The following is a 576,716-nucleotide window of genomic DNA, read 5'->3' as shown; positions in this document are numbered from 1 at the left end:
CAGCGTGCAGGAGGAGCAAAATAGGTTATGCCAAAACTCCTCCCTGGCCAAATTCCAGAAATAATAGAGAGAGTAAAGAAGATGCCGCCTCAAACAGTGGAATTGCCTTCCTGTTAGGTATCCTCCACTCTTGACATCCGGTTGCCGCCGCAATTCGGAAACCTGTATTTGACTCTGGGTGCAACCCGCTCACCACCCAGCTGCCGCTACAGACTGGGGAACTGCTTCTGTGCTGGCAGCGCTCTCCGGACAGCTCTGACACCTTCTCTTAGGTTCCGGGACCACACAGGGTTCATTCGTCCAGCACTTCTGTGTGCAACCTTCGTCAGGACACCGGCCAAAATCGTCACCAAATTGTTGTGGAAGAATGGTCACAAGAGACAAAGGTGCTGGCAAGGTAAGTTGTTTATTGATCGCAACGCAGAAGAGGCGGACCCCAGCACTTGGCTAGTACAGCAGCCCGCAGCAACGGCCCTCACCAACTGACGCCCTCCCCATTCAAAACCCAAACATTCTCTTAGATTGTTGCCCACGAGACCTCGAGGCGTGAGGCGTCCTCGAGCTCTCGTGGTGCGGGGAGCTCAAGCCCAGTATAATAACCTACATGTTTTCCTCATAGATGTGTTAGATTGCACATAGAGTAGAGCCAGATCCCTTTTACAATATTGTCGATCCAAGGGATGGAGCAGATGATAAGACCTACAAGTTTTCTTCATAGAAGTGTTGGATTGCACATAGAATAGTCCTGCCTTCCTTTAAATGCCAGTGAGAGTTGTTCTAAGTCCTCTTTTGATTTCTATGTCAGACTGTGCCAATCCTCCTGTGATTGTTCCCTATGAGCTGGGAACAGTTGCCCTCTTGATTCTGAGCATACCGAAGACAAATGGAAAGGTAAAATGGACTCCAGGCCACTACTGACTTCCAGCCGCCACAATCTATCCGACCGGAGCCAGGCCCTCCCATCCGATTTCACTGGGCGCTGGTCATCATCAATGAGGGCTCCGGAGCTCAGGTGAACCCCCGGGGGAGAGAGATATGGGAGCTCTGGACGGGATCCCCATCAGTTAGGCAAAGCAAGACCCCAGACAGTGCAGTCAGACCCCAACGATCCTCTCAGTAGAACGGCAGTGGTCGGACGTTGATGAGGCGCCTTGTCTGGTGCGAAAGCGGCAGGCACCCGGCAGCTTGTTTTCTCTGCCACCATTAGATACCAGCTCTCTATCGAGTGACTGTGTGAAGAGGGGCGATATAGTGTGTCACACGATGGCACCATGTGAGTTGGCATATCTACACCATACATTGTCAATATGCTTCCACAGAGTCTCTCACTTCCTCTACCCCTGACCCTCCTCTTCTTCGTCCCTCCCTCCGTGTTGTCCCAGCCCAACCCATTCCTGTTATATTTCATGAAAAAAGCTGATTAGCGCTGCCACGTCATAGCGCTTTTTTATAAATTATTTTTTAGCAATGCTGCACAGCAGCCATGCTGCTGTGAAGCATGGCTAAAACTCATTGCAAAGCTAATAGCTCTTGCACTTTCCTAAAAATTGTTTGCACACCAAACGGAGGAATATAGCACTGCCAGCGTGATACAGCGGCTCACCCTTCTACAACTCGGCGCACTTCCACCACTTGGCGCACCCGCTTCGCGGGTGCCCCTTCGCCTGTGCTGAGGAGGGGAACATACCTGACGTTTGTGAGGAGCACTGAGGCGGTAAGGAGGAAAAGCGGCATCAGGCGTGTGGCTGCAGCGGGGCTGCGAGCGTGCGGGGACTTCAATTCCCAGAAGTCCCTGCTAGACCGACGGAGAGCTTCCGGTCCGCTCTCCCTGCTGGCCCGCCCCCCGCCCTCCTGAGGCTTCATAACATCAGTTTGCTGCCAAACGAGTGGGACACTTTCCTAAAAATTGTTTGCACACCAAACGGAGGAATATAGCACTGCCAGCGTGATACAGCGGCTCACCCTTCTACAACTCGGCGCACTTCCACCACTTGGCGCACCCGCTTCGCGGGTGCCCCTTCGCCTGTGCTGAGGAGGGGAACATACCTGACGTTTGTGAGGAGCACTGAGGCGGTAAGGAGGAAAAGCGGCATCAGGCGTGTGGCTGCAGCGGGGCTGCGAGCGTGCGGGGACTTCAATTCCCAGAAGTCCCTGCTAGACCGACGGAGAGCTTCCGGTCCGCTCTCCCTGCTGGCCCGCCCCCCGCCCTCCTGAGGCTTCATAACAACATCCTACTCCCGCAGCGCGGGACGCAGCCCGGGCGAAGACGGGGCCGTTTTAGGCCGTTAGAGACCGTTTAAGACCGGACCGGGCCATTCCTCTTGGCTTTTAATTTCTGTGTTACATTAGCTGGCCTTCCTGCACTACTCATATTTAATTGTAATATCCCTTCCACACAATGTCCTCGCGCGAAACTAGGAGTAAGGCTACTAAGACCTCTAAAAAGGCCACAGGCACCTTAGATGATTTTATCACCAGGACCAGCCTCTCTATTGATAATGAAATAACTAAACTTCAGCACAAAGTCTCAATAGAACTTGAGTGTGCTAGAAGGCTCTCAACTGAATTTGCACTCAGAAAAAAATCTTCTCTAGGCAGCATTGCAACCTCCAAAACGCCTGAACGCATTACTGGCATAAAACCAATTATAACCTCGGCCGAGGTTTACTCAACAGTAGAAGAAACAACCCCTCCTATTAATCAAGAACCTCCTGGGCCTTCCGTTAGAGCCGAATCTGAAAGCCTATCACCGCCGAATCTTCCAAAGGAGAGTGCTGAGGATATCGCAAATGAGGTGCCCTGTCAGCTATCAGCTGAGACAGAGTCTAATAAAAGCAAGTCACCCGCCAAGGCACCATCAAAGCATAAAAGAAAGCGCAAACACCTAACCGCTTTCGCTAGGAAAAAAGCAAAAGTAGCCCTTAGCCATAATATCACGGGGGGAACACCAAGTATGCCTACTGTAACAACTGATAACATTGTATACGATGTAGCCCCAGCAACTGTAGAAAATACCAATGCTAACATAGATGAACAAATCTCTATCGTCATGTCTGATCACTCAGCCAGTGAGGGGCAAAGAGTCTCGTCTGATATGGCAGAACAAGATGGTGGAAGGGAAGAATTCTTAAAAATAGTGTGGGAGACGCTAAAGAGACTACTTAAACCACTAGAAATCAGGCTAACTGGCATTGAGAACCAGCTACTTGAAGTTGAGAAAAGTGTCATCACTTTGTCAAGTTTAAGCCTTAACTGTACTGAAGTGCCTAGAGCCACCCAGCAAGCTCCAGTCCCCGCCCCGGTCTTAACAATAAACACAAATTCATCGAATGTGCAGCAAAAAAAGGAGGGGATAGTAAGAAATACTAATGTTAAACAACCAACTAGCACTAAAGAAAAACCCAATCCAACTCCCTCAACTTCTACAGCTGTAAATATTACTAGTAAACCTTCACAGAAAAATCAGGTACATAGTAATACTTCTCAATTGCCAATTCTTCCCTCTACCCACTCTTCCAACCAGAGCGTATTAGTCCCAAATAAACCCCGATCCAATCCGCCTGCATATCCTTACATTACTTCTGCAAGCAATCAATCCTTGCCTGATAAATCTTTTATAAATACCACTCATAAGTCAAACCATCAGTCTAGCCACATGTACAGTAATTTTAGAGGAGGGTATATAGATCTGCCACCAGACGCTAGTCCATTTGTAGCTGTCCTCACAGGGGTGCCAGAATTGGATAGCCAATATGAAGAAAACTTCCAATCTTTAAAAAACAAAGTGATTTTTTGGCTAGACAAATATAAACCCATTCCTAACCAGATGAAAAGTAAGATCCTTATGGTTAGGAGGGTACCATGGGTAGGGCCAACGGCCAAATCAACCACGGGTGACTGTATTGTCATATCCTTTGAAGAACCCCAAAGTGCTGAACTAATATGCAATTGGAAATCGTACGGTGCGAATCCTCCCATTGAAGCTAGACCCCTATCATTCTTTTACCCTTCACCTAGACCCATTCATCATGTCCCCAAGTGGAACCCTGTCAACCATTATTATGGCAGTGCTCCCAATTCGGCTAGACATGGCGATTATAATATGTGGTCTGGCATCCCCACCTTTAATAGATTCAGTTGCCTTGACGCTGTCGATTGACTTGCCACTATGCCTGACTGTATCTCTAATTTATATGACACCTTCTGTAGCATGGACAAAGGTAATCCCAAACTAAAAAATGTCCTACAATTGTATGATGATGATCAGATCATTAAGGTTAGGATGCATAGGACCATTTCAAATCCCCAGAAAGTGGAATTATCTTATAAAGCCGGAAATGTATGCTATAGTAAAGCTAAGGGTGGTCCGGATGGGGGATCTAATACTGTAGTGAAAGAAAGAGCCAGGGATGCAGAGAAAGACATGCTAAACCCACAGCTAGGCAGTTTATCTAAACAGTGTGTAGTCAATCCCTCCCCTGACACTCAGAGCCTATTACCTCGCTTACTTATTCTATCGTGGAACATCGCAGGTGTTTGTAAGAACTTAAAAGACCCTGACTGGGCAGACTACATTGACACCTGTGACATTTGTCTGCTACAAGAAACCTGGGCTACAGAAGTTCCACATCGGGTAGGATATAAAACATATGGTATTGAGGCAGTCCAGTCCGACCGAGGAAGACCATCAGGGGGCCTAATAATTTGGCTAAAAATCACCTTGGTCATGCAGGTTGATCTTGTTGATACAGGCTCTCCTGATATCTTGGCCCTAAGGGTTACTCCACCCTGTGGAAACGAATGTTACATCGTTAATGTTTATAACAGACCGATCGGCCACTCCAAGGTTTCACCAACACTTGAAGCCCTGGATCTCCTCTTGAAAAACGTAGTTGGAGACACCCCGGTTATCTTGGGAGGAGACCTAAATTGTAATTACGAACCTGTTCCGGGCATCTCTGATGTGTTCGAAGATGAGGACCAAGCGTATAATATCCCCCAGCTTGATACCACAAAATCTGTTAAATACTCCACATTGGCCAGCCAATTATTAAGACTCACCGCAGATCACGGCCTTAGAGCAGGCAATGGCCGTCTCCCATCGGACTTGCAAAAACAACCAACCTTCTCTAAAGCTAAAAGCAATCTAGATTTTGTACTTGTTTCTCTTAGCATCTGGCATTTTTTGATTGATCTGAAAGTAATAAGTAGGGGGGAAAGCGATCACTATCCTTTGGAACTTTACATCAACATGAATATGGTTAGTGACACCATCACAACATCAACTGAGAATATCCATGTAAGCATGTGTGAGGACGTCCACACAAACAACAACAGACGTGCACGTGTTCTGGCGGATGGTAAGGCCTTAGCGTTGGTGTACTCTCTTTTTGAGCAAATGTTTGCACATATAGTTGACCATGCCTTCTTACCTGAACATTTTGATCATTTCGTTGATCTTCACAAAGTCTTCTTTTCAGAACTAAAAACGTATCTATCAAAAATGCCGAGAAAAAAGCAACAAAACATAAGAGTGGCCAATCACGGAAAGTTATGGTATGACCACTCGTGCAGGATTGCTAAAAGAAACTTATTGCTTGCCATTAAAAACAAGGCAAAAGAAGAAGTTAAACTAGCAAGGGTGGAATACAAACGTATACTAAAAACATCCAAAAAACTATGGGAGGAATCAATTTGGGCTGAAATGTTAGCTGCTGTAAAAGTTAATGATAATGTTGGCTTCTGGAGGCTGGTGGCTAATGGGGGGCACGCTGGGAGAGCTGTGAAAGATGTATTCCTGGATGAGATGACCTGGGTAACTCACTTTACAAATCTTTATAAACAATACGATGGCGACAGTAAAGGGAGCTTATGGTGCCCCCCCCCCTTATTGAATCCCCCCTTATTGAACCCCTCAACTTTACACTGGATGAGACAGTAAGGGCGATCAACGAACTTAAAAACACCAAAGCCCCTGGCCCGGATAAAATACCGGGGGATCTTTACAAACACGAAGTTGACGTCTGGGCCCCATATGTGAACTGCCTGTTTAATGCTTTATCATCAAACTGCAACTTTCCTGATAGTTGGCGTGCAGCGGAGGTTGTGTTAATATTTAAAAAGGGGGATAGACTGATACCCTCTAACTACAGACCCATTAGTCTGATGGACACGCTCCAAAAATTATATGCTAAACACTTGCTATTCAGGATTAATGACTGGCTGGAAGATTCGAACATAATTTCCAAATTCCAAGCTGGTTTTAGGAGTAGGACCAGCACTATTGACCAAATTTTTCGATTTTGTTGTTTGATTTGGAAGTATGTGCACATTAAAAAAGGTCACCTGTATGTTGCCTTCGTTGACCTGAGGGCTGCATTCGATCTTGTCCCACGCAGTCTACTTTGGAAAACTTTAAGAGAAATAGGTCTACCGGGATGCCTCCTAGCCCAAATAGTTGAGCTGCATGCCGACAACTTTGCAAATCTCAGGTGGGGCCCTAATGGCGAGTTGACACGCAATATTCCTATTGAACGCGGGGTTCGCCAGGGATGTGTCCTGGCCCCTACCTTGTTTTCTCTGTTTATTAATGATGTCCCCGAATATTTGAATGTTTGTGTTAATGATTCGCCGCAGCTCAATGGTGAAAGGGTGCCTGCGTTGCTCTTCGCAGATGACACAATACTTATATCTCAAACAAAAAAGGGCCTCCAGGCACTCCTTAATTCATTTAGTTGCTATTGCCAGACAAAGGGCTTGGAAATTAATGCTGACAAAACAAAATGCATGTCATTAAATCCCAGTATGCCAGATAGAGGGTTCTTGACCCTGAATAGCCAAAAATTAGGTATTGTGGAAAACTTTTCCTATTTGGGTGTTGTGCTCGATTCCAAACTAAGTTGGAAAGCCCAAATCGAGAAAAGCAAGATAACATATGCCCAAAATGTCAAGCCAATTTTATGCAAAATGAATACTAGCACGAGCAAAAGTGTAACTCCGGTTTTAGAACTTTTTAAATTTAAAATACAATCTGCTGTGCTATATGGAGCAGAGATATGGGGTACATGGGCCAAGAATAGTTTTCAAAATCTGGACAACAAATTCATGCGTGCTTCTGTAAGGGTCCCTAATAGTGCACCTCTTTTACCTCTCCAACTTGACCTGAACTTTAGGAGAACAGACCACCTAGCTATCCTAAGACCATTAATATTCTGGGTTAGGCTCTGGTCCACCCCGGAACTGATAGAATATAGAAATGGTCTACATGAATTGATGACTCTTGATTCCTTTAATTCCATCCAATGGCTAGTGCATATTAAAAAATGGTTTACACTCCTGGGCTTATATTCAATGTGGGAGACTCCCGACAAAATGTCCACCTCTTCCAAACTAATAGTTAAGCGAGCTTTTTGGATCCACATGAGCGGAAATTTAGTGGATGGAAGTAGTGTTGGCTCCGCAGTCCAGGTCTTTCTGTCATTTAAGGATGAGTTCCGTTTTGAACCATTCCTGGACGAGATAGAGCCACCCATTGCAAAAACCCTTTACTTAAAGTTCAGATACGGGATACTTATGCTTAATTACAACACCGAAAGATGGGCACAAAAAAGACTGGGAGAATTGAATGTTAAAACGGGGTGTTGCCCTATGTGTTCCAACGTCTGTTCTGAGAATGAGGTTCACATGTTTTTTGTTTGTAGCGCCTACATGAATGCTAGAAAGAAATGGCTAAAACCAATGTGCAACCTCCTGGGAACTAGGTCCTGCGCAATAGCTTTTAGGATCATGAAAAGTAACTCAACCCAGTACATTGTATTTAGCATAAGTAAATTCCTATACTCTGCCTACATAACCCGTAAGAAACAAGGACAGGTACTCTGAGTTGGAAAGGTGTATATGTTTACATAACTCTTACATTTTTAATATTTTTATATATTTTTAAAATTGAAATGAAATGAATTGTAAAAGCTATTCTTTCTCCATGTACCATTTTCTTAAATTGCTGCCATGTTTACAGCTTGATTTTCTATGTATGTATGTGACTTTTATGGCCAAATTGGCCGAAATAAAGTAATAATAATAATAATAATAATAATAATAATAGCTCTTGCAGTTTAAACCTTTTGGCTTTGTGAGTGCTTGTTCGTAGATTGGAGTAATCTTTTCGATGGTTTTTGAGACATTGGCCTTAAAAAAGGCATTGATCCGGTTTGATGTGTTATAACTTTTGTTTATTTTGACACATTTACCTTCAAGGATGGTTCCTTGGAAAGGCTTGCTAGAGGGAAACTGTGGTTCTTAACTTATAAGAGAAATAGGGTTTATGATTAAGAACATAAACTCCTCTTCAAGACTTAGGTTGAAGTATGGATGTGCAATATGTGAGCTGTCCTTGATTGACATCTGCCACTCTGAAAGTAGCAGCTCCATGCATCAGCGGAGCAGACAGGGCAGAGGATATTGTAAAGTGTGCAATGTGTCAGACTTGCTGTTGTGAAAGGAAAGGCTGGCTGCGGGATGTCATTTTTCTAACACAACCAATTTTAAATACCTTTAAATGAACTGTACAAATATTTCGAAATATATCAGCCATTAGGTTAGCACAAATTAAGCTTTTTTTTTTGTAATTCTAAAGTGTGATGGAAACAAAGATTTCATTACAAATCAAGACAATTAACGTGTGTCATGCGGCGAGTTCAACCCAGGGTGGTATGAAACGGACAATGGACTGGTGGAGTGCGTCACCCACCGTTTCTCCTCTTCTCTCCCAGCAGCAAGACAAGTGGAGTTGTCCTGACATACGTAAATACAAAGGAGACGAGGATATTGGACGCTGCTCCTTTAATTGGGAGGACATTGATGAAAGCCCCGCCCCCAGCGATGACGTCGAAGGAACCTGGCCCACAAGAACCCGAGGAGTACGGAAGCCGGTGTGTGGCAGCACCAGAGGAGACGCGGAGGAAGAACCAGAGGGAGACGAGTACGGAGCCACGCGAACGGAATTGAGCAGTGGAGCGGTGACGGAGAGACGCCAGCAAGCCAGGAGGCCAACGTCCCCGTGGTTCGCCCAGCCACGCTCCAGGAGGAGCGTGGCTCTCGCAGGTACACGAGCGGTTTGTGGGCTGGGTGGGAAGAAGGGAGAGACCAGACTTTAAACCATAGGGGGTCCCCTCTCCCCGATATACCCTTCCTGAGCACTTCACCCTCACTGAGATTGGCGTGTTATTTTCACCGTGTGCTCCTTCACATACCCCTCCCTTTCACTATAAGCTGTTTAACCACACTGATACGAGTTATCCTGTTTTTGTTTCTTTCTTAAACCTCATCACCCCGAATCCTGACCCACCCGAATCAACGGCTGTACGGGCTCATTCTGGATTGAATGAGGAGAGGTTGGACCTCGTCGAGGGACCGCGATTCGAAAGATAAACCACCTATATCTCCTTTACCCTTTAAGAGACTGGCTACCCAAAGGAGACGTGTCTTGAATCTAATAAAACAATCTGTACCTCTATCTAGTCTCCGGCCCCTTTCTTCAACCCGCTACGTGGTAATGTGCAAATGACAAATATTGACTGGAACCCAATTTCCACACATTATTGCTTGTGCTTCACATAGTTTTACACCCTTACCACTCTCTTGCTGAATTGACGTGGCTCATGTGGTGCACTTTTTCTTTGTATTACGCTTGGATTTTTCACAATCCTTGTATAAAATCAGTGATATAACTTTAATGGCAGCACCCCTCCCCCCTTTAAAAATTGTTCCAGCACCACTGTGGAAGTCTGCTATCCCTGACAATCCTTCATCCCTGCCTTAAAGGCGTTCAGTAGGAATCTTTAATTTCTACTTAATGGTAATTTTGTATAACTTGTGACATAATCACAGCATAAAATGAAGGTGGGGCTATAAAGCAGTTGGCATGCAAAAATAAAATGCTTTACAACACTCTCTTAATACATCAGGCTCTTAGGCCCTTATGTATGAAGCAAATTGCAATCACAAAAGCAGCAATTTGCAGAATTTCAGCGTGTGCGATCGCAATTTAGGCAGTGTGCAATGTAGCACACAAAAACCCAATCGCAAATTAAAGAATCGCAAAATTTGCGATCCCCTATTTTGCGAATGCATTTAAGGAATCCCAAATTGTGATTCCTTAAATGCAATGTAGGAAGCACCCAAGTTGTGCGATTTTGGCTTAAGGAATTGCAAATTACCACCAACTTCAGGTTGGTGGTAATTCGTAATTTCTTTGAAAAATGCATTTTTTTGCATTTTTCAAAGTGCCATGTGTCGCTCATACATGCCCTTAGGGCATGTATGTGCGCCACATGTATACACATGATTATTTCAGGGGTGCAACAGGGTGTCTTATTGACACCCTTGCAACCTTGAAATTGCATTCTCAATTTGCGATTCTCTAATTGGGAATCCAAATTGAGAATGTCTTCCCATTCATTCTTATGGGCCTTCTAGCCCATAGTAATAAATGGGAAGGTATTCCTTATTTGCGATTCGCAAAATATTTAGAAAATCCTACATACATTGCATTTTGCGATTCTCTAATTGCGATTCCCTAAAAATCGCAATTTGAGAATCGCAAAACACGTTTTTCATACATATGGCCCTTAGCGAGGTTCTTCTGGGACAGTGACGGTTTTTGTACAACTGGCCTTGTGCTACAATAATTTTCTGTAAATGAAATATCTTTTAAACAGCCTAGTGGGCATGTGGACTGCAGTTAAAAATGCTGGTTTTCCATCTCTGTCGCAGAATCAATCTCTCTCGCTCTCTCATATATAGGGCCAGCACATCCCAGAAGTCCGACATCGCATAAGAGTACACCTGTTGCGCTTTCTCCTTCAGACTATGTGTTGCAGGTTAGGTGATCTGTGGTGCCTGGATGGGTTACTAGAGGGGCACAGGTCTGCCCACCAAGGATCGCGGGCGCCACATTACTGTGGATTACGTTAAGGCTGGGTTGTACTTCTGCAACACAAGCCCACATGCGAGATTAGCCTTTGGTCGTGAAGAAAGACCACCATTTTTTCTTGACGTAATATTTGTTTGCACATCTAATTGATCGTTTTGTATTCACTACTAACCCTTCAAAGTATCTGTACTTCCTGAAGAAACATTAAAGTCATATCTGAATTGGGTGGTTTCATATTTCCAAACAGTCTGGCGTTCCAGACATAGGGGTATTATAAATAACTTCTTGGTGTCATTTGCCTTTGTGATTAAAGGGCCCTAAATACTCTTTGCTCATAACCCCATAATTATGAACGTTTTTGAAGCGTTGGAATTTAGACAGGAAGCGGTGCTTCCATCATATGTATAGAACAATAAAGACATTTTCTTTAACGTCGACCAGATTATAACAGGTCCTTTTGAGCTAAAATGGCAAATTAATTTCGAGCGAGTTTTAAAACTCAGCCATCTGAACCAGTGCCAAGTTGCTGCTCAATGGTTGACTTTTAAAGGCCGTTTTATCTTATTTACTGAATGGCAGAACAGCCAAGTTCTTGACTTTGTGGCTTAAGAATTTTAACCTTAGTTCACAAAGAACAAGCATTTGCAATGCAATAGGTCTCGCATTTTCGCGAGTTTAAGCTAATGGCATTGTAAATGTTTTAAAACCCAAAACATAAATAAAAGGCGTTGCCATTTACAATGTAGTCTGGAATATTGAGTGTGGAATCTTGAGTTACCACAATTTGGAAGCCAAAATATCGCCCAATGCGTCGAGGAGGTAAATATATGCATTTGAGATGCGACGAGGGCAAGGTAAGTGGTTTCATTTATTTATTTATTTAATATTACCTAACCTGTTGTCTGCCGACTTTCACCCCCCCCCCCCCCCTCTCACCGCTCTTACCTGTGTCAGCCGCTACTGGACATATTGCTTTGGAAGCGCAGTTGTTGGCATCTGTGCATGCCTACAGTGTACCCGTCCTGGTCAGGGGGAGGAAGGGCCCCACTATGGGCCACTGTAGTGTGCTTCCAACACTACTATCCAGAACTGGTCCTTACAGGTTTAAAGTTGGCGTGCAAGTCAAGTGGCAGGACATTGTGATTTCCCCCATGTAGTTTATCATGGTGGTAGCTGAGTTGCTGTAGCTTAGTAGGACCAGTTTTTGTCTGGCTGCTGCACCAATTCCAATGCTGTTTCGAGAGGCATCTGTTGTGCTAATGATGGAATTTCTGGCCATCGTGTGTCACAGTAGCGCAGTTGTTGATATATTTCTACAGATCCGCCATCTTCGTGTGAATCTCATGGGTTACTCTGACGTACAGAGTTCACTGCCTTGCTTGATGGAACTAAAAATGTTCTCGATACCTTAGGATGTGGGGTGTAGCGCGAGAAGTAATACCCTGCAACATCAAGCCAAGATCCCTCTAAGGTGAAGTAATACTGTGGAATTAAAAAAAAATATTTCAAGAATGTTTTCTGGGGATCTGAAAATTGATCGAGCTCATCATAATCCACTGTAATTACACAAACAAGCAGATTCTTTTTCTATAGTTCCTTCCTAGCAGTATACCATCCGTATGAGAAGCGCTCCGAGGAAAACCCTTGTTTTGGATGCCGCTGTGTGTGATCTTGCTCCCAGGCAGTGACGAGTTTGTGTACTGTTCTCAGTACATTAAAAAATGAATAACTAAATAAATAAGCACAGTAGTCCAAAGCGTTTTTTTAAGAGTCCACTGCTGTCGCTGCCGAATACCATCTTGCTGACAAATCCCAAAGCTATCGATTCTTGATTCAACCTCATTCATGGCTCTTTCTCCCACCCCCTACACTTCCTGTCTTTATCTCTCTATTTCAGGTTACCCCTACTTTCTCCCTTTGACCATCGTTTCCATTATTCCTCATCTTCCCTTTTCCCCTTTCTGCGTTTGGCTATGGGAGAGGAACACCAAACTCGGGCAGGGGAGGATGGGAAGAGGAGCAGAGGGCCTGGAAAAGGGCAGTGAAGAGGAGCAGAGAGCTGGGAAGACGAACAGAGGGCAGTAAAGAGGAGCAGAGAGCTTGGAAAACGAACAGAGGGCATTGAAGAGGAGCGGAGAGCTTGGAAAATGAACAGAGGGCAGTGAAGAGGGGCAGAGAGCTTGAGAAAGGGCAGTGAAGAGGAGCAGAGAGCTTGGAAAAGGGCAGTGAAGAGGAGCAGAGAGCTGGGAAAAGGGCAGTGAAGAGGAGCAGAGAGCTGGGAAAAAAATAGTGAAGAGGAGCAGAGAGCTGGGAAAAGGGCAGTGAAGAGGAGCAGGGAGCTGAGAAGACGCACAGAGGGCATGGACGACGAGCAGAGAGCTTGGAAAATGGAAGTGAGGAGGAGCAGAGAGCTTTGAAAAGGGCAGTGAAGAGGAGCAGAGAGCTTGGAAATGGGCAGTGAAGAGGAGCAGAGAGCTGGGAAAAGGGCAGTGAAGAGGAGCAGAGAGCTGGGAAAACAATAGTGAAGAGGAGCAGAGAGCTGGGAAAAGGGAAGTGAAGAGGAGCAGGGAGCTGAGAAGACGCACAGAGGGCATGGACGACGAGCAGAGAGCTTGGAAAATGGAAGTGAGGAGGAGCAGAGAGCTTGGGAAAGGGCAGTGAAGAGGAGCAGAGTGCTTGGAAAAGGGCAGTAAAGAGGAGCAAAGGGCAGTAAAGAGGAGCAAAGGGATGGGAAGAGGAACAGAGGGCAGTGAAGAGGAGCAGGGAGCTTGGAAAAGGGCAGTGAAGAGTAGCAGAGAGCTGTGAAAAGGACAATGAAGAGGAGCAGCGAGCTGGGAAAAGGGCAGTGAAGAGGAGCAGAGAGCTGGGAAGACAAACAGAGGGCAGTGAAGAGGAGCAGTGGGTTAAGAAGAGGAACAGAGGGCTATTGAAAAGGGAAAAATAACATGGGGCTGGTAAGAAGGATCGCGGGTTGTGAAGAGGTTCGAGGCCTCTGAGTAGGAGCAGAGGGTTGGGAAGAGACGCCGAGAGCCGTGAACAAGGAGCAGTATTCACTGAAGAGGAACGGAGCTCTTCGAAGACGAGGAGAGAGAGGGTTTTGAAGTATGGCTGAGGTTCTTGGGGCTGTGAAGAGGTGTGAGGAAAAGCGAGTACACAGGCTAGTGTGAAGAGGAGAGAAGGGACTGTGGAAAGGTGCCAGTGGCTATAAGCGGAGCCGGCCGTGACGAGGACCAGATGGGTGCACGGGGAGGGGCCGGGCGGCTTCCTTACCTTGCTGGCACTCGCCCATGGCCCGCTGGCTGATGGCCTCCTTGACCCTTTCCTGGGTGGCGGTGCTGGCGGCCTGCAGCCGTTGGGGTAGGTGACACAGTCGACCGGCTCTTGCAAACGCACACCCCCGGCGCCCCGGGCCCCTTTGTGCGCTTGCGGATCTTAAGGCACTTGGTGCTGGCCCTGCAGGCTCCCGCCGGCCCACATGGCTCGCCCTCCCCGGGGGCGCAGAGCTGACAGCAGCCGGAGGTGTCTAGCATCGTGCCTTGGGCGCAGCCCTCCTCCGGCGCAGGTGGGCACAGGGCCGACTGGCACTGCCCGCAGCCCTGGTGGGGCCCCAGGGAGGAGAGCGCGAGCACCGCGGGCAGGAGCAGGAGGGGCGAGAGCTCCGCCCAGGGCTCCCTTCTGGAGTAAGCGCACCTCTCCTCTTCGCTGCGTGTGCAGCCGGAACAGCAAGCTCACTCCGGCCTGCCAGCAACACGTACGGCAGCTGGCCACCCATGGAAGAAGCAGCTCCACTGCCGAGCAGTGTGCGCCTAAAAGAAAATAGTGCTCACCGACTACATAACGCCGACCGTGTAACTCTGCAAGTTAAAGGTCCAGTCGTTATGGGCGGTTACAAAAGGAGACAGGGTGGTAACAAAGAGGGACCAACAATCCTCATATTGAATCGGAAGCCAGCGTTTACCAAAGACAATGCCACCATCCAATTAAAAATATGCGCGGAGAGTGGGCAAGGCTTCCACAGCACTTCCACATCATACACTTCTACAGCATGCCTTGCAGAGCGAGCATCGAATGCGCGCTGCAACGCTAGGCTCGACCTAAAAATACTGAGCGGCCTTTCTGGAACGTGTATAATGTTTTCTAATGCCCGTCGTATCTTTTTTAGATTCGGGTTAAAGTTACATGCTGTGGATTAGAGACTTTTTAGGAGAATTTTGTAGTAAGTGCTTACCCAGAGAGGGATAAAGCTATGAACAAAATGATTGGCTATATTAAAGACCCTCTTTATTGAAAAGGCCTTGCTCGACCTGAGTGAACCAAGGCAAACCAAAACATTAAGAGTGCATTTTCAAAGCTGAGCGAGTAGCATGTCTTTCAAATTTCCTTTCACTTCCTCCTTAGAATTCCCCACCCTGTAAAATCGCCTCTCTGACTTTTGTCATCTTCTCTCTCTACTGTGTTTGTGTGTCCTGCAGCTGTGACCTTGCAGCGATTAGCTCACAGTCCAGCGTGTTCAAACGGCAAAAGGGCCACCAGGTCTACAGCTGTTTTCCAAGAATGCACTTTTTGTTTTACATGTTTCTAAAATGTGGTCCAATCTGTCCCTATAGTTCCAGCCAGGGTATACCCATATTCAGATTTCAAAAGATGTCCTATTGTTTCAGCCACTCATAGTCCATGCTCTAGCAAGGTATATCACAGAATTACCTGCTTAAGACTGAAACATCGAAGTCTGACAATCTGCATGCAGCCCTTATTAATGCACGAGGAAGCAGTCCTTCATTACAGCTTTTTATCGAGTCCTGAAAGGAGCGCTAAAAGTGCCACTGTTTCAAAGCATGTGCTTAATATTTACCAAGACATTCAACTTAACAAAATAGTTGTCCTCTTCCACCGCCATGACTCTCACCCACATCCATCACTATCCTGTATGGACAAAGAAAAGAGAGTGCCCCATGAATATATGCATTGTAATATGAATTTAAATTTTCATAATATCATTTCAGTTAAGTTGTTGCTGGTGGTTGGACATCATTAGTTAACAACTGCGCTGCTATGGAAAGGGATGAAGGTTTTTTATTTTTAAAGTGTTATATTGTCCTTAATTGACCTGAAGGGATTTGAGCGCTTTACATGAGCACCAGTTACATTCCACAAGGACACATTCATTTTTTGTAGCCACTGGGAGATTAAGTGACTTTCCCAGAATCACAGGACGTTGAGCTGATGCCGAGGCTCGAACCTGGTTCCCCAGTACCAAAGTCGGCAGCTCTGGCCATTACACCACATCCTCTGAAGTAGGCCCAAGACTTCCTCTAATGTAAGAGAAAAATATTTTTAAAACTCAGAAATAGAAAAAAGCCACTTTTTGAAACATGTTTGTGCATGTTTTAATGGATTTTTATGTTTGGGTATTCTTAAAGCGCCCTATCACCTGGGAGGATGTTCCGGTGCTGTTGCAGGTGCTAATTTAGCCAGATCTAGGGATGACAAGGCATCTATTAGAATAGCCATGTCTTCGGGTCCCTGCAGAACTCACGAATTGAAGAGGCTGCCCCGGTGTGTAATGGCAGATTTTTCCAGGCTTTGGGAGTGATAAAGGAGAAGGCTCGAGTACTGGTTCTGTGTTTGCAGGGGATGTCTGCAAGTAGTAGTATGGCCAAGCGAAGGTCTCTGGTTAGTTTGTGGGCTGGCAAGGAAATGCTTGCACATAATTTTTGCGAGACCAAGTTACCTCCTATGCCACCAGCTTCGTAATATAGGTTACCTATAACATTGTTTTAACAGTTTTCCATTAATTAGTTACTCGCCATAAGTGAGTGCTTACATGACACCTAGAATGACAGTACCTAGGTGCTTGGCACTGCAGCTTGTTTCTGCTATATTATGCCTGAATGTTGCACAATTGGTAGTTGCTGGCTGTGATCGCATTTTGTAGAGACGTTCTCACAGTCATTGTGTAATGTGTATTTCCACACAGCAGCGAAAGTGCTGTCACTTCATTACTCCAATTAGTTCCCTTTATTTGTTACACATTAGTCATCACACAGACCTGACTAAGGAGAATTTTTCTAGACTTATTTTGAAGAACTCTCACGCATCGTGTTGATGTGGTGAGCTTTTTTGAGTTATGGAAGCTGCATTTACAGAGTTTCTCGTTTATATTGGGTTTCAACTCTGCAAAAGACAAAATACTCCAGAACCTAGCCGAATGATTCGTAAACCAAATCTGGAGCTTTCCTAAAGCGGACATCTGTGTATCAGACTGTGAGTGGCAACAAGTTACATTGTTGTGCGAAAGACCGATCACAGGGAACCACAAAAGGGCTCAGGGAGTTAACACTCACTGCTGACATCTGCTGTGATCAGCATATCATGAGTTAGTACCCTAAAAAAAAAAAAATTTCATCTTTCATCCTTCTGGGGTGGGAACAGCGTTTACAAAGCGTTCTTACCCCACAGATAGGTAACAACACGGTCATTACAACGACCGCATTGTTACCACGCGTGCCTTTACAACGCAAGTCGTTTTTACGACTTGCGTTAGATTGCGAGCAACAACAGGGAATGTGTTAGATTTTAAATCCAACACATTCCCTGCTGTTGCGCTAACTGGAGTGAGAATAGTAATTTATACTATTCCTAAGTCCAGCGCACCATCTAGTGCAAGTCGTAGAAACGACTTGCGTTGTAAAGGCACGCGTGGTAACAACGCAGTCGTTGTAGCCACCGCATTGTTACCTACCGCGATGTAATATGTGGCATTGTAACGCCACATATTCTTCTGGGGTTGGTAATCTGAGCACTGTATCGTTGCCTAATATTTACACTTTTTTATGAGTGTAACAATCAATACTGTAGTAGGTGCAGTGGCACCAGGGTCAAAGGGATGAGGAGTCCGTTTGATTCCAATTATGGCTGCCTTTTCCTGTCACACACAAGGGCAGTATGATAATTTTCCTTGCTTGCATTATAAGGGTCCAGGGTACCCTTGCTCCGTCTCTGCACGTTGCAAAACAGAAGTGCAGTATGACATGCTACATCAGAAGCCCATTATTATTGTATGTTATCATTAAATATCGAACTCGTACAGTTCGCACATTAGAACAATGGAACCCAGTTCAGTGACCTCAGTGCTGTTGTGATGGGTTTAGACTGATGGAGTCAGTGATTTTGATTTTCTGTAAAATGCTTAGACAGAAATGTCTAAATACCTGCTTTTAGAGTCCTTTCAGACAGGATGAGACAATGACAATGACTTCAGAGAGTCTGTGGTATGGAAGAGTCCCCTTACAATTTTCAGATTGTGACACCATTTCGTGTCCAGCAGTATTTTTGCAACACAGCTGCTCATGGACTTTTGATTGGGCTGTTTCAGTCATCATGACAGTGTTCAATCAAACATACTCCCTGCTAGGAGACCAGTCCAAATCCAGACCCAATCCAGCTTGGCAGCCAGACACATCCTTAGCCTCCCACACAGAAATCGCATCACACCACACCTCAGGAAACTACACTGTCTCCCAATACACAAACGTGCTCATTTCAAAATCCTCACACTTTACATTCAAGGCACTGCACAGCTCGGAACTCACCTACCTGAACAGTCACATCTCCTTCCACCAATGACCTCCACTCTGCAGGATTCCAACTCGCACACATCCTGTACATGCATAGAGCCAGATCAGTAGGACGAGTATTCTCTTACATTGGTCCTGAATTATGGAACTGCCTCCCACTCCACATCAGAGCCTCCTCCTCTCTTGAGTTGTGCAAGAAGCTGAAGACCTGGCTTTTCAATTAACCAACCTACCATAGGCAAGGGCTAGGTACACAACACCTGCTCAGCACCAGGATACTCTCACGGGTGATGATGCACTTTACAGATACACATAACAGATTGCCACTTTAATAGGGGGTATCTAAGTGCATCCTGAGTAGAAAGACATAAGTATATTTAATATTGGTCTCCAAGCTGTGCTGCAACCAACATGGTCTTTGCTCAAGCCTCAAGTGCTTAGAAGCTATTAAATTATGTGGACACGAAAGGCTCACCTGCACCTAGGTTTTGAAGCATTTTTGTTAGGGAGACCAGGAGAGAGATGCTAGTGGTGTTGGAGGAAGGCTTGATATTCGCTGATTACAGCACATTCCGGTTTGCAGTGGAGTGCCTGAGAATTGCATTGTACTGCAGCTTTTATGTAGCACTTCATGTCCCTGCCGGGGTCGCTAACCTCCCTGACTCACATTATTGGGGCCCTAAGTGAGATGCCTGCTCTCAGCTGCTCTGTGGAACTTACAAAGGGTTCCACCTGATAATTTTGTTTACATCCATTTTGAATGCAATTTTTTGCTACATTTGAACCGTCTGCATTTATTTTGGTTTCTAATACTTATCATTTTTATTTATATTGTTAATTTCTATCTGTAACACACCAGTGCAGGTTACTTCAGAGACTGTAATCCACACTGCTGTCTCCACAGTCATCCTAAATATTGCCACCAGGTTCTCAGCTCCTTGCCCTGTTACAGTGTATAACATGGGATATGCTAGACAGTGAAAAGGGACTCTGTGTTCTTTTGTGTGTCTCCAGCAGAACTAAACACAGTGAAAAAACTGTTCTGCAACTGGTTGCATTTGTAGAGCTGCTATTGTAAATAAGACTTCTTAGTTTTTTTTTGTCTGTTGTGTTCTCAAACCATAATTAATAATTTATTGTTGAAGTATATGGGGTAAATTTCCCACATTGTAACCTTGTATTTTTCTAAACATATTCTATCCACTTTTGGGCTTAGTGTTCTTATCTTTACTCTTGCAGAAGAGTGGATGACAATCTTTTGTGACTATAGGCCATAATACGATGGTTCAGCTGTTGTAACCTGTGGCATCGAAGGCTGTTCATCATTGGTATTGGGTGGGTGAGTGAGAAAAACGTGTATATAGCACTTTTTGTGACTACAACAATGAATAGGCACTGGCCAGGATGGTCACAGATTGAAGAGTCACAAACTATTAGGCATCTAGAGTAACAGGCATTCCTCCAGCAACCGGTCTTGTGTTGCTTGTGTTTTGGGTCAGAGAGGACCTGGCTTGGCAGTTTGGGTTGGACTGTTCCTATTGGAGTAGGGTCAAGACTGATTTGCAAATGGCTGAGCCTAATCTGAGGTGGAATGGTGGGTAAAAGAACGATGGGTTGGAATGCTACCCTGAGCGATTGCCAGTGGTTAGACATATTGAAAGCAGCCTACCATCACTGTTTGTGTGTTTGAGGTCCTCCAACACTTGCCTGAACATTTGTTGGTCAGGCCCTGTGCCTTAGATAACTTAGGTGGTTAATCCAGTCATATAGGGCAACCACTGAGAATCTTTTGCCCCTAAGAAAGAGTAGTGGGAAGTGGACCGACCTGTGTTTGAGCCTGGGGCCCTGGAAAGGAGAAGTAGTAACTGGTTTCACTCTGCAGCTAAAATTAAGCTGAATGGATGAGACTTTTGTGACTAAACTTGCAGCTTAAGTGATGGCATCTTCCCCCCTTAGGTCGCTAAAAAGCGAAGCTATTAAGATGGACAAAAACAGACAAATTCAACCTATATTAGGCTGCCTTGAATTGCATTGTCATTGAAGAATTAATGTGACAGCAAACAATGTCTATTTTCAAGGTTCATTATAAGTTCTTTCAGATATTTCATAAATATCTCCCAAAAGATTTACTATATTCAGTGGTTTCCTAGCAGGAAATAGACACATCAATATAAAAGCCCAGAAATTATTGTTTAACAGGTATATAAAAAGTTTAACCAATGATGGCCCTTGAGTTCTTGGCAGCTCTACCTCCAATCAGTCTTTCTCGATTAATAATGAGGTCTTCAGAGAAACACAATTTATACTGTGTGCGAGGGGAGAAGAGCTGAGGATCAACGTTACTTCAATGAACTAATGAGCATGGCAGGCCACACCATGCCAGTGTGATTTTTAAACCTTGGCATATTAAAAAAAAAAAACAGAATGCAAAGAACCTTTTTCCCTTGCCTTATAATCAGGGCCACTGGAATTATGCTGCAGATGAGGGCTAAAGGATATCAGGGTGGACTAAATTATGAGGCAAGAAAGGGCAAATTGTGCAACTTAATGCAACATTTTGTGGCTATTGTACTTCATTGTGTTGTCATTTTTGCAGGTTAACATTGTCTGGGCAAAGTTTTCACATCATTAGTATCACTTTACTAGCTAAAAATAGCAATAAACAGCTGAACAGTCACCAGTGATCCTTTGCAAACATCTTCCTACTGTGCCATAACACGCATAGCAGCAGGGATTCTGTAATCCGTAACTACAATTTTTTGGGTGAAAATCTGAAAGATGTGGATTGTGGGGCAAGTGCTGCAAATCCATAACTATGTGGAAATCTCAGAATCCGCAGAATCATGTAAATCCATTTTTAAATCCTTTTCTTTTGGATATTTATTGGTACTGGTATTAGTTTATTCATCGTGTTGATTTACATGGCTGTCTTTCCGTTGTTTGAGGGCTGTGCAGCATCTAAAAGGTACCTCAAGCTATGAGATGTGGACAGCCAGAGAAAGCGACTCTGTTACCGTTAATTTCTGGGCAGATTATTATTCACAACTTGTAAACAGACCTTCAGCTTTAGGATGTATGGACATCCTGGTTTATACTTAGGAGTTCTGGCTGTAGTTGTAACTTGCTTGCTAAGTTATTTCATAACTACCAACAAACTCTCCATTTTGCAGTAGTAAATTATGCACCCATGACCTACACCAGTGATTCTTAACCTGTGGTCCAAGAACCCCTGGTGGTCTGCGAGGCCAGCTCACGGGGTTCGCGACAGGATTTCAAAATTAAATAATAATAAAATTAATGAAGTATATGCAAATAAGCAAAACAGAGAATGTGAAAACTTTTTCTATATTTGATTGTAATTCAATAAAGTATTTAAATATTTGAGCATTTATTTTGTGTATAGTTTTAAAGTGCATATCATATAAATTGCTTAGGTCGCGGTTCTCCAGCTTCCAATAATGACTCAGTGCAGGCCCCCAGATGCCAGTAATGGGTCATTGGGGTTCCACAGATGTCAAAAGTTTGAAAAACGCTACCCTACACTCTAATAAAAAAGCTGTAGGCCTTAAATCTCTGTACCACTGTTGATATATATGCATGTGTTAACATTTCCTCTTGTGAGCTGCACTCTGGGGTAACCAGTATCATGTGTATCTTTCATTTGTGATCTCCTGAAACTCGGGCACCTTTCAGAATGTTTTCTTTTTAAAGCTCTTTGCTGCATGTCAAAGCCATGTTCACTGTGTTAAATGCAGAAATAAACAGATAGGTAAAAGTAACTCTTTAAAGTTACGTTGACTACACTGCTGTTTGTACTACGGTTTGATTTGGCTGGTTCACTGTTTGACTGTATGGAAATATGTGAGAGGGGGTATCACCGAGGACAAAGAAAGAATTTCTGTCTATTGATGTGTGTTTGATTAAATGAGCAGTGTTTTTGGTCTCGCCTGGCGATAGCAGCGCGCATGCGTTGCTCTCGCCATGCAAGGGCTTCGTGGAATCGATACGATTCCAGAAGTCGTGTCGCTGCTCCGCCTGCAATTTTGATTGGTGCACGCCGTTTTGCGTCATGGATGATGCAGAACACAGTGTAACGATTGCGCCGGAGGCAATCATTACACTGAGGGTTGCCACCCTGTCCGATTTTGGCCCAGCCCACCGGGGTTGGATAGTTTACTTGCGGAGGGACACGGCCTCCTTCAGTTACTCTGTAATCACTCTTTTATTGTCATTTTCAGCTTGGTGCTAATGACAGTGCGGTCGCTTTCAGTTTCGCGGTTGTGTTTATTTTTGTTTCTAAGTTTCAAGCTGCTATGCTCTTTAAATCATTTGCTTGTGTGGTTTCAGCGCGGTACTAATGACAGTGCGGTCTCTTTTAGTTTTGCAGCCGCGTTTTTTTTCGTATGTTTGTGGCCTTTTTACTTACCCAGTGCCTTTAGTTTCAGGTAGTATAAACTCTTTATTTTACAGGCCCAGTCAAGGCCAAGCTTTTACTTTACGCCATTTATTGTCGACTACTCAAACCCCGCAATTAGATCAACGAATGCCTCTGCAGGGTGTTGTCCGCACGAGCGCTTTCCCTGTAAATCCGTCATGCCTGGGAGGGCTTTTTAAACGGTCAAAATCTTGATTAAATGTACCTTCAACTTTTTTTTTTTTTTTTTCACAATAGCTCGTGCCAACCATCTGACCTGCTTGCATTCCACCAGCCGCCCGTGAGGTAAGGAACACTTGCGCGCCGGGTGAAGCACTGCGACGTGACATTTCTTGTCCTCGTATGACATGCTGCAAACGGATCTCGCGCAGGCCGGCTGTCAGCATCGCGAGGACACGTGAAATGGAAATTAATTTAAACAAGAAATATGGTTATTAAAGTCAGTGTCCATTCAGGGAGGTTCTTACACTGCTTTTGTAACTGAATATGTTTACGTGGCCTGAATTATTTATTTATTTATCTTACTTATTAGCAGGGCTTTACGTGGGATGAAAAAACTGGGGGGTCTCTCAAAGGGGCATGACCTATGTAATTAATGGCGTGGCTTAAAAGCACCTAACCAAAAAACCTGTGCTTAGCATAGTGCGCCGCCTGACTATATTTTGCTGTTTTTGTCATTGCATCCAGATATATAATACAGCAAGTAACATTACATCTCCAACCAGCCAGGACTATTGGCTTCGCCAATGCTTGTTAATTGCATAAGATAAATAAGCAACAACTATGGCTTCTTCACCGAGGTATTTTGGCACTAAACCCAGTAACCGGGAAATAAAAACAAGGGGATAGCAAGATACTGTCCGCAAAACAGATATACGGGGCTGGAAATATTTAGTCTAGATACGAATACCATCTAAGGTACAGGGAATAGATATGAATACAGCCTAAGGTACAGGGAAATAAAGGCTTTACCCGTAATTAGACAATTGTTTTTCCACATGTCATCACCGGGCGCAGCCCGCAGGGTCCATAGTTCAGGAGCTGGCCACTAACCCACATCTCTCTCTCTATTCCTGGCACTCTCTCCATTGCTTTTTGCTGCACTCTGTCCATCTCTCCCGTCTCCTCTACATCCGTCCTCCCTGCCCTGTCCCCTCGATCCCAGTGTCTTTGTTCCCTTTGGAGTCCTATCACCTATTTCTTCCTCCCTGTCCCCCATTCCCTCCCTCCCACTTGCTCTCTCTTCTTCCTTCATCTCTCCCTACTTCTCGGTCTCTTTCACCACTGGTTCTCTCTCTCTTACTTCTCTCTCTCTCTCCCCCTCTTTCTTCACTCTCACTTCCCACCGTATCCGTCTCCCCGCCCTCCACCAAGTCTTCCTCTGTCTCCTCTCTCTCTTCTTCCTCCTCCTCATTTAGGGGCGGTGATAAGGTGCCTCGAGGCCCTCTCTGAAAATGCGAGCTGGCGGTGACATTAAGTGTGAAAGCACCAAGGTGTGAACCGAGAGGAGAGGCGGGGTAGGCGGCAGGTAGGGGGTCAAAGGGGGCACTGGCTCTCAGAGAGGTGAGATGGGGCGGGGAGCAGTCTGAGCACAAAAACAACACCAGAGCAAGAGGCAGAGGTTCTGCGGGGAGCCTGGTGTAAACTGAAGAAACCTACACTTCTTAGCACCATAAAGCCAGCCGAAGTGCGCCTTTCACTAGAGCCAACAAGCGGCTGCCATTGCCGCCTTAACAGACGGGGATTAAAGGAATAAAAGCCATGAGCACTTTGACTTTAAAAATACCGACCGCCCCGTACACTTCTTAGCACTACAAAGCAGCCGAAGTGCGCCTTTCCCAAGAGCCAACAAGCGGCTGCCATGGCCGGCTTAACAGACAGGGAGCAAAGAACTAAAAACAAGCATTGAAAATGCAATAGGTCTCGCCTTTGATTAAGTTAAAGCCATTTGCTTTGCTAATGGTATTGTATAGCAAAGCAAATGGCTTTAACTTAATCAAAGGCGAGACCTATTGAATTTTTAATGCTTGTTTAGGACTGAAATTAAAAAGGATCACTATACAAATTTGATGCTTACTGGAATACATTAATTTTCTGTTATGACGAAGTATTGCTCGCATTTCTAATTATTTTCCTCTTCCTTTTGTGGCACCTTTATTCCCTCACTTTCTTTTCTGAAAAGAAACATAATTTACATTTCACTTAAGTTAATGTGCTCAGTACGTTAACTCTTCCTTTATGGACTATTTTGTGTAATTCGTTAGCTCTTAAAAATCAAACTTATCATTTTAGCTGTAAAAAAACAGACGGTCTCCTTTCTAAGAAGGGGAAGTTGTTATAATTGAGTTGGCTATTATTTTTAAACTAAAACAACCCCATTGTATTCAGATATCGACATCTGAGCTGTAAACCTTACAGTGGCGTTTGAAGAGGTGTTTTATATAGTGCTAGGATGTGAACTTTCAGTTTCTTAAAAGCACTTTGACACGCTATCAGGATACAGAAATGTCAACACGGGGATAACGCAGGCAGCCAGAGCCTCCCTCCCAAGTCCTAGTTAACCTCACGGACACCAGCCAGGAAGATTCTGTAGGTGGGTTACAGAAGGTTCTGTAGGTGAGTTACCTGCAAGGCAGTAGGGCCACTCCTGGAGGGATGGCTGAGACTGTTGTGGGAAATGGACCCCTCCAGGGCCCGAGTGTGGCTCTATGGCCAGGTATTGCAGAGTCCCCTTACCATAAACACCGGTCCCTCCAGACACTTGCCCACCCCCTCCAGGGTCCCAACCCTTTCACACTCCCCCGAGTCATAAAATGCACATCGACACAATGTCTTGGGGTTAGGGGTCGTAAAACCCCGGACTTATTTTATTCAAACATAACAAAAATAGATTACAAATGTAATATTTACAACATTTACAATACGCAGAAAAGAACCGTTCATAAATCCACTACATCAGTGCACCAAAATTCGTATACATTATTATGTCCATCATTTCCGATGGCTAGCCTTAACATGTTATCTAATATATAGCCATTCCTGACATAAACTAAATGATCTACATTATTACTTTCCTGCGTATCCTGATTTGAGCCTACGGGCAAGGTCATGATTGGTCCAACAACGTGCTAGGTCCCACTCGCCTGCCAGAGTGACCTTGCGCAGGATTCCCAGTTCCCCAGAAGATTATATCCCCAGGCACTCCCCTACGACCTCAATATTATCTCCAACGGGGCTGTGCTGTTATGCCAACTTTTGCGCCCAGGCGCTTGTGCGGGGGTTAGCCCAAAAGCCTACCGGAAGCGGAATTTCCCCTCCCTTGCACCTTCCAGCCTACCGGCTGTAACCGTTCCATGAGAGACCGCTGTACCCCCCCCCCCCCCCACCTGGCGTCCCAATTAGCAATGGTGATGCCTACTAAGGACCGTAAATAATGCCCACCAATCATGACCATACCTCCACAGGCCAGCATAGTTGACCGACTATCTGGCCCCCCCTCACATTCCAAAGTGCCCCCCTCCAACCAGGCTAGTAAGTTTTCCAGAAAAATGTTGTTACCCAGTTTTGAGAGATGAACACCATCCTGTAGAAAAAACCTCTCCCCTCGGATTCACACCTGCAAAATAGTCTGCGGTTTTGGGGATCTAAATAATGTACACATCCGCTTGTTGATTCTCTTCACTGAGTGGTTTAATGCCCATACCGACTCACCCCCTCCCCCTGCCATTGGAACCCGAGGATGATGTGGGACCAAGCCAACACTGCCTGCTGACATTTCCTTGCCAACCAACCAATCTCGGTGATCAGCGCCTCCACCACTCCTTTTCTACCTAGGTGCACCAGATCGTTGCTCCCCAGATGCAAAATTACCACTGTGGGGGGCATGTGATTCCTTTCAAGCGAAACCTCCAACATACCCCTCAATTGCCCCAAACGGAAACCTCCACGGCTATGCAAAGAAACATTGAAACCATCTCGACGGGCCCGATGTGCGTAATTGCCTGCAAAGAAATATTGCCTCAACCTGTTCTCGTATGAATGACCAACTATCCATACTTCAACTCCTTTTTGCCTCGCCTTCGGGCGGGTAACTGCGTTATGCGAGATTCCATCGGTCAGTGAACCGTGGCAAGCTTCCTTCCTGCGGCACGGGACATGGAAACTGCAAAACCAAAACAGAAAACTATCATTAACATAGCAGCCTTCAAAGCTTGTGTAGTCGCACATAACGCTTGTAACACCCTGAAGACCACCGACCAATTCTCTGAACTGCATGCCCAGACAGGCCTCTGGCCATGGCCTCGGTGGCGGCCCTGATCCTAGAAGAGTGTGTATCAGATTTTGATGGGTCCAAACCACCTGCCCTGAGAGCTAAACACAGAATTCTGCTAAACTCAAATTTAGTAAGCAGAGTGCCATCGTCATGGATTAGTAGTGGACCCCGTGCCCCGCGGTTTGCAGGTGAGGAAAGCTTCGAGATTGCTAATTGGACAGCAGACGCTCCTTTGTGCCCTTTGTAGTATAATTTGGTCTCCCCTAATGTTCTGGTCCGTCTTTGACCTAGGGATATATAGGAACAGCGAGCCCCCCTTCATACTCACATGACCAAGTTGAAGCCCCCCGTGCCAATCTTGCTTATTCCTTGCCACCAATAACCACCCCCCCCCCAACGCACCATAGAAAGTCAGGGTAAAAGCTGCTCTAAAGAAATTAACTTCCCCAGAGAATCTACACACCTGTTCCAATGCCCCCAATATCGCAGACAAGATGTCAATGCTAAGTGGGCGCCTGGCATCTGTTTGGAAACCTTGCAAACGCTGCCACCCCCTCTGCGCTCTCTGCACAAGGAAAGTGTTGGTGGGATCGTGTTTACCTCGCATTTTTGCAAAAAAAGGCACCACTGCCTTGTGGCGCTTTGCACATGCCATGGAGCCCCCCCCCCCACCATCTCTCAATGCCCTCAGGAATAAAACCAACACCGATGAATCATGACATGCCCTCCCATTCTTCCCCCAGGAGATTGCAGTAAGAACCAATAGACCCTTCATAGGCCCATCTGGTCCTGGGTGCAACGCTAGTTGCCACGAGGTCCGATAGTTTGGGGCACCAAGTTGCCATAGCTGGTCTGGGAAGGGCATTGGATTCTCTGCTGCTCCCAGATAGTAGGACCTGAAAACCTGCATCTTAAAGCGAGACAGAGCATCAGCAGCATGATTTAACATGCCTGAGACATGTTTGGCCTTGAAAAGTACATTCAACTTCATGCATATGAGTATTATTTCTTATAACAGCCGCAGCATAATTTTACACCTAGCCGATTGATGGTTGATGCATTCCACTATCGACATGTTGTCGGACCAAAAGACCACAGATTGGTTCTGCAGTTGCTCCGGCCAAATGGATAACGCCACCAGAATGGAGAACAGTTCTAACAACCCAATGTTACCTGTCAGGCCGGACTCCACCCACCATTCTGGCCAACGCTGTGCAGACCACGCCGATCCAAGAATGGCACCAAACCCCTCGCTACCTGCAGCATCAGTCATTAGGCCCATCTCTGGGCTGGATCTAGCTGGGCTGGGCCACACCACAGTGTCATTTAAATCACACAGGAATGCCATCCAAATCTGCATGTCCTGTCGAACCTCGCCTTTTCTTTGAGACCTGACATTGACGGCGTGATGGACCGAGAATGGGCGTGCCATGGGGATGATTTTTAATGCAAAAGTCCAACTGTTTTTTGCAGTTGATGCAAGGTAACCTTTTTGTTCAAACATTCCTGCAAAGCTAGAGTGAAAGCGGGAGTCGTGACACCCCCTTCACTGAATCTAGTTCTATGCCCAGGAATTCAATCTCAGTGGACGGCCCTACAGTTTTTTCCGTGGCCAAAGTGACACTGAATTCATGCATGAGTGCGCAAAACCCCTGCAATGCCCTGCCACACCCCTGAGAGCCTGGTGTGCCTAAGAAAAGCAAGTCGTCCAGGTAATGCAGCACTGACTGGTGCCCTGTCACCTGCCTGAAAACCCATTCAAGAAAAGAGCTGAATTTCTCAAAGTAAAAGCAGGAAACAGAGTCCCCCATGGACATGCCCTTGTCCATGTAATATCTCCCTTGCAGTTGGAAACCCAACAAACGGAAATCCTGTGAGTGCACTGGCAATAGACGGAAAGCTGATTCAATGTCAGACTTTGCTAGTAATGCGCCCGGTACCAGCCGCCATAGCATTTCTATCGCCTGATCCAAAGATGCATTTTTTACAGTGCATAGGGCCCCATCAATGGCGTCGTTCAATGATTGACCCGTAGGAGCGGACAAGTTATGACTTAAGCGGAACTCCCCCGGGTCCTTCTTGGGCACCACCCCCATCGATGAGCAAAAAAATCCTTCCGCTGGTATCTCATCAAATGGGCCAGCCAACCTCAGCTCCTTTGCAATTTTTGCTGCCGCAGTCATTTTGTTGGATCTTACAGATAGCTGGTTGCGGCAATGTGAAACCGCTAAATAACCAGGTGCAGGAATCCTAAAACCCTCCCTGAAACCTTCCAATAGGATCTGCGCTGAGTTGGGGCAGCTGTACTTATTTAACCATAGGATCAGAGCACTTGCCTTTATTGGCGAGGGAGCCTTGGTGAAGATTTCACTCTCATTCCTGCTTCTTACCTCCTTTTGTCTTTTGATTTTTTTTAAACAATTGGCCTCAGGATGCCAGGCGTGACCGCAGAAGGAACACACATGTCTAAATTTGCATGTGCCCGGTGAGCTGGTGCAGGTTTGCTTATTAAAACCCCAACATGCCCCCTCCGTGTTAACCAGGTGCCTGCCCAAAAGGACTGCCGTCGTGTGTTGTCGTGGTTTTCATGTGTCGCAGCCACATGATGAAGTCAATTTGATCCCATGTGAGGCCAGGGTCAGTTGCCTTTGCCCTCCTGAATTCTTTATCATGCCCTTTCCATCCAATTCCCCTATATTCTTCATGCGCAAAAGCTATCCTATTTTGATAGCATGCCATCTGTGCACCTAAACCTGGGAAAAATTCAGCCATTATCTCCTGGTATTTAGAGAACCCTTTGAACCTGTTAACCAGAGTTTCCTCGATCTTTTTCTTGTGAGACCAACTGACCCATTCCCTGGAATGCACCCACTCTTTGTTCTTTTTCGCCTCTTCCTACTCCGCTATATCAAGTAACAAAGCAAACATATTTACGTAATTCTCCAGTATTGAATCTTTCATAGATTCACATGCTTGTATCTTCCACGTCGTCATGGTGGGAGTCTCACGGTAAAAGAATAACCATAGCAGTAAAAGAAAAAACTGCCTGGAAACCATAGAGAGTAAATCTTTGTGTAACCTCTTATCCTCATTATATGGTCCAAACCACAGCCAATCAGCAGCCAGCCCAGAGATACACCATCCCCAGCAGAGCCACCATACCTCAGATTTCCAACCGCCATCGTGTGAGAAGGAGTCTCCCTGAGCCTAGCTCAGTTTGTTTCTTTGCTGAACTTTTGACCCCTAGAAATATAGTGTGGGATTGTTTTAAGGCCTCGCTTAGAGGGGAAACCATCAGCTTTGTAGCTCGGACCAAAAAACAACAGACCGCTGAGCTCACTAAGAAATTGGGCGAACTAGCCAATTTAGAAACCGCGCATACCATATCACTAGCACAAAAAACGGATGGCTCAGATCTACTACGACAGATCCTGATCTTAAAAAACGACCTAAATAAGGCAATTTCAAAAAAGTCTGCTGAAACTTATAGAACACAGCAAAGAATGGTTATTCTTTTACCGTGAGACTCCCACCATGACGACGTGGAAGATAAGATAAAATAAGGTCGGAACCATGCCACATAATTTTGATAGCCCCGGCTTGGCCGAGACAGTTCTGGTACACGGAACTTCGCCAATTGTCAGTGGAGCCCAGGGTGCAGTTTCCAATAATTCAGGATCTAATCTCCATGAAACAAGGACAGATTCTTCACCCGCAATTGACCTCTCTAAAATTTGTCAGCTTGGAACCTTATGAGCATGAATTTCAATCGCTAGATATTCCTCGAGTGCCGAGAAATTTTAGCAAGTGCTAGACCAACTTCTACTAATAAGACCTATACAGCAAAATGGAAGAGATTTTGCAATTGGTGTTTAACAAGAAATCTGCATCCTTTTAAATCTTCTGCGGAGCAATTACTTCCATATCTTCTTCACCTAGCCAAGGCCGGACTTTCTCATGCTTCTATAAAGGTTCATCTAGCGGCTATCTCCAGATACCGCAGATCACCGGATTGTCCATCACTTTGGTCTCAAAGACTGATTAAAGAATTTTTAAAAGGTTTGTTCAGACAGTTTCCACCAATTAAACATCCACCACCTCCTTGGCAGCTCAACACAGTTTTGTCTCAGCTTATGAGGACTCCGTTTGAACCAATTCACAAAGCTGAATTACAGTTTATCTCATGGAAAGTGGCTTTGCTTCTTGCCCTCACCTCGGCCAGGAGGGTCAGCGAGATCCAAGCATTTTCGGTTTCGGAGCCCTACTTACAATTCAGACAAGATAAAGTAATTCTTAAGACAAATCAAAAATGAATTCCTAAAATTCCTACGACTTTTCATCTCAATGAGCCAATTGTGTTGCCCACATATTTCAAGAACCCTTCAACTGCAGCAGAAAAATCTCGGCCTACGTTGGATATTAAAAGATGCCTCAAGTTTTAGATAGAGAAAACAAAATCTTTTCGTAAAACTAATCAACTACTGATCGCTTATTCTGGACCCAAGAAAGGTTTGGCCATTTCAAGAACTTCCATTTCTAGATGGATTGCATCTGCCATTGTTTTATGCCATTAAAGAGCATGAAAACCTTTGCAAACGAGAGTGCGCCCTCATTCTACTAGAAAGATGGCAACTTCAACAGCGTTGCTGGCTGGTGTCTCGCTCCCGGACATTTGCAGAGCGGCAACTTGGACAAATGTGCACACGTTTACCAGACATTATTGTCTGGACACACAGTGGAAAGCAGATTCAGCAGTGGGTCAAGCAGTTCTGCGGCACCTGCTTCGCTAAGGTACTGGTCTATCTCTTTATAATTTGTTTAATACATAATTGTGTGTGTGTGTGTATATATATATATATAATATTTTCACAACTGTTAAGGTCCGTTTTGCAAGTATTTTAATTAATCTTTTTTCTTTCAGCAATTTTTCTATATATGCAGTATAGCGTTTAAAAAAAAAAAACACAATGCAGAGCCCTGGAGACAAAGGGGTCTATCCTAGAAACGCTATATATAATAAGGACTGCTATCTATTCTGATACAAGCATGTGAATCTATGAAAGATTCAATACTGGAGAAGAAATTAGTTACTTACCTGTTCACTATGGTTCTCCAATATTATCTTTTATAGATTCACATGCGGCCCGCCCACCTCCCCGTTTCTTCTTGGGTAGACCGCCTTTATCTCTGGTTTCATCCGTAGCTCACTCTTGGGCTGTTGGAAATCTGAGGTATGGTGGCTCTGCTGGGGATGGTGTATCTCTGGGCTGGCTGCTGATTGGCTGTGGTTTGGACCATATAATGAGGATAAGAGGTTACACAAAGATTTACTCTCTATGGTTTCCAGGCAGTTTTTTCTTTTACTGCTATGGTTATTCTTTTACCGTGAGACTCCCACCAGGTAAGTAGCTAATTGTTTCCCTTTCCAAATCTTTCCTCTCGCCTCCTGTGAGATATGCCTCCCCAGCTGTTCCCTGGAGGATCGCAATTCGCCCAAACCTAAGGTTGGTAACACCTGCGCCATACCTGTTGCTGCAGCCTCCTGCTTCTTGGCCTTGTCATCGTCTGATGGCGGACTTGTTTTGGGAGGTTCTTGTCAAGTCTTTTTGGTTGCTGTACCACTAGCAGCTGAGGTCCCTGACATCTAGACCTTGTCCGCCACCCTAGGGGCCCACCCCTCCACCACCAGGCTGCCGAAGGGGGCTCGTAGGGTATAACCAGGGGCCGCAGCCCCATGCCCAAGATTGTAAGCTGGCGCCCTTGCCCCCGGCCGGTGTCTCCATTCTCCCTGGGGTACCCTTACCGTTTCTTCCCCTCAGTGCTGGCCTAGGGAGTATGCAGGAGGACTCCCCTTAACAATGTAAGGCACTTTATGTGGCCTCCTTACCGCCACAAGGGCGGTCCTTTGCCCTCCCCACCAGAAGCTAACTTCCAATCAACCAAGTTCCATCGAACCCCAGGCCCATAGCCATGTCAGGCTCAAATGCCATAGAACCACAGTCTGAGTCCCAGGTAGACATGTACACACCATTGCAGTGGCACCTACGATCGCCATGCGTAATGTTTGGGTGTATTCCCAAGCCGGCCCCTGCCCCAGGGACAGCAAGGCTATGCCGGCATTCTAGGCATTTGACTGAAACATTAAACCAGGCCCTTGACCGTAGTCCTGGCCCCTACTTAAGCCTTGGCAATAAGAGACCACGCTATCCTGGAAACATCTGACCCAACTGGGTGAATCCAGACAACAGAGCTTCCCTCCTGGCCCTGTGTTCAACTCCCAACATCTCGTTACCCCCTCAATGTAGGTTAACCAACTCTGGGAACTGCAGTCCCCCATGGCACACGGAGTCTTCCACCAGCCTGCGAATGTGTGGGATCTGAAAAAGCTCAGACATCAATCAAATGAAAAGGGGGGAGACATTCAAAGCCCACCAGCTTCAACTCCCATGGTTGCTGCAACTAAGTGGCCTGTCGCACGGACCAGTGACCCAGCACCCACACAACTCTGGAAGACATCCTACCTCAATTTTGTCAGGTGAAATCTCTGGCCCACTGAGCATTACGCAGCACTAATCCTGTTTTGAGTAACTGACCGGCTCACTCCCCCGACTGTGATAGGTAGGCCAACATATGTTATGCACCACCATGCATGAGTTTGAACCTGAGGACGGGTGGGCGTGTACACCCCCATAAGCATCACCAGGCCTACTCTATCCCTTCTTGCAGTTTTTGAGCTCCACTACCGTCCCCTTTCCAACAGGGTCAGGATTGAACCACCCCCTGGGAGTGAGCCTGTCTGCACATTTCCCAGTGAGCGGGAACTGCAGACCTCTCCAATGTGTCGAGTCGTGAAGCCCTAACCAATTTGATCCCTTCTGAAACCCCCCTAACGTTGTCGCAAAAGGGGGGGGGCCAAAATGTAGGTAAATCGGTCGGATAACTGTCCCCTAAGTGGGAGATAGCCAACATGTATCCCGCTAAGGTCTTAATCACCAAGAGGGCATTGCCCTCATCCCGCATCTCCTCTGCTTGGTGAAGAAACCGATCACCGTCGAATGGTCCCAAGCGTAAGGCACCAGCCTGCACTGTGATCTCCATAATAGCAAGCAACCCTGAGTGAGCCTTCAGTGAACAACGAGGAGGGGGATGGAGCTTTTGTCCCCCGAGGACACTCAAAGGCCCTGAAAGCCCTAGGCCCTTTTGGCCTGCCTTCAGAGTGCGCTTGCAGAGCGGGGCCCCTACCAACTGTGATAGGGACAGACATTCACCCCCAAAGAGGTGTCAATAACCCAGCCTTCTGCGCAACTGCTTGAAAGGAGGGCCTGATAGTCCCTCACTTCCAGCCTTTGCTATAGGCATAGCTGCAATCCGGTAAGCCTCCTTCCCGTCTGACATTGTTGCACCACACCAAACAGAAATGTTTGCCAGTGCAGCTGAAAGTGTCTAGTCGGGCGGACAGTGTCCCCCCGCTGAAAATAATGCGTAGGCACCCTCTACCAGGGCGCACCATCGACTTGTGCTCTGATACTGGCTAGTAGCATCAAATCTACTTCATTGGCTGAAAAAGGGGGATAAAACCCTACAATGTAAAGGCTACACCACAGTGTATTACAAGCACTGTTAAACTAGGGGAAGGACTCCCAGCCCGGAGACGGGGTTTGAACCAGACAATGAATCTACTAAAGGTCTGATCCTGGCGTAGGCCCGGAAAATACAGTAAACAGATGATCCCATGAATTAACTAATGCTTAGATGAGTGGCCTAGCAAGACACCTTCCCTAACACTAATTATCTGCAGAAAGGCAGCACGTCCCCGCACCCTTACCTCCTAGAGAGGAGTCTGATCCACTGCAGTGATCCGGGATCCCTCGAAGGGCTTACCGGCACTAGTTTATAGCCTGGGTACAGCTAACCACCCCATACATAAGTACTTGAGAGAATTGAGTCCCAGTGGCCCGAAAGGGACAAAGCAGTGTGATGCATCCTTTTACACTTCAGACCCCATAACCTGCCAGAGCCTCGAAGAATCACCAAGTGTAGAATTGGTGAAGCTGCAGGAACTGCGGTAGCGAACAGCCCACCTCTAAAGAACACCCATAATCTCCAAGACCCATGCATGCCCATAGAACGTGCAGAAACAGTTGTCATAGAAACCCCTTCCACATCGAACGTAGGCAACACTAGTGGTACAAATATGACACATGATCTAGCATGGATGGCACTGGAGTAAAGGATTAAATGAATTCGCTGCTCCGAACGTAAGCGATCCAGCCACACTTAAGAAACGGGTAGGAGGTGGCAATAGAGGCCCAAGTACATCCGCCGAGCAACCAACAACTTACTGCCCTATACGACCCTATAAATGTAGTAGACGCAAGGCCCGAACAGAGCTGTTCTACCCCCATGGATAAAAACCGGAAGGCGTTATGGCCTCAACCCAATGCACCTCTTTCAGCGGATGCAGAGCCCCACGCTTCACGGACGGAGGCGGACGTCGGGGGGGGGGTCAACAAGGGTCATGCTTCTAGGGGATCCCTCCTAGAGTTTCCCTTCCTGCAAATGGAGATAGTCCTGATTATATCACAAACATTTTAAAACCTCTTTGTTGGCCGCAGCCACGGGGGTTACGTGGCAAAACCACCAATTAGAGATTTATGCGGATCTCATACATATGCTTGCACAGTGTGCTACCAATCAAGTAGGAGCTAGACATGCTTAACTCCAAGGTAGATCTTCGAGCAGCCATACATAAGGGTGTGGAGTCTCCACCCAGCCATGCAAGTGTTGCCACCTTTGAAAAGTTAACCACGCTGCCTGAACAATTCCCGGCCTTAATAAATCTGTGCATAACTCTTTGCAAAAAAACTTGGTTAAGCTGCACACAATGCCGGAAATATCGAAACTTGATGTATCGGATACTAGGGGGGAAACATAATATCTGAATCTGTAGGCACAACAGGCCCGATGAACACACAAACGTGAGCGAGGCCAGGCTCGCACCCGGTTCTCTAGCTTCGAAGTCTGTAGCTCTGGCTGTAAGGCCCCAAGCTCTCCTGAACACAAAGCAGGTTAAATATGCCCAGTAGTAATAATACTAGCTCTGCTCTAAGTACTGAAGATGTGCTATCCAACCAGGAAAGAGAGAAGAAGAATCGACATTGAGTGCACAGGGACAGCTCTTTCTCGAAGAAAAGAAAGTTACGGAAATCCCTGACCACTGTAAAAAGGAAAATTAAGCTGATTCATACTATGCAATAACTGACCGACCACAGTGCTAGCACTAAATACCCCAGTCAATGGGATACCGTCCGGGTACGACGGCAGTATAAAGGGGGAACTATCCTCACATTCAAACAAAAACCCATTACCTCAGAACCGCCCTCTCAAGCTAAAATTCAACATGCTTGGATGGAAACAAGTCTTTTTCGACTCCAATGTTGCCCGCTCCCGACTGAGCTTTATCCCGGCTCCTCAGCTTCGCAGACGACTGAATTGCCCCCAAAATTGTGCGTCGGGATCACAAGACCTGCATGGCCCCAGCTCCCGATCCCCGCCGCCGGTAACACCCATTGCTACCACCACCAGCTACCAACGTAAGCACCCCACCGCCAGATTGCTGTGGGATCCGGGTACCCGTTCCTCTCCTCGAGCCTGTTGGCGACAACCACCACCACTGATACTATCACTAGCTACCGAAACCGGCAGCGCCTAAGAGACGTGCCCCGCTCCCTAGCACGGGCACCACGCCTTGATGCCTGAGCCAGCGATCCCCACGAGCTCCAAAGCGAGTTAACACCCGACCCTGCGGGTGAAAAGCGACAGACCCCCCACACCTCCCGTAGCAAATGGACTGCTCCTGCACCGAGTGCGACCGCCAAAGACCGGGTAACAATGACAAAAACCTCATTTGCTCCCTGCAGCTTCTGCCGCGCACTCACTGGTGTAGGGACGATCTGCACAGCGACTGGATGGGGGCAACTGCCTCAGCCGCCCCCATTCCAACACCCGACTGCCCGCAATTTCCGTGAATGCCAAAGTTGGCGTGCCTACCGCACTACCGCTGCCGCCAAAATATCCACCAGTGCCCCAGAACTTTGTATCAGAATCACCAGCCTGCGTGACTACTTGTCCCCCCCTCCCCCCCCAAAAAACAATACAATATTAATGAAGCGGGCCCTAGGTGAACTGCACACACCCGGCTTGGCGCAAGTCGGACCAAACAATACACGTGGGCCAAGCAGGAATTTGCTCCACTCGCCGGCAGCGCCTGCCGTGTACCCGGATGCATACATTTAAAAAACAAGCATTTACAATGCAATGGTCTCGGCATTGGTAAAGTTAGAGCTATTGGCATTGCTCATGACATTATTTTTTTATTTTTTATTTTTTTAAACATTTAAAGAAACGGCATTGTCATGAGCAATGCCAATAGCTCTAACTTTAACAATGGCGAGACCGTTGCATTGTAAATGCTTGTTTTGTAATACGGGTTGTATATGGTCACTGACTTGCATTGTAATAACTTAGATTTTAAGTGGTAGGTAGTACACAAAGGTGGCGTTCAGTCTGGGTTTTTAGAACACTTACATTGCATTAGTTGATGGTATAAAGTATACCCGATTTTAAATCACAAAATGTATTGTTTTTACGCCACATTGACAATTTTAACAGCCAATCTAACAGCCGCATTGTTGATCGTTCTTTATGCCGTTAGTGTTGACAGTATCTGTTTATTCAGTGCAAGGTGCCTTTGCAATAATTCTACAATTGGACGTGAAATTGATCGAATGTGATTTCTGATGGTCCAATGGAAGTATCCGATCTCTATAGAATTAGTAGTACCTCAGGCCAACACATGGCTGCGTTAAAACCTTTCACTGTTCTGGAATAAATGAAAGGCAACCTTGTGTGTACTTTTTTTTATCGGAACTCTATCGTGACATGCTGCTTTAATGCATTGCAAGCGCAGCCTTCGAGCCGAGACCTAAAAAGTGAAAAACGTTAGTTGGCCATCGCTCAACGTATATGAAGGTTAGGGGGCAACAGATACGGTTAAAGACTGGCTCCAAGGTCAGCAACATAATTCGTACATTACTGAAACAGCTCTGTCGCCACCACCCCACAGTTAAAGAACATTAACTGTGTAGCAGTAAAAATGAATGCCATCATAACGGATAAAGAGCAACAGAAAAACAGCTATGATCAGACTATGGATCGCCAGGAGATATCCATCACGATTCATATATTTAGAAAGCATGGCATTAATTCCAGTTATTGGCCTATTTCTGAGCCAGAATATTGGCCACTGCAGTCTCACCATTCTATTGCATGTTCTACTAGTAATCAAAAATAACTCACCTTGAAGACTGAGACAGAAAATGGTTAACTTACTTATACAATATATTTGTTCTAGTTTTATAGATAATACAAATAAAACAAAGTTATGCAGATCGGTTGTCAGATTAACTACAACGGAGAATGGTGCCTAATCAAGATTATCTGAAGGCTAAGTGTACCAATTAACCAGACCTAAAGACTATATAATCTGATTAGTCGAGTTTGGCGCTTCCTCACTGGTATAGTAATATGGAAAACTGGCCCGCCTTTCGGCGCTACATCTGTGAGCAACTTTAAGGATGTGGAAAACAGCCCACACTAAACTGCTGAGGCCGGGGCAGTACGGCCCATCCTCCCACTTCCCTGAACGGAGAAGAAATAAAGGCTCCGTTTTCCACTAAAACACTGTAGACTTCCCGACCACGTACCGTGTACGCAACCCTCCACCCCGATTGCTTTCCTCCAAAGACTGACCACTCTTTCGCATTTCAAACAAACAGAAGTCACACTGAACGCCCACGCTCTAAGCTCCTCCTAAAGGGGTTGCGGGTGGAGCCCCCTGGAGTCATTGAATAAGCAGTATATACCAGTAATACGGGCATTCAAACGGGCAGAAATATAAATAATACAAGATTAACTGTATAAAGAAGATTGCACTCCAGCGTGGTCAACGAACATATCCCCCCGCCACAACCCCCTCAAGGAACTGATGGGAGAGTATGTGCCTGAAAGTCGGTCTCCCTAAAGAGGCGCAAAGACGCGCTTAGCGAAACAACTCACCGCGCACTAGACCGCTGATGCTGCCGGTCCGAGGCGTCGTTACTCCGTGTATCGTTGCTGAGCCCGGTGGTTGAAGGGGCTGGGGGCGGAGGAATCAATGGTTAGGCGACGGAGGGAAGTGACTCACGCTCTGTGCGCGCGCAAGTTCCCCCTTCTTCCTCTGGCGCAGAGGCCTTCGCTTCCCCTCTGTGACAGCCACCGCGTTCCCTCCTTCTTCCGGCCCCTCCCGGCACTGTGTGTAAACGCACGAGCGCAGCGTGGGAACCTTAAACCCGCCACCTTTCTCAGCACCTTTGTCACGCGTGCCTGCACCTCGCGTTGGTCTCTCCGCGAAGGGCGTAGTACACAACTGAGACACGCCCCACCTCCCGTACCTTTTTACGTGTTGTCATATTTGTCGGCGCTTAATATGCTTGCGTTCTTGTCCCATAAATCATTCATATAGGCTAGACGGTGATGTTTATTTTCGTTATTCAAAAAAACTATACTTGTCAGGGATGACGTTTGGAAATAGGAGGGAAGGGTGGGATACTCTAAGTTATGTGTTTATACATACGTGTTTTAGAAGTAACCTTGCCTGCTGGGCTTATGTGGTTTCTGTTTGGTGGTGGCCATCATAAAGTCAGTCAAAATGTCTCTGGACGCGCATATCGGTTGATCGCTGCTTACAGGTCACATAAAAACTGACTGACCCTAAAGTGACCATAACTGGTGAAGACATCAATCTGGTCTGCTTGAAGAAATCCGCTCACCACTGCCAAAATGAAAGACGCTGGCTGTGATCAAAAGGGAAAGGGAACCCAGGGAAGTCCTGTGCACAGGGCAAAAATAAGTGACCATCTTGAAAATGTGGTTGTAACTGTTATGTTCTGTGGTGTGTCCACTAACAGTAACCCGCAAGTTTCTTCATGAAGAATATACATTTCTACTATTGGCATGTTTGTGTAACAGCGAAGCCTGGTTTAAACAATGTGTGCAAAGATTAGCATTTACTGTACAAACAAGTGCTCGTTAAAACAATCTGAAGAGGTGTGACCTTTATTTATTTTAAAACACATATCTGGTTCTGACTATGTTCATATTGACCTGAAGCGACCTTTATTGTAAATGCATCCAAAACTAGCCTTAAAAGCGACTTCCGTTACCAGGTCCGTTTTTTTATTGCAATGACCAGTGCACTTTCGAGTTCGATTTACATCAAATTGGCTACTTTCCAAGATCTTCCGAGCAGGAAGTGTAAACGTTTTTATGAATGGCGCGTAGGCGAGTGTCTTAAAGCGGTATTAGGAACATAGGAATCACCAATAAGAGCACATCTGCCAATCACGCCGCGCTCATCCGTTTTCCCGTTGGTTGGTCAACCACGTATATATGAAACCACGGTCAGTTGCGAAGGAATAATCGGCTCAGGTTGTCGCTGCCTCACTGTGACCGGAGCACACCGAGACTGACCGTGCTTGGGTGATGCGGCTTTCTCTCAAATTGTGCCTAGTTCGGGCAATTTTTAATTCCAGAGAAAGTGAAACAAGGCTAAAGGAGACAAGCACACCACTGCCTTTCTCCGAGGCGAAGCAGAAATGCCTCGGAGAAAGGCAGCGGCGTTTCCGGATTCGGGGGCGGGTTTTGCTTTTCTCTCCTCTTGCCATTGGCTGGAGGAGATAATTAGAAAAGTTTAAAAAAACACGCCCCCGAATCCGAAAAGGACGGGGCCTGTTCGGAGTGACGGACCTCTTCTCCAATGGCTGGCCAGCATTCAAGAGGCCAGCCAATGGAGAAGAGGGGAAAAGAGGGGCGGGTTCAAGCCCCTCTTCTCCAAGTCATTATGTCTCGCGAGCGAGACTGCGCAAGCGCAGCCTTCGCTAGCCGAGACCTAAAAACAAAGACTCCTGGCACAAACTATCAATCTCTCCGCCCCAGACAAGAAGAAGGGGGGGGTCCACCACCCCCAGTCAGTATCCAACATAACTTGGCCCCCCACGTCCACTAGGCCCTACAGCAACCCTGATCCAGTGCCAGGAGGTCAAGAAGGGGCCAGCCCCCGCATGGAGCCTCTACCGAGCACCTCGCTGGAACTGGAAAAGTCACCCTCAAGCCCATGTGGCACCCGGTCCTCAGGTGGCACAACGCCGCCCCATGAACTCCCGCAGCGGTGCACCCAGATTTACCATCCTGCAAGGTGAGATCGAGAAATGGTTAGCGCAAAAGGAAAACTCTGACACCGATCTGGATTCCGGATTTCCTGCCGTCCTCTCTCGTCCCATTCCTTGCCTCAGATTCACATGAGTCCCCTGAACACTGGGCCGGCGCCGTAAGAAAGAGTGGACGAGGACCTGGGCTAGGTGCCCTAAATAGGCACCGGCCATCTCCTACCCCTCCCCATTGCCGACGTCACGGCACGTGACGTCACGTCGGTGCCCCGGAAGTAATTCCTGCCTTTAGCATTGCCCAATCCCTCGGTGAGGAGACACGAGGGCGTGGCCGGTATCCCGGGGTCCCGTGTCCTAATGGCACGCTTCCTTATAGTACGCGATTTTTCAAATTTTACACACAGCTTCTGGTCTGTTCTGGTTTTACTTGTAAAGAATGCAACATATGACCCAAATGTGGGGAAAGGCCAGCACTGCCATCCTTGGAACTTGGGAACAGGGTTCGAGTCTCGACGTCAGCTCTACATCCTGTGATTCTGGGCAAATTTCTTAATCTCCCTATGCCTAACAAAAAATAATGTGCCCTTGTGTAATGCAACTAGTGCCCATGTAAAGCGCTCGTACGTTCCGGCCGAGTTCGCGCTATATAATAACTGCAACAAAAATAAATGTGAGCAACTATCAGGGCGCTGGGTCTCTTTTCACGGGTATACAAAAGAACTGACAATTTAAACGTACATCTTTCGCTCATCTGCTGGTTGCCATCACACAAAATGAAGGCGGTGGGCTGTAAAGGGCACTGTGCCCCGAGGGGACAAAAGGCATTCAAAAACATATTGAATGTCGATTTTATGGAGGTGAAACCAGGTAACAGATCTTTTCCCTTTTATCATGCGCGAGGGACAGGAACAATGGCTGCTGTTTACAGTCAAGGGCTCTGCCCTTCACGAGCTCTGCCCATCTTCAGATGCATGCAGGTGACCAGATGGTGCGCCAGGCCTCAGTGCCCCCACCCCCACACCTCTTTCGTTTTAAACGTTTGAGATCATTGTGGTTTCTCTTTTCTTTTATCTATAAACAAATGAAAAGCGAAAGGATCGTTCCCTTTCGCACGAGACACAGGGCTTGCAGCGTGTGCGTGGAGGTGAGGGTGGCGCCCGTTTCCTCATTCCAGGTTGTGTACAAACGTTTCTTTTAGGAGAAGAAGAGAGGGGTGACAAGTAAAATACAACAGAAGAAAAGAATTCACAAAATGAGCACACTTTCCCTTTGCAAGACAAGGGGGGCTAACGCGGCCTCTTAGAAAGGAGTCGGATGTTGTGTCTTGGGCCACTAGGCCCACATGATGGATAGAATGACCACACAGGCGCCTGCTATGGTAATGGTAACTGGCCACGAGCACGTGCACCCGGGCCCTTTTATTAGCAGGCTCACGTCACTCGTGACGCCTGTGAGGGATGCGTGTGGGGGTGCCAGTGTGCCCACTCCCATAGGGGAGTGGCTATAAACTCTGTGCCTGTCGAGACACTAGAACATGTCTCGCAGGACATAACATCGGACTCCAATTGCTCTCTTGAGGTAAACTGTTCAAAAAGGTTTAGCCCTTACTTGGGGAAATTATTAAAACATCTGGGAATTTTGTGTATTGATCCAGTAAAAGTTACTGCCACCCCCTACAATTGCTCCTTGTTGTTGACACCGTGTGCTGCTACCTGCTGTTTTGTTCATTGAGGCAGTAAAATAGCCGATGCGCAACGCCTCACTAATGTCTCCGGGGTAGCTTGCACTGACTAGGACGGTTAAACCAGTGCTTAATTTGAGCCAGGGGTTTCCGGTGCTCAGCACCAGCACTTTATCATCCACACCAGCGCTTGTCATGAGCACCCGATAGGGAGTCATTCACATTAATCTGTGGTAGGCACGGGGAGATTGAGTGATTTGCCCAGAATCACAGGATGTTGAGCCGATGCCGAGGCTCGAACCTGGTTCCCCAGCTCCGAAGTTGCCAGCTCTGGCCATTATGCCACATCCTCTCCCTACTTTCATGGTTAGTAGTTCTGTTTTAGGTGGCGCTAGCAGGAGAAATGGGCATGTGCAAGCTGCATCCTGACAAGAGCCCCAGCACGTATTTTTGGACAAATTAACCTCATGCGTTGAGAACTCATTTGGCCATTGTGAACTTACATTTTCTTTGAATTGGTCATAGATAGACTTCTGCGAGACTTCATACTTAAGTTTTCCCACACTCATTGTTGGAAAACGAGGCAGCATCTGTGAGGCCTGCACAAATAACATGACTACATTTGTCCTTCACTGGGAACCAAACACCCAATTGTAGCGCCTGACTCTCAGAGGGTAGCGTTGCAGAGCAGTCTGAGGCTTACTGAAGGGAGGTGGTGTGGGCTAGTAATCGCCATTTGCAGGTGCACAAAAATAACACTCAATAATTGATTGTCCAGTCTGTACTTTGCTTTATAAAAGTAAGAGTACATTTATTAAACACACACACCACTCAATACTATGCACCAATTTACAAAAATACATAAGCTGTTGGAATTACTTTGTGACCTTGCATAACATCTCCACCCCGCAGGGGGGGTGGGGTCTAGTACCACCACTCCCATGTATGCACATCAACTTGCCCCCAATGCAGTTAGATGAACATAACCTGGAGCGAGGGCCCTGCGCACTGGCACCATCCCAGTGGCGACCCATCCCATTACCTCAACAAGCATTAACAAGCATTGGCATAGCCAATAGGTCTCGCCTTTGGGACCTTATAAGTGTTTAGCCATGCAACAGTTGCGTAACTAAATACTTATAAGGTCCCAAAATCGAGACCTATTGGCTATTCCAAGCGGCCTTGAGGCCGCGAAAGTTAAAGTGATCGCGATTCCGATCAACATCAAAGCGGCGGCAAGGCGAAAGTGAAAGTAATTGCGGTAAAACGCAGCGCGCGCGCCCGTGCACATGCACTGTAGCTCTAGGCTGGCCTGGTAGCACTTTTTGGAGCCCTCTCAATAAGTCTCGCCAGACCAGCGCAAGCGCTGGGTCAGGCGAGACCTAAAAAGGGGTAAACCTGCCTTGGTGACACATGACCCTGACTGAGCATCTCCTACTGACCATAGAGTATGCACCTCTATATCTTAAGGGCTAGCAGTCTGGGGTCTTCACCTAAGCGCAGCAGCAAGAATCCATGTTTACACACACTTTAGAATGACAGTACTTATCACCTTGGTTGATCATTTGAATGCATTGCAATTACAGCCCCTAAGGGCATCACAGATGAAATCACAGGATTGCGCATATCCAGCCAGACACCCTAATAGAACTGTCTGGCAACATAGCCCCACTTGGCTTATGACATCTCCTTACACATGTGACTTACAGTCCCTTCAAAAGAAGTACTCCTGGCAACTACACTTCTCCTGCAGTGCGCCTCTTCACTTTAGACGGAGCTCTCCCTAGTGAGGGGGACTGGGGCTGCGAGCTGCGTGTAAAACAGAACGTGGTGATAATCTTTATTTTGGCAACAATTTTGAACCCATCTTGGAACGCTTTTTACTTGTTGTGTTTTTATTCTTGGGGGCTTTTTAATAGTGTTAAGGGGAATTTTAAATCAGGCACACTGACACACTCTCACCATCTTGTGATTCCTGTGATTCCCTTCCACTTTGCACAGCCGCTTTTTAGCTGACTCTCGGCGGCTGTGGGCGCCATCTTTCGTGAGGCTGGGGGAGCGCTCTAGTTGCGCCGTCCTCCCGCCCTCCTGGAATATTTAATAGGGCCTTCCAGTGAGCTCGGTGCCTAAACGGAGCTCTCCCTAGTGAGGGGGACTGGGGCTGCGAGCTGCGTGTAAAACAGAACGTGGTGATAATCTTTATTTTGGCAACAATTTTGAACCCATCTTGGAACGCTTTTTACTTGTTGTGTTTTTATTCTTGGGGGCTTTTTAATAGCGTTAAGGGGAATTTTAAATCGGGCACACTGACACACTCTCACCATCTTGTGATTCCTGTGATTCCCTTCCACTTTGCACAGCCGCTTTTTAGCTGACTCTCGGCGGCTGTGGGCGCCATCTTTCGTGAGGCTGGGGGAGCGCTCTAGTCGCGCCGTCCTCCCACCCTCCTTTCTTCCTATATAATGTGCAGACCTGCCAGACGGCGCAGCGGGCTGGCGCAGCGGGCGCGCCGGATGCGCGCCGAAGCCGCGCCTAAGCCAAGCCTGTCTGCGCCCGTCCGCGCCAGGATTGCGCCGGTTGCAGGACACGCCAGATTACAACCTTCTACCATCAGGTATACTAACAGGGAATTATTAGCATTGCGTTTTAAGACAGGTATTCCGTGTAAGGGTTGTCCCCCCACTGATTCTCTCTGGGGCCCCTTCTCATGTCTACATTGTAATTGGTCCCCTCCCGGGTCATCCCCTGAATTGCCTAAAAGTTCTGCTCCCTCTATTCACGGCAGTAATAGCTTCAAGGGAGGCCTCATCAATGCCCGTTCCCTGTGTAGTCATAGCCAAGACATCCACGATTTAATAATAGGTCATGATCTTGATGCCCTTTTTATTACAGAAACTTGGCTCAACGACTCTTCTAATCCCGATTTGGTCATTGCCCTTCCTCCGGATTTCACTATCTTCAGGCAGGACAGACCAATCGGACGGGGAGGGGGGGTTGCATTCCTTGTTAAAAAATCCTTTTTGTGTCATACATTTGATCTGGGCCCTCTCAGGGGAGGGGAGAGCATCGGTTTCTCGATTAAACTTGATGCCTCTACCTCCTTTACAGGAGCCCTAATCTATCGCCCCCCAGGTAATGCCACCCCCTTCCTGGACTCCCTAGATGAAGTTCTCGGGTCACTCATATTACGCTACCCCCATTTCACTTTACTAGGAGACATGAACTTGCATCTGGAATCGCGTGTCGACCCTCATGCTACTTGCTTCCAGCATACCCTGAACATCTTTGGACTGACCCAACTAGTAACTTCATCTAAGCACTTAGCTGGCCACACTCTCGACAGCATCTGTTCCAACCTTAGCTCTATGACTACGTCCCCCCCCATTCCGCAAATCTGGACTGACCACAGTTTCATTCCCTTTGTCATTAAGAAACAAGCTCTTGTCTCCTTAATAACCAAGCGCCCTCAACCCTTCGCCTCGCTCAATTGGAGAAAGGTGATTGACCGTATTAGGCCTGATACCCAACTACTGGCCACGGCCCCTAAACCGACGGGAGATGTTTCGGTCGATTCTCGCAATTTCCACGTCTGGATGGATCAGATCATCTCAGATAATTCTGACCCTAAAGGCGATCGCATGAACTGCCTTAAAAGGAAGTCTAGTGCCCCTTGGTATACACAGGCCCTAACTGAGAGCCATCTACTTTGTAGAATAAAAGAAAGGAAATGGAGGACAACATACGACGAGGCCTCAAGAGCCCTTTATGTTCAACAGAGGAAACTATACCTCTCTAGCATAAAGGATGCCAAAAAGGCGTACTACACAAAAGCTATTAACGATGCCCATCAGAAGCAAAAAACCGTCTTCTCCATAGTCAAATCCTTTACTCACCCCAAAGCTCTCCAGCCTGAAATCCCGTCTTCCGAAACTTTGTGTAACCAAATTGCAGATTTCTTTGAGGAAAAAATTGCAAAAATCCAAAAGGACTTTCCACCTCCTCTGATTTCCTCTATTCTGCGTCCCCCAAAACAAACAGTTGACAACCACCATTCCCTTCGCAATTTCCAACCTGTCTCCCTCCAACAGACCCGTAAGGCGATCTAGGCCTGCAAATCAGGAGCACCAACCGACCCCTGTCCTCCTCGCATCCTGCATCACCTAATCGAGGTGGTCAACCCTACCATCAACACCATCATAAACGCATCCTTAGGATCAGGGATAGTGCCTAATGAATGGAAAAAGGCCATCGTGAAACCATTGATGAAAAAGCAGAATAAATCTCCAACGGACCTTACGAACATGCGCCCTATCTCACTTCTGCCTGTTCTAGGAAAGATCACTGAACAGATTGTGCACTGGGAATTAAAAGCTTTCGTGGAAAACCATAACATCCTTCACCCCCAGCAATCTGGGTTTCGCCCTAGCCACTCCACCGAAACGGCCTTGATAGAACTCTCTGATTCCATCAAGTTCCTGCAGGATGAAGGAAGGCAAGCCGTCCTCATCCTGCTCGACCTAACAGCAGCATTCGATACTATCTCTCATGTCATCTTGATTGACAGGATGCGAGAGATCGGTGTGACAGACACAGCCTTAGCATGGATAAAATCCTTTTTGTCCAATAGGTCCCAATCTATATCTTTGGGCCCTCACCTATCCAGTGATAAAACCATTACATCGGGAGTACCGCAGGGGTCCATATTAAGTCCACTCCTTTTCAACATATTTATGGCACCCCTTCTCACTGTGATAGAATCTCATGGGATCCTCGTTACATCATACGCCGACGACACCCAACTTGTCGTCTCTATTGACAAAAACCACTCGGGTGCAGAGCCCCGGTTTCAGAATTGTCTCACGGAGGTATTTCAGTGGTTGAATAAAAACCACTTGAGGTGCAACAGTGGTAAAACCGAAATTTTACCATTGGGCCAGGACTTACTCTTTTGCCCGAAGGATTGGTGGCCCAAAGACTCAGAGGCCCCACCTAGTGCAGTGTCTGCTGCACGCAATCTGGGTGTGCAATTTGATGTAACTCTATCCTTTGACGATCATGTCAGGATTACGGCCGGGTGCTGTTTCGGTCTTATTAAATCCTTAAAGAAATTCTTTGACTTCCTCCCCATTGCCTCCAGGAAATCTGTCGTGGTAGCACTGATACTTTCCCGACTCGATTACTGTAATGGGTTGATGGCAGGAGTGAAAAAGTCCACCTTGAAGAAGTTGCAAAGTGTACAGCACGCGGCGGCAAGACTGGTGCTAAAACTGCCCAGGAGGTCCTCAGCCTCAACCGCATTAAATTCCCTTCATTGGCTGCCACTGCACAAGAGAACCCTTTTTAAACTTTTACTTACAGTTTTTAAATCTTTGAAAAATATAGGTCCTAAATACCTCGTCAAACGTTTTATTCATTATGATCCCGCACGATGCTTGCGATCTTCAGGCGCTAACCTCACCAGGATTCCGAGATATAAATACCAAACCAGGGGTGGAAGAACCTTTACAGTCCTAGCGGCCAGGGCCTGGAACAAACTGCCCTTAAGCCTCAGACTGACCGAGACCGAGCACCTCTTTAGGAAACAACTGAAGACCTGGGTTTACCAGCAATCTGATATCTCTGTGCTGGCAGCAATCTAGATTTTTCATCATCTGATCCCTACACGCACGCTCAGCGCCATGATGCTCCCTTCGGAGCGAAAGTTTGCGCTTTACAAATATCCAAAAAATACAAATACAAATACAAGAAGGAATCACAGGTAAAAGCATGGGATTACGTAAATACAGCCAGGCCCCCTAGCAGGAAGGTCCAGCAACATAACTCCATTTAGCTTAACATCCCCTTACACAGGTACTTCACTTTACACATGTGACTTTCAGTCCACCTAAAAAGAAATAACCAATAGTAAATGCATTTCGGTGCAATTACACCACTTCACCTCCAGGGGATGCCCTTCTCCAGACATCCCCAACTCAGCCCTTCACTCCATGATGCACTTCATAGTACACCCTCAGCTGTAGAACATAAGTTCCAGCCTAGAAGGTGTTAAAGGCTGGCTGAGCCCTTGAGGGGTTATTCTTTCAGATGCCCCATGGGTGGACTGTTCTTCTTTATGCTGGGGGAGGCTGCGGTGCTACTGCAGCCCCCCTGCACCCCTTTTCACACATGAGGGTGACCCCCTCCTCTGGGGGCCACAAAGCACCAACATGGCAGATTTCCAAATGCCTGGCGAGGCATTATGGGGCGCTTCATGCTCCTCTTTACCAACCCCAGCCACTGGGAACACTCTCCTCTGCCCTCTGGGTCTCTGAGAGGGTAGATTCAGCAGTGTGCTGTCTTCACTGGCTCCCTGCGCCAGCCTTTCGTTAGGCTCTCCTTCTGGGCCTCTCTCCCTGCGCAGAGGCCCCTGCTTCTGTGCACCAGTCCTGGGCTCTTTTTCTGGTGCTGATAGGGTCCTGGGGGCAGTCAGGGGGTCTTTCCTTCCAACTGCCCATTGCGCCAGGCTCCAGCACCTTCACCCTCAGCAGACCACACCCCAGAGAGACCTTCTCTTCCTGTGCAAGCACTTTTTAAAAGTTGAGTAGGGGGCTGGCAGGAAGTCTCTGTTGGTCCTATCAAACAGCGACACATCACGTCCCTGCCCCTGCTCCCTCCTTCTTGTCCAGCCTCTGAGCTTGTTCAAAATGGCGTCGTCCAGGGTTTCTGTCACATGTCTCGGAAGCACCTTCCCCCCAAGCTGCCTTCCCTCCTTGGTGCAGCCTGGTGCCTGGCACCCAGCGACAGCGGTTGATGGATTGGCCTGTAGCCCCACCCATCTTCTCTTCGTGGAGAGGAGGCCCTCACTTGTGGAAGAAAGGTTATCAATCCATCCAGCTGAGGTCAGCCCTCAGCCTGGGTCTGGTCATGGCTGGCTCAGAGAAATATGACAGTTCTGGATGACCCAAAAGCAGTACAAATTTGACTTTGGACTCTGCAGAATACTTCTTTTCACATTTGCTACAGTGGACTTAAGTGCGTGTCTGGAATCTGTAGGCCTAATTGAAGTTAATCTAGCCCCTGGCTCCACATTCCCATAGGGGAATAAGGAAGTGAAAACACAGTAAAACACACTGACTTTCCCTGGCATGTCTCTTCCATCCTGAGTTCACTGGGGGTGAGTCCCAACTTATGAGGCTCCACAACAGTAAAAGCTCAACAATAAGGTGCTCAAAAAGCGAAAAATCTGGGCGGCCCATAGTGTCAGAACCACCTTCTAACACACGTCACGCCCAGCTGATTCCTACAGGGAAGAAGTAGCCACTCTACATGGGTACACTTCCCGTAGTCAGCGATAACTAGTTATAAGGGGTTCTGACCAGACCCCCCCCTTACTGACCAGTTATCCGCTTAGCCCACCTACTCCTCCCATCCATGAGATCTTCACCCATGACAGGGATCCCAGACTACCCTAAGAACCCTCCGGGCTCTAGGTTAGATACCTCTAGGTCACTCATGGTCTACATGGACTCAGCCTAACTAGGCTCACCTTTGCCCATGGGCATGCAACCCTATGCCTACCACTTTTCTGGACAAGGGTCCAGTGCCTCAGCACCGATGCGGTCCTCTGAGATAGGTCTAAATCCCATTCCCTGGGTCACTAGCTGGTCTCCCTTCCAGAGTTTGTTCCAACCAGTACCCTGTCTCCGTTTGGTCCTTGCACCCCAAAGATGCAACCTCTCTGGACACTCACCCTCAGCCTGCCGCTGAGGTCATTCTGCTGCCACCACCCTTTCGGGATGACTGTCTTCCCTAAAGAAAGCACAGCCACTTGTGCTTCCCCACACAGAAAAGCACCCTTTGGCCACTGGCCTGGCTCCCTGATAGGACCTCAGACCGGCCTCACCACCACACTGGCAGTGCCAGAAAGCAACACTGAGGGTGCCTCATCAGACATCCTACAGCTCATTCCCCCCGTCAGTAGCTCCACCCGGAAACTACCCCGGGAACCTAGACCCCTTCCTTGTTCTCCGCTGCGAGAACAGGGCCTATGTACCCTTCCCTCCGAGAGGTGCGCTCTCCTCCCGGAGTACCCTTAGAGAGCCTGTGGGTCCCGAGTTAGCTAGACCCAGGCCCACCTCTCATGGCTCTCCCTGGTCTCCCTGCAGCGCCTTGGGAGACCGCTCAGGGACCTACAGGGTCCCTGGATGGCCTACACCACCCCTCCTGAAGAGCAGGGTCCCTTCACTTAAGATAGGCCCCACCTGCCTTCAGGGTAGTACTACCACTCTCAGCCCGGGACCCTAAAGATACCGGCTAGGCCTGCACCACCCCTTTGCGAAACACAGGGTCCCTTCACTTAAGATAGGCCCCACCTGTGTTCAGGGTGGTACTACCTGGCAGAAGTCCAGCTTCTACCTCAAGCTAGGGGAACACCCCCATGCTCCTGGTCCTTGGGTCCAAGTCCCACAGGACCTACCTGACTGGTTACCGGCTAGGCATCGCCCCAGCCACCACTTCAGGTTCCCTCCACCAGCTCCTGGTCCTGGGGTTCAAGTCCCACCGGACCTACCGGACTGGTCACCGGCCACCCGACCCTGACACCTCAGGGTCCACTGCTAACCCTTCCCCTGGAAACCTGGGAGCACATCGCCCCCACTGAGATCTCCACTGGGTCAGTTACCTAGCCCACCTATGGGGCTACCACTACACACCATCACTAAAGAACAACCCTCCTTGGGGGCCACCCACTACCAGCGGCCACCCCTGGGTTGCTCACCTCCCCACCAGTTAACCTGGGGGACTGCCGGCCACTCAACTCTACCACACCCTCCTCCCACCGTGGGAAAAGTTTCTTGGGGTCCCCCACCATGGGAACCCCTGGGGCGCTACTGCTCAGGGTAAAGAAACCTCCTGCCCCACCCTTCCAGTGGTTTTGGCCTGCGCCATTAGGAAGAAACTTCCAGTGGGGGAGGGATATCGGGGGCGCCTCCTGTGGAAACCCTCCCTGCCCTTAAAAAGCGCGGGAACCTCCCAGGACCCCTACTTCTCCTGTCCCCCTTGAAGGTCAATCCACCCCTATACCCCCACCTGTGATGTAGGTATCAGTTGCTGTCCCTATCGCTTGAGGAGACACCCTCCTCATGCAGGTGTAGTGTATGTAGTGTTAGGGTTCAAAGATGTACAATATGGCTTAGAACATTTGTATGCAATCATTTCCTGGAAAGCAGCATCCCGCTAGCACATTATAATCAACATAGCGCAGTCATATCAATACAGCTTACATTTAAACCATAATAACTTCACATAACACATATGGGCGCGGGGCTTTCCTTTCCCATACCTTTAGTTCACATAACCAAAACTTTGAACCCTTCTCAGAGCCTTGCGCTCTTCCATTTGCTCATTGCTGCATAGGTAATGTGTGGCAAAACTGGACTTATCAAATGCTATAAATGCACACCAGAATGGGATACTATGTATCCCACCGCTGCCACCAATGTTGGAAAACGAGGCAGCATCTGTGAGGCCTGCACAAATAACATGACTACATGTGTCCTTCACTGGGAACCAAACACCCAATTGTAGCGCCTGACTCTCAGGGGGTAGCGTTGCAGAGCAGTCTGAGGCTTACTCAAGGGAGCTGGTGTGGGCTAGTAATCGCCATTTGCAGGTGCACAAAACTAACACTCAATAATTGATTGTCCAGTCTGTACTTTGCTTTATAAAAGTAAGAGTACATTTATTAAACACACACACCACTCAATACTATGCACCAATTTACAAATATACATAAGCTGTTGGAATTACTTTGTGACATTGCATAACATCTCCACCCCTCCCGCAGGGGTGGTGGGGTCTAGTACCACCACTCCCATGTATGCACATCAACGTGCCCCCAATGCAGTTAGTTGAACATAACCTGGAGCGAGGGCACTGCACACTGGCACCATCCCAGTGGCAACCCACCCCATTACCTCAACAAGCATTAAAAAGGGGTAAACCTGCCTTGGTGACACATGACCCTGACTGAGTATCTCCTACTGACCATAAAGTATGCACCTCTATATCTTAAGGGCTAGCAGTCTGGGGTCTTCACCTAAGCGCAGCAGCAAGAATCCATGTTTACGCACACTTTAGAATGACAGTACTCATCACCTTGGTTGATCATTTGAATGCATTGCAATTACAGCCCCTAAGGGCATCACAGATGAAATCACAGGATTGCGCATATACAGCCAGACACCCTAGTAGGACTGTCTGGCAGCATAGCCCCACTTGGCTTATGACATCTCCTTACACATGTGACTTACAGTCCCTTCAAAAGAAGTACTCCTGGCAACTACACTTCTCCTGCAGTGCGCCTCTTCACTTTAAAAGGAATCACAGGTAAAAGCATGGGATTACGTAAATACAGCCAGACCCCCTAGCAGGAAGGTCCAGCAACATAACTCCATTTATCTTAACATCACCTTACACATGTGACTTACAGTCCCTTCAAAAGAAGTACTCCTGGCAACTACACTTCTCCTGCAGTGCGCCTCTTCACTTTAAAAGGAATCACAGGTAAAAGCATGGGATTACGTAAATACAGCCAGACCCCCTAGCAGGAAGGTCCAGCAACATAACTCCATTTAGCTTAACATCACCTTACACAGGTACTTCACTTTACACATGTGACTTTCAGTCCACCTAAAAAGAAATAACCAATAGTAAATGCATTTCGGTGCAATTACACCACTTCACCTCCAGGGGATGCCCTTCTCCAGACATCCCCAACTCAGCCCTTCACTCCATGATGCACTTCATAGTACACCCACAGCTGTAGAACATAAGTTCCAGCCTAGAAGGTGTTAAAGGCTGGCTGAGCCCTTGAGGGGTTATCCTTTCAGATGCCGCGTGAAACTTATGGGTGGACTGTTTTTCTTTATGCTGGGGGAGGCTGCGGTGCTCCTGCAGCTCCCCTGCACCCCTTTTCACACATGAGGGTGAGCCCCTCCTCTGGGGGCCACAAAGCACCAACATGGCAGATTTCCAAATGCCTGGTGAGGCATTATGGGGCGCTACATGCTCCTCTTTACCAGCCACTGGGAACACTCTCCTCTGCCCTCTGGGTCTCTGAGAGGGTAGATTCAGCAGTGTGCTGTCTTCACTGGCTCCCTGCACCAGCCTTTCATTAGGCTCTCCTTCTGGGCCTCTCTCCCTGCGCAGAGGCCCCTGCTTCTGTGCACCAGTCCTGGGCTCTTCTTCTGGTGCTGATAGGGTCCTGGGGGCAGTCAGGGGGTCTCTCCTTCCAACTGCCCATTGCGCCAGGCTCCAGCACCTTCACCCTCAGCAGACCACACCCCAGAGAGACCTTCTCTTCCTCTGCAAGCACTTTTTAAAAGTTGAGTAGGGGGCTGGCAGGAAGTCTCTGTTGATCCTATCAAACAGCGACACATCACGTCCCTGCCCCTGCTCCCTCCTTCTTGTCCAGCCTCTGAGCTTGTTCAAAATGGCGTCGTCCAGGGTTTCTGTCACATGTCTCGGAAGCACCTTCCCCCCAAGCTGCCTTCCCTCCTTGGTGCAGCCTGGTGCCTGGCACCCAGCGACAGCGGTTGATGGATTGGCCTGTAGCCCCACCCATCTTCTCTTCGTGGAGAGGAGGCCCTCGCTTGTGGAAGAAAGGTTATCAATCCATCCAGCTGAGGTCAGCCCTCAGCCTGGGTCTGGTCATGGCTGGCTCAGAGAAATATGACAGTTCTGGATGACCTAAAAGCAGTACAAATATGACTTTGGACTCTGCAGAATACTTCTTTTCACATTTGCTACATTGGTCTTAAGTGCGTGTCTGGAATCTGTAAGCCTAATTAAAGTTAATCTAGCCCCTGGTTCCACATTCCCATAGGGGAATAAGGAAGTGAAAACACAGTAAAATACACTGACTTTCCCTGGCATGTCTCTTCCATCCTGAGTTCACTTTGGGTGAGTCCCAACTTATGAGGCTCCCCAACAGTAAAAGCTCAACAATAAGGTGCTCAAAAAGCGAAAAATCAGGGCGGCCCATAGAGTCAGAACCACCTTCTAACACTCATTTACTCTCTTCTGCTTTACCTTGTTCAGACAACATGTGACTAACTCTAGGGTCATGTAAATAGGTAGAACTTGTAGGCCGCTCATACTTAACCACAGATGTGCCTCAGCGAATGAGTCACAGCTTCAGAATATAAGTGAATGAACACACAGACAATAAAAACACTCAACAAGACAAAAAAGCAAGTCAATCATAGGAATGTAGCAATTTAAATTGAAATCCACTCAAAGTAGGTTTAAATTTAGTCTATTGGTTACAGTGTGTCTGACCCAACATCTAAAGTGGTCTGTACCCTGACTGCAGAAATACAGTGAGAAGGAGCTTTTTAAATAAAAAGTGTGGCAAATGAAATCAGAAGCCTTAGTGTGGTAAAGTCAATAACAGTGAGGTTTCTGTCACTAGGCCTAAGGACTTGGGAGACCTAGGGACACCATGTGCTGGAAAACATTGTGAAAGCACGGTTGGTGAAAGAGCTAGAAGGAGAAAGTGTGCGAGCACCAGTGCCAGTACTTGAGGGAAGGCAGAGGTAGTGGGCTTGCAGGTACATGAAGTTAAAGTTCGGTCTCGGTAGTTCCTTCATCAGCGTTGCCTTTAGCGTGCTGCCCATGCCACTTGCACACTCAACGGATAAGTGCTGATGCTTTTTGTTTTGCCTTTTACCACCTGTGGTATGCACTATCTTTAATTCATAGAGAGAATTTACAAAGAACATGAACTATAGCTGTCGAAAAACAAGCAATGAAAAAGCCAATATGTCTCGCCTACGAGGCGTATTAGCTTTGCCAATGATTGTTAGCCATGATGTACAGCATTGTGGCTGCTTTGCAGCATGAAAAAAGGGCACAATGATTCAGCCAAAATGTCATTTTCTAGGCTTGTGCATGTGTTCAACAACCATGCATGTGTATACAAAATGACTCAAGCGTTTTTTTTTCTTTTCATTTCCTGATACTATATTGATACATTTTTTTAAAAGTAGCGCAAAGGCTCTTTTTTAAAGCAAAGACTTTTTTTTTTTTTAATTGAAACAAATGAGCGGGTTAGGGAGGGGATTTGGGGAGAAGCAACACTGCAAGCTTGGGGAGAAGCAACATGAGAGGAGAGAACATGGGGCCAAAGTAAGAAACACACGGGCGAAAGCAGTGCTTGATTTGTAAAAGTGCCAGGGCCCTCGTCACGAAGTCACCACAGCTTTCACCACCCATTCCTACTGCCTGCACTGCAAATGGCATTACATACACAACGAATAACCATCAGACTGCTACAAGTGTGATGATTCAGACTATGACAATATAGAATATAGCCATTAGAATGGCTTGGGCGGAAGGTATTAGTTGTTTTTAATGTATATTAAATTATTTAAAAACTGTTGTTCTCATCTCTAGATTACACACATAGCACCACCATGTGGCAGCTGTCACCGTCTCAAAGTAAGCACTAGGTGAAAGTGAGCAACTTGGAGTGTGGGTCGGGGAGAAGCACACGGGCAAGAGAGAGCCATACGCTTGTGGATGGGGGGAGAGAAACACTTGGGCGACAGAGAGCAGTGTGGAGGGGGGAGATAAGCATGTAAGGATGCAGCCAGAAATCATGTGTGATCCAATTGAGTCCTTAAATATTTTCCTAAAAGCGAACACTATAAGCATAGAAACTAGCCAGTGAAAGAGATGGTAAGGAAGCTATACTCCATGAGAGGGACAAACATAAGCTTGACCGGCTGCAACAAGGAAAGTCATTAAACAGAAAGCAAGCAAATAGGAGTGACTGTAAAACAAGCCAATGGTAACCCGTGGGTGGGATTTAAGCCCAGACAAGCTTTTTGGAAGCCGTAAAATGACTTTGCAACAGATATGCATAGTCTACTATCCTATACCAAGAGATTAGGAAATATTTTCCTTCAAGGTAAACATTTGGGAAAATAGCAGTTTATTTCTGGTTGTGCAAATAGAAAAAGAGAATAACTTTCACCTACCCTAAGTAGCTCAGGAAAAAATGAGTGGCCTCTCAAAATGTCCTGGTCACACTTTTACAAAATAAACAGCCATGGTTTGTGGAGCCAATAGAAATACATCCAGCTCCTCGTGCACAGTCACGAACCAGCTACACATGTGCCTCTGGAATTTGTTTTTGCGCTCATTGGGCCACTGGCCATTTAGTTTGACTTGGTGGAAGCACTTTATGGTTCCAACCATATGCATTGTTTTTAGGTTTCGCTGAGCCAGCGCATGCAATGCTCTGCGAGACATTTAGTGTGCGGGTTTTCAAAGTGCTGCCACAAGCATTTGGAGGCCTAAAGCTTGCGCGCACGTGAGCGTGCACGCGCGCAGTCGCCATCTGTCTTTCCTCCGTCACACAACTCCTGCTTCTCCCCCTCCCCCACCACAGATTGCTTCGCTCGCCGTGCTGGATCGCGATCACTTTCACTTTCGCGGCCGCGCGTCCGTGTCACTTTCACGGCCGCGCGGCCAATGCTTGTTTTACCTTCTCTTCTCATCTTATTTCCCTTTTTTTCTCATTTGTTTCTCCTGTCTTCCTACGTGCTTCGCTTTTCTGCATATATTTTTATTGTCCCCCCTTTTGCTCATTCTCTCTAGTTAAACCATCCCGTCTATGTCAAACTTATTTTCATTTTCTCTTTACCATTGTTCCGTCTCTTACTTTGTTTTCCTTCTTTCTTTTTTTCATTTTCCTCTAATACTAATACCCCGCCCCCTCACAATTTCCTTTGTCTTTCTCCACTCTTTCATTACTACTCCCTTTAAGCCCTTTTCTTTACCATAATTTTTACAGCGTATCATGTTCTCTTTCATTATTTCTCAACGAACTGTCTGTTTTTCTGTATTTCTTATACGCCTGACTTTCCTTTCATTATGTTAAATATTACATGTCCGTGCTTTCTTATACCCTACTGTACATATTTTTAGGTCTCGCCTGATCCAGCGCATGCGCTGGTCTGGCGAGACTTATTGAGAGGGCCCCAAAAAGTGCTACCAGGCAGCCTAGAGCTACAGTGCATGTGCGCGGGTGTGCGCACCGTGCTTAACCGCGATTACTTTCACTTCCGCTTTGATGTTTGATCGCGATCGCGATCACTTTCGCGGCCACACGGCCGCTTGGCATAGCCAATAGGTCTCGCTTTTGGGACCTTATAAGTATTTAGTTATGCAACTGTTGCATGGCTAAACACTTATAAGGTCCCAAAGGCGAGACCTATTGGCTATGCCAATGCTTGTTTTGTTTGTCTTCAACACATTTCCTCCAGTCTTTCCCTTTCTGTTCTCCTTATTCATTTAGCCATTTTCCCGAGTTTTTTGTTAGCCATGTTACTGTCTCATTATCCTTTTAATATATCTATTTTTTATTATCCTCCTTTTCTATTATCCATCCGCTGTTTTACTTTTTCTTCTATTTTTATTGTCTACCGTTCTCATTTTCTTCTGATCCTCCTATCTTTCAGCATCTCACCCTTTTACTTTTTTTCTTATGGTCTTTCACCCCATCCCCAGTTTAAGTATACCGTTTTTAGAAACTGGAATAATTAAAAAAACGATATACAGAGAACATACAGCAGTTCCCTACTGTGTCGTTGTGTCCTAACAACCCACGCACTTCTGCTTGCATGTAAAATCAATCATCTCGTTGACGTAGAAGAGATCCTTAACGCACCTGCTCTGTCCTTAAAAGATCACACCCGTTTTATGTCCCGGTCCACTTTTTTACTCAATATAACAGGATGGGGCACCAGCTCAATTATTGCTTCTTAATAAGCCTGCAAGTGCGCTAAAAATGCTAAATTCTTCTGTATGAATGGACCGAATCCCAGGTCTCTTGGCCAGCATGTGTGTGTTTTAAGAGTTACTGCTTCTTCCTCGTACCAGAGTCCACAGTCCTTCCCTGTCATGCCCAGCAGCGAGTGTTGTTGCTATCACTAGTGCAGCAGGTGCAGTGGCACAGATGCCAAGTGGTTAGCGGCGCCCGCTGCCGCCCTGTTGGTGCTGCATTTTAGTACCCACATGGTGGGCAAGTGGTACCCTTTTCTTTGGTTGCATTGGGCAGTATGGTACTTAAATTGCGCTCGCGGGCTGCTGGTGTTTTGGAGCTCTCGGAAGAGAGCTGTGCCCCAAAACATGCGGTCTCGCACCAGGACCCTCGTGTTTTCATTCATTCAAGTACTTTGCAGTAAATGCACGCGCACTATCAACTTGCCAACACTGAACAAGCATTGGCATAGCCAATAGGTCTCGCCTTTGGGGCCTTATAAGTGTTTAACCATGCAACAGTTAATGTTGTTGCACCAAGGATACTGTGCTGCATAACTACATACTTATAAGGTCCCAAAAGCGAGACCTATTGGCTATGCCAATGCTTGTTTTTTTGTAGGTCACCTTGCACACTGCACTCACTATGCACAGTAAGGGCCTACACAAGGTGTGATGTATGGCAGAATAATGACTAGCAAAAATATTGTGTCCCAAATTTTATTGATGAGAAATTTGTTACATTGGTTGTAGATTTTCTGGTATTAACCCTGAATGAAATGATTACTGCTAAAGGACATTTTGGACACAATAATTTGATCAGACATTATTTAGTCCATAATATCCTGGTAGGGCCTGCATAGACTTGTGGCCTCCTTTGGCCTACTACGCAAAATAAGGACCAACGTATGCCTCGTATGGGACACACTCTTGTGTCCTCGTCCTGTCCGACCAACATACTAGGGACCAACATATGGCACTTACGGCATGTTCAGATTCTGGTTTCCTCTTTTGACTTGCTATGCACTACAAAGAGCGACGTACGTACATATAGCAGGCAAGGACTCATTTCCTCCTCTGGCCTACTGCGCACAAACAGATACCTATGCAAGGCAGTTGACAATAGCTACCCCTTCAGCATGGAAGGGCTTTAACAGTGCAAAACGAAGCAGCATATGTTTTCCACTAGGCTCTAGATGACATTTGAAAGAAGCATGGGCTGTGTAGTGCCTTGTACACTTGTCCATATTTTGCTAGGCTGTTGTGTCAGCTTGTCATGCTGCTCTGCATTCATGAACACCTGAGGCCAGAGGGAGGTGAGAGGGAGGCTGTTATGCCTTTGGGTAGGTGTTGGCTTGCCTTGGTGTTCAAGGCTAAGGCAGCAATGCTTTTAGGAATGTACACCTGTGAGTCTCTCATATGGGAGTGTATGTTTGTGTATTTGCATCTCTGAAACCCAGATCAAAGGTCCCCCTGTGTTGCTATAGCAAACCTCGAGGCCGTGAGGAAAGGGAAAGCGGCCTCTGCGCTTACCTGCCCTGGCCTTTGAACCTGGCCATTGTTTGCAGGTTTTCACTAAAAACCTAGCTACAACTCCCTGTTTGGTTTTTAGGCGCCTTTCCTTGTCCGAACTCCTCCAGGGAAAGAATGTGTATCTAAGTCTATTTCCTGAACACTCCGGCCATAATATACCTCAGAAGCGAACAGCAAACATAAGAACCGTCAAATATTGAGACCGAGGCCTAATCTTTCATCGGCAGAGCGGGGAGGAATTGCGCTTGCTTTGTCCCAAAGCAAGGCCTGTTACCAGGAGTCTAACGCTCGTGGAAGGCCGGGGGTTCTGCAACGCCAGAGGTGAGTGTAATCTGAGTGCTGGCTTAAACCCTTGACAAATATTGACAAGCTGGAGCTAAAGAAGTAAAAAAGACTACTTAAGACATCAACTGCCTGTCTGAAATCTCTGCATCCTGCTTCCTCCTCCCAGGTCAAGCTTTTTATAAGGTAGACAAGGTGTGTTTGTCTTGTCACAGAAGAGGAAGAGCCTGCCATTTCTGTGGACGTTTGTGTTCCTGTAGATTTTTAGTTTGAATGCAGCAGTTTGTGGGCGCCAATGAGGGGAGAAGTCAGTGGGGCTCAAGTGGTAAATCTCAAGCAGCCTAAGTGGTAAGGGAAGCAAACAAGTGGGAAGGGGTGCTGCAAAGTGCGCAGGAAACATGGGGCAGGGCACGTCTGTGATTAGTGAAAATGTCAGGGAGAGGCCAGCAGCAGTCTGCTCATTTACCCCCTAGTGTGAATTGAGGCAAACAGAACTACAGGTCCCAGAATACACAGGGCTGTTGGCTAAAAGATAAGGACATGCTGAAAGTGATAACTGTGGCATGGGGCCCCCTGGCAACTGTGTGCTTTTGACCTGCTAAATCGTGGTCAGAATGACACTACTATGATATTCACACATAATTTTGGCCTTTTGTTTGCAAAGAATTTTTCAAGGTTTACCGATTTTGCTTCTACATAGTTTCCAGTAAAGGTGGGCAAGCTGACAAATTAACAGGGAGAACCAGTGGTCTAGCTTGGTTCTAAGAGGCCGTGCATGAGCTACACCATGAAAATATTTGGCATGTAAGTCATGCAACAAACATCATATAAAAATACGTATAAAGACTTCAAAATTCAAAAAGTATATTTCTTTTGCTACGCCATGAAAATATTTGGCATGTAAGTCATGCAACAAACATCATATAAAAATACGTATAAAAACTTCAAAATTCAAAAAAGTATATTTCTTTTGCATGCGGAAGCACTTTACCTTAGTACATCAGATTATATCACTGCATTAGCATTTTTTAATGGTGATAGTTTTTAAACATGAACGTGGAAGCATTCATGCCTTCCCTGATGACAATGCCATTCGTGACTAAGAGGCAAATCGGGTGTCACGTGCCCACTATATGTGGCCTAGTTTCTTATCCTACATGGACCTACTTTATAATCAATTAAATCAAACGCAGGATATTTTGTTTTTTGTACAGCAATGCAGCAAACCTATTTCAAGGTGCTTTGATAAGCATTGACAAAGAAACAAGCATTGGCAATGCCAGTAGCCTGTCTTATGAATGAACGGTCAAACCAGACCTAAAATTCCATGTGGGTTGACTTCCCTCCTCCAACCGCGGTGCTGTCAAAGAGAAATGCCATAACTTATCTAGCTATCTCAGATAATTTAATAGCATTGCAGTGGCATGTGTTTGCCCCTAAAGGTTCAAGCTCAGGTAGCTGGATAAATAAAATGATCACTGCGGTGTGAAGGGCAAATGCTTTTTTGTGGAAGCTCATAACTTCTGCCCAATCAACTAAGGTACTCCTGACTCCCAACACGTGGGCAGAGCCAAAGCCCTTCTCCTGGTGATACTTTTAAAATTGCAAACACAATAAAATGATGGACGGAGAACTGAAACTTTTCAGACACTCACCCTCAGTCACTGTTAGATCTGGGTTAAATCCATCATTGTTATTTAGCTCTCTTCACCACCCCAGTTCAGACCCAGCGATATGCAAATCAGTCTTGACCCTGTTCGTTATGGGAACAGTCCAGCTCAAACTGCCAAGCCAGGTCTTCCCTGTACCAGAAACAAGCATTCTGGGACCGGCTTCAGGGTAACACCCCTCATCAGCCAGGCTAGCTTGAATCTAGTGGCAAAGTGAGTAAGGGACCCACATCTGGGCATACCCTGACTACTTAAGGTGAACAATGCAAACACAATAAGATGGACGGAGTGCTGAAACTTTTCGGACGCTCACCCCCAGTCCCTATTAGATCTGGTTTAAATCCATCAACAATACTTACAAAATTGTCTGGCGACAGCTGCACTGTCAAGCAAGACCATAACCATGAAAACGAGGCATAATGAAATAAAATATTTGCGTTGGATCACACAATCTAGTTACTCAGGGATGCTGGGATTGACCCCAGGTTTTTGCTTTCACGTGGTGCAGTCCAACCACTAGATGGGTTTCTCATTTGCTCTCCTTTTTTTACATCAAATGTGAATGCTTTTTCTTAATTTTTTGGCGCCAGAAGTTGCATGAAAGTTCAGTTTGTTTTGGACTTGAGGTCCAAGCTGGGGTGTTCAGTTGATCTAACACCTTTAATTTCCAGAGTAAAATTGCTACATAGAGGACTGACACATTAAGTTCCAGTTACACGCTTCATGCTGGTCACCGTCAGCTAGACCTGTTTTCTATTTAAAACTAACAGCAGAGTGTATGGCAGGACCTGTAAACATAAAAGGAAAATGAGGAAAAAGCAAACTCTGGATGCATTAACCCAGAGAGATGTTGTCTTAAGGGCCAGGTCTGGTTTACGGAAATCACCAGGTGACGCAGGGGCACATGGCAGGTATGGGATGAAGACTATAACATAACATGCATTCAGGGGGGTGTATATTTTCTTTCAGAGGTCGAATGACAAAGCGTGCCCACCTCATGTCCGTATTTATTCGTTACATGTTGTAGGTTTGCTGTTCGCATGAAGTGTTCATCATGATGTGTTCCTGCATCGTGCTTCCATCTTCCGTGTATGTTCCAAGCAAGTCTAATCAGGCGGCCGCCATTTTATTGACCAGGAATGCAGAGGCCAGGCTTGAGGGGGCCAGTACAACACTCAAAGAAGGCGACTTTGATAATGCATTTATGGCTGTCATGGCGCGGCAGGTAGGAGGGAAATAAGAAAGGGAAGGTCTCCCCGAATGAAACAGTAAAAATACTTAACCGTTGGGAGGGGGTACTTTATAGCTGTCATTAACCCGTTCAGGCCCTGCTGGCCAGCACTGCTTCAGTCCTACGCCATCAAACAGAAAAGCAAACGATTGCAAGACCCCTCGGGACATACTGTGCGGTCAGAAGGGGGGCTTGTTGCAGCAGCTTTCCCAGTACAAATAAAAGAATTGATGTAAATTGTTCGGCCGTAGACACGCAGTCTTCTCCTGACAGCGCAACCACCCTTGAGACATGAGATCAGACCTCACTCTATTAAGCGCACTTAGCTGGAAGCCTCCCATTAGGCACTGAGTTAACAGAAGAAAGTCCCATTCCCCGCATTTAAACACCCCACCTTATCACAACTCAATTTCCATGGGCGATGGAAGCACTGACTGCCGGTGGCAGGGCGAAGCCCGGTCCGGTGATCCCATTTTCATGTGTTAATGAGGGTGAGCGTGGCTGGAGGGGAGATTCTTTTCACGAGGCAGTCTGTTTGGTTATGCACCGGCCGCCCCCTCATGCTTCTCCGCATGGTTCTGTCTACACCCAAGAGGTGGTCTGAATGGGGGACCCGCCGCTCCTGTCTGGATCACCACAGGCGCAGGCCTTCCCCTGCCCAGCGGGGGCAGCCCTGGTCTGTAATTAGGGGGGCCATCAGCCTGCTGTTTGCTTCGAATTGAACTTCTGCCACCTTTTGCCCATTGCTGTGCGGAAAGCCACTTTCTTCGCAGGCCATGCTGGCAGACATTTGGAAGGAATGCCTGACATGTTTGCAAGGCTGATAAAAATGTGTGCAAATCTCTCGCCGTCATGTGGGCACTGGCGAATTGATTGTTTACTCGCAATGGCATTCGAGAGACCCTGTCAGCGCCTCTCTTACTTCTTTTATACCCGGTTGATTTTATCTGTTACGTGAAGGAAATCTTGTCTAGTTATTGATCTATGAATTCGTGTTTTTGGCTATTTTTGAAATTCAATCCTGGTTACGATTTTTTGCATATTCATTATTCAAGCAGAAAATACCTCCTGGGAGATGTAAAACGGATTTGAACCACAGACAAAAAGGCATTTTCACGTTGATGATGACTGACGAAATGTATGGTGCGTTACACAAGTCATTTTTGTGCAGATTTTTCGATACCGTTCATTCACGTTGGAGAAAGTTCATCTTCTGCATATATGAGTCACTAGGGTTGGTGTCACCCGGTGCGGGTAACTCATGGTGTCACCCCCTCACGACTTACCGCATGGACCTCCTCCGCTCCGAGTCCGCCAGTGGACACAGTTGGCAAATAACGGGACCATACAAAATCCTTAGTAACGTTTGTAAATGTAGGCAAACTTTGTCAATCATTGCGTCACACTGCTCTTTTGATCTTCACAATACTTGATTTTGCCAATGATTTGGAAGAGAAGTGGAAAAATCTTTGCAATGTCCATGTCATTTTCCTCAACAATTCTAGCAAAATATTAGCAAAGAGCTTAAAGGAGGCTCATCTTGATAGCCAACGTAAAGTTTAAGAGCACCCCATGCCAATTTCCACAACATAGACGTCGCAGTTAATAGAATGAGGCTGGTGAGTGAGTCGCGATTAAAACATTCCGAGCCATTTCAGAAGTCTTTTTGCGTCATAGGCACATATCAGCAGGCATCAGTAACAGCTTTTCAAGCAATGTTGCAAAAGCTGTGACTTTCATGACATTTGGCGTCCCTGCAGTGCCCACTTGCAGCATTGTGGGTTGTTGGCATCCCTGCACTGCCTGCATGCAGCATTGTGGGTCGTTAGCGTCCATGCTGGGCCTGCATGCAGCATTGTGGGTCGTTGGCATCCCTGCGGTGCCTGCTTGCAGCATTGTCAGTCGTTGGCGTTCCTGCAGTGCCGTTTCTTGGGAGCAGTGTGGTGCACTGTATGCTAGGTGAGAGACTAGTTCACGTGGGTTTGTCGGGATGCTGTGGTTCCCTCGACTGTGTCGCACAAGCCCCTTGGTAGGAGGGTGGTCTGCATTTGTCGGGTGTCATATGTTGGGCTGTTTGTGCCTGGGATCTCCTCCGGTTCACTGTGAGTGCTCCTCATCACATGGAGGCCTGTCCTATTGGCTTTGCCAATGCTGTGGGGATTGGGGGCAATGCGCTTGGGGATTGGATCCGACTGGTGACTCTGTGGCCAAGTGTACTTTCACATGTAGAGAAGTGCCTCGTTGTGCATTCCGAATCCGATAAAGGCATTTTATTTTTTTTGCAGTTTTATATAGCGCGAACTCGGCCCTAAGGCGTCAGGCGGTACCCCACCCTCATGTGAAATGTAAGCAGTAAGAACATGGTTTAGAGTTACCAATCCACCGATCAATCACTCGTCGCAGTACCCCACGATTGGTGCACTTCCCCACCATGGAAAACAATGTTGTTGAAAAAAAGACAAGAAAAGAAAAGTACTGCTTCACTGGCAAACTCTGTAAAGTAGCGCTAATATGTTTGGGTGTGATTAAAATCAATGTATTTTTCATAGTTGAAACATTGCATCAGACAATCCATGAGTATATGAAAGAATGTGTATTTGGAATTAAAAATACATGTGCATTTCACTTAATTTGCTGTAATCCGTGCCAAAACACCAGAGATAGGTCCGTCCTGCTCCGTATTCGGTACCTTTGTCCCCAGTAAATGTGATGCATTGTCAACAGGCATGGCATGTCCCTACAGTTATGGTAGGAGATATAGCACGACAAAGCTTCCTACAATTTTATACAGAGTAGTCAAGGCATCACGTTCTGACTTAGGTTTTGGCATTCTCACTTCTCAAAAATTCCATGCGGCAATACAAAAGGGCATTACAACTTCTGAGACTGGCCCTATCAGGGCCGGCTTTAGCGCTGGTGGCGCCCAGTGCGACAATGGTTGTTGGCGCCCCCCCAGTGATCACCTCAGCCATGCATTCCCTCACTATCACCCTTTAACAGTGCCCCTCAAGTCTCCATAATCATTCCATCGCTCAGACACTTAGTTGTATAGCGCCACTTATACCAGTGTAGGGTGTCAGATCACTTTACATAACACGCACAAAACACAGAGACAATCATAGGTGTGCAAATCAGTGTATAGGAAATGTTACGTAAGACAGAGGACTATAAGGTATAGTTTAATAGCGCTTGGTCTGGAGAACTTGAAGCACACACTTTGTGATCTGCTGGTACAGGTTCTTTTGTGATCTGCAGTTACAGGTTCTTTGCAGTAGGCATATTAACCATCTGCGCTACCCTCAAAGCCTCCACTAGACAAACCTCCGATCTTTCTGTAGGAAGAAAATGAATCACGGAGTTCTCTTGACATTTTTATTGACGGCTGAAAACTGCTGGAGGCCAGAATGCTGGCAGAAGGTGCTTTTAAAACTATTATTAACTTGCAAACACACGCCCCCACCTAAAGTCAGCGCCTGGTGCGGTCGCACCGGTTGCACCGCCCTAAAGCCGGCCCTGGGCCCTATGACATCGCACCTGATCTGTAACCAGTCTCTTTTGGTATTACTCGCAGGGCCTAGTCTTTGACCATGTCCTTTACAGAGTGCCCTTGCTTGCATTACTTATAGGACACGGCCTGCCAACATGTTCTACAGACTTACGGTTGCACTGGCCCAAGAATGAATTGTTAAATAAACAAGCACATGGAGCAGTGCACACGCCGGGCACTCAGAAGTACCTTTCACACGGAGCGAGGGAGAGGGGGAGCTCTTACCTGCAGGCTCGGGACAGGCACCTCACTCCCTCCTCCGCTCTTCAGTTGGCCACCGTGGCAAACAAACAACCCGGATATCTCACCAGCACCCACCTCCCCCCATGCTCTTCACTCCGTACGCGCACGCATGGTGGCAAAATAAGGGACTGCCATGGGCGGCCAAAGAAGGCCAGGGCTAGCTAGCTACAGCAGGCCTGCAGCCTGGCTCTAGGATTCATGCGCTACCAATGCCATCACTCAAATACTCAGCAGTTTTTTTTCCTGCAACTAGCATGATCCGGTTAGGAAGTCTAGTCTAAGACATATCGTGCAGTCCTATGTATAAATATGCACTATTATTTTAGTTTTTTTTATCACAACAATTATGTCTGCGGTTGGCGGAATTAACAAGAGAAGGGTGCACGAGCTAAGATAATAATATGGCGTGATATTTTACACGGGCATTGCTGAGAAGATGACGGAGCCTCCCTCCTTTGACTTCTATTCCAGGACCTGTGAAAATGAAAATTAGTAACGGGCCGGGCCCGGCACTCGTCGGTTCCAAATGGCGCCCTAACTTGGCATCCGGTGCGGCGGCACCGGTCGCACCATTCAGTTGCTTGCGTCATTACGTTCTATGCACATATTGAGTGCTGTGTGACTACATGTCGATGTGACTTGCTTTTGTTCTTTGATTAAAAAAAAAATATTTTTGCATGCTATCCAGATGTGGTATTTTGATGGACTTCGATCAATAAAGTTGACCATCCATTTGTCTCTCAAGCCCCCCACCCCGTGAACTGACCTTCCGTTTGTCTCTCCCGCCCCCCCCCCCAGTGAACCATTTATTTGTTCCGTAAGTCATTACACAGCAGCGCTAGAATCAGAAGTCTGTGAAAGGAACCTTGGTATTGGTAACGAATGTCATAGGCGCTTCAGTTTGATGTCACTGAGACCCAGGGTTTATGATACGGGAGCCTGCATAGGGGAGGCCGCCACCGCATCAGCGAGAAACAAAACATTTGATTTTTGATGTAGAATGTTATGTGAGGTACAAACGGGTCTTTTTTATAGGTTCACGGCTGGATCTGAGTTAGTAACGTACTGGCAATGCCAATGCATATCCCACCAAGAGACCGGTTCTATTTACCCATGCCATGCCTTACAGTGCTTGAACCTACAGCGCAGAAACACATGGAATCGCCCACCGCCCTGCACTGAATAGGCAATAGGCCACTCACCTGCTGAGTTGGTGGCACGTGGCAGACAGGGGGGGGGGGACTACCTCGGTCGGCGGCCCGCGGCGCGGCCGTTAGCCTTGCTTGGAATAAAATTAAATTATAGTGGCGCTGTGGCAGTGTGGCGACCTGAGACCTCCTCACCTCCTCATCCCTCGTGATGCCAAGTCACGCGCACTTGGGGCCCAATGCGCATGCGGGATTCGGATTCCTCCCGTAACAACATCGCCGACTGCACCCCTCTAGTGACGATGTGACGTCACTGCCGAGGCGCGCAGACACGGCGGAGGAGGAGACAGTGCGCGCTGCGCACAGGCACCTCCTGCTGAATAGAAGGTTAGGTTGCGCGCGTCATTGCGTTTCGGTTTCTGGACTGCTGGTGCTGGTTTCAATAAAATTTTGCACGGACGGTTGCAGTGCACCACAGACACACTGACCGGACCGGCCCTTTGGTGTCACCCCCCGTGAGGGTGTCACCCTGTGCGGTCCGCACCCCCCGCGCCCCCCTAGTGACGCCACTGCATATATTCCAGCTTCTCGACTTGACCAAAGTGTGTGATCTTGAACAAATCACCATATCTATTTCAGCCACTAACTACAGGGAAAGGAAATCTGCCCACACGCCAACTGGAAGTCTGAAAATGTTTATTAACAAAAGAGGAAATCAACCAGTGAATCATAGAAACGGACAGCGAGCAGGGGCGTAGCTTGGTCAGTAAGATGGGGTGAGCTTCACATTTCCTACCAACCACGCTGGCACATAATGGTAACATACATTATAGGACAAGCAGGGTGCAAGAGAGGCTTAAGGGGAAGCAGAATGTGTGGCTTGGTAGGAGTACTAAGTAAGAGAAAGCACATTATCTTGTGAAATAACCAACATTTTTGGAATCTTCCCAAACAGAGAGGAGAGAGTGTGTGCGCTTTGTCTGTGTGTGTAAAAATTCCTGATGTAATCGGACAGACACCTCACCATACCCGACTCATAGCAGATGTACCCATTATTTATCACAAAGTACAATTATGGAGGGCGGGAGGGTAACACACCCATGAAGCTGCGCCCCTGACAACAAGAGGACCCCCCTAGCTCCCCCAAATAACATGAGCTGGCCCAGCATAGGAAATACATACATTTATAGGTTTTTGTAAACAGGGCTCCAATGGAGATGATGTAATGCGACTGAAACAAAAGAGTTACCAGGCCATAGGGCTTGAAGTCATGGATGAGTTTTTAAATGACCTTTAACTAAATACAGAAAATGGCTGTAGCAGTTACAGAATTTGATATATTTCACACATAGAAAGAAACCAAAACCACAATATTAAATGTAAAATGAAAATTGGACGTTTACAATAGTAAAGAAAGCAAATTTTATGTAGAGGTTTTGACTCTGTTTTTGAAGACTTGGGACTGAGGAGGTACATATTGTGAATCCAGGGGAAAAGGGCTCAGGACACATGAGTTGCAGCTAAGAAAAGTGGCGTGTTTGCTGAAACTTTGTGAAACATAATGATATATATATATATATTACCTACTGGCAGTCGCCAGTAGGTAGTTATAGTTAGGACCCTGTTTCCATAGGAAAACCGCAACATTCTATTTTGAATAACTTTGGCGCCGGTCGACGAATCCTCGCGAAATTTTCAAAATAGGTGGGGCGCTGCGCTCCGCTCCTACCCTGAAAGTCTCGGGGGGATTCGTCAAGCGGGGGCTGAGAAAAAAGGGGGGTCCCAAAACGCGTTTTTCCCATGCATTTTTCCATAGGACCTTTAGACACAGCTACAGCTGAACAGAGTTCCTTGAAATTTGGCAGAGAGGTAGTCTACAGGTCAAGGAAGTGCCTTTTGTAGGTTTGGTGTAAATCTGTTCAGTAGATTCTGAGAAAATAGCCTTTAAATCAATATATATATCTGAGCCAGCTTACGGTGCGCTTACCGTACGCGTACGGTGACGTGCGCGAGCGCGATTCTGATTGGCTGTTCGATCTAAGTAAACATTCGAATCGGTCGAAACCAGGAAGCGGCAGCCGCCATTTTCTCTCTCGCACTCTGAGGGGGGCAGCAAAAGCAAAGACAAAAACCATCTAAAGGGGCAGTATATTCAGTTCTTAACCACCCAGCATCGATATAGGTGTCCCCAAACAACCCCCAAGGCCAAAAAAACAATTTTATTTTTTTTCGAAAAATCGCCGATTACGCTTACTGTACGCGTACGGTTATAATTATAAAAAAAAAAAAATAATCCACACTCTCCATACCCCGTGTGCAAATGGTGCCCGAAGGGCACAATTTGTGCATGGCTTATATCATCACGAAATAGTACAAATGAATACCTTTTCGCAACGAAGCGCATAATATGTCCCCCATGTGCGCACGGTGCGCGAAGCGCATCGTGCGTACATGGCCCATCCCGCATAACGTGCGCACGCGGTGCGCGCAGCGCACCGCGTGACCACCGTGCGTGCACGGCACTAACTGCGTAAAGTGGGCGCGCGGTGCGCGCACGGAACGAACTGCGTTAACTGGGCGCGCACGCCACGAATGGCGTAAAGTAACTTAGCATTTAAAAAAACGTACAAATTCACTGAAAAAACCATAGGTTTCACACACGATATAGTTAGGAATTAGCATTTAAAAAACCTTGCAAATTCACTGAAAAAACCATAGGTTTCACACAAGTTATAGTTAGCTGTACATTTCACTCGTAAAAAACCAATGAAATTCCCCCGTTATAGTTAGTGCAGGCAACTATAACTCACGCGACCGCAATCCTCTGCTGATGACATATGTGTCTTTATGAAAAAAAATATTTGTAATATATGTATAGCTAAAATTTAATGGAAGAAGACATGGGCAAATAAGTGTCTAAATACAGTATTAGCATCAGCAGAAGATTGCGGTCGCGTGAGTTATAGTTGCCTGCACTAACTATAACGGGGGAATTTCATTGGTTTTTTACGAGTGAAATGTACAGCTAACTATAACTTGTGTGAAACCTATGGTTTTTTCAGTGAATATATATATATATATATATATATATATAATCTACTGGCGGTCGCCAGTAGATAGTTATAGTTAGGACCGTGTTTCCATAGGAAATCCGCAACATTCTATTTGGAATAACTTTGGCGCCGATTGACGAATCCTCGCGTTTTCCCCATGCATTTTTCCATAGGACCTTTAGTCCGAGCTACAGCCCGAACGGCTGAACAGAATTACTTGAAATTTGGCAGAGAGGTAGCCCTCAGGTCAGGGATGTGCCTTTTGAAGGTCTCGTGTAAATCTGTTCAGTATTTCCTGAGAAAATAGCATTTAAATCAATATATATATCTATAGGCGCGCTCCGAGCGCGTACCGTAAGCTTACCGTACGCGCACGCCGCCGTGCGCGAGCGCGATTCTGATTGGTTGTTAGATCTTAGTAAACATTCGAATCGATCGAAACAAGGAAGTGTCGGCCGCCATTTTGTCTCTCGCAGTCTGAGGGGGTGAAAAACAAAGGTGGAGAACGTGAAAAGGGGGCAGGGTGGACAGTGCCTGACCCCCTAGCCTTTGTCAGGGGGTCCCAGAAGGACCCCCAAGGGCAAAAATTAATTGTAATTTTTTTTCGAAAAATCGCCGAATGCGTGTAGCGTACGCGCACGGCGTAAATGGAAACGATTCCGCGACTACGCGCACGGCAAAAAAATAAAAACATTAAAAAAAAATAAAAAATACATAACTTAGCATTTGAAAAACCGTACAAATTCACTGAAAAAACATAGGTTTCACACACGTTATAGTTAGGAATTAGCATTTAAAAAACCTTGCAAATTCACTTAAAAAACCATAGGTTTCACACATGTTATAGTTAGTAGGACATTTCACTCGTGAAAAACCAATGAAATTCCCCCGTTATAGTTAGTGCAGGCAACTATAACTCACGCGACCGCAATCCTCTGCTGATGACGTCAGATATTACATCACTGATGACATATGTGTTTTTCTGAAAAAAAATATTTGTAATATATGTATAGCTAAAAATTAATGGAAGAAGACATGGGTAAATAAGTGTCTAAATACAGTGATGTAATATCTGACGTCATCAGCAGAGGATTGCGGTCGCGTGAGTTATAGTTGCCTGCACTAACTATAACGGGGGAATTTCATTGGTTTTTCACGAGTGAAATGTCCTACTAACTATAACATGTGTGAAACCTATGGTTTTTTAAGTGAATTTGCAAGGTTTTTTAAATGCTAATTCCTAACTATAACGTGTGTGAAACCTATGGTTTTTTCAGTGAATATATATATATATATATATATATATATATATACACATATATCAAACTAAAGGTAAACCTCGGCACTCAATTGAGTTTGATTTTAAGTTTTACAGACCAATTTTTATTATATTCAACAAGTACAAATTTTACATTTCTTCACGTTCAATATGCTAGGCATATCTTTCAAATACAATAAGATATCAAAAACAGGCAATATATATTCAAACAGTGGTGAGCTGGTAGTTTTTTTCCACTTCGGCGATGAACCGGCAGCCGACATGTGTTTTCATTTCCGTGAAACCTTTTCAAGGCTGCAATGAATGCCAAAAATAAAACCCAATATTTACAAGCATTCTCCATATACAATAAAACAACAAGAGGAAACCGGATTCTGAAGCAATTCCTAAATAAAGACCAAAGCAACCATATGTGCTAGATATAAAATAAACCATAATTTCGAAAGAGCAAAAATTAGTAAATCATAATGTGCTGTGCCAATGCCACCTTGATTTAGATAGCAAAATTAGGTCCCCAAAAAAAACGATTAGAAAAGAACACCCATAGTGTCAAATAGGTGCACAAATAGAAGAGTGCAAACCAGGTGACAAATGCTAAAAGTGTTTTTTTGCCCTACAATGAGCAAATCCAAATAGAGTACCTTAACAGAGTAGTCAGCGAGCTCTTTAGATATTTGTTGTTTTTCTTTACTATTTTTAATCTTCTAGCAGCCATATAAGCTCCCCAGAAGAGAAGGTTTTCTAATTCGCAGGAAAACCAGAAGAAATATAAGGAAGACATATTTTTTACTTATTTAAAAGAAAGGTAAGAATTTAATTCTATATATGATTAGTATATTGTAATTCAAATGGTATCATCTGTACCTTAAAAAGAGGGTTTAGTAGCTCCATATCAAGTATGTATTCCCATATTCACAAATGCACGTTAAGAGTCTAAGAGAGGGCATAAGCGAAAGGGTTTAATTTTCTGCATAGGCCTTATATCTGTTAACTTATTGATTTACAATTTAGATATTAATTCTCTTCTATAAACATAGAGAAGAGTTTCCTAGAAGTAGATTACAAACTACTCTAGAGTTAATAAAAAAAAAAGACTGAAACATTAGACAAATCTCCCTTCAGCAAGATTAAAGCAAGAACTCTGCACATATAAATGCACAAGCATACTTAGAAACGTTTTGAATATTGGCTCCTATAGTTCAAAGGTTGGAGCATATACTACATGCACTGGAGACCTTGCCAAGTAAATGGTTCTCCTATCGATATAATGGACGAGCTCAGCAGACATATTATAGGTTAGATAACATCTTTTTGTTTAACACTAAGCGATTCGGTGTGGAAATAGATTAAAACTCTATATGTAAGAACGAGGCATCCTTTAAATAATCAGGCGAAATAAAGATTCCAAAAAACGTACTGTTTAATTTTGGTAGCAGCGTTCGGGCTATTAGTATGCCCCCAAGGAATTATGAAAGCAAGAAAAAAATAAGACACGTTTATCAGACTAAGATTTATATTTTAAAACCAAGTAATTCATATCTGAGATAGCTTTAGAATGTAGAAAGCGAGAGAAACCGTTTCAAATCTAAACCATTAACAAATCCAAAAAGAACAATCTAAAGCGAAAAGGCAAACGTCTGAAACGCCAATTCACATCGTATATAGTCAAATATTACTAAATTCCATTCAACCCAAAACGCACCAAGCCTAAGCGTTTACCACCTAGGTGAAACAAACTTCAATATATTCATTCTCATTAGAAGACTAACCTGAAAATTACGAGTATTCGCGTAGTAACGAGCCGTCCTCTGAAGAAATAAAGGTATAGGTTACTCCACGCGCTGCTAAGTTTTTATATAGAAGCTACATTGTCATAGCGGCATCCGCGTCATCAACGTCCCTCTACTTCCGCTTTTCTTACAGGGAAATAGAAAGCGGACTGCCCGGTTTAGGCCCTGGTAATTCCGTAAGGCTAAAGAGCGGCCATTTCTAAAAGGTATATAATATTATGTATGCCAGTATGTTGAGTCACTTTATTAAAAATCCCAAAACTATCGGTCAGACCGCCATGAAAAAACGGTGTCGGAAAGAGACTTTGGGGGCCCCAAATAGGACCCCTGTCCCTTGTGTAGCTCCACACACATACATGGTGCCTGGCACACGGTGCAAGGGTGTGCACAAACTGCTCCTGTACACAGCGGCTTGTGCTGTGGCCCTTTTCCTGGACAGCAGCATAAGCCGCCGTGTAGAGGAGCAGTGTCTGACTGCCACCATGGTGGTCACGCCGTAATTAGGCGGTTGAACCACCGTCTGCCTGTCAGGTGGTCCCCGGAACGCCATGATGGCAGGTGGTGGTTTGACCATCCGGCATCATAATGATGCCCTAAGTTTCTATTTCATAAATATTTGTTTCATAGTGCTGAGCTGGTCTTGCACTTATCTATAGGTTTCTGTTCTTTTTTGGAGTTGAATTACAATTGATCAGTAGCTGATCATTTCTCTATTTCTTGACCTTGTAAATTTGCCTGGGGTCCAAAGCAGGGGCGGCTCCTTCATGTGGGCGGAGGAGCGTCGCTCCACTGTTTTCTTGTTGTGTGAGAAGCAGAAACCTAAAATGGTATAAATACCATTTTATGTTTCTGTATTTCGCAGGGCAGAAGATATATAAAACTCCATATTCTGGTAGGATACTTTCTGTCAGGTACTGAGTGCCACATTGAGAAAATGCTGCTATGACTTGTTGCCACCCTGACATGTTGCATCTTGCCATGACATAGGGGACGGCATGCAGAGGGACAATGAGTGAGATTCGCTTCCCCAAGGGGATCTATTTTAAAAAAAACTACTAAATGCATAATTTTTTCTATTGTGTCGGGCCTCTGTAACTTACAGAGTATGGTCCGAACGCTGTGACCTATAATGTATATATTTGCCCTTAGCATACTATGCTCTTGCATGATATAAAATTATTCTCTTGGTTTTTCCATTAATTTATATTCTTTCTGATAAAATGCTAAAGTTCTTCATATATGCTTCACGTGTGTTTTAGCTATGCCCAACTTTGCCTTTTTTTTTAATGACATATGAGACAAAGAGAAGAGGTCAGTAAGACCTATATTCTTACTACAGTTTTGCGTTCTATAGTTTTCACACACATGATAAGAACACATTTGCACACATTTTTGTTAGGGAGGACTGATAATTTCAGGGAGCAATATCTCCAAGGACGTTTGGCATCTGTCCCAGACATAGCCTGTTACATTTTGTGGGCTATCTCAGTTCGAGCTGTGTTCATTCGTGGGCCAAATATGCAATATCTGTATCTCATCTGTCCTAGTTGCAAATTACTAGCTACTATGAGTTAGAGCTGGGTTATGTATGGAATATATACCGGCTAATATATTTTCCCAGTTTTTTCATTTTATACCTCCTTCATGTTCGCCATTGCAAAGGTATTTGTGATTTTTTTTACTTTGTGTTACCCATATTTTGTACAAAGCTGACTAATAATAAAACCCTACAGGACCCCTAATCTATAGGCCTTGTGTGTGCTCTGATCTGTGAGCGTGCATTGACGGAAGTCACTATAAACCTGCAGAGTCTTTGGCAGAATGAATTGTTCATCCCTATATATGTCAACTTCCTTTGGTAGTCTGAGGGAGAGACTCTTGGGAGAAATGGTTTTCCCTTACTTAACATGAGTGAAGAGATCTACCGGGCGTGACCAAAATGTTCCGTGCACGTTACTACGATGGGCATGAGACATAAAGACTTCGAGGTTGGGAGAACCATTTCCTCTTTGATCCACACCCAATCCTACAAATGCCTGCTGAATGTGGGAGTTGCTTGCTAACATCGCTTCTGTACCTGTCCTTCAAATGCCATTCCTTTAGAGAGCTCTCAAGATCATTATATTTGTTCATGTTCACGGTCTCCTCCATTTTTGAGGATAAACTCAGTTGTTACTGAGTTTGGGTTCACATACACTGCAGACATTCACATTTCCATGATGTTGGCTCTACAAGTTTAATGTCATCAGCCAATGACACATCGAGGCATAGTTTTGAATTTTCTAGATATCTGTGAATACTAGTGCCTTGATGGGTGAGTAGCGGTCCCAGTGACTCCATGATCGGATAAACTTCATGACAGTGAGAAACGATCCCGGTGAAACCTGCAGACCGCAATTGGTGGCCATATAAAATGGATTATTTACTGTGGTGTTTTTTTTTTTTAAATCATAAAATAAAATACTGTTTTGTTTTACAATGCATGATCATTGAAGTGTCGGAACTCTAGCATGCATATTAATCTCTGGCTTCTAGCACAATTGACAGGGCTGAGGGGCTTTTTGGGGGGATTTTTGTAAACTAGATTAACACTCACATTATTATTATTATTATTTTGGAGTTTTATATAGCGCTAGCCAGACCCAAAGGTATCAGAGCGCTTTACAACATTAGTCAATGATGGACAAGTAAGCAAATAGTGGTACAGTAAACAGTGTTCAAAGGTGGGTATTGGTCAGTATAAGTCATGTAGCATTCAGATGCTGAGTAGTAATGTTTGTGGTAATTGTCGGACGGAGTACTGTGCGGGTCGGGAGGAAGATGCTGTAAGGAGTTGTCCTTTTCATAGTGACTGGATCCTCTGATTGGTTGCAGAATATTATTGTAGGTCCTTTGTCACTTCGTGAGGGCTCGATTGAGGAAGAGCACTTTGAGCTGGCTTTTGAATTCTTTGAAGGAAGGGTTAGTCCTGATATGTATAGGGATGGCGTTCCAAATTCTGGGTGCATTTCCAGAGAATGACCGAGATAAGTTCTTTTGTTTGTGGGTTTTCGGGGGGATGAGAAGCAGAGTATTGGTGCTTCTGAGATTTCTTGTCTGTCCCGCTCTGTTGAGTTTGGCGGCTAGATAGGTGGATTTTCCCGTGTGCAGAGCTTTGTGGGTGAGACAAGCAGTTCTGAAGTTAGCCCACATTTCAATTGGGAGCCACTTAAGTTCTTTTAGAGCAGGGGAGATGTGGTTGTGCCTAGTAGATTGCACTAGGGTTAGGTAAATTTCCACCAACATTTGTATTGAGTGACTAGTATAAACAGATGGCAATTGCACTGACAATCTAGTGCAAAATGCTGTTTTTGTACGGACAAGAATATTTGCGCTGGGTGGTTAGGGCAATTGAGTGTGCAAAATTGCTCAGCTCCGTGTGAGTTTATTTGATCTTACCTCTACAGTTGTGATCAAAATCCTGTTTGATGTTGTTCTTTGTTTCCCTTTCTGACTGCAAGTGTATTCACTCTCAAAAAGATTCTGTTATTATCATAATGACCTCTGCAATTTCTGCTTTTTCCTCTGTTGAGCAACAGGAGTATTTTTTCATTTGGCCTCCATTTCTTAAACTTTCCCATGATTATGTAATATACGGAGACAAGAAGTGAAAGCAGAAATTCAGTCCTATTTATGTAAGACAAAAAAACACAGATCCTGGTTTAAATGCTTTACCATAATCGCAGTAAAGTCAACCTTCTCTTTTACAAACTAAATTAATTATTGTATATTATCAAACGCCGATAAATAAAGTAGTTAGACATGTCTGTCAATTTACTCCGCTCACAAATTTCGCTTTATTTTTGGTAGTATTTTTTACCATAGATCTAACCCCAAGAGGCAACTGATCAGTGAACGATGTGGCCGGGTATTGCCGAATCCCCTACCGTCAGTCGACCCCAGCCTTCCCTCCAGATACCCGGGGGTACTTCCCTTCCACCCCTCTCCCCCGAGGCACAGATAATAAATCACCATCCAACACAGATCTTGGAATAGGGGTCGGATAACACCGGCCGTATTAAAATTAAAAAATCACATTTAAAAATGTTGAAACATTTCAATACGCAGAAAACCCACACATATTCAATAACTTTATACAATGTATTTACACATCTTTATGGCTAACCTTAACACATGTCTAATACACAACCATACCTAACCTAAAACTGAAATATGTACAATTTGTTTTCTGTGTATCCCGGATGAGCATACGTGCAAGGTCATGACTGGTCCCAACTACTTGCTAGGTCCCCCTCCTTACCGGAGTGACCTTGCGCACTTGACCTTCCCTCGGGCACCCCATACGCCCTCCCATACTACCTCCCAGGGACTGATGTTATGCCAACTTGGCGCTCATGAGCCAGTGCGGGGATTGGCCCAAGGGCCTGCCAGAAGCTGAACTTCCTATCTCCGAACCCATCAGTCTACCAGCCGTAAACATCCCATGGAGTGTGATGAGAGAACGCTGCTCCCCCCCGCCCCCCAGGTGTACCTATTAAATAATGGGATGCCTATTAAGAGATGGAAAAATTGACTGACCAATCATGACCTTACTGTAGACCAAAGGTACTCAAACATAAAATACGACAAGCAGAATGACGTCGCCCAGTAATACAAAACATATCAATATGACATACTTAGCACAATATTGCAATACCTGAAAAGGAAAACCAACAAAATTCAAATCTGCAAGAGAAAAAACCGTTGCACACAGCCTCACATGAACATTTCCTAAAATTGCTCCCTCAGGGGATGGTGGGTGGGGAAAGAAAAAAGAGATGCTGGGTTAAGATGACCTGCGCCACGTGGACTGAGGCGTGGGATTGTTCCTAAAGCAGAGCGGCGAAGAAAAGACCGTGTCCCCGCTCTGCGTCACTTTTAAAGAAGCGTCTGGCCGAAATACCAGTTTGAACAGGTCCCGGTAGGATCCGGGACCTGTTCTACCTATTTTGCCCCTGGAAGTGCTTGTTGCACTTCCAGCGCATTGCCTAATCCTTCAATCACTGCCCGCGGGGGGAGGGGGGGGCGGCGGCTTCATCGGCTGTGCTGACCCTGCCCCCCGTGGGAGATGCGTGCCGTGGACCGAGACAACTGCCACATTTGCCGCGTGCCTGAGTTCCCGGTGGCGCCTGTAGATATGGCCAGGTATTGCCGACTCCCCTACCATCAGGTTGACCCCAACCTTCCCTCCAGAGACCCGGGGGGTACTTTCCGTCCCCCCCTGAGGCACAGATAATAAATCACCATCCAACACAGATCTTGGAATAGGAGTCTGATAACCCCAGCCGTATTTTATTAAAATTCAAAAATCATAGTTAAAATTTTTGAAACTTTTCAATACGCAGAAAACCCACACAACTTTATACATTTCATATATAATGTATTTACACCTCTTTATGACTAACCTTAACACGTGTCTAATACATAGCCATACCTAACCTAAAACTGAAATATGTACAATTTGTTTTCTGCATATCCCATTTGAGCCTACGTGCAAGGTCCTGACTGGTCCCCACTACTTGCTAGGTCCCCCTTCTTACCGGAGTGACTTTGCGCAGGAGGCCCGGTTGCCCATCTGATTCCTTCCCTCGGGCACCACCTATGCCCTCCAATACCACCTCCCAGGGACTGATGTTATGCCAACTTGGCGCCCATGCGGCTGTACGGGAATTGTCTAAAGGGCCTGCCGGAATCGGAACTTCCTACCCCCGCACCCTTCAGCCTACCTGCCGTAAACGCCCACTGGAGTGTGATGAGACCACTGTCCCCCCCACCCCCTCCCCCCCCAGTCATCCCCATTAAATAATTGGATGCCTATAAAGAGATGGAAAAATTGATCGACCAATCATGACCTTACCGCCACAGGCCAGTATAGTTGACCGACAATCTGCCGCCCCCTCTTCCGCCTGCTGACAAAAGGTCATGCCCTGTCCTATGCCCCTAACATCCAGGCTTGCACGTTCTCAATGAAATATTCATTGCCCAGCTTAGAGAGTTGAACCCCGTCCTAGAGGAAAAAAATGCTCCCCCCGGATGCACCCATGCACAATCGCCTGCAGTCTGGGAGACCGAAAAAGCCTGTCAATCCTGTTATTAATTCTCTTCACGGAGTGATTCAAAGCCCACACTGACTAACCCCCCACCATTGAGACCTTGGGATCTTGTGAGACCACACCAACACTGCCTGTGGGCACTTTTTGGGCAACCATCCCATTTCCGTGATTAGTGCCTCCACCACTCCTTTCCTACCCAGGTGTACCAGGTCATTACCTTCAACATGCACTATTACCACGGCGGGTGCCTGCCTACCTAACCAAGCACCAAAAACATTACGAAACTGGCATAAGTGCAATCCCTCTTGTCTGAGCAGTGACACCTTGAAACCCGCCTGGCTGGACCTGTCCGCGAAATTTCCTGTGAAAGTGTTGTTTCAACCTGCTCACATATGAGTGACCTACTATCCAGACTTCTTTGTGGCCTGGCCCCCTGGCAACGACCTGGAATGGGCAAGGCTCTGATGACCGCCGGACGATGGCTAGCTCCCCTCCTGCAGCACAGGACGTGGAAACTGCGAGAAATTGAATCAAAACCAACTGTTAGCCAATAACACTTAAAGCAGGTGTAAATGCACATATCATTTCTAACACTTAGAAGACCAATGCCCTATTCTTTGAACTTCATGTCCCTGCTGTCCCCGAGCCATGGTTTTAGTGGCTGCCACAATCCTGATGCATCCAGGCCTGCCGCCCCAAGCACCAATGTTAATATCCTGCCAAACTGAAATTTCGTGAGGGGGGTCCCATCCTGGTGGATGAATAATGGCCCTCCTGAGCCTCGTGGCCTGTAGGCCAGATAAGCCCCTAGGTTGCCTACCAGACAGCATGCGCTCCCTTCAGCTTTGTGCAGAATAACATGATCCCCCCTCCCGTTCTGGTCCATCTTGGACCTGGGAATTGATAAGGATACAGATCCTCCCTGCCCGTGAACATTAGCAAATTGCATCCCACCCTGCCAATCATGCTTGTTATGCGCCACCAATTGCCCTACTCTGAATGAGCCATAGAAGGCGAGGGAAAAGCAGAGCTGGACCTCCCCAGTGGATCTACATACTTTCCCCATTGCCTCCATGAGGGCTGACAGTACCTCCATGCTAATCGGGTGCCAGATGTCTGGCTGGGAACCCTGCAGGGGTTGCCACCCTTTCAGTGCCCTTTGCACTACAAAGGAGCCAGTGGGATCCCTATGTCCCTGCATCTGTGCAAAAAAGGCTATTGCCACCATGTGGCGTCTTGCACACGCCACAGAACGCCCCATCCCTCAATTCCTTCACGAATGATATGACAGACATTGGCCCGTGCCATACTCCTTCCCAGCCATCCCCTAGAAAACTGCAGTAGGTGGTAAAGGCCCCCTATTGGGCCTGCTTAGTCCTGGGCGCTAGGCTAGCTGCCACGAGGTCCGATAGGTTGGGGCACCAAGTTGCCACAGATACTCTGTAAAAGGCGTTGGACAGTCCGCTGCTCCTGGGTGCTAGGGCCTGAAAACCCGCATCTTGAATAGAGACCATGCATCAGCAGCGTGGTTGAGTATTCCCGGGACATTCCTGGCCCTAAACAACACATTTAATCTCATGCATTGAAGTACTGTCTCCTTTAACAAGCGAAGTATCATCTTCCAACTAGCAGACTGCTGATTAAAGACCACTGATTGATTGCGAAACTGGTGCGGCCAAATGGTTAGGGCCACCAAGATGGGAAATAGTTCCAGAAATCCAATGTTACCTGTTATACTGGCGTCAACCCACTAAGTGGGCCAACGTTGCGCTGCCCATTGTGGGCCCAGAATGGCACCAAGACCCTTATTCCCAGCAGCATCTGTCATGAGGCCAAGGTCTGGGCAGGACCTAGCAGGGCTGGGCCACACTACAGTGCCACTGAAATTATGCAGGAATGCCATCCAAATCCGTATATGCTGTTTAACCTCGCTGGACAACCGAGTGTGGGTATGCTTTTCTTTCAAACCAGACATTGCTTGTGTGATGGAACATGAAAAGGGGTGGGCCATTGGAATGATTCATAACGCAAAATGAAGCATTCCCACTGCCTTCTGCAGTTGATGTAAAGTGACCTATTTCTTGCTCAGGCAATCTTCCAATGCTAGCGTGAAACCTCTTACCTTACTCAGTGGCAAGAGTGATACACCCTCCACTGAATCCAGTTCTATGCCGAGAAACTTAATTTGTGTGGCGGGCCCAACTGTCTTTCCTGGCGCCAGGGGACCCCAAACTCGCCCATGAGTGCGCAAAATTCTTCTAAAGCCCTGTCACACTCCTGTGACTCTGGCGCCCCTAACAACAGGTAGTCATATAAATAGTGCAATACCCAGTGGTGCCCAGTCACCTGCCTGAAAACCCACTCCAGAGACCGAGCACCCCATTGGCATGCACTTGTCCATGTAGAACTTCCCCTCTAGCTGGAACCCCAACAGATGGAAATCTTGTGGATGAACTGCTAGTAAATGGAAGGCAGATTCTATGTCAGATTTTGCCAACAACGTGCCTGGGCCAAGCGACTGCAGCATTGCAATTGCCTGATCCAATGACGTGTATCTCACAGTGCACAGGGCCCCATCAATAGCATCATTCGATGAGTGACCCCTGGGAGTGGATAAGTTATGGATCAACAGGAACTCCCCCGGGTCTTTTTTGAGCACCACCCCCAGCGGTGAGCAGACAAAATCATAAACCGTTATTGTTTCAAAAGGACCAGCCAGTCTCCCTAAATGCAATTCCTTCAACACTTTAGCTATTGCCACCGACTTGTTATCCCTCCCTGATTGCGGCAGTAAGAGACCCCAGAATAGCCAGGTGGAGGAATCCTAAAGCCATTCCTGAAATCTTCTAACAAAGTCTGGGCTGTGTTTGGGCAATAGTATTTATTTAGCCAGGGTATCAAAGCCATTGTTTTTATGGGTGAGTGTGCCTTGCTAAGCAACAAGCCCTCATTCCTGTTTTTTACCTCCCTTATCTTTTGATTTCTTCAAACATTTGGATTCTGGGAGGGAAGATAGGCCACAGAAAGAACAGGCATGCTTGAATTTGCACACACCAGTGGGCCAAGTGCAGTTCCGTTTGTTGAAATCCCAAAAAGGCCCTTTCTTGCCACCCCCACCCCTGCTGTGGAGTGTACCTGACCAAAAAGACTGCCGTCTTGGTGTGTCCTGGCTTGGGGTTCTCATGTGCAGCAACCACAAGATGACATGCATTTGATCCCAGGTTAAGCCCGGGTCAGAGGCCTTTGCCCTCCAGAAATCCTTGTCATACTCTTTCATACCCACTCCCGCGTACTTATCATGTGCACATGTGATCCTATTCTGATAGCACGCCAATTGCACGCCCAGCCTAGGGAACCTTTCCGCCATTATTGCATGATAGTTGGAAAATGCCTTTATCCAATTAACCAAAGTTTCATCAATATTTTTCCTGGTGGGCCAATTGCACCAATCCCTTGGATGAGCCCATTCCCTCATCCTTTTAGCCTCCTCTTTCTCATCCTTATCAACTAACAAAGAAAACATGTTCACATATTCCCCTTTCCAGATTTGTTCCTTCACCTCCTGTGAAATGTGTCTCCCTAGATGCCCTCAGGATGAGCGCAGCTCTCTCAAGCTTAAACTTGGTAACAGTTGCACCGTACCTGTAGTCATGCTGGCTTGCGTCTTGGCGTGCTCAGTTCCTGTAGATGTGCCAGCTTTGGTAGACACAGGGCCACTCTTGTCGCTTACTGCGCTGTTTTGTCCTGCCCTGGTGGTAACCCCAACAACTGACGCTGGTAGGCCCATCTCAACTGATTGTGGCAACCCCTGTCTAGCCCCTTCCACTTGTGCTACCAACTTCCTGGCACTTTCCACTGCATCCCCCTCGGCTAGCAGGACACCTCTGCCTGCAGAAGGAATCACTGTCCCCGCGTTGGCTAACCATGGTAGCACTGCCTCCAGACTAGCTACCAAATCTGTTTGTCCAGGCACACTACCCACAGGGGGGTACTACTGGCTGGGCCGGGGTCCCTCTAAACTGGTACCCCCTGGTGCACCTGGCTGGCTGAGGTCCCCCCGGTTGGATTACTCCCAATGGAGCTGCCCCATTCCCCTCCTCTGGCTGGGATACCCCTAATGGGGCTGAAGGCCTTGTGATCCCTGGGCTTGGCAACCCTGGTGGCGCAGCCCCTCCGCTCCCATGCTTGGGTTTAGACCTCCGGTGTACCGGAGGGAATGCTGCCCTGGGGGCCACCCCCGAACGCCTAGGCCTTTCTTCAGCTTCCTCCTGCCCATCTACTGTCCTACATTACTCCGACAAGGACTGACCTATATCATTCATCGTGCGCATCATTGCCTCCATCGACTCCTCCATCCGAGTTGGAACCTGGCCCCTCTTTGCCTTGGGTGCCATTACCAAATTAACACACACGAAGGAGGGCCCAGTAAGATATATAGCTGCTAGCCCCTAGCACCCCCAACAGGCCAGACACTGAGTTTATGTAGGAGTCAAAAGCCCTATACAATGCTGACTTAAAATTTGCACAGCCAACAAAGTCCCAACCAAAGATTTATGTTGCAGGCCAAACAATACCACTTCCCACGCTGGCGTGGCTGTATAAACCCCTCAGCCCTAAATGCAACCTGGGGTCTAATTACTTTGGGTCTGGCTAGGGCGATGCCCAAACCCTTACCTCCCTTTCAGAATAAGTAATAGTCCAAACCCTTGTTGACCGCAAGCACCCTCACAGCCAGAGCCACTCCCACAAATTCAATCGTAGTGGGGCAGGTGAGTATGTACTCTAACCCACGTGGCTCCCAGATGTGGTGCAGTGCAGCTCCACCAAGGTGGAGGGGGAGAGTGCCCAAAGCTGCTGCTGCTGATTGCTGCTCCTCACGCTGAAATTCCAGCAAAGAATCCCCAATGAATGGCCTGTAGAGGAGGAAACAAAAAAGAGATGCTGGGTTAAGATGACCTCCGCCGCGTGGACAGAGGCGTGTGATTGTTCCCAAAGCAGGTGGTGAGAAAAAGACTGTGCCCCCGCTTCGCACTCCTTTTAAAGGAGCTTCTGGCCGAACTCCCAGTTTGAACAGGTCCTGGCAGGATCCGGGACCTGTTCTACCTATTTTGCCCTGGAAGGGCCTATTGCGCTTCCGGGGCATTGCCTAATCCTCCAATCACTGTCCGCGGGGGGCGGGCGCCGGCCGCGTCATTGTCCGTGCTGACCCCACCCTGCAGGAGACGCATCCTGGGGACCAGCACAACCGCCATATTTGCGGCGTGCCCAAGTTCCCGGTGGCACCTGTAGATAGTCCCTGTCATAGCGATCTGTAACCCTTCTCACGTGATAGATCCAACCATACACAATTAATTCGTGGAGAAAGTGTGGGGTTTGATTTAGTAAACATAAATTATCATAATCTGAGAGAAAAAGATGATGAAGAGTTATTACTGGAATCCCTATTCATTGCAACACTGCCGTCTTAGCATGCCCTCTGATGCAGATAATGTTTAGCCAACATGAGTGCCTTTACCACCTCAAACACAAGTGTTGCACGCCATCCTGCACAACTGTGATCCTTTAACATCCCCCAACCTGTGTACCTACCATGTGGGCCAATGTCCAAAAGAAAGGAATAAAATTGCCGTGCTTCCCAAAACTAACCTCTCACTCCAGACTCTCATGCCTGCTGTGTCCTCTACAGCTTCAAAACGGGCTGCAGCAGGGGAATATAAAACTCCTTCGATCCCCGCTTCGCATTCTAGAGTTTCGGGAACACGTCTGCCTCTGCTTCCGGGTCACTTACCTGTGTGCTTCCGGGCCTTCGACGGGGTCTCGGCATCCCTTTTCTGGTTCCTTCACGGCTCTTGCCATCCCTGCCCGAAGTTTCCTGCATCCTCGTTCCGGTCACTGGATTCTACATTTCTGTAAATCAAAGAAGAAACATCAAACAGTTACTCTGCATTTGTGGTAACTGTGGTCCTTACGCTGCCAATTGTTATTTTCGCATTATATTAAAATTAAGTATTCTTATCTGAGCCCAGAACTCTCTTCCATGGAGATCTCCTTTTCATTGTTTGTTATAGCCAAAGGTTGTTCCTGCAAATAATAAGGAACATATTATTAATTCTTGCTGAATTTAAGGAGGCATTATGTATAGCTCAGATACAGAAAAAACGATTACAATATTCTACTAACAAGTTGCTGGGACTTTATTTCTTATTTTCCCACTTCAGTTCTCCGGTTACTGTGGGCCATTCCATTTGTATCTTAAGTAGGTTGCTGCTCTATTTTCTTTCATTACTTTTTTCTCCACCCCTCATTTTGACTTACCTCATTGGCATTTCTGCTTTTATTTTCTAAAGATGAGAACCACAGATTCCACTCCTTCATAGTTGAAATGTTAAGACTATAGCATTATTGTGTTCTACAGGGGAGGACAGGGGCAGCTGCAAAATTGTCTGAAGTGGGGCCTCGATGAGATAACTCGTGTGAGGGGACAGGGTAGTGAACTGTAGGGTGGGCAGCCGAGAGTTCTTTTGATTATGAGTGAGGGACCTAGCCCTCAATGTGATGAGGATTAGGCTGCGGGAGAATTTTACATAAGTCAAATTAGAAAAGTGTGACTAGACAACACGGATTTGCTGCGACAGTCCCCATTGTCAGACATCTTTCCTGCCGTCTCAGCAGCTGCCTATAAATTTCATACATATCCCATCCTTTTTTTAGTTTTATAAACTGAAAACAAGAAATAAGGTCAGGTAATGCTCTTAGGAAGTTTTCCAAACTGGGCATCCATCATAGTAGGTGTACAGGTCATAAATAACAGGTACATAAACGCAGAGCATATCCTGGTTCTAAGATGGTACAGAGAAGGCATCTGCAATAGTTAAAACCGCAATTTTCCTTCCGCCCCTTTCAAGTTGGGATCGGTAATGGGCTGCAAAAAAGAAAGCGCCTCTGCACATTGCTGCTGAGCGATCCCACCCTGTTGTTCCAGTGTGTCATGGGCCCTAGTGCAAGGAAGGAAATGGGCCCCCTCGAGGGTGCTTGAACTCGGAAATACAGCAAGAATCAGGGTTCCATGGCTCCTTAGGGCTCTCAGCCCCAATGCCACTGCACCTGCTGCACCAATGGAAGCCACGCCTTGAGTTATGCCTTATTCAAACTCTTCAGTGTCCGAATCCGGTTCTGGGACCAATCCAGGTTTCCTTACTGACCTGTGTCAGATTCCTTAGAAAAGCTTATTATTAAGCAATTTGAGTTTCACATTAAGTAGACCTTTTTTTAAAGACAAAATCCTTCACCTAGTGGGCGGATGTGTCATTGTTTACTCTTGAGGGTTTTGAATCATTCCTTTCACATGCCATGAAATAATTGCTAGCGCAGACAGTGAAATCACTGTTTCCAACATCCCTTCCCTCCTGGTCTTCAGGACCATGAGCAACTCTGAGATCCATATTTCCATTCTCTTAATCATTAGTGATGGGATGATTATGACGAAAAACAGGCATGGGAATACTGGGAAACTCACCAACCTTCACTAAGTGACCTTCCTCAACCCAGTTGGTGCCTTGCAATTCAAAATTTTTACATTTTGCTAATCTTCTCACATTCCATACTTTACCATCCTGAGTAACCACACTTCCGCATAAACCTTGATCACCTTCATGGCCTTCCCTTCAGCCCACGATAAAAACGACTATTTTGATAACGCAGCTATTTTGCGGACAAAGCTATGTAATAGAGGGTACCCAAAGAAACTGGTCAGGAATGCTCTCAAACGAGCATGGTTTACACCTCGGGAAACTTTGTTAACACCAAGGAGCAAGGAAAAGAATGATCAGCTTACCTGTGTGTTAACTTACAATTCCAAAGCAAACACAGTGAGGCAGATCATCCAAAGAAATTGGCGGTTGGTCGACCATTTGGGGTTGGCTACACCTCTTTTTTCCTTCCAAAAAGGAAAAAACTTGAGAGAACACCTGGTTAAGGCCTCTAGACCATCAGCACCTAAAAATGATGTAAGAACCATGATGGGACTGCCACCAGTACAGGGACATTTTAGATGTCAGAATTGTGTGGTATGTCCCCAAACAAGTGCCTCCAAGTTCACAACAATTGGCGACCAAAAACATGTTCAATTGGGTTTTTCGAATTGTAATTCGAAAAATGTAATTTATTCAATTGAATGTCCGTGTAAAAAAACATATATTGGTCAAACAACTCAAGCTGTGAAACTCCGTATTCAGCAACATAAATCACGTATTCGGTGTAAAACTCTAGGTGCCTCGTTGGTCCAGCACTTTGTGGATATTGGCCATAATGAGGACGAATTGAGGTGGACTGTCTTGACAGTTATGCGCCCTATGAACAAAACCATCTTGCAGAGTACCCTGAATCGTCAGGAGGCGAGGTTTATTGAAAAATACCAGACAGCAATAGACGGCCTAAATGATAAGGATGAAATTTGGGCATTGATACAATAAGAGTTTCATTAGCAAATTAAGACCCTGAATGCAGGATTAAATAAATGCATTTAATTTTGTCAGAAGAGTGCTCTACATGTATAGTCACGGTGTGTATATATGTGCATAAGAATATGTATTTTTAGATTGTGAGCCTTGAAGTTTACAGGTTACCTTACTCTGTCTGTTTGCACATTGAAAAATCTTTGGGTGCTATTTTTTCTGATTCACTCTGGTCTCAATATGCGTTTCCCTCTATATTACTCACTATAAGAATTAGTGATGATTAATATTGCTTTCCTACTAGCATGTTGAGTAATATTTGTACATTACATATAGTTCTGTAGGCACCAATAGTATTATATAAATAGCGGTTTCCAAATTGGAAATATGAGAGGAGCCTGTAAATATATTGTCTTTTTCAACGCTCCCTTTCAATATGGCCGATTCGTTGCCCCGCTTTATTTAGAGATTTTTAGTCCTTCGTTACTGTTCACACCAGGAAATAAGGCCCTGACAGTCCTTCCCCGTAACTTTTCTCGTGCAGTGTGAAAGTGAACACGGATGGATGCGAGATATATTCCCAGGAGATGGTAGAAAAGTAAGGTAAGCGAATTCGATTACGAGACGCTTTTTACAGAATATCTTGAAGTAATCAGTCCTTCTGGACTTTAACTATGTTTCTACTTGTTCGTTTCCTTTGAAACAGCCAGTTATCACGCCGGACGGCTCCCTTTGAAAATTTTAAACACGGACAGGGGGCCCCGTTGCCATTCGAATAAGGTATTTAATAAGGTATTTAGAATGCAGTCCGAGGAAGTACTTTTAGTTATTGGAGGAATGTGTTTAGTCATTGCTCTTTCTTTTCTACAGAATTGGCATTAGAGGGGTTGGACCCCCAGTATCCCACTCCTTTCTAGTACATTTGATTTGCTGAGCGGATTTGTCGGCTTAAGGTCAGTCTAACAGACCGGTTATCCCTTAAGAGAGGCTCTCCCATATTCCGGCGTTAAACTCTTTTTAGAGTAATTGTATCCACAGTGCATATACGTAAGACCGACTGGTGGAGGTGTCTGAATCACCATTTCTATTGATATAGAGAGTAGCCTTGATCTATACGCACATAAATATTTTCAGTAAGCTTTAGGTAGTAATGAATTTTATTTAAAAAATTTCTTTGTCACGAAATTCGGTGTTCTTTCTTTTGTGGTGGGACTTTTTGTCTGTGCATCACGCCTGGGGTGAAGGACCTGTACATTGAGAGGCGAGCATAGAGGGTCTCGTGTAATGTATATGTCATTTTAGTGTGTTCCTTTTTATGTAGATTGCTGCTGCTTTCCTTGTCCTGAAGAGGCCAAAAGGAATTGATTGGCTGAAACGCGACCGCGTCGACTTTTTGGTTTCACAGAGGGCCCCTAAAAAATTGGAATGTGTTGGGACTTAAGAACTTTGCATTGCCTTTGAATTTGTGGAGATATTGTTTTCCTTATGCAATGTATATGCCCTCTGGGATGTCCACACTATTGAAAGGTGGATCCATAATCGAAAATCTGTTTTGGGACAGTAGCGCAGTTTCGTTTAATGTACATAGGTTGTGTTTTGTAAATATGTTTGTTGTATACGCTCAGCAAAAAATGAAAAATGAGATGTGAATTTATATACACACGAAAGGATAATTAAAAGTGTCCTTCTTCAAAAAATTTGTTTTATTTGTTCCTCCATACCATTTTTTCTACATTGTGCTTCCCTTCAGCCCACTTCAAATGGTTATCCACCAAAACTAATGCAAAACTAAACTAACATCACACTGTAAAGAATAATGCGGTCCAGAAATATCAAACTCTACTTATTTCCATGGAGATTCTGGCCAAGGTATAGGTTAGAGAGCAGCAGATACAGGTTTCAACATCTTCTCACTGTTGGTACATACTTCGCACTCTCTCACCATACTGTCTGCCATCCTATCAAGTCCTAGCCTCCAATATTATGTGCGAATAAGCCTCTTCATAGAAGACATACCGGGTGTTTTTTATGTGCCAACAACAGAATCTTGTCTTGCATACCTTTGGGTGGAATACACTTTCCACCCGTAAAGTGCAAACTGCCTTTCACCTCCAACCTCTCAGCCCCTTTCCAAAATTACATAGCTTCTGCCGGTACATTTCTCTTTCTAGGCCATCCTTCTACCACATCACAATCTGTAATAGTTCATCATCTTCCTAACACTTTCTCCACTTCTCTTCTTCAATGCCTTCAAATTTATCTGCAACAAATTCGGATACATTTGCCACTACCTCAAGTTCAACATTTTCAATATCACTCTTGCATTCCTCACGAGGTAGCCTCGACAAGCAATCAGCCATAATATTGCCTTTACCAGGCACATACTCCTTCTTGAAATAGTACTCCTGAAATATTGACACCAGTCTTGCAATACGTGCAGTAGCATTCTAACCTACACCCAGGAAAATAATTCCAACAAGCATCTTATGATTTGTTCTTAACACGAATCGGGAGCCCCAGTATAGTTTCGAAAATGTTCAATTCCTCGGACACAGGCTAACAGTTCTTTACCCCAGTATTGGAACTTTCATAGATTCTCATGCTTTGTATCATTCCCCGTCATCGGAATGGGAGCCTCGGTAAATAAAAAATATATATCATAACCATAGAAACAAAAGAGAAAATAGGCTTAGGCCTCATCTCATTTTGTAGTATATCACCCTCTTTGTGTAAAAGAGCCCAAACTTTTGCCAGGACCAATCAGCACAGCCTCACCCTTTGGAACCTTCCTGAGAGAGCTCAGAGCCTCAGATTTTTCTACCGCACGTTGTGCTAGGGAGTCTCCACTGAGCTCTGCTCAGTTTTCTCAAACTTTTCTTTCAGAAATTTCCAATTTAACATCTATAGTGACATTATGTCAGAAAAGGAGAAGAAAGCCTTATTCAGGCCCTGTGCTTCTTGTGGAAAGAAGAGACTTTTCATTGAGGATAAGCATGAGAGTTGTATTTACTGCTTATACCCTGAACACAAGGCCACAGACTGCAAGATTTGTCGGACCTTATCTACTAAGACTTTGCGGGACAGAGAGGGTCGATTGCTGACATGGCTGCAGAAGCTGAAGACCAGGAAGGAGGTTCTCTCTTCAGATGAGGAGGATTCGATTTCTGGCACTTCCTCCAGGAGATCAAAGAAGAGGGGTAGGTCATCTCCTTCCATCTCTGCAGAACCCCCTGTCAAGGCCCCTCACGGGATCTCTGAAAGGTCTGAGGAGGCTGGTCCCATGAAATCTCCTCACGGAAGTGTAAAGGAGAGGCAGGGACAGGCTGCTGGTGTGGACACAGCCTCTAGGGACAAAAAGGAGGTTTCTATATCTTCTCCTCCGTCCCAGAAGGAAAAGCCTGCTAAGAAACACTCTGCAGGAACTCCACAGATGGCTCCTGTGAAGAAACAGCGTCCGTCGACGGTGATTAAAGCAGGGATGTTGACGACGTTTTCCACGGTAAAAACTGTTTCCTTGGTTTCGTCGACGGGACCGTTGACGATGTCTGCTCCTGTTTCATCGTCTACGATAGCTTCAATCTCGTCGTCGACGACGGTTTCCATGAAGCTCCTGTCGACGGCAGTTTCGACGACGAAGACCACGACGACGATGACAACGACGGCGACGTCGTCGTCGATGCTGATGACGACGAGTTCGTCGACGAGACCATCGACAGTTGTCCCGTCGACGATGAAGAAAGCTCTGTCGACGAGCTTGCCGTCGACGACGATTCAAGCATCGTCGATGACCTTATTGTCGACGACGATTCACACTCCGTCGATGAAGACTACCGTGCCGTCGACGATTTCATCGTCTATTTCGTCGACGCATGGGATTCCTTCGACGACGACTCCGTCGACGGGACCGTCGACGGCTCAAATTTCTAGTTTTTCAATACAGACTTTGAAAATTACACGTGAGATGACATCACCTAGGCGGGTTACGCCTTTACCACCATCTATGCTGCTAGATGAGTCGGAGGAGGAGGATGAGGTTGAGCAGTATGGGGATGCCAACAGTCCCTCAGATCTGCATGTAAAGCAGCAAGAGACTGATACTGAGGAGTATTATGGACAAGATGAGCAGGAGGACCAACAATATGTTCAGCAGGAAGTACGTCCTCTCACTTTGAGACAGGACATGATAGCTATACCAGTTGCTCTGGTTACGGACTTGCAGATGATGTTGCAGGACTACAGAGCTCTATTTCCATCACACCCTGACGTTCAACCAGTGCATCCATCTACATCAGTGGTTCCGCGAGGGCCGTCAGTGGACTTGCCACCTCCCCCTAAAAATATGCTGCGTACCTCGCCAGTGGTGGTACCAGTGGTGGTTCCTCAGACTTCGTATCCGGAACCTACCAATGAAGATACACAGGATGTGGATACAGATGAAGAGGATGAAGTGCACGTGGTCCCACTAACAGATCCAGGGGATCCGGATGTGGATCTTGATGATACTGGAATGCAAGATCCGGATGCTGCAGGGCGGGACACGAACGTGTCGCCTCCGGCAGATATTGGGGGCTTCCATAATCTTATGGAGCGTGCATCCAAAAGATTTGGTCTGCCTGTCACAGTGGAACAGTCGGACTGTTTTCTATATGACTTTATGGCACAATACAAAAAGTCCGTCAGGTCAATTCCCATCATTGAGCATGTGTGGGATGAGGGAATCAAGATTATGCAGAACCCGGCCACTGTCATCCCGGTTCTTCCCCGGCTGGATAAGAAATACAAGGCCCCTGAGGGCAGCCCTGCATGTCTTCTTGGACAACCAAAGCCTGACTCTGTGATATCTCAGGCCGCACAAAGCAAGTCTAAGAATCCTTCAACACCTTTGACTACGCCTCCGGATAAGGATGGTAGGCGGCTGGACAATGTAGGGAAGAGATTTTCCACCATGGCCAGTTTGTTGGTTCGGGCAGCAAATTCATTAGCCATTCTAGGCAGGTACGACCGCCAAATGTGGTGCGACATGGAGCCGTTTATGGATCTATTGCCAGACTCTAATCAGGAGGAGGCCAAGCAAGTCCTCATGGAAGGAGAGAGATGTTCCTCTGAGATCATTGACTGTGCGATGGACATAGCCTTTACCGCTTTCAGGGCTTTGGCAGGGTCAGCGGTCTTGCGCCGTCAAGGCTGGTTAAAGGCAACCTGGTTCCGTCAGGAGGTCCAAAATAAGATCCTGGACCTTCCATTTGACGGGGAAATGCTTTTTGGCAAGCATGTCGATGAGGCCCTGCAGAGCATCAAGAAGGACACGGACACAGCAAAGTCCTTGGGATCCTTAAATTATCGGAAGGTTCCATTCAGAGGAGCTCGTGGACGAGGTTTCACGTCTTACAGAGGCAACCAGCGTCAGTATTCAACGCAGTCAGGACAATCATACAAGGCTCAGTACTCGAACCAACGCCAAGGTCAATCGGCGTCTTTCTCTCGTCAGTCCCAGAGAGGACGTCAGAATCGTCAGGGACGAGACAATGCCAAGAGGCAATAGCGGCCTCCTGGCTCTGACTACTGTTCCTCCCCTACCAAAGACACCGGTTGGGGGCAGGATCTCCTACAGCTGGGTCCTTATAACATCGGACCGGTGGGTTTTGAATATTGTTCAGAGTGGCCATACATTGGAATTCCAAGATCTTCCTCCAACGAGAGCTCCGGACGCCCGTTCCTCAAGGCATCTCCGACTGTTACATCTCGAAGCCCACCAACTATTCATCAAGGGGGCAATAGAACCGGTGCCTCTTTCACAGAGAGGCATGGGTTTCTATTCCAGGTTCTTCCTGGTTCGGAAGACGGCAGATACGTGGCGTCCTATACTAGACCTAAGGGAGCTCAACACCTATCTCATCAAGCTCTCCTTCAGGATGGTCACTCTCCAGGATATTCTCCGTCTACTGAATCCGGGCGATTTTTTGGCGTCCCTGGATTTAGAGGATGCGTACTTCCACGTTCCAATCCACCCAGCTCACAGGCAATATCTACGCTTCACAGTAGGCAAGAGCCATTTCCAGTTCAAAGTGCTTCCGTTTGGCCTTCGGTCTGCACCTCGGATATTCACGAAGATGCTGGCACCAGTCGCTGCTTTTCTCAGAAAGCAATCCCTAGAAGTGTTCCCATACTTGGACGACTGGCTCGTCAAGGCTCCATCGCTCAAGGCAACTTCTCAAGCCGTTTCAACTTGCATTCAATTGTTCGCCCACTTGGGTCTTCAGCTCAACAGGTCCAAGTCGGTGCTGATACCCTCCAGGTCGCAAAGGTTCCTTGGAGCTATTCTGGACACGACACTATGCACCGCTCGTCCGTCGGAGGAGCGTCAACGCAAGCTGATCACCTCCGCTCGTCAAGTGCTGCAGAGGAAGTATTTTTCGGTTCACCTGTACAAGTCCTTACTCGGATCGATATCATCCTGCATACCATTAATACCGCATTGCAGGCTTCATATGCGTCCTCTGCAGGAGGAGTTAGACAAACAGTGGCGCCAGGCAGAAGGGTCATTCAACGACAAGGTGTGGGTAACACCAGGTATGCGCAAGGCCTGCGAGTGGTGGCTGGTAAAGGAGAACATCGCAGTAGGATTAACATTCCTGACTCCCCCGTCTCCTATGGTGGTGACCACAGATGCCTCCTTAGAAGGCTGGGGAGCGGTACTCCAGGAGCTTCAGATCAGCGGTCACTGGAGTCCAGCACAGAGCCTAAACCACATCAACCTCTTGGAGCTGATGGCCATTCGCTTAGCCTTGCTGGCGTTCCTTCCCAGAATTCAGAATCGTGCAGTGCTGGTCCGGACGGACAATACGACGGCCATGCACTACATCAACAAGCAAGGGGGAACAAGATCGCGAACTCTGTCCAAGGAAGCTCAGACGATCTGGGATTTTGCAATTTCTCACAAGATCCACCTACAAGCCGAGCACCTAGCAGGATGCCTCAACATCACGGCAGACGGAAGTGACTCACGAGTGGGAATTAGACCAAGCCACGCTGGAGGGAGTGTTCGAGGTCTGGGGTACTCCGACCATAGACCTCTTTGCGTCCCCGGAGAACGCCAAATGTCGGTTTTACGCAAGCAAGGTTCCCCATCGAGGATCTCTGGGGAATGCCCTTTCGATTGCTTGGTTCGGCGCATTTTGCTACGCTTTTCCTCCCATTCCCCTCATTCCTCGAGTTCTCAGGAAGGTCAAGGCGGAACCGTGCAAGATGATTCTCATTGCTTCAGCGTGGGCCCGGCAGTTCTGGTTCACGGAACCCCTGCTTCTCTCCCAGGATCGCCCAATTCGCTTGCCGCTGATTCCATCTCTGTTGTCGAGGGATCAGGGACAGGTGCTCCATCCGGGTCCGAAGTCACTACACTTGACAGCGTGGCTCCTGAATACAGAGAATTCCGTCATCTGAATCTCTCCAGGGAGTGCAGGGACGTGTTGTCTCAGGCGCGGGCGCCAAGCACTAATAAGACATACAGGGCAAAATGGAAGAGGTTTTGTCTGTGGTGCCAGAGGAATAAACTCCATCCTTATAAATCCCTGCCACATTAGGTTTTACCTTACATCCTGTTGCTGGCTAAATCAGGTCTGGCGCACTCTTCTGTCAAGGTGCATCTGGCTGCCATATCGCGTTTTCGACGAAAGACATCAGGCCATCTCTATGGTCCGCGAGGATTGTAAAACAGTTCCTGAAAGGGTTGTTTCGGATGTATCCTCCGGTCCGAGCACCTCCACCGATCTGGCAACTCAACCTAGTACTGGCTCAGCTCATGAAAGCTCCCTTTGAGCCAATTCACAGGGCGGACTTGAAGTTCCTATCTTGGAAGCTAGCCCTCCTCTTAGTGTTAACATCGGCTAGGAGGGTTAGTGAACTCCAGGCTCTGTCCATAGTGGAGCCATTTCTTCAGTTCAAAAAGGATGTGCTAATACTGAGAACCAACCCAAATTTCATCCCGAAGGTGCCTTCGGATTTTCATCTGAATGAACCCTTGATTTTGAATTCCTTTTTTCCACGTCCTTCTACCCAGGCGGAACGAACATTGCATTCTTTGGATGTCCAGAGATGTCTGAAATTCTATCTCGAGCGCATAAGATCTTTCAGGAAGTCTACACAGTTATTTGTTTCCTACAGTGCACCACGGAAGGGATTCCCGCTGGATCTCCAGTGCAATTCAATTCTGTCATCAGGCTGCGGGCAAACCTTTAGACAGAAGGGCCCGTGCTCATTCTACAAGAGCGATGGCGTCTTCAGTGGCTCTTTTTGCTGGAGTTGCTATCAAAGATATTTGCAGGGCAGCAACGTGGAGCAGTGTACACACCTTCACGAAACACTACTGCCTGGAATCGGTGGGACGAGATGACGCTGCTGTTGGTCAAGCAGTCCTCAGGAATCTTTTTCATTGAGAGGTGAGCTTTCCCTACAATCCCTCCATCCTGATAAGCACATTTGGTTCAGTAATGATTGTTTTTACTGTAAACTGAGATGGTTATGTAAGGCCAAGTGTCTACCAAAATGTGCTTTTGTGATTTACTGCTAACTATTCTGATACAAAGCATGAGAATCTATGAAATTTCCAATACTGGGGTAAGAAAACAAGTTACTTACCTGTAACTTTGGTTCCCCAGTATTGGTAACTTTCATAGATTCTCATGCGCCCACCCACCTCCCCTGGGAAAGCTCTGCCGGTTTACGAAGGTAGTGGCTGTTTGCACAACGGCTACGAAAATCTGAGGCTCTGAGCTCTCTCAGGAAGGTTCCAAAGGGTGAGGCTGTGCTGATTGGTCCTGGCAAAAGTTTGGGCTCTTTTACACAAAGAGGGTGATATACTACAAAATGAGATGAGGCCTAAGCCTATTTTCTCTTTTGTTTCTATGGTTATGATATATATTTTTTATTTACCGAGGCTCCCACTCCGACGACGGGGAATGATACAAAGCATGAGAATCTATGAAAGTTACCAATACTAGGGAACCAAAGTTACAGGTAAGTAACGTGTTTTCTTTTCTATTACCGCATACCTTCTCTCAGTATCACTGAGCGTGCAGGAGGCAAAAGCCACGTCCCATACCTCTTTCCCACATCTTTGAGATAATTCCCACAAATGCCATACATGCTGACATCCAATGTGATGATACATTCCTTGCTTGTACGAAAAGCTTTTATAGTGGGCGCGTTAAGTTCTCTGAGAGGTTTCATCTTCGTAGCAAAAGAATGATACATTTACTATAATTTTCGCACAGTCCTTCAAATTAAAGAAGTTTCTCTCAGTTATCTGGAGCAGGAGCTTTAACAGTGGAATCTAACAAAGATTTCTTGCATATCATCCCCTCACCAGGCACAGTATGTCCTAAATACTCCACCGATTTACAAGTGAATTTGTACTTGTTTTCTTTCAATGTCAATCTCTCTCTTTAAAACCTTACATACTTTTTAGGTGCTTCCTGGAAAAAATAGGAAAATCATCCCAAAAGCACTTCACAAACCCTCCTATGTGTTTGCATAAATGAAACATTGATCGCTGAAACACAAACACTGTAGAGGCAAACCCAATGGCATCCTTTTAAATTGGAATAACTCCGGCGGTGTGAGGAAATCGGTAAGATGATGAGAACCTTCTGTCACTCAATTTGGTGGTGTGCCGACCTCAGATCTAAAGTAGAGAACATTTTTGCTCCATCTAGCATGCACCCTACTGCGTTGTTTTTGGGTAGTGGGTGACAGTCCAGCACTTTATTGGTATTTAATTCTCTAAGGTCCACACACAATCTCAAAGTGTTATCAATCTTACCAGCCAAAACTATGTGATAACCATTCCTAAGATTCATACTCTTCAATGACCCCCTCATTCACCATTCCCAACTATGTTTGCTTTAACTCTTCTCTAACATTGATCAGAACATTTCTAAGTTTCTGTGTGACAGGCTTGGCATTTCTTTTTACCTTGATTCTATGTGACTAGCCGTACAATTTTCCCAGTTTCTCATTGAACACTTCAGGAAATTGTGAAACCATCCAATTTTTCTCACAACAATTGTCAACCTCCAACACCGCCTCCCTGCTTCTGGGATTCAACATTACGCCCAACTTCCATTGGAATCTCCATCATAGGACATTCACTCCCTTGAGCACAACATACAACTTAATCTAAGCACTCTTTTCTTTAAAACACCCCCACTTCAATGTATCCCACAATATCAATAGCAGTACCATCGAACATCTCAGCTATTATGAGATTCTTTCAATTCATCCAATCTCCACGCATCCTTAAATTTCTTCAGAAAGTACTCCTGTGTGATAATAGTCCATGCAGGCGCTAAATTTGCCATAAGTTCAAGTTCCTTACCTAGTATCTCCACTTTACGTTCAGAAGGATTTCTCACTTCATCAACATCATTCTCTACATCCTTTACAGACAAAACCACCCCTTCACAGTCTGTCTTCCCATCACGCTCGCATTCACACCTTCAGAATATTTTCCTTCATTTATACACAAGATTTTGGCCTTCAAGTTAGAAGAAGCTTTCTTTAAGTCCTTACATGCACGTGCAAAATGCCCTATCCGTTCACACTTTTTACATTCCTTCATTATGGCAGGTCATTAAGGGGGAGGAAGCAAAGTGATTGGCATTCCTACAATGAAAGCATGGAGGTTTGTCATACTTTCATCTTTCTTGAATACTACGAAGATTAGTGTTACTCAACGCACATACACTTTCACTCTCACCACTGTTCAACTTAATTGTATTATGTGTAGACATCATCCATTTCTCGGATTGCTCTAGTGCCTTAGCAGTGGTTATTAATTTTAGAAGGGTGCCTCCAAGACCATCAATCAAATCTTTTTATAATCGAAGAAACCAAAACATTGTTCCTTCTAATGTCTGATTTGAGCTAGTATTATTAATGTTTTCAGCAGAAATGTACACTCAGGTGTATCATGCCAAGGTGTATTATTCATGCAACTCTGAATAGAATAAATCAGTCTTCTTCTCTCTTACATTTTTACTTTTTTCATTGCTTATTTGTATGAAAGAACTTTTTACAAGGCAACATTATACATATAGGGATTACATTCACTAACACAATGACAGAGGACAAGACTTGTGTGAACCAAAAACATCACATGACATCACTTGTTAGGTATATGCAAAGAGTTAATCATAGAGCATACGACAAAACACATAAAATTACATATCGAGTGTCCTATATTATCGTCCTGATGGGACATTTATCACTTCTGTCCTATGATCTGTAGTGCTAGACAGCACTACTTGGCCTTATTCTAGTTGGGGTCAGAGCAAAGATTTGTAACAGGATGAAATCCTATCAATCAATCAATCAAGATATTTGTAAAGCGCGCTACTCACCCGGAGGGTCTCAAGGCGCTAGGGGAAGGGGGGTCCACTACTGCTCGAACAGCCAGGTCTTGAGATGCTTCCTGAAGGAGAGGTGGTCTTGGGTAAGACGGAGGTGGATGGGGAGGGAGTTCCAAGTCTTGGCTGCCAGGCAGGAGAAGGATCTTCCTCCCATGGTGGCTCTTCGATTGCGTGGAACGGCGGCGAGGGCGTGGCTGGACGATCGTAGCTGGCGGGTGGCAGTGTAGAAGGTCAGGCGGTTGTTGAGGTACCTGGGGCCCAGGTCGTGGAGGGCTTTGTGTGCGTGGGTGAGCAGTCGGAACGTGATTCTCTTGCTGACGGGGAGCCAGTGAAGGTCTTTCAGGTGTCCGGAGATGTGGCTGTGTCGGGGGATGTCCAGGATGAGTCGTGCGGAGGCATTCTGGATGCGTTGGAGTCTTTTCTGTAGTTTGGCTGTGGTTCCGGTGTAGAGGGTGTTACCATAGTCCAGACGGCTGGTGACGAGTGCCTGGGTGACCGTCTTCCTGGTTTCGGTGGGGATCCATCGGAAGATCTTTCGGAGCATGCGTAGGATGTTGAAGCATGATGATGAGACGGCGTTGACTTGTCTGGTCATCGAGAGGGAGGAGTCCAGGATGAAGCCCAGGTTGCGTGCGTGGTCCGTTGGTTTGGGTACGCTGCCCAGGGCAGGGGGCCACCAGGAATCGTTCCAGGCAGAGGGTGATGGTCCGAGGATGAGGACTTCCGTTTTGTCTGAGTTCAATTTCAGGCGGCTGTTCGTCATCCACTCGGCTACGTCTTTCATCCCTTCGTGTAGGTTGGTTCTGGCGGTGGCTGGGTCGTTGGTGAGGGAGAGGATCAGCTGGGTGTCGTCAGCGTAGGAGATGATGTTGAGGTTGTGTTGGCGTGCGATGGCTGCGAGGGGGCTCATGTAGACGTTGAAGAGGGTGGGGCTGAATGATGATCCTTGTGGTACGCCGCAGATGACTTTGGTGGCCTCAGACCTGAACGGGGGGAGGCGTACTCTCTGGGTTCTTCCGGCGAGGAATGAGATGATCCACTCCAGGGCCTTCTCTTGGATTCCGATGTTGCGGAGGCGCTGCACCAGGGTGTGGTGGCAGACAGTATCGAATGCTGCAGAGAGGTCGAGGAGGATGAGGGCCGCTGTTTCCCCGTTGTCGAGCAAGGTTCGGATGTCATCAGTGGCTGCGATGAGAGCGGTCTCGGTGCTGTGGTTGGCTCTGAAGCCGGACTGCGAGTGGTCGAGGGATCCGTTCGTCTCGAGGAAGGTGGCAAGCTGTCTGTTGACGGTCTTCTCGATGACTTTGGCAGGAAACGGGAGGAGCGAGATGGGGCGGTAGTTCTTGAGGTCAGTGGGGTCTGCTGATGGTTTCTTCAGGAGGGCGCTGAGTTCGGCATGCTTCCAGCTCTCCGGGAAGGTGGCGGTGTTGAAGGAGCAGTTGATGATGTCCCGGAGTTGGGGTGCGATGACGGAGTCGGCCTTGTTGAAGATGTGGTGGGGGCATGGGTCGGTTGGTGATCCGGAGTGGATGGTGTTCATCGTGCAGATGGTGTCTTCGGTGCTGACCGGGGTCCAGGCATGGAGGGTGGTGGTGGGGGGCGTCGTTTTGGTGGTTGGGTGCGTGGTCTGTGCGCCGAAGCTGTTGTGTATGTCGGCGATCTTGCGGTGAAAGAACGAGGCCAGTGAGTCGCAGAGGTCTTGTGAGGGAGTGATGTTGTTGTTTCCGGCGCTGGGGTTGGAGAGCTCTTTGACGATGTTGAAGAGTTCCTTGCTGTTGTGTGCATTGTTGTCTAGTCGTTCCTTGAATGCTGTCTTCTTGGTTGTGTGGATCAGCTGGTGGTGTTTGCGGGAGGCGTGCTTGAGGGCGTTCATGTTGCCTGTAGTCGGGTTTTTTCGCCAGGCTTTCTCGAGGGTGCGGCAGTTCTTCTTGGAGTTTTTGAGGTCGTCGTTGAACGGGGGGGCTGTCTTGCTTTTGGTCCTGTTGGCATGGTTTTTCAGGGGTGCGAGGTCGTTGGCGCAGTTGGTGATCCACTGTGAGAGGTTGTTGGCCGCTTGGTTGGGGTCCGTTGAGCTGGCGGGAGGATTCTGGCTCAGTGCTGTGGAGAGCTGGTCGGTTGTGATCTTGTTCCAGCTCCTGCGGGGAACCTGTTGCTGGTGGTGGTGAGTCGTGGTTCTTCTGAAGCTGAAATGGACGCAGCTGTGGTCTGTCCAGTGGAATCCGGTGGAGTGGCTGAAGGAGATGTGCTTGCTGGAGGAGAAGACTGGGTCAAGCGTGTGTCCGGCGTAATGTGTGGGGGTGTTCACCAGTTGCTTAAGTCCGAGGTTGGCGAGGTTGTCCAGCAGGGTGGTGGTGTTGTTGTCGCTGTTGTTCTCCAGGTGGAAGTTGAGGTCCCCTAGGAGGATGTAGTCAGCAGAGGGGAGGGCGTGTGGGCTGATGAAGTCAGCGATGTCTTCACTGAATTGTGTGCGGGGTCCTGGTGGTCTGTAGATGAGGGTGCCTCTGAGTGTGGTCTTGGGGTCGGTGTGAATCTGGAAGTGAAGATGTTCGGCGGCTGTGAGGGTGTCGTCGGAGTTCGTCGTGATGCGGATGGTGTTCTTGTGGACGATGGCGAGGCCTCCTCCTGTCTGGTTGGCGCGGTCCCTCCGGGTGATCTTGTATCCGTCCGGGATGGCGATGTCGGGCGCTGAGGAGGCGTTCATCCATGTTTCCGTGAGGAAGGCGACGTCTGGAGATGTGGTGTATAGCAGGTTCCAGAGTTCCACGGCGTGTCTGTGGACGGAGCGGGTGTTGAGCAGGATGCACTTCAGGTGGTTGCTGCTGGTGCTTGGCTTGGCGGGTGTGGTGCGGGTCCGGATGCAGGAGAATTCGCAGGATTGGCAGGTGAAGGGTCCGTGGGTGCATCTTGGGGTGGCTCTGCAGCAGCCGGGGATCCGGCCGGTGTTGAGTGCGATGAGAGTGGCAGCGTTGTAGGTCTGGCGGGTGGGCTGGCATCTGCGGGGGCCAGGGGGTCTGGCGCTGGGCGCGGGCCAGGCGCGGACGAGCGCAGACGGGCTTGCCTTAGGCGCGCCTTTGGCGCGCGGCCGCTGCGCGGCCTCCAATGAGTGGGAGAGGGAGTGAGGAGCAGCTGGGAGGTGGGAGCGGGGCAGCCAATGGGGTGCGAGGGGCGGAGCTACGGGACGCGGCGGCGGGAAACGGGAGGCGAGGGGGAGACGCGGTGCGCAGGGGAACAGAAGAAAAAAGGATCACAATCTGGGCAAAAAAAGGTGAGGAGAACAATTCCAGGCAGCAAAATGACACGGGTACAATGGGGGCGAATACAGGCACAATCCTAAATTCATGTCCCATATTGCACAATTCTGTGCGCAAAATGAAAGTTGTTGCCACTTGTAGCCACGTTGAAGGGTGTCAATAATGTGAAATCCAGTAAAGTCAGGAAGATGTTTTAATCAGTGCAGCACAGTACACATCCAGCAAATAGTTACAGAACACACCTCCTCAGAGCACCAAATTCCATAATTCATAATTTAAGCATCACTGTGCACAGTTCAAAACAAAACATAAAAGTCTACCTTGACATAACTTGTATATCCACAATGTAACAATAATATTTGATCTAGCAGAAAAGCAAGGATTGATCCCAGGTTTTCGGATTTCACATTGGCACAATTCAGTCGCTAGATGGTCACCTCCTTCCCTCTGCTGATTTACATGAAATACTAATGATTTTTCTTTAGGTCCTGGTATATGGTTACGGTGTGAATGGCAGGCAGAAGCCACATGGAAGTTCGGCTCGAGGGTCCAAGAGCATCTGCCTCGAGCCGTGCTTTCCGTGACTCGCCTACCGCAAGTGTAAACCAAGCATTACTTAGGTCTGTTGAAGAGATAATGGTCTTCTGGGTGTCTCAATCACTCCTGTTCACTCCTTTACATATCTTTACTCTGCAGTCTCCTATTGTGTTAGACACTTACCCCGTTTCTCCGGACTTGTTTCCGAAATCCTCTATCTGAATATCCACAGGCCATCTCCTTCCTATTCATCATTGATTAGTGATGCTGTTTTTCTTCATATGCTTCCTAGTGCCACCTCCCTTTCACTGTCCTCCTTCTTTCACTCACACAGATCCCCGCTACCTCGATACTGTGAACACAGTAGTTTCTTTTTCCTTAGTCCTGTCAGTATTTAAACAATTGTGCGTACCTCTGTCACACCCTTTCACATAAAATGTTAACAATAACTGGTAGATTGGTGTCCTTCTCTCTGTCTTCAGAGAGACCAAGGACTTGATGAGAACCTAGTCTGTACACCTTTATGACCTAATAACAGTCACTGTGAGAAAAGCACACTAAATTAAGCATCAAGTACAGAACTCTCAATTGTGCTCCGCCATGAACACCCACCCATAACTAGAACTCAGCCAACATCTAGAAGTGACTTTACAGTATGCACTATACAAGAGTCCTATTTTACATTAAAAAAAACATTTGGCAAACGAGTAGGTCTTGCCTATAAGACCTATTGGCTTTGCTATATTATTTTATCATAATCTGTACAACATTGCGGCTGTTGTGCACCATGGGTAAAAAAAAAACAACAAAAACACAATGATGTGACCATCGCGCCATTTGCATTTTGTATGACGTGCATGAATGTAGCACACACGGCCACAGAACGATATTTTTTTAAGATGCATTAGCAATTTAAATTAATAAAGCCCGAAATTACTGTTTTAAAACCTAGCTCGAAAGTACTTTAAAAAATGTATTAATGAATGAGCAGGTTGCAGGAGCGGGCTGGCATGGGGGTGGGGAGAAGCAACATGGTAGATAGGGGAGAAGCAACATGCAGCACTGGCAGGGGATAAGTAACAAGAGGGATAGAGCACAGGTGAAAGAATGCAAAGTAAAGCGCAGGTGGTAGAAGCATACATGTTAGAGGATGCAACACGATCGAGGGTTGGGGAGAGAAGCACTTGGTCAGAGAGAGAGCGTGGAGTGAGAAAGCATGAGGAAAACAGCTGAAAAACACCTGCACTCTCATGGAGTGCTTAAACAAAAGATACAATGTATCTCCCTAAAAACGAGCAACAGAAGCATAGAAATCAGTCAGTCAAAGAGATGGTGAGTAGGCTATGCTCCATGGGTGAGACAAACATAAGATTTACAAAAAGGCCATCAAATATGAAGCAGCCAAGTGAGAGTGACTGTAAAGCCAACTAGTGGTAAGCAATGGGTGGGCCCAGAGCCCTGATATTTTCTTGGTAAGCCCACAATATGTCTTTCTCAACCTGTTGTCTGGTAATCTCGACCTAAAAAGTACAAAAACACAGCCTCTGAGAAAAGAAAATATTCTGAGGAAACGCAAGACAAGGAAAACATGAAATGGAAAAATGGACTGCATAGCTGAAATGGATTACCTTAAGGGTTTTTATAGTCCATGTGAGAAATTGATCAGCATTTTGAATGTAAGGTTAAGCACTGATATTAGTGTCCTGTAGGGACCCGTTATAGCTTCAGTTTTTAATTACTAGTGAGACCTGGCAAGACCCAACTCACTTAAAGTCCTGATGTTAGTGGTCACTGTAATTTTCTTCTTTATCTTATAGTCTCCGCCAAATTGTAGTCTGATTTCTGTGTTTGTGATGTGTCAGAGTTTTATATTTTAAATCTCTGGCACCTTCTTGCAGAAGGTTTGAATAGGATGCAAGTACTTCTGAAACCTGAGGGAAAGAAAAGGTGATTAACAATATGAGAAAGTTCCATGGCTTTGTTTAACTATTTGAGTTTCTTGTTACCAGAGTATAACTCTGCAGTGTGAAATGAGCTTATAGATACTCGGATTGCCTCAACAAATCTCGGTCTATTGTATGTGTAATTACCTGGTTAAATAGATTAAGTGTGAAGCTGACAACTTTACTCTGGTTTAGAATTAAGGAAGTGCATCTTTTATTATTCAGGATTATTTTATTTCAGTGTGTGATTTAATAAGGGCGTTAAGATAGCATGGACGCCAGACAGATGTTAATGTGTGTCTTAATTTAAGCATCCGATTACATTTCTTTTTCATTGTATTTGTCATTTTGGTTTATTACAGTGAGAGTGACTATGGAAGTGGCGGGGTTTAGTACATGTTTCCACTGAAGTCAGGCACTGACACTTGGGCAACGAGCTGGTAGTTAGATTGGTAGCACAAACTAAGTGGAATGAGACTAAATGAGTCTCAAGTAGGGAGCCTCTGTCATCATCACTAGGGCTACTCTTGGGTGCAACATGATGCCAGTGGGGTGGAGGGGGGGGGGGGGTGGTCATCTGCTTTGAAAAGAGCTACCTCTTGTCCCCGAGCCTTGATAACCTGCTGTCTCAGCAGATTCTGGCAATGACAGACTTTAAGAGAAAACAGACCTATAAGTATTCCAATACTGTTGATAAAAGAGGACTCCTGCCATGGGGAGATTTTTGTGGCAGGAGGGGCTTATGTTAGAGGACGGAGATTATGAATTAGGCTCCCAGTTTCGATTTTTACAGATAAATACAGACAGAAAACAATGCGTTTCCTGTCTGCATTTATTTTTAAGAGTGGAAAAATACTGAACATGGTGGTTCTTGTGAGAGAATCTCCATGCTGTGTTTTATGAACTGCAAGCAAAAGATGAGCAGATAGACAGCATGGGGAGTTAAAAAATAGGATGAGATTTTCTTAAATACCGTCATATATTAACGTATATGTAGTATAACACTAATATATAGCTTTGGGTGTAGTGTTTTGTTATATGGGGCTGCTTAATTTGCTAAATTGCGACACGCATCCACATTTGAATCCACATCTAAGAGTTAAATGTGGAAAATACCATCTTGTGACTCCTCCATTTATTCTCAAATCACAAAATAAATATTGATAAATACCAATAAGATGGCCAAAAAATAAATATGGATAAAGACAGACGGAAATGTAAAAAAAAATTAAAGAAATACCATAAAACCAGGAGCCCTAATTATGATTCTGTCATGTCTGCAGTGAAATGTGTTCTGCTAGGAAGACTTAGTGGGCAGCATCTGCTTCACGTGTTTAGCCGCCCTGGAAAGGGCATAGTGTGGTGGGGAGAAAAACTGCCTTTAGGGGTTATACACATAACCCCTAGAAACACATTAATCTGGTTCCAGCCTTCTTTAAACCGAGCCCATGTGGGAAGGCACTGACAAACCAACCCAAAGTTCTTCCTGGACATACCAACTGCAGATGTGCTCTAGAAAATAACCAGTTAAGTCTACGATTCTCCACAGGGTAAAGGGTCCGGGGAAAGTGTAATATATCCAGGTACACTCGAATTCTGTGGCAGGAGAGGGATAAATTAGGCAGCAGGGTTGTCTAAATTATGAATGATGGCAAGAAAAGCCAAATTATGTGGCTTAATGCGGCACATTTTTTAATAATACTACTTGAATACTTTATCATTTTTGATAAATTTAATAACACTCTGTGGGCAATGGTTTGCACCTCATTCTTACCAGTTTAACATCCAAATATAGCAATAAGCAAAAGAAAAGTAACCCGTCTAGCTTTGCAAAGGGCCTTCCTCTGTGCGGCAACATTTGTTGGCACATTTTTAGTGACTTTTGAACCGTTTGAGCTAGAAACACATTTTTTAAAGGATAAAATCTGCAGATTATGCAGCAGATGATGGATTATGTAGGAGATGCGGAAAATCTATAATTAAGAGAAAATTGCTGCACGGTTGCATAATTCCAGTCGCCCTGAATATACATGAGGATGATAATCCCCAAAAATCCCATATTTTTGGTCACCACTGGTAAGGCCTTCTACATCGTTCAGGAACAATAAGTGCCCTTCGGACATAAAGGGCAAAGAGCAAGAACCATACAGAGCCTGCCTCTGGTGGCAGGGCCTCTGCCACGGTTCTCCACGCGGAAGGAGGAGCCCAGAACTGCCTGATGAAGATGCTGTAATATGTTCTCCCTCTGAGAAGTGCATTTTGTTTTTCAGCCTAAGGAGTACTGACATCTGCAACTCCTTACTTAGGTGCCTGCTGGTTGCTCACGTACAACATACTGAATCACCGCAAGACAGTAATATCTAGGGACCGTTAAAATGTCTGCTCATATGTGCTGCCCTGGAAAGTACCAGACATTGTAAATATAGGCAAGGTGTCTGGGAGATAGGAGCATGGTTTCGGGTGCAAAGTTACTCTTGCAGGGAAAATGTGCTGCAATGTTCCTTAATGTGCCACTAAACAAACACAGGGAGCCGTTGCAACATACAACAAGGTGTAGTGCATCACGCAGCCCCAGCCCCCCGCACACATCCACCGGTGCCTGCTCTGTCAGCGGCAGGCACCGATGCGAAGCCCCCTCATGCTTGGCGGTTTGACATGATTGCGACAGGTGCGCGCGCCCGCACGGTCATCGAGCACAGCTGCGTCAAGTAAACCACGTAGCACAAATAGGAGAAAACATTCCGTCAGGGAATTCCAGGGCCACGGCCTTCTGACCTGCCTGGTGGCACCCGTGTAACACTTCTTAGAGGGCTGCCCTAAACAAGCAGCTCCTTTCCCTGGCCGCCAGTTGTCACGCGGCCGGTTGCTTCCCCGAGGGGCGCACCTTTCGCGCCTAAGGCGCAACGCGTCTCATTTTCCCTGACAGGTCGCGGGTTTACTGTTATAGCGCTAGAAAGAATGCACAGTTTGGAAGTTGGCCGTTCTGTAATCTGCTAACCTTGCAGTTCGTTCTTGTGACCTCTGCAAAAAATACGTGTTCATGTTTCGTAGGCGGATTTAGCCGCCTGCCTTGTGCCTGGTCCCATCGGGCCCGACTGCCCGAGTCCATCACACTCCAGTTTGAATGAACCATCTCGGGTTGCAGCCGATGAGAAGCGGAGAGGGTTAGATATATGTGGTGCATTCTTGTTACCTGTCTGAGAACATCGCAGGAGCTGGTGGAACTGGCTGAAAGCGGTGGCATCGTGCCTTTCGCGAACGATGCCACGCTCTCCCTTTGCTTTCACTGTTTGTGTTTCTTTTCTACATCGATTTCTAGAAGAGGACTACAGTGCACCTCCTGGAAGTGTCTGCAATAAATGTGTCTTAACTCTCTCCTACGGGGAATGAGAATGTTAGCACCTAAAACACAATGCTTAAGTATTTTAACATTTTTTTTTATAAATAGTGTCTACTTTTTGTATAAACCTACTTTAACATGGATGGATGGATGGACAGGGATGTGGTGATTTAAAAGGAAAGGCATTGCGCTAATGGGTCTGCTGCTGCCCCACATGTGCCTGTTCTGGCGTGCTTGTGTGTGTGTGTTGTTGCATGTGCCACGGGGCTGGCCCCTGCTGCGCGTGAACTGTTGACACTGCAGTTTGCACACTTTGCTCCCTCCTGTGCCCACATGCTCGCCCCTTGGCTAAGAGGCGCTGCTTTCTGTAAGTGGCTAAGTTTAGCTCCGGGGGCGCACTGGGCATGGCCGGGAGGGCAGGGGGAAAGTTCATGGCAGCCCGTCGCCCTGCTGACCCGTGCAACTGTCCCCTCGTTCCGCAGTGATGGATGGCCGGCCGTTTAGCCGCGGCCTGCTGAACTCTGCGGGTCAGCTGCGGAAGCTCGCCCCTGTCCCTGCACACTCGCCCCGAAGGGGGTGTTGTTTTAGGGACATCTACCGAGGGTTGACCCTGTCACTCAAGGGGCGGCATTAGCGGTGCATTACCCAGAGATCTGAGGGAAGCGGGGACAGGAAGGGCTCAGATGCACTCTGATCGAGAAAAGCAGGTTTCACTTAGGACAATAATAGCGGCCGCTCAAGAGTATTTCGTGCGTGTTTGCAGAGCTAGGCGCGGCAAGGGTATTCACTTATCCAGCATTATTAGCCCACGACGGAAACGCACGCCCTGGGTGTGAGGGCACAGTGCTGCCCACTGCTCTGGGAGAAGAGCTCTCTGTGCAGCCCCAGATGTCAGCTCCCAACACAAGGAGAAATACCGAAGGGGCATTTAATAAAGCGATTTACGGCTTGCATCATTTACATCTTAATAGCAGGTCAATCGCCTTGTAATGTTTCATGTTCATCAGCTGTTTATTTCCCCATCTCGCATTTTTTGCAGTTTTATATAGCGCGAACCTGACCCAAAGGTATCCGAGCGCTTTACACGAGCACCAGTTGCATCACAGACGGACACATTCACTTTTTTAGGCACAGAGTTAATAAGTGAATTGCTCAGAATCACAGGATGGTTGAGCCTCCCCCAGACTCAAACCTGGTTCCCCAGCTTCAAAGTCGGCCGCTCCCATGTAGGGGTGCCCCTTTCCCAGAGAAAAATACCGTCCATCTGTTCCTGGTTTAAGATTTCACAAAGGATTATAGTACTTTATATGAAGTTGTCTCTATTCGTTCTGAACATGGACTTTCTCTGTATGTTTACTTTAATGATCAGGTAGGAGTCAGGGCAACTGTAGAAGCCATTTTAACGTGTTTTCTTATGTTATTTACTGTTTAAAGTATGTTACTGATAAGGGGAAAAATATCAGTATTAGGTCATTTTTTTGTACCAGCAGGACATTAAAATGCTGGTTGTGCCTTAATAAATCTAGCCAGGTGGCAACTGTACTCGCATGGAAAACTCCTAATAGTTCAGGAAATCACCCGTAGCTGCTAAAAGCGTTCGCTAATATAACGAGTTTGTGCACCCAACCTGAAAGGGGCGGGACCTATTTAATTAAGGGTGTGGCTTAAACATGTACACTAAAATTCACGTAGAGTGCCACTCTCTACCCACACAATTTGAATAGAATCACAACTGCAACCGGAATATCTAACCATTGTTCTATGCAGTTTGCAGTGAAGCCAAGTATTGATGACCACGTATTCTGAACACCCTTTTGCCACTGACAAGCACTGAGAGAAAGTCGCACTTCCTTCAGCCACAACTCAATTGTGCCCTATTATAAGCACCTGGATATGACTCACTTGAAATTACTCACTAGACAAGAGTAATAGGCTGCCTGGAAGAAAAAAAACCTAACTCAACAGCTTGGTAAAGCACTCGTAGGGAACGCAAGATTAGGTAAATCTTGTCAAATATAAGCAGTAATGAAATGGATTTCCTTAACGTTTTTTGCATCCATTGTTCAGAAATCGAGTAGTGTTTTTGCATGAAAAGTGAGGGACATGAATACACGCCCTGAAAGGCACCCGCTTCAATGTCTGTTTTAAATGGCTACTGGGTCTGAGACCAGGAGGGACCCGGCCTACTTAAAGTCCTGCACACATCCATGATTACACCCAGGGCTTTAAGTGGAATTAAAAAACTGGGAGTTGGGGGGGTCTCTCAAAGCGGCGTAGCCGACACAATTAAGGGCGTGGCTTAAAAGCACATAAGCTAAAAATCTGTGCTTAGCATAGTGTGCAGACCGACTGGTATTGTGCTGCTTCTGTCATTGCACCCCGATATATAATACAAGTAACATCACACCAACTCCAAGCCAGGACCATTGGCCTTGTCAATGGTTGTTAGTTGCGTAAGATAAATAAGGAACAACTATGGCTTCATTGTATAGAATATTGAAAATAGTCCAGTTTTGAAATGAGCTGTGAAAGAACTGTAAAAAGTCTCTTTGAAGTTACCTCGGAGCCATGCAGGGTGGTACTGCTGCAGAGTTAATATATTGTTCTTTCACCCTGAGGGTGAAGGCAAAAACGGAGAGCCTGATATGGACCCTTCTCAGCACCTACTCTTTAGAACTGCAGGACCTGGCCCACTTAAAGCCCTGATTACACCTACAGATGCACACACACTCTCATACACATACAAAGTGACGGCAGAAAATGTGTAATTTAGTTGGCCCAGAACCCTGCTTACTGCAGCACTAGCAAAGCATTTGTAGTTCTCAAAACAAGTGTATTGTCAATATGGCAGCTTTTAATATATAGGTCCCTCTGAGAGGGGTGAGGGAATCTCATCGGCCTCTGCTGTCATTGGCAGAAGCGGACTGCAGATTCACTGAAGGGGGGAGTGGGCTGCATTTAAGCTGGTTGGGTTGGAGTAGGATGTTCTTGTTCCTCCTTGGTACTCCTGCAGCACACCAGCACGAGGAGCAACTAATTAACCCCCAAGATGCTGTGGCCCCCACATCCAGTGGCAGCAGAAGCTTGTTTTTCTGATCTTTCACCTATGCCCTTCTCACATACTCTATTACACAGCCTGGGGAAATTGGGGAGGTGGTGCTTCTCCCAGAGGACCACGTTATGGCTGGCTGCCCAGGCCCATCTCCCAGAGGGTGCTACGGGATCCCTCTTTTGGTTTGGCTCTGGCATCATTTTGTTGGGGCTATGCTTGTATGTTCACCAATGCTCCTGATAAGTATTGTGCCGTCATTGTTGTTTAGCATCGTCCTCTGTGCCCCTGATATTATTGTGCCGTATCTGTTTTACCTGTCCTCTGTGCCCCTGATATTATCGTGCCGTATCTGTTTTGCCTGTCCTCTGTGCCCCTGATAATATTGTGCCGTATCTGTTTTGCCTGTCCTCTGTGCCCCTGATCTTATTGTGCCGTATCTGTCCTCTGCTGTGCCCCTGCTCGCTCCTGTGCCTCCATCGCCGACCCACCCCGCTCCCTGCCGCTGCTCCCCCGTGGCCCCACCCCCGCTCCCTCCAGCATCACTGCTCCCCTCCCCACTCGCCACCCCGCTCCCGCCTCCCAGCTGCTCCTCCCTCGCTCCGCCCCCTCCACTCTCCACGTATGGCAGAGTCCGCGCGTGCGCGCAGCGTTCACGTGCAGCAGGCGCGCCAACGGTGCGCCGAAGGCGCGCCAAAGGCAAGCCCGTCTGCGCCCGTCCGCGCCTGGACCGCGCCCAGCGCCAGACACCCTGGCCCTCGCAGATGCCATCCCACCCACTGGACGTACGACTACGCCACCCTCAGTGCACTCAACACCGGACGTCTCCCCGGCTGCCACCAAGCCACCCCAGGATGCACCCACGGACCCTTCACCTGCCACTCCTGCAAGTTTGCCTGGATCCGGACCTGCAACCCACCCGCACCCGCCAAGCACCAACAGCAACCACCTGAAGTGCATCCTGCTCAACACCCGCTCCGTCCACAGACACGCCGTGGAACTATGGAACCTGCTCGACACCACATCTCCGGACGTTGCCTTCCTCACGGAGACCTGGATGAACGCCTCCTCAGCACCCGACATCGCCATAGCCATCCCAGACGGATACAAGATCACCCGGAGAGACCGCGTCAACCAGACTGGAGGAGGCATCGCCATCGTCCACAAGAACACCATCCGCATCACAACCAACTTCGAAGACACCCACACAGCCGCCGAACATCTCCACTTCCAGATACACACCGACCCCAAGACCACACTCAGAGGAACCCTCATCTACAGACCCCCAGGACCCCGCACACAATTCAGCGAAGACATCGCAGACTTCATCAGCCCACACGCCCGCCCCTCCGCTGACTACATCCTCCTAGGGGACCTCAACTTCCACCTGGAGAACAACAACGACAACAACACCACCACCCTTCTGGACAACCTCGCCAACCTCGGACTCAAGCAACTGCTAAACACCCCCACCCACTACGCCGGACACACGCTTGACCCAATCTTCTCCTCCAGCAAGCACATCTCCTTCAGCCATTCCACCGGACTCCACTGGACAGACCACAGCTGCGTCCACTTCAGCTTCAGAAAGACCATCACTCACCACATCCCGCAACAGGCTGCCCGCAGGAACTGGAACAAGATCACCACCGACCAGCTCACCACATCACTGAATCAGAACCCTCCCGCCAGATCAACGGACCCCAACCAAGCAGCCCTCAACCTCGCACAGTGGATCACCAACTGCGCCGACGACCTCGCACCCCTGAAAACCCACCCCAGCAGGCCCGGAAGGAAGAAAGCCCCGTGGTTCAACGAGGACCTCAAGAACTCCAAGAAGAACTGCCGCACCCTCGAGAATGTCTGGCGAAAGAACCCGACCACAGACAACATGACCGCCCTCAAGCACGCCACCCGCAAACACCACCAGCTGATCCACACCACCAAGAAGACAGCATTCAAGGAACGACTAGACAACAACGCACACAACAGCAAGGAGCTCTTCAGCATCGTCAAAGAGCTCTCCAACCCCAGCGCCGTAAACAACGACATCACTCCCTCACAAGACCTCTGCGACTCACTCGCCACGTTCTTCCACAGCTAGATCGCAGACATACACAACAGCTTCGGCGAACAGACCACGCACCCCACCACAGAACCGACGTCCCCCACCACCACCCTCCGCGACTGGACCCCGGCCACCACTGAAGACACCATCCGCACGATGAACACCATCCACTCCGGATCACCAACCGACCCATGCCCCCACCACGTCTTCAACAAGGCCGCCTCCGTCATCGCGCCTCAACTCCGGGACATCATCAACTGCTCCTTCAACACCGCCACCTTCCCGGAGAGCTGGAAACACGCCGAACTCAGCGCCCTCCTGAAGAAACCATCGGCAGACCCCCACCGACCTCAAGAACTACCGCCCCATCTCGCTCCTTATGTTTCCTGCCAAAGTCATCGAGAAGACCATCAACAGACAGCTGGCCACCTTCCTCGAGACGAACGGATCCCTCGACCACTCACAGTCCGGCTTCCGAGCCAATCACAGCACCGAGACCGCCCTCATCGCAGCCACCGACGACATCCGAACCCTGCTCGACAACGGGGAAACAGCGGCCCTCATCCTCCTCGACCTCTCCGCAGCGTTCGATACTGTCTGCTTCCGCACCCTAGTACAACGCCTCAGCAACGTCGGAATCCAAGAGAAGGCACTGGAGTGGATCATTTCGTTCCTCGCCGGAAGGACCCAGAGAGTCCGCCTCCCCCCGTTCAGATCAGAGGCCACCGAAGTCATCTGCGGCGTACCACAAGGATCATCACTCAGTCCCACCCTCTTCAACGTGTACATGAGCCCGCTCGCAGCCATCGCACGCCAACACAACCTCAACATCATCTCCTACGCCGACGACACCCAGCTGATTCTCTCCCTCACCAACGACCCCGCCACCGCCAGAACCAACCTGCACGAAGGGATGAAAGAAGTAGCCGAGTGGATGAAGAATAGCCGTTTGAAACTGAACTCAGACAAGACGGAAGTCCTCATCCTTGGACCACCGCCATCTGCCTGGGACAACTCCTGGTGGCCCCCGGCTCTAGGCAGCGCACCCAAACCAACGGACCACGCACGCAACCTAGGCTTCATCCTGGACTCCTTCCTGTCGATGACCAGACAAGTCAACGCTGTCTCGTCTTCATGTTTCAACATCCTTCGCATGCTCCGAAAGATCTTCCGTTGGATCCCCACCGAAACCAGGAAGACGGTCACCCAGGCACTTGTCACCAGCCGACTGGACTACGGAAACACCCTCTACACCGGAACCACAGCCAAACTGCAGAAAAGACTCCAACGCATCCAGAACGCCTCCGCACGACTCATCCTGGACATCCCCCGCCACAGCCACATCTCCGGACACCTGAAAGACCTGCACTGGCTCCCCGTCAGCAAAAGAATCACGTTCCGCCTCCTCACCCATGCACACACCTCCACGACCTAGGCCCCAGGTACCTCAACATCCGCCTGACCTTCTACACTCCCACCCGCCAACTTCGATCGACCAGCCACGCCCTCGCCGCCGTTCCACGCATCCGAAGAGCCACCATGGGAGGAAGATCCTTCTCCTACCTGGCAGCCAAGACCTGGAACTCCCTCCCCATCCACCTCCGTCTTACCCAAGACCACCTCTCCTTCAGGAAGCAACTCAAGACCTGGCTGTTCGAGCAGTAGCGGACCCCCCCCCTCCCCCACCCCCCCCAAAAGCGCCTTGAGACACGGGTGAGTAGCGCGCTATACACATTTCTTGATTGATTGATTGGTATTGGGGAGCAGGTGAGTTCATCCTGAGAGATAATACATCTGAGGCCACTGAATACTCTACAATTAACTGATCGTGAAAGGGCCAGCTAGATGGACAACCATGACTCCAAGAATCAGATGGTTAGGTGATCTATTGTCTAGGTTTCTATCTTAAAAAGTAGACCGCACATAAGAATATTTTGGTCATGTCTGATGTGTTGCAAAAATAAATAAGGCCTAATAATTGTTCTTTCGAAAATCTAACAAGTTGTTATTTTCAGGCTGATTTATTGTGGGACAATTGGGTTGTTGTATACAACTGTGTTTGCTCTTGGGCCTTCTCACCCCAGACTCGATGGGCCAGCACCTGTCCGCCTACACTAGATTTGTGCCATACTTTGTCCCTTATGCACATGTGACCACACAAAGGGCGGCTTTGTGCTTTCCAGAACTAGGGCAGTGTCTTGTGGATCATAAAGGATGTTTTTGTTTTCTAGCATTTTCACGCTTACATCAGGAGTTTATCTAAAACCCTTTGATCTGTTTCGTGAGGAAGGATTGTAGCACTATGTCAACTCATGTGCAGTGAGTGCTACCAAACTCAGAAAAACATCTCTCTCTTGAAGACCCATGTCAAAATCCCAACCCATCGAACCTGGCGTGGCGGTCCCTCGTGGATGTGGCGTTGATGCGGGTGTCCCTCTAGGTGTGATTTGGTATTGCTTGTCCCAAAGCAGCACAAGCCTCATTCAGTTCCCCACCCCTCATACCCCATCAAGCTCCAAAATATTTAAATTCCCAACATGAATCCCTCCCTCTTTTAGTGGGAGAAGGCCATCAACCCCCCCCCCACCTCATCCTATTTTGGTCAGTCTCAACAATGGTGATACAATTATATCTCATGTGATATTTATCACGAGGCTGAGGAATGGTGTAGGAGAGACAACCAATACCCTCTGTAGGTTGCAGATTGATGTCTTTACATACTTCAGATGATTAACAAAGCAACTGAGACAATAAATAGCCCGAAAATTAAAATAGCCCCTACTTTGAACTAAAGCGCTGATGCCACTAAGCAAGTAAAGCAAGTTAGCTAAACCCGCCATAGAACACCTTCTTTGTCTCTTCCATCTATGCATCTGTCCATTCATTCTTTCACCCTTCCTTCCACCTACTGATATCCACTATTCCACCTTTAAATGTGGTCATCTATTCATTCTTTCACCCATCATTCAATCTTCCCCATTCCTGCCATTCATTAATCTATTCATCCATCCAACCAATCTGCCACTTATCCAATGTGCCATCCAATCACCCATTCATCCATCCACTCTGTTATCCACCCATCCACTCTGCGATACATCCATCTAGACACTCTGCCTTTCATCCATCCACTGCCATTCATGATCAACCCATCAATGCTGCCATCCATTCATCCACTCTGCCATCCATCCACTCTGCCATCCATTGATCCATCCACCCTGCCATCCATCCCTACATCACTTTGCCATCTATCCTTCATGCATCCATCGACCCACTGTGCCATACATCCACTGCCATTCATCCATCAATTCTGCCATATATGCACTTTGTCATCCACCAATCCACTCAGCCATCCATCCATCTATCCACCCATCCACTCTGGCATCATCGCCCATCCAACCATCCATTCATCCATCAATCCCAAACTCTGCCACCATCCCATCCATCCACCCTGCCATCTACTCATTCATCCATGCTTCCTTCTTTTCACCCTTCTATCCAATATTCCTTCTTCATTTCTGTGTTCTATTTACATAGCTGTCGTTTTACCTCGCTCCTGCTTGCTCTTCTGTTGACACTCTATTCCAGTGTTAATGAGGAGCATTTGTCTGCCAAGTTGCACAGAGAAGAGGACCATAATAAAACCCTACCCCGTAGCTGCTAAAGTGGGGGATTCACGACGCCCCTGTACCCATCTCTCTTGATATGGAACTGAATGTTGTAGTAAGTCTTTCATATATAATGTGTGTGTTCACGCGCTAACAAGGTCAGCCAATATACGCCTGTAAATACAAGAGTAGTAGAACTATGGTAAGCTCTATTTGAAATGAGTGCATCCTGCCTATAGGTGTATTCAACAGCAACATTTAGAAGCAGCAACACATATCACTGTAGAAAGAAGACAAGCCACACTTTTTAAAATTGTCTATGTCCTAGAGAAGACCGAAACCATGCTTGCCCATCTAAGGAATGAAACTTAATTAGTAGTTGTGTGAACAGGAGTGCTTGGGGTGAGGATGACAGTATGTATGGTCCCCAACCTAAGCATCTGAATGGATGCTTTAAAAGCCAGCAAGTTGTACACCTCAAATGTTGCTCATTTGTAATATATGTTTGAGCTATCACTAAATAATGACTAGTCGATCCACCCATCCATCCATTATTGAGCTACATCTCAATAATGGGGCCATTGGTCAACAAGAGAGATCTCAGTTCAAGGGTGTCGTGAAACCCCCTCCCCCCCCTCCCCCCCCCCCCCGATCCCGCTTTAGTAGCTACAGCGGGGGTGGGGTTCTTTATGATCCTCTTCTTTGTGCAACTCAGCAGACAAGTGCTCATCATTAACATTGGATTACAGCGGCAATAGAAGAGCAAGCAGGAGCGTGGAAAAAAAGACAGCTGGGTAAACAGAACGGGGAAAGAAAGAAGGAATACTGGAAGGAAGGGTGAAAAGAAGGAAGTGTGGGTGAATAAGTGGATAAATGAATTATTGAATGATAGGTGGATGGACAGGTGAAAGGATGGCACAGTGAAGGGATGGGTGGATGAGTGAATGGATAGGGGGACGAACAGGTGAAAGTATGGCAGAGTAGATGGTTGGCTGGATAGGTGGAGACTGGTGAAAGGATGGCAGACTAAAGGGATGGATGAATGAGTGGGTGAAAAGATGAGTGAACAGACGGCCGAGTGGATGCATGGCTGAATGGCAGAGTGAATGGAGGATGGCAAAGTGAATGAATGGATAGATGGATGCAGAGTGAATGGATGGATGGCAAATGAATGAATTAATGGTTGGATAGCAGGGTGGATAGACTGCTACATCTGATCTATGTGAAATTACACAAAGAACTACCAACTGTCAGAACAACATTTCAGATAATTTATGCCTACTGCCCAAGACAGGCAAGGCCCTCTTAGGTTCATGGATAGGGACTCAATGTAGCAAGTGGGGAGGGACTTGGGCCAAGTACTGCACCATATAAGGAGAGTGAGAGGATAAAACCATTGCACATCCTCCCTAGATATGTCAAACCACAAATGAAGCAATGATTAGATCATAATGACCACAACAACCAGATTACCTGTACAACATAATGATTATTGGATTCGTAGGCCTCACCTACATAACTGTGGCCTGCTTCATGATGGGCAACCTCACTCCACCTTCATAAGATAGTACTGCTAGGGTGGACTCAACCTCCTTATGAGTGAGTTCGTAATAAGAATTACTGGATAGGACAATGCTCCAGACATTATGTAAAATTACCTAGAGGTAAACCCAAAGATTATTCCTTTATTAGGGGGTACCCAGGTCAAGATTAGAAAAAGACAAGGCAGATGTTTATAGATTATCACTTAACCATCCTGCTTAATGATGAAATGTTTCAGCCTACTGGTTACCGAAATGGTTGCAGGCTTTCATCAGGGCTAATTAGACTATGTACACACTCATACACAGTAAAAGAGTATCATGGAACTAGCAATACCCCATTTTGATTCTAAATGTGTAAAAGTAAGACCCTAACTAGGGCAGTATTAGTCAGCTGAGCCAGCTTGGGTGACAGAGGAATTGTAGGAAGGACAGCTGGACACACTGTTCAAGAAAGTAAGTCAACAGTGGGTGCCTCTTTCCGCCATAACCAAGACACTAATTCTCCCCTAGTTAGGGTCCTATGTTTCCAATCCAATATACTTCTTTGTTTTGTACAGGTAATCTGGTCATTGTCTTCATTATGATCTAATCCTTTAATCTTTTGTGGTTTGACGTGGGCAACTGTGCCAGCACTGTGGCACAGCTCCTCGTCGTTACTATATTCTTCTGCCAGAATGCAGCAGACCTGGTCCATTCTTGATTTTCTTGTCGACTTGTGAAATAACTAGACCACAGATTAAGAAGTAGATCTGTAGATACTTAAAATGTTCAAAATCTGAAATAAATAGTGAATTTCAGAAAGGTTTGAGAAATGCAAATCTTTTGCAAGTGTAAGCAATGCAAGAACTGTGTGTTATCAGCAGGTTTTGATAAAGAACACAGCCTTATTAGCATTATCTCTTCTCTGGTTTTTTTTATTTTGTATTCAGGGTTTGGAGTCAAACCTCATGTTCCAATTTGTTCCATATTTGATTCTTCTTATTCATACCAGACTTTAAGTGGGGTGAAAGTGGACCCTATCTATAATCTATGAGATCCAGCACCTTCAAAAACTATCCTTTTTTTGGGTCTTTCGTCTCAGGTTATGAGTTCCTCATCTTGTGTGGTGTAGTCTGGTTCAGTGACTTAACCTCATAGCAATCAAAGGGGATTTCAGCTGGCTAGTAAAAAAACTGTTTTAATGGACTCAGTTAAAATAATATTTTGTTGTAAATTTGCTGATGATATAGTATACTAATGATTAGCGGAACAAAGACAGCATATTTTGCTGTGTAAAATAGCAGATGAGACCAGGAGATAATATATACGGATATTGTTTTAAGTTTAGGATGTTGTGCCACCAGGGGAATCCATGCCACTGCTGCCGTACAGATGGAATTTCTGTACTAGTTATATGACCCCGGTTTCTAGCAGCTAAAGGTAAAATGAAAAGTTTCTTTAGGGTGTTACTTTACTGGACTCCAATCTGAAATTGAAAAGGGAGTAAGAGCAGGAAAATGTGGCCTAAGAGGGGACTGGACTTCTAAACCATGATCTTACAGGACACCCAAAGGTAAGCATCAGGGGGACATCATTTTTAATAACTAGATACTCTGAATAAAAGTGTCAGCACTAGGGATGTACAAAAATTGCTTAGTATGCTTTTGCCTAATAACCCGAAAATCCACGCAAATTGCATGAAATTATGCAAATTGCAAAGTCAGCATTTAGTGGTAAATTGGACTGTGAAATGCATCCTCTCATCCACTTTGGAGGGCAGGACGCATTTCATACAAAAGCTCAAAAATCCAGATGCTGTTAACAGCTGCTCGTGTCCTGGTCGTTCACATTACTCCTCTGCTGCCTTTTTTTTTAGGTCTCGCCTGGCGTTAGCAGCGCGAATGCGCTGCTCTCGCCATGCGAGGGCCTTTTGGAATCAATACGGATTTCATGTGCATGCGTGTGGACGGACAAAAGATGTGCAGGCATATGGACAGGAGATGTGCACGCGTACGGGTCACGGCGGTAGCGCAATACTTTTTTCAGCAATAAGGAAACCGCACCAGCATGGCGCTACAATGATGTACTGTTAATTGCACAGCCCCGCTGTAAGTACATGATGCCTTGTATGTCCTAGTTCTACGCCAAACCCCCATTATGGATTTAGGTACAATATCGTTACAACACGAGGAGCATTGAAAAGGCATGACACGGGGCGTTCTTATCTGGCGCTGGAGGCAGGGCGCAGTAGTTATTAATTGGAATGGATGCAAGCCCCCCCGCCCCCCCCCCCTTCATTTGAGCTTTGGTATTTCTTGAATGTGCCCTATGAGGCCACTCGGGCTCTCACCTGTCCTATTGTAACGTAACTGGTGATCATGTAGTCGCGCTATATAGATCTGCAAACAATAAATGCAGATTTATAGCTAAACTATATTCTTAAGAATAGGAGGCTTAATTTCTAATCCCAGCTTTCCGTTTGACCAGAATGTGATCTTGGAACAATCAACACCTCTCTGAGTCTGAGCCTTGCTTTCTTTCCTCTGCTGTCTCAATGGTGGGTGCTTAAAAGAAACGAAGCAGAGGAGTAGCCAGGATGTCATGATCCTTAAAGCAATCTAGGAAAATGATTTGGGCCGGCATATTTAAAATTTCCATGCCATCTTCAAATTCCGCCGTCTTTGGTTCATTGGCGAGGAGCGCAGCTGTGGTGGGTGTTGCATAAGAGAGCGCTGTCTAATCTGACGACGCTGAGGCGGCGTAGGCTGCACATACTAAATGTAGACCGCTCGGGCGAGCGGGGGTCTGCGAACCTCTGTGCGCATGTGCGGGGGCTCCCCTGGGCTTGCTCATGCCTACCAACAGTATTGCCACATTCCACACACAATCGTTCCCACTCTGTTCATCCAGCCCCAGAGTCTATATTTAGAACGTTTGTTGTTGACTGAAAGCAAAACCAACCTATATAATTCCTACTATGCCTTAAATATTTTTCTTTTAAAGAGAATGAGCATGAAAGCAAATCTAATTTGAAAGGATGATTTTATATAATAGCCACTTTTTAAAATGGCTTCAATGGAAAAATAACAATCCTTTGCAATGCAATAGGTCTCACATTTACGATAGTTTGAGCTATTGGCATTGTAAATGACAATGTCTTTCAATTAGGTTTTGTTTTTAAAACCTAAATAAAAGGCATTTTCATTTACAATGCTAATAGCTTAAACTCTCACAAATGCGAGACCTATTGCATTGCAAATGCTTGTTTTAGGTTACGACGTGTAATGGGAATTTCCAGTAACGAGCATAATGCAAAATATCTGAAATTATACAAGATTAAACGGGCATAAGAGAATTGTCTTCCAGGCCTATTCAACACATTTTGTTATGGGTGTATACAAAGCAGGTCTAGAAGTACAGCTTAGCAATAAAACATTTTTAAGTAGCAATTACAGTAAGAACATGTTTTTGTGAACTCTCGTGAGCCACAAAAGAAAACATTAATCTGGAATCTTCTATACACAAAAATACCAGCACATCCTCCGAGTTTGAAGTAAAGGAAAGCACATTTTTCAGAATTGGGATCCTCTTTATTAGTTGATTTACTTCCGAATACATCCTCAATGAATTGCACAATGAAACTTCAACGTTGTACTTAATAACTGCAGTAGCGGCTGGAACGGATCGGGGTGATGGGTTAAAAAAAAATGTACCTCCTCGCCTCTCTGTATGTCGTCCCTCCGCTCCAGGCGGAAGAGGAAGCAGCCAGGCAGCGTTGTGATTTGTATTATTGGGCAGTGACAGCTCAGAGCTTTGAAAAATGTTTTATAAGAATCCTTCCCAGCTCAGACTGACAATGACACCTGAGAACAGTAAAGGGCAGTTGGTGTTAGCAGTGTAAACTATAGGTGTATTTGCCCATGTATCGAAGTTTTTTTATTTTTTTATTTTTTCACAGAGTTGTATATAGCACAAACTTGACCTGAAGATATCGGGTATCAGAGCGTTTTTCATGAGTACCAGTTGCGTTACACAAGGACACATTCATTTTATGTTAGGCACGGGGAGATTAAGTGATTTGCCCAGAATCACAGGATGTTCAGCGTCATTGTTGAGACTCGAACCCGGTTCCCCAGATTCAAGGTCGACCGCCCTAGCCGTAGGGCCAACTCCTCTCCCTTAACTTCTGAATAGTATGTCTTCAAAAGACGGGGAGCCCTATAAACCTCAAACTCTAGGGTAGGATGCCGTTCGTCACTTTACTACCCTATCTCTCTGAACTAAATTCTAAAGTGATTTCTTAAATCTCTAGCAGCTGGACAGTTGAACACCAAAAAGGAAGCTGGCCCATCAGCTCTGTCTGGCACAAGCCAACTCAGTTAGCCCCCACCTTCCTTTCTTCTGGCAACATGGCAGCATTCAGCTGCAACCTTCTTGGAAAATTCTATAAAGTTCTCTCTAACACTGACTTCTTCAGAGGGTAGCCTAGACTGGGACATCCTGTCCTTCCTAGGATCACAGTTACCGCTATGAACATAGGTTCTTATCAGTGCATGAAATGAGGTAGATCCAGCCAGATCCCTGATCGGCATTTTTTATTGAGCCAGAATTAGGATCCAGCTGGCGCCAGTGAAATATTCTGAATTTGTCCCGGTGTAATTTGCTGACACGGACACATTCAACAACACCCTCACTTTGTTTGCAATCTGTTCGAAGCAGCGACCTGCAGACGATGAGTGGGCTTTCTTATTTTCACTTCCAATGAGGACCAAACAAAGGCCCGATTTAAAGGCCATCAGTTCTCCTTTTCTTCGAGTATCATCCTCGCTGAGAGCTATTTAGAGCCTAAAACCTACATTCTAACGCAACGGAGGGGAACAAGGGCGCAGCTTGTCATCACTTTGCAAGTAGAGACAATATGTGATTTGGAGGCAAGTTTTTGACCTTAACTCCCATATATAAATGATATGCATGCATTGTAAGACTCACCCTAATAATGATTTAAATGGCACTAATAAATTTAAAATAAAAACATATTTTATTGAATTTTCATGGTACATAATGGGCCGTGGCTCTCTGTATACATTTTGAAGGCATATATTATCAGGAGTACCAGTAAATACATGAAACTGTAACACCTGCAGAACTCGCAGGCAAAACAACAAAAACATGGCACAGGTAGGCCCAGACCCCATGAAGCTCAGTGAGTCTGAACGTGGGTAAGTTCGGACGGTAGCGTTACATTGTCTAGGCTGCTCAAAAGTCAATTGTGTGTAGGAGGGCAGCCTTATGAGGGGTCTGTGGAAGGTAGGGGGGTAGATCTATGCCCCGGTAAGTTGCCCAGCGGGACCATATTTTTCTATGCTTCTGGGGACAGCCCCTGGCCTGAAAGACCTCAATCTCCACTCCCATGAATCTATCTAGGGCCTTCTTCCCCCACCTATTGTTCCTTTCCACAACTGGGCAATGTCTTGTTTGGCGAGGGTGAGGGCTAGGAAGAGCAAATGTTGCTTATACCGGTTCACACCAATCCCATCAGTACTATGGAGTAGGAACAACCGTGGGTCAAATGGGAGATCCCACAATAGGTCTTGGCCTAGGCAGGACGCAATCTTATGTCAGAATGGTTGTAGTGTGCTACAGCTCCAGACTGTGTGCAGGAAGGCCCCCTCCTCCCTCTTGCTTCTAAGGCGCACGGTTATTTTAAATTTAATTTCTTTTATAGCTCTAATCATCCCAATAAAGGGAGACAGAGATATTTACATCACACACACATACATTATACATAGATAATCAATAATAAAGTGGGTTAATTGTAAGAAAATGTTACAAAAGATGTAGAAGTCACAAGTTATACATAATCGTAGGCATTATATGTTAAGAGTACATGGTCTGGAGTGACACAAATTCATGATATAAAATGTAAAGCAGTTACTAGGGTTATTTGTACTAAGAACAATTTATTAGTATCCAAAGAAACCGCTTTTAGCAACTTTCACATAACAAATGATTGTTAATTAAAATAAGGTTTTAAACACACACCCTGCAGTTTGCAAGCTGCTGCCTGATGCCAGTTCATAGTTGACTGTGCTATATTTGAAGGATTGTAACTTATGAACTGCAAGTAATAAAAGGGGCTCTGTGACAAAAGCAATAACCGATTGAGATATCTCCATGAAGTAAAAGTCTATGATCTTCATGTTACACACTATGCTCAGAGTCGCAGACAGGAGCTTTTGTTTTGGGGGCATGGAACCAGCAATGACTTCATGGCCTGAATGTTTGGATCACTGGTGGTCATCTATCCTTAGGAGTCAGGGAACCAATCTTTTAATGTTCAAAACTGCTTTTGTACAAAACTCTTACACCCACACTCCTTACTACAAGTATGTCTCTCTGCTTGTTGAACAATGAGTTCATAACCCTCATCAGCCAGGCTATCTTGAATCCAGTGGCAAAGTGAGCAAGGGACCCACGTCTGGGCATACCCTGCCAACTTAGGGCGAACAAAGCAAAACCAAAGGGGATGATGGACGGAGTATTGAACATTGCAAACAACCCCCCCCCCAGTCAACTGATCTGGGTTTAATCCATCACCCTTCTTTAGCTCACTCCGCCACCCCAGTTCAGACTGATTTGCATATGGCCATGTCTGAACTGGGGTGGCGGAGTAAGCTAAAGAATGATGATGGATTAAACCCAGATCAGTTGACTGGGGTGAGTGTTTGCAATGTTCAACACTCCGTCCATCATCCCCTTTGGTTTTGCAGAAGGGTGATGCTGTCGGATGACTGCCCCAGAAGAACCAGAACAAAATCAAAGGGGATGATGGACGGAGTGTTGAACAATGCAAGCACTCACCCCCAGTCAACTGATCTGGGTTTAAGCCATCCTCATTCTTTAGCTCACTCTGCCACCCCAGTTAAGACATGGCCATATGCAAATCAGTCTGACCCTGTGCCTCATTGGAACAGTCCAGCCTGAACTGCCAATCCATGTCTTCCCTGGACTAGAAACAAGCACCCTGGGATCAGTTTCTGGCTAATCAGCCGTCATCAGCCAGGCTAGCTTGAACCCAGTGGCAAAGTGAGCAAGGGACCCACGTCTGGGCATAGCCTGCCAAATTAGGACGAACAAAGCAAAACCAAAGGGGGTGATGGACGGAGTGTTGAACATTGCAAACACTCACCCCCAGTCAACTGATCTGGGTTTAATCCATCATCATTCTTTAGCTCACTCCGCCACTCCAGTTCAGACATGGCCATATGCAAATCAGTCTGACCTTGTGCCTCATGGGAACAGTCCAGCCCGAACTGCCAAGCCATGTCTTCCCTGGACCGGAAACAAGCATCCTGGGACCGGTTTTGAGTTCATAACCCTCATCAGGCAGTCTATCTTGAACCCAGTGGCAAAGTGAGCAAGGGACCCATGTCTTGGCATACCCTGCCAATTTAGGGCGAACAAAGCAAAACCAAAGGGGATGATGGACAGAGTATTGATCATTGCAAACAATCCCCCCCCCCCCCAGTCAACTGATCTGGGTTTAATCCATCATCCTTCTTTAGCTCACTCCGCCACCCCAGTTCAGACTGATTTGCATATGGCCATGTCTGAACTGGGGTGGCGGAGTGAGCTAAAGAATGATGATGGATTAAACCCAGATCAGTTGACTGGGGTGAGTGTTTGCAATGTTCAACACTCCGTCCATCATCCCCTTTGGTTTTGCAGAAGAACCAGAAAGCAGATTTGTAAATGTATGGACAGGTTTATTTTTCAGTACTGAAATACAAGATATTTTGTGGTGTAATGTTATAATATTGTGCCCAACTTGCAGTGTTTTCTATGTGTAATTCATTTGGAGTACAAGATTGCACAGTCTTCTTTAAATGAATAGCTTTCTCAAAGTAGACCCTGAAAAGCCACTGGGACAAGGCAAATGATTCTGTTTATTCTGAGCATTTGATTTCACATCAAATCTTTGCTGCACTCGCTGTTTTGGAGCAGGGTGGGGTTGTCCATTTACCATCCTTTGCATCACATTAACAGCCCAGACCAGATCAGAGTAGACTCACTGTCAACAGCTCACCTGTCACCGACTGCACAGACACAAGCAGCTGAAAGTAGAAGTGGGAGTGTCAGGCGGCAAAAGCCTTGGCATGCAGCCCTGCCAAGTGCCACGCATCACAGCTCAGCTAGCACATTTGCAGTAAGCACCCCACATTACTGCAAGGACTGGTGATTGTTACACAATCAGCTGGTCAAGGAAGATGAGCATTTCTCTCTGTGCCACTCGGTCTGGCTGTCTCTGACAGTGGTACATGGCAGAGCTGCATGCCAACAGTCAATTAAGTGTTGTGGTCTGGTGGTCTCCTGTCCTCATTGGACTCTACTCTTGTTGTCAAGGAACAGGAATTGGCCTGTGATTGGTTAATTTTTCACTCAGTGCCGTTCCGCCCTGCACCGTGCAGTTTGGCCACCTTGGGACCTGCTGCTACTTGCATTTTGTTTATAGAGCAACTATTGGAACGTTCACATTATGGAATGTGACTGTGACCCCAAGTACTTTCACAGAGAGCACTGCAGCCAAAGATCTAGCAAGTACTAAAGGTTCATCTTGCTTGAAGGCTGACACTGGCTAGCTAGCTCTGAATGATCAGGAGGCATTCCAAACCTTCTGGCTGGGTTGTCCCAGTAGCAGCACCCCATCATCCCACACAACTACTCCGGTCAGTACACCCAAGCACCAGGGGCATAGCTAGGTCAGTACGACTGCGCGGGTGTGAGCTTCAGATTTTCTGACAATCACGCTGGCATATCATGTTCATTATTGTATGAGCAGCAGTGCATGAGGGGGGCTAAAGGGCCAATGGAAAGGGAAAGGAGTGCAGATTGTGAGGGGTACTTAAAACACAGTATTTTGTAAAATACCCATGTTTTAAGATGTTCAGAACAGAATAGTGTGTTTGTGTTTTTTTGTCTGAGTGGGTATTTAAAAATCCCAGGTGAAATCCGACAGACACCTTACCCTATCCGACAGAAAGCTCCTGTACCCAACTATTTACAAAATAATACATGAATTAGGGGGGGTTCAACACCCCAAACATCCCTCCTCCTGAAGCTACGCTGCTGCCCGACCCACATCCATGTTTGTCGGAGACCAAAGCACTGTTGCCACAGCCAGGCTTAGTTGGTCAGATATCCAGAAGCTGAAGCACGTCTCTTCAGAAAGTTCCTGCGAGGTACTCCAGTTCTGGCCATCTGTTGCATCTGAATGTGTTCGACAGCTCTGCTGGCCTGACCGTGCTAAGAATGTGCGTTGTCCCTTATGGGGGACACAATCTACCCAGCTGCACTGAACTAGGAGCTGCCTGCAGGTGAGTGTTCTCTATTGGCCCCACCCACACTCAGATGTCACTTGTTTGTGCCATCAAGAATGCAGTGACTTGTGACCAAACAGCATCAAACACTGCCAGCAATAATCAAATAGTTTCATAGGGTGCTCCTGTAACACTAATAAACCTATATCAACACAGGCCTAGGGTGGGGTCACAGCGTTTGGTCTGAAACACGTGATGATGTAAATTTATGATAACGTAGCTGCTTGTAATGTGTAGGGAATAGGTTCAAATCTGAGGAGGGCCCAGTCTGCTCATGATCCATATGAAGTCAAGAATATGATCACCATTCATAATGGTTTAGAACCCTATGTCAGTGCAAAACACTTGATCCGTTCATTCATTATATAATGAATGCTCTGGACATCGTTTCACTCCTAGTGTGCATTGGGAGATGTAGTCCTGGCTAACATGAAGTACAGGTTTACAGTTTCTCCCATATCCCCATATGAAACGTTTATGGCGATTCACTACTTGTATTTTCTTCTGAGGAAGACTGATCCTTGTTTATGAGACAGTGAAAACACCTGCCTGTGTCAACGTCTCAGGTGCACGCTTGCCGTAAAACTTCTAACTGTGACTTACACCTTCGGCCAGTTATTGATATTTCACAAGAGCACCTTGCATTACAAACTATTTTAAGGCCAATACTAGACATTCATTTTGCACAGAAGTGGGCCGTGTATGCTGTCAATCTCACTACATAGACATAACTGCTGAGTTCTAACCGCGGTAAAGTGTCACGTACACATGTCAGTAAAATGTCACACATATACATGCTTAAACATGAACATGCCAAACATAATCAAACTGAAACCTTGACAGCTATGGGGATGCTTGAAAGCTGCAACCTCTGTCTGTGGTGCTCAAGGGCAGGTATAGAGATATGCAGTAGTGTCCATGCTTCCGGATGCTCATCTTTACCTGCCAGGAACCTGTGAGCCTGTTGTACCATGAGCCTGGTCAGTCAGTGGTAGGCAGGGCTGGTGTCTAGAAGGTGGGGGTGCATGCCATAGATGTGCAGCGCCCAGCACGTGCGGCAGACAAGGCCTTGTGACTGGCTCTGTTAAACGCCCAGCTGAACATAAGAACCCGAGGTCGAAGTGAGCAAGACAATTGCTAACTATGTCCCCAAGCTTTTTTTATGTAAAAAAAAAACAACTCTAAGAAGGGGAGCTTGTTCCAGTGTAAATGAAAGTTAAGGAACAGATAGCTAAAGAAGAAACAAGCCTGCTACCTGAAAAAATATTCATGTAAGCAAATGGTTAATGAGCAAATCTGAGGCCTACTTGAGAGCCAGTACAGTTTTTAGGTCGAGCCTATGGCAGCGCGCATGCGCTGCATAGGAAACCGATCTCTTGGAATCACTTCAGCTTGTGTAGAAGCTCGTGCGTGTGGTGCTCACAAGCGATTGGCCTTTGCGTCTGGCTCTAGTACGCAATTGGCCAAAGGTGTGTGGGGGTCCCAGCTACTTGTGAAATGTTTACTCCCTGAGTGATTTGCTCTCCGGAGCCAGCAGCGGTGAGCAGGGGCCATCTGTTTTTAATTAGCATGCCTGCGCTTGTTATTATTGTTTTTCGTGTTAATTGGTTCTTCACTGCCTGCTGTGCCGGAGTCTCCGTTCCAAGTCTGTGTGCCTCGGTAGGAGGCTAGACTGCACATACTTAAATAGTTGGACGCACTGGGACTGGGCTGAGAGACCAACGGGGACAAAAACTGTATATTAAGTACATTTAGGACAAGTAATGCTCGTGTTGATATGTTCAGACCGAGGGGGCGTGTTTGTTTGCAGCTTGCATTTTGGGCGGAGTTTGAAAGATTGATGACTTTGACCCATGGTGCCGTTTTCCAACATCATGGCATTAATTTGATTGGTCACTTTGGCATGCACGTAAAATAAACACAAGTCTACACTGCTGCCTATTGATTGACAAGAGAATGCGTGTTTATGATTTTACCTGGGCTCTAATCAACAGCTGGGGGTCAACACATCATGCTTCAAAAATCGACCTACAAAAACATTGCATGTAATATATTGACTAACACTATATCGTCAAGTTAAACAGACATTAAGGTAGCATGGTAAATGTATACTTTCTGATATGTGCTTTTCTTGGCGTTATAGTGACAGGTAATATTTTTGAAGGTCAATATTTCGACCGCAAAATAGTGACATACTTAAAACATACTAACAATATCCTACATTTGTTGATTTGTTACGTAGTGAGGAGGACACGGTAAGAAATACTCTGTGCAATGGGATCCTACCAGGTCCATAGACTGGGCAAAGGCAACCACTTCCTGTCCCAGGGACTGAACAGGAAGTTTGGGGTGGAGTAGGCTTGGGTGGACTTAAAGTCAGCCAGGACTAGAAGAGTGAGTGCTAGCAAAGTGACTCTTTACCTAATGAGTTCAGGTAAGAAAACTCAACAAGTGGCGAAGAAGGGGGTCAGAGACGTGCCTGAGGATGTGTGCTCTCTTCCTTCTGAGAGGTACATTACATCATGCTGCAAAGAAAGGCATTCTGCCACTGACTCCTGCTGTCCTGGCTCCTTTTTCCTAAGTACCCGATCTGTTTTGCCATCTGCTATTGGTTTGCATCAAATGTTGCCATTCTACTCCCTCCTACTCACCTTTGACCCAATGTGTGGTCATGGTCCTGCAGTTCCCCTCCCAGCCTAATCTGCGATACACCATCAGGGGCAGTGGTGACTGGGCACGGGGTGCCCATCTAGGTAGCTTACAAGCCTCGCCCGCTTTCCTCACCATACAATCTCTATAGTGAGACCCTCCTGCTCTTCCTTTATATGTTTACCTGCTGAGTCCAAAACTAGAGAGAGTGTTGGAGGGAGGGACAGAGGAAGACAAAACTGGTGTCACTAGTGTGAGTATTGGAAAATGCTATTCATTGAACTACAGCTCAATAACCTATTGGAGGCCCAGATGGTACTAGGGATAATATTCATGGTACTAAAAGAATGCTGCCGTCCTCCATGTGTCCATATCAATCTTTAGTAAATCAAAACGTGAAACCATTGGCCATGTTCATTTTTTTTAATTTAATAAGCTGCAGTGGGTCTAAAATGATGCTCGTTAGAAGAAAAACGTGCACTAACTCATATTGGTGGGGGGGGGGGGGCAGTTGCCTAGTCCAGTGCAGAAAGGCAAGCTGTCCCAGAGTGAGAACTTACAGTGCTGTAAAATGTTTTAAATAGCAGTTGGGACCTCATCTTCCTTCTTAGGTCGAGCCTGGGCAGTGCATGCGCTGCTCTGAGAGGCATGCTGTATTCGAGTGTGGACTTGAAGCTCTGCCCACTCTCCAGCCATATTTTTCATTGGCTTGTGTCATTGTCCTTTGTAAATGCTGGTTAATAGACTTGTTAGGGCCTCCTTAGTAACACCTTGTCTTCATTTATAACCTCCCATGAGGACTGGCCCTTTTACTTCTGTTGTAACACGGCATGTCTTATTTAGTCTGCAATCATTATTATCTTTAATGAGTTTCTCCTACTGCAGGTACGACAAACTTTCCTGCAACATTCAGCACACCATGCCTGCTTTCACTTTTCAAGAAGCCCAGGAAAATGGCGACCACTTTTGTGCAATGCAATAGGTCTCACATTTACAAGAGTTTGAGCTATTGGCATTGTAATGACAATGCCTTTTATTTATGTGTTAATTATCAAAACAGATAAATAAAAGGCATTGTCATTTACAATGCCAAGAGCTTAAACTTGCTCAAGTGTGAGACCTATTGCATTGCAAATACTTGTTTTTTTTTTGCTGATGGAGTCATTTGAAGCTTCATGGCGACAAAGAGTTTTCTAATTACGAGGTAATATAAGGGTGGCACTATTGCTGAAATGCGTCTAATGGAACCCTATAAAACAAGTATAGGCAAAGCCAAGAGGTTTTGCCTATGCAAGATCTACTGGCTTTGTCGATATTTTTTCAGACATGTTGAACAACAGCATTGCCTTTTTCACTGTTCCTACACCAAGCACTTTGACACAGCCAGCGTTGATCATGTCATGGTGCTGTGTTTTTTAAACCATGTTGAACAGCAGCCTGCCCTGCTGTGCAATATGTTAAGAAAAAAAAAGCATGGGGGAGGCAGGCCACACAAGGGAGGTGTAGGAAGGAGGGATCGAGCAGCAACAATGGACAGCAGGTAGTGGGGGGAGCAACACGAGGTAAGCATGGGGTAAGAGGGGGACAAGCAACACTACAGAGGTGAGGGAGAGGTGGAAGGGAGGGACCAGCAGCATAAGGGACTGTGACTGCAGGGAGCAAGGGACAAGAAATATGAGAAAAACACACTGCAGACATGCTCTCTTTTGAGAGTGCATGTCCTGAAGTTTAAATAAAAATGTACTTGCAGCAGGATGTGGCCACTGGAAGGAAACTGACCACAGACAGAAAGCTGCACTAGGTCCACGCTCCATGGCAGAGACCAACATTGGAAGCGCTTGGAGGAAGCATGAAGGAACAGAAGGCACTGACCATTTAGAAGCAAAGGAACTTGACATGGTAACCAACCAATGGTAAGTCATGGTAGATGAGTGGGCTCTCAGCTCGTTTTTAAGATTTTTTTGTTGCTTAAAATAGATTTCTCTGACAGCACATGCTCAATGTCTCATGCAAAACCCAAAAAGGTTTACACTAGATACAATGTGACTTAAAACATACCTTCAGAAAGCACTATAAGCTCTTCAACATTGAGGGGGAAACAGCTTGCACCACAAAAGGGATGCAAACATTTTGCAAAGTGTCGTATTGGGATTTACTTTCCAGTGCAAACTCTTATTTGCATTGGAAAGTAGTATAAAGTAAAGTAAAGTATTGTCGAGTGCTAGTTTGTGTCAGTGGGGCATTCCATGGATGGTACATTGGGGTTCTCATACAAATACCCTTGGTCTTTGAGGGAAATCCTTGACTACTAACATTTGTAGACAGTGATTTGTATGAAAAATGCATACCTCATTGAGGCAGGCGTAACGTTTGAGAAAAGAAAATTATTTCTCAACATCTTTCTGACTATGCATGTGTGCTGCTCTGTAGACCACACATACAAAGTGGGAAAGTGTTATGTCAAGGCATTGCATTTTATACTGGAAAGCTATCCTCCAGTACAAAAACTATGTTTGATATCACGCACTTACATTTGCACTACGGTGTGTGCATTGGAGCAAGACGCATCTCCAGCACAGGCGGTGAGAGAAATAATTCCATGTCTTAGTAGATATGATGCTGTTCTGCTATCTTCCTTCCATGCAATGCTGCACAGCGCAGCATCTATGGTTGCCTTGCTGCATGCATTGTGTGAGAACTTTGTAATTTGGCCCCGAATCTTTTTGCACAGTTTTCTATGTATAACCTATTCTATGCTGTCTATAAACTACAGCTATGTATAATATATTTAGGCCTGGACTAAATTTGAATCATACTGGAGTCATTAGCATAATTTCATGAAACCTGTATTACACTTGTTACTTCAATTCCCCAAAAATACACCACTTTGCAAAAACCTTGTGCCATTTGCCTTAAAACCACAAACGTATAGGAATACACATGAGTGGCTGTTGTTCATGGTGCTCTTATATAAATGCACCCTCGTGCCAAAAATTGATGCGAGAACGCATTTTGCGCTTAAATATAGCATGAAATGATGGATGTGCATTTCACATAATTGCACTTAATGTTGCCATCATTTAGTTTAATTACGCAAAGGCATATTATTCACATTTCCCACAGTCCTGATAATATTGTATGGTATTCTTTTTTTTAACTATTGACTTGCATATACACTGTGCTTTTTGTCACAGGCAGGGTCATCATTACACTGTAAATAAACATGTCACTCTTCCCCAGTTCGCGAACCAAGATTCAGATTAATGACTCTGACATGTGATCACATTGCGTACCTTAGATTTTCTATCTGATCAATGCATTTCATACACATTAGTTTAACTTGCATTTGTTTTTTATTTAAGGTGTGTGTATTATATTTCCTTCGTCTCAGCCCTAATTGACAAAACCTTTATCCAGCTGAAAGAGTTGCAGCAGCATATTGTGATTTTACAAAGGCTAAAATAAATAAATGTACAAATCCGGGGCCAGTTATTTCAGTGGGCTCCGCCCCGTGGCAATGGCCCTTAGTATACATTGCAGCAGACACAGGAACCTTCTGTGCTACTTTGAGTCAAATTGTGACTAGATGAAACACAGATCTATCCAACAAGTTCATTAGTCACCAGAGTTATCTTACAGTTATTAACCCCTGAAATGTGTTGGGTGCACAAAGATCTCTGCCGCAGATACCTTAAGCCCAAAATATATTTTAAAATGCAGCCTATTTGAGATCAACTAAGTAAGCCAGAACAGATTTACTGTCACATTTGTGCTTGTTGTCAATTTATTTGCTGCAGAGTTTTAAAAAAATCTGTACAATTGACTGGCAGACTGCAATTCCATTAGTACGCCCTGAGGACTCCACTACATTTCCTCTGCCAGCACTGGTGCCTATCTAATCAGTACCTTTCTGATAAAATTTCCTAAAGCAAACTTGGATTGATGCAGCTGGACTTTCCTAATCCAGGAACCATATTAGCAAGTATCACTTCACAGCTCATCAAACAAGACTGCCTGCAAAAGAATCCTGTTTGCTATTAGCTACACAGAGGCCTTCAAGTATACATTAGTATACCACAAGCACTCCTTCTAGTACACTAAGAAAAGGGTGGCTGATCCTGACCAGCTCCAACAACCTTTGTTCCATGGTACAATCCCTGACACTGGCTGGAACCTAGAAAGAAGGGCTACACACTTAATGATCATGACGCAGATCCCAACAAGCAGTGGCAAAGCCAAGAGGTCCGGTACAGCTGGCAGGCAGCCATTTTAGCTTTACAATCAGTGCTTTAAAATGGCCGGTACTGAGTATGTGCACTTCTTCAATGTGAAAGGGAAAGTACCAGCACTTTTCTGCACCTCAGCAATACATTTAATGGGAGTGTACTGGCACTTATCATGATTAAACGGGTACGCTAAGTAGTGAGCACCTGCACTTCTATATATTATGTTTAAAGCACTGTTTACAATGGTTGATATGTTTTGCCATGTCATGATTTATGTAAACATGTAATGTTGGGAGAGCCGCTGTGCCCTTGCCAAGATAAAAAAATGGATAAAAGGTATTTTTTGTTTCAAAAAGACACATTGCCATATATATATTCCCTGGCACGTCAGGAACTACTTTGTATGTGCCCTTTGTAAAAGAGCAGAATGCTGTCACGCAGTAAATTTGGCCACTGGCTGAAGTGGACTGAAATTTGTCCCTTGCATTATGCTGCTGTGGGAGGAAATAATTTGTGAACAACACTATGGATGAAGAGGGCTGGCTAATATCTCCTATTAGTAAAAATCCCATGAAATGTAATTTTAGTAAAAATCAAAAAGTCTGGCTGATGACAGACCTAAAAACAAAAAAAGGAGGCAACAGGAAACCATTAAAATCAATTAATGCCCTTAGAATTAGACCTAGAATTCCAGCCATGGAGCATTAATCCCTGAGCACCCGATGGCAAACAGGTGCAGCAAAGTATTTGTTGACTACACCTACTTCCCAACACGCATTCGATAGAATTCATTTAGTGCAGACCAAGGCACTGCTTGACTCTCACAGCGGACCCAGCTTCCTCTTTTAGGAATGTATTAATGGCTGCGGCATGTCCCAGCGGTGCAGCAAATGGACAACTCTTCTTTCTCTGCACAGCCCCGGTCCCCATTTGGCTTATCTGGAATGGAGGGATCTCATGTAACGAACAAATTGGCCCTTTAAAAAGAAGACGTCCTGTTACAAAATAGCCGGCCGTGTGCTTCCTTCTGACAAAAGAAAGGAAAACACAAGTGCACGCAGTAAATCAGCCCGGTACAGCGCGTGTAACCCGAAGCCGAGTGTCAACATTGGACACGGCCGGGGCCTGAGACACCCGAGAACAGAGCATATCTCTCTTTGAAAAGCCCGTCTTGACAACGTGCCCAGTCATAGGTGCAAGAAAGGGCGACAGGCGGCGTGACGGGAACACCAGCTTGACGGCTCAGTGGGCTAATGTGCCTGCTGCAGAGGTCTGTGTACCCTCAGATTATTTTAGCATGCCGTTTTGGGTAGTCGAATGATTTCTTACAAAGTTGATAAAAGTAGTACCGTTCAGTTTGGCACTAGTAACAACTTATACTGCTCGAAATAAGAAAGCAACAAGCAGTGTAAAAAACAAGATAACAAGCATTGGCCGCTGTGGTCTGCTCCACGCTAATCTGGCAGGCTGGCAGCCAGAGACAAAGACCCATGCGGGTTTGAAGCTCAGAGTGGGTAATCCCCTGAGTCGACCCGGTGTGACGCATGCCCTCGCGCTCGCCTTTTGCCCTTTTGACGTCCAGCCCCTCTTCAAAGAGCCGGTCTGCGGGAGGCAGGAGGAGACACATTTCAACAAACGTGCCCATGTGGATGAGGAATGCAGTTTTTATGTATCCACCTAAAATAAACTACTCCTGCAAAAATATGCATTGCTAGTCTCTGCGGCAGTATCGTGGAGAGTTGCGTTAGCTTTGTAGAGCCTCCACTGTGTAAATAAAGTGTTTTAATTTAACCCGATATTTCTCCGACTTCGTGCATTATTTTGGACCGCGAAGCTCAGAAACAGAAAGACACGAATTAAACAGGACAGCTCAAAAACAGAGCATCAAACCTTGCTCGGTGTGACTGTTCTCTGCTTGCTAAAATCATGTACTAATAGAAATGTCGGGTTAGACCGTTAAATTAATGCCTTTAGACCATGCAGGCGCATAAAAACAGGTGCTCGGGTCTGCACTGAGTCAGCACAATGGTGCGGCCACTGGTGGTTAATGTGTGGGTAAGAAGCCGCTTGGCAGACTGGTAGGCTCAAGGCCCATTCCCAATTATGACAAATGCTCTGCAAAGGCAGTTTTGCTGCGGAGGCCCAGTTAATCCACAGGAATCTCCACAACACTGCAGAGTTTCTACATTTGGAAGTGGCATCTAGAGAAGCCCTTGGCTTCATTGCATCAGTGGGTGATCATGTAAAAGCAATACAATCCTACTACTAATGATCATTATTACCTGTAGTTTAGGTAATGGCAATACTATATAGATGTAACCTATTGCTGACTCGCAAAATACATTTTGCAAATTGCTGTTAGGAAGGGGAGTGCCGAGGGCGTTCCTTCCTAATAGCGAGTCTCAGGGGAATGTAAGATTGTTTTGCAACCGCAAATGCCTGGCTTTTTGTTAAATATATATTTTTTTATTAACGGAAGAGGGGTCTTGTGGGCCCCCTTCCTTGGGCTAATTTTGGCCCTAGGGACCCCATCCCCCGGGGCCTGCCATTTATTTATTTTTAATTTATAAAACAAGGGAGGGGGTCTCTGGGGCCCGGCCTGTGGTATGGGTGCCCTGGTCCGACCCAGGGCACTCACTTTTTAGACGTTGAGGACAGCAGGGAGAGTATGAAGGCCCCTGCGGAGCCTGCTGGCTCCTCGCCTCCTGCGGGAGCTGTCATTACTTTTACACATAGGGAGCTTCTAACATATAGCTCCCAGTGTGTTTAAAAACAATTGTGATCCGCTTCTAGTAAGCAAGAGCATTTTCTGCTCTCATTTACTAGAAGCGGAGCAGTGTTTGCTATGGATTGGCGGAAGCAAGCCATAGCAAACTGCAATGTCCCGGGGGTGGGCACACTTGAACATTGCTGAAGCTGGTCCTCGGGGCGGTCCCAAGGGCCATTTAGGGCTCCAGGAGGGAGGGGGCTGCGCGGGCCCCCTCCCATCTTCCAATGTGCCCTGGGGAGGTGGTGGTCTCCGGGGCTGCGGGAGGGGGCACCTGCCCCCGCATTTTTAGTAATTAAAGCCCGGAGAGATGGCGGTCCCTAGGGCTGCAGGGGAAGGGGGTCCACGCGAGGCCCCTCCAGTTTTATTCCAATAAAAAAAATGGCTCAGGCCCCGGGGGATGGGTCCCTAGGGCCAAAATCAACCTGGAGAGGGGAGCGGCAAGGCCCCCTTTCCCAAAATAAAAAAAGTAATAAAGGCACAGCCCCGGGGGGTGGGGTCGCTGGGGCACAAAAGGGTAAAGGGGAGGGAAAAGGGGCCACACAGCCCCCCTCCCTAATTTATTATTTTTTTAAATCAGAAGCCGGCAACTTCCCGAGACCCCGCCCTCTTTCTCTACTACTCTGCAAACGCTCCTCCTGGTGCGCTCTTGGCTGGGGATGGGGCGTATCAAGCCGCGTGGCCCCCTATATTTAAGGGGGTGGAGTCCAGCGCGCTCTCTTATTACCAAAGCCTCTGAGGAAGGAGTACAAGACACTGAAACGCGTCAGGCATTTCTGGCAAGAGAACTGCTAAATGGTATTGATGTGCTGTGCCTGTGCATACCTAATAAAGGTTTGAAATGAGCAGTTATTGCCCGAGTGCTTCTCATACGTTGGGACCTGTGTAGCTGTGATATATACGCAGCAACCCTACCGCGGAGAAGCACCACCCCACAGAAAGGGGGCCACGCGTCTTGATATGCAACAGACCGATATCGTGGGGCAGCAACAAAGGGTTGCGCGCATATCGGCTCGTCGAGGCCCATCTGTGGGCTTTAAGTTTTCCAGCAGAACATCGCGCAAACATTCAGTGGTGAAATGTGGACACTACAATGCCCATAATGCTCCGCGAGATCGCGGCGGAGCGTTCCATCAAGGGCTTGCATCTGAGCAATTATATTTAAGGGGGTGGAGTCCAGCGCGCTCTCTTATTGCCAAAGCCACTGAGAAAGGAGTACAAGACACTGAAACGCGTCAGGCATTGCTGGCAAGAGAACTGCTAAAAGGTATTAATGTGCTGTGCCTGTGCATACCTAATAAAGCTTTGAAATGAGCAGTTAATGCCCGAGTGCTTCTCATACGTTGGGACCTGTGTAGCTGTGATATATACGCGGCAACCCTGCTGCGGAGAAGCACCGCCCCAGAGAAAGGGGGCCACGCGGCTTGATATGTAACAGACCGAAATCGTGGAGCAGCAACAAAGGATTGAGCGCATATCGGCACATCGAGGCCCATCTGTGGGCTTTAAGTATTCCAGCAGAACATCGCGCAAACCATCAGTGGTGAAATGTGGACACTACAATGCCCATAATGCTCCCCGAGATAGCAGCTGGGCATTCCATTGAGGGCTTGCATCTGAGCAATTATATTGAAGGGGGTGGAGTCCAGCACGCTCTCCTATTGCCAAAGCCTCTGAGGAAGGAGTGCAAGACACTCTGAAACGCGTCAGGCATTGCTGGCAAGAGAACTGCTAAATGGTATTGATGTGCTGTGCCTGTGCATACCTAATAAAGCTTTGAAATGAGCAGTTAATGCCCGAGTGCTTCTCATACATTGGGACCTGTGTAGCTGTGATATATATATATATATATATTTTTTTTTTTTTTAAATTCTGTGTGGTACTGTGTTTCTGACTATATTGTGGTAATGAGGTATGAATGTGAGTGCTGAATAATATTAGTTATAAGGTTGGTCAGTATCAAGGTGAGCCTTTATGAGTTAGTTTAAATAACCCAATCCCCTTAGTTTGAGAGGTACTCTCGTTCATTTTTTCAGTGCTCAACCTCTATACCATTCTCATTGGCATTAGGGTTTTAATAATAGTGGAGCAAGCATTTCCCTGACCCAAAATGAGGTGGTAAACTGAGACGAGGGCAGACAGGTCAGGCTCCATTTTTGCCAGGTATCCCTTTTCCACCCCATCTACATTTTCTCCTAAGTTTTTTAAATCATCCAAAAACTCAAATTAAAAAGGGTGAAATGTTTAGCAATTGAAACAGGAGTGTATCAAAGGAGATAGGACTATGCTGAGCTCAGAAAAAGTGACTGAAGTGCAAAGCCAAGGAAGGGACAACTCAAAAGAGAGCAGTGGTTGACCCCTGCCCTGTCTCTTGCTTAACGCCAGGTCTCTGGTTAAACATAGCACGGAGTGTGCGCTCCTCATCAAGGAACATAATGTAAAGATTGCATTTATTACTGAGACTTGGTCAGATAGGGTGGCAGGGTCGGATCTGGCCAAGGCTACACCTCCAGGGTTCATATGCTATGCACTCTTAGGAGAGGGGAGGACTGGCAGTTATACAGATTAGACCCCATTCAGGCGGGAGATTGCCGATTTTTCAAGCCAAAAATGGCTTTATTTTAGCAGTCTCCTGCCTGAAATTGCATTTTCTACTATTGAAGTCAATAGGGAATTTTCATTTTCCCGATTTTTTTTGATTTTTTTGATTTTTTAAAAATTTTAAATCTCCCACGTCCCTGTCCTAAAATGTTGGCATTGGAGAAGCCTGACGCGATGAATCTCCTTGCCTGCATTACATCAGGATTGCCCTATGACCCCTGCCCAGCTTCAGTGATCAAACTTGCTCCTGATATCATAGGTACAGTATTGACCCCCATATTCAACACTATGTTTGAATCCGGCCAGTTTCCTAAGAGTTGCAAAACAGCGTCCATTCTTCCGCTGCTAAAAAAACCCAATTTTGACCCCAAGGATCCAAATATTTACTGACCAATTTCTCGCTTACCCCTACCAGCAAAACTGGTAGAAAGAACTATGAACACCCAACTTAACACATTCCTCCAAGCTAATAATATACTCAGCCGCGGTCGGTAGTAGGAGTAACTGCAGGGCGGTGACGTGGGGAGAGGGAGGGGCAGGGTGGGGGGTAGTAAACTATGGATTACGGAGGTCTACAGGTAAGTTAACAAATAAATTAATAAAACGAATTTTGTTGCGTGCACTGCATCGCATTTGGGGATGCAGTGCACGCAACGAAATTCGTTTTATTAATTTATATGTTAACTTACCTGTAAACCTCCGTAATCCATAGTTTACTACCCCCCACCCTGCCCCTCCCCCTCCCCACGTCACCGCCCTGCAGTTACTCCTACTACCGACCGCGGCTGAATATACTAGACCCCACTCAATACGGATTCAGGGCAGGACACAGTACTGAGTCGGACCTAGTAAAAGCTACAGGAGAACTAAGAGAAGCATTGGACCAAGGAGGCAAGGCTGCTCTAATTATGCTAGATCTCTCAGCGGCCTTTGACACGATCCACCATGATGTTCTGATGGACCGTTTGTCAACATGTGGAGTTCGAGGGAATGCTTGGAACCTTTTGAAATCTTTCCTAACAGATAGAATTCAAACAGTGGACCTAGAAAAAGCCCGCTCCAAACCTTTCTCCCTACCTTGCGGAGTACCACAAGGCTCCTCCCTTAGTACTACCCTTTTTAATGTTTACGTGGCTCCTTTGGCGGCGGTGATTAGATCCTTTGGATTTCAGCTGACATCATACACTGACGACGCACAAATAGTGGTGTCATTGCGCCCCAGACAGGAGGCTGAGAAAGGGGAAAGGTTCCATGATTGCATGAAAGCAATCAAGTCATGGATGATGACCAACTGTTTGAAGTTAATTTCCAGCAAAACAGAGGTCCTCATCTTTGGTAATAGTGCCATCTTTTGGACCTCAGACCGGTGGCCGGACGACCTAGGGACTCTCCTAGAGCTAACCAGGAAAGAAAAAAACTTGGGTGTCATAGTTGACAATAACCTCACCTTTGGAGACCAGTTAAACGCGGTAACCTCAGCTAATTTCCATCTCCTGAGAATGATAAGAAAAATTAAATCATTCTTACCAGAGGACTGTCAAAGGATAGTGATATCAGCTCTGATCCTATCACGTGTGGACTACTGCAATAGCCTTTACCTTAATATCCAAAAGAAACACCTAAACAAGCTTCAACTAGTGCAAATTGCAGCAGCCAGACTGCTGACTGGGACACCAAAATTTGTTTCTGTCAAAAAAGACATAAAATGACTATATTGGCTCCCAGTGAAACAACGGGTTCATTTCAAATCACTGTGTAAGGACTTCAAGGCCATTCACTGAATTGGCCCAGACTACCTGAAATGGCGTTTCCAATGGTACATCCCCAGTAGACCTCTTTGCTCCGCCGAAGCAAAAAGGGTGGTTATACCTCCAGCAAAAAAAGCTAGCTGTGGCAGCAGAAGCTTTGTCACATGCGCCGTTCGGGCATGGAATGAGTTTCCGTTCCATCTCAGGAACGCCACGGAGCTGCTTACTTTCAGGAAAGGGCTGAAAACTTGGCTATTCGCCACATAGGTCAATACACACCCTGTAATCAGAAAGACAGTAGCCAGCGCCAGGACACCCTTGGGTAACTGTGCGCTCTAAAAAAGCAATTAACATAACATAACATCTTCTCAGTGCTCATTTTAGGTGTCAACATTTTGAAGTTTTTGCACGTTTAAGTCATGATGAGAAAGCTTGCTCCAACATGTTCTTGGTGACATGGTGTACAATAAAAGTGGCCTCAAGTAGATCTGTTGCATTGACATCTAAAATTGACATGAATCTGGTGCTTGTAAGCACGGACATTCTGGTGTGCTCCTAGTGCCTAATTACTTTTGCGCTTCTGTGTTTCGTTTACCATCATTGTCGTCACTTGTTCGCACTTAGACTCAAGTCATCAGTGAGATGTAGTTAACTTTTGCTCGCCTTAGTTACAGCCTGTATCTGAAGTGGGTGTATTAGTTGCTGCGGCTCCTCCTGCATTTTTCTTCTCAATTAACTGTCTTTATCAGGTATGAACAGTGTCGTCGGTGGTAGCTTTCGGGCACTCTTTTCTTTTTCTTTTTGCACACAATCATTTCTTTGTTATCTTTTCTTTTTTTTTAATTGATTTATCACATCACTGATTTCTTCATAACATATTCCATATACTATTAACTATTTCTGGATTTAGTTGCTTGTTGCACCTCTCTTTTTGTAGTTGATTACCCACGAAGAATCCAATTGAGGTCTATATTGATTGCTAAATTACATTGATTTAAACAAAGAAAAATCAATAAGTTTAGCACCAGAATGACGGGTGAATGATCACCTAGACGAGCTATTTCTTGGTCTCTTTTTCTAAAGAATTATTAACTGAAAAGCCTATTTGGAGAGTGCTGCCCAGGCAAAGCTTGTAGTAGCAGGGATTGAGAGTTTTTATTACTGATATAGCGGGGACTCTGAAAAGTCCTAACATCAAGGTGCTGACTCTTCTGACCTCTGAAGAGGTCCAATGTTGAGATCAGTATATCAAGGGATATTGGTGCAGAAGAAGCAAAGTTTGTAAGAGCAACTCTATCTTGGGATTGGTTTGTGATTGCTGCAGACAACAAGTTACCCAACTCAATGATACTCTTTTATTGGCCATGGCTCAAAGAGGTGGGATATTTTTGCCTGGAGATTTCGCACATCTTTCTGCCATGGACGTATTAGACCACTGGACTCTTTAAAAATATTATACATTTTCAAGTGAGTACTGCTTTTAACAAATGACAAATAATTACATTTGTGACTGACGAGTTTCAAAGAAAAGGTACATGAGACTTAAACAGCGTAACAACAAAATAGGTGTATTTGTTTGCCTGTATGTGATATACTGATGTATGTGATATACTTCAAACCCAGGATGAGTATACAAATCGTGAAAGGGAAACAACTGGAAACAAGGAATGGAAAAGTAACAGTTTTGGGTTGCATTGTGAACCATTGATAAACAAATGAGGGAAGAAATCTAAAGGAGGAATGTCACCACCAGGAATCCTGCCCAACACAGACCTGATACAAGGGGAATAGGACCCATTGCAGACTTATACCATATATTTTTAGGAATTGAATATAGCACAATTCTAGCTCAAGGGAGCAGTGGAGTGTTTTGTGGAGAACATATACTGTTTTTGTGTACTAGTGTATTGTGCCACTAGGAAAGAATAATGGCATTGGTATTGGGAATTACGTAATTTTTGTTATGTGATTTTATGTTTGTCACATGTTTATATAGTGCTTTATTGACAGTGGGGCATGAACAAGAAGAGGCATAATGCCTCACATGTTCTACCTCCACAAAAGATTGCATCGTTTGCTGTGCATCATATCAGAATGTAGACTGGCGTAAGCATGGTACACTGATTTTGTTTAAGCGACACAATGCTCAACATATATTGGAAGGTTTGTGCTGTCATACCTGTATCATAAATAATCTTTCAGAAAAAGGACTAATTGTATGTTCCTATTATTTTCCACAAATATCCATAAATGTACAAGCATACCTAATTTGTGAATGTAAAATTTGAAAATATAATAGTAGCGCTAACTTTGGGATTTGTTAAGATGATATTGAAGCCTAGATATCCTTCTGCTTCCTTTATCCTTCGTCAGTTTCCAGTAACAGAGATTTGACACCTCCCAGTCTTATTGTTCTTTTCTTTCCTTTGCAGGCTGGCTTTTATACTCTTGCGGAAGATCCAAGTGGGTAGGTGTATACATGTCAGTGGTTGTACAGATGATGTGAAACTCACAAAATGTGATTTGAGTTTTGGTTTACATGCCACCGTGACAAGATTGTGTAAATTATACTGAGTATTAATAGTGCACAAATATTTTAACTTTAAATGGGAAAATAACCACCATGCAGTTCTCTAAAACACAACAGTTATATACATAATGTGAAGCATAGCTTTTCAACCAAATGCTTTATGATTCTAAAAACACAAATACAGAAACCTAGAAATCGTGTCCAAAATAATTCTCTACTGCCATGTTAGGTGATGAAATGTTTCCATCAAAAATCCTACAGCACTTTGTTCCCTGGGAGCAATTGTCACTTCAATTTATACCTGTTGAGTACATAAACCTAAAAGAGACTTCAACATCACTCAGTTAACACCTAAGCCTAATACTACTGCTAATGATCATGTGCCAATATGGTAGTGAAGTACATTTCATACAGTTTTGTTCCAGTTTTTTAGAGGTTCATAAGATGTTTGAAAAAAAGGAAAACGTATTCTATTCACTACATCGACCTATACCTAAATCGCAATAGCTAAATCTACTACCACTATGAGACCCGGTACCCCACCTTATGAGGGATCAGAATCAGTCCTCATTATGCCCTTTTTGAGAACTAACATGAGGGAATCAATGTTTTTGAACTGATTGCTCACGTTTTACCCAATTCCTAATATTTCATAGTGGAATATTTCCTGCTTTGAGTAGGTGAAGTATCTGTCTGAAAACCCAGGCCCGGCCAGCTTGCTGTTTATTTTGTAATTCTGGTTTGGCCGATAACTGCTGTTGCATGTATTTTACAACTACCTGTACACCCACTACATTTACCCTACCCTTATCCATACATCAACTGTAAAAAAATTAATTAATTTTTACTAATTATTTTCTTAATTGTATTTGCAACTCTGTTTTTATGTTTAATTTAAATATTTGACTTTACTATGCAATACCCATCTCTGACATTTAACTATATTTAATTAATTCGCAGTTAGATGTAATTAAAAACCTAATCCTACCAGTATGTGTATTTATTTTCTTTTAATTATTGGCGTTCTATAACCTAAGATTTACGCATGTTTTGATAATGTTAAATTCATTTAATTGAATAACCTAAACCTAATCTTCAGTAATATTTAATTTGTAATTGTTATTTTAATAACCTAATCCTAACCTTGACATATATTTACTTCATCTGCCATTACTATAGTTTAATACCCTAAAATATAACATTTTTTTGTAATGTGTAATTATTTTCATGTAACACTTTAACCTATAATTTTAAATTTGTAATCATGTATCACTTCACACCCGAACCTGGGTACATGTGTTTGAGACAGGCATAGAAAGAAAGTTGTACAATTGAGGTATCACTTGGGGGATAGGAGGATAGTAACTTTGTAAGATTTCTTGTAAAATATAGGTTATTTCTGCAACAATTCAGAATTTAGTTATTTTTCTTAGGTGTGAATAATCTAAAGGCGTCAGCAAAAGTTGCCCATTATTTTCTGTGTTAGCAAGCACTCGTTAAATGCTGAAACTATGGGGTGCCATCTTTACCAGGTGCAGTACCTCGGCATCATTCCAAATTCCGCACATTGGACTGTGGGAGTATTATGGTAATGCAGTGAATTTTCAACTTTTTCAAAGTGCACAACCCCTTTTTTGGCCTGTATGATTTGCTCAATATTTTACTTTACGATACTCTTTCAGGCAAAAACCCATGTGGCCACTAACATCGCAATCCCTGTTTGAACGCTAATTCCCGTATGTACCCACATCTGAATTTTCGCTGTAGGGTAGGATGAAGGAAACCATTGATGTTTCCGTCCACCTTGAATGGGTGCGGTAGCCGCTTACCTCAAGTAGGTCAGACCACACACACTCACTTTTAAGTTACTGGTTGCCCTGGGTTAATATCAGAGGGTGGCTTACAAGCAAAAATACCAAAATATAATTACACATAACTCAGCAAAAACATTTGCCTGATGCTTGAAGTCCCTTTCCAAACCCTGGGGTTTCTGCAGAGCAGCATTCCCCAACGATTCAGCTCTCATTACACTGATTTACTAGACCCAGTGTGTCTGTTCAGTCTCCGATTAATCCGCATCCGCTAAATTGCTAGATGTCCTGTGGAATAGAAGCAGGAAGAGGAGACCTTAATAGGTGCTATTGGTACAAATGGCGTGGCAGTTGATTTATGAGGTCAGCTATAAAAGAAAACCATAGGCAACGTGCCCAAGGCCTGGCTTGCACAGCGTCTGGCGCGAGGGGTGCAGGCAACAGACAGTAAGAGCACGCGTCTCTTCTTCTGAGTATTAATTAAGATTGTAAATCACGGCCAACATGAAACAACTGTACATGACACAACAGAGATGGCTCTGAAGGGCGGCCTGTTGCCGTTGTGTGATCACTGCGCGGACCTGGTGCTCCCGGAAAGCTAATGGGAGGTCAGACATCAAAGGCGCGTGCTAGCAGGAAGTAGAAAGGGCTGCTCACCGCCTTGTAAACTCACTCAGGCACCTCCGTGCAGATTGCGAAAATGAAAGTAAGAACAGATTCTGCAAGTTCTTTAGGGCGATCTACGCAGAGCCCCTACTATGTGTCTCGAGACAATATTGTATGTTTTCTGTCATATTTTGTTTTCCATGACCTTCCTGATCATTTCTGAAGGGGAATGCATCTTGCCTCTATATGTGATGCTCATGAAAATGCTAAACAAAAGAGAGAGTGAGGGTAATTAGGGATCTTCACACTCCCGGTCCCCTAGGCAATTATATCTAAACAAAGAGAGAGAGTGATCCAGGGACGAAGGGGTCCCTGTGGTGTAGGAAAAATGAGAAATAGTATCAAAAGGGAAAAGTCTTTCCTTTTTTAGGAAACCCCTCACTCACCCACCTAGTTGGTGACATGCTTCATCATCGGGGTCCACCCAAGTAGGCGAATGCCACTTGGGTGTGCTTCAACGCTTGGACTACAGCGGAGCTGCTTATTTTGTTTTGTGAAAGATAGTGTATGCGAGTGAATTTAAAAAAAATATCTTTGTTGTACTCCCTAAATCTTTATTTGGAGCAACAAGATAAGGTTAAAAACAGGTGAGATACTTATACTTATACTTACACTTTCTGGTTAAATTGACCAGAAAGTATCAGTGTTTTAAGTGAAAAGGCCGTTGGTCAACATGTTTCAACCTATATGTGGTAGTACTAGGTTTTCATCAGGTCCAAGAGCTGAAACCGGGAGGGCTGCGCACTCTAAGGAGCATCCGTCACCTGGTTCAACTAATAGCCAGACCGTTGGTGAGTGAGGGGTTTCCTGAAAAAGGAAAGACTTTTTCCTTTTGATACTATTTCTCATTTTTCCTACACCGCAGGGACGCCTTTGTCCCTGGCTCATGAAAATGCACCAGTCATAGAAGTGCTTGAAATGGAAAAATAGAAGTGCTGGTACTCTGTACCAGAGTATCTGCATGTTTCTGCGAAGTGCTGATACTTTCCAATTAAAAGTATTATATTTCTCTTGAGAAATGCTGGTACTCTCACTCTAAAATGTAAAAAAGTGCTGATACTCAGTACCGGACTGTACTGGCCCATTTAAAGCCCCGAGTTATAGGTTACATTTGCAGTTTCTTGCTCTTTCACGTTTCTGTAAAGTCCTGTGAGATTTTCATAAAACGCTATGATTGACGTTATTTGGTTTTTCCATTTACTGTTTTCAGTTTATCTTCATGGTGTCTCTATTTTTTTGTCGGCAGAGCATGAAAATTGTGCATGATATATGCTGAACTGAAGAGCGTGGAGGCCTTCATTGTCGCCGGTAAGTACCTTATTAGCATAATATGGACCACAAGGTGACAAATGGGACCGTTTGTATTGCATCTTTATGCTCCCTTTCTTATTTTTATTATAAAAAAGCTAAGGCCCTTGTGTGGAGTTTAGCAGTGGAAATCAATATCCTGCCCCCCCCCCTATTAAGATTACTGTTGGCATCAATTCACTTTTAATACAGCAAACAGGATAGTAAACAATTTCTGGCAACTGGCTCACATCTGCCCACCTCTAATATGGCCCTAAACCTCCAGTTTTTATTTAGCACTAACCACTGTGGTTGCCTGCTTCTAGGTCTTGCATTTAAGACATAGGGAGAGGAGGTAATTGGTCAGGATCAAATTGGATCACTTGGACAATGAAGGATTACAATACAGGTCTACTGGTGAAGGGTGAAATTGAACAGGGCTCTCAAGTGCTAGTTCTTCACCCTTTTCATCTTCTCTGCCCGTCCTGTCAAGGAGAAACATAAATGTTCGTTGCATGGATTGAGCAGACTACCCCTCCACCAAGGATGGTCACATGAAACTGAAGATTTTAAATGAGGCCTCCCCCTTCTCTGAATAACAAGATGATAGTGATGAACAGGGCAGGGTCTAGTTGTTGCATAGGACAGCAAAGCAGTGGACTGAGAAGGAGCACAATGTTGGCCCATACAGGTGAAAGCCCAGCACCTAAAGGATATGTCCTAGAGTAACAGATACTACTGTGGCTGGTGATGCTTACTCCGTATCCCAGCTCTTCGAGGTTTGCCCTTAAATGGCTGATCTTGCCTTTGAGACTGGCGAGCTGTGGGTCCTGCTTTGCAGTCACCGAAGGGAAGGTTGAGAAAAGCCAGGATCTAGAGTTACTTGACAGAAGATCATGGTGCCAGTCTTGGGAAAGTGGAAAGACCTGGCCAGACTAAGGGCTGGTTTGGTAGGCCTGGCAGCCATAATGGAGATCAGTGGTACATTTAGCCAGCTTGATCTTTACAGTGAAGTTAAGTGGAGTTCATGAAAAGCCCAGGATGACATGCAATGGAATTGAATAAGGGGGCCCTCTTCACTGAGCTTGTAACGTCAGGAAAAAGCCTGAAAACGGAAAAAGTGGATGAACCTACATTTTTGTCTGTCAGGTGTTCCAAACCAAAGGCAAAACCGACTAACCAAGATCCCTCATGTGATTCAGATGTTTGGGAACACCTGCTGAAGGCAGCTGAAGGACTGAATCATGTATCCCTAGGATGGAAAACAAGATGAACAAAGTAAATGAGAGTTTTATCAAGTTAGAGAGACTATGGAATCATGCAAGGGAAAATTTGGAATTGGCCAAGAAATCAATCAATCAAGAGTTTATAAAGCGCACTACTTACCCGTGAGGGTCTCAAGGCGCTGGGGGGGAGCAACTCCAGATTAGTCGAAGAGCCATGTCTTGAGGTCCTTACTGAGAGTGTGCAGGGTTGGGGAGCGTCTGATGTTCACGGGGAGCTCATTCCAAGTCTTGGCTGCGATGTAGGAGAAGGCTCTCCCGCCTGTTCTGTTTCTGCGGATGTGGGGGACCTCTGCCAGGGCGAGGTCGGTGGAGCGGAGGCTCCTTTTGGGTACGTGAAAGGATACTCTCTTGTTTAGGTATTTGGATCCGAAGTTGTTGAGGTATTTGTAGGCGTGGGTGAGGAGTTTGAAAGTGACCCTCTTCTCTACGGGGAGCCAGTGGAGGTCTCGCAAGTGTTGGGTCATGTGTTTGTGACACGGAGTCCCGAGGACGAGTCTGGCAGCGGTGTTCTTGATGGTCTGGAGTCTGTGTAGTAGAGCTCTGTTGATTCCTCCGTATAGGGCGTTGCCGTAGCCCAGTCTGCTGGTATGAGCGCGTGGATGACGGTCTTTCTGCAGTCGGGGGGATCCATTTGAAGGACTTGCGGTGGATTTGCAGGCAGTTGAAGCTGGTGGAAGCGACAGCGTTGATCTGGCGGTTCATGGAGAGGGAGGAGTCGAGGATGATGCCAAGGTTTCGTGCATGGTCTGTAGGAATGGGTGGATTCCCGAGGGCGGGGGGCCACCAGGTGTTGTCCCAGGCGGAGGTGCAGGGTCCGAGGATGAGGATTTCGATCTTTTCTGAGTTGAGCTTCAAACAGCTGTCTTTCATCCAGACTGCCACGTTCTTCATTCCTTCCTGGAAGCAGAGTCTGGTATCTTCGGGATTCTTCCTGAGTGAGAGGATGAGCTGGGTGTCGTCGGTGTAGGATACAATGCTGAGCCCATGGTGTCTCACGATTGCGAGGGGGGCCATGTAGATGTTGAAAAGCGTGGGGCTGAGTGATGATCCTTGGGGTACTCCGCAGTCGATATCGATATCGGTGGGTTTGGAGATGAAGCGAGGGCGTCTGATCCTCTGGGTTCTGCCGGAGAGGAAGGATCGGATCCAGTCGAGGGTGGCTCCTTGTATCCCCGCGTCAGGAAGTCTGGCTGCGAGAGTGAGGTAAGACACAGTGTCGAAGGCTGCGGAGAGGTCTAGAAGGATGAGGTATGCGATGTGACCCTGGTTGAGTAGCATGTGGATGTCATCAGTGGTGGCGAGGAGGGCGGTCTCTGTGCTTTTCGTTGCTGCGGAATCCAGACTGGGAGGCGTCTAGGATGGAGTTCTCTTCGATGAAGGTGGTCAGCTGGATGTTCACGAGTCTCTCGGTGACTTTGGCTGCAAAAGGGAGGAGAGAGATGGGCCGGTAGTTTTTCAGGTCAGTTGGGTCGGCCGTGGGCTTCTTGAGGAGGGGTTTAACTTCCGCCCATTTCCAGTCATCTGGGAAGATGCCGGACATGAAGGAGGCGTTGATGGTCAGACCTAGTTCGGGTGTGATGGCGGCCCTGTGGAATATGTGCGGTGGGCAGGGTTCCGTTGGGGCTCCTGAGTGGGTTTTCTTCATGGTAGCGGTGATGTGTTCGCCGGAAGTGGTATTCCAGGTCATGATGGTTGGCTTATCGGCGGCAGTAGGGGGGAGGTGGTGTCCGGCGTCCTATTTCTGAAATTGTCGTAGAGGGCCTTGATCTTCAAATGGAAGAATGAGCTGAGCTTGTCGCAGAGTTCCTGGGAAGGTGTGACGTCCGTAGCTTCGCTGGGGGGTTTTGTGAACTGCTGTATGACGTTGAACAGTTCCTTGGTGTTGGTCGCGTTGGTTTGGACTTTGTCTCTTATGAAGGTCCATTTGGTGTCTTTTATGCGCTGGTGGTATTCCTTCAGGGCGCTCCTGTGGTTGTTTGGGGTTTCCGTGGTTTTCAGGTTTTGCCAGGTTTTCTCTAGGTGTCTGCAAGTGCGTCTGGCTTCATGTAGTTCTGTGGTGAACCAGGTGGCCTTCAGAGGGCTTTGTTTGGCGGGGTGGCGGAGTGGTGCGAGTGTCGGCGCAGCGGGAGATCCAGCGGTGAAGTTCTGTGGCTGCGAAGTTGGTGTCAGTTGTGACGCTGGGGGGGTCTTGGAGGTGGGTAGTGATGAGGAGGTCCTCTGTAACTTTGCACCAGCTCCTTTGTGGTGGTTGCAGGGAGGCTTGGGTGCGGTGGTGGTGTTGAAGGTGTAGTGGACGCAGTGGTGGTCCGTCCAGAGGGGCTGGGTGGTGTGGCTGAAGCAGATGTTTGTTCCTCCCACGAAGATTGGGTCGAGGGTGTGTCCAGCTCTGTGTGTGGGCATGTTGAACATCTGCTTCAGTCCGAGGTTGTCATAGTTGTCGAGGAGAGTGATGGAGTCGAGGTCGTTGCGGTTGTCGAGGTGGAAGTTCAGGTCCCCGAGTAGAATGTAGTCCGTGGAGGTGATTGCGTGAGGTGCGGTGAACTCGGCGATGGTGGTTGCTGACTGGGTGCGAGGTCCTGGCGGTCTGTAGATGAGGGTGCTGCATAGCATGGTCCTGGGGCTGGTTTGAATCTGGAAGTTGAGGTGTTCTGTGTTGGAGTGGGGGTCACTCGTGCTGGATGTGGAGAGTCGGAGGGGGGTCTTGTGTGCAACGATGAGTCCTACTCCTGGGCGGTGAGGGCGGTCCTCTCTCTGGATCTTGTAGCCATCAGGGATGGCAGTGGCGATGTCGGGCTGGGGGTGGCGTTGGTCCAGGTTTCTGTGAAGAAAGCGACATCAGGCGAGAGGGTGTCGATCAGGTCCCAGATCTCTACGGCGTGTGGGTGCAGGGAGCGCACGTTGAGGAGGATGCATGTCAGGGTGTTGGTGGTGCGTGCGTCCGGCGGGCCTTCGGCGGTAGTGGCGTATTGTCGATGGTGAAGGATCTGCGGCAGGGTCTGCACGAGAACTGTCCATGGGTGGTGTTCGGACGGATCTCACGCAGTCGTGTGTCTTCCGGGGTTGAGAGCGTGGAGTGTTGTAAGGTCGTAGCGGAGGGGCCTGGGAGAGCCAGGGTTCCTGGTCACGGTCGGGTCGCGCGCAGACGGGCGCAGACGGGCTTGCCTTAGGCACGCCAGCAGCACGCCCGCTACGAGCGACGCACAGCGGCCGCCATTAAATAGGGGAGGGGGAGGGACTGTAGGTAGGGAGGCGGGAGCAGGGTCTGTGACAGTGGGAGGGGCCACTGGGCAACAGTGGCGGGAAACAAGGCAGAGCAAAATGCAGAGCAAAATGCTAATGGAAAACAGTAATACACAACACAGGAATTAAATGCAGAAGCAGTGATTATTGAGACTATGAAACGCTGAGGAGGTCAAGTGGGCACAACGAGAGAAATACCGGAGCAGCAAGAGCACGGGCTGCCGGCACGAACCCTGGAGGCAGAAGGGGAGGGCTCAGGATGCGGAGCTTTCACGCAGAGCTGCTGGGGAGAGTGCTTGGGCTGGACTGAGGTCTAGGTGGTCACACGCGTTCCCCCGCAGCGGTCGCCATTAGGTAGGGGAGAGGGGCGGGACTGTAGGTAGGGAGGCGGGAGTGGGGGCTGTGACGGTAGGAGGTGCCGCGGGGCAATAGCGGCGTGAAACAAGGCAGAGCAAAATGCAGAGCAAAATGCTAATGGAAAACAGTAAAACACAACACAGAAATTAGATGCAGAAAATGCAGAAGCAGTGATTATTGAGACTATGAAACGCTGAGGAGGTTACGTGGGCACAACAAGAGAAATACCGGCGCAGCAAGAGCAGGGGCTGCCGGTGCGAACCCTGGAGGCAGAACGAGGGCACAGGAGGTGGCGCTTTCACGCGGAGCTGCTGGGAAGAGTGCTTGGCCTGGACCGAGGTCTAGGTGGTCACACGCGCTCCCTGCCGCGGTAGCCATTAAGTAGGAGAGGGGGGCGGGACTGTAGGTAGGGAGCGGGGGCTGTGACAGTGGGAGGGGCCACGGGGCAACAGCGGCGGGAAACAAGGAAAGACGATGATCAACTGATTTTTTTTTTTTGTGTCAAAAAAGTCAAGTGTTATGTGCAGGGCTGAGTACATTGGGGACCACATCAAGTGGAATCAGAATAGAATTTTAGAGCTCCCGAAATGAGTTGAGGCGACTCTAGTGTTTTCTGTGCCAGCATTTCTAATCGAGAATCAATAAAAAAAAAATCCCTTCATAAAATACTTTTTGCAATGCAATTATAACAAGCATCAGCAGAGGCAATATGTCCCCTCTTTGAGACCCATTCGCCTTGTCAATGGTTCTTAGTCATGCTGTACAGTATCCTGATGCTATTCAGACCAGCTAAATACGGAAAAAAAAACTGTAATGTGGTCGGCCACATCATTTTGTAGGTATGGAGGGCGCAAGTGAGTGGGAACAACACGCAGGGTGCAGATGGGAACAGACAACGCATTTTTGGGAAAGAGAAGCAATGGGAGGCAGAAGGAGGGCCCAGATTGAGGGAAGCAACACAGAGAGAGGGTGGTTGGAGGATAAACAATGGGCGACAGAGAAGGAGTGCATGTGTTGGGGAAAGCTGAACAGAGGGCAGGGGGATGGAAGTCACATGGAGAAAGGGGGTTGGGAGGGAAAGCAACAGGCGAGAAAGCAACATGGAGCAGCCGTGCAGAAGCACACAGGTGGGAAAGCAATGCAGGACATAGGAGGCAGCACAATATGGAGATGTGCGGATAGTAGCACATGGGTGACAGAGAGCAACACAGTGAACATGAGGAGAAAAGTACATGAAGGGGACAGTAGTGCTTTAAATGCAAGTAGTGCAAGCATAGAGGTCAGACAATCAAAAGAAATGGTAAAGAGGCTATGCTTCATGGGAGGAACAAACACAAGATTGACAAGCTAGGAGACAAATAAGAACCAATGGTAAGTAGTGGGTGGGTACTAAGCTTCCTGTATGTTCTTGGTAAGCCCACGATATGTCTTTCTTAACCGGACAGCTACACATTTCCGTTAAATCGGATATGTAGGTAACCAGTCATGCAATAATTAATGGAATGTAAATGAATAAATATAAATTGTACGACCTGACATACATTTTTAACGGGGCAATGACAATCTTGTTGTAGACCTCGACTAGTGGGAAAACCAAAGGAGCATCACTGATTGGCATTACAGGGCCTGAATGAAAAAGGCCGGTTTAAAACTTGTTGACAAAACATTATTCAAGGTATTAAAAATACTAGGATTCAGGGACTGTGCATGTGAAATAAAATTTAAGTATTTAACTAAATAAGACAAGATAGAAGTAAACATTGATAAATTCAGAGACCAGTTGACAAAAAAACTATATTTTCTAGTACATAGGTGCCCGCAAATATTTCTTAAAAAAACAAAGTAAGCTTTGTGGTTTGACTCAGTTCCCCACTGATGCGGTGTTAAACAAACTAGCATTGATAAAGCCGACAGGTTTGGGTTTAGTGCTAAGGCATGGAGCATTTGCACATTGGGGTGAGGCACACAGGAGGGAGCCCGCAGTAGCAGAGAGGCAGGTCTATAGATGTAAAGTAATCTCTTCATCGAGTTCAATACAGACGTTCAAGTGTAACCGGAATGATGCACCCAAAAACCTGATAGCATTAGGTGAGAGATGAATAGTATTTCTGTAAGCACAAATGGGGCTATATATTTTATTAAGGTGGATACGCCTTGAAGCTAATTATAAATATGGTAACATCTGTCACACATCTACTAAATGCAGGGGCAATCCACAAACCCTGTGTTCGCACCTTGTGATCTGACCTACGCACCATGGCACATAGTCTCTACCCCACTGATGCTCAAAGTACGGCTGCACGGGGCCCCCATGGTCAACTGTTTACTCGACTCAGCATTAACAATAAAACTATGTTAAATAAACAGGCAAGGATTTATTCAAAGGCTAATTGGTGTTAAAGAAAGCAAGTAAGTAGGGAGTCCTCCACCGCTTAATTTTTAGAAAACTTTAATCTTTTAAGACATTTTGCAGCAAAAGTGTAAAACTACATCAAAGTCTCTTCAATATTCAAAAAGTGCATTGAATTAACATGCAGAACCGTGATAGATTTCATACATGAATTTAGAAACATTAATTCTTCCCCTCCCAACCTGGCAACAAAGCCAATTGTGAATTTAGAGGCAAGTCAGTTGTTATGTGCCCTCTTTGAACAACATTTTAGTTTAGTAAATCAAACACAGGAGAAGGCTTTGTACAACGCACATCCTAAGGTCATGTAATTCAAGATCTTCTTATATGAGATAATGGACAAAAAGGAGGGAAAGTTACATTAAACAATTGCCTAGGATCACACAATTTGGTAATGTTGGGAAGCTGGAATTAATCACAATTTTTTAGGTCTTGCCTACGCAGCACGCATGCGCTGCATAGGAGGGCCTTTAGTTGTCGTTCTTCACATTTTCAAGCAGTGCACTCGTGCTTGTGGCGGCATCCACCTTGCGGGAGCGTGCAGCGGCGTGCGACAAGCACGAGTGCAGTGCTTGAAAAAGTGACGACTGCGCGCAAGCACGCACACTCTCACGCACCACTCCCGGGCTTGATAAGAGTTTAACGTGTTTTCTCAGGTGCGTTGTAATCCTTACCCATTGTGCTGTCTATCTTAATTGAATTACTTTAAAATGAAATCAATTAATATAAATTAGCAATGACGAGCACAAGCACGAGTGCTTTAAAACAGCTGCTACTTGTGCTCTTTTGAAAGATGGGAAATTACAGGTTTTCAGAACTTCTCTATAATTGTTTCTTTTATTTGTTCTACATGTATTTATTTGCATATAATAATGTAGTATCCTCAGAGCATTAGGAATAGCCACAAATCATTAAACTCTGCAAACATGTACGGGTTTTATTTTCGAACCATTGTCACAATGAAAGTTGAGCTTTAGAGTACTCACCCTAACTGCAAATGCCTTGCATTAATGACTGACTCACTCTCACTGACTATCACACTCTCACTGACACTCTCACAGACTCTCACACTCTCACTGACATTCACACTCACACTGACTCTCTCACTCACACTCTCACTCTCACTGACTCACACTGACTCTCACTCTCACTGACAGACTCTCCCACTCTCACTCTCTCACTGACTGACCCTCCTACTCTCACTCACTCACTTTCTCTCACTGACAGACTGACTCACTCACTCTCACTGACTCTACCACTGACTGACTGACTCACTCTCCCTGACAAATTTTCCCACTCTCTCTCACTCACTGACTGACTCACTCTCACTGACAGACTCTCACTGACTCTCCTCCTCTATCCCTGGCTGACTCACTCTCTCTCACTGACAGACTCACTGACAGACTCTCACTGAGATTGACTGATTCACTCTCACTGACTCACTCTCACTGACTCACTCTCACTGACAGACTCTCACTGACTGCCTCTCCCACTCTCTCACTAACTTACTCCCAAAACTCTCTCTCACTGACTGACTGACTCACTCACTCTCACTGACAGACTCTCATTGATAGACTTTCCCACTCACTGATTGACTCTCCCACTCACTCTCACTCACTGACTGACTCACTCAGTCTCACTGACTGATTGTCACTGACTGACCAACTCACTCTCACCGACTCACTCTCACTGACAGACTCTCACTGACACTCTCTCACTGACTGACTCACCCCCACTGACTGACTCACTCTCACTGACTGACAGAATCTCTCTCACTGACTGACTCACTCTCAGTGACTCACTCACTCACACTCTCACTCACTCTCACTCTTTCTCACTGACTGACTCTCCCACTCTCTCTGACTGACTGACTCTCTCACTGACTCACTCTCACTGACTGACAGAATCTCTCTCACTGACTGACTCACTCTCACTGACTGACTCACTCTCACGGACTGACAGAATCTCTCTCACTGACTGACTCACTCTCACTGACTCACTCACACTCTCACTCACTCTCACTCTTTCTCACTGACTGACTCTCCCACTCTCTCTGACTGACTCACTCTCTCACTGACTCACTCACACTCACTGACTCACTCACTCTCACTGACTCACTCACTCTCACTGACAGACTCTCACTGACTAGCTCACTGTCTCTCACTGACTGTCTGACCCACTCTCTCTCACTGACTGACTCTCACTGACAGACTCTCCCACTCACTCACTGACGGACTCTCCCACTCACTCTCACTCACTGACTGACTCACTCTCACTGATTGACTCACTCAGTCTCACTGGCTGACTCACTGACTCTCACTGACTCACTCTCACTGACTCACTCTCACTGACAGACTCTCTCACTGACTCTCCCACTCACTGACTGACTCATTCATTCTCACTGACTGACTGACTCACTCCCACTGACAGACTCTCACTGACTGACTCACTGTCACTGACTCACTGTCACTGACAGACTCACTCACTCTCACTGACTGACTCACTCACTGACAGACTCTCACTGACTGACACTCTTACTGACAGTGAGTGAGTGAGAGAGAGTGGGAGAGTCTGTCAGTAAGAGTGTCAGTCAGTGAGAGTCTGTCAGTGAGTGAGTCAGTCAGTGGGAGTCTGTCAGTCAGTGAGAGAGTGGGAGAGTCTTTCAGTAAGAGTCTGTCAGTGAGAGTGAGTAAGTCTGTCAGTCAGTGAGAGTGAGTCAGTCAGTGAGAGTCTGTTAGTGAGAGTGAGTCAGTCAGTGAGAGTCTGTTAGTGAGAGTGAGTCAGTCAGTGAGAGTCTGTTAGTGAGAGTGAGTCAGTCAGTGAGAGTCTGTTAGTGAGAGTGAGTCAGTCAGTCAGTGAGATAGAGTCAGTGAGTGAAAGTCAGTCAGTGAGAGAGTGTGAGAGAGTCAGCGAGTCTGTCAGTGAGAGTGAGTCTGTCAGTCAGTGAGAGTGAGTCTGTCAGTCAGTGAGAGTGAGTCAGTCAGTCAGTGAGAGTGAGTCAGTCAGTGAGTGAGAGTGAGTCAGTGAGTGAGTGAGAGTGGGAGAGTCTGTCAGTGAGAATGAGTCAGTGGGAGTGAGTGAGTCAGCCAGTGAGACTGAGTGAGTCAGTCAGTGAGAGCGAGTCAGTCAGTGAGTGAGTGAGAGTGAGTGGGAGAGTCAGTGAGTGAGAGTGAGTGGGAGAGTCTGTCAGTGAGTGAGACAGAGTGGGAGAGTCTGTCAGTGGTGAGTGAGTGGGAGAGTCTGTCAGTGATAGTCCGTCAGTGAGAGTGAGTGAGTGAGTGAGTGAGAGTGAGTCAGTGAGAGTGAGTGAGTCAGTGAGAGTGAGTGAGTCAGTGAGAGTGAGTGAGTCAGTGAGAGTGAGTGAGTCAGTGAGTGAGTGAGAGAGAGTGGGAGAGTCTGACTGACTCACTCTCACTGACTCACTCACTCTCACTGACTCACTCACTCTCACTGACTGACTCACTCTCACTCACTCACTGACTCACTCACTCTCACTGACGGACTATCACTGACAGACTCTCCCACTCACTCACCACTGACAGACTCTCCCACTCTGTCTCACTCACTGACAGACTCTCCCACTCACTCACTGACTGACTCTCACTCTCACTCACTCACTGACTGACTCGCTCTCACTGACTGACTCACTCAGTCTCACTGGCTGACTCACTCACTCCCACTGACTCATTCTCACTGACAGACTCTCCCACTCACTCTCACTCACTCACTGACTCACTCTCACTCACTCACTGACTCACTCTCACTGACTGACTGACTCACTCTCACTGACTGACAGACTCACTCTCACTGACTGATTCACTCTCACTGACAGACTCGCTGACTCTCTCTCACTGACTGACTTTCACTCACTGACTCACTCTCACTGACTGACTCTCACTAACAGACTCTCACTGACTGACTCACTCTCACTAACAGACTCTCACTGACTGACTCACTCTCACTAACAGACTCTCACTGACTGACTCACTCTCACTGACAGACTTACTCACTCTCACTGACAGACTCTTACTGAAAGACTCTCCCACTCTCTCACTGACTGACAGACTCCCACTGACACTCACTCTCACTGACAGACTCACCCATTCTCCCTCACTGACTGACTGACTCACTCTCAATGACTGACAGACTCACTCTCACTGACAGACTCGCTGACTCTCTCACACTCTCTCACTGACTGACTTTCACTGACTGACTCACTCTCACTGACTGACTCACTCACTCTCACTAACAGACTCTCACTGACTGACTCACTCTCACTAACAGGCTCTCACTGACTGACTCACTCTCACTGACTGACAGACTCACTCACTCTCACTGACAGACTCTTACTGAAAGACTCTCTCACTGACTGACAGACTCCCACTGACAGACTCGCTCTCACTGACAGACTCTCACTGACAGACTCACCCATTCTCCCTCACTGACTGACTGACTCACTCTCACTGACTGACAGACTCTCTCTCACTAACTGACTCTTCCACTCTCTCTCACTGACTGACTCACTCACTCTCACTGACTGACTCTCCCACTCTCTCTCACTGACTGACTGACTCACTCTCTCTGACAGACTCTCTCTGACAGACTCTCTCTGATTCACTCTCTCTGACGCACTCTCTGACTCACTCTCACTGACAGACTATCACTGACAGACTCTCCCTGACTGACTCTTCCACTCTCACTCACTGACTGACTCTCCCACTCACTCTCACTCACTGACTGACTCGCTCTCACTGACTGACTCACTCAGTCTCACTGGCTGACTCACTAACTCCCACTGACTCATTCTCACTGACAGACTCTCCCACTCACTCACTGACTGACTCACTCTCACTCACTGACTGACTCACTCTCACTGACTGACAGACTCACTCTCACTGACTGATTCACTCTCACTGACAGACTCGCTGACTCTCTCACACTCTCTCACTGACTGACTTTCACTGACTGACTCACTCTCACTGACTGACTGACTCACTCTCACTAACAGACTCTCACTGACTGACTCACTCTCACTAACAGACTCTCACTGACTGACTCACTCTCACTGACTGACAGACTCACTCACTCTCACTGACAGACTCTTACTGAAAGACTCTCCCACTCTCTCACTGACTGACAGACTCCCACTGACAGACTCACTCTCACTGACAGACTCTCACTGACAGACTCACCCATTCTCCCTCACTGACTGACTGACTCACTCTCACTGACTGACAGACTCTCTCTCACTGACTGACAGAATCTCTCACTGACTGACTCACTCTCACTGACTCACTCACTGACAGTCTCTCCCACTCACTCACTGACTGACTCACTCACTCACACTGACTGACTCTCCCACTCTCTCTCACTGACTGACTCACTCACTCTCTCTGACAGACTCTCTCTGATTCACTCTCTCTGACTCACTCTCTGACTCACTCTCACTGACAGACTATCACTGACAGACTCTCCCTGACTGACTCTTCCACTCTCTCTCACTGACTGACTCACTGACTGACTCTCTCACTGACTGACTCACTCTGACAGACTCTCACTGACAGACTCTCTCTCACTGACTCACTCTCACTGTCTCGCTCTCACTGACAGACTCTCACTGACTGACTCTCCCACTCTCTCTCACTGACTGACTCTCCCACTTTCTCTCACTGACTGACTCTCTCACTAATTGACTCACTCAGTCTCACTGGCTGACTCACTGACTCTCACTGACTCACTCTCACTGACTCACTCTCACTGACAGACTCTCTCACTCTCTCACTGACTCTCCCACTCTCACTGACTGACTCATTCATTCTCACTGACTGACTGACTCACTCCCACTAACAGACTCTCACTGACTCACTTTCACTGACAGACTCTCTCACTGACTCACTCACTCTCACTGACTCACTCACTCTCACTGACTCACTCACTCACTCTCACTCACTCACTCTCACTCACTCACTGACTGACTCACTCTCACTGACGGACTATCACTGACAGACTCTCCCACTCACTCACCACTGACAGACTCTCCCACTCTCTCTAACTGACTGACTGACTCTCACTCTCTCACTGACTCACTCTCACTGACTGACTGACTCACTCTCACTGACTGACAGACTCTCCCTGACTGACTCTTCCACTCTCTCTCACTGACTGACTCTCTCACTGACTGACTCTCTCACTGACTGACTCTCTCACTGACTGACTCACTCTGACAGACTCTCACTGACAGACTCTCTCTCACTGTCTCGCTCTCACTGTCTCGCTCTCACTGACTCAATCTCACTGACAGACTCTCACTGACTGACTCACTCTTACTAACAGACTCTCACTGACTGACTCACTCTCACTGACTGACAGACTGACTCACTCTTACTGACAGACTCTTACTGAAAGACTCTCCCACTCTCTCACTGACTGACTCACTCACTCTCACTGACTGACTCTCCCACTCTCTCTCACTGACTGACTCTCCCACTCTCTCACTGACTGACTGACTGACTCAATCTCACTGACAGACTCTCTCTGATTCACTCTCTCTGATTCACTCTCTCTGACTCACTCTCTGACTCACTCTCACTGACAGACTATCACTGACAGACTCTCCCTGACTGACTCTTCCACTCTCTCTCACTGACTGACTCTCTCACTGACTGACTCTCTCACTGACTGACTCACTCTGACAGACTCTCACTGACAGACTCTCACTGACAGACTCTCTCTCACTGACTCACTCTCACTGACTCGCTCTCACTGTCTCGCTCTCACTGACTCAATCTCACTGACAGACTCTCACTGACTGACTCTCTCTCATTGACTGACTCTCCCACTCTCTCTCACTGACTGACTCTCCCACTTTCTCTCACTGACTGACTCATTCTCACTGACTCACTCTCACTGACAGACTCTCACTGACTGACTCTTCCACTCTCTCTCACTGACTGACTCGCTCTCACTGACTGACTCTCCCACTCTCTCTCACTGACTGACTGACTCACTCTCACTGACTTACTCTCACTGACACTCACCCACTCTCTCACTGACTGACTGACTGACTCACTCTCACTGACATACTCTTACTGAAAGACTCTCCCACTCTCTCTCACTGACTGACTCTCTCACTGACTCTCTCTCACTGACTGACTCTCACTGACTGACTGACTCTCGCTAAAAGACTGACTCACTCTCGCTAAAAGACTGACTCACTCTCACTGACTGACTATCCCACTGACTCACTCTCTTTCACTCAATGACTAACTAACTGACTCACTCTCTCACGCTCATTCACTCTCACTGACTGACTCTCACTGACGTACTGACTCTCTCACTCTCACTGACTGACTGACTCTCTCACTCTCACTGACTGACTGACTCTCACTCTCTCACTGACTCACTCTCACTAACTGACTGACTCTCACTCTCACTGACTGACTCTCTCTCACTGACTGACTCTCTCACTCACTCTTACTAACTGACTGACTGACCTTCACCCTCCTGTTATTTATGCCCCCCCATAACAAAACAAGCATTGGCATAGCCAATAGGTCTCGCCTTTTGGACCTTCTAAGTGTTTAGCCATGCAACAGTTGATGCTGTTGTACCAATGATATTGTGCTGCATAACTAAATACTTACTCCAGTATTGGAACTTTCATAGATTCCCATAGCTTATATCATTCCCCGTCGTCCGTATGGGAGTCTCGGTAAATAAAAAATAACATAGCAGTAGGTACAAAAAAGAAGGAAAGGCCTAGGCCTCATCACATTTTGTAGCATATTCACCTCTTTTTGTAAAAGAGACCAAAATAAAGCAACAACCAATCAGAATAGCCTCACCCCACAGAACCCTCCTCAGAGAACCTCAGAGCCTCAGATTTTCTACCGCACGTTGTGCTTAGGGAGTCTCCTTTGAGCTCTGCTCATTTCAACTATATTCTACTGTTTTTTCAGCAGATTTTTCTTCAGAATTGTTGGATTTTTCTGTTGGAATGTCTGACAAGGAGAAAAAAGCTCTTTTCTAGGCTTGTTCCACCTGTGGCAAGAAAAGGTTGTATGTGGAGGACAGGCATAAAGACTGCATATACTGCCTGTATCCGGACCACAAGGCTCAGGACTGCAAGATCTGCCGCGCCTTTTCTACAAAGACTCTCCGGGACCGTGAGGGTCGGCTTCTCACCTGGCTCCACAAGCTGAAGTCAAGGAAGGAGACACTATCAAGCGATAGCGATGATTCTTCAACTGCCACTTCATCCAGAAGGTCAGTGAAGAGGGGTAGGGCTTCCCCTTCCCCATCTACAGACCGTCACGCAAAGGCCTCAAAAAAGACCCCCGTGAGTCTGAGAGCCGGAGCCTTAGCGAATCTCCTCACCATGGTGCAAAGAAGAGCGAAGGACTACCTTCTGCAGGAGCGGTGACAAAGACTGATAAACATTTTAAAAAGCCTTCTTCTCTGTCATCTGAGAAGTCTGACAAGGCTGGTCAATCGCCGACGAAGCTAAAAAAGACTCAGTCGATGAAGATTTCAAAGGTACAAGTCAAAACAGTTCCACCGTTGACGGGCTCGTCGACGGTGCCTTCAAGTCTCCATCCGTCGACGCTGGTGTTGACGAGCTCGTCGACGACGATGACCATTCCTTCAACGTCGACGAGGGTGTCGACAAAGGTGTCGGCGATGGTGTCGACAATGATGGCTTCAAAGTTGATGACGTCGACGAGAGCTTTGACGACGACGACAGTGGGAGTGTCGACTGTCTCGTCGACGACAGTGTCGACGACGCCTATTTCATCGTCGACCATATGCTCGTCGTCGATGGACCTCTCGTCGACGACGATGATTTCTTTTGCTTCTCCACCATCAACGACACCACCGCCGACGTCTTCGTCGACTGAGAAGATTACCATTTCTTTGAAGAAAATCACGCCGGACATAACTTCTCCAAGAAGGGTTACCCCTCTGCCTCCCGCACTGTTGCCGGAGGAGGAAGACGATTCTGAGGGTGAGGATGAATCTTTTGGCTATGCTAATAGCCCTTCACAGCTTCTGGTCAAGTGCCAGGACACTGATTCTGAGGTTTAATACCTTCATGGGCACTCTTATCAGCACCCTTTTCAACGTCAGGAAGACACTAGACAGGAGATGGTTTCTGTACCTTCTTCCCTCTTGACGGATCTTCAAGACATGTTACAGAACTATAGGAGGAGATTCTCCCAGCCACCTCCTCCTTCACTTCCTTTGACGCAGAATGTTTCTGCTCCACCAGCTCGTTCTGTGTCTTCGCCAAGACATCATCCCAGATGATTTCACAACCGCAATTTACCAGTCCAGTCTCACATCCGGTGGTTCCAGAGTTGCAGATTGATTCCTTGGACGAGGATCAGGGCGATATCATCAGGCCGGACCAGGCTACTGAGTGGGATGATTATGTTATTCTGGACCCAGCTTCTCCAACACCCGATACAGCTGATTCTCCCCCGGCAGACATCGGGGGGTTTCATAAATTGATGGAGAGAGCTTCAGGCAGATTTAAACTCCCCATGCCCTCTGTTCCAACTAAATGCTTTCTTTATGATTTTAAAGAACCTTATAGGAAGACTGTCCGTTCCATTCCTATTGTCAGCCATGTCTGGGAGGAAGGTCTTAAGGCAATGAAGAATCCGGCTACTGTCATTCCAGTCTTGCCATGTCTGGAGAAAAAATACAAGGCCCCTGATGACAGTCCAGCATCCTTAACAGGTCAACCGAAACCGGATTCGGTGATATCTCAGGCGGCTCAGAAGAAATCACGTAATCCTTCAGCGCCTCTTACTACTCCTCCGGATAAGGAAGGCAGACGCCTAGATAATGCTGGGAAAAGATTTTCCTCGATGGCAAGTTACGATCGTCAGATGTGGTGTGAGCTCTCACCATATCTAGACCAGCTGCCTCAGGAGAACAAGGTGGAAGCAAAGGAGATCTTGCAAAAGGGAGAGGTCACATCTGCTGAGATTATTGACTGCGCAATGGACATTGCCACGACGGCTTTCCGTTCGCTTGCAGGCGCAGCTGTTCTTCGTCGCCAAGGCTGGCTGAGGGCGACATGGTTCCGGCCGGAGGTCCAGAACAAAATCCTGAATCTTCCGTTTGATGGGGAGGCATTATTCGGTAAACATATTGATGATACCCTCCAAAACATCAAAAAGGATACGGAGACCGCAAGATCCTTAGGAACCCTACAATATCGAAAGGTTCCTTTCCGTGGGGCCAGAGGAAGGAGTACTACAACCTACAGAGGTTCTTTCCAGCAGCAACGGTGTCCTTCTTATAATTCAGCGCCTCAGTCTTATCGCCCTTCTTGCTATCAAAAACAAGGCCAGACCTCTTCTTTCTCTAGGTCTAACTCAAGAGGAAAACAGAATCGCCAGGGGCGTGACACCTCTAAGCGACAATAGCGGCGTGCTGGCTCTTCCTGCCGTACCCCCCTCCGCGACAACATCTGTGGGGGGAAGGGTATCTCAATACCTCCACAATTGGCGATGGATTACATCAGACCGTTGGGTACTCAACATCATCCAATATGGCCATACACTGTAATTTGTGCATCTTCCACCTTACAAGCCCCCTGCCGCCATGCCTTCGAAACATCTGCGTCTTCTGCGGCTCGAAGTTCATCAGATGCTCCTCAAAGGAGCTGTAGAGCCGGTCCCTTTTCCTCAGAAGGGAGAGGGTTTTTACTCAAGATTTTTTCTGATCAAGAAGACGCTGAAAAAATGGCGCCCCATTTTAGATCTCAGGGAGCTAAACCCCTATCTCATAAAGCAATCCTTTCGGATGGTGTCTCTCCAGGACATTTTACGTCTACTCAATCCGGGGGATTTTATGGCCACTCTCGATCTCCAGGATGCCTATTTTCACATACCCATTCATCCAGCCCACAGGAGGTTTCTACGGTTTACAGTAGGCAAGACCCACTTTCAGTTCAGGGTTCTTCCCTTTGGACTTCGGTCTGCTCCAAGGATCTTTACCAAGGTGTTCGCGCCGGTGGCAGCTTTCCTCAGGAAGCAGCATTTTCAAGTCTTTTGCTACCTGGACGATTGGTTGCTAAAGGCCCCGTCCAGACACACAGCCGAGGAAACAGTCGATGCATGTACACGTCTGTTCAGCAATCTGGGCCTGATCCTCAACAGGGAAAAGTCATCTCTCTGTCCGTCCAAGAAAGCAAGATTCCTAGGAGCCATTTTGGACACGACTCTCAACAAAGCTTCTCCATCCCTCGAAAGGCAAGGGAAACTGATGTCCATGGCTCAGTTGTTGAGAAGAAAAAGGTGTCTTTCAGTTCGCCATTACAAATCCCTGCTAGGAACAATTTCCTCTTGCATTCCTTTGATACCTCACTGCAGGTTACGGATGCGTTCACTTCAGGGACAGCTCGACCTACAATGGCGACAAGTGGACGGTTCCTTCGACGACAGGGCAATGATCACTCCGGCTATGAAAAAGGCCGCCTTGTGGTGGACGATGGAACAGAATATATCCCAAGGTCAATCCTTCGTACTCGATCCAGCTCCTCAAGTTGTAACTACAGATGCCTCGCTGGAAGGCTGGGGCGCGGTGTTACAATATTTGCATGTAAGCGGTCATTGGTTACCACAGCACCACCTTCTTCATATCAATCTCCTGGAACTCAGAGCGATTCGTCTGGCTCTTCGGGCTTTTCTTCCACGGCTGCAAGGTTCAACGGTTCTTGTCCGCACGGACAACAACACAGCCATGCACTACATAAACAAAGAAGGGGGTACAAGATCTCTTCCGTTGTCACAGGAAGCCCAGAGGATTTGGAGGTGGGCTATCTTTCACAGGATATCTCTGAAGGCAGAACATCTTCCAGGAATACTAAATGAAAAGGCGGACATGCTCAGCAGGCTGTCGTCAGTCAGCCACGAATGGGAACTGAACCAGACTGTCTTGCAGGAAATCTTTCACCGGTGGGGCAGACCTGCAATAGACCTCTTTGCAACTCCAGAGAACAAAAAAATGCCTGTTTTACGCCAGCAAGCTACACCATCGAGGATCGCTGGGGAATGCGCTTTCAATAGCCTGGTCAGGCGCATTTGTATACGCTTTTCCCCCATTCCGTTGATACCCAGAGTACACAGGAAGATCAAAACGGAACCGTGCAAGATGATCTTAATAGCTCCAGCTTGGCCGAGGCAGTTTTGGTTCACGGAGCTTCATCTTCTCTCCCTGGTCCCTCCACGGCCGCTAAGGATGATCCCAGACCTTCTCACGATGTCCCAGGGCCAGATCTGGCATCCGGACCCTCGCTCCTTACACCTAACAGCATGGCTCCTGATCAGCGAGAGTTTCTTGGGCTAGATCTCTCGGAGGAGATTAAGGAGGTGCTTTCTCAGGCCAGGGCTCCGTCTACTAATAAGACATACCGTGTAAAATGGAAGAGATTCTACATCTGGTGTCAGCAGGAGGGTTTTGACCCTTTTACATCTCAACCTCACCAAGTTCTTCCATATTTCATGTCTTTGGCTAAAGCGGGGCTGGCATTCATCCATTAAGGTTCATTTGGCGTCAGTTTCTCGTTATAGACGCACTGCATCTGGTCCTTCTCTTTGGTCAGCCAGGATTGTCAAGCAGTTCCTCAAAGGTCTCTTTAGAGTCTTTCCTCCAGGGAGGCCTCTGCCTCCTATGTGGCATTTGAATTTGGTTCTCACCCAGCTGATGAAGCATCCCTTTGAGCCGATGAATCGAGTAGATTTGAAATTCCTTTCCTGGAAGGTAGCACTTCTACTAGGGCTCACATCTGCAAGAAGGATGGGGGAATTACAGGCTCTGACAATCCAGGAACCTTTACTACAATTCAAGAAAAATACAGTAATCCTAAGGACTAACCCGAAGTTCATACCTAAGGTGCCTTCGGATTTTCATTTACATGAACCGGTGATCCTTAAGGCTTTCTTTCCTCAGCCATCTACGCCGGCGGAAAGATCACTCCACTCTCTGGATGTGCAGAGAGGTTTGAAATTCTATCTGGACTGTACTAAAGATTTCCGAAAATCTTCTCAACTTTTTGTTTCATTTAGCACTCCCCGCAAGGGCTTGCCCCTATCCAAGCAGGGTATTGCTCGGTGGGTGGCCAGTGCTATAAGTTTTTGTCATTCAGCAGCGGGCAAACCCCTGGAGGGTAGAGTCCGAGCACATTCTACAAGGCCCATGGCTTCTTCTACGGCCCTCTTTGCTGGGGTCCAGATCAAAGATATCTGCAGGACTGCAACTTGGAGCAGCTCGCACACCTTCACAAGACATTACTGCCTGGAGGCCTCGATACAGGAAGACACGGCTGTAGGCCAGGCAGTCCTGAAGAACCTCTTCCATTGAGTGGTGAGCTTTCCTTTCTTCCCTCCTTCCTCTCTTTCTTATTGGCACATTTTGGTTTTGGAATTATATGTATATTTACTTTTATTCTTCAATGTTATTGCACTGTTTTTTAATATAAGGAGAGAGCAAAATGTGCTTCTGACTGCTAGCTACTCTGATACAAGCTATGGGAATCTATGAAAGTTCCAATACTGGAGTAAGAAGACAAGTTGTAACTTTGGTTCTCCAGTATTGGTAACTTTCATAGATTCCCATGCGCCCACCCTCCTCCCCTGGGAAAGCTAAGCCTTCAGTATGTTTTTGTTATTCTGTTACACAACGGCTACGAAAATCTGAGGCTCTGAGGTTCTCTCAGGAGGGTTGTGTGGGGTGAGGCTATTCTGATTGGTTGTTGCTTTATTTTGGTCTCTTTTACAAAAAGAGGTGGATATGCTACAAAATGTGATGAGGCCTAGTCCATTCCTTCTTTTTTGTACCTACTACTATGTTATTTTTTATTTACTGGGACTCCCATTCCGACGACGGGGAATGATACAAGCTATGGGAATCTATGAAAGTTACCAATACTGGAGAACCAAAGTTACAGGTAAGTAACTTGTTTTCTTATAAGGTCCCAAAGGTGAGACCTATTGGCGATGCCAATGCTTGTTCTAGTTTTACATTGTTCAGTTAAGCCATTAGATGTATATGCTTAGCTTCCTCTACACACACCGTACTGGCACCCCTCTGGCATTAATACGGCCCTCGGTCATTTTGGCCCCTAGGAAAATGTTTGAGAGTACCCATGCTCTACCCAAACACACAAAGTGAGTATATATAACAGCAAGCACTCCATACCTGTGCATCTGTGTGTCCTGGGACAAGCAGTACTCCTGGTCTGTTCGATGCATCAGAAGTACCCAGGACCATGCACCCAAGTACACATTGCCAAGCAGCACCCAGTATCCAAGACTCTGACACCAGCAGCCACGACACAGCACTCCAGTATCCTTACTGTGCTCCCGCTGTCAGGCATTATCCAGGGTTTTGGAACCTGGCATATGGTTGCAGCATTCAGGAAATTCCATTTCATCACCAGACTTTGGTTCAGCAGCATGTGCCAGAAGAAACTAGGGGTACTGGAATGTGGGAACAGCATACAGGACTCTAGTTCCCTAGCCCCACAACTCTTCCCACAATGCCACACAGCACTTAGTCCAGCCTGCGGACACTGTAGTGTACCATCTAGACCCAAACATCCTGTCACAGCGCTATGAATTTCTATATTACTAGCCAAGCTCATGGTATTCCTTCTCATAGTTATCGCGTGGCCTCATTCTACTTCATTGTGCAGTTTTTGTATAGCGAATGGCTGCCCGGAGGTCTTCCAGCGCTGCACCAGACAACATAGAATATCAGGAGCTGTAAACAGAATTATTCCCTGAAACGACAGGTCTTCAAATCTTTGCGAAAGGGGAGTTCATGCTCCAAATGGCGCAGTTCGAAAGGTAAAGAATTCCAGAGTTTAGACACCAAAAAAGAAGTGAAGAGTCCACCCCAGCGAGATCTACGGATACTGGGGACCTTCAGTAAGTGAGCAGAGAAGGATTTAAGAAATCTCTCAGGCAAATATGGGGAGGCTAATGATTGTAGCAGTGAGGGGCCTTTACTGTTAATCGCCCTGGGCATAGTGCAGTGAGACTTAAACTGAACACAGCGTTCCACTGGGAGCCAGTGAAGGTTCCTAAGAGCCCTTGTGACAGGCTGTTGTTTGGGTATCTTTATCAGAAGTCGGGCCGCATTCTGTGCTGTCTGCAGGCTTTTGATCACATAACAGGGTAAACCAAGATACAGGGCATTTCCATAATCCAGGTGTGATAACACAAGTGCCTGTATGATCAGTTTTCTGGCTGTAAATGGAAAGTGGTTAAGAACTTTCCTCAGTAAGTCTCAGGATAACATAGCAGCTGGCAGAGAGGTTCTTGGTTTGATGGCCCATTGTAAGGTTAGGATCCAGTGATCCATATAATCTAATCTGTGAGAGCTTTAACCAGGCCTGGCTGATTCATGCTTGAATTTGAGCACATAATTACAATGCTAAAAACAAAACTATACGTTCTAGAATGTATGTATCAGCGGCTAAGAAGCCTCATGTGTTTGAAGGTGTTGCAAATGATTTATGACTATTCAGAAGCCATGCTTTAACCTTATTATTTCTGTCGCATTGAAGATTGCATTGCTGCTGACCATGCTGCAACCTTTTCTGAGTGAGCGGAGCTTGAACATCAGCAGTTATCACAGTGATTGTCCCACAAGCCAACTGACTAGAAACAGTTGTCCATCACCATCCAACTCATGCCCGGTCAGTTAATAGGTTTTTTGTACGCAGCACCAGTAGCCAAATAGGTAGGCCCGTAAATGAGAATCGGGTGGGACCAGTGAAGTGACATATTTAGCTCCTTCTCAGATGCAGTTGCCCTGGGCACAATCGAAGAGGGAGGATTGTGGATACAGTTCTGGTCCCTCAGCAGACGGTGTACATGTGAAGTGAAGCGATATTCACATGAGTGAACAATTTGGCACTTTTTCCAGGATCATTAAAGCTGATGTGCCCAAGAGCACTTTGCACATAGCTGCAAAGTGGCCTCCAGCAAATGTGTACAGGCTAGAATTTTTTAATCCATCCTGACGAAGTTGAAAAGAAGCCTACGTTTTCTTCCTATTTCATTTGTTGGCTTAGGCTCTCCAGGATCACTTCATCCCTCGCATGCCAAAACCTTATTTACCAGTATCTTTCCGAGAGCATCCCAGGCCTGTTAACCTTGCTATCATATTGTCACAATTACAGTAACTGACTTCAAAGTGAGAGTGTTTATATTACACAAGAACACATTCATTTTTGATAGGCATGGAGAGATTAAGAGATTAGGTGATTTGCCCAGGATCACAGGATGTTGAGTCGACGCCGAGACTCAAACCTGGTTCCCCAGTTCCAAAGTTGGCAGCTCTTGCCATTATACCACATCCTCTCCTCGAGTGCCGCTCCTACACCTTAGGCCAAGTGCCCTGCTCCACTTCACTAGCAACATCATTGTAGGCAGGTGCGTGTCGTGCAGGTCTTGGGTGACAACAGCAGCAGTCAGCAGTGGACTTGAGCAGAGAACACCTGCCGAGATGTCTGTTCATGAAAACTATCGAACGCTCTCTAAGAGCAAGGACTCGATGCCCAGTGGGGCAGCAATCCTGCCTTCCAATCGCCCTCATCCAAGGGCTCATAATACTCCATCAATGTATCTCAGATCTTCACGTTAATGGAAGCTTTGTCAATAGAGCATTAGAAACAATAGCACCAGGGTGCAGCAGTTTCGGGCTCCACTGCATCCCAATAAAAGTTCTGTTTCACTATCCAGCTAATGGCAGGGGACCCATTTCCGTTGCCTGGACCTTGAAAGTTGACCGTGCTATATCATTGCTGAGGGCCCAATGAGCATGTGTTTTTTGATAAATTTTATTTCAGTTGGTGATGCTGGTCCTCTGTAAGAGCACTCTACACTCATAAACTATTTTAAGCAAGGTTGATCTTGGAGATGTGCTGTCTTCCTGCCATAGAGGCTCCTCTGCACCTGGCAAGTTGTTCTGCATTGCTCTCTGGATGCAAAGGCCTCGGAAGGCAGGGTGGCTGGGAGTGCCGTGTTTACTAATATCGAATGATAGTGCGGTGTCAGGAATCTTAGAGGGCAACTGACAGAGCCATCAGGGTCTCAGGAAAGAGGCACCTGAGATCACATGCGCAGCTCCAGTTCTGCCTCAGGGGGGCTGAGGTGTCCCACCTCTGTAAATGACCACCTATAACACCACCAATAGTGTGTACCTCGTTTCCTTTCTTTTTTTCCTAGTTTTATATAGGGGGTACTTGACCCGAAGGTATTGGAGCACTTTACATGAGCATCAGTTACATTACACAAGGATGCATTCTTTTTATTTTTTTGTAGGCATGGAGAAATTAAGTGATTTGCCAAGAATCACAGGATATCTGAAAGAGACTATTAGTTATAGATTCCTTACTTTAGAATTACCCCCAGGCGTCAGACTGGATCCAGAGAATTTTTCTTCTGCAGTACCCCTGCGCGTCTGTAGGTGGCGTCGGTCGACTCCACGTTCGTCGTTGGCGTCGTGATCATCGGAATGATGTTGCGGTATCTACTTAGATGCCGCCCCTGCGCGCTGACATCAGTCCTTTCTTTTTATGCGCCAGCCAGTGCAGATCCGGAGAGATCGGTACCCTTAGTCACTTTTTGACTAAAGTTTTTCAAAATTTGTCGACATCTTTTTTTCGAGTCGTTTGACTCCTGGTGCACGTAGGGATGTCACATCGAGATCACATGTGCAGCTCCAGTTCTGCCTCAGGGGGGCTGAGGTGTCCCACCTCTGTAAATGTCCACCTATAACACCACCAATAGTGTGTACCTCGTTTCCTTTCTTTTTTTCCTAGTTTTATATAGCGGGTACTTGACCCGAAGGTATTGGAGCACTTTACATGAGCATCAGTTACATTAGACAAGGATGCATTCTTTTTTTTTTTTTGTAGGCATGGAGAAATTAAGTTATTTGCCAAGAATCACAGGATATCTGAAAGAGACTATTAGTTATAGATTCCTTACTTTAGAATTACCCCCAGGCGTCAGACTGGATCCAGAGAATTTTTCTTCTGCAGTACCCCTGCGCGTCTGTAGGTGGCGTCGGTCGACTCCACGTTCGTCGTTGGCGTCGTGATCACCGGAATGACGTTGCGGTATCTACTTAGATGCCGCCCCTGCGCGCTGACATCAGTCCTTTCTTTTTATGCGCCAGCCAGTGCAGATCCGGAGAGATCGGTACCCTTAGTCACTTTTTGACTAAAGTTTTTCAACTTTTGTCGACATCTTTTTTCGAGTCGTTTGACTCCTGGTGCACGTAGGGATGTCACATCGACGTACCGGCTTCAAACGTTGTGTCTCCTGTCACAAATTGAAGTCGGTCACGGACCCACACCTCATGTGCCTCTGTTGTCTGGAGCATGACCAGGACCTGAAGTAGTGCTCTGACTGTCGGGCCATGAACCTAAAGTCTTTGCGGGAGTAGTCCCGAAAGCTTCTGGAGGCCTGGCAGTCACCTCCATGCCGCTCGAGGTCCCTGTCAAGAGGGAGGTCGCGGGACCGGTCGCGGAGTCACCACCACCATTCATCATCGAAGCCTTCGTCTTCGGGTAAGTCAGAGAACAAGAAGCACCGTCTCTCTTCGCCTTCTGCCTGTCCGTCGGTTGACGCGACGTGGGATGCAGAAGGTAGAAGAGCCTTTGGCTCTTCCCGCAGAGCAAGTTGGGACGGCTCCGAGCTCCCCTCCCTTCCCGGGAGCCGAAGCGTCCCTTACCAAGCTTTGTGCATTTTACGAAGCTCTCCACTACATCTTTGGGCACCCTGACTCCACCGGCGTGCCTTCGGGCCCCACGGACTCAGCTGGGGGCTCTAGGACTTCGATGCCGGCGACTTCGGCCTCGGTGCTGCAGGGCCCCCAGGGAACCAGGCCTGGATCCGGATTGGCACCGGTCGAACTTACGACACCTCCCCCGGCGCCGATCCCTCTGACGACACCTCTGCCACCTGCGACGCCGACAGTTGTGTCCCCGGCTGTCAACCCCGGCCTCCACTTGATAAGGACACAGAACCGGACTGGAATCGTGGGGTACTTTTGTACCGTTGTTCATCACTGGCATTCCTTTTCGCCCTGAGTGGCATCCAGGTGAGGATGAGGAGGACTGGGTGGTGTCTGTTGACCCTTTGACAAACCAGCTAGAGGAGCCTGTAGGAGAGTAGGGTCTGCTATCCTATGGTCACCCCAAATTTTTGCTTTTGCTTCACTGGTTTTATGACTTAGTGTGGCTGTGGGCCTGCTAATCAGACCCACAGCCCTGCTGCTCTCTCCCTAAATTAATGCCAATGCACACTAGGTGCATTACCAATTGGAACTGGTTCACATTATTGGACCCTGTAACAGTGTACCCCAGGTACCCAGGGCATAGGTGTATCCAAGGCCTACCAGGGGCTGCAGCATGTATTATGCCACCCCTGGCCTGGCCTCACTATTTGACACAACTGGCTGATCACTCAGCTGGGGTAAGTTGGTGTAATCACCTCTTACTTAAATATAGTATATCTATATCTAACATATATCTAACATATATGGACACATGGTAACCTATCAGTCACTCCTATGGCAGGCCTTAACAATCCTGGAGGCAGAGTGCTTGGTATCATGTGAGATGGTGCTCTGGCATGAGCTGAGCCTGTCTGCAGCTTTCGGAACAACGTCCTTTAGCTGTTTCATGATATTGCCATACCATATACTCTTAAGTGCATTATGTACCTCGCGGTCAAATGTTAACTTTGGTTTGGCTTTATGAAAACATGTCGAGTAAGGTGTCATACGATTTGGAATACTACCCCCTCGTCAATTCTGGCGACGGGGGTAGCATTCAACCCTTCTAGAGGGACACGACATGTACCTAACCTGAAACCCAGGTAAAGTTAGACAGAGCCTCAGCATCACAAAATGGATGCTGCCACCACAGACACACGTCTGCCCTCCTGCTGCTGGGAGTCCTTCCAGCTTGGGAGGTGTGGACAAAGGGTTTCCTGTCAGGGGAGGTGCTTGCACCACCCCAGACAGGATTTTGTGTAGTGGGTTAGGGAGGGCTGAATAGATTGAGACATGCCTGGGGCACACAAGGTGTCCCTGTGCATATGCCAGTTCAAACCGGAGCTGGGGCTCTCCAGCCCCAGTCCTGGCGCGAAACTGGACAAAGGAAAGGGAGTGTAACCACCCCCCTTCCTGGTCCCAAGACTTCAGATCATCCTGAAACTCGACTTAAACAAGAAAAACTACTGGACTTCGACGTTCTGCTGCACAGAAGACTGAAGAGAATCTCCCTTGTGGCCAAGGAGTGACCACCCTGTGAATACAGGCACCATCCAGCAACTCAACGACTGCTTTGCCGCCGCCTCCCGTCGAAGACCGAGCCCAGAGCCCAACAAGACCCAGACTCCCAGACATCTCTGAGCCCGATCCACAGTCCCTGCAAAGAAGAGACCCGTGGAGGCACCGAGAGACGTGGGACCGGCCATCTTGAAACATCCACGACAAGCTGACTGCGCAGCACCTGAGGCATCCTCAACCCTGTGCTTTGGGCCCTGAGAAGCCCCAACACCGAGCAGCATTTGCACCAAAGACCAGCCCTCCAGCATCCACGAGATCTGCGTGGGGCCCTTTTGCTTTTTGCCACTCGACGTGTCATCCCGGTTACTGGCCCGTTGGCTAGTGGCCATCTTGGCGACGAAATCTACGAACAACATCGCTGGTCTGGTTGCTCCAGACTGGCCCTTGCTCCTGTGAAAAGGAGCAGCCCCTCTGACCTTGCTGGTTAGAGAACCAAGCTTTCATCGACTCCTGCGTGGCTTGCATTAGCCAAGGCCTGTTTGCTCCAATCGAGAAGCAGACACCGCCATCAGCTAGAGCCTTCGTGGGACAGCTCGTGAGTGACTCCTGGACGTCGTCGACATCTTCACTTCCACGTGGCTGCGGAGACAAGCTTCCTTTCTTCACCTGTTGGCACCCGACATCGCCTGGTTCGTTCCTGGTTCCACGCCGGTCACTGGCTAGTGACTCTGAACACTGTCCCCTCTGCTTACAGGTCGTCTACTCTTCAGATCCATCCTTGGATCCACCCAAACTCTTCCTGCCTGACCGCCTGCAGCATCTTCATCCTCAGGCTCCATAGACCTGCACGACGAAACCCGACGCGCTTTGACCCCTATGCACCCGCTTCCTGTGGGTGAGGTAACGCTGGCACTCCGGTGCTCCTGGGTAGAGAAACATCTCTAGTGTCTAGGTTTCAAGTTGTTAGGTTCTGGTCCATCCGGAAGACTTATTTTGCTTTAACTTTGTGACTTTTACGCACCCATTGAAATCAATTGGTGCACGCGTGTAACTTTTAACACTGCACACGCATCCTGTGGGCCTCCTGGTCACTAACTACAGTTAGATCCTTGTCGTCCCAGCGATTCCCAAGGCCCTAGGCCTTCCTTCCTTTCTATTCGTGGTTCTCATACCACTATTTTAGTATATGGTTTAGCTGGCCACCTGGCCCATCCATAATTGTGCAACTTTTGTATATTTAAACACTGCCTTGTTTTAAACGAATGTGCTTCTGTGCTCATAAAGAGTATAGAGGATACTTTTAGTAAATAAATACATATATATTTTGAATATATATCTGTGTGGTGTCCTTTCATTTGGTATTCAAGGAGGTTACATATGGTAAAACAGCTGGCTTCACATGCCCTCAAGAGTTTAGCCTGCAGACTGCACTGTCCACGCTACCACTAGGATAGCTGGTCTATCAAGGTTGACTTCAACCACCACCATAAGGGTTGTTTGGCATGGTACAAGGCGATCACTAGAATTAGTGAACAGCATATACCAGGCCAACTTCTCACATTGGTGAGCAGCGGTTGGGATTTCAGCTTGCTGTGTTTTACCAATTGTAATGTTTGAAAATATCATTTGAAAGATCACACAGATACCTTTAGGTACATATAAAAACAAGACTAGTATACATAAGTTCTACTGAACTTAGTTGTTGTAGAGCAAAGGGAGTAGCACACCCTGACTACAACTAACTAGAAAAGGTACAGTAGGAAAACACCAGTGTAGGTAGATTGCAACACATCCACCTCACTAAGAGAATGGCTGGAGCAGCAGGAGCCACTGGGCTCCCAGTTGTTGAGAGTAACCCTCAATAGGCACCATCCAAATATTCTATGTTAAACTATCAGGAGTTAAGACAGCTGTGTCACACCAGAGGTCTTAAGCAGGGTCAAAACCCTACTATAGCCCAACTCCTAGAGCTATTAGATTACTCTGATACTCTAAGTCCCCCTGACTCAGTCCCTACAGGGTCTGGAGATGGAGGTCACCCATCTGAAGGTGATAATACTAATGCCCCTATCACTCCAGAGGGAGATGATGTAGATGAGGAGGAGGCAGATTCAGATGATAGAAATAGCCAGGTGCCAGTCAGGAGACTTAGCCAGGCTAACTTAATCTTACATGGGACTGGAAATGGGATACCTCCCTACAGACCCCCAAGCAGGCTTAACCAGAGACAGAGGGATAGAAGATCCAGTTCGAGTGAATCTGACCATTCCACTGTCTCTAAAGGCCCCAATGCCCCTGCTCAGAGGAGGATGACGTCCCCTCAGAGAAGAGAGCATGAAGCCAAGATGAGAGAGGCTGAACTTAGGATTCAAAGGCAAGAACTAGAAGTTGCCTTAGCTAAGGAGAAACTTGCTAGAGCAAGACAGTCTAGAGAGAGTGGATTAGATTCCACTGGTGGCAGCAATATCCCTAAGGATAAAGACAGGTCCTATGATCATAGAAACCTGAGTAAGATTGTGCCCCCCTACAAAACTGGGGATGACATCCACAAGTGGATAACTGCCCTTGAGAGGGCCTGCAGAGTACAGCAGGTCCCTCAGGAGCAGTGGGCAGCAATCTTGTGGCTCTCCTTTGAAGGTAGAGGCAGAGACAAGCTCCTCACAGTTAGTGATGAGGATGCTAGAAACTACCTGGTCCTGAAGAGTGTTCTGATTGATGGGTTAGGCTTAACCACTGAACAGTACAGGTTAAGGTTGCAGATTACACAGGATTGTATAATCTAATTATGAGAGAGCAAATCTTAAATAATTGTCAGAACCAGCAGTTGCATCAACACCTGATTGACTCAGATCTCACCTCTCCCCAAGAATTGGGAACGAAGGCAGACAAATGGGTTAGAACCAGGGTTAAGCAAAAGAACCAGAACCAGAACCAGGGTGGTGACCAGAAGAAGGCAGACCAAAAGGGTGGGGAACAGAAACCCAAAGACCAGAAGTCTTCACCAGGCCCCCAACAGAATAATGAGGGTGGGTCCCAAACTTCCAAGGAAAAGAAGAAAGAAGGTCAGAAAAAGCCATGGTGTAATGTCTGTAAAAACACCTCTCACTGGACCAGTGATTGTAAGAAAACTGGAGCCCCCAACACTGCAGCCCCTAAGGCACCTGCACCCCCTAGTACAGTTGGCAGTGTTGGTCCTCAGGCTAAGGGAGTAGTGGGGTTAACCTTGGGTACTGAAGGAGATTCTGGCCTAGTCGGAACTCCTACACAGGCTGTTCTGATTTGTGAGGTGGACATGGATTTGTCCACTACTGTGAGTCCTAGTAATCTAGGCAAGTACAGACAGACACCTCTAATAAACAATAAAGTGGCTCAAGCATACAGGGACACTTGTGCCAGTGTCACCATGGTGACACCTGGCTTTGTGGACCCTGGACAGATAATACTAGGTGATAATTACCTAGTGACTAACGCCAGCAATGTCTCTACTACACATAGTGTGGCAATTATTAATTTCTCCTGGGGAGGGGTAACTGGCCTCAAAAAGGTTGTGGTAAGTGCAGACCTCCCAGTTGAAAGTCTGTTGGGCAATGACCTAGAATCCTCTCTATGGTCAGAAGAGAGTACAGGACTCATGCAGAGAGGTTAGGGATTTCATCACATGTCCTTGCTGTGACCAGGTCACAGGCCAAAAAGTGCCTCACTGAACCTCAGGTCTTGGAGCCTGGAACAATGGACCAAGCGCCTACCAAGAAGAAGAACAGAAGGGTCAAGGCTGTGCCTTCCCTCCTGCCTGAAAGTGAAGATCAGTCTTCTCAGGAAACTGATTTTGAGACCCCTGAAGGAACTGTCCCTGAAGAGCTTGAACCTGACCAGGTTGAGTTTCTGGGGGCAGGGGGACCTTCTAGGGCTGACTTAAGGCAGGCTCAGTTAGACTGTCCTTCCCTTGAACCCCTCAGACAGCAGGCTGCTACTGAGGCTGCTGGGAATGCTCAAGGTACCCATAAATTATATTGGGATGATGGGCTCCTTTATTCTGAGGCTAGAGACCCAAAACCTGGTGCAACCAGGAGGTTGGTTATACCTCTGCAATTTAGGGGCTTCCTTCTTACCTTGGCCCATGATATTCCTCTAGCAGGACACTTAGGCCAGAACAAGACTTGGGACAGGCTTGTCCCTCACTTTCACTGGCCTCACATGAATGAAGATACCAAGGAGTTTTGTCGCTCCTGTGTAACCTGCCAAGCCAGTGGCAAATCAGGTGGCACAACAAAGGCCCCCCTTATACCACTACCTGTGGTGGGGGTTCCCTTTGAAAGAGTGGGGATTGATATTGTGGGTCCCATGGATCCCCCCACTGCATCTGGGCACAGATTTATACTGGTGGTAGTGGATCATGCCACCAGGTGTCCAGAGGCAATTCCCCTTTGGACGACCACAACAGCTCCTGTTGTGGCCAGGGCCTTACTGGGAGCCTTCTCCAGAGTAGGGTTTCCTAAGGAGGTAGTATCTGACAGAGGTGCCAACTTCATGTCAGGATACTTGACAGCTATGTGGAAGGAATGTGGTGTCAACTACAAGTTCACCACTCCTTATCATCCAAAATGCAATGGGCTTGTTGAGAGATTCAACAAGACCCTAACGGGTATGATCAAAGGATTACCTGAAAAGCTTAGGCGAAGATGGGACATCCTTCTACCCTGCCATCTGTTTGCTTGCAGAGAGGTCCCACAAAAAGGAGTTGGCCCCTTTGAATTGTTATTTGGGCACCCTGTAAGAGGACCCCTATGTCTGGTGAGGGAAGGATGGGAGTTACCTCTCAAAAAGCCTAAGCAGGACATAGTGAACTATGTACATGGTCTCCGCTCCCGGATGGCTGAGTACATGGAGAAGGCATCCAAAAACCTGGAGGCAAGCCAAGAATTACAGAAAGCTTGGCATGACCAAAAGGCTGTTTTGACTGAGTACCAGCCAGGACAGAAGGTATGGGTGTTGGAGCCAGTGGCCCCAGCAGCACTCCAAGACAAATGGTCTGGACCCCATACAATTGTTGAAAAGAAGGGAGAGGTTACCTACTTGGTGGACCTAGGAACTCCCAGGAGCCCCCACAGGGTGCTCCATGTCAACAGACTCAAGGCATATGTTGACAGGGCAGACATGGGCTTGCTCATGGCTACAGATGAGGGGCAGGAGGAAGAGAGTGACCCTCTCCCAGACCTATTGTCTCAGAACCCTGACAATGGCTCAGTTGATGGTGTGGCCTTAGGTGGCAGCCTCACTGAACATCAGCAAAATGACTGCAGACAAGTTTTACAGTCATATAGACATATGTTCTCCTTGACACCCAGTCAGACTAACTGGTGTACCCATGTGGTGGACACTGGTGACAGTCTTCCTGTGAAAAGCAAGATTTACAGGCAACCTGACCATGTCAGGGACTCTATAAAGACTGAGGTGCAGAAAATGCTGGAGTTAGGTGTCATTGAGCCTTCAGAGAGCCCCTGGGCTAGCCCAGTGGTTCTGGTCCCCAAACCTCACACACAAGATGGAAAGAGAGAAATGAGGTTCTGTGTGGATTACAGAGGACTCAATGCTGTCACCAGGACAGATGCACACCCAATTCCAAGGGCAGATGAGCTCATAGATAGACTGGCTTCTGCCAAGTTTTTGAGCACATTTGATTTGACAGCTGGCTATTGCCAAATCAGGTTAGCTGAGGAGTCTAAGGCCAAAACAGCATTCTCAACCCCAGGAGGTCATTACCAATTTGTGGTGATGCCCTTTGGTCCCGAGAATGCACCTGCCACTTTTCAAAGGTTGGTGAACCAAGTCCTCACTGGGTTGGATGACTTCTGTGCAGCATATCTAGATGATATTGCTGTCTTTAGCTCCACCTGGGAGGATCACCTGTTCCACCTGACAAAAGTACTAGAGGCCCTGCAAAAGGCAGGCCTCACTATCAAGGCTACTAAGTGCCAGATAGGGCAGAGTAAAGTTGTATACTTGGGCCACCTTGTAGGTGGAGGCCAGGTTCAACCACTGGAGAGTAAGATCCAGACCATCAAGGACTGGTCCCCTCCAACTACCCAGACTCAGGTCAGAGCTTTCTTGGGCCTGACTGGGTACTACAGGAAGTTTGTTAAGAACTATGGGTCCATAGTGACTCCTCTCAATGATCTGACATCCAAGAAGATGCCCATAAAAGTTCAGTGGACAGTAAACTGTCAAAAGGCATTTGATGACCTGAAGAAGGCCATGTGCTCTGCACCTATCCTGAAGAGTCCTGACTACTCCAAAGAGTTTATTGTCCAAACAGATGCTTCTGAGTTGGGGGTGGGAGATGTGCTTTCACAACTTAATGTAGATGGTCAAGACCAGCCCATTGCTTTTATTAGCAGAAGGCTGACCCCTAGAGAGAAACTTTGGTCAGCTATTGAGAGGGAGGCCTTTGCTGTGGTGTGGGCCCTGAAGAAGTGGAGACCATACTTGTTTGGAACTCACTTCAAGATTCAGACCGACTATAAGCCCCTCTTATGGCTAAATCAGATGAAGGGTGAAAACCCCAAACTACTCAGGTGTTCCATTTCCCTACAGGGGATGGACTTTACAGTGGAGCACTGCCCAGGGACTGACCATGGTAATGCAGATGGTCTCTCCCGGTACTTCCACTTAGAACATGAAGACACAACTGGTCAAGGTTAGTCTAATGTCCCTGCGTTTGGGGAAGGGGGGGTTGTGTAGGAGAGTAGGGTCTGCTATCCTATGGTCACCCCAAATTTTTGCTTTTGCTTCACTGGTTTTATGACTTAGTGTGGCTGTGGGCCTGCTAATAAGACCCATAGCCTTGCTGCTCTCTCCCTAAATTAATGCCAATGCACACTAGGTGCATTACCAATTGGAACTGGTTCACCTTATTGGACCCTGTAACAGTGTACCCCAGGTACCCAGGGCATAGGTGTATCCAAGGCCTACCAGGGGCTGCAGCATGTATTATGCCACCCCTGGCCTGGCCTCACTATTTGACACAACTGGCTGATCACTCAGCTGGGGTAAGTTGGTGTAATCACCTCTTACTTAGATATAGTCTATCTATATCTAACATATATGAACACATGGTAACCTATCAGTCACTCCTATGGCAGGCCTTAACAATCCTGGAGGCAGAGTGCTTGGTTTCATGTGAGATGGTGCTCTGGCATGAGCTGAGCCTGTCTGCAGCTTTCGGAACAACGTCCTTTAGCTGTTTCATGATATTGCCATACCATATACTCTTAAGTGCATTATGTACCTCGCGGTCAAATGCTAACTTTGGTTTGGCTTTATCAAAACATGTCGAGTAAGGTGTCATACGATTTGGAATACGACCCCCTCGCCAATTCTGGCAACGGGGGTAGCATTCCACCTTTCTAGAGGGACACGACATGTACCTAACCTGAAACCCGGGTAAAGTTAGACAGAGCCTCAGCATCACAAAATGGATGCTGTCACCACAGACACAAGTCTGGCCTCCTGCTGCTGGGAGTCCTTCCAGCTTGGGAGGTGTGGACAAAGGGTTTCCGGTCAGGGGAGGTGCTTGCACCACCCCAGACAGGATTTTGTGTAGTGGGTTAGGGAGGGCTGAATAGATTGAGACATGCCTGGGGCACACAAGGTGTCCCTGTGCATATGCCAGTTCGAACCGGAGCTGGGGCTCTCCAGCCCCAGTCCTGGTGCGAAACTGGACAAAGGAAAGTGGGTGTAACCACCCCCCTTCCTGGTCCCACCCAGAAGAGGGACCTAGCAGGTAATCCGGCCCCTAGATTTGGAATAAGAGTAGGAGCTGTGTCCCAAGACTTCAGATCATCCTGAAACTCGACTTTAAGAAGAAGAACTACTGGACTTCGACGTTCGGCTGCACAGAAGACTGAAGAGAATCTCCCTTGTGGCCAAGGAGTGACCACCCTGTGAATACAGGCACCATCCAGCAACTCAACGACTGCTTTGCCGCCGCCTATCGCCAGAGACCGAGCCCAGAGCCCGACAGGACCCAGACTCCCAGACATCTCTGAGCCCGATCCACAGTCCCTGCAAAGAAGAGACCCGTGGAGGCACCGAGAGACGTGGGACCGGCCATCTTGAAACGTCCACGACAAGCTGACTGCGCAGCACCCGAGGCATCCTCAACGCTGTGCTTTGGGCCCTGAGAAGCCTCAACACCGAGCAGCATTTGCACCAAAGACCAGCCCTCCAGCATCCACGAGATCTGCGTGGGGCCCTTTTGCTTTTTGCCACTCGACGCGTCATCCCGGTTACTGGCCCGTTGGCTAGTGGCCATCTTGGCGACGAAATCTACAAACAACACCGCTGGTCTGGTTACTCCAGACTGGCCCTTGCTCCTGTGAAAAGGAGCAGCCCCTCTGACCTTGCTGTGGAGAAGTGTGGCTCAGGGGTTAGAGGCGGCAGACCCGGAAGCTGAGATCGGTCCTGGACCAGGGTTCAATTCCCCGCCTCGGCGGGTCCTGGGCTAAATATTCCACGGACTCGATAATTCTCGCCCCGGTGCCTCCTCGACTCACGGGTTCACACTCTGCGACTCTGGGCAATAGCTTGCTTAATCTCCACAACGGCCCCTCGCGGCGGGATGCCTGACTTTCACCTTGTGGATACCCTGCTATCTCACAGGGGAATACCAGGACGGGTTCCCTAAGCAAGCGCCGGGAAACCCACAGCGGGTAGCTGTGCGCTATATAAGCTCAACTACATTACATTACATTACATTACATTACATTGCTGGTTAGAGCACCAAGCTTTCATCGACTCCTGCGTGGATTGCATTAGCCAAGGCCTGTTTGCTCCAATCGAGAAGCCGACACCGCCATCAGCTAGAGCCTTCGTGGGACAGCTCGTGAGTGACTCCTGGACGTCGTCGACATCTTCACTTCCACGTGGCTGCGGAGACAAGCTTCCTTTCTTCACCTGTTGGCACCCGACATCGCCTAGTTCCTTCCTGGTTCCGCGCCGGTCACTGGCTAGTGACTCTGAACACTGTCCCCTCTGCTTACAGGTCGTCTACTCTTCAGATCCATCCTTGGATCCACCCGAACTCTTCCTGCCTGGCCGCCTGCAGCATCTTCATCCTCAGGCTCCATAGACCTGCACGACGAAACCCGACGCGCTTTGACCCCTATGGACCCGCTTCCTGTGGGTGAGGTAACGCTGGCACTCCGGTGCTCCTGGGTAGAGAAACATCTCTAGTGTCTAGATTTCAAGTTGTTAGGTTCTGGTCCATACGGAAGACTTATTTTCCTTTAACTTTGTGACTTTTACGCACCCATTGAAATCAATAGGAGCACGCGTGTAACTTTTAACACTGCACACGCATCCTGTGGGCCTCCTGGTCACTAACTACAGTTAGCTCCTTGTCGTCCCAGCGATTCCCAAGGCCCTAGGCCTTCCTTCCTTTCTATTCGTGGTTCTTATACCACTATTTTAGTATATGGTTTAGCTGGCCACCTGGCCCATCCATAATTGTGCAACTTTTGTATATTTAAACACTGCCTTGTTTTAAACGAATGTGCTTCTGTGCTCATAAAGAGTATAGGGGATACTTTTAGTAAATAAATACATATATATTTTGAATATATATCTGTGTGGTGTCCTTTCATTTGGTATTCAAGGAGGTTACATATGGTAAAACAGCTGGCTTCACATGCCCTCAAGAGTTTAGCCTGCAGACTGCACTGTCCACGCTACCACTAGAATAGCTGGTCTATCAAGGTTGACTTCAACCACCACCATAAGGGTTGTTTGGCATGGTACAAGGTGATCACTAGAATTAGTGAACAGCATATACCAGGCCAACTTCTCACAGAGCCGGACTGGAAAGAGGAGTTGGGTGAAATCAGTGGCCTTGATACATCCCCAGACCCTGGTATGCTTTCTCCCCCTACCGTGGCCACGGAGGAGGGAGCCTCCTATGCTGTGGTGTTGCATAGGGTGGCTGAAGCCCTGGGCCTTAACTTCCTAGGATGGCTGTCAGGACTAACCTCCTGACTGAGGCGCTTCAGCCGGCAGCAGCCTCTTCGGAGCCCCCTGCTGCCTTTCAACAAGTCCCTCGAGGACATCCTACTGGGCACTTGGTCCAAGCCCAGCACAGGGGCTCCTGTGGACAGGATGATTGCCTGATGTCACCGCCCAACCCACCTTTCCTCTCCCAACACCCTAATCCTGAGAGCTTAGTGGTCCAAGCCTCATCCTCAAAAGGCACGTTCCCTACTGCTCCCCCAGATAGGGAGTCCAAGAATCTGGACCATTCTTGGGAAGAAGATGTTTTCTTTCACCAGCTTAGGACTGCGGTCGATGAACACCGCATGTATCTTGGATCGTTATTCCCACTCCGTGTGGGATACGGTCGCGCAAGTGCTGCAACAATGCCTGGAGGAGGCCCGGACAGTACTCTCCTTTGCGCTTGTCGAGGGTAGAGACACAGCAAAGTTCGCCATCCCCGTGGGCTGGACATCGCCAACTCGCTGGGCAGGACAATTTCTATGTCGGTAACCCTGAGACGCTATGCATGGCTGAGGTCCACTGGCTTCCCCAGGATGTCCAATCGACCCTTTTGGACATGCCCCTTGATGGCCATCGCCTGTTTGGTGACAAGGCAGACAACGTGCCGGAGCGCATCAAGGACTCTAGGGCTACGGGCAGATCCTTGGGCCCCTTTCGTGGCTATGGAAGGAGTGCCCCACCACATTCCACCCAGGGCCACAGGGCAGCGCAAGCTTCTCAACCTCTGTGCGGCAGGGGACGTGGGGCCCAGTGCCGTGGGTCTGAGGGCCAGCGGGCGGGCCAGTCCACCAGTGCCCCCTCTGCAGCAGCCTCCAAACCCTCCTAGTCTGACCTTTCAGGGCCACCAGTTGCCAGTGGAAAGCAGGATACGCCATCACCTCCCCCACTGGCACAACATCACATCAGACAGGTGGGTTTTGCAGATAGTCCAAGGGAACTACTCCCCCCCCCCCTGCCCCCCCGTTTCGGGACTGCCCCTCCATCCATGCCACCTACATTACATAGTGTGTCGAAGATCATTTGGCCCTTCTCTTTCTGCCGTCTGGAAGTTATGGCTCTCTTGGCCAAGGGAGCTATCGAGTGTGTCCCTGTCCCAAAAGTAGGTTGTGGTTGCTACACCCACTACTTTCTGGGACCTAAGAAGGACAAAGGCCTGCGTCCTATTTTAGACCTCAGGGACATCAACCGCTTTCTCTGGAAGGAGAAGATCAAAGTGTTGACTTTGGCTCAGGTCCTGTCTGCTCTCGACCCTGGAGACTGGATGGTAGCGTTGGACTTGCAGGACGTGTATTTTCACATCCCAGTCTTGCCTGCCCACCAGCATTACCTACGGTTCACAGTAGGCCACAAGCATTTTCAGTTTACCGTGCTCCCCTTTGGCCTCACCAGTGCCCCTTGGGTGTGCCTCTCTATCACATGCCAGTATCTCTAAATTCCAGAGTCACGTCATCTGTGTGTTACAGTCTTTGTGTCGGTGTCTTCAAATTCAATGCCAGTCTATCCATTTTTTTCTGCCACCGTGCCTTTGTCTTTAAATCCAGTTCGAGCTTATCCACATCTTTTTGCCCTATTTCTATGTTTCTACCTTCTGATGTCCATGTTTACATGTCTTTCTTCCTAGACCTGTATCTCTAATTTTAATTGTACTTGTCTCCGTCTGCCTCTGTGTCTAATGATCTACATTTCAGTGTCAGTGCATCCACGTCTGTCTGTTGTGGTGTGTGTGCCTAATCTTTCTATCTGTGTCTTTATGACGCATTTTCTAGTTCTACTTAGTGGTGTCAGTTGCTCAATTACTTTCTCCCCTTTGTCTGATTCTCTGAGTTTCAGGGTCCTTATGCCTTTCAGCCCTGGTGTTTGTAATTGTCAGTCCTAATCTTCTCATGTCTTTATGCCCCATTTTCGTGCCCTATGTTTTGGTGTAAGTTTCCTGGGTCTGCATTAAGTTCTAGTGGCAGTCTGTCAAGTCTTTTTGCTCCATGTCTTTCTCTAAATTCTAGTTTGTTTACATCCGTGCCTGTAACTGTACCTGTGTGTCTAAATGCCAGTTTCACTCCATCCCTGCCTGTTGCTGTACCAGGTGTCTAAGTCCCATTTTCAGTCTATCCCTGCTTGTTACTATACCTGCATGTGCAGTTTCCAGTGCCCGTGCAGCCGCGCCTGTGCCTGTACCTGGCTGAATCCCAGTGTCAGTCTTTCCCTGCTGTTAATGTACCTGTGTGTCCAAGTTCCAGTGTCTGTGCATCTGTGCCTGTTACTGTACCTATTTATCTAAGTCCCATTCTCAATCTATGCCGCTTGCTACTGTACCTGTGAGTCCTAGTCTCCGTGTCCGTGCATCAGCATCTGTTACTGTACCTATGTGTCTAAGTCCCATTCTCAGTCTATCCTTTCTGGCTACTGTACCTGTATGTCCATGTCCCAGTGTGTGTGCGCATCCGTGCATGTTACTGTACCTGTGTGTCTACGTCGGAGAGTCACTCTATCTGTGCCTGTTACTGTACCTGCATGTCTAAGCCCCTGTGTTCATCAATTCGTGCCTGTTACTGTACCTGTGTCTCTAAGTCCTAGAGTCAGTGTATCCATACCTGTTACTGTACATGTGTGTCTAAGTCCCATTCTCAGTTAATCCCTGCTTGTTACTGTGCCTGTATGTGTAATTCCCAGTGTCTGTGCAGCCGCGCCTGTTACTGTACCTGGCTAAGTCCCAGTGTCATTCTATCTGTGCCTGTTAATGTACCTGTGTGACTAAGTCACGTTGTCCCTACATCTATGTCTGTACCTCAGTGTCAAAGTCCCAGAGTCAGTCTGTCCCTGCCTCTTACTGTGCCTCTATGTCTAAATCACAGTGTCACACTGTCTGTACCTGTGTGTGTATGTCTCAATGGCAGTCTATCTGTGTCTAAGGCCCAGTGTCCATGCATCTGCGCCTGTTACTGTACCTGCATGCCTAAGTCCCAGAATCAGTCTATCCCGGTCTGTTACTATATATGTTTGTGTAAGTCCCAGTGTCACCCTGTCCGTGCTTTTTACTGTACCTGTGAGCCCAGGTCCTAGTGTCAGCCTATCCATGCCTTTCTGCTCCCCCCACATCAGGAGTAGGACATTGTAATCTGGCTACCAGTCAGCCCCAGATGATTTGAAAGTTGTGACGGAATATCCATCTGTCTGGATGTTCCTGTCTCGCGTAGTATGAACTGGGAATGGGGTGTAAATATTTGGTGGAAGTTGCTCCAGTTGGTGTCAAGATTTGCTGCTACGAAGCATGTATAATATCAGGAGATGCTTGACCATCCGTATCCCAGTACCACAGGTAATAATAAACATCTTTCTTTTTAAGGTGGCGTCTGCAAAATAGTGCCCAGAGCTGGGGAATAGCCTGGGCACAGGGGCGTATCACAGGCCCTCACATCCCCCGTGGTGCGGGGGGGGGGGGGCAAGCTGCAGGGGGTCTCCTCAACACAACACTCAGGTCTGAACGCTCTGATAAAATCCGGAATGGGGCCCCTCGTGGGCATTGCAGGGGGGCCCCATACACTTTCGTTACGCCGCTGACTATTTGATGTGTTGTTTAAATAAAAAACAGTCCGGAAGCCCCACATGTTCGATTTTGGGCCTCTTAGCAGGCGGGAATCCAACACTGTTTTAGCCCTGTTATATCTACAGCGCCTTTAAACCATAGATGGGCTCCTTTGCCCGTCACAATTCAGACTGGCGGTTGCAGCCTCAAATTCTAAGAAAAGAATTCATGGGCATTTCTGAACTCCGAGCGTTTACGTTCCGAAGTTAGGCACCTTAGATTGTGTTGAATTGTAGCGTTTCCATACTGTGATAGTACCCAGTTTTGGGCGGCGAAGCACATAGTTGTTACGTTCCTGCTTGCGGGCTCATCTCGTCCTTTGTTTTTATTGCGTTTCTTAATCAGATTGGTATAATAACGGCCTCTTTCGTAAATGTTGCGTTTTATATTGAAAAGCAAAACCAAAGTGTCAGTCCAGCTACATTGACTATTAACTGAAGACGCAGGAATGCACCCCAGCGCCCTCGCGCTCAGCGACACATAAACCCTGTTTACTTTACGTTCTTGGGAGTCGCCCGTGCTTTAGCTGTTGTCTCTCCTCTAATCTGTTCGCTAGTACTTAGCAGCTTACCAAGCTTGTATTTAACCTCTTTCCGTAATGGCAATTAAGACGTGTTTTCATTTCTCTTGCAGGGGATTGCCAGTGAAATCCTCCCTCCCTCTTTCTCTTACTCCCTCTCTTTCGCTTGCCCCCTTCTCTATCTGTCTCTATGCCTCACTTTCCCTTTGTCTCTCGCTCCTACCTTGTGCACACCTTTTCACACTCGTCTCTGGCTCCTAGCGACTACCTCGTGCACACTGTTCCACACTTGCTTCTCGCTCCAGCTTCCCGTCGCCTTCAGTCGCCAGCGCTCCCTCCGGCCCAGCTCTCCCTAAGGTTGTTCTGCGCTCACTCTCGCTGCCTCTGGGCTCAGGGTACCAGCGCCTTCACCTCTACCTCTGATTGGCTGAGGGAGTGCCCGCGCATAAAAAGAAATGATTAAGCAGCGGAATGTTTGAAATCCAGCTAAATGCACTGATTATCATCTGCTTAAAGCTTCCTTATCTGCAACTGGGTGCTGTTTAATGGTGGCCCATTGTTTCCAGCTCCAAAGCTTTAAAGATGGAGAGGTGGCATGGCCCTGACGTCATAGGTGGTCTAAAGGCTGGGTCATTGGAGGTTGTCCTTCCTCCTAGCCCTCCTGTGAGGCTGTCCCTGTGCATTCACTGTCAGGTTCAGTATTTTTAGAAGGAGAAAAGTCAGGTATTAATGGTGCGTCTGCTAAAAGGATTGCGGAGGCTGCCACATATCCTACTTAAAAGATAACTCACGTAGCACTTGCTCTACTTTCTCGCTCAACGCGTCTTACATTCGTGCTCCCTGCGCAGTGAGGGAGCTGGCTTTCCCTGTTCACTCTCGCCCTGGTGATTGGTCAATGGGTTTCAGAGCATACATCCAGTAGGAAAAGAGGTGAGGTTGTTTTGTTCAGCATTTTCTTTGTAGCGGTCTGTACTGTTGCGTAGCTCTTCCTATACCTCTTGCTAGGCCGACAGTTCTTTCTTGATTGTTGAGTAAGTAGTACCCAATACGTGTAATCTGTAGAGTGTCGAGGAGGTCACAAAAGCACTCCCATTTTCATCACCTTTCTTTGTGCCCTTTAGGTGCATGAGTGAAAATGTGGCGACGATTGTAGATTACTTAAATACTTAGGTCCTGGAGGACCAAAGATTTTCTGGACCTTGGAGGGTGGAGAGGTCCTTTCTTGTCCAAAAGGTAAGAGGATACATACGTATTCCCTACTAAATATACAACAACCAGTGGAGTATCCTCCTCCTTAGGGTGGCAGTAGAGGTAGGAAAGGAAAATAAGCTTTACCTCTGCTCCATCACACTCAATGGAGCGGAAAAAGGATTTTTCTTTTTATAATACAGCCCTCACTCATTCTAGTAGCGGCATGCTTCATCATTGGGTTCACCCTGACTTCTGGAGGTCAGGGTGGGCTCAACCGTGTTCCAGGGAGCTCTTTGAAGAAATTTTTATTGGCGGGTTATATACTATTAATTCAAATTCCACATTCAGCCTGAAGTACGATTGTAGATGTTCTTGTATAGGAGAAAATGTGAGTGCTGCGCTTGAGATTTGGAAGCAGGTTAGATCTGTTTTGTGTCATCAGTAGCGCATAAGAACTGGTGTTGTGGAGAGTGCGAGAGATAGCCACAACTGTGTATACACTTAATGAACCATCCTGCTGTTTTTTTTGTCCATTTAATTAGTAGTTTGCAAATTGTCTTTTAGGGCTTGATTCATGTTTTGAGGCAAAGCCAGGCTATTGCTTTTAGAATTCAATGTGGTTATGCATTGCCCTTATTATCTTGGGTTTGGTGTTAAATAGTTTGTAGGGTTGTATGAGTATTATCTTTCACCCATACCTTTTCTTGTGAAAGGAGATAGATTAGATAATTAGTAGCTGTACCTTATTAGATCTAAGGTCCCTTCTTTGCTTGTAGAGTTTTAATATGGATTGCAGACAAATCGGCCCAGTACTACGGATAGCTCTGTGGGTCATGCAGAGCAGGCATTGCAGGCATATGAGGGCATGGTGATGTTGTGTGAACTTGTCTGGTGGCAGCATTCTGGATTCTTTTGTTTGTTTATTTATTAGCCCAATATAGAGTCAGTTGGCATAGTCTAGGCATGACAGCATGAGGGATCTTGAAGTAACACCATTTTGGAGTAATCTCTCTAGGGCAGGCTTCTCCAACAAGTACCTCGTGAGCTACTGGTAGCTCTCCACCTACTCACAAGTAGCTCTTCTGTATCCAGCCCAGCCTACTAAATTAGGCCCTTTTTCTTGGTTGAATTAAAACATGTATATCAAAATCAAAAAGTGTGTATTTGAGACAAAAATGTGTGTATTTTCAGAATTCATGAGCTGATGATTGGGGAGACATAGTACTAATACCTTGGGGCCAGGGGCATTGCAGCTACAGCTGTTATGTATTACTCATGTAAAGGCTTTCCCCATTGACAAACCATTTTTTGCATTACTGCTGGGAACCGTGGCTGATGCACTCACATTGCTTGGTAATCTTGCACATGGCAGCCACTAATATAAACTTGTCTGATGTGGTCGGTATTAAAACTCTAATAATATTAGTTGCTCAGGATGATTTTCATTGAACAAAAGTAGCTCGTAATACAGAAAAGCTTGGAGGCCCTTGCTGTGGGGGAGCTCATTCCTAATGTTTTCATTATCCTAATAGTGCTTTATGTGATATTTGTGATCTGTCCTTCATGTGAGAGTTTCGAGTCCATGTACAACCTCAAGTTCTATCAGCACGATGGGGGGATATTCCATCTCGGTAGGCCAGGTTACACATTCCACAATACAGAATCTCAGTTTTAGAGGGATTTAGCATCAAGTGATTTTGTCGCATCCTGTTGTTAACTGGCCATAGGCATTTTATAAGCCTAGATGTCTCGGGGTCTGATGGGTTTTACAGATTAAGGTTAGTCTGGGTGTTGTTGGCGTATTTGTACCTGGTGAATTTACATGTGTTTATAAGTTCAGAAAGTGCAACTAGGTATATACTGAATAAGAGAGTGGCAATTGTTGAGCCGTGGAACTGAATGGCTTTGAGAGAAAGCCGGCAGGTATGGAGGCAGAGGCACAATTTTCTTTTATCTGTAAGGTAGGACATATTTCAGTTAAGACCTATCATTTGGATTCCTGTGTCTTTCAGTAGCAGTGTCAGAGCCTACTGAGATGTTGTGTTGGCACTGTGCAGCCACAGTTTGTCTTCTTGGGGTCAACCCATAGAGCGATTAATGATGATTCAGTGCTTCGTAACAGGTTGGAATCTTGTTTGTTAGTCAGAGAGGAGGATGGTTTTTCATGATGGAATTTGACATCTGAATGAATATGGCCTTTTTAGTCTACCCAGAATCGTCCTGTTTTATATTGTTCTGTAATTTGGTGGATTCTTGGGGTCGACTCTTTAATTCTTCAGGATTGGTTGGAAGTAAGACATTTTTATAGCTCTAAGGCATTCTACAGATGATAGTGATTTATTCACTATTGCTTTGATAATGTTCTTGAGCATGTTTTGGGGGCATGGATTAGTGAGTGATGTTGAGTGCCATTGTTAGTTTATATGTTTCGTGTGAATAGATAGTTAATCTTGCATAGTTCGGATGTGTGTGTATTGTTTTTGGTCATTTTTTGGCCCAAATTACAAAGTAATATGGTATTGAATGTCTTTGTGAGGAAGATTATCTCAAGATTATTGCATTTTTAATCTGGTCTTCTACAAGAAAGATGTACAGTTCTTCGGAGTGATTGGCACTGTTTTTCGTGCAATTTGTTTTTCAGAATTCAGTGATAATTTTGAATATGTTTTTAATCGAGTTGGTGGTATCCAAATGGTGTTGAAAGATGTGAGCTTAGAAACTTCTATATTTGTGGCATTGTAGATTCTGTATGGTCTTTGTATCATGTTTTTATTTATCTACTCACTACTCACTGTTGTTCTAACATTCTGCTTTTGTAGATTTGTATTCAAATTGGGAAGCCCAACTTCTGTGGCTGTTGTCTAGAGCCACGGTTCTTAATCTGTGGTCCGCAGACCCCTTGGGGTCTGTGACAACATTTCAGGGGGTCAGTAACTGTTAAGAATATTAAATACCTTTAGCATAATAATAAAAGTATATAAATAAAGAAGTTATATTGACATTTTTAAACTGGCTGAATATGTGAAGGAATTTAAAATGGGAACCCAAAAATTAAGTTGGTATCCTTAGTTTGATTGGTGGGAGCAGCGCAAGTACAGAAAACAGAATATTATAGAACAGTGGCTTGCCTCAATTGAATGCCTGCAAAAAGAAGGTATGCATTGGAGTAAAAAAAAGACACTGTGATATTTTAGAACTGGCATATCTCTTCATCTTTTAGAATTTAAAGTCTAACCTTACCATTAAAATTTAATTTTTTTCAATATCTGCATATTAAACAACATATTCCATAATTTCTCTAATGTATACTTGTTTCTTTATTTTTGTGTATAGTTTTGCGGTTCAAATGTCGGATATTGCTTAGGTTAGGTCCCAGGCTTCAGGTAATGACTCAGTGTTCGGGGGTCCCCAGATTCAAGTAAGGATTCAGTGGGAGTCAACAGAAGTCAAAAGATTAAACGCTGGCCAAGAGGCTTAAATGGTAGCCAATTTAGAGAAAACCTCACTGAGACATTGTATTGTATTGTATTGTATTGTATTGTAATTGCATTTATATATACAAGGCGTCAAAGCGCTTTTTTCGGTGGGTAGCACACTACTCTGGAACCCAAGAAGGATTAGTGTTGAATTAGTATATTGAAATATGAAAGTAATTTGAATGGAGGATAGGTTAGTCAGTTATGTGGATTCAGAAGGATAGCGGAGGGATAGAAGAGGGGAAAAAGGTTTGCATTTATATAGTGCTTGTTACCTCTGATGGAGTGTTGAAGCGCTTTTTCGGTGAGTAGCACGCTACTCCGGAGCCCATAAAGGATTAGTGGTGATTTAGCATAGTGAAATATGAAAGTAATTTGAGTGGTGGATATTAGTCAGCTATTTGGATTGAGAAGGATAGTGGAGGGATAGATGAGGGAAGAAAGGTTGCATTTATATAGTGCCTGCTACCCCTAATGAGGTGTTGAAGCGCTTTTTTCGGCGAGTAGCACGCTGAAGAACCGGGTTTTTAGAACCCAGCGGCGCCAGGGGCACGCCCAAAGTCTTCGGGTTCACCTGTCTTAGAATACAGAGACACAGGATACTTCTTGGTGGCGTCAGAGATCGTATTTATTGGCTGCAGCCAGTAACAGAAGTCCTAGAAGTCATCACGGTATGAGTTCTCAGGAGACTGCTCAAATTTACAAAGCAAGTCATCCCTTTTTATACCAAACACATCACATTTCAGACAAACCCCCATTATTTTACAATTTGTCCAATCCCATGTAACCATACCAAAGGTATCGCATGACGGTAAAACCCTCTTCTCAGTTGTCCGGCCAATGATCAATCATTGAACAATCACAGCATTCTTCTTTAGACAAGCCGGACAAACCCATAATAAAGAGACAACAACCCATATCGTAAATGGACCATAAAAGAAAAAACAGAAAACAGATAGGAGTAGGATGAGGCATGTTTGTGTGCAATAAAACTTTACGAGGTCCCGTGCTCTGACCCCTTAATCAAGATCAGCTAGCGGGCAGGAACTGGGTTGGCAGGGTCAGCCTCAGGCAACGAGGTCAGTTCACTCAAGTCATGTAGGAGTCAGCACAAACTCGAGCTAAGGTGCGCCTGTCCAAAAACTCATTTGACCACAGTCATCGGCCTATGTGAGGGCAACCACAAAATGGCTACCATGCGCAAAATGGAACCCAGGGTTCGGAACGAAATTCCTAAATACGCAGTGAATCCATTGGTGTAATGTGACGAAAACACGCGTACTAGCCGAACTCACTAGTTACGGTTCGCTGTTACCAAAATCGTAACGAAACCATGATATTTATAACGCAGATTCAGAATTCACGGAACCTCAGACCCTCCTTTTGCCCTTACATAGGCAATCTCAGTCTGCATCTGAATCGATGTCGATATTCATCAAATCATCAAGGTGCTGTTGAAGCATCATCTTATCTCTCTGTACCTTTCTCAAGACAGGCGGTCTCCTAACACATGTAGTAGCACAAAGGCCACATATGGCAGGACCACACTGTACACAGAGACAACACAAGAAAAGAATCGCTAAAGCCACACCAATGATCGTCAGAATTTTCCATCCCCAAGCGGATAACAGTCCCTAAAACCATCCAGTTAACGACCAATCTCCTCCGTCCGTATGTATTGACTCGGAGATCTTATGTAGCCTGGAGATGGCCTTGTATACTGTTGGAGCATTATCTGGAATGAAAACGCAGCAACTCGATTGGATCACTTTACATACTCCACCTCGATCTGCAAGTATGACATCTAAAACCATACAATTCTGCAACGTCATAAGGCGATCCGCTTGAAGCTCAGCTGTCAAATTACTAAGGGCACCGGCAGTTTCGTTTATGGTGGATTCAACCACTCTCGCCAATTGCCGCAATCTTCTACTGTTAGCCATAGGTCCCCAAAACGGTAGGAAACCCTTAAAGAAGTCTCCCACTTTTTGTCCAGTGGTATCTTCCTGATCGAAGACACCTCTAACAACTCTCGTCTTGTGGTAATCTGCGGCAGCAGTATACGTAGGAGGCAACAAATATCCAACATAATACGTTCCCGAAAAATCAGGGGGCAACCATGTATATGCTCTGTTGTAACAAACGAAATACGTACCCTTGGCTGCCAAAAACGGCGGGGAAGACTGAGACGTAAAAACATACGTCTGAGTACAAACACTCTTCCCTAACTGAGCTTTTGGATTCCTGCCAATACCTTGCAGACAAAAATGACCTCTGTGGGGTACGATCCAAATCGGAGGTGACCTCTTTCGTCTCTGCTTTTCACTCAGGCTAACACTGTATCCAGTCGCGTTCCAGCCAACATAAGCTAGCAACTCGTCCTTGGGAATAGTCCTATACGTATTGATATCCCTACTCATATTCGCAATTCCCTTCACCAAGGCTTTATTACTCGAGTTATCTCTTATGGGACGCAGGGGATAGACTTCGATGGCATAAATGAACATCGTCTGGAAAGCCCATAAAGACCCATTCTGACTAAACGGCAGAACCAGATAGGGAATACCTCTATCCGTAGTATGTGGCATAAGACCACACACCCAGCAATTAGTGATGTTCACTACCAACTGATGTTGATGCAGAAGCTGTACGAATGAATTATTTACAAATTCTGACCTTCTAATCTGCTTGTGTTCGGGTAAGATATGAAAAGAATGCAAAGAAGTAGTAATAGGAAAAGATGTAGGTTGGGAAATGGGTGCAGAAGTCAATTGGGTAGAAAAAACAATCCAACCCACCAAAGCTAACGTCATGCTAAGAAACATCAGAATACATGTAATCGGAAAACATTTGAGATGCATTATCCTGCATAGTTTCATCTTAAAGTTCGTTTTCTCAACAGCTCTCTTGATCTCAAAAAACTCCATCCTCTCACCGTGCTGTTCGCGGCGGTTGGTTTTCTTCTGCTAAGGAGTGCGTCTGTCAGTCCAGGGAACGCCCTAGGACCAACCAGAACCATCGACCTTGTGTCTACACGGCTGCAATCCCAAGTCTTTACACCGCGACCTTACAGCTGAACCCGGATGGTGGTTCGAAAAAAAAAAGAAAATAGATCAAAACAGTTTCTTGGCTGAGAGAGTGCTGTTCTCAAAACGAAAGGAATTATTTGTTCTTTATTAGTCCATTGTCTCTAGACCGCAGGTTATAACGACTTTTACCAGGCTCTGTCTGACTTCGAAACAACAGTTCAGGTTCAGTGGTGTCCACTCTTAAAGGTGAAGGCACAGCTGCTTTCAAGACATCGTCATCTCCTTTCTCAGACCTTGTCCATACCAACTCAGCGTCGCTAAACGGCGTGAATTTCGGCAATCTCTCAATTTCGGTGTCTGCGATGCCTTCGCGGATCCACTGGTCGTACGGCAGAGGTAAAGGTACCCTCTTACAGTGTACGCCGTGGATCCAATTTCTTTTTCCGAAGACTTTTACAGATGTCCTTGTAGACAACAACACCTGGTGAGGGCCCGTCCAACGGGGCTGATTGTTCTTAGTCCTCTGGAAATTCTTTACCAGGATCCAATCACCAGGATTGATAGTATGACCTGGGTCCACAGATGCTGGTGGCAAGCTACCATGAACCTGTTGATGCGAGACACGCAATTTAGCCGTCAGGTCATACAAATAGTCCACCAACACAGGATAATCGATGTCACTAAATTTCGTTGCTCTCGGCACTCCCCACACATTTGCCGGTCGACCAAAAACAATTTCATACGGACTAAGTCCAATTCGGGAATGCACTGTAGTTCTAGTTGACAAAAGTGCCAATGGCAAGGCATCAGGCCATTGGAGACCAGAACTCGCCTGAATCTTGGCTAACTTCAGCTTCAGAGTGCCATTATAGCATTCTACTAAACCAGCTGATTGGGGATGATTCGCAGCGTGGAATTTCTGCTTTATGCCCAAACCCTCACACACTCTCTTCATGATCCTGCCCACAAACTCACTTCCGTTATCATTCCACACCATCCTTGGCAACCCGAACCTAGGGAAATATTCTTTGAGCAAGACTTTAGCTGTGGACAAGGCAGTATTATCTTTTAGGGGGTATGCCTCTACCCATCTAGAAAAGGCACAAAAAACTACAAGGACGTATTTCAAATTGTTGCATCTTTCCATGTGGATAAAATCCAATTGCAAAACCTCGAACGGATACGTCGGAGTCGCGAAGTGACCAGCTGGAGTTGGAGTTCCCTTACCAGGATTATACATCAGACACACCATACAATTCTTGACCACATTCTCCGCACACTTGGGAATTCCTCCATTCTCCCACACTGGAGCCAACAACTTACAAATCCCTTTCGCACTGATGTGAGACATTCCATGTGCCATCGTAACCACCGCAAGCACATACGCATCGGGTAACATCCATCTTTGGTGTTCCGACAACTCAACCCAACAACCAGTCGAATCCAATCTACTCCACACGCTTTTTTCACTCTCCGTAGCTTCGGCCTGAATCGATTTCACACTCTCAATCGTATCCTCACACATTCCAGCTGCACCAATCCATCTCGCAGGGCCTGCAACATACATTCAACCCATCACTTTTTTCGCTGTTTCTTTCGCAACTTCATCCGCAAACGTGTTACCACGACCAACATCATCCGGAATCTTCCGGTGAGCACTACACTTCACGATCGCAACTTGTTTCGGTAAAGTAAGTGACTCAAGAAGCTCATTCACCAACTGTCCATGTTGGATTCTAGTCCCATGTGACGTAAGAAATCCTCTCTCATTCCACGAGCGTCCAAAACTGTGTGCCACACCAAACGCATACTGACTATCGGTATATACATTAACTCTCCTTCCTTCAGACAAAACACACGCTCTCGTTAATGCGATCAATTCCGCTGCTTGTGCCGAATTATAGCTCACTCGTGCAGTTTCAACAATCGTACACAATGTCGTCACGGCATATGCCGCAGTCGTATCACCATTCGGGAGCTTGTAGCATGACCCATCAACCCATAGCGTACCATCTGGATTTGAAAGAGGAGTATCTTTTAGATCAACTCTACCCTTCGTTTCCTCTTCTGTCCTAAGAAAGCAATCATGCTGTTCATGACCATCCGTATCCACAGAAATCGGCAACAATGTCGCTGGATTTAATACGTTACACCGTTTAATGTGCACGTGACTGGCCAAAAGTGTCAACTCATAACCCGACAACCTTGCACTAGTAAGATGCTGAGTCTTTGTTCTGTTCAATAAAGTATCCACTGCATGTGGAACCATCACAACCAACGTATTATCCATCACCAACCCAGCAGACTGTCGGATGGAAACAGCCGCTGCTGCTGTAGCTCTCAAGCAACGCTCTAGCTACCGGATCCAAAGTCGACGAGAAATACGCACATGGACGCTGCTTCTCACCAAACTGTTGCGTCAAAACTGACAATGCACAACCCTCTCTCTCTCATGAACGTAGAGTGTAAAAGGCTTACTGTAGTCAGGAGTACCCAACACCGGAGCAGAACACAACGCGTCACGCAATTCAGAAAAACTTTTATGACAATCGTCAGACCAGGGAAGAGGATTCGGTGTATCCTTACAAGTCAAAGCCAACAAAGGTTTTGCCAACAAAGAAAAATTCGGAATCCACTGTCTACAGTACGACGTGATACCCAAGAAAGCGCGTACCTCTCTCTGCGTACTAGGCACAGTCATTTGAGCAATCGCTTGGATTCGTTCTGGGGTCAACCTTCTTCCCTCCTTCGACAAGAGATGACCTAAGTAGGTCACTTCTTGGCGACAGTACTGTAACTTTGAAGGTGACACTTTATGATGCAAATCAGACAAATGTTGCAACAACGAAAGAGTAGTTTCTTTACAAGTTTCCTTATCATCAGCAGCCACTAACAGATCGTCAACATACTGAATAAGAGCAGCACCCGCAGGCAACACAAAAGTATCAAGCTGAGTTTTCAAAGCCTGACTATAGATGGACGGACTTTCGCAATAGCCTTGAGGAGCGAGCTTAAACCGGAAGCTTCGTCCTCCGAAAGAGAAGCCGAAAATATCTCTACTTTCTTCGGCGATTGGAATACTAAAGAAAGCGTTCTTCAAGTCTATGACGGAGAACCAGGCAGCTGAAGCAGGAATCAAAGTCAACAAAGCAGTAATGTCCGGAACAACAGGAAACTGGGGTACAACAATCTTATTAACCTCTCGAAGGTCAATCACAAACCAATACTCAGGCTGCTGAGAAGAATCAGTACGCTTCAAGACAGGCAGAACAGGACTGTTACACACATTACCTCTCGTCTCTTCGATCACACCTTTCTCAATTAAATCCTAGATAATCGCTAAAAGCGCTCTTTCACCATCACTCGAAATCCGATATTGGGGAATACGTGGCAACCTAACATTCGATTTGAGCGTCACAACATATGGTGGAATCCCCAAAAGACCCACATCATTAGGACCAGTAGCCCAAAGAGTATCAGGGAGACAACGCAATTCCAGTGGAAGCTGATCTCTAGACAGATACATCGGAGAGATCACTTTCTTACCCAATGTAAGGTGTACTCCCGAAGGAGAACAATACAATGTTGCATGCAGTCTCTTTAACAAATCCAGACCCAACAAATTCTCACCACAACCTGTCGTTAAAATAAGGGGTGCTTCCAATTCACAAGGCCCAATAGAAAGAGACAAGGGACTAGAAACTGGATTACGAACTGGGGCGCCAGAAAATCCCACTGAAACATTCGTTAAGCCAGACAAAGGTGCGCCAGGGAGTTTAGAGTGCATGATAGAACTCTTCGCTGCACCAGTATCCAAAAGAAAAGGCTCTACCACACCCGATGTAACTACTGCAACATAAGGTCCATCCTGGTCCACTGGAACTGACACTACTCCCTCTCTTTGTCTTTGGCTGTCCTAGCAATCATTATAGCCAGTACTCTCACTCTCAACATAGTAATCGTCCACATAATATTGCGGAGATCTGCCAGTCTGTACGTTCTGCTGATCAAAATAATTCATAGACGTCTGTGGGAGAAAAGAACGTTCGTTCTGAGGAAACGCGCCACGTCCTCTACCCCTAGACACTTGCTGGAAACCACCACGACCTCTTGGAGCCAGCATACCGCTCGCACGTTGTCATAAAACAGGGCACTCATTCTTATAATGACCTTCCTCTCTACAATACGCGCACTGATTCAGACCCAAAGGCGGTCTTGGAGGAAAATACTCAGGTTTCTTTGACGGTCTCTGAAACGATGGAGGTTGCTGAAACTGTGGACGTTGCTGTGGTTCTTGCTGATTCGAGCGAGGCGGATACGCCTGCTGCAGAAGAACCTTTGTTTTTAAGTCTTTTGTCTTTTTCTCTAATCTATCTTTCTCATCCTTATCCCTATTCTCGTAGTACTGTGGAGTCGCCAATACCTGGGCCGACGAAGAGACAGCCCAAGAACTCTCGGAATCTTTCAACTTATTACACAGTTCTGGAAGTAAATTAAAGACAAACTTATCTACAAACAATCTCTGGCCACCTTCCGTACTCATATCTTGACCGCTATGATCTATAAAAGTCTCTTCAAACCTAGTGAAGAAATCAGACACACTTTCATCCTTCTTCTGCTTACATGCTATCAACTTGTCCCAATTCACTCGTAACGCTGGCATCATCGCTTTCATCATATTAATAATTCTACTGGGTAAATCCGCAACTAGAGGCTCAGGTTTAGCTCCTCCTACCTGTCTAGCATCTGCAGCCGCAATATTCACCCATGTGTCACCTAATTCTACCATATGATCCTCATGGCGAATCTTCGCCCACAACAGTTGAGGAACTACATTACCCAATAACATATCCACATCAGCTAGATTCATAATGCATGCATCGACTGTCTGGGACAACTCCTTATAATACCCCGCGGGATTCTTATGGGGGTCGGGTAAGGTTTGCTTAAGAGCCAGAACCTCAGCTCTCTTCCAAGGGACATGTATCCAAACTCGTTGGAAATGAGCCAAAATAGGTGGATTAGCGTTTGCGTCTCCCTCTCTCCAAACTGGAGGAACCTCTCTCATTGGATATGGTCGTACCTTCTTCCTAACTGAGGGATCAGGCTCAAACAATGGCTGGGGAGGAAGTGCAGACCTATATGTAAGAAGTGTCACTACCGCATCTTCGACACCAGCTCCCACTATCATCCCTTTAGCGAACTCACTCTGAATATCAAGCAATCCAATAAGGGGCCAACTCCAATTCACCATCTTCCCATTGTTCCCGAAGCAAAGTACACATCATATCAAAAACATACCGCTGCGTCGGCTCTTTCCACTGTAGGAATGTATTCAAAACCACTCCCGGATCATACCTAGAAATGTTCGTAACCCACCTACGAGCCAACGAATCCAACACTCCACGCTCCACAGAACCAGGGAGCTGACTACGTCTCTGTCTGTCATCAGAAACGGGGGTCGTGACTAGCGACCCAAATAGGGGAGTTAAGAAATTAGCAACAGTGTCAGCTACTCGCCGACGAACAGAAGGGGAAGCAGTCATAAGAACAGGAGAAAAGGTACCTTGTGATGGCAAAGAAAAAGAAGCAGAAGTCGAAGAAGTCGAAGGGACAGGAGCAAGGGGCAAAGCAGTCTGAGTCAAGGCAGGCAAAGGTAAAGTAGGCAACCCAAGAAGAGGGGGTGCCGGAGGAACTTGAACCAACTGTGGAACAGGAACAGGGGGTCGCGGAGGAACTAAAGGCTGACCAGCAACCTGTTGTACAACAAGGGGTAACATCGGTGCAGTAGCACCTTGCACGTAAGGGGGAGGTGACTTTAACAAATAAGACATTAATGGATCCTTTTCGGGATCCTTAACAGGATTCACAGGAGAGGGTGACAAAACTGGATAACATTTATCAATAGCCATATGATGTTGCCTATTTGACACCTCAATCGCTTTATCTTCTTCATCTTCTTTAAACTGCCTAGCAGCTTGCATTATCGATACACCCTTTTCTCTCTTATCTCTTTTAGCTTGTTTTATCTCTCGTTGTCTGGCTTCTTTGCGCCAAAGGCGGAAGGAGTCGAACATTGCCGGCCGGGCTTTCTTCCTAAATAATTTCGCTTCCAAATTATCTAAAATCTCTCTATCAAAACTACCATGTTGGGGCCATCGTAAGACACCATCTTTCCTAGTGTAGCGGACCCATACTTCATTGAACGTAATGGGGCCCATGCCATGTTTAGAATAGAGCTCATAAGTCGGAGTTCCAACTGGAGGTATCGGACACGAGTCCTCCAATTGGAACTTCCTGTTATAACCACAACAAAACCAAGTACCAAATTTGCTACGATTAGGCATCTTCGCTCACTAATCGAGCTTCAAACTTCAAGGGGCTATCTCTACCGATACACTCGTAAATATACGAGACCCTCGGCTTTGGAAATTGCAATTTTCAAATCAAAACTAAGGACCAAACAAACTAAGAACCAAACAAGTTAGTGGGAGCGACCCACTTATACTTAACCAAGTTGTCTGCTACGCCACCCAGAAGATCCGTCGATCGTCTCGTCTTACGAAGTTTCACAAAAGGGGGGGTGGTCCAAGACAGGGCGACAGTCAGGGCAGCGGTCCTTACGTAGCTGTCAGAAGGGGGAAACCTCGTGGAAAAGACCTTCGGTCCACGTTTTCGACATGCAGGGGTCGCTGAAGTGGGGGCCCTCCTCCAGAGTTTCCTTACGAAGTTCCTCACAATCCTCGGGCTTGGACCGGTACCGCTTGATGTCGCCCTGCGTTGGGCGCCAACTGAAGAACCGGGTTTTTAGAACCCAGCGGCGCCAGGGGCACGCCCAAAGTCTTCGGGTTCACCTGTCTTAGAATACAGAGACACAGGATACTTCTTGGTGGCGTCAGAGATCGTATTTATTGGCTGCAGCCAGTAACAAGTCCTAGAAGTCATCACGGTATGAGTTCTCAGGAGACTGCTCAAATTTACAAAGCAAGTCATCCCTTTTTATACCAAACACATCACATTTCAGACAAACCCCCATTATTTTACAATTTGTCCAATCCCATGTAACCATACCAAAGGTATCGCATGACGGTAAAACCCTCTTCTCAGTTGTCCGGCCAATGATCAATCATTGAACAATCACAGCATTCTTGTTTAGACAAGCCGGACAAACCCATAATAAAGAGACCACAACCCATATCGTAAATGGACCATAAAAGAAGAAACAGAAAACAGATAGGAGTAGGATGAGGCATGTTTGTGTGCAATAAAACTTTACGAGGTCCCGTGCTCTGACCCTTAATCAAGATCAGCTAGCGGGCAGGAATTGGTTTGGCAGGGTCGGCCTCAGGCAACGAGGTCAGTTCACTCAAATCATGTAGGAGTCAGCACAAACTCGAGCTTAGGTGCGCCTGTCCAAAAACTCGTTTGACCACAGTCATCGGCCTATGTGAGGGCAACCACAAAATGGCTACCATGCGCAAAATGGAACCCAGGGTTCGGAACGAAATCCCTAAATACGCAGTGAATCCATTGGTGTAATGTGACGAAAACACGCGTACTAGCCGAACTCACCAGTTACGGTTCGCTGTTACCAAAATCGTAACGAAACCATGATATTTATAACGCAGATTCAGAATTCACGGAACCTCAACGCTACTCGGAACCCATAAACAATTAGTGGTGAAATTAGTGTAGTGAAATCTGAAATTTGGCAAGTTGACATGTTAGTCTGTTATTTTTTTTCAAATTTTTTTTTTTAAAGGATAGTGGAGGAATGGAAGAGTGAAGGATTTAGATTTTCAGGGGGGGATGTCATAGTAGTAGTGGGAGGCTTGGGATGAGTAAAAAGGGATGTGGAGGGGAACAGTCAGAGGGAAGATGTTAGAAAGGCTTGTTTTGAGGGATCAGTATAGTAAAAAAAGGTGTCAGATGGTGCAAGGAGGGGTAGAGTAGGGGAGAGTCTGGAAAAGGCTATTTTGGTGTTCTTAGTAGTGGTATGGGGTTTGAGATAAATGAGAGAGTGGATGTAGAGGATATATTGATAGAGGTATAGGGTGAAAAATAGGGTAGTGCATCGGAAAGAGTAGTAGAAAGAGGTTTGAGATGAGTCAGAGAGTTGAGGTAGAATATATATTAAGAGAGGTAGAGGGTGAGAAATAGGGTAGTGCATTGGATATGCTGAATTAGAAGAAAGTAATAAATATATAGATCCATAAGTACATGGAAAGTTTATAGATGCATAATGGAAGTAAGTATATGTAGATTAAAGATATCGATAGAGGAATAGGGTGAGAAATAGGGCAGTGCATTGAATATGCTTTTTTGGGGGGAAGGGAAAGTAATAAATGCATAGATCCAAGTACATGGAAGGTATATAGATGCATAAAGGAAGTCAGTATACGTAGATTATAGATGCATTCGATAAACTCTGATTTTCAAGTGTTTTACTTAAAATTAATTCATTAAAAAACCCATAATTAATGGACATGTTTATACAAAGCAACACACATATATAGGTACATATCTATAGTACAAATAAATGCTTATATACAGAGGGATATGGTATATCTTTCTGTTTGCGTATGGTGCTTATGTGGGGAAGAGATAATTCTTGAGTAGTTTTCAGAAGATAAGGTGGTTGTTGGCGGATCTTATGTTGGAGGTAAAGAGTTCCACATTTTGGCTGCTTAAACACAGATGGATATGCCACCCATGGTTTTTTTCTTGTATCTTGGGATTTTGAGGCGGGGTGCCTCTCTAAAGTGGAGGTTCCTATGATGAATGTGTTTAGTGATTTTATTCCTGATGAAGAGTGGTCCCATTCCATGTATTGCTTTGTGGGTGATGCAAAGCAGCTTGAACGTGGATCTTCTGGCAACCGGTAACCAATGCAGGGCTTTCAAGGCAAGGGATGTGGGCTCGCAGTTTGATATGCAAGAGTAGTCTGGCAGCCAAGTTCTGAATCCGTTGTGGTCTTTTCATAGTCGTTAAAGGTGATCCGTGGTAGAGGCTATTGGCGTAATCGAGTTTGGACAGAACAAGGGAGATGGTAGCTTAGACCTTGTGTGGAAATCCCAAATGGGGGAAGATTCATCGCAGAGGTTTTGTAGTAACAAAGCTTGATATTGCTAGTTTATCCACACAGGCATTCATCGACAGCTTGGAGTCCATGGTCATTCCGAGGTTTCTTACTTCCTTCGATACTTTAGGCGGTGATCCCAGTTCATCAGGCTAGGCGGCAAGCGGGTCATAATGTTTCCAATCGCCACACATGAGTATTTCCATTTTGGAAGCATTCAATTTGAGATGGCTCCACGTCATCCATTGATCCACGGGTCTGAGACAACTGAAAATTGGCGAGTTTCCAATGTCTTTGGGGCATTCCAGTTGAAGGAGTATTTATGTGTCATCGCATAGTTATAGCACGTGAGGTGAAATTGATTGATCAGTGCCGGTAATGACTTCATGTAGATGTTGAAAAGCATGGGCGAGACGATAGAGCCTTAAGGGACCCCAGCTTTTGTGGAGTATGGTTTGGACATTGACAAAATTAGTTTTCGAACATCAGTGGATTCAGTGGTTGCATGGCCATAATTTCTGTCTGAAGCAGGTCCTTGTTGGAATTCCTGTATGGTCCGATAAAGGAGATGCCATTAGGTGTTGTAGATGGTGGTGGTGGCGATGTTGGTATTTTGAAGTTGAAATAAATGAAAAGGTGATAGTCCATATTTTTATGACCAAGATAAGGTCCTCCCAGGCAAACATGGCATTGAGGGTATGGCTTGCATCATGTTTGTTTAGGCAATAAACTGGTGGTAATTAAGTGTTTCTAGGTTATTGAGCAGGCCAGTGCTTTGCGTGGAATTTGAGTCTGTCAAACCCGATGTTGAGTGCTCTTATGATCGGTTAGAGTGATCAGTTGTAATTTCTGATATGGAGTCCAGGAAGGCATAAGATTGTGTGGAGGTGGCCGGTAAATTAGCAGGAATGAGGTGATGAAGGCCGGAAGTGGAGAATAAAGAATAAGAATTTACACTCTGGTGTTGAGTGGTGCTTAATGTGTATTGTCTTATATTGCAACATTTATAGAGTGCTTACTATCCCTATGTGGGGGCTGAAGCACTTGCCTATATGTTAGCCTGTTACACCTTGTAAAGTATTTGGTTGGAAGTGTGTTGTCTTTGTTTTGATCCTGTGTGGGAAGTGCTTTCATGTTGGGCATGAGGACTAACAAGGTGCGGCTAATGTGTTATGGAATGTAGTGCTTAGCAGTGTAATGGATGAAGAAGAGTGTTATGTTATTGTGTTATGTTAGACCATGAGACCAGTGTGGAAGGTTAAGGAACAGTCTATATGCTGCGTTCTGAATGGTCTGAAGTCTTTACATTAGAAATTTGATTATTCCCATGTAAAGGGCATTTCCGTAGCCCAGTCTGCTGGTGATGAGGGCTTGGGTGATGGTTTTCTTGGTATTGTTGGGGAGCCACTTGAATACCTTTTGTCATCATCTTCAAGGTCGTGAAGCAGGACTTGGCAAATGTGTTGACTTGTGCCGTTATGTCCAACTTGTTGTCAGTAATTATTTATATGTTTCTAACTTGTGTGCTGGGGGTGGGAATGAGTCAGAGATCTGCAGTCCACCAGGCGGAGTCCAATGGTGAGGCAACTTTTCCGAAGATCACCCCTTCAGTCTTGTCTGCGTTCAACTTGAGGCAGTTGGACTTCATCCAGATGGCCACTTTGGTCATGCTCACGTTGACGTTGAACCGCACACTGGGTGTTTTGTCCGAGAGGGAGAACATTATTTGTGTATTGTCTGCAAAGGTGACTATGTCAAAGTTGTGTGTGCGGATGACTTCTGCCAGTGGAGTCATGTAGATGTTGAAGAGAATTGGGCTGAGCGAAGAACCCTTCAGGGTTCTGCAAATAAGTTCCCATGCTTCTGAGGAGTCTGGTGGCATGTTGACTGTTTGGGTTCTCTCGGTGAAGAAGATGCAAATCCATTGGAGGGAGGGAGGTTACTTGAATGCCAGTCTCATTAAATCGTCTGATTCAGATGAGATTGGAGACTGTGTCAAATGCTGCAGAGAGGTCAAGTAGTATGAGGACTTCGGTTTCCCCTCTGTCAAGGATCATCTGGATGTTGCAATATAGCTGTAGTGAGGGCAGTCTCTGTACTGTGGTTTGATCTGAATCCTGATTGCGTTTCCCTGAGGAGCTGATGGTTGGTGAGGTGGTCGTCGAGGCATCTGTTAATGGCTGTTTTTAAGACCATGGCTAAGTATGGCAGGAGGAAAATAAGTCAATAGCTTGCGATCTTGGCTGGGTGGGTTGAGGGCTTCTTCAGGAAGGCGCTGATAGCTGCCTGCTTCCAGGTTTCCAAGAAAGTGGCTATGTTGATGTAGGTGTTGAAGATGGGGGTGAGCGCTTTGCTGATGGGGGCTAAATCTTTCTTGAAGGTGTGGTGGGGCAGCAGTCTGATGGGGCTCTGGAGTGGATGGTCTTAATGATTGCTGTGGTTTCCTTTGTGGTGATGGTGTTCCATATGGGCAAGGTTTGGTCTTTCTCAGATACCGGGAGATTTGTTTACAAGGATTGATGGGGTCCGATTTTGAGTTAAAGTTGCTGTAGATGACTGTGAGTTTGCTGTGTAAAAAATGTTGAGAGGTTGTTGCACTGTTCTTGGGTTGCAGTGATGTTGCTGGTTGTTTGCTGCTGGAGTGGTAAAGTCCTTCATGATTGCAATAATTCCTTTACTGCTTTTGGAGGTGTTGTTGGCTATGGTCTCTCTTGGTTTCCTGGTTTTGCTGGTGGTAGTGCCTCTGGGTAGATTTGAACACATCCTTGTTCGATTCTTCCTGACTTACCCCCCAACTCTGTTCTAGTTGTTTGCAGTGTCGCTTAGTCATTCTTAGTTCCTCTGTGTACCAGCTGGCCTACATTTGTGTTCCTGCTACTTGTCTTCTTTTCTGAGGTGCCAGGGTGATGGTGCCGGCAGTGATCCAGTAAAGTTGTTGATGTCACTGGCTAGATGGGGATGTGATAATTATAGATAGGACAAGGGGAGGGCAAACAAATATGTTAGTTCCTAGACTGTTGGGATGTTGACCTTAAGGTAGTGAGAAAGGTTTTTTTTATCAGAGTACTTTGACCATCCAAGGGAGATTGAGATGAACTTTCTTGATTCTTCTTTCTTAGTAAAATTTTCGGGGTAATCCACTCACTGCTGCTGTACACCCTGTCTGTAGTTGGGAGGCTTCTGGTGGGGATTGAGGGGTACTAATAGTTCTCTTCCAGGGAATACTCATCAGTAGTCATAAGCAGTGAATTATCCCCGCCCTCGTGCGGGATCCCAGAGCGTATCCTCGCGAAATTTTCAAAACTAATGGGGCACTCCGTTCAGCTCCTACCCTGAAAGTCTCGGGTTGATTCGTCAAGCGGGGGCCGAGAAAAAAGGGGGGTCCCAAAACACGTTTTCCCCATGCATTTTTCCATAGGACCTTTAGTCGAAGGTACAGCCCAAACGGCTGAACAGAATTACTTGAAATTTGGCAGAGAGGTAGTCCTCAGGTCAGGCCTTTTGCAGGTCTGGTGTCAATCTGTTCAGTAGTTCCTAAGAAAATAGCATTTAAAAGCATATCAAAATCTATAAGCGCGCACCGTGCGCGCACTGTGCGAGCACCCTAACGTGCGCGAGCGTAATTCTGATTGGTGGTTACATGTTAGTCAACGTTCGAATCGGTCGAAATCAGGAAGTGTCGGCCGCCATTTTGTTTGTTTTCAGTGCGAGAGTGAAAAAGGAAGGTGGCGAACGTGAAAAGGGGGCAGGGTAGAGAGTTCCTGACCCCCTAGCCTTTGTCAGGGGGTCCCTGAAGGACCCCGAAGGCAGAACATTTTTTTAACATTTTTTTGTTAAAAATCGCGGGGGTGCGCGCACCGTGCGCGCACGGTGAAAAACCAAAAACAAACAAAAAATTTTTTTAATACGTAGTTTGTTGTAAAATAAATATATAAAAAAAATGATAATACATAAATAAATTAGCATTTAAAAAACCGTACAAATTCACTGAAAAAACCATAGGTTTCTCACACACGTTATAGTTAGGAATTAGCATTTAAAAAACCTTGCAAATTCACTTAAAAAACCATAGGTTTCACACATGTTATAGTTAGGTGGATATTTCACTCGTTAAAAACCAATGAAATTCCCCCGTTATAGTTAGTTCAGATAACTATAACTCGCGCGACCGCCACTCTATCACAAGGCTGATGTCATCAGTGATGTCATGAGTGATGCCACTGACCATGTCATGAGTGATGTAATATGTGACGTCCTGAGCAGTGGATTGCGGGCGCACGAGTTATAGTTATCTGAACTAACTATAACGGGTGAATTTCATTGGTTTTTTATGAGTGAAATATCCACCTAACTATAACATGCGTGAAACCTATGGTTTTTTAAGTGAATATAGATATATATATATATATATTCACTGAAAAAACCATAGGTTTCACACACGTTATAGTTAGGAATTAGCATTTAAAAAACCTTGCAAATTCACTGAAAAAACCATAGGTTTCACACATGTTATAGTTAGCGGAAATTTTACTGATAAAAAACCAATGAAATTGCCCCGTTATAGTTAGTGCTGGCAACTATAACTCACGCGACCGCAATCCTCTGCTGATGCTAATACTGTATTTAGACACTTATTTGCCCATGTCTTCTTCCATACATTTTTAGCTATACATATATTACAAATATTTTTTTTTCATAAAGACACATATGTCATCAGCAGAAGATTGCGGTCGCGTGAGTTATAGTTGCCAGCACTAACTATAACGGGGCAATTTCATTGGTTTTTTATCAGTAAAATTTCCGCTAACTATAACATGTGTGAAACCTATGGTTTTTTCAGTGAATTTGCAAGGTTTTTTAAATGCTAATTCCTAACTATAACGTGTGTGAAACCTATGGTTTTTTCAGTGAATTTGTACGGTTTTTTAAATGCTAAGTGACTTTACGCCATTCGTGGCGTGCGCGCCCACTTAACGCAGTTCGTTCCGTGCGCGCACGGTGCGCTTCGCGCACCGTGCGCGCACAGTGAGCACGCGGTGCGCTTCGCGCACCGCGCACCCACTTTACGCAGTTAGTGCCGTGCCCACGTTACGCTAGATGGGCCATGTACGCACGATGCGCTTCGCGCACCGTGCGCACATGGAGGACATATTATGCGCTTCCTTGTGATAGGTAATCTGTTGAAATTTTTTGGGAAATTTCTGTGCTCTGATAAGCCGTGCACAAATGGTGGCCTTCGGCCACCATTTGCACAAGGGGTGGAGAAAGTGTGGATAGTGTTTTTTTTATTTTTATTTTTTTACCGTACGCTTACGGTAAGCGTACGGTAAGCGTACCCCGCGAAATTGCCGAAAAAAAAATAATGCCGTTTTTGCTCTTGGGGGATGTTTGGGGAGTCCCTCAACATGACTATGTGAGAGGGAGTTGTCAAAACATCCCCATAACATGTTTTTGGCCATCATGTTTGATACATAACACTCAGTGCGGTAGACAAAATGGCGGACGCCGCTTCCTGGTTTCTGCCGATTCGAATGTTTACTAAGATCTAAGAGCCAATCAGAATCGCGCTCGCGCACGCCACCGTACGCTTACCGTAAGCGTACGGTAAGCGTACCGTAAGCGGGCTCAGATATATATATTGATTTAAAGGCTATTTTCTCAGAATCTACTGAACAGATTTACACCAAACCTACAAAAGGCACTTCCTTGACCTAGGGACTACCTCTCTGCCAAATTTCTAGTAATTCTGTTCAGCCGTTCGGGCTGTAGCTCGTTCTAAAGGTCCTATGGAAAAATGCATGGGAAAAACGCGTTTTGGGACCCCCCTTTTATCTCAGCCCCCGCTTGACGAATCCCCCCGAGACTTTCAGGGTAGGAGCGGAGCGTAGCGCCCCACCTATTTTGAGAAATTCGCGAGGATTCGTCGACCGGCGCCAAAGTTATTCAAAATAGAATGTTGAGGTTTTCCTATGGAAACGTGGTCCTAACTATAACTACCTACTGGCGACCGCCAGTAGGTAATATATATATATATATATATATATATATATATATGAACCGTGAGCAAGACCAGAGTGGTCGAAACGCGTTGGTTTGTTTAAGGAAATACGAAGGTGTAGAGCTGTTTGTAAATTGGAGTAAAAAAGTCTTGATACTTACATCCTGGAGTGCGAGCATTTCTTCTTTTGGTGAAAATATATATATTATCTACTGGCGGTCGCCAGTAGATAGTTATAGTTAGGACCCTGTTTCCATAGGAAATCCGCAACATTCTATTTGGAATAACTTTGGCGCCGGTCGACGAATCCTCGCGAAATTTTCAAAATAGGTGGGGCGCTCCGCTCCGACCCTGAAAGTCTCGGGGGGATTCGTCAAGCGGGGGCTGAGAAAAAAGGGGGGTCCCAAAACGCGTTTTTCCCATGCATTTTTCCATAGGACCTTTAGACACAGCTACAGCCCGAACGGCTGAACAGAATTACTTGAAATTTGGCAGAGAGGTAGTCTACAGGTCAAGGAAGTGCCTTTTGTAGGTTTGGTGTAAATCTGTTCAGTAGATCCTGAGAAAATAGCATTTAAATCAATATATATATCTGTGGCAGCTTACGGTGCGCTTACCGTGCGCTTACGGTAAGCTTACCGTACGCGTACGGTGCCGTGCGCGAGCGCGATTCTGATTGGCTGTTATATCTTAGTAAACATTCGAATCGGTCGAAACCAGGAAGCGGCGGCCGCCATTTTCTCTCTCGCACTCTGAGGGGGCGAGGAAAAACAAAGGCAAAAAACATGTAAAGGGGCTGTTTAGACTGCTCCTAACCACCTAACATTGATGAAGGTGTCCCCAAAGAACCCCCAAGGCCAAAAATTCAATTTTAAATTGTTTTGAAAAATCGCCGATTACGCTTACCGTACGCGTACGGTAAAAATTAAAAAATAAAATAAAATTATCCACATTCTCCCCACCCCGTGTGCAAATGGTGCCCGAACGGCACCAATTGTTCATGGCATATGTTATATATGAAAATTTAAAAGATTAACATTCACAACGAAGCGCATAATATGTCCTCCATGTGCGCACGGTGCGCGAAGCGCATCGTGCGTACATGGCCCATCCAGTGTAACGTGAGCACGCGGTGCGCGTAGCGCACCGCATGCCCACCATGCGTGCACGGCACTAACTGCGTAAAGTGGGCGCGTGGTGCGCGAAGCGCACCGCGTGCTCACTGTGCGCGCACGGTGCGCGAAGCGCACCGTGCGCGCACGGAACGAACTGCGTTAAGTGGGCGCGCACGCCACGAATGGCGTAAAGTAACTCAGCATTTAAAAAAACGTACAAATTCACTGAAAAAACCATAGGTTTCACACACGTTATAGTTAGGAATTAGCATTTAAAAAACCTTGCAAATTCACTGAAAAAACCATAGGTTTCACACATGTTATAGTTAGCTGGACATTTTACTGATAAAAAACCAATGAAATTCCCCCGTTATAGTTAGTGCAGGCAACTATAACTCACGCGACCGCAATCCTCTGCTGATGACACATGTGTCTTTATGAAAAAAAAATATTTGTAATATATGTATAGCTAAAATTTAATGGAAGAAGACATGGGCAAATAAGTGTCTAAATACAGTATTAGCATCAGCAGAGGATTGCGGTCGCGTGAGTTATAGTTGCCTGCACTAACTATAACGGGGGAATTTCATTGGTTTTTTATCAGTAAAATGTCCAGCTAACTATAACATGTGTGAAACCTATGGTTTTTTCAGTGAATTATATATATGTACATACATTTATGTACATACATATACCGGTGTATGCCCAGATCATAACGTGTATAGAAACTTTAAACCCATACACCTACATATGTATGAATACCCACATATATGTAAATATGCAGCCCCAACAACAATCTAAAAAACAGGGCAAACAGCCAAGATTACATCAGTTTTACTTGTATGACAGCAAGTCTCTCAAGACTCCTTGTAATAGAGACCATACACTGTAATGGTTTCATACAAGAATCCTTTATTTTCCAAAACAAGGAAGAACAGGTAATTGCAGGCAGTTTGGCCCATAGGCTGCATAAGAATAACTGTTTTAGTACAGAAAAGAGAACTGGCACCAAGATTCTACGCACTTTGCCTTTAAGAACTCCAGGGAACACTCTGCTCCCAGCATGCCCCACAGATGACAGTTAAGTCAGTTATTTTTGTAAAGGCGTACTAACCTTCTTTAAACCCTGTACTAACATTGCTCGTCCGGGGAGGCGGGAGGGGTGCTTATGACTTTGATGAGTATACCCCTGGAAGAGAACTAGGATTACAGGTAAGTATCTTATCCTTCTCTTCCGGGGGATACTCATCAATAGGCATAAGCAGGGAATAGAATAGCAAGCCCATACCCCACACTTCGCGGACGAGCAATCCAGTACAAGGAATAAAAAAAAACAATGATACAGTTTAAACAGACAATCAACCAAACAGATTTCTCAGAGATGCCCGACCCGCATGAGCATCTGCCTGAGCATCTGAATCTAAGCAGTAATGGCGAGAAAAAGAATGAACAGACTGCCATGTAGCTGCTTTGCAGATTTCTGCTCTGGGAATGTTCCTGAGAAGGGCCATAGTAGAGGCCTTTCCTCTGGTTAAATGTGCTTTAGGCCTTCCCTGAAGAGACTTATTAGCACAAATATTCTCAGAACCACATGTGGATTTTTATTAGTCACTTTTCTAGTGATGCCTCTAGTGAGAACAACCTAACCACAGGAGCAGATCCAGAATCCAACACTGTTGCTGAGGTATCATTGCCAGTGGCAGCTCGCTTGTACCGAGGGTGGTGGGGTGGGGGCATTAAAAACAAGAATCAAAATAAACATACCTTATCTTGCAGCGCAACGTCCTTCTCCCTCAGGTGTCTCAACTCGTCACAGAAGCTCCTGATGCAGGAAACTTTACTACCCAATCTGTGAAAGCAGCGCCAGATAGAGAGGTGTCTGCCAGCGCTCCTAAGAGCACTGGAGGCCAGCGCTTTCTCTAACCCAGTTGTCTAAGACAGCTAGGTTAGGGAACTTTAAAATGTGCATATCTGGCTGGCCGACCCAAGACGGCCAGCCAAAGAGGCATGCACATTTTAAAGCGCATAGCTCTCTGCTGCTGCCACTCAGCAGCTCTAGTCCCACCCCGTCCTGACACTTACTTCAGGGCGGGTTGCAGAAAAATAAAGCGGTAATAAATTAACTTTATTACCATTTTATTTTTCATCTCTGGGGCTTGAGGGGCGACGCTCCTCTGCTCAAATGAAGGAGCCACCCCTGATCGTTGCCCTATAGAGTCACCACAGATTCCATAGTCCACAGGAGTGCTATGTGGGCTTTCCCTTGATACAACAGGTAGGTCTTCAAGTACTTTTATTATTCTATACAATTTTATCTTTATGTACTGTCCCTCAGTTTCACAAGGTATGTTAGTCTTGTATCTCTATCTTTTCTTGAGAGAGCATGTTGTGTTCAAAGTGTGATTGAGGTGGTCAATTGACAGTCACTGGATGTTAGAAATGGGTGTCTCTAGTTGGTAGGTTGTTACGCTGTCCAAGTAGGGACCCTTCTTCCAAGTCAGAATAAGGGAGTTAAACTTCTGAATTAAATTCTGCTCAGCCCCTTGGTAGCTTGGCACGAGCAGTCAGGCTTATCTCAAACGCAGTGTGTAAAGCATTTGCACATAACTTACAGTAATACAGTGCAAACACTACAAAAGGACACCACACCAGTTCGGAAAAATATCAAATATTTATCTGTGTAAAAAAGACCAAAACAAAATACTCATAAAGCAAGAATAGCCTTTAAAAACAGTTCCTTGAAGTGGATAGCACCGTCCGGGACTATCACGGTGGTGTGGATCAACAAATCCCACAGTTCCGGCTGACCGCGGAGGTGCGGCTCAGCTGCCATTTCAGAAAACCCTTTAAATAGTCGAAGATTGGCGGTTGATGGGACTGGCGTCTGTGGGCCAATGCTGCAGGACGGGGTGGTGCTTTTTTGTAGCTTACAAGCGGTGACCCCAGACCACGATGCAGGCTCCGGTGGTGATGTCAGCTGGCAGCGGCATTGTTGATGAGACCAGGGTGGTGGGGGAAGGGAGGCAGTGCAGAGTGCATTGCCCACTGGTCACGGTGCAAACAGCGGCGGTGGACGTTGTCGTCGGTGAGACCAGCGTTGCAGTGCGCAGTGCAAAGTTCCACTGGCATACATAAACCAATTCCGCCTGGCCCAGGCCAGGTTCACTCCAGGAGGCGGAGACAGCTTTGTAAGAGGCAGCCACTGTCCATTCAGGTGCATGCAACAACTCCTCCTACTACTCTACATGCATCCAGGTCTATTCAGCCTGGCTAGGAGTCACCCAGGAAAGTTAGGACACACTTCAACCCCCTTGGGTCTGTTTAGTGTGAATGGACAAACCAGTCACTGTCAGTCTAAAGCCCAGACTGCTAATACACAAAATAGGCAGAGGCACCTGGATGGTTAGACAAGGAAATACCCACTTTCTAAAAGTAGTATTTCTAAACACAAAATATCCTCATATTTGTAAATATTATTGCTTAAGTGAGGATACTTTTTTTTTTTAACACCTATAGCGGAAATCACGTTCTTTAAGCTGGAGACCAATCTTGCCTTGATGACTCTTGGTTGTGGGTTCAATGAGGCATTGGGAGTTTGCGAGCAAGAGAAATTCTAGTTTTTTCTGAGGAGGAACTCATATACTTCTGACACCAGGAGACTGTAACAGCAGCAGGCTGATGTGTTCTTGCTATGACTATGGAATAATAATTATACAATGAGAACTTCTAAGGTTATTTTCAGATGTGATAATAATGGAGAACTGGACTGTAGGGTGAAATATGTGAAGCATTTATGTATAAGGCTTTGTCTTGTGTTTGATGCTACCATCAGTGGGTTAATTTGGACTTGGTTTGGTGGACCAGACTGCAGCTCCTGGGCCTAAGATACCATGCGTAGATGGAACAGGAAGTATATTGGACCTCTTAACTGGTAGTCTTTGAAGATGAGAAACAAGATCTTGCATTTTCATTTTTTGATACTCCAGGGAATTTATTTTGGTTCTTTTTTACTTTAATGGAAAGTCTGGCTTCTTGCTTTTGAATCCTGTTTATTTTGAGTTATTGTAATTTTTTATAGCTCGCACAAAGACACAGCAAATGTAGTCTAGACTGAATATCAGGAGGGTCCTGTCCATTTCCCCCAAAAGCTTAGATCAGATGAATGGTAGCACTCTCCTGAGAATGGCTAATTAGAATTTAGAGGTCTTGTGTACTGGATTGATCTGAGGAAGAGATATTTCCAGAGTTTAATGAGCTAAACTCTAAATTTACTCCCATTAATTCGCACTTGTGTAGAAAACAAGTGTTTAAAAAATGTTGGCCTTAGGAGCAAAGCTAGCAAATAAGACAGTAGAATTAAAACCTGGAGGTTAAAAAGGTGGGCCCTAGGCCTTGATATGCCTTGTGCACTAACAGAGCGCATTAGTTTAACATGCTGTTTTACTGGCAGCCAATGAAGTTGAATTAGCTCTGTAGACATCTAACCATGGCAATGGCTTCTTATGATTAGGATAGCTGCTGCCTTCTGAAGGAGTTTGAGCTGTTGCCTGCAAGGATTTAAGAATTTCAATGTGCATACCACAAAAGTAGTCTAGCCTGGAGAGGTTTATGGGCTGTGCTATTAGGGAGTGGTTTTTAGTCTGGCAGAAAAGGTAGAATCTAAAAGAAAATTATCATTGGAAGGGCAGTGAAGAGGACAAGTGTTCGTCTGGTGAGACAGCAAGGGTACAAACTAGTAGTGCAGTTTTGGTCTGATTGCCCCATGAACCTGGCCAGAAATGTTGAATCCCATGATACTTTCCCTCATCGAAGATGGTCACCCAGGTCAGTAGAAAATGAGTACTTCTGTCCTGCTCAGGTTGACCAGGTATCCCGGATTTGCTGTGACTGTCCAGGTTTTTCTCCATTTGCCCAGACAAATGTCAGTAATTTTATCTCATGTCCTGGTTTTCAGAGATGGTCGACTGAACACATAGGAAAGCAAATGTTGATGTGTTTCAGTGGGGTTAGATAGCAGACCTTATCAGAAACCCACTTAATTAACACAGATGATACTGTATGTAAAAGTTACATTTAATTAACCTTACTGTCTCATCGTCTATATTATCTAAGTTAGAGAGCCCTATCAAACAAACTCTTATATGCCCCTCAGCTGATGCAAAATTGTAGTCCTACTTCTGTGTTTGCGGAATGTCCGGTTGTTTTTCGTTCTCGACATCTGATACCACTAATCAGCTACTCTAGCTCAGGACATTTCTAGATAGTCAGATGTGAAATGACAAAGTTGGCCACCAAAGTATCAGATGCATAGACTAATGAGCAAAGTGGGAGTGGTGTGGGGGATCGTGGGTGAATAGAATCAGTAAGGCATATGCTACATGGGCATGTTCAAACAGGTGTGTTGATGGGCTCGAACTATTAAAACAACTGGGCTGGAAACGCCACCCAACGAAAATGCCCACTAACTTTGAAAGCAAAATTGCCAAGTGTAGTCACCTGGCTGTCCAAACTCAAGGAGTGGAGAGGTGGATTTCTTGTGAGCTCTCAAGTTTAGATGACTGTGATGGGACACAGGTGAAGCTTGATAAAGGTGATTTTAGGAATGTAAATGTTTAGTTGAAAAATACCTAGACCTTCATTTGGCCTTTGTGTGCTGACTACAAAGCGGCAGAGTGCCGAAAGCTTTGCTGTCCCAGCTTATCTTCCATATTTAAGCTTCATTATTTGGTCAGTGGGGTTTTTCTTCAAATGTGCTTCCATCAACACGGCAGGATGGTTTTCAACAAAATGTAAAAATGCTGGCCAGCGCTCATTGCCATGACCCCGTGGCTGACATTTTTTAATGTTTCAGAGACAAAGTCCAAAAGATGGGGTTTGTTTTTGAAAAAATGGAAAAGCAATAAAATGCTAGGGGTCCCTGTGTATGGGGGACTTGCAATACATTCCAGCCCTGGGCAGCAAAATACATGACGGTTATGAAGGAGGAAGCCCCACCCTAAATCGGGCAGATCTATTGAGATACCATGTTGGTTGCCAAGTGCTGTCAGTGGACTAGCCTTGAAGGTATGTCCAACAGCAGACCTAGCGAGGTCTCCACAATCACAAACATATCTATTTGACCTACTTCTAAATGAGGTAGAAGAAGCAATAGTTTGGCAGACGGACCACGTGCTGATTTTTGGCGAATGTCTCTTTACTGGTCAACTCAGAATATTGCCCTTTAATTGTTTCCTCTAAACGTGCAATCGGCAGAACTTGTGTCCCAAGCATTTATTCTTTTATTAGGTCTCTTGGTCGACTTAAAGTCAAAACTTACAGTCAAAAAGTGTATTAACACACCGGAAAGATCTCAGATTTTTCTTCTGAAACAGTAGCCGAAGTCCATGCGCAATTGAAACGTTCTCTTGACTGAAGCGGCATTCACACTGTGAATTTTACTAATATTGTCATAAATCGCTATAGAAGCACATAAGTGTTATGGTGACATTCCCGTGTATCTTTTTATTTGTAAACCTTGTGATTTTCTTATGGAAAATGAGTGTTCATGTGCCATTAATGGAGAATGGGGATCTGTCTTGAGTATGTCAATGGGGCTTCAATATGTCAATATGTAATTTCGGTTGGTACATACAGTGCAATCTCATATTTTCTGTATTGTATAGGAGTGGATGAATTTAAGACATTTATAAGGAGAGACAACATGGAATCTTGTTATGGCTCGAGGGTTCGATAGATTTTTCAATGATGAGGAAAGCAATACAGGAAGTAGTTTGATTCCACTTGCGCTATTATAGAAAAGTGGGTGGTTTTGACTGCAAAGATCATTTACATGTAGAGAACGTCTAGATAGTATACCTAACTACAAAGCAAAAGAGCCTCGTATAAAAAGAGGGAGGGAGTGCAAAATAGGGCCAGGTTTTATAGAGAAAGTGCAGGAGTGAAGGATGATGATCTGCTTTGGTGTTGAGCATGTGACGAGATGTCTGAAGAAAAGAATCTTCATGTCCTTGTGGAAGTGGAGGACAGTTAGCACCTGTTGAATCTGTACTGAGAATCATTGTTCATAGCAGGACAAGACTTATTTAGTGTTTGGCAGTCAGTTTGGTCTGTCACAAACATGGCGGATATCCAGTCTGATGTATCACAAGTACCATTAACTTTAATGCACTTGTAATACAGCAGACAGAGTATCGTGTCCATCAGGCTCTAACTAAGGCCTTTAATTTGTTATCTACAAAGTCTGTGTTTTATATTTATTGAGTTGTAGACCAGACAATAGGAATGCCGACAAGGTTTAGCTCACCAATCCAGGTCTATGAGCAGTGGTGTTTGCTTTTTTGTCTTAGCCATGGATTTAGGATTGATATATCACATCTTTGTTAAACTAATCACTACTTAATTTGTGATAGCGGCTGTTGGTGTGCATCACTGGCACTTATTTCATAGGAACCGGATTCTTGGCCGCCTCTTGCACTGTCTAGCTCCTGATCTACAGCTACCTTAATTTGCAAGGCAGTGGATGGGAGTAGAGCAGTCCTTTTATTTAAATAGAGTTAATAGAAATAGATGCACAGGGCATTACTGAGTATTTTAGCAGCACCTTTTCTATTTCCACAAGCCACAATTGAACTGTCTTTTTTTCTCTTTCTTGCACTTCTTGGTGTCAAGCCTGGCAATGTTGCTTCTAATGGAGTTTTGAGTACCACTGGAGATCTTGCCCTCGGCAGCCAGGTATGGTTGTATCTTGGTGTAGTTTGCCTTGTATTTGATGCAGTAGGTGAGTCGATAGTGGGACCTAGTGGAGTTTCCTGATAGTTGGTGTGATATTGTCAAAGCTCAGCAGCCATTTTATTAAGCAGGCTGCAACACGGAGCACGCTCTTCAGTGGGGTAAAGTAGCATTCTGGAAAGTCAGACAGCTTTGAATTACATCTGTCAAACAGGGGCAGTGCCGGAGCTAACTAGGTTGGTGGGCAGTTATCTCTCACTACTGCCTGCTCCTTGTTTCATTCTGTCTGTAGTAATGACTACCATCTGGTAGATATTATTGGACACATGGAAGCCTTGGGAGGTAAAGTAAGGATGTCTCAAGTTACTTAGGCTAGCCTCAAAAGTAATTGTGATGAATTTTGTCAATGGAAGCACTTTCCATGAAAAGTCTCCATTGACCAAGGTATGAATCTTAAATGCTTGTATGACACAACCACGCAAGCCTAAACCACGCGTTACTTAATAACGCAGTCGGAGCAACAAATGCGCCTTAACCACGCTTTCCTTCACCACGCAAGTCTTTACAACGACTTGCCATAGGGAAAGAGCTGGACTTTGGATCAGTATAATTTACTATTCGAACACCAGTCGAAGCAACAGTAGGGAAAGTTTTGGACTTTAAAGTCCAATGCCTCTTTACCTAAGGCATGTTGTTGTAATGACATGCGCGGTATAGGAATTTGTGGTTAAGACGCATTTGTTATAACGATCGTGTTGCAAAGGCAACGTGTGGTTCGGCAGTCGTAATTGCCGTTTCTCATCATAAATATGGCAGATGGGCCGGGGTGGTGGAAGCAGAGCCTTCGACCGTCTGCTGCCTTCCAGTCAGTCGACATACCATAAATTAGGTTCTACGTCTTTTCAACAAACCAACATTTACATTCTTATCTTTTGGTGCTAACCAAGACTGGGTGCATGCTTGTGGAGAAGGAAAAAAATGATCTGCCCAATTCTGAGACAGGGAAGAGGAGGCTCATAAATCTGTGTAGAAAGAGAATTAGACCAAACATGTGCCAAGGCAATTGGCAGTTAAGATTTTGCATGAAGTGACTCAATACATTCTTTAGTTGGAGTTAAGGTAGCATAGGCAGCTTCACTTTGCATTTCACTGAGAGATTTTATCGTTTCTGATTTTTAATAAATCTATTTATGGCTCAAGATATACATCTTCATATTGAGAGTGTTATTTTGTGCATAGAGTGCAGCATAATACTATTAATTTTGTTTGATTTACAGTCCTTTCTCTTGTTTTTTGACTCTATGTAGTAATAATGCCAGCCATATATTTCCAGTGACGGCTGCTTCCAACATAAAGTGGTGAGGTGCCAAGCAGTCAGGCTTGGAGAGGGGGAATAATATATAAAAAAGGACTTACCTGACGATGCCAGGGCCAGCTCCCAGACTTCTCACCCAATCCTGATGCTGCTCTCATGCAATTACCCAGAAGAGCCAGATTGGTCAAAGTGGGCTGGTGTGATGCTCACTCAGGCACAGGGAGCCTGGGCCTATTCTCCACCCGGCTGTGCGACACAGCTGGGTTGGATAAATGTAAATGTGCATGTCGGTTTGGCATCTTAAGACGGCCGGCCAAACTGACATGTGCACTTAGTGTCCAGCACTAGTCCCCCTTGCTGCTGTCCCGAGAGGATGCCCACGCTCTGCCCTAGACTTGGATCACTTGGTGGACTCGGCTTAGCTAGGGAAAAATAAAATGATGGTAAATTGTTTTATCATTTTATTTTTCATCTGCTGGATTTTAGCAGTGGGGTGATTCTCCTTCGCCATCACAGAGTGTATTTCTTTGTGTAATATGTTAGAGTCTACCCTCCCAGCACATAAAGTGTTGTCCGTTTATTTGCTGTGCTTCCAAATGTTGGGCTGAGGAAACGGCATCCTGGACAAGACATCACAGTCTGTATGTATCATATCGGACCCATACATCATATTGAGGCAACTTTAAAAAAGATGTGCTGAAAATTAGAAACTTTTTTAAATTGTTCTGGGGTTTTCAGTCGGCATTAAGAAAAAAATCCTATCAAATTGTGGCTTTATATTTACAGTAAGTTTCTTTCCTTACATGACAGCGGTCTAGTGAACATAATCAGAGCTCATTCTTAGAGCCAGTAGTACACATTCTAAAGGAAACTAGAGTGGGGAACAAGAAAGAGGGGGTCAGGTTTGACAATGTAGTGGAGCAGGTACAAGTCAGGTCCTTGAACAGATGCCTGGAGAGAGGCAGCACGTGCCATGGCTAATGAGGTAGTCATTTATGCTGCATATAATTGACCCACTGGATTGAAGTAGCAGCTTAAGTGAATATCCTCTTGGGTGCCAGATTAACGGAGAAACACAAGTCTCCTGGAAATGGACAAGTGGTTTCAGGGCCTTTGAAATTACCCTTGGGCCTTACCTGCTCGTCACATCATCAGGTTTGTGCCATTTTAAGACATGTTGACTGGGTTCATGAGTGGGAAGCCGTTTAGAAGACAAAGAGCCACATGTATGAATGATTTTTGCATTCGCAAATGGTGTGATTCGGTAAAATCGGCCATTTGCGAATGCAAAATAGCCTTTCATGATGTATGAAAGCCTTTGCAATCACAATTTTAGGTAAACGCAAAAATTGCGATTACCTAAAATTGTGACTACAAATAGGGAGGTCGTTGTAGGAGAGTAGGATCTGCACTTATGTTGCCCCCACTTTTTTTCTGATGTTAACACTGGTTTCTGGCTATAGTCTGGCTGGGTCCCTGCTAATCAGGGCTCCAGTCTCTCTGTTCTCTCTAAACAACTTGGAGTGCATATTAGATGCACTAGTGATTGGATACTGTGGTACCTTATGAGCCCCTAGTATATGGTACCCTAGGTACCAAGGGCATAGGTACTTCACAGGCCTACCAGGGGCTGAAGCATGTATTATGCAACCCCTGGGAAGCAGACTAAATCTGACACCACAGGCCTGCTACTGCAGCCTGGGTGAGGTAGTGTTAGCACTCCTCACTGAGGTATAGGTTTCTATATCTCACCATACACACACATATAAACCTATCAGTCACCCCTAAGGCAGGCCCTAGCAATCCTGAGGGCAGGGTGCTTGGTTTACAATGTGAGGGGGTGCCTCTGCATGAGCAGGACCCCTCTGCAGCTGGTAGAGTCTATTCTCTGTGGCTGTTTGTGGATGCGGTTAAACCATATACTCTTAAGTGCATTATAACCTACCGGTAAATGCTAACTTTGGAATGATTGCATCAAAACATGTCGTGTTTGGTGTCAAACAACTTGGAATCATACCCCCACACCAGTAACTGGTGTGGGAGTATGATCCCACCCTTCTAGAGGGGACGACATGTACCCACTGTGGAAACACGGTAGAAATCTGAAAGAGCCCTGGCATCACAAAATGGATGCCACCAGCACAGACACTGGGCTGCCCTCCTGCTGCTGACTGAAACACGCAGTGGAGGACGCCCAACAATAGGCATCCTGTTACAGGGAGGTGTCACCACCTTCCAGACAGGATTTAGTGATTGGAGCTGGGTGGGTGCACTCCTAGGGTGCTTTGAAGTCCTGCACTGGGGGAGCAGTAAACTCCTCTGTGCATATGCCAGCTCAAACCGGTTCAGGGGCTACCTGTCCCTGCTCTGGCGCGAATCTGGACAAAGGGAAGTGGGTGTAACCACCCCCTACCCTGACCCTCCCAGAGGAGTGGTCATAAAGCTAGTCCCTCCCTTTCTTTTAGTATAAGATAGGGAACCCTTGCCATTGCAAACTAGATATCCCTGGACGACGCTTTACAAAAAGTATCCTGGCCCTTCGACGTTCCACTACCTTTGGAAGACGGAGGAATCTCCCTTGGAGTCAAGGAGTGACTCCCTTGCTTGGCAGGCACCAAAAACTCTAATCAATGGTCGCAAACTTTCCTGCTCCCGCCGGAGTCCGAAGTCCCTGCAGCCCTGGAAGTGGATTTCCTGACTTCTCGGCGGCCATTGTGAGTCCCCAGCAGAGCTGAGGCGAGTGGACCCCACGAGTGACGAGGAACAGCAATACCCGGGTACACTGCACTATTGTCGAGTGCAACCCCTCCACGACGTTTTACGAACTTGTGCATTGGACCATTTGTGGCGCAAGCCTCCAGCAGGTTGTGCACCGAAAATCAGAAGCCTACCCTGTCCCGAGTGACCGTGGGCTCCTGTGAAGCATTTCCTCACGAGGCGTCTTTGCGATTCCTTGCCCGTTGGCTTGATGGGTGAGTCCCTCAGACCTTGCTGGTCTGCACCATTGACTTTATTTACTTTCCACAAGACTTGCTGTTGCCAAGGCTTGTTGGCTCCAATCAGGTTGCCGACACCTCAGTTAGCTGCAGACGTTGTGGGACACTCCAAATCCAGCTGCTGGTCATCGTCGTGAGCCAAAACACCCTTGATCACCTGAAATCACCGACTTCCGTGGGCATCCATCTTCCTGGCCCCGGGTCACTGGCAAGTGACTGTGAACACTGTCCCTTCTGCTTTCAGGTCCTCTTCATCCTGAATCCAGCCTTGATTCCACCGGACACTTCTCCAGTCTTCGCAAGCAGCAAATCTTCTTTGCCTTCCATAGAAAACAGCGACGCGACCCGACACCAAAAGACACCTATGCACTCTGCTTCCCTGGGTGAGGTAACTCGTGCACTCCGGTGCCCTAGTGTGTGTTGGCCCTCGAATTACTTACCTTGTAAGTGGCTTGCTTGTAGACCTCCTCGAAGTACCTTAAAACTTTAAAAATCCAACCGCGGCTTGCTCCATTGAAATCAATAGAGAACCCGCGACTGTGTTCTGACACTGCACGCGTCTCCCGTGGGTCTTTTATTTACCTGCCTTGGGTGGATTAGTGAAGTAACCGGTGGAGACAAGGAGCTCCGTGAGGCCTGGGGTGATTTGCATTACAGCTGAATGCGAATCCATTGCGAGGACTCTCATATGGAGCCCGTGTTGTGACCTGTAGAAAAGAGCTGGTACGAGGACTTATGGCTCAATAAGGTCCCCGAATGAAAGGTTAAGAGGTGTCCCCGACTGGTGCCAAGCGACTGTGTTTGCCCTGAAGAAATCGCAAAAAACTTTTTTTAGGCGATGAAACATGTTGGCATAATACAATGGTATGCATATTAAGCAACCTTTTTAAAGTTTTTAATTAGGTGCACATATAAGGAGGAATAAAATTGGTTCTATAGAAAGTGCATCCTTTTCATTTTTTACTTTCACATTTCAGTCGCATCTTGGTATGTGATTGTTTCACTACTTACTTTCACAATTTGGGTTTAATTGCGTGGACACTTTATTTATACTTTCTGAGCAAGATGACAACCGATGATGACAAAAGTGGGCACAGCTGGTGAGTACCAATCAGCAAGCTCAATTGGTGTTGCGCACGTGAGGTGTCATCTTGTCTTCTCACATTTTTTCAAAACATTTTTTCAAATATATTTTAGATTTCAAGAACCTAAGAACACTTGGTGTAATTGATTTGGGACTTGATATTCTCTTTTTGTATTTTTACTGAGAGGATTATTAGTGGGGATTGCCATAAGTAAAACTTTCTGTAAGTTTTTTTTTAAAAAACTGAAGGTGAAAGGCTATTGGTGACTACCTCAAACCAAGAAAAGAGGGGAGTTCAAAATACCGAAAGATTTAGGGATTTGGACCACAGCTTATTGTGTCACATGGTGATTATACCTTCATAGACCCAGTCTTTTGTATATGATTGTGGATTAGCGAAGCCCCAGCGATTCTACAGGCCCTAGGCCTTGTCCCCTTGCAAGTCGACTTTCCTAAACCTCTTTTTTAGTATATGGTCTGGTACGCCCCTAGGGCCCCAGCCATATTTGTTCTGAACTTAGTGTGAAACGTTGATATTTGAATGTGTTCCTGATTTCTAATCTCATAAAGAGATTATTAGAGTGTGTCTAGAAATAAATACATATATATTTGATATATATACCTGTGTGGTGTCCTTTCATTTGGTAATTCAAGAGATTATAAGGTAAAACAAGCTGCTTTACATTCCTCAGAGACTTAGCCTGAAGGCTGCTCTCCACAGCACCACTAGGATAGCTTTCTTTAAAAGGTTGTCTTAAACCTATCTACCATAAGAGTCGAATTGGACTGGTGCAAGGTGGCCACTATAACTAGTGACCAGCATATGCCAGGCCAACTTCTCACAGTCGTAATATGCGTTTCCTTAGCACATATATGAAGCATTTTCAAAATGCAGACTGTGCATTTAAAAAATGCAATTACCATCAACTTCAAGTCGATGGCAACCATGTGCTAATTTTGAAAAATGCACAAAACTGCATTTTTTAAAGTGCAATATAGCGCACACGTGCCCGGGGTCCATATGTGCGCTTTACATGTGCACATTTATTTTTGGGGGATGTTTCAAAGGTAGCCTTAGTCCCCCAGGTATCCTTGACTTTGCATTGCCTAATTTGCATTTACCAATTAGTTTATCGCAAAATCTTTCGTACCTATGAACCTTTTTGCCCATAGGAACAAATGGACCAATATTAACTAATAGCGATTTGCTCTTTACCGAATCGTGATTAGGTAATATTAAGGAATTGCTAAATCTTTGGCAATTCCTACATACATAGCATTTAGCGATTACCATATAGCTATTCAGTGCAATTCACTAATAGGTAATCGCAAAATGCTTATTTGTTACGTGTGGCCCATTGTGCCCGGAGCAAGATGAAAGAAAGGCAGCAAAATGGAAGTAGGGATTTATGTGAGGCATTAGTCATTGAATGCTGGGAACAAGCAATGGTTTACGGTAAAATGCAACATGTTGAGAAATGCGCCAGAGGTGACAGGGTTTTTTTTTTTCTTTTCTAATGCGAGCAGAGTTTCCCCATAGAATATTTCCATCCGTGACATTTCTGACACTGCCCGAGTACGTCCGCTGTCACCTGGATTCATAACGTGGCCAGTCAGTATGCTTCTTATGAGTTTCAAGCCGGCACGTAGACAAAATAAGTTCCAGGTAGAACAATTAGTGTCGAAAAGAAATAACAGTTGTTGTGGGTTGCATCAGCGAAGTGAAGAACTGACTGTTTCTGGTTCAAACTCAGCAGGACTGTTTTGAGCCGTCCATTTGCTGATGTTTCTGAGACTGGAATTTACAGTCACTAAAAATCAGCAGTGTGAGTAATCCGCCCGAAAACTATCAGAGCGTAAGATTATAAAACAGATGCAATCTGTTAGTATAATTAAAGAAAAACACTCTTTTTCTGATACCTCATCGCCACTAGGCGTCTTGTTTCGCTTTTTGTTATAAGAATAGGCTTGTGCCAATGATATTGTGGTAAAATGTGTGTACTTTTACATGCAGGGCTAAGTTCAACATAGCTGATAAAATCTTTCTAATAAGACTATACTGAAGAAGGTAAACAAAGTTTAATATGACATAGCTCAACTCAAGTTTAATATGACAAGCATACCTCAACTGCCTCCTTCACTTCCACCAACCCACCCTACTCCTACCCTCAGCCTCACTCTCCCTCGCACCCCCTCACCCCATATCCACAAAAGCAGAACTGGTGGCCTAGCCTTCTCCTACATAGCCCCCAAAACATGGATGACCTACCTCCACACATCTGGACCTCCTCCTTGCGCTGCTTGAATTCTGCAAGAAACTGAAGACCTGCCTCTTCAACTAACCCCTAGCAGATGACCTACATACCTGCTCCAGTGCCGAGATACCCTTCGGGTGATCAGTCACGCTCTGCAAATCCATATAACGTAACATATGTCCAATTGGCTCGATATTCACATTGAGTTGCAATTGCAGCCAAAGATAGTCACACTGGTTGCGACTCCTAACCACCAGGGTCCTTTTTTCTAATGATTTTTAATCCCATCCTTTAAAAAGACCAATATAGTCATAAACAGCTGGTTCTCCGTGTATGTACATTTCTTTATTTATGCAAAGAAAAAAATGCAAATTTAAAAAAGCATTTGCAGAAAATTCCCAAACTCTTACAACCACAAGCAGAGTATTTTTTGCAGAGCGAATCTTTACTAGGACTATTCATTTGGACAAGTTTAAATATTACATCATTTGTTCAGAAAATCCAATACGTCATAAAAGTGGTAAGGTGAATTCACCATAAGATAATGGAAGCTGCATCTTAGAGAAAAAACGTGCGCACTTACGACCTCTCACCCTGCAGATTTCTACAATTCACAAATAAAGCAATATACATTTAGTCTATACAATTGTCAAATTGCCCCACAGAGTTATCTATTGCCATATATGTTTCAAACAGGATACATGACTTTGGGCCTTATTTAGAGTTTGGCAGTCGGGGTAGTCTGTCACAAACATGGCAGATATCCAGTCTGACGTATCAGAAGTCCGATTGACTTTAATGCACTTGTAATACAGCAAACACAACATCTGCCACTTTTGTGACAGAGTATCCTGATTATTTCATCTGCCAAGCCTGTGTTTTATATTTATTGAGCTGGAGAGCAGACAATGAACCAGAATGGAGACTTACTGCCATTAATGGTTAAAAACGTCACATTGAACATTCATCCGTTGCATTGGGGAAAATTCTATGCTCGTCACACTTGTTTGATTCCTCCAATTCAGCTAGACCTTTTATTGGTGTTTGCATATTTGTCTTAGCCATGAATTTAGAATCGAAGTATAACATCTTTGTTTAACTAATCACTACTTAATTTGTGATAGTGGCTGCCGGCAAGGCTTTCAGTGGGCCGGGTCTCACCAGGTCTGAGCACTGGCAGTTTTTAGATCTCGGCCTGGCGAAAAGCAGCGCATGCGCTGCTCTGCCATGCAGAGGACCTTTTGGAATCGATATGATTCCAGCGTGCACGCGGGGAGACAAACAAGACAAAAGATGTGCACGCGGGGATTGGATGCTTTACTGGCGGCGTGACACTATGGGGACTTTTTTTTTCACCGCCAGTAAAGCCAGTCCCCGCGTGCACATCTTCTGTCCGCCCTGTTAAGAGCCTGCACTTGTTTTACAAGGATTGGCAAGGAGCAAAGACTTCTATCTGGAAGTCGTAGTCCCTGTTCACCATCATTGAGTGAAAGTGCCACATTACACTGGTTTGTCCAACAAAAAATGTTGATGTTTCTGATGACAAGGATCTGATCTAGATCTTTATTTTTTAAATTTCCAAATCAACAAATGCTAATTGAGGAAAATGAAAGGTCTTGTTTGCTGGTGCTATGTATTGTGCCCGGGCTCGCAGCTACTGCTTTCCCAACACGCAAATTGTGCACATTGTGGAAAGATGCATCCGCTGTTTGTCATCTGCTCAAATATTTACATCCTGTCTTTGCTACCGAGCACCTGAAAGAACTCTGTTCACACTGAAATCGAACAATAGCAAAAGTTATGTATAAATAGATGCATGGAGGCCCAGTCCTGCCACATCAATGCTCACACCAAGCTTAAAATGCGACACAATGAAAATACATAAATGATTATCACGTTTGTTTAGAAATAGGTATCCAATTTTTTTGTAATAATATGTGGATAACGTTTGCAAAATTACACTTATTTTGTGAAATACATTCCAGTGATCCTGCAAATATCTCTGCAAGAGTATAACTCCCCAAGAAAAGACACAGGAGCTACCGGGTTGACTAGAAAATGTCTCACTGCATGACGTGTTCTAATTCAACCAATCTCCTGCAGGTTATAAAACACGCAAACGTTTGGATTAAGAAAAATTATGAAAACTTGCTTTTTTAATGGTAGTCCTTCAATGTTTATGGTATGTTTACTACTCACTCTCTACTACTCACTCTCTACTACTAACTCTCTACTACTCACTATCTACTACTCACTCTCTACTACTCTCTACTACTCACTCTCTACTACTCTCTACTCACTCTCTACTACTCTACTACTCACTCTCTACTACTCTACTCTACTCCCTACTACTCACTCTCTGCTACTCTCTACTACTCACTCTCTGCTACTCACTCTCAACTACTCACTCTCTACTACTCACTCTACTACTCTCTACTGCTCACTCTTTACTACTCTCTACTACTCACGCTCTACTACTCACTCTCTACTATTCACTCTACTTCTCACTCTCTACTACTCTGCTACTCACTTGACTACACTCTACTACTCACTCTCTACTACTCTCTCTCTACTCACTCTCTACTACTCTCTACTACTCTCTACTACTCACTCTCTACTACTCACTCTCTACTATTCACTCTCTACTACTCACTCTACTACTCTCTCTACTACTCTCGACTACTCTCTCTCTACTCTTCTCTACTACTCACTCTCTACTACTCTCTGCTCACTCTCTACTACTCTCTACTCTACTACTCACTCTCTACTACTCACTCTCTACTAACTCTCTACTACTCAATTTCTACTACTCACTCTCTATTTCTCTCTACTCACTCTCTATTACTCTCTACTACTCACTCTACTACTCTCTACTCACTCTCTACTACTCACTCTCTACCACTCACTCTCTATTCACTCTCTACTTACTCTCTACTCACTCTACTACTCTCTACCTACTACTCACTCTCTACTCACTCTCTACTCACTCTCTACTACTCACTCTACTACTCACTCTCTACTACTCCCTCTCTACTACTCATTCTACTACTCTACTACTCTGCTACTCTCTCTACCACTCACTCTCTACTACTCACTCTCTACCTCTCTCTCTACTACTCTCTACCTCTCTACCTCTACCTCTACCTCTCTCTACCTCTACCTCTCTCTACCTCTCTCGCATAGAGAGGTAGAGAGAGGTACTCTCTACCTCTCTACTTGCACAAATATGCACATATATATGTATATATATGCATATGCATTTATATATGTATGTGTATATATATACTTACATACATATATAAACATATATATATATATCTGCATATCTATATAAATACAAATATAAATGCATGCCTACATATACATATATGCATACATATGCATGTTATGTACATGAAAGTTTGAAAGACACTAATAAAAGCAAAGCTAAAAAGCCACCTAATTACAAACAGAATTGCTTTAACTTAAACGAGGGCGAGACCTATTGCATTTTCAATGCTTGTTTAAAGGGGGGCTAATAGGTCTTGCCTTTTGGCAGCTAATGCAGACTTATTCGCATTGACAGTTTTTTTTTGCCTATGGTGCTACTTTGGCCTAACATGATGACGGATACGTCTGACTGCGTCACCAAGCATGCAAGCACATATGGCATAATGCGGGCATTATTTTGTTTTTGTTTTTTCATGTACTGTTGCAAGATGGTGGACATCAATATTGGAGTGGTAAAAAAAAGTAATTTAAATATGCACAAATGCGTATTTTGAAGAAAAAAAAAGTGACCCAGCAGCAAGTTGCAGCTGCTGAACCTAGAAAAACTAGAAATATTCCATTTTTTAAAAGAACGCAAACACTGCAATAGGAGGAGTGCTGAGGCAATGGAAGAGCGGTATAGGGAAAAGTCAATGTGGGTAAGAAATGGAATGAATGGTGGGGTGCTAGCGAGTAACAAAGGAACTAGAAGCAAGAAGAGAGAAGAAAAATAAAAAAAGAATGAACGTAAAAAAATTAATGGCAGGAAGGGGTGAGAGTAGTAATAGATCAGTAAGGGGAGAAGGAAGCAACACTGAAGACAGCGCAGTAGTTGAGGTGGGAAATAGCATATAATAGGGAGAGCAAGAAAACACATGCAATTCCATGTAGTGCTGAAAGGAAAATAAAAAGTAGCACTCTGAGTACAAGCTATGGAAGGACGCAAGTTATCCAGTCAGAAAAAAGTAAAGAAGAAATGCTCCAGAGAGACAAACAAAGAATAGTGAGGAAAACCACTAAATGAGAGGCATCAAACCAACTGAAAGAGGGTGACCCAAACCCCACTTTATGTATATATTGTAATGCACTGAAGAAAATAGTCTTTGACAGCTAAAGCTGTATGTAGGCAAGACCTAAAAAGAGAATACGGTAACGTCTGCCTACATATCCTCTTGGAACAGCCTTCTAAGAAACATTTTGGGGACCCGTACTGATTGTTTTCGTTTTTACAAATTAAGCACTCTGACACCTGCTGGCCGATGCTGGAGAAAGAGAAGGTAATGTGATGACCCCAGTAGGCAGAGGGGACACATGAATGATGCACCCAGCGTAAGAAGAAGACGCCATTTGGAGCTCGGATTACAGAGTCCCTGCTGCGATGGGCTGCTACAGTGGCCGCCCAAGGGTTGTGACCAGGAAGGCAAGAGAAATGGGTGAGAGTAGGAAGGAATGGACACAACATTTTCCATATCAGAAAAATGACCCAGGTGAACTCTGGCATCAATTCTCCCAGAAAGAATTGCTCCTGGAGGAGCATATTCCCCAACCCCGATATTAAGGAGGTGTAGGTCAAAAACCCAACCAATGTGCTCCTAGTAGAGGTGGTTGATCCAACAAGGTAACTGGGAGAGCCAAGCCAAGAGTCTGGCTTGGCTCCAAGAGCTTGGGCACAAGCCTAGACCTGTAAATGATTCCCAAATAAATCATGCAAACATAAGATGTAAAAATAAAACATTTCTTTGAAATAAAAAAAAAACATTTATTTACTACACCAAATGATATCCCTACATTCAGAAAGATTTATTAAAAGAGTACTTTTTTAAACATTAACTTGGAATTTTTCCTGTTCACCACTTTCCCGCCATGTCTACAATAGCATAAGTAAATGAAGAGTCAAGTCAATTATTATGTATAAACACAACAAGGTGATGGATGGAATGCTTGAATTAATCTCAGCCACTGGTATTCGAATGAGCCGCATCCCAATCCATCGTTTTTCGCCCACCATGCCACCTCAGTTTGTACCCAGCATTAGGCAAATCAGTTTTGACCTTGTTCCTCATGGAAACAGTCCAGCCCGAACTGCCAGGCCAGGTCCTCTCTGAACCGGAACACAAACAACCTAGGACCGGTGTCTCCCTTGTTGTGACCTCTTCAGTTTGTTGTAGCGTAGTTCCAGTGGCACAGTGAACCCGGGTCCACGTCTGGGCATACCCGGTGCACTTAGGGGGTCAGATGCAAAAGCAACGTAGGTTTACTTTGGCATGTCGTTGTGAGTGGGAACGGGTATGGTCAGACGTGGGTCACGTGCACACTACGGGCCTCATGTAGGTAAATAAATTTTACCGGTTCATAAATACCGAGCCGTACCGAATCGGTAAATTAGAACCGGTAAGTTATATGTAGGTAAAAATTCGGTAACAGTTACCGATTCGGTAACATTCGGTAAATACGAATCGGAAGTCACCGAATCGGTAAATACCGAGGTGGTATCCACCGAATCGGTAAATACCGAGGTGGTATTTAGCGAATCGGAAAATACCGAGGTGGTATCTAGCGAATCGGAAAATACCGAGGACACTACCACCTTCCCTTAACTAAGTAGCCAATATCACAATCATGTCATTATAGAAGGTCTCTCAGGCTTGAATAGGGGACCCCATACCTCAAAGATCAGCTTAGTGAAATCACATCACAGGAGCATCAGGAGTCTCCTCGCAGGAAGGCTCGTCTGCGGTCTGAATAATAAACATGACGTCTGAGATATGAAAAGCACCAACTGTCAGGTATGTGCAGCTGCGCGTGTGCCATGGCTAAATCGTGGGTCGAACAACCTAGAGTGGAAAACATGCATTGTGTAAAATTCCAGACTGTGTGTCACAGCATGTACAGACCAAGGTCGCTGCGCAGAGCTTGGGATGGGAACAACAGAATGCACTCGTCTGAAGGAAGTCTCGAGTCAGCAGTTTATTCAAGAAAGAACATGTAAACGCAGTGTCGTGTGCAAAGACACAAATATGGCTACAAAACATTCAACGTGGTAATGCCAACTGAACAATGCATGTACGTATTTAGGGAGAACTCACTACACGCCCCCTTGAGCGAAGCAAAATGTAATAGGCAAGAAAAGAGAGAACGCAGAGTTCAGTTTCGTCAGAGCAGAACAGGGCGTAACCAATGCAGCGCCATAGTCCTACAGTCCAATTAATTGCAGCATACAATTCCAAAAACACAATGCAAGTATAGTAAAAAACTCAAGCAGACCATCAGGAAGAGAAAAACGAGAACTAAAAGAAATAAATGTTGCGCCAGGGTGCTGTCCAGTAGCACAGGCGCAATGGACGACAATCCAGTTAATCCGTGAATGTATAGGCGGCATATGTGGCCACGGCTTCCAACAAGCAATCGTTTTCAGGGCCACTAAAAGTCTCAGCCATCCAATTGAGTAAAGAAAAGGAACATACGTGTTCTCCAACCAACGGAGCCTCTAGCACAATCAGAGGGCACCCGGAATGTTCCTCCAAATAGCTCATGGACAAGAAGTCGTAGGCTGCCGCTGAGATGTCCCAATTACCCAGGATACCATGCGCCGCTCCACACGCCATGATCCGGACACCAGAACAGGACAACTCGTGAGACACTAAGGGCCTCATCAGTCGATCGAAATCCGGCACCGGAGACACCATGTTGGTCAAGCACAAATCCAGAGGCCATTCAAAGGGACAATCCAGGCAGTGTAATACAGGTTGTACGCAGGTGAAGTAGGAATACCTGAAGGATAATCCATAAGCCAGGCTCAAAGTCGCCAATGGCAAGGTACCATAGAAGTCAAGCATCCTATCACGAAGAAGATGCAGACGGGACAGGTGCTCGTGTGGCACAGAAGGAGCAGCCATTCCGTAGTATGAAAAGTAAAAGCAGCACACCTGCCACCAGCGCCAGAAGCAGCGGAACACCTCCAAAGATGCTCGAGAACAGTGAATGAACAAATGCCGGAATTACACCACAAATTGTTTGGAAAGAGGTCACGAGACCCGAGCCCCACATGTTAGAAAAAATTGAGCCAGGCCCGTTGTGGACGAGGCATTGATAATACTTTGGATCAAAGAGCCGAAATGCAGGGGGAGGTCAGTATTCAGAGGCGCCTGTTCCTCAGTGCGCGTAGTAGCAACGTGAAGGACAAATATTTTAACGAGAGGAAGTCAAAGGCACCTCTTTGTGGGACAATGGCGCTCTATTCTGCGCAACTTGTTGGACTCTGCTTTCAAGGTTGGAATCGAAGGCCAGATGGAAACATCCCGCCGCCCATGCGGGGGTGGAAAAAGAACAGTATTGCAGCAGACAACTTCATGCGAGACAGTTATGTACGGGATTACCACTCACATCCCGCAGCAAACTTCATTAATCATTATTACATGAATACCGTTTGCAAGCACAGTGAATGAAGGTGTAATCACAGGCACTGGGATACCTCGTAGGACGCACGCCAAAATCGGGGCTTGTACATTGCATGCGCCGTGTACTTGCATGTGCCTATTGTCTCATGTATGAATCCTAGAAGTGAGAGTGCTAGAGCTAATATCTATAACGGCTTAGGCCTTCTCCATGTATGCTTGGTCAATAGCTCTCAGTCTGGAAGCCGCCTCACTGTGCGACAACTTGCAGACCTCGTTGTAAATAGCATACGCGCACCTTTTGGTTCTGCCACCCACGGGACCATTCACAATATCATTCCATTCGGTATGCACATTGATGGAGTGGGTGGACTTCCTGATCCTGTAGATGTGCTCTGTGTCAGCTGGTGGACAGAGTGGGATGTGTGTCCCATCAATGCAGCCAATATAATGGGGGAAGTAATTCCTGAAGGAACGGGACAGGCAACTCTGGGATACACCACCCACCGCAGCTGTCACCACCTGAGAAATGCCGGATGCCAGCAGATGTGGGCTGCAGAGCACCTGCACATGTGGGGGTATGGCGTGCGCCCTTCTCATTGGCTGGTCCAGGAGTGGGTGCGGGTCCCTGATTGAGTCCATGATGGTTTCGGGGTGTAGCCTGTACCTCTCATGTATCTCTGCATCAGTCAGCTGGAATAGTGTGATGCGCTGTCTGTGGATGCGTTCCTTCCGTCGCCAAACCCTCAGTCCTGCTGCCTCTAGACGTAGGCGCATTGCAATGACGTACATAGCTGCCAGGGTGTCCACGCTGTTGCATTTTGGGATTGCTTAGCTGCACTGTTGTTGGTTACCACCTGCTTTCACTCCGTGTTAATTACCGACTCTTATTTACCGATTTTCTTGGATTTCTTAATTACCGAGTGCTCCTACATGTCATTTTAACTTTTTACCACTTCATATTTACCACTTCATATTTACCGATTCGTTAATTATGTATTCGGTAAGTATGAATCGGTATTTACCGCCTCATATTTACAGAAAAGTGGTTTTTGGTCTCCTACATCTCACTTGTCTGAATACCGGTCGGTAACGGAATATTTACCGAAATTGGGCCGTTACCGACCGGTATTTCGCTACCTACATGAGGCCCTACGTCACTTGAACCAAGCTCTACCCAGCTGATGAGTCCATAATATGGGCAAAATCGGTCCTGGGTTGCTTGTGGTCTGGATCAGAGAGGGCTTTACAGTTTGGGCTGGACTCTTCCCCTTGGAGCAGGGTCAAGACTGATTTGCATATAGGTGGGTCCAAATGGAGGCAGCATGGTGTGCAAAAGAACGATGGACTAGGATGAGGCCCCTAGTAATTACCAGTGGCCGAGATGAATTCCAACATTCAATCCATCACTTTTTGTATACTTCAGTAAGTAACCCTAAGTGGGAAGGGTATGTCCAGACATGAGTCCCTTGCACACTGTGTCACTGGAACCAAACTGTACTCTGCTGATGATCCCATAACAAGGGTGAAACCACTCTTGGGCTGCTTGTGTTCCGGTTCAGGGAGGATCTGGCTTTGCAGTTTGGGCTGAACTTCTCCTATTGGAGAAGTGTCAAAACAGATTTGCATATAGCCGATCCAAATTGAGGTGGCATGGTGTGCAAAAAACGATGGGCTGGGATGCGCCCAAGTAGTTACCAGTGGCTGAGATTAATTCAAGTATTCCATCATCACTTTTTCTATTCTTTAGTTGTCATGTATACCTTAAAATGTACAAGATTTGATTATAAATATTGTTATACATGGAGCAACATTGTAGCGTTTTTTGAACAATACAAATCCTGAACTTCTGTATCTTAAGGTGCTGTCCTATGTAGTGACAAAGAAAAAGACAGGTTTTGTGAACTAAATATTTGCCTAGGTTCACACAATTTGTGAACATGTAGCTGATACCACTGGTTTTCACGTTGGGCAGTTTAGCCCCTAGATGAGTCTCTTTTTCTGTTTCCAGCTTTACATCAGCATCTAATGCTTTGTCTTCAAATCTCGGTGCATGACGTTAGAGTATGTTGGCAGGCAGAAGCCACATGAAAGCTTAGTTTATGTTGGGCTCGAGAGCCTAAGAAGACCTCGAACTGAGCCAGATTAAGGCATGTCATTTAAGCCTGTCTCGAACTTTCAGTGGCTGACCAACCTCTACTACTAAAAATACAGAGGAAGGGCAATAAAGAAAGAGTAAGCAATGAATATGGGTATAAAAGAGATCAATTAGGCAAGGATTTTTGTCTTTCTGCAGAAGGTCTTGAGACTCCTAATGTGGCCCTTTCAACCAGTGCTACCTCGACCCCTGGCTGTTGGGAGACTTTAAAAAAAATGACTAAATGACATTGAGCGCAACCTATCCCTGGTTACTTCATGTGCTGCACCCGAGTGCCTTAGAGAGACGTGTACTCAGTCTAAAGGAGTAATAAAACTGATAATTCAAGCATAGGGGTCTCCCACCACTTCACCACACTGGATGCAATGGCATTAGTAAATCCGAGTAAGACTTAGGTGCCCAGGGAACGCCTCAGATAAAGGATCAAAAGCTGTTGCCATATCTATAATAACCATCGGCTCCTTTGTTACTGACCTTGACCTCTGTACATAATTGTAATAGTCCTAATGGCACGTATTCTAGTTGAGTATCCTGAGATTGAAACAAGAATTTATGTATGAATTGATTAATATGATCATTATTTTATTCAACGTCTATTTTGCACCTGTTGCAATATTCTACATCTCCAGATTATTCAAAGCACTTGGGCTCCGATTACGAGTTTAGAAGAATTGAAGCGATTACCAATATTGGCCAGACGCCCCACTCAGAATTCCTTCAATTGTGAGTTAGACCCCTCAGAATGTGGAATCACTGTGTTGCCCTGTAATGTTTGGGCAGGCTTCTGCATAGTTTTCTCAGCTTCGAGGGGTTAATACAGACATTTCGCACCTGCTCCAAGCAGGAGATAAATGGCTGCAGAATCTGTGTGCCCGGGGTGGTGGGAATAGTAGAGGTGGTAACGTTGGTGAGGGCTGAGGATAATGCTGCCTGGCACGGCTGAGAATGCTCCTCCAATGCCCTGGCAGAGGATCGGGGCAGGGAAACAGGTCCAGATGACAATGCATCCTTTTCCCTAAGCAATTTTGGTAGCCAGATTTTCCAGCCAGTAAAATCAGGTCTGGTAAATCACTGGTCCTATTATATAATTGAACAGAGCATAACTCCAACACGAATACCTGCAAGTCATATTTGGGGCCTTAATGTCAATTAAGAAGGTTTTTTGTATTTTTCAGAAATGATTTCATTCATTACCTACTGACTCAGTGATCCCTCCCTCTCAACAGGTGTGTAGTAATGTAAGTGCTTACTTCACTGACAGAATAAAAATTAGGAAATCCATTCAGACCCGTCTTGATCCTCCTTATCAGGTGAAATTCAAATTGCTTTGTTGGGCAAAATTGGGCTATATTATTCTACCACCTCTCGCAAAGCAGGAAGCATTTTGCTTGGTATTCCCTGCAGCATTTCTTAGGAAGCTCTGGGGGATGCCCCCCCCAACCACTGCCTTAGCCACCACTGCTGGCTCCGGCCCCTGCCCTGGACACCCCTGCTCAATGACAGTGGCTGGACTGCCCACTAACCATCATACTTATTTTTGAAACAATTCAGAGCATTTTGAATTTTTAGCTTGACCTACATTTGCACACGATGCACAACACCTAGTGGAAGCATACACACAAACATATATGCAGACGGTCATTATCCCACCGTGCTATCGTACCAGCATTGGCATCCATACCACAGTTTAATTCTCAGTGGAGTTAAGACTCCTCTCTAAAATGGGTTGTTTGTGTACATCAACCTCTAGCTGGCTTGGATTTTTCTAAACCACGCCTCAAAACGCACTTAAGTCTGAATTTAGAAAGCTAGTCAGTTTATTTTTAACATGCAGAGATAAAGGAGATAAACCTCTGCAGATTTCTTTTGAGTACAGCAGATTTGAGTGTTTTGATAAGTTGAAGAGAATATTCAGCGGAGAAGACAGTGGGTTCAAGCCATTGCACCCCATTTAACTTTGCTTCTGGCCTATCATGTACAGTACCTTTTTGGGGACTGTGGCAGCATATACCACCTCTTTGTCAGTCTGTACTACCTCTGCAGGAAGGAAGCCAACAGCATCAGATAAGGGAGGCCCCTAAACTATACCACAGATGTATCAGGAAATCCTTGCGGTGAGAGCAGACTATGCACAGAGACACCTTTAGGACGGCCAATAGTCAGACCTGAAACGGCCAAGGTGCAGATTTTACCTCTCTGTATCGACACATGCCTGAGGTTTAGAGTCTGTAGCTTGCTGTTCTTCACAGTACTCTTATACGTCAAGGAAAGACTACCCAAAAGATTTTGAGTGGCACATTGTTACTTCATTATGTGCAACCTAGACCATAACGTAGACAACTGCCCACAGCACTGTGTTCATCGTTCGACCATTGCTTTGTAGACAGCCCTGTTTGGCGTTCACCTCAGCTTTGGTCACCCTTGCTGGAAATCACCCTGTTCCTTGTCAAACCACGACTGGTTGAGAAAGCAAATAGTTTGTCCATATCACTTTGATACCACCCTAAAAATATGCTTTGTTCAATTCTACACGTCATCTAAAAAGAATCACTTGAAAGGGAAGTTGAGCTTCCGCAGTTCAGGCCACCTCGCTGTGGGATTCCGTTCCATCCACCTTATTGGAGATACACAAACAAATAGATCTGGCTTTTCCCAAACAATTCTGGTTCTTTCTCCGGTTCCTAGCAGTGTAATGAAGCCTCCATTGGCATAAGAGCATCAAATCTAATAAAGACATTGATTAGCTCTCTAGTCCACCCTAGAAAAACTTGAGCGCACAGCGTCTCAGGTGCTGACACCTCCACCATCCATCTTTTATCTGCCTCCATTTTGGAAAACCGCTCATTTTCTTCATTTACTTCCTTTTCACCAAGATGTTTATTTGTGAAAGAGAGTGTAAATTAGGACACAGAATTAGACGGCTGTCTTTCCCTATTTCATAGAAGGCAGTTTCCTGGCACGAACAAATGTATTTTGTCACAAGATTGAAAGTAGCGTCGCTAGTCTTATATGCCCTACTTCATCTCTCGTTTACACTACAGAATAGGGCTGAGTTGATTTAACCACACTTAAATTGATGTTTCGTGCTTGCCTCTAATCCACGTCGAAAAAAATAACTCTGCTGATCAAATCTTGTGATAATTTGAAGGGAAAAGTGTTATCCCCTTCCTCGTCGCCCTGTCGCTGATCTTGGGATACATTAAGAAGGTGGCCTCTGGAATTACTTTTCGTCCCGAGGAATTTAATCAGGAAAGGCCTTGGTGGCTATAAATTTGTGGCAGCTACCCCTAATTCATCTTCTAATTCTGTGACAGGCCTGAATTGCCTGTATTTGGCCAGGAATCACCTCGGCGGACAGTTAATGAAAGAGCCGGGAGTCCGAAGGTCAGCCACTTTGAAGCGCGCTCCCTGTTTCACATTATAGCAGAGCGAGGGGGGATTTGTAATTGTCAGTTGTTTAAACGGGGCATTTTTGCTTTCCATACATGTGGCAAAGGAGACAGCTCTCTCTGTGTTGCTTCTTTACAGGCTTCAACTGAACTTATAAACTAAAAATAAAACTAGAGGCCCAAATCACAATTTATGTGGAAGCAATCGTCTTGCAACTTGTAATTACTGATGCTGTGGGTATTGGTAATTCTGAGATGCACAATAGCCGTTTAATTAAAACGTATCCATGTATATTAGCCATGGAATGAGGAATAACATGCAGAATCTGGTGCTGCTGAACTGATTTCCACGTGTGGTCAAGAAATTCCAGGCATTTGTCCAGGGACACATTCCTCTTGGCTTTGAATGCTGTGCCCTCGGTATTACCTGCAATAATATTGTATGTAGCATTACTGCTGGATCATAATCTGAATCAGTTTAAAAGCGCACTTGTAATGTGGGCCTAAGAGTTCAGTGTGCTCGCCGTAAGTTTTATTAAATGTTTTCTTCATTCACCCTCATTAGTAGGCCTGGAATAATGCTCAAATTACTTACCAATCATTTTCATTATCCCGAGTCACAGTGTTGCTTGTCACAGTCATTAATAATGAGGCTTAGAGGCTTTGCTTTGAGGCATACACATTTTTCCCTCTCCCTAATAATACATTCAAAACGTAATTTACTGAAGATAGCAAAGGCGACTCCTGTCCTTTCTTCAAGCAAGGATCAATATGACATGACTTCCTGTAATAATCCATCTTAAAATCCACTATATATATATATCTATATACACAAACAAAATTACGGAAGTCCGGTGCTTCTGGTGCGGCGGTCCTGGACGGGCTCCGTCAACCCAATATTCACCACAAGCTTTTGAAATACCAAAAGAAATCCAGTACGCTCAGGAGTGCTTATTTCAAGATTTAATGGGCAAGGTGGCGCCTCACCAACGCGTTTCGCTTTGCAGCTTTGTCACGGTGTGGCTAACGCTTTACAATCCCCAGTATTTACGTCCGACTTAGTTCAATAACACAGAGAAAGGACTTAAAACGTAAATGCGCTTGCAATTGCAAACAAAAGCGCCATTTTTGCATACTATTCAGTTTGATGCAAGGCTCCACAGTATCTTTGTGATACCAAACATGAAAACATAAAGATTTTCTATGATTGTCAAATTGATACAATATCACTTAATATGCATATGTGTATTTGAATTTATAAAAAATATACCATTTATATATTTTTTATATGCAAACATTGACGACAGCGGACTGTGGAACCTCATTGTGCTCTTAAAAGTAAAATTCTGATAAGCAAAAAATTATGCTACATATTGATGCACAAAAAGTCCTCAAGTCTCATAATAACAATGTACTTTAAGGAAACTTGCCCTAGTGGGCTTAGAGCAAAACAATGCCCAACTAAGCATCTAATTTAAGAGATAATGCTGGAAATGTCTTACCACAGTGGGCCAGAATCTCACTGCATGAACACAAAAATAATCCAACCGGTTCCATTAATACATGTTTGTATCACAAACAACTTTTCAAGATTCTCATGTGGACAATCTGGCGTATATCTTTCTTATTTGCATATACTTTTTGAAAAAAGGGGTAAAGAAACAAAAAAATATATAAATCTCATATTGTTGCAGAAAAACAACTAATTACATCATTAATCCATTACTGCTTCACAAATCTTCATTAAAATTACAGAAACCGCAAACATCTACAATTTTCACAATTCATAAATGTACGGCCATTTCTTCACTAGAGTTCAGTCCTTCAGGCGTCATGGTGTCAAAGTCGATAATATACCTTGACTCCATACATCTTAACTGACGCTCTCTGTCACCGCCTCTCTCTTGTCGTGCGATTGCATCTAAAATCACATAAGATAATAGTTTTTCATTTTGGTTGTGTGTATTAAAAAAGTGACGAGCCAAAGGATATTGCACATCATGTTTTCTAATTGCACGTAAATGCTCCAACTCTTTTCTTTGCTCGGTGTACCGTGCTACCTATATAAAATTTCCCACATGGGCAACAAACGCTTGTGAATATTGGGTTGACGGAGCCCGTCCAGGACCGCCGGACCAGAAGCACGGGACTTCCGTAATTTTGTTTGTGTATATTCTTGCAAGACCAGCGCTACCCGCAGAATAGCAAAAAAGTATATGCAAATAAGAAAGATATACGCCAGATTGTCCACATGATAATCTTGAAAAGTTGTTTGTGATACAAACATGTAGTAATGGAACCGGTTGGATTATTTTTGTGTTCATGCAGTGAGATTCTGGCCCACTGGGGCAAGACCTTTCCAGCATTATCTCTTAAATTAGATGCTTAGTTGGGCATTGTTTTGCACTAAGCCCACTAGGGCAAGTTTCCTTAACCCCTTCGACGCGCATGACGGAACGGTTCCGTCATGCACGTCGGTTGGGCTGTGCGCATGACGGAACCGTTCCGTCATGGCCCCGCCAGCGCACGGAACCTTCAGCGTGGCGCGGAAATCCGCGCCGCGCTGAAGGGGTTAAAGTACATTGTTATTATGAAACTTGAGGACTTTTTGTGCATCAATATGTAGCATAATTTTTTGCTTATCAGAATTTTACTTTTAAGAGCACAATGAGGTTCCACAGTCCGCTGTCGTCAATGTTTGCATATAAAAAATATATAAATGGTATATTTTTATAAATTCAAATACACATATGCATATTAAGTGATATTGTATCAATTTGACAATCATAGAAAATCTTTATGTTTTCATGTTTGGTATCACAAAGATACTGTGGAGCCTTGCATCAAACTGAATAGTATGCAAAAATGGCGCTTTTGTTTGCAATTGCAAGCGCATTTACTTTTGAAGTCCTTTCTCTGTGTTATTGAACTAAGTCGGACATAAATACTGGGGATTGTAAAGCGTTAGCCGTACCGTGACAAAGCTGCAAAGCGAAGCGCGTTGGTGATGCGCCACCTTGCCCATTAAATCTTGAAATAAGCACTCCTGGACGTCCTGGATTTCTTTTGGTATTTCAAAAGCTAGTGGTGAATATATATATATCTCCAAGAAAGAAGTGACTCAAACAGATAGATTTACCAAAGAACAAAAATATATTTTATATATCTTTTGTGATTCTATCTGTTTGAGTCACTTCTTTCTTGGATGTTGTATTTCTTTGTGGCTCATGGTATCCTTTGGGATCCAGATTTTTGCCCTGGCTGGCTGTTGTTTTCTTGTGATCCTCCATCTTCAAGTATGTATATATATATATATATATATATATATATATTATCTACTGGCGGTCGCCAGTAGATAGTTATAGTTAGGACCGTGTTTCCATAGGAAATCCGCAACATTCTATTTGGAATAACTTTGGCGCCGGTTGACGAATCCTCGCGAAATTTTCAAAATAGGTGGGGCGCTCCGCTCCGCTCCTACCCTGAAAGTCTCGGGGGGATTCGTCAAGCCGGGGCTGAGAAAAAAGGGGGGTCCCAAAATGCGTTTTCCCCATGCAATTTTCCATAGGGACCTTTAGTCCAAGGTACAGCCCGAACGGCTGAACAGAATTACTTGAAATTTGGCAAAGAGGTAGTCCTCAGGTCAGGCATGTGCCTTTTGCATATATGGTGTCAATCTGTTCAGTAGTTCCTGAGAAAATCAAAAGTAAAATCACATACATATCTGGGCGGAGCCTAACCACACATCTCATCGTGAGATCTGATTGGCTGTCAGTACTTCATCCAAGAAGTGTTGGCAGCCATCTTGGGACCAATATACATGATAGCACCTCATTAAAAAGCATTGCAGTTAATAGAAGGTTTTAAGACTTTAGTTACATTATAAATCATTTGTTGATGGTACCATACTCATTTTAGGAATTGTGGTGTGTTCTAAGGTGATTTTACCATGTGAAAAAGCCTTCTGCTGTGATATCACGAACCATGTTTGAGAGAAAACTATTTTCTCATACTTTTCCCACAGAGGTTTGGAAGGTGATCCATAAGCTAAATGGAGAGCATATTTTCTGTAAATTCACATTATCTTTCTCAGTCATGTAAGAATGAAGTCTGACATTTCAGTAAAACATGTACATCCAACAAGGGCAGAGACTGTCAGTTGATTCCTTTGTGTTCTACTGCAGCTTCCCAGAGTGCTCTAAATAACAACTAGAGCGCTAACAGTCTTACTTATGACAAAAGTATGGCACACCTGAAGCCATCTTGATTGGAATAAAGTGGTAACACTTAAAACATTTAATTTACAAAGGAATAAAATGAGGGGGTTCATTTTGCCATATAAATTATGATTAGTGCTGCAGAAAGAAAAACTAGGGCACATTTTGACTTCTGAAATCCTCTTTTATTTCATAAAAACATTCTGACATGCAGACTGAAACATGCACTTTGAATACCAGCAGCAGACTTGCCTGGTGAGCAGTAGCTTTACTACAGTGATCTAATGAGCAACTAGAGTGCTAACATTCAGAATTTATGGAAAATGTGTGACACATCTGAATGCCTTCTTGATGGAATCAAAGTAAAAAACTGAAAGTATTTCCTACTGAGGAGACTGCAGTAAATGAGGAAATTAGGAAACTTCATAACAAATAAATCTCCCAAGATGGCCACCAGAGACAAAAGAGCCCAAATGTAGCCCAAATATCACCCAGATGTAGCCCAAATGTAGCCCAATGTCAGAAGTGTGCAAAACACTTCTTTTTTGTGTATTTGCAGTTTTATATAGTGCAGACTTGTCAGGTATTGGAGTGCTTTACATGAACATTGGTTACATCACACAAGATCAAATTCATTTTGGTTGTAGACATGGGGAGATTAAGTGATTTGACCAGAATCACAGAATGTTGAGCTGAAGCAGAAACTCCAACCTGGTTCCCCAGTTGCAAAGTCTGCAGCTCTGGAAGTAACACCACACCCTCTCCCCTTGGAAGCAACATTTAATCAAGTGGTCAACTGGATAAAAAAACTAAGATTACAAATAATTTAAAAGTTCTTTGTCGCTATTTGAAAACTCGGAAAATATGTCCTCATTTTAGTTTTTTAGAGCACTAACCATAATTTTGATGAAAATAAGACCCTCTCATATATGTAATTTCTAAAGGAAATGCTCTAGGCATTACAGTTTTGATTACATCAAGATGACGTCAGGCATTCCACACTTTTGTAATAAATATAGAATGTTAGCAATCTAGTTGTTCATTGGGATACTGTTGAGAGGCAGAGGCCAGGGGCACAGACTCTGAAAATTGAAGGCAGGTAGGAGAGTGCAGAGGCAACAATTTGACCACACTAGGCAGGCAGGAAGGGCAGTGGCAGCACAACAGACTATGGAGGGCAGTGGAAAGAGGGGCAGGGGCAACAAACCAACAATACAGGACTGGCAAGAGAGGCTGTGGCAATATAATAGACCATTGTGGGCAGAAGGAAGAGGCAGTGGTCATACAACCATACATGCCAACAGACCCGTTTCAGCCAGGAAACGTCCTATGTTTTTAAGCTCAAATGGGCTTTACTTGATCTGTTTCCTGTCTACAATCTTCTCTTTTTCAATGTAACTCAAAGGGGAAAATCAATACCCCAGTTTTATTTCAAAATCTCCCTCTTACCAAGTTCAAAATGTTCGCAAGTATGGTACATTGAATCATGGTAGGCAGGAGGAATTGGGGTAGGGACATGGACTCGGATAACAGAGGACAGGAGGGACATTGAGAGGTGCACCAAACTGACCCTACAGGGCAGGCATCAGGGTTTGCAGCAGCACAATACACCACACAGGGCATGTGGGACGGGAGTGCAGCACAACAATCCATAGAAAGCAATAGGGAGGGGACAGGACCATGCACATGGACAACAGACAACAGAGGGGAAAGAGGCAATGGTAGCTAGCTGACCATAATTTACAGACAGGAGAGAAAGCTGCAGCATAACAGACCATAAAGGGCAGGAGGGACGGATCAGGGGCATTACAATGGAACCGACAAGCCAGGAGAGAGGGAATAGGGGTCTGCACATGGAAACAGAGGGCTGGGGGCAAGGGGGCAGGGCAGGAGCAGCAAGATGACCATGGAGGTCAGGCAGGATGGGCACTAGAAACAAGACACACCATGGAGAGCAACAGTGAGACTATGATGGCATACACACAGACCATGGAGGGAAGGTGGGAGGGGGTCAGGAGCAGCTAGCTGACCACACAGTGAAGGTGGGAGGGGCCATGGCAGCACAGAAGACCATGCATGGCAAGCGGGAGGGTTAGTGGCAGCACAATGGCTATGATGGGCAAGAAGGAGGGTGCAGGGGCATGCACAAAGGACCATGGAGGATAGAAGGGAGGGTCAGGACCTGGGCACAGACAAGAGAGTTCAGGGGAAGGGGCCTCACAACAGACCGCGCGGGGCAGGCAGGAGGAGCAGTTGCAGCACAACAGACCAGGGAGGGCAGAAGGGTGTGACAGTAAAATGGACCATGGAGGACAGGAGGAAGGGGATAGGGGCATGGCATGTGGACAGGCAGGGTGGAGGTGGCAGGGACAGGTCACAGTCCTCTGACAATGCCAGGCAGGTGGTAGGGGAGTGACAGCTCAACAGAACACTCAGAGTAGATAGGAGTGGCAGGTCCATGGAACATGGTGGTCAAAAAGGATGGAGCAGGGGCATGCACAAAGACATCGGAGGGCAGGGGGAAGGAGAATAGGGGCAGCAAGCAAAGCACAGAGGCTAAGCAGGAGGTCAATGATGGGCCACAGAATTGGGCAATGGAGGGCAGGATGAGTAGACTGGTACATCATGCTAAATGCAGGGCAGTGGCAGCACATCAGACCATGCATGGCAGGAGGGAGGAGGCTAGTCCATGGATTCAGACAACAGAGGATAGGGAGGAGGTGGATGGGGCAGCAAGCTAACTGTTCATAGAAGGTGGGTATTAGGAACTTTATTGTTTTTAAAATGTGTGTCTGTGCGAACTACTTAAAATATGAACAAGTATGCAGCATAATCTCACTTTTATTCAGGAAGAAGAGGACGTTTGGGACTGTGACTCCGGGCTCACTTGGCAGAAACATCTCCTGACCCGCCACCCCCCATCGCAAAATGTAATGCCCGTGAAAAGGGTAGGTGGACGCAGTGTTATATAGAACATAGTCCTGAGAGCACGATTGAAAATGAAAACTAGATATAGTATATGGTATAAACTATGCACCAAAAAGTGTGATATAAGATGAACTGGGGCGTGAAATATAATATGCAATACATTGTGCGCAATGACAGATTCATTGGAGAGAGCGAGATAGCACAGGCACTAGCGCTTGCTATGTGATATGCGCCTTGGAGTGCAATATGCACAGGGCAGTGTTGTGTAACCTAAGTAGTCTCTAAAGTTGTAATATAAAATATGTGCTGGGTAGTGTAACATTGCATATGCACTGTGACAAAGATATGGATCCCAGATTGTAATATGTATGGCATAGCGCTGTGCTTTATAACATAGGCATCGAGGAAGGCACGTTAGATGGGGCAATATAACCCGTGCGAAGGCAAGTGTGGCATGGCATATTCACGGGGTGGTGTTACAGTGCACATGGGCTAGAGAGTGTCATAGCATACGCACTAGCTGGTGGAATACAACACAGAGGTGTGTGGCACTCGGCGGGCACTGGTGGGTGTAACACAGCATTTGGCTCAGCCAGGAGCACGCTGTGACTCTCAAGTGAGGTTTGTCTCCTTTCCAGAGAGTAAAATAAAAAGTATTACACATCAGGCGGTGGATGTGTGTTTTATTAACCGTGAGGGGGTTTCTTGCATAGTTTGGTCGAATTTTTGTCGAATCCCCTTTGAATGGCTTGATGTGCATGTGTATTAAATGTGCCCGTCAATAGCTACCCATGTTTGTATAAATAAACGACAAGGGTGTCTACTTGGAGAGTACCCACCAGCGAGGGCGCCGGGATTAGGCACGGTAGGGTGTCAGACATGTCAGAGCTTCACTAGCGGTGTGAATACATTCTACATGGATTCATTGTATGCTTAGTCGCCTTTTAATGAATATCACGCAAATCGTCATGGTGATAGGTACATACGGTTTGTCCAGCATGTCCTAGGTGTTTCTATAAATATATATTTTAAAAAAAAAATAAAAAACAAAGGCCGGCCCTGGGGGATGGGGTCCCCGGGGCCATAAGTGGCCTGAGGAGGGGGGCAACCCAGCCCCCTCCTAAAGAATAAAAAAATAAATAAAAGGCCATGACCTGGAAGTTGGGGTCCCCGGGGCCGATTAAGGCCTTGGGAGGGCCAAATTAATTTTTTTCAACAAAAAAAATTAGGGTGCAGGCCCTGGGGGATGGGTTCCCCAGGGCTAATAAATTAGAAAAAGAAAGGGGGCCACACAGCCCTCCTTCTTAAAAATAAATAAATAAAAGACCGGCATCGCGCCGGAGGCCACGCCCCCTCCTTGCAGCACTGTGCAAACGCGCCCCCTGGCCAGTTGTAAGTTGAGGAATTAATTCCCCTTCAATACTGAGGGTCCCTGAGGGCCAACTAGCCCAACAGGTATCTCCAGTATGCGCCAGGGAGCTGCGTTGCAGACAGGTGTTCTGAGGCCACGCCACTTTTTACACCTCCATGCAACGCAGCTCTGTGGCGCTTACTGGAGGTACCTAGTGGGCTACTTTGACCCTAGGGACCCTCAAGATTCAAGGGGACTTAATCTCCCAACTTAAAACGGCTACAGGGTGGGGAAGGGAGGGGGCGGGGCATGAGGTGACATGTTCAAACACGCCCTGTGGTGCGTTTTAAGAGGTAGTTTTAATCCCCTGCCCTATTATATACTAGGGGCTTACAGAGAAGGTCATGCTAATCACAGGGGGACCCCAACACATAGTGTGCCCTAGTGTATGTAGGTGTTTTCACTGTATTCTGAGTGTCTTTTAACATAGCACTGGCTCTAGGACTGGTTAGTCAGACTCAGTTACCACCAGTATCCGTCTGAAAAAGTTGAGGGTACAGGATGATTTTGCAACAAGGCTTGTTTCTACTCTTCTGTTTGTTCTTTCTGCACGTTATACTTCTTCCTGCACTTTTCTTCGTCATTGAGGACTTCTGTTGCTTCTTTCTGCATTTCTTTTTTTTCTTTCTGTGCGTTTTTCCTTCTTTCTTCACATGTCCTATCTCTGTAGGCATAGCTAGAAATTAGCATTTAAAAAACCTTTGAAATTCACTGAAAAAAACATAGGTTTCAGGCACGTTATAGCTAGGAATTAGCATTTAAAAAACCTTAGAAATTCACTGAAAAAACCATAGGTTTCAGGGGCGTTATAGTTAGTTGGAGTTTTCACTCGTACAAAACAATAGAAATTCCCCCGTTATAGTTAGTTCAGCTAACTATAACTCGCGCGCCCGCAATGCACTGCTGATGACGTCACATATTACATCACTCATGACATGGTCAGTGACATCACTGATGACATCACTGATGACATCATCCTTGTGATAGAGTGGCAGACCTCCTCTCTCCCTAATATAACCTTTGATAGACACATTCAAAAATAGAAATTAAAATTTTCAAAACTATGGACATACCAATACCAGTTACAACAACCCATTCAGTAATTGTAAGATCCACATCCACATTCACTCATTCACCAACAGTCCTATACAGTCACTCATACATGTACTCACTCATCATATGTACTCATACACCTATACATCCTGTTACACAACGCCACTCATCCATAAAGTTACTCACACACATAGTCACTCATGCTAATAAAGAATCAAACATCCGTTTACCTGCATATACAGTTACACACACCACCACACTTACTTCTACAGAAACTTACACATACTTAGTCTTTTTAACAATCACTTATAGAAACACATACTTATTCATACAGGAACTCTTTCAATCTCTCACTCTCACATATACTCACTTATATACACCAATAGTCACATATACTAGTTTAAAACATATGTAGTTACTCATAGAGACACTATTGAGACAGTCATTCACTCACTAACACACCCATGCACACACTCATCCACCCATACAGTCCTGCACACATGCTGTCTTCAACACATACAAACAGTGAGTCACTCATTCATGCACCTATGCACTACGTAATACCCCCCACCGAACCATACAGACATCAGACACTTATACTGATACTCAAAAAACCAACTAATAACCTATATAGACACTCATGTAGCTACTCACCAACCCATGCAGCCACTTATACACAAAGTGAGAGACTGATACAGATATTTACATATTTAAACATTACTCACTAAGCCATGTATTCACTAAGATACACTTAATCAGTCAGTTATACAATCAATTTTTCAAAAACAAATCCTCCATTTAGACACTTATATACCCATTTATTCTTCCATCGACCTTGAGATATACATATATAAAACATATGTAATTTTCAGAAAAACACACATTCACTGGATGATGTCATCAGTGATGTCATTTGAGATGTCATCAGTGATGTCATGAGTGATGTCACTGACCATGTCATGAGTGATGTAATATGTGACGTCATCAGCAGTGCATTGCGGGCGCGCGAGTTATAGTTAGCTGAACTAACTATAACGGGGGAATTTCTATGGTTTTGTACGAGTGAAAACTCCAGCTAACTAGAACGCCCCTGAAACCTATGGTTTTTTCAGTGAATATATATATATCTATATATATATATATATATGTGTGTGTGTGTGTATGTATATATATGTGTGTATGTATATATATATACATAAACGCATACTACAGCACCTAAGGGCAATTACCAATCAAGATGAGACATATCCTGTAGCCCGACATTTCAAATCCGAACACGGCTCCCGGAGCAGTGATTTAAGATATTTTGTGATTGACTCAATCCCAGCTAGCAGAAGAGGGGGCGACAGAGAGCATAGATTACGCCAACTTGAAACTAAATATATCCTGGAACTGAATACTAAACACCCAACAGGCCTAAATGCTACAGAATATCTGTATACATGCCTATGATTTCTCTATATAAGATAAGAACCCTCAGACTACTGGGGTCATTAATTGACCATCTACGCAATATGTCATAAGGTGAATTTTATAGTTTATAAGATCATTTTAACCAAAACTTGTTTTAAAAATAGAATTTTTACAAGGATTTTATAAGTATTTATTGGACTAGTACTGTATTAGGTTTTAGGGGGTTTTATATTCATTCACTCTTTTAAATATATATTTATTGATTTATTTATACATCATAAGAACATATTGTACAAACATAATATTATCTATTTCAGACTATATTATGACATTTACTCACTTGTCCTTTATGAAATATGATATTCATTTATAGATTCATATATTTATTTATTTATTTATTTAACTATCGAGTACCCCATAAGAAAGATGACTAAATTCAAGTTTACACACCTTTCACCCAAACCTTAAATGTTTTTCCTATCTAAGGGGAACAATACTATTTATAGTTACGTAATAGTCCAAAAATATTAATATTTGACTAAGGGAGTTATTCACTTGTATGCACATAGTATTACAACTTTGATCTTATAGAGAGTATAATTATAATCATTTGTTGTGTTTTGAGACCTTTTGAAACTCAATCAGAATAACTAATAAGCATCACCAGATTGTCTTTACAGATATTAATTTTATCTTGTATATTTGCACATTTGTGACCTATCCAGTTTATAATACCTCCTCTATTTCTACCTGCAACCTAATACCCCAATATGAGCTGACCACATCAATTTTTATTACCAACTACAACATCTATGTAATGAAGTTTTTGTTTATATTAGACAGACCGGAATCTCATGTATAAACAGTATCACTGGGGCTCCAGTGACAAGAGTGAAAAAATTATTTTCACGGATAATTATATCCATGCATTCACTTATTATTGTTCTTTTCAGGTTGTTATTTCGCATGGAATTTTACCTATTTGCATTTATGCAAACTAGCGTGGTTATATATATTTACTTTTTGCACTTAGAAATCGTGCACCAATCAGGGGAAATGTTGGTATGACAATTAATACTCGCATATGCACAAAACAAATGTCCTATCTGACACCAATATTATCCACGTTGTCAAAAGATGTACATATGGTTTCATACTATGTACCCCCACAGGCATTATGCACTATTTGCACTTTTTTTCACATTGGTTTCTAGGGTTTATATTCATAGTTAAGCATAAGGCAACAAATTAACATGCATAAGTTACTGTCAGACTAGCATCTTGTTCCAACGAAACCCAAACCTTGGTATTTAAACCAGAAATCTATTTTATGCATTTTTAATGGTTTTAAGGTTTTTATAAACTTCCCTGTCAAATTACATGTAATTTTACTCGTTGTATTTCACACGTAGTTTTAACCTGGAACGAGTATGGAACTACCAACTACTTGCTAGCAGTCTGTCATTCATGTCAGTTGTTGTTTGTAGAAAATGCCAATCAGCTTGCTTGTTATTCATGCCATATAAACCAATGAAATGTAACGTTACCGTGTCATGTGATCAAGGCCCATGCTCGGGCTGAAACGCGTCATGGCGGCATGGTGATTTTGGAATAAACTTAATATCTGCACGAAACTGTGGTCCGTATCCGTTTGTCAGAAGCGACATCAGCGGAGTTCTGAGTTCTTGGATATATATATATATATATATATATATATATATATATATATATATATATATATATATATATGGAATTCCAATCCTGGCAGACGAAGAACAGACAGGCACAGACTCCGTGAAATAATGGCAAAAAGATGTAGTTTAATCCAACAACAGCAAGACGCGTTTCGACGGCGAACCGCCTTGTTCACTTATATAATATTACCTACTAGCGGTCGCCAGTAGGTAATTATAGGTAGGACTTGATTTCTATCAAAAAGCTGTTTTTCAGTTGACTATATCTTTGGCGTTAGTTGACTAATCTTCACAAAATTTTCAAAAATAGTTTGATACTCACTTCAGCTTGAGTCTAGAAAGTTTCGGGGTGACCCGTCAAGCGGGGGCCAAGAAAAAGGAGGGGTCCCAAAACGTGTTTTACCCATGTTAATTCCCATAGTGTTTTGACCACGACTACAGCCCAAACTGCTGAACGAATTACACTAAATTTGGCAGAAAGGTAGATTTTGTTCCGCAGACCACACTTTTTCTGATTTGGAGTAAATCCATTCAGTAGTTTTAGAGATGTTAACCGAAAAACAAATGTCTATATATAGGGGCGCAGATCCACGCGTCAGAGCAAAGTCCTGATTGGCTTGCCGCACCTTAACAGAAAAGTTGTGGCCGCCATTTTGTTCATCCAGAAACATTCCTCTGGGCTGAAAATCCCTGTGCAAAGAGAATAAAGTGGTCAGGGTAGAGGTACCTTGACACCATGGGTGTATTAGAGAGGTCCCAGTGGGACCCATAAAGACCAATAAATGGCCTTATAAAAAAAATTCTTAACACCCGTGGGAATCCGCAGATACCCGCGATGCTCAGTGCTACCTCCGTCCCCTGTGGAACTGCGGATCCTGACGCAGCGCAAGACCCCGCCCCCTTTGTCCACCACTCTGCAAACATGCCTCCTGGTGCACTTCTGGTTGAGGGATGAAGTCCCGTTGGAATCTGAGGTCCTTGGGAGCCAAGAACCCCTCCTGTTACCTCTAGTAAATCCCACATGGCGGATTACTGAGAGGTTGTTGGTGGCCATGCCCACTACTTGTTCGGGGATGAAGTCCCCTTGGGTGCTGAGGGTCCTTTGGGGCCAATAACCCCTCCTATTACCACCAGTAAGTCCCAAACTGGGGGGTTTCTGAGAGCTCATCGGAGACCCTGCCCCCTTTATTCTCCCACTGTACAGACCCATACAAACACTCACAGACCCATAAAGCCACTAATAAACCCACATAGCTACTCACACCCCACTCACAGACCCATACTGTCACTCACACACCCACTAACAAATACATACATCCACTCACAAACCCACTCATACACCCACACAGCTATTCATACACCCACTCAGACACCCACATTACCACTCACAGACCTAGTCACAGATCCATACAGCCATTCACAAACCCACTCGCCAACTTATACAGCCACTCACACACCCATTCTGAAAAGGTAGAGGTTACATTAAAAAAATAAACTTTTTAAAAATTTGAAATTCACCAAGAAAAAACAAAGATTACAGGGATGTTATTGTTAGGCAAAAAAAGACATTAAAAATCTAAATAAATTGTAGTATATCTAATATTAAAAATGAACCCTAGTACTTAACCAAAAAAACCTAAACATTATAGGGACATAATATTGTAGAAATAAAATTTGAAAAACCTTAGAATTTCACTGAAAAAAACAAAGGTTATAGAGATGTTCTAGTTAGGAACTATTGTTAAAAAGCCTTAGAAATTCACTGAAAAAAACAAAGTTTACAGTGACCTCATAGTTAGGCTCGGATTTCACTTGTACAAAACCATTGAAATTCAGCAGGTATAGTTACCTGAGCCAACTATAACGTACGCCCCTGCAATGCACTGCTTATGACCTCACATATTACATCACTCATGACATGGTCAGTGACATTACTGATGACATCTCAAATGACATCACTGATGACATCATCACACACATCCACTCACACACCCACACAACTCATACACCCATAGAACCACTCACACACCCACTCGCTGATCCATAGAGCCACTCACACAGCCACCCACTCACCCATACAGCTACCCATTTCCCATACACCTACTCACAGAGCCACTCACTCACTGGACAGTCACTCACACAGCCACTCACCTATACAGCTACTTACACACCCACTTATTCACCCATTCAACCACTCACACACCCACTCGTACATAATGCCTCTCAACAGAGCCACTCACTCACCCATACAGCCATTCACATTGACACTCACTTTCTAATGCAGCCCCTCAAACAACCAATCAGTTAATCAAACACACACTCAAACAGCCACTCAGTCACCCATACTGCCACTTACACACACAGTCACTCACTCACACAGCCACTCACACAGCCAGTTAGTCACCAATACAGCCACACACATGCCCACTCACACACCCATACAGACACTCACTCATCTATACATTAACTCATACAGCCACTCAATCACCAATACAGATGCTCACACCCACTCAACACATCCATAGATCCACTCACACACCCACTCACTCATCTATACAGCTACTCACACAGCCACTTACTCACCCATACAGCCACTCACAAACACAATCACTCACCAATACAGCCAGTAACACAGCCACTCCCACACCCATACAATTACTCACAAACTCACTCATTCACCGATACAGGTACTCACATACCCACTTATTCACCCATACAGTCACTCACACACCTACTCATATACCTATACAGCCACTCAGTCATTCACTCACACATGGAAACACAGTCACACAGCCACTCATATAATATATGTTAGAAATATTATCATTCGTTAGCAGTACACAGATTATTGTAATTTAGCTTTCGTTTTACCTTAGTATATATGCTAAACAGTCACAATCAGTGGCTGATGTTATAAGTGATGTCACTGACCATTTCATGAGCAATGAAATATATGATGTCATAAGCAGTGCATTGAGGGGGGTAAGTTATAATTCTCCAGTATTAGGGTGTCTTTCATAGAATCATTCCCCGTCGTCGGATTGGGAGTCCCACGGTACATAAAAAAGCAATAATTATGCACATAATAACCTTGGTAACATAAAACCAGGAAGTAAAGTAGCCCTAAGCTACAAGAAAAAACTTCCACACTTATGACTATCATAGTCATTATGTATAGTCCAAAAACTGCAGCCAATCAGGCGACAGCACCCACCAGAATGTTCTCCCCAGAGGCTCAGGCTCTCAGATTTTCTACCGCACGTCATGTGAAGGGAGTCTCCCTGAGCTCTGCTCAGTACTTCACTATTTTTTCTGGATTTTTTCTTCTCTTCAGAATGTCATCTTCTAAGAGATCTCTCTTTAGTCCTTGTGAATCTTGTGGGAAGCTCCAGCTGTTTTCAGAAGACCCCCACAAGAAGTGCATTTACTGCTTTTATCATGAGGTGAGAGATTGTAAAATTTGCAGGACCTTCCCTCAGAAGACCCTCAGAGATAGAGAAGGGCGCCTACTTCTGTGGCTACAGAAGATTAAAGACAAGGATAACCCCTTATCTGAGGTGGGAAGCGTGGCCTCTGGTTCATCTATATCCTCTAGGAAGAGGATGGCTGAGGAAGATTTATCTTCTCCTGGGGCTAAGGTGTCGAGAAAAGTTCAACCTGCTAAGGGTTCTAGCTTGCCTTCTTCTTCTTCTTCAAAAAAGGCTTCTTCACCTTCAAAGTCTAAGCCTGTTACGCCCCCGAGAAAGACTGGAAAGTCTCTGGCGTCAAAAAGACTTCCCGAGAAAGATTTCCCTCAGCAAAAAGCTCCGTCGTCGATGGCGTAGTCGACGGCTCCTCCGTCGACGACTATCATCGTCGACGCTACTTCTACGTCGACAGTTACCTTTTCGTTGCCGAGACCCAAGATGATCATGTCATCAGCTTCATCTCCATCAATGCTGGTCTCTGTTGCTGTTCGACCCATCTCGTCAACAAAGGAGATTTCATCTATCGTCAGCGCTCCGTCAACGGCAAAAGTTAAGAAGATCTCATCGACGACTGCCTCGTCGACAATCGCTTCGTTGACGAAAACTACATCGTCGACGGCCACCTCGTCGTCGAAGAGTGCCTCGTCCTCGACGACTTCCTCGTCGACGAAGACTGACTCATCGTCGACGGCCACATAGTCGACGAAAATTGCCTCGTCATCGACGACCTCCTCGTCGACGAAGATTGCCTCGTCGTCGACTACCTCCTCATTGACGAAGATTGCCTCGTCGACGAAAACAGCTTCCTCGTCGACAATCACTTTCCTGACGCCAGCCCCATCGTCGACGGCACACTCGTCGACACCTCTTTTGTCTTCTTGCGCAGACTTGACAAGTTTGGTCTGCAACAACGGCTACTGCCTCCTCTGCCCTGTCTACGACGGCGGCTTCTTTGCTACAAAGACGTGGCTCTTCATTGGAAGCTCTCTCCCCATTGAAGTTGCCTGAGCAATTGCTGGATTCTGAGGAGGACGAAGAAGAATCCGAAGAGGACGACAGATTCCGCACTGCTAGAAGTCCATCGGAATTGCTTATTAAGTATCAAGACGACGACCAGGAGGAAGAACCTTTTCCTGAGTCTGAAGCTCCAACTCCTGTCACGGTTCCCACAGCACAAATGCCTTTGGCCCTGCTTAATAATTTACAATACATGTTGGACGACTATTATCGCCGTTTTCCTCCTTCTGAATCGGCGGAGTCTATTCCATCAACGCCCATGCCTAAGGTTTTTGTATCTTCTTTAGGATCTCCTAGACCACCTTCTCCAGTACCATCTCATCATTCCCATGATGCTAGCACCACTGACGATGACAGGGAAGAGGGAGAAGTGGATGATAGGTCTGTTCTTTCAGAGAGGCACGAATACCAAATTCAGACTCCATCACCGTCAACTTCAGCTCCTGTTGACTCTCCTCCAGTGGATATCGGAGGTTTTCATCTCCTTATGGAGAGGGCGACAAAAAGGTTTCTCATACCAATGGATACAAAGAAGGATGATTGCTTTCTCTATGATTTTAAAGATCAGCCACGAAGACAAATACGGACCATTCCCATCATAGACTTCATCTGGAAGGAAGGATTGAAGATCATGACAGCACCTAATTCTCTTCCTGCAGTCTTGCCTCGATTAGACAAAAAATATAAGGCACCAAGCAACTCACCTGCATGCCTCATAGGTCAGCCAAAAGCTGACTCTGTCATCGCCCAAGCGGCACAGAGACGGGCCATGAACCCCTCTTCGCCTATAACAGCTCCGCCAGACAGGGATGGCAGACGGCTGGATTCGAATGGGAAGAAGGTTTCCACTATGGCAGCGACGACTGTCCGTGCTGCAAATTCCCTAGCCATATTAGGGAGATATGACAGGCAGATGTGGTCGGACGTCTCCCCCTACATTAACATGCTGCCAGAACCTTCCAAGTCAGAGACCTTGAAGATCTTACAAGAAGGAGAGTGTACATCTGCGGAAATAATTGACGCAGCCGTGGATGTTGCATCCACAGGATTCAGACAGTTAGCGGGTGCAGCAGTGCTAAGGAGACAAGGTTGGCTCAAATCTACATCTTTTCACCAAGAGGTCCAAGCCAAAATTATTGACATGCCGTTTGATGGGGAGTTACTATTTGGCCAGCATGCCGATGAGGCTCTTCAGGCTATTAAAAAAGACACGGAGACGGCGAGATCTCTTGGTAGCCTTCAATTTCGCAAGTCATCAGTAGCCAGGTGTTGTGGGTGTCGTAGTCCCGGCCCCAGCTGTAGACCGGGTAGGTGCCCAAGCTCAGCGCCTGACATTATGCCCCCCCCCCAAGCGCCTCCTAGAACCAGGCTTGTCCGGGAAGCGAGCGTGAAACAGGCGAACCGCGGCCGGGACGTGGACATCCGACGAGGGGACCCACGAGTCCTCCTCCGCCGAATACCCCTTCCAAGCCAGGAGATACCACAATCGGCCCCGACGGTATCGAGAATCCAACACCTTCCGCACCTCGTATTCCAAGTGACCGTCTCGACACACCGGCGGAACAGCCACACGACGAGCCCCTGTCGCCGGTTTCAGCAGGCTACAGTGGAAGACCGGATGGATGAGCATAGAGACAGGCAACCGCAGGCGATACGCCACCAAGCCCACGCGGCACAGCACTGTATACGGGCCGATGTACCGGGCATGGAAGATACTGCGCAACTTGAAGCGAATGTACTTCGTGGACAACCACACCCGATCGCCCGGAACATAGGAGGGTCCTTCCTGACGATGCCGGTCGGCCCACGACTTGTACAGCGTCTTTGCACGTTCCAGGTTCCTCCGTATTTTACCTCTGATCGCCCAAAGGTCCTTCAACCGAGATGCGATAGCGGGCTGATTCCGCACGTTGTCGGGGAATGGCACTGGGAGAATCTTGGCATAGAATCCGTGATTGGCCCTGAAGGGTGATTCCTTAATGGAACTGTGCCATGCATTATTATAGGACAGTTCGGCCAACCAAAGCAGAGAAACCCACGAAGAGCTTGCTTCTTTCGAGTAGCACCGGAGATAGGTCTTCAGTGTCTGAGTCAGACGTTCCGTCTGTCACGTTCCACTGCGACTCCGTTGGTCTTGACTGAAGCACAAAGGGTTCCACCCCCAGACGTCCCCGACTCTGGATTTAAACCAACACAGAGTGCTAGGGCTATCAGGTGAGGGAAAGGAATTAGGAAGGGAACAGCGGGGACGAGGATACCTGTAACAAAAGATTACACAAAGCATAACAGACCAAACATCATGGCTATTCTCTTTAGGTCTCACTAACTACACCTCAATACGTGTGTCTCTTCATGCACTCCACCTCACACAGCATCGAATTCTTGTAACGATGCTTTTAACCTCAAGAAGGACCTCCAAAGCACCGAAACCTCAAGCAACCATTGAACATTCATTCATTTCCTCCCCGTCCCTGTTCCCAAATTATAACCAAACTCTGCTGTGTCTTACAGCACTTTTCGGGGTTTTATAATCCATGAGTTGTCTTGCTCGTAATGATTAGCCTTACTAGCATTAGTTCCATGCTAGCTCTAAAACCGGCTATGAGTCAGTAAGAAACCTCGTAGGTAGACCCAGGCCTCCAGAAATAAAGCAGCCGATGTAAACCAAGTCTCGCTTGGGACAGTTCCCCTTCCTTTAGTACCAGGCGAACTGAAAGTGTATCAATCCTGAACAGACAGCGAGTGTTTTGCCTCGTACTGAGGCAGGCGGGTGGCGCTCCTCCGTTTCGGAACGGACGAGAACTCTGAATTCCGGGAAGACGCAGCGGCGCCACCGCAGCGCCCGGCAGTAATCTCCCTCCTGTCGGGAATTACGAACGCAGGGTCCGGGACGCCAAACGACTCCCAGTCGGATCCCTTGCGGACCTTTGATAGTGTTCCGGGGTTGGAGTCGAGACGCCTACCTCAGCGCTTCACTCGAAAAACTCGATGATGCGGGAATCTCCAACTCCTGGCGGATTAGCGAACGGTCTCCGGCAATGCGTAGTCCTCCGTCGCTTTCAGATTCCAAATGGCAGAATAACGCGCGCCTTCCGGCTCGCGTCTCCGATATTTGAGCCTTAGGCCCCGCCTTCCTGTAGCCGGGTGTTGTGGGTGTCGTAGTCCCGGCCCCAGCTGTAGACCGGGTAGGCGCCCAAGCTCAGCGCCTGACAACATCAGCCAACTTTAAACCAAGTCTTTCGGGAGTGGGGCTACCCCGATCTAGACCTGTTTGCGACCAGCCAGAACCGCAAATGCCCATCCTTTGCAAGTTGGTTTCCCCACAACGACTCATGCGATAATGCATTTTCGATGAATTGGTCGCAGATATAGACCTACGCCTTTCCTCCGATTCCGTTGGTTCCCAGATTTCTCCGCAAGATCAAGAAACAACCTTGCCGCGTGATACCCATTGCTCCCAGATTGCCTCGCCAATACTGGTTCACCAAACTTCTCCTTCTCTCGGAGTGCGATCCCATACAGATTCAACCAATACCGAACCTTCTGTCCATCCAGAACAGACGGATCTGTCACCCGGACCCAGCATCTTTGAGATTAGCAGCATGGCTCCTCAACACCTTGAATTCGCACACCTAAATATTCCTGCGGACTGTCAGGAAGTTTTAGCTAATGCTCGAGCGCCTACTACTATTAAAACATACAAGCTAAAATGGAAAAGATTTTGCATGTGGTGTCAATCTGTCAATATATATCCGATTCATGCAAAACCAGAACAAATGTTACCGTTCTTTCTTCACTTGGCAAGATCGGGCTTATCCCATTCTACTTTGAAAGTGTTCTTGGCGGCGATTTCAAGGTTTCGGCAGGATGGATCTAATTCTCTTTAATCAAATAGAGTCATTCAGCAATTCTTTAAGGGATTGTTTCGGATGTTTCCCCCTATTCGGCGTCCACCTCCAACCTGGCATCTACATGTAGTGCTTACACAACTTATGCGGCACCCCTTTGAACCTATTCATAAAGTGGACTTAAAGTTCCTTACAGGGAAAGTTTCTTTATTATTGGCTCTGACATCAGCAAGGAGAGTCAGTGACATTCAAGCTTTCACTATTAAGCCACCTTTTCTTCAATTCACCTCAAATTCAGTAGTGCTACGAACCAATCCCAGCTTCATGCCAAAAGTACCTGCGGACTTCCACCTTAATGAACCAATAATTTTAAAGACATTCTTCCCAAATCCGCTGACAACTGCGGAAAGGGCCTTGCATTCCCTTGACATCAGAAGATGTCTCAAGTTCTATTTACAACGGACTGCAACAATCCGTAAATCGGACCAACTGTTTGTGGCCTATGGTAGATTACGTCAAGGATATTCTGTTTCCAAACCGACCATAGCTTGTTGGATTTCTGCTGCAATTTGTCTATGCCATCAACAGGCGGGAAGACCTTTGCAGGCAACCCCAAGAGCGCATTCTACGAGAGCAATTTCCTCATCTACCGCTCTCTTTGCCGGTGTGCCTCTTCATCAAATCTGCAGAGCAGCAACTTGGTCCAACAGACACACTTTTACCAAACACTACTGTTTAGAGGCCTCAAGCGATGCAGATGTGTCAGTGGGACAAGCTGTTCTCCGCAATCTTTTTAAATAAGGTGAGCCTCTGTTCTCCCTCCTCCACTATGCTCTTTTTTAGATGCTTATTACATACTGTTTCTATGTCTTGAAATTGTTCTGCATATGTTGAACACAAATATATTTATGTAGGATTATGACAATATTGGTACTTCATTGCATGATATATGTATTTATATACCGTTTTTACATATATATATATATATATATATTATATATATATATATATATATATATATATATATACACACTATGGTACAAAGGGCGTCTTACGAGCATTATGTTCTGTACTGCTATCTACTCTGATTCCGGCATGTGAGTCCATGAAAGACACCCTAATACCGGAGAAGAACAATAGTTACTTACCTGTAATCTGTGGTTCTCCAGTATTGGTGTCTTTCCTAGATTCACATGCAACCCGCCCACCTCCCCTCAGAGGCTGGTTTAGGCTATCATGCTTTGGTTCACTCCTGTGTGAGAAAATCTGAGAGCCTGAGCCTCTGGGGAGAACATTCTGGTGGGTGCAGGGTGCTGTCGTCTGATTGGCTGCAGTTTGGACTATACATAATAACTATGATAGTCCTAAGTGTGGAAGTTTTTTCTTGTAGCTTAGGGCTACTTTACTTCCTGGTTTTATGTTACCAAGGTTTTTATGTGCATAATTATTGCTTTTTTATGTACCGTGGGACTCCCACTCCGACGACGGGGAATGATTCTGGCATGTGAATCTATGAAAGACACTAATACTGGAGAACCACAGATTACAGGTAAGTAACTATTGTTCTTAGCTCGGGTAACTATAACTGCTGAATTTCAATGGTTTCTATAACACTAAAACAAAGGTTCAAGGAACGTTATAGTGTTGTAGTTAGGTGAAAATGTCAGTTAAAAAATTCCATTTTAAACAAGCAAAACCACTGAAATTACCAGTTGTTATCTCAAGTAACTATAACTTGTACCCTAAAGTAACTATAATGTGCGGCCACACATTGCACAGTGGTGTCATCCATGATGTAATTTCAGATGTTGCAGTGATTTTTATCAACAATGTCATAGAACATGCCATGAGTGATGGAATATGTGAGGTTATAAGCAGGGCATGGCGAGGATACGAGGTAGCCAACCTGAAACTTCATCCATGGGCCAGGTCATGCGCCCAACCACCACTGGTGCCCAACCTCCGTGCTGCGCATGAACTATGCGCAGCAGGGGTTTGAGCATAAGGTCAGGCGCACAAACATCTGTGGGCGTGCATGCAGCAGCAGCTCTTCCGGAGCGTACCCCACCCCCTGCCAGCTACCGCAGTACAGCAGGAAAGGAAAAATAAAACGATAATAAACACATTTTATTATTGTTTTATTTTTCCTTTCCTGACGAGTCTTTGAGCGCAGGCATGAGCAGTGGTATTGCACATAATGGTTTGGCCGGCTGTCTCAGGCCATCCAAACCATCATGGGCACTGAAACGGTCTCCAGCCTGAGCTGCGTTGCCGGGTTGGAGACATCAGGCACAGACTCCCAGTCTTCTAGGGAGCACTAATTCAGAGCATTCAGGTCAATTCTGACACTGCTTCCAGCAGTATGAGAGCAGCATCAGGATTGGCTGCAGTGGAGGCTGGGAGCCTGTGCCTGTGGAGGAGAGAAGCAAAAGAGGGTAACACGGCCGGCTGGAGGTGCATTTCTTGTTTTGTCGTTTGTCGTACCCAGACTCCTTCCCCCGCCCACCACTCTTCCACAGCACCAGCCACTACTGTGTGCATGGCTGATTAGAGAGTGCCATTTTAAGTAGGACAGAGCTATTGACTTTGTCAAAGTGTTGTAACTCGAAATATAAAATAATCAACCAATTAGCTTTATGAAGGGGGTCAAGATATCATTTGGATATAGCTGGGTCTGAACTGGGGTGGCGAAGTGACCTAAAAACGATGATGGATTCAACCCAGATCTGTGTCTGGGGGTGAGCGTCTGAAACGTTTCAGCGCTCCGTCCATTATTTCCTTGTGTTTGGGAGTCAACATATCAACATATATAAAGCACATGTATAGTCTTCATCAAAAAATGACCAATAATTATAATGAAATGTGTATTTCATTATTTCACACGGTTCAATGTTTAATAAAAGTGATTGTCATAATAAAATTACATTTTATTTAAGAAAAAAAATCAACATGTCTTTGAGTCTTTTTTTAAAGCATTTTTCAAGCTACCAAGTGCAGCAGTAGAGCCAACCATAAGGGGGGTCAGCACTCCAACTCCAGCAGTGAGTGCTTTGAAAAAATGTTAAGCTCTGCTGGGGCAATGGATTTAATGACCCAGTAAACTTATGTTATTTTTTTATTTTGCTGTGGTGGGTGGCTGCTCCTCTCCTTGCAGCCCCAAGAACATATAAAAATGCTTGAAGGCTTAGCAGTGACCCTGCCTGGCTTGAATAAATATGTTTAAAAAGCTGTAGCAGGGCATTATGGGGCGTTACTTGCACGGAGCAGTAAATAATAAATGAGTGGCACTGGCGCTCACTTATTATTTATTTTTGTCTTTAAAAATTATATTTTGGGGGGCCACCTGGAGCTAGCATCTGGTTTTTAAAAATGTTTAGTGGAGTGTACAGGTGCACCCCACAACATGTCCCTTTTGGAAGCTGCGGGGGTAGGACCATGGCCCCCGTTGGGCGTCCAGCTCCTCTGCCTGCACCCATCCCAGGTGCAGAAAGAGCTGGAATTGCTCTCACCCTGCAGGAACAGGTTTTCCTGTGGTCCTCCCAGGTGGGAGCAATTTTGTGATTTTCCCTGCCCTAGAATGCAGGTAGGGATAAAGCTTTGTTCTCCCACCTGGTGGGGGCAGCATGCTGATGCTTCTGGGTGGGAGGAAATTACACTTTCCCTGCCTGCACTTGAGGGCAGGGTAAAGACAGCAGGGTTGGGGTCCCCAGAAAACCATCCCTGAGCCGGCCCCAGGGGATGGGGTCCCTGGGGCCATTGAATGATGTGCCCCTGACCCCATTTTCAAAGTTCAGCTCCAAGTAATGGGGTCCCGGGGCCTTCTTGAGGTTCGGGGAGGAGGGGGTCGCACTCCTCCATTAATATAAAATATGCCCAGGAAATGGGGTTCCCAGTGCCTCCTATAAGATCGGGGAGGAGTCCGCACGCCTCCTCCCCTTATTATATAATCGGCTGTGGGGGAGAATCTACGTCTCACATTAAATTACATCTTTGGTCACATCACTGTTGACATCTTAAATGACATCATAGATTACATCACTGGTCACATCACTGATGACATCATCCAACGTATATAACCTTTTGATACAAGCTTTTCATACTGGAAGGTATTCAGCAAGGTACACATTGACCCAATTTTCCATAATATCTCTAGTACTAATGGGCATATCCTTTTGCCGCAAGCAGAACATGAGCATATCTGGGAAATCTCCCACATTGAGTAGATATTATACTCTTTTTAGGTCTCGGCTAGCGAAGGCTGCGTTTGCGCAGTCTCGCTTGCGAGAGATAATGACTTGGAGAAGAGGGGCTTGAACCCGCCCCTCTTCTCCCCTCTTCTCCATTGGCTGGCCTCTTGAATGCTGGCCAGCCATTGGAGAAGAGGTTCGTCACTCCGAACAGGCCCCGTCCTTTTCGGATTCAGGGGCGTGTTTTTTGCAACTTTTCTAATTATCTCCTCCAGCCAATGGCAAGAGGAGAGAAAAGAAAAACACGCCACCGAATCCGAATCCGCCGCTGCCTTTCTCCGAGGCATTTCTGCTTCGCCTCGGAGAAAGGCAGTGGTGTGCTTGTTAGCTCGTGGTAACAGTGCACAGCTCAGAGTCACCCACCACACTGGGAAAGCCTCAGAGCTTTGTAAATAGTGATGCGTTACGCTTCCATTGAAGCCCGGCCTGCAGTGTACACATGGTTGTGCAAGGTGCCATTGTCTGCGAGCACCAGTGTGTAAGCTCACTCTACGTGTGGCAACTTATCTCTCAAACGCCAATTAGACGGGATGGATGGACTCGTTGTTTGAGGAAGCAGATACCACTAAACTCAAAATGTTATCGACTGTGGGATAAGTTGGGGGGGGGGGGGTTGATACGAAGGCTGGACCACTTGAAGCCTGATGGATATCTAACAACTTCAAATGGCGAATATCCACCCACCTGTCGGTCGGCGGCTCCATCGGCTCTCCCGGTCGCCCTTCGGCGAAATCTAGAGCTCTTTTGGTGTCTTTCTTTTGGAAGAACTTTAGGGAGAGGCGGCTCTTCTTGGCGGGACTTCCGCTCTTGGGAAGGGGAGGCGCACTGCTGGCAACGCTGGGGGGAACCACTCCAGGCATGATGTTTCAAAAGAACACAAACAGAGCTCACAAACCAGATATGAACGATCTGGGTCGGCTCAGAAGCCGCAGGTGGCGGAGCGCAGGCGGGCAGCGCGAGCTACCATTTCACGAGCTAACTCAGAGTCTCCCGGGGTTGTCAGAATTCGCACAACTGCCTCTTTTCTTCGAAGAAGTATTTAACAGACAGATTACGAATCCAGAGAGGTTTAACAGAGTTCCATAAACAAGGGTACTGCAGTTCACTAAATTCGAAGCAAGTCCCAAAACTGCCACTCTACTCAGTACCCGCCAATTTCGGTTTCTCGAAAGGGATGTGTAGACATAAAAGAAGGACCAACAGACAGTAACGTCCCAGTCCATTTCCGTATACTTCAGAGCGCACCCAAAAGCTTTAGCGGAATAGAAATGTTTGAATTCTGAAATTGGATGAATTGAACCGCCACAAAGAACGTTTTTATTTAATACCCACACAAAGTTGAAAATAGTCAATATTTTATTATAGTACTAGTTGACTATTATTCGTTGCTAAAACTAATACATTTTAATAGGAAGTGCTGTGTTTTTTAAGGAAATAAAACAGCACTTTCTTTCATTCAAATTGAATCAAGGCAAAGCGTCTTTCACTTTTGACATCCAGTGAACGTTGGATAATATGGAAATTCCAACATGGCGATTAGGTGCAAGCCAAACAATTTGAGACCGAGCAACGTCGTCCTTCTTCCGTGGGCGATGAGCGAAATACCGAGCCTCTGACTCACGGAAGATTGGTTCAATCAATAGACTGAAACGGGACTAAAGAGAATCCGCAATGTGTGTGTGTGTTATTTTTTTAATGAAATGAATATGGTAGGTATATAAACGAAAAATGTTTGCTAATACTACCTATCAACATTAAAATTGGATATGGGAACTTCAAAGGGCTTTGTCCTTTGATGTTTTTTTCTTTAATCGTATAAACTAATACTAATATAGAAAACCTGTAAAATCAAAATGGCTACCATAATTACAAACACTGCCCGTGTAGCTAGTGGTGGAAGTGGGGGCGGGGGGCTGGGGAAGTAGGGGAACTATGGGCGGAGCATCAGGAGGCGGGAATAACAGAGGCCCCCATTGCCTACCTGTTGTGATGCTTGCATTTTAATATCCTTGGCAGAAAGGGCATGATGCTGAGGGTGTGTGGGACCTTTGGAGCTTTCACTGTGTGTATGTGGCTCTGTGTATGTGTGTGTGGCTCTGTGTGTGTGTGTGGCTGTGTGTGTGTGTGGGTGGCTCTGTGTGTGTGGGTGGCTCTGTGGGTGGCTCTATTTGTGTGTGGGTTGCTCTATGTGAGTGGCTCTGTATGTGTGGGTGGCTGTGTGTGGGTGGCTTTGTGTGTGTGGCTCTGTGTGTGGGTGCAAATGCAATAGGTCTCGCATTGGAGAGTGATTAAGCTATTGACATTGTAAATAACAATGCAGTTTCTTCTAATGTTGTTTTAAAAACATAAACAAGAATAATGTCATGAACAATGCCAACAGCTCTAACTTTAACAATGCCGAGACCATTGCATTGTAAATGCTTGTTTTTACTGGTATTGAGGTATGTAAGAAATGTGATTGCTCTGTGGACATTAACGAGATAAGCAACTTCTTATACCTTGAATCCCGACATAAACTAGTGTTTGTTTATTATTTACCTTAATGAGATGTGCCTGTTAAATATCTCATCTGACACAAATCTTTAAGAGAACAGCTTCTCTTCTTTACGTCAGCCAATTATAATGGGGAGAGGATGTGCCCTAACAGCTACGGTGGTTGACCTCAAAGCTGGGGAACTGGATTCGAGTCTCAGCAGGGACGCTCAACATTCTGTAATTCTGGGCAAATCACTTATTCTCACCGTGCCTAACAAAAAATGTATGTGTCCGTCTGTAATGCAACTGGTGCTTATGTAAAGCGCTCTGATACCTTCGGGTCTAGGGCCCACTGTATAAAACTTAACAAATGAAAATAAATAAGACAAACGCACCTTAGTATGTAAAACTATCCTACACTTATTCCTGAAATAAGAGGAATGGTGTGCACCATTCTAACAATGCTTGCAATCATATTATGACTTGAACTCTGTAAGTGAGTTAACCATAGATTGTGCAACAATGTCTAATGGCTCGAATTTTCACTCAATTTATGGATATAAATATTTGCACTTTATAAATCCTCAATTTATAAAGAATTTGTCTGTAGCTCTACATGAGCTCTCACCTCAGCATGTACGCTGATATCCACAGATGAATTATGTATTGTAAGGAGAAGCTTTAGTTTTTCTCACATATTTTGATTAACAAGCCTTTGAATTGAGGAACGACAAATTTGAAACATACATGTGCAACTGACACTAGTTGCGCGCAGTCTCTACCTTGCCTTAATTAATACTGCCTGCACTTAAAACTTCACTGATAGCTAACTAATGCTCTATATAACTTTTACCATACTGAATAAGGCTTGTCTCTTGTACACTATACTGTTTCTATTTGAGGAACAGTAGCTAGGACTATGATGTCATCAGGGAGGTAGTGACAATTGGTTCAAGGGTGCAGTGACACCAGGACCAAGAGCGCAGTGAAGGTCCCACTGAACCCACAATTATACTACCAAGCTGGGATTAAAGGAGACCATTTACTTTGCTTGCACTGGGGCCCATGTCAGCACTACTACACCACTGTTAATTCTGTCTACTTGTATTGTAGGCCTTAGTCTCGGCATCCGGCTAGATACGGCACTGTTGTTTGAGGAGCATGCCAAGTCTGTGGCAGGGACCTGCTTCGGTGTTTTGCGCAGACTCAAACCCATTCTGGGTCTGTTTAACCCGCACACACGCCAGTTGATTGTGCAAGCCACGATCCTGGCGAGGTTAGATTACTGTAACCGCCTCCTGCTTGGTGCTAACAAATCCGTGATCCATAGGCTCCAACGCACCATGAATGCGGCAGCGCGCACTTTATTTGCGCTGCCTAAGTATAGCTCTGTTTCAGGGGTGCTGCATCGACTGCACTGGCTCGCTGTGGAGCAAAGAATCAGGTTTAAAGCACAATATGCTATTCATAAAGTTCTGGCAGGCTCCGGCCCCGCGATTCTCAGAGACATTGGCCACCATTCTGTTCCATCCCGTGCTTTGCGCACTCCGAATCTACACCTGATGCGGGTGCCAGGTTTCCGTAGAGCCAGAGTCGGAGGCCGTTCATTCAGAGTGTTAGTCCCTACTTTATGGAACTCAATGCCTCTCGCTATCAGGAGTACTCTCAATCTGCTGGCATTCAGAAAGGCAGTAAAGACAGAGGGGCATATTATCTAGGGCCGGCGATAGATTTATCGCCGCTTTAGCGCCTGTTTTCGGGCGAAAAGCAGCGATAATTCTATTACATTATAAAGAAGGACACGCTAGCGCGTGTATCCTTGATTTATCTCCCGTTTCTGTCACCACTCGCTACGCATGGATAATGAGATGCAAAGTAGGCTTGGCTGACAGAAACAACATGGTAAAATATCGCGAAGGCAGCTTCGCGATATTAGCAAGGAGGGGTAGCGATGATAATAATCGCGCTACCTCTAGCCTAACGCAGGAATTTAACGTCTGCTAAATTCCTATGTTAGGCATACCTAACATGGGAGGTGGATTATGGGGTTATGGCCACAGGGCCTCATCACCAAGATCTAAGCTGTTTTGGGAGGGACATCGCTGTTTTGTAGGTGATGTTTGGCCATTTGCCCCGCTATCGCAGGAATTTTTATCGCCATAGCTCTGAGCGTTGGTAATACAGCGCTAGCTTGGCGAGATATTCCAGAGATAGCCGGCGATAAAGAAAAGCGCGCTAAGCGCGCTCGGTGATAATTATCGCCAGCCCTAGATAATATGCCCCATAGTTGTTTCAGTAGCTTACATCGCATTCTCCTTTCTCCCTGATCTCCAGCGCTGGGACGTCCCTTTGCTGGGACAGCCATGCGCTTTAAATCGCCTAACACAACAATCTCCTTTTAGCACCAACTACATCAGGAAACACAGCGTGGACACTCGGATATCCCCCAAAGTGGCGGTCACAAACGCTAAACTGGGCTGGTGCTCTGTTTTGAGCACTGTACCTCAGCCTCACTTGTCAGCACTAGGTCGGTGCAGGCCTAATCCTTGTACGTCAGTCATCAGAGTGGTACTCTTGTGTGGAAGAGCTGTTCTTTCACCCCGACCCTGAAGTGTAAGCCCTTTGGGCTGCAAAATGGGTGTGTAGACCCCGAACCCAGAGGATTACGGTCTTTTGTGTTTTCTAGCACTCAAAATAGTGGCAGACAACTTGTTCCTAAGTACTTCGGGCCTTATTTATGAAGGCCTTGCGCCGCCGGTACGTCACTGTTTCCCATTTTTAAAGTGACGCACCAGCGGCGCAAGGCCTTCATAAATAAGGCCCTTCCAGTTTGTGCAAATAAGAGAAGTGAGAACTCTTTCCCCGCAGCTGACACATTACAAAATCTGAGAAATTATTTCATAAAACCGCTTTTTATTCTCTGTCTGGGCAAAAGCAGCCTATAGCGGTCATTATTAGCTTGACATCAAATAAAGTAACACATAGAGGTCATTTCCCCGCTTGTTTTGTATTTATGGTAAGTGTTGTGGTTTGTTCTTCCACGGGGAAACGAGCTAATAATGTCAGATATTATGCTTTTTGGCGTTTTCCCTCAGCTATCTCTGTATACACAGCCTGACTTCGCACTTTCCCAGGACCACGAGTGAGAAGTTAATTCAGACCACGTTTTTTGCTTTGCATTCTGGGACTTGTAGTCTGCTTTTTTTCATGTGATCCACAGGATTGCAAAACCCAAAATGCACAAATCAAACTTGTACCCAGTAAACCGCTGAAACATTCTGACCTAGCTGTGCCATGTTATTTTTTTTTAAATGATATATTATGATGGTGTTTTATGGGATGGAGTTTCCTGAAAACGACATTTTGTGACACCGGTTGTATTTCACAAGTTTGGTAACATTTTGAAGTGTGGGCCTATAATGCCCTAGAAATATTCTGGTAACATGATGATAAAACCCAAGACTGAAGTTCAAACGGTCCTTAAAAGTTACCTGAACTCCAAGATTCTTTTATATCACCACAATACAAATTATACAAGATATATACTGAATAGCATATGGGAAAAGGTTATATTTTTGGGCAATTCATCAGTTAAAAATGTGTACTTCACAAGAATGACATCAAACACATTAATAATTTCCCCTAATTCTCAGGTCAGACATTATTTCTGTGAATTAAATCTCTAAAGAATGACACGGCCTGGGCACCTGCTGTGATTCAAATTCTATGTCCGGACCGGAGGAGAGGATTATGCTTTACCTTCTCCACTTTATTAACAAGCAGCCATTTTAAAGAACTGGTAAAAAACTAACATTCCCATGAACCATAGGGAATGGAATAGAGTTTTGAACAATAGAGTACGTAGATCATGTACAGAGTGTCTGTGGGAATCCACCAATCACAGGGCTTCCGACACCACGTAGTCCTCTGTCAGCCTCTACTCCCCCTCTTTCTTCGCTGCTTGCAGCCAGACAAGTGCCTTCCTTTTCTCTCAGAAAATGATTTTGGTTTTAACTAACTTTGAGACTGTTTTATTGACTTATTATCTCAGAGATAGCTGGTTGTTTATGTCGCTCTTATGACTGTGTGCACTGACATTCAGATTTGTTCTATTGCCTTCGGTGACATTCAGCTTGGTTGTACTGCCTTCAGTGTCGTTTTTTCGCTGCGCGTTGTTTCCTCAGCGGTAACAGGCATTCGCACGAACTCGCTAGCGGTTCTTCCCTTTCGCCGCTGGGAGTTGGTCTGAAGGTTTTTTCTGTCTGCTTGCTCTGTTCCTGACAGGTTTTGCTTACAAACACGTCCGCTGCTCGGGCCGGTTTGTTTACGGCCGTGGGAGCGTCGACTCCCTAACTGCCGCTGTTGGTGCTGGCTCGCGGTCCGCTCCTCCGGCCGCTAGGGGGAGTCTGTGTGCCCGCGGCGCACGCTCTAACAGCATTTCGCGCATTCCGCACATTCCTCAGCCGTTGAGCAGCGCCGTGGTGGAGCCTTGATCTGCCTCTCACGCCCGCTTGGGTCTGTACTCTGCCATTAGGTAGGAATTTTCTCTCTGTGCACGCCCCTTTCAACGCCAGTGTTCCTCGGGTCTGTAGTCTGCCATTAGGCAGTGGTTATTGCTCACAAAGGGGTCAGTAATAGGCCGTTTTTGTTATACGCTCCTGGGGAGTCTGTGAGGTTGGAATTTTTAAAACTCCAAAGGCCCACTTCTATTAGGCAGACTACCCATTAATATTTTTCTTGCACCTGGGCTGTTGGGTCCTGGGTAGTAGCCCTATTTCAAAGCAGGCTCTGCTTGCCCAAAGTGTAGGCTGACACCCAGCACCCCCATATCTGACCTACAGGTCTCCGAATCGCCCACTTACCTTTTTTTGAAGGGTCTTTTCTGCCTGGTGTCATGGATTCCTATCAGGAGACTTACCAGGATGACCAGTGGGAGGAGGAGCCCCTCAACGCCCTACCTTGGGATGATTCCTTTTATGACGCAGTGGACAATTCCATTCACACTGCGGTCGCGGAAGCAATGTCGCCGTGAGAGTATCACCTGACCCGTAAAATTGATAAGGCTTGTGAGCTTTTAGCCAAAGTTGTGCAATTTGCGCTAAACCCTGCACCAGGGAATGCTGTGTCTGATGCTCAGCCCCCACCTTCTAAGCGACCCGAGACTCGGGCGTCGACGCTGATGGGTTCAATCGCCTTAAGCAGGCATTCCTGGCCAGTACTCAGGCGCCCACAGCCCCTGTTGCAGCATCACCTGTTGCCACCTCACCTGCTACCCAGGGGGTGGATGATCAAGGCGACGCGGATGATCAAGGGGACGCTGACGATGACGCCGGTCACTCTCGCCCCTGGCGCCCTACTCGCCCGACCCCGGACTCTGGTGACCAGGGCCTATGTGCTGATATGTTGTACCCCGATGACATCCTACACCCTCGGTCATCGGACTGGGCCCCTTCAGAGAAGATAGGCCAATATGTGGCCAGCCGTATTCGGCGACTGTTGGAATCGAGAGCTCGCAATTGCCTCCGGGCGGTGTGCCCTCGCCTGTCCCTGGAGGGGAAGGTGGCGGCCACCCCAGATATAGATCCCCACATGGCCACCTTCTTACAGAAGTTTGTGAAGGACCCTAAAAAGGGAATAGACAGGTCTTGGCGGGCTTGCCAAGACAAGCTGTTGGATGCTTTGGGCCCTGTCACCAAAATTTTGGACATGGCCGAGGAGGCAAAATCCTCAGGTTCCCTTATTTCCCCTGATCACCTCTCCTCTTGGTCGCAGAGGGTGGTAGTTTTCCTCGGAAACGTCAACTGCACCCTGTCTTCTGAGCGGTGGAGGTCTCTCCTCATTAAGATGGACCCCAAACTTGGGGACCTCGCTGATTCGGAAGCGGGTCCGGTTGCCCAGGGCGGCTTGTTTGGGGAACCTTTCATCAAGGAGCTGGGGCGGTTTGTTAACATCTACATCTACATCTGATCTACATCCTTAGACAAAGCCCAGTCTTCGATTAAGAGAGTGTTTCACCCTCTGGTTTTCCGCAGGGCCGGACGAGGTAGGGGCCGCTCGTCCGGCCGCCGTTATAACAACAGGGGACAAGGCTCCAACCAAGGCCATTACCAAGACCAGGCGAGATTTGGGAACTTCTACCCAACAACAGGTCGGCGCGGCAAAGGTCGAGGCAGCAGAGGCGGTGGAGCCTCCATCTCGTCCTGGGAGTGTTCTCCCTTCTTCCCGTCTAAGTGTGGGGGGCCGTCTGGCGCGTTTTTTCCAGGCTTGGACTTCCATCATGGGGATGCCTGGGTGTTGCAGACGGTTCAAGGGTTCCACATCGAGTTCCAGGGGGACCCGTTGCAGCCAGTCCAACCAAGGCCCCTCTGTTTTTCGTCAGCAGACGCTGCGTTGGTAGATCTTGAGGTGAACTTCCTCTTAGAAAAAGGGGCTATCGCGGAAACTTCCCCTCATCCCAGAGGCTTTATCAGCAACATCTTCCTGGTGGACAAACCAGATGGGGGCCAACGACCCGTAATCAATCTACGGGAGTTCAACGAGTGGCTTGTATATCGCCACTTCAAGATGGAAGGGATCCATCTTCTCCGCAATATTCTTCACCCCAACGACTGGATGGCGCGCCTCGACCTCGAAGACGCCTACTTGGCAACTCCCATTTTTCTGCCTCACCGGCGTTTCCTTCAGTTTTTATGGAAGGACAAGACCTTCGAGTTCACCACTCTTCCGTTCGGCCTGTCATCGGCCCCTTGGTGCTTCACCAAGGTCCTCCGGCCGGTCATAGAACGCCTTCGGGCGTCGGTAGTTCACCTCATCGTCTAACTTGACGATATTCTTCTGATGGCGCAGTGCCCCAGAACTTTGGTGGCTCAACTCCAGTCAGCGGTGAACCTCCTGCAGGGTTTGGGCTTTGTGTTCAACAAAGCCAAGTCCACCTTGGTGCCTGCACAGAAGGTCATCTTTTTGGGTTTCCTGATCGACTCGGTAGCATCCTCCCTCAGCCTTCCCTCCCGCAAGTTGACGAAAATTCGGCACGAGATCCGGAGGACTCTGACTCAGTCACAAACCTCCCTCAGGCAGCTGACCCGCATTGTCGGCCAGCTCTCAGCCTCAATCCAGGCCATCTTCCCGGGCCCCTTGCACTACCGGGCCCTCCAGCGCCTCAAAGCAACGCATCTTCGCCGTGGCCTTTCTTGCTCTCAAAAAGTTCCACTGTCCGAGGACACCAGGGAGGAGCTTCAATGGTGGCTTGCCAACATGGAGACTTGGAACGGAAGAGCGATCTTTTTGTCCACGCCAGATATCGTTATCGAATCCGACGCCAGCAGATCCCGCTGGGGTGCGAGGTGTGGAGAATTCACCACGGGCAGTGTGTGGTCTTCTCGAGAACAACAATATCACATTAACTGTGTGGAGCTCTTAGCGGGCTCTTTCGCGATCCAGTGCTGGACCAGGGCCTCGATACGATCCTGCGTCCTCCTCAAGATGGTCAACGTATTGGCGGTCCGCTACATCAACCATCTTGGCGGCACGAGAACGAATGCCCTCTCGGACCTAGCGGCACCTCTTTGGCAATACTGCCTGGACCATCGGGTCTCTCTCACAGCGGAGTATCTTCCCAGACAGGACAATAAGGTGGCAGACTTCTACTCTCGACATCTTCACGATGCGAGCCTTTGGAAGCTTCACCCAGGGGTTTCTCTGATCTCCAGAACATATGGGGCCCCTTCTCAGTGGATCTGTTCGCCTCCCTCCTGGATCACCAGCTTCCCCACTTCTTCAGCTGGAGGCCGGATCCCTTGGCAGAGAGGACGGACGCATTTTTGCAGGATTGGAGGAACAAAACAGGCTATGCCTTTTCCCCGTTCGCCATGATAACGAGAGTCTCAGCCCAGGTTCGCCGACAAGGGGCAGCTTTGGTGTTGGTCACCCCAATATGGAGGTCGCAAGTATGGTTTCCAGTTCTTCTGGAACTTTCTTGGGATTCTCCAATCCCACTCCCCCGCTTTCCAGCCCTCTTGCTCAATCCGGACGGGGATCCTCACCTGCTCATTCTGCAGGGCTCCCTGGCCCTGATGGCATGGAGGATTACCGGGGACGTTTGGCGGTCCCAGGTCTTGTGAGAGCAGCTGAGAAATTCATGTCCAGGGCCTGGGCCGACAGTATGACTAAGCAGTACCGATCCACTTGGAGAAGATGGTACCATTGGTGTTTGCGACGGGGTTTCAATCCCGTGGCAGCCGATGTGACGGCCGTTTTGAATTTCTTGGCTGGCTTGGCGGAAGAAGGGTTAGCTTATCGCTCAATCAATACCTTCCGTTCTGCGATCTCAGCAGGGCATCCATGGATGCTCCCCAGTAGGGGAGCATCCTCTGGTTTGTAGGTTGTGTCGAGGCATTCGCCTTTCCTTGCCACCGGAACCGAGATACTCTGTCCTATGGGATGTAAATCAAGTCCTGAACTTTTTTCTGTCCTGGCAGCAGAATAGATTCCTTTCCTGCAAAGAGCTTTCGGGGAAGTTAGCCATGCTCCTGTGCCTAGTCTCCTGCAGGCGAGTGTCGGACGTACGGGCTCTGGACGTGTCTGGGAGAATTTTTTCCCCTTCGGGAGTTACGTTCACAATCCATAGGCGGACTAAAACGGATACGAAATCTATTTCCTACCCTGCCTTCCCGGATTCTCCTAAGCTCTGCGTGGTATCTTGCCTTAAGGCGTATGAGGAAATGTCGGAGGAGTTTCGCCCTCTGGGTGAGTGGCAGCTGCTTATCGCCCTTAAGAAGCCTCACAAAGCTGTTTCGTCCCCAACAATAGCCCGCTGGGTCCGTTGGGTGATGCAGGAAGCGGGCATCGACCTTCGGGTTTTTGGCGCCTATTCGGCTAGGGGGGCAATGGCCTCTAAAGCATTTACCCTGGGAGCTCGTCTGGAAGACATTCTGAACGCTGCAGATTGGTCTTCAGACTCTACCTTCAAGCGGTTTTACTTCAAACCGGTGAATGATATGGCTCACTTGGTGGTGAGTAAGCTTTAAACGAGCATAATCCTCGCCTCCGGTCCTGACATAGAATTAAAAATTTCCTAGCTATCGTAACGGAAAGTTTCAATTCTATTAAGGACTCGGAGGTGAGGATTACCCAGGGTACACCTATGTGTAACTACCCACCCTTGTATCAGGGTAAGTAAGCGTATCATACTTGTTTTTTTATTCCAGTTGTGATTTGCGTTGGACTGTGCCTTTGTCTTTTCCCCTATGGGGCTAAACCTTAGCCACGGCAGTTGCCTTATTATTTCTTCTTACTTCCCGCAGGGGACTCTAACGAGCAGGATTCCTGAGACGTTCAGGCTGGCTGTTCAAGAGCATTGAAAGAGGGGGAGTAGAGGCTGACAGAGGACTATGTGGTGTCGGAAGCCCTGTGATTGGTGGATTCCCACAGACACTCTGTACATGATCTACGTACTCTATTGTTCAAAACTCTATTCCATTCCCTATGGTTCATGGGAATGTTAGTTTTTTACCAGTTCTTTAAAATGGCTGCTTGTTAATAAAGTGGAGAAAGTAAAGCATAATCCTCGCCTCCGAGTCCTTAATAGAATTGAAACTTTCCGTTACGATAGCTAGGAAATTTTGTATTCTTCTCAGATTGCAGTCCAACGTCAAAAGCTGATAAAGGTTATCATAGAGCTACATTACAACCTATGCATCAAAAACTAAAAAGGGTGCTGGACTTCCCTACTGTACTTATTTTTAGGATCTTTTTTGTCCATGTAGATGAGTATTGATTCTGACCCACGCGGGGTTATATACTTGTTTGATGAAGCTTAATTAAACATTTTTTGTTCTATTAGCATATTCGCCAGTAATTCAACAGCCCTGCTACTAATGCATTTTTTAGAAATGCAATGATCTCTGTATTAACTTTGTAGTGGTTTATTTGTCTATTATTTGCTATTGTATATCTTAAGAATTAAGAATGCCTCCTTTTATTCAGACTTGAAGTCTTCACATGTTAGATGACGCATTGATTACTTACCTATAATCAGATACAGGGGAGAAGTAAAGTAATATTGTGTCGTAATCAAAACGTTCCATAGCATTTGAAGCGTTTTGATGAATGGCAATTGGAGACCGGACTAAGCGGATTGGCTGTTTGACCACGGCAGCTCCATTAGAAATAAACTTCTTTTCTACAAATTCCTGTGAAGTTGTCTTTACTGCTGAGAGAATGCAACATTATTATTAGCCTAAGACCATGTCCCTTGTCCCATTTCATGTGTCAGTGAGGTGTCCCATCTCGCAAAATAGGCGCCGCTCTTGTCTACTATCCAGGCGTTCCCATGCCGACAACTGAAGAGTTAACTCCTCCCCATTTTAGTTAATTTATAAAGTGCAGTCGCCCCTTCTGCATCTCCTGTGTCGACAATAAAAGCTTCATCAAGATGAAGCCATAATTGTACAAAAAGGTGAGGCAGTAGATTGTTAGTATTTGAACAAGGAAGACGAGGTTGGATTAAAATGATCACTGGTAAATCTTTCTCTCCATCCTATACGTAATTACGTAAACTGTGTTAAAAGTTGAAAACAATCAAGCACTGCCTAGCACATGTTTCTCCGAATTCTGGAATAGGAATGCTCCATACAGTAGGTGATGGAGGTGTAGGTTTGAGTCCGCCATCAAACAGACAGAAAGATAGCTCGCCTATTGAAACCAATCTAAAGAGAAGTGCAAGACGGAGGAGTTTAGAAGCAGAGAAAGATGAGCAGTTGGGCAAAACCCCAGGGAGAGGCACGGTACACCATCACATTTCAGCATGTGAAGAAACAGGCAACCGCTGAGAAGTTTCAGAAAATAAGTGGTTAAATATGAGCTCTCATCCCCTACAATGCAACAACTTGTAGAAGTGGGAACCACACACGGCCCCAAAATGGAGATCTGAGACTTGTTTAAGACATGCAACTCCCTAGCACCTCCTCAAATTTTCCCTTTGCCTGATCATATAAGAATCTGGCAGTAAGGGTAAAAACCCAGGAGCAAGATCATCAGATTACAAGAAGAGCTACAATAGGCAAAGAAGCTGAATTATGATAGTTCCTACTCCAAATCAGGGGACAAGAAAAAAAAATTAGCTGCTGTCTTAGACAATCCTTACCCACTTCCTATCACACAAAAAACAAAATCATTCTGAAGCCACTTGAGACTGTGCGCCCTCTCTGTTCGTGCCCAATAAGATAACTCTCCAAACGCCAACCAAAGCCGTTGGGACATAAGCTTGTGATGATTAGTCAAAAGAAACCTTCAACCAGAATTGTGTGTCCAATGGAGTGCTGGTCAAACTGTATCGATGAATGTGATTTGGGGCGGCTCCTCCATTAGGGCGGAGGAGCCTCTCTCCACTGCTTTCTCGCAGTGCAAGAAGCAGAAACATAAAATGGTAAAAATACAATTTTATGTTTCTGCTTCTCGCACTGCGCGAAAGCAGAAGTCTTTAGTTGGGGGCGGGCTGGCGGGTGGGCGGCTCTGCTCGAGGGCAGGGGAGGAGTGGCTTGCCCAATGCTGCAGGCCCTGACTGTTTGGTCGGCCCTCTGGGGCCGACCAAACCAGTCATGCGCACTCTCCCTTTTCTCCATGTAGGCTGCATGCAGCCTACATGGAGAAAATTGCCTCCCAATAGACGCCTGGCTGATCGGTGTCCCCACCAATCACAATGCTGCCATTGCAGCATTGTGATTACAATGCTGCCATTGCAGCGTTATGATTGGCTTAGGGGAGGGGAGGGAGGCTGCCTTCTTCCTGTTCCAGGAAAACTTGGAACGAGGCCACGAGCTGAGACGGTGCGGGACCCGGGAAGGTACGTTTCTATTTATTTTTATTAATCACCCCCGTGCGAGTCATACCAGCCGTGACTGAATGTGATGGCCCTACCTAGAATTTACCCCTAGTGATGACCTGAAGAACAAAGTTATGATGCGGTTGCATACTAAGGTCGGACAAGATATAATCAGGCTGAAAGATTGTGAATATACAGAGGACCAAGGCAAATGGTTGGTGCTCCAGCTGCACTTTAGACTGCACTTTCAGAAGTTGCAGCAACATTAATTTTTACCAGTACCTGACCTAAATAAGACCCTTTCTAGCAAGCGCTCAACAATAAAAAATATTTTAAATGCCCATAGCTTGGGCTCAGAAAAGGTTTGCCAAACAGTCAACTGAAGAATGAAATCGAATAGTGGTCCCCAGTAGATATGAAGAGTTCTGATGAAGTCTGAACACCAGCAGTAGAACATGATTGTGCCCCATTAATTAAGACAGTGTATGGATATCTCTGTCCGAATTGGAAGTGGTGGAAGATGGGAGTAGACAGACATGTCAAAATCAAGACTAAAGCTCCAAAACCTTCAGCAACCAAGTTGCAGTCCCCCATAAACCTTCTGTAACCCATACCTAGCCCAGTGGTTTTATTGCTATTCTAGTGTTACCTCATTACTTGCTCCCTTCATAGGAACAAGAGTTTGTCTACTATGACCTCAAAGGATCCGAAATGAATGAAAATAAAATTCAAACTATTTGAAGGCAAATAATGATTTACTGTGAATTTAAATATTTGAATTTAATTGTTTCATTGTTTCATGTATTACTGGTAAATATACACTAACATCTTTATGCAGAGGTCATGTATTGGCTAAATGCTGATAAACTCTTGAGATTACTGGTAACTGATACCGTGCTCATCTACAATCTATTATAAGCTGTAAATGTGAAAGGAATGGATGCTCTGACAGAGAAACCCCCTAAGCCCCTTTCCAAAAGGCACCCATGCCTCTAGTACAGCCGCCGTAGAGGACTGTGGGAAAATCCCTAGCTGCTGTGTCAAACAGCATTGAGATGGCAGGCCTCAAGCATCTGCCCACAGTTTATTTCAGATCCATTCTGGCGGGTCCACATTTAATGTCAAGTAGTTTGATTGCACACTGGACAGTCCAAATAATTTGGATGCATGATGCACAATCAAAATCAGTCTAAATTGTGAATCTTAATATTCTCGAAATAGGATGTGGCAAGAGAACACTTGAGAAGCACAATTCCCTGTGTTATTTGGAAAAAAAGAGGTTGCATTTGGAGTAAGATTCTGGCTATGTTTCAAGACCAAACAATCTGGAAACATCCTGAGGTACGGAACCCTGGCAACTATGGACCCCAACAACTCCATCTACATGTTCACTGTAACAGCCATGAGGAAGAATGCTTTCACCTTCAAATGAATTTCCCCCAGAAATTCAAAAGAGGGTGACATAAAGGGCCAAAGGAGCCCAGGACAGATATTAGGTTGGAGCATTAGAGTATCTCACTAGAGAGGCCAAGGAAAAACTCTGAAGGAGGTAGGGATCAAAGGAGCAAATATCTTCTAGCCTTGTCTCCCAGTCTCTCGGGCTTCTGGTTTGCTTTAACCACTGCTCACTCTACTCTTTGAGTGTAATGTACTCTCCCTTCTTGTGGAATTGGAGCTTCTGCTATAGCTCATAGTTCCATGGTAGCACCGTTTGCATCTTACACTAAGCCTGGAAGCACACACAGTTACAAGCATTGGTCCTGATGTTGGAGGTTCATCGAGAGGCCTGAACCTCAAGGCTGCATTCCTGAAAAGTCATTGTCACTGGAGCACCAGCTTCTCACCTTCCAATGACAGTTATAACTATCTTCAAACCAGGTGCTTGGGAAATTGGTAGCACCCACTATAGCTCCGCTTACAGCTGAAGCAGGAGATAAGGCCAACCCCATCCATTTCCAGAATGAGACAGACCGAATAACCATGGACTTCTCCCTCCTGTACCATGTGAGATAGGGGCCAAAAGGAAGTGCATCTATTGGGTCAGTGGCTATGATAATAGCAGATGCAAAAAAAAACAATTAATGGACGGAATGCTGAACAATGTCAAACATTCACCCCCAGTATAGAGATCCGGGCCTAAATCCATCGTTTTTTGCTCACCATGCCATTCCAGTTTGGACCAAGCCGTATGGAAATCACTCTTGACCCTGCTCCCCATGGGAACACTCCAGCCCGAACTGCCAGGCCAGGTCTTTCCTGAATCGTAAACAAGCATCATGGGGCTGGTTTCGGGGTATTATCTCTTATCAGCCAGGCTAGCTTGACTCCAGTTGCATCGAGAGCACGGGACCCACGTCTGGGAATGCCCGTCCCACTCGGGGGACAAATGCAAAAAGAACAATTGATGGACGAAATTCTGAACAATCTACAACATTCACCCCCACTATAGAGACCTGGGCCTAAATCCATCCTTTTTAGCTCACTATGCCATTCTAGTTTGAACTCAGCCATATGCAAATCAGTCTTGACCTGGCAGTTCGGGCAGGACTGATCCCATGAGAAGCAGGGTCAAGACAGATTTGCATATGGCTGGGTCCGAATTGGGTGGCATGGTGAGCAAAAGAACGATTGATTCAACCTAGATCTCTTGACTGGGAGTGAGTGGTTGAAAAGTTTCAGCACTCCGCCCGTCATCTTGTTGTGTTTGCTGTGATAATGGTAGAGCATCACCTCAGCCTTCCCTTTCCTTCCCCGGAGCAAGGTCACACTTATCATGCTGCAAAAAACGGGTCACCTGTCTTGTGAGGCATTATGTGCATGCTAACATGGTGGCATGACCGACTCCCTGGATACCTTCGTATGACCATTTTTAGGTACTGCTGACCCTTGTGACAGAAAACAGCGACTGGACAGCGAAGCATTACGACTGATCTTGTCCGGATTTATTTTCCCAAGTAAACCCTCCTGGGATGCTAATCGGGCCCGTTAAGAGAAGGCTTAATTAATTTAATTAAAATCTGTCAGATCAAACTGATTAGCCTCCTGCCCACGCCTGGGATGAGCAAGCCCTTCTTCTGCAGCGGCCTCCGTCGAGATGGGCCTGCCCTTCAGCCAAGACGGATGGTGATAAAATCGCCCTGCCTTTCATTACTGGTGGGATACAGGCTTGGCTGCCCAAGCCGCGCACTCTGCTGCTGTTATTGGCTAGGGAGAAAGTATGGCCTGATTACACAGTGTCCAGGGCTCAGGTGAGGGCAGGTATTGGGCTCTTGATTAGGCTGGAAGGGACTTGTGGGATGATTTCCCGCCACCTCTGTGACAGATGAGCCATTTGTCACCTCTTTGCCTTTCTCGGCCCTAATCATACCCTGTCCCTGATCACTATTTCCACACTGACAGCAAGGACTCAAAAGGCTACGTTAGGTGACGCTCCTGATCAGAGTGCTGACAGGGAAGGTTGCGCGTGCCCTGCAGACAAGAGTGATGGGCCAGAGAGCTGTCAAAGCAAGTTTCTCTGTTTGGGGAGGGAAAGCAGCCATAAGTCGTGATTACATCGCTCCGTACACTGACCACATAGAAGAGCCTAGGGATACATAAGTATGCAGTTGCCAACTGCTGGAGCTAAAGCATTTTCCATGAGTAGTTGTGCCTTACTCATAGTTTATGTGTGAGGTATCTAGTTTCTCGGAATAAGATAAGCTTACTCATGCACCGGATTTTCAAAGTTTTATATTTGAGGAGTTGTGTCTTACTCATGTCTTGGATGGGAATTACATCTTAGTATTCAGACTGGATTTCCAAAAGTTTTCCTACGAGTAGGCGTAAACATGACTTACTTATGCATTTCGAGGAGAAACACAAGAAACGCTTTTCGTATAGTTTTGAAATGAGGGGAATGGGAGTGAGGAAGCTAGTTAATGAATTATTCAAGAAAAGTTGAAGCTTACTGTGACATATACTTCCCTTTCTCTGAACACCCAAGACGTAGATTAGTGATGTTATTTCTTGTTTTAGAATTTTCCTGGTTTCATCAGTCGCAAGGTGTCAGAGTAAAGCATTAATGGTCCCAATTCTGCATGCGGTAAATTTAGAAAATGGTTCATTAATTCACACGACTTCTAAATATTATAACATCTGTCTCAAAATAAACAAATGAACCATGTAATCCGATTAATGGGCTGCAGTTCTGATAATTTCTATAACAGAATTCAATTACAAAGGTCAAGCAAATTTGTTTATATGTTGTTGTTTTTTTAAAGGGAGGAATTCCGCAAAAAATTTGCAGTAGTTTAGAATCACTTTCTTCATGAACCTTCAGGGAAAATATCGACATTTTCAGCTTTCTAAAGTTTATGAAATTGAATTGATGGGTGTAAGCATTGCTGCACCAAACCTCATTCACAAAATATATTTAGTCCAAAATACTTCTGTTGTGCTTTTATATTGAAAACAGGCAAAATCTGTTCTGTCATTTCAACATTTATATGATTTTCAATGGAAATCGAGCCAAAGTCATGAAATTTAGATAGATTTTCTGTACTTGTTATTCGTTTCCTGGATTGTCTTAACAATAACTGTTATATTGAGCTATTGGGAGTTGTATGTTTGATATTTAAAATACCATTTTATTTTTCTGCTTCTCGCACTGCGAGAAAGCAGTGGGGCGACGCTCCTCTGCCCACGTGGAGGAGCCATCCCTGCTAAAGTTGTCATCCCTTACTGGGCTGGCACATGTTATGAAAATATAGTTTGGTGCTGGCGTCAGAGAAAAACGGGTGTAAATTTTCTCTGTTTCAGAGAAATTAGATGTCCATATTTCTACCCTGCACATTTAACCTACCAGAAGGGTTCAATGAGACTTTCATTATCTTTTTTGCACAAAAGTGACATTAACCAATATTTAATCATAATAATCACCATTTAAAGTTTCATTTCTTTCAAAATAGATTGTGATGCTACATGGTATGAAGCATGTTAAAAGTATTTCCTCTCTCAAGTCCTGACCCTCCACTCACGTTGGATGTGACTATGTGCTTTCAATGTCGTCATGAGAATCCTACTGTATATGTATTTAGAGGTACCTGCGTTTGGTACTATGGCTTAGAATGTGAACTATATATTTCCTTCAGTTCATGAATACCTATTAAACAAATATACCACTGAGAAACACTGGGTCGGTTCTTATAGCTGCTCAGTGGTCTGGGTTATGCCATTGTCTTCCTGAATTGGGTGGCAATAAGCGACCACCTTGATTGGAATGAGCTGCCGGGCCTGAGAAATAGTGATTTTTACACATTACTATGTTCCATGCAACACTGCGTTCTTGCACACTTTCTGCTTATTTTCTTCAGGACAACAGTGCCCTCTGTTTTACACCTAGCTGTACATCCTCAAGAAATATTATCTTGTCACACACCAGGTGTGAGTAGTTCATCCCCTCCTGTATCAGTCTTTAATTTCTGGTACTTGATTGTCTCCAGTGCAAATGCGGGAAAGCAGGTTCCAGTGGGTAAAGATAATAGCAACACTAGATGAGTTAGTTATAGTGGCATGGGAAGGGATGAGATGAAGTATCCACCTCACCATTTCAAAGGAGAATTGATCAACATGCTTGTCCTATTCTTCATGTAGGTTGAGGGTACTTCACACCTATGGGTTTAGTGCGCTCTGCAAATACTATCTACTTGCCCCTGCCTCCCACCCCCATTTTTGCTTGCCCCATGTCCTTCCTCCAGGAAACAAATCCTACAATGATGCTGCCGGCACTGGCATTTTCATGGCGCATTTTGTGTTGCTTTCCCCGTAACCCCCTCCACTGCCATCCTTGCTTGTTTTTCATGGGTGCTGCTGATGAGACTTACTGGGTTGCCTGGGAGAGGAGCAGACACTCATTTGTTAAAACTTTTCAGTGAACTTCAAATCTTTGAGAGAGTTTGGGAGGCGAAATTCCTCTTTGCTTCCCAGACTGTTCACCCGATCAAACGCAAGGTAATAGATGGGTGGGTGTAATTTGATTTTGACAAGGAGTATGGGGCACCCCGTGCCCAGTATCTGATGCAACAAGCTTCTCTTTTGCAATTTCTAAAATTGTGAGGTGGTTGTTTGACTCCTGGTCGCTGAAGGGGGTTGGGAGAGGCATATGCGTTTCATGGTCTGGCACACCATGACTGTTGGATGAGAGGTTGGAGAATCACTCAGACTCCTCCTGTAACGTTGCCCCTTTCAGTGCTTTGTTCAGCCTGTCTGGTTAAGTGGTCACTGGAAAATAAATAATTTACTGTGATGAGTCTGGCTGCGGGCCCAGAATTATTTATCTATTAGTGTGTTTGGGGGAGGGGAGGGGGGTTTGTGCCTTCATGTCTGTACAGCTAGTTGCCCCGTGAGACAAAAGTATGCTTATCTCCCTGCTGCCTGAACCTTGGGACCCATATTCAAAAATGTTGAAACAAAACAATAAAAAAATCGCTTGCGTTGTCTTATCATTTTTATTTCAACCATGCTGCACTGGTGCTCATGTAATGCCCCTGATACTTTCGGGTCTAGTTTGTGCTATATAAAACTCCACCAAAAAAAACCAGCCACACTCTAGTAGAACATGCCAAAAAACATTGACAAAGCCAAATAGCTGTGTCAATTTTTTAAGCATGTTTTACAGCAGCGTGGCAGCTGTGCAGCATGGTTGAAATTAAAACAAAACAAGCATTGGCATAGCCAATAGATCTCGCCTTTGCGACCTTATAAGTATTAAGTTATGCAGCACAATATCCTTACTGCAACAACATTAACTGTTGCATGGCTAAACACTTATAAGTTCCCAAAGGCGAGACCTATTGGCTATGCCAATGCTTGTTTTTCTTCTCCAGACTTGCATCGATCAGGGTTAAGGCCTAGGGTTTTCAAAGGTTTTGAGTGCAGGTTTTTTGTGTGATGTGTAGTAGTGATGTTTAGAGCCTTGAAGGTAGGGCAAAGCTGGACGATCCAATATTATGAAAGGGCCCAAGTTACAGGCCAGCAACAGCAGCCCCACTACACAACCAGCCTCATACCATGACCTCAGCCGGTCCCCAACCCGTACCAGAACCGTGCTTCCCACGCAGCACCTAGCCCAAAACATGTTGTTCTCGTCACTGCCTGAGACCCCACCATAAGCCTCCCACACACGATTATTTTAAAGCTCCTTGTTTACAGAAGCTGTCTGTGGAGGCCAGCCCCCACTGGATGACAGGAGACCGCCCCACACCCCAGTTCCGGTTCCCTCGTCGTTACAAATAGACGCTTTCTGGTTGCAGCGCGCAAACTTGGCAGTCAAAAGGCCGAGCTGTGCGCGGCACCCACCTGCTCAATGTTGTAGCCGTGTTTCTCCTTCGCCATCATGATGTACTCGTCCACTAGAGAGGGAGAGAAGACGGAGACGGGCTGTTAGTGGTGAGAGGGAGGCAGCAGGGTCGTTAATGGTGAGAGAGAGGCAGCAGGGGCGTTAATGGGGAGCGAGAAGCAGGCAGGGCCTGACTAGTGAGTGGGGAAAGTGTTAACAGTAGGAGGGAGACATTAGTCAATGGTAGGAACATGACAGGAAGTCAGCGGAGAGAGGGGGCGCTGTAAGAGGGAGATGGGTGTTAATAGAGAAAGGAAGATGAGGGGCGTAACGCAGGCCCCTGCTACACTTCTGGAGATGCGGGGGGCTTTCTGCCCAAAGCCACTGAATGTATTTGGAAACATGGGAGACGCGGTGAGGGGGTCCATATCACGTTCGGGGGGTGTACCGTTTGCATCACGCCTCTGAGGAGCATTAGTGGTGAGATGGAGACGTGGGCCTTAACGGAGAGGGCAGTGATTTAGTGATTTTACTGATGAGATGGATAGAGTAGGCTCGCCAGGTCTGGACTAGAAGCCGCTTGTTCCTGCACCGTGCACATATGATTTTGTTTCTGTGTATAGTGAACAGAGCACCCCGTGTTATTTCTTAGCACGGTAATTGTGCCCAACTGGGCTCGAGGTTCAGCAATTGACCAACCTTGCGCACTCAGTAGTTTCCATTGCCAAAGGCACAACTGCACACAGATCCAGATTTGCCACCCTGTGATGTCATAGGTCTGTGTGCCAGGAGTATAATGAACTACTAGTATTGCATGGGAGGGGAGAGAATTGGTAGATGCCTGGTCATCCCTCTTTATCCCCAATGGAGCAGCAGGAACTGATATTTTGAGATTATGTATGCCTCGGTTTTCAGTTCTCAGCCATGCTTCACTGCGCGCTCAAAATCCCTCGGCGTGATTCACTGTTGGTACAATTTGCACGCAGTTGTTTGTATAGACGCCGTGGGCGTGTGTTGTTGCACGCAACGTTCATTATTGCGGTGTTTCAGTTTGCTGCAATAACAGCCCTTCCCTGCTGCTTTACGGCACCGCTTTGTTCTGTAAACAAAGCAGGTTGAATGCTTTGGAAGGGGGTGTGCGAGTCGAGAGCCCGCAGGCTCACAGAACAAGGCACACATTGTCTGTGTGGTGGGCCTTCCGGGGGCTGTGGGTTAAGAGGGCAGGCTCTGTTTACTCATGGAGGACGCAGGGTTAGGGAGCAGTGTGAAAGCGCGTTCTGAATTGGTCTGGGTGACGCGTGGCGCTTTATAAAACTCTAAGCGATATAAATATACAATTTCATGGATAGCTGCTTGTGGTCGCGATCCGCGTGCACACGTAAACGGTTTGGGGAAAATTTTTAACCCTGTAACAATCTAGATTTCCTCTGCAGGGCGTGGTGTCTGCACCAGCGAGAAGGGGGTAATGTGCACCCAGGGGTGGGTCTACTCAGTGAATCCATAAACTGAAATGTACTTCAGATAAGCCTTGTGGCCACTGACAACAGTAAAACAAGGAATGCAGCGTCCCGCGAGTGGTGCGCGCGAGAGCGAGCACCAGGCCATATGTTTTGAATTATCGCGCCCGTGTCTGGGCACAATAATTCAAAACATATGGCACCCGTGCGGGTAACCGCAAGCAATAGGCCACGCTCGTGCGTGTGTGGCCTATTGCTTGCGGTTACCCGCGTGTGGTGAGCTTTTGAAAGCTCCTTACAATAAGTCTCTCAGAGCAGCGCTTGCGCACTGCTAGGCGAGACCTAAAAAGCACTATCACACGGCCATTGCTACAGTACAGCATGGCTAAAAAACATTGACAAAGCCAATTAATCTTGCACAGGCTATGCTTATTGGCTTTACAAATGCTTGTTTTCTCTGCGGGGAAAATATATTTTCCTGTCGAGAAACCTTTTCCTCTATATCCCTACTAAACTAGTGGTTATCCACGCCCATCCTACCCTGGATAGGGATTTACACCAGCCCTTGGCTGAAGTAAAAATACAGCCTTCTCCAGGCTGGAATGCGAAATGTGAGAATCTTGCATTCTGGGCATTCCGAAGCGCATGTTTATAACTCAATTTGCCTATGTGAATAGTGTCAGAATTTAACTTTTTGGTTTGGTTGTGGGTGATTGTTAGGTTTTCAGGAGCAATGATTCAATGAGTGAGTAATAATGGAAAATGAGGTGTCGGATCCCTTTAGCCAATTAATCTTATGCTTTTCAGGCACAGCCACTAAGAAAAAGACGATTAGCTTTTCTTACATTTACTCAAAGTGACATAAGGAAATTGTGATCCTTCTGAAGCATTACTAATACATGTAGGAATTCATAAAAGAAATTAAAAAATGTTTTGCTATTTTATATGGTGTATCAAAAAAAACTAAGATCGATTGAAGTGAAAACTGCGAATTAGCATTTTTCTTGACAAACTACCACGGAGAAGGGGGTTAATTTACTTGCCCATCAAATGCAAAAAAGGGGTACTAGGGTAATTAAAGGCTTAAAGCCATGGAGTTATTGGTCTACTACCAAAAAGTTGTTTCCACATAAACAAATGAAACTACTATTTAATAATTTCAACGTTTGCTAAAGCAGCACAGATATCACAAATATGGCGGTTTTTGGAAAAATTGGAAAGTTTCCTTAACGACTTTCCCCTCGGTCAGTAATTTACCTCATTGCGCCTCATCAGTAGTGTAAATCAGTTATGAACTTATAATTGTACAATTTCTTAACAATAGTTTCAATTTTTGCTCTTAATAGTATAGCTTCAGTGATTCATAAAATACTCTTTGTTGGGTAATGTATTTCATTGCTTCTAAGTCAGTAGCTATTGTGATTGCTTCTCAATCAGTAATTCGTACATTGCTCCTTCTTCAGTCATTAATTCATACATTGCTGCTCAGAGAGTACGTGTATCTCTGTCTAGAGCTACATCCAGTGCTCCCTAGCTGCCCTCAGAAAACTCCCCTTTATGGTTTGTGTTATGAGGTTGGAAGGATGCGCTTGAAGGTGTGAAGCGTCAGCCTTCATGGACCTGGGGGCCCTTTGGTATTGTGCAGATAAAGGATCAGAAGAGCATTGGCCAGCCAAACAGAGCCTCTTATCTTAGGAATCCGCTGAAAACGCATCTCTCAAACATCCCTTGATGAAAAACACCTTGCATATCGTTTTCCTAGTAGCGTCCGGCATTAGGGCAGAGTGGCAGGGGAGTTGAGGCCGAGAAAGAAAGAAGAAAAAAATAACTTGCCCGCAGCATCGCTGGTGTTCTACTCCTCTCGTCTCTCCACTGCAGGCAGAAGCTTCCAGCCTCTCCTGCAGCCAATCCTGAAGCTGCTCTCATGCAAGAGAGCAACTTCAGGATTGGCCTGAGCGCCCTCGATTTGTGCTCCCAGGGAGACTGGGAGCCTCTGCCTGCTGTCTCCAACCTGGCAATGCAGCTTGGGTTGGAACCAGCTCAGTGCGCATATGGGTTTGGCCAGCCTGAGATGGGTGGCTAAACCTACATGCGCACTGATAGCAGGCAGGGGGGTGATGCTTCTTCGCCATGGCAGAGGAGCTACTGCTGCTTTTTGCCCTCAGCTGCCCCCTGCTGCACAGAATGCGAGACAGCTCAGACCTATTCTCGTACTTCTGAAACAACTTACAACCACTGTTCCTCTTGAGAGAGGAAATATCTGAACCATCCAGGGGCGTAACGGAGTCCCTCGCAGCCTCTGCTGGGCGGAGGAGGAGGGGGGGGGGGTGTTGGGGGGGGGTTACTTGTTTTGGAGAGGGCCCCTCACCCTCTAACCCATGCCATTGCATACCTTTCAGAATGCATGCAATGGCATGGAATAAGAAATAGGTAAACGCTAGGAAAAGCTACTCTGCTTTCCCACACAGGCCCTGCAGCATAGGGGGGGGGCACATCCATTTAAGGGGCCCCCATTGAGCCCAAGACCAATGACTATCCATGCGATTTGAGAAATGGCAGGGTCCCTTGTCACATTCTTCAGGGGCGCCCCATCATTTTGTGTTACGCCATTGGAACCTTCTGCTGGATAACATTATTCCACTTGATGAGATCTGCCCTGGCGCCACTGGTGCAATCTAGAGCTCAAACAGTTATGCAGTAAAACTCCTGCTTTCTTAAAACCCCAAATAACATTGTTCACTTGTCATTATTCTTTTTTGATCTGCACTAGAAACCTTCTACCACAATTGCCTAGTCTAACTCTTATAACCAGCAGTCGGGAGAATTGCATGCAGACACGGGGTGGACAAGCAAGCACCTTAAATCACTGCACTGAACTGAAACTCTAAGATATGCGACACCTGCACACCACTGAAAGACTAGGGAGAACCAACTGTTAGGAAAAAATAAGGGTACATTTAATGTGCTGTAACTTTAGTGGCACCCAGCATGGAAACTCCAGCAATTGCAATTGGAATTTTTCAATTTGTGCACCAAAATTCAGTCGCAGTTGCGGATACTGCCTTCCTGCACAACACGTCCACTCCAACACGCAACATGTGAAATACATAGCGGCCAGTGCTCCTACAAGCATCATGGACGTATATTGCGAGGAAGCCAACAGCATACCAACATTAAGCATTAGAGTGGCTGCAGGCAGGAGGGCCTTCTTGAGTGGACGGAGAGCTGATTGGTCGTTGGCTGGTGACTCATGGTATACATGGACATTCAGAAAGACAAGGTCATTGCCTTCTGTTCTCTTGTCATGATTTTCTTTTTGCTGCTGTAGTTATAATAGAGACTAATGTCTTGTAAGATAGTTCTGTATTATGCAAACAAATTGCCTACTGCTAGGACTGAAAGTAATAGAAGTACCGGCGAACAGGCCTCATTCAAATAGTTCCAGAAAATCGTCCTCTCGGGTAAAATGGAAAAAAATAGGCGCAGGAGAAGAAATGAATTTTTGCAAACCTATGTTAAAACCACGTTAACGAGCAGGCATGGAAAGCATAAATGGATCTCCATGGCAGTGGTTAATGGTTAACAAGGCCCCTGTTGCACCGGTGCTCCTTAAGCAAACACTCCCGGTGCGTGGGGTGGGTACTCCATCCCTTGTAGACGGAGGCCTGAGGAGCGAGCGGCCGGGGCAGAGTGCGGCAGGGGTCGGGAGGGGGCGAGCCATGACCCCCAACGGATGATTCCAAGCAGTGGAGGGGGGGCGCGGGAGGCTGTCGTTCTCCTCATGCCACACTGCGGCGCTGGCCTGCGTGGCTCAGCTGTTAGTGTGGCTCTTCAGCTGACGCCTGCTTGAGCATCTTCCCAGCGCTGCGGAGGGCAGAGCGCGGCGTCAGGAGCTACAATAACATTTCCTTGGCACTCGGAGAGGCGAGGCAGGAAGGCCATGGCGCGGGCACCGTCGAGGGAGCAGTCCTAGCGGCGAGCTTAGAGGATTTCAGCAAAGGCGCACAGACAGGTGAGTCAGGGGAAGGAAAGCCCGATGTAGCGTTGGGATTTGCAATTTTAGACACATTGGAAGACAGGAAACGAGGAGGGACTGTCTGGTGTGCTTATTTCTACCTCCTTTAAGGCCACGGGACATTTTCTGCTTGCTTTTTGCACTTTGACTGGATTTAATTAAGCCTTTTAAACGTCCACTGGCCAACATGGGGCTGGCACTGGGAGGAGAAGCAGACGGAGGGAGAACAAGATAGTGTGTTTCACTTGGAGATTCAGACCCCCATTATGAGTGGACAGGAATGTGTGTGTGGGGGGGGCAATTATCACACCTGATAAATAACATTAGACCTGGATGAGGTAAATACCTAATAAAAACAGGGGGGGGGGGGGCTACATGTAGGATTGGTGCGTTCAACACCAAATGACACAAGTATAACAATTGACCCCACAAAGCGAGATCTATGCCAGCCTGTAACCCCAGAGTTCTAGATCTGAGGATATCTGGGGACCTCTGATGACATGTTTAGCCCAGACTGCAGACCATGCCACTCTCCCAGACACGCAGAACACGGACGCTACGGTCTGTTCGGCGACACCCTCTTGTGGGTTGGGGAGTAAAGTGGTTCTCTGGCTCAAGGATGCATACTGGATGCATACTGCATCCCCTGGCCCCATCTCGGGACCCAAACCCACTCTTTGCTGTGCCAGAATACTAAAGTCTCTCTACCATATACTGCGCATCTGTTTTGTTCACTGTCCTGTAACATTTTCCCTCACGTCAGGGCACTTTACAAGGCGAGCATATGTACCCATGCCGCTGGAATGGAGTTTGATGCCTGCCACATAATCACATTGTAACAATGTATGGTGCTTGTTTATATGTAATTTGTAATAGATAAATAAAATAATTTACCCTACATTTTTCCACTGAAAAATCTCACCAGGTCCAAACTGCTAAAATTTACCACAGTAAAATTGCTTGGGTGCTGGGTACGCTGCAAAACTCAGAATACCGAATGTGCGATAATAGCACAAACCAGATTATCGAAGGGATTACAACACCTGTGACTGTTTCAGCACTTAGTTGTTTTGATCATCCTTGTACTTGCTTGAACATTTCTGGCTTCTTATTTGGTGATATCTACACTTTGTGTTAGATCTTGTGGGACGGGAGATCTAAAATAACCTACATTGCATCATGTTATGGCTTCTATCAAACCTTTTTTTACACTCTAGAAAATAATATTCAAATAAAACATGAAGCAAATGTAGGTGAAAGGTCATTAACACACAATCCTGTCCGTGAAGGAAGACTTGGGCATCAGAAAATGACAGATAGCTACTGATAAGTATCTCCATGCCCCTCTCATCTGCCAGTTTCTCTTCCTGGTTTAACACTTCAGTGTCTACGTTCTTCTTTGCAGATTTATATGAGGTTTTTCTGGGCTGATTGACAATCCTGTTGAAACAAATTATGTCTTATTTGAACATTGAATAACTCAGATGTGACAACTATATTGTACACAGTAATAGCTGGTTGCTGTTTAAAAGTAGCTCTGTGTCAATGCAATATTTCTTAACCTTCTTGATATTTAGACCTCCTATTTGGCCTGTGACATTAGCAATACTACTACTGATTTACTCGTTTGTCTGCAGAGGTGTGGTGCACTGAAAGGACAAAGTTTTTCAGGCTAATTTTTATATATCTTTAAGTAAGATGGAAATTTACAGATCTTAGGTTTCATCTTGCGAACTATAAGCAGTTGTGACTTTTTCAAGTGTCACGAAAATCGGCAGGATGGAAATGTATACATATTGTAGATTTCAATGCTTATCGCTCCTCTAAATTGTCCATGCGGTGGCCGACCCGCAGATCCGACCCACAGACGTTAGAGCTAAGGAAATGTACACAACTACATAAAGATTTTTATCAGCATTTTGTCTGCTGGGAAAATAGGAGTAGTTTGAGAAGCATTTCGACCCCATTGACAGACAGGGCCGGACTGGGAACCAAAACCTGCCCTGGCAAAGGGGTTGGGGGTGCCGCCGAGCTCTTTGCCAGGGCCGGTTTTCAGCCGATTTTGTTACAGGGCAGATTTTGCAACTATGCTGCAAAAACGGCCCTATAACAAAAACGGCCTCCAGGGGCCCAAAACCGGCCCCTACCCGTGCGGCCCACCGAGGGATTGCCCGGTGCCTGCTACGGCCAGTCCGGCTACGTCAGTCTTTTGTAACTGTGTGGAAATGGACAGGGCTGAATTTAAAAAGACTAAGGGCCTGATTTAGATCTCGGCAGAGGGGTTACTCCGTTACAGCGTCGACGGATATCCCGTCCGCTGAAATATAAATCCCAAAGGACATAATGGGATTTATATTTCGGCGGACTGGATATCTGTCACCATTGTGACAGGGTAACCCCTCCACCGTAATCTAATTCAGGCCCTAACTGACGGAGCCCAAAGTTTTGCTCAGAAGCCAGCAGCTGGTTTTACCAAAGTCAGGCGCCCAATACCAAGACTGCATGTCTTGATGCCACCTCATGCCTAGTTCCTCCACCAGCAGACATTCTCTGCCTTTTTATCAAAGTTGTGAGCATTTTTCTCATCCCAGCTGTCTCCCTTTGTCACTGTTTTCCATCTTTCTCTTCCTCCTTTCCTCCTTTTGTATTTTTCTCTCTTCTTTGGATCAAAGTCTGTTGAGGAAAAATAAGTGGCAGTCCCCAAAAATGAGTGCCAGTGGGCCAGCTTGCAGCCACAGGCTCAAATTGAGCACAGGATCTGGGTTGGGATAAAAAAAAACTGGGATTAGATCTGAATGCCACCAACACTACAATTTTGTGGGTTTTGCTTTGTTGCATAATGTTCACCGCACTGTCCATGTTGCTTCTTCCCTCCCACCCTCCTGTTGTCCGTGTTGTTTGTTGCCCTCCCACCCTTCTGTTGTCAGTGTTGCTTGTTCCCACACACCCTCCCGTTGTCCATGTTGCTTGTTCCCACCCCCCCATTGTTCCTGTTGCTTGTTCCCAGACACCCTCCCATTGTCCATGTTGCTTGTTCCCACCCACCCTCCTATTTTACATGTTGCTTGTTAATTGTCTCACCTTTTCCAATGTTGCTGGGTCCCTCCCTCCTCCCTGTTGTCCGTGTTGCTCGGTGGTTGTCTGTGTTGCAAGGTTGCTTCCACCCTCTGTTGCTTGTTCCCTCTTACCCTCCCGTTGTCCGTGTTGCTTTATCCATCCCACCCTCACCCCGTTTGTTAGGTGTCGCCTGACCATGCGCTGGTCTGGCGAGACTTTTTGAGAGGGCTCCAAAAAGTGCTACCAGGCCAGCATAGAGCTACAGTGCATGTGCGCGGGCGCGCGTGCCGCGCGTTTCTGCGATTACTGTCACTTTCGTTTGGCCGACCAAACAGTCAGCACGCACAACAGTGGGCAAGCCACTCCCCCACTGCCCTCGAGCAGGACTGCCCACCCCCAACCAGGCACTTCTGCTTTCTCGCCGTGCGAGAAGGCAGAAACATAAAATGGTAGTTATTACCGTTTATGTTTCTGCCTTCTCGCACGGCGAGAAAGCAGTGGGGCAACGCCCCCACACCCCTATGGGGGAGCCGCCACTGCCTGTCGAGGAAGAATTTGTAGTTCTCTTGCACATTGAAAATAAAGAAGCACATTTTGGAATGTCCACGGAATTATCTTTCTCTGGTAGAGTAGCAAGACTTACTTTAACTTTCCTGCAGGCACATTGATGTGAACAGAGTCAAACACTTTGGAGTCAAACACTTACTCTTCCATCATAAATACAAGTGATAACTAAAGCCGAGTCTGATAGCCAATACTTCGGTTTATTATATTATGAAACTAGAAAGGTCTATCTGTCGTCACATTTTTTAACACCATAAGATGAATGGCACTAAATGAGATGCAGTGGTCTGTGAGGACGTTGTATAAACCATGAACAACTTGCTGCGGAAGAGTGGGGTGAGGATTTCTACCCACAAGCAGTAGACTTGAGGAGGCAGATTGTCGGCCTTGACCCAAAATTTGAGAAGATAACCGTGTTGGATATTCCATTATCGTGAGCCCTTGGTTTGCCTTCAGTTGGAAAGTTTTCCTCTATGGCTCGTTAAGGTAGATCTAGAGCACAGATGGATCATGTGCGCATTCTTCTGAATCCATTGCCTTGTGTGTTGCATTTGCCTCATTGTGCATCAGGACTGCATAACTAAATTATGCACCCAAACCAGACTGAGAAAGAGGGCATATGTAGAGGCAAGGCAAGGGATGTTCATGCTGTGATTCTGTGGCGTGTTGCTTGGAGAATGTATCAAATGGAGCTTTGTGACGGTTGGATCTACCTTAAGTAGCTCACCATTCTGTTCATCCTCACTCTTGAATTAACCCTTTCAGAAGAGAACTAGAGATCTAGGCGTGACTGTGCTTTTGCACTAGAGTGATCTAAATTGTTTACAGGCAGATTCCATATTATTCTTAGGTATTGACTTGCATTGGAGAAGAAATGTCAGCTTTAGTCATTTGGTAGCTGGGAATACACTTTGGCCAGCAGAAACTGCTAACAGCTGATTGAAACTCAAAGTTGCCGTTCATTGGTTGGTTTTCTGAATCATACAGATTCCATATATTGAAAACCCAAATGATTCTCTTTGTTATTGCTATCAGGTGTGGAAGAAACTGAAAATATGCACCACAAGGGCTTCTAACTTCAGATGGAAGTGCACTATCTTTTTTAAACCCTATCATTAAGCCACTGACACTAATAGAATGACGGAGATAGACCAAAAGAATACAAACATAATATGATCCAAAACAAAGAAATGCACCAAGCTATAAAACAGGCCCTGTGCACTAACAGCCATATCACAGCAGGATGCCCCTTGTTCATGGCATCCGCATGGAATCCATGTTGCTATTTGCCACTTGGATCTAAAATGCCAAGCGCGACCATCGGGAAGCGCGCCCTTAGGGCCCTTTACCCCCGACCCTGTGACACACCCCCTTTAGCGCGGGCATGGCCAGCAACCTAATTGGTTGCTGGCCGTGGGTTGTCCTTCCGGGGCACCGCATCGTAGGCCCAACGTCAACTTCCGGTAGGGATGAGTGGGGTTGGGGCATGGGGGCTATTTAGGCCCGCATCTCACCTCCACTCATTCTCTCTTGCGGTGATTCCCGCCCTGGACGACGGCTCCTGTTTTATCTTGGATATCTCCCCGCGGTTGCTGAGGTCGTGAAGGTCGTCGAGGATCGTCGTCGGGCTGCTGGTCGTCGGGACTGCGTCTTGTCGGGCTGCTTAGCTGCTGGTCGTTGGGGCTGTGAGCTGGTCGGGCTGCGGAGCGTGCGGCGGTGATCTCGGGATGTGGCGGAGCTGTTCTTCAGGTAAGGTGCCGGGCCAGTGGGGTCACAGGCGCGGCTCCCGGGGCTCAGTGGGCGGCCGGCGGTATTCTGAACTTGTGCCGCGGGGCTCCGGGTGTGGCGCGGTGGCCTTGCCGTTCTTGCATCTGCGTAGCGGGCGCTGTAGTAGGGTTCCCCGCAAGGCTCTGGGTCTCGGCGCGCAGGGTGTTGGTCCCCGTGGGGGTTGGAGGATCTTGCCAGCTGCGAGGGCTGGTCCCGCTCTAGAGGTGCTGAGGCGGGTTTTTGGAGTTGCGGGCGCGCAACACGTGGCTGACCGAAGCAATTTTCACGCCGTAGCGCGAGCAAGGCTTAGGCAGCGGCTGGCGGGGGCGCTGGGAACAGACCGAAAGCGCGGAGAGCGGACGTTTCTTTGCAGGGGTGTTTTGTATTGCAAGCGGCTAACACGATAGAGTCACTGGGGCCTAATGGTTGAGGTCTGGGACTCTTACTCTCAAGGTTAAAAGTGCAATTTCCATTGATCCTGTTCCGGTAGATTTCTCTTGCAGTGTCGCTGGGATTGGGGTGAACAACTAAAGTGTGTACAGGGGATTGTTAATTTTTTATCACAGCATTGGAATCAGAGATTGCCCAGTTTTTAAAACCGGTATTGGCGAAGCTGAACAAGGATGAGGAGAGCGAGGGCGAGTTACCTGAGGATGCTGGAGGGGAGGCGCCCGAGTCGGACAGCGAAGAGGGTACGGAGCCAGTAGCGCCAGAGCGCCCCCGGAGGGCGATAGTTCCACCCAAGGCGGCCTTCCCCCCTTTAGTGAAAAGAGCAAGGGGTAGCAAGAAAAGGAAGGTGGTGAAGGAGAGCGAGGGGTCTGTACTGGTTATGCCAGGTTCTCAACCAGTGGCACCTCAGCTCCCAGCGGGGCTTGCACCGGATATGCCTCAAGCACCTGTAGCTCCCTTACCTGCACCCACACCGGTACCTGCATTACCTCCCGCACCGGTAGCGCCCATACTTCCACCTGCGCCTGTTCCTGTAGTATCCCAGGCACCGGTAGCTCCCATACTTCCACCTGCGCCTGCTCCTGTAGTACCTCAGGCACCTGTGGCCCCCATACCTATGACAAATCCGGTGCCTGAGCCCGTCATGGCTCCGGCGGTACCACATGAGTTGCCCAGACATTCAGGGGATGGAGGATCAGGGATTGAGAGGCATGACGTCAGCATTATTTTGGCCGAAATCAGGGGGGCCATTAAGGCCTTGACTCCAGCCATGAGCAACCCTGTGCCCATAGTCCCAGAGAACCCAGTTTCTGCCGCAATGCCAGGGGTGCCGCCAGTCATGCGGGATGGGATAGCAGAAGGGCAGGTCCCTAGCACATCGGCAGGGGGGGGGTCAGGTGGCTAACGCTAATATATTAGCAACGGTCGCAACATTGTTAGCTCAGCTGGGGGCGCCAGCGATAAGCAGCACAGCAATTGCCCCATGGGCTTCACAGGCAGGGACGGGTGGGGTCCTGGCAGAGCTGAGCAAGCAGGTGTCTCTCTTAGGTAGAGCGCAGGAGGCGGCGGCGACCGCAAATGGACCAGCGGTGGGTCAAGCGGCCCCCGCACAACCAGCGTCAGAGGTGCCCCCTGCAGGTAAGGCAGTGGATGGCGCAAATAAGGTTGGAGGTGATGAATGTAGAGTTTTGAACGGCATGGAAACAGTCATGTCAAAAAGAGGTAAATTGGCGGCACACGTAGCGCAGGACATAAGGGAAAAGATTTGGAAAGGTGATTTTGTGGACATTTTCTCACTCATTAGGCCCAAGCGGAGGGAGGAGGACAATAGAGAGAAGGACAGGAAAGAGGGTTTCTTTAGAGAGAGAAAGCCAAAGGTGGAAGAATCCATCACCAATTGGCTGTTTGGTTTTAATGTGTTCTCCATTGTGATGCTTGAGAAAAAGCCAGAGTTGGCTGTACCTTTGATATGTTACGCCAACAAGATCTTAAAGGCGCATGTTACATATGGGGGTTTGGCCTGGATAGACTATGACAGGGATTTTAGGTGGGCCAAAGTGGAGGATCCTGACATGGGGTGGGACCAGACGGAGGTGAATGTATGGTTGGAAAGCGTGAACAAGACGCCTGTGAGGCAGCCCATTCGGACATCCCAGGGAGGCCCGGGGGAGAAAAAAGGGACATGTTGGGCGTTTAATCGAAAAACATGCACCTGGGCCCCAGGGACATGCAAGTTCAAACACGCATGCGCTTACTGCGGCCACCCCTCCCACCCAGAGTTCAACTGTCTCAAAAAATCTAAAGAAAAAGGGAGGGATCCCAAGCCTCCCCCTGCACAATGAATTACCTACTCCGGTCAACTTAGGGAAACTGATGCTCTGGCTAAATCAGTACCCTGACTGGAAGGCAGCCAGAATTTTGTACGAGGGGTTTTCGGTAGGCTTCCGCATTCCTGCGTGGGGGGTACCACCAGTGGCCTACTGTAAGAATTTATTGTCAGCACGTATGCACCCAGAGGTGGTGGCAAGTAAGGTAAAAAAGGAAAAGGACCTGGGGCGGGTGGCGGGTCCTTTTGGGATGCCACCACTGCCTGGGTTTGTTTGCTCACCCCTGGGGGTGGTACCTAAAAAAGAGCCAGGGCAATTCAGAATGATACACAATTTATCAGCGCCGCAGGGTGCATCGGTAAATGACGCCATAGATCCGTCTTTGTGCTCAGTGACGTACTCCTCTTTTGACGCGGCTTTGCAGAAGCTGCGAGACTTGGGGCCAAACGCTTTGCTGGCAAAAACCGATGTAGAGTCTACCTTTCGGCTCTTGCCAGTGCATCCAGAAGACTATCATCTCTTAGGTTTCCAGGTAGACTCCCGGTATTACTATGACAGATGCATGCCAATGGGATGCGCAGTGTCATGCAAATATTTCGAAATGTTTAGCACAATGTTACAGTGGCTATTTGTGGTACGGACAGGGCACAAGGAGATAGTGCACTATTTGGATGACTTCATGATTATGGGCCCTCCTGCCTCAGAAAGTTGTGGGTGGGCTTTGGGCCAGCTGGTAGCCTTGTTTGAGGAAATGGGAGTGCCTCTGGCCCCTGGGAAGACGGTGGGTCCCGATACTAGCCTGTCCTTCTTGGGGATTGAAATAGATACCGTAGCGGGGGAATGCAGGCTGCCGTTAGACAAAGTTAGGGCCTTTTCACAAGCCATAGACGCTGCACTAGCAGGTCCCAAGGTCACCTTGCATCAACTCCAGGTTTTAGTGGGACAGCTACATTTTGCATTGAGAATCATTCCCATGGGCCGACCATTTTCAAGATCCATTGCTCGCGCCATGACTGGCCTCACTCAGAAGTATCATCATGTGAGACTACAGGCAGAGGTCAAAGAGGACTTAAGGATTTGGCGTAAATTTTTGAAGGACTTCAATGATAAGGTAATTTGGCCCGAGCCGGCGATGTCCAGTTCTGATTTGGGCCTGCTCACTGACTCTGCAGGCAGCATTGGTTTTGGGGCAATTTTGGGAACACAGTGGTGTAGGGGTGATTGGCCGATGGCCTGGCATGAGAGCGGTTTGTCTAGAAACATCGCTTTCTTGGAGCTTTTTCCCAATATAGTGGCAGTTGAAATTTGGGCACCAATTTTTAAGAATAAGACGGTAATTTTTTGGTCTGACAATATGGCGGTAGTGGAGGCCATCAATAGGCAAGGGGCCACTTGTAAGCATGTGTTAAGGTTATTGAAGCATCTGGTTCTGGCCTGTTTGAAATTGAATTTGGTGTTCAAAGCAGCACATATCCCTGGTGTACATAACCAAGCCGCTGATGCTTTGTCTCGCCTCAAGTTACAGGAGTTCAGGAAGTATCATCCGCAGGCGGACGAGCAGATGACGGTGTTCCCAGCGTCTTTGTGGAGGATTGGAGTCCCGGATTAGCAGGACTGGTGGGAGCATCATTGAGTGAAAGCACGAGAAGAACTTATCAGCAGCAGTTCAGAGATTACAAGACTTTTGTGGGGCACTCAAGCCGCTCCCCCCTTTTTTCAGCTGTAACGCTTTGGGAGTATTTAATGGCGCTTAGGAAACGGGGTAGACCGGCGTCTTACGCCAGGGCGCGCGTGACAGCGATAAGCTTCTTTGCAAAGGTGGCAGGGATGCAGGACCCAGGGGCTACCTTTGTGGTAAGGAGGGCCCTGTCTGGCTGGGCTAGGCTGGAAGGGGCAAAGAAGGACATGCGGAGGCCTCTGAATGTGAAATTACTAAGGGACATCCTGGGGGTGCTACAGTCCGTGTGCACATCTCATTATGAATGCATTCTGTTCAGGGCGGTTTTTTTCCCTAGCGTTTTATGGGGCTTTCCGCCTGGGCGAATTGGTGGTAGCGTCAAAAGTTGACCATGCAGGCGGACTCCAATGGCAGGACACAAAGTTAGTCTCTGGGGGGTTAGAGGTGGTGTTGAGGCGTTCCAAGACTGACCCGTTGGGGAAGGGGTCCTTAATTCACTTATCTCCAGCCCCAGGTGACGCAGCCTGCCCCATAGCCAACATGGAAGCTTATCGATTAATACGCCCCAGCTGGGGCGGGCAGGCGCTGTTTATTCACGAGCAGGGGGATTGCTTATCAAAATTTCAGTTCAGGGCCGTGTTTCAACGGGCATTGAAAGCTTTAGGGTTGGATCTGAAGGGTTATTCGTCTCACTCCTTTAGGATAGGGGCAGCAACACTCGCTGCGGGAGCAGGTTTACCGGCGGAGACGGTCAAGAAAGTGGGGCGCTGGTCATCATCCTGTTTTAAGCGCTATGTGCGGCCTGAGTTACTGTGAAAGGACATTCGGTAATAGATTTGACTATGCTGACATTGTTTTTCTTCTCCCTCGCTATTAGTATGTCAACGAAAGTAATCTGGGTGTTGGGACACTCGTTCGTCCGGCGCGCCACGGTTCGGCTGCGGCAGAAGCGAGTGGTCAAACCGGCGGGGTTAAAGAGAACATCATTTGTGTGGCGAGGCGTCGGCGGCTTGCGGATCCGGCAGTTGCGCCAGCTGGTTAAGGAAACCCAAGAACGTGAGGGGCATCCGTCCCCGAATTTGGTCATCTTGCACCTGGGAGGAAATGACATGGTGGATTTGGGCCGCATGGCAGTAAGAGAGGGCTTATTGACTGAATTTGCCTGGCTGGGGAGAACATTCCCTCAGGCCCGGATAGCTTGGTCATGCATGATCCCCCGCCGGGTTTGGTCGGGGGGGGGTCAGATCCCGGGCCCTGAATGTATCGGTGAGACGCCTCAACGGGGAGTTGGCCAGGTTGTGCTCAGTATCGGGCCGCTTGTGTCATATTCCACACAGACTAATATCAGGCGACCAGATGTTTCACCATGACGGAGTCCACTTATCGGACATTGGCACAGACATGTGGATCAAGGGGTTTTTGTGCAGAACCTTTTCTTTGGTGGGGAGGGTGAAGGACCTGTGGGCCCTGGTCACCCTAGTGGCGGAATAGGGGTCACAGAGTTGTGATTTTTATAACAACGGGAGGCCTGCTGGCATACTCCTGAGGCCAGCACTGAGGGGAGTGATGGTAAGCTCTCTGCAGGGAGAATGGGGACACCGGCTGCTGGGGAGGCAAGGGCGACAGGTCACACGAGCCTCCTTGGGCAGCCTGGTGGCGAGGTGTGGGCCCCCCGGAAATAGACGGACAAGGACCAAGGGCTGGGGGGCTCCCCACTCATGGACGCAGGTGGGTTGCGCCTTGCGTGGTTCTCAAGCGGGGGGGATGCGAGCCTGGAGGCCCCTTAGTGCTGGAGGGTATTAGGGACAAGAAAATTAGGTTATGAATTCAGAACATTATGACATTAAAATGTGTTATGCAAGAATTTATAGCCTAGTAATTTATCAATGTTATTGATTTGTCATGTTTATGAATAACTTGTTTGTATTAAACATGGCCTAATTTTCCCACACCTTGGAGTAAGGATTGGTTTGTGGGCATACATTGGGTGGAACGGGGGCGATATGGGGGGGTCCGGGCTCTATGCATAAATTGGGTATAAAAAAACATTCCTGGTAGAAGTTACCTTCCAGCGCCAACGCTTTGAAAAAGCTTTAACCACAATTAAGGTTCACAGTTAATACACATTTGTGTCTTAACTAGACCATGCTGCCACATTATTTGCTTCTTCACTTCATAACATCACACAGACCAGTTATTGTAAAGTGCCAGACACGTGCAAATGTAAACACTTTTACTACAGCTCTATTTATAAATCTTTTATTCTCTGTGGCTCTCACTCAGATTATTCTGAGCCAATCGGGAATCTGATACCATTAACCTACAGGACAAAGGCATACTTTGTAAGGAGGAGATACAATTCTTGCTCTGCTGGGGTGGTTTTTGATTTCCAAAAGGGAGTGTTGTTTTCTCTTGGGGCGCCTAGACTTTGTGATCTGAAATTCAGCTGTTTTGTGCACTCATTTCCCTGGGCATAAACTGAAAGATTACCCAAGATTCCTTATCGCTCAGAATGAATTCGAGGCCCCGGCTCTCTTTGCTAATGTCCGTTTTATGGTCGGGTTTATCAAGGCCCGGTACCTGTGGATATTTACACTGCTTTGCCGGGGTAGAAAGTTCATTTAAAGTCTGCGTTCACTTCAGCGCGGGGATTCTTGCAAAACAGCGTCTGCATCTGGGGTGCAAAGGTTGGCCACGGCTTGTAAAAATTTAGGAAAAGTAACCCCACCCGCCTTGGTGGTTGAACAACGTCTCAGAGGTGAAGGTGATACAAATGGTTGGAGAAGATAAGAAGGCTCGAGTGTTCTAGAAAACAATTCTCAGTCTTTCAGAATTTTTTTACCACACACTAAGAAACTCAATTCTGAAAGGCGAAATAGTCCAAACGTTTTTTTAAACAAAAGATATACATTAATGTTAAAATCTTGCAGTTTGGTGTAAAACAGGCAATACAATTTGAACAAAAAGGACCATCTACCGGTGCAGTGAAGCATCTGCCTACTACGATTTGCTTAATTAGGGCCCGCTCCATGGCCCACCTTAATGATTTAAGTGGGATGAAAAATGTTGGTGGAGGGGGTGTCTCTAAAAAGGGCGAGGCTAAAGATGATAACCAGAAATCCTTTTTAAGAGGCGTGGCTTTTGTAATTTAGGGCATACCTTCATAATACAGTCCTGTGCTTCAGGAAGCTTGCAGCAGCTGCCCAGTATTCATATGCCTCTGTGACTTTTTCGTCACTGCATCCAGGCATATCAAACAACAACAAACATAGGCCTAAAACAAGATAGACCAATTGGCTTTTCTAATGCTTGGTAGCAGTAGCAGAAAAATGAGCAACAACATTATTTTTGTATTGACTTATTAGAATTGAAAATATTTCTGTTCTGAAAATATGACACTTAATTAAACATCACTAAGGTCTGTGTAGTACGTACTGGTAATCAAGCAATCCCAATCTCCCCTTCCACCACATTCCTCCGCAGTTTCTTACTTTCCTTTCCTTTCTCTTCACCAATATCTTCTCACTCCGTTATTCTTAATTGTACTTCTTTGTGTCACATTCCCTTCACAATACCGCCACTCTCACTCTCTCTCACAATTATGCCACTGTCTCTCTCCTCACCACTAACACGATGTTTTCCTTTCCTGGATGAGCATGTAGGCTGGACACAGTTATGACATACTGACAGGCACTCTGAGAAACTGAAACACCCTTCAACTTCTGCTCCAGAGCTCTTAATTCTTCCTGTCATAAACACCCACCCACAATCTGAACTCACCTAAACTCCTAGAAGTATACATTATAAAGAGTCATATGTTACATGAAAACAAAAATACAGATGCAGCATCTTGAAAGAGCAAACACTTGCAAAGGATGTAAGATGAAATAAAACATGTGAAATGTAAACAGGGACTGAATCACTGCCATGGATGACTTGAAGGGGTTTTGTAATAATTGTTGAGGTTGTGAAGAGCCTTGTTGCCTTAAATGTTCAGATCATGAATATAGGGCCGAGTAGGGACCTGTTTCAAAGTCAGTTTTTCATTGATATCGGGTCTGAGACCTGGCAGGACCTGCTCCACTCCAAGCCCTGGCCAACTCCATCTGTAGGTGAATCGGTCATCAGGCCCTGAACTGAACAGTAGACAATGCCATGAATTACAAGACTGTGGGCATGGGTACCTGTCCTTAACTGGCATCATTGTATACTATCTCCGCATGTGTGGCTATCTCCACCTGCAAAGCTGTAACTGAACAAATCTCTCATGCAGATCTCGCCTTAAAACCCACCTTTTCTGTCTTTATCATAACTAGTTACCCCTTTTTTTATCCCTGCTCCCTTCCTACTTGTGCTTTTTCATTTGTTTATTTCTCCACAAGTGATTTCACCTTCTTTATCACAGTGCTGCACAGGCTGCGTCTGCACAGGCCGCGGCTGCCCCAACTGCCTAAAGTTCCCGTCTTCCCAATGAGCAGCAGTCAGCAACCCAAGGATTCGGTAATTGTCTCCTTGACACCAGCAACCTTGGCTTCCTTGCACTACATTCTGCTTCTCACTGTCTCCTTCCTGCTACATAGCAACACGCAAACTACCACATTTCTACTCTTGGTCTTAAGCTTTCATAGTATGATTGTCTTAAGCTTCCATAGTATAATTCATAAAATTTGTTTCAACAGCCCAGGGCGAATGCTTGTATTCCAAAGACACAGTATGCCTCACCTCCCTTAAGCAAGGTCAGTGCACCATCTTGAATCTTCTACTTTGAATATATCACCCATTTGAAACTCCTTTGCAGGGGTATCATTAAGTCTAAATATATTATCATTTTACTCTGCAAAGTTATAAACTTAACAGATAGCTACATCTATGTTAATTTAGGTCCAGACACTGCACTGTGGTTAACATTAGATAGCCCTTGGCTGATAGGACACAGAGGATACAACTATTCTTGTCCTCCTGTAGCTGTCTGTGGAGATCCTGCTTCTGAAAGACCAATGGAATCTCTCCTTTTCTATTAAAACTGTTTGTCATTTTTCCCAGATCGGCATAGCTTGATGGTGCCATCCAGACCTTGTTGTAAGCCTGATAACACCACCTAACCTGCTTTAGAATCAAGAGTGCACTCAATGTGGCCAGTCCATCTCACATCCTAATGATGTATTTAAGTGTTATGTTGTGTCATGGGCAAACTTGGAAAGCCATTTGTGGCCCTGGGTCCATTCAAAGGGGCGCTCCTGAGTTGGCGATAAAGGGAGCTTATAAGAGAGCACATTCGAATGACCAGAGAGATGCCCAGTTCAGGCAGAGAAACAAATGCAAGCTGGATGTGACCGATACTTGCTCAGTTTTTAACTGTGGGGGTTCTGTTTTTGTTGCTTCTCTGAGTTTCTTGTGTTTTTTTTCCTAAGATTGGTACCAGAAAGAAAAGCACTTCTCTTTCTCCTCCCTCTCACTCTTTCCTACCCCTGCCCTCTTTGTCTCAAAGTGTTGTTGGGTTATCCAGGAGCCAGTATTGGTCTCTGATGCCCTTTAGACTGAAGGTGGGTATTGTATTACCCAAGAGCTCGGGCAGAATGGACTTGGAGTCCAGTTGGCACTATGTTCAAGGCTAAGCACCTTATTTAGAGTTTGACAGAGCTAACATCTGCCAAGAAGTGGCATATGTCCCGCCCACCGAATTTAGAGTGTCATTAAGATTAATGCACTCATAATACTGCAGGTGAGAAATCTGCTACTCTTTGGCCAATGTCCTACCTCCACACAACAATAAGGCCCTAAGTGCTCTCATTTTGGAGTGGCAGGGTCAAATGAAGTCTTCAGTGTAGATTTATAGTGCTCTCTTGAATGCATGTTGAAGGGGATGATTGGATGCTTTTGAGCTATAGTGCAAGATGGGTTGTGTGTGGTGCCGTGGGTATAGCATTTTACTAGAACCTGTTGTGGATATGACTATGATCCAGTTGATTTAGCTGGATGGGGGAAAAGAAGAAATCATAGTTCTAGCCTGTGCTAAAATCAGGCTGTTAGACAAGACAGCTATTGCCTTTTTTAACAACCTATTTGATTAGGTTAAAAAGTGTAATTGTTTCCAATAATGTTCTGTTTTTCGGAAATGGGTAGTGGAAGTTCAGTGTTCTATATTCTCCATACCAGACACAATTAGTATTGAATGAGTGAGCATGTGAGTGAGTGACTGCATTCATTAAGCATAGAGTTCCGGATAAGACGTCGCTATAGTATTTCAGACATACTCTAGCCAAATATATTGAGCCCTCAGTCTGGATTGTGCTCTACAGATGACCGGTAGGACATTGAACTCAGGACTCCACAATAGGCACCCACCTCAACCTGTGAATATAGTGCATCCAACACAATGTTACAATTAAGGGTGGGCAGAATGTTCCTTTCCGCCAGCAGACTTGGTGGAATTTTGGCCACTCTGTGTTAACTCTTCAATGCAGAGTTCTGACCAAATTCCACCAATCACCACGTGGTGCAATTTATCTGCTGCGATGCTCCAGAACATGCAAGTGAGATTTGGTATCCCCATAGTGCGCTTTTCTAACTTGGGCGTTTGTGAGCATTCGCGTGTTGGAGAGCTGTCGTTCAAGTAAATGTGCTGCAGCGCTAGTAGATTTTTTTACTTGAGCGGCAGCAAAATCAACTAGAATGGACGCGCACTCTTGCGCAACGCATGGTGCCGTTCACGCTGATTTTCTGTGCTGCTCATGCTACCGGTGCAAAATAGCAGCACCAGCTGCATATTTTTCGGCATTTGGTGGAATGCCGTAGAATCTTGCGGAGTTTTTCTGCAACTTAAAAAAATTCTGTGGCTTGAAACTTTGCGAGTTCCACCCACCCCCAATTACAAGTTTCCACCTGAATATTCTATTACAGAAAATATAAGAACTGGGGCCAAAATGAAAAAGTACCAGCAGTACTCTATCATTCAAAATATGATATAATTGTTGTGTTGGTTTGGAAATGATAAACAGAATCAAATTGCTGTTAGATGTGTAAAATGGAAGTAAGTGAACGCCTTTAAACGCTGTGTATGTTCATTATTATCTCGAACATGCATCTAATAACACAAACACAACAGCATCACCTTCCCAGTTGGCCAGCATATGTCTTTCCACATTGACACAGTCTGAGGCACTCTTCCCAAATGTAGCAGCACGGATGTATGGGAGTCTATGTTTCAAATTATAATTCTTTGAAGATGCCAACTCAGCATGTCGCAAATGCAGAAATCAAGTCTGGAGTAGTTGGGGGAATTTCCAACTTTGTGAAACTCTTATACGCAGTAATGAATCCCATATCCGTTGTCCTATTCTGAGCATATTACACATGTACAATAGAGTACCTCTCCCATTACCGGACATTCAGTTTTCAATGGTGGAAGAAATTCTTGACTTTTCGTTGAGTCAACTGATGTCTGGCCAGAGCTACCTGCTACTTTGGAGTTGTAAGTTTTGAAAATGTTACTGGAAATCACTTATGGGTATTTTTTCCTCTACAAGTTTGGTGGGTACAACTTTTTAAGTTGTTATTCAACCAGATTTAGTGCTAGTGATGGCTCTGGAAAAGAAAATCTTCCACTGTCCGGCTCCTATTTCTAAATTGGCCAGGCTGATCCCAAGGGAACAGCTTTAGTCAGTTACGCGTTTCTCGAAGTGGTGGATGAGGTTCCTTGGTGGTGGATCTCTCCACTTGCATTATTACATATATGCATATTGAATATCATGCATTATTTGTCATATGATTATTTAAAGATATGCATGTATATTTCAATATGAAACCCCGCAGACCCTTGTGTTTTTTTATTTCAAGCTTTTTATTGGGTTTTCAAAATACAAAGCTTTAGGCATGGGAAGCAATGTTTCATAATAACGAAAAAGGAAATATATCATACATTTTGCCTTTATATATTTAGATAACAGTAACTTACTGTATTTTTACAGTGGAGTGCATACTTAGCATTTGATCACATACCAGATGATAGTAATAGAAAACAATTAGAGAAGACGAGACTGTAAAGATGAACTTTTAAATAGGCGAAGAGAACGAGAGAAAAGATGAGGGGAGTAAGGGCCAACATGGTTGATCCTATCTTATATATAGTTTCTATTTGAATTGCAAGATACACAAGTTCATCGGAGGTTTTTTTGAGAGGATATGTACTTGTCATGCTTACTCCATATGTTGTTGTATGAAGTCACAGAGATATGTTGAGAGAGTTGTCAGCAATTCCGGTGAATTGTGTGCACACTCACCACGTTTGAATAGATACATTTCTGAAGTCTTTCCATTCCCAATTAATAGAATTAAGGCCAATTGTGATTAGGATATCTAAGAGAGACATGTCATCCTTGTAGAGGCACTGGCTAATCATCGTTGGTTATGTACCTAAAGCAATAGACTAATTCTGGAGTCCATTGTTTGTGTAGAATTTGATCAAAAGGTGTACGAGTCTCTTTCCAGAAATAATTAACAATTTTGCCATTTTAATGGTGAGTGGTACTAAGTATTTTTTAAATATCTAATACATAAGCTGATTTACATCTGGTGCTGCTTGTCTTTAGAGTTGTAGGTTTTTCAAAAGATTAGATGAATGTTAAACATCAGGCCTGGGGGAGAGAGGTTCCATGCCAGATTTTCAGTAGCCAAACATAAGGTCAATTAAGAAAATACACTAAACTCACTTACATAGTTAAAGGTTATCCTGAAAATTCGGAATGGATGGTATTTCTGCGATGCTCTTGTCATACAATATTCTAAATCGGATATTCCGATGGAACATCACCCTACCAAGGGCCAGTAGAGTCAGTTTACTTGCTTTCATTGGGGCCTATGTATTAGCATCGTTGAAGACCCATTTCTGCAAGAGACTCCTGCTTAAATGGCTTCCTTGAATTTCTGGCATTGGCACTAATCTGTGGATTGCTCTCTGCTCAGACTCCTGACTCCCAAACTCATTGCTAGTTTTTCACTGTTTTTTATGCAGCGCATACTCTTCCCCTTATGGCTGTGTCAAAGCTGAATAAATGTATGAGGTATATAGATACATCTGACCAAAAAGCTGTAATTTCTCAGCAGGCTTCCTGGCCTCCTTGTGTTCTGACTCCTTAGTGAGCAATGTTTTACTTATTTTGATAATGGCAGTGCCTAGAATTCACAGTTGTACTGTATTACAGCATGAGGAGGGCATGATGCTTAGTCTGTGCAACTGCTTGATTTACAACACAAGTCCTTCTTCTGTTTCTGCATGCCTCTCAAGGAAACTGATGATGGGAGGGTGATAAATCCATTGACTGGGATCATAATCTTGGATGAAAGTTCTCTATTTCGCAAACCTGTTGAGCCGCTGTTAAACAGCCCCTGAGCTCAGCCTTGAAGGGATATAAGGTGAGATCAGTGCTGCCTGCGCTGAATGGACGCAGAGCCCCGAGACTTGCAGAATTCTGTTTGTTGAGTGATGCAAACGTTTGCTAACTAAACAACTGCAGGGGTGCTTGGAACTTTGCCTGTGGACATTCGCCCAATTGAACAATTTATTGGTGCAATTGCTGCGGCGAGCTAGTGTTTATTAACTAACCTTCCTGTCATGTTTGGAGATTCGTGGGAATGACCCTTGACTGGGTTGCCTTTGTTTTCCAAAGTTTTTGCAATGCTGCACAAAGAGAAAGGGAAGGTCTCAAAATGTCGGGATTTCTAGGCACGTTAAACATTATGGGGCCATTTTGGGCTTACTACTGCCGCGTTTGTGCTGTAACTACTTTTTGGGGGTTTGCATAAATCCATTGGTATATGAACCTAAATGTAGGAAAATCCAGGAGGTTCTACTGTCAGAAAATCACACGTTTACGGTTAGGGTTGAAAGGGACCATTTCTTTTTTTCTCCACTTGGAAACTATTTTTTCCGAAAGGCGATAAGCCTACATCTACATGCTCAGAAAATGTGATTTTTTTTCTTATGTAGCTGGCACACATTTTTGCAGTAAATGTTCAGATTGGTTATAAAAACGAGTTTGGAACATTTCTGAAGGTCCACAAAGTTGTAGCTTTGTGGGTGTCCAGTGCCTCCCAGGTGACCACCCTTTCCCCTTCCCATTGGCACATCCATGGTCCAATTCCACTCTCTAAACATACGACTGTAGAAAATCTGCCATTCTTGTTAGCTTTCCACAGTCATAAGTTCTAACTTGCATATGTAAATATCAGTAGAATCTCCAATTTGCAGCACCTGATAAACTTTTTCAATGAAGACCAATATAGGTGCGCAAAAAGTGTTGTCATTTGACCCATCGTGTTTCAACACACTGCGCCCACCTACTGTGCTTGCCCCTCTTAGTAACAGCAGCCTTCCTGCGCAAGGTCTGTAAACTGTTTCATTATCTAGCATTGTTTAACCGCTCCAAAAAGCAGCTCTTCACCAGTTTTAGAGTAGTGACCCAACAACAACAGTAAATATAAATCTGTGACGAGTATATATGCAAATCAACTTAAATGTACTACCCATTTATTTCCCCAGATATTGCATATACTTGTGGATTTTTCATATAGTCTCATATTTTCATGCTTTTTGTGAATTGATATAACCATGTAGCGCCTGAATAACTACCCTCTATGGACAGCAGAGCTACGGCCTTCCCCCCACATTTAAAGTACAGATAGTGGTGTTCCACCTCCCATTATTCCTGAAATGGGAATGCCACCCACGATGGGGTTTCTACCCTGCAGCCCATCCGAAGGGCACCTAGCATTGACAGCAGGTCAGACCGCCACTCATTCAACCGAGGGCTCCAGACTCTGAATGCAGGTTAGAACCACAATCTAATTAAGAACCTGCTTTTGTTTCTGGGTGTGGAGGGCAGCTTAAGATTCAACAGTTATACTGTGGCTGTCATAAATTTCAGGGCCCATTCACCATATTTTAAATGCAGTCCCCATTATTTTGTGATATGCCCCTAACTGCAGAACGCCTACCTCCCACTTTTTTACAAGTTTTCATATTTGGAAACGCCAGGCAGACTTCGTGTTTTGAAAAACATAAAAGCTAGGAGAGACGCTGAATAATAGGAAGCAGAGGAGGATATGAGTCTTTGTAACAGTGCAGTGTTTCTGTTAAAGTTTTGTCAAGTCCATTGCACACCATTGTGCTGTCTGTCCCCTGTAATTTTGTGGTTCATAACATTTTCAGCCATGTAATGAGCCCAACTCCATAAACCCTCTAGTGGGATTCTTCATTGTACAGTGTGTTGTGAATCATGTGGGTAGTGAATGCCGGCATATATTCTGGATACTTGATTTGCATAATTCCCATTATCTCATGAACTATCCATCCATCTCATGAACCAGCTCGTCTCCTCATGAACCATCCCACCATCTCATGAACCATCTCGTCTCCTCATGAGCCATCCAGCCACCTCATGAACCATCCACCCATCTAATGAACCATCCCATCTACTCCAGAACCATCACACCATCTTGCTACTCGTGGACCAGTTTTGGATCAGGCGAGAGGGGTCCTGCGACGCAAGGTAGACAAGGATTCACATGTAATGTTGCACAGATTGGGCCGCCTTTTAGAGAGGGTTAGAGTAAAGCATTACTGTATTATTGTGGGCAGAACAGTCCATTACATTTTGCATTTTTTTTGTTTACACAGCGTTAATATATGTTTCCCAAAGGCATTTCTTGTCTTCATTCTAAGCTAATAAATAAGCAATAGACGTGTGCATCTGGTTCAGTGTCACAGGCCTAGTGAGAGTTTGCATATAATTGCATCTTGCTCTTTTGACCAATGTCCTGTGACTAACTCCTCTCCCAGCCTTGCACATTACCTGCAGCTCATATGACACCAGCCCCCACTCCCACACTTTACACTTACTCGTTGAAAGAATTTGTCCCTTTCCATTTATGCCAATTCTTCCTTCTGTAGCCAGTAAAAATTCTTAATAAATACAATTGAGAAGCTTTTGTTCGGCTAATCACTCCTGACTTACTACTCCCAGATTGTGCCACTGCACAATGGGTTGGTGGTTCAAAGAAAGCCCAATCAATGGACAGAATAACATTTTTGCAATATTTTACCTTCTTTGTTTTATGGAGACTAATAACTTACTATTGCTGAGTGGCTTTTATCAACTGTATTTCTCTGGTGAATCCCCTCTGTTGTGGTCATGAACCAACCAAGTTTGCAAATAAATCTTTAGGAGTAGAAGCAACATTCTGTAGAGTGTCCATATCACTCTAGCTCAATATGATTGTATCCAGTCCTGATTTGTTTACCTGAAGTCATTGTGTTCAGATGTGCTTGTCTAATTAGTTCAGTGGAAGCAAAACAAGACTACAAAATCCATAAAGTATTAGGTTAACCAAACAAGCCCTGGAGTAGAAAGAGTGTCCCGAATGACCTGGAGTGCTCATAGTCCTATAATATCAAGTCAGCTCCAAGCAATAACTCCATGAAACAAGGAATATCCATCCTTAAGGTGAGGTGAATCAAACCACAGTGTATGCACGCCTACGGAACCTCTCAGAATCCTTGGCTCCAAATCATATACAAGTTCATGTAAAACCACTAACTTCTGCAGAGCCTCTTGTAGGACCCTTATTAAGGCATCTTAAGGAAGAGAAACCGGGGCCTATCTTCTAAAGGGATGTGTGGGGTGTCACCCCTCCCTAATAAATGTATTCTCAGTTCTGTGGTCTGACCCAGTGCCTCCGTGTCGGGTTGAGGCAGTGTCTGTGGTGAGTTTAACTGAAAATGCTGCCCTCACTGCAAAGATGTCTGACACCTGGACAAGGGAAGCTTTCTGGTTTTTAAAATGTTACAACCCTCCACTAGTGTCATTGAAAGCCACTGATACCAGCTCTATACCGAGCTAATATATAAAAGACTTTTACATGTAAAGCTATACATTTACACTTCACCTAGCAAAATGTTTCTACCTGTTTATTTTATGCCTACCTACGTAGATCTAGTCTCTCCAACACAAGGGCCCAGTTCCATAAATGTATTTTTTTCTTCCGAAAACATACTTTTTTTTTTTTACAAAATACCTCCATTTACTCCTGCCAGGAATTCACCAAAGGTTTCCAGGCAGGCGTAAATAGTTTTACTTCTTCCACAAGTGTGGAGAAATCCACAGCAGTAAATCCCACGATAAGGGTGGGAAGTGGGCTGTCGAGTCATGGTTAGCCTCGTGGGTTTGGGAACGCCCATAAACATTTAGGTTTGCAGGTATTCCCACACACCCATCCAACTATTTCCCACCCTGGAAATGATCAGCAATTGACCCCACTCAAAGGTTGGAGTGACTTCCATTCCATGATGGAAAGAAGGACATAGTGCCCCCAGATTTGATGGGGGAGTTGGGAAAGGCCTTTCTCGATGGGGAAATGTTTTGTTTAAAAGGTTGTGCGATTAAACAGCAAGCTCCGTTCCCCCTATGCTTAATTCAATGGTATTTAGAATTCTGCACACTGGGAATAGGAGTCCAAGGGTGATTTGTTTAATGACATTCCTAGTAGTAGGCATAGAAACCTTCACCTGGTGCAGGTTTCAAGATATACTCCCGTCAATGTGTGTGAATTGCAAAAAAAAGAAGTACATTTGAATCCATAAGTGCGATTGCTTTTAAGAGAGCAGATTTACTATGTTCTTTGTGGACTTGCCCCAAAATGTTCACACATACTTTATGCTATAGGAAATGATGGGAGTGTGGGTGCAATATCAATGATTCTCTGTTCAGCGCTCTTCTGTTTACAAATACATGTAATGTAAAAGACAACTGTACATTAAATATTCTAGCAAATGTTGCAATACCATGTTGTTATTCCTCACCTCTATATCACAGTATTTTTTTTTGGTGGGGGGGTAAATACATTTCAACAGAGCCTCGCTCACACAACAGTTTTCACTGTACACATATCAAATTTGAGGTACTCCTGCCAACATAAAAGTGCTCTCTGCAACGTGCTTTGTTGCTCTTAGGAGACCACATTACATGAAATACATACTATCAAAATAAAATCAAACTTGAGAAGAGAAAGCGAGAAACGCGCACAAAAGCACACATATTAGTGCAGCACCTGCATTAACCCACCAAGCTATCTTACTAGCAGTAGAATATGTGACTTGCTGGTTATACACAGATCACTGTACCAGGTAGGCAACCACCTCTCATTTCGACTGGAGTCTACAACCTGGAGATGACACCCTCAGTGCTTAATTTGTAGGAAAAAAATAAGTGCCAGGGCTTTCATCAGGAGGCCACTCCCACTGCAGCTTGCAACACACATTGCCCCTGCCAGCGCTGTCAACAACAGTACCAAAACAACTACTAACCATCTCACTCCTACTAGTGTGACAATTTAGCCAATAGTCATTTTTTATGTATATTGATTTAATAAACAACTGTAGTTGTGCCATCTTTAAATTTGACAGATAATGCCACCATTTGGCAGACTATTACAAGCCCCGGTATTGACAATTAAGTGCCGGTTCTGACCACTGGAAACCATCGGCTCAAATTAAGCACTAGGCACCCTCTATAGCCATACCACTGCCCACTTGGGTTCACTGCAGTAGCTGTTGGGAAAGTCTAGCCCTACATCCCCGAATCTCACTGAATAAGATACGCCCCTGAAGAGAAGCTGCAAGTTCTCCATCTTTTATTCAGAATTAACTTCTCCATTTGCACTACATCATCTCCCTGCCACAAAGAATGACCTGCGAGCTAGTGGAAGTGTGCTATAATATCATAATATTATTTAAGGACTATCGGGCTGGGACAGTTTGTGAACTTTCGTGAGAACTCCTTATAATGTGTGCAGGACACCACTGTCTGTCTTGTCCAGGTCGCACTCAGCTCTGTACCGCAATACTCACCGTGTTTTGGAACACAATCTTCTGTGTGCCATTCCCTGGAATTCTTGCAGGCTGCCGTCGGGCTGAAAACACAGTTAAAACTCCAAACATCTTGAAACAAGCCTATCATTCTGTGGTGTAAAAAAAAACCTGTATCTTCTAATCAATGTGCATTATTTACTTTTTAAAGTGTATATTTAGTCATCAGGATGGTTTAGTAAGTTGAATGTTCTAAAATGAAATAATCCTCACATCATAAATTCAAATCCCAGCGAGGCCGACTCAGCCTTCCCCCTGCCTGTAGTTGGTACATTGAGTACAATTAAATTGATAAATAGTAACACTAATTCTTAACTGTGCTCAGAAATGGCAGAAGTATAGTATAAAACACTATCTATAAATCCAAACCCTTCCCTATTCCATCTCTCCACTATCCTTTCAATCCAAATAACAGACTAACATGTCCACCGCTCAAATTAATTTCATATTTCCCTAGACTAATTCACCATTAATCCTGTTTGTGTTCCGGAGTAGCGTGCTACCTACCAAAAATTGCTTCAAAACCTCATCAGGGGTAGCAAGCGCTATATAAATGCAAACCTTTCCCTCTTCTACCCCTCCACTATCATTCTCAATCCAATTAACAGACTAACATATCCACCACTCAAATTAATTTCATATTTAACTATACGAATTCACCACTAATTCTTTTGGTTTTTGTGAGTAGCGTGCAATTGACCAAAAAAGCGCTTTGACGCCTCATCAGGGGTAGTAAGCGCTGTATAGATGCAATACAATAAAATAAAATATAAAAAAGTAATGATAATAAAAGCATGTCTGTGCGCAATACCAGTGTGGAAAAAAAATATTGCAGTGGAATAACTATATAAATTGAAGAGTGCATCACAAAGGAAATGATTTGGCTGGTAATGATAGCACAGAGGTGGCTGGATGACTGGCCAGCGGCAGAGAATGCTGAAACAGGAGTGGGTAGATCAGGAAAATGGAGTCAAGAACGGGCAAACATGTATGAATAAATGAAGCAAGGGGGAAGGGCGGAGAATGACTGATATAGGAGAGAATAGAGCGGAGCAGACAAGACTACAAAGCTTGAAATTAAAACATAAATGCAGGTTCTCACTTTCCTAGAGTAGTTGTTTGCTCCCTTGAAGTGCAGTTACTCTCCCATTAAAATTATTGCACCCCTGTTTCGAAGTGCTGGTATTCTCCCATTAAAAGCACTTGCTACGAAGTGCTTGTACTCTCCCTTTAAAAGCATTAAACCCCTGCTACGAAGTGCTGGTACTCTTATTAAAAGCATTGAATCCTTGCTACGAAGTTCTGGTATTCTCCCATTAAAAGAATTGAACCCCTGCTCCGAAGTGCTGGTACTCTCCCATTAAAAGCATTGAACCCTTGCAACGAAGTGCTTGTACTCTCCCATTAAAAGCATTGAACCCCTGCTACGAAGTGCTGGTACTCTCCCATTAAAAGCATTGAACCCCTGCTCCGAAGTGCTGGTACTCTCCCATTAAAAGCATTGAACCCTGCCAGCGGGTATGCTTGTTTTATTACTTTTTTAGCATTCAAATGTGAGTTTCTGACCTATTGTCTTTGCCAGTTTTGTTCTTCTTGGACCAGCGAGAACCCATATTAAATGATCTCACAATAGATCTTTAATTCTCACTTAACAAAACTGAGATGTTGAGAAACGTTATTTTAATGAAAGCAACTCAGTAAAAACACAAGCCCTTCGTTTAAACTCTCCCTGTTTCCTGATTTTCAGATCTCCTGCTGCTGTTGGCACAGAATTCTAAAACCAGCACAAACTATCTAAGAAAGCTCCAGAGCTCACCATATATGCAATCAGGCGAGCACGCAAAAAATGCAGACTTGCACTGAAAAACTATACCAACTATAAACATGTCCAGTCAACTGAAAATCTTACTAACCATATGGACCCGCTGCACTCGGGAGAATGGCCTATAATTAATCCTTTGTCTTTACTGAACCCCTGTTCAAATCTGGCCAGTAAACTAATTCTAGAAGGCAATGTTCTCTATGCTGAAACAGATCTGTCAGACAGCATTTCAATCTCACCTTTTTTTGTATCAGAACTAAAAAAATAATATGCCTTTTGGACTTCAAAAATCAAATTAAACTTCTATAAATCCATGGTTCCATCCCACTGCCCTGACGAAGGCGCTCAAAACATGAACGAATGCCCAGACGTTGTGACTTCATTGCATAAATCAAGCAACGAAAACAAGTTAATTATTTGGTTTCAGACTAGACCAATCCTCTAGTTCTGCAAACACATGCTTAAGACCAACCTGAAAAATACATTTGGGTGGTGTTCATGCTTTAAAAACAAGTTATGTTTTTCACAGATATTACAAAATACTTCTGAATATACAAAAGTGTATATGTATATAAGAATAAGCATTCCGTGTCGTATATCTTATTCCTTGTTTAACATCGCAAAAAATGTACCTGCGTGTTTATGATCACGATTAGTTGACCGTATCTATTCGATAAAACAGTTTCTGTCGGGGCTCATTCTGAAAAAGGGGACTAGATGAAGTAAAGAGTCTCGGCGGGGACCCTCAACATTCTGTGATTCTGGGCAAATCACTTAATCTCCCCCTGACTACCAAAATGAATGTGTTCCTCTGTAACGTAACTGGTGCTCAAGTAAAGCGCTACCTTCGGGTCGAGTTCGCACCGTTAAAAAAAAAAACTCCCCATAAAACTAAAATTATAAGTGATCATAAATAACTAATTTGGGACCATGACTGAACTGTCTTCCCCTCAGAAGCGCTGAGTAATATAAATCCCAGTTTCCCGCCGGAATACAGGGTTGCCTTGCACACAATTCGTAGCCCTTTTCTTTGGCGCGAGGCACTCTGCATGCATTTGGCGAGTAAGAAGATTAAACAAAATGTCTGCCCGGCCCAAGTGACAGGCCGTGTTCGGAGCGTGAAAACTGCCCCCGTGGAAGCTGTTTAACGAGAACTAATTGGCCGTTGCTGAAGAGCAAATCGCCGGGGATTTGAATCTTGGGAGTGGCAGGTGTGCGAATTGATTTGTTGGGCACACACCAGGGCAGCCTCTGTGTCTGATCAGTGCGGCCGTAGCCAGATAACTTGCACTTAGCATCTTTGTATTTTTGTAGCTCTTCTGAGCTGTGAACGTGCTCATTGATGCAGAGCAGTGACGCCAGTCTTGCGGACGTCGTACTGTATTTCTTTGGTCTCAAGCTGCACCCGTTTTGTGGCGGCAGGGCCTTCCAAAAGAACCTAAACTCTTTAGTCAATAGTTAAAAACAAGGGTGTATCCCATGAATGAAGCCCTACAGCTACCAAGTAAATGGGCTTCTTGGCACTAAGGTGAGACTAGGGGATCAAATGACCGAGGGGAGAAACTCATGTGAGAAAAAATAAATTTTAATTTAATTTAAATTTTTTGTGGACTGTCAGCTGAGATGGAGTGTCCTGTAGTTCCAGGAGCAGCACATTCCACAGTTTGGCAGCCAGAAAGGCAAAAAAGTGGTCACCTCTAAGAACACCAGAGAACCTAGGCAGCTGAATAGGAAGTGCTTTGGAAAATATGTGGTGACGGCCAGGCTTTAAGGCGGAATACGTTTTTGAAGGTACAATGAAAAAGCGTTATCAAATGCACAGTGAGTCAAAATGAGAACTGTCAATTTGATTGACTAGTATAGAAAGCCAATAAATACAATTATTAAGGGGCTATTAAATGGATATACAGCACAGAATTTTGAGGATAAGTCTGGCAGACAGAATCTGAACCTTTTTTATCCAATTGGTTAAGTACTTCAGATGCCTATATAACTAGCATTGGCACAGTCTACTCTGGCAGTGATGAGGGCATGCACCACTGATTTATGGGTCGATTCAGGGAGCCTTTTCCTGAGTCCTTTGAGACAAGAAAAGCAGCATGCCAATACCGATGAAATGTATGTACTGAAGAAAACCGCAGTCAAATTGACACCCAGGTTTCTTACCACGTTCCTAGGTTTCTTACCACGTTGGCAGGAGTCAAACTAACATAATAAGCAGTGCAGCCTTAACGCATGGGCATAAACTGCCTGGGGCCCCACGAACATAGGGGCCCCCTTGCAGACAAGAATTTAACACAAATTTTCCATTAAACATTTTTATTCCTGTGAGTGGTTGTGTAGGCAGAGCCCAGTGCAGTGTTTTGCCTAGGGGTCTATAAGGCTGTTAAGATGGCCTTGATCACAGGTCTAGCAGAAGTGGGACCAGCTGCAGTTAGAGTTACCAAGGATGAGAATTTCGTTCCTATGTTCTTCTTTCCATGATATCTGATTGTTTTCTCACCCATTCTGAGCAGCGGGGCAGAATACCGCTGGACCATGTCAGTGCTCAGTACCCACTTCCAGCGCTCGTCTCATGCTCTTGTCCCTGCAAGGTGCTTCAGAGGCCTGCCTTGCTGAAAGGGTTCCAGCACAAAATTACTGACAGCTGCGTGTACTCCTTATCCTTAGAACTAGACAAGGAAATGTGTGTTTCCTGTTTTAATTAGAGGGGACTTTCACAAAGCAAGAAAAAACACGACTGAGCCCCAAAGGCATGCATCTGCTTTGAATTGAAATAAATACATTAAAAGTATCATGTGGGCATTTGTTTTTTATTTTTGCTTCGAAGACGCTGTGGACTTGGAACACGACCGATCTAAGACGCACATGCACGTAGAGCACGACCGATCTAAGACGCGTATGCTGTGGTGGGTCAGGAAGCAGAGTTCCTGCTAGTGAGACTGGGAGTAGAGTGGTTGGCTGAGTAGGAAAAGGAAGGACTTCAGACATCAGCACATACCCCCTTAAAAGGCTTATTTAAGGTCCATTACTAATAGTAACCTCACAAGAAAGAATGATCTGTAAAGCCTAAAGATTGCTATGGAACGAAAGTTTGTACGTGAACCGCTAGAGAGCAACTTACAATATTATGAACTCTGAAGAGGAAGAATCTGTTTAATAAATTTTCATTGGAATTTGGGCGACTGGTTACAAGAAATAGTTGCATAGAGCAACAAGTTGTGTGACTACTACTTGCTAATTTTGTAACTTTGAAGAACAACTTGTATTCTTATTCTATCCTTTTTCTCAATTCCTCCTTTAACGAGCATGTATTTATTTCTTTTATGGGTCTGCTATGGGGGGGGGGTCACAGCAGTTGAAATGGGGGGAGAGCGAGGAACTGCAGATAGGATATAGTAGTGGACCAGTAAAGTGCTGGAACAGTTTGGTGATATTTGTCACATTGGAACAGTCGAGTGTGAGAATAGGCTTATACTTCGTGGTTCTGTAGGGAGTTGTGCACGCCAGTGCCACCTTACGCAGGTCGAAGAGAATTTAACAGAATAACAGAGAATTATGGAATGGCCACTGCGAGTAACAAGGATGTTTTCTACTGAGGGTATCGAGTGATAGCAAACACATAAAGCAAAACTTGGGTTCCCTATGTTTTCCATCAGAACCCAGGAATGAAACAGGTCCCCTGATTCCCATTTACATTTTTACTTCAGTATTCTTTTCCTCTCAAATCCGCTCATTTTTTCTCTGCTCCTAAGACCATGGGTGTAGGAGTCGTGGGAGGAGCCCTGCACAACATGGCCTTGCCTCCCTCAGGCCCTTATCCCCTATTTTGCATATCTACGACCATCTGTCCCACAAATTTAAAAACATTATTGGCATCTTGGAAACCTCCAATACATACCTCAGCAACAGTGACCATTTTACCATTAGCTGAAAATGCCATACCTAGTTTCTTGTCACCCACTTCACCGCCCTCAACATTGCCATACACTACACAAAAAATACCTTTTATAGTATATGGTGTTCTGTCTCCCTTTGATCTACCAAGAACACAGAGATAGGGGAGAAGGCCAGTGAGATGGCAGGCTGTTATACAACTTTAAACCGCTTTGCTCCTATCTCTAAAGGTTTAACGGAGGAGTGGGAAGACCAGGGTAGCAAGCAGGGGCGGCTCATACATAGAAGCGTTGGGGTCTTGACCCCCATCTTGACCCCCATACTGCGAGCCATTACACCCCACACAGACACTATATCCCGATGCATGTGATTCCTGTAGGATAGGGGTGTGGCTACAGAGCAATGTGGCGAGGATTGACTAAGGCTTAGTTAATGAACTGCGCATGTCCAATTGGCCGTGTTTTTGCCATGACCAGCCTGCCATGCGCAGTTTTGGCTTCTTTAATCACCGCTACATGGGGGCTGCAAGAACTTCCACAGAGCCCCATCAGACTTCGACAGAGCATTGTGTTTCCCTGATCCAGGCAATCCTGGCACTGCTCTTATGCTCTTTGGTATTAAAAGCAGCATGACAGCAGTGCTTGGATTGGCTGGGATGCTGTTGCTCAGCATGCACATCTTTGCATGACAGCGCAAGTCTGGAAGATCAGCTCATCAAGATAAGGATATTTTTCTTTGTTTATTTATTTTAATAAAAGTTACATTTGTATTGCAAGGGTGATCTGTGCACATTCTATATAAATAAAGCGTACCTATAAATAGAATGTGCCTCAATCACCTCTGCAATACCATTTAAAGTGTGTCTGTACTTTAGAAACTTTTACGTGCTGCACGTGGCCAACCACTTCTAAAAGTCCCCAGACTCTACTGGTAGCAAGCTGTCCCCTTGATGTCATCGCAGTGGAAAAATATATTTTGTTTATTCACTGCTGTGACCTAAAAGGAATGAACTACCAGATTTTGAATCCGGTACCCACACCGATGACGCCCATGGATGACATTCTCATAGAATTATAGATGGAACATCTTATTTTTCCCAGAGTTGCCTATGAGGTCATTTGGAACACGGTTGTATATAGTCCTTGTTTTTTGTCAGCTACCACAACTGCAACCATATTTTGTGTCTGCTCTATTACCCCAGTATTGGAACTTTCATAGATTCTCATGCTTTGTATCATTCCCCGTCGTCGGAATGGGAGCCTCGGTAAATAAAAAACATATATATATATACATATCATAACCATAGAAACAAAAGAGAAAAATAGGCCTAGGCCTCATCTCATTTTGTAGTATATCACCCTCTTTGTGTAAAAGAGTCCAAACTTTTGCCAGGACCAATCAGCACAGCCTCACCCCCTGGAACCTTCCTGAGAGAGCTCAGAGCCTCAGATTTTTCTACCGCACGTTGTGCTAGGGAGTCTCCACTGAGCTCTGCTCAGTTTCTCTGAACTTTACTATTAGACATCTTTATTTGCCATCTTTTGTGACATTATGTCAGAAAAGGAGAAGAAAGCCTTATTCAGACCTTGTGCTTCTTGTGGGAAGAAGAGACTTTTTGTGGAAGATAAGCATGAAAACTGTATTTACTGCCTATACCCGGAACACAAGGCCACAGACTGCAAAATTTGTCGGACCTTCTCTACCAAAACCTTGAGAGACAGAGAGGGTCGGTTGCTGACGTGGCTGCAGAAGCTGAAGACCAGGACGGAGGTTCTCTCTTCGGATGAGGAGGATTCAATTTCTGGCACCTCCTCCAGGAGATCTAGGAAGAGGGGTAGGTCATCTCCCTCCACCTCTGCGGAACCCCCTGTCAAAGCCCCTCACGGGATCTCTGAAAGGTCTGAGGAGGCTGGTCCCATGAAATCTCCTCACGGAAGTGTAAAGGAGAGGCAGGGACGGGCTGCTGGTGTGGACGTAGCCCTTAGGGACAAGAAGGAGGTTGCAACATCTTCTCCTCCGTCCCAAAAGGAGAAACCTGTGAAGAAACATGCTGCAGGAACTCCTCAGACAGTTCCAGTGAAGAAACAGCGTCCGTCGACGCTGGCTAAAGCAGGTACGTCGACGACGATCTCCATAGTTAAGACTGTTTCCATGGGGTCGTCGACGGGACCGTCGACGATATCTACTTCATCGTCTACGACGGCTTCTTTCTCGTCTTCGACGGCGGTGTCGACGACGAAGACCACATCGACGACGACGAGTTCGTCGATGTTGATGACGACGAGTTCGTCGACGAGACCGTCGACGGTTGCCCCGTCGACGATGAAACATGCTCCGTCGACGAAGAAGAAGACTCCGTCGACGACGATTCCTGTATCGTCGACGACCTCATCGTCGACGACAATTCTCGCCCCGTCGACGACGGCTACCCTTCAGTCGACGATGTCATCGTCGAGTTCGTCGACGCATGGAATCCCTTTGACAACGACTCCGTCGACGGGACCGTCGACGACGAAGAATTCGGGATTTGCCATCCAGAGGTTAAAAATTACGCCGGACATGACTTCCCCTAGGCGGGTCACGCCTTTGCCACCATCCATGCTTCTCGATGAGTCGAAGGAGGAGGAAGAGGATGAGCAGTATGGGTACGCCTACAGCCCTTCAGACCTGAATGTGAAACAGCAGGACACGGATACTGAGGAGTTTTATGGTCCAGAGGTGCAGGAGGAGCGACAAAGCTTTTCACAGGAAGTACATCCCCGCTCTCTGAGGCAGGATATGATAGCCTTGCCAGTGGCTTTAGTGACGGATTTGCAAATGATGCTGCAAGACTATAAAGCTCGTTTTCCGTCACTCCCAGACGTCACACCGGTGCGCCCATCTACGTCTGTGGTACCGCGAGACATGGCAATGGACTTGCCACCTCTGCCTAAGGATATACCTCGTACCACTTCAACGGTGGTACCGTTAGTGGTTCCTCAGTCTTCATATTCGGAACCTGCCAATCAAGACACACAAGATTTGGATACAGATGATGACGATGAGGGGCATGTGATCCCCCTTACTGATCCAGGGGATCCGGATGGGGACCCTGATGACACTGGTATGCAGGATCCGGATGCTGTAGGCCGGGAGACAAATATATCGCCTCCAGCAGATATTGGTGGTTTCCATAATTTGATGGAGCGGGCATCCAAGAGGTTTGGTCTGCCCCTTACAGTGGAGCAGTCGGACTGTTTCCTATATGACTTTAAAGCACAATATAGAAAGTCGGTCAGATCAATTCCCATCATAGAACATGTCTGGGATGAGGGAATTAAGACGATGCAGAACCCAGCGACGGTCATCCCGGTTCTTCACCGGCTGGAGAAGAAATACATGGCCCCTGAGGGCAGTCCTGCATGTCTCCTAGGACAACCTAAGCCGGATTCCGTAATATCTCAGGCCGCGCAGAGCAAGTCAAAGAATCCGTCCACTCCGTTAACCACGCCTCCGGATAAAGAAGGCAGGAGGCTGGACAATGTGGGAAAAAGATTCTCCACCATGGCCAGCTTGTTGGTCCGTGCGGCTAATTCTTTGGCTATTCTAGGCAGGTACGACCGCCAGATGTGGCGCGACATGGAGCCGTTTATGGACCAGCTACCAGAGTCGAGTCAAGAGGAAGCCAAGCAGGTTCTCATGGAAGGGGAAAGATGCTCTTCGGAAGTCATTGACTGTGCGATGGACATAACCTCTACTGCTTTCAGGGCTTTGGCAGGGTCAGCGGTCTTGCGCCGTCAAGGCTGGTTGAAGGCGACCTGGTTTCGCCAGGAGGTCCAGAATAAGATCTTGGACCTTCCCTTTGACGGGGAGATGCTTTTTGGTAAGCATGTGGATGACGCCCTCCAAAGCATAAAGAAAGACACGGACACAGCTAAGTCCTTGGGGTCTTTGAATTATCGCAAGGTGCCATTCAGAGGAGCACGTGGTCGAGGGTTTTCTACTTACAGAGGAAACCAACGTCAGTATTCCACACAATCAGGACAGTCCTATAAAGGTCAATACTCCAGCCAACGCCAAGGTCATTCGGCGTCTTTCTCTCGTCAGTCCCAGAGAGGACGTCAGAATCGTCAGGGACGAGACAACGCCAAGAGGCAATAGCGGCCTCCTGGCTCTGGCTACTGTTCCTCCCCTACCAAGAACACCGGTTGGGGGCAGGATCTCTTTTTGTCTGGACAGCTGGGTTCTTTTAACATCGGACCGGTGGGTCTTAAATATTGTTCAGAGTGGCCATACGTTGGAGTTCCAAGATCTTCCCCCAACAAGAGCTCCGGACGCCCGTCCATCAAAACATCTCCGACTGTTGCATCTCGAAGCCCACCAACTTTTCATCAAGGGGGCGATAGAGCCCGTACCTCTTTCGCAAAGGGGCAACGGGTTTTATTTCAGGTTCTTCCTGGTTCGGAAGACGGAAGATACATGGCGTCCTATACTAGACCTAAGGGAGCTCAACACCTATCTCATCAAACTCTCTTTCAGGATGGTCACTCTCCAAGATATTCTATGGCTACTGAATCCGGGAGATTTTTTGGCGTCCCTGGATTTGGAGGATGCATACTTCCACGTTCCGATCCACCCAGCTCACAGGCAATATCTACGCTTCACAGTAGGCAAGAGCCATTTCCAGTTCAAGGTGCTTCCGTTTGGCCTTCGGTCGGCACCTCGGATATTCACGAAGATGCTGGCACCAGTCGCGGTCTTTCTAAGGAAGCAGTCCTTGAAGTGTTCCCATACTTGGACGACTGGCTCGTCAAGGCTCCGTCGTTCAAGGCAACTTCTCAGGCCGTGTCAACTTGCATACGGTTGTTCGCCCATTTGGGTCTTCAGCTCAACAGGTCCAAGTCGGTGCTGATACCCTCCAGGTCACGAAAGTTCCTTGGGGCTATTCTGGACACGAAACTATGCACGGCTTGTCCTTCGGAGGAGCGTCAACGCAAACTGACCGCCTCCGCTCGTCAAATGCTGCACAGGAGATATGTATCGGTTCGACGGTACAAGTCCTTACTCGGATCGATCTCATCCTGCATACCTTTAATACCGCATTGCAGGCTTCATATGCGTCCTCTGCAGGAGGAGTTGGACAAACAATGGCGCCAGGCAGAAGGGTCGTTCAACGACAAGGTGTGGATAACACCTGCTATGCGCAAAGCCTGCGAGTGGTGGCTGGTGAAGGAGAACATCGCAGGAGGATTAACGTTTCGGATTGCTCCTTCGCCTATGGTGGTGACCACAGATGCTTCCTTAGAAGGATGGGGAGCTGTACTCCAGGAGCTTCAGGTCAGCGGTCACTGGAGTCCAGCAGACAGACTACGCCACATCAATCTCTTGGAGCTGAGGGCCATTCACTTAGCCTTGCTGGCGTTCCTTCCCAGACTTCAGAATCGTGCAGTGCTGGTCCGGACAGACAACACGACGGCCATGCACTATATCAACAAGCAAGGGGGAACAAGGTCGCGGACTCTGTCCAAGGAAGCTCAGACGATCTGGGATTTTGCGATCTCTCACAAGATCACTCTGCAAGCCGAGCACCTAGCAGGGTGTCTCAACATCACAGCGGATGCTCTAAGTCGACAGACGGAAGTGACTCACGAGTGGGAGTTACATCAAGCCACGCTGGAGGCAGTGTTCGAGGGATGGGGTACTCCGACCATAGACCTCTTTGCGTCCCCGGAGAACGCCAAGTGCCGGTTTTACGCAAGCAAGGTTCCCCATCAAGGGTCTCTGGGGAATGCCCTTTGGATTGCTTGGTTCGGCGCATTTTGCTACGCCTTTCCTCCCATTCCCCTCATTCCTCGAGTTCTCAGGAAGGTCAGGGCGGAACCATGCAAGATGATTCTCATTGCTCCAGCATGGGCACGGCAGTTCTGGTTCACGGAACTCCTGCTTCTCTCCCAGGATCGCCCGATTCGCTTGCCACTGATTCCATCTCTGTTGTCGCGAGATCAGGGGCAGGTGCTCCATCCGGATCCGAAGTCACTTCACTTGACAGCGTGGCTCCTGAACACAGAGAATTCCGTCATCTGAATCTCTCCAGGGAGTGCAGGGATGTTTTATCTCAGGCGCGGGCGCCAAGCACTAATAAGACATACAGGGCAAAATGGAAGAGATTTTGTCTGTGGTGCCACAGGAATAAACTCCATCCTTATAAGTCCCGGCCACATCAGGTTTTGCCTTACATCCTGTCTCTGGCTAAATCGGGTCTGGCGCACTCTTCTGTCAAGGTACAGCTGGCTGCCATATCCCGTTTTCGACGGAAGACATCGGGGCCATCTCTATGGTCCGCAAGGATTGTTAAGCAGTTCCTTAAGGGGTTATTTCGGATGTATCCTCCGGTCCGACCACCCCCTCCTCTCTGGCAGCTTAACCTAGTACTGGCTCAACTGATGAAAGCGCCCTTTGAGCCAATTCACAAGGCGGACTTGAAGTTCCTGTCGTGGAAACTAGCCCTTCTCTTGGCATTAACTTCGGCTAGGAGGGTTAGTGAACTCCAGGCTCTCTCTATAGTGGAGCCTTTTCTGCAGTTCAAGAGGGATGTGCTGATTTTGAGAACCAACCCAAAATTCATCCCGAAGGTGCCTTCGGAGTTTCATCTGAATGAACCCTTAATTTTGAACTCTTTTTTTCCGCGTCCTTCCACCCAGGCGGAACGAACATTGCATTCTTTGGATGTCCAGAGATGTCTGAAATTCTATCTCGAGCGCACACGCTCTTTCAGGAAGTCTACACAGCTATTTATTGCTTACAGTGCACCACGGAGGGGTTTGCCGCTGGCTAAGAGTGGCATTTCCCGCTGGATTTCCAGTGCAATACAATACTGTCATCAGGCTGCGGGCAAACCTTTGGATAAAAGGGCCCGGGCTCATTCTACGAGAGCGATGGCGTCTTCAGTGGCTCTTTTTGCTGGAGTTGCGATCAAAGACATTTGCAGGGCAGCAACGTGGAGCAGTGTACACACCTTCACGAAGCACTACTGCCTGGAATCGGTGGGACGAGATGAAGCTGCTGTTGGTCAAGCAGTCCTCCGGAATCTTTTTCGATGAGAGGTGAGCTTTCCCTACAATCCCTCCATCCTGGTAAGCACATTTGGTTTCAGTAATGATTGTTTTTTCATGTACACTGAGGTGGTTTTGTAAAGCCATGTATTTTCCGAAATGTGCTTGTTGTGATTTACTGCTTGCTATTCTGATACAAAGCATGAGAATCTATGAAAGTTCCAATACTGGGGTAAGAAAACAAGTTACTTACCTGTAACTTTGGTTCCCCAGTATTGGTAACTTTCATAGATTCTCATGCGCCCACCCACCTCCCCGGGGAAAGCTCTGCCGGTATTACTGAGGTAGTGGCTGTTTGCACAACGGCTACGAAAATCTGAGGCTCTGAGCTCTCTCAGGAAGGTTCCAGGGGGTGAGGCTGTGCTGATTGGTCCTGGCAAAAGTTTGGACTCTTTTACACAAAGAGGGTGATATACTACAAAATGAGATGAGGCCTAGGCCCATTTTTCTCTTTTGTTTCTATGGTTATGATATATATATATATATATGTTTTTTATTTACCGAGGCTCCCATTCCGACGACGGGGAATGATACAAAGCATGAGAATCTATGAAAGTTACCAATACTGGGGAACCAAAGTTACAGGTAAGTAACTTGTTTTCATCCCACCACTGCTCCTTAGCTTGGCCCCATGGACCACCTGTGAAAGGACAGTCGGGTAGAAGAGCACACAAACTGCTCTTCCTCACCCTTGCCTTTCTCATGCTCTCCCCTACCCACTGAAACAACTAGCAGAGAAATCCTCGTCCTTCCTCTCTAACCCCTCTTTCTGCCTATCCCTCCCTTCTCTCTTAAAGCATTTGAAGGCTAAAATCATTGGTATCCTGCTCCTCTCTCCCCTTCCGTTGGTGAGTCACTGTGAAAACATGGAAAGGCTTCAAAGCTGCTGCTCCGTTTCCCACATTTTTGCGCTGCCCGAGTTTGCGGCTGCCCTGTGGACAGTGCATTCACTTTAATGCAGTGCAATTTCATGGTTAGCGTTGGGTGCACCTTTTGAAAAGTGCGCCCAGCGCTAACTAGGAAAATGAGGCGCTATAGGCAGTGCTTTAAATGTGCCAGTACTCGCCGGTACTGAGTACCAGCACTTTTTATTATTACCAAGCTGAGTACCGGCACTTCTCCACTGTCAAGGAGAGTACCGATACTCGGGTTCTGACTGTTAACGTGAGCACTGGACAAGTGTACGAGGGTCTGCTGAGTGACGGGTTTTTGGCAGCATGTTGGCCGTTGCCATCTGTCTGTATTATTTAGTTGTGGCAACTGGCAACCTGCCTGATGGAGCCTAAACGGCCAATTGGAGGCCTGCCACTGGGTCGTCTTGTTAGTGTTTGCCGTGGAGGAACGCAGGTACAAAGGGCCATTTTCACACATTGGCCTCCCAGTGGGGTCTGATTGTCTTTCTCCTCTCTCACTTGCCCCTGCAAATCCACCCCCACCCCGCCCGCCTGCTTGGAGATTGAGTCCATGATGGACGGGGATGAGGTGGTGGGCTCACTGGTGCCCAGGTGAGGTGGGAGGAGGTCAACTGACTTTTTCTTTGAAGGCCAGTATTGTTCTTCCCCTGACCTCGACCCTGCTGGGCTATGCATATGCTCGGGACCTTGCAGTGCTCACTGTCTGCCACTGCAAGCTCTCAGGACCTGGGGCCTTCTGCCTAGGGGAGAGGAGGGAAAATGGTGGTGAGTGAAGGTGAAGAGTGAGGGGGAAGGAGCAGAGGGTTTAAAGTACGGAAATATAGAGAGGCTGAAGGGGTAAGCGCAGATATAGATATGTAAGAGATCCAGACAGATTACAGAAAGAGGTAGAGAGGCGCAGAGAGGGCAGATTAGAAATAGAAAGAGTGATGGTAGCGAGAGTGATAGGATACAATAGGGGACAGAATTAGCTACAAACGGGTGAGAGGTGAGTATGGGAGGGATTGCGAGACCTGAGATGTGAAGACAGATAGTGTATGAAAAGAAATGCGAGGAATGCTTGTTTGTGTGTGTGCACTCTTGAATATATAAGGATTGCGCCAGATGCAAGCAAGTAGGAAAATTAGAATTATTATATTAAGAAGCTGTAAATATCACAAAACAAGGATACATGAACATTTGGCGTTTGGCCTTCATTTTGTGTAATGAGTTAACACATTTTGTTTAGATTGATAAATTTCTCACGTTTTGTTCTGTCCCACAACGTATGTAAGTGGCAGAGTCTCTCTCGCCCTAGAACACATTGATTATTAGCCTGAAAGGGCTAAAAAGTACTGTTGATGGCTTGGCACAGTCAGGGTTTTAGCTATTAATCTGCACATATGGAAAGTTTGAGACCACTATCCAGGAAATGCAAGGGCAAAATGAATACTCAATAGAAGTGTTTATGTATCATGTCTCGCTCTGCCTCTAACCCCGCCCACTAGCCACGCCCCTAGCTCAATTTAATGAGTACCTGCACTTATTTTTCCCCATTTAAAGCACTGGCTATAGGTAATACAACTCCTGATTAGCAGTCACTTCACTGTGATGTTTGGGCGGTCAGTGCTGTTTGGCTACATAAGGCACATACACCAACAACAGGACAGGAACACTGCTCCACACTTAATGGCAACACTTACGCCAGCCTCAGATAACTAGCCCACTTCCAGCATCTTCGTAACCCAGCCACGCTGTCCAATGCAGAGCTAGATCCTTTCTAGTGCTGCGTGATACTCCCATCGGTCACTTCCCACAGTTGTAACAGGAATGGCAGAGGAAAGATGTACAAAAACCACAGGGCTTAACCACCTGATCTAACAACCTAGTGAGGGACCTGCCGAGAAAGCTTTTACGCCGTTGATGAGCTAATACTTTGAGGGAAAAGAATGCAGAAAGCTGAACTGACCATGAGAGGTACATGAAGCAGGCTGGGTTGGTCAAGGATTTTGCAGCACAACAAGAAGAGACATTTTACAACCACTGTCTGTCGTGATCTCTGAAACATCAGGCCGTGATGATGCTGTCACGGACTGGCATTGTAGGTGTTTGTCTACATTGATGAATGGCATTTGTTTTGAGCTTAAGACAATAACAGAAGCAAAGTGCAAACTAATTTATGCAATTTTAATCCACACAGTGACAAGGTACTTCAATGACCTACCTCAGAAAGCTCAACAGAAAACTCAAAAACATCATCCAGCAAAGTAAACGAAAGGGCTAAAGAACAAGTCACAGTCAGGCCCGAGTCTCAATGTCAGAGCTTCAAAGACAAGACGTGGCAGATGCACGTTCACAAGTGAATACAAAACAAACTAGCGAGCAAAGTTCAGGCAAGCCAAGTCAGGACACCAGAGGCCATGCTAATAGATGCAGACAATACACCAGGCAGGAATACAGTTCACACCAGTACATTGAAAGATGAAACACGAAATAAGGGAGCACGGTCAGAGTAACTCATAGTTTAGTAAAAATATGGACGGTGGATGTGAGCAGAGTCAATATGGAAAACAAATTCAGGACACAAATGTAACCTACAGAAATGTGTCAGTGGCTCTGAATATCATATTCAGCGTGACATAGTTGATCTGAATTCTGAAAGGGTGTTGTTGAATTAAATTGTACTTACTGACAGCTAAAGGTAAAACAGATGCACTGCCAACATCCAACACTCATGCTTCATGTGCTCACAGGACATACAAGCCATCACATACAGAAAGACAGGTACACCTGAGCATGCAAACACTGCACTGTTTGATTTCTGTGGCACCAAATGCCCAATAGCTTTATTAGCAGCCGCGGTCCGTGGAGGTAACAGCGGTGGGGCGGGTGAGGAGGGATTTCGAGGAACGATGCAGAGGGAAAATTAATTCTTTATTTAATTTTCCCTCTGCATCGTCCCTCGAAATCCCCCCTCGCCCGGCCCCTCCGCTGTTACCTGCATGGACCGCGGCTGTTTATCAGGTGTCGACGTGTACGTAACTTAGCAATAATATTTTCTTTTTATTTCTGCCGATAATGTAATGCATTGACAAAAAGGATTGCTAAAGCCAATAGGCCTGCATTGGCAAAACTAAAAGGCAAGACTCTTGGCTTTGCCAATGCTGCTTTTTCGTAACTATTGTCCCTAAAACTGACACTCAAATTTCTCTTGAAGTGCTCTCTGGACCCATGAATGGCTCTTCAATTGTCTTCCAATAGGTTTCAATCAATGCTGTCAAAGTAGATCCCAGAGGGCTGAATTCTTGCCAGATTTTTGGGATAGCCCCATATGCTATATTCACTTATAATGATTTAAATAAAAATAATTCACCTAGCCGGAGGTAATCATGAAAACCTAAAATGGATCAAGCCCTCCTGGACCTATGCCGGCTACCCCTGTTTTAAATGTTTCAAAATTAATGTGTAATGGCCATGCTGCAAAGCTTATTGCTGAAGAAGGCGGATTTCCTTCTAGCCTTGGAAAGTAAGGTGCAGTGTGTTTGCCTTTATTTGAGAGCATACTGCTGCAAGACAGTGGTTGTTAGAGCTGAAAACAGAGGTATCTAAAGGAGTTTGAGGGCCCTGGGCCAAACGTATTTTGGGGCCCTTGTTCGGAAAAGCTTTGAATTTATGATCCAATTTCAGCTCTTTCATGCCCTCTATGGCAAGGCCACTGACAGCGCACAGGCATACTGGCGCTCCCTGATATTACTGCAAATAATCTTTGTGACACCCTCCCATTTCTCATATGTGAAGTCCTGATTTGATCTAAAAGAAACTTTTTTTGCGCTGTTGCATGAACCATAAACAAAACGTTTCTCTGCAAAATGTCATAGACTTTCACACATCACCCACATTAAAATAAATGAAAAGAAAATGGTATTTAAAACAATCTGTTTAATAATTATTCAAGGTCATGGGGCAAGATTCTGTGCAGAACACAGCTGTCTCTATTAAGGCCCCGCCTGAAAGGCTGGGGCCTTAGGCAGGAGCCCATTTTCCCATGTCTCTGGCTGAAAATGCAACAGATGACTCCATCAAGAGCAGTCACGAATTAACCAAGTAAGGCGCCATCGGCTTTAGCTCAGGTGACATGATCTCACTGGAAGACCTGGTTAGGCTGCATAAGCCCAGCCAACCCAATGGCAGCCAGAGGAGACTCCAGAATAAAGATGCTTTTAAAACTGTCCTGTCCACAGGCAGGAGGAGGGAATAAATCAATGAGCGTGGCCAGAATAAAGGCCGTTCTCATTGACGTTTTGCTCAATGTGTAATTTGGACACTTGACGGTGATATGAGGGAGCGAGCTCCTGCACATCTTGCAATGAACGGATATAGCCCCATACAAGAAAACCTACATTATTGTCCCTTGAAATGAGTGATTGCAAGAAGACTTTTAAGGCCAGGAGGTTCACCTTCAGTTTTAGGACACATGTGCATTCACCTCATCTTTAGGGAACAAAGGCGCTGCAGGTCTAAGCCCTTTTAAAACGTCACTGGCAGACTTTTGCCAAAGGCTGGATTTGTAGGGATCACCAAGCAGCATTACAGGTGAGGTTGGAATTTTGGAACAGTGAGGGCTTAGCTCATGGGAGGTGGTGTTAAACTTGGACAAGATATATATATATATATATATATATATATATATATATATATATATATATATATATATATATATATATATATATATATATATATATAGTGTAAGAGAGGCACAATAAATATGAATTAGCAGTTAAGGCTATTTTTTATTAAGGGATAAAACTTTAATAAATACCTTCAACTGTAAGTACAGTAACAAAGAGCACGAACTTTGAAGATGGAAGTTCTTATTGGGGGGCTTTTAGGGCTGCAGTTACCTGCAAATTTCTTTCATTATCCTAGGGTGGATTCAGAATCTAATATGAACCACTGAGGGAGAGAACCCTTGGGTCAGGAAGATGTGGGCAGTTTTTAAAACCCCTTCCCCCACACACACGGAGCTATTGAGCGCTGTTAGGGCATGTGCGGTGACGGGAAGCTAACTCCCCTTCAGGCATCTGGTCCGGCCTGGTAGATAAATGGTAGCACAGGAATGTACCTGCATGTACATAGGCTTCCAGTGCCCAATTTTTCATTGGGTAATGGCACACCTTATTCGCCAATTTCAATGAGGGGGCTTGATAAAGTTCAAATATCAGTGGATTAAGGTCAGGAGTTAAGTAAGCATAATTCTTTAAGGACTAACATTAGAGGTCAAGGGATGTACCAGAAGGATAAGAGATTAGAAGTTAAGGGTGACTTTGCTACTGGACATTGATTGCCGATGTCATGGAGTCTAGTCTGGTCAATAGCTTATAATAAATCCACAAGATGGATGATGTACCCAAGTTGGTCAACAAGGAATAGCGAGCGACCAGGGACTAAATCTTAGGGAATGACCAGGTGTTTTTTAATGTATTGCAAATGTAAAAGAAAAGTGATCAAATTAGGGGGGGCGTTCCTTATTTATCCTTTTTTGTGTGTTTTCCTTTATTCTAATGGACAGGTTGGGGCTAATTTTATAGTCCGAACCATTTTTGCATCTTTTTGTCTCCATCTGAAATCATTAAGCATTTCCAAGTCAATGGGTGCTCATAATATATTAATTATGCAAAGCAATAGATCATGGAGAAGGAGCAGGTGCTGGTCTTGGCAAGTTCTCCTACTTGACCCAGATGCACAGGCAATGTTTTACCAAACATATGAAGCTCCAGTGTCTCATACAGTGTCACGTCTAATGTTTGTCTTGGTGCCACAGTGACTATTAGTCACAGGAGCTCTTGAATTCTTCTTTCCCAATGACAACCGTTCCCTTTGCCTTGTCGATGGGTTTTTGATTGTCATTTTACTTGTGTATGGATTATCATTGCTATTGATAGAACCAGCATCATGTATTTGAATGCAGTGAATGTAGGTTGTTCAGTGGTACAGGCTCTTTGCCATCAACCCCTATTTTCTGCAGGATGTTTGCCGGTCTGAGCTAGGAAGCAAGATTTTATGTTTGCCACTATCATCACCAAATGGATGCAAGAGCAGCAGTAATGGCTGTGCACTCTAACACTTTAATTTATGGGTTACCTTGTTTGATGGATGCATTTATTCTGCTCTTTGTTTCATTAGTTGATGACGTTGTCATTTTACTTTTGCCACATTGTAGTTGGTTGTGTGTTGCTGGGGTAAGGGTCATGACTCAGCACGTTCCTGGCATATGAAAGCATGTTTATCAGCATGGCATATGCATGCCATTTTCTTGGGTGCAAGTAGGGCCCGCTCCTTCATGAATGCCAATCTCTCCTGATGGCCAACTAGTACAATTTCCAGGTCATGGTTACATGCATGGCCACTGTTTCTGCCATCAATGTTGGCAGAACAAGAACATCAAAGGTGTTAAATCCTCATGAGAGTATCTTCTGTTTTATCCATGCCTTCAGCCAGCTTATGGCATGAAAAGTTAATTTTACAGATTATTCTGTACTTGAAGATTTTAACTTTCATTTGGATAACACGTCAAACAAGGGCTCAACTGACCTCATAGATTTAATGACCAGTTTAGGCCTTCGAGAGGTGATAAAGTGCTCCACCCACACGGCAGGACACCTGTTTGATGGTATTTTTGCTGACAACCTGCTACTGCAACCCACTAGTTCCCATCCACTCACCTAGTCCGATCATTTGGCAGTCATGTTCAACCTAATATTACCAACCAAACCCTTAATGCCTAACCCATCTTCTGGAAGAGGCACACAACGCCTTTGGCATACCTTAGTTGCCCTTGAACTCAGTTATTTCCTAGTGTACAGTAGGGCTATATTTTCTAAGGATCTAGAGGTGGCCATCTCAAATTACCATGCTTGGATTGATTCCACAGTAAACACACTTGCGCCTCAAAAAACCTGCAATAATCGTAAAACCAATCCCTCTGAGCCTTGGTTCTCATAAAAACTCAAACTCAGGCAAGACCACAGGTGGAAGCGGATCTAAGAAATCCAAGAAAAGGAGATATGCAAACAAACATTAGTTACTTGCAAAGCCATAATTTTAAATGAAAAATCTGTTATTTCACAGACAATATAGTCAGTTCAAAAAAATCCCCAAATAGTTATTTGCCTCAGACATAAGCTAAACTCTCAGACAAAAATAATCTTTTTGCAGATCAACAGTTTTGTAATCTATTAGTCTCTTCCTTTCAAGACAAAGTCTGTGATGTATATAACGCATTCTCGGCTGACAAAAATAAGCCGTCTCTGTCCCCCACTACAATGAAGACTTCCAACTTCAGCAAGCTTATTGACCCCATCCAGTGCCCTTTTGTAAGAACGTCCTAGCGTAGGTCAGTGGCATTGTCATCCTTCCCTCAACTCTCACCGGAACAGGGATTGAGACTTCTCCGCACTATGATGTCCAGCTCACCATCAGACCCACCTCCACCTAGAATAACCTATCTGGTCCCAGAGACCCTGGCCCTTTACCTCACTGATATTTTCAATCTCATTTTTAGGACTGGTGAATTTCCTACACAATGGAAAAAGGCCTCTATTCTCCCCCTCATGAAAAAGCCCAATTTAGACACTTCTAGTCCAAGTAACTATCAACTCATCTCTTGCCTTACCTTTCCAGCAAACATTATAGAAAAGGCAGACACGAACTTACTTCCTTCATCAAAAATAACCATATTTTGTACCCTACCCAGTTTGGCTTCAGGTGCGGGCACAGTACTAAGCTAGCTCCGATCTCAGCCTCTGAAGAAATCAGATATACGGTCAACAAAGAAGGGAGCACTGCACTCGTATTGTTAGACCTCTCCGCAGCATTCAACACTGTCCACCACAGTCTATTGATTGACCTCCTTCATTCATTAGGTGTTAGAGGGTTGGTTCTTTCACTTCTAAAATCTTTTCTCAGCTCGAATGAGAGCAAATCGTCGAGCTCAACAAATCTACCTCACCTTCCTTCCTGCTTCCATGTGGTGTACCCTAAGGCTCTTCACTTAGTCCCACGCTTTTTAATCTATATCTTACCCCCTTCAACTGCCTCATCAAATCATTTGGCTTTTCCATAGTATCTAACGCTGACGGCATGCAGATCATTGTCTCCGTGACCACTAACAGATTCCACAAATGCATGCAGCAGGTCAGCAGGTGAATGCTTGAGAACTGCCCCAAACTGAACTCCGGTAACACCAAGGTCCTCATTTTTGGTAAGAATCCATCCTTCTGGTCACCTGGTTGATGGCCATAAGAATTAGGTGTGCTTCCCACACCCTCCAACAAAGCTAAAAACTTGGGAATCATTTTTGATACCACTCTATCTTTCAAGAACAAGAATAATGCCACCACATCCTCCACCTTCCTAATTCTAAAACTGCTTAGGAAAGTGTTTCCATTTATACCTTGTGAGTTTAAAAAATCAGTTAGTTTCACCCTCCTTTTGTCCAAATTAGATTGTTGCAACGCTTTGTTCGCTAATCTTCAGAAAGGACTTCTGTGTAAACGATAGATCCTCCAGAACGCGGCAGCCCGATTCATAGTAGGGATCCCCAGACACCAGTCTGCTAAATAGACACTTGTTTCACTTCACTGGCTGCCATAAGGACGCAGATTGATTTTAAAGCTTTGTGCATCGCCTCTAGGGCCTTGCTTGACTCCGGACCTGAGTACTTAAAACACAAGTTCTGCTGGTATGCCCCCCCAGAGCTCTTCATTCCTCTACTGCAAACCTCGTTGTGGATCCTCAGTTCAGGTTGGCCAACTGGGGAGACAGACATTTCTTCATTACTACATCTAAACCGTGGAACACCCTTGCTTTGCTTTTAGAAAAACTCTTCAGAACTGCTCCCTTTCAGAAACGCTCTTAAAACTTGGCTTTTTAATCAATAGGACCTTATTCTTTCCTTCCTCATAGATCAGCTTATTTTTATCCTGTTGCCAACTCTCCTACAATGTGAATATCCGTGTCTAGACACCCTTGGGTATTTGTCTGTGCTTTAAATATATAAATTCAAATATAAAATCAAATCTGTCCTTTTGCTCAAGCGCCAAGACGGAACCCCTGCATTCAGCTGTTCTGTCTTGTCCACCAACACCGTATCATTTTTAGGGCTGTCATTTCGAACAACTCGATAATCAAAACAATTATATTTTGCTACAGTTCTGCAGTTTAAAGAATTTTGTGTTTTTGCTGGGTCATTCACTGTTTCCTTAACTTTATATTTGATATCCTAGTAATGAATTACAATGAAGATAATCTATTAAGTGGCTGGGTTTTAGTTTTGCAGGTTATGTCTCCTAGTGACATGATTCTCTGCCATTGACCTATGTGGTCTGAAAGACCAAGTGACAAATCTCGTATTTTACAATAGCCATAGATCATCCCCTAAAATAGTGTGTGAGAGCCTATAATTTTATGGTGAACTCTCCAACAGTTTAATTTCTAAATGTAGTTGGTTGAAGGATATAATAACATGGTTAGAATAAGTTATGCTGCAACACTTGTAATAAGAATAGCTCAGTTCTTCTGTTCTATATATATGGTGCACCTATGTTGTGAATGTTCATTTGATTGCAGGAGACAAGTGTTGATCTACCTAATCGCGGCCTATCAATATCTCATTCTTGCACGGCTTCTCAGTTACAATGTCATGACACTCATTAGTACACACAATCTCCTCTCACAGTTTTGGAATGGTAACTAAAGGTAAGTAGTGGGCAGGCTCTAAACCTTACTTAAGATTTTTTTTTTAAATACAAGAGATTTTGCAAGCCCAGCTAAAGCGCTGTGCAGACGAAACCTAAATATGGTGTTGGCACTCTTAGTCACTTCTGATGTATTCTGCAGTTGTCAAAGGAAATTGTTTCCCTCAGAAAATAAAATCCCTATGTACAATATTCGTGGCCATCTAGATTCCAATCCCCCTGCAAGGTGGCGCTACTTATTTGCTTTATTTCTTTGTATAGATCCAAGGCCTTACCATCTTTGAAATCTACCTTGTGGTTCAGTTCCATCAGGAGGGAAAACTGTAAAACTGCAAGCCATGTCTTCTCGAGATCAAGGCCCTACTCAAGAAACCCAAGGCGGACCCAAAGGACCTCAAGAACTTCCGACCCATCTCCCTGCTCCCGTACCCAGCGAAAGTCATTGAAAAGACGGCCAACAGACAACTGACCCGCTTCCTGGAGGAGAACAACGTCCTGGAGCACTCCCAATCCGAATTCCGCAGCAACCACAGCACCGAAACCGCCCTCATCGCCGCCACTGACGACATCAGAACCATACTGTACAATGGCGAAACTGCGGCCCTCATCCTCCTGGACCTCTCGGCCGCCTTCAACACCGTCTGCCACCAAACCCTGCGCACACGCCTCCGTGACGCAGGGATCCAAGACAAAACCCTGGACTGGATCACCTCCTTCCTCACCGGCAGAACCCAGAGAGTCCGCCTCCCCCTTTCTGACCTGAAGCCACCACAATCAACTTTGGCGTACCCCAAAGATCATCCCTCAGCCCGACCCTTTTTAACATCTACATGGCACCGCTCGCCAACATCGTCCGAGCACACCACCTCAGCATCGTCTCCTACGCCGATGATACCCAGCTGATCCTCTCCCTCACCAAGGAACCGGCCACCGCCAAATTCAACCTCCACGATGGAATGAAGGCCGTCGCAGACTGGATGAAGACTAGCCGGCTGAAGCTGAACTTGGACAAGACAGAGGTCCTCATCCTCCAATCCACCCTCTCCGCATGGGACGACTCCTGGTGGCCGGCCATGCTGGGAGCTGCCCCGACTCCGACCAACCAAGCATGCAACCTGAGGTTCATCCTGGACTCCACGCTCTCTATGATCAGGCAAGTTAACGCCGTCTCCTCCTCCTGCTTCAACACCCTCTGCATGCTCCGATAAATCTACAGATGGTTCCCCACCGAAACCAGAAGGACGGTCACCCAAGCACTCATCAGCAGCAGGCTGGATTACGTCAACGCCCCTCTACGCAGGAACCACGGCCACACTCCAGAAGAAACTCCCGTGCATACAGAACGCCTCCGCATGCCTCATCCTCGGACTCCCTCACCACAGCCACATCACCACCCACCTGAGAGACCTGCACTGGCTCCCGGTCAACAAGAGGATCACCGTCAAGCTCCTCACCCACGCCCACAAAGCACTCCACAACACCGGACCAGCATACCTTTACAAATGACTATCTTTCTACACCCGAACCGCCAGCTTCGCTCCGCCGACCTCGCTTCGCCCCCATCCCACGCATCCGTCGAACGATCACCGGCGGCAGGTCATTCTGCCACCTCGCCGCCAAGACGTGGAACACCCTCCCCGCCCACCTACGGCAGACCCAAGACCTGCTGACCTTCAGGAGACTCCTCAAGCCCTGGCAGTTCGACCAGTAGCTGCTTCCCCCCACCCCCTTAGCGCCTTGAGACCCTCACGGGTGAGTAGTGCGCTTACAAATGTCTTGATTGATTGATGTATTTTACAGAATGGACATTGTATTGTGTCCTTTTTCCAAATGAATCAGGAGATTATATTTACTGTTTTAGTGGGGTTTTACAGAGATGCTAATGTACTGCTGCTGATCCTGTTTGGTATCATGGTGTTGTATTGCAAGCACATGGATGTAACCCAAGACACCTATCTGAACATGAATGTCACTAGCGAAACATACGAGCTTGTTTCAGAGTTCATTCCTAGGACAGAGTCCATTTTACACAGGCACCTAGAAGAAACAACATATGAACCCCGCTGCCTTAATGGGAACCTTAAGCCTGCAACAATGGGCAGCTTCCCACCAAGTACAGGAGTGAATTTCTATCCAGAGAGGGAAATTGCTTTGGGAGTAGGGGAAGGGTTTTGTCCATAGAGAATAATCGATTCTCAGGGGAGAGCAAAAATAAAGATTTGAGGCTCTTGTGCAACCTTTTTAGATACAAATTTGTTATTCAGTCCCTAGAAGCCCCAAGGGGTGAATGTGCACTTTATAAATACACGTTATGTTATGAATGCTATACATGATTAAAAATACATGTTGTCTTGTTGCATGCACATATACTTTCACTTGAGAAAATAAGAGTTAAATAAAACCTCCGGTACTCCTTCAGGAATCTGCGACAGTTGCAACTTTCAAGGAGTGTTTCTGGATTTCTTTGTGAATCCTACAAAAGGGGTGGGTGCACTTACATCACACATAGGACATAAGCCCACAGTAGTAAATTTCTAATTCTTTTGAGAACTTGTCTCACATTATTTAGTATGAAGGGGAACTATTCTGTGAAGTATTTTTCTAGAAAGTCCTCCTGTCTGTCGATTCTCTTCTTTGTCCTTGCTCACACATCCTGTCCATAGACATTGTTCCCAAGATTATGTTGGAACGCCCGCTGTGCAGTGATGTAATGTAAGAAGTATGGTCCACGACGATGGGGAGGCAAGAAATGTACTTTGTCATTTTCCCTCACCACACTGGTGTTTAAAACTCCGGAGAAAATGTAAACTATCAAAAAATTGACATTTTCATCTTGCTTAATTGTTTTTTGTTTTTTTACTATTGGTGTCTATTTGTCTCCTAGTAGTAATACCTATTGGTTTGCATTAGATGCAGGATACCGCCTTGTTCCAAAGAGATGCTTTTTGCTTTGCTAGAGGTGTTTGGTTCACTTCTGAAAATCAATTTCATCTCGGTTCTTTTGGACCAATTGCAAGCAAAGCCCTTCCCAGCTACCCCCCTATTCACCTCAATTTCCTTAACCCTAAACCAAACAAAGGCACCGTTTAAAATGAAATGCTGTCTAAATGTGTGCTTGTGTGGCATTGATGCATGGCCACTCCCTGGACACTTTTAGCAGGGGTGGGGAAAGAATAACAACCTCCTCTGTCTGAGCTTGGCAAGGCAGGGAAAATGCCGGCCGCAGAGGGAGAGCAAATGAAGATGGATGGGCCCTGAAAGAAAGGGGCAAGATGTCCGGAGGATCGGCCCGGGAAGGGTGACTGGCATGCCCCGTCAGACTGTTGCTTTTTCCTGCACTGTTTTGAAAGGGCAGTGTTTCCGAAGTGCACTTCCTGGTTTTGACCCGGTGAGCAGCGCGGGCATCTCTGCCGCGCAGGTCAACGCGGGGTCATTGCATGCTAACTCAACACCTCTGTCACTTATCGGAATGAAAAGGAGCGTCGAGAAGTACACTCGCGCCAATTAAGTGCTTCTAGAATGAGATTCCGTTTTTCCCCTCTCCAAGAAGCATGGAAGATTTTTTAACAAGAAGAGTGTGACTTCTTGGCGCTTTGAGCTGTATCTCATACAGGGCTTAAGTGGGATGAAAAACTAGGGGGTCTCTCAAAGGGGCGTAACCCGTGTACTTGGTGGCGTGGCTTAAAAGCACGTAAACTAATAATCTGTGCTTAGCATAGTGTGCCTTCCGACTTGTATTTTGCTGTTTCTGTCATTGCATCCAGATATATGATACAACAAGTAACATCATACCAAAAACAAGTCAGGACTATTGGCTTTGCCAATGGTTGTTAGTTGCATAAGATAAATAAGCAGCAACTATGGCTAGTATATAATATTGAAAAAGCTTCCACTTAGAGCTCTGATGACACCAGGACAATGTTGCTGCTCCTGAGCTTCAAAGAGAGAAGGGAAATCCAGAGAGAAAATGACTCTCTTTAAAGGATTTCCCTTCTCCTACAAAGCTCACCTGGCATGACGTCATGCCGTAACTTCTCCACTAGTGAGAAGTGAGCAGTGTGAGCATGCGCACATTGATGTGCCTATTGTCACTGCAGTCTGGGAAAAAACGGACCGCCTGTGTCAGGGCACAAAACAGAGCCCGATAGAGACCCGTTTTGAGGGCCCCTTTAAAAAAACTGCTGGTGCTCAGCACCGGTGAAACCCGACCCACTTAAAGCCCTGATCTCACACCTCCACCTCCACGGCCTCTAATTCTATCCTAGTTTATACATGATATCCTCATGTCTGTCCCACACCTTTTTCTTAGGTTTGGCCTAGAGACAGCTTTAGCTCATCATATAGCCTCACGTTTTCCAAAAATTCATAATACAAATACATACATATAAACATACCTTCACAGGTTTTGGGTAGTCCCATTCATCCATTGGTTTGTTTAAGAGACATTCAGACTCTGCTTCCTTCTACCCTCCACAATATACAGCACAGGGCAATATGTCAGTCCACTTCATCAATTAGCTGCCTTGCACTGTGAGTGACAGCATATTCCTGCATCTTTTATTCACAGCAGCTTGAAATAAACTTAAGTGCCACAGCTGAAGTGCCTGGGACGCTTGTCCCCTCCAGTTTTCACCCAATTGAAATAACGTGTTGCTCCAACTAAGTCCCAAAATCTACTGATAGTTCTAACTTTCACTGGCCAAATGACTTTCAGATATATTTGTATGGAAAGTTTATGGATTATACCATTCCCTGGCTTCTGGTGTTTAAATCTGGGCTACTTCTCTTTGAATGAAATTACTTTATGCATAAGCAGTGAGAATATCTGAATAACCGATTTAGTTTAATTTGTTCTCTTCCTTCGAGTGAACTGATATTTTGTCATTAAAAGGGTGAGGCCGGTCCTTGCGATGCCGTATTTAGAGAAATATTTTGTCAAATTGGAGTCATGTTTCAAATCTTGAAATGGAGCCTTTATAAAAGTAACTATCTCTCTTGCAGATGCAAGGAAATGGGCATTATCAGATGTTCTACATTTCTTGTTCATAGGATGCCCTCGTTATTGCCTAGACTTTCAACCCAAACTCACCTCTCTGCCTTTTCAGCTCTTACTTAGCAGCGCACTTGCAAGCTTGACCTCCCAGAACAGAATTTCTCTCTTACCTCATGCTATTTATTGCTCTGGTGTATCATACCACCTCCTAAGGAATGCTTGCCTTTCAATCCATTAGGGACTAATTTACAACTCAAAAGTACACTGGGTCATGACACATCAAATTAGTTATCTCATAGGTGCATTGTAAACGGAAAGAAATCGTTTTTTTTATTCCCTAACTGCAGTAGTCTTTTTTAAATAATTTAGTAACAACTATCAAAATACAAGCCAGACCCACTGGCTTTGCCAGTTCTTGTGTTTTTTTTATCTGGGTTTGTGCATATGCATAGAGTATTCAACATCCCCTTTATACATTCAACCAGATTCCTGTTTCTCTCTCAAAGGGTAGCCTAAGTGCTATAAAAGCAAGCTGCAGCACATGAAATGTGTTCTTTAGTCTGGGTTTGTATGTGTACTGCGTTTGTGGAAAATGCAAGTCCGCGATCATGGTCTTCCAATTATATAAATGGGCACCGCAGCTGTACAGTTCTGATTCACCATCACTATGAGAGAGGGAATACCTGGGCACTCACCATACACTTATTCCGCCAGCGAATGTGGACGAGGTTATTCATGTAGTACTAGTGAGGATAGAGAGAAAGCATCAGTGCGAGCTCCTAAGACCAACAGCCTCCTTGCAAGGTTTGTGCAAAGTGGAGAATTATATGGAAATGTTCATTGGATCCAGTGTTACACATCTCACCTGTTCGAAGATACGCACAAATACCACTCACTCCTGGTTTTTGCAGAAGCAACTTGGAGGAAGTTACACAGACAAAACTATGCGGTAGTGCCAATAGCAATGCACAAAATCAGGTGCAATAAACATTTAAAAACAGTATGCTAGTGGTATTTGTACCCAGCTGTTTTGCTCCGGTTATTGCGAAAGAACTTAAAGACATAACTGCTTTAAATGTTACCTTGTTGATCTTCTGCACCATTGCTTTTTAAATGGTGATTCGTTTTTTCTGGAAATTGCAGAAGTGGGTTGTGAATGAAGACTTGAAACTCTCTACCTTCCCTCCACAAGACTGATCGTCCTGACCAATTCTACAGAGCTTTTAAGATCCACCTGTCCTTCCAGTACCAGGACACAACACATTCACTTGGCTGCAAATAGGTTCAGAGTCCATTTTGGTGGCATGATAGGTGACTTATATGCACATGTGACATAAAATAAATAACATAACATTGTTTACTGTAAGAAGCAAAATGTTGTGCACAAAATATAAATGCTTAACAATCTCTAGCAAATCCAATAAGTCTTCCTTTTGCAATGCAAACGATAAGCAATTAGCTTTGCTAATGCTTGTTTGTAAAGCCCAGTGAAATATTTTTTTAAATGATAGGTGACTTATAAGCACATGTGTCAAAATAAATAACATATTGTTTACGGTAAGAAGCAAAATGTTGTGCACAAAATATAAATGCTTAACAAGCTCTGGCAAATCTAATAAGTCTCTCTTTTGCAATGCAAACGATAAGCAATTAGCTTTGCCAATGCTTGTTTCTAAAGCACAGTGAAAGAGTGATAAATATTTTTTTAAATGTTTGTTGCATGTGGACGCGGCAACAGCCATCTTGGAATGTTTTGTTTCTATGAGAAAAACCCATTCCATAATGGCCACCGAGGTGGCATGAGTGGCCGTTTTGAAATGGGCTTTCTGAAAGAAAAAGCATACCAAGATGGCCACTCACTAGTGTGTGCGCATGCACAATAATGCACCAATGCCAATTTGAGCTTTTTTTTAAATAAGTTTAATTTACCCTTCAAAGGAGGCCAATGGGCGTTTTTTTAGGCAAATCAAATTTTTTAAAAGGGAAGTTTGGGAGAGCAAGAAAAAATTAACAAACTGGCCAGTTGCAGTGTGTAGCTGACAGCCCTTGTAAAAATAAAAATTGAAATAAAACTAAAAATCAGGAAAGTGGGGAAGCAATGGTGAAGATTTGGGAGTGACAGGTGATGAGAAGCAACAGAGGAGTGACAAAAGGTAGAAAAGCAATGGAAGAACAGGTGGGGGTGACAAAAAGAAACAGAAGAGGGGCAGTAGTTACATATCAAATGAGGAGCTAGTGGGGTGACAAAAAGCTGTGGAAGAACATTAAAAGAGAATGTGGATGGAAGCAAAAGGGGAAAAGGAAACAAAACATGCACACACAGGTGAGTGTTGTTGGAAGCGTGAGTTTATAGTGAAACGGAGTAGGGTTGTTTACTCATATGAAGCCATATTACCAGAGCGGGCGGAGACAAAGTCATGAGGTGGAAGCCATCTGCCCATAACGTAAGGTTTCCCCTCCATGTTCCTGATCTTCAAGCTTTAGAATCAGTGGTGTGGGTGGTTAAATGTCAATATACAAAATTGAGATAATGATAACAACGTTTCTAGAAATTTTATTTGTAGCAAATTGCCAAGAGGATTTAAAAACAAGAGGAAAAGGGCTGGGTCGGGGACTGGGTAGAGAAGGGAGATAAGAAACTTTGAAAAGAAAAAGGCAGTGAACAATAAAGTGGAGTCTCATAAAGTGTGACTCAAGGGTTCAGCAGACGGCAGAAAAAAGGGACACCGGCAGTGTGGATTATGAAAATGGAATACTCTGTTTTCAGCCACAATCTTCTGATTACATTTTGGGGTATGTAAAACGTGATATAGTATTATTACTCTCCCTATTTCTAGACGGAAAAGTAAACGAGTCTGTTTTTTGCATGTGTAAAAGGCACTCCAAGCACAGGCTCCTTCATACTAATTTTTACCCTGTACATTAGCAGAGTCAAAAAAATGAATGGCAGACTCACGTCGCCACATTGTTTACATTTAAAGTTGAAAATACACCTTCCTCTTGGTGTTTACCCTGCACGCTCGATATAGTTCATTTTTGCTCTCGTGGAAAAGTAGTTTGTCCAGAGAAAATGTATTAAGTATACTTGTTGTTTTTGCTTGGCCGCATGTAATAAGACCTTGTAGGCAATTTTTTGTGGACCCTTTTTACGGAAGTTGCGCGATGCCATTCATTCACAGTGGCTGTGTCTTGTACATGATGTGTGTGAAGGCAAACTGGAAAACGTAAGCTGGTGAGACCCGCAATGGAGACACACGGGAAGACCCGGCATCAGAGGGATAGGATATCCTGAATTTACAAATCTAGCGTGCTGTCAGTAGAGTTCAAAGCGTCGCGCGGAGGCCACCATGGCCACCTTTCCAATTTGACCTAATACTAAGCATCTGGGACGGCCGCTTCTTGTGGTAGGAGCAGAAACAGGAAGTACATTACTCACAGGAGGGAGGTGGGTGGAAGAGACTCGAAGGGCGGACTAAAATAGCCCTTTCCTCCCGGTTGCATATCAGCAGGGTGTATGAATAAACAGTAGTTGTCTGGGCCTGGAGAGAGACAATAATTAAGCGTGACCGTTTCCTCTCCGATGCCAGGCCCAGGTGGTGAAAGTTAAGTGTTGCCTCATTCTGATAAGGCCCTGAGAGCTGTTTTCCTAAATGTCCTCTCCGCGTCCTCTGCAGAACGTCCTCTCCGGGTGCCGAGCTGCGGACAGACACAGTCCAGGCCCTCGCACTTGATAGCCCTGGCACAGGGGGGCCTGGCAGCCCTGACAGGATATTGGGAAGAAACGAGTGGAAGTGTAACCCGCGCCCCCGGAGATCACAGGAGACAAATGGCTCGAATTAGGACGGGCAGCTGACAACTTTGATCACGCCGATAGGTCTCACAAAGTGCATAATTTCCACAATTAGGGAAGTGCGCAACGTTTTGTCATCGGACACGCTGGTCGCTTGTGTGACACGCACAAATTCTTTTCCCTGCGAGATTGGCACCGTTTTATAAACTGGCCAAAAGGCGACGGTTTCAAAATGGTTTCCCTTCAGTAACATTGCTAGTTAGCCCGAACCAACTAAATAATTCGTATAAAAGCTTTGAAATGCAGCAGCATTGTGCTGTTTTAAAGGCAAAATCTTCTTTTTCACAGATGCTGGCCGATCTCAGCCGTTTGCTGAGTAGTGAGAGCGTTTGTAAGTGCGAGCCAGCATGTGTATGTGTGCGTTTGTGTGTTATCAGTGGGCCCTATCATTGTACGTAGTACGGTAGAAATATGGTGGAAAGTCAACCATCCTAGATGGGAGATACAGCATCTCTGCCACCTCCGAGTCACCATTCACGCCTAGGATGGCCGCTATGGTTCAGAAACCTTGCCACAACACAGAGAGCCCTAATATGGGAGGTGTTTTAAATATATGTCCCGGTGAACGTATGATGGACAAGGTACCCAGGAGAATACCAGCCGCTTGAGTTTCAGAATTTTTTCAGTGCAGTCAGTAACAAAATATTGACAGGGATTGGCACTGCCAGTGTCCGGTGAACGTATGATGGACAAGGTACCCAGGAGAATACCAGCCGCTTGAGTTTCAGAATTTTTTCAGTGCAGTCAGTAACAAAATATTGACAGGGATTGGCACTGCCAGTGTTGGGGATGACATGATACCTCAGAAATACCCACAATAATGAACAGCCTTGCAGACATTCTCCACGTCCACCTCCACCCTACTGCCACCTTGCCTGATTCTGCCAGGATAGACTTCCCCTACATTACACTTTCTCCCATAAAGGCCACTTACATTGTGTGGAACAGGAACAGAAATTAAAACAAGCATCACTGTAATTGTGAAATCTGATTGTTGAGGTGCAAGAGGAAGGGCTGCACTGAGTGTGGGTGCTTCACAAACTGCAAAGATGAGAACAAGCTACAAGCTGCCTAACTGGTATTTAAAAGGCGCATAAGAAATGGCAGAAAACCAGATGACACCTAGATGAATCCTTGCAGTGAAAGACAGTGACAAGACTTTAAAGTCCACAACTAGGGATAACAACCACTTTTTAGTTTTTTCAAGTTGGAAAAAGACGTATTGTGAGCTTACCAAGAAATTACAGTGGGCTTACAGCCTGCCCATTGTTTACCATTGTTTGGCTGCATTGCCACTCTCATTTGGTTGCTGATTTGATGGCTTTCCTTGTCCATTCTGTTCCATCTTGTGCTTGTTCTCCCCAGGAGCATAGCCTCTTCACCATCCTTCGGCTTGGCCGAATTGAATCTTTCCATTGCTCATTTTTAGGTAGCTCCTTATTCTTTTTGCTTAAGCCTTCTATGAGAGTTCATGTGTTTTCCAGCTCCCCCCACACCCGCTTAATATCCACCCCACATTCAATATGGCTGTCTGCCTCGTGTTTGCAAGCTTTACCATGTGCCCTACTCTCCTTCTAAGAATTCCCTGCTCTCCATGTTACTTTCTCGCTCATGTGCTTCATATCTGCTCCCCCAGTTGCACTGCCTCATACTGCTTTTTGCCTCCCCCTGCCCACTCCACATTACTTCTCCACAGTCCCTGCTCAGTTGCTCCCATTCCCAGCAGTCATTTCTCCAAGAATTAACTTTCGTGGAGGCGGGGGGAGGGGAGGGGGGGCAATGGGGGGCATGGACGAGGCAGTGAATTGCGACTGGCCCCTCTGTCTTAAAAAGCACTTTTGCACGATTTCAGTTTTTATTTATTTATTTATTGGTCCATCTTGGATTAGCAGAAAAAAATGAGACTGTCATTTTGGAGGCATGTACATGTATAATGATGCATGCTTGTGCACACGTCATCAGGCATATATGCTCCAACAAAATTAAATGGATTCATCATCGCACCTTTTTTTTGCTTTTATTTTTTGCTCATGATGTATGGCGTCATAAAAAGATATTAGCAAAGCTAATTGGTCCCAGGGGCGAGGCTTACTGTTTTGCCAGTGCTTCTGCGCTTCATCACTGGGCAACTCCGGATTCAGTTTTACCATACACCTAGCTCTATTGTCATTTTGCCTTATGGATTTTCAATTTGCCGGTTATAATATCGGATCTTGAAATTTGACTTGTGGCATTATGTGTGGGATTAGTTACAGAATTGTTATTTTTTCTTAATGGACTATTCAGCATTTAAAATCAATTAAGTGCAAATATATTCCTGCCTCTTCCTGACGTTGTGGGCCAGGCCTTAGTGTCGAGGACAGATCTGCCTTTCAGCCCTCTCTCTCAGACCCTCGCCTCATGATCCACAGAGGGTAGAGTCATCCTACCCTCCTACATCGTCGTCTCTCATCCGCTTCTCTGCCAGTCTGGAGTCAATAAGCACACAGGCCCCCGTAAGCAAATCACAATGCTGCTGTTAGCAGCGTTGTGATTGGTCTGAGCGCCTTGGTTTTGAGCTCAGGCAGGCAGTGGGAGCCTGGGCATGTTCTCTATCCAGGGTGTGCATAACAGCCTGGTGGACAACATGCTAAGTGTGCATGACTGGCCAGCCCAAGACGGACGGCCAAACCATCATGCACACTTAAGTTCACATATTTCCTCCTCCCCTGCTGGCTGTGATGACATCCGAGCCCTGCCCCAAAACCTGCTTCAGCACGGAAAAATAAAATAATAACATTGTGTTGTTTTCATTTTATTTTTTCCTTCTTTGCACTGCTGAAAAACAGTGGGGCGACGTTCCTACACCATAGTGGAGGAGCCGCCACTGTCAGAGTGTCATACTGACAGTGTTTCATCTCACGGCTCGATCAGTGCACAGTGGTTCTCGGCAAACACAACAAAGAGTCACGTGGCTCATTGAAAACTGCCTGGCATTTCAATGTCTGTGGTCAAGGGGCTGGACCAAAGACTTTGGCTTGGAGCTATTTCAAGCTTGAAAGGTGTCAATCCACTGGCACTTTCATTCTGGGGTAAAACTCAATTTTTAAAAGACAGCATAGGGTGAGGTGAAGTTTATCAATGTCTTTGTTTCCAACTAACTGCACACTTGAAATATTAATCACGGGATTCACTTCCAGGGGCTTTAGAAAAATGGCGAAGACGCTAAAGAAAGAAAAATTTACAATATATATTTCAAAGCCTCACACAGCAAGAATAAAGTTATGTGAATAATTGTTCTGCACTTCCTTGTTAACATATCCCAGAGGTAAATTCACGATCCTCATTTTATTGCATTGCTTATATAGAGCCTCATACTCAAAGCGCTTTCAAGGGTAAGAGTAAAAGTCTATTCCACTTATGCTGGGAAGACATTCGTAACTCCTTGTGAGAAATGGAAGCCAAGTCGACCTGCACATGCCGGTGACCTGGTCCTGTGGGCACTAATTCTTCAGAAACGCACACCAATGCAATCCTTTTACTTTTTCCAGGACAACTTTACGACCGGTTCATACCAGATGCAGCCCTTTAAAGTATGATGACAATGCATTTACTTCCAGTCTTCTCATAAAACTCTGGTAGTGCCAGGAAGTGGAGTGCACAAATGCAGCCGGTATGATTATTTGCTTCAATGTAAGAGGCAAGGTGAGTCAGACCCCGAATGAACACAACATGGTGACCTTTCCCCACAACCATGCACTGTGAAGTCGAAAATTAACATGTACCAGGCCAGTCATGCACACACCAGGCCTCAGGCATCGCTTCCTTACCAAGCACAATGATTAAGACCAGGATTTGGTGTACCACTTCTAAACCTTGTAGGTTTCGCAGATGTTTTAGAAGTTTTTGTTCATGTCAATGCTGAGTGTTCCTCTTGAACACAAATGTGAATACTGCACTGTAACCATACTCCCGTTTAAATTTGCCTTTCGATTTTAGGTCTTCCAGTGAGAATGCGAAGAGAGCATTTTTTGGCGAATAACTACAGAAAGGCCTACTTTCAGCAGTTAAAACTTGATGTATTGACTATGTACTAGTAAGGCCAGGCAGCAGTCTGTTACATTCATATTATCAAACTGCTTGCAATCAGAATCTACATGTGCATAAAAGCAGAGTACCATCAAAGCACATATTTAACTTTCATCTTTATTGTAGTTTGAGCTATTTTAGAATCATTTTAATATTGACTGTGCAGCTGAATTCACTACGCTATTCTGATTGGCTGGCAGTTATTCTTGCTGATACTTGCATTTCCATACAGTAGAGGTAATCCCTGATTCTGTATTTTTTTTTCCCCGACTGTGCCTTGTCACAGTTTTTTTTTATTGCTTGGCATCCCAAAAATAGGTATCTGATCCATGATTATCTCTTCATTAGCAATAGCATCACTTGCACTGGCATATGCCAAGTTGGCATAGCAAAGGGTGTTTGCAATGGGATGAGCATTGCAGCTTTGTTCTGGCTTGTAATCACTGTGGCAGTCACCATGGCCTCGTGCCATGGGCATTAAAAAGCCAGCTTATTTTTTTATGACGAGCGGAGGCCATGGTTGCTTTTGAGAAACTTCCTTGTGAAAGCATAGACTTGCTTACGGATGAAAGTCTAAGTCCTCAGACAACGCAACATTGGGTTCATGGAGCAGGTGGCACAAAATCATAAAGATAAGCACGTTAAAAAAAATAAATCAAAAAAGCCTCTTGTAAGTAAAATTGATACTTTAAAATAAAAGCTGGGCAGTCTGGCAATAGCCTGCCTCTAGTCGGACATGTGCCACTTTTTTTTACATTGAAAATTCTATATGCTAAGAATGAATACTTCACTCAGTGGAAGCAAATAAAGGCAATTTTTAGATTTTTTTTTGTATTCCTCAGTGTTTACGTTCTTTCTGCTCTTTAATGATGAGAACGGAGTTTCCATTCATGCTGTGGCTCCCTAATCTCCTGTATTTATTATTGAACATGATTATAACTTCATCTTGGGTCTCCGGTTTATTTAAATAAATAAAATGGGTCAATACGGCTAGACATAAGAGGGCGGGATAAAGGAAGATTGGGAGTTCAATTCTTCGATATTAGGAGCCCGGACGACTTCCAAAATGAGAGGCCCGTCCTATTAATCCTAATGGATTGACTTCCAACATTCCTTGGATTTGTACTGTGAACATGGGGGGGAGTGGCAGTGGATGTGAGGGGGGGCTTAGCGGGATCCCCATCAATAGATTTATTTTTGGGGTCTCATTGGTGTAATTCTGCTTAACCCAGTTGTAAACTTGTGCCCAGTAATTTAATGGCCGACGATGGTAGGAAAAGCGTGGTCTTCCTACCAGAGTCCTCAGTTGGCCTCATAGGCCGCGAGGAGCAAACCGCCCTTTCAATTAGTTGGCGGGGTGGCTTGGGTTAGACAACAGGCCTGTTGCTCACAAGGCTTTGTCTATGGTATCAGCTTGCTCCTCATCCAGCAGGGCGAATAAAGAGCGATTCTGCGGCTGGTCATTAACGAGCTCGCCTTTGGATGGGGGTTTTGTTCTTAAAAGGGGGCTTTGTCTTATCCCTGCTGTTTAAGCCCCCTCTGCACACTCCTCACCTGTCATAACTGTCATACATTTAATTCATCACGCTCCCTGGTCAAAAGCTACGCCAATAGTATCAAAAAGGGGGAGGGGAAGCAGAGAGGGGCTTCGGAGAACTTTAGCGATCAAAGGAGATTACCAGCCAAATAAGAATTTAATGAAGAAAGCGTGTTTGTGACGAAGAACTTACTTGCAAACACAGGCCAGAGCCACTCGTTCAACGTTGACAGCCAATAATCGCAAAGTGTACAATAAGTGTGTGTCAAAGAAACAGAAGGCATGACTCTCTACAAAGCGATGTATGTACGTGTGTGCATGTATGTAGGTATGCATGTATGTATCTGTTGGTGTGTGTTTCTAAACATATACGTGTGTGTGTGTGTGTGTGTGTGTATATATATATATATATATATATATATATATATATATATATATATATATATTACACGAAATTACATGTTTGGGTGCTTTTCTTGCACAAAATTAAGTGGTACAAAAGCCCATATTTCACAGGGAACCGGAAAATATGTAAAATATGAAAATATTGACAGCACCCCATACCACCTTGAAGAGCTTTACCATTGTGACATGGAGGAGCAATTTGTCTGGCAAGGTTATCTAAATTATATGGCAAAAATTGCAAGTTGTGTGGCACATTCTCCGGCAGTGGTTTCACTGATCTGAGCTAGAAGCACAATTTTCTTTTGTGAAATCTACAAATAATGCATACTGAATCACATGCTGTAAATCCAAAACTAAACGCTGTAGCTACTGAATTGTAGAATGTTAGTGGCCCCCCAGTATTGTACGTTGTTTTATCAATTTATTCATGAAATGTAAAAAAAAAAATGAAACATTCTAATTATAATCATTGTCAATCTAATCTTCCCTTGTTTTAAACCAGCTAACTGCCCTAAAATAGACATGTAATATAAAAAATACATCATGGGTAATGTGTAATATGGTCGTATACTGCTTATTGGGGTTTGGGTGACATTTAATAAATGCTCAGCCATCAGCCTCATTTGTGATGTCACAGAACCCCTCAGTGGCAATACTGAGCAAAATGACACTGTGCCAGAACCCCTCAATGGCAATACTGAACTAAATTACACTGTGGCGCATTATATACTTTTTATATATAAGTATATGCACCTGTAAATGTGGTGTATATATATATATACACACACATATATGCACACACATATATGCTTATATATATGTGTGTGTGTATGTAAGAGTTTTTTATATAACTTGCTCTGTATCACTCTTCTGCTGATTTTAAGTGCGCTAAATAAAAGGCTGCTATTACAAAATGTAATGGTACTAAATTTACTGACCTTGAAATGATAGAGGGCTGCATTGACCTTGTCGGGATTCACACTTGTGACCCACAGGTCACCGCATATCTCAGCAGAGAGGCTTTAGCTCACTTAGCCACCCTGCAGATTTAAACACATTTGAATTTAGTACATTTATGTCGCACCACTGATCAAAATGTACACCTTTTGGCATCAGTTCCATCGTTTTTGGGTAGTTTAACACTGTGGCCATCATAATACAGGTCTAAGTTAAAGTGCATGTTTGTATGGCTGACTCGAATGTGAACATCTATTTGTAATTATTTTGCGGGGCAGTTCATGAATCTTGTTTACCGAATAGTCGCTGAAAATTACTTTGCTCGTTGCAGGCATCCCTAAATTATAGGTAATACAGGATTTAAAAGCATGTTTCCCAAAAACTGCTACACTATTTCGCACAATTTTTGAAGCATGCATCAGGCTGAAGCAGTGTCCATGCACCGCATATCTGGTGTAATATGATCCAGAAAGTTTGTATCAGTGTGTCCCGGTGAGTGTTATATAGAGCCCAATGTATCCTACTGGTAGCACAAGGCAAGAAGTCTTCAAAACGGACTTAAAAAACGTGCTTTAATGTATAAAATCCTTAACCTGTGGTCTCAAAACCTACACTTGATCCTGCATATGTGGATTGCACGTGGATTCCAGGGAGCTGCTCTGCAATTGTTGAAATGCAGTCAAGATTTCAAAATTATTTGTCAAAAAATGTGTTTTTTTGGAAGGTCAATTGTAGAATTGTATTTTTAACCATGGTGACGCTATTATGATCACAGTGATGGGTGTTTGCATAAAAATGTATGTAAATATATGACATAGCACTATTTACCACTTTCATCTGTGTTATATACTGCCTACACACTTGTGTGTAGATGTGTGTGTTTATATATACAGTGCTTAATTTGAGCCGGTGGTTGCAGGTGGGTCCCACCAGCACTGATATTTGTGGGCTTGCACTCGTGGCTTTGAACCAGAGCAAGAGAGGGAAAAACACAAGGGAAACACAAGGATAACAAACCTAAAAAAGTATGACAGAGAGAATGCAGCAACCTGCAAGAGAGTGGTAAAGGGGCAGGGAATGTCTAGTGGCCGATTTAAGAGGCATGATGTGGAATTAAGTTTACCTTGCCATTTGGCTCCCCGACATTCAACTGCGCCGGCCCTGGGCTCCTGGGCCAAACTTTGGGCCTAGGATGACTCAGTGTGAGGGGGAGAGGGAGAGCATCATGATTCAGCAAGAGTATTTCCGGTATAGTGATACTGATACAGCACGACATTCCTAACATAGTGACATTTTGTAGGTAACAACTTGTAACTAAATTATTTTCTTAGCGTGCTCTAATTCATGCATCAACTTGTTCTTTTCCAAGTGGTCTGTCGTTCTATAGCTATATTCACACGTAAATATATATATAAATATATACATTTCAGTGCTGTTCGATTGTGGTATACTGACAAATAGATTTTCAGATATTCCTAAATCTATGTATGGGATGATCGGCAGATAGATATGTTGTCACCCATATACCATAGATAGATGGAAAGAAATATGTCGTGCCTGCTTTATCCAGAACGGCAAAAAAACAGCTGGTCACTGACAAATCCTGGTGCTGTAAAAAGGTAAATATGGAATACATAAATCGCATCCGTTTTGTAAGCAAACTCCTCCAATATTACTAAAATACCAAAAGAAAAGGCACTCCATTAGTAAATGATGCGGGCACCCAGATAATTAACACAAAAATATATTTTTCACCGAAACCGATTTGTATTTCTTTTGTGTCTGGTGCACGGAAGTAAATGCCAGCGTCATTTTATTTGTATGTAGGAGGAGACCGGCGCTTCTTCTGCCGCTTCCATCCAAGGCTATTGTTGCACAACACTGCAACTGGCACGAACTGCTACAATGACACGGCAGATGTACACCCCAAGCCAGCATCATGGTGCAGTTTTCCGTTCCTTGTAACGATTTGACAGGGCTTGTACTGTCCTGATCCCTGTGCCATATGCCACCGAACACGCGCATAAGATTGGTGGTGGGGGCGGGGGGCGCAGAATATGGAAATCTGTTTCTCAAATCTGCTAAGAGTCTGTTGGTTGCTTTGCTTGTGCTTGGCAGTAAAGGAGGGTTGGCTGTTGACGGGTGCACCCTGTGCAGTTTAGTGTTATGTTGTAATCTGAGAATGTAGACCTATACTCGGGTTATGAATGAAACTGAAGAAATACTTTGTAAACTGACTTGATATCGCCTTTTGCGCTTAAGAGGTCTAAATCTTTTCTCCCCAAGATGAAAGCTGCCGGGGTGGAGATGTTATCCTAATCTGGCACCCATTATTAAAATATTGGGTAACCCCCGGCTTACTGTCTGCTTCTTTTATGAGCCTTTTCTTGATGAAGCCGGACAATCCACCTCCATCAGCAACTCGGAAAATCAAGAGAAAGTATTATTATTATTATATATATACATATATATATATGTATATATATATATATATATATATATATATATATGTATATGTATATGTGTATATATATATAGATATAGATATTGTTACCTTTAGGAAGTGCTATGCTGCATAGGTGGTGCTATTACAGTCGGAAATGAGAGACACACTGGTACAGTGGAGAGAGAGACAAAATTGTGCTACCGCAGTCCCTAGATACCTTTTGGATGTTGTGTGTTTTTTTGTAGGAGGTAGCTAGTTATTTGGAGATATAGCTTTTGTGTGGTAGTCTGAGGTTAGTGATTTATTTTCTAAAAGAAAAGGACTGTAATACACACCAGAAAAGTATGCCAACTTTAAAACAATGGTTATAAACTATTACCAGGACTCTCTTCCTCCTTCCAAGTAAGAGATATGACCCGAAGGGCAATCATAACGTTTACCTCCTAACCGTTAGAGGTAAACACAGGGCTGGCGACCATTTATTGTTGAATGAGGATACATTTGAGATCATGCTTGTGACTTCAGAACTTCACAGTCATCATCAATCTTTCCCCAAGGATCACATAACCAAAAACAGAAGCACCAATTTCCATCTCATTAAAGATGCACTTCAATTCGGTAGGGTCTCTCTTCCTACTTTTTAAAGGAAAAATGATCGTTTCAGTTTACACTTCTATGATTTTTGGATTCAGAACTGGTGCTGGAATGTTAATGGGTTTCAATGCACCAGCCATGAAATCCACTGGTCCAATGAACTGTCCATGGAACCCCTCCGAAGCAACAGCATGCCCTTCCAGCCTGGCAAGCAAACCATCCCTTTCTGGGATGCAGGGACAGCTTTCCGTGACTGGCCTACAGTGTGTATGCATAGTCAACTGTCAACCAACCAGATAGTCCAGTTTGTTGGGGCAGTACTGGGATGACCGCCAGTTGCAGTCTAGAACTTCTAGTGCCAAGGGTGTCTACAGGTCTTGGAATTCTAGCTGTGGCCACCAATAATAGCAAGGACAATGTCAGAAGCAATATGCTTACCAGGGGCGTAATTAATCTTGATGGGGGGCCTGCAAACCACATGGAGGCCCCCTCTCCCCAACCCCAGTCAGGAACTCTCAGGCCAGGAGCCTTCCACCCATGCACAGTGCCGGAGGGGGACCTCTGGAGCTCGGGGGCCCCTGCACCACAGAGGCCACGGGGGCTAAGGTTACGGCACTGGTGGTTACTGATATAAGAACTGGAGGAGTAGGTTCAAATGTGTCCAGTTTGAGAAACACATGGGTTAGAGAGATTAAGTCAATGGTTGGAGATGCAGGACGAGCTCCCCCAACTACCTCTCTAAATCCCCAGGCCAGAAGGTGAAGTAGAGCTTACCTTCAAGACCTCTGGTGACAACAAGAAGGCACACACAAGCTTCCCTGCAGCATGGATGGGATCAGGGATGAAGGAGGGTCTCCCTCCTGTTAGCAACAGGTGACAGCTCTTCCCCTGGGAGGCTTTGCTACAGTTGACAGTGTTTTCAGATAGCCGAGCACCTGACTGGAGGGAAGGGTTCATTCCCTGGAGCTCTGCACAGCATGACCTCAACTGGTCCTGTAGGGCCTGCTCGCCCCGATCTCACTGGTAAGTAGATAGCCACTCTCCCTCAAAGATGCATGCCAGCATCTACTCCACAGGCAGCAAACTCTCCACACAGGACAATCACTGCACCACTCTTCAGAGCCTTTGGTCCAGGCTTGGTCCTAGTTTAACAGGAAAGTCATTGACTAGCAAAGTCCTATCCCAGGATCACATTCTTCCAAATGACAATGGTGAGCGGCTCCTTCATGGGTGACGAAACAACATGGAACAAGGAACTGATCAAGACTTATTGGTCAGTCTTGACCACTGTGACCATTTGCAACCGTTGAAACCTGCGGACTCCTGCAGTCCCAGAAAGACACGACCAAGGTGAAATCGAGGATGCAGAGCTCTGCCAGGGGCACTGTGGCTACTTCAGTGACCAGACAGGCCATGTCTTCCCCAACAAGAATAACTGTACTGTGGGGAGAGGAAAAGGGTATGGTAATGTGCCAGCTCATGGATCAATAGACACCCAGGCAGCCTTCACACAAAGTCAGCCACAGTTTTCAGTGCCTCCCACACACACACACACACACACGGAGTCTAATGCACCGATCCACGTATGCAGTGAGAGACATTTACTCAGCCACACACGTATGTGCATATGCACCCTCCATACATTTCCCAGACATGGCGTTAAAGGGCCCACTATTAGAGGAGATTAAACAGATCTTTTACATGAGCAAGCCTTAAGGCATATTCTCCTAAAGGTTGCATGTGAAAAGGCCTGTCATATCACTACACTTACACTGCCACTAGCCCCGCATTGCCTTAACAGAGAGGGCAGAATTTACTTTACAAAAGAAGAGTGCCCATTGGGTGCCTTCTCAGGGTATGGTATTCGAATATCGTTGTCAGAGTGTCCTCTGACTTAACATTGTATGCTAGTTATCATTTACAATAACGTCACCACATTGGAGTTAATAATAGAAAATCTACACTTTCAGCAGACTGTCATTGTTGTCGAGCTTGTTGAGGGAAAAATGGAAGAGTCAGTGTAAAAAAGGTGCAAAGCAGCATGGATCGCCAGAGTCATACAGAGGACTTTCCATCCCAACAGGGTGTATGCCTATGCACCAGTGTAGACTCCGAGATTCCTGATATTTCCCCTTGGAGCAACTGGACAGGAAGAACATTTTTTGTAGCTAGAGAGGTGGGCATCCAGCAGCTATTTGCCTTCACAACATGTTATCCACAAAGCATTATGGACTGTTCACCTCCTTATTCATAAGTGAATTTCCTTCTTATTTCTATATTAATGTTTCACCATTATGAGGCACTCTTCCTGGACCGAGCCTTGATGTGAAACTACCACTCACCTCCCTATTTCTCAGGTGCTTGACATTAAAAGATACATTTATTGTAGACAGACATTATGAGATTTCAGAAGCTCTGATACTTTCATGGAAGCAGTTAATAGGAGCTGAACACTGTTTTCAAGTTTAAGGAAAATATGCTATTTTGTTGGTGAGTCATTAAGGATTTTCCCCATGTGTTTCAGAAGCTTAACATCTTTAAATCAACTCTGACTCAAAATTGCATTGTTATAATCTTTCTGTTCGCAATCTGCTTAAATGATGCCTCGTTGATGTCTTGTGTGTGGGATTACCACAGATTCTGTATCATGGTATGGATTTTTGCCCTAGCAAGAGTACATTCTTTAATTAAACTTTGAACATGGCTTGAAGTCATCTAAAAGAAGGGACATTTTGAGTTTGAACTGATAATGGACAACATGGGGAGTTAAGAGTGCAAAACTAGGCGTGAACAAGATTGGGAAGTCTTGTGGCACCCTTATTGTTTTAAAAGAAAAGTCACTGGCTTCACCAAGTGCTTTTTGAAAACAAGCATTGGCATAGCCAATAGGTCTCACCTTTGGGACCTTATAAGTGTTTAGCCATGCAACAGTTAATGTTGTAGTAAGGATATTGTGCTGCATAACTAAATACTTATAAGGTCCCAAAGGCGAGACCCATTGTTATCCGGTAGGAGTAAAGTACTTTCTTTTTATTAAAGTAGTGTGTTCAAAAAATATAAGGACCGATCCCTCCTTCTCATGCTTCAAGAGTAAGTTTATGGTTCTCCTCCTCAACTGATATCTCAACTGATATCTCAACTAGTGGTTCATCATTCACCCAACGAGACAGCATCTTCACCCTCTGCTCACCCTCTGCTCTCCCTAGACCTGCTATTTCTCCTCCACTATGCGCAACCCCTATTTGAACTTGATCTGACTTTCTTCATTTGATTAGACTCATTATCTTGATGTAGACATATACAGATGTAAAGCGCTATGATACCCTCGGGTCTTGCCAGCACTATATAAAACTCAAATAAATAAAAAAGAAGTGTGAGGCAAGTGACCGTATCATAGTGTGACTAGGGCTTTAGGGATTTTCCAGGCATGTTGTTAGTTCAGAGCACTAGTTCTTAAACCCTCCGAGACCTCCATCGAAGCTGGAAGTTAGTGTGGGCTGTACATCAGGATATTGACTGGTACTGGGTCTCTTTGTATGAAACCGGTCTTAGAGAAAGGTGGTAGGGGGTCTAAGCCTCTATAGGAAGGCTCTTAATTTTATACATTTCTCCCATCCAACACACGGTTTGGATTTAGCCACCAAAGTCAATCTATATTCATTTAAATATTCTTGGAGCTGGTTTTGGAAGGTTTCTGTGAAGCCACCGTGATGTGCACACTTCAAGGTATGGAAACCACGCCAGCGTGATCACAGTTGAAGGACAGCATGGCTCCTGCTGCAGTGTTTTACTTCTATGCTTTGCCGGCCGGTTTCCTGTTTCTTTAGCTTCTAAAGTCACTTTGAGGTACATTATATGAACTCGTTTGTAGTGTAACTGAGGCACTTCGATCACAGAATGTGTCACGTGTGGCTCAGTATGTTCACGAGAAACATGTTTTAAATCCCCATGCTTCACCCCATGAATGTGCCCCACAGCAGGGGGGGCCCCCTTTGGTTATCCTCACAGGATAAAATGGTTCAGTCTGTCACTGACAGTGTAGAAAGACTGCTTCCGGGCCTCATGACTAAACTGTGAGATTACATGTTTTAATTTCAAACATTTGGATGCCTTTAAGAAAGCAAGCTCTGAATGCTAATAAGTCTGTTTTGCATTTTGAGTACTGACAAAATTATTACAAAAGACTGCTGCAGTAAAAGAAAAACCTGTTTTAAATACAACGCTTCTATGAGATAAAGCATTTGAAGGGTACTGAGTCAATGTATTGTTGAAGTCACTCCATAGGAGGTGGGGTGATACAACGATAACACTAGCACAAGATAAGAGAGAAATACTCTGAGCTAAGCCAACGCTTACTGTATATATGTTGCAACAAATTAATAACAGTAGATCAGGCAGACTCCTGCACTGCCCAAACCAGACCTAAAACAACACCATAGAAATGCTCAATGTAATCCATCAGACGGTCAGAAGTGACTATGACCAGAGCATTTTCTTAAAGATAGCTACTTAGTATTGTAGAGTCCAAAACTAAATACATTAATATGTCAAAGCTGTAGGCGCAGAGGCGCCTGAAAAGGTGGAGTAATTAATAAAGCCCTGTCAGTGTGTGACTGAGATTACAGATAGCGTAAAAACTGTGCCAAGAAGCACAGATCAACCTTCCAGAGTGTCTGCGTCCTTCACAGTTGTAGCCAGTGCTTTAAATGGGTCGGTACCGGCATTTTCTCATTTTGAGAGGGAGAGTGCCAGCCCTTAAGAGAGACATAATACTTTTAATCGGCATACCGGCTCTCCTCAGAAACAATCTTCCGTTCTTCAGGTGACAGGGATTCATTTTAAAGCCAGCCTGCCCAGACCAATAGGAATGTCAGAGTGAGATGCAGGAAAGAGGGGCATAGGACGGACCTGCGGGTCCTCCGTGTGATTAGGAAGCTGCTATTATATTTCAGTTTGGGACCTGGCCCTTGAAGCTGAACATGTTTGGGGTCGCAGGAGAGAGAGGGACAGGCAGGGGACGCCGACCACTGCCAGCACCACAGGTGACTTCCCACTTAATGCATTCTCTAGACTGAGGCGCGTGTTATCCTCCTATTTTGTAACCACAAAATCGAGCTGTGCGTTGGGTGTGTGTGGATGTGCAACACTGACAGACTGCGCTGCTGCTGTGAGGTTTTAGGTTGATGTAAATGATATAATTACCTTTGAACTTCATTACACTACCACACTGTATTAAGTTATTACATGCAGCACTGCCAGGATGTGCATTCAGATACTGGGTGTTACGGAATTCAAGGAATGCAGCATCCCGTGAAGCATGCGAGTGGTGCGCGCGCGCCACAACGAGACATCTGTTTTGCATTATCGCGCACGCATCTGTGCACGATAATGGAAAACAGATGTGGCCCGTGCGGGTAACCACAAGCAATAGGCCATGGGCGGAGCAAAGGCGGGACATGCACCCGCCTTTGCCCAATGGCATGCTGTCTTTCTTAGAAAGCCACATGCAAAGCCCAATAGCCAATGAAAAACAAAACCACACGCACAAGCGTGTGGTGAGCTTTCTGAAGCCCCTTACAAGAAGTCTCGCCAGAGCAGCGCATGCGCGCTACTACAGGCTCGACCTAAAAATGAAGCTGACAGAAAGGGGCCTAGCATTGCAGCTGAAATTTTCCTGTGCAGAGCCAGCAGCATCACCCGTTTGCGTTTTCTTATGGTGGTAATTTGCTTTGTCTCCTCTCACTGCAGCCAGAAGTCCTATAGCTGGATTTACAGTAGTGGGTAAAGTTGATGTCTTAGTTGAGTAGAGGCTTGTGGGTCCCGATGTCACTCGGGCGACAAATCCACGCAGCCAGATGTTCCATTCTTGTTAGGATACCCACAGAGGTGTGCGGAGTTTAACTACAGCAGCTTCAGGCAGATTCACGACAAATTGTACTACTTTGTGAATACATTCTGAAAACTCAGCTGACTATGTGGGTGGAATTAATTCACCCACACTTATACAAGTCATGTTTTCTTCTCCACATAATTTCTATTAGAAGATAGACTGATGCTCAGGTTGTGTGTGCTAAAGGCTCCTATAGTGGGATTTGCTAGTTAAGCAGGATTCTGCTTCAACAGTCAGTTACTGAAACCAGTGCATTGTTTCCGGTTTGTTGCAAATCATATCTAATTGCATAGATGTGCGCTTATGAAAAATTTCACCAAACAGACCATTTTTTAACACATAATTCCAATGTACTAAAAAACTTTTCATATCAGACCCTGTATCAAGGGAGCCAGTCCTTAAAGTAAGATGAAAAAGTGGGGGCATCTATAAGAGACAGACCCAAAGATATTTAACTAGGAACCTTTACGAGAGGTGTGGCCTACGTAATTAAGGGCGAAGCCTAAATCATGTCAGCTAGAATTCTGCGTTTGGCGAAGTATGCTACATGGCCAGTATGTGGGTCCTTCTCTGTGAGGCTTCTGTTACTACATTCAAACATATCAGACAGCAATGAGCAAATAGACCCAAAGCAAGCCAGAATAAGTGACTTTGTCAATACTTATCAGCACTGATTTTTATTCCATAACAGATAAATGAGCAGCAACGGCATCATTGTGAATAACTGGCATCTAAAACGTTCAATTCTACAAATACGAAACTGTGAATTAAACATTGCAAATGTCTGTGGAATGGTATTCTTTTTTGAGAATCTGTGTCCCCCATCCTCCCTCTCAGATTACTTTTCGTCTTCTCACTCTGCATTGTTCACTCAAACCACTTTTTATCCCCAAACCTCCCTTTATGAAACCCTTCCACCCGCATGCGTCACACATCATCTCCTTCCATTTCATTATGGTCCATATGCATATATTTGATTGCAGTACCTCCAAATCCTCTCTTACATACATACAAATACAAACATGCACACTCTCTCACTCTCTCTCACTCTTATTCCTTCTCCACTCACCTGAAAACAGAGCATGTTCTTTTCCTTTGTCGCTGTGAATATTTAAACGGATGTGTGCACCTCATTCGCATACTTTTCCAAAGATTCATAGTGGCAATTGTCATAGATGTGACCATTGCTATGTGTACTGTGCAGAGAGGTCAAGGGTTGAATGAGCATGAAGTCTGAATTAGTAGATTATGACCCAGTGAAAGGCACTGACAGAGACTTGCACTCCCTTCAGTGGCAGCTGCATGGTTCTTTATCGTACCTCATCAGGGACATTTATACAGAGCCTAAACTCACACAGACACCAAGACACAACTCAGTTCGCTGACCCAATTGTACAAGAATCCTATATTTCATGCAGGACAAAAACCATGGAAACACTACATCAGGAAAAGAGCAAAGACTTTTAGGGCATAGGAGTCCCACACAAGATAAAGAAAAATGTTTGAAATGTAAACAGGGACTGAATCACTGATTTGAATTACTTAAAGGTTTTTACCCCCTCATTGTTCAGAAACTGGTTCATGTGTTAGCATACAAAGGTAAAGACAGGAATATAGGGCTTGGTATGGACTGTACTGAAAGTCAGGTTTTAATAAGTGTCAGCGTTGAGTGGGTTAAAGTCTTTGGCTCAACACAGCCTTTGTGACACATGCCTTTCAAAGGATCTATCTGAAAGAACTGTATACATGTCAATATCTGGAAACTGGATAGAGGGAGATTTTAGGAACATAAACCAGTGGCTTGATTTTCCGCAATTGACTTGCACTAAAATGGAGCAAATTTAGGAGTGAGAAAGCTAAAATAAACTCATTTTAGGCTTGGCATTTAAAAACCGGGAGTTTCCCACCTTAATCTGGTCTATTCGCATATATAGCACTTCATTTTTGTGGGCCTCATAACATCTGGCTCAGGATCTACAATATACATCGTATAGGTGCCTAATTGTACGTTCTACGCCAGAAATATTGCGTCTGGGTAGGTAAGATCTTGAAACACTGAATTATTTCAAGCTCTTACACTCAAGTCAGTAGAATCCAAAACGTATGTGTTTTTTTTTTAGTACAAATAACAGGAAGACCTCTTTCGAAACACATTATTTAGTGGCGTTTTTATTTTTTTGATGAGTGACTTTCCCTAAGAGGCTGTCTGGCACTGCTCGCAAACTTGGCTCCTCTTCCCAGCCCCCAACATGTGTGTGGCCCACTGCTGGTGCGTGTTGCGTATGTATTCCGCGGTGTAGCTCAGCTGCTCTTCAATAGAAAGAGAAAGAGAAAGACGGCGGAGGGGAGATGAAAAGAGAGGAGCTTCTCGGAGCCTCGTGTGACGCGTGCCCGGCACGTGGAAGGTAATTCCCCCAAGTCAGCCTATTCTTCCAGCTCTGGCTGGCTCGCGGCCAAGCTAAATATTTCTGCTGGATAAAAAGCGCGCTCTGGTGCGCGGCCCTCTTCTCAGCTCGCCGGCTCTCGAGAGGCAGCCACGCTGCACTTTTTCCTCACACAAAGCAGCGCGACAGCGCGGTTTAGAGCGCGCAGGTCTCATTTTCTGATTGCGCACGACGAAGATAAGAGAAGCTCCGGGTGCGCTGTGATTGGATTAACTTTTTGAACCCTGTGGAAAGAAGAGAAACAATTGTGGGGGAGCTGGTTTTAGAGGGCGCCCCCACCTTCTTTTTCCCCGTCATCTACCTCTGGGATTTCCTGCCTGGCTGACTGCCACCTCGAGTCTGCTGAAGGGTCTTTAGATAAATCAATTAAACAGGCTTTAATATTTGGGCAATTGGGACGCAGCATATGGGATGCTACAGCTAACGTCGTGGGGTGTTTGTTGTTAATTGAAGTGATTAATGGAGGTGTTAGTTTCATTAAGGCTAATTGATTGGAACTTCTAGTGTGTGTGGGATGGGCTCAGAGGGGCTTTTGTTTGAAACATTACTGATGACACCTGTTCCTAAAAAAAAATCTTTCGCATTTGAAGCACATTAATTCAGGTTATATGTTGCCCTTTAAGCAATTGGTAGCTGCCCCAATCCTTCAAGGACTCTATCAATGTTTAATCTGTGCCAGTAAAGGTAGGTGGTTGACACGGAAGAGAGAGGAAAGGCAGAAAAGGGAGTAAATAGGAGGAAAGGTATGGGAATATATGCAAGTGGGACATGAGAGAGGAAGTGTGGGATGGTGGAAGAAAGAGGCATCAAGTGGATTCAAGGCTAGGCAGCACAGGTTTTCAGCAACACCGGCATTTCGCAGTGAAAGACTCAGAGGAGTAACTTTGGGCCCCTTCAATTCTTTTTTAATGTAGTAAACACTGGAATGAATATTGATGATGTTTTGAAGAAAATAATCATCTATGTGGAATTCCTAATTTGCTCCTCTTGATCATTTTATTGCCCTACTGTCGAGAGGTATCCAGAGAACCTACTATGTTGCAGCCTACCACAAGACAAGAGACATCTTTGCCCCCATCCTGAACCTATAGCCACAGTCCTTCCTGGTCCAACACCTCCTAGACCTGTCCTTCTCCCAAACCATTTCCAGAGTCCCCCGTGACCCACCTACAACCACACCCATGACCTCATCTCATTATGCAATGCTTCTCCCCCCAAAAATATGGTTTCAGGCCTTCTCAAAACAGTATGAGAGAGACCCAACACAATCACAGACCCATCTACCTCCCAGCCCATTCTCACAACCCTCCAGCCTCTCCCACTCACAGACATGTCCACAGACCTTCCTAATCCAACATACACTCCCTTCGAATACCCATTTTCCTAGTCTCTTTTATCCCAGACACAGGCATGTCTTAGCATCTGAATCACAAAAGGTGTGGTGAATCTGTCTCCCAAGTCGGAAGACTACTGTTACTACCTCCCATTCTACAGGTCCTCTTCTCAGGCCTCTAGTGGGTCAAAAGAAGATTAGGATGAGATGGTCTCAACCACGTAATGTGGCATGCGTCATCATTGGCCACCTTATCCCATCCTGGCAAGATAGTAGTACGAGGGTGGACTCGACCCAGGTTACTGAGGGAGTCCTTAAGAAATATCGGATATTTGGACAGTACTGGGATCCAGCTATTAAATTAAAAATACCTTAAGGTATACCACAAGGATATCCTTTATTTGGTGGTACCTTGGGTATGATTAAAAAGTAAACAGAATTATTGGATGTCTAGTGGTACTATGGCTCAACATCCTTGGGGGTGTCAAATTTTTCTGCCCACTTACAGTGCCACTAGGTTGGTCAGGGTTCTCATCAGGGCTGCCCAAGGATCCTTAGTAACATTGTATTAATGTTTCCGTTATTGTTATATAAAGGGAAGAAAGGTGTTACCTACTCTTCTTCCATCAGCTTAGCGACCTAGGATACAAATATATAATTAGACATTATACTACGATTATACATGCTTGAATGGTAGTGTTTCAAGTAAAGCACATGTGACCCTTGACCCTGAGTTCAGGTAGGTCGCCCCCCTCTGCTGCCTCGCGGTCCTCCTGTGATGCTGCCTGTTCCGCCGCTTCCCGCCCTCGTGCCACCGGTACTCTGTACTCCATTGTGCGTCTCTTTTGCCGTTTACCGTAATATTGTGCCTCTTTACTGATTTTGTGCCTTAGTTCCTCCACCTGTTGTTGCCCTTCTTTGTACCTGTACCCCTGCCCCCCGTTCTTGCCTTCTGTTCCCCCCCTCCCACTCCCCTCCCTCGCACTCTCCCGCCGCTGCATCCCTGCGGCCCCGCCCCCTGCGAGCCCATTCGCCGCTTTGCTCCCGCCTCCCAGCTGCTCCTCCCTCCCACTGCCCTTCTTTTGGAGGCCGCGCGTAGTGGGCGCGCCGAAGGCACGCCTAAGGCAATCCCGTCTGCGCCCGTCCGCGCCTGGACCGCGCTCAGCACCAGAACCCCTGGCCCCCACAGGAACCAGAAGCCCCGCCTGAGATACGACACCGCTGCCCTCCACGCACTCAACACCGGCCGAATTCCCGCCTGTCATCAAGCCACCCCGAAACGCACCCACGGACCCTTCACCTGCCAAGCCTGCAATTTCACCTGCCTCCGAACCTGCACCGCGCCCCCCAGACCAGGCACCACAACAAGCACCTCAGGTGCATCCTGCTCAACACCCGCTCTGTCCACAAGCACGCCGTCAAACTCTGGGACCTCCTCGACACAACAGCGCCAGACGTCGCCTTCCTCACGGAAACCTGGATGAACGCGTCCTCAGCCCCCGACATCGCCATAGCCATACCGGATAGCTACAAGATCACCCGGAGGTACCGCATCAACCAAACCGGAGGAGGCATCGCCATCGTCTACAGGAACACCATCCGCATTACGACCAACTCCGATGACACCCTCACCGCCGCCGAACACCTTCACTTCCAGATACACACCGACCCCAAGACCACCCTCCGAGGTACCCTTATCTACAGACCCCCAGGGCCACGCACACAATTCAGCGAAGCCATCGCAGACTTCATCAGCCTGCATGCCCTCGCCTCCTCAGACTACATCCTCCTATTGGACCTGAACTTCCACCTGGAGAACAACAATGACAACAACTCCACCACCCTGCTAGACAACCTCGGACTCAAGCAACTGGTAGACACCCCCACCCACTACGCCGGCCACACGCTTGACCCCGTCTTCTCCTCCAGCAACCGCGTCACCTACAGCCACTCTACCGGTCTACATTGGACCGATCACAGCTGTGTCCATTTCAACTACAGAAGGACCACGACTCACCACCACACGCAACAGGCCCCCTGAAGATGCTGGAGCAAGATCACCACCGACCAGCTTACCACTTCCCTGAGCCAAAACCCCCCTACCTACACGACGAACACCAACGACGCAGCCCGGAACCTCACACAGTGGATCACCAACTGCGCCGATGACCTGGCACCACTGAAGAACCCTCGAAGCAAACCTGGCAGCAGGAAAGCCCCATGGTTCACCGATGACCTCAAAGACTCAAAGAAATCCTGCCGTACCCTCAAGAAAGCCTGGCGCCACGAACAAACGGCAGATAACCTGACTGCCCACAAGAAAGCCACCCGAAAACATCACCAGCTGATCCACACAACCAAAAGGACATCATTCAGGGAACGACTGGACAACAACACCCACAACAATAAAGAACTCTTCAGCATCGTCAAAGAGCTCTCCAACCCCAGCGCCAGCAGCAACGACATCACGCCTTCGCAAGACCTCTGCACGTTCTTCCACCGCAAGATCGCTGATATACATGACAGCTTTGGCCCCCAGTCCACGTACCCCACCACCGCACCAATGCCCCCCGCCACCACCCTCTGCGCCTAGACCCCCGTCAGCACTCTAGACACCACCCGCGTGATGAACACCATCCACTCTGGCTCCCCAGCCGACCCCTGCCCCCACCACATTTTCAACAAAGCCGACTCCATCATCGCACCCCAACTCCGGAACATCATCAACAACTCCTTCGCATCCGCTACCTTTCCGGCGAGCTGGAAGCACGCAGAGATCAACGCCCTCTTGAAGAAACCCACCACGGACCCCACAGACCTCAAGAACTTCTGGCCCATCTCACTCCTCCCCTTCCCCGCTAAAGTCATTGAAAAGACCGTCAACAAGCAACTGACCGCCTTCCTCGAGACGAACGACTCCCCGACCCATCGCAGTCCGGTTTCCGAGCAAACCACAGCACCGAGACCGCCCTCATCGCAGCCACCGACGACATCAGGACCCTGCTCGACAACGGGGAAACTGCTGCCCTCCTCCTCCTCGACCTATCGGCCGCATTCGATACTGTGTGCCACCGCACCCTAACAACCCGCCTCCACCACGCCGGGATCCAAGGAAAGGCCCTGGAATGGATCACCTCCTTCCTCTCCGACAGAACCCAGAGAGTCCGTCTCCCGCCCTTCCGCGGCCACCAAGATCATCTGCGGCGTACCCCAAGGCTCCTCGCTCAGCCCCACCCTCTTCAATGTCTACATGAGCCCCCTCGCAGCCATCGCTCGCAACCACAACCTCAACATCATCTCCTACGCCGACGACACCCAGCTGATCCTCTCCCTCACCAAAGACCCCGTCACCGCCAAAACCAGCCTCCAGGAAGGAATGAAAGACGTCACGGAATGGATGAAGCTCAGCCGTCTGAAACTGAACTTGGATAAGACGGAGGTCCTGATCCTCGGACCAACCCCCTCCGCCTGGGACGACTCCTGGTGGCCCCCTGCCCTGGGCACCGCTCCCAAGCCCACAAACCACGCACGCAACCTGGGCTTCATCCTTGACTCCTCCCTCACGATGACCAAGCGAGTCAACGCAGTCTCATCCTCATGCTTCAACACCCTTCGCATGCTCCGAAAGATCTTCCGATGGATCCCCACCGAAACCAGAAAGGCGGTCACCCAGGCCCTCGTCACCAGCCGGCTGGACTACGGGAACGCTCTCTACGCTGGAACCACAGCCAAACTACAGAAAAGACTCCAGCACATACAGAACGCATCTGCACGACTCATCCTGGACATCTCTTGTCACTCCCACATCTCCGCCCACCTGAGAGACCTGCACTGGCTCCCCATCAGCAAGAGGATCACGTTCAGGCTCCTCACCCACGCACACAAAGCTCTCCTCGTCGACAGAGGCCACGAATACCTCAACAACCGCCTTACTTTTCTCCGCCAGCCTCGCCCTCGCCACCGTCCCACAGATTCGCAGAACCACCACCGGAGGAAGATCCTTCTCCTACCTGGCCGCCAAGACGTGGAACTCCCTCCCCACCCACCTACGACTGACCCAGGACCACCTCTCCTTCAGGAAGCACCTCAAGACCTGGCTCTTCGAGCAGTAGCAGCACCACACCCCCCCCCGCTCCTTGAGACCCGCTTGCGCTCTACAAATTTCGTGATTGATTGATTGATGTATGGGGTGGAACTCCAAATCACACACAAACTCAACATGCATAGTGAAGTGGAACTTTGTGATCAGTTTTAAACATGCTGATGAGAATTTGTTTACCCTATTTTTAGTTGCACATTACTTCATGGTCTGGCACGGGTGGGTTGTTCCTCTAGTCACACACTTTATATATGGAATACTTTAAATTGATTCTAAGAATCAGATATCAGAAACATACGTTTAATTTATATTGCCTGATTATAAGGGGGGGATGAAAAACATCCTTTACAGTGGCTTAAAAGGGTGTTTTTAATAATTGCAAACCATGTTGGTGCTTAGATTCAAGGAACCGCAAATATTTGTGAGTAATAGTGTTTACCTGGTCCTAAAATGCAGCTGGGAAAGCAGCACTATTTATTATTACCCCAGTTAGAACTGTCAATCAAATCGATACACATGTAGGAGTCTCTCCGATTTCCTAACCCAGATATCGCTCCCAAAATAAGCACTTCTTCAAGGTAATAAGGCGCTTTTGCTGCTTACTCTTCCCTCCAATGAAGAGAGGAGGGACTAACAGAGATCCATGTCTTCATTGAATCAGTCACCTCAGGGCTTTAAGTGGGCCAGGTCTCACCGGTGCTGAGCACCAGCAGTTTTTTAAAGGGGCCCTCGAAACGGGTCTCTATCGGGCTCTGTTTTGTGCCCTAGCACAGTCGTCCGTTTTTTTTTCTGAACTCCAATGATAGTAGGCACATTGATGTGCGTGCTCTCTTCTCACTAGTGGAGAAGTTATGGTATGACCTCATGCCAGGTGAGCATTATAGGGGAAGGGAAATCTCTTAAAGAGGATCATTTTCTCTCTGGATTTCCCTTCTCTTTTTGAAACGCAGGAGCAGCAACATTGTCGTGGTGTCACTAGGGCTTTAAGTGGAAGCTTTTTCAATATTATATATAAAAAACCATAGTTGCTGCTTATTTATCTTATGCAAGTAACAACCATTGACACAGCCAATAGTCCTGACTTGTTGTAGGTATGATGTTACTTGTATCATATATCTGGATGCAATGACAGAAACAGCAAAATACAAGTCGGGCTGCACACTATGCTAAGCACAGATTTTGAAATTGTGTTTTTAAGCCACGCCCTTAATTACATTGGCCACCCCCCCAGGTTTTTCATCCCACTTAAAGCCCTGAGTCACCTACATGTGTGTAACATGCCACAATACGTTATCATGCGGCATGCTTAACACCATCCCAAGATGGTTACAATCAGGCTGCAAAAAGCTGATGTGTCCTCTCCTCCTGCAGGAGAAAGGTCGGCTAGATTGGAGGGTGAGACCACCTCATACAAATCTTCTTTTGACCCACTAGAGGCATGAGCGGAATACTTGTGGACTACAAGCTAGTAACAGTAGTCTTCCGACTTGGAGACAGATTCACCATATCTTTTGTGATTCAGATGTTTGGCAACTGGACAAAGTGCAATGTTTAATCCTCCCTTTCTCTCAAAGTGATTTGATATCTTTTTAGCAGTCATTCATTTTTATAAGCGTCATTATTGCACCTAAAACATTTTTCTTTGAAGGATATTTCAATGAAAGAAATCATAATAAAAGTGCATTAAAAGTGCACCTATAAAATTTAGTGAGGCTAATGATTGCAAGGACCCTTCCATCCCTGAGGCTCGAGTAACAAAGGTTTGTACATGTGTACATCCATCTTATGCAGAGAAAAGTCTGAGATTCCAGTTTTGCCCCCATACGTTTCACTTGCACATACAGAAATTCTACTGCGTCTGCCGATATTTCCTCATTCGTAGGTGACATATTTAAGAGTAGCTCCATAGGGAGTATCTAGGAGGAGGTCAGAGAATGCAAGGCCAGTGAGGTAAACACCTACACAGTCGTATTTTTGTGATTATTTAATATTCAACTCACACCTAAATGACGCAGATATAATGTGGTACAAAAAATACTGCAGAAAATGGTTGAATTTGCCAATATTTGTATCGGAAAAGAAGACATTACCCTGAAAAGGTATTCCATTTAGAAAAAAAAGGAAAATAATATTTCTAACATTTCACAACCCCCTCTTGTAGTGTTACAGAAAGCAAGTGTAGACTAGACAAGTTTTGCAAATTGTCACCTTGTGTATTGCATGTCTAAATTTTCTGACTATTGAGTGTTGAAGCATACACTCTGGGGCATCCACCAACCTCTGCCGCACCGTTTTTTCAACCTCGGAACCAACCCTATCAGCACTTAACTCACCAGCATCATCAACACCTCCATCACCACAACAACCTTCCAGGACAGATGGAAACACACAAAGGTTAGACCCAACCAAACGAAACCCTCTGCCAACCCTATCAAACTCAAAAATTATTGACCCCTCTCCCTGCTCCCCTGCCCAGCCAAAGTACTAGAAGAGGCCATCAGCAAACAGTTTACCAAATACCTGGAAAACAAGCACCCACTTGATGCCTTCCAATCAGTATCCTGTGCCAACCACAGTACCGAGACCACCTTGATCGCTGCCACAGGCAACATCAGAACCCTCCTTGACCGCAGAGAGACTGTGGCCCTGATCCACCATGACCTCTGCTGCTTTTAACACTGTTTCCCACCACACCCTCATCACCAGACTGTTCAACATCGCCATTCAGCAAAACGCCCTCAAGTGGATCGCCTCTTTCCTCACAGGGCGCACACAGACCATCTGGCTGCCTTCCTTTGACTCTGAACCCAAGGACATCCTATGCACTGTACCCCAAGAATCATCCCTCAGCCCCACCTTGTTCGACATGACCCCCCCCCCCCGCTGACATTGTCAGATACCATGGCATCAACGTAATTTCCCACACAGATGACTCTCAACTCATCCTCTCGCTCACCGAAGACCCCTCCACCACCAGAATCAACTTCTGCGACGCCATGACCAATGTAACCTGCTGGATGAGCGACAACTGTCTTAAAATCAACTCCGACAAGACAGAAGTATTGATCTTCAGGAAGAACACAACCGTATGGGACCACAGCCGGTGGCCAACAGAACTCGGACAAACACCTACACCTACAGACCATGCACGCAACCTAGGAATCATCCTCGACATGGAACTGACCATGAAACGACAAGTGAACGCAGTCTCCTCCTCCTGCTTCCACACCCTTTGCACGCCCTGAACTTGGTGATCTTGTCTGCAGGCAACCTAAAACACCCCTGGATGGAATCTAACTCAATCCCTATGAATTCTATCGTTGTTGTTGGTCCAACCGTCTTTCCTGGTGCCAAGAGAACCCTGAAAGTCTGCATGAGCACGCAAAATTCCTGCAGCGCCCACACACACTCCCGGGAGCCCGGTGATCCCAAGATAAGAAAGTCATCAAGGTAGTGCATGACAAACTGATGCCCTGTCACCAGTCTAAAAACCCATTCCAGAAATTAACGGAATTTTTTAAAATATGCACAGTAGACCGAGCAGCCCATAGGCATACACATGTCCATGTAGAATTTCCCTTGAAACTGAAAGCCAAGTAGATGAAAATCAGATGGGTGAACTGGCAACAAACGAAAGGCAGACTCTATGTCCGATTTAGTCAACAGGGCTCCAGGGCCCAATCCCCTGAGCATCTCTACTGCTTGATCAAAGGAAGCATATTCTACACTGCAAATCTTATCACTAATCGCGCTATTCAATGAATTTCCCTTGGGAGCTGACAGATTATGTATGAGTCTGAATTCACCACCTTCCTTCTTGGGGACCACAACCAAAGGGGAGCAGACAAAATTCTCCACGGGGATGGAATCCAATGGGCCAGCTACTCTGCCTAGGCGCAATTCTTTTTAAATTTTTGTTGCCGCTACACCGGAGTTGGCTCTCACAGAGAGTTGATTCTTGCATTCCGGTGTCCCCACATAATCAGGTGCCGGTATCCTAAAACCGTACCTGAAACCGTCTAGTTAAGTTCTAGCGGTGGAATGACATGGGTATTTGTTTAGCCAGGGTGTCAGAACCGTTACATCAATGGGTGATCGTGCCTTGTGTTGTGCACTCGCTTCACTCCTGCTTCTTCTTACCCTTATCCCTTGATTTCCTGAAACATTTGAACTCGGGATGTGACGGGTTGGCACAGATGGAACACGCATGTTTGAACTTGCACGTGCCTTGAGGTGTAGTGCATGTGCGTCTATTAAAATCCCAACATGTCCCTTTTCTTCCTCCCCCCGCTACCTGCACTATTGGAGGAACCTGTGGTTGACTGTGACCGAAAGGACTGAGGGAACTGGTTTTTGGCATTGTCCTGGGACCCCCCGTCAAATTGTTCTAACCATGCAATCGTGTCAATGCGGTCCTAAGAATGGAATGGGTCTGGCGCTTTAGTTCTCCTAAAAGTCTTGTCATATTCCTTCCATCCCTTCCCCCCATATTTATCATGTGCCCAAGTGATCCTTCTCTGGTAACATGCCATCTCTACCTGCATATTAGGGAAACGCTCAGCCATCACTGCCATGAATATGGAAAAACCTCTGATCCAATGAATAAAATTCTCTTCAACCCTGTATTTCTGAAGTTCATTTGCCCATTCCCTAGGGAGCATCCAGTCTTTGGTCTTCCTTGCATCCTCCCTTTCCTTTCCATCAAGAAGCAAGGAAAACATACTAATATAAGCCCCAGACCATATCCTTTCTTTCACTTCTTGTGTGACATGTCTTGCCAAGTGTTCCCGCTCGGTGCGGGACTCCCCCACATCCAACACAGGCAATGTCAGCTGCTTACCTACTGGAGCAGCCCCAGTTGACTCCGTCAGCTTCTCTTTTGTCAGGCTGCTCACTGGTAGTCCCTTGTTGGTTTCAAGTGGGTTGACCCCACCCGCTGGAATGACAGGGGAAGGTACACCCAGCCCCTCAACCGTCTTTTCTACTGGTGCACCATCAAACTGAACAACTATTCACCTTGCCTCAGCGAGTGCATCATTACTGATGTCTTTAGCCCCCACTGTTGATGACAGGATCCCCGCCTTCCCCAACCATGAAAGGATTGCTGCCAAATGGGACACTAAATCCTGAGGAACCACATTCCCTCCTGCCGAAGGGACTACCGGGAGCTGTGGGCTACCCCCTAAAGGAGCCACCCATGATGGCCCGGGCTCCTCCCTGGGCTGGGGGACTGGCACAGGGACCACTGGTATAACATGCAGGACACCCCCTACAGGGACCACCACTGTGGGCGCGGGTTCCTCCCTGGGCTGGGGAACTGGCACAGGGGCAACATGTGTAACAGGTGGGACTGGTACAGGGGCCACAGGTGGCACATCCCCTAAAGGGACAGGGGCCACGGGTGTAACCGGTTCATTCTTCTCCCGTCTTTGTCCTAACCCTTTTGTGGAGGGGAGGAAATGCCGCTCTGGGTGGCACAATGCTACGCCTTGCCCTCTCCTTTGTCCCGTCCTGCCCATCTACCCTCTCCCTGAGATCAGCGAGACCCTGCCCTAACTCATCAACTTTCTTCATCATTGCTTCCATCAGACTCTCCATACGAGAACACTGATCACCCCTCTTTGCTTTCCCGGCCATTACTTTAAACAAACTGCAGTAGTTACTGGTAATGTGCTGGCTATTACCCCAAGTACATACAATGCCCTCTTATAACAATAAAAAGGCAACAGTGTAATAGCCTAACTTAAACACACCCGGCACTTCAATGACCTGGACCACAGTCCCAACCCTTACCTTACCACGCTGGAGGTACACAACCGGCCGTAAGCATCCCCGCAACCAGAGCCCCCCACCAGTTAATCCAGTGGATCAAGTGAGTAAACTCGAACCTGTGCGGCTCCCGGAAGCGCTGGAATGCAGGCCTGTCTGTGTCCCCTTAAGTATCTCCTGCGTGTTGCACCGTTTTCTTTCCCCCAACGGGATGAAGATTTCGTATCTACGTAGTTGCCCTGCAGCTTGCACCCTATAACATAGGAAACAAACACAGATCAAGTGAAGCCCCACAATGAGGCTATCGTGCAGCCCACTGATTAGCACCAGCAATGTGTTGCACAAACGTGAAAGAAAACAGTTGATAAAACCCCAGAATTCAAAACGGGCAGGATGGCAAAACTGGCAATGTGCACACTTATATAAACGCTGATCGCGCTACCAGTAACAGCTGAAAGACAAAAGTTGCAGTCAGAACCCCAAAGAACAGATACTTTGAAGCACCAGGAATTGAACACTTAATCTTGAGAGTAAGAGTCTAAGATCTTAGCCATTAGGCCACAGTGACTCTCTTCAATTCAGACAAAAGATGGCAGACCGGCAATATGAACCGGCAACATTTAATATTAAATAGACGCTGCTTGCGCTAACAACACAGCTGCGATGCCGGCCCTGAAGCAATGCGCCCTTTAGGATCGGCGGCCACGAGTTGCACACGCGTCTTTCGCACCAAAATTAGCGCCGCTCGCGGTTCCGGGAATGGACACCAACTTGCTCCACCCGGCACTTACCCGGACAAGCGGTAACCTGCGCACGCCGCTACTCACGGAGTCCAGTGAGACGCCTAACCACCGCGCTCCCTACTGATTCTTGCTCCGCGCTCTTCGTCCACCAGTCCGGCTCTAGCCACAGGAAATGCGATGCTCCGATGACAAACACCCAGCTTGCAAAATAAAGCAAAAGCCAGATAATTCCCCTCCGAGCGAGGCTGCTGCACCACGACAATCCAACGGCGCCGCTCAGGAGTCACACCCGTCCAGCCGCGCTCCTCTCGATAATGAAAATCACCTGTACAAAAGAAAAAGAAGAAATCCAATTACAGCCTCCTAGCGAGGCTGGTGCGGCAGGCTGGGAAGCGAGGAGCAAAGAGACAGACTCCTGCGCTCCCCAGCCTTTTAAACTCATTTCCATGCCAGGCTGGTTCTAACCGGCCTGGCGTTAGTCCATCGCGTGACCCGGAAGCGATTCCAATCACTTCCGGGTCACGCCCAGGACCCGGGACCAATTACGGTCGTGTTGCGTCACCACCGTGCGAGACAGGCTTGCCTCTATGGTCGTCAGGGGCCAGCACGACCACCATACTTTTGGCGTGTCCGATGACGGCCCCACCTTTCTCTTTGCACGCTCCGCAGAATCTTCAGATGGATTACAGTCAATATCAGAAAGACCGTCACACAGACCCTCGTTACCACCCGCCACGACTATGGCAACGCTATCTACGACGGCATCTCTACCCAGATTCTCAAAAGACTCTTGAGCATTCAGAATGCTGCAGCCATACTCATCCTCGACCTCCCCAAATGGACACACATCACCCCCCACCTCAGAAAGCTCCACTGGCTCCCCATCCAGAAGAGATGCCAGTTAGGATGCTCACGCACTATTACAAACCTCTGCACGATTAAGGACCGGCCTACATCAACCAACGACTGAACTTACACCCACCTGCAAAACACCTGCGCTCCTCCTCACTAGTCTGTGCGCACCCCCTGCATCTGTCTCAGCTGCAGCGGGGGTTGCTCCTTCTCCTACATCGCTGCCAAGATCTGGAACGACCTACCCCTCAATCTTTGTACAGCACCCTCCCTGGTGGATTTCATGAAAAACCCAAGATCTGGCTCTTCGGCGGAGACGTCGCACCAAAAGCTCCCAGATAGCCGGAGGGGTGATAGATTTTTTAATCATCCGTCTGTATTTTCAAATCATTCCAACCATTATCATCTTGGACACCACCGGGAACGTGTTTTCACCCTACTGCCATTGCCCCATATTTTGAAGAGAAGTGAGGGTGTAAGTTGTCATTCTTTTTTTTTTTTTTATAACTTTTTTTATTGAGAATATCATATCCATTATACATACAGTCGGTTGGCATCAAGGTTAAGCAGACTTCATACAAATAATGCTTGAATGGTGTTTATAAGTAATACAATTATTATTGATTATTGTCACAGTGATTTACAATTACAGGGTCGTGGGGAGGAGAGGGGGAGCACATATATCTCCACGATCGGCATTCCATTTGGACCATATTTTTCGGACACCCATGAGACACATTCCCAGTTTTTTCTCGAAACATACACCAATCCATGTCTCGTTTCCATGATGTCAGGACAGGGGTCTCCCTCGCTCCCCAAATTCTGGCGATGTTGCGCTTAGCCACCATGTGTCCCAGGGTCACCCAAAGCCTCTCCTTGCTGCTCAGATCAGAGGGTCCCCACACATTGAGCAGACATCTCTTGGCGTCTAGATTTAAGTCTTGACCAAGCACCTCCTCCATTCAGTGAAGTACCCCTGTCCAGTACTTACAGATACTGACGCAATTCCACAGTATATGCATGAACGTGCCCTCCCGCCACACTTTCGCCTACAGCTGGAGTCTTCCCCGTATCCCATTTGCACCAAGGCTGGTCTAGAGTAATATATTCTATGGAGGATTTTCAGTTGCACCTGTTTAAGCCACGATGAAATCACGACTTCCCTGGGGGAGGAAATTGCCTCCGTCCAGTCCTCCTAATCTAGTTCCATCAGGTCTTCAGGCTATTGTTCCCGAAGCCGTATTAGGAGATCAGATGCATGAATGATCAACTTCTGGTAAGTAGGGGGTATCGATTTCTTGGGCATGTAGCCATTAAGGAGTCTGTCCTCCAATGGTGTTGCCTCGGGCAGTGTCTACCCTAACGGGATATAGGCATTCAAGGCATATCTAGCTTGGTAGTACCTAAATATTTCTGCGTAAGTTGTCATTCTTGAGTACCAGTCCTAGAGTCTTACACTTACTGTAGGAAATCCATGCTTTCTTGTTCGTTGATTTTTTTGGGTAATTTTTTTACTTATTTGAAAAATTAGTTTTTTAATCATGTTTAATGCTTTTGGCACAGATCAGAATAGCTCTGGGCTCTATCTCTACTTGTCCCACATAAGGGGTAAAGTAGTACAAACTGCTGTTTGGAGTTATTGATTGACTTATTAAATATATTTCCACTTCAGGTCAGTTAGGTTTCCTTTCTTCTTTTGACAACTCTTATATATTTTGAAGGTAACACCAAACCAAGACCAATAAAGAAGGAGAAGCAGTAAAGGAAAGGAGCTAATCCATTTTAGTTGTAGGGACAACCTGTTTGACCAATTCACAATGTTGAAGCTCAAGAAATCAAATAAGTGGAAATTAAAAAACTGGAGCGAAGGATCAACGATGCTAGTATCTGGAACTGTCAAAGACAAGCAACAGAGGAAGAGCATTGCTGCACACTGAACTCCAAGTTAGGCTTCCTTTTATACTGACTTTATTTCGCTTGCCCTGGAAGTAGAAAGGTTACCATGGTTCAGTTGCCATTGTTGTTGATAAGGTATTTATTTTAGAAGTTTTATATAGTGCTAGCTGGACCCGAGGGTATCAGAGCGCTTCACAGCATGTACAAGTATGTGCAAATAGACAGTCCAGATAGTCTGGTAGAACATGAGGGTTCGAGCCGGGTATAGATCGGACAAAGGAGCAAACGAGCAAAGGTGCGTGTGTGGTGCCGATCAAACAAGATGAGCATCCAAAAGGTTTCCTTGTTCAAACAGGACGGGTGTCCAAGAAGTTTACTTGATCCGAGTCAGTGTCAACAGTCACAAAATTGAGGTAAGATGGAGAGCCAGCTAAGTTAGCATGACTGAAAGTTAGGAAACAAAAGTGTATGGAATGGCCAGAGCAGACCACGAGTGTAAATATGGGAGTATTCTCTGCTAGAACAAAATTTGTTTTAATTATCTTACGTTTGCGCTAAAGTTGGCCATTTTGACAGAGACAAAAAGGCCATGCAGTGCGGGAAGCGCAGTGCAATTTAAATCTTTGTAGCATCTTGAAACTCCCTAGTATGACTTTTTGGAGCTGTATTTCTGATGGGACAGAGGCGGAGGCAGTGGAAGTGTACAGGCAAGCAGCAATGGGGTTAGGGTAGACCTGACAAGCAACAACGCAGGAGGATGGTGGGGGGGGCAGGGCAACTACAATGTGGGGGAGGGAGGAAGTGGGTCTAAGTAAAAAGAAAAAAAGTAACTCTGAAAGCAGCAAGCAGTGGAAAGTGTAGCTGGCATTCGCTGACCAAAGAGAAGCAAGGAAATGAGAGTGACAATGAAGCCAACCAACGGTAAGCAATGGGCAGATTTTAAGCCCCGTATGTAAACAAAATGTCTCACAAGGGAGAGATATGGGACATCCGGAAGTGCTGCTATTCTGTAGCTCCTTGTCTTTATCTTTGGTGTGGCAGACATGAGTATCCAGGAAAGCTCACGCAACTCCAGTGCATTCCTTGTGGACCTTCAATAGTATGAGGGTATCAGACGATGTCTGGCTCCCCTTTCATGATCTGTTAGTCCCATACCCATCCAGTACAACTCTGGACTCTCCTTCATTGCCTATCAAAATCCTGTAAGAAGTTGCTCATTGCTCAGGCCTGTTCAGTCAGCTATAGGATGGTCTAGATTTTAGATGTTTTCAGGCAGTTAACCTTGGATGAGTATTAGGGCAAAAGGGACCAGTGCCCTTTTGACCTGGAATGAAGCCCATTGGTATCTCCTGTAGCTCAGCTCGGACAAGGTGCCCAACTTAGTCCACGCTGGCTCCATTCCTGAACTTTTCACCTTCAAATCATTGATTTCAGGTATGTTTGTCTTATCCGGTCAATGGAAGCAAAGCAAGACTATAGCATCCAGAATGAATTAGACTGTCATACAAAAGTCCAGGAATGAAAAGAGTGCCTATAACGATCTAGCGGGAGGTGGTCATCTTAAATCGGACCCTCCACTTCCTAGCTACTAATCAATCTGCCCACCTCCACCATCATTTACTCTAAAGCTGTAGTTGTTCCTCTACATTGTACATCGATATAAGTTAAGACTCTTCCGCATCATAGCTGAGGTTAGGGATGCACCTAACATCGCCCGGTATTGGATATTTCTTCAGAGCATCAATGGCAGTTTCTATGTTCTAAGTTAAACTCTACAGAGTAGCCTGTGTACATTATGTTAAGGTACAACCATTTATGATAAAGACTTGTTTATGTTTAGGGTTTTTCTTTATTAGACTTGTCATTTACCTTAGTTTTGAATGACCTGGAAATTGGTTTGAACACAGATTGCTGTCTAATACAGAGCAAGTAAAGATTTCTGTATTTAATGAGTTATTGCAAAGCAATGTGATGCTGTTTTCTGTATCATTAACTGACCCCAAGCCCCTGAGTTGGGACATTAAAAGATCTTTAAATAGGGGTGACATTTAAAGGATGATTGAAGCCGCACACCCCAAAGTTGTTACATTTAGGAAAAAACAAAATGCAAAGCACAGCAAGTGTAATGCCATTAAAATGTCATGTTTGATCCTCTGTTTCTTTGAGTGAAAATCACGACAAACGTTTTGACCTGAAAGTGAGGTAATCAGGTCCTCTATATGGCCAGGTATCGCCGAGCTCCAGCCCTTCCCAAATTGAGCGAACAGGAACCACTTACCTGCCCAAAGATAAACATTAAAATATTGCATTCAATATCATTTTTAAAATTATACGCAGAAACACCATAAGCAGATAAACGGTTATTTACAATTTTTGATTGATGGCTCACCTTAACATAGACTCTAATGCATAGCCATTCCTAACCATATCTGACCTTGTCCCTGCGTATCCAGCTTTGAGCCTACGAGTGAGATCATGACTGGTCAACCTGTGAGGGCTCCTCCCTAAGGGGAGAGGCCCACCCCCTTGGAGTACCTCCCCAGAGTAACTTGTGCAGGAGGCCTGTCTGCCTGCCAGGTTAGCTACCTCAGGCAACCCCATACACCCCCTGGGAATACCTTACCATAGTAACTTGTGCAGGAGGCCCGTCTGGCCGCCAGGTTACCTACCTCGGGCACCCCCATACACCCTCATTATCTCTCCAAGGGCCTGTGCTAGCTTGGAGCCCATGCGCCCGTGCAGGATTTGCTTAAAGGCCTATTGGCAGCGAGCACTCCCATACCCCTGCACCCTATAGCCGACTTGCTGCCAGCACCCCCTGGAGGGCCCTGTGAGACCGCTGTCCCACCTATCCCAAGTAAAAAGGATGCCTTATGGCCCCGAAGTGTCCCACCAATCATGACCTCATCTGCCACAGTCCAGCATAGTTCACCTACTATCTGCCCCCCTGTCCCTCCACCCACTAGATGGCCAACCTTGTGAGGACATTCTCGAGAAAACTCATTTGGAGAGGTGAAACCCACCCTGGGCCACGAAGAGAGGGACTCCCCTTGGATGGACCCATGCGGGGTAGCCTGTCATTTCTAATAGAACCACACTTCACCCAGTGATTGGTGGCCCTGACCGACCCAATCCTCTGAATTATCCCCCGCCACAGAGTGGGATAAAGCAATGACTGATCGCTGGATTTGCTGAGCTAACTGGCCCATACCTGATGATCAGCTGCTTAGAAGAATCGGACCTGGCTAGATGGACCAACATATTGCACAGAGATGTAAAGAACTATTCATGGACCCGACTGACTCATCCTTTCCATTGTAATCTCAGGTTGAAGTGGGCCAAGCGAAGACTGAATGCGGGATTCTGATGGATACATCTGCCAGTGGATTCTTCACCTTGTGAATATCCCCTGCGCCAGCATTCCACGGAACTTTTCTTTCCCAGCACTCCACGTCGACGTGGGCGACGTCACAATGCATCGGCTCCGCTCGCGACTCTGTACGACGTCACCGGAGCCATAAGAAGCCCACGTCGGCGTGATGACGTCAGTTCCCTTTTTTCCGCGCCGTCGACGCGCAACGGTTTTTTCCAGTGCTCTCTAGCTACTTTGTAGTTTAGCTGTGTTACTGTTTAAAATTTGGCATGTCTTCGACGAGGAAGTCAGGCTTTAAGCCCTGTAGGGAATGTGGAGGTCTGATGTCCATGACTGATCCGCATCAAGACTGCTTGTGGTGCCTTTCTTCGGACCACGATGTGGAAGATTGTGCGTGCTGTAGGAGGATGAATCCTAAAGCGCTGAAGGAGAGGAAGACTAAACTCTTTATGAAGAAGATCGGTGAGGAGAAGAGAGGGAGAAAAAAGGAGAAGTCGAGGCGGGAGTCGTCGACTTCGAGGTCGTCGAAGTCGAAGAAGCATCACAAAAAGAGGAAGCATTCTTCTCGACGTCGGTCCTCTAAGACCAGGAAGTCGAGGTCGATTTCGCCCCGTCGGCGTCGAAGCAAGGGCTTGTCACCTTCTCCTTCTCCTTCGAAGTCTCCGAGAGGTTCTCCTTCGCCAAAGCGGGCTCCAGCTCAGTCCCCGACGCAGTCACCGGCTCCGTCTAAGGCGTCGACTCCGGTTCGAGTGGAGTCGGAGGTCTCTATGGATGAACAGGAACAGGAAGAGCCTACTCCGGTGCCTGATGAATCTGCGGCTCCGGTGAAAGACACTGCGGAGCCGACGCCGGAGACTCTACAAAGGGGTACAGGGTCTGTTCCTTATCCTCAATTTCCGGCTCCAGGTACCGATTCAACTCATTTTCTTAATGCCATGTATGGTATATTTAATAGGGCGGCCTTCCCATCCGGAGCACCAACTGGTCCCGTGGGTCGAATGGCGTATACGCTAGGGGTGCCGCAGCATTATGCTCAGGCCCCCTTTTTGCCCTTTATGCCGATGGCGCCTTCGTGGCAGTTTCCGGCGCCGTCTGGGGATCCGACAAGACTTCGGATGGACCATCAGACTTCGAAACCTTCCTCGACGCTGCGACCGACTCCATCGGCGCTGCGTCCGGCGCCGCTGACTCCACCTATGGCGCCGCCGACTCCGGTATCTCTGGCTCCACCGACGCCGCGTACGACGTCGACGACGCCGGCTCCCCGTATTTGATCGAGAAGGGAGGCCCAGAGGGTTTTGGAGGAAGGAAGATATAGAGCAGAGGTGGAAGAAGGTGAAGTTGACACTTCTTCGGATGAGTTTGAGGGAATAGAAGAAGCAAGTGGTTTGGATACGACCCCAGAGTGGGAACATACTTCTGCAAGATCTTCTCCACCTCAGGAATTGGCACCCTATCATGTGGTGATTAAGAAGGCCGCAGATCTCTTAGATGTGCAGCTGCCCTCTGTGGAGTACAAATCAAACTTGCTTACGGAGGTGTTGCATTCTCCGACATCGACTTCGGAGCCTTTGTTGCCTTTCAATGAGGCCATCTTGGAGCCGGTCTTGGAGGTGTGGAAGAAACCTCTTTCATCTCCGGCGGTTTCCAGACAGGTGGCAAGAAGGTACAGGGTTGCACCTGGGGATCCTGATTTTTTTGTCTACACATCCATCTCCGGAGAGCCTAGTTGTACAGGCTTCTTGTTCAAAACATGCTTCGGGTGCTTTCCCTCCGTCTTCAGCAGATAGGGAGTCCAAGGAAATTGATCAGGCAGCTAAAAAGTCCTTCTCTTCAGGAAGTATGGTGCTGAAATCATCTAATGCCACGTGCCTGCTGGGGTGTTATGTTCATACCTTGATGGACTCTATTAAATCTTTGGCCCCTAAATTGCCTGAGGGGGATAAGTCGTCCTTCTTGGAGGTTGTTGCGGACACTTAGGCAGCTGCCAGACAGGTGATCCAGTCAGGGCAGGATACGGCGGACTCGGTGGTGAGAATTATGGGGTCATCTATAGCCGCAAGAAGGCAGGCTTGGCTCCGTTCCTCTGGATTCTCGGCGGATGTTCAGGCCACATTGGTTGATCTGCCATTCGACGGACAGAAACTGTTTGGGGAGAAAGCAGACTCTGCCCTTCAACGTTTTAAGGACAGCAGATTGACGGCAAAGTTCTTGGGTCTGCAGGCACCTGCTAGGGGTTCAGCTTTTCGGAAGTTTAGGGGTTTCGGAAGAACATCCTTTCGCTCCTTCCGACAGCCCCAACAGCAGCAGCAGCAGCAGCAACAACAGAATCCCCTCTATAGGTCCTATAGAGGAAAGCAAAGGGGTCGGAGAGGTTCTGGTCGCAACCCCTCTTCTTCCTCCTCCTCCTCTGCTCCCAATGAGGCTTCAGGGAAGCAGCCCTAGATCCCCCATCCCGGATCATGTAAGTCCTGTGGGGGGTCGGGTGTCCTACTTTCTACGGGGTTGGAAATCTATTACAACAGACCTTTGGGTTTTGAACCTCGTAGAGACTGGGTACGCCCTTCCCTTTCGGGAGTTTCCTCCCCATTACCCTCCTTGCCAAGGTTATTGCTCAGAAGACCATCTGCTTCTCCTACAGAAAGAGGTTCTAGCCTTGCTTCAGAAGGGTGCAATAGAGGTGGTTCCGGAGCAGGAAAGGGGTCAGGGATGCTACTCCCGGTATTTCCTGATTCCCAAAAAGGACGGCAGATTGCGTCCGATTCTGGACCTCAGAATCTTGAACTTTTACCTGAAACAGAAGAAATTCAAGATGCTGACCCTTGCGCAGGTTCTTCAAGCGTTGCAGCAAGGAGACTGGATGGTGTCGCTCGACTTGCAGGACGCGTACTTCCATGTCACAATCCTGAAGTCGCACAGGAAGTATCTCCCTTTTACGGTTGGGTCGCAATACTACCAGTTTGCGGTCCTCCCGTTTGGTCTTACTACCGCACCTCGAGTCTTCACAAAGGTGATGGCAGTGGTAGCTGCTCATCTCAGGAGGTCGGGGATTCCGGTTTCCCCTACCTGGACGACTGGCTTCTGAAGGCAGAGTCCCCAGAGATGGTGCAGCGTCATCTGCAGGTAACATCTCAGCTGTTATACGACTTGGGTTTCTCGATCAATGTGCCCAAATCTCACCTGGTGCCCTCTCAACGCGGCCTGTTCATAGGGGCGGTACTGGACGCTACTGTGTGTCGGGCATTCCATCCTCCTCAAAGGATTCTCGACATTCAGGAAATGGTCCCTTTATTCCACAATAGAGCGGTTGTTCCAGTTCTGAAGGTCCTTCGCCTGCTCAGTCTGTTCGCCTCCTGCATACTGTTGGTCAACCATGCACGCTGGCACATGAGGGCGCTCCAGTGGTGCCTCCGCAGGCAGTGGTTTCAGCACAATGGAGATCTCAGGGAGTCGATCAGGTGTCGTACTTTAAAATTTGGGACCACGTAGGAGGCAGGGCCCTACCCCTGTCTATCCCGGTATTAGCGAACCTCGAATGGTCAATGCAGTATGTACAAGTGCTTTGTGTAACGTTTTAGCTACGAATGCACTATGTATACGTTATTATACATTAATTTCGTGGGTTCCATCTTAGAGCGGTGGCCATTTTATGGTTGCCCTCACATAGGCTACATATTACGAGCAAATACGGGCCTTTAGAACACATGTGCCTTCCTTTGACTTCTCTGTGACCTGGGCAGCTTGGCTCCACTGCCCCAGGTCAGTCCGGTCTCACGAGCTCCCCGTCCTACGGCCACCTGCGATTAGCATCAGGGTTTGACACACCATAAAGCCTTTTCATCCCACACAAGCCTCCAGCTAATCTCTTTCACACCTGACTGTTCCTGCTTTATGGCTTGTTTTCCAAACAGGAGATGCTAGTGTTTATTGGGGCCTGTTGATATCTGATGTGGGATCTGAGCCTTGCTGGGTAAATAATTGTGGGCTGGCCTAACTGGAATGTGGGATGGTCATCATGACTCTGCCTTTTTGTTTGTAATGTATACATATGAATGACCATGCCATAAAACAAGGAATGTGTGCCTGAAGCATGATATTTTGTATTTAAGGAGAAGCCCGTTTCTGTAACTTTAAGCAGTCTCCTGAGAACATACACGCTGTTGTACTTCTAGGACGTCTGTAATTGGTCTGCAGCCAATAAACTGATCTTTGACTTCACCCAGAAGACTCTGTGTTTCTGTAGGTCTGAAACAGGAAGAACCCGAAGTCATAGGGTGTGTTCCCCTGCACCGCTGGGCTTAAAATTCCCAGTACTTCAGTTGGCGCCCAACTCTGAACGATTTCAGCGGTACTGGTCCAAGCCAGAGGTTCGTGAGGAGCTTCGTGTGGAAATTCTGGAGGAAGGCCGCCACTTCATCGACCCCTGCATGTCGATGTGGTCCGAAAGTCTTTTCTGCGAGGTTCTCCGCGTCCCGACGGCTACGAAGGACTGCTGCCCTGATTAATCGCCCTGTTTTGGACCCTTGACGATTTTGGTAGAGCGAAACAAACGAAAGAGTCTTCTGGTGACGCCATTGATCATCGATATTCAGTTAAGTATAAGTGGAGCGTCTCCCAGTTTGAATTTGGTATCCTTCGGGATCATTTTGATTTGGAGTTTGCAAACCCCAAAGCCAGAGGACTCGTGTATTCACGAGACTATCGTAATCGATAATCCTTTGAAGTTTAGAACTAGACTAGTGAGCGAAGATGCCTGGTGCTAGTGTATTTGGAAGATTGTTTTGTTTGGGTTGTGGAAGGGATTTCCAGTTAGAGGATTCATGTCCGGTTCCTCCAATTGGAACTCCAACTTATGAGCTTTATGTAAAACATGGCGTGGGCCCCATTGCATATAATGAAGTATGGATCCGATACACCAGAAAGGACGGTGTTTTAAAATGGCCCCAAAATGGTAGTTTCGATACAGATATCTTAGATAATTTGGAAGTGAAATTGTTTAAAAAGAAAGCCCGGCCGGCGATGTTTGATTCTTTCCGCCTATGGCGAAAGGAAGCCAAACAGAAGGAAATTAAGCTAGCGAAAAGGAATAAGAGAGAAAGAGGTATGTCAGTGATGCAAGCAGCTGTGCAATTTAAAGATAATGAGGAGGAACAAATGAATGAGCAATTGCACAGACAGCGCAAACTAGGGATTGATAAATGTTACCCTGTTTTGTCACCCCTTGTGCAAGATGAGACAAAAGAGAAAGAGAAAGATTCCCTAATGTCCCATTTGCTAAGTTCGCCACCCCCATATGCGCAAAATGCCACAGCACCTCCACAGCTTGTAAATGTGCAGCCTCCAGTAAATATGCCGCAAGCCTTCCCGCAGCCGCCAGCTCCTCTTCAGCTGGCTCCTATCCCTGCAGTGCAGCCCTCTCAAGGGCCGCCAGTTTTGTTACCTGTTACCCCCGCGCTTCCTGCGACTTTGCCTAGCACGCCAGCGGCTTCCCCTGGCGCTCCTTCTTACACTACCCAGGTACCTGTATCTGAATCCGTTTTTCTTCCCTCTGTCTATCCCCCCGTTTTCGCCTCAACTTCTCCTTCAGCACGACAACGACTAGCTAATGTAGTTACTAGTTTAATGTCGCCTCTCTTTGGGTCATCCAGTGCGACTCCTGGCTTACAGCGTAAGCAATTGCGCAGTCAGCTGCCTGGTCCCGACGAGAAAGAGGTGTTAGATCATCTGGCGCGTAGGTGGATTGGTTTCCCTTCACTCTATGATGTGGAATCAGTTGTTAACGTTTTTCACCAATGGGATGCCCCAAAACAGAGGTATGTCTTTGATAAGATGTGTGAATTCCTCTGTGAGGAATTGGAGGATAACGGTGCAAACCCAAACCCACAGGAATTGTGTCGAGTGCGATTTGATTTTGAAACAGGTATAATTGTGGGCCCCAATGTAGATAAAGCAGTTGCGACTTTACTGTCCCTCAGAAATGGTGATTGCCAGCAATCATTGTTCGAACAGGAACTCCCTGTGGGGAAAAAGGTAAAAGCGCGCCAATATCCGATGCGTGAGGTTCCCCCAGTTTGGAGACCTGCTGAGCCAAATGCTGTTCCACCTGTCTTAGCACATTTTCAGCGTGTTTGGGTGCATGTCCCATGGAAGCGATCTGAGGTGTTAGCGCTCAAGCAGACATTGCCTGACCCCCGTAAAAACCCTACAGGATATTATAAGGAGTTATCCCAAACTGCAGAATCGTGTGTTATGAATCTGGCTGACATAGATATGTTATTCGGGAATGTTGTTCCACAGCCTTTATGGGGATCCATCTGTAATACGGATCATGCTGCAGAACTAGGGGGTACATGGGCTAATATCGCTGCTGCAGACGCTAGACAAGTTGGTGGCGCGAAGCCTGATCCTTTGGTAGCAGAACTCCCTGGTCGAATTATTACCTACATGAAAACTATAATGCCTGCGATGCGAGTAAATTGGGATAAACTATCCGCATGTAAGCAGAAGAAAGATGAGACAGTGTCCGATTTCTTCACCAGGTTTGAAGAAACGTTTATCGACCACAGTGGTCAAGACATGAGCACTGAAGGTGGCCAACGGTTATTTGTTGATAAATTTGTGCAGAATCTACTTCCCGAGTTGTGTAAAAAATTAAAAGACTCAGAAAGTTCTTGGGCTGTTTCCTCTTCAGCGCAAATACTGGCTACTGCACAGTATTATGAAAATAGAGACAAAGATGAGAAGGATAGAACAGATAAGAAAACGAAAGAACTGAAAACAAAGGTCCTCTTGCAGCAGGCTTATCCACCACGTGGAGGACAGAATAATTATAGGCAAACACAAGGTATCTATCAGCGGCCCCAACAGTTTCAGAATAATCAGCAAATGAATGGGTATTATCAACCACGTATCCCTGTAGGTCCCAACCAATGTTCATATTGCAAAGAGGAAGGTCATTTTAAATATAGTTGCCCTAAATTAATGCAGGGTAACAGTAATGCGTATGGCGCAAGAGGTAGAGGTGGTCAGCAAGCTCCTAGAGGCAGAGGGCGTGGAAATGTTCCCCAGAACGCGCGTCCTCTTCCGCCTCAAAATACCATAAATAGCTTTGATCAGCAAGCCAACGCGACTGGTAATACAGCTCAGTACTACAATAATGATTATTATGCAGAAGACCACAATATAGAAGATAATGATTACTAGGACAGCCGTAGACAGAGAGAGGGAGTTGTTTCAGTGCCAGTGGATCAGAGCGGACCTTATGTTAAAGTAACTACAGCAAATGTAACGGAGCCCTTTCTGCTGGATACTGGTGCTGCGAAGAGTTCAATCATGCATTCAAAACTCCCTGGCGCGCCTTTGTCTGGCGAAATGAATGTTTCAGTAGGTTTTTCTGGCGCCCCAGTTAGGAATCCGATTTCTAGTCCTATGTCACTTTCTGTTGGACCTTGTGAGCTAAAAGCACCTCTCATTCTAACGACAGGATGTGGTGAAAATCTGCTAGGATTATATTTGCTAAAAAGATTGCATGCAACGCTATATTGTTCTCCCTCAGGAGTACAACTTACATTAGGCAAGAAAGTGATTTCCCCGATGTATTTGTCTAAGAATGCAATGCCACCTGAATTATCATCCCTTCCGGATGCCATTTGGGCCACTGGTCCCAATGATGTGGGTCTCCTGGAAATACCGCCATATGTGGTAACTTTAAAAGCCAATGTCAGATTGCCACGTATTCCCCAGTACAAGATCTCCAATGAAGATCAGAAAGCATTGTTAGCAATTGTCAGTGATTTGATTAAAAAGGGTGTAATTGAAGAGACAAGAGGCAACGTTTGCAATAGTCCTGTTTTACCTGTCTTAAAACGAACGGACCCTTCACGGCCACCTGTTTACAGATTTGTGATTGATCTTAGAGAGGTTAATAAGATTGTTGTACCACAGTTTCCAGTTGTCCCTGATATAACTGCCTTGTTAACTATGATTCCAGCCTCCGCTGCATGGTTCTCAGTGATCGATCTGAAGAATGCTTTCTTTAGCATCCCAATTGCAGACGAGAGCAGAGACATTTTTGGCTTCAGTTTAGGAGGTCGCAGCTTCCGCTTTAAATGCGCTCCCCAGGGCTACTGTGAGAGTCCATCAATATACAGTCAAGCTTTAAAAGCGCAGCTTGATGCACTTGTTTTACCGAGTGGCGCTATCCTTATTCAGTATGTTGACGATTTGCTAATCGCCGCGGATACTGAAAAGATTTGCAAAAACGCTACCTTGTCATTGTTGCGTCATTTGTCTGCCTTTCATCACAAAGTGTCTCTCTCAAAGCTGCAATATTGTCGACAAGAAGTGACCTACTTAGGTCATCTCTTATCAAAGGAGGGAAGGAAACTGACCCCAGAAAGAATTCAAGCCATTGCACAGTTGAGTGTGCCTAGAACACAGAGAGAAGTGCGTGCTTTCTTGGGCATTACTTCATACTGTAGGCATTGGATTCCCAATTTTTCCTTGTTGGCAAAACCTTTGTTAGCATTAACATGCAAAGATACACCGAATCCTATTCCATGGTCTGAAGAGTGTCAGAAAAGTTTTTAGGAATTGCGTAATGCCTTAAGTTCAGCTCCTGTGTTGGGTACCCCTGACTACAGCAAGCCTTTTACATTGTATGTTCATGAAAAAGATGGTTGCGCATTATCAGTGTTAACACAGCCCTTTGGCGATAGACCGCGTCCATGCGCATATTTTTCGTCAACCTTGGACCCGGTAGCGAGGGCATTGCCAAGTTGTCTGAGAGCTACAGCCGCCGCAGCTATGTCTATTCGACAGTCTGCTGGCCTAGTAATGGATAATACATTGATTGTTATGGTTCCACATGCTGTGGACACATTGTTAAACAGGACCAAGACACAACACTTAACCAGTGCGCGATTATCTGGATATGAGCTGACACTGTTAGCAAATCATATACACATAAAGAGATGCAACACGTTGAATCCAGCTACACTATTACCAATTCCAGCAGACCTAGATGAGATTGAGCAACATGATTGTCTGTTCAGAACAGAAGAAGAGACGAAAGGGAGAGTAGATCTTAAAGATACTCCCCTGACTGAGTGTGATGGTACTTTATGGGTGGATGGTTCGTGTTTTAAACTTCCAAATGGTGATACGACTGCTGCATATGCTATCACGACTTTGCACACGATTGTTGAAACTGCACGTGTGCCACAAAATTTGGCTCAAGCAGCAGAACTGATTGCCCTTACAAGAGCATGCGTGTTGTCTGAAGGAATGAAAGTGAACATATATACGGATAGCCAGTACGCCTTTGGCGTGGCTCATAGTTTTGGGCGATTGTGGAAAGAACGTGGGTTCCTGAGTTCGCATGGAGCTAAGATTCAGAATGGCAAGTTGGTGAATGATCTCCTTGAGTCGCTGACCCTACCGTTACAAGTTGCGATTATGAAATGCAGTGCGCACAAGAAAATCACTGATGATGTTGGTCGTGGTAATGCGTTTGCTTATGAAGTCGCGAAAGAAACAGCAAAAGATGTGAAGACTAGAATGTATGTTGCAGGCCCTGCAAGATGGGTTGGTGATGTTGGAATGTGTGAAAACACAATAGAAAGTGTAAAGTCCCTTCAAGCTGAAGCCACAGAGAAAGAGTTGAGCAAGTGGAGAGAAAGTATGGGTAAGTTGTATGAGAATGTTGTTGGATTGATTTGTCAGAACATAGGCGATGGTTGTTACCTGATGCGTATGTGCTTCCAGTGGTTACTATGGCACATGGAATGGCACATATCAGTATGAAAGGAATCTGTAAGTTGTTGGCTCCAGTATGGCAGAATGCTGGTATTCCCAAGTGTGCAGAGAATGTGGTCAAGAATTGTATGGTATGCTTGAAATACAACCCTGGTAGGGGAACCCCAACTCCTGATGGTCATTTTGCGCCTCCATCATATCCATTTGAAGTTTTGCAGCTAGATTTTATCCACATGGAAAGGTGCAACAACCTGAAATATGTATTGGTGGTTGTTTGCGCTTTTTCAAAATGGATAGAAGCCTATCCACTAAAGGACAACACTGCTCTGTCCACAGCCAAAGCCCTTGTGAAGGAATTTTTCCCTAGGTTTGGAATGCCAAGAATGGTGTGGAGTGATAATGGGAGTGAATTTGTGGGTCAAGTGATGAAGAATGTGTGTGAGGGATTAGGGATCAAGCAGAAGTTCCACGCTGCAAATCACCCCCAATCAGCTGGATTAGTAGAGTGCTACAATGGCGCTCTAAAACTCAAGCTGGCCAAAATCCAGGCGAGCTCATGTCTTAAAGGGCCTGACGCTCTGCCTCTAGCACTCCTGTCCACCAGAATGACCGTACACTCACGAGTGGGACTTAGCCCATACGAGGTTATTTTTGGCCGCCCGGCCAATGTATGGGGTGTGCCAAGACCGGCGAAATTCAGTGAAATCGAACATCCAGTACTGCTTGATTATTTGTACGAATTGACGGCTAAATTGCGTGTTTTACACCAACAGGTGCACAATACTCTTCCCCAGGCCTCTGAAGCTCCAGGACACCCTATCGACCCTGGCACGTGGGTTCTGGTGAAAAATTTCCAGCGCAAAAGCAACGATGAGCCCCGTTGGATTGGCCCTCATCTCGTACTTCTGTCTACAAGATCAGCTGTTCGAGTAAAGGGGAAAAAGAACTGGATCCACGGCGCCCACGTCAAAAGGATACCTTTGCCTCTACCGTATGACCAGTGGGTCCAGGAGGGTATCGCCGACTCTGAAACAGACACTGTACCTCGTTTTGTGCCGCTCAGTGATGCACGCGTAAGAGGCACAGCTTCAGCACAGGAAAGTGACGATATTTTGCAAGAAGCTGTGCCACCGTCAATTCGATTAGACACTACAGAGCCTGAACTCTTGTTTCAAGATCAGACAGTACCTGGCCGTTTCCACTACAATCTGAGACCAAGGCCTATGGACAAATAAAGATTTCCTTACCCTTTTGTTTTTTGATAACCATAGCTCTCCCATCTGAAGGACTTTCTTGATTTTTGTTTTTCGAACCACCATCCGGGTTCAGCCGCAGGGTCGCGGTGCCAAGACTTTGGGGTACAGGCCGAAGACGTTAGGTCAACGCTTCTGGTTGGTCTAGGGCGTTCCCTGGACTGACAGGCGTACTCCTTAGCAGAAGATACTCACCCGCCGCGAGCGGCACGATTAGAGGATGGAGTTTTTTAAGATGGAGAGATTCGCTGAGGAAATGAACTTCAAAGCAAGAATGTGTAAAATAATGAAGAGCAAACGTTTTGTATTTTTATGTCTGTTTGTATTATGTAGTATGGTAGTGTTTACTGTAGGATTTGTATTCTTCTCCTCTCAAGAGCCCATTGCACCCACTGTACAGCCTATATCTCCTCCTACTGTCTCCTCACACTCTTTTCACCCTCTGCCTGAACATGAACAAGCTAGACGGTCTGAGTTCGTAAACAACTCGTTTATTCAGCTCCTGCACCAGCACCAACTAGTCATGAATACAACCAATTGCTGGGTGTGTGGTTTAATGCCACATACCATTAATAAGGGTATTCCTTATCTAGTGCTGCCGTTTAGTTACAATGGATCGTCATGGGCATTCCAGACCATGTTTCTCTTCGCATTAGACGCCTACTCCCCGCGACAACCGCGTTCCATCAGACCTAGCACAAATAATAAAGCTTTAATGAAAGGAGTTGCCGATATGAGCAGAGATATCGACGCATACTCATCTATACCCAAAGAAGAGTTGAGAGCTTATGTAGGGTGGAACGTGACGGGGTATAGTATTAGTCTGGGTGAAAGGCAGCGAAAGATCTCATCCCCAATTTGGGTCGTACCCCACATAGGTCGGTTCTGTTTGCAAGGTAATGGTCAGAATTCTAGAGCTCAACTGGGGAGAAGTGACTGTACTGAAACGTACACTTTTCCGTCACAGTTTTCCCCTGCGTTTTTGGCTGCCAAGGGTACATATTTTGTCTGCAGTGACCGAGCATATACATGGCTGCCCCCTGATTTCTCGGGCACATGCTATTATTGCAAATCTGCTACCGCCAACATTCACTGCTGCCTCCGACTATCACAAGACCAGAGTTGTGAGAGGCGTGATTAGTAAGGAGGATACTGCCGGTCAGGAAGCGGGAGACTTCTTTTTGGGTTTCCTGCCGTTTTGGGGACCTATGGTCAATAGTAGGAACCTGAGACAACTGACTCGTGTGGTTGAATCCACTGTTAATGTTACGCCTGGTGCCCTTGGTAATTTAACAGCTGAGCTCCAAGCGGATCGCCTCATGACTTTGCAGAACCGCATGGTTCTAGACGTTATACTTGCAGACCGCGGTGGGGTATGTAAGGTTATCCAATCTAGTTGTTGCATTTTCATACCAGACAACGCTCCAACAGTTTATCAAGCCATCTCCAAACTGCATAGAATATCTGAATCCATACACGTGGATAAAGGAGATTGGTCACTGGTGGGGTGGTTCTGGGAACTGATATCTGCCTGGGGTTGGAAAGTTCTGATGGTCATTGGAATGATCTTAGCCATCCTTTTCCTGTTCTGTCTGTGCATGCAGTGTGCTCCTGCGATATGTGGCCTCTGTGCTACATTATGTGTAAGGAAACCTGTATCGAGGGACGAGCTAAGTAATAGGATGATGCTACAGCAACATCTCCATGACTTCGTGAATATTGACCTAGACTCGGATTGATGTGAGCATAGTTGTTGCCTATGTAAGGGCAAAAGGAGGGTCTGTCGTACTTTAAAATTTGGGACCACGTAGGAGGCAGGGCCCTACCCCTGTCTATCCCGGTATTAGCGAACCTCGAATGGTCAATGCGGTATGTACAAGTGCTTTGTGTAACGTTTTAGCTATGAATGCACTATGTATACGTTATTATACATTAACTTCGTGGGTTCCATCTTAGAGCGGTGGCCATCTTATGGTTGCCCTCACATAGGCTACATATTACGAGCAGGTCAGTCAGGTCAGTCAGGTCATTCACGAGCTCCCCGTCCTACGGCCACCTGTGATTAGCATCAGGGTTTGACACACCATAAAGCCTTTTCATCCCACACAAGCCTCCAGCTAATCTCTTTCACACCTGACTGTTCCTGCTTTATGGCTTGTTTTCCAAACAGGAGATGCTCGTGTTTATTGGGGCCTGTTGATATCTGATGTGGGATCTGAGCCTTGCTGGGTAAATAATTGTGGGCTGGCCTAACTGGAATGTGGGATGGTCATCATGACTCTGCCTTTTCGTTTGTAATGTATACATATGAATGACCATGCCATAAAACAAGGAATGTGTGCCTGAAGCATGATATTTTGTATTTAAGGAGAAGCCCGTTTCTGTAACTTTAAGCAGTCTCCTGAGAACATACACGCTGTTGTACTTCTAGGATGCCTGTAATTGGTCTGCAGCCAATAAACTGATCTTTGACTTCACCCAGAAGACTCTGTGTTTCTGTAGGTCTGAAACAGGAAGAACCCGAAGTCATAGGGTGTGTTCCCCTGCACCGCTGGGCTTAAAATTCCCAGTACTTCACAGGATCTCCGGAGAGGCTGCAGCGGATCTATCTTGGTGGAGCGTGGAGGGCAATCTGTCCCAAGGAAAGCCCTTCCATCTTCCTCCATCGGTGGCCACAGTGATTACGGATGCATCCACCCTAGGGTGGGGTGCTCATCTGGGGGATCTGGAGATCAAGGGTCTTTGGTCTCCAGAGGAGAGGTTGCTTCATATCAACCTTCTGGAATTGCGGGCTATTCGTTTGGCACTCAAGGCCTTCCTCCCTTCCCTTCGCGGTCAGTCTGTTCAAGTCCTGACGGACAACACTACCGCGATGTGGTATGTCAACAAGCAGGGAGGAGTGGGGTTGCGTTGTCTCTGCAGAGAGGCTCTGCGTCTCTGGTCCTGGGGTCAGGACCATCAGATTTTTCTGGTGGCAAATCATCTGGCCGGGGTGCTGAACGTGCGTGCGGACAGTCTCAGTCGACAGTTCTCCGCCGACCACGAGTGGAGGCTCCATCCGGAGGTGGTTCGTCACGTCTTTCGGACGTGGGGAACCCCTTGGGTGGACCTGTTCGCCACTTGCGAGAACGCGCACTGCCCGTCGTTTTGCAGTCTCCAGTATCCGATGCAGGGGGCGTTAGGGGATGCATTTCAGTTGAGTTGGGGCTCACAACTTCTTTACGCATTTCCTCCCATACCCCTGATTCCTCGGGTTCTGAGGAAGGTTTGCCAAGACCGGGCCCAAGTTATATTGGTCGCCCCGGATTGGCCAAGAAGGGTGTGGTATACAGATCTTCTCCACCTCTCCTCGTGCCCTCCGCTCCATCTCCCTCTGAGGGCAGACCTCCTCTCGCAGTCGGAGGGGCAGGTTCTACACCCCCACCTCCAGAGCTTACACCTTCATGCCTGGAGATTGAACGGGGCAACCTGAGTTCCTTCTCTCTCCCGCCAGTTGTGGTGGACGTTATTTTATCGGCCAGGCGACACTCCACCAAGTCCATTTACTCCTACCGGTGGTCCAAGTTTGTAAAATGGTGTGGAGAGAGATCCATTGACCCTTTAAAAGCACATCTTTCAGAGGTGCTCCAGTTTGCCCTTTCCTTGGCTCAGCAGGGCTGTGCGGTGGCTACGGTCAAGGGCTATCTTTCGGCCTTATCGGCTTTTCTATGCCTCCCTGATCAACCGTCGCTATTTAAATCTCCGGTTGTTCTGAGGTTTATCAAGGGCCTTACAAACATGTTTCCTCCCACTCCTTTTGTAATGCCTCAGTGGGACCTTAATCTTGTTTTAACCTTTCTGATGGGGTCCCCATTTGAGCCTCTACATAGCTGTCCGTTGAGGCTGTTGTCCTTTAAGGTGGTTTTTCTTGTAGCCATAACCTCGGCAAGGAGGGTGAGTGAGCTCCAAGCTCTTAGTTCTAAGCCCCCTTTTCTCACATAACATGCTGAAAGGATGGTTCTTAGGACCAGGGCTGGTTTCCTGCCAAAAGTTGTTACTCCGTTCCATTTGGGGCAGTCTGTTACTCTCCCTGTTTTTTATCCTCCTCCACATCCTTCCAAGGAGGAGGAAAGACTCCATCGCCTGGACCCGAAGAGGGCTGTGAGTTTTTATCTGGATAGGACTAAAGACTTTCGTCTTGATGATCAACTCTTCATTGGCTACGTTGGTCATTCGAAGGGTAAAGCGGTGCACAAGCGCACGCTATCGAGATGGATCATCCTTGCTATCAAGTTCTGCTACGCCCTGGCTGGTAAGACCCCTCCTGAGGGCATTAGAGCTCATTCGACTAGGGCTAAGTCATCTACATCTGCTTTGGCCCGGGGTGTTCCTGTGGCAGATATTTGTAAAGCCGCGACTTGGGCCTCCCTCCATACTTTCGCAAAGCATTATTGCTTGGACTCTGAGATGAGGAGGGAGGGCCACTTCGCGCGCTCTGTCTTGCAAGACTTTCTGGTATAGGAAGGTGGACACCCTCCTCCGGGAGTGGGGACTGCTGTGGGAATCTATTCACAAGGTGAGGAATCCACTGGCAGATATATCCATCAGAAGAACAAGTTACTTACCTTCGGTAACGCTTTTTCTGGTGGATACAGTATCTGCCTGTGGATTCCTCACTGAGCCACCCGCCTCCCCGTTTTCCACCTTTGTATACCATGAAAGAGGTCTTGTTGGAATGTTTTTATACTTTCTTGTACATTTGTAGGAAATGCTTGTTTATTTAGCATTCCTTTTCTTTGTATGCTATGTATATGTGTTGGTATTCTGTATACTGTGTATACTTGGAGTTGTCGTTGGTTCACCTGTTCGCCTCGAAGGCTCGGAAAAAATGGGTGGAACTGACGTCATCACGCCGACGTGGGCTTCTTATGGCTCCGGTGGCGTCGTACGGAGTCGAGAGCGGAGCCGATGCATTGTGACGTCGCCCACGTCGACGTGGAGTGCTGGGAAAGAAAAGTTCCGTGGAATGCTGGCGCAGGGGATATTCACAAGGTGAGGAATCCACAGGCAGATACTGTATCCACCAGAAAAAGCGTTACCGAAGGTAAGTAACTTGTTCGTTTGAGCTAAACAGCCCATTTCTGTGATCAGTGACTCAAAAAACTCCCTCTTGGTTAGTTGGATCAAAACATTGTCACCTAGATGCAAAGAATTATTTGTCACTTCTGCTAATGACTCTTAGCCGTATGTGCACTCTGTGCTCTGCAGGGATTTGTATGGCTGCAGGCCAGAGTCTTCACCACAGTGCTATGGCTCTTAGCTCACCACCACGACCCCAGGGGGTGGACACCCCCTGCATAACCATGTTTCGCACATGCTTCTTTAATGCACCAAGTTTAAGCCCCCTTTGCCCGTGGAACAACATGGCAGCCCAGTTGGTGAGTGTGGTCCTCAAACCTATCTGTGCAAAAAACATTCTGGGCTTGCTTTACCTACGCCTCCCATAAGCATGCCCTATTACCCACTCTGTCGTTCTGGCGTGCACCGGAGTTACTCATAGATCTGGCAAGAGACTTGGCTCCCCAGGCTTCTGCCTGCAGGACATGACAGGAAAAACAAAACAGAATCACAGGACAGGAAAAAAACCCCAGATGCGGGAAACATCCCGGGCACAATCCGGTCCAGCGCAATTCTATGGTACCTACACGCTGCCCCACTTGTTCGCAGTATGGCAGCTGCCCTCTGGTCCTCTTCGATTCAAGCACACAATAGAGGAAGAAAACTTTGCATGCTCACGAACGAGCAGCCCAATATCAGCACCACTGTACTTGTGATGACAGGAAACACTCCAGCATCCCAATTGACGCACTGCCGTATCCTGCTCTTCACCTGCGTTGACAGGGAAATATTGTAAAGATGAAAATTAAATGGCAGAACACACTCCATTTTACAATAATGCTTATAAGAATCAGACAGTCCCAGTCCCTCCTTTGACTGCCTGCCCCGCCACCCATTTTTTCCCTCCGTACCAGGGACTGAATCCAACAAACACTGAACGCCAACATATAATCTCCAGGTCCAACCTGTTGCTGCCACGGCTTACTGTGCCCCCCACGAACAGGACAACATTTTAGTGGCAGCCTGACCTCCAAAGCTATGCTTATAATGCCTAGCTGCCATCTGCTAAACACTGCCTCCTTGCCAACAAGGCTCTCCTACTCTTCATGCCCCTTAGCAAGCCACGGGAGAAAGCTTACTTAAGCCGACATGCTACAAAAAGGTTGGCTGCATTAACCACAAGTTTAATTTATCTATCAAGAGTAGGACACCGTTGATGACCTATGTGTACATTGACAAACATGCCTGCCAAGACCATAGCAGAATCATGCAATCAATGAGCCAGATAGTCCTTCTGATAAGGATGACGGGGCAGGAATCAAGCTGCGGGACAGCTGCAGTTAACATGAAAAGTTGGGGACAAAAAACGCTAACAGCATCGCAGCGGCCAGTAACCAACGTAGGGCAACTGGCGACTCCACTTCAGTTGGAACCAGACTACTGAACATGGTGGAACAGATTTTATTACCCACCTACTAAAGTTGACCACTCGCAACAATCCATGAGGGTCATGCAGCAGTCTGTGGAATGAGACTACTGTTCTCAGAATGATATCTCTATTTCAACTGAAGATAACCCTTTTATTAAGCCTTGACTCTCACACTTCCCAAGTCAGACTTTGTAACTTCGCACACCTGCACTCTTAATTGGGGAGGCTGTGGTCCCATAGACTTAGTTCTTCTTCAGGGAGACGGCGGAAACTTCTATCAACATATATGACTCATTGCAGCAAACCTATTCCTCCTCACTCTAAAAGCAACCTCACCTCGATCATGGCCAGGCCCGAAAAAGAATGGAGAGAAACCTATATTTCCCCCATAGGTGCAAGGGTGTCAACATGGAGGGAAAACCATCAGTGGAGGCCCTTCAGAGATGGAACGCTCCCTCCCTGACCACCGAGTGGGAACGGGAACTCCTGATTGAAGGGATGAGGGGCACTTTGCCCGGTGGTAGTGAGAGAATCTGAGGAGGTGGTCATGGGTTGCCAAAAAGGATTGTCTCACCGGTGCCAGCAGCGCAAAAGCCGGCTCTGATCCTAGACCACCCAAGCACAGAGTAGCATGCAGCTGATCCGGAATGTGCCTCAGCACCTGTTGCCAGTGAAAAGCACCACACCAGTGAAAACACAGCACTACAAAGAAACAATCATGAGGTGTTGGCAAAGAAGCCACAGTGAGTTCACAGCAAAAACAAGGCATCACACACTGCTATGAACCCACTCTGAGGTGACCACAAAGATGCGTTTAAAGAAGCAACTGAGAATGAAGGACAATGAATGAACGAATGAATGCAAGAGGCAGCCTTTTATATAGTGCACAGCTGCCTGAAGGCGTCCTGTCGCTATTGGGGTGACTGTGTTTACTGTCACTGAGGAGGCTGCAACGAAACCACCACAAGGTGATTGCGAACAAACCATTATTAGATGACTACAAAGAAACCAAGATGATGACTGCAAAAGAAGAAGAGGTGTCTCCAAACAAGACATGACGAGCTGATTGACATTCAGTAGTGACTGCATGCTTCAATGGGCTCGAGCACTCAAAATGGGAATTGAGAGTAAGGAGTAACCTCTTAGGATCACAAGTGTCTTCTAATTCAGTGTGATGGTTGAATGAGTTGGGCTCCTAGACATGGACCATCTGGGCACCGCACTACAAGGTCACGTCTTCGTAGGATATCCATAGGTCTATCCAGTTTTTTCACTACTGCTCAGCATCTCTTCATCTTATCAATGTGTCCCCAACAAATCAGTGCCTATCAACCCCTCCAGTTGGGGGAAGTCTAAAAATTAAAAACTCAAAGGACTAGCACGACAAATCCCAGTGGCCTTTCCATTTCAACAAAGGTCATCAACACCCAAAGTGTGAAGAAGGATGTTGACATTTTCATCCAGGTCAGAATAGAAACCATTTGAGATGATATTTAGGCCACAAGGGTAAACCTACTCGATAATGCAGGTAGCTTCCATCTGTGACCCACCGCTGAAAATGCTGCATCAGTAGCTAGTGGTAGATGTTTGAAATGAATAATGATTTTTAGGATGAAAGTAATATGATTGAATCAAAGATTTTAGCAAGACTACTGGCCATACTGACCTGCTGAGAAAGAACAGGAATAATTTCCTATACTCAAGTCTAACTCTTATCAAGGTTTGTAGTATGCAAAAAGTAGGTGATGTTGGTACAGAGAGAATGCTGAGCTCTCCAGGCTGGTTAGTAAAACTATGCACAAATATAATTATGGGAGAGTGTCCATCTCTTGTGCACAAATAGAGACATTAGGCTCAGGACTACGGACTAAAACAGGCACGAAAAAGGTTTGATTTGGGTTTGTGAATGCTGATTGTTCGCGATCTCCAAGTATGATACATGATGGGAAATCATATTTATGCCGGATGTACTTCAAAGCCACCTCCAATCAGAATTATGCATTTTAGTGTCCATGTTAGGCTTTACGAAAGAGACATTCACTGATTATTGGACGATAGGCCGTGCAGTTTCAATGCAATGCACCCGTAATGAATATCTGGAGCTCAAATAGGCAAGCCAGTGCAAGTTGGATCAGCAGTGACCCGGAAGTGCTAAATCACTTCCGGGCCACAGCCCTCCCAGGAACAAACTGGGCTGGGCCGACACAACCGCCATAGGCGCGCCGCCCCCTATTCGGGTGCGCTTTGGGCATGCTGTCTGTTCCCACCTTGTATTGGTGGCTAGTCAAGTTTATGCCTTGCGGTTAGGCTCTCTTGATTGATTTATAAAGAACTGCGAAGCCCAAAGCTTTTACATCTAAAATCGTTCCTGACAACCTGAGGCACTCACTACCGTTTGTTACTCTGTAAGCCAGGTGTATGGCGCTTCCTAGAGAATGGAGTCGCGCGCTACATCAAAGTTTTGAGCACATTCTGCCAAATCTACATAACGTTTACTTGTAGGTGAGTCTTTCCAAGGGTTTGCCCGTCTCTTCTCTGTTGTGATTAGAAGGTACCACCGTCCCGAGAGTCAATGGGCCCGATTCACAGAACTAACTTAAGACAAAATCCTAAACTTACTACCATTTTGGTATTCACAGAAGGCACTTACTCATTTTGGTATTCACTGAAGGCACTTACTCATTTCGGTATTCACAGAAGTTAAGAGTCCTAAATTTAGGACTCCTAAATGCCTTCTGTGAATACCAAAAGTCTTAAAATTAGGATTTTTCTCAGTTTGGTAGTAGCATAGTTAGGACTCCTAACTTTAGGACTCCTAAATGCCTTCTGTGAATACCAAAAGTCTTAAAATTAGGATTTTTCTCAATTTAGTAGTCCTAAGTTTAGGACTCCTAACTTTAGGACTCCTAAATGTCTTCTGTGAATACCGAAAGCCTTAAAATTAGGATTTTTCTCAGTTTAGGAGTCCTAAGGTTAGGACTCCTAACTTTACAACTACTAAACTGAGAAAAATCCTAATTTTAAGGCTTTCAGTATTCACAGAAGGCATTTAGGAGTCCTAAAGTTAGGAGTCCTAAATTTAGGACTACTAAATCGAGAAAAATCCTAATTTTAAGACTTTCGGTATTCACAGAAGGCATTTAGGAGTCCTAAAGTTAGGAGTCCTAACTATACTACTACCAAACTGAGAAAAATCCTAATTTTAAGACTTTCGGTATTCACAGAAGGCATTTAGGAGTCCTAAAGTTAGGACTCCTAACTTCTGTGAATACCGAAATGAGTAAGTGCCTTCTGTGAATATCAAAATGAGTAAGTGCCTTCTGTGAATACCAAAATGGTAGTAAGTTTAGAATTTTGTCTTAAGTTAGTTCTGTGAATCGGGCCCAATGAGTGTGAGCCTTTGAGATGTGCAATGTATCCCGAAAAAAATGTCCCGTTTTGCATTTATGATGCTTGGTTTCTTATGACAAACAGAACTTGTTTGGTTGTGTAAGATCTAAAATCATTGCCTGCGTTATTATAATACTATGTCTGCTGTGATTATTACACCAGGAGCAAAGCCAACATTTCCTACCCAGTTTCAGTGATTTCATTGTGATTGTTATCAAATGTCTTCCCTTTTAAGTTGTATGTCCAAAAAGTACAGTGTTCTCTTTTTATGAGCTTATAAAACACCCACTCTCTTTTGGAATTAAATACAAATGTGTCTTTCACAGCACTGCATTCTCAGTTCAAAGGTCTCTTTGGTCCAGAAAGGAGAAGGGAAACGCAGAAGAAGGAAGAAAAAGGGTATATTTTAAAAGCGATACAATTTAGTCCACCACAAAATACAAAGAGCTGCAAAATGTAAATAACTGTAACATTGCTTAATATACATTATCAAATAATAGTCTGGTTTAAAACAATGTAAATGAAGCTCTTACGTGGGTCTTGACTACAAGCAAGGTGGAGAAAGGGCTTGATTTTACCTACATTCAAAATGGCAGCCAACGAGCTGGTTGTGTGCAGCCGAGGATCTAGCTAACCCCTCCACCTGTGTTTCACTCTGATGGGAGGACTCTTTTGAGTTTGGCTAAATTCAGATAGGCCTCCACTGTGCGCACCAGAGGACATGGCTTCCGGCCTGCTCCTTGATGCCAGCCTGCACTGCCAAGTATTTATTAGGTCCGGGTTGTGAAACTGAGAGCGCATCAACAGATGAGAGGAACCCTCCACCACATCGGCTTGTGCCTTTGTGAAAGCTGAAACACATCTGCCTTAAATAAGCTAACAATGGAGTTGTTTAAAAGACCCTTGCAACACCCGATCCAGCCTGTATGTCACAGCCTGCTCTGCTATGCCCGGCTAAACTCTGCGTCATAACAAACAAAGAAGCTCATTTGTTCTTGGTCGTCACCCCATTCCTCAAAGGGTTTTGAACAACCTGTGATCTAGAGAGCACCCATGGAAGAAGATCAGTGTTTTGCCTACCCATAACACAGAAACCTGATCTGATTACAAGACAGGAGGCAACCTAGATAGACTTGTGTTTGTGACTGTGAACTTTCTCCTAGAACGTGGACACGGTCCTTATCGAACACTGGAATAATCTAATAATGCGAGACAGCACTCTGAGGAAAAGAATATGGTATTTGTGGTTCAATCAGGAATAAAGAATGCCACACAAATAACTCGAGAAATAAGCCTGTCCTCAATGCTTTTTGTTATGGCTGTGAGGCAGTACTGCTAGCTTAAGGCCCAAACAGCCATAAGGCCCAAACTAGTTGCATCAGAAAACCATAAACACCGCTGGAACGGTGCATTCATATATCTTCCAGGTGATAGCTATTTATGAATAATGTGCTCTTACATTTTCTGCTGCTCTTTGACCAGATACCAGGATCTGTTTCTTTTTGAAAAATATTTACTTTAATTTCCAGAAGGCCTCGTACACATCTATTTTGCGGTTTCAAAGACTTGATTCACAAAATCAGAGTCTTCATGACCACAATATAGTTTTTGGATATGTACAAAATCCAAATTGCTATTCAGTAACATGTTACCGGGTGGTGAAGTAGGGTTTTGAGTACATACATAATCACAAATTGAAAAAGGCTTGTTTAGGGCATCCTCCAAATTCTGATTCCTTCTGCAGGCATGTCACACAGGTGGTGCGCCATGTCATGTCTTCACTTTTCTCTGCACCATATCACGCAGCCTGCATAGAAGTTTGCATGAGTGTGGTGAGGGGTCCCTCGTGATGGGGCAATACATACTTGCAGCCATTAGGGACCCTCTTTAGTCTCCTGGCCCGAGGTACCAGGGGTACCATTTACTAGGGAATTACAGTGGGTCTAAAGATATTGCCAATCGGGGGAACAATTGTACAGTTTTAGGGAAAGAAACTTGGCACTAGGGACCTGGATAGCAGGTACCCAGTGCGCTTCTGTCAAAATTGCATCAAATACCAGGCAAAAAGTAGGGGTGACCATGTCAAAAAGGGCCACTTTCCTACAGTGTTGCAACGTGACAACCATACCCATGTAGAGCTGATGTAAGTTTGTATTTCCTCTGCAAGTTGCTTCACAGCAGTGTGCATGGTGGATGGTTTATAGAGCCACAGAACATTTGTTATCTGAAATATGCCATGAACACATTGCATTGTGAGCCAAAGTCTTAAAGTAAGGGTGATATTAACTATCACACTGGAAACATATTGCAACACTGATCTGCAGGGCTGTTCCACTCCTGGGATCACTATGGCAAAAGACTGTGCCACAGCATTGCAAGCCACCTTACGCAGCCCACAGCAGATCTCCACCACAGCAGAACACCATGTATGAGGCAGCCATTACGGCCCTTACAATTTTGTTTTCAAGCAAGAGAAAGCACAATAGGATACTGAGGTGCCATGCGCTTGAAACACTAGAACACCACGTATGGCACCAGTGCATGCCAGATTGCAACTTCAAACACACTTGCTTGCAAACAGTGGACCAGTGCTTGTAAGCTCAACTCATTCAAATCAGAGAATCTCACCAGTGGATACTTGGCAGAGAACTTGGGCTCTCACAGCCACTTCCTCAGAAGAGAGGAAGCTGGGAGTGGTCATACACTCTAATGTGCTACTTGTGCCAAAAGTAAAGCAAGTTACCTACATTGCATTATACAGCATGCCAATTCTATGTCTAATCTTCCCTTGACTAGGCTTCCCTGTCAGCGCAGGATTCAGGCCACCATCATCTTTACCATATCACATCTTAATTATGCCAACACACAGTGCCTTGGGGCCCCTCTGTATCTACTTTAAAGGCTCCCCCTCCCAGCTGCTCCTCCCTCCCTCGTCCCCCCTCATAATGCAGGCCGCTGCGCGGCCGCGCCGCTAGCGCGCCAGAGGCGAGCCCGTCTGCGCCTGTCCGCGCCTGGCCCGTGCCCAGCGCCAGAACCCCTGGACCCCACGAACGCCACTACGCCAGACACCGCTACGACGCCGCCGCCCTCCACGCACTCAATACCGGCCAAAACCACAGCTGCTTCCAGGCCACCCCGAAGCACACCCACGGATCTTTCTCCTGCCGCAGCTGCAGCTTCACCTGCGACAGAGCCAGCAAACCTCCAAAGACCAGACCCAACCACCTCCGCTGCATACTCCTCAACACCCGCTCCACACTCAGACACGCCGTCGAACTCTGGGACCTGCTCGACACTGCCGCCCCCGACGTGGCCTTCCTGACCGAGACCTGGTGGAACGACTCCTCGGTGCCCGACATCGCCATAGCCATCCCTGACGGCTACAAGATCACCCGCAGAGACCTCACCAACGGAATCGGAGGAGGAAAAGCTATCGTCCACCCTCAAGGTCTCCACCCACGCAGAGGACACCCTCAAAGCCGCCGAACACCTGCACTTCCAAATCCACACCGACCCCATCGCCGCCCTCAGAGGAACGCTCATCTACAGACCCCCGGGACCCAGGGCGCCGTTCAGCGACTCAATCGCCGACCTCGCCAGCACCCACGCACTCGCCTCCACGAACTATATACTCCTCGGGGACCTGAATTTCCACCTCGAGAACAACAACGATGCCAACTCTGCTGCCCTGATCGACAACCTGGCAAACCTCGGCCTCAGACAGCTCGTCACCACACCCACCCAGGCCGCCGGCCACACGCTGGACCCCATCTTCTCCACAGGCACGCACGTCACCTTCGACCACACCACCGAACTCCACTGGACCAACCACCGCTGCATCCACTTCACCTTCAAGAAGCCAACCACGCACCACCGCACCCAACAACTCCCAGGAGCAAAGTCACCGAAGACCAACTGACCTCCACCCTCGCCCAGAACCCACCTGCGGCCGCCACCGACCCAGACACAGCAGCCCGCAACCTCAGACAGTGGATTGAAGACTGCGCCAACACCCTCGCACCACTCAGGAAACCCCCATCAACCACGCCAGCAAGAAAGCCACCTGGTTCACCGACGAGCTACAGACCTCCAAACGCACCTGCCGGAAACTGGAGAAGAAATGGCTCCACGATCGCACACCTGACAGTCACGCAGCCCACAAGGACGCCACTCGTAGACACCACCACCACCTCATCAGAATGGCCAAAAGATCCTCCTTCAAAAACAGACTGGACAACAACGCACACGACAGCAAAGAGCTCTTCAGTATCGTGAAGGAACTCTCCAACCCCAACGCCAACGACGTCCCGCCTTCACAAGAACTGTGCAACGCTCTGGCAACTTTCTTCCACCAGAAGATAGCAGACATCCACAACAGCTTAAACATCCCAGTCAACCCGACCACACCAGACTCCTCCCCCGCGAACACCACCTGGACCAACCACCTGACCTCCTGGACCAACGTCAACAACGAAGAAACACGCAAGGTCATGAACTCCATCCACTCTGGATCACCGTCAGACCCTTGCCCTCACCACGTGTTCAACAAAGCCGACGCAACCATCGCACCCCAACTGCGGAAGGTCATCAACGCCTCCTTCGAGACAGCCACATTCCCGGACAGCTGGAAGCATGCCGAAATCAACGCCTTCCTCAAGAAGCCTAAGGCGGACCTCAAGAACTTCCGACCCATCTCCCTCCTCCCGGTCCCGACGAAGGTCATTGAGAAAATCGTCAACGCACAACTAACCCGCCACCTCGAAGACAACACCTCGAAGACAACAACATCCTGGACCCGTCCCAGTCCGGGTTCAGACGAAACCACAGCACTGAAACAGCCCTCATCGCCGCCACAGATGACATCAGGCGACAACTCGACAACGGCGAAACTTCAGCCCTCATCCTCCTGGACCTTTCGGCCGCCTTCGACATGGTCTGCCATCACACCCTAAAAACACGCCTTCAAGAAGCCGGAATCCATGAGAAAGCCCTCAGCTGGACCACATCCTTCCTCTCCGGCAGAACCCAGAGAGTCCGACTCCCACACTTCCTATCCGAAGCCACCGACATCATCTGCGGCGTACCCCAGGGATCATCACTCAGCCCGACACTGTTCAACATCTACATGGCCCCCCTCGCACAAGTAGCCCGTCAGCACAACCTCAATATCATCTCCTACGCCAACGACACCCAACTCATCCTCTCCCTCACCAAGGACCCGCACACCGCCAAAACGAACCTCCACGGGGGAATGAAGGCCGTCGCCGAATGGATGCAGAGCAGCCGTCTGAAACTGAAATCGGACAAGACGGAGGTCCTCATCCTCGGATCCACCCCCTCGGCCTGGGACGACTCGTGGTGGCCTACAACGCTGGGAACGGCACCCACACCTACCGACCACACACGCAACCTCGGATCCGTCCTCGACTCCTCCCTCTCCATGTCGAAGCAGATCAACGCCGTCTCCTCCGCTTCCTACAACACCCTCCGCATGCTCCGCAGGATCTACAAGTGGATCCCGTCCGAAACAAGGAGAACTGTTACACAGGCCCTCATCAGCAGCAGGTTGGACTACGGCAACGCACTTTACGCAGGAATCCCAGCCAAACACCTGCATCGACTACAATGTATCCAAAACGCCTTCGCACGTCTGATCCTCGACGTACCCCGACGCAGCCACATCACCCCCCACCTGAAAGACCTGCACTGGCTCCCCGTCGACAAGAGGATCACCTTCAAACTCCTCACCCACGCACACAAAGCACTCCACAACACCGGACCAGCCTACCGGAACTACAGACTCCACTTCTACACCCCCACCCGCCAGCTCTGCTAAGCAAACCTCGCCCTCGTGGCTGTCCCCCGCATCCAACGAAAGACCACCGGCGACAGATCATTCTCCTACCTCGCCGCCAAGACCTGGAACACCCTCCCCACCCACCTACGGCAGACCCAGGACCTGCTCACCTTCAGAAGACATCTCAAGACCTGGCTCTTCGAGCAGTAGCGGTTTCCCCCCTCCCTTCAGTGCCTTGAGACCCTCACGGGTAAGTAGTGCACTTTACAAATTCCTTGATTGATTGATTGACTCCGGAGCTTCATAATGGAGGGTCCAGAAAACTCTTCCATCTCTGCATAAGCATCTCCATCTCTTTAGCCCTGCAAGTGACCTGGAAGCTCTCCATTGGTTGTCTATGACTAGACACAAGCTCAGTCAAGGTACGTTGCTTTGCCATCAGAGCAATCAATAGCATAGGACCAACCATCTTGCATCTAAAACCTTGACGATACACCCAAAAGGGGATGCTATGTTCCAGATTGGATCCAAATCTGCCCATCCCACCTATGATAATAGTACTTCCTTCGCTGTACAAATGACTAAGCTCTGGAACTTGCTACTGGCAATGATGGGGAACACCAAATTGAGGAAGGCTGTAAAGATGTGGTTGACTACAAATTGATGACTCATTCATACTCAGGCACCCTTATAGAAGCATGTACTTTTGCAACTGGCTTACCCTATCCACCCTGTACCATTCTGTCACACTTGGGCAATAGACACAACGACAAGATTGATACATCTCAATGTAGGCACCTTTTTTAACATTATGCACGACATCCAGTGCTCACTGCTTAGGACAGACTACAAACTCGCACCCTACCTACAAAACATAAGCATTGGGATAGTTATTTGCCAGGGCCACTGAAGTTATGCAACAGGGGAGGGCTAACATATGGTAGAGGTGACTAAATTATGTAGCGAGAATAGGCATATCTTTTGGTGTAGTATGGTGCTGTTTGTGATACTCTTCAATGTTTTGTCACATTTAAACAAGTTAACACTGTCTGAGAAAAGGTTTCACCTTGTTAATAATAGTTTTACACCTAAGTACAGCAATGTGGAACTGAAAGAAGGCCAGTCAACCTCGGTGAAGGACCTTCCATTGTGCCGCGACATGTGTGTAGGAGAGTAGGATCTGCTTCACATGGGTACCCCCACTTTTTGCTGGTGTTTCACTGTTTTTCAACTTTAGTCTGGCTGTGGCCCTCCTAATCAGGACCACAGCCTAGCTGCTTCCTCTCTAAAATAGTTTGCATGTACATATCTAATTGGATTCTGGAGTGCCTTATAAGCCCCTACTATAAGGTATACTATGTACCTAGGGCATAGGTACCTCAGAGGCCTACCAGGGGCTGAAGCATGTATTATGCCACCCCTGGGAAGCACTCCAAAATGGCACCACAGGTCTGCTACTGCAGCCTGGGTATGGGTGTGCTTGCACCCCTTACAGTGGTATAGGCTACCTATATCACTACCATTGCACACACATATAAAACCTATAAGTCACTCCTATGGCAGACCTGAACAATCCTGATGGTGCCCCTGCATGAGTAGAGCCCCTCTGCAGCGTTCGGAGTACCTCCTGTTTGTGGTGCAGCCTGACCATATACTCTTAAGTGCATTATAACCTCACGGTAAATGCTAACTTTGGGATGGCTGCTCGGAAACATGTCGTGTTTGGTGTCAAACGCTTTGGAATACTATCCCCCCTCCAGCCAGTTCTGGCGGCGGGGGTAGCATTCCACCCTTCTAGAGGGAGCGACAAGTTCACACTGGTCTAACCTGGCAGGACTTTCTTGAGCCCTGGCATCACAAAATGGATGCCTCTGTCACAGACACGGGTCTGGCCTCCTGCTGCTGACCGAAACTCCGGCACGGGAGGCCTGGACAATAGGTTTCCTGTCCAGACAGGCAGATGTGTATTGGGGCTGGGCGGGAGCACTCTCTGGTGCTTTGAAGTCCTGCACTGGGGGCACACTTGGTGTCCCTGTGCATAGTCCAGTTCAAACCGGTTGCAGGGGCTACCTGCCCCTGCTCTGGCGCAAAACTGGACAAACAAAATGGGTGTAACCACCCCTCTTTCCAAACCGTCCCATAGGTGGGTCCCTAGAGTATGTCCAACCCCCAAACTTAGTATAAGTATGGGAACCCAGTACTTGCGACTTTAGATTACCCTGGACGAAACTCTGCAATAAATATCCTGGACCTTCGACTTTCTATTTCGACTAGAAGACGGAAGAAATCTCCCTTGGGGTCAAGGAGTGACTCCTCTGCTTGGCAGGCACCAAAGAAGCAACTGACCGGTCTGCATCGCTGATGCTCCCGCCGGACGCCGAAGTCTTTGCATCACCAGAGGTAGATTTCCAGACTTCCCCAAGGCTACCCTGAGTCCACAGCAAAGCTGAGGCCCATGGCTATCATGGGTGACGTGGAACCGTGACCCCTGGACACCGGGAACTTTTGCAGCAACACTATCTTCTGGGACTTCCTCGAAGTTGTGCTTTGGGCTCCGAGTAGTCCCAGACTTGAGCACCTCCTGCACCGAACTTTGCTGGCCTCCACTCCACGAGTGACCCGTGGACAAGTTTTAAGTGCGACCGCTTGAGGCTCCTTTGCGATCGCTAGCCCATTGGCTAGTAGGTCCCCACGAAGGCAACTCCTCTTCTAATTGGGCTTTCCTGGTTGCTCCAGACGTGCCCCAACTTACCCTTGCTGGGTGAGTCCCTCAGACCTTGCTGGCCTGTACCGCAGTCCTTCCTCTGATTTCCAGTGACTTGCAGTTGTCAAGGCTTATTGGGTCCAATCTGGTCACCCACACGCAACACTCGACATACTTTGTCGGACAGCTCAAATCCACCTCCTGCTTGTCATCGGCGCCTCCTGGACCTTGTTGCTGAAGAGTCAAGACACCCATCAACATACCTGAAGCACCTGACATCTGTGGGCATTGGTCCATCCTGCCCTCGGTCACTGGCTAGTGACCCAGACTCTGTCCCCTCTGCTTTCAGGTTCCTTCCATCCTAGATCCAGGCTTGGATCTCTTCGGACACTTCTCTTCACGGCAGCAGCAGTTCTTTGCTAGCTTCCATTGTAACCGATGACGCGACCCGACACCAAAAGACACCTATGCACCTGGCTTCCCTGGGTGAGGTAACTCGAGTACTCCGGTGCTCCCGTGGGTGCTAGCCCTAGAACTTCTTAAGTCCAAAAGGGTTTGGTCCTGACTCGATTCTAAGTGTCCCTAATCTTTAAATTTCCAACAGCGACATTGCCCATAGAAGCTAACGGGAACCCGCGGTTGTGTTTACACACTGCACATGGCCCCCATTGGTCCCCTGTGTCACTACCTTGGGTGGTTCCTTGGGGTCCTAGCGATTCTACAGGCTCTAGGCCTTGTGTCTAGTTCAGTCGTGGTTCTTATACCACTTTATTGGTATATGGTTTGGTACGCGCCTAGGGCCCAAACGTGTATTTGTGCTATTACTGTTGATTGCTAACTTGTAAATTAAGTACTTCAAACTCCAGTCTCATAAAGAGACTAGAGGGGTGTGTTTTATCCTAAATACATATATTTTAAATATATACCTGTTGTGGTTGTCCTTTCATTTGATCATTCAAGAGATTATAGACTGGTAAAACAAGCTGTTTTACATTCCTTCAAGACTTAGCCTGAAGGCTGCTCTCCATAGCTACCACTTGGATAGCTTTCAATAAAGGTTGTCTTTAACCAATTCACCATAAGGGGTTGTTTGGACTGATACAAGGTGCCCACTAGAACTAGTGGACAGCATATATCAGGCCACCTTCTCACATTGGTGGCAGCGGTGGGATTCCAGCTTGCTATTGCCTAGTGGGCCTGATGGGGTAGGCAGTGTGGGTGGGGCAACAGGTGAGGGTGGGCCCAGGGGTAGCAATTACCCTGACCCTACCTCTAATGCTGACCAGACTGGAGACAATGACTAGAATCTGGTGAACCCAGCTCTCCTGGATGAGGATGAGGAGGATGACAACAATGCTCCCTCCTTTATTCCTCCAGGTAGAACTGAAAGTAGGGCTAGAAGGGATAGATCTCTGTCAAGGGGATCTGTCCAGTCTAACTCCTCTAAAGGGACCTCTGTCTCTTCTCACAGAGAGGGGGAAACCTCACAGGAGAGGAGAGGGAGACTGCTGAAGTATGAGCAAGACAAGTTCAACCTCAGAAAGCGGCAGATGGCCTTAGATAGGGAAGCCCTAGAGCTCTACAGAGCTAGTAAAAAGGAGGGACTAGAGTCCCTTGGTGGCAGCTATTTCCCTAGAGATAGGGAGAGGTCTTATGACCATAGAAACCTAAGTAAGATTGTCCCTCCCTACCAGAGTGGGGATGAAATCCACAAATGGATAACTGCCTTGGAGAGGGCCTGTAAAGTACAGAAGGTCCCTCAAGGTCAGTGGGCAGCAATCTTATGGCTCTCTTTGCAGACAAAGGTAGAGATAAGCTCCTCATTGTAAGAGAAGAGGATGCTGATGATTACAAAGTCTTGAAAAGTGCACTGATAGATGGGTTTGGCCTAACCACTGAACAATACAGGTTAAAGTTCAGAGAAATGCTAAAGGGGCAAGATGGCGTCCACAGCAGTTAACGCTTAAGCTGACCGCTCCTGCCTGGCGTTGCGAAAACCTGATACTGGAAGGGAGAAATGAGTCGGAGATATGTTTTGGTGTCTTAGTTGCGTGCTGTAAAAACTTTAAACCTTGGATTGAACCACACCGATACATGCTGGAAGTACCGGTTTGGGACTACGGTGTGAGATTACGAGGACTTTGCCGCTGACGGCTGTGGACGGCCGATGCTGGAAGTTTTACTGGGGCTCTCAGCGCGGCTGACCAGGTGCCGTCGCAGCCGGTGGGCGTTTCAGGCAGGCAGGACACGCACCTGGAAGTCGGCGGGTGATTGTGAAGGCGGTGTGGATCTAGCATTCGAAATGCCCCCGAAAGGAGCTCGAGGAAGACCGCGGGGACTAGAAAATGATAACGCTGAAAACGCCGAGCTGGACGCCGAGGTGAGAGATAAAACTCGGGGTAATTTAGGCAACCTGGGCAAGCCCGGTAAGACTGAGGTTGGAGGAGCAAGACCTGAAGGAGATGCGATGGAAAAGAAAAAGATACCAGCAATTTTCTCCACAGCATAGGAGAAGCGGAAGGGGAAAAGGCTGCGCATACCCTGGAGGGGGGCTCTGATTCTGTTGATTCTGCTGAGATGACTGACAGGGGTCCTTCTAATGTTGAAAAATTACTTAATTTTGAATACAGCTACAGGGAAGGCCGCCTTATCTGTCAACATGGGACCTCAGTTAAATATTACAGTTGGAGACTTGTGTGGCACCCCTATTGATACGGAGGATATTAGTGGAGCCATGGGAGGCAGCGGAGGGATAGAGTGTGTGGCCGCTGGCGGTATCCAAGAACCTAATATGCCTGCAAACTCTCTTGGAGACAACCAAACACATTTATTAGATGCGGAATCAGGGGACTTTTTCTCCTTGTCAGAGCAATGAATGTCATCCAGTGAAGATCTGGCTTCACAATATGCTCCACAGATGAGTGTGGTGGATGGCAGTGACCACAGCAGCCTATTTTTGGAGGATTCGGGGGAACTTATAGAGGGTAGCCTCCACACTGTTAGGAAAAAATTGGAGCTGAATGCTTGTAAGGGGGATACGGTAGAAGAAACGGCTATCCCTGTACAAAATGCTGGAGAAGTTATCTCTCTCCCGTTAATATATCAATCAATTATGTCCCATCGGGATGAAACGCGCGAGGAGAGTCAGAGAGTCCAAAATCTTTGTCGTAAACTGCAAAATTCGGTTAGGCGATTGACAAAATCTCATGCTGACTTTGTTTCAAGATTTAATGACGTTGAATAACTAATTTCTAATATAGAGGATGATCTGGTACAACAAAAGGCTGTGACTGATTTAATTCAGTCCACCCGGGAAGATACTCAATGGAAGATGGCGGACATAGAAAATCGTGCACGCAGAAATAACTTGAGAGTGCTTCAGATCCCGGAGGGGAAGGAAGGGCAGGACCCGCGGAGATATATTGTAGAACTGTTTAAAAAAGCATTCCCTGAACTGACCCGGTGGGATTGGGACAGAGAGATTGAGCGTGCTCACAGGTTTCCTTTTAATGTCTGTCTTCGAGCTGGCCAGGCTGACGCCAAACCTAGGGCTTTTTTAATTTCATTCAATAGCCTTTTGGCCCGAGTGGAGATTTTTCAGCTGGCGCGCCCTGATAAGAAAAGAGCTGGGGAAGATTTTGAATTTTTTGTGAGGCCGGATTTCTGTCGACACACTGTTGAGCTCCGTTGGCAGCTTCGGCAGCTGATCACCCAATTTCAAGTCAAAGGGGCTCAAGCATATTTAATAAACCTGGCCAAGTTAAAAGTGATTTTCCATGATCGCACTCGATTTTTTACTAATGAAGGGCCTGCCAAGGAGTTTTTGAAGTCTATCTAGGGACACAGCTCTCTAGTTAAGCTGCTATAAGTTATCAGCGATGTATTTGTTTTTTTAAAGATGCTATACTCTTCTGCTTCCTTCCATATTTCTTTTTGTTGTGTACAGTAATTGGTGTCTGTATTTTCGTAAGTAAGGGCAGGGGAAGCACAGAAGCTTACATCTACAGGACCATGGGTCCTAAAGCCTTGTTACAGGGGGGGTGAGGGGAAAAGGGACACTGGGGGAAGGGGGGGTTGTGAGGGGGCACTCAGGGGGGTAAAAGGGGGAAACATCCACAGTTACAAACAGGAAGAATAACAGTAAGGTTCTGTCATGGTTAATAAGGGGGTGTATGTGTTTTTGTTATGGTAACATATTGCTTATGGCATTTGTTTGGAACCTTTTTTTAATGCTACAATGGTCTCTAAAGGGATACAAATTTGCTTGTTAAATGTCTCAGGCCTCAATAACTGGAAGAAGAGGAAGAGGGTAGCTGCTGAATTGCGAATTATTCAACCTGATCTGGTATGTCCTCAAGAGACCCACATACCCTGGAGTAAACGGCACATTTTAAAAGAACTTGGGTTTTCACTTGTTGTGGACTCTCAGCAGTCCTCAATGATTCGTGGGGTTGCAATCTTAGCTAAGGCAAATGTACAGATTACTGGCCGATGTTTGGCTGACAAGTTAGGTCGATGGGTGATAGCCGAGTGTGGGTTTGAGGGCTATCTATGGGTCTAACCTAGACAAGGCAGTAATTCTAGAGGATCTAAATTTAGAATTAGCATCTTGGGGAACCCCGTTGTTAATATGTGGGGATATAAATATCAATTTAACCAATCAGGAATTGCAGGGTGGGCCATTAAGATATAAAGGTCGTAAACCACGGGGGGTTAACGCTTATACAACCTGTTGAATGACCACGGAATGGTAGATGCATGGGGCAAGCTAAATCCTCTGGATCTGGGGTACACTTTTTATTCTTCTCCTCATAAAAAGTTGGTGCGGTTGGTCTATTTTTTCGCATCCACTGCTTCTTTTGTATGGGCTTCGATCCAAATATCTCCCAGGATCTCATCTGATCACGCCCCAATTGTTTTAGAAATAGTGGCACTTGTTCGTAATGTGCAACCCAAAGCTTTTTCATTTGACCGGAAACTCTGCCTAAATGATGATTTTAAAAAATATATGTCCTGCTGGATTAAGCAATTTTTTCATATCAATAGAAACTCTGCCCATAGTGCTATAGTTTGGGACACATTTAAAGCTTGCTTCAGGGGCGAAGTATTACGTTTTGGGCTACATCAACAAAGAAAAATCAAACTAGAGATGCAGGAACTATATTCTGCTCTGAGAAAGGCGGACGGCAAATTAACTTATGGGATATCACAACGAGGTGATATCTTGGAATTAGAAAATGCTGTCGCTAGAGCTCGGGCTAAAATGCATGGGTTGTGGGACTTAGAGAATGCAAGAAAATTTCTGGTCTATAAAAAGCAAATTCACGAGTACGGGGAAACAGTTGGCAGGTGCCTGGCTGTACGGCTGCGCATGAAGGAATCTTCTCGAGGAATTGTGGCATTAAAAGACAAGCTTGGGACACTGTGTCAGGACCCTCAAGGGATTTTATCAATTTTGCATCAGTTTTATACTGAACTGTATACACAACAGGAAGGAGCACTTTGGGATAACAATGTATTCTTGGAGGGGGCTACACCATATTTAAACCCCGTGGAGTCGGAACAATTGGACAGATTAATTATTATGGAAGAGTTAGAAATGGCGGTTAATAGTCTAGCACTAGGGAAGGCCGCTGGGCCTGACAAGCTACCGGGGGAGATTTATTAGACATTCTTCAACCAAATAAAGGACAAAATGTTGACTACCTTTAGGGCTGCACAGGTGGGCTATGCCCTTAAGTCTTGGGCAGAAGCCACCATTGTGGTGTTTAGCAAAAGGGGTAAAGACCCTGAATCGGTTGGTTCGTACCATCCGATTTCTTTGCTAAATTGTGACTGTAAAATATACGCAGACGATATTGCTGTGACTTCGGCTGACCCTTCTTCTGCTCTTCAAGAGATTGAGCGATTAGCATTAGAATTTGGTCAGGTATCTGGCTATAAACTTAACGTTACTAAGACGCAAATGTTATGCACTGACAATATTGCACTGGACGATCCTAAGGTGTTAAGAGAAGTGACATATTTGGGCATCAAAATTAGAACGTCAATGTCTGAAGTGGTAGATTTTAATTGGATGGCGCTGATATGCAGTATTAAGGATTCGTTGGATAGATGGGGTCGACTACACCTCACATTAATAGGTAGAAGTAACATTATAAAAATAAACATCTTGCCCAAGGTCTTATATCTATTTAGATCTATTCCCTTGGAAGTATCAGAGGCCCAACTTCAACATCTTCAATCTTTGTGTGCCAAGTTTCTTTGGGCCCCCGGTAAACCTAGGCGGGCTACCAGATTTATGATACTACCAATTGAGAGGGATGGTCTCGCAATTCCTGATTTTACTCTTTATTTTTATGTTTGTTTTTTGTTAAAGATGCGGGTATTATTGACGGAAGAGGAGGTCGCTAACACTACAGAGGTCCCTTCAATGTTTCAGATTTTGTTGGGGTCTGAGGCAAGACAATGTTTTTTCAAAGAAATGAATGGCAGTTACTTTAAAAGGACGAGGTTTAAAGTATTGGAAGCTGCATTTAAAGTTTGGAAGAGATACGTAAACTATGTTTATTGGCGAGATTATCTTATTATACGCCCACAAATGCTTTGAAGATTCTTCCTCCCCATATTTTGGGATAGGGTTGCACTTGGCTGGACGAATAAAGGCATTGCACAATTAGGGGATTTTTTTTTAACTGGGGGGCTTCTTTTTTCTTATGAAGATCTTGTGAGACAATATAATTTGCCTAAATTTCAATTTTTTAAATTCCTTCAAATTTGGGACTTTCTTTGTCGTAAAAATGTAGCTGTGGTACCTAAGCCACTTGTTGAGGCTGTCAGGCGACAGGGGAAAATCGGGGTTTTGTATAAGATTTTATTATCTCATAGAACAGATGATTTAGATAAACATAACAACCAGTGGTCCTTGATTTTGGGGGAACCTTATATATCAGTTGAGAATGCGATCTCTAGAGCTAGGGATGTTTTACTTTCCGCTAACTTAAAAGTGCAATTCTTTAAAACTGTTTTAAATTTGTATTATACTCCGGCACGTTTGTTTAGGTGGGGGGGGGGTGGGTATGATGGCAAATATTTTCGTTGTGGGGGGGATAACGCGGATAGTCTCCATATTTTTTTCAGTGGTAGTTAACTGTCAAAGTATATTTTGGATATTGAGAAATTTCTGTCTAAGATCATTGGGATGCCAATGAGTATAACGCCGGCAGTAATGTTATTAGGTATGGGGTCAGATATGGATAAGGAGACCCCCCTGTATAAACACCGACATTTGATTTTCATTGCACTGATCGTGGCCCGGTTGTGTATAGCCTCTGATTGGCTTCAATCTGAGCCCTCCGCGTTTGAATATTGGCAAGCCAAAATGTATAATTTATTTAACTTAGAATGGAGTTTGTATTCGGTATAGGGGGCAAGAAAACGTCAGATTGGTTTGTGTATTTGGGGGGCATTTTGTGATTATATGAATTTGGGAAATATTTAATTGATTATGTCTATGTTTGTTACTATGGAGCAATAAAAAAATCCTGCTAGGGCTAGGTGCTAGCCCTAGAACTTCTTAAGTCCAAAAGGGTTTGGTCCTGACTCGATTCTAAGTGTCCCTAATCTTTAAATTTCCAACCGCGACATTGCCCATAGAAGCTAACGGGAACCCGCGGTTGTGTTTACACACTGCACACGGCCCCCATGGGTCCCCTATGTCACTACCTTGGGTGGTTCCTTGTGGTCCCAGCGATTCTACAGGCTCTAGGCCTTGTGTCTAGTTCAGTCGTGGTTCTTATACCACTTTATTGGTATATGGTTTGGTACGCGCCTAGGACCCAAACGTGGATTTGTGCTATTACTGTTGATTGCTAACTTGTAAATTAAGTACTTCGAACTCCAGTCTCATAAAGAGACTAGAGGGGTGTGTTTTATCCTAAATACATATATTTTAAATATATACCTGGTGTGGTTGTCCTTTCATTTGATCATTCAAGAGATTATAGACTGGTAAAACAAGCTGCTTTACATTCCTTCAAGACTTAGCCTGAAGGCTGCTCTCCATAGCTACCACTAGGATAGCTTTCAATAAAGGTTGTCTTTAACCAATTCACCATAAGGGGTTGTTTGGACTGATACAAGATGCCCACTAGAACTAGTGGACAGCATATATCAGGCCACCTTCTCGCTGCATTTTTAGTGAATTCAGTTCATTTGAACAAGAAACTTTTTTTGTTCAAATGTGCAAGTTATGCATTAGATGGTGGATTATGTGGTAAATAGAGCAAGTTCATAAATATCCGGAAAACCAGACTTGCATAATTTCAGAGGACCTGCTCATAGCCAACTGTCTAAAGAAGGTAAGTATGCGCAAATGTGACTATTTCTCTTCCATTTCCCTGCTTTTCTCTATACTTAAGCAAAGACACAAATTCACCATGATGTGATTATATCACATCATGGTGAATTTCAGCCCTGCAAGTGACCTGGAAGCTCTTTAGACTTCTCGGACACACTTTCCACATAAACCTCCTTATAATCCCTCACTCTACCTACCCTGTGAAACAAATGAAGTAGCTTCTTGCCTAACCATGTTTTGGATATGAAGCCAGTAATATAGATGGCGAAATAATTTATGTACGCCGGCTTCAGTGGTTGGGGGGTAGACCCAAAGATATTGGGGGGGATGTGGTTGTGATAAATTTTAGAGACCAAAATGCAGTACGCTATATCCTGAACTGGCCAGAGGTCAATTTAGATAGTAGCATTATTCCACGTCCTCTGACTTATTTCTACCCAAGATCTGTAGTATTTTCAACCCACCAGACCAGGTGTTATACATTACCCAGTATTAAATTCCCCAGCACGATGAATATCAGGAACCCTGCCTATGTGCCACATGCAGCCATAACTCCAGAATTCTCTGGGTGGAATACAGTACCTACTAGGCCAAGTTTCCCTGCATATAGGAGCTTGGACTATCCAGCACTATTGACTCCACTGGAAGTGTCTAACCGGTTCGACATCTTCAGTGGTCTGGATGCTTGTGATTGAAGTCTACCGCGACCCGGGGAGGAGTTAGTGGGTGTGGTCGAGGTCTTGGATAGGATTTCACCCATAGACCTTAACATACCCGATAGAGATCTTAATTTGACCGGTGTTACCATTAATGTGCCAATTAACCCTGAGCACAGTATACAAATAATTAACCAAGGTGACTGCACAAATGACACATTTAAATACGGTCTAAATAATTATGAGATTCACGCTGGGGCTACAGGCTCTTCTATATCTAGTAACCTTCCAGGGAAGTTAATTGATACCGACCGCCTGGTGGAGGGTAGCGGAATAGAGTCAGATGGAAAGTTGGATATCAATAGTACAGGAGTTTCTGCAACTGTTCAAAACATCATAACCTGTAATGCGGAGACCCAGTTTCTGGTCTCGTGGAATGTGGCAGGTCTTAAAAACAAGTTGTCCTCCAGGGATTGGGCTACTTTTATTGATAATTATATGATAGTCAATATGCAAGAAACATGGGCATTAGAGCCTAAATATAGATCAGGGTATCTCCACTTTGCAATAGCCGCAACCAAAACAAATAGAGGGAGACCCAAGGGGGGACTGACTACCTGGGTAAAACAGGATGATGGCTTTACAATTTCACAACTTGAAATTAATTCAAGGGACATTCTGGCGGTTAAGGTAAAATCTCCATCGTTTGGCGAACTTATCATTTTCAAAGTGTATGCCAGAGGAAAGCCAGGAGGGAAACCATCAGAAGTTGTGATGGCACTGGGATACTATGTTAGTATTTGGAGGGGACGGGCCAATCTGTTAATTTGCGGTGATTTCAACTGCTCCTATGAGCCCCTGGACCAAACTGATCTAGAGCTCATGGAGGCAGAGGATATCTGTTGGCAAATCCCCACCCTCAATCTAACCCCCATCAAACGGTGGACCCAGGCAGCCCTACAACTCAAGACTTTCAGTCTAGAACACGGGCTGAGAGCAGTCAATGGTAGGACACGAGGTGACAAGCAGGGCAATCCAACTTTCAACAATGGACTGAGCACCAGTAGAATTGACTATATTTTGGTCAATCTCGAATTCTGGTCCGCTATATTTGATATGATAGTTATACAGCGTATCGAAAGTGACCATAATCCTTTAAGTCTTGAGTTGCAGCTATACAAAGGGCAGGGATCATCACAAGATGATTTGATAGACGACATCATCATGACAAATGATACCCGGCAGGTTAGATGGGCCGAGTGTCTGGGTAAGCCCGAATCTATTAATAAAATGAACGATATGGTCAAAGAAGCAACAACTGAAATGCTGGGGCAGTCGGATTATGAGGATTGCTGCAGTAGGGTAGTCCATATTCACTCGACCCTTTTTTTTAAACTTAGTACTTTTTTTAATACTTCTAGGAAAAGGCACCCTGGCAAGGGGAAAAGTAAACAGGAATCATGGTATGACAAAAATTGTAGAATTGCTTATAAATCTCTGGCTGACGCAGTGCGATCCACCGATAGGGAAGCCATAAGGGCGGCAAGGATTCATTACAAAAAGACACAAAATGTGGCGAAAAAAACTTGGGACACTAAATACTGGGAGGAGCTACTGGCAGCCAGTCAGTCCAGAGATTCGACGGACTTCTGGCATCTTGTGAGGTGGGGCATGGGGAACCAAAAACCAGCCCCGGTCAATCATGTCCCGCCAGAACAATGGGTAAAGCACTTTAAGTCCCAGTTTGCCAATATAAACAATGTCCCGATACCCGCCCTAGCCTCTCTTAGTCCTCCTCTGCCAGTAACTACGCTAGTGTTCACCAAAAAAGATGTTGAATGTGCCCTCAATTTAATTCCCAAGGGCAGGGCCCCCGGGCCTAGATAAAATTCCTGCAGACTTGTTCTTGCATAGCAGATCAGTCTGGGTCCCTTACATCGAATTACTGGCGAACACTTTGGCCAAAGGCACCATGGTGCCGGATATATGGCGGGGAGCAGAAATCATACCAATTTTTAAGAAGGGTGACCGAGCTGACCCGGGAAACTACAGGCCAATTAGCCTAATAGCCTGCATCCAGAAGGTTGTGGCTAGAATGGTACTTCTCAGGGTCCAGACCTGGCTTGAGGAATCGGGAGTTATGTCCACTTTACAGGCTGGTTTTCGACCCCTGACCAGCACGGTGGACCAAGTTTTTAGATTTTCCACAATATATTGGAAATGGGTGGTTCTGGGGGGTGGCACACTATATGCAGCCTTTGTTGATTTAAAGGCTGCAGTTGATTTAGTTCCGAGAGATAGGCTGTGGAGAGCGCTCCATGAGCAGGGCATCCCACCTGAACTACTTGCAATTTTGATTACATTACATGAAAACAATTATGCGCAGGTCAGATGGGGTAATCAGAGTCAGGTGACTGACAGCTTCCCAACGGATAGGGGTGTCCGGCAAGGCTGCGTGCTGGCACCCACACTATTCACACTTTATATAAACAGAGTTACTGATTATTATAGGGACTCTATAACCGATCCACCCAAACAGAACGGCATCCCCGTCCCCCTTTTAATGTTTGCCGACGATACCCTCCTACTATCAAAGACTCAGGAAGGGCTACAGAAGGCAATAGACTGCTTTGGAAAATTTTGCAACGACCATGGCCTTTCTGTTAATGTTTCCAAAACTAAATTTATGACAATGCATAGGGCATAGGAACATTAGGGGTAGAGTTTTCATGAATGGGGAACTATTAGAGCAGACTGACAGCTTTAACTATTTGGGTATCACATTGGGCTCCAGGTTACAGTGGAAGCCACATGTGGCCCATTTAATCTCCAAGCACGCGCAACTATCTGGCGCTTTGTTAAGAAAACTTAAGCTGTCAGCCACTAAACCCATAGCCCCAGTATTAAAAATCTATGACTCGAGAGTAAGATCTTCCATGCTGTATGGAGCAGAATTGTGGGGGTCGTCTGAAATAGCAGGCTTACAAAAAGCACATAATAGGTTTCTTCGCTGCATAACAGGCCTCCCACAATCTACACCACTAATACCCCTTCGCATGGATTTGGGGTGTCAGAGTCTAGAAAATATATGTAGATTTAGACCAGTTGCCTACTGGAGAAGACTGTGGGTTACCCCTGAATTGAATCACTATGCGTTAGCACTTTTGGAGACGCGTAACATGGATTCTGGGGACAAAATTCCATGGTTTAGAAAGGTAAAAACTCTCTTAAAGTCCCTAGGAATGGGAGATCTTTGGGATAACCCACAGGCGACATTATTTCCTACTAAATTAGAGCTGAAAGAGGCTTATTGGTCACACATATCCCAGGTGGAGTTCCAGACACACACTGATCCATCACATACCAAGGTCTTTCTGGAGCTGAAACATACTATTGGGTATGAGCTGTACTGGGATTTGATCACATTGCCTCTTGATAGGAAATTATATCACCAGTTCAGGGTAGGTACTCTTCCACTGAACACGGTCACCTGTAAATGGGCTTCTAGTAAAAATGATCAAATGTGCCCTTTTTGTAAAATCTACCCTGAAACCATAGCACATATTTTGTTTATTTGCCCAGAATATAAGGTCCCCCGCCTAAGATGGTTAAGAGCAGTCTGTATTCAAAAGGGTATTAGGACGGGGATCACTGCATTGAGAATATTTCAAACTGACAGTTCTGAAATAATAGTGATAGCTTTAGCTAAATTTCTGAAACGGATGTGGCTAATTAGAGCTGGGAAACTGAAAGCCCTCCAGCCGCCCTAAAAGAAACTCAGTATTATGGTGGAATTTCTGTATTTTTCTTAGCTTGTTTTTATGAAAGACAGTTATTTATTCTTTTATCTGGTCGAGTAGGAATGCCACACATGTAGTAAATCTAAATCATGCTGCTTCTAGCTTTAGTATCATGAATTTTATACATAATCTAGATGTGTAGCCTAAACTGGAAACACCTGATGATGAAATGTTTTTTTAAATGTGGTTTTTGTAAATATTGATGAGTTTTGTTTTTAAAATTGTCTTTTATGACACGAAGTCGAAATAAAGACTGTTTGATGATGATGATATGAAGCAATAAAGATAATGTGTTTTACAATGCAAATGTTGCCCTTTGTGGTATAGTTGTATTGTCCAACCTTTTCAGTAATGGGTTTCTTATGTTTTAGGCTTTTTACAGATAATTACAGACAGAAAACAAGGTGTTTCCTTTCTGTATTTTTTTTTTTTAAACGGAAAAATGCAGAAAAGTGTGCTTCTTGTGGGTGACTCTCCATGGTGTTTTTCCCTGATTTCCAGGACAAAGGCTGAGTAGATAGGCAGCATAGGAAGTTAAAAGGAGGTTGAGATCTCCCTAAATGCAGGTGTATGGTAACATATTCGTATTATAATGCTCATATTTACCTGAAGGTGTATTGGTTTGCTATATTTGGCTGCTTAATTTGCTAAAACACGACAGGCAGCAAAGTATGAGTGCATGATTATCAGTTAAATGTGGTAATATACAATTGTATTACTTCATATATTCGCAAAATACAATATAAATATGGATAAATACCAATAAGATAGGCAAAAAATAAATATGGATAAATACAGATGAAATGTTAAAAAAATAAATACCATAAAACCGGGAGCCCTACTTATGTTCAAGGAAAATCATCCCGAGCTACGAATAATATTAGTGCCTTACACATAAAAAAAAGTTATATTGGCCACCCTATGCAAGATTACCAGCCGTAATCACCTCAGTGCAGGATTCCCAGCAGTAATTTAAAAAAGGTCTTGTCAATTCTGAATACCTCTACAAGGGTAATACATAACAGCCACAGCTGCAATGCTCCTGCCACCAAGGTAAAATTATGTTTAAATCTGTTTTATTGTTGCGTAGTTAAATCAAAGCAAGATTTTACATTTCAAGAGAACATCTCTCTTAATTGGGTTATAAGAATACAATTTTTAAAGATTAATGAGAAAATCAAAAACAAAACTTGAACAAACACCCTCCCACCCTACCCCACCCCCCAAAGCCTCCCCCCACCCAACCCAGTACCATCAACTAAGTGAACTGTAATGTCAGGGAAGTAGTATGATTCACTTGTGTGTGTTGCAATTTAAGTTGTGTCAGGTTCAGCTAAACGAAGTAGCCGCAGGTAACGGGGACAGGTCGATTCTCTAAATTCCTTGGTCTTCAAGGATATGAAGGGCTGCCAGATTGTTCGGAGTGTGTCATATCGTGAAGTCAATGATAGGGTGAGTTTTTCCATCCCCAGTATGTCCCATAAGTGCCTAAGCCATGCCAGGTGGGTCGGGGCAGTGGGAGACCCCCAGAGCGCCAAGATAGTCTGATATGCAGTCCCCAGCACTATGCTGATCTGATGTCCGCCACGGGAAGTGAGTGGAAAAGTGATTGGACTAGCCAACCCCAATAGTATGTATGATGGGAAACTAGGGAGTTGAGTAGAGAAGTGGGTGTCAGTATCGTCCAAGACTGTAGTCCTGAATTTTGCTAGTTCCGGGCAGTCCCAAAGATGGTGGGCTAGCATTCCCTTAGCCCCACACTGTCGCTAGTATGCATCGCTGCGGGCCGGGTTCCCCTTATGTAATCGCACTGGGGTTAAGTACCAATAGGTGGCGATTTTTACCACTGTTTCTGTGCGAGCCATGGTGTTTGTGGTGTGTCGTGCCCGGTGGTAGATGTCATGCCACTCCTTTGGGGAGAGAGAGAGTGGCCGAGCTCAGACTCCCAACGCTTTTGCGAGGGGGATTTATTGTTGATCTGAGGTGGCTGAAGGAGGACATATAGCTCAGAAATGGGATGTTTATCTGCGTTTTTACTCAGGAGCCACCTCTCATACGGTGTCAGCAGCCTTTCCGCCCGGGCGAACTGATTGATGTGTCACTCAATGCCTGATCTGGAGATATCTGAACTGTTCCACTTCAGAGACGGAATAGTCCTCTCTCAGGGAGGTAAAAGGTACCAGTTCCCCCAAGTCAAAGAAGAGGCCTATCGACCTGCAGGGTGACTCCTGCCAGACCCGAAAGGAGGCCCCTAGGCCCGAGGTAAAGTCTGGATAATCAGCAATTGGAGTCAGGGGGGGGTAGAGAGGTCAGTTTCCACTTGCGAGTATACACCCATCCCACACTCGCAGCGAAGAGGGGGAGATATATAACGTTGGGACTATGTTTTTTCCGGGCAAAAACCGTATTTTTGCTAGCGACGTGCTGGCCAAAGCCCAGTCCATGAACAGCCACTTCTTTACGGATTTGGGTCTAGACCATTCTACCAAGTAATGGAGCTGGGCTGCCTGGTAGTATCTGGTGAAACAGGGAACCCCCAACCCTCCTTCTTCCGGGGGAGCCAACTCCACTCCTTACTCATTCTTGGCCGTTTACCTAGCCAAACAAAGTGGCTCAGTGCCACCTGGAGGGCTGTGATGGTGCTGGCCGACAGTGACAGCGGTAGTGCCTGAAAAAAGAAGAGGATTCTGGGCAAAATGGTCATCTTCGTAGCTGCGACACGGCCCAGAAGGGAGAGCGGGTAATGCCGCCATCTATCTTGCTCAGTACGGACACGGGTCAATAATGTCCCATAGTTTAGGATGTTTGTCTTTTCAATTGTCCTGCAAAGCTGACTTCCCAGGTAAGGGACAGAGTATGTAGCCCAACAAATTGTATGTGTTCGCCATAGCTCCTCTTGCTCCAGAGAAGAAACTCTGAGATTGAGAGCCTGAGACTTGTGGAGATTCATGCGGTATCCAGACACCACCCCAAACCCCTCCAACTCAGCCAAAAAGGGAGGCAAGCTCCTGACCGGGTCGTCCAACATCACCATGACGTCGTCTGCGTACAGACTGATGCAGTGTTTCCCGCCCCCAGAGGAATCCCCCTAATGAGCCTATGATTGCGGTCCTGCTGTGCAAAGGGCTCCATGTACAGGGTGAATATTAAGGGGGAGAGCGGGCAGCCCTGTCTTGTGCCTCTGCAAATCAGGAAGTTCTTTGAGTCTACCCCATTGACACTCGAGGACTTACGTGGTGCCTGGTATCCGCAAAAGACCCAGGACCGTAATCGCTCCCCAAACCTGAAGTGCTCCATTGTCGCACTGAGAAAAGGCTAATGGACCCTATCGAAAGCCTTTTCGGCATCTACTGAGAATATCATGCTGTAACCCTGCCTTCTGTGTGCCTTATCGATAATGTGTAATAGTCTGTTAATGTTGTCGGCACAGAGCCTCTGCTGGATGAATCCTGCTTGGTCAGGGTGGATAAGTCCCTGCATCAAGGGACTTAGGCACACCGCCAGAATGCCTGTAAAAAGTTTTGAGTGGGTGTTAAGGAGTGATATAGGGTGGTAATTGGCACAGGATTTTGGATCTTTCCCAGACTTGGGGATAACTGTGATAGTTGCTTCTAGCATAGAAGGTGGAAGTGTGCCCAAATCCGCTATCGAGTTGAAGAGTTGGGTGAGGATCGGAGCCAGTTCTGGGCAGAAAGCCCTGTAGAATCCGGCGGAGAAGCCATACAGGCCAGGCGACTTCACTGGTTTCTGCCTCGAGATGGCCAAGATAACCTCATCCAGCCAAAAAGGTTCGTCTAGGGAAGACGCCTGAGAGTCAGTCAGTTTGGTCACGGGGGAGTCACGATGGTAGTCTGCTATGTCCTTAGGGGAGGCGGTTTGCCTCAAATACAGTGTCGCGTAAAAGTCCCTAAACTGGTCCGCTATAGAGGTATCACTCGTCAATTCTGTCCCATTCTCCGTCTGAAGAGAGCGAACAGTATTAGCTTGACATTGGGCTCTTAGCTTTGCAGCCAAGAGTCTACCACTCTTGTTGCCGGTAAGGTAATACAAGTGCTTAAGACGAAGCAGGGTGTATTCCGCTCTGTCTAGGTGCATTCCAGCTAGTTGTTTGCGGGCAGCCTCCTTCGGAGCTCAGCTCTTTTGAGTCTCCTCTGCCTGTTTTCGGCAGCCGAGTGGGATATAAGCTCACCCCTGACTACTGCCTTCAGTGCATCCCAGACTATCGGGAGAGTTACCTCCTCGTTGTCGTTAGCTTCCAGTTAATCGGTGATGACCTTCTTAATCTTTGCCTGTGTTTTGGGTTTCCGCAGTAAGGTCATTGCCGCCGTGCCTGTTGTTGTAGGCAAGAATGTATCTCCAAAACTAGGGCTTACTGGTCCGAAGGGGTTCTTGGATCCATCTGAACCGAGCAGAGGAGCCTGTATAGGTTCTAGGAGCCCAGGAAGTAATCTATTTGGGCGTAAGACTTATGGGCGTGAGAATAAAACTTGAAGTCCCTGTTGCTTGGGTGTTTGGCCCTCCACAAGTCCACCAGCCCGGCCTCCCTCAGCCATGCAATGCCTTCTCCCGATAAGGACCCGGACCCTTCCCCCCTGTGGGCAGAGCGATCCAAGTTTTTAGCCATTGCTATGTTAAAATCTCCCCCTATCAGAACCAGGCGGTCCTGCGATGTGAGTGTCTTGACTAGTGCCTTCCGAAGAAAGTGCTCCTGCCCCTCATTTGGTGCGTACAGGGTGCCCAGAGTTATTGATTGCGTGCCCAGCTGTATTTAGTGAACAAGGAGACGACTTTTCAGTTAAGCTAGTTTAGGGCCAATAGTGCCTCTGAATGCGGGTGAAAATAATATAGCCACCCCTGCCTGCCTTGCATCCCTTTGGGAATATAGCTGCTGTGGGAAGGATCTGGATTTAAGTTGCTGGGAATCTCCGGCCAAGAGATGCGTCTCCTGGAGGAGGTAAATGTCAGCTCCGGTGTGTTCAAGGTAGGAGTGGATTGCCTTACGCTTGACAGGGTTGTTCAACCTTTTAACGTTCATCGAGATAATCTTCAGAGTGTCATGTGTAGGAGCTTGCTGCATTAGAGTGGTTTGTCCCGTCACCCCTCCCCCCACCCCTCCAAGGTGGCCAAAAGAGTGGAGACCAGAAGCATTGGAGGTGATATCTTAACTACCCCTGCCTGCTTTGCACATTGGTACTTAATAAAAAAACGTTTGAACCCAATAACAAAACTTATTGCAGTCTTGAACAATGTTCCTAGGGGGGCCAGGGCCGCAAAGCGGTCCCTGCCCTCTGACGAGAACATTTCCTGATGGGGTTCATCATGGTCTGAAGACTTCATGAAAGCCACTCCTCTCTTGAACCTGAATAACATACAATTATATGTCCCCTTGGCGATCGGGCGAGCTGGTTTGATTCAGCTGTCATCCCCGACGCTGTGCCCCCGGTGAGGCTCTCCAGCGCTGCCTTTTTTTCCTGTACCATGGCCTCGAGACCATGTTTCAGGGTCTTTTTGCCTCTCTGCCTCCGTTGCTGTTGCTCCCACCGGCCCGCCCCGGCCCCTGCCTCTTCCATTCTCCCTACCTGGGCCTCTGGTTGCTAAATCTGGAGCAGGTCCCATGCTGCACTTTGGGAGCGTATCTGGCGGGTTTTCTCCTCCCATTCAAAAATCAAACTAAAGGGGTGGCCCCAGGCCATCGTGGTTTTAGAGAAAAGAGGTCACTGGACGAAACTCTCGCCTCTTCCGAAGTGTTATTGCTGACAGATCTTGGTACAGTTGCAACGAATGTTCCCTGAAGAGCGTTGTGTCCGTTCCTCGTACAGTTTGTAGTATATGCTCTTTCAAGGGGAATCTTTGAACATGGGCGAGTATGTCCGGAGGGGGGCATGTTAGGTGCTCTTGGGGGCCCCACAAGGTGAACTCGGTCTAGACGAATATCAGAACCGTGCATGTCACCTAGGATCGGGGCGAAAAGGGCCTGGACGAATTCCTCCACATTGCCTGCTTCCGCCGATGAGAGTGCATTCTGTATCCTGATGTTATTTTGCCTCGACCTGTTTTCTAGATCCCCAGCGAGAGCTAGGAGGTCGATCAGTCTGAGAGGCGTATTATTTCTTGACGTAGTTGCTCTAGCTCCTCTTCCCAACTTGTTTTGTTTGGTTCTAATGTGTCAACTCTGTCACCTATGGCCAAGATTTCTTGCCTGACTCCTTGAGAGTCCCGGGCTAAGTCCCCTTTAATCTGTTGCAGGTCCTCTTTGAGCGAAGAAAATAAGGACTCCAGGTAGGAGCGGGTGATGGGGGCCTCCCTTTCATTTCCGCCCTTGGGGGTGCAGGGGGATCCAAGTGGTCCTGTGGCAGGAGCTTAACCAACATATCTTTCAGCGTGCACTTTTTTTCACCAGGGCTGTCACCATCTCTATTTGCGGGGTGTAGGTGCTGGGATAGTGCTAGGAGTAGGGGGAAACATTTGATTTTCTCAACTGCGCTTGGCAATCCAGTGTGGGGCCGTGTCCCCAGAGCTCAAGAGCCACTGCTTGGGAGGATATGCCTCTCTTTATGTGGAGTCCGGGCAAGACTCTTAATGCTGTAGACATGGCATTGAGATCAAGCCCTGTGCCATCAGATATCTCTCCGTGCGTCCCAGCCTGCTCGGCCTTGTCGCCACTCCAGTGCTTTCTTATGGAAGATCCTCCGGGCCCAGGCACATCCCCCCCATCGGGCCTCTATGTGTTACCCTTCCACCTGGGCTAAGTCACTTCTCCACTGCTCCATTCCGCAACCCAGGCCCAGGCCAGTGCCCCAGCAAGACAATGTCCTTTGTGAGGGTGCTCCTGACCCAAGGCTGACCCCACTTTGAAGCCTTGTGTATCGTGGGGGGAGTCCATGTTTTCCAGGCTCCGTCGTTCCTCCCTGCCCCAGGGTTCAGTTCGTCCCTTTTTCCCCCACTCCCAAGGAGGCTGACCGGAGGGTCTCTTACCTTTTCTTCGCAGGCCTGGAGCGGTCGGGTGCTACCGGGAGGGAAGCACCCAAGTTCAATGGGGCTGTCGAGGGGGCAGGATGCACAGTCCACGCTGAGAAGACACAAGCTGCTTCGCAATCAGGGGGGGGCACCGATTGTACCCCCCAGGCTTTTCCTGCTGCATCCCTCCTTCTGGCTGGTTCCCATGGGCCTCCCAGGCCTGCCACACTTCTTAAATGGCAGCCAAGGGCGGGACCGGCCTCGTGGGATCCAAGGCCATCCCTCCACCTGCCTCACCCCCACTCTGCCACCCCGAGCCGTGCGCGGCCCTAAAGAGGAGAGCTGCTGGCTGGAGACGTCCTCTACGGCGGCGCAGGCCCAAACATCTTTGCAAGGCTCTGGATGTCTCCTCCTACCCGCCTGCCGGAGCTTCTGAGACCAAGCCTACGGCCACCGCGGCCCACAGACTCCGGGCCCAGGATCCACCCGCGGCGCCGCAGCCGAAGGAACGGCCCTCTCGTCCTGTTCTCCAGATGGCAGAGGTCTCGTCGTCAGGGCGGCTGCTTCTCGGTGCTCCGGGTTCAATGTAGGCCCACTGCAGGGCCTCGGGGCACCGCTGTAGAAAGCTTAAGATCGGGCCCTGAGCAGAGGGGTCTGAGAGTACGTCCTCTCACTCGGCTATCTTGGCTAGGCCCCCAAGGTAATATTATGAGGTATTTATTAGGCCAGGGCAGAATTTGTGAAGCTCCACTATGCCGTTCGAGTAGATGTTTTACTTGAGCGGCAGCTTCCTTAATATGAACGCATGGTTTCTCAACGTGAGCAATCGCGACCATCCGTGACAGCCCACGTTGAGAAATTTCATGGGCAGGTGGTCTAGCATTGGATTTTCCTCGCTCGCGATCGCCAACTTAATGTTAGTGAGCGAGAAAAAAACTGCTCCGTGTACTTCACGTGAAGTGTGAAAAACTCTGCAAACTCTATGGAGTTCACCGCCCAGGCCTAGTATAAATCTCTCAATGCTGCATGATTTATCATTCGAATTTCAGCTTTAAATATAGTATGGGAATTATGTGTTTATACCCACTTTTTAATTTTGGCATGCATATGTTAATTCAACCAATCAAAACCCTTCTAGTTTAGTAGCCTGGGCTGCACACAGGAGAGCTACTCACAAGCAGCTACTCGTTGGAGAAGCCTTTTGTAGAGCTTAGCACCTCTGGCGGGGCGCTGAAGCACATACGTACTGGTAGCACACACCCCTGCATGTACGACATGTTAGTGATTAGATCATTCATAATGTCACAATTTGACATGCTTAGTACCAGGTTTAACATGTGGCGTGGCCTAAGGTGCCAACCTGTGCCGCAGGGTAGCCAAGCGGTCTGCCAGGGGTCAGCAGTCCACCAGTGACCCAGAGCCCCTGGGTCAACCAGGCCTGCAGCCTCTCTTCAAAACAAATGGAAGCAGAGGGAAGTGTGCAGTAGCATCGCCCAGCTTATGCAGTCAGGGGGCACCACCAGGCAGTGGCCCACACAACGGGGCCTTGAAATACTGTGAACTGCCCTAAAGCCACGTGAAGGCAACTCAGTAGGCTTTGCCTTGTTGCAAATGAATAACTTGGACAATAATGAATGTTATCCCTCTGCACCCCTTACCACAGCAGGGTTAGAGAAAGGCCCACTGTGCTCATCACGTGCACTCTTGTAGTATATTTAATGGCAGGAATAGGTACCGTCTGTGTGAAGACTACCCAACTCGTCAAATCGTACATGTCTAGATTGCCCATGGTCATGCCCCCTTGCCCCTGCACTATCTTCCATTTTACACTCCCCACTGGACTGGCTCGCGCTTTTAATGGTTCTCTTTATGAGTCTGTCTGTTTATGAAAACGAGAAGTGAGTGCGCGTGAGCTGGGAATTGTTCTTCATTTTTTGGTCTTGCCTAGCGAACGCAGCGCATGCGCTGCTTCGCATTGGCGAGACTATTGTTGTCGGTTTGGTGCGCGAAGGGAGACAAAACATGCGGCGCCTGGACAGGCAATGTGCATGCGCATGGCATCTCCTATCTGTTTCACACGCTCCCACCGCGAGCTTGATTTAGCTTTTAGTTACTGTTTCTCTGCCCCGCACTGAGTTCTGCCACCTAATTTTATGTTTTTGCCTCGCCGTGCCTTTCATCTGCCCCGAACTCTGTGCTAACAGTTATTGTCATTTTTTTGACTACTCGTGCCTGTCCCTTTGCCCCGCACTCTGTCCTAACACTTATTATTATGTTCAAAACTCGCCATGCTTATCCCTCTGCCCCGCACTCTGTCCTAACACTTATCCTAATGTTCAAAACTCACCCGCACTCTCTCCTGCCACCTATTCTCATCTTATTGCCTTACCATAACTTTAACTTTGCCCCACGCTCTGTCCTGCCACGTATACTTATACTGTTTGCAACACTTTTTATCCCCATTTCTCGGCTGAATGGCCCCTCCCCGTTTAACGTCTTGGTTATAGGAAACGTGCTGCTGACTGTTGCAGCTGCATGTACGTGTTTTATTGTTGTTTTTTATTTTGTTTTAGCTTCGGTTCACTCCCGTTTGAAGCTGTCCTACACGGTGCTTTTGCAGGGGTAAAGGGAGGTGAGCCAATAGTACCGTGGTGGGGGGGGCTGCGTGTACGTGTTTTTTTGTTTTAGCTTCAGTTCCCTCCTGTTTAAAGCGGTCTTACACTGTGCTTTTGCAGGGGTAAAGGGAGGTGAGCCGATACTACCTTGGAGGGGGAGGGAGCCGCAGTAGATGGTGCCTTTGGAAGGTGGCAGCCTGGCTGCCCTTTGAGAGGGGAGGGAGGAGAGATGGTGGTTGAAGTGCCTTAAGGTATCAACATAAACGAGGACTGCACCTGCGTGCACGGGCATAATGCGTGCTCTCGTAGACGAAGATAATTACATTTGTGGTGGGTTTTTTTTGGCATTCTCTTCAGGGACCGTTCAGCGTAAAATGCGCCAAGCTCCCGTTCACTAATGCCACATCCCCCCCGCCTTCCCCCCCACCCCACATCCACGGGCAATAGTGTTCTAGAACATCCCTTTCTGATGTGCTGCATCTGTGTCTCTGGTCCCAGTTGTAATTCCTCATTCATAGTCCTCTCAACTCTGCTGCTAGCTGCTTCTCTGGTCCACGTGGAAATTTCTCATTCGAAGTCAGTCCTCTAGGCAGTGCTACTAGCTGTTGCTCAGTTCCCACTGGTAATTCCTCATGTGTTGTCCTCTACACAGTGCTGCAGCTGCTTTTCTGGTTCCAACGGTAATTCCTCATTCTTAGTCCTCTAAGTAGTGCTGCATCTGCTTCGCTGGTCCCTTGGGTAATTCCTCATTCTCAGTCCTCTAGGGCGTGTGTGTAGGCTGTGCTGCATCTGCTTCTCTGGTCCCGTGGGTAATTCCTCATTGTAAGTCCTTTAGACAGTGCTCCAAATGCTTCTCTGGTCCTGTCGTAACTCTGCATTCTAAGTCCTGTACACTGTGCTGCAGCTGCTTCTCTGGTCCCACTTGTAATTTCTCCTCCCTAGTCCTCTAGACAGTGCTGCAGCTTCTTCTCTGGTCCTAGTGGTAATTCCTCATTCTTACTCCTCTAGGTAGTGCTGCAGCTGCTTCTCTGTTCCCGTCGGTAATTCCTCATTCTAAATCCTGTAGTGCTACAGCTGCCTCTCTGGTCACTTTGGTAATTTCTCATTAGTCCTCTAGGCAGTGCTGCGAGCTGCTTCTCTGGACACCGTCAGTAGTTCCTCATTCTAAGTCCTCTAGGCAGTGCTGCAGCTGTGTCTCAGTTCCCAGTAGTAATTCCCAATTCTTAGTCCTCTAGACAGTGCTGCAGCTATGTCTCTGTTCATAAATCCACTACACTCCAAACAGAAACTTATAGATAAGACATTGTAATTTACAATCCCAATAGCTTTAACTTTGACAAATGCGAGACCTGTTGCATTGCAAATGCTTGTTTTTCATGTGTTCTTTCTTTTTTAATACAAATTGCATTGAGCTGGTTTTGAGGGGCTGTCTCTGGCCTGATCAAACAATCGAACAATCCGAAATTATGAGGCCGTCGGGCTCAGAGCAGTTTGTTTTGTTAATTGCGCCTGTTAAGCCTAATTACCGAGCAGGGTGGGGCTGGGGTGAAGGGAGGGGAAAGCTCCCTTTTAGAGCAAACTTTAAAATCCTGGGAGTACTCTCAGGGACATTAGATGCGGAAAGGGGCGCGCGTGGGTGAGAGGGACGGGGCTCACGGGTGCACGGAGGGCCCTGGGATGAACAGCCTGGAGCCAGGGAGCCTGCTGGGGGAACAGACCGAGGTAGGGCGGGCGGGTTGATGGATGGTGAGTCGATGGATGGATGGATGGATGGATGGATTCAATGAGGGGTGGGTAGGTGTCTGGGGATAGATAGAAGGACAGACGAAGTGTGGTGACTAGGTGAATTTCTCTGGATAGGTTTGGCTAGATGGATGTGTTGATTTATTAGTTTAGGATGGTATGGGTGGATTAATCTTATGCAGACGGTGAAGAGATGATGAATTCCTGGATGGGTGATGGCTAGTGGTTGCATTAAGGTGGGTTTTCAGATGATTGATGGATGGATTGGCTGGGGAGATGAATGATTGGGTATGTGGGTGGGTGAATGAACGAATGGATGGAACTAAGGTGGATAGATGAGTTGATCGGGTTGGGTCTGGCTACATACATGTAATGAATGGAAGGGTGACTGAAAGTGGGTGGATTTGAGCGGATTGGTATGATGGGTCGGTGAATGGATTGGATGGAGGGTGGATGACATGGATAGCTGAATGGGTGTGCCGATGGGTGAATTGATGCAATAGTGGATGGACTGTTCAGAGCAATCTGTACTTTCTAAGTTGCCTGGTGCTTTTTATGCTATATTGCAATACTTCTGGCATGGTGTCATTCATTCAAAAGCGAACACTGCAACGTTCATTTATAATATACTTTATTTAAAGACCGTAATTTAATATCTTACATATATCGTGTGTAGCTTCGAAAAAGGGTCATTTGCAGTCTTGCTGTAGGTTCCGATTCCAATCAACAGTCGTCCCAGAGGTGGGCACGCACCTGTAGAAAGAGGCAGAGCTGTGCGCGCCGGCATGTGCCAGGGCAGGGGGGCGCGTGGCTGCTGGTGGAGTGCTCAATAAGTCCGCGCGAGCTGTGAGCGCCTGAGAGCTGCCTGCTTTAGAGTTCAAGAATTCAACACATAAAGTACATGAGAGAGAAGAATGGTTGCGTGACCCCCCCCCCCCTCCACCCCCCACCCCACCAGGTTCGTGATATTAAAAATGTTTAACCGCATTTAAATTGCAATGTACCTATATAAGAGCAGACCACCCCTTATTGCGAAATTAAACAATGCGTAAGAATCCCAGTTGTTTCCAGTAATGAAGTGGATGTAGCCACATCACGCCGAGAGGCCTGCCGTTTATTGCGCACACGGTTGTAATAGTGTATGCTGCAGACATTCCATGTTGCTTTCACATGGGTCATATTCTCAAAATTAAACCACCTGGAAATGGATCGCGCAATTCCATTTATTTATCGTTTCTTTACAGGCACGTAGCGCTTCTTGTCTCCGAGTGGCAGCGTTTTGGCACTAGTCTTGATAAACTGAAGTGGATAAATCATGAATCAGCGTGTGCGTACTTCAGGTGGATTCAGTGCTTGCTCTGCTGTTGGTTGTGGCAGTGTTTGCTGGTTTGCATGTCTGGCCTCCCCCCCTGGTGGTCTCCTAGTACAGTGACAGTGTGTGCTCTTGCACTGGTGAAGCTCTGCACAATACCCCAACACACTGGGGGGTTGGGGGAGGTCTGGCGTGTCCCATTTGCGGGGTGTGAATGGAGTCTGGGGTTGGCCACGGTTCCCGTGGGGGCTTTGGTAATTCGCTCTGGTCGCTGCTGGCTGATGATGCGCTGGGCCGGTGGTCCCTCACAGCCCTCCCTCTCGATAGTTGACAAATGGTGGAGGGTGACACGGTGCATCAGCGGACTCCAGCTGAGCAGGGTCCTCGCGCTCCCCGCAGAGGCATGGCCGTGGCGAGGATGTGGGGAAGGCGGAAGAATAATCTACCCTACCCTACACCACAGCGACGGAAGGGAGCCTCTCTGATTCCACCCCGTGGCAAAGCGTCTTGTTCATTTATGGGACTGCTTTTATAGCTATTCATGGCGCTGACTGGCAAATCTTCGTTTTCTCTTATCTTGCTGTGGATCGTGCTTGTGGCTGGTACGTTCATCGTGCGAAGTGTGTAAAGTAAAAAAAAGCACCCACGATTGTCAGTTGTTTGTGATTACTTTATGAATTCTCCACCTGCTTTATGTATTCTCCACCTGTTGTGTGGCAATTGCTAATCCTGGGTATAGTTTAGAAGCCCCCCAGCCCCCCCAGGCGCGTGTGCAGGCTTCAGTCCCTGAATACTTTATGCTAACGTTCACATACATTTCTTGGGACACTGCATCGCCTGGATCGGGGCAGCAGTTTCATTTCGAGAGAAGGTGACCGGTGTGGGCAGGGGCACCGCTCCCAAAGGTGCAGCAGGTGCAGTGCCACCGGGGCCCTAGAGGCCTGAGGGGCCCTCGGGCCCCTGATCACTTCTGTATTTCACAGTTCAAACAGCGGCCAGTGGGCCTATATTCTTCCTTGCACAAGGGCCCATGACACAGGGGCAAGGCCACTTGTGGTGAGAACAGTTAACGTCACGTGAAACATGGCGCTTACACTATATATAACGTGGGCTTCAGTTATCATCGACTGATAATTAGAACAACCCTGTCCCCAGTAGTTACACGTGGAGCTGCACATGCACTGTTTAGTTCCAAGGCCCAGTTGTTGTGTCAGAAAAGTCAATGTGGCAGTGCCAAGACATACACAGTTTAGCAGCGCCAAATGAGCCCCTTAAGGTTATCTCTGGCAAGTGGCCTCGTGCCACGAGCACCGACCATCAGCACTTTATGTGCTGAGAGACAGCAATCGGGAAATGCGGAACTACATGGCCCAGAATGCATAGTGCCATCTGCTAAAAAGCCATGTTTGGTTGAATTTTCCAGAGGTGGATGGGGCCACCTGGCAGCGTCAGCTGAAGTAAAAGTGTGAGAGCAGATGACAGCGCTGGGCACGTGTGGGGGGTGGGGGGTGTCTGCCAGTGCCAGGCATGTGCCCCCTTCCAGTGTAATCACCCAGCATGATTAGCTTATTGTTCTTGCATGTGCCGCCCGGGACCCCTTATTGAGCTGGACGCGTGGCCGCCCCTCCCCAGGGAGAAGGGGTGTTGTGAGGGGCCGGGGGGGGGGGGGGGGGCAGGGAGGCCAGATGGGAATAAAACGGGTCCTCAAAAGCCCGCGCAGGATGTAGGTCAGGTAGTGATGCGATTAGAGGCCTGTGCGGCAGGCGTCGGGCCTGGTGGGGGCTGGGGGCACAATTATGGGGAATTATAGCCACGGCCCCGAGTGGGGCAGCTTTAGCAGCCCTAATTGTCTATTGTCCGGGCACCGCCCTGCCCGTGGCCGCTGCCAGCCCCTAATGCCTGCTAATGGACTCTCCATTGTCAGATTAGTGTCCAGAGAACAATGTCTGCCCAAAGTCGCCATGTTCGGCGGGGAGGGTTCTGTGGAGCCCGCTGGCCGAGGTGTGCTGCAGAAAGCCGCCCCTCGTCTGGCATGGGTGAGGGGTGCACCTATCACTCTCCTCGCCACTGCTCGTGAGCTCTTACTGTCCTAATGAGGTTCAAAGCTCCTCGGAGGCCCTCAGAGTAAACACTGGCCCTTCAAAGGGAGGAGATCTTGTGTCAGCTGGTCGCGGGCAACCCTCACTGACACACCACTCTCTGCCAGCAGGAGGGGACAGTACATGGTTGAAAAGGAGGGTAGCACCGCAAAGGCACTGCAGACGGGGTAGGAGAGAAGCACTGGTGAGGTGCAGGGGAGGCCTGAGGTGAGATATAGGGCAGCTAGTGTTTGCAGCCAGGGTGTCATGGGCCATAATGCTCGCAGGGCATGGGCTTCAGGCCCCCCCCTCATCAAATAGGTAGTGGAACAAAGCTATATTTGCAGTGCAGTAGATGTCTTGCACTGCCCTTGTGCCAGCACCTGCTGAACGAACGACAGCCATAGCCCCGAGGGCAGGAGGGTAGCGCTGGAGAGGGGCGTCTAGGTAAGAATTCTCACGGACCCAGCTAGGTTTCAGCTTTTTTCTGAAGTGCACGTGTGTGTACCCTGTGCAAGAGGCATGTTTACAAATGACCCAGCTGTTGCGTGACGGAAATGTGGGAGTCAGCCACGCCGGGTTATTTCTTCGCATCCTGGAGTATAGTCACCCCTTATGCTCGAGGTGAAGCCCACGTTAAAAGTGCGCGAATATGAAAAACACTATCACGAGGTGTGGGCACCAGGAGTTGGGACTTTGGGCACCGTGATCCCGCGCTGCTCGGTATCAGCTGCTTTCTGCGTACCTGAGATTCTTCGGAACAATGCTCGGCTTCCCTGGTGTTTACAACCCCTACTCCCCACCCCCAAACCCTTCCACGGTTCCAAACACCTTTGCTTCATGTAGTTAGAAAAGGGCCTGCGCACTTCAGTGGGTGTGGGTGAGAAGGTAGCAGAGTGCAGGGTCTGTGATGTCCAGGGTCGGACCAGCCTATATGGGTCGGAAGGCCAGTCTGAAAGGTCAACGTGCGAGGCAGTTTTATGGACTACTGAGTCGATTTTTACGGTGGTTTTTCCTTGATATTAAAACAAACATTGCCTGCAGGAGGCTCAGATCCGTGCTGCAAAAACAGCGTATCTGTACACGTTCAAAACGGAACCCATTTTGCACAGGGACCACTTTTTAGCTATCTAGTTCACTGGAGGGGCCACATTTACTTTTTCTCAGGCAGTCCGACCCTGGTGATGCTCCTCTCAGGGGTCCACACGTACTCTTCAGTAACGGTCGCTGCGGTCGCTATGTAAACCTATGCTACGGGCTACGGCCTCCGTTAAAGTGTCTTGAAAGCAGTGACTTGTGGGGCCAGAGGCCTTCCATGTGGACGGTGCCTCCTGCCTGCGGCTCCGGTTCTAGGGATCGCCGGGCCGGATCCCTTCCCCCTCTCCCGGTGCCCGCCCGCAGGAAGGGGAAGCCAGTGATGTGGTTGTGGTAGATCTGCCGTGCCCCGGGACAGGGCAGAGCTGCAGTGCCCGCTTTCAGATGTGCTCCGGTGCTGTTTCATGCGGTGTTTACGTCGCACTTTCCTTCCTTCTCCCCCTTCCCTCCTGACTGTACACCCAGCTCTCATCTCCCTCCCCCGCAGAGGCAGCTCCAGAGCCATGAAAGAAACCACCGTCCTCTCAAAATACAGGACTTTTAACGTGGCCCGTCCGCCTACAGTTCCTAAGCCACATTTACCAGAAATACATCAACACCTGCTGGCAATTCCAGTTTTTTTTTTTTTGGGGGGGGGGGGGGTCCAGTACAAGCGAAACCTCCACTGACTCATATATTCACTCCCTCAGAAGTGGTAATACATAGCATGTTATACTCTGCATATACGGTTTATGCCATTGCATTTTTTCATGCGTGCTAGCTTTAAAAAAAGCTATTTCATGCACACCAAGATGCCAGGGGTTAAAACTGTGCAGTATGGTAAAATCACACTGAAGATACGCCTGACTAGTAGGAAAGGTGATTGCCTCTGTAGAGTAGTTGTTACATGCAATCTGTGAGGCTGGATAACGTTATTTTCTTTGCGTTAGTCTTGCTATGTATTGTTGAAGTACAGTTCCAATTGACATCTGTACTGTGGCAATAAGCGTGTAAATGTGTGTTTATTAGTACAGTTGCTCTAAGTAATATGTTATTGGGTCACATTTATTTTTACTGTCATGGTATTGTGTGAGCGTGAGCGTGTGTGTGTGTGTGTGTGTGTGTATGTATATATATATATTCCACACCCCACTCACCAAGGAACGGGTCTGACACTGCTCGGTTGAAACATCAAGTGATCTTTATTGCCATAGAATTTTGCGCATGGTGTTACATTGCTCAGTCCGTGAAACGCTTGGGCGGACACGTTTCGGCCTTGCAGCTTTCCTCCTTGCCAGTTCCACAACAAAAGCAGTGTTCCACCTGGAGGCCTGTTTAAAAGTTCAGAGGTCCACTCCCATTGGAGTACGAATTTAGCCTTTCCTCCGCTTTACGGCCACAACATGCGCTGCTCCCAGAGCTGCTCCACGCCAGGTTGTGTGTGCTCCACGCCAGGTTGTGTGTCCCGCTGTGAGCATCCTTTATGTAATTGGGCACTCGTACACCCAGTGGTGTCCCAATCCTGTTGGCCCACGGTCCTCACAGCCGCGGTGGCAGCCTATCTGAGGGAGTACATAGATGGTAAGTCACTTGTGAATCCCTTCATGCAGTAAATACTGCTTCCTCTCTCCCCTTGCAGCAGTGTTATCCCAATGAATATCTTGTCTTGGGGGGGGGGGGGTGCGCTGTCTATCCTACAACCTCCAAACTTGCAAGCTGGCGAGTTGCTCCTGACCGAGAGGGCGTGCTGGTTGCCAGTGCCTGCTGACTGGCTAAACATATATGTTATATATATATATATATATATATATATATTACCTACTGGCGGTCGCCAGTAGGTAGTTATAGTTAGGACCCTGTTTCCATAGGAAAACCGCAACATTCTATTTGGAATAACTTTGGCGCCGGTCGACGAATCCTCGCGAAATTTTCAAAACTAATGGGGCGCTACGCTCCGCTCCTACCCTGAAAGTCTCGGGGGGGATTCGTCAAGCGGGGGCTGAGAAAAAAGGGGGGTCCCAAAACGCATTTTTCCCATGCATTTTTCCATAGGACCTTTAGACACAGCTACAGCCCGAACGGCTGAACAGAGTTACTTGAAATTTGGCCGAGACGTAGTCTACAGGTCAAGGAAGTGCCTTTTGTAGGTCTGGTGTAAATCTGTTCAGTAGTTCCTGAGAAAATAGCATTTAAATCAATATATATATCTGTGGCAGCTTACGGTGCGCTTACCGTGCGCTTACGGTAAGCTTACCGTACGCGTACGGTGCCGTGCGCGATTCTGATTGGCTGTTTGATCTTAGTCAACATTCGAATCGGTCGAAACCAGGAAGCGGCGGCCGCCATTTTCTCTCTCGCACTCTAAGGGGGGGAGGAAAAACAAAGGGTGAAAACATGTAAAGGGGCAGGTTAGACAGCTCCCAACCACCTAGCCTTGTTCATGGAGTCCCAAAAGAACCCCCAAGGCCAAAAATTCAATTTTTTTTCGGAAAAACGCTGATTACGCTTACCGTACGCGTACGGTAAAAATTAATTATAAAAAAAAACATTATCCACACTTTCCCACCCCCGTGTGCAAAAGGTGCCCGCAGGGAACTTTTTGTGCATGGCATATTTATTAATAGAACATTTAATAGATTACCTTTCACAACGAAGTGCATAATATGTCCTCCGTGAGCGGACGGTGCGCGAAGCGCATCGTGCGTACATGGCCCATCCAGCGTAACGTGGGCACGCGGTGCGCGTAGCGCACCGCGTGCCCACCGTGCGTGCACGGCACTAACTGCGTAAAGTGGGCGCGCGGTGCGCGAAGCGCACCGCGTGCTTACTGTGCGCGCACGGTGCGCGAAGCGCACCATGCGCGCACGGAACGAACTGCGTTAAGTGGGCGCGCACGCCACGAACGGCGTAAAGTAACTTAGCATTTAAAAAACCGTACAAATTCACTGAAAAAACCATAGGTTTCACACACGTTATAGTTAGGAATTAGCATTTAAAAAACCTTGCAAATTCACTGAAAAAACCATAGGTTTCACACATGTTATAGTTAGCTGGACATTTTACTCATAAAAAAACAATGAAATTCTCCCGTTATAGTTAGTGCAGGCAACTATAACTCACGCGACCGCAATCCTCTGCTGATGACATAGGTGTCTTTATGAAAAAAAAATATTTGTAATATATGTATAGCTAAAATTTAATGGAAGAAGACATGGGCAAATAAGTGTCTAAATACAGTATTAGCATCAGCAGAGGATTGCGGTCGCGTGAGTTATAGTTGCCTGCACTAACTATAACGGGGGAATTTCATTGGTTTTTTATGAGTAAAATGTCCAGCTATCTATAACATGTGTGAAACCTATGTTTTTTTCAGTGAATTTATATATATATATATATTATCTACTGGCGCTCGCCAGTAGATAGTTATAGTTAGGACCGTGTTTCCATAGGAAATCCGCAACATTCTATTTGGAATAACTTTGGCGCCGGTTGACGAATCCTCTTGAAATTTTCAAAATAGGTGGGGCGCTCCGCTCCTACCCTGAAAGTCTCGGGGGGATTCGTCAAGCGGGGGCTGAGAAAAAAGGGGGGCCCCAAAACCCGTTTTCCCCATGCAATTTTCCATAGGGACCTTTAGTCCAAGGTACAGCCCGAACGGCTGAACAGAATTACTTGAAATTTGGCAGAGAGGTAGTCCTCAGCTCAGGGATGTGCCTTTTGCTTATATGGAGTCAATCTGTTCAGTAGTTCCTGAGAAAATTGCAGTTAAAAGCACATACATATCTATAGCCGCGCACCGTGCGCGCACCGTGCGAGCACCCTAACGTGCGTGAGCGTAATTCTGATTGGTGGTTACATGTTAGTCAACGTTCAAATCGGTCGAAATCAGGAAGTGTCGGCCGCCATTTTGTTTGTTTTCAGTGCGAGAGTGAAAAAGGAAGGTGGCGAACGTGAAAAGGGGGCAGGGTAGAGAGTTCCTGACCCCCTAGCCTTTGTCAGGGGGTCCCTGAAGGACCCCGAAGGCAGAAAAAAACATTGAAATTTTTTTTTTTAAATCGCGGGGGTGCGCGCACCTTGCGCGCACGGTGAAAAACAAAAAAAAAATGTTTTAATACGTAGTTTATTGTAAAATAAATATATAAAAAATATATTAATACATACATAACTTAGCATTTAAAAAACCTTTGAAATTCACTGAAAAAACCATAGGTTTCACACACGTTATAGTTAGGAATTAGCATTTAAATAACCTTGCAAATTCACTTAAAAAACCATAGGTTTCACACATGTTATAGTTAGGTGGATATTTCACTCGTAAAAAAACAATGAAATTCCCCCGTTATCGTTAGTTCAGATAACTATAACTCGCGCGGCCGCCACTCTATCACAAGGATGATGTCATCAGTGATGTCATGAGTGATGCCACTGACCATGTCATGAGTGATGTAATTTGTGACGTCATCAGCAGTGGATTGCGGTCGCGCGAGTTATAGTTATCTGAACTAACTATAAGGGGGGGAATTTCATTGGTTTTTACAAGTGAAATATCCACCTAACTATAACATGTGTGAAACCTATGCTTTTTTAAGTGAATTTGCAAGGTTTTTTAAATGCTAATTCCTAACTATAACGTGTGTGAAACCTATGGTTTTTTCAGTGAATATATATATATATATCAAACAGAGCAAGGCTGTTCAACACAGGGTACTCCAGAGTAAGCCGGTTTATTGGCAAATCACCACAGGCATGTTTCAGCCAAAGCATTTATCAAGACTTTTTTGCCATTAAACCGATATACTTTGGAGTACCCCGTGTTGAACAGCGATCTCTGTTTGCTACATTGGATTTTTGCCAAGTTTGCTACCTTTGCACTGTTCCTCTTCCTGTGAGGTTGGGGGGCACCCTGCTCTGTGGGAGCCTGTGTGGTAGGCATATATTATATATATTACCCAATGGCAATCACCACTGAGTAGTTATAGTTAGGATCTAGTTACCATAAGAAAATGATTTTTTGTTTTGCCTATACCTTTAGCATTGTTTGATGAATCAAGACGAAACTTTCCCAAAAAGTTTATCCACCTCCCCTCCTTCTTTGAGAGTCTTGGGGTGATCTGTCAAACAGGGGCGGCGAAAACCTGGGACTTCCAAAACGTAATTCTTTCATGCAATTTCCATAGACGTTTCTGAAAGCTGGCTGAGTGGAATTCAACAACATTCAGCACTGCTTTTGACCTCACATATTACATCACTCATTACATAATCACATTATTGATAGATAACATCAACTCGACATCAACCTCATTGACAACAACGCTGTACATTGTGGGGGGGTGCACTATACTTACTTTAAATAACTACAACTGCTGAAACTCAGTGCATTTTGTTCTTTGTTTACAATGTTATGTTTAAACTAACATTTTCACTTAACTGTAACAACACTGAAGAAATTTTTTTTTCCAGTGAACTTCAGTTTTTCAATGCAACGTAAGATATTATTGCCATATCTAACTATAACGTTGCTTTGGTTTTTCAGTACACATACATATCTCTATATATTATATAAATATTTTCCATAGTACCAGTCATCACTGTGTAGTTGTATGTAAGTCAGAGTTTCTATTTTCATGACACTTTCCCCCAAAACAGTTAATTCACCTCAGTTCCTTCTTGGAAAGGTTTGGAATGATCCGGGCCGAGAAAAAGGGGAGAAGTTCCAATACGTTTTTTCACCCATGTAATTTCCATTGAGACAATTGCACAAAAGAACGGAAAAAAAGCTGAGCAATATTACACCAAATTTGTCAGAAAGTAGGATATTTACACAAAAACGCGCTTTTTTTGATTTGGTGTAAATCTGTTCATCTGTTTTGTAGAAATTAGGGTTAAAAAATAATGATATCTAGTGCAGTAAGAATACCACAGGAAAATAACAAAACAGAATATTCTGATTGGTCAGTCCTGCATGATCAAGAGCTCTGATTGGCTGACTATAAATGAGGAAAAATGTTGTCCTTGCCAATACAGAACTCGGGTACTCAGTCCACAAGTCCTGAAAACCAAATTAAAAAAAATCATAGAAGGGACATTGGTAGGGATACCCTGACTCCCTCGCCCTTGTAAGGAATCCCTGAGGGAAACTGGGAAAAATAAATTAAAAAGTCTGTGGCCCGTTGGCCACTGATCAGGGCGTTGGCTGCCTAGGGGGATTTGCTGCAGGCACTGTGGCCATCCTGATGTGCACAGCAAAGGGCAGGCTTCCCTTGGGGGATTGGATGCAGGACCTGACAACACACCAGGTGACAAACCCCACTCTCTTCCCACTGGGGGTTTGGCCACAGATGTATCATAAAATGGTGTTAATTTACATTTAAAACAATATAATCCATAGAAAAAAACAAAGGTTAGGGGGAGATATATGTAAGTAAGGGAGTAAGATTGTAACTTATGCTAAAAAAACGTTTGTAGTTCACTGAATAAAAAAAAGGTTTAAGTGGAGTTAAATGTAGGTCTTCTCATAATAAAAAAAGTTTTAAAACAAAAGGAAAATGAAGTTCATCAGTTAAATTTAAATCACCTAAGTATAACTTGTACAGCTATGATGCACTGCTATGACATCACTGATGACACCTCAAATCCATGTGTGTGCACGTTAAACTTTTTTTAGTATTTGAAGACTTACAATAACTCCACTTGAAACGTTGTTTTTTCAGTGAAAATATATATATAATTTCCCTTCTCTTAGAGAACACGAGAAAGCGAAGCGCCTTGTCTGTGAGCGACTTCTTTCTGGAGGAACAGAAATGGCATGTGAGAAACAGGCGCACTGTTTGCATTGCAGCCCTTGAGCTAATGGGCGTCTCAGAAAAGATATTTGAGATACAGGGATGCTCGCCCCCGAGCTCTGGCATAAGCATTCACCTGCCTGGACTAGAGGTCACTCGAGTCTGGAGCTCAGCTTATACTCGACTCAAAAGCCTTCCAGTGCGCTCACTTAGCGGGATTGAAGGCTGCGACTTGGCAACCGATGGCTTCATCCGACGCCTGAACCCACTGAGCTATCTCCTGCCGTCAGAGAACGTGTAAGTGGCGATGCACACATGTTCTGAGCTCTGGAAACAGATCGGGTACAATTCTGGCGTAGACTTAGAGGAACTCTGCAATGACTGCGCCCTGTGAGCCAGCGGTACTGGGTGAACCCTAACGCCCGCCCCAGGTCTCTTGCCTAATGGTGTCTCCTGCAGATCACTTGTGTGGATCCAGACAGGGCCAACTCAATTCGCCATCCTTCCGAGGTCGGTAAACTGAAAACCTCTAAGTTAGGTCATTGTAGCGCCTGTTATTCGCGGCGCTTGGAAACGATACGCGTGCTTTATAAAGCTATATACAAAGAGTGTAATTTCCTTCCCTATGACCTGCGCGTTCTGGAGGGGGCGGTGTTAACAAGCAGGCAAGTCCCATCTTAAAGGAAGCGTATTAGACACATAGGCCCAATGACTGCCCGGGAGCTGTCTCGGTCTTATCCCAGTAAGGACTGTCGTACTCACTGATCCTCATTCTGTTTTCTTTCTGTTTTTAGTTGACATCATGACATGTGTTAGCATTTTTACTTGTACTCGTATATGGTTTCCGGTCGAATACTACTTATCTCTTCTGCTTTATAATTTACTTGTACTCGTATATGGTTTCCATCGAATACTACTTATCTCTTCTGCTTTATAATTTACCGTTTTCAATTACCAATTGTAATTTATCCATTTCAACGCAATATATTATGCGCCATCCCTGTTGTGTACAGAGATGCTATGTCTTTTCGAACGGTCTCTAGATCTGAAAGATGTTCCTTACAACGCCCTAGGGTTTTTCGTGGCGCTAGATGCTAATTCTTTAATACGTCCAAGGGAGAAGCTCCCAAAGCTTACGTATGCCCTGGCAGCCAATCTCGAGCAGCCCCCCTTACCTGAGAGAGCGAGAGTGACAGTAAACATGAGTGAGTACACTTATGCGCAGGTTCCAGTCCCCGCACACCTCCCATTTTCAGGCGTTTGGGGTGGGCGCGCGGCAGGAAACGCTCCAATTAGGCCACTTCCCACAACACACTGCCGCGCTTCCCAAAAGTCCCCCGGCGCACGTGGTGTTAATTTTAACGCTGCCTTTCATAGCTCACTGAGGGACCGTCTGAAGCGAGCGGGAGGAAGCAGGGAGGAGTAGGAGTGGGAGAAGAGGCGGAGTGGGAGGTGTTTCGGACATCAAGTGGGTGAGAGAGGGGATGAAGTAGAGCCAGGAATGAAGAGGGGGCAGAGAGAGAGGTTAAGGGAGAGAGGACGCACCTCCCACCGCCTGCGGTTCCCTCACCTAGGCCCTGCAGCTCCTGCCCAAACCGAACCTCCCTGCCAGTCTGACACGTGGGCAGCGGTCTTCCGCCACCCCCCCCCCCCACACACACACACACCCCTGTGTGCGTGCGTGTGCCCGTGAGGTGCTAGTGCACAGGTAATGGGTGTGTTTCTGCCCACCCCGCACATCCCTGCCTGTCTGACACGTAGGAAGCGGTCTCCCGCCCCCCCCCCCCCCCCCCACACACACACCAACCCCTGTGTGCGTGCGTGTGCCCGTGAGGTGCTAGTGCACAGGTAATAGGTGTGTTTCTGCCCACCCCGCACATCCCTGCCAGTCTGTGACCCGGTGGCAGGGGTCCTCCGCCCCCCCCCCCCACACACAAACCCGTGTGCGTGCGTGTGCCCGTGAGGTGCCTGTGCACAGGTAATGGGTGTGTTTCTGCCCACCCCGCACATCCCTGCCAGTCTGTGACCCGGTGGCAGGGGTCCTCCGCCCCCCCCCCCACACACAAACCCGTGTGCGTGCGTGTGCCCGTGAGGTGCTTGTGCACAGGTAATGGGTGTGTTTCTGCCCACCCCGCACATCCCTGCCAGTCTGTGACCCGGTGGCAGGGGTCCTCCGCCCCCCCCCCCCCACAAACCCGTGTGCGTGCGTGTGCCCGTGAGGTGCTAGTGCACAGGTAATGGGTGCGTGTTCCTGCCCAGCCGGTTGTGAATCGGCGCCAGTGAGGGAGCTGACAGGACCGGCTCTGGGAGGGGGGACAAGCACGAAGCCGAGAGTTTCCGGGAGCAGGGAGCGCCCGAGGCTTATGTAACACCCGCATCACCCGCCCAGGCGCTATCACTGCTCTTTTCAGCGAGGACTGAGCCAAAAACCTGCTCCGCTGATTCTCTCCACCCAACCGCATCATTTATCCTCCCGCCGTGAGTTCACGAGTCATTGTTTCCAATTAACATATCCACTGCCTTCCTTCATTCATTCGCCGACAACGCTCAGATATCAACCAAGCCAGCCCAGTTGAGATACGCGCTGTCGTCTTTTTAAACTATATACGTCTTCTCATCGAAGTCCAGCTTAGTGAGGTTAAAGAGGGAACCTGCAACTAAGAGCAGCCCCTGTTTCATGTAACCGAGTTTGTTGCAAAATATATATGTTCTGATCCCGGCACCCCCTCCTAACCCAAAGTGTATGATCCTCAGCGACTCACCCCTCTCTGTGTCATTGTTCCATTAACCGATATAAGAATTGGAAGGGGGGTGTAAACATGTTGGGGCCTGCCGCATGAAACTCCACGGGAAAGTGTTGTCCGTTGGGTTTAAAAGCACCTAGAAGTCATTGGGTTCACGGGGTTGTGCTATGCGAGTCCTCCCCCAAGTCACTGCATAGATGTTCTAAATGTGTAGGTCTTTGCGGTTATTGTCGGGGTCCACAATGTTCCACTCTGAGGGGGCATTGGAATGGGGGGAGGGGGGGAGGTAGTACTGAAACACATGGAACTTAAGACTGCTGGACATAGGCCTTTCTGTATTGTAGTATTCGGGAAGGGACGAGAAAAATAGCTGGTAGGGTGTAAGGATTGCTTATTTGTATTAATCTACCCGAGAGAACGTCCAACAGGGATTGTAAACACGTACCTTCGGCTAGAGCTCCCCCCACCCCTTTGGTGGGGGAGAATGGGACTGGCGGTCACGGAGAGGGGGGCTTCGCGTGGGGTTACTACAGAGGGGCACGTGTGCCCTGAGCATCAGCAGCTGCGTAGGATAACCCTATAGTGGCACTGAGGGCTGAGTCTGGGCAGGGAATATTGTATGGCAGCCAGTGGCACGTGCGTGGCGAGCCTGGCCATCAGCACGTGTGCCAAGAGCAATGCTAGAGTGGCACTGAGGGGCCCGTGTATGTATTGAGGTACAGCGGGTGAGGTTTCGCGTGGGGGCACACGTGGGTGATGGCTGGCGATGCCTGCAGTGTGTGCATGGTGCAGCGAGTGAGGCTTGGCGTGGGCTGTGGCCGGTCGCAAGTAGCGGTGCCAGGCACTCCCAGGGTGCCAGTGAGGGGGGGGGGGGGCTGACGCTGCCCCTTCCGCCTCCAGAGACGAGGCTGCGGTGTTCTCAGCTCTGCTCTCCGTACAATAAACCTTCCGAGAGGCGTCGATGGCAGTCGCACCCCCTCCCGTCTACCAGGGGACCGGTGCGTTTCCAGTGCATTCACTGTAATGTTAGGTACGGCGAAATACAGCGGTGTGCCCAAGATCTGTGGTCTAGTAGTGAAGGCAAGATTTCAGCCACCATCCCACGCTGTGGTCCAGCTATTGTCATTGTTCGGAAATAATGCGACGTTTTTCTCGCGAGCTGTCGGGCGCAATGTTAAGCTGTCTGTGGCAGCTTCGTTTGAAATTGGCAACCCACACGAACACCGGCAGCGAGTGTACACCGCGTTCCTCCTGTGCCCAGTACATGCGGATCCTGCTAACACTAACGATTGACCGTCTCCTGGTCCAAGAAGCGGCCGCAGCTCCTTGAAGCTTGATCGGGACGTGCGGCGCCATGGAAAAGTGGAAAAAATAATCAAACCGTGGCACCACAGCCCTGTTTAATGATTGAGGCCGTCGTTTTCCTGGGGGGGGGGGGGGGGGGGGGGGAGTGAGGCAGGGGCTGTTTGCAGTGCTGGCTATGGGGGTGCAGGGAGGCAGAAAGCGGCACCCGTAGGGCGTCACAGTCACGAAGGAGGGTTTCCGAGGTTCAAAAGGCGATGAAAAGAAGGGTTTCATCGTGGTCCGTAGAAGAACACGGGGCTTAAAAGGAACCCTCTGATATGAGGGATCTACTGCAGATATTTAGATCAGATCTGTGCAGGGTGGATTCCGCATTTGCTGTAAGTGAGGTCGGTCGAGCGCCACTGGAGTGAATTGTAGTCATTCATCGCGCTATGAAGCGCGCGATTGAGTCAGCAAGCTCTGTAAACAACATTATTATTTGGTCGAGAGACACTCGGACGTGTCGCTCATTTCGTTATATGATTTAGTTCCCAGTCACCCTGTCTCAAGACTCTTCGGGAAGACGCGTTCTACATAACATACATCAACCTTATGGGAAAAAAAGGAAATTATTTTTTAATTACCGTTCTCGAGGCGCTATAGTAAGCCGTTGTATACCGTCTATGTATGTAAATACGGTCTATATCTAGCGGTAAAACTAGTAACCCTTCCTTGCCCATTTTCACGCTACTGCAGTGTGAGGAGTTCTACGGGCGGTAAAGAAATATTTGATATATTGTGTTTTATGATGTAGTACCCTCTACAGCGTTTCAAGGCAGCGCACTATGGAATGTAATAAAAATTACACACAGCTATTTTTGTGTGTATATGCAACTTTAAAGTACTAAATAGTTTATTATTCCATCTGCATTCTTTGCAGTGTGAAGCATATATATCATATTTTAAGTATAGTGGTCTACAATTAAGTACTCATCCAAGTCTTAAGGCGCTGCAGTAAGACGCGATACAGAAGTTACCCAAATGTCCTGTATCTCACTTAAAAATGTAGCACTCTCCTTCTTCCTCCCAGTGCGCTGCAGTGCGCGGTGGGATACACATTATGTGAAAATACTACTATACATAGTGATATCGAATTTAGTAAGTTCTCCCCGGTCTCGGAGCCCTGCAGAAAGAGGTGTTCTGCAGCCCTCGAGTGCATATTTGTATTTTTCAAAGCGCTACATGATTTTGTTCTCCATCGCAAGTCTGTGAAATAAAAAGCACAATACAGAATAAAATGTATACATTTGTGTATCTAACGCTTGTTTAGTACTCTCTCCCACGTTTTACGATACTTGAATAACTGGTATAAACACTCTAAGCAAAAATTATATACATTTTGCTAGCTGTATTATTTAGCACGTTCTCCTCTCCCATCACCTTAAAGTATGGAAGCGCTACAGGCGAGCAGCTGTGCACCCTTTTATACATATATTTAATGTATACGCGGAACTATTGGATTTTGTACCCGTCCCATGCTGCAGGAAGTGCTTCATACTTGATGAATACATAGTGCCGTGTGATGTTGTAGTCGCTCGAGGCGCTGTAGCAGACGGCGCCGCTGGCCCCGGTCAGCAGTGACAGTGCCCGTGCACACTCAGGTATGTCAGGTGCGTGAGCCGGGCCTCCAGGGCCCTAGAGCCCGCCCACTTGGCCGCTATTTTTAATCCCCAGTCTCGGCTGCAGTCGGAGTGGGCGTGTCGGGTGAGGCTCCACCCCCGCCGCTGACTCCGAGGCCGGAGATCAGTGCGAATCAGAAGAGGTGGCAGCGGGCAGAGAGGCAGGGCGCACTGAGTGAGGAGAGCGGAGCCTGGCACCTGCAGCGACGGGAGCCCTCCAGCAGCCAGCCCGGGAGCCCGGAGCATGCCCACAGCGCCCCGCGCCAGGATCAATGCCTCAAATGCCGGATCTCTGCTTGGACAGGCTGCTCGACTCCACCTTGGTAAGGGCACCCCGCTCTCCTTGTCAAGGGTTACTCGAAAGCAGCTTTCCACATCGAGCTATCGCGGAAGATCCCCTTCCTAACACAGCGCCCGGAGGCGGCTCGGTTCTGCGAGTGGGCGCTCTGTGCCAAGACGTAATGCGCTAGGATCAGACCCACTTTGAAGCGCTTTATGGGAGAGTTTCACCCTGGAAATGAGGTGCTTCGTTCTTCCTGGGCAGCACCCATGGCTCCTGGTTGTACCTTGGTTCTAGGGTGACAGCCCCAGGGATAGGGTTGTATTGATGGGCTGTATGTCGTGCACATTTTGGCAGTGTTGTACTCATTTCTGATATGATGCATATTTTCTTTACTTGCTGTACCCCGTGAAACTATGTCTTGATTGTGTAAATTGGACTTTCTAATATTGAAGTACGTTGTATAATTTATATTTCTGGGGGTTTTAAAATTCAAGCGCTTTTTTAGTGCGCTTTGTTGAATATCCGTGCTTTTTACTCGATCCCATTTCCTCACATAAATGAACGTGCTTAAAATACTCTAAAGCGGGTAACAACTATTCTCACTTTGATCCACAATACTCCTGTGAACCTTGTAGCCGTGAAGCGTGTCCCCAGGAATCTTGGGGCTGCTGGCGGTGTCTGCCCGGCAGCCTAAAGCCTGACCCCAGCGGCGGTTGTGCGCGGCTGCCGCCCTCTAGCGGCCATTGCAGGCAGAGCAACGGCTGATGCAGAGACCAGAGTCGCGCATGGAGGGTGACCTGAGCCAGCTGTTTTGTAGTCTCTTTGTGTCGAGCCTGCCCCCAGTCCTACATTCAGTTTCATTCGCAAGTGGAGATGTTTTTATATACCACTTCAGAGCTGACTGGTCCTTTAGAACGCCTTCAGTTTATAGCGGATAAAGCTCAACGGACAAGTGGGACAACGCGAAAAGCGATATGCCCAAGATCACACAGTACTGTTTTGTGTTGAATCTGGGAATATAATACTCGTTTTGCCAGATCAGCGCTGACACTATATAGAAAGGGCGCAGAGACCGCTCGCGATCACCCCACGAGACGCATTTGCCGTACATAGACGGCTGTACTCATTGCATCGTGGGTGAGCACGCGACACTTTGTTGGGGAAACCTCAAAGCGATTTACTGCTCTGCAACACAAAATGTTAATTTAATCTTCACGTCTTTGATTCGCCTCCTGCTCCTTCTGCCCGTTGCATTAGCAAGCTTCCGAAAATAGTATATTTTGTGGACATCCAACAAGCTTATTTCAGCAGCATCCTTGCGTGGGATGTGAGCTCAACACCACGGTCATCTCTGCGCCCCCTGCCCACCGGCTCTGCCCGGGCCCTGCGGTGCCTCCCGCAGGGTCCATCCGCTCTCCAAGGACGTGTTATGAGACTTTACCGCGGAGCGTAGAATATCTGCGCCTCCAAATGACACCGGGAGGAAACAGCTGTTTACGTTCCCCACAGGATGTTTGAGGACTTTCGTCCATCTCATGGTGTGGAAATCTGAGTGAGCAACCGAGCAAGAAAGCAGCATCTTTTGAGACCTGGTGTACCCAACCATGAAACATTGCGTTTCTAGAGTGGATATGAAATCTCCGTTATCAGCCAAGGTATTTCACGAGCACCGCTCATGCAGTTGCCCAAACTGAACCCGTGAGCGCGGAGACAGGTGAGGTGCTTGACAGAAGTGCCCAAACCCTCCCAGAGCCCGCTCTCTTGGCGAATAAGGATTGAACCTCTCGATGGAAAGTCGTTTGCCCAGGATCACACACTTTGAGTCAACCGGGGAAAATGAGTATTTGAACACAGTAGAGATGCTGCCAGCGAGACCCACATGGTCTGTGGTGTTATTCCAGTGCATTTTTATATGCCGCTGGCGACAATCTGCTACTTCAGGGCGCTAGTTTGAGTTCAGCTGGGCTGCAGGGCAGACAGGAGAATGAACACGGGGAGATAATAGAGGCAAAAAGCGGAAGTATTACAGAAGACATTCAGAAATAACAGAACTGGGTCCATCTGGGAGGGGGGGGGGGGGTGTTGATTGTATCTGTAGTGTATTATAGAGTTTCTTTATTTACCAACACTGCTTTCTCAAACTCTTCATTGATATTACCAATACTGCCATTCTCAACATCACTGGGTTGGCTATTAGCATATAATGGATGCAGCTGGCGTCAGCCAAGCACCCTAACGTAACATTCTAGCAACCCTCGTCCATTCTATACTGAACGTTGGTTGCAATATTTGTGGAAGTGTCCTCTGCCAGAGAGACGAATGTCTCCTTCAGCACCCTTTACTCTGTGGATGAGCACCTGTTTTAAGGCATTCATAATATCTGTAAGGAAGGGGACAGATACTTGTCCAGGTCACACGTGGACACGCTTATGGAATCGGAACTCGGGTCGCCTCGATTGGCAGTCTCCAGTTCAGCCACCAGACCACATCACTTCCCAGAACCTTGTGGAGTCATTTAAATGAAGGTGGCATGCGAGTTCGATACCGTTGTCAGTATTGTATTTTATCAGTATTATAGCGTCTCATACCTCCTGACGAGGCATCGAAGTATTTATTACTCTGTACGCGCCTTGTAATCCTAAATTGGCAACACGGTCACCGGAGGCTTCTATTTGAGCTGGTTTTAGGCCGCAAGGGCGTCCATAGTCTTGCTGGTGTTATGAAGTAGGCTGTGATGCCATATATGGATATCAGCAAGACATTTAAAGATGGCACTGTACTTTTGGAACGCGTTAGGTTGAGTGACGGATCCGTTTCGTACAATTTTAAATGTACTGTTTTGTATAGCGCTATTTAGTGACAAGAAGCCTCTCTGTAGCGCTTGGATATCAGTCGTGTACCTTTGACACTTAGGCTGCGAAGCAAACCACTCTTCTGACCGTGATGGGGTTTCCTATCGGTGTGCCTCGTCGCCACTGTCTTGCCTCTTTCCTAAGAGTGCGTCGGTGCTTCTTGCGTTGGGAGGCAGGATGCAGGCGTTCTCAGGATGAAAGCGAGGACGTCAGCGGAGGGGGGTGGCGGGGGCGCTTGTTTTTGCTGAAAGTTGTTTGTGCGCTGGTGGGAAAGTTCAGCATCCCCCCGCCTGGAATAGACAGACTGCGCTCTTCCGCTGCTGTGGCGTGCGCCTTCCAGATATAGCCTCATTCAGACGTAGACAGCAGCTCCTTCCCCTTCCTCCCCTTGTTTGTGATACTTTTCCGAGGCTGCTGCTGTTTCAGGGGCGCAGAGTTGGTGTACAGCGGCCATGACCCCGGGTCTGTCAGTACGCTTGCCTAGCCTGAAGGTGGGTGCCGGAAAACGGGGTTGTGATGGGCTCAGGTAGGGGTATGAAAGCGAGGTACACACACTACGTTTCTGTTTCATTGTAGTTTGTGAGGAATTGGTAGTAAATGTCATAAAAAGGCTTCTTGGCGCTAGACCCATCCAGTCAAAACTTTGAGCCTGTCTTTCTTTACCATCACTGCATTTGCTTAGTTTTGTGGGGTGTGTGGGTCGATCAGGCAACATTTGTGAGCAGTGGGATTTGCACTTAATGTGTTTTTTTTTGTGTTCACAATTTTCCGGAAGGGGTTTTCTTTCTGTGTGTTTTTTTCTTTTTCGTTGGCTATTACTCAACAGCAGCTCTCGAGCATTAAGAAGGCCATAGACACCGGCATTAGTCACCCCGTCTCAGAGGAAACCGCAGAGGGCGAAGGACAATGGGGATTAAGGCCTGTTTTCTTCTCTTCCAGGCTGCCACTCACTGTAGCGCGGGCATCGTGAGCTTAAAGAGCACGCCGAGGGAGAGAGCCATGAAGATGGACATGGAGGACGCCGACATGACGCTGTGGACGGAGGCGGAGTTTGAGGAGAAGTGCACCTACATCGTGAACGACCACGCCAGGGACGCACTAGCCGACCCGTCCACCGCCACACAGGCCGAGGCCTCCCTGCCCAGGAATCTGAGCATCAGATACTCGGACAGCTTCAAGGAGGTGAGTGCCCGCCACTCCCGGGGAGTCTAGGGTCATCATAAGGGTCGTGTCGTCATAGGGCAGGGGTCTTCATACTGGGGGTGGGGGTTTAAGTGATCCCAGGCTCTGGCCAAAAGAAGCATTATGCTGATAACAGTGCTTTGTTTTAAAACGCCTCTCTGTAATGGGCCGTCACTAACATGTTTGGTCATTTATATCCTGGCTGGGAGAAGTTGTCAATAGGGAAGGGACTCCAAATATTCTTCAGAAACCTCGTCCCCATTTCTAATAATCACACTGTGGACAGGTTTACGCTAGTAAGGGCTGCCTGACCAGAGTAGTATGTTTGGCAGTCATGTATTTGAAAGAACGCCACAATAAGTCTTTACATATTTAAACATTGCCAGTGTAATTGAATAATTGCGAAACAATTCTGAGGGGGGCTAGTGTTCCCGCAAGGGGGGGGGGGGGGGGTAAGCATTAAACAGTTTGAATGCCATTGTCAAAGGGTGATCGCTGCACAGCCACGAACGGGACACAGACATTTTTGGTCAGAAAGAAAACCTGGTTCCTACTATTCAGTTGCATACTCTGAACAGAATAGATGTTTAATGTGAATAAAATTGGCAATTTTAGGCCTCCAAAGTCAGTACTTTTCATCACACTTAGGAGAGGGGCGCTGATGTGGTCCAGAGACCATTGGGTGATTTGTGAGGGGAGTTTCAGTTGGTGGTTACCAGCACTTGTTTTTGGGAGCTAGAGCTTATTTTTCATCATCAGACTTTAACATAGAACAAGAGACATAAAGGCAGAAAAGGAGAAAGGAAGAGATAAAAAGGGCAAAACAGCAAGGAGGCTGCGTTAAAGCAAGGATGAAAATGAACCAGTGAGTGAGAGATAAATAAAGATGAATTGTGGGGTAGTGGAAGAAAGAGGCATGAGGAGGAATTAGCCCGTGGTATCATTGGCATTCAGCAGCACCTGCTGCGGCTCCTAAGAAAAACTTTGAGTCCGCACTTATATTATTGTATGTTTGAGTGTTTTTTCTTTTACAAATTGAAGTTTAGTACTACATAACTGTTGCCTTTGGAGCCAATAGAGATATATTGTAATTCATTCATTTTTTAAGTAATATAAGTATTTTATATCGTTCAGGCATGGTGGCTATTGGGCTCAACACAGCCCTGGCAAGACGTTTGGTGTGAGCCATCTGGAAGTCTTCTGTCAAGGGCTAAGCGTAAGAAAAGTCATGGGCGTTGAATGTTTAAGTGTTACTCTTGGGGCGAAGACACTTATTCAGCCCCTGTACTTGTTACTGCGACCGTGTCCACCTAAGTGTGGGGAAATCACGGGGGTCCCATGAATTGAGTTGACTCGTGTCAAATGCCTCTGTTAAGAAACTTGCCTTCATAATTTGATGAGGCAAATTAACCAAGCTGTGTGATCCTGAACTGTGGCCAAGGTGTAACACTGTAAGATTCCAAGTCTCCCTGCGCCCAGTTGAAGGCTCTTTATAGAAATAACGTGCCAAACAGTGCTTTCTGGGGTTTTCTGTTCCAAGGGATAAAACCTGGCAATGCATCTCATTGCTTCTTAATTGTCATTAAACAAAAGTGGGATTTGAGCTCATAACAGACAGAGACTGAAAGCTTTGTGATCCCATTTCATGATTCTAAGGCCATTTCAAAGCCAATCTCAGTCACACTTTGCACACAGGCGTCAATGAGCACAGTGAGAAAAGTTTGATATTGTCCAGGCCTCAGTGGGCCAGCGCAGCCTGCTTCCAAGTAAAAGTCCTCATCTGTCCTATGAAAGCTACACAAACAGTTCCTTTTCCATTTCCCTTTCCTCTCTAAAATAAGCAGCAGCTTGTTTTTCTTTTTTTTGTATGTTGGCTTGGTTGACATTCTGAGGACCAGGGTTTTCCTTACACTGGGGATGCCATGGCCTGTTACCAGGCAGTTATAGTGTGTGTTCCATGGCAGGTGATTGCTTGTATTATGTAAGCCACTCAGGGTAGTGAGGAAGTAGTTTAGATTGCATGCCCATTCAATGCTTGGCCTCTCACCCGTTTACCAATTATGGGCTATCTTTTATCTGAGCTTTATTCTTGTCTCCCTGACCTGGGTAAGCAGCTAACAAGCCTACCAAAGTGTGAGCTGCCATCCTACAAACAAGTTATTGTGCCCTGCGTGGCATGTGTGTTGTATCATGTTTGTGTATGCTTCCTAGCGAGGCCAATAAAACATATGCACGGATGCAGCTTGTGGGTTTTTTCACCTGGCGTCCAATCCCACTTTGTGCAGAGCTATTTTTAATTTTTACCTGTTGGTGTAAGAACAGAAGACTACATTTGACAGTCTGTATCCGTGTGTCAACCTGTATCCGTGTGCCAATCTTTTGGACTTTTCTGCCCTCTGTGCTTCCCAGGAAGAGAATATTTTGAAGCAAAGGCTACCTAACTGAGCAGTGAGTGGGAGAGACCTATCTTAGATAAAGCGTTCTGGTAAAGGAGGGCCTGATACACAGAGGGACGGACAGTCAGGTTCTTGGTCAAAGAGTGTCTATGAATCAACCAATCGGTGTCAATGAATGAATCCATTTGGGAATAGGTGGATCCTTATGACTGTGATCCAGTGATCAATAAAATATATAGATCTAGTTTGTGTACAGCCTTTTCTGCCATAGCATTGTAAGGATCAGCTGATAGCATTGAACATAATCATACTTACAGTTTTGACCAGGGAAGGTTAAAAGGCCGAGCCAGCCTTGCTGCGAATCAAACCCGTGATCTGCGAGTTGCAAACAGATCTCCGGAGTCGGTACTTCTCTCACTGAGCTGTGTAAATCCCAAAACTAGTCCCAACCTGCCACAGGACCTATGTACGGTCAGCGCATCCCTGGTTGAGGGCGGGCAGTGCAAAAACATGCCATCCGTGCCTGTATAGCTGGGTGCATTCTAGTCGTTGTTGTGTGCTTGCGCTTTGTTTTTCTTTCGGGAGGGCTGAAGAATAGTGATGAGCAATGGGCTGTTTATCTTTTTATGGAGCAACTATTGATAGTTGTATTGATCACCGAGAAAGGTCTGCTTTTGCCCTACATTCCAGGCACTGTGTGTGGCGCCTGCTTGTTCCTCCAGCACAGAGACTAACTGTTGCTGAATTTGACACACACTTCCATTTGTGTCACTCCCGTGTTTCGTGTAACATATAAATTAAATGTGTGTGTACCTATATGCCTGTTTAAATTGGTTACTTTCATTGCACAGAATGCAGTGGTCTAAAACCCATACTTCATAGGAACCCATGAAAAATGGAAATTATTGTCACAGGTCCTTATGAAATAGGAAACGTATGTCATAGGTCTTTGACTAATTTATAGAGAATTGTCCTTTACTTGCATTCTTTCTTTGCTACCACACTCTCTCTATGTACTAGTCTTCCTAAATTACCAGCCATTTTATCTTTGTTTACAAAGTTGCTTGTTGCATTACTCGTAGCTATAGAACAGCCTGCTGCTCTAGAAGCCTGGTTCACATTAAGTTAAAAAATGCTCTAAAATAATTGTATAGGTACAGGAAAGCTGTAACCGCTCCTTTTACTAAACCTCTTCAATTTTCTTTACTGGAAATGTCATTGAAATAGAGCCTGATGGGCTATTGCACGTCCAGTTGAGGCCTTTGTACCACTGGCAGGTCACATGCCTGCATCCCGGCAGGGTTGACTCAGCTTTTAATACTCCTGAGGTTGATTAAAAGCTGCTCCTTTGAGTTGGGTAATATTAGTAAAATCCCGTCAGGGCTGACTCAGCCTTTTGCGCTCCTGAGGTGATTGATCGGATGTGTGTTGGTTGAGTTGAGTAAGGCGCCTGTAATGGCTTCAGTGACTGATCGACATATGAGAGATAATTCATACTAACTTAACTGTTCGTATTTCACAGATGCCTATAAGTAGTGTCCAAGCACTGATGTCCGCTGCATCAAAATGCATAGCCATTAAGGGGTGGTAGTGCCTGCATGGGTTGTGAGGAAGCACTTGTAGACTGACTGGCTGTCACCAGAACCCCCTGCACTTAAGCATATTCGATATCTATAGCTTTCCTTGTAATATTCTTCAGTGTTGCCGCTGTTTGCCTTGTGTACTGATTTTCTGTGTGGCTGTCACCAGATATATAACGTAATGCAAAAACCCAGCCATCCTGAGTGAAGGAGCCGCCCTGTTACCTTTTTACGTAGCCTGTGAATATTTCTTGTCCTTTTAGAGAGATGTTGAAGCGCCCTTCGTTGATTGCCTTCTTGTTGCCTTTAGTCAGAATACACTTTCATTTATTTACATTGATAGAAGCACGTGGGCTTTCTTCATCAATTACAGTCTGATAAATGAATCTGCGTCATTTCTGCTTTGGTGGCCGCCTGGCGCGGCGCCAGCCCTAGACCTCTGCCGTGGGACTCGATGCACTCTGCTGCGGTGCACTGCAAGTAGGCCTTTTGTCTGGCAACAAACGCATACTAGAAAACATTTATTTTTGATTTTGAAAGGCGACTGATTTCCCCTTCTGCCAACTATAAAGGCTCCAAAAGCCAGTTTTATGCAGGTTTTTACCAGGATGAGGCAGCTTGTAGAAAGCTATCTTCTTGCTGCAGTGCCAGATTTTCAAATACTAAGGGCTTCCACATCACCAGCATGGTCTGACAGGCCATCTTAATATTGCCAGAATATTTAGAGAGCCCGTGAACAGCTGACGCTGTCAACAAATTGATTGTTCTTCACATTCGTCATCAATGTTCTCCCTTGTGAGTAAATGTTGGTCCAAATCAATTCATTTGTAAGTTATGTTTATCCAAACTTTAGAGACTCCAGCCCACCAGGGAAATACCTGGCGGAAGAAAAGGCCTGTCCGGCCCATGGTGAGATAAACTGATTTGTCCAAGGTCCCACAATTTGCTTAAGTGGGGATGCTGATTTTTAAGACTTGGGACCTTTAGTTCTTTGACACAGGCACGTGGCCTCTCTCCTTCTCTATGGAGAGTTGCAGTCACCATGTGTATCCACACTCAACTACCTATGGTCCTTCTAAAGAGTTAGGTCACCTGCTGCTCAAAACAAGGAGCTTGTAGCTTAGCAAAGGAGCCGTGGGCCATAGTGTAGGAAAGGGAAATAGCCCCCCCCCCTCATTCCTGGTTGAGTAGTACAGTGCAGCAACAATCAGGGTTCTGTGGGTCCCTCCGGCTTCTAGGCCCTGGTGCCACTGGACCATTGATTGTCATGTCCCTTGGACGAGCTGTCAACTTCACGTACTGTTCAGGTGTAAAAGTACTGTTCTTTTCGGAGAACTTCAGGTGGTGCCTACCCAATGTATGCTTGACCTGGCTTCAGCAAAGTTTGACTTCATAGAGCTGCGATCGACAGCACAGATGGCCTGTTGACTAAGAGCAATGCCAGGATCCGAGCAATGGCCACAGAGAACTAGAGATCTCCCGTTGTCCTCCCACTGATGGAGCTATTTCCGAGAACTCCTCCGCAGTTGCCTTACTGATACAGCCAAGGGTTCCATTGTACATCATACCCATTTTTTCTCTGGAACGTCACTGGTGGGAAGTTTCCAGGGGACAAGTTCATTTTCACTATGAGTTCCAACCGTGTGTCAGCTTTTTCTGAAATGAGAGGCCTCTGCTTTTAATAGCTACGGGGGTTGACTGAACATGCATTCTTGTTTCACAGAAACTAGTCCTAGCTGCGTTTGGCAATATCATTTTAGAACACGTCATGCTTTAGAACTTTTTTCTGTTACGAGCACTATTCAGCAGTAATGCTATGTCTTGTAGACTTTTATATTTTTTGCCATATTGTTTGTATCGAGAAAAGTCTTCTGACACCCTTTTTTGCATGTTTTGATTTTTATGGTCATTTCGTAAAAGTCAGTTCAGTCTATTAATTTTTGCATCTGTTATACAAAATGTGGCTTAATTCAGCTGCCAATGCTTGCTGACTTTGGGGCACCACCTTCGTCTAAGAGCTGCTTTCAGGGAATGTCACCCAGTCTATACTGCCTACCTCTATTTGTCTGAAAACAACTACACTCTCACCCACATTTCTGTATTTCTAAATAGAATCGGCGCTAATACCTTATAAAGGTAGTTTAACATTCCCAGTGAAAACAGTCTACCGTCCTTGTCTCTTATATGCTGTCTCCATCTCCTGTTTGTCCCTCCTTCTCTAATGTGCTGTCTACAGCGCTGCTGTCTCCTCTTCTGTCTGGTGTGCACTGTTTCTCCATGCCTGTGCATAGATACACTAACACGTCTATATTTCTAGTTCTAGCTTCTTTCTTCCTCTTGCCCTCCCTGCCTCACTTTTTCTGTCTGTTCTTTGTTTCTCAGCTTTGTCTCCCTGTCTTTAGTTCCTCGCTCTCAGTCTCTATCTCTCTTTCTTGTTCCCTATCTCCCTCTGTCTCTTTTGCTCTCAGTCTCTCACTGTATAAGTCCTTTTTGGCCAATACACCGAAAATTTGGAATAAACTCCCATATCACATCAGGCCAGGCTTCCTCATTACCACAGCTGTTCAAGACCGGGGTTAGCGGACGCTGCTTAAGCAAGTTAGAGTCTCCATGAGACAGACTCGTCTCTCTATCCTCTCTTGACAGACTCCCTCCTGTTGACACCACCATGGCAAGGAACTTAAGGGGATATTACCAAGAAATTGCGATAATTATCGCAAAGCACGCTTAGCGCTGTTTTTTTATCACCGGCTATCGCTGGATTTCATTGCGGAGATAACGCATTATTATCAACGTTTATCTCCAAGGCGATAGAAAATCCAGTGATAGCGGCGAAACCCAGAAATAGCGCAAGAAATCCACTGATAAATCCAACGCGCAAATGAAAAGCTTGCAAATAGGCAGGTGAGGACTTAACCTTACAATCCACCTCCCATTGACTAGAATGGTTGTCAGGTTTTTAGCAGGTGTTAGATTCCAGCGATATTCGCGGTTAGTGCGAATTTTTTTATCGCTTCGCGGGCAATGTTAATAGGGGGAAGCTGGGTTTGCCACTGTTTTCAGTCGCTTTAAGTTGGGAACAACTACTTTGCATGTCATTAGCGATATATATCGCTGACATGCAAAGCGGCACTAAAACGGTCGCTTTCGGCATAAAGCTGTCGCTATCGGCTGTTAGCGACATCTTGCTAATAGGGCGATAGAAATATCGCCGCTTTAGCGACAAAGTGCCGCTAAAGCGGCGATAAGGCCCTTGCTAATATCCCCCGTAGTCCCTCATCTCTTATATATGTGTTTATTATATGTGCAGACGCTGATTTTGCACCCTCACAAGTAATAAGATATCTCTTGGTTCTAATGCTTTCTTGCTGACTTGCTTTCCCTGTACAGCGCCTTACCTCACCGACATGGTGTCTTTGATTCACTGCATTACAACTAACAAAATACAACTATTCTCCATATTATGCTGTGTTGTTCGTTTGTTACTCCTTATCGCTTTGTGTTGCTTTTTCTTTCTTGTTCTTTGTTGCTTTATTTTCTGTGTAGGTTTTCTCTCTTTCTCCTTCTGTGCTGCTTTTCTCTCTTTCTCCTTCTGTGCTGCTTGTCTCTCTTTCTCGTTCTCTATTGGTTTGCTCTCTTTCTCGTTCTGTGTTGGTTTGCTCTCGTTTGATAGCTGTCTAACCTCCTTTCTTCCACATTTTGTGCACTTGATATGAGGACACTCCCCTGACCCAGACAGTGATGGATGTGTAGAGACAAGGGGGGGGGGGGGTGGTCGAACCTACCTATAAAGCACCAGGTAGGATGGCTACTGAGGGCCGGGCATGTGGCATTAAGTACCTCTTCTCGCCTAGATCTGTAGCTGATCTGCAGCGGTGCCTTGTCCCGCCGCTGATTCATTGCCAGCTCCGGAAGGTTGTTCCAGTGAGGCGGGGGGAGTGGGCTCCGCTGAGCTTGGCGCTCCACTGCCACCTACCGGCCGGAGCGTTCAAGCGCACGCGTTACAATATTCTGCTTCCTGCCCGCTGCAATGGTTCCTTCAGCAATTGACATTATAATGGTAGAACGAGGGCGGTCGCTGGTTGGGAGTAAACGGAGTTTGTGGAGCTTACTTCCCTTTTTGGAAACTATCCCAAACTTGGAGGCGTTGCTTAACAAGGTGTCGCGCAACGTTGGCATGAGATGCATACTTCTTACTAAGATGCTTCATCAGATTGCACCATGGAACTGTGAAATCTGCAACACGATGCCTCTACCGCCCAGGGAGAAAGGAACTGCTGTCTGCCACTGGCGCAGACCTGCACTACCGTCCTTTTGAAATGCTACTCAGAGGGAGTAGGCCCTGCCCCATCCTTCCATAGTCTTAGAAAGATCTTGCTCCTTTTGAAGTGGCACGTGCTAGATTACTTTTTTGTTATTTGAACAAAGGAAGTGACATTGGCCCGTAGACCTGATAGACCTGATAGACTGTTCAGGTCGTGTATTTGTTTAAATTGTGGTTTTGTTGTTTTGCACAGTGTAAATGCTGGTTCCTCCTGTTGCCTAGGTGTCTGACTGCGTCAGTCAGGTACATCACTCAGGCTTACAACGCGATATTGTAAAAAGCGTCCACTTTGCGTCTTGATTTCAGCACATACTGTGGTTAATTGGGGGCCGGACTTGGTGAAGACGTGGCTTACAGAGAGTGGCACTGGATCTGACAAGGCACACCCAGGAAACCATGGCAACGCTGTGGGTAGGAAGTGAAGGGCAGGATGGGTGCAGGGAGTCTGGTTCACAAAGGACATTGGCGTACTCTATTAAGTATTATATCAAACGAGGCTACAGGGCAGTGCCAGGGAGGTGCGCAAGACTTGTAAAGGGGGAGGGGCTTTGGAAGGTCTGGTATCTGGGGCTCGAGACGGAAGGAAAGTGCCCGACCCCCCCCAGAGTAGCAGGGCGGTTCCCCCCTCGAGGAGGCTTCCTCCTCTTCTGCTGATAGCATCTTTTAACACCCCAAACATTCTTTTAGGGATTTGGCTGATAAGAAATCATTTAATCTCCCAGAGAAAGGCGCTGCACCATTGTGAGCACACACTTTAAGTTGCTGCTCTGGTTTACAGTGGCCTTTAACTGACAGCCCCCCTCGCCTTATCTGTGTGGTTGTTTCTCGCTTGTGTACACTCCTGACACCTTGTGATAACCCCCTGTTGGGTCGGAGTTACTGTAAGCTCCCCCTGCTTAACCTGCCAGGGAATACAATCAAGGGTGAATTTGGGGCAGAGCCCATCCATTGAGCCCGTAGGCTTCAGCCCCCTGGAGAGGACTGCAGTTATATCCATGTTGGGCGCTGCTTCGTGTATAGTGCTTTTGTCACTCTAGAGCTGCTTCACGGCACTGAGGTTATTGGGCTGTCCTTGTAGCTGCTACAGTGTTGTGAGGGGAGCAGACGGTTCTGAAATTGTGTACTGAAGTCTAGTCATTTGTGTTATACACTGGCCTCATCTGTTTTGGGACCCGGGAACAGTGTAAGGATTTTAGGTGCAACAGGCAAAATTGCATTTTGCTGTTTTGGCGCTCCTACCACCAGCACACATTTACAGTTCCAGGCTTCAGCCCAGCACCCTCTGCTGCCCACGCCCTGCTGATGGCACCATAAGGCGTCCGCCTTGAGTCCCCTTAATGTAGCTCTGGCCCTGTCGGGAAGTCTTGTCAATAGAATGCTAAGGTGATGAAAGGTGAATAAAGCATGTTTTTCAACCCATAGTCACATTTTGTGTTCAAAGCAATTTGCTGTGTCAGAGGCAAATATAAGTAAGCGTTTCAGTTTGACTCGTCTCAGCGAGGGCGCGTTCTAGAAACTTGTGTCGGAGGGAGCGCAAAAGTAATGAGCCAGTACAAACCCGGATGGGGTGATCAGTCATTTCTAGACACTGTGCTACGAAGAGAAGTGAACCTCCCTCCACCACAGGTTTGGTGAGAGCTGCACGCGTGCTAAAGTTCTTGTTTTAAGGCCAGGGGCCTCTTTCTTTAGAGCACAGTTGGATCGCACACGGTGGGGAGAACAGGAGCTGGGGTATGTGGTTGATGTTGGCCCATGATGTGATCTTTGCAGTCTTCCCACACGCCCTTTTCAGGCAAGTGTGAATGAACAGCACACTACAAAGTACATTGCTGGTATTAAAAGACAGTCAGATGTTGCCCAAAGCAAACACACACTGTATATGAAACATTACAAAAGGTGTGATCTTTGCTGCTTAGTAGAAAGTGCGTTTTTTGTGCTTTATATCAGCTGTGCCATCCTCATAGATCTGTTGTTTTGCAGCTCATTCGTGGCTGCAGATCGTTCCCTAAGTATCTTGCTGGGTTTGTCCGATGTTGTTTTACACATGGTCCTCCTGTTCCTCCCAGAGGACTAGAGAGGGGCAGATTTCTCACCACTTCCCCGTTGTAACGTCACAGAAAGTGATGTAGGCTAGCTCAAAGTGTTGATGTTTACTTGCAAGCGCAGAACCTGTTTTTTACCAGAACGTTGCCAGAAAGTAGTGCCAAGGGGAATCCCCTAGGTGGCTTTGGGGTTCCAGAGCTACCACCCATGGTTTTTAACACAAAATCCGATCTACTAACAATGGTAGACAGGGCTTTGTAAAAAAAAAAACAAAAAAAAACTGGGGCCTCGTCAGGTATACCAGACCCGGGATACACTACCGCAGAACAAAATTTCAGTATGCCAAACCAGGCGTTCCTCTCAACAGCGCATGGCATAAGTCAAAGGGTGAACCGCCATGCGCTGTTGAGAGGAAAGCCTGGATTGGTGTCTCGTTGAATTGTTTACTTTAACTTGATACTTGTAAGAAAAAAATGAATAAAGATGCGATTAAACATTGATAAACTGGCTAAAGTTGAGTTAAGACTGTTTCAGCACATTTAAAATTTGTTCTATGCATCCTGGGTCTGGTATCCCTGACAAAGTTCCAGCTTTTTCGACATATAATCTACACGCATGGACGGAGCGTGACACTGGGGGTTGCACACCAAAGCATTCGCCTTTGCGCCTTCAAAGAAATTTACAGAAACTTTGGGTGTAAAACTGGAGTGCATTCTGCCATCTATTGAAGAGAGGGCTGTGTGCCATAAAAGAATGTCTCCTCGAAGTAGATGTGAACAAGCAGAATCTTTTTTATTTTTTCTAACTTTTCACACTTTTCTTTCCTAGCGTTTTCTGATAGTTCACATTGATGACCACAGTAAGGTACCCTCTAAGTTTGATATTACATGTGAGTGACGAGGGATAATCCAATATGCTCTATTGGCATAGTACCATGGTATTGTTCTCAGAATACCCCCTTGACAGAACTATTGTGTCCTTAAGGTAGTTTTCCAAAATATCACCCAATATAATATAAAATCTACAACCAGTGGAACAACATTTTTTGTAAATGATATTTAGGACACAACATTTAAGTCAGATGATACAAGCATACTAGAGTAGGTGTCCTGCAAGAGGTGATACATAAGTCTCCTAACTGGCGTTTTTCATTATGTTTCGGCTACTTTATTGGAAGGATGACGAGGTGCTTCTGTAGGCCTTGATAGAGGACTATAGTGACTGATTGCAGGACTTTATTCTTGACCCCTTTACAGCCAAAAAAAGGATTTACATATCTAGAGCCAAGTAGTGTATTTCTACTTCTCTTCTTATTCTTGAATTTAATTCAAAGGTGTGCTTTGCAGAAAGGAAAACCGCTGTGCAATGTGGTAAGCTCGTTCTTCAGAACAGTGAAAAATGTATTCCGGATTTGTGGTTTCTTGTAAAAATAAATTACCATCAAGGCGGAAATCAATCGCTTGTGTCTGCAAATAATGATTGTCAGTAGAGTCGGGCATTCAGCTTTGTGGGAACACTTTGAGGCGGTCTGTGTGTCGGTAAGCGCAGCAGTGACTGTGCACTTTCTTAGCCACCTTCCAATGAGAGGCTCGGGAACACATCTTCATCACTCACACTTGGTGCGGAGTTTGACAATAGCATTTTTCCCACATTGGATGTATATAAATCAATAAAACAGAACACAGCAACTCACAACAACAAAGATGTGCTGGTAGATGCAGGGATCACACTCCACCCACCCAGCTGCCAAAAGATTTTATCTCTAAACAGTAGTTAGTGGTAGGGTCCTTTTCTTTGGGGCCTACTTCATGGAGAATAAAAATGGCAAGGCGCCTGCAGAGACCCCCATAGGAACAATTCAATGCCCTTACTAATCCGTAAAGCAGGAACCTTTCTGCTTTTTAAACAAAATTGAAGTTTAGTAATATTCAGATCCTGGTTTGAGTATTGCAGTTGGATGTTGATGGGTCAGGCACCTGAGGCCTGTCTTGCTGCCTGGTCTTCCATGTATTTAAACAAACGTTTCCACCATCTGTGTTCCCGGCCAAAGTCTAGTGACTCAGCAGTACTGAATGCAGTCTTTGCTAAAACCTCATTGACCACCGATAGCGAGTCAATAATTAGTGATTGCAAAGTCTGTTTTTGAAAATAACCAGCCCAACAAAACGAAACATGCCATTGATAAGCATGATCAGGCTTCACCTGTGTTTCTCATGTGGTGCCACCTGGACCGCATGCTTCTTCTCACTGTTCTAAATTCTTCACCTTCTTCTGTTTTGCATTCAGGTGGCAGGAGTTGTCAGCAAGGAGTACATTCCAAAAGGCACACGGTTTGGGCCCCTGGTTGGCGAAATCTACAAGCCCGACACCGTTCCCAAGGATGCAAATAGAAAATACTTCTGGCGGGTGAGTTTGATGAGATGGTGGTACATTGATGCCCAAGGTGCACAGAGGCCTAGCGATTTTGCCTAGTCAGATCACTTGTGGTGCCATAGTTCCTTCCTGTTGTAAGAATAAGTTCAAGATGCAAGAAATGAAAGATAGGGTGGGCTGAATGATGTTGGCTTTGTTGATCAATGTTGTATCTTCATATTGGACTTAATGTTCTCATTTTGTGCCAGTCGTTGACTTGGATGTCTGGCGCTTAATGGGTCATTTCACACACAAGTCTGACAAATTAAAACACATTTGGATTGGAAAGCCTTGACCTCTGTCAGCCCCTTTCCGACGACCTGTCCAAGTTGATACCGGACTCTGTAATTAATCCTTGACGTAGTGCGATTTGTGGGCCTCGCGGAGATTTGCTAAATATTCTTTGAGTCATCTCTGACTGTCATGGGACCACCAAAATTCACTATGGACTAACACGACAGCAGAGGTACTATCGATTTTTAAGATTTTGTACCATTCCCACTACCTCAACCCACGACATGGGCAGCATTGGTGTTGGGCACCTTTCTTTTAATGTGTGTGTGGTAAGCCAGAATTCGGGGCCTGGTGGAATTTGGTAAAGATCTTGTACGAGTCCCACCATGTGCAGGTATTCAGCTCAGACTTGAGAGTGGAGCCACTATTCATCTTTTCTCTGCATTTGGATTCGCTGTAAGAGGGGTCATGTATTCTAGTATTAGTGCGGTGTATGTTGAAAAACATTGTTTTCTTATGCTCCTGTTTGTACAGTTCCTGCAGCTGTCAGGAACCTGGTGCTGTGTTGTACACAGCAGAAATCAGTCAACTCACATTTTTAAGTTTGCTATTTTATGCCCAGTGCCATGAGTTTACACTCCATGGGATGAAAATGTGTGCAAGAAGTAAATATTTTATTTTAGTTTGCAGAGGACTTAACAAAGAACAAGTTTTTCTTATATCCCAGAGGGAAGACGCAGTAAAAATCTTTATTAAAGGATTCTGTGATGATGTTGTGCATGTGGAGGCTATTTGGAATTGTATAAAGTCAATTTTAGGAGATTGCAGGATAGGAGGCAAGGTTTTACATCACCAAATGAATTGTGGTGCTTGTCTTAACATTTATTTAACTTTATAACCGGGACCAGAAACAAAACAGCCTTTTGATGTGGTAGACAACACAGCTACCTGGACCCTCACAGAGGCCTTTGCCGCTATAAGCCTTTTGACACTTGCTCCACACTTTTGTTTCCAGCCAATGCATAGTGGTGGGAGGGCAGTACAAGTGAATTGACCAATGTTTACCACCACATGTGCGATCAGCTTGGTAATCAGGGTATGTCACATTGAAACAGACCAATACTCTGCCGGAGTATGGTCCGGGCAATGTTCCACAGTCCTTTGCTGACGGTGCTTACTCACCTGTAGTTAAGCGATGCACCTGCTGAGGGGTGAGTGTCATAACAAGGGCGGCGGCCCATCCACAGGTTGACAACAAACATTGGAAAATCCCACTCCATATTCTCTGACACACACACATCCTGGTTTCACTGTCAAGAAAGGGAACCTGTGTGAGCGGCAACAGGAAAACTTGAAGGGATTGACTTCTCAAGGAAGTGGCGAGCGGACGGCCGGGCACTGGGTGACTTTGTTTCTTGTAAGTCCCTGTGAGTCAGCACATTTTTAGGTTTCCTGATACTGTGTGGAAATGTGGTGCAACAGCAGGGCAGTTTCTTGTGTGCGCAAGCAGCACCGCCACATTTATTATTTTTTATTGGTGAAAGACTTCTGTATAGTGCAGTGCTCCGCGAATGGTTACTGGAAGTCTCGCGCTGACTGCAGAAGGCAGTCTCCTGCAGGAGCCCTTCGTTCCTGGATGTCTGCTCATCGGAGCAAACTCACAAACCTGAAAGCTCCTCTTTGACAGCAGAACCCCCAGCGGCTTTTGTTCCATTTTCTCATAAGAGCCACACCACAACATTTCTCACAGGCTCCTTTGATGAAGCCACATGCGTTTCCCCCATCTCAATTTACAGGAAGTTGCTCTTGAAAGAAAAAGTGATTCTGTAGTTTACTGCCGACCTTAAAGGAACAGGGATCCTATTTCTTGCCACTTGACTCTCTATCCGCTTTGCCACTTGAAGTTTAATGTGACATGAGGATCTAAATCTAGTGAACTGCATGATAACTCAACACATGACAGGAGGGATCATGGCGGAGACCTGAGAGCATTGTATTTATTAAGTTTTTAGCACATTTTCTGACAAAAGAAAATTTCATAATTTGGGTACAAAACAAGCACGAGCTTGAACACCCCACTGAAATGCATCCATGACAACTGGCACATAAAATGTATTTTAAATCTAAAAGATTTACCTTGCGTGTTCTTGTGCGTTCCAATACATTTTTCGATGTCGTGTGTCCGGAGGCAAAAAGCTACACCAAACACTCAACCTCTGGGTGGAGTCAAGCCATTCTTGGTATAATTTAAAGCTTGGAAACAATAGTTCATGCAGAAAGCCCCTCTCTCAAGCCAGGCCAAAAAATGGCTCTCTCTGTAGTGTACAGGGTGGTGGGGCATGGGTTGAGAGGGGGCACATGTACACCACGTGCTGAAGTTGTAGGCCTTTTGTCTTCTGGGGCTCACAAAAAAAATCATTTGGTCCCACAGGGTGAAGCTGCTGCTTATTAAAAGCTGCAAATACCTGTTCAGGGTAAATGTATCAAAGGGAATAGGGGAAATGTATCCAAGGGAATAGGGGAAATGTATCCAAGGGAATGGGGGAGCAAAAGAAGCTAAAAAGGGGAAGCCTACGACTGCACCTTTAAGGGTTTTGAACATCAAATCCGAGGTGTGGTGACTGGCAGAAGAGTATAGGAAAATACTTAGATACTGACGTCCCAGAAGTCTGGCTGCCTGCAGCTAGCGCCGTTTCCCCTCTCCAGCGCTACAATTACCAAAGTGATAAAAGGTGCTTTGCCTTGAAGCCTTTTCACGGGGCTAATTATACACCGAGTTCACTCTCTCCATTTTGTGTTTATTTCTGCCCTATTTGTTGCCTAGACACATTTTCTTTTCCTGCTTTGTCAAAATAGACACGGGGCTGAGGCTGGGCTGAGAGGGAAAGTTATTTCTCTGTCAGGAACATTGGCCGCCTTCCAGGTCGTGGTTTTGTTGTGGCAGGCGAAGTTCACCTTTGCCCTTCCCAGTGTTACCAGAAGCATATGACGTGCCTCTCTACGAGAAAAAGGGTGACTTCAGTTGTGTGAGGTGGGTGGGCCGTCTGCGGAGTGTCAGCCTCTGGGCGCTTTGCGGGGGCGGTAGGAAAGTGCTCAGGCCTTAGAGAAGCAGTAAAATGAGAGATTCACTCTGACGTTGCCACATTAACCGGAGCCTAATTCATTGGTGAGTCAGGGTATCGGTGTGAGCACACAGTCAAAGTGCAAGTCTCTAGAAAAGTATACGCCTACTTCCTATTCACAGTGGAAGAAACGAATTCCCGAGATAGAACATTTGTGGGGGTAAAATATTTCCTTTAGGTTCCTTATGGGTGGCACTAAAAGTTGGAAATGTTATCGTGAGACACCTATTGGCAACAGTGTGCATGCAGCTCCTACATAAATTCTAGTGGGAACTATCGGAAAGCATTCCTCATCAAATGGATGCTGCCCAACTGTGTCCCCATATGTTGAACCACCCTGTGCCTAGTTTTGCTGGTGTTCTGAATACCGTCTCCACTCTTGGCCCATAGATTTACGCCAGCGGCAACTTCCACCATTTCATCGATGGCTTCAATGAAGACAAGAGCAACTGGATGCGCTATGTCAACCCCGCGCACTCCGTGCAGGAGCAGAACCTGGCTGCCTGCCAGAACGGCATGGACATCTACTTCTACACCATCAAGCCCATCCCAGCCAACCAGGAGCTGCTCGTGTGGTACTGCCGGGACTTCGCCGACAGGCTCAACTACCCTTCCTCAGGAGACCTCATGACAGTGAATACCAGTAAGTAGCAAAGAATGCTTACAAGTGCTTTGTGACGATTGAGTTGCATGCCTTATAATTACACGGAGACCTCCCCTTTTTGAGTCACCAGTGATCCGATTTCAAAAAGTAAGTGACAAACGATACAATTTCCTGGCTGTGTCAAGGGGCACTGGGCGTAAACCCAGAGGAATGATCTTCTGACATTCTGAAGCAATATTGGACACACATCCGTCCTGATTGAACATGAGGTGACAGCTTTGTGGTTGGCATAAAAGGCAAAATACTCAGACCACTAAAGAAAGAATACTGCAGAGTTAAAGAGGGTAGGAGGCAGTGTATGTTGTACTGAGGAAAATAACATCATAGTTAACAAAAAAGGCAGCACACCACCACAAAAACACCAACTTTTTATCTAGGTAAAAAAGGCCACCAAAAGGTAAGAGTGTTCCCTGATTAATGATCAGTGCCAAAAGCAGCTGGACCATATGTGTGCTATGAAGGAAGGGACTTTATTTGTATTGACTGGCATGCCGGGTCGTCGCTGGCTGACACCCAACACTAACTTTCATGTTGAACTGTTGGCACCACAAATTGCCTGTGGTCTGATAGGTCTCATGAGGGGTGAAAACTACAAGGGCATTAAAGCAGTTGATGGAAGAAGGCCCCCCCCCCCCCCCCCCGCTGAATCCAGTTTTTAGCTTGTTAGGCTGCATTGTGGTGCAGTTGTTGTTTTCACTGTGCCTGGTGTGTAGTCATTGCACTGGCATCTGGGGCTGCCAGGACTTTTTGCATTCATTGCGGTCACTGAATCGTACCATTTATTGTATTGTAGTGCAATCATTTATATAGCGCTTACTACCCCTGATGAGGCGTCGCAACTCTTTTTTGGCAAGTAGCATGCTACTCCGGAAGCCATAAAGCATTAGTGTTGAGTTAGTATAGTGAAATATGAAAGTAATTTGAGTGGTGGATATTAGTCAGTTATTATGATTGAGAAGGATAGAAAAGGGAAAAAGATTTGCATTTATATAGTGCTTTTTACCCATATTTATACGCGCTTCTTTTTAGATTCTTTCCGATTTTTGTTCCAGTGCTATTTTCACCCTGGTGCACTTTACCCAGAGTGCAAAATGTCATAAAAATTTGAAACCTACTCTGATGCTTTTTCGTCGTTTGTCTTTACCACTAATGTATTTTGCTCTCTCAGTGAACACTTTGTTTTAACACCTTTCACAAAATTAGGCTACATCCAAGATCTTAAGGCATCAAAAAATGTGAACTTTCATTTTTTGAGTTGCTGCTAAAATAAAACATTGTCAGAAATGTGTATTCATTCTTAAATGGTGTGGTTAGAAACTTTGAACAGAATTTGGAGGTCTTTGAGCTTCCATGCCGTAGAATGAGAAGACTTCGCACTGACCACAAAGCGCACATCTTGTCTGTTTTCGGTTAAATATACTGCCTTGGTGGGTTCTGTTTCTTAAGAATGTCCCTCCACTTCCTTTCGTATGGTAAAGGCCGATTTCCCATCTGCTTTACTTGCATTGCCTGCGACGCTTCCTCTCACATTAACTGTTAGCTTTCTGGTCTACGGTTTTGCAGCTTACTTTCTCTTCTGCGGCAAAAAAGAAGCAGGATGCTGGTCACAGCCAGGCTTGTCTATTAAATCCACTTAATATAGCGCCCATTAGATCTGGCTTCTTGGTTTCTAAGCTGAAACTCTTATGGTTCTTTTGCAAGTTCCCCAAAGTTAACCTCTCAGGAGGGTCACAAATGGATCACATACAATCTTACTTTGTCCACATTTGTGCGAGAGCATCTTCAAGGGTTCTGTAGGACATTTGCTCCTTGTTCAGGGTTCTGCAGTGGGTAGCAGGTGTTACCAGAACTGTATCACTGACTCCTTTTCATGTTTTGGCCAGTATGACAGTTGGATCAACAGGGTGCCTGAAATCAATCAGCAATACAAGTTAATGTGGGTTTACGTAAGCCAACGCTGCCGCACATCCCCAAACTCCAAGGTGTTTGATGTACCTCGGACCAAAATTGATCTGCCCCAAAGCACCCTCTTTTAAGGCCTGGATGCACTGTGCAGCTGTCTGGATTACTATTTATTCAATCATTTATCAAGCACGAACTATCATCTACAACTGGGTACCTAGGCACTGACAGTAGAGGAAGACGGTCAATACCACACTAAGACAGAAGAAGGTTAAGACCTAATATTGCTGAGAAGAAAAACTGGAGAAAAAAAATTAACAAAAAAGACGAAATCTGTTTTAGACAAACAGTCCACAAGCAATGAATGTTAATATCCCAAAACTAAAAACTATCCCTAACAAAACAGAATGTTCTTGAGCCCATAACTCCTAATGTGCTACCTCCAGTTCTCCGTTTATGGAATCTAGGTTATCTGAAATATTTTTTTAAATATATCTTAAAGTTCTATTCTGGGTATACTTAAAGTACCAGGCTAGCGGAGATTTTAGAAATCTCCAGAAATTCCCATTGTTTTATCAGCCTTCACACTTCAACAATAAGGCGAACAGTACCTCATACTAATTATTGTGCCCGTTTCTGATAAAGATTAGGGCTTCACCCCTGGGCTAGTTGTGTCAAACTTACAGGCCTTGACCTGTTCGGCAAACAAATGAGGCACAGACGGTTGTCGTTTGGGACAGAAACGAAGGCCTGGCTGCTTTCGCTTTGAGTGACAGTGGGTCAGTTTTGCCCACTTCAGACCGAGAGAGCCCAACCTTATCCCAGAGCTGAAGACTGAAAAAGTGAATCAGCAGAAATAACGCTTTCGTTCCTCACACTGTTGTGAAATGACTGTACCCGCCCACAGCCACATTCATCATGAGCAAAAAACATCTTTTATCTCCTGTAGCACCGGCAAATCTGTCAGACATGCAGCTATCCGACCCCAGCCCGACATAAAGTGCTAGAGGCAGTTAAGGGCGCTAAGCAGTGCCGCATGGCGCATTATTGGTGCAAATATAGGCAGAGGCGCTATTAAACGCAGTTATAGTGCAGTACATTTGGCTGGGCAGGATAAAGTTCGATCATCATCCAAAGTACAAGGCACGTGGTAAATGGCCCCTGCTGTAAATTTCAAGTAAAGTGTCAGATATGCAGCTCACAGGCTTAAAAACGTGTGTATGTGTAAATGAAGCATTCGGTGCAATGGGCCCTAATGCAAGCAATGAAAATGAGCCTGCCGTGCCTCTGGGCTCAGGTGCCACTGAACCTGCTGCACTATTAATAGCCATGCTCCTGGGAGCATTCTTGCCAGAAATGCTGTACAAGGCAGCCCACCAGTTAGGTAGCAGTAATGTTTACATCAGGAGTGGACAATCCAATGACACAGCATTACATATAATTTATATTACACGCATTTATTTTGCATTACATTACAGATTTACATTTTCAGGCACATGGAGAAAATGTGTGCTCAGGATCACACAGATGGTTGCGGAGCCTGGACTGGATTCCAGGTTTTTAGCAGGTCACATCTCTCATAGGGTCGGCTGTTGTTACAGAGTGCCCGTCTGCAGGAAGGCTCCAATTCGTACCAGATACACACTAGAGCTGTCTGGGGTTGGGGAGCCGCTCTGAGGACTAACGCCTGGCCACACCTTTGTTATCGGGTTTCGACTGACCTGGCTCAGCACGCATGTGGTGTCTGCAACAAGAGTTGACGGCGAACCGTGAATCCGCACGGATTTAGCAAATCCTGCATAAAGGATTTGAGGTCGAAACGATGAGCTGGCCAACCGATCTATTTTGTTGTAAAATAAAGCATTGCTTGTCTATGAGTGACCACGAGCAAGCTGTGTTGACCAGAACCAAAAGTAGCCCTAGCAAAAAGGCTCAAAGCAGCGCCTCCTTTCATCACCTGACGTAATTTTCGTTTCTAACCTTCCCTTCGCTCTTCTCTCTTTTGCCTCTCTGATCGCTTTCTTTAAGTTTCTACCCTCCCACTCTCTTGAAGTCTCCCCATACCTGCTGCTGTTAACCTCGGGGAGCTAAGGGAAGTGAGAGTGACTACCTGCTTCAAACCCATCCCCCAAGAGCTCCTGCCCACCGGGGGAATAATCGGTGGGGGAAAAGGCCTGTCTGAGGCCTGGTGTTGACAAACCAGGAAAGGATCAGATACAAACCCGGGCGATCACTTCCGTAAGATGATGTAAAACGGAAGTCTGAAAGCGACACCAAAGGTGGTACTAAATTTAAGGTGAAAAAACCGAAACGAATAAACTGTCTACACACGAGGAAGAAGAGAGTGCTCCAAATACAAGTCACACTTTTTTTCTTGGACCTCTGAGAATCCTTCCTGTGTTCCTCAGAATATTATGCTGCAGTAAACAAGCCACCGAGTGTGAGTTTTCACCCTGAAAACCAACTGACAGCCAACTTTAGGATTATAGTTACAAAAAAGACACCTACGCCACATTTTATCATGTGAGATAATGTGCACCTTTTGATCTTGCATATGCCAAAAACATTCAGCAAGGCTTGTTACCGACGGCTGAGGCACGAGTGTTGTCTAAACGCTTCGAGGAGAGTTTGGCCACAACCAGGACATGTGACTACTGCAGTGAAGAGGTGAAGCAGCCATCATAACCTAGTTTGACTGGTCAACCTAGCCTGATGCCAGCTGCCCTTTTCTTTCTCTTTTTTTGTTCTTTTCCTTCCCTACACCCTTTAAACCCCAGAACGCATCTTTGTGTGCTGCTGGAAAGTTCATGAATGTCTCTTTCAACTTCCTGCTGAAAGCCCCCACTGAAAGACGGATCTGCCTGATAAGGTGATATTTATTTTATCTAGCCGTGTCAGACTGCCCATTTCCTTGCCCCTCCCCTGCCAGGCCTCTCAATCAGTGTCCCTGATCAGCACCTTCCTGACAGTGTGCCTTTCCAGTGTTTATTCAAGGCTGCTGTCCAGGGAGCTGCTGGTGATAAGGCATAGGTAGGGCTAACCCCCCAATGCCAGGATTTTGGGCTGGCCCCATGGGTGTCTTGCAAGACTCTGACCCCAATTAGGGTGGACATTCAATTTACTGTCCTTGCACAGAGTGGCGCTCCCACACCAGCACTTTTGATTTTCTGCACCATGCTGCTGGGGGGGCGCAATGTTGTATTTCAGGCTTGTATAGTTATGGGCATGGCAACAGCACTCAAGTTCTTGATCATGCTACCAGTTGGGTTACAGGCCTATTGGCCCACATTTACTATACATTGCGTGGGTGCTCACACGCCCTACGTACCCAGGCCTTTAAAATGAAATCTGGGGCACAATGTTTCCCAGTGGTTATTTGAATGAGCTAATACAACTGGCAACGATCAACTAATATTTTTATTTTTGGTTGGGTTATTTGTATGGTTTTCTACTTTTACAACAGCAATGCGACACGGCCAGCTTTATGATATTCTCACCTTATTTGAAGGTTTAAATCATATGCAGTGTTTTCAACTAGCCATTTCAGTGAACAAGTGTCAGTTTAAAGTATGGAATGCCATGGGTCTTTATATAGCGCTTACTACCACTGAGGAGGCGTTGAAGTGCTTTGCAGACCGGTACCACGCTACGCTGTGGAGTCCAAGTGTCGGTGATTAGTTTGTGCAGCGTGATTACAGTTTGTCAAGCGGTTTATCATGAGGCCGCCGTGCAGTTTCGCAGCTTTATCCCACTGTATTATGCAATTCCTTATGTAAGCTGATTATATATTGTTGTCATGTGCTTGAGTAATGGATGTTGCAGTTGACCTCAGCCTGCGCGTGGTGTCTGCAGTTGTCATGCAGTTTGCTACCTAGGGGTCCTATCATCAAGTGTCTTGTGCCTGTCACTAAGTCTGCTCAGTGGTTAAAGTATAATCATTGCTGCCATTTGTTTCATTTCAGAACAGACCAGCATTAATCCAAAGCAACAGAACTCCGAGAAGGACCTGCTTCACCAAAAAAGCGCCCCGAAAAAAGAGCATAGCATGAAGGAGATCCTCAAAACTTCCGTTAGCCAATCCAAAGGCAAGGATTTGTTCCTGAACAACATTTCACCAATCACTCCGGAGAAAGACTTGGGTGGTTTGCGCAAAAACTGTAGCCCAGAGAGGCAGTTCTTCCCACGGGTCGTCTACCCCATCCGGCCACACATCCCAGAAGACTATTTAAAGGCGTCTGTCGCCTATGGGATGGAGAGGCCGAGCTATCTCATGCATTCGCCGATACCGTCCTCTACGACGCCCAGTCCTTCCGCCAGGAGCAGCCCAGACCAAAGTTACAAAAGTTCAAGCCCACACAGCAGCCCCGGAGCCACTGTTTCCCCTCTTATGACTACTTTACAGGAGCAGAGGGAATCCTACCCTTACCTAAATGGACCATGCAGCACAGAAGGCTTGGGATCTTACCCTGGGTATGCCCCCCACAGCAGCCACCTCTCTTCTGCCTTCCTCTCTTCCTACAGCCACCATTACCCAAAGTTCTTGCTACCTCCATTTAACATGGGCTGCACCAGCTTGAGCGCACTGAACAATATTAACGGCATCAACAATTTCAGCCTTTTCCCTAAAATGTACCCGCTTTACAACAACTTGCTCAGTGGCGGTAGCCTTTCGCATCATATGCTCAACCAGGCGGCCCTTCCACCCTCGCTGCCCCACGAAGGAGGCCGTCGCTTGTTGCAGCCCGAACAACCTCGGGACTTTCTCATTCCAGCACCCAACAGTGCCTTCTCCATCACTGGGGCTGCTGCCAGCATGAAAGACAAGCCCAGCAGCCCCACCAGTGGTTCCCCTACTGCTGGCACTGCAGCCACTTCAGAACACTTAATGCATCCCAAAGCTACCTCAGCAGCACTGGCTGCCAGCAGCGAAGAAGCCATGAATCTTATTAAAAACAAAAGGAACATGACGGGTTACAAAACTCTTCCGTATCCACTGAAGAAGCAGAACGGGAAGATAAAATATGAGTGCAACATTTGCTCGAAGACCTTTGGGCAGCTGTCGAACTTGAAGGTAAGCTTAACCTCATCTTATGTTGACCTGCAAGCAGAGCAGCCATGTTTTTCTGGCAGCCATGATTACATTAGTTCATGTTCTATTGCTTTCACTACTACTGCACACAAAATTGGGGTTGGGTGGGGTAAGACTCTTCATTTCCTTCACTCTTGCATCAGCCCCAGAACAGCAGAGCTGGGCTCTTAGAGGCAAAATCACCCACTGAGTCCCGCTTTGCAGGTAACTCTTGTAGGAAGATAATTGTGAATTCATTAAGCTGTTTGCACTACTGTGCACGTACCTAGAGTTGCAAATTTTTTAATACGAGTGCTAACAATAGTCTGTAAGCAGTCAGTATTTAAATAAAAGTGCACGTCTTATTACAAGGTGTAAGATGTCCTCATTGTATTTGAACCTGCAGTAGCCATGTTGTTTTTTTCCAGGTGCACCTGCGAGTACACAGCGGCGAGAGACCATTCAAGTGTCAGACCTGCAACAAGGGGTTCACACAGCTGGCACACCTGCAGAAGCACTACCTTGTACATACAGGCGAAAAGCCCCACGAGTGCCAGGTGCGTAGTGTACGATGTGCGCAGGCCTATCTTTTCACGAAAGGCTCTGTTAGAATTCAGTTTGTGTATTGGGTGTTATTTTCAGGTGTTTCATTTGTTTTTCAGTGCTAAAAGTATAAAACTTGATGGCAAAGAAGTACACCAGACCCATCCAGTCAGCCACACATCTCTACCTACCTTTTGTGACAAATAATCCTCCTTGGTTTGCCACGGTGGTTGCTCACCTTGATCTGTCCCCATTATATTTGTTTATTCCCTTACCAAGTTTAGACTGCAGGGTTCTTGCTAGTAGGAATTCCATGCATTAACTACATGGATCCATTGAAATTATGAAAGAACATACTCCCCTACGTCCCATTGCCCCGTGAAAGAATTGCATCTTTTGTGTTTACCTCCCATGCATCTGGATTATCTCCCTCACATCCTAAGCATACATCTTTTCCGCAGCATCCATGTCTAAATTGCTTCTTCCCACTCAGGGATCCTCCAGTCTCTACAACTCTCTCACTCCTTGTGGGGCGTTTTGTGCCGACCATTCACATCTGGGTAGACTGCCCGCCATACGTTAACCAGTCTGAAGAACTGGACCAAACGATGACCGTCTACTAGGCCAGTGACTTGTATAGTAGTGGTGTGTTTGCCTTTCATGCTGATAGGTATCTCTAATGTTCACCACTCTGAAATTCCCCTGGATCTCCCCCCTTTGTGTCCATAACTCCTGTTTTCACTCATGAAGTCCTAAGATGCGGATACCCTTCTTCTGCTGGGTGGCCACCAGTATTAGTACGGGCCTTCTTGCAGGACACCCAGTAGTTTTCCATGAGCAAAATCAATGCATCTGCAGGAATGGACAGCCCATTACTATCCTTATTTACTATGGTTTGTAGGAGTACTTGCACAAGGCAACGCAAATTATCCCTCCACACCCAGCCTTTAAAATAGTTTTTAAATTGACACTATCTTTTGTGTTGTGTTGCATTGAGCAAACATCCACACATAACTCAAGTTCGCTAGGCTTTTTACTATTTTCACTTGTAACTTATAAATGTCATTTAAAAAAAAAAAACGATAGTTGTAGTTCACAGAACCCATAACTACTGGGAAGTACAACCTGTACTGCACATTTGGTGATTGGGTTGTTTCTACAATGCTTAATGATGGATACATGTCTCATCGACCTCTTATGTCCCTGGCCTGCTTATGTCATATATGTGCACATTTTACACTCAGTCAGATCAGTGTTGAAGAATTCTAAGACCTTTTATATTTTTATCCTATCTCAAGTAGTGCTGCAGTCATAAATATGACGTTTATTCAGCTACCTGGCAAATACCAGTTGTCACATTTTGCACTACCTTCGGTTGCTATAGAACATTTTTTTTATAAATGTTGCTTTTTTTCCCCCTTATAATGCTTTGTAATGACTGCATTGCATGCAATTGCCTTTCCTGAATTTATTGAATATTTCTAACTAGTAGAAAATCTATTTTAACTAAGTTTTCTGCATTTTTACTACTTCCTTAAAATTAGTTTTCAAAGCAAGACCATTCCTAGCACATCACCCTGGATTTTATAAGTGATATTTTCAGAATGATTAGTCTACAATATTGTCACGATTAATTTACTCTTCCCATGAATGTTAGTTCTTCACCTGACACCACTATAAAACGAGGCTCTATAGCGGACCTCCTTCTGACGTCTTTGTGCATTAATCCGGTAGAGATCCCTTTGGGGTAAAATGAACAGTCTTGTTTTGTTTTCTCTCCCTAATCTCTTTCTTTACTGTTTTCCATAGGTGTGCCACAAACGTTTCAGCAGCACTAGCAACCTGAAGACCCATCTCCGCCTGCACTCCGGAGAGAAGCCTTACAAGTGCAAGCTTTGCCCCGCGAAATTCACCCAGTTTGTGCACCTCAAGCTGCACAAGCGCCTCCACACCCGGGAGCGCCCCCACAAGTGCGTCCACTGTCACAAGAGCTTCATCCACCTCTGCAGCCTGAAGGTCCACCTGAAGGGCAACTGCCCCGTCGCCCCCACGCCGAGCCTGTCCCTGGAGGACCTGACCCGCATCAACGAGGAGATCGAGAAGTTTGACATAAGCGACAGCGCAGACAGGCTGGACGACGTGGACGACAATATCGATATGTCGGCCGTTGTGGAGAAAGAGATCTTGACTGTTCTGAGGAGGGAGATGGAAGGGGCCAGCTTAAAACTGTCCCTGCAAAGGAACATGGGGAGTGGGCTTCTCTCGGGCTGCAATTACTTTGAACCTTCAGAGACCTCGGTCATCAAGATGTCTCACAGTCACTCACTACCTCTGTTACCATTAAAGGTCAAGCAGGAAAGCGTGGAAGCAATGGACTCCTAGGACCCAAAGACGTTCAAAGCATCATGTTCTATTTATAAGACTCGGGAAGGCTGGGCGCCTGTAGCATTTACGCTTGTACATAGTTGCTATGCTGCAAGGCTGTTCCGGCTTAGAGTAGGAATCCCCTACCCGCCCAACTCTCTCCAAATCAAAGAAGGAGCTGATTGCGTTCTCAGGGCAAAACACAAGAGGCATGGACTATTTATTGCCTACCCACTTATTAATATTATTACATGACAATCATATAGCCGTAATTATTTTTTCAATGATAGTACTTCATAATTTATTATGCAATTCACCATTATAAAAGCAATAATCAGAAAATAATGTTTACAATGATGGGAAAGTTCATTGTAATTTGCATATAGATGTATATATATATATATATATTTTCTTGTGGCCATTCTTTGTAGAAATATGTGCACATCTGTTTAAGTTAAACAAACAAGAACCTAAGATCCAGAAAGAAAATACGTTACCAAGGAAACAGTCTACATACCAATGAGCGAAGTTTTGTATTGCCAAAGGTGGACATTTTAGTATCATAGGATCATTTAATTACAAACGATCTGTACTTTTTAGGGGGTAGGCGAGGGTGGATGATCTATTGATGATCTGGTAGAAACAGGAAACTAATACTCACCTGTTTATCTACATATTAACTGCCAGGTAGTCGGTACCGAGCTGGGTTGAGCGGCTTCTAGGAAAAAAGAGTCTCCTAGTCAGAAAACGTTTTTCAGGCTGCTGACTGCAGCTCTGACCCATCAATGGACCGAATATGTGAACTTGCGTCTTCGATAAACCACTTAATCCCAACAAGTCCCATCTTCCCTTCCTCTTATGATCCAAAGAAAAGTTTTAGGGTTTGTATTTCCTACCTGGATCTTTGCCAGAGTGTTGGGTTTCCTCAGAGAAACGGGTAGTGTGCTCTCCTAGTCCACTGGTGGGCACAGGTAGCAGATCTTGCGTCACTGGCGCATCCTTCCCCTAGTTGTTTATAATTTTGTTAAGCGTATTTTTTTTTTCCTGTGAGGCTCATTATTTTTCAGTATTTGTGTTTGTTCATGTTTGTGGTGGATTTAATTGAAAACAAGAAAAGGGGCATTGCAAAAGTTGTTCGACAACAATTTACCTCATTACGTGTGTCCAAGTGGTGCAGGAAAATTCAACTCTGTTTCAAGCAAGACTTTGCTACTGCAGAGACAAAAAACCAAATGTGCGCAGAAAAGGCATAAAAGCACACTTATATTTTATGTCGCTAAGCCCAAAGAAGTCCTGCAGGCATGCAGTGTGCAAAAAAAGACATTCGCAGATGCGTGCGTCTGTGTGCACGGATGGCGGATCTGGACAGCGCACCAACTCGCGAATTCTCAGGACGTTCGGGTGTCTTGAGAAAATGTTGCACACTCCAATGCCTTTTTACCAAAATAAACTGAAATATACAGGAAAAGTTTCCAAAAATACAGCTCTTAAAGGACAACTGTTCAATGCACATTGATTTTATTTTCATGAAATTAATGGCGTGGCTGGCTTTTTATTGTAGCAGTGTTTTACACATTAGTACTTAAGTGTAGAAGAAACCAAAGTTCCACTACTCTTGGCACTGGACACACGCTTCTCTTCGTTTTGCCTGTAAAGCTTTCCTGTGTCTGATACATTTGTTTTTTCTTTGTGTTTTTTACAAAGATTTATAAGCATCAGCTTTATGACTTGTTACTTCTCTTTGATGTTCCCCCCCCCCCCCCCCCCCCCAAGGGTTCTTTTCTATGTGAATGTAGCAGAAAAACATCACCAGTGGTTTTAGTTCTTTGTCTTTTTTTGTTTTAAGAGAAAAAGAATCCCCTGACCAAAGTTAACAGGCTTTTACTTTGCTAGAACAACAAACTATTTTATGTTTACATACTGGTTTACATTGTTATTTATGTGCGAAATGTCAAAAATGTAAATTAAATATAAATGTTCATTGCTTTACTCATGTCTCATGTCTACTAATTATAAAGTTGACTCACAACACACCATGACCGTTGAAAGGGTAAAGAACATATTTCAAAAGAAACACAAATACACATTACTGCTATGAACCTTAACACATAAACTTTTACGCATGTGCAAATATGCATACTATGTATTTATGCATGTGTAAATGCTTAGTAATAATGAATTCACGCTTTTTCTTTTCTGCATAGACATCTTTTTTCACCATGGAGAACATCTTTTTACTAAACCCCCGCCGATCTGTTGGTGTGCTCTACCTATTTCTGTCCTGGATAGGGATTTACTTCTAATTCGTTGACTGTAATCATGTGGGGAATGTGCTTTGCAAGCTTCTGAACAACTACAAATTCAAATGTTTGTGGGTGTTCATTAACTTCAAATGGCAGTACTTTCCTGGCACGCTCACTCCACACCCCCATGGACATTTCACTCCAGATTCCTCCCCCATACATATATATATATATATATATATATATATATATATATAAATTTATTTATTTATCTTTATTTCGGTCTCTGGGACCATAAAAGAATACAGAAAAATACAATAAAATCATGGCAATATAAATATATTCATATTTCATTTAAAAAATAAGAAATTACTCAGTTTGAAATAAATCATCAAGTTAGTTCGTCTGCTGAAGTAATTTAAGATGGCGCAAACGGATGAACCACATAGACGTTAAAAATTTAGCAACAGCAAAGGCTATTGAAACCGAAAGATCTGTCTTCAATATTCTAAAGGCAGGGAAATACTGTCTAAAGCCCAGATTTCTAAGCAAAGGGCGAATCCAGTACATCCTTGGTCTTTGGTACGCTGGGCAGAAGAATATAACATGCAAATCTGTCTCTTGTTGTTGCTTACAAAATGGGCATAGGACTGTGTGATCTGAGTGTGCCCAATGTGCCGTGTATGCCCTAAGAGGGAGAGTATTATAGCGCCATTGCATAAAAAGCTTCCTTGTGAGTGGCGGGCCCATGTCATTAAAAGTCGGCTCTAGATAGTATGAGTCTTTGAAGGCCAAGAAATAGGCAGTGTGGGACCATTCCCGCACGTTTGATATAGCATCTCGTAGGCAGTGCTCGCAATAAGCCTTCGAGATTAATTTGTGAGAGACCCTGGGGCATGCTGTTCCAGGGTTGTGCCACAGATCTAGTCTGTCTAAGAACTCACAAGTGTGCTTTATGTAACTTAACCATGGAATTTGTATATTCTTGCAAAGACGCAAAATCTCTGCCAACTCGGCTCTATATTTAGAGAGTTCCGGTGAAGACCAGATTTTGCACCAGAAGGTTAGAGGTTTAAGGCCCAACTCTTCTGAAATCGGTCTTAGACCCAAATCTAGTCTAAGTGGCAGGAGAGGTGTACTTGCAGGCAGGGCTGCCAACTGCCTGAGAAAAGTATTCTCCGTTACCTGAAGCTTCTGCATTAGCGTATGCCCCCAGATTTCGGCTCCATAAGTGACTGTCCCTCTAGCCTGTACTTTGTAGATTTGTATACGAGGGCCTAGGGGCCTATAGGTCAGTCCTTGGGTCATCCTGGCAATACCGCCCACCAACTGAGTCAATTTGATATATATATATATATATATATATATATATATATATATGTATATATCACTTCCGAAATAATTTTTTTAAAACTTTGGGGCATATTATCAAGAACGGCGTTAAAATTATCGCCGGTTTAGCGGCAGAAAACTGCCGCTAAAGCGGAGATAATGGGCTTGATAATATGCCCTTGAGAATTCCAATAGAAGCCCATGTTCTGGTGTGAACATGGGCTTCTATTGGAATTCTCTGCGGCATATTATCAAGCCCATTATCGCCGCTTTAGCGGCAGTTTTCTGCCGCTAAACCGGCGATAATTTTAACACCGTCCTTGATAATATGCCCCTTTGTTCCTCTGGATTCAAATTTGAAAGGAAATATTTGAGTTATTTTATGCAAGACTAAATAAATCTGATGTCTGGATCAACAAAGCATGTGGGAAAAACATATTTGTCCTATTTTACCATGCTAGCAGCCTGGTTTTGAATGGGCATCTGTCAGTCTTCTAGGGAGGTGGATATAATCCATGCAAAGGGGCATCAACATAGCCTTTTTAAATGAGGGCAAGTATTCCCTATTCTGTGTCTTGTAATCCACATGAAATGTTCACAAACACCGCCCAATTCACACATCTATTGAACCTGAACCTGCAAGTTCACTCCCACATACAGATGGCCTTTCATTCATGAGTAAAACCACTTTTGGAATTAAAGAAAGTTAGTTTTGTACTTGTAAATGGATTTACTTCATACCAAGATGACAATGTGAGTAAAACTTCTCACTGGTGTAGGGAGTGGGCTTTCCAGGACTGGAATATCCGGTGAGTTTGTGCACAGCAACAAGCTTACACATTTGTGGGTATTCAGAAACTTCTCTCTGACCCTCTCAAGGCCTGACAAAGAAAAGGAATAAATGTCTTTCTAGGGCAGATTTTTCCACCATCACATATATATGTATTTATTTGAGATTTTTATATAGCCTAAATGTTCACATCAACGATAACAAGTCTATACAGAGCATCTGAGTCCGAGCGCTTTACAACAGTAAATGTTCACAACATAGATAACAGGTAAACAGGGCAGCTAAATCACATCAGATCAGATCAATTAATCTGAGACATTACACATACAAACAACAGAAGCCTACATATTCCTATAATATTTGATTGAAAGCCAAAAAAGAGCTTCAAAGCATATTTATTTATTTGAGTTTTATATAGCGCTATCCAGACCCGAAGGTATCTGAGCGCTTTACAGTATATGATCATATATTTACATGTTTGCACATGTCAAAATGGAGTTCTAGGAGTATGCTTGGAAATTTGCAAATGTCACAGACAATTTGGCAAACTCTATTGCAATACGAAAACTAGTAAATCTACACATTTGTGAGTCATACCACTGCGCACATAAGAGGACCTCATTTACGAGGCCCCTAGTGGCACTTTTGCGCCCTCCGGAGCATCCCTTGTTTGACGCTCTGGTGGCACAATTTGCCGCAGCATATTTACAAGGCCACCAAAGCCACTTTGTGTGGCTTTTCGTGGCCTTGTAAATATGTGCCCCTTTCATGCAGAACACTATGTGAAAGAGGCGTTCCATGGGTGTTGCTGCGGGTGTGCCCACACAACCCCCATTAAATCTGAAGCAGTCCCAGATTTGCAAGGAATCGTAAACCTGGGAATCCGTCAGATTCTAACGCCACCCCAGGGGTGCCTTAGGGAGGCGCAACGAGTGGAAACAATCACCCCTACAACACAGACACCCTTGCATCATGGCGCAAGGGTGCCTGTGTTAGCTCATGGTAGGTCATTTTGCACCAGCACAGGGGAAAAGGAGAGGAATGCGCAGTATCTCATGGATATGGCGCATTCGAGCCCTTTTCTTTTGACGCATAGAAGCGCAGCAAGATTCCTTGCATAACTGACCTGTGCAAAAACCTCGTAAACGAGGCCCTAAGTTCTGTACACAAGGTTCTATAGTTAACATGCATGACACAAATGGGAACGTTTGCTCGGTATGAACACACCAAGGTCAGAAACAGTGGACTACAGGTGTGTCTTAGGTCCTAATGCAAAAAAGCAAAATGGTCCTACATGACCCCCTGGTAGTTAAAAGTAGCCATCATTGAGGTGCAGTGGACCTCTGTATTCCGTTGCCCTGGTGCTACTGGGACTGATTCACCATTGATGGCCACGCCCCTCGTCAGTAAGACACCACCGGGCAGATTTACAAGCCCCTTGCACCGCCGGTCCATCACGTTTCGTGACGCACCGGTGGCGCAGCCTGCTAAGTGATATTTACAAGAACAGATAAAGTCACTCTGCGTGACTTAACCTGTGATTGTAAATAAAGTCCCTGTTCACGCAACACTTTGCGTGTTAGGGGCGTGACATGGGTGTTGCTGTAGGTGTTCCCACGCAACACCCATGTCCACTGATGCATTTCCAGTTTTACGTGAAATCGTAATCTGGAAATGCGTCAGTTAGAAAAGTGCAACGAGGAGAAATGTTTTCATTTCTCCTCGTTTATTTCCTCTTTCAATGTGTGCTGCATTCTACAGCACACATTGGAAGAGGAAATCACCTCAATTTATCGTTTTTGTTCAGGAAGGTGCCCCTTCCTGCACAAAAACAATATCCCCACGAGACCGGCATCCAGGGTGCCTGCGCTGGCGCATGGCAGCAGTTTGTGCGCCAGCGCAGGGGGTAGCACAGAGATGCGACATGTTGTAAATATGTTGCGTCCCTGTGCTTCTAAACTAACGCAGCTCGGTGCAACAAAATGACTTGCGGCACCGCCCTGCGTTAGTTTCTTGTAGATCTGCCCCCACGTCTCCTGCTTCTAAGCCAAACTACGACACCACGGACTCTGCACTACACAATGGCCTGTCTGCTGGATGGTACATCTGGTAGCTCAGTGGGTTAATGCATCTACTTATTGAATCTGTATTTATCCTCATCGTTGCAGGTTCCAATCCTCTCAGCCTAAAATCCAAGAGCCTCGAGAAAATGAGTACAGTTAAGTTTCCACCGCCAAGGTGCCCCAAGTGCGGCAAACGCGCTTTACAAATATATAACCCCGGAGAAGTCCAAGTAATTGTTCATCTTTGTGTTGTACACATTCAAATCCGCGATATTTCCATGTGCTTGGCTGTTCTGGCCTTGGTAAAGCAATCCCCACATCTGCAAAGAGGATTTGAGGCATAGCCAGCCTTAAGAAGTGCACTTAAGAAAACCAGAGTTCGTTGTCATAAACGTGTCAAAGGGCACGTGTTCAAGCCCAGCTCCCTTCAGAATCATTGCTGTAATAACTGCTTTCAAAAAAGATAATCTTTGAGGTAAGGTGAGCACAATAAGTGAAATTGCCCAGGGCTTGGCAGCACATTTTATTTAGAATGGGGGATACCATTCTGTAAATTTTAGATGTTAAGAAAAAAAACAGAGCAGGAAGAACGTTGGCGGTCTCAGCAGGCTCTCAGCTTGCAGCTATTTTTTCTTTTAAAATATTTGTCGTTAGCCAAATCAAGTTAGTTTGGAAGGCGCATGAAAGAAAGAGACCCACATGGTTTGCTGTATAAAAAATCGAGGAAAAAAACAGTGGTTACATTTCAAACGTATGAGTGTCACAAACTGAGAGAGTGCTTGAAACAAAAACAAGAAAAAAAATGCGGCCTGCAACATTTCAATTCCATTGTTGGCAGTTTGCGTCCATGCATAGATTTTACATTGAAAGCATATTTTTGCTCGCTTAATCCCTATGTCGGGATTAGATTTAATATTTACATTTGCAATTTCGGGGAGACGTTCGGGCCAAAAGGTCGCCCCAATCCTCTTAAGCTGAATGAAAAACAATACGCGTTCTGATAATGTAAGGGAGGTATAGGGTTTAATTCTATATGCATAAAATAAGTAGGGTGGATTAAAGCATTATTGTTCAATAAGGTCCGGTTTTGATCGGCAGAGTGACCCCGTCACTCGGGGGAGCGGCCATCTCGACGTGGCGTTTGGAGTACATTTTAGCGTCCTCATTAAAATGGCGCAGGGGCTTAGAAGCGTCAAGCTGGCCGCGTGGTGATCGGATTCTGCTATGTAATATTGGTAACTCTCAGTTCTTGGCTTAAATGTTCTTAAGGGCCAAAGTCATATCTGCTGCAAGAGAGCTGATTCTCGAGTTAAGCTTTAATCGAAAGCTACGAACAGATAACCAGGGCCGAAAGAATGCTGCGGGCACTAACACGTTTTCTTTTAAATGAACATGACTCGTGATGACCGTAGCAGCGACAGCTAAAACACATGCTGGGATGATCTACACAGGGATCACAAGAGCTGTAACTGGGTGACGTAGGCAGATCACAGACCAGTAATTAACAAACATTGTGTGTATCCCCCTTCTGCTTCCTGGATGTTTTGAACGAGCTATCGTTTTTGTAGCCATCAACAGTGATTTATATTACTGGACGTTACAGGCGGAAACCTAGCAAACGATCATTGTTTTGTCAAAGAAAGAAAATGTAACCTGAATTAAAAATGGCTACTTAAATAGTCGTACAACGATTTTGTATAACCAGGGCCACTGGAATTATGCGGCAGGAGATGGACAAATTATGCGGCAGGGTTGAGTAAATTATGCGGCATCAAAAGGCAAATTATGCAGCATAATGCAGCACATTTTGCAATAGTATTACTTCATTATTTCGTCATTTTTAGGTCAAGCCTGGGCAGCAAATGCAGTGCTCTGCAGCATGCTGTATTGGAGTATGGAATTGAAGCCCCGCCTACTCTCCGCCCATATTTGTCATTCACTTGTGTAATTGACCTTCATAAATGCTGGCTTCTGATTCGTTAAAAGGCTTGTTAGTTCCTCCTTAGTATCGCATTATCTTAATTTGTAACCTCCCATGAGTACTGGCCCTTTTACTTCGGTTGTTACACAGTACGTCTTTTTTAATCTGTTAGCACTATTTTCTTTAATTAGTTTCTCCTACTGCAGGCACGACATGCACATTCATGCAACATTCAGCATGTCATGTGTGCTTTCACTTTCCGAGCACCCCGGGACAATGGTGGCCGCTTCTTTGAATAGGTCTAGCATTTACAAGAGTTTGAGCTATTGGCATTGTAAAATACAATACCTTTTATTTATGTGCTAATTAGCAAAACTGATAAATAAAAGGCATTGTCATTTACAATGTCAATAGCTTAAACTCCCGCAAATGCGAGACATATTGCATTGCTAATGCTTGTTAAACTTTGAAACACTGTCTGGGCATTAGCTTAACACCCAAATATAGCTATAAGCAACAGAAAGTTGACCAGTCAAGTTTTGAAGAGGGCCTTCCAGTACGCTGGAACATGTCGCTACATTCTTAGTAACTTGAACCGTTGAAGCTAGAACCAATTCTCCAGTATTTGGGGTGTCTTTCATAGATTCACATGCTTGAATATTCCCCATCTTCGAAGTGGGAGTCCCACGGTATATAAAAAGCAATAAGTGTCATGTATATACATATAGATACATAACCATATAATAGCACATACATATCCAAATAAACTTTATATATAATTCAAAATAACATATCAAGTGAAAATACCATAGGATAGTATTGACACATAGGAAAGCATTGAGAAAAAAGAATCACTTTACTGACGTATCCTTGTCGTTTTATAGTCCAAACTCTTGCCAATCAGGCGCAAGCACCCTCTAGAACCTTCTCCTCAGAGGCTCAGGCCCTCAGATTTTCTACCGCACGTCGTGTGAAGGGAGTCTCCCTGAGCTCTCCTCAGTTCTTTGGTCTGGTTTGAGTTTTCTCATCATGTCTTCAAGTAAGAAGTCTCTTTTCCGTCCCTGTTCATCTTGTGGGAAGTTAAGACTTTTTTCTGAGGACCCTCATGAAAAATGTATCTATTGTCTTTACCCTGACCATAAGGTGGCCAACTGTAAAATCTGTAGGACCTTCTCTCAAAAGACTTTGAAGGACAGGGAGGGTCGCCTATTATTGTGGCTTCAAAAACTGAAGGATATACGGATAACCCCCTTTCTGAGGTGGAGAGTGTAGCCTCTGTTCGAACAGGAGTCTCCTCCAAGCGTAGTAGTGTTCAGGACTTGCCGTCTCCCTTTTTGAAAAAGAAGAGTCTTCATCTTGAGGAAGTGTCTGCAGCCAAGTCTCTGTTACTACGCCAGTGCCCCCGAGACCTAGCTCTCAGGCGTCTCTGACTCCGTCAGCGCATGTTTCTAGTCAAAAACGCGCAAAACCGTCGACAGGCCCGTCGACGGCCCCTCTGTCGACGAGATCTGCCACTTCATCAACCTCATCGACGACGGTGACGAGCAGATTTCCTTCATCGTCGATGACGACTTCGTCGACGTTTTCACCGTCAACAGGGTGTGCGTTTCCCTAAAGACTATTTCATCGGGTGATTTTCCCCGAGACGAAACACGTGTCGGCTGTTTGGCTACATTTGGTGATGTCATTTACATCTACTCACCATTAAGAATCAATGTATAAAACATCTATAACTGTGACAAGAACGAAGGAAACAGAGAAATAAAGAAGATGACTATTTGAGCATATTTTGAATTTGGACATTTTATTGGACTGATTATTCACACCGGAACATGGGCTTCTATGGGAATTCACAAGGGCATATTATCAAGCCCATTATCGGCGCTTTAGCGGCAGTTTCCTGCCACTAAAGCGGCGATCATTTTAACTCCGTCCTTGATAATATGGCCCAAAGTGAGTAAAAACGGTATAGCACCCGATGCAAGATGGCCCCCACACAGTGAAGCCGGGAGCCAGGCAACTCCCAAAACAGCAGGATGAACCGCCTACAAGTAAATCATGCAGCAATATGACCTTAATCAGGCAGTAGCACTCAGCTGTCCGGACGCGCTATACACCCATGTAAATAGGCCTCCATAGACATGGGTGGGGCCCGTGGCGTGGCTTACTCGCGATTCAGCAACCATGACCATGGGCAATATGTGGTTCTTAAATACAATTGTGGTGAGTCCATACATGTTCATGTGAGGATTCTGGTGTAGTACGAGGCTTGGTTTTCAATTGAGGCATCAAATAACTATTTATGAGCGAAGGCCTTTTGGGACCACAGTCCCCATTGAGTCATACAACTCTCAATTAGCAACAATAAATGGGCATTGATGGATTTAATGAGGACTAAATAAAAGGACAAATATCACACATGGATAGAGGAAAAATCCAGAAACATCAGAAACTCCTCAATGTACCCAAAAGTAGCAGGATTGAAACCCTGTGAATCGGTAAGATTCTACGCTTGGAGACACAACATCTGAAAACAACATGGCCATAATATTATGTGGTTACAGTGCAGTGAACGCTATGGCATGGACTCTACCAACTGCAGGGTGCTTTGATCAATAATGGCATGGGGATGTGCATTCTCTTATAAACAGGGGGCTGAGGTAACCCAAATATGCAGTTTTTACTTGCGGCTGGTCAACAGTGCCAACCTCTTTTTAGATGCATATGAGGCGGCCGAAATCTGTGGCACAATCCTGTCAGACTTTAACTACGCTAACTCACTCTATGCAGGATTATCAGCTCAGGAGTTTGATAAATTACAGAGGGTTAAATAGTGAGCTATCAGGACCTTTCTAAAATGCATCTGAATGTATTGCATAATACCATAATTCATGCCATTGGAGTCATTACTGGCATCCACGCAACGTCTGTCATCCTCGGGCATTCTGTGGAAAAGTTTCAGCCAATCTTTCACAAGGAAAAAGTTCCCTGAAAAACACTTCTCTTGTTAACACGTCGGTCAAGAGGCCTCTGTGAGAAGGCCTTAGCACTTGTTTTGTAACAGTTGCCCTCCTACCTGGGCAGTTAGTTTTTGTGCCAATCACTTCAAAATATACTAGAAAGGCTCCATGTTTGTTCTACTGGAATCGTTTTTAAGTCCCCAAGGAGGCCTATATCACTTCTACAACCCTTTGATAGACCTATCACTCTAGGTAGCAGCAGTTTAGAGCTTGTACTTTCACTTTTTCATTTCTAAAATCCCTGAAGACTTTGCTTTTTAGTCAATCAGAGCTACCATATTTCTGTCTCGCCTTCCCCACTCTCGTTTAGAATAGCAGTAGCACCAAGACACCCTGGGGCATTCGATCACTATACAAAATTATAAATCAAAACTTTCTGGTCAATTTCACCTTAAATGTGGTTTCAGGTTTCCTATGTTTATTCTGCTCCTTGTCTGCACCTTTTTTCCCCACTGTCCAAAGCCTTGGGTGGGGTAGAACAGAGACAAATCCTTCAGTAGAGGACACAGAAGAAAGGGTGTTGGTACGAAATGAGTAACACAGGAGAATTTTAGTGGGCCCCAGAAATTTAGGACTGAATGCTCAAACTCATGAGCATAGAAATGATAAAAAGTCACACATTTTGTGCTACAGCACAGATGGATTAACAGCCAATCCAAGGAATTAGTGTGGTAGAAAGATTGAGAGGTGAGTTGCGTGTAATTATACCCTCTGAGGAGAAGAAGTCTTAGTAAAGGGAAGTTTGTTGAAAGCGGCAACATTTTGGGCTCCTGGAGAAAAAATATAAGTTGTTGCAATACATGGTTTGTTTTTCAGAAATTATGACCATGTTATGTTAATGTTAGGTATTTTTGTAAAGCGCTCGCTTGCTTGCCCAAAATGGCATCATGGCACTAGATGAGTGATCAGAAGGTGGAGTAAGACAAAGCACAGTTAGCAACAGGAGAAGAACCAAGGGGCATATCTACAAGGCCCCGCGGTAAATATCGCTATTCGCGCTTAGCGCGATTGAAGTTATCGCCGTCTATCGCTGGATATTAATGCTGAGATAGCGCGTTATCATCAACGGCTATCTCCAAAGCGATAAAATATCCAGCGATAGCGGTAAAATGTTGCAATATCGCTGGTAATCTAGAGATAACATGTCAGCGATAGGGTAGTCCTTGTAAGCCGTGGGGGTTCAGCATGACAATCCACCCCCCCATAGGGCAATATGGGTAAGTCAGAAATTAACCTGGCGTTAGAAACCAGCGTTAATTGGGTCTTTGCGCCACTTTCATAGTCGCAACGCGGGAATGGAGCATCCTTGTTGATAGGGCGAAGCCGCGATATCGATGTTCTGACATGTAGTGAATGTCAGGAACGCCTATCTTGCATCTCATTAGCGATGAGATGCAAGGCGTTAGTGAAATATGCGATGACACACTAAAGCCGGTTAGCGTGCCCTTGCTAATACCGCGTTAGGATTATCGCCGCTTTACTGCCGAAAACGGACGTTAAATCGGCGATAATCGTCTTGATGATATGCCCCCAAGATTGTAATGCTTTTCTGAACGCCAGAACATTCGGTATGGCTTTATTATGTAGAAGAAGTGCAATCCTTGCTTTGGAGGCTTCAAGCACGAAGCGTCTGTCTCTCCAGTTAGAGTATCTAAATCTGGGAACTGTCAGCAGTTTAGCCAATGCAGAACATAGAGACCGACTTGGTAAATAACAAGTGAAACTCTTCCTCAGGAAGTTAGGGCCTATCCCGTGCCATAAACAACAACGTACACAGCACTTTGAACGTGACCCTCTGCCTGACAGGGAGCCAAGTAAGTTTAGTGAAGAATTTCGAAACAGATTGATTTTTGGGGACTTCGCACAACAGCTGAGCGGCCTGGTTCTGTAGAGTTTGCAGCTTGTTGAGAACCTGCTGATGGGCATTAAGATAAAGGCCATTGCAATACTAGCCCCTTGAGATGACAAGAGAGGTAACAACTGTTTTCTGGAGGTGACCAGAAAAAAAGGGGAGAATTTTCTTAATAATTTCTGAGATGAAAAAACCTGCAGATGATACAGCATTAACTTGATCAGTATAAGAGAGTTTGTTATTGATGGAAACTCCGAGATTCTTAATACATCTGACAGGTGATGGAAGAGGGCCAAGTTCAGGGGGCCACCAATTGGAGGTCCAGAATGATGGCTGGGCACCAAACACCAGGACTTCAGTCTTTGCGGAATTCAATTTGAGACAATTTCTCACCATCCAAATTCCCACCACTTTGATACAGTCGCAAAAATTCACTGCCTCTCCCCTGTCCTCTGTTGCCAGTGACACAACAATTTGTGTGTCATCTGGGTATGATGTCAGCGTAAAACCAATTTATCTAATAAGTTCAGCGAGGAGAGTGACATCGAATTTAAATAACAGTGGACTGATAGATGACCCTTGAGGAACCTCACATGGAAGGGAGAAGAGTGCAGAAGAGTACCCACCGAGTCAGACCAATTGCACCCGTCCTGAAAGAAATGAGTTCAATAGCTCCCATGCTGTTCAGGTCACACCGATCCCGCTCAACCGCTCAATCAGCAGCCCATGATTTGCCGTATCAAAGGCTGCAGATAGGTCAAGCAGGATCAGTTCAGCCCAGCCACCCTGATCAAGGCTTGCTATATTGTCCTCTGTGGCCCTGAAAAGAGAAGTCTCTGTGCTATAGCCTGCACGAAAACATGATGAGACCCCAGTACTTTCTGGGACGATATTACCTGGAGGACGCTGAGCGGGATGTCGATGCTGGGCAAGTAACAGCTTGCAGCCCAGAACCTGAGTCACAGTTGGAATCTGAAGACCCAGATCCTTAGCCAACATGGCCCAATGACAGGGCATGCACACAATGAGTACCACATCAAAAAAAGGCAGTCACCATCCCTCTGAGGACAGGGCTTCGAGCCGTCATTCAGACTCACAGCCTCCCGGGCGGACACTTCACTCCAGCCATGGCCAGCACCGATATAAGACTTTGGAGCTGACTTTGGTTTCCATTTCAGCACGGAGTCAGCCACACAAGACCAGAGCTCCCTTGATGCCAACAGCATCTTTGGTGCCCACGAGCGGGTCAGCACTGAAGAACATTTCAGAGCCGAAACAGGCATGACGTCAAAAACGACTTTTGAGTCGAAACAAAAGTCAACATCAAAAAACAACTCCAGAGCCGAAACACGCATCAAGCCGAAACAAGCGTTGACTTCCAAAGAGACTTCAAAGACCAAACTGACATCAGCGCCCAGTCTTCCATCCACAGAAGACTCCGATAGGAGGAGCTACCTATCCTTCAGTGCCATCAGGAGGAATTGGACTCTCAGCAGTGACACTTGTTTATCCCTCTCCACACAGGCAAAATTATTGTTCAGCCTCCAACTCAAGTGCAGAAGACTATTTCTCACAAGAGGAAAATCGTTTGAGGAGCAGTTAACGCTGGAGCCACCATCGCCTCCGAGGCTGAAGAAGATACATGACCGGGGTACTAGACCACTACCCCTAAGACCTACCCACTCTTCTCTTCCTCCCAGACCTCCTCCTCATCCTTCGCCTCCTCCTCTTCCCCCACCACCACCACCTCCACAACAGCCCCCTTTACCACAAGGGTCTTCTCACTCCTCTTCCCCACTACTAGATTTATATGAGGTGTTATAGAACCAAGAGCCTCAGGATGACCCATGGAAAGATTATGAGGTGGTCCCTCTAGGGCCTAACTACCCTGACCTCTACCCTGCCAAGCCTTCTCCTCCTGACCACATTTTATCATGAGGCTATCCAGAGATCCAGAGAGCAGCTAAATTTCACAAGATGTATTTGCATTCCATGCCTGAGAAGGAGGATTTTCTAGTGGAAAGACTCCCTCATATGCAGTGGGCCACCCAATTCCTGTCAATGCTTAGGGGTATGCTAAAGCCAATGCAGGAAGTGTTCAAAGACCCGGTTGTGGCCAGAATTGTCACCCCAAGGATCGACAAGAAGTACAAACCTTCACCCTCTGATTCACCGTACATTACAAACCAACTCCCGTTGGTTTAATTTGAAACGCCTCATTAAGGTTATCCAAGATCGTCGCCCAGTACCGAACCGCCTTCGGGCAATGCCACAACAAGTGCAACAGAGTGCCAGACTGCCCACACCCTCTCCAGCAAAGACCCGATTTAGCAGAGTACCAAGAGTGAATGCGTGCCGGGGTATAGTACCAGTATGATGCCACTTTATAAGCAGATTCATCCCCCGCCGTATCTGATGCCGTATGATGGGCAAGATAGAAGACTTACTCCCACTCCTTAGCCGTCAACGGGCGCCCCAGCTCAGTCTCCCAACGAACCTGCGCCCTCGACCTCTGCTGCGTAGGACGGGCCATTAGGAGAGCATAGAGTTCCGAGATGAGCTTCCGATCATCTTTCTTGTAGATCAACCAGCGCTCAAAAGCGGTCAAGGGACGGGACATCAAGGCGAAGTTACGAGGAAGGGACACCCAATGTGCAAGCTGTGCATAGTGATAGGCGTCAGCGGGCGGTAGATCAAAATAGTCTCTGCGCAGGCGGGCGAATGGAATCACACTATCCGGCTCCAGCAGGGAACCCACTCTCTTACAACCTGCCTCACGCCAATGCTGAAATACAGGTGACGCGCAACCTGGCAGAAAATCGTGATTGTCCACGATAGGCGTCATAGGGGAGGGGAACGTAGTCCACCCCGAGTGCTCACTAGTTGATCTCATACCTTAAGAGTCGGAGAAGTCACCGGGGAGGAGTAAAGACCCCAGGCCCTGTGCTTCCGTGGGAGCCAGAGCTCGCGCCAGATATTACAGCCCGCAATCGTCTGGTCCATAAAAAGCCAATGCTTGCTACAGGACGGTCGATTCCACTCCGTGATATACCGGAGGCAAGAGGCCTGGTAATACGCCCGCAACAGCGGAAAAGCCAAGCCACCAGCAGCCTTCGGCGCAGTAGCGATCGAGAAGGCGAACCGTGGCCTCCTATTGTGCCACAAAAACTTATTGAGCAGGTCTTGCAGCTTGCGAAGGGAACCAGGAGGCGGCTGCGCAGGAAGCATCTGAAATAGGTAAAGGACCCTCGGTAACACAGTCCTCTTGACCACCGCGAGGCGCCCATACCAGGCCAGACCAAGCCAAGACCAATCAGCGAGCGCTTTAGTGGTGTGCTCCACCAATAGCCTATAATTAAGGTGAGCGGTTTTAACGACGGACGGAGCCAAGCGCATCCCCAGATAAGAGATGTCAGAATGCACCCACTGGAATGTGAAATCTCTCTGCAAATCATCAACTTCCTCGTCAGGGATAGAAAGATTAAGCACCATCGATTTGGAGAAGTTAACTTTAAAGCCCACAACCGATCCAAAGTCGCAAAGTTCTCGTGTCAGGCACCGCAAGGAGGTGCGCGGGCGGGTAAGAGAGAGAATAACATCGTCCGCGTAAAGGCTAATTTTGGGACTCGACCATATGCGCTGCGCAAAGGGCTCCATATAAAGCGCGAATAACAGCGGAGACAGGGGGCACCCCTGCCTCGTCCCTCTAGTGATGGGAAAGGGTGAGGACCGACACCCGTTCACCCTCACGGGCGCCCTAGGAGAGACATAGAGACAGTGCACCCAGCGAAGGAAATGCTGCTTGAAGCCAAAAGTACGCAGCGAACATGTAGTCCCAGTCAACCCGGTCAAAGGCCTTCTCAGCGTCAATGGAAAGGAGGCAGACAGATGGACCAAGTCAATAAGATGGAGAAGATGTTTGCTATTGTCACCTCCTTGACGCGTAGGAATGAACCCTGACTGATCCGGGTCGATAATGCCATCCATCAGTGGACTGACACGCGCCGCCAGGATGCCCGCGAACAATTTAGCATCAACATTTAAGAGGGAAATTGGCCTATACGAGCCGCAGTCCCGCGGGTCCTTCTCGGGTTTAAGGATAAACGTAATCGCATCTTCTGCCATAGTGGGGGTCACCTCCCCCGTCTCCAGAAAAGAATTAAAAAGACGCGTCAAGAGGGGAGCCAGCTCAGCACAGAAGGTCTTAAAAAATAGGGCGGAAAAACCGTCAGGCCCAGGTGACTTGGAAATCTTGAGGCAAGCAATCGCCGATATGACCTCCTCAATACGGATGGCAGACTCCAACGCTTCAGCAGAAGCCTCAGACAACGGCGTGACATCACAAGAGGCGAGGTAAGCCTCCCGGTCCGCCGGATCGGTCGCCTCCTTGGAGTACAAGTGCTGATAAAACTGCTGGAAAGACTCCACAATGAGGGAGTCAGCAGTTTGCTCCACCGCCCGAGCATCCCGAATAGACTGAACCGCCGCGCGTTGCATGTTCGCTCGAAGCCTGTGGGCCAATAACCTCCCCCCTTTATCCCCGCTAAGGTAAAATGTATGCCGTAGACGTAACAGCGCATACTCGGCCTTGTCAAGATCCAGATGCTTCAGCATACGCCGCTTCGCCTCTAACTCTCGCCACACCTGCGGCGCTCCGATGCGCTTATGGATGGACTCTAGGGCCCCCACCTCACGTTCCAGTTCCGCCCTCTTTTCCCTACGGAGACGCGCAAATGCGGCTGCCAGCGCAATGAACTCCCCCCGCACCACCAGCTTGAGAGCTTCCCAGATCGCCACCACCGACGTAGTGCCCTGATCGTTAACCGCCAAGTAAGTAATGATCGCTTCACGGATCCGAGCAACCGTAGAGTCAGAGTTGAGCAAAGAATCGCGCAGGCGCCAGCCAGACAGGGAGGGACGGACCGCTGGAGAACTGAGCTGCACAGAGATGAGGGCATGATCGGACAGGGAGCGGGGAGCGATGGTCGAATCCGAGAGAGAGGGCAAAAGGGAGGTGGAGGCAAAGAAATGATCAAGGCACGCATAAGTTTTGTGCGCCGCTGAATAGAAGGTATAATCGCGCTCAGTAGGGTGTTGTAGGTGCCATACGTCATGCAGACCACCATCGCTCAACCATTGTCTGCCCCCGGGGGAGAGAGCGCCCGCTTGGTGCAATCGCTGCCCCGACCTATCAAGACCTGCATCCAACACCACATTCAGGTCCCCCCCCTATCAGTATCAGAGAATCAGGCGAGGCCAGTACCTCAGAAAAGGCCCTCTTTAGGAAAGACTCTTGGTGGTCATTCGGGGCGTAGATGGACCCCACAGTAAAGCACATGTCCCCCCACTGCACACAAAGTGCCAAAAGCCTCCCTTTCAAGTCAGCAACCTGGGCGAGAACCTTACAATGAGCATGCGCACTTAAAAGGATAGCCACCCCATGCTTCTTAGCTGCCCCGGAAGACCACACCTGCAGGGGGAAGCGACGATCTTTCATCCGCTTAACATCCTTAGAGAGAAGATGAGTCTCCTGTAACAAACACACATCACCCTCCAGAGGGATAGGATAGCTGAGCCCTTAACCGGATTATTTAAGCCCCGAACATTCAAGCTCACCCCTTTAAGACTCTTGCTCATAAAAAAGCTACGAACAGGCGCAAGAACCCAGAGCCAGTAGGGAGACTCACCAGTAAGGGCTCGGAAACAAACAAACCCCAACCCCAAAAAGGACTGATGCGGAGCCCCAACACATTCCCAAAAACACACTGGACCCTCCCCCCACCCCAATCCCAAAGGCAACAAACACAGCAGACATAGGAAAGCCATTGCAGAACCCAGAACCCAAAGACCCCAAAAGGAGACGACAGTCTAATAGATAGAGCCAACGGTATGGGGAACGAGGAACCCAGGAGGACAACCCCTCGGCACAAAGGGCATCAGCCATCCAACCCCACAGGGCAGTTGACGACCAGCACCCCCCACCAAGGACCTCCGCCCCCCCGGCGCCGCCAGAGAAAAACCACCTGATGCAGCTCTAGAGGGTTCATGGAGCACCGTTGCTGTCCGTCACCTGCACTACCGAAGTGACCGCCGCCTTCCGTTCCAGGAGACTAGCGGACACATCGGGCCCGAGGGCCGGGGGGAGCGGCCAACCCACTGCCAGCCATCCGAACGCCATCGTGCAGGCGCGTCAGCTACCCCAGCCGGAGAGGAGGGCCGTTCCAGTCCCAGAGCCACATAAGCTGCAGACAACGAGCGTAGCTGATGCAATTTGCCTTGGTGCTTAAAAATAAGACGGAAGGGATGGCCCCACGAGTACGGAATGTTATTCTCGCGCAGGTGAGTACTGATGGGTCTGAACTCCCTACGCTTCACCAGGGTGGAAGCAGCTAGGTCTTGGAAGAGGGTTGGTTGGTGACCACGGAGCCGGATCCGGCTATGCTCACGAGCCTTGCGTAGAATCTGCTCCTTAAGCTGAAAATTGTGCACGCACACCAAGATGTCCGGAGGGGGGGCCCTCGGACCCCTCAGCAAGCAAACGCGGTGCACGCGATCCATCTGGATGGCCCTCTCTGTCTCCTCCCCGAGAATCTGACGGAAAAGCTGGAGCACATACTCCCGGAGATCATCCCCCTCGCCCTTCCATGGCACTGCGCGGATTCTAATGTTATTCCGGCGGGACCGATTTTCAAGGTCCTCGACGTGGGCCTGCAAGTCTAGATTTTGCTCTCTGAGACGAAGGACATCCTGCTGAAGCTGGTGCATATCGTCCTCACGTCCAAAGTCGTGCACCTCCACGGTGGCGACGCAGTCCCCGCGAGCATCCACGTCGCGCCTCACCTCACGAAGATCAGATGAGTGTTGGGAGCGGAGCTCCAGGATGTCCTCCTTAATGTCAGAGAGGAGGTCGAGCATAAAGGCCTTAGTAGCCGGCTGGTCACTGTCCTCAGGTGTTTGCAAGGGGGGAACCGGCTGAGAGGAGGCCTGCCCCCCAGACCGCTGCAGAGCATCCTTCGGAATCTTATCACGCCGAGCCTTCGTGGAAGACATGGCGGCTGCCCGGGTTCTCCACCGACCAACACAGGCAGACCGGCCCCTAGATTCGAAGCAGGGGGCCATGCACCAACACCACCCTGGCCCGGCTGCAAAACGCTGATGGGGCACCAGCCCCTTCCCCGGCCACCGACTTGCAGCCCGAACACCACCCCTGTTCAAGCAGCCAAGGCCCCTCAGTCGTGTGACAGCACGTGGCACACCAGCAACTGCAACAAGAGGCTTCCACCCTCCGGGCCATGCAGACTTCCCACCGGCCCTCCGCAGAGGGGCACCAGCCACCTAGCACCGCCCGCCGATCCACGGGCTGAGGAACGGGTCCAGGGACACTCCGACAAGGCCGGGAGCCCCTGCACAGTCTCAGCTCTCCACCACTCAAGGGTTCTGCTATCCCCGAGGCCACCCGGAGCACGACCTCAGCCGTCGACCAGAGGGACCCCAGCCAGGACTCGGGCACACCCCAGTCTGTCCGTTCACACCGTCTGCCGAAATGTGGACCGATCAGGCCTCACCACCGACCCCTCATGTAAGTGCACTGGGCCAAAAGCGTCGCCCTCCAGACCACAGGCCAAAATGCAGGCCCCGGGCCAACTCCCTCCAAGGCCGCGCAGGTAACGCACCAACAGCTCCCTCACTGCAATTCACACCCAGGCCGCATAGAGCACCGTCGCCAAGGGCCGGCCTCAAGTCCCAGACAAGCCCCTGCGCACCCCAGCAGCAACCGGTCCCCCATCCGCCGAAATGCGGACCAAGCAGCGCCACCAGAAGCCAGCACTCACCGGGGTGTAGAGAGGTGCTTTCCACAGAGGGCGCGAAGCCCCGCCAGGCAGCGTGCGCCGGAACCAACAGCAGAGGGGCCCTCCAGCAGATCCTCGCACCTCATGGCCCTCGCTGTCGCCAGCTGTCGTGAAGGAGGTCCGCACCAGCTCCCACTGCCGGCGCCCTCAGGTCCAGCGCCGGAGTCTGCCGGGCCGCCGGGTCGCAGCTGTGCTGGGACCGGAGGGCCCCGCTGGAGCCACCAAGCAACGTCCCGCCTCACAGGTAAGCCTCAAGGCCTCAGAGTCTGCCGGCCGCCTCGCAGATAAGTCTCCATGCCTCAGAGTCCGCCGGGCATATCCCTACCAGCCGCAGGCCCACACGTGCGTCAACCGCCTCACCAATATATCAAGGCCATATTCGGCGGCCGACTCGGCCCGAACTTCACGTTTCGCGGGTCTCCACCAGCGCCCCCGCCTCCACTTGGGGCGCGTCAGTCAGCACCAGGCGGCCCGCGTACTCCGATCCCACAGAAGTCGCCTCCGTCGCCGCGCCCGCACCGCGGGCTGCCAGGCCGCAGCAATGCCGGGGCCGGGCAGGCCCGCGTCGCACACCGGAGCCCCGGCGTTCCTCGAAATGGGGGCTCTGGAACCAGCCGGTAAGTGGGCCACTCCAGCAGGCGACAGAGCAGAAGTTGATGGGCATCAGGGGACAGGATATACAAGGCGATAGGTGGCGGGGCCAGAGAGACGGAGAAACACGTCTCACTCGGCCGCCATCTTAGCCACGCCCCCGCAAAAACTGTTTTGAACCCCAAATAAAGCATCTTCATTTTTACCGTAAAACAAAGACAGCCTCAATGGCATTTTTAGGCATTATTCCAACAGCTGACATCTGTAAAGCAGCTACCTGGTCTACACTGCCTAACATCCACCAAACACAATTGTGCAGATGTCCTAGCAAGACAGCAGGGCCAAGTCGCACGGCATACTCTCTTCCAGTGCTATGCAACATCCTCCAGCTAGCCACTGCCTTGAAGGCGAAACTGCTTTACAGTCTATGCACAGCATGTGTATCTACAGCTGCATATGCATGAAGTACAAAACAAAAACAAGTTGTACACATCTGAGTGCAACGCTAAATTGCAGGAGTATGTACAGCATGTGAATCTACAGCACCAGATGCCATTAACAGATGCTTACAGGGTAAGTAACATTTGCCATATATATATATGTATATTACCCAGTGACGCTCAATGCTTGGTAGTTATAGTTAGGTCACCTGTTCTATAGGAAAAGCAATTTTCATGTTTATAATAACTTTGGCCCCATTTGACAAATCTCCACGAAACTTCCCAAAAAGGTGCTACTTTTTGACTAGTTTGTGCATGGAATGTTTTGGGGTGATCCGTCAAGCGGGGGAATAGAAAAAAGGGTGGTCCCATAATGCAAAATCCCTATGAATTTTTCACAGGCTTCTTAATGAAGAGCTACCGCAAAAACTGCTGAAAGGAATTACACCAAATTTGGCAGGAAAATACACCTTGGTCCGCAGATTGGGCTTTTTGTGATTTAGTGTAAATCCGTTTAGTAGTTTTTTGAGAATTTAAGGTTCACAATTGTTTGTATATCTGGACAGTTGTGTTTGAGGGACTAACCCAATAAAAAAAAAAGAGCACTCTGATTGGCCCAGGGAGCTTTTTTCCCCTTGGGCCATCTTGCTCCCATGAGAGTCAGAGCCCCACGGCAGTGAATGCTCTGATTGGCTGTCAGCAATATGAGAAAAATGTTGCTGGCAGCCACTACAGGACTCAGGGACTTAGTACTGAAATTTGAAAAAAATATACCATAAGGGGACAGGGTAGTGAAATCCTGCCCCCTAGGGCCCATGGGGGGACCAGAGCCCCCCCCCCTCCCCGGGTCAAAATTGGAAAAACGGCAATGCAACTCCTGTGGGATCGGAAAAAAATAAAAAATGGTGGCCCGGGCCACCCACATTGTTTAATTAAGGGTAGCGTGCCATGTTCAGCCCAGAGGACCCCATTCTCGAGGCCCAATTTATTTAGTAAGGGGAGGGATTTGTCCCCAATCCGGGAATAGATTTACTGACACTTCCCATACTACGTCTGACACTGGAACTCGATGCAGGCTTAGCAAGGCCTTATCTGCTTATCACCAAATTGGGCAAGACTCAGCCTTGAGCTGTGTGGTAATTCCTCAGTTTCATTTTCTTACGTTGCTCACATTACGACTTTCCCGGATTGGGTACTAATAATCGTTATGCATGACTCTTTATATGTGCAGAATACACTCTTCTTATATATCAGATTATTTGCGCAAAGCCAGACGTAGCTGGGCACAGCACTCTCGATATGCAACAGCTAATTTGCAATATGTCCGGTTTCCTATTACTTGAAGCCTTCAAAAAGTCCAAAGGACGAAACACGTATCGGCTGCCTCCTTTTTTGCTGTGTATCAGGATCAGAGTTATACAGAAAGAATTAAACCATGCATAAAAGAAGAAGAAACACTACAGACTATAGTTGTCTTTCTATTTTTGCTTGCAATGATTTAGAATTATTGTATGGACTACTAACGTGTGCTTCGGTACTTATTGTGGGTTTAAGAGTACCTTGTCGCTATATCTGAGCATTCTTGCAGGATGGTAGTAACTCAGTTTGTCCTTAAGATAGGAGGGGTCATCCGCCATCAGAGCCTTATGAGTAAGGCAGCGGATCTTGAAAGTAATGTGCTTTCTGACCGGAAGCCAGTGCAAAGATCTCAAAGTAGGCGTTGATGGGGAACCTGTAGGCAGATTGCAGACTAGGTAAGCAGCTGTATTCTTCACTACCTGAAGTTTGGCCAATAAGGTGTCATTAATGGCCATAAGCAAGGCATTACCATAGTCAAGGCATAACCAGGGTCTGAACCAGAGTTTTCCTTGCAATGGATGGCAGCCAGGGGAAGCCTTTCTGCAGTAGCCACATGATAGAAAAGCAGGCGCTGCAGATTGAAGAGACGTGATCTTTCATGGACAGTGTCTGGTCTAATTTGACTTCTAAATGTTTCACGGTCAGCATGGGAGAGGAGGCTTTCCCATTCAGGAGACCTCCACTCAGGGGCCCAAAAATACTGGGCTTTTTCAAACAGCAATATTTCTGTCTTATCACTATCAGTTGCAGATATTTTGCTGTCATCCATTCTACAATCTTTCTCATACAGTCCAGAAAACGGAGATTAACTCTGCCATAGTCTTGTTCAAATTAGTTAACCAGCTGGGTGTCATCTGCATATGAGATTACATCAAAGCTGCAGGGTTTAACAATCTGGGCTGGTTTATTTTATAGTATACATAGTGGCGGGTAACTACCATATTATTCTCTACCTAATTTTTTACAACCGGTGTCCAGCTAATGGGTGTAAGTCTTTGCAAAACAAATATGCCCCTAATGTATCATAGGTGTGTACAGGTATTGAACACATTATAAATCTTTGTATTGAAGAGTACGTCTGTGTGGTGGTGACAGTTGACCACTTGTGTTCAGCATGTTCCAGACAAGTTTTTTGGTTCTGCAGAAAAAGTTTCCAACAGGGCAAATATTCTATGTAGTAGATACTAAGCATTGTAAGCCTTGTGTTATTAGACAGAATCGTCTCAGCATGAACATTTCTACATAAAATGCTAACTAATGTACATGTGCTTCTTCTGCTTCAGAAGATGGGCTATCTGAAAATTTTCCATCACAGTATGAAGGCTGCACGTAGCATGATATTTAGCTCCATCAGACCTTGGTTATTTTAAGCAAAAAGTATCTTTTTTGACAAGTGTTGCATAGAGTGTACACATTCCTTGGTGGATACTTTATAATACTCTGTGGTGTATTTCTCATGACAGTTTTACTGTCTGCAAACAGTGTGGTGCAGAGTAAGCTCTCTCCATAGAGTAAACATTGTTTATAGTTCTCACGTTTCTACTCACATCAACTTCATACCTCTATGTAGGTTAGATGACTGCTAAGAGTTTGATACAGACAAAAGCTGTCCGTAGTAGAGCATTAATTTTGGAACATATATTAAGTATGAACTTGGCTTTCGCTGAACAGTTTTATACATATTGAACATTTTGTGCAATGAGAGCTTCCCATATATCTGTGGTTATTAATGTGAACTAGGCTACCCGTGACATGTATAGTATAGGGTCAATGTTGGACATAACACATACTTGCTACACCTAAGGGAGTTATATCTGTGATGGCATTAATAATGCTTCGCATTATTCTGAGCTATTTTGTACTAACTTTCAGCCTCTAATGACATACTAATTTATAGAGTTATGTGTACAAAAGTAGCTTAGGTAATGTCATCAATGATGTCATTTGAAATGTCATCAGCGATGTCATTAATTATGTCACAGAACATTTCATGAGTGATATAATATGTGAAGCAGTACATGGAGGGGCACATGGTATAGTTAGCTCTGCTAACTATAACTGCTGAATTTCTGTGTTTTTTGTTTAGTTCAAAACGTTAATGTTGTCACTGACATATTCAAATAACTAAAAGTTCACTTTGTTTTTTTCAGTGAATATATATATTGCTATATATATTTATAGAGAGAGATATATATAGATTTATATATTTCTATAGAAAAAGCGTTTTTGGACTTGCCTATATCTTTGTTGTCTTTTGATGAATCTTCACAAAAGTTTCCAAACAAAGTGCACCAGTAAGTCTTGTTGCACATGGAACGTTTCAGGGTGATTTGTCAAGCAATGGCTGAGGAAAAGGGGGGGGGACAAAAAAAAGTATTTTTCCAATGTTAACTTCCATAGAGATTTTAGACACAACTACAGCACAAAACGCTAGAAGGAATGACACCAAATTCGGCAGAAAGGTAGCTCGTGGCCCTGGGACCCACCACCCCTCACCGGGCCAGCTGCTGCTATGTCCCAGGGTTCCCTCCCGAGACATAGCAGTTTTCTTTTCACCAAGAAAAAGCAAACACTCTGGTTCCAGCAAGCGGGTGCTGTCAAAGTGCTTCATCTCATTCCCTGCCCGCAGACATGTGGCAGGAAAGGGATGAAACGATTGCTCCTGCATGGAGGAAGCTGCCTCTTCATCTACTCCCTCCTTGCAGCAGCAATGTCCTGAGGTTCCCCCATGGTCCCGGGCGAAGGTCAGATCCAGAAGGGAGCAGAAGGAGGTAGAATTAAGGTAAGAAACTAGCAGAAAGAGGCAAGATGAAAGTGAGAAATGAGCAGAAAGAGGCAGACTAGAGGTCAGCAATGAGCAGAAAGAGGCAAAATTAAGGTGAGAAACAAGCAGAAAGGGAGAGAATAAAGGTCAGAAGGGAGCAGAAAGAAGCAAAATAAAGGTCAGAAACAAGCAGAAAGAGGCAAAATAGCTGGCTGAAATTAGCAGAAAGAGGCAGAATAAAGGTCAGAAATGAGCAGAAAGAGGCAAAATAAAGATCAGAAATGAGCAGAAAGAGGAAGAATAAAGGTCAGAAATGATCAGAAAGACCCAAAATAAGGGTCGGGAGTGAGCAGAAAGAGAAAAAATAACAGGCAGAACGAGCAGAAAGAGGCTAAATAGAGGGCAGGAGCGAAGGGAGAAAAGGCAGAAAAATTAGCAGAAAACTAGCAGAGGAGGCACAAAACCTAAGGCAGCAGAGTGTAGTGTACTGCAGGCCAGCTGTACAGGAGGACAGTCACAGGGGTAGCTGGCATGGGGACTTGCTCCTGTGTGCCCCCTACCTTTTTTACCATCCACCCACTGATCGACCCACTCATTCACTTATGCACCCACTCACAAACACACACCCACTCACAGACCCACTCAGAATCCTACGTACCCACTAACAGACACACTCACCCATGCACCCACTCACAGACCCATTCAAGTACTCCTTCACCCACTCACAGACCCACTGAAAGAGACACACACACACTCACTCACAGGCCCACTCAGAGACTCACACACCCACTCATACATCCACTCGCAGACCAACTCTGAGACTCCCACACCAACTCACAGGCCCACTCAGACACTCATGCACCCAATCACAGACCCACACAGAGACTCTTACATGCTCTCACAGACAGGAGTGGCCGGTATGCTGGAGGAGCAGGGGGAAGACAGGAGAGGGGGTGGGGGAAGGGGCACTAGGGGTCACGGGGGATACAAAAATATTTTTTAATAAAAAAAACATACCTGCAGTGGTCCTGTCGCGCTCTTCTAGTCCTCTTCACCTCTTCTGGAAGGCACAGGCTCCCAAAATGCCTTGCAGCCAATCCTGAAGGTGATCTCGCCATGAGAGCACCCTCAATTTGTGCTCCAGGGCAGACTGTAGGTCTGTGCCTGCTCTGTCCAACCCAGCTGCATTGCTGGTTTGGGGAGAACTTTCACTGCGCGTCATGGTGTGGCTGTCCTGGGACAGCCAGCCAAACCATCATGCACAATGATGGGAGTGCACTACCACTCCCCTCAGTGCCTGTTACCACTAGGCCCCTCCCACAAGGCTTGGCAGTTAAGGGGAAAAATGAGTGTCTTTTTATTTTTATTTTCCTGATGTTTTGGAGGGGGGGGGGGTGACACTCCTCTGCCATAGTGGAAGAGCTGTCCCTACTCATTGACCCATTCAGACACTCATCCACCCTCTCACTCACCCACTCAGACACTCATGCTCCCATTCACAGACCCACTCAGCGACTCATGTACCCACTCACAGTTCCACTGAGAGACTCACGCACGCACTGACTGACCTACTCAGCCACTCACTCACCCACACACAGACCCATTCAGAGGCTCCCATAACAACCCACTTACTCAGAGACTCGTCCATCCACTCTCTGACCTTCAAAGACACTAACACATTGACTCACAGACCCAGTCAGAGATTCACACAGCAACTCACAGACCTGCTCAGACACTCACACAGTCAGTCACAGACCCATTCAGATACTCATGCACTCACTCATAGACCTACTCAGATACTCACATAAGCACTCACAGACCCACCCACCTATACAGCCAAAGATTCTGTGTGTGTGTGAACTGGAGTTTGGCTGGGTTTACTGGCGTTTGGCTGGCTGTGTGTGAATCTGCATTTTTCTGGCGCTGTGTATGGACTTGTGCTTATCTGGCAGTGTGTGTGTGTACTAGCGCTTGGCTGGCAGTGTGCGTGGATTGTCGCTTGGCTAGTGGTCTTCGTGGATGGCACATGTCTGGCGGTGTGCGTGGACTGTCACTTGGCAGGGAATCTGCTTGGATGGTGCTTGGCAGGTTTAGCTTGAATGGAGCTTTACTGGTGGCATGCATGGATGGCGCTTGGCTGGCGGTGTGGCTGTCTTACAGTATTTTATTAGCCAGAATCCCCTGCAAACCTCAAATTTAGCTAACAATTCACATTTTTCTCATAAATGTCTGGGTTTGGTAGGTTTCCCTAGATAGCCGCCTAGCCCGGGACCAAAAATGCAGGTGCCCCCGCTTGCAAATCCAGGTTGTTTTGTGATACATAATTTTGATGTCTCCACAATACGTTTTGGGCCCTTCCCTGTTGTGGGTACTTGGCCCAACCATACAAGTGGTGTACCATTTCTATCAGGAGACCTGGGAGAATACTGGGTGGTAGGAAATGTGTGTCGGCCTGGTGATCCCACAATTTTCCCACACAGAAATGTGAGGAAAATGTGATTTTTGAAGCAAAATTTGAGGTTTGCAGGGTATTCTGGGTACGAAAACATTAGGGGATCCACGCAAGCTACAGCTCCTTGGAATCCCCCGGGTGTCTAATTTGCAGAAATGTCTGAGTTTGGTAGGTTTTGCAAGATGGCCACCTAGCCTGGGACCAAAAACGCAGGTGCCCACCCCCCCAAAACCAGGCAGTTTTGTGATAGATAATTCTGATGTCTGCACAATATGTTTTGGGCCCTTCCCTGTCATGGGTACTTGGCCCACCCACACAAGTGGGGTACTATTTTTATCTGGAGACTTGGAAGAATGCTTGTGGCTCCTCGCAGATTCCAGAACTTTCCATCACAGAAAAGTGAGAAAAATGTGTTTTTTGTACAAAGTTTGTGGTGTGCAAGCGATTCTGGGTAACAGAACCTGGTGAGAGCCACACAGGTCACCCTGTCCTTGATTCCCCTAGGTGTCTAGTTTTGGAAAATGTACAGGTTTGCTGGGTTTCCCTAGGTGCTGGCTGAGCTAGGGCCCATAATCCACAGCAAGGCACATTGCAAAAAAGGATCAGTTTTCACTGGAAAAATGTGATGTGTTCATGGTGCGTTTTGGGCCGATTCCTGGTGCAGACACTAGGCCTACCCTACCTACAAGTGAGGTACCATTTTTATCGGGAGACTTAAGGGAACACAAAATAGTAGGACAAGTGTTAGTACCATTTGTCTTTCTATGCATTTCTGCCATGCAATTGTAAGGCAGTGTGTAAAAAAGAAGTCATTTTAAACAATACCCGCTAATTTACATGATAATATGGGTACCCACAAATTCAGAGATGCACAAATAACCATTGCTTCTAGGCTCCAAATCTTGTTTCGAATTTGGCATAGTGTGCGTAGCGGGGCTACACGGAGGGCCACGGAGATGAAAACAAACTCTGTGGAACACCATGGAGCTCCGCTACGCCACCCGCCTCCACCCCCCACTATTACAAGTAAGTTAACATTAAGTTAAAATATATTTTAAACCACTTACCTACGTAACGCTGCAGGCGCAGTGTTCGCCAGGATTACCCATACGGCGAGGAAGATGAGAACTGCAGCACGGGGATACCACGGTACGTAGGTAAGTGGTTTTAAATTCAACTCTGTTTTCTTCAACTCCGTGTGGGGAACGGCCGGAGGGCTTTCTAACTCCCTAAAACCTACCATCAGTGATGCTGTCTGCCTCCCTGGTTTCGCCGTGAGGGAAACGGCTGTGCCTCGCCTACAACACCCAGGGGGCTTTGCGAACTGATGCCGAGCGTCACTAGAGGGCGCAGAGGACCATAAATTCCGGGAGCGCCTCCCGCAGTACGGGACGCGCCAAAATTCAACTCTGTTTTCTTCAACTCCGTGTGGGGAACGGCCGGAGGGCTTTCTAACTCCCTAAAACCTACCATCAGTGCTGCTGTCTGCCTCCCTGGTTTCGCTGTGAGGGAAACGGCTGTGCCTCGCCTACAACACCCAGGTGGCTTTGCGAACTGATGCCGAGCGTCACTAGAGGGCGCAGAGGACCATAAATTCCGGGAGCGCCTCCCGCAGCGCGGGACGTGCCAAAATTCAACTCTGTTTTCTTCAACTCCGTGTGGGGAACGGCCGGAGGGCTTTCTAACTCCCTAAAACCTACCATCAGTGCTGCTGTCTGCCTCCCTGGTTTCGCCGTGAGGGAAACGGCTGTGCCTCGCCTACAACACCCAGGGGGCTTTGCAAACTGACGCCGAGCGTCACTAGAGGGCGCAGAGGACCATAAATTCCGGGAGCGCCTCCCGCAGCACGGGACGCGCAAGGGCGGGCCCGTCCTTGCCCGTCAGTGCCAGGAAGAGGCTGTGCTGGGCCAGTCCGCTAAGCTGTTGGGTACGGCTAAGGTTTGAGATTCATGATAAGTCTCGGGCACAGTAGCATATGTACCATTGTGGGGCCCATCTAAATGCTGTATATTTAGAGATCGTTCTGAACCTTGCTCTATTTGCTGTCTACCTGCTCTCTGTCTGTAGGTTGTTGAGTTGGTATCTGGGGAAGGTGGGTTGTTTTCGCTTGGGGTGGGTCTTGGAACTTTTTTCAACATGACCAAGAGGAAGGTTGGTGATAGGGTGGGGGGGACTTTAGATGATTATCTAATCAGGGCAGAGTCGGCATTGAATCTAGAGATCCAAGCTGTTGAACGTAGACTCTATTTAGAACCCGCTTTCTCATTGCCCTGTGCCCAGCCACAGGTAGCCCCACCTACCACCAGCAATCCCTGTATTGATGACAGCACCCCCCCTCCTCCCCTGCTTACTTCACCTACAACGGGTACTCCTGATATGTCCCAGGGTTGTGATAGTAAATTGAGCTCACCTAGGGTCACAACTAGAGGGAGGATGGCTCATAAAGGGAAAACGAAAGAACCACCTAGTAAAAAAAGAAAAGGGCAAGGTACCAGCAAGCAATCTGTCTTGCTGGCCCAACCAGAGCTTATAGGGTCTCTCGTAAAGGGGAAGGGCTTAGATTCTAAGGGTAAAACACTGACGCAGGCTACGATCCAGCCCCTCTTGGATTCCCTAAGCGCTGGTTTTAAGGACCAACTAGTTGCCCTTTTAGAACCCGTTTTACACAGATTGGATCTGGTGGTAGAGAGGTTAGACATGATTGAAGCTAAATTTATTAGTAGTAAGATTTCAGCTGTAGGGCTACCTCCACAGTCGAATGGGGAGATGTCCGATGGCGTTATCATAGAGGACAGTAATGTTAGATCGACTATGACATCTATGGCCCCGTCAGCTAATCCTCCTAGACGGGAAGTGAAGGATCAAATCTTAGCTACGGAAATGGTCTCTAATAGGGGTAATAATCTCAATGTTGAGCAAAGTTACCCTCTATTAGTTAACAGGGTAAGAAATGAGGAGGAGGGAGCTGGGGTCTCTAACACACTTCCCAATCTGCACCTCCCCCCCGAAGCCACCCCTTACTCAATAGTTTTAGCAAATGTTCCACCTCTCACTGATGGGACCTATGAACATTGGTCTAACCTTAAGAATAAATCCTTGTACTACCTAGGGACTAGAGTAGGGAATTGTAAGGCCTTGTTTGATGACTTCAAAATGCTGAGGCGTATTAATTGGATCGGCCAGTCTTATAAGTCCCTACCAGGTGATTGTGTGGTGTTGAGTTTCAGGTCCCCGACACTGGTTGAATACATACTAGATGTTGCTTCTCAACAGCCAACTGTGCCCAATGTGATCAAAATTCTCCCACTGGGCTTTTTTTATAAGCCAGGAAGTATCCAGTTCAAGAGGGATTGTCGGGTTTTGCCGAGTCTCCCCACAAGGTTAAACCAGCCCATCTTGACATCTAATCGCTTTGATATCTTATCCACATTGGAGGATAATGATTGACGCAGGGTTAGTTTTGATCATCCCCTGCCGAAAGCACTTGGGGTTTCGGTTCCCTTACGTCAATTGGGTTCGGATAGTGCCTTGCAATCGCCTCCTAGAGAAATTCATTTTCTGCCTAATTCCCCCATTACCATACAGCCTCCTAGGGTCAGTTTAGTTTAACCCTTGAATGAGCCCTGTCAGGTGGTGATAACTGGCCCTGTTAGCTCGCTCTTGAAAATTGGTTCATGGAATATTGCTGGCTTGGTATCCAGGCTAGATATTCCTGATTGGTTAAGTTTTATTGACGGCATAGATATTTGGTCGTTTCAAGAGACTTGGGCAACGGTCCCCCTATTCCGTACAGGTTTTTTGAATTTTTTTAAACCAGCGGTCAAGGGTCTTAGGGGTAGACTGATGGGTGGTTTAACCACGTGGGTTCGCCAATGTGAGGGTGTTTCAGTGGTAGAGGTCCCAATTGATAGCCCAGATATACTGGTTATTAGGGTTCAATCAACAAAAGGCCTTAACCTCCTCATTATCAACATCTATGTGAGGGGTCTCCCGGGTGGGAGATGCTCTCCAACCTGTTTACTTTTGGAGAGCCTTTTGGGGTCAGAACTGAAGTCCATTAACAAGTTAGTGGCTGGAGACTTTAATACTTGTTTTGAGCCCTTGGGTGTAGATAGTGGGGATTTAACTGAGGTTGAAGATTCTCTCTGGGGTGTTCCCCAGTTGGAGCTGACTCCCATAAGGAAATAGACACAAGCTGCCCTGTATATGAAGGGCTTATGTTTAAACCTGGGCGTGAGAGCCGTTAATGGGAGAACTAAATCAGATAGGTTAGGGAGGATGACTTTTGATAATGGTAGAACTGGGAGTCGTATTGACTATATTTTAGTTAACCTGGAGATGTGGTCCCTTATTGTTGATATGGTGGTAACAAGTAGAGTAGTGAGTGACCATAATCCTCTTGTTGTTTCCATTAACGACAATAGTTTCACTAGCTCCCTCATGATCAATGATGCTCGTGCATCTGCAGATGTAATTCTTACTAATGATCAAAGAAGGGTGCGATGGCCTAAGATCGCCACAAGTGAGGATACTCGGGTTTCTATTAGGAACCTGGTTAGTAACACCATGGTAACACTTAACTGCTTGAAGTCCCAGGATATGATCAAGGGTAATATTCGGGAAATCCATGGTGCACTATTTACAGAACTCAAATCTTTCTTTGTTAGAGCTTTACCTCCTACTAGCAAAGGTAAAGATTTGAGATCTTGTACCTGGTTCGATAAAGACTGTAGAAAGGCCCAAAGTGCTTTGATTCAGGCCATTAAATCCAGGCTACCTGTTACCATCCAAAAATGCAGGGCTGCTTACAAATCCACCCAACTAAAGGCCAAGCAAAATTCGGATGAGGACCGTTGGAGGGATCTGTACCAGGCTTGCGACGGTCGTAATATGGTTCAATTTTGGCGCCTTCTTAAATGGGTCAATCGCCCTCTTGATATTCGGCCCACTACTCATGTCGAGACCCAGCAGTGGGTTGCGTATTTTGAGGAGCAGTTTAAGGTCAGTGATAAGTCCGTTTGTAATACATTTTCACCCGTTTTTGAAACCCCCTTGGAATTTACCCCCTGCGAGGTGAAGTCCGTACTAAAAAGTATTAGGAGTGGCAAAGCCCCGGGACCTGATTGTATCCCCGCCGATTTATTCATCCAAGAGCAAGATGTATGGGTCCCGTACTTGACGATGTTAGCTAATGGCCTTGCGGGTGGAGCTGCTGTCCCTGACTCGTGGCTTGGGGCAGAGATATTGCCGATCTATAAGAAAGGTGATCGCTCTGCCCCGGCCAACTACCGGCCGATTAGTCTTATAGACGCAGTACAAAAAATCATAGCTCGCCTAGTATTGGGACGCATACAGAATTGAATGATTGAAACCAACGTGTTGACCCCCCCTTCAGGCGGGGTTTCGATCTTATACAGGGACCCTGGATCAAGCATTTAGGGTTGTCCTTTTATATTGGAAGGAGGTTTATCTGGGGGGTGGTATGCTCTTTGCGGCCTTTGTGGACCTACGGTCCGCGTTTGACCTTGTGCCAAGGGCCAAGTTATGGGAAGCTCTTTTGGAGATGGGTATGCCTAAAGAGTAGGTGTCGTTTCTGGTAAACATTCATGACAATACGTATGCCCGTGTCCGATGGGGTAAACCAGGGGAGGTGACAGAAAGATTTAAGGTTTCGAAAGGTGTTCATCAAGGGTGTGTGCTTGCCCCTACCCTGTTTTCACTATTTATTAACAGGGTTATAAGTTATTTTTCCAATCATCCGACTGATGCCCCCACCCTGGCTGGTATGAAGATCCCCCTCCTCATGTTCGCAGATGATACTCTCCTGATTTCCAAGACAAGACAGGGCTTGCAGTTAGCCCTGTCTCGTTTTGAGTTATTTTGCTGTGAACATGAGTTGGAGATAAATGTAGGAAAGACAAAGTTTATGGTTTTTCGTGGCCCTAGGCGTGTTAGTGCGCAGGTTTGTTTGGGTGGTGTTAGTTTGGATCAAGCGGCTGTTTTTACCTACTTGGGGGTCACTTTCAGCGAGAATTATAGCTGGTCGCACCAGCTGGACCTCCTTGTTCTTAAACACGCCCAACTAGGTGGAGCCCTGTTGAAAGAGCATAGTCATTCTTCAACTAAACCAATAGCTCCCCTGATGAAGATTTACGGTTCCAAGATTCTTCCTGCTATTTTATATGGTGCCGAATTGTGGGGATTTAGTAATTTGTCCAAATTAATGACTGCTCAGAATAAATTTCTTAGGTCCGCAATAGGGCTTCCCCAATCATCACCTTGTATCCCATTATTATATGATTTAGGCTTCCAGTCCCTAGAGGATATGGCAAGGTACAGGCCCCTGGCGTTTTGGCGTCGTCTGTGGACCACACCAGAATTGTCTATTTATGCTAAAGCCCTTCTGGAAGTTAAAGGGCTTGAGGGTTCACATAGGATTACCTGGTTGTCTGGAATTAAATCCTTGCTGACTGATCTTGGGTTGGGTGATCTCTGGGCCAATCCAGACACAGCTGTTTTCCCTTCGAAAATCGTTCTTAGGGACGCCTATTGGTGTAGGATTAAGGCCAGGAGATTTGCTTCCCTTACGGGTAGCTCCATGACAGCTACGTTTCTTGCTCTTAAGGACGAGTCCGCTTATGAAGGATATTGGGACACTATTATGAAGCATTTTGATCGTAAACTGTGCCACCAGTTTAGAGTGGGCTCCCTACCACTGCGAGGGCTAAACGTTGTAGCCCTCTTGGTAGTGATAAGTGCCCCTTTTGTGCGGACAAGATAGAATCTATGGATCACTTTCTCTTTTGTTGTCCGGCATATCTTTCCCCACGACGGGTGTGGCTCCGTCCTGTATGCCGACTGATGAGTACTCGTTCTGCACAGGTTGCCAGTAGAATCTTGAAATCTGACACATCTAAACCTGTTGTTATAGGTGTTGCTAAATTCATCAGCTGGGATCCTCAGGACTCGGAAGGTTAAATCCTAATCTGTCTCTTACATGTCATTTCGTTGATTTTAACTATTGTTATCTTTATGGTTACAGGGTTAGGTATCACGCGTTCTTTATAACTACCTACTATGTATAGTCATCATGTTTTAATAATATGAATATCAAATGGTTTTTATTGGTCTTATATTTTAATCCTGTATAGCTATGTTGACACTAATATTTTATATGAATTTTTACTATGTATAGTATGTCTTTTTTGATGGAAATCGAATAAAGACTTTTTTGACTGAATAAGGTTTTAAATATATTTTAATATAATGTTAACTTACTTGTAATAGTAGGGGGGGAGGCGGGGGCTTGCCAACTCCGCTCCCCTGCGGAGTGTGCAGACATTTGTCTTCTTCGCATTCTCTGCGTAACGCGGTGAAGGCAAATCTCCACACAATCCGTGGGCGGAGGGGAGGTCTCCGCCCGAGGTTAATCTTGTTCCTATTTCAGAAATACATAGGTTTCCTTGAAACCTATTTTTCACACCTTATATTTTACCAAAGAATTACTGCATACCCGGTACACAATGAAAAACCATTGCAAAGTGAAACTCAGTTATTGACTCGGGGTACCTCTGGTTCTCTGGTGAACCTACAAGCCTCATATATCCCCTCAACCAGAAGGGTCCTACAAACGTAACGGTATATAGGTTTAAAAAATCTAGCATTGTTATAAGAAGTTACAGGTGAAAAGGTAGGCACAAATGGCTGTTTTTTTCAACTAAATTTCCATATTCTTTTATTCAACTGTTACTTTCTATCGAAAAATCTTTAAGGATCTACACAAATGACCCTTTGCTGAATTCAGAATTGTGTGTACTTTTAGTTGTTCAGGATCCATTATTGGTTTCACACCCATTTCTACCACTAACTGGAAGGAGGTTGAAAGCACAAAAAATGGGAAACAAATCTATGTCCCAGTAAATTGCCAAAACTATGTAAAAAGTTTTGGTTTTCTGTCAAAAGTCTGTCTATTCCTAAAAGCTGGGAAGATGGTGATTTTAGCACCACAAACCCTTAATTGATACCATTTGCAGGGAAAAAAACAGATGCTTTCCTCTGCAGCACTTTTTCCCCCACACCCCCCAAATGTTGCTGTACTTTGCCTAATGTCTCGGTCCCCTCCAGGGGAATCCGCAAACCCTGGTTACCTTTAGAATCCTCAGCATGTTGGAAGAAAAGGATTCAAATTTGGTGTGGATACCTAATGTGTAAAAAATGTTATGGGGGCCTAAGTGTGAACTACCCCAAATATCCAAAAAAGGGCATGGCACAGGAGGGAAAAGGGCCTGGCAGCAAAGAGGTTAAAGGAAAACCAAATTTGTATATAAAGGGACACGGATCCCCCGCGGTGGATCCACGAAGCCGCGCACCACCAGCAACGCCATGATTGGCAGACCACAACCTAACTGGGGGTTGCGCTGCCATTTTAAATATTGGGAATCGGTCTCGGGGTCTTAAATTGTTTCTGCAAAATGATTAATGGGGTCAAGGTACGTTATTAGGGGAAGTATGAGAGGGACCTATGTTGGATACAAAACTGAGTTATATCGGGTCTTTTTCCCACTTTAGGAAATCTGTTGATCCCCTTTGAGGCTCAGTGTAGCCCCTCATGTAAATCCGCAAAGGATCCATGAATATTGACGGACTTTGAGAAGAAAAACACTTTCAAACCCACTCAGACACCCACACAGGTACCCTCGCACCCATATACCTACCCGCCCAGGCAGTCATGCACCCACTCACAGACTAATGCGGCATTCACAGAGCCATGCAGGCACTCTCAGACACATACAGGCACTCACTCACCTACCCACTCACAGACCTATACAAGAATTGACACACCTACTCACAGATCCATGCAGGCACTCACAGACCCATTCACATACCCATGTAGGCAGTCACAGACCTACACAGGCACTCATGTACCCAGTCCCAGACCTAGACAGACACTCACACACCCACACACAGACCCAAATGACACTCACACACCCACTCACAGAGCCACTCAGACACTCACACATCCACTCACAGACATATGCATCCACTTACACATCCACTTTCAGACCCATAGAGGCACACTCACACCCACACACAGTTCTATACTGGTACACACACACCCATGCAGAGTCCTACCCAGGCAGTCACACACCCACTTACAGACCCACACAGCCACTCAGACACCCACTCATAGACCCATTCACAGGCACTCAGACACCCACTCAGACACCCACTCACAGGCCAACACACTCAAACAACTACTCAATGACCCACCCAGACACTCACACATCCACTCACAGACCCACATAGGTACTCACACACCCACTCACTGAACCACACGGCCACTCAAATACCCATTCATATACTCATATAAGCACTCACAGATGTATGCAGGCATTGACACACCCACGTACAGACCCATACAAACACACACACACTCACAGACCCATATAGGAACTCACACATCCACTCACAGACCCACACAGACACTCACACACCTACTAACAGACCAAGAAGGTCACACACACCCACTCACAGACCCACTCAGGCACTCACACGCCCACTCCCAGACCCACACAATCACTCATACACTCACTCACAGACCTACACATTCACTCTCATACCAACTAATAGAACCACACTGGCACTCACAGACCCACTGACAGAGCCATGCAGCACTCAGCCCCCTCAGAAATGTATGCAGGTACTCATAGACCTACTTACACACCCACACAAGTACTCACAGGCCTATGCAGGTACTCACAAACCCACTCACAGACTCATACATCCACTTACACATCCACTTACAGACCCATAGAGGCACACCCACTATGCTGGCACTTTCACACCCAATCAGAGTCCTACCCAGGCAGTCACACACCCACTCACAGACCCACACAGCCACTCAGGCACCCACTCACAGACCCATACAGGCACTCACAGACCCACTCACAGACCCTCTCATCCACTCACCCACCCAACCACAGACCTATACAGGTACTCATAGAGACACTCATATATCCATGCAGCCACTCACAGACCCACACATCCACTTACACATACCCACTTAATGGACCACACAATCACTAACTCACCCACTCATAGAGATATGCAGGCATTAACATACCCACTCACAGAGCCACACAGAAACTCCCACTCCAAGACCCACACAGACACTCACACACCCATTCACAGACCCATACAGACAGTTATATACCCACTCACAGACCCACTCAGACACCCAGTGACTCGCTCACACACTCATACACCCACTCATACCCACACAGACTCACATAACCTCTCACCTACCCATATAGCCACTCACACACCCACAAACCCACTCACACACTCACTCACAAACCCATACAGCCACTCACACACCCACTTACAGACCCATACAGTCACTCACACACCCACTCACTGACCCATACAGCCACTCACACACCCACTCTCAAATGTTACAGGTTACTGTTAGGAAATAAAATGTAAAAAACCTTTGAAATTCACTAAAACATCTAAGGTTACAGGGACGTTATAGTTAGGAAATAAAGGTTTTTAAAAACCTTAGAAATACACTGAAAAAACCAAAGGCTACAGGGACGTAATAGTTAGACTCAGATTAAACACACACACACACACACACACACATCCATAGAAATTCAGCACTTATCAGTGATGTCACTGACAATGTCATGAGTCATGTAAAATGTGAGATCATAATAATTCTATTGTGGGGCGTAAGTTATAGTTAGCTCAAGTAACTATAACTACTACATTTCTATGGTTTCGTATAATCTGAGCCTAACTATTATATATATATATATATATATAATCTCCAATCCCGTCAAAGACGAAAAAGACAGGCGCCAACTCCATGAGGATTAAACAAGAAAATTAATTTATTAATTTATTAACAAAAAGAGGGCCAAATATATATATATATATATATATATATATATATATATATATATATATATATATATATATATATATATATATTACCTACTGGCAGTCGCCAGTAGGTAGTTATAGTTAGGACCCTCTTACCATAGGAAATCCGCAACATTCTATTTTGAATAACTTTGGCGCCGGTCGACGAATCCTCGCCAAATTTTCAAAATAGGTGGGGCGCTGCGCTCCGCTCCTACCCTGAAAGTCTCGGGGGGATTCGTCAAGCGGGGGCTGAGATAAAAGGGGGGTCCCAAAACGCGTTTTTCCCATGCATTTTTCCATAGGACCTTTAGACACAGCTACAGCCCGAACGGCTGAACAGAGTTCCTTGAAATTTGGCAGAGAGGTAGTCTACAGGTCAAGGAAGTGCCTTTTGTAGGTTTGGTGTAAATCTGTTCAGTAGATTCTGAGAAAATAGCCTTTAAATCAATATATATATCTGAGCCAGCTTACGGCGCGCTTACGGTGCGCTTACCGTACGCGTACGGTGACGTGCGCGATTCTGATTGGCTGTTAGATCTTAGTAAACATTCGAATCGGTCGAAACCAGGAAGCGGCGGCCGCCATTTTCTCTCTCGCACTCTGAGTGGGGATTAAAAAACAAAGGACAAAAACATGTAAGGGGCTGTTTAGACAGCACCTAAGCACCTAGCCATGTTGGGGGAGTCCCCAAAGATCCCCCAAGGCCAAAAACGGAACTTTAATTTTTTCGATAATTTCGCCGATTACGCTTACCGTACGCGTACGGTAAAATGTTTTTTTTAACAAAAATTATCCATACTCTCCCCACCCCATGTGCAAATGGTGCCCAAAGGGCACCATTTGTGCATGGCTCATCCCCGATGTGAAAAATTAAAATATTACCTTTCACAACGAAGGGCATCATATGTCCTCCATGTGCGCACGGTGCGCGAAGCGCATCGTGCGTACATGGCCCATCTAGCGTAACGTGGGCACGCGGTGCGCGTAGCGCACCGCGTGCCCACCGTGCATGCACGGCACTAACTGCGTAAAGTGGGCGCGCGGTGCGCGAAGCGCACCGCGTGCTCACTGTGCGCGCACGGTGCGCGCACGGAACGAACTGCGTTAAGTGGGTGCGCACGCCACGAATGGCGTAAAGTAACTTAGCATTTAAAAAAACGTACAAATTCACTGAAAAAACCATAGGTTTCACACACGTTATAGTTAGGAATTAGCATTTAAAAAACCTTGCAAATTCACTGAAAAAACCATAGGTTTCACACATGTTATAGTTAGCGGAAATTTTACTGATAAAAAACCAATGAAATTCCCCCGTTATAGTTAGTGCAGGCAACTATAACTCACGCGACCGCAATCTTCTGCTGATGACATATGTGTCTTTATGAAAAAAAAATATTTGTAATATATGTATAGCTAAAAATTTATGGAAGAAGACATGGGCAAATAAGTGTCTAAATACAGTATTAGCATCAGCAGAGGATTGCAGTCGCGTGAGTTATAGTTGCCTGCACTAACTATAACGGGGGAATTTCATTGGTTTTTTATCAGTAAAATTTCCGCTAACTATAACATGTGTGAAACCTATGGTTTTTTCAGTGAATATATATATATATATATATATATATATATATATATATATATATTTATGAGCAAGGCCGCAGGTCAGCGGCAGAAACACGTCATGTGGACCATGTCATTTGAATAAAGCCTTTCACGAAATCTGGAGTCTCTGCCCAACCCGTGATTGTCCATTGCATGCACCGGGAAGGATATACATATAGCTGCCTCGCTCCTTGATCACTGGCTTCACAAAGGTGGAGGAACAACGGACTTAAGTTGAACTTCAAATGTAATTGGTTACATTTCCCTATCTGCTTCTACCCACTGGGGGCGTGACATTCTTTTATTATCCCACTGAGGCATGTTAACTTTTAAAGGAACGAACAGCACCCACCAGGGTCATTAATGGAAACTTAAAGTCCAGGCATCTATTAAATGGACTACTATATCCATGAGGCATTGCTGTTGACGCCCACATGGGCGGGATTTTGTAACCAATTAAATTTGAAGTTCATCTCAAGTCTGTTGTTCCTCCATCTTTGTGAAGCCAGTGATCAAGGAACGAGGCAGCTCCGAAACGCGTTTAGCAGTGAATGAGGAGGCAGGAGGGCAGGCTGGTATTGCTGCTGCCGGTGGTGTGTGTGCTGTAGCCCCGTCATGAGTGACATCTCCAGTGGGGCAACCTATTGTGTATGATGTTTAGCGGCCAGTCCAGCCGCGGAGATGTCCCGCTGCCGAAGAGGCGGATCTACAGTGTCTGGATTCACGAGCGCCGCTTGGAATGATGGGGGCCTCGCTACCGGTGTATATTGGACAAAATGACAGCATTTCCCTATCTGCTTCTACCCGCTGGGGGTGTGACATTCTTTTATTATCCCACTCAGGCATGCTAATTTTTAAAGGAACAAACGGCACCCACCAGGGTCATTAATGGAAACTTAAAGTCCATGCATCTATTTAATTGACTACTATATCCATGAGGCATTGCTGTTGATGCCCACATGGGCGGGATTTTGTAACCAATTAAATTTGAAGTTCATCTCAAGTCTGTTGTTCCTCCATCTTTGTGAAGCCAGTGATCAAGGAGCGAGGCAGCTCCGAAACATGTTTGGCAGTGAACGAGGAGGTAGGAGGGAAGGCTGATACTGCTGCTGCCGGTGGTGTGTCTGCTGTAACCCCGTCATGAGTGACATCTCCAGTGGGATATATCTCTATATATGTATATATGTATATATATATGTGTATAAATATATATATATGTTCCCACAAAGTTCCTCAGATATAAGACCGCACTCCACCAGCAGGAAAGGCACAACCTTTATTAATTCCAAGGCAAGCGCCTTCCCCTCCCCGAGTAATGTCCTTGGCCTTACGCGTTTCGAAGCATGTAACGCTTCTCGTCAGAGGCCGTGGCAGCTGGCAATTCAACAATGCTTAGCTTCCTCCCCTCACATGCCTCCTAATTTATGGCTTCCGGTGCGCCACCTGATGGTATTTTTGGTGCATGATGGGCAAGGAAGTCTCTTAATGCAATTATACCCTCTGGTGGGTTTGTCAGCTCCACTCAATTACGGACAATGTTTTAACAGCCCTCCATTGGGCTGCAGAAGGAGATTACACTTGCCTTCATTTTATTCCTGCTGTGCCATTCAAGAAGTGGAATTCCTCTTCTCCCGGAACGGCATATTTTTTTGGCGGTGCGTAGTCTCCGCGGCCTGGAGGCGCCGCGCTTAACATGTTCCCACAAAGTTCCTCAGATATAAGACCGCACTCCACCAGCAGGAAAGGCACAACCTTTATTAATTCCAAGGCAAGCGGCTTCCCCTCCCCGAGTAATGTCCTTGGCCTTACGCGTTTCGAAGCATGTAACGCTTCTCGTCAGAGGCCGTGGCAGCTGGTAATTCAACAATGCTTAGCTTCCTCCCCTCACATGCCTTGTGTCCATTGTCCGTAATTGAGTGGAGCTGACAAACCCACCAGAGGGTATAATTGCATTAAGAGACTTCCTTGCCCATCATGCACCAAAAATACCATCAGGTGGCGCACCGGAAGCCATAAATTAGGAGGCATGTGAGGGGAGGAAGCTAAGCATTGTTGAATTGCCAGCTGCCACAGCCTCTGACGAGAAGCGTTACATGCTTCGAAACGCGTAAGGCCAAGGACATTACTCGGGGAGGGGAAGCCGCTTGCCTTGGAATTAATAAAGGTTGTGCCTTTCCTGCTGGTGGAGTGCGGTCTTATATCTGAGGAACTTTGTGGGAACAAATATATATATATATCGTGTTGTGTGAGCAAGGCCGGGGTTTCCGATCGAAACGCGTCATGGCGACATGGTGGTGAGCTAATAAACATCACTATTAACGAATCTGGGTCTGCTCTTGCTTTCCGGCGACACGAAGGAGTTAAGGCAAGGTTCATTGAATATATATATATATATATATATATATATATATATATATATATATATATTTCTACAAGCAAAAGACACCCAACATTCAAGGCCCACACTCGGCGTGACTTTGATTCTTTATTTCCGTGAGGCAGCAATTAAACGGACTCCGTGGGCACAGTTAAAAGTCAGCAGCCACAATATCCAAACGTTTCAAGCGTCTCTCGCCCTTGCTCACCGGAATGGCTGCATCCGAGGAAAAGCGGCACCAAATGTTTAGCTTTTATCAGGTGAGTAATGTCCCACCCTAATGGGCGTATTCGCTTAGTGCATTCTGGTCTTAGTTGGTTGTTTTAGTAAAAAATCTTTTTACGTGCCGCTTTCTACATCCCCTTCACAATATTCCATAACCACAGTGGGTCACCGGGCTCCTCCAGAGGCTATCGTGATGCTAATTTTATGCTTCTCAGAAGATGCACGTCAGTCCTCTGCACTGTATAAATGACGGCGCTGGACCTGCTCTTTCGCAGGGGGGCCTTCACGACCTGAGCAGGCCGTTCTGTATTTCTACAAGCAAAAGACACCCAACATTGAAGGCCCACACTCGGCGTGACTTTGATTCTTTATTTCCGTGAGGCAGCAATCAAACGGACTCCGTGAGAACAGTTAAAAGTCAGCAGCCACAATATCCAAACGTTTCAAGCATCTCTTGCCCTTGCTCACCAGAATGGCTGCATCCGAGGAAAAGCGGCACCAAATGTTTAGCTTTTATCAGGTGAGTAATGTCCCGCCCTAATGGGCGTATTCGCTTAGTGCATTCTGGTCTTAGTTGTTTTAGTAAAAAATCTTTTTACGTGCCGCTTTCTACATCCCCTTCACAATATTCCATAACCACGTTTCAAGCGTCTCTCGCCCTTGCTCACCGGCATGGCTGCATCCGAGGAAAAGCGGCACCAAATGTTTAGCTTTTATCAGGTGAGTAATGCTGCCGGTGGTGTGTGTGCTGTAACCCCGTCATGAGTGACATCTCCAGTGGGATATATCTATATATATATTCACTGAAAAAAAATAGGTTTGAGGCACGTTATAGTTTGGAATTAGCATTTAAAAAACCTTAGAAATTCACTGAAAAAACCATAGGTTTCAGAGGCGTTACAGTTAGCTGGACTTTTCACTCGTACAAAACCATTGAAATTCCCCCGTTAGTTCAGTTAACTATACCTCGCGCGCCCGGAATGCACTGCTGATGACGTCACATATTACATCACTCATGACATGGCCAGTGACATCACTCATGACAACACTGATGACATCTCAAATGACATCACTGATGACATCACTGACGACATCATCCAGTGAATGTGTGTTTTTCTGAAAATTACATATGTTTTATATATGTATATCTCAAGGTCGATGGAAGAATAAATGGGTATATAAGTGGCTAAATGGATGATTTGTTTTTGAAAAATTGATTGCATAACTGACTGATTAAGTGTATCTTCGTGAATACATGGCTTAGTGAGTAATGTTTAAATATGTAAATATCTGTATCAGTCTCTCACTTTGTGTATAAGTGGCTGCATGGGTTGGTGAGTAGCTACATGAGTGTCTATATAGGTTATTAGTTGTTTTTTTGAGTATCAGTATGAGTGTCTGAGTGTCTGTATGGTTCGGTGGGGGATATTACGTAGTGCATAGGTGCATGAATGAGTGACTCACTGTTTGTATGTGTTGAAGACAGCATGTGTGCAGGACTGTATGGGTGGATGAGTGTGTGCATGGGTGTATAAGTGAGTGAATGACTGTCTCAATAGTGTCTTTATGAGTAACTACATATGTTTAAACTAGTAGATGTGACTATTGGTGTATATAAGTGAGTATATGTGTTTCTATAAGTGATTGTTTAAAAGACGAAGTATGTGTAAGTTTCAGTAGAAGTAAGTGTGGTGGTGTGTGTATAACTGTATATGTAAGTAAATGGATGTTTGATTCTTTATTAGCATGAGTGACTATGTGTGTGAGTAACTCTATGGATGAGTGGCGTTGTGTAACAGGATGTATAGGCGTATGAGTACATATGATGAGTGATTACATGTATGAGTGACTGTATAGGACTGTTGGTGAATGAGTGGATGTGTATGTGGATCTTAGAATTACTGAATAGGTTGTTGTAACTGGTATTGGTATGTCCATTGTTTTGAAAATTTTAGTTTCTATTTTTGAATGTGTGTATCAAAGGTTATATTGGGGGAGAGGAGGTCTGCCACTATCACAAGGATGATGTCAGCAGTGATGTCATTTGAGATTTCATCAGTGATGTCATGAGTGATGTCACTGACCATGTCATGAGTGATGTAATATGTGACGTCATCAGCAGTGCATTGCGGGCGAGCGAGTTATAGTTAGCTGAACTAACTATAACAGGGAAATTTCAATGGTTTTGTACGAGTGAAAAGTTCAGCTAACTATAACGCCTCTGAAACCTATGTTTTTTTCTGTGAATTTCTAAGGTTTTTTAAATGCTAATTCCTAACTATAACGTGTCTCAAACCTATGGTTTTTTCAGTGAATTTCAAAGGTTTTTTAAATGCGAATTTCTAACTATGCCTACAGAGATAGGACATGTGAAGAAAGAAGAAAAAATGCACAGAAAGAAAAAAAAGAAATGCAGAAAGAAGCAACAGAAGTCCTCACAGACGAAGAAAAGTGCAGGAAGAAGGATAACGTGCAGAAAGAACAAACAGAAGAGCAGAAAGAAGCCTTGTTGCAAAATCATCCTTTACCCTCAACTTTTTCAGAGGGATACTGGGGGTAAATGAGTCTGACTAACCAGTCCTAGAGCCATTGCTATGTTAAAAGACACTCAGAATATAGTGAAAACACCTACATACACTAGGGAACACTATGCGTTGGGGTCCCCCTGTGATTTGCATGACCTCCTCTGTAAGCCCCTAGTATATAATAGGGCATGGGATTAAAACTACCTCTTAAAACGCTCCACAGGGCGTGTTTGCACACGTCACCTCAGGCCCCGTCCCCTCCTTTCCCCACTGTGTAAACACACCCTGTGGCTGTTTTAAGTTGGGAGATTAAGTCCCCTTGAATCCTGAGGGTCCCTAGGCTCCAACTAGACCACTAGGTACCTCCAGTAAGCGCCACAGAGCTTCATTGCAGAGAGATGTAAAAAGTGGCACAGCCTGGACCACCTCTCTGCAACGCAGCTCAGTGGCACTTAATGGAAGCACCTGGTGGGCTAGTTGGCACCCAGGGGCCCTCAGGATTGAAGGGGAATTATTTCCCCAACTTAAAACGTGCCATAGGGCGTGTTTGCACACGTCACCTCAGGCCCCGTCCCCTCCCTTCCCCACTGTGTAAACACACCCTGTGGCCATTTTTTAAGTTGGGAGATTAAGTCCCCTTGAATCCTGAGGGTCCCTAGGGGCAAAATAGCCCACTAGGTACGTCCAGTAAGCGCCATTGCAGAGAGGTGTAAAAAGGGGCACGGCCTGCACCACTTCTCTGCAACGCAGAGCAGTGGCGCCTACTGGAAGCACCTAGTGGGCTAGTTGGCCCCCAGGGTCCCTCAGGATTGAAAGGGAATTATTTCCCCAACTTAAAACGCGCCACAGGGCGTGTTTGCACACGTCACCTCAGGTCCTGTCCCCTCCTTTCACCACTGTGTAAACGCGACCTGTGGCCGTTCTAAGTTGAGAGATTAAGTCCCCCTTGAATCCTAAGGGTCCCTAGGGTCAAACTAGCCCACTAGGTACCTCCAGTAAGCGCCACAGAGCTGCGTTGCATAGAGGTGTAAAAAGGGGCGTGGCCTCAGAACACCTGTCTGCAACGCAGCTCCCTGGCGCATACTGGAGATACCTGTTGGCCCTCAGGGACCCTCAGTATTGAAGGGGAATTAATTACCCAACTTACAACTGGCCAGGGGGCGCATTTGCAGAGTGCTGCAAGGAGGGGGCGTGGCCTCCGGTGCAATGCCGGTCTTTTATTTCTTTTATCTGTGTGCCCCCCCCCTTATTTTTCTAATTTATTGGCCCTGGGGACCCCATCCCCCAGGGCCTGCACCCTAATTTTTTTTCTTGAAAAAAAATAATTTGGCCCTCCCAAGGCCTTAATCGGCCCGGGGACCCCAACCCCCGGGTCATGGCCTTTTTAAAAATATATGTTTTAGGAGGGGGGCTGCGTTGCCCCCCTCCTCAGGCCACTTATGGCCCCGGGGACCCCATCCCCCGGGGCCAGCCTTTGTTTTTTATTATTTTAAAAATATATATATTTATAGTGAAGCTCTGACGTGTCTCACGCCCTACCGTGCCTAATCCCGGCGCCCCCGCCGGTGGGTACTCTCCAAGTAGACACCCTTGTCGTTTATTTATATAAACATGGGTAGTTATTGACAGGCACATTTAATACACATGCACACCAAGCCATTCAAAGGGGATTCGACAAAAATTCGACCAAACTATGCAAGAAACCCCCCTCACGGTTAATTAAACACACATCCACCACCGGATGTGTAATACTTTTTATTTTACTCTCTGGAAAGGAGACAAACGTCACTTGAGAGTCACAGCGTGCTCCTGGCTGAGCCCAATGCTGTGTTACACCCACCAGTGCCCGCCGAGTGCCACACACCTCTGTGTTGTATTCCAGCAGCTAGTGCGTATGCTATGACACTCTAGCCCATGTGCACTGTAACACCACCCCGTGAATATGTCATACCACACTTGCCTTCGCACGGGTTATATTGCCCCATCTAACGTGCCTTCCTCGATGCCTATGTTATAACGCACAGCACTATGCCATACATATTACAATCTGGGATCCATATCTTTGTCACAGTGCATATGCAACGTTACACTCCCCAGCACATATTTTATATTACAACTTTAGAGATTAGTTAGGTTATACAATACTGCCCTGTGCATATTACACTCCAAGGCGCATATCGCATAGCACGTGCTAGTGCCTGTGCTATCTCGCGCTCTCCAATGAATCTGTCATTGCGCATAATGTATTGCATGTTATATTTAACGCCCCGGTTCATCTTATATCACACTTTTTGGTGCATAGTTTATATCATATACTATATCTAGTTTTCATTTTCAATTGTGCTCTCAGGACTATGTTCTATATAACACTGCGTCCACCTACCCTTTTCACGGGTATTACATTTTGCGATGGGGGGTGGAGGGTCAGGGGGTGTTTCTGCCAAGTGAGCCCGGAGTCACAGTCACAAACGTCCTCTTCTTCCTGAATAAAAGTGAGATTATGCTGCATACTTGTTCATATTTTAAGTAGTTCACACAGACACACATTTTAAAAATAATAAAGTTCCTAATACCCACCTTCTCTGAAGAGTTAGCTTGCTGCCCCATCCACCTCCTTCCTATCCTCTGTTGTCTGAAACCATGGACAAGCCTCCTCCCTCCTGCCATGCATGGTCTGATGTGCTGCCACTGCCCTCCATTTAGCATGATGTACTAGTCCACTCCTCCTGCCCTCCATTGCCCAATTCTATGGCCCATCATTGACCTCCGGCTTAGCCTCTGTGCTTAGCTTGCTGCCCCTATTCTCCTTCCCCTTGCCCTCCGATGTCTTTGTGCATGCCCCTGCTCCATCCTTTTTGCCCACCATGTTCCATGGACCTGCCACTCCTATCTACTCTGAGTGTTCTGTTGAGCTGCCACTCCCCTCCCATCTGCTTAGCATTGTCAGATGACTGTAACCTGTCCCTGCCACCTCCACCCTGCCTGTCCACATGCCATGCCCCTATCCCCTTCCTCCTGTCCCCCATGGCTCATTTTACTGCCACACCCTTCTGCCCTCCCTGGTCTGTTGTGCTGCAACTGCTCCTCCTGCCTGCCCCGCGTGGTCTGTTGTGAGGCCCCTTCCCCTGAACTCTCTTGTCTGTGCCCAGGTCCTGACCCTCCCTTCTATCCTCCATGGTCCTTTGTGCATGCCCCTGCACCCTCCTTCTTGCCCATCATAGCCATTGTGCTGCCACTAACCCTTCCGCTTGCCATGCATGGTCTTCTGTGCTGCCATGGCCCCTCCCACCTTCCCTGTGTGGTCAGCTAGCTGCCCCTGATCCCCTCCCACCTTCCCTCCATGGTCTGTGTGTATGCCATCATAGTCTCATTGTTGCTCTCCATGGTGTGTCTTGTTTCTAGTGCCCATCCTGCCTGACCTTCATGGCCATCTTGCTGCTCCTGCCCTGCCCCCTTGCCCCCAGCCCTCTGTTTCCATGTGCAGACCCCTATTCCCTCCCTCCTGACTTGTCTGTTCCATTGTAATGCCCCTGATCCGTCCCTCCTGGCCTTTATGGTCTGTTATGCTGCAGCTTTCTCTCCTGTCTGTCCATTATGGTCAGCTAGCTACCATTGCCTCTTTCCCCTCTGTTCTGTGTTGTCCATGTGCATGGTCCTGTCGCCTCCCTATTGCTTTCTATGGATTGTTGTGCTGCACTACCGTCCCGCATGCCCTGTGTGGTGTATTGTGCTGCTGCAAACCCTGATGCCTGCCCTGTAGGGTCAGTTTGGTGCACCTCTCCATGTTCCTCCTGTCCTCTGTTATCCAAGTCCATGTCCCTACCCCAATTCCTCCTGCCTACCATGATCCAATGTACCATACTTGCGAACATTTTGAACTTGGTAAGAGGGAGATTTTGAAAACAATTGGGGTATTGATTTTCCCCTTTGAGTTACATTGAAAAAGAGGAGATTGTAGACAGGAGACAGATCAAATAAAGCCCATTTGAGCTTAAAAACATTAGACGTTTCCTGGCTGAAACGGGTCTGTTGGCATGTATGGTTGTACTACCACTGCCTCTTCCTTCTGCCCACAATGGTCTATTATATTGCCACAGCCTCTCTTGCCAGTCCTGTATTGTTGGTTTGTTGCCCCTGCCCCCCTTTCCACTGCCCTCCATAGTCTGTTGTGCTGCCACTGCCCTTCCTGCCTGCTCAGTGTGGTCAAATTGTTGCCTCTGCACTCTCCTACCTGCCTTCAATTTTCAGAGTCTGTGCCCCTGGCCTCTGCCTCTCAACCGTATCCCAATGAACAACTAGATTGCTAACATTCTATATTTATTACAAAAGTGTGGAACGCCTGAAGTCATCTTGAGGTAATCAAAACTGTAATACCTAGAGCATTTCCTTTAGAAATTACATATATGAGAGGGTATTATTTGCATCAAAATTATGGTTAGTGCTCTAAAAAACTAAAATGAGGACATATTTTCTGAGTTTTCAAATAGCGACAAAGAACTTTTAAATTTTTTGTAATTTTTATTTTTTTTATCCAGTTGACCACTTGATTAAATGTTGTACCTAGGGGAGAGGATGTGGTGTTACTTCCAGAGCTGCAGACTTTGCAACTGGGGAACCAGGTTGGAGTTTCTGCTTCAGCTCAACATTCTGTGATTCTGGTCAAATCACTTAATCTCCCCATGTCTACAACCAAACTGAATTTGATCTTGTGTGATATAACCAATGCTCGTGTAAAGCACTCCAATAACTGACAAGTCTGCACTATATAAAACTGCAAATACACAAAAAATAAGTGTTTTGCACACTTCTGTCATTGGGCTACATCTGGGTGATATTTGTGCTGCATTTGGGCTCTTTTGTCTCTGGTGGCCATCTTGGGACATTTACTTGTTATGAAGTTTCCTAATTTCCTCATTTACTGCAGTCTCCTCAGTAGGAAATTCTTTCAGTTTTTTACTTTGATTCCATCAAGAAGGTATTCAGATATGTCACACATTTGCCATAAATTCTGAATGTTAGCACTCTAGTTGCTCATTAGATCACTGTAGTAAAGCTACTGCTCACCACGGAAGTCTGCTGCTGGTATTAAAAGTGCATGTTTCAGTCTGCATATCAGAATTTTCTAATGAAATAGATGAGGATTTGAGAAGTCACTCAAAATGTGCCCTAATTTTTCTTTCTTCAGCACTAATCATAATTTCTATGGCAAAATGAACTCCCTCATTGTGTTCCTTTTTAAATTAAATGTTTTAAGTGTTACCAGTTTATTCCAATCAAGATGGCTTCAGGTGTGCCATACTTTTGTCATAAGTAAGACAGTAAGCGCTCTAGTTGTTCTTAAGAACACTCTGGGACATTCTGTCATTGGGCTATACTTGGGCTACATCTGGGTGATATTTGGGCTACATTTGGGCTATTTTGTCTCTGGTGGCCATCTTGGGAGATTTATTTGTTATGAAGTTTCCGAATTTCCTCATTTACTGCAGTCTCCTCAGTAGGAAATACTTTCCGTTTTTTATTTTGGTTCCATCAAGAAGTCATTCAGATGTGTCACACATTTGCCATAAATTCTGAATGTTAGCACTCTCGTTGCTCATTAGATCACTGTAGTAAAGCTACTGCTCACCAGGGATGTCTGCTGCTGGTATTCAAAGTGCATGTTTCAGTCTGCATGTCAGAATTATTTTATGAAATAGAAGAGGATTTGAGAAGTCAAAATGTGCCCTAATTTTTCTTTCTGCAGCACTGATCATAATTTCTATGGCAAAATGAACCCCCTCATTTTGTTCCTTTGTAAATTACATGTTTTAAGTGTTACCACTTTATTCCAATCAAGATGGCTTCAGGTGTGCCATACTTTTGTCATAAGTAAGACTGTTAGCGCTCTAGTTGTTCGTTAGAACACTCTGGGACATTCTGTCATTGGGCTATACTTGGGCTACATCTGGGTGATATTCGGGCTACATTTGGGCTCTTTTGTTTCTGGTGGCCATCTTGGGAGATTTGTTATGAAGTTTCCTAATTTCCTAATTTACGGCAGTCTCCTCAGTAGGAAATACTTTCAGTTTTTTACTTTGGTCCCATCAAGAAGGCATTCAGATGTGTCACACATTTGCCATAAATTCTGAATGTTAGCACTCTATTTGCTCATTAGATCACTGTAGTAAAGCTACTGCTCACCAGGGAAGTCTGCTGGTGGTATTCAAAGTGCATGTTTCAGTCTGCATGTCAGAATTCTTTTATGAAATAGAAGAGGATTTGAGAAGTCAAAATGTGCCCTAATTTTTCTTTCTGCAGCACTAATCATAATTTCTATGGCAAAATGAACACCCTCATTTTGTTCCTTTGCAAATTAAATGTTTTTAGCGTTACCACTTTATTCCAATCAAGATGGCTTCAGGTGTGCCATACTTTTGTCATAAGTAAGACTGTTGGCGCTCTAGTTGTTCGTTATAACACTCTGGAACAGTCTGTCATTGGGCTATACTTGGGCTACATCTGGGTGATATTTTAGCTACATTTGGGCTCTTTTGTCTCTGGTGGCCATTTAGGGAGACTTATTTGTTATGAAGTTTCATAATTTCCTCATTTACTACAGTCTCCTCAGTAGGAAATACTTTCAGTTTTTTACTTTGATTCCATCAAGAAGGCATTCAGATGTGTCACACATTTACCATACATTCAGAATGTTAGCACTCTAGTTGCTTATTATATCACTGTAGTAAAGCTACTGCTCACCAGGGAAGTGTGCTGCTGGTATTGAAAGTGCATGTTTCAGTCTGCATGTCAGAATTCTGTAATGAAATAGCAGAGGATTTGAGAAGTCACTCAAAATGTGCCCTAATTTTTCTTTCTGCAGCACTAATCATACTTTCTATGGCAAAATGAACCCCCTCATTTTGTTCCTTTTTAAATTAAATGTTTTAAGAGTTACCACTTTATTCCAATCAAGATGGCTTCAGGTGTGGAATACGTTTGTCATAAATAGGACTGTTAGCGCTCTAGTTGTTCTTTAGAACACTCTGGGAAGCTGCAGTAGAACACAAAGGAATCAACTGACAGTCTCTGCCCTTGTTGGATGTACATGTTTTACTGAGAATGTCAGACTTCATTCTCACATGACTGAGAAAGATAATGTGAATTTACAGAAAATATGCTCTGTTTAGCTGATAGATCACCTTCCAAATCTCTGTGGGAAAAGCATGAGAAAATAGTTTTCTCTCAAACATGATTCATGATATCACAGCAGAAGGCTTTTTCACATGGTAAAATCACCTTAGAACACACCACAATTCCTAAAATGAGTATGGTACCATCGACCAATGATTTATAATGTAACTAAAGTCTTAAAACCTTCTATTAACTGCAATGCTTTTTAATGAGGTGCTATCATGTATATTGGTCCCAAGATGGCTGCCAACACTTCTTGGATGAAGTGCTGACAGCCAATCAGATATCACAATGAGATGTGTGGTTAGGCTCCTCCCAGATATATCTATCTTTTTAACTCTAATTTTCTCAGGAACCACTGAACGGATTTACACCATTTCAGCAAAAGGCACGAGTCTGAACTGAGGACTACCTCTTTGCCAAATTTGCTGTAATTCCGTTCAGCAGTTCGGGCTGTAGCTGCGTCAACAGGTCCTATGGGAAAATGCATGGGGAAAACGTGTTTTGGGACCCCCCTTTTTTCTCGGCCCCCGCTTGACGAATCACTGAAATTTTCAGGATAGGAGCGGACCGGAGCTAACCAAAAGTTTGGAAAATTTCGTGATGATTTGTCAATCGGCGCCAACGTTATTCCAAATAGAATGTTGCGGATTTCCTATGGATAATAGGTCCTAACTATAACTACCTGCTGGCGACTGGCGACTGGAGACTGGAGAGAGAGAGAGAGAGAGAGAGACAGACAGACAGACAGACAGACAGACAGACAGACAGACAGAGAGAGAGAGAGAGAGAGAGAGAGAGAGAGAGAGAGAGAGAGAGTGTGTGTGTGTGTGTGCGTGCGTGCGTGCGTGCGTATATATATATATATATATATATATATATATATATATATATATATATATTATGCTCAAAGGTGCCCAAAGGGTGAAGAAGCACTCTGTAGCCAGGAATCCAAGTGGATATTTATTGGTCAAACAGCTTCAGCACATCGATAGTCATGACAGCTCACACGTCGCTGTACCTGACGCGTTTCGGAATCTCCTTCATCTGAGGCATTCGACGGTGAAATCGGTGTATCCTGACCACACCCACAGTTTATATAATGGCTCGCCTCTGAATGGGCTGTCCTAATGGCACTGAGCATTCTGGGACTTGTGGTCAGATGCAAATGTTACTGTTCAACCAATGCAAGCCCTCTGATGGGCTTCAACGTGTCGTCGCTGTTCTAAATCCAGCCCAGCCACTCCGCAATGCGTGCTTGCAGGGAATCCTCAAACACTGCGGCCCCCTTCTCATCTTGCGAGGATGTTGCTCCTTCGGCGGCGCGGGCAGCCGCCAACATATTCTGCTCAAAGGTGCCCAAAGGGTGAAGAAGCACTCTGTAGCCAGGAATCCAAGTGGATATTTATTGGTCAAACAGCTTCAGCACATCGATAGTCATGACAGCTCACACGTCGCTGTACCTGACGCGTTTCGGAATCTCCTTCATCTGAGGCATTCGTCGGTGAAATCGGTGTATCCTGACCACACCCACAGTTTATATAATGGCTCGCCTCTGAATGGGCTGTCCTAATGGCACTGAGCATTCTGGGACTTGTGGTCAGATGCAAATGTTACTGTTCAACCAATGCAAGCCCTCTGATGGGCCTCAACGTGCCGTCGCTGTTCTAAATCCAGCCCAGCCACTCCGCAATGCGTGCTTGCAGGGAATCCTCAAACACTGCGGCCCCCTTCTTATCTTGCGAGGTGGTGCAATTGGACCGATTTTGGAGTTTCTGCGCAAGCAGCAAGGGCAGTGGCAGCCGCCGGGGACTGAACCCTGGTCATGGCCCCCAGCAACTTGAAAGTCAGTATGCACGGGGATTAGGTGCAGCGCCAACAAGCTAAAAATCGCTAAGCATCACCCACCAGAGGGAAATAATCGCGGGACTAAAGGTGAAGACTTCACAAACCAGCATGCCTCACTCAAGCCTAACTAGGAGCCCGCCAGGGGGCAAACACTTTAAAACGAGCAATCAGTGATAGTCTACCTTTTAACCTCCAGATGCTACTGGCTTCCTTTGAAAAAGGTCAATGCTGACCGAAATGCATCAGGAACAAACATGCCAGCGCCAGCGTTTTGAAAAGAAATAAATTGGTTTTACTTCACCTAAGGTGTGCGGCTCACTCCCTTCTCCGTGTGAGAGGACTGTTCTCATGTTTTCACGGCGCGGTCCTGCCGAGAGCGACGCACCACCAGGAAAAAGAGCGCCAACAACTGCCCGAAGTTGGACCGATTTTGGAGTTTCTGCGCAAGCAGCAAGGGCAGTGGCAGCCTCCGGGGACTGAACCCGGGTCATGGCCCCCAGCAACTTGAAAGTCAGTATGCACGGGGATTAGGTGCAGCGCCAACAAGCTAAAAATCGCTAAGCATCACCCACCAGAGGGAAATAATTGCGGGACTAAAGGTGAAGACTTCACAAACCAGCATGCCTCACTCAAGCCTAACGAGGAGCCCACCAGGGGGCAAACACTTTAAAACGAGCAATCAGTGATAGTCTACCTTTTAACCTCCAGATGCTACTGGCTTCCTTTGAAAAAGGTCAATGCTGACCGAAATGCATCAGGAACAAACATGCCAGCGCCAGCGTTTTGAAAATAAATAAATTGGTTTTACTTCACCTAAGGTGTGCGGCTCACTCCCTTCTCCGTGTGAGAGGACTGTTCTCATGTTTTCACGGCGCGGACCACACCCACAGTTTATATAATGGCTCGCCTCTGAATGGGCTGTCCTAATGGCACTGAGCATTCTGGGACTTGTGGTCAGATGCAAATGTTACTGTTCAACCAATTCAAGCCCTCTGATGGGCCTCAACGTGCCGTCGCTGTTCTAAATCCTGTGGGTGTGGTCAGGATACACCGATTTCACCGTCGAATGCCTCAGATGAAGGAGATTCCGAAACGCGTCAGGTACAGCGACGTGTGAGCTGTCATGACTATCGATGTGCTGAAGCTGTTTGACCAATAAATATCCACTTGGATTCCTGGCTACAGAGTGCTTCTTCACCCTTTGGGCACCTTTGAGCAGAATATGTTGGCGGCTGCCCCGCCGCCGAAGGAGCACCACCTCGCAAGATAAGAAGGGGGCCGCAGTGTTTGAGGATTCCCTGCAAGCACGCATTGCGGAGTGGCTGGGCTGGATTTAGAACAGCGACGGCACGTTGAGGCCCATCAGAGGGCTTGCATTGGTTGAACAGTAACATTTGCATCTGACCACAAGTCCCAGAATGCTCAGTGCCATTAGGACAGCCCATTCAGAGGCGAGCCATTATATAAACTGTGGGTGTGGTCAGGATACACCGATTTCACCGTCGAATGCCTCAGATGAAGGAGATTCCGAAACGCGTCAGGTACAGCGACGTGTGAGCTGTCATGACTATCGATGTGCTGAAGCTGTTTGACCAATAAATATCCACTTGGATTCCTGGCTACAGAGTGCTTCTTCACCCTTTGGGCACCTTTGAGCAGAATATGTTGGCGGCTGCCCCGCCGCCGAAGGAGCACCACCTCGCAAGATAAGAAGGGGGCCGCAGTGTTTGAGGATTCCCTGCAAGCACGCATTGCGGAGTGGCTGGGCTGGATTTAGAACAGCGACGGCACGTTGAGGCCCATCAGAGGGCTTGCATTGGTTGAACAGTAACATTTGCATCTGACCACAAGTCCCAGAATGCTCAGTGCCATTAGGACAGCCCATTCAGAGGCGAGCCATTATATAAACTGTGGGTGTGGTCAGGATACACCGATTTCACCGTCGAATGCCTCAGATGAAGGAGATTCCGAAACGCGTCAGGTACAGCGACGTGTGAGCTGTCATGACTATCGATGTGCTGAAGCTGTTTGACCAATAAATATCCACTTGGATTCCTGGCTACAGAGTGCTTCTTCACCCTTTGGGCACCTTTGAGCAGAATATGTTGGCGGCTGCCCCGCCGCCGAAGGAGCACCACCTCGCAAGATAAGAAGGGGGCCGCAGTGTTTGAGGATTCCCTGCAAGCACGCATTGCGGAGTGGCTGGGCTGGATTTAGAACAGCGACGGCACGTTGAGGCCCATCAGAGGGCTTGCATTGGTTGAACAGTAACATTTGCATCTGACCACAAGTCCCAGAATGCTCAGTGCCATTAGGACAGCCCATTCAGAGGCGAGCCATTATATAAACTGTGGGTGTGGTCAGGATACACCGATTTCACCGTCGAATGCCTCAGATGAAGGAGATTCCGAAACGCGTCAGGTACAGCGATGTGTGAGCTGTCATGACTATCGATGTGCTGAAGCTGTTTGACCAATAAATATATACTTGGATTCCTGGCTACAGAGTGCTTCTTCACCCTTTGGGCACCTTTGAGCAGAATATGTTGGCGGCTGCCCCGCCGCCGAAGGAGCACCACCTCGCAAGATAAGAAGGGGGCCGCAGTGTTTGAGGATTCCCTGCAAGCACGCATTGCGGAGTGGCTGGGCTGGATTTAGAACAGCGACGGCACGTTGAGGCCCATCAGAGGGCTTGCATTGGTTGAACAGTAACATTTGCATCTGACCACAAGTCCCAGAATGCTCAGTGCCATTAGGACAGCCCATTCAGAGGCGAGCCATTATATAAACTGTGGGTGTGGTCAGGATACACCGATTTCACCGTCGAATGCCTCAGATGAAGGAGATTCCGAAACGCGTCAGGTACAGCGATGTGTGAGCTGTCATGACTATCGATGTGCTGAAGCTGTTTGACCAATAAATATCCACTTGGATTCCTGGCTACAGAGTGCTTCTTCACCCTTTGGGCACCTTTGAGCAGAATATGTTGGCGGCTGCCCCGCCGCCGAAGGAGCACCACCTCGCAAGATAAGAAGGGGGCCGCAGTGTTTGAGGATTCCCTGCAAGCACGCATTGCGGAGTGGCTGGGCTGGATTTAGAACAGCGACGGCACGTTGAGGCCCATCAGAGGGCTTGCATTGGTTGAACAGTAACATTTGCATCTGACCACAAGTCCCAGAATGCTCAGTGCCATTAGGACAGCCCATTCAGAGGCGAGCCATTATATAAACTGTGGGTGTGGTCGGGATACACCGATTTCACCGTCGAATGCCTCAGATGAAGGAGATTCCGAAACGCGTCAGGTACAGCGACGTGTGAGCTGTCATGACTATCGATGTGCTGAAGCTGTTTGACCAATAAATATCCACTTGGATTCCTGGCTACAGAGTGCTTCTTCACCCTTTGGGCACCTTTGAGCAGAATATGTTGGCGGCTGCCCCGCCGCCGAAGGAGCACCACCTCGCAAGATAAGAAGGGGGCCGCAGTGTTTGAGGATTCCCTGCAAGCACGCATTGCGGAGTGGCTGGGCTGGATTTAGAACAGCGACGGCACGTTGAGGCCCATCAGAGGGCTTGCATTGGTTGAACAGTAACATTTGCATCTGACCACAAGTCCCAGAATGCTCAGTGCCATTAGGACAGCCCATTCAGAGGCGAGCCATTATATAAACTGTGGGTGTGGTCAGGATACACCGATTTCACCGTCGAATGCCTCAGATGAAGGAGATTCCGAAACGCGTCAGGTACAGCGACGTGTGAGCTGTCATGACTATCGATGTGCTGAAGCTGTTTGACCAATAAATATCCACTTGGATTCCTGGCTACAGAGTGCTTCTTCACCCTTTGGGCACCTTTGAGCAGAATATGTTGGCGGCTGCCCCGCCGCCGAAGGAGCACCACCTCGCAAGATAAGAAGGGGGGCGCAGTGTTTGAGGATTCCCTGCAAGCACGCATTGCGGAGTGGCTGGGCTGGATTTAGAACAGCGACGGCACGTTGAGGCCCATCAGAGGGCTTGCATTGGTTGAACAGTAACATTTGCATCTGACCACAAGTCCCAGAATGCTCAGTGCCATTAGGACAGCCCATTCAGAGGTGAGCCATTATATAAACTGTGGGTGTGGTCAGGATACACCGATTTCACGGTCGAATGCCTCAGATGAAGGAGATTCCGAAACGCGTCAGGTACAGCGACGTGTGAGCTGTCATGACTATCGATGTGCTGAAGCTGTTTGACCAATAAATATCCACTTGGATTCCTGGCTACAGAGTGCTTCTTCACCCTTTGGGCACCTTTGAGCAGAATATATATATATATATATATATGTATATCTATCTATCTATATATATATTCACTGAAAAAACCATAGGTTTCAGGGGTGTTATAGTTAGCTGGACATTTCCCTCGTACTAAACCCTAGAAATTCCCCTGTTATAGTTAGTTCAGCTAACTATAACTCGCGCCCCCGCAATGCACTGCTGATGACGTCACATATTACATCACTCACGACATGGTCAGTGACATAACTGATGACATCACTGATGACATCTCAAATGACATCACTGATGACATCACTGATGACGTCATCCAGTCACTGTGTGTTTTTCTGAAAAGTTTAAATATGTTTTATATTCAATTCAATTGTAACTTTATTTGGTTATTAAAACAAAACAGCCATAAAAGTACAAATAAAACCACATGTTTAACAAAATAAATTCATCCAGTAAAACACAGTAATCACAATAATATCATCACAAATTAGGATATTATAGATTTCCGAAGTTTAAAAACATTTTTTTAAAACGCAGAGATAGATACAACAGTTAGAATGTTATCTAATCTTAAAACAGCCAAAAAGGCAGGACGACAACGATTTACTCCCATGATCTTTAATATCGGCACAATCCATCTTCGCCTCGGTATTAAATAAAGTTTACAGAAGAAGAGAATGTGAATGTCTGACTGCTCAGACAAATCATCACATGGGCATTTATTTAAATGTTTTGACCAGTTATTCATTTTAGGGGAACTAAGTGACCTGAATAATAAGTTTAATCTAAAACGAGTTAGTAAATACCTCTCGTAATCACTCATTTGTAACTTAACATATGGCTGCATTTTGCTTGTAATCGTTATTAGCTGGTGTGCGACCACCGTTTTTTTTAACATTTCAGTGGCGGGTCTGCATTCTCCCAAGTATTTCATGCACTTTTCCTTCAGGGCTTTTCTAGGGATATCGTGCAGATAAGAAGCATCATCGTAATAATCTGCCAGACCTATAGCCATAAGAAATTTCTTCACATAGCTTAACCATCCAACCTTGACGCTATTATCTAGCCTCATCACATCAATCAGGGTTGTACTGTTAAATTCGCATTCCTCGGTGGTCCAGACCCTATGCCATAACAGAACCGGAGCGACCTTTATGATGTCTACTAGATATGGTTCCCCCAGTTCAGCGTGGCAAACATATGTGGAAACACTTTCTGGAACAGCTAAAAGATATTTCATGAAGGTGTTTTCTACCACCTGCAACGACTTCACATTTGCGTATCCCCACAGTCCTGCGCCATATGTAGCGATCGAAATGCAGGTTGCTCTATAAACCATTAGCAACTCCCCAATTGGTTTCCTGCCCATCTTATTGCTAACATTTTTTAGAGCCATTATTGATTTACAAAACAGTAACCTTCTTGTCTTGATTGCATTATTCCATAAACCAGTGTGATTGAATAGAACGCCAAGGTATGGAAAGGTTGGAGTAAAATCAACTGGGCTAGAAGCAATTAAAACTGCCTTTCTCATTCTGTTAGCCCCTAGGCCACATGTCATACAGAAGGTCTTTGAGCAATTTATCCTCAAGTCAAGGCCAACCATACAGTCAGAAAAGGAAGTGACTATACTTTTTATGGCTAACGGTGTCCTACCCATGAGGACCGCGTCATCGGCGTACGATAACGCTGGGACTGATCTTTTACCCACCATCGGCATGTCCTTGCAATCCTTTAATAGTGTTCTCTCGACGTCATTAATATAAAGCGTAAAGAGAAAAGGGGCCAGGACACAACCTTGCCTCACTCCCCTTGCAGTATTGAATGGTTCTGTACATTCTCCACTTTTTCCATACCTGACTCTGGCACTTGCCCCTGAATAAAGTTCTTTGAGAAAATGTATGATCGACTTTTCTACCCCTAAATTCTCGAGGATCTTCCAAAGTTTGCTATGGATGACGCAATCAAACGCTGACGTCAAGTCAACAAAAATTAAATACATGCTGCCACCCTTAGCTTTGGTATATTTTTCAATGAGGACATGCAAATTCAGGCACTGATCAATGGTGCTCAGGCCTTTCCTGAACCCGTACTGTAAATCACTGATTATTTTATGTTCATCGGCCCATATTTGCAGTCTGTTTAAAATTACACGACGGAAAATCTTAATGGTGGAGTCTAAAAGCGATATTGGGCGATAACAGTGACAACTTGCCCTATCGCCCTTCTTAAATATCGGAACGATTATAGACTCACACCAAGTAGATAGAAGACCGGTACGATATGTAGCATTAAAAAGTTGGGTAAGAATCAGACCCCAGAGGTCGGTGTTGTTTTTATATAGGTCCACCGGAACCCCATCGGGTCTAGGAGCTTTTCCCCCCAAGCTAGCTTTTAAACTTGCAATTACCTCCACTAAGGAAATGCCCGGGTCCGGAGTAGTCTTCAGATAATGGGAATCCTCCCACATATCTTCCTTTGCTAAGATGTCTTCCCCATGACTCACCATAGTATATAATACTGAGTAATGGTTCACCCACTCTGGCTCTGTGATAGCTCCTTCTATCCTAGCCGCAGTATTATCATTTAAAAAAGGGGCATTTACTGCTTGCCAGAAAGCGGCAGTATCTCGGCGCATAGATGCCTCACACAATGTATCCCAAGCTTCCTTTTTTAAAATGTCTTTTCTTTTTTTCAAGGACTTCTTATAAATATTTCTCAATGCCTTGATTAAGATGCGATCTTTATCAGGGGATTTTAAAGTGTGTTTAAGATTACGATAGGCCTTAGTGCAAGCCCTATCAAAGCAGCTTATTTGCTTCTGTTTAGGGTTTTTCAATTCGACCCATAGGCTATTTTTAATTTGCGTGGCAATTATTTAAAAAGTTTTTATAAAGTCAGCATCATCAGTGTTCCCATCCAAACAAGTATCAAAATTTTGGACACAATTCACAATCAAGTTGAGGAGGAAGTCATCCGGGACCACTTTCGTCCACTTTAATATGTTTTATATATTTATAGTGAAAGACCTGTGGAAGAATGAGTGGGTGTACAAGTGTGTGAATGGATGATTTTCTAGGTGCGTAACTGATTCTATAAGTGAGTCATTAAATGTATCTTACTGCAGACTAGTGACTAAACTGTGTGAAGGTCTGTATGTGTCTGTATGTTGGTGTATAAGTGGCTGCATGGTTTTGTGAATAGCTATATGAGTGTCTATATGGGTTATTGATTGGTTGTCTGAGTATCTGTATGGGTGCCTGAGTGTTTGTGTGGGTAGGGTGTGTGTGACTCTGTGCATAGATGTTTGACTGGGTGATTCTAAGGGTGCATGGTTTTAAGAGTGCATCTGTGATGAACTGTATGGTTGGGTGAGTGTATGTATGGGTGTGTTAGGGATTGAATGTATATCTCAGTTGTACATGTGTCAGTAACTACATATGTGAAAGGCAGTATATATACGTGTAAGAGTATATAAGTGGGTATATGTGAGAGTGTGTGATTGTGAGAGTGGCTGTATGGATAAGTGTGTGCTTGTATCAATGATTGTATAAGAGCGTAAGAATGTGGTACTATTTTTATGAGTAAGTGAACTTGAGTGTGTATAACTGCATAGGTGAGTAAATGGGAGTGTGATTAATTATTTGCATGACTGACTAGGTGTGAGAGTACCTCTATGGATGATTGGTGGTGTGTGAGTGTCTATGTAGGTGTATAAATGCATATGATAGTCTTGTGATTCAGTGTGTCAATTTCATTAATTATGTTTTTTTAAAATACTTTTTTATCACCATTTTTTAAACTTATTTTTTCAATTAATTCTTTTAAAAATTAAAAAATATTATTTGAACTTAATCGGTTTTTCAAACATATTTTTTTAACTATATGTTCAAAACTTTATTTTATATATATTTTTTCACTGTTTTTGGATCCGCGCACCCTACGCGCACCGTTCTCGATCCCTACGCGATAGCATCCACGCATGGTATGCGTTGGGTACGTGTTTAGTGTGCGATTGCAATGCGACCGGTACACGACTCCCAGCCTATACGCGACACGTTCGATGTACGTAACGCGACGTTTACGCGCTTCCGCGATGCGTCATCTGCATCTATGATGCGGTAGGTACGCGGATCCCGCGAAATATTTAACATTTAATAAAACATATATATATGTATTTCATGTGAATATTAATTGAAGACAAACTCTAAACTAGTCTTAAAACTAATACATTTTTACATCTAATCCTAAAAAAAATTGTTATTCAATTTCGCGGATGCGCGCTGGGTGTGTGCTGCGTAAGCGCAGGGTGCGCGGATCCCATGTGACCTGCAAAAAAAGAGATTTGATTGGTTCATTACACTTCCTCTTCTAACTATTGAAAGACCCCACCCATTTCAATCATTCTTCTTTGACCTTCTTTAGAGCACCATCTCTTTGGAGAGAAGAAGATTTTTTAGACTAAGTTTACACTTAGCTCAGGGCAGCAGGCATCACTTGCATCACCTCATACTTCTGAGGATGAATTTTTGGCGGAGGCACCATCCAAAGAACGTTTTTCTTCAGTGGTGTGGAAATTTTTTACTTTTCCCGAGGGGCAGAATAAGACCAATGCCACCTTGGTCACGTGCAAGATTTGCAAAAGAGTCCTGTCGTGAGGGGATCCTAACAAGAAATACTCTTGCGGAACGGCAAGTATGATGAAGCACATGAGGACCCTTCATCCAAACAATCTTGTATGAGAAGAGTGCCGACGGATGAGAAACACTCCTGCTCCATCCACCTCATTGCAGCCGAGCACATCAAGAGTGCATCCATCAGCCCTAACCTTGGACATCCGTTCTCAATTTCAATTTTTAAAAGTGCTCTGCACTAAGTGCAATGCGACTTTGTGTTATGGTGAGCAGTCGATCGATCTGATCTGCCACCGGCAAGAAAGTCACATTTGCTAGTTTTTTTTTATTTTATTGTTCCCTGAAGTTCATTGTTTGGTTTCTCCTGGTTTTTGTTTTGTTTTTTGCAGAAAAACCCAAAAAATTTAAAAATTGTTCAGAAAACTCAAAAAAAATTATAAAAGAAGAAAGAAGAAAAAAAAAGTTCTTGTAAGAACTAACTTTCCTGGTTTAAAAAAAGAGCTAAATTTCTTTGTTAGTGTGTGAAAGTTTAGATGAATGTATGTGTAGTACGTAATTGACTGAATGAATGCATTAGTAGCGTATGGTGAATGTATACGTGCAGAACTATGAGGAAGTGCTGCAGCATCACACAGTAACCTCTTTAACTGCAGTGTGCTGTAGTACTTCTGAAGCACAGAAATGCAACATATGTATATAAATATGTTGCAAATCTATGCTTCTCTCTGCACGGCTGCTTAAACTGTAGCCATGTGGTGACACAGGAACCCTTGCACCATAGTGCAAGGATATCTGTGTCATGTGCTGTTTGTTTTTGTGCAGGAAGACACACCTTCCTGCACAAAAACAATCAGAAAACGCATTTTTCTCCTTCAATGTATGCTGAACATTTTATCATGCATTGAAGATATAAAAATGTGGCGAAATTAAACCAATTATCTTTCTTGTGCTTTCCTACACCAATTTTAGAATGGTGCAGCATTCACACACATATCGAGATTTATGATTTCTGATAAAATCTAGACATGTGTCTTGTTCTATGAGTATTCAGTGCAATCATGCACAACAACACTTATAGAACACCCTTTCAACGCAAAGTGGTGTACTTAATGAGGTTGTATTTACATGGAGTATAAAAAGTACACAGTGTGCTTTTTCCTCTCTTTGTAAAAATGAAAGAGTGTCTTGCGCAATAACTATGTTACAAAAAGTGACAAATTTCTGTTTTTAAAATTCCTTGCGAATGATAGAAGATAAGCACAGAGTTTTGTCTCCAAAGATGTTCAAAGAAGAATGACTGAAATAATTGCGGTCCTTCAATAGCTAAAATAGGAAATATTATGAACCCCTCAAATCTCTTTTTTAGCAGGTCACATGATATCTGAATATGGTCAAATTTCAAAACTACAAAGGTATAAACAGAGTGTTTTTAGAAACATATTTCAACTTTGTAGCTTCTTGCAGACCTCCCCATTCTGCATATTGAGACTTAGTTAAACTTACCTTCACAGTAATAGGAATAAAAAATGGTACACATTTTTTTCACATTTTCATTCCAATCTAAATTCATAAAAATTGCTTATTTTAAAATTTGGATCTGTGAAAGAAAAGGAAAACAAAAATTATAACATGTAATAATACATTTTTAACAACACAGCATCATTTCCACAAAGTAATTTTTTTGCCTTTTTTGCTGTTCTCAGAATATATTAAATTTCACTAAAAATAGTAATTTCAATCGTACTCATCACTTAACAGCAGGCAAAAAAAAAACAATCTCAAAGATTGATAAAAAAAACCCAACATGCTATTCTCAAAAAAAACACAAGATACAAATCATAGATATATAAAATGCATAGAGCTAACAAAAATGTATACGTTTAACTTACAAAAACTGTAAATGTTGTCACTTTAAAATATTCACCGAATCTAAGGATGAATTTTTGGAGGATGCACCACGCCCACAACGTTTTCCTTCAGTGATGTGGAAATTTTCGACTTTTCGCGAGGGGCAAACAAAGACCAATGCCACCTTCGTCACGCGCAAGATTTGCAAAAGAGTTCTGTTACGAGGGGAACCTAACAAAAAATACTCGTGCGGCACAGCAAGTATGATGAAACACCTAAGGACCCTTCATCCAAACAATCTTGCACGAGAAGAGTGCATACAGATGAGAAACACTCCTGTTCTGTATCGGTAAAAAAGAATCACAAATAAATATATATTAATAACTTTCAAATTTATACTATTCCATTACTGTACAAACACATTTTATATAAAAACTCACTAAGAAACTATAGCCCTGAACCACAAGTGTGATGATGGTTAAAACACTACATGCATAGTGCATACTACTTTGAAGCAGTTCATGCCCTAAAGCCTACCTCATTAAAAGACTACATGCTAACTGATAAATGATTACAGTACTATAAGGAGACACACTGGGTGAGTGACAGTGTGTTTGCTAGATGTGTATGAATACTAACTAGGGAATTGAAGGTGTGAAAGACAACTGTGTAGGTGATTAGAGGACTGCATCCATACTGCATAGGCATTTAAAGCAGTCCATGTGCTAAGGCCTGGCTCACTGCATGACTACTTGGGTACTGACTGAATGATTAAAGTACAGCAAGGAGAGTGCCTAGGTGAATTTATAAGTGGTAGGCTTTTCGCACAGGGAATGGATTAGTACTTGGTACTGAATGGGTCACTAGAGCAGTGCAAAGGGAGTGACAGGATGTTTGCTGGACTGTATGGATACTGACTAGGGAATTGAAAGTGTGTATAAGACAAGTGTCTAGGTGGTTAGAAGACTGCATACATAGTGGATAGGGGTTTGAAGCAGTCCATGTGCTAAGGCCTGGCTCAGTGCATGAATACTTGGGCACTGACCGAATGATTAGAGTACTCCAAAGATAGTATCTTGGTGAATTTATAAGTGTTTCGGATTTGGCACAGTGAATGGATTAGTACATGATGCTGAATGTGTCACTAGAGGTCTGCAAAGGGACTTACAGGGTGTTTCCTGGAAGTGTATGGATACTGACTAGCGAATTGAAAATGTGAAAGACAAGTGTATAGTATGTTAGAAGACTGCATGCATACTACATAGACATTTGAAACAATCTATGTGGTAATGTATGGTTCACAGCATGAGTACTTGGAAACTGACTAAATCATCAGACTACTGCTAGCTTAGTGCCTGGGTAAAACTTTTAAATTTTCAGTTCGGGCACAGTGAAGAGAATAGTACATGGTACTGCACTTTAGTGTCAAACCCTGACTCATTTTATCAATGCATAAGCAAAGAATAGCTTCTAAACCCACTAAAACTTGACAACATGACCAATTTTAAAACAGTTATCTGTCATCAAATACACTATGTTACCAAATGCTTCTCTCACAATCCTTACCCAAATGTACACAGACTCACAGTGTCAAAGTCAAAGTCAAAAATTTGCTTTATTCGGTTAAAATTTAAAACCATCAAAGCACATAACAATAATTCATGGTACGGGTAAATACAAAAAATTCACAGAGGATTTAATACAATACATTGGCACTAAACGCAATAAAAGTATGTCAATTTAAATAATTCTAATCAATTACGAATCCATAAAACCATTTCTACATCAGCATTCCATGTACAACAGTTAAAAAACAATACTCCAAGGACCTGGGGAGAATAACTAATGAGATTGAGCCCTATTTCTGCACCTAATAGCCCCTGTAATAAAGCTGGCTACCCCAAAACATACCAACGGAGTCTCAAGCATTTGCAGATAGACCAGTGCGGGCCTCACTTGCTTAAAGTTGTGATTCTTGAGAATAGGCACAATATATTTTTTACGGTGTGAAGAGTAAAATTTACAAAAGAAAACCATGTGCAACATATTTTGATCAGAAGTATTATCACAGGGGCAAGGCCCCAGGGTTCCCTCTTTGAAAAAACCCTTAGGGTAAGCCAAAAGCCAGGGAAGCATGCCATGCTTAAACCTTATTAACAAAAACAGGTGGAATGGTTTGTTTATATAGGTCAGGTAAGACTGAATCCCACTACCTGTACTTAGCATGACAAACCTCCTAACTGCCGGCTTTCCCAATTCTTCTTCTTCCCTCAGTAGCATGGCTTTACTCAAGAATTGTCTCTTAAAGGCCTTTATTTTCATTGTACTCAATGCACATGGGCTATCAAACAATTCAGAACAGCCGAGTGACTCCAGGTTACTTTTAATGTATCGAAACCATGGGATAGACATAGCTTCATCAAGGGACAAACAATCTTGAATAATAAGTTGGTTTAAATTCGGAGGTTGCTGAGCCCACACTCTAAGCCACCCTAGTAGCGGCGCTACAGAAATTTAATCAGTAAGATAACCCACCCCCAGATCTTCGTGTATATTAAAAATTGGTGCGGAAGGGGGAAGGGACAACAATTTGCGAAAAAAAGTATTTTCCACTATTTGGATTTCGGGCGAGGCCTTATAACCCCATACCTCACTACCATATAGGGCCATGGGTACACACTTAGCTCTATAGATTTGACAACATGACCGATTTTAAAACAGTTATCTGTCATCAAATACACTATGTTACCAAATGCTTCTCTCACAATCCTTACCCAAATTTACACAGACTCACAGTGTGATTTTAGACAAGCAACACTTGACACCATGACAGGTTTTAAAAGAGTTATCTGCTAAAAAATACACGATGTTAGCAAATGCTTCTCTCACAGTGGTTCCCAAATGCACACAGACTCACAGTGTGATTCTAGACAACAGCCACTATAGCTAGGACTTTACCAAAAATCATTCACTACTGTGGAACTGATAAGGGAACTGCACACAGCGTACATATTTCAGGACTGCAATTTTCTGTCAAAGCCTGACTCATTTAATAAAAGCATAATCAAAAACTGGCTTCTAATTCTACTAAAACTTGACAACATGACAGGTTTTTATAAAGTTATCTGTCAGAAAATACACGATGTTACCAAATGCTTCTCTCATAGTGGTTCCCAAATACACACTAGCTCACAGTGTGATTCTAGACAAGCACCACTATCCCTAGGAGTTTACCAAAACTCATTCATTACAGTGCAAGTAGTAAGGGAACTGCACACAATCTACATATTTCAGGACTGCACTTTTGTGTCAAAGCCTGACTCATTTAATCAAAGCATAAGCAAAAACTGCCTTCTAATGCTACTAAAACTTGACAACAAGACAGGTTTTAAAACAGTTATCTGTCAGCAAATACACGATATTACCACATACTTCTCTCAGCACATGCCCTAAAGCCTACCTCACTAAAAGACTACATGCTAACTGACTAAATGATTACAGTACTATAAGGAGACACACTGGGTGAGTGACAGGGTGTTTGCTAGAAGTGTATGAATACTAACTAGGGAATTGAAGGTGTGAAAGACAACTGTGTAGGTGATTAGAGGACTGCATCCATACTGCATAGGCATTTAAAGCAGTCCATGTGCTAAGGCCTGGCTCACTGCATGACTACTTGGGTACTGACTGAATGATTAGAGTACAGCAAGGAGAATGCCTAGGTGAATTTATAAGTGGTAGGCTTTTCGCACAGTGAATGGATTAGTACTTGGTACTGAATGGGTCACTAGAGGAGTGCAAAGGGAGTGACAGAATGTTTGCTGGACTGTATGGATATTGACTAGGGAATTGAAAGTGTGAAAGACAAGTGTCTAGGTGGTTAGAAGACTGGATATATAGTGGATAGGGGTTTGAAGCAGTCCATGTGCTAAGGCCTGGCTCAGTGCATGAATACTTAGGCATTGACTGAATGATTAGAGTACTCCAAAGATAGTATCTTGGTGAATTTATAAGTGTTTGGGTTTTGGCACAGTGAATGGATTATTACATGATGCTGAATGGGTCACTAGAGGACTGCAAAGGGAGTTACAGGGTGTTTCCTGGAAGTGTATGGATACTGTCTAGCGAATTGAAAATGTGAAAGACAAGTGTATAGTATGTTAGAAGACTGCATGCATACTACATAGACATTTGAAACAATCTATGTGGTAATGTATGGTTCACAACATGAGTACTTGGAAACTGACTAAATCATCAGACTACTGCTATCTTAGTGCCTGGGTAAAACTTTTACATTTTCAGTTCTGGCACAGTGAAGAGAATAATACATGGTACTGCACTTTAGTGTCAAACTCTGACTCATTTTATCAATGCATAAGCAAAGGATAGCTTCTAAACCTACTAAAACTTAACAACATGACCGATTTTAAAACAGTTATCTGTCATCAAATACACTATGTTACCAAATGCTTCTCTCACAATCCTTACCCAAATGTACACAGACTCACAGTGTGATTTTAGACAAGCAACACTATCCCTAGCAGTTTACCAAAACTCATTCACTAGTCTAGAAGAGGTAATGGTACTGCACACAATCTACATATTTAAGTACAGTACATTAGTGTCAGAGCATGACTCATTTACTCAACGCATAAGCAAAGACGGGCTTCTAATGCTACTAAAACTTGACAACATGACAGGTTTTAAAAGAGTTATCTGCTAAAAAATACACAATGTTAGCAAATGCTTCTCTCACAGTGGTTCCCAAATGCACACAGACTCACAGTTTGATTCTAGACAACAACCACTATACCTAGCACTTTACCAAAAATCATTCACTACTGTGGAACTGATAAGGGAACTGCACACAATCTACATATTTCAGGACTGCACCTTTCTGTCAAAGCCTGACTCATTTAATAAAAGCATAATCCAAAACTGGCTTCTAATTCTACTAAAACTTGACAACATGACAGGTTTTAAAAAAGTTATCTGTCAGAAAATACACGATGTTACCAAATGCTTCTCTCACAGTGGTTCCCAAATACACACTAACTCACAGTGTGATTCTAGACAAGCACCACTATCCCTAGGAGTTTACCAAAACTCATTCACTACAGTGCAAGTGGTAAGGGAACTGCACACAAACTACATATTTCAGGACTGCACTTTTGTGTCAAAGCCTGACTCATTTAATCAAAGCATAAGCAAAAACTGCCTTCTAATGCTACTAAAACTTGACAACAAGACAGGTTTTAAGTTATCTGTCAGCAAATACACGATATTACCACATACTTCTCTCACAGTGGTTCCCAAATGCACACAGACTCACAGTGTGATTCTAGACAAGCAACACTATCCCTAGCAGCTTAACAAAACTCATTCACTTCTGTGCAAGGGGTAAGGAGACTACACACAATCTACATATTAAAGTACAGCACATTAGTCTCAAAACATGACTTATTTTATCAATGCATAAGCAAACACTGGCTTCTAATGCTACTAAAACTTGACAACATGACAGGTTTTAAAACAGTTATCTGTCAGCAAATACACGATGTTACCAAGTGCTTCTCTCACAGTGGTTCCCAAATGCACACATACTCACTGTGTGATTCTAGACAAACAACACTATCCCTTGCACAATACCAAAACACATTTCTTCATCTAGAAGAAGTACTACATTTTAGTATAGATACATAACATAACTCATTTCACAAATTCATAAACAATGACTGGTTTCTAATTCTACCAAAATATAAAAACAGCACAGTTATCTGTCTGCAAACACATGAAAAACACAAATGATTATCCCAGAATGGTTTCTACATGCACACACACTGTCAATAAGATTGTAGAGAAAACTCCCTACACTTTAGCAGGAGAAATACATTAGTCTACATACATCCCAAAAGGACCCCCAAGGGCCAAAATTTCCTTTAATTTTTTTGCGAAAAATCGCGGAGTACGCTTAGCGTGCGCGTACGGTAGAAACGGAAAAATTCCGCGAACTGCGTAACGTGGGCGCGCGGTGCGCGAATCGCACCGTGCGCGTACGGTAAGCGCACGGTGAAAAACCTTAAAAAAAATAAATAAAATACATAACTTAGCATTTAAAAAAACGTACAAATTCACTGAAAAAACCATAGGTTTCACACATGTTATAGTTAGCTGGACATTTCACTCGTGAAAAACCATTGAAATTCCCCCGTTATAGTTAGTGCAGGCAACTATAACTCACGCGACCGCAATCCTCTGCTGATGACGTCAGATATTACAACACTGATGACATATGTGTCTTTCTGAAAAAAAAATATTTGTAATATATGTATAGCTAAAAATTAATGGAAGAAGACATGGGTAAATAAGTGTCTAAATACAGTGATGTAATATCTGACCTCATCAGCAGAGGATTGCGGTCGCGTGAGTTATAGTTGCCTGCACTAACTATTACGGGGGAATTTCAATGGTTTTTCACGAGTGAAATGTCCAGCTAACTATAACATGTGTGAAACCTATGTTTTTTTCAGTGAATATATATATATATATATAAATATATATATATATATATTTTCCTGGAGCAGGAAAGAAGAGATGCACACTGGATTCTCGACTCCAGTTTATTGAGTCACAAAAACACAAAGCATCGTGTTTTTGTGACTCAATAAACTGACGTTTGAGAATCCGGTGTAACACTTTTCTTTCATGTGCCTGGACTGAAAATACAAGCATTTTGGATGGAGCCTAAGCATAGACAGGTGAGGAGCAGCTTTGCTTTGGCATTTTTGACTTGATGTATATGTATGTATGTATATATGTATGTATTTATTGTATGTATTTATATATGTATGCTTGTGTGTGTATATATATATATATATATATGATTTTAAATGTCCAACTAATTTAATTAATTCATCTGTAGTTCCTATAGGGTATAAGTTTAATTCCCTCCCTCCAATTATTTCTGGGGGTGGAGGTGCTACAGTACCAGTGGTTGCCCATGTGTGTGTTTGACTTAATATAAGGTTGGCACAAGTCTGTTTAGACACCATTAGGGCTGTAGTAGATTTAGAAGTGTATTTTTGTGACTTGCATGTCTTATCTTTATGTGAGTCTACTTTGTATTAGCATTTCCCTAAAAATAAAACGCCTCAAATTTCCGTTATCCCCACCAAATTGTGAGTAATTATTTCCCATTATCCCACCACTCCCTCTAACATTTACTACAAAGTAATATACATAGGTATCCCCCACTTCAATGGTAATCTCTGGACAGAAAAGATAGGAGAGGTGGAGGTCTCTGACTGTAGGTTTACAAATTGCTTTTTGTAGTATGTGTACATGTGTACTACAAAATGCAATATGTAATTAGACCCATGATTTGCAGTTACTTAATGTCAATACTTCAAAGTAAATAGTGGCTAATGGTACATTCTAAAGCCCATAGAATGAGTCCCATTGTTCAAAACCAGCAAGGAGCTTTCAAACTATGAAGACAATATGTGACACAGGGTGCATTTTAAAGAGTGTTAGTTGCTGCTATTCACTACATAATAGTATTTAAAGAACATTTTACAGGGCAGTAATTGGATTTCACTCTGACCCGCGGTTAAACTTTGGATATAATTAGTATCAAATTGTGCCTAGAGTATATTAGCTGAATGAATCAGTCAAAATTGGGTGTGTTTCAAAAGCAATTGCAATGGGGGCTTGACTATAATAGCTTTGTATGTTCTGTGATCAGCATTTTTATAGTGCCTTCTACTATTAGCATGGCATCAAAATCAGGGCATCCTTTTGTATCGTTCTGGGATTTTCATCCATCCTTTGTATATGTTTGTTTGTGTATAGTTAGTGTAGATATGTTAAATGACTAGTTTAGTGTTGGTTTTCGTGGGTTAATGCGACAGTAAAATAAGCTAATGTGGTGTCTTGGTTTACTATATATTCATGGTCTACCTATATCAGAGTGATGTAACAGTAGGGTAATGGCATCATTGGCCATCTATGGGGGATATTCACAAGGACTTATCTCCACCTTAACGCCTCAAAAGTGGAGATAGACCTAACACCCCATTCACAAGCTGGTGCAAACTGCAGACATCACCAGTATTCCCGTGATAACTGCCCCAAAATGTATCACCACGGCGGACACCACCAACTAACCCTAATAAGATGCAGAGTAGGTGTTCCCATGCAAAGACACGAAAAAAACACAACACCACTTTCACAACGAACTGCCAGATCTGCGAAGCAAACCAAAAACAGGCGATAAGCCGCGGTAGCCGCAGGTATTTAACACCTGCCTCAAGCAGGTGTAAAGACGGATGACTACCTGCAGTATGCAACGGAGCACCGCACACAGCCACACACGAAGAACAAACAACGCCATGGAGCTACTCATCATGCAGCTCGGAGCACCAACAGGCCAACAACATCCACCGCCACCACCCCCAGGACCACCACAGAGGCAGTGCAGAGTGAGACAGCGGACCTACCGAACACGCAGCACTCTCACAGACCTAACGCCAGAGGAAGTCATTGCCCACTACAGGCTCAAAAGGGCAACCATCCTCCGCATCATGACCCACATCGCCCACAGGCTGACGGTCCCAACACAGCGGAGAACCAACATCCCTCCACAAACATAGCTGCTGGCTGTGCTACACCTGTTGACCTCTGGTACCTTCCAACCAACAACTGCCAGAGTCAGAGGGGTCTCACAGCCAGCCCTATCAAAGTTCATCACACCTGTCCTGGATGCCATCCTCAGCTTCATACCCCAGTACCTTCACTTCCCCAACACTCGCAGGAACAGCTGGAGACCAAGCAAGGCTTCTACGCCATAGCCGGATTCCCGGCCGTGTTGGGGGCAATCGACTGCACACATGTCCCCTTTTGCCCCCTGCGGATACTGCACACCACTACTGCAACAGAAAGCATCAGCATTCCATCAATGTGCAGGCAATAGTGGACCACCGGCGACTCAACACCAATGTTGTCGCCAACTACCCAGGCAGTGTGCATGATTCCTTCATCTTCCGACAGTCCGTCATCAACCAGCGCTTCCAGGATGGTACATATGGAGCGGGACTGCTCGTTGGTAAGTGCCAAATCAACACATCACACACCCCAAAGCCACTAACATACAGCGCACAACTGTGGGAATGCACATGTGACCAAACCAAATACAACATGTCAAACTACACGACCACCTACCAGACACGCAAACACCACTCCATGGTCATCCTGGGCTACCCCTGCACCCAACACAGACATTTCATGGCAGCACACCCACACAACAGCTGAACGTGTGGAGACGCGGAATGCAGCCATGTGCGAGGATGCAAGTGACCCGTGAGTGGGAATGTACACAACGAGAAGTGAGGCGTGGATGTGCAGGACAGACATGGGAATGCAAACCACAACTGCTGGTAACTGGAGAGTAGTGAGCAGTGGACACAACCATGTCACCCCAGGCCGTGGGACAGATAGCGGAAGTTTCGCACGCTGCGTCCCCCATGTGTGCGTGAGCGTAGTGGGTTGGCCCTGAGTACGCCAGGGCTGTGCAGGTGTGGTGACAAACCCCGTTGCCCAGGGCGTGGCCCACTCCCGGGAAGGCCAACTTCAGTGCAGTGCTGCGTGGCCCGCCACGAGGCCGACGCCGTGAGCAGCGGGGCCTGCGACCCTATGCGCCTGCTGCACCCCAGGACGCTGATTCACAGACCTGGCCTGTCTGCCCGCTCCAGCGCACCAGTGCCATACTGCTCACCTGCCACCACCGTCGTGTGTCAACGAGGGCCCAACACGTGCCGGTGCAAGCACCAAGCCCCAGTCCCGTGACCTCTGCAGCCTCTGCAGACTATCGCTGGCCCCCCGACGCTGGTCCACATCACTCCTTACTAATTTACTTGCCCCACCGGCGTCCTCTTTGGCCCAGTAGGTCCCACATGTGGAACAGTGTCCTGAGTCCTGAATGGCAGTGACCCCAAGTCCGTGGCAGCGGCCACTGCACAAGACTCCCTTCAATCAGTGAGGCATAATTCCATATCGCAGGCCTACGACACGTGGTGCCACTACCCCTGTGCGCCATGAGTGACCGTCATCCTCCGGCAGAACATCGTTGGTGTCTGAGCTTGTGGCCTGGGGGTTGTCATCAGCAACGGACAGGTATGGACTTGGTGTCTGGCCTGGGTCTGTGGCATTCATATCTGCCATGTTGCCGGACCCAGCTGGCATGTGCCCCTTGCATCATGCCATGGGGGTAGGCCTCCCATTCTCCCCCGTGACACTCCGCTGAAGGCACCCATGACACATGTGAGGTCCTGCTCTGCCCTCATTACCCTACCTCAGTCACCCGCAGGTCAGCGTCCCGTGGCGGTGGGCCCGTGTCGGACGCTGTGCATCCGGGGCCACTAGCCCTGGTGACTCGCGTCATTCCCCCTTGTTGTACTGACATTGCATTTCTGAGTGCCTGATAACTGTTGGAGTTGTTGCCAGCACCAGCTACTCCCTGAGGGCTGGCTTACACTCACCCCACACACAGCCAGCACACCACTGTATTAGTGGGCCTGCTATCACATCCTGCTGAACCAAGTAATGACTCTTTTCTCCCTGCACTGTCACAGGTAATCAAGGATATGCACTCTGCCCTTGGATGATGACACCCCTCCAAGACCCAAACACACCCGCCCAGAGGCAGTACGATGTGGCCCAGATACACACCAGGGGCATCGTTGAAGGTACATTTGGTGTGTTGAAGTCACGTTTCAGGTGCCTGGACGGCACAGGTGGAAAGCTCCTGTACATCTCGGACATCGTGTGCAAGATGATCGTTGCATGTTATGTGTTGCACAATATCTGTGTTCACACCAATGCCCCATGGATCCCAGTTCCAGAGGTACCGGATGATGATGGTGATGATGGGGCAGGTGGCCCACATCCCACTGCAGCAGGAATGGCCTGTAGGATCTCCATCATTGACACTTACTTCTCGTGAGCATGTCACATTGTGGCCGTCCATGGCACTCATGGGAAAATAGAAGATGTCCAATTGCACTGCATGTGTGATTAAAACATATTTGCAGGTTACAGGTTGTACTTGTACATTGTCATGTTACATTTTCATGCGGTTTTCAGATGTGATTTGCCATGTTGTGCACATTTGTGGAACCAGTTGTGTCCTGTGTTCAGTTGTGGAGGGGTTGCTGTTTGTACCGGGATGTTGTCAATGTCGATGTGCACTTCTGTTTATGTGCGTATGCTGCATGGTGGGCGAGTCACTCCTGCGGCTCTGATTTATCTGCCACTTGTCTCTTTTATGCGGTGTGCCTGTCGGTTCTGTTCTTCCACGGTGCTTGGATGTTGTGGTGTACATGTTGTCCTCTGCAGTCGGTCAGGGTACATCCATGGTACTCCGCTGTTGATGTATTTTTTTCTTTGGCATTTTCCGTATGCTGTTCTTGTGCTTTTTCCCGCATTACGTGTGAGTGTTGCTGCCCTCGCGCTGGTTGTCACTGTTTTCTTATCGCCCTTTGGCCCATCGCAGGTTTTTTGGCGTTAGGGTTTGTGTTTTTATCTGCGTCGAGGTGGTTGTATCACGGGCATTGACCACGATTTCGGCAAACTATCGCATGAGGCCACCTTGTTGTGAATTCTACGTTGACGCAGGGTTATTTTCCCGCGATAGCCTGCGATGTTGAGAGTTGCGTTAAGCTACTCTTTCGGTAGTTATCACACGTTCTTGTGAATATACCCCTCTGTGGTATGTAATGTACAATGTTTGCCACTGAATGTTGGCAAAGTTGGAGTTCCTCCTGTGGGCCCTTTGCATGTATCCTGATCTACTGCCTAATGTAATAAAGCTTTAAAAGACAAAGATTATGAATGGACAATCATCTTGAGGATGGATATTTACAGTTACATCCTGCCAAGTATCTTTCAAACTTATTATTTACATGGATGGTTGTGCAAAGGACTTTGCCATTTTTTGTTGAATTAGGTCACCGACTACCCATTGCCCTGCCTCTGCCTGGTGTTTTGTTAGACAACACTGAAAGCCAGGTAAATAGCGGAGATGTTTAGTTGTGAATGTGAGTGTAAAGTATGTTTAAACTAACTTTATAAAAGATTTTTGGTGGTGGACATGCTGCTAACACTTAGCCAACTATTTGGCTTCGGTGTTGTGTCAATGAGGATATCTATCATATGGCTTGTTTGAGAAGTTTACTGTTATGTGTGATTGAAAAGGTGCTGTGTGGTGAGAAGTGCTGGGTTGAAGTAGCAGTCTGTTGGATATCATGATAGTTGGCTATGTGGCATATTTGGGCAGTGAAGCAAACACAAGGAGATGATGGACGGACCGCAGAAACATTTCAGACACTCACCCCTAGCCACAGATCTGGGTTGAATCCATCATCATCCTTTAGCTTACTTCGTCACCCCAGTTCAGACCCAGCCATATGCAAATCAGTCTTGACCCTGTTCCTCATGAAAACAGTCCAGCCCAAACTGCAAAGCCAGGTCTTCCTGGACTGGAAAAAAGCATCCTGGGACTGTATCTGGATAACACCCCTCATCAGCCAAGCTAGCTTGAATCCAGTGGAAAAGCGATCAAGGTGCCCACGTCTGGGCATACCCTGCCAACTTAAGGCAAACAAAGCAAACACAAGGAGATGATGGACAGAGCGCTGAAGCTGTGATCCATTAGTTGAGTTTTGTCTGATGTGTCCATTTAGTTTTAGTGCATGCTGCAGCGAGGAGTATAATAGCCATAAAATTGCAGATCTGTGCCTTGCTGTCCATATGCAAGGTAACCAGTCTAATATGTTTTGTTTGAAGTTTCAAAACAATTGTGCCATAGCTTTTACTACTCCTTGGTGGTATATACTTTGGTTTCTCAGATGCTTATAGTCTTCTACAAAACATAAAAGCTCGCAACGGCAGCAGCAGTGCACTGTGTTTGCTGTGTAGGCGCAGACATCCTTAGGGTGACATGCAGAGGCCATGTGACTCTTCAGGGAAGGATATTTAAAAATGGGTGAAATTATGTCAGACATAAAATAAAAGCCAGAGCACCAATCAAAGGTGGTGACATTTTAGTAAAGGCAGGGATTGTACCTACTGCTGTACATTTACACAAAATGAGCTTGATAACTGTAAGAGCTCTTAAAATTGGCAACCTTAGCAGAACTTACACAAACTATAGTGGTCCAAATTTAGCCAACTCTTCCTAGGACAAAAGGCCAAATTTGTTTGTAAGGAATTTTGTGACCCAAGCCTCTCTTATGCTCTTCAAGACTTCCAAAGGTGGATGGAAGATTATCACTCTTCTAGTCATGCCGCAAACCCTAGTCAGACTGGCACCATGCTCACTTGAGGGTGAGACAAGCAGACCATGGTAGTTTGTTGTCCTAAGAGAACAAGACTGATCAGACCCACCAGAGGCTACTCTGCATTCCTATCCTCTCCATTCAAGCACATTGTTTTCTTTTAGATCCCAGAAACGCTTGCTGTTTCTTATTTGTCCTACTGCCCCTAAAATGTCCTCCAAGATATTGTCACTTTCATGTTAAGTAGAAAATTATATTGCAGGCCAAAACCTTAGACAGGTAAACAGAGGTTTGGAAGAGGAGACTTACAGAACTTCCATTGCATTGGCTAGGACACCAGCAAGTCATAGATCTGCTAGTGGACTCATTTCTTCAATATTAAATCTTCCCCCAACTGTTCTCTGAAGGATTACATCTGTGAACTTTGCAATAAACAGAGTTGATATTTTAAGAGTTTATTAGTCTTCCCAACTACACCTCCCATCAATAATATTTTTAATTAGTACTCTAAAGGGACACCATTCTCTTAATCAGTGGTTTTAGTTTTTGCCAATCACTAATAACTCAGTAAAAACCTGCTCGGATTTGGTGAGGTCGTAGGAAACCATGTTCAGTGGCTGTCTCCTACAGAGACATTAGTCTCCTGTTTAGGCAAAAACGAAGTAAGAGGATATCTAAAAAAAAAAGAATTTCAATTATTCTCAGAAGCTATTTCATAGTAGAACATTTGGCCCAGTTGAGCCCCCCACCTGCTGGGGTACCGACTGTGAACCTCCGCCCCACAACTACCCCACTGGCACCGCTGACAGGACGCTCTGCCCCAGGAGGCTGGCCGGGCGATCGGAGTGACCCACATTAGGGGGGGTGCTCCCGGCGCTCGGATCGCCGCACATCGCTTCCCATTTGGCCCATCTGGCGGGAAGTGGGCACTAGCAACCAAGGGCTGTGCCCCCATCGCCAGTCGGCAACGCAGGGCACTGCCCTTTCCATCTCCTGAACCACTACACCCTCCAGAACCTACAAGTTCAACCCAACGGTACCGGACCTCATCCCACGTACAACGAAGATGGGGAAACCGAAGCCAGCGCAGTACAACGCAGTGCCGAAAACTGCCCCGTAAAATATGCCGAAGACCTCATCTTGGTCCCCTAATGCCGCGCCCGCATCGGACCTGTCCATCTCAGACAAGTTGGACAAGGTCCTTGCCGCCATTGAACTGTCCCGGTTATCGATGGAAGAACGACTAGGAACACTGGCGACAGAGGTCAATCTCCTTAGAGACGATCACCGCAAACTAGCAGACCGGGTGCGGACAGAGGAGCGGACGTTGGAGGAAATGCAGCCGCAGCTAAAAGAACACCAGACGACACTCCAAGGAATTCTCACCCGTTTATCTGTGGTGGAGGAACGAGCGCAGGATTTGGACGGTCGCTCAAGACGCTGCAACATTAGAGTGCTGGGACTACCGGAGGGCATCGAGGGGGAAAACCCTATAGACTATATGGACACATGGCTTAAATCCTTCACCCCGGCAGCAGACCGCACAGCATTCTTCTCAATTGAACGAGCTCACCGGGTGCCTGCCCACAAGCCCACACCTGGAGCGGCCCCTCGGCCATTATTAGCTAAATTCCTCCATTTCCGGGACCGCGACGCAGTGCTTCGGGCGGCACGGCAGGCGGCACCACTCTGGATGGAGAACAAACACATAATGATTTTCCCGGACTATGCCCGCGCAGTGCAGCAACAAAGGGCGTCCTTCCTAGATGTGAAACGGAGACTGCGTGAACATAATATTCAATACGCTCTACTCTTCCCAGCCCGTCTTAAGATACTCCACAAGGGCTCCTCCATTTTCTCCACGACCGCAGAGGTGGCACATGACTGGGCAGACCAGCACTGCCCGCCGGTGTCTGGCGCTCGCCCGGGGCGTGACTCACCTCTCAAGACTTTCCGTGCTCGAAAGCGCCCCATGAAACTCCGCCACACCGAGACAAGAACGGCTGCCGGAGTCCACGACTCACCGGATCTAGAACAGATCATGAAGGAACGGCGCGAGGCGCTCCAAGCAGTGATAGACTTGCGCTCCACGCAACGTTCGGAATCCATAGACCGTCCTCCACACCTCTTCTCCTCTGAGGGCGAAAACGACAGCGATGACACTGCCTCAGGGGCTGACTCAGCAGCACCCCCCAATGTCACCCCACAAACGGCAGAAGGGTTACTGGATGGACAAGCCCTTCCCTCCATCTCTTAACTCAGTTCAGCATAACAGACTACCTAACTGTATCCTTATGAATAATCTTCATTATGTGTCTGATTGTCGAGAGAGAAGAATGCAATACCTTATAAGTGACGCGCAATGATCCTTCTGTATGCCCGTTAGACGTGAGACCTCGCACCTGCATGTCGCCACCCCCCATCATATAGAGCAGGTTTCTTTTACCCCCAATGTTACGGGAGGGAGTTTGGACACATCGTTCTCCGACCGATGAGTCCTTTGTATTGGGACTGTTTCCCGAGCCCTTGCACGTTGGTTACACCCCAGTTCATAAAAGTCCCACTACGTCATGGACCCCCACGTAGCAGATTACCCGAGCGGCCAGACTCACCTTCCCTCTATTCTCCCCACACGCAGCATATCCCTAGGAGCCCACTTATCGATCGCTATGGCGGACACCTCACCCGACCCACACACACCATAAATGGCCCATGGCGATGTTGATGAAAACCGCAGACGTCAATTTACTCACACTAAATGCACGTGGCCTCCACACCCCACGTAAACGCTACACAATCTATGCATACGCCAAGCGCCAGCAAGCGTCTATCCTTTTCTTACAGGAAACTCACCTTAACGTAACGGAAGCAGGCAGGGTGCACGCAAAATGGCGCGGCTTACTATGCGCTACAACCTATTCCTCATTTGCACGCGGGGTGCTGATTTGGGTTCGCCCAGGAACGCCGTTCCGCGAACTCAGGCGGGTGGTGGATGGGGAGGGCAGATTTGCCCTACTAGAGGGACTCTTGGATGGTCAGGCCGTCCTATTGGGCAGCATATATGCCCCGAACGTGGACCAGGACAAATTCTGGGACAGATTAACGAAAACCCTAGCCCAATTTACACATGTACCTTGGATACTTGGGGGGGGACTATAATTGTATCCTGTACCCGGGACTGGACCGGTCCTGGACCCGGGACTGGACCGGTCCTACCCCCCTCTTCCACACTCCCCCACCCACAGACAAATAGAGAGATTCAAGACATGGGTCGCACATTGGTCACTTACGGACGCTTGGAGACTACACCACCCTCATACCCGCATGTATTCCTTCCACTCTGTTCCCCACAACTTCTGGGTCAGGTTAGACCGTTTCCTATGCACAACAACACTCCTCCCGCAGGTCTGCCACTCAGATTATCTCGGTAGGGTCGTCCCAGATCATGACGCGCATCTCCTCAGCCTTCAATGGAGGCCCCCTCGTCCCCCTGTTCCCACATGGCGTCTATCTCGAGATTGTCTGATGGAGCCAGTCTTCACACACGGGCAAAACCGCAGTGTCCAAGAATATTTTACCCACAACACGGGGACCGCATCCTCCATCCTGGTTGAATGGGATGGCTTTAAGGTGGTGGCCAGGGGGGAGTGTATTCAACAGAGGGCCGGGGTGAGGAAAGCCTTGGAACAGGCACTTGACAAAAGGGAAAAGCAGCTCGCGCTCGTCACTAAGGCCGCCGACCAATCAGTGGCAGAGGCGACACAAGTAGCCCATGCCAAATCGGAGTACCAGGCGGCTTGCACGGACCTCCGGCGTCACAACTTTCGGGCCTATGCGGCCCGCATGCATAAGGACCGCGACAAAGCGGGCACACTGTTAGCGTGGCTAGCTAAACGGGACACGGAGGTGCAACCCTTCACCGCAATAATCAACCCCCACAGCACCCTGGTACAATCTCAGGATGAGATCCTTCAGGCGTTCCATCAGCACTATTCGGCGGTCTACAGTGACTCCCGGTCATCGGGCCCAGAGGCGGTAGACCATTTTCTGGACCCTCTCCCCCTTCCCCGGATATCGGACGCAGATAAGTCGGACCTAGATGCAAAGATACGATCTTCGGAGATCACACACGCCATACAAGCCTTGGCCCGCAACAAGGCCCCCGGCTTGGATGGGTTCCCACTCGAGTACTACGCCACCTTTGCCCTCCAGCTGACCCCTCGCCTCTTGACAGTGCTGGACACAGCACTACAGATCGGAGAACTGCCCAGATCCATGAGAGAATCAGTGATCGTGACGTTCCCGAAACCCGACCGTGATCCCCACCTTTTAGCCTCTTATCGGCCCATAACGCTCCTCACAGCAGATTGTAAAATCCTGAGGAAGGTCCTGGTGGACAGATACTCCCAAATCGTGCGCCCGCTGGTGCATCCGGACCAGTGCGGATTCGTCCCGGGCAGGAATACCTCTCAGAATATACGCCGTCTTTTTCAAATCCAGGATCAGATCGGCGATCGCTTTCCCCGGGCGGCGTGCCTGGTCTTGGACCTTGAGAAGGCTTTCGATACCCTAACATGGCAGTACCTGTTCCCGGTTCTTCGACGTGCTGGACTCGGCCCCAGGCTTATAGCCTATACCCGCCTACTATATACTAAGCTCACCTCCCGGGTCCGCATTGGACGCAACATCTCCCCGGAATTCGCCATATATAGGGGTACGCGGCAGGGTTGCCCCTCTCACCCTTACTATTCGCGCTAGCCGTAGAACCTTTAGCCATTCGTCCTCGCCGAGAGGGGCAGGGTTGGGGTATCCCGCTCGCGGATGCCACCCATTGTGTATCGCTATACGCCGACGACCTTCTCCTTTATATACGGGACATTACAACCGATCTCACCCTACTTGGGACTGCCTTGACCGAGTTCGCCGCCGCATCGGGCCTGAGAGTGAACTGGGATAAATCCACGGTGTACCCCCTATGCCCGAACGCGGCCCCCCAGGAAGTCTGGATAGGTGACCAGAAAATAAGCTGGACCGCGGAGGCCCCCCATTACCTGGGGATCCGCCAATACCATACCCCCGCCGACATATTCGCGGGTAACCACCGGAGGGTACTGGCCGGTATACGGTCCACCATCGGGTTCTGGCGGAACCTCCCACTGGCCCCAATCGGCCGTGTTGCTCTTGCAAAAATTATCTTGGTCCCACGACTACTCTATTACTTTACCAACCTCCCGGTGATCCCTCCCAGATCCTTCTTTAAGGAGCTGGACTCGCTCCTCGGCTCCCTAATATGGGGTAAGGGACGACACAGGATCGCGCTGGCAAAATTGAAACTACCCACGACACAAGGGGGACTCGGTGCCCCATCCTTCGAGGCCTATTTTCTTGCGGCACAGCTTCAATGGCTTTCCTATTGGACAGCTGATAGATACACGTCCGAAACATACACAGAAACGGGCCGGGTGACGATGCCGGAGTTGCGGCGTCTGCTCCTACCGGGAGCACGACCCATCAGGACTTACCCCCTCCAGATGGAGGTAGTCCAGAAATGTATCCAACGCATACACCGCATGACCCCAGACAGACCTCCTTACACACCGCTATTTCCACTGGTGGGCTGGCCTAAAAATACCCAGTTCTTTACCCCTGCCATGCTTCAGGACTGGACGTCCAGAGACGCCACCGAAGCAGAAATATTATTCGAGGAGGGACAACTTAGACCATTTCAACAACTTGTTGATGACTACGACCTCCCCCCGGGTCAATTCCTACGGCACCGTCAGCTCATCAGTCATTACCGACAATACTATGACCTCACACAAGGGGAGCCCCCCACACATCCGGTCCTACACACGATACTACGAATGGGAGCGGGACGGCATCTCACCACATGGTTATACAAATCAATCAGGGAGTTGACACCACCACTACTAGGGCGCCTGCGGGCCCGGTGGTAGGAGGAGGCTGGACGGGCATTTCACAATAACGAATGGGAGAGGGCACTCGAATTCCCCAAGAAAGTATCCAGGAATGCATGCTTTAAGAACATACAATACCACATACTACATAGGGCCTACTTAACACCAGCACACCTACAGCGTTTCTATCCTGATACAACGTTTCATTGCCCCCGCTGTCAGGCGCCAGTCGCAGACTTTCATCATATGTTCTGGGCCTGTCCGGGTATTCACGCCTTCTGGGAGTCTGTCCACACGACACTCCGAGATCTCACCGGTCTCACCCACCTAACCACATGGGAGGGTTGCGCGCTTGGCATAGTCGGTCGGAGGAAACGGTATAAAGTGCCCATACGCTTTGTCTCCCTGGCTCACCTATTGGCTAAGCGCTGCATAGCCATGCATTGGCGCCCCCTTCTGGCCCCCCGATTGCGGCATGGGTGGGGGCGGTGCTCAAATGGGCTGCAGCTGAAGAGGATGCAATAAGAGAGGAGGAAGCGAAAGGCATCCGAAAAACCCCAATATCCCTGGAATGGGCGCTGTTGCTACACCAAGTCAAACAGTCCCAGGCTCCTGCTGCATCGACCACAAACGTGACAACCCATGAC

General features: G+C 46.1%; 2 protein-coding genes across 6 annotated transcripts; both read left to right on the top strand.

The window, feature by feature from the left end:
- The first annotated feature begins 145,830 nt into the window (after window positions 1–145,830).
- Window positions 145,831–492,706, top strand: PRDM1 (PR/SET domain 1). Of its 5 annotated transcripts, XM_085611245.1 has the most exons (8): window positions 145,831–145,847; window positions 149,634–149,695; window positions 463,823–464,065; window positions 476,695–476,814; window positions 480,567–480,819; window positions 486,705–487,813; window positions 488,239–488,367; window positions 490,163–492,706. In XM_085611245.1, exons 3-8 carry the CDS (start codon window positions 463,883–463,885, stop codon window positions 490,733–490,735), a joined length of 2,367 nt encoding a protein of 788 aa, XP_085467371.1. In that variant the 5' UTR covers window positions 145,831–145,847; window positions 149,634–149,695; window positions 463,823–463,882; the 3' UTR covers window positions 490,736–492,706. The 5 variants fall into 5 exon arrangements, with proteins under 5 accessions (XP_085467371.1, XP_085467373.1, XP_085467372.1 ...); XM_085611247.1 differs by lacking the exons at window positions 145,831–145,847; window positions 149,634–149,695 and adding an exon at window positions 295,999–296,267; XM_085611246.1 differs by lacking the exons at window positions 145,831–145,847; window positions 149,634–149,695 and adding an exon at window positions 317,015–317,158.
- LOC146817780 (uncharacterized) lies at window positions 303,305–303,949 on the top strand. Its single transcript, XM_085609680.1, has one exon. The coding sequence runs from the start codon at window positions 303,305–303,307 to the stop codon at window positions 303,947–303,949; it is 645 nt and encodes a 214-aa protein (XP_085465806.1).
- Window positions 492,707–576,716: the final 84,010 nt, after the last annotated feature.

This window comes from Triturus cristatus, chromosome 6 (assembly GCF_964204655.1).
Source record: "Triturus cristatus chromosome 6, aTriCri1.1, whole genome shotgun sequence".
Lineage (NCBI taxonomy): Eukaryota > Metazoa > Chordata > Amphibia > Caudata > Salamandridae > Triturus > Triturus cristatus.
Note: the sequence above shows the minus strand (reverse complement) of the source record. Positions and strands in the feature narration are given on the sequence as shown.

Coding starts and splice junctions, on each gene's coding strand:
- LOC146817780 (XM_085609680.1), top strand. CDS start 303,305: ATGGAAACAGTCATGTCAAAAAGAGGTAAATTGGCGGCACACGTAGCG.
- PRDM1 (XM_085611243.1), top strand. CDS start 460,021: ATGCCTCAAATGCCGGATCTCTGCTTGGACAGGCTGCTCGACTCCACC. Junction 464,066..476,694: donor ACTCGGACAGCTTCAAGGAG/GTGAGTGCCCGC, acceptor TTTTGCATTCAG/GTGGCAGGAGTTGTCAGCAA. Junction 480,820..486,704: donor CCTCATGACAGTGAATACCA/GTAAGTAGCAAA, acceptor GTTTCATTTCAG/AACAGACCAGCATTAATCCA.